Genomic DNA, 568,804 nt, shown 5'->3' with positions numbered 1-568,804 from the left:
TGTCTCTTTGTTCTGAATGCTCCTGTCTCAGTAAGAGCTGAAAAAGACATTTGCTCTGCGTGCTCTACCACCCCTTCTTTCACTCATCTTTCTGTACAGAGACATCTAATTATTGCTTTCTTGCATTCTTTATCCCAATTCCAAAGAGTTGTTGTTTCTAGAAATATCTTTCTGTATACCACCACTAAGAGTGGAAGTTTCTGGTTTCGTTGGTTGGTTTTTGGCTTCCTACTACTTGCATTTTCTTCTCATTCTCTAACCTGAAGACTTCAGCTTGTCCTATAGGTGAGCATTCCTCAGCTCCAACCCAGGGGAGTGAAATAGCTTTGAAAATACTTTCAGGAAATGACCTCATTTTCTCTTAGCCCAAACATTTCCCCACACTTCCAAGCAAAACCCAACAAGAAGGTTTGCAAAAGGATCCTAGCATCTCCTCTGACAAAGGCAGCTCTACAGAGCTTCCTTCTAAAATTTCATGCCAAAAGGCTATCTTGGGAAACTTCCAACAAAATTGGACGCAGTCTCGAAATATGTCCTAAAACATATCCTAATATGTTATGAAAGGAAATACACACAGATATGGGATGTAAGGAATAATGGACGCAGAGACAAAGCTACCTTCCTACAGCCAATGCAGATCTGTGCCAGGATGGAGCAGAAAATGGCAGCAGCTGGGAACTGGGGAGGGAAAGTTTACAACAGAGTCCTACTGAGCAGGCTTGGGCTCTAAAAGGCGCTGTCAAAAGGCTCTACCCATAGCCAATTTGGTGAAGTCTTTACTTGAACACTATGATACTGCCAAAGCTGGCTCTCTGCATAGCTCGGCTATCCTGAAGCTCCCCTTGCCCTGCAGCTGACTTCGAACTTAGCTGTCAGCTCGTAATTAGGGCTGTGACTGCTGGTTCCACCCTCTGCTGCAGCCTGCGCTCCCGCCTAGGCTGCCTATAGCACCAACACGCATAGAACAGGAGACCATGTCAGGGATTTAATTTACCCTCCCTTTGCTCCTGCAGGCCCCTTTACAAAGCTCCTTTGGTCTCCATTTTTTCCTTTTGAGAGACTGCTCCAGAATCTCACTCCTCTAGTGGCTGAAAATCTAATTTCCAGACTAAGTTTATTAATAGCAAATTTGTACCAATTTGTCCTTGTGCCAGCATTGATCTTTATTACAAAGACCTTTTCTTCCCCTCTAGTATTTACTTTGCAATGAAGTGTTTACAGAGAGACATCACATTCCTCTCTCGGTCTTTGTTTTGCTAGGCAAAACAAACTGATCTCTTTCAGTTTTCCCTCATCTGCTGAGCTTTCTGTCCCTTACTCATCCTCCGAGCCCTGTTCTGCACCTGCTCCTGTGCGAGTGGTTTTTTTTCCTGACAGAGTCGTACACAGTGTTCCTGGCACTCCTGCATCTTGGTTTGAAACCTCCCTGTTTGTACCAGGACCGTCTCCTTGAAGCTATCCTACGATCGGCCCTGACACTTCTCCACCGCACGGTTCCTGTCGCTGCTGTCAGCATTCCCTGCTGCCCCGGCAGCTCCCTAGCACTTGGCTCATTCCCTCCTCCTACCTGCCAGCACCATGCTGGCCCCAGCTTACTGCCAGCACTTGGTCCCCATTTCCCTGCCCCTCCAAAGGGCTCTGCCACGCGCTGCAGGTACCCGTCAGCTGCTCTGCTCCCCAGCTTTGAAAGCATCACGCTCTCACAGAAGATTCCCCTGGTCCCGTTCCTCCTTGGCCTCCTCCCCTTGTTGGTAGGCTTCTCTGGTCACCACTGTCTGGCTTTCAGCCCTGCACCTTCTGCGGGTCAGCCAGCAGTGACAGAAGGACACAGCCCCTCTCAAATCCCCCTCTGTCCTACTCAGAAGTACACAGCCCGTAACAGCCCCTACGAGCTCCAAAATGCAGCTGAATCACCCTTTCAAAATGGCCAGATACATCCACTGAGCCTCCCCCTGCTGCCACAAACAGGATCACCCTTTTTTATTTTGTACTTTTAAACATGGGCCAATTCTCCTCAGGCTTCCCTGCTAATGAATCACCAGCTCCCTGCTCATAGGCAAAATTCTTGCTGCCTTCATCACGCTGGGGGTTCCCTGTACCTTCTAGTGCCATGCACTGAGCTGTGATGTCTCCTGGACTGCAGCCTTTCTGCCTGGCCTTTCCAAAACTGCTTTCAGTATAAATCCGGACACATCAAAAATGGCACAGAGAATACAGATGGAGAACAGGCAAAGGCATTTTCATTCTTGCATAAAGAATCAATTCGGACATAGCTAAACCCAGAGCTTTGCTTAGGGAACAAAGAATTCCTCCGTTCTCCAACCCTCAATCTAGCTCTGAACTGGTGCAAGCGGGGACATCTGTTGCCTTGTGGAAATGCAATTCAGATGAGCACACCCATGGGAACTCGGCCAGTGCTATTTCAGTGGCGTGGTTCCAGATGGTGCCCCCATACCCTGCCTTCACTCACACGCTGCTCCCAGATCTTTGCAGCAGTAACAGCCGTTAGGCTGCACAGCAGAAACCAGCTCACAAAACCTGCCTGTTCTACACTAACTCAAGAACTTAGACTCCTCTTTCCATCTCTGCGTCCACAACAAAGCTGTCAGCATTTTTATTTCTGACTTCTGGACAGCTTAGCCTTCCCTGATACGTATGGGTTTCTTATCACTGGTACCACTAAGAAAAATACAAAGTCTTTAAACCGGTACAGTGGGGTGAACATGGCAGCTACATCTTGCCAAAAGCAGACTAGTTTTGGCAACATAGTGCTAACTGTCTCATGCTTCTCTGCTGGCATACTTTACATCTCAAAACTACTGCTGCCTGGCTTGTGTATGGGCTGCCATGAGAAATGACTGCGTTGCCACTGCAGTCCTTTGCCACGCCACAGCCCAGACCTGCTCTTCCACCCTGGATGCTATTCTCAAACCAAACATTTGCTTAAAACAAACAAGCAAGCTGCTGCTACAGCGTCAGGTTGTTTTAACTGTATGGCACAACAGCTGCATGGATTTGAAAGTTTTCACCTACGTGGCGAGACAGGCTCCAGTTTGGTTCCCTGGCCTGTCGCTTCCCACCATTACCTGCAGCGCTGACTGCTGAGACAGCCCCAGAAACATTTTCCTCCACCGGGGCAGCAAAGAGCCACCCACTGGGCACCAAATCATGATGCAAAGCATGGCAGGAAAGGAGACGTCGCGACGATCCCTCAGTTTTGCAGCCTCCCGGTCTTGTGCATGATGCTCCCCTGCTCAGGCCATCTTGTGGTTCTTTGGAAGACATTTGTGTTGCTTGTTTGGGCAGCTCCTTGGAAAAGAGAAAGAGGCATGACTCTGTTTGCCACTGCGGGAGGGAGCTGGGGATGGCCCAGCAGGCAGAGCGTGCTGTCCTCTCCCCGTGCGAGGGGCAGCGCAGAAGCAGCTGTTTGAACAGCACATGCCTGTATGGGAGCCAGGCAAGGGCAGCTCCTGCAAAGGAGGTTTTTAGGACTTCCACTGCAGCGACTTGGATTTAAGTCCTAGTAAGAAAGCTCCGCGTCTTCTGTACTCACAGTGCAAAGAGGCATAACCAACAGTCAGTGCCCTCGCTGGCACAGGGAGACAGATAGCTAAAAAACCCCACCAAACATATTGTCAGGAAGAGGATCTCTTAGCAATAGATTTGTTTGGTTTTGGAAAGAGCATTGATTTTGATAAAGAGTTCCTGCCAAGGCTACTTGGAACAGCTTTGTTTCTGGCAGTCCAGGAGCTTTATTTCAGAACTTCCAAATTGTATGTATTTTATCTTAAAGCTTTTTATCCCTCATACATCATTTACTGCCTTGCCCTAACATGACAGTAGTGGTGAAATATTACATCATTTTTTAGATGATTAAGATGAATCACATTGTGCTGCAGAACAAAACGTTACTTGCTTTCTTAGATGGAAGTCATTCCTGGGTGTTGTAATGGCACTGCCAAACTTTCATTATATTGCAAACAAAGGACTTCCTGTTCTACAGAATAAGATAAGATGTTTCAGTCCATATTAAGTAGCAGCTGATCTTATCGATTAAAAAAACCCACAACTGCCTACTGTGTTTTCTTATATAATATACGTACTGTGATCTACTACTAGTGTTTACTTAGCAAATCAGCAGTAAGCATAAGAACTTTAAAAGCATGTAATTCAAAATGAAAATTCAGAAATCCCAGAGCAAAACATTTCTAAAATCAAAATCTGGGACACAGTGTCCTCATAGGAAATTTTAAAAATAAACTATTTAATTCTGATTAAAGAGGGGGAAAAAAAAAAAAGAACAAACAAGCTTTACAGTGTCAGAACTTCCCAGGAAATGGCAGTTCTGAGTTAGGGTAATGCGTGCTAATTCTGAGAAGCCCGAGCAGGATTTTTTTTGGTAGGGACGAAGTCCAAGAGGATCAGGACGGAGGGAATTCTGCAGGGACCCACGGTACAAACAGCGAGGTTACGGGAGGTCAGGCGCAGCTGGGTGTGAGCGCTCCAGGGCTAAGCAGAGCTTTGGTGGAGGAGCACTGCGCTGCCCGATTAGACAAGCATGGAAAAAGGGCGCTGCCCTCTCTCTTCTGCCCACTGTCTCCAGAAAAGCAGCAGGTCAGCCCTTGAGGGAGAAGTGTCACGCTCCCGCGGGGAGCACGCTGGCACCCATAAATGGATGCTCAAGGCTTTACGCTGAGCGCCCACACGGATTTCTTCACCACGCAGATACCTCCTAGAGGGGTGCTCAGGAACAGGCGTGTCAGCAGCAGCAGGATGGTGCCTCCCAGGTGCTTCTTGCTTTTCCAAATTTGGCCTGAGCAGAAGAGGGTGCTAGCAAGCACCAGCCATGGCAAAGACGGCGGATTTCAAGCAGTTACTTTGCAGTCAGGATAACTGCGTCAGCCAGACATGTTCATCTTTTAATTTTCGTGCCCGTGACTCATGACTTTCCATGCTCATGACCTATCCTGGCCTCAATCCTGGCCCTACTTAGTAACAAAGTTACTTAATTACTAAATTAAGTAATTTATTTAATACTTAACTAATTTCATTATCCATTTTTTTAGCAGATACAAAGGCAACCTGGCCAAAGACAAGATTTTCACTCTCAAAGTATTTATGTCCCTTTTATTTCCCACATAGGCAATGATGCGTGGAAAATCTGAAATAAATGAATAAACACCTCCACAATCTTGGCTTTGTTGCTGGTCAATAAGGAATACAGGCGATCCTTGAAGTAAGACAAATGATATATTTGCTGGGCTTATGGAGCTTAACCGTGGAGTTTATTGCCCAATTCAGGATCCGCATCACGTACGCGTGTGCACGCGCGTTGCTGAGGCGGAAAAAGTTCGGACACTGAACAAAGGGCTACTGTCTGCTGACACACGAGACAAAACACTCACCGACCTGGAAGCTAAAGTACAAAAAACACTTGCAGCTTGAGTGCCCCCTGCCCATACACATTAAACGAAGAAGCCTTGTTTGAGCCAAGGATACCCTTAATTTGCTGTTCTTAGGCAAGCAAAACACATGGCAGCAGCATGACTCCCACCCTGGCAAACCCCCTCAGCAGCAAAATCACACGAAGGGAAACACAACTTCTAAACTGCCTTGTAGAAGATGATTTTTCTGTCACAAGCCTATTCCAAATTATCTAGCTGAAAGAAACTTGTCCATGGAAGCCAACAGTGTTGGCCGGGGGAGAGTTACACAACACCAGAAGATACTGGCAGGGGAAAAGAGCACTGAAAACTCGGAGAGATGGAGCAACCTGTGAGAAAAGCTTTTAAGCACTACGGCAATGCAAATGCACCATGACCTCAGAGGAACCAAGGCTCAGAGGACTTCAGGGAAGCAGCAAGCTCAAAGTCAGAAGGGATAGTGAGAAGGTCACCCCCAGATGAGTGGCAGAGCAACGTGGAAAGGGAGAAAAGATGTATCAGCTTAGCAGCCCGCGGTCCCTGGAAAGGCTTAAATCAACAAGGCGACGCTTGTTTCACGGAATACCAAGGCTGCATGTCACCAGGTGACCAAATTCAACCCAAGTGGAACACATGGGATGACTTCACTGAGGTCAGCTCTCACCGCCTACTCTGGATTTAGAGCTGGAACACCAAAGCACTACACAGACCTAAGCCATTAATCATAAGCCAAACACCAGGCCAGAAGTTTTGTAATATTTCAAACCTTTCTCAACAACCCAAGCAATTGTGCTCATGAGCTAGACAGTCTTGGACGAGTGTTTCAGACAAAGTGAGGGCTTTGCCATCAGAAGGCACCCTTCTGCCAGCTCTGCTGAGCACTACTTTGGTAGCGGCTCAGACTGCCAGGTTCAGGACCCAAATTGACAGCAGGCACAGTGTGCCCCACAGTGCCCGTGCTATTGCTTGTATTCAAAACACAGGAGACAAGCTAGCCATCGAGGAAAAAAGAGACAGAGCAGATAAGCAGCTACAATGCTGTACACCAACTAACCAAGTGGAAATCAAAATCTCCCACATAAGAACTGCTCAAGACATCCCACTAAAACGTTCTGTCTCCCATGCACTCATACCTAACATTGCAACTGGTGTTTACTGAAACTCAGGCTGGTGGCAGTTTCCTGAATCACACAGAGCAGAGCTCTGCTTCAATGGCACGAGGCTCCCCAGCGCTGTGCTCCATTCACTGTTGTTTGCCCATCCCCTGTGGTCCACCACAAAGCCACCCACCCTGCAGGGGGGCTCTGTTCACTCTGCAGCACATGCATTACGTAGAGATGCTCAGAGTCTGCCTCCTGGATGCAACTTGTACGTTACAGACACTCGGCCCCACGCTTCTGCTCATCATTTCATAGTGGTAAAGCAGGAATGTGGCAGCACAGGCCATCCCTCCTAAAAGTCCTGGCTTTGTTCTACCACACCCTTTCTCAAGAATCTTGTCTTCTCTAGAGAAGCCTCCTACAGTGGCTTGGTCACCACTCCCTCCTCCTCCTCGCCCATCACATCTAGCATTCACGCATGTCCAGCTCATGCAGTATTTAGCAATGTTTAGCAATGGCTCTGCCAGTGATACAAACCATGAAAATTGCCCTCATGCCAGATTTCAAGACTGAGGCTCTCCAAATCAAACATTTTTTTCCAGCCAGACTCTATCTTCACGCAGAGAGAGGGAATAGCAGTAACTGCTTCCTACTCTCGAGGCACTACCACCCTCCCAGCTGACAGCTTGGATGCCCGTACTGTTTACAAGAGGACCAGGACCAGTAGAGTGAGAAATGAGTACAGTTAGGTTCCTAGAACTACTATTAGAGCATTTGAGCTCTCTCTCTTCCATGGCTCCTCTTCCTTTGCTGTGTCTCAGTTTATTGCCACTGTGTTGGCTCTGGATACTTCGATGGCAAACTCGTCTTTATCATGCTGTAAATTGCAGCCTGGAGCTGAGAATCCCCTCAATGTCTCCTGATGCTCCCTGCCATGGGAAGGAATCTCAGAACATCCCAGCTATCACAAGGAAGTACGAAGCCCAAGACTACTCAGGGAAGCTGAAACCAAAGAAGATGCCTTAATGGGATGAGGTACTTTGTTCCCCAAGCAGCAGCTTGTTCACTGGGTGTAGTTTGAAGGCTTTCTGTCCTGCGGTAACCTCGCTCACGTACCAACTTTTATCATCGTAACACTGACTGGGCAGCTGCAACTGAAATGACTTCTTTTTGATGCCCCCTCTCTCCAAGATAGCATGAGCACTCAAGACACAGAAAAGAGACCATTTAGGTTTGCTGGTGAAGGGAGAAGGAAAAGAAAATCTTTAAATTGCAACTTCTAGCTCTAAAGTTACAGTTCTGACATCAGCCACGTAAGGAAGATGAACCATGGAGACCACAGCATGTGGCAGCACTTCTCTCCACCCGTCGGCAGTAACAACATATTCAGTGCTCATGCAAAAAGCTCTGCTGGCTCTTGCGAACAGGATGCAGGCCCAACTTTCTCAGCACCCTGCAGCGGGCCTGTTTGCCTGTGCATCACGCTCTCATTACACTCACAGATGAACTTGTTGCAGAAAAATCTAGCATTGGTACTTTGGCTTACTTCCTTGTCCTTTGGTTTTGCACTGGCATCACTGAAAATGAGCGAAACAAACTGAATTTATTGTGCTGTGCCATGGTGGTGTGCCCCGCCACCAAGCAGCAGATGAAACAGATGCAACTTTCATCAAAGTTGGCTCTTTCTTTGCCTGGGTATGATTGAGGAGGGTACCACAGGACAGGCTCAGTCCTTTCTACAGCAACTGACTACCCCACAGCCTCTATACAAGGCACCCTTACAATACACTGAGACAGTAAAACGATCTTATGCCAACTGCAACAGCAGGGAGCAGCGTTTGCAATAATACGCCCAAGGTCACACAGCAGGGATCCGAATCCTGTTTTGGCAAATTCTAGTGCAGGCCTGAAACACTGCCATGTTTCTGGCAAACAGAGGTAAACTTCCCAGGGTGAGCAACGTGGAACAACAACTTGTTTGTGTCTGACCGGGTAAGAGTGGATGCAGAAGAGAATGCAAATGAGACCTGCTTTGGGGCAGAGCTGGAATTACTTGGGCGTTGCTCATGGGCAGGAACTGATGCCACCAAGTTCCTCCTTCCTTGTCATCCCAACCCACTCTGTCCCCACGCTGAAATCCACAGGCAGGGGCATTTTCTTCTTCAGGTCTGAGGGAAAGAAATCTATGGCAGTTTACTCAGAGAGACACCCGTCCAAGAACATCTGATTTTGCAAGTGCTCCAGTGCATTTGCACACACCATATCACCCAAAGGCCTGTTCCCAGGTCCCAGCCCAGGAGGAAAACCATCACAGCATTTATTTCAGCATTGCCCTGCACGGTTCACACAGGTTAGCACAATCACACCTTTTATAGCATGATCCTTGGTCTGCTCCATTCCTCTACCTAGGGATTAACACGAACCTTACATACTGTCTCTGGAGGGGACCAATAACTTGCACTGAGGTGAGTAGGCAATAGAGCAAACTGCTCATACTTCTGTTTCGCCAGACGCATCATGGTAGTGACAGGTGAGACCAGACTGAGCAGGGGCAGAGACCACAGAATCACAGAATGACTCAGGTTGGAAGGGACCTTAAAGATCATCCAACCTCACCCCCCCTGCCATAGGCAGGGACGCCACCCACCAGATCAGGTTGGCCAAGGCCCCATCCAGCCTGGCCTTGAACACCTCCAGGGATGGGGCAGCCACAGCTCCTCTGGGCAGCCTGTGCCAGCACCTCACTGCTCCTGCTGAATTTCCTCCTAACGTCTAGGCTAAATCTATCCTATTTTAGTTTAAAACCATTCCCCCTTGTGCTATCATTATCTACCCTAGTAGAGTTCCATCTCCATCCTTTTTATAAGACCCCTTTAGGTACTGAAAGGCCGCAATGAGGTCTCCCTCAGTGAGGGAGCCTTCTCTTCTCCAGACACAACCCCCAAGCCCTTTCTGCAGGGCTGTTTGCAGTGAGTTCTTCTCCCAGCCTGTCCTCATGTGTGGGATTGCCCCGACCCAGGTGCAGCACCTTGCACCACTCAGGTCAGCATCCTGCAAGACACCGCCACCTGCTTACAGGCACACTTCCAGAAGTCCCCCAGCCTGCAGGGCGAGTACTGCCAGCAGTTACATTCTGAAGCCCGGGCTCGTCAGCCTAAGCCCAACTGGCACGGTCAAAGAAGCAACTGCAAGGTAGGAGCGAGCCAGTTACAGGGCTGATTCTGCAACTACTGCCCGCTGTTAGCACATCCTTGAGGTTACAGTAGCTAATGCTACCTGTCCCAAATCTCAGCAGCTGAATGCTGAGTGTGATTTGGCTGTGATCCCAGCGCTGCGGGGCGGTAGTGTGTAAATAGCCTACTGTGCTCACCAGGGACTGGATGGACCATGCTGAGACTTGCAAGCAGCTGCCAGGCAGAAAAAAGCAGAGAAGGACTGCGATATGACCCTCCACAGGCAGCAGGAACAGCTGAAGCTTCAGACACTTCACTAAAAGCATATCAAAACATCTGTGGAAGAGGCAATAGGCTGGAGAAACTTGATAAAGTCTTTCTGAGTATCTCATCATCATCTCAACTGTGAGAGAGAAGCCTTCTCTCACTGGGTGTTTGTCCCTCTGGATGTAACCCTGAGCAAGAAAAAGAACAACAACAAAAAAAGTGTTTTTTTAATAAACTTAAATACAGCTTTTGAAAACTTGCCCAGGCAAACAAAACGTTAATGCAAGTTTTGGCCTGGTCTTCACTGCTTGGGAAATAATTCCTCCCCCTCAATAACATAAGCTGTAGCAGCTCTATTGTTCCAGTCACCACAGGCACAAGCATCTCCTTCAGCATGTCCAAAGGAAGCTACCCTTCAGCACACCCTGTGCCCCTTTGTCTCTCAAGCAGAGAGGGAAGGGTGTGCAAGAGGTCCACAAAACCAACAATATATTGGTGCTTCCTCAGAAACACAAATTGTGAGGAAGCATGAGAACAGACTAACCCACGGAAGCTGCTCTGAGGAAAGAGCCAGCTGTTCTACGCCTCAGGACAAGAGAAGTAGTACCCAGCTTCAATGGCAGTAAGGAAGAACAAGTGCTAAGGACACCTGGCCAGCTGTAAGAACAATGAAGCAAGAGAACAACTTGTGTGCAAAATTCCCGATCGTCATTAGAAGCCTTTTAGATCAGGTTGGGCAAACCTGTTTGATGTAAGCCAAGCCTATCCTTTTGGACAAGGAGTTATGGTAGGTGAATGTCAAGCTCTCTCCCAACCCATTCTGGAACATGGCTCGGTGTCACAGATCTGGGTGCTTGCCAGTAATCCACACACACTCAGTCATCAGGGTCCCCAGAGACCGATTTGTTGTGCTGCCTTGGCTGAGTCACTCTGTGTCCACCAGTTCCTCACCTGGGAAGGTGGGAGCCCCATCCCTGCTACATCTTCTCTCGACTGGGAGCACTGCAGGGATAAACGTTTCTTAGGCTCTATGGTCCTCAGAAAGTCCCTTTCCTTCTGAGTGGAAGCCTGAAAACCTGTGCACTTCAGGGTACTTGGAAATTACACTGGAACAAAAACACGGATTGTCCCAAAACATGGATTAACATAGCCCTGAGGGGACCATGTCACAGCCACGAGGTCCCCCCCAACTTCCCCACAGCAGCCCCACGCTGAAGAATGGGGGGTTAAAGCCCCACTTTGCAGCTGCACCTATGGGGAAGCCCTCTGCTGACCCAGGTTCTCACTGGGGGACCACACATTGCCACGCTGCCAACAGACGCTGTGGGAAGCCGGTGGCAAGACCGCTCTCCATCCACCACGGACACAGCCTGGCTGGGACCACAGCACCATCTGCAGGGCTCTGCCAAACACCGAGCTGCTACCAACTCCTGAGGGAAGGCCAGTGGGATCCTTCCTAGGAGATACTTGGCAATGGTTATGCTCCAGAAATATGCACCTGAGCACACACAACCATGCTCTTCAAGGTCCTGCAGGAAAACAAAGCCCCTCTGTAAGCACCACCTCAGAAACAAATCACTTGTTTGATCCAGTTCCACAGACCCACTAAGGTCCCAGAAAATTGAATGCATTTGGATACTGGATTACGTAAAATGTCGACAGCAGCGTCAGCCTTGGGTGCCTTCAGGGAGCGACTGCAGCGCTGCAGAGCGCCCACGTGCACAGGGCACTGCTGGCAGCAGCAGGGCCCCGCGCTCACAGCCAGAGCTGACACAGACACGGTCAGTGCGAGGGCACTGGGAGCCCTGTGGTTTCTTAAAACTACCACATCAATGGCACTTTGCAGAGCTTCTGTACCAAAACGAGCCTGGGCCAACATGTGTAAAGCGCTGAAGAACACGCTGTACTACACCAGCACATTCCCTCGGATGTGAGTCTGACAAATAAATCCCGCCTCTTGGGAGGAAGAACAATTTTTCTCCGTTCTTGCCTTTATGAGAAGGTCTGCAGCACCATGTGATGTCCCGAGACGGGTAACCACTATGCAGCGCAAACCCACAGAAATGCAAGCATTTTTCTTATTGTTTTAGTTATAAATACAGGAATTTAACACTTGTCCTACTGGACTAGACCAAGAGTCCATCTCAGGGAAAGCGTCCTGCTCTGTGCTCTGGTGAGTGACTGCTTCTGAGGAAAGGCAAGGCTGCTTTCTGCAGCTCAGCCACCAGCCCTCAGAGGGGCACCTAACCCTGGCCCGCTGCAGGGAAGCAGCCTACGCCTTGACGAACGCACCATGATGCCATTTGATGCTCTCATAAGCCAGTACATCATCCAGCTTTTAAAGAGCCCTGTGCTTCTTTTCTCTGCTTTTCATAAAGAAACACTATCAATGTTAAGATTAAATCAGGGCACGCTGTTTTAAAAATCAAATTTAAAGACCTATGTCCAACAAACTGAGCTAAAAAATATGACTAATCCATTGTTGTTATTATTTATGAGAAAACACAATACCTGTTTGACTACAATTTGTACTCACTGCTGCCAGAAGTCAACCGTGCTGAAATTTTATTTCCAAACCTAAGATCAAGTGCACTTTAACTGAACCTTTTATTTTCTGCCCTTTCCTCCATCTCCTCTACTACAATTCACCAGGGCAGTGAGGGCTTATAACTTCAAGTAAGGAGTGTGTAGTGCTACAGGCAGACTCCTGGGGTGAACAGAGTGGTGGGATGGGGTGAAGGGTCAGTCTGTGAGCTGAACAGTCAAAACCCAGAGGGCAAGGAGAGGATCTAAGTAGAAACCCCAACACTGGTACATCAGAAGGATGTACCCGTGAAAAAGCAGGGCGAAGGCTCCAGCATTCTGAAATGAATGAAATTGTGGAGAGCAGCAAAGGTAGGAGGGAAAGGGACTTGCAAAGCCCTCTGGATCTGCTGCCACCTTCCAAGCAGATGCCGAGTTCGTTGATGCAGTACCTATCCTTTCTGGCTATGCACTCCCAGTTCAGCATGCACAGATGGCCTGATGGCACATCCCTGGCACACCCAGACTGCAAAAGTCACTGTCTGGGCACTTCTATTCCCTACCACATGCTCACCTCCACTGGCCCGGCAAGTGCTTCCATTCAGACTGATCCAGGTCTTTCGATTTGTTTTCTTTCCTTCTTTCTCTGGCTAGCTATGGTCAAGAAGGGAACTTGCAACACTAGAAACAATAGCAACAGGCAGCAGCTTGGATTTAATCTTTTCAGCATTTATAATGTCATGATCTTGACTGTTCATTTCAGAGACTTCTCTCAGTGTTGTTGCAGGCAGCCCTACTCTGAGTCATTCTTCCCAGACAAAGAAACAGACCTCAGTTATTCCCATGGCTGTCAAGAGACTGGGTCCTACTCCAAACTTAGCCTGTTGTCTTCTCACCTCACTTCTTTTTTTTGACTTCATCTCTGAAACTGGAGTAGTGATTCTGGCCTTCTCTGTAGTCTCACATTTAAAAACGTCACATGGAATTTAAGCTTTACTATCAGAAGCAATGTGCAGATCCCAGATGTTTATTCAGACCCACTAGCACATTTGAAAGCATCATTTCACAGCATTTCTTGTAAGACTAAGTTTAACGTGTACACAGCACTATCTTTAGTACAGTGGTTTGATTTTTTCTGGCAGCATCCACGGAGTGTCAGGTGCTGTTGATTCAGATGACTTTAGCCAACACCAGCAGAGCTCCTTCCTCTAGAGCCAGTGACCTATGTAGCCACGAATACAGAGTGAAAACATGTATGATAGGAAGAGATGCTTTGTCAGCTGTGGCCCACAACTGTCCAAATACAAGGCTTTTCCCTTCTACTCCAAACAAGCAGATTCCAAAGGAAGGGGCAAACTGATCCATAGATCAACCAATCTCATCATATTCTTTCAAAGTTTACCTCAAGGTTAAATACGGAAAAAAAAATCCTTCCAGGTTAAGTGGGTGATCTGACGTGTTGAGAAAGTGTATTTTTGATGTATTTCTTTGAAATTTGCAATGAAATAACTGGAGCTGTGAACTCTTCCATATTGGTCCTGAGATTAGTAAATCACTTTAGCAGAGTAAACTAGAGTCACATGTAGATCTCTGAAGAAGATGAAACACTTAAATACTCTGTTGAACCTCTGAAATGCAAGATGAAGTCTGTATTAGGAAATGAGGGGTCTGTCACTGCATGGAGAGATCAGTGCACTGGAAAACAAAGTGAAGATTCTTGTAGTTTTCAACAAGCCATTCAATTCAGCAGGGCTCATCAGCAAAAAGCACACTGCAAGGAATGTTATGTCCAGCACTATTGTCAACTGCTTTGTTTTTGGATGTGCAGGAACCTAGGCCTGTGGGGGAAAGAATGAGCAGAACTAAGTCTTGCTAGGGAGAATATGGTTACAATTCCATCATACTAAAGCAGCATTTTTCCAGTGGCGGTAATTTCACCAGAGCCAGTCACCTTATCAGAAACATTTACCTGTGTCAGGATTTCTGACTCGAACACTTCCCAGGTTATCTCAGGACATAAAGTTGAGATACTTGGAGCCCACCCTCTTTAAGATCTTTATGGACGACTTGGATGACGGAATTGGGTGCACCCTCAGTAAGCTTGCAGACAACACCAAGTTGGGGGAAGTGTCGATCTGCCAGAGGGTGGGAAGGCCCTGCAGAGGGACCTGGGCAGGATGGGTTGATGGGCAGAGGGCAATGGGATGAGGTTCAACACGGCCAAGTGCTGGGTCCTGCACTTTGGCCACAACAACCCCATGCAGGGCTACAGGCTGGGGGCAGAGTGGCTGGAAAGCTGTGCAGAGGAACAGGATCTGGGGGTGCTGGCTGATGCTCACCTGGACACGAGCCAGCAGTGTGCCCAGGTGGCCAAGAAGGCCAACGGCATCCTGGCTGTGTCAGGAGTAGTGCAGCCAGCACACCAGGGAGGTGATCGTCCCCCTGGGCTCTGCTCTGGTGAGGCCGCCCCTCGAGTGCTGGGTTCAGCTTTGGGCCCCTCACTCCCAGAAGGACATCGAGGCCCTGGAGCGTGGCCAGAGCAGGGCTGCGAAGCTGCTGCAGGGCCTGGGACACAAGTCCTATGGAAAAGAGGAGGCTCAGGGGAGACCTCATTGCTCTCTGCAGCTCCCTGAAAGGAAGGTGTGGGGAGCTGGGGGTCGGCCTCTTCTCACAGGTAACCAGTGACAGGATGAGGGGGAATGGCCTCAGGTTGTGCCAGGGGAGGTTCAGGTTGGAGATGAGGAGACACTTCTGCTCAGAAAGAGCAGTCAGACATTGGGACGGGTTGCCCAGGGAGGTGGTGGAGTCACTGTCCCTAGGGGTGTTGAAGGAGAGGTTGGACGTGGTGCTTGGGGACATGGTTTAGTGGGTGACACTGGTGGTAGGGCGATGGAAAAGACCTTCAGGATCATCTGGTCCAACCAACCTTAATGATTCTGTGATTTTATTAAAGGCTGGCTTCAGCTGCTGACTTTCTCTTGCTGTGTTCCACTCAATATATCAGGGTACAGGAATCCAATCTACTCAGGACACAGACCAACACTTGAATCAAAACTTTGAAGGTAAAACAAACTCACTTGCCACAGAAGTCCTTGTGAACAGCACGAAGGGTGAGTAGTAAGTCTGGGTGTGCCTGTAGCCAGTTCTCCACCATATCTGGGTGTCTGGGATCAACTTCCAGAAACACGCTTCTGAAAGGACATACATAGGAGTAGGAAGTGGGGAGATGCACATATTTAGGTTGCTAAGATGATAAAAATTAAGGTTTTTCCTGGAAGATTCCTATGAGTGCAGGAAATGAGAAGGTCAAAACACTGCAAGACAACAATCTTAAAACAGATTGAAGCGGTCCATATAAGGTGCAGCTTCCAACTGCCTCCTTCAGGGGAACAAAAGGTTGATCTTAAGGGAAACTTTCATGGTACTCCTCTATGTGAGCAGTTAAACCCTGGTACTAAGACCTAAGGATCCCTTTTGAACCTCATGTGGGAATGCCACCAGCTCTGTCTTTCTGAGGCCCACAAGGATTTAAAGTGGAGCAGGCTGCTGAGGAAGAGCCAGAACAAAAGTTTTATGATGCAAATGCATGAATACTCAATACTGGACTGGCACCTCGTTGTATAAATGGGGTGACATTAGGTCCCTGTAGTGAGAGTCAAACACAAGTCAGTATACACATTTTCCCCATAGTAAATATCTCCGTAGATCAGTTACAAAAACACCACGAGGATTCAGGCCATACAGCCCTGCACACAGGGACAGTAGAAAGGAGAGTGCAACAGGAACGAGGGAACTTGTCAGACAGCCTCAGGTAACGCACCAGGATGTGGCTTCACATTGGAGGGCTATTTCCATGTTTGCTGCAGCTGGGCTTTGTGACACTGCCATTTATGAGTCTCTGCTCCCACAACAAGGCAGAATCCCCCTTGCTTACAGGCCCGTGGAAATGGGTTCCAGCCTCTGACAGTGCAGCAGGATACAAGTTTCACAGGCAAAGGACAGAGGCCAAGCCCCAGCCAGACACTCTCCCGGGAATTCCTGAAACATCCCACACTGAACACTCCCTATTAATTCACCAAACTAATTACTAGCTGGGTGTGGTTCTCATTCCTGACCTTAAAAAACTTGGACCCCTCAAATAGGAGCTCCACCTTATAAAACAAGCAAAAAGGAAGTAGGAAAAAAATTCTAACAACCAACCCCACAGGAAACGGGGTTCCCGTCTGTTGCTGGGAAGCCCTGGGGAGCATCTCCTGCTCTTGTGGTCATACAAACCATAAGCAATGAATTATTCTCAGTACGCCTCTCGATACTCCTGTTGCTCTTCTCAAAACAGCAGATTTTCAATGTCCTCTCCTATGCTAACCAAAAGGTGAGGAATTTTCGACAGGATATGGGAATGTGCCGACACAAGACATTTGGGTATCAGCCTGTCCATGTTGAGGCACAAAATGGATCCCACGTAACAAATAGAAACAACCAGTCTTAAGAATTCACAGTGAAGAAATCTAACATTTAAGAAGTTATCCCTGGCTGATTACCGTCATTATCCCAGGATATTCAGCATTGCATCCCGGCACAACATACAAGTTTCCCCTAAAGAAAGGGTGGGAGGGAAATAGAGATCTACACCCATCCTCACAGAGCTCTGTATCGCTTCTCCCTCCATCAATTATTCTGCGTAAGTAAGCTTCCTTTTTTTGTGCTCCTTCTTACTCTGTTGCTCTCTTTCATGTTCCTTCTGTTAGTGCTTTAACCTTTAAAGATTCTCACTTCACTAATGACTACAAAACATCATCACTAGTCAAGGAAGGCCTGTATCCCTGTATTAACCAGGCTGATCTTAAGCTGATTTTGCTTATATACTTTAACTGCTATTACTAGATGGCATTTTCGCAACTATTTTCCCCTCTGTATCTTCCTGTATGAAACACAAAGGACAGTTATAGAAATGGACAGAAGACACGAAACTCAGAAAGAGAACAGTACTTACCCAGAATCCTTCAGAAGAGAAGGAGCCAGAGCCAGAATTGTTTTGATAACTCTCATCCCATCAGCTCCTCCATCCAGTGCACCAAGGTCCTCATAGCTAGGGATTGGGAACAAGACAACATTAGCACGTGGCACGAGCCATGCCACTGAGCCACTGCCTGACACCACAGAGAAAGGTGCAACTAACACCTGAACTCCAGCCTGGCTACAGCAAGTGAGAGCATTTTCATAGCTTTTAGGAGAAATACTGGGAATAAGAAGGCTGCCACCTCTAGGCTAAGAAACTCCAAATTGAACACAAGCAGAATACATTCCTTGAGCTTTTCCTGAACATTTTGAGTCAACAGCAGCCAGGGTTACACAGTTCCAACATGTGGTATGTTCTCTCTGTGCTAGCTGGACAGGGAAAGAGTAAGTTGCACAGTGATGGAGCACTTGCTTTACTTCAGCTGTGCCAATAGCCAGGTTGGACTGCCTTCTAACCTAGCAGAGCAAATTAGGATGCAGAGAACTTTGCCACTTTCAAGGACAGAATCTGCTCCTGTGGACGTTTTGCACAGGGGTGTGTATAGGACTCTGTCCTGATATGCATGACAATCAATCCGGAGGAAGACCAGCACACACAAAGCAGTTCCACATTCCAGAAGAGCCTTTTCATGTGTGTGGGTTTGTTTGCTTAAAAGATGACTTGTGACAAGAATGGGTCATGGTATTTCCACCTATTTTTTTAAATCACAAAAAGCTACCCAGAATAATTCTACTTTCTTTCATACACTCACACCACTTATGAAAAAATCTATCATGAAAAATGTTCTAAAAGAGTTTTGGATTGGAAACTTAGGAATTTCAACATGTGTGCTTCTTCCATTTTTATAAATATTTTAAATACTTTGATATCGGTTCAGACCTGTAAGCATTATCAAAGTAATGCTGTACTGTTGCATACTATATATAAACACACCTACAAGTAACAATGTATGCGTATACTACATTTCCCTACTTTCTGTGCAAGTGTGTGTGTGTAACATAAGGAGGCAGCCAGAAAACCTTGCAGCAAGGAATGGGAGAAGAAAAATCTATTTATCTGATTACCGGAGGATCTCGGCATCCAGGGAAGCCATGTCTTCATGGAAAACATATGGGGGGTTACTGACTATGAAGTCCATAGGGCCCCAAAGTAGAAGCTGTTTGGCAGAACCTAGGAAAGAAAAAGAATCACAACCATTTCTCAACCACAGCAACCCTTCCTCTAAGCTCAATACCAAAATCCTATCCAGAACACTATATTTCCAGATAGCTGCACATGTGTTTGGTTCTGCTTTGCTTCTCTGGTAGAATTTTATCCCATATCTTTTTGGGATAGCCTAGCCTGGTCACTCTCCCACCCTGAGCACAAGAATGACACAAAGCTAAGAACAGGCAAAGTATCTTTTTTTTTTTTTTTTTTCTCTCCTATCCACAGCCCTGCTTAGTGGAATATCTTACCGTACACAGGACCTGGATGCTCCGGAGAGACCTGTGCCCAATTAAATCTAAAGCAACAACTGGAACTTGATAGACCACGCAGACCTAAGTGAGAGCTTGGGCTAGCTGTCAGTATGTACATCCCTCCTCTTATCAAAGCTGCAGAAGAACCTCGAATAAGCAAAAGAGCTAAGCCCTCATCTGTATCAACCTTTTAAAGGGTGGCCTTTCTGCCAACAAGGTTCAGCTTATGCTCGTGCTGCTGTCTGGACTGATATGTACCAGCTCTGGACCAGATACCACAACCCTGGGAGTGTTGCTCTGTCCTTAGGCCGGGTTCCCAGCACGGAGCTTACCCCTGTAGGTGCCAGGCCAGCACAGCCACACAGCTTTAGGACTGCAGCTAGCTGGCTTACTGCTGGAGTACAGCCAGCACGAGCTCAGATTTGCAGGTAGAAGACTGCAGACATATTTCCAAGAGGTAATAGTATCAAAGCCAACGGCATCAGAAAGGTGCATTAATGAATTTGCAACGCTGGAGCTCCTGGCTCTGGAGCTCCTAGCCAAGCACAGCTGAGCATGTAACTACCTACCTAAACCTCATCAAATGGCAGTTTTAAGAAGTTTCAGCCAAGGCCAGGGTAAAAACAGCAGGTATCCTATGCTTCAGTTCACCTCATGTCAAATGGATAAAGGCTGGGGGCTTAATGTAAGCTAAATGTCTGGGCTCCCTCTAACATCAGTGGAAGGACAAGCACATACCTGTTCACCTAGAGCACCCATGTCAGCATGGAATGAATTACTCTCCGTATGTATGCCTCTCCCTACAAACAGCAGACAGCACCTGGACTACCAGCTCAGAATCAACCTTTAGACACGTAAAATCAGGAAAAATTCGTCTTCTGATTAAGTAATAGATTTCCCTCAGCTGATAATCTGGCCTAGAAATCTCTAAAGGGAAAAGCTTCACGGGCTCGCTTCCTACTGACCTTTTCCTCTATTACTTTAACACCCTTCTCACCTGTATCCCAGTGGGGTGGCCCTCTGATGTCTCTCATGCCCAATGCCCAACAGCAAAGTAAAAAGGGAGAAGGACAAAAAATAATATCAGCGAAAAGAATTACCGTATGAAACATTGTGGTGGAGGATGTGGATCCTGTCCTGGAGTTGCAGCCTGTAGAGAAAATTTCAGATGTGAAGTAGAAAGAAGATTAGAAAGCTCATCTGCGTGGATTCAGGAAGAGCATATTTAATAAACAGACCATTGAATAATCACACCTTTCATAATATGCGTGTATATACAACCCCACTGAAAAAAAAAACAACACACAATTAAAAGCATCAAATATATAAACTTGATATTGTAAGTGAAGTCAACAGGCTCATGTTTGTCACATTCTTTCTCCAGACACTTTATTTATTTATTATTATTATTATTATTATTATTATTATTTTTACAGTTGGGACCTTAACAGTGTTCTGTCATCTGAGTGTATTTTCTTAGGCATCTTTAAAGAGTCATGTTTCATCTCACATGAGTGTTAAGGTGACAAGATTTTACTGCATGCTGCACCAAGAAACCAGCACACGCAGTGCAGCAGAACCCCTGTGCCAGACGTAGGCCAGGAGAAGGGAGTCCTTTACAGACTCATAGAATCATTTAGGTTGGAAAAGTCCTCTAAGATCATCAAGTCCACCATTAACCTATCACTGCCATGCCTACCACTAAACCATGTCCTTAAGCACCACATCTACACGTCTTTGAAATACCTCCAGGGATGTTGACTCAACCGCTTCCCTAGACAGCTTGTTCCAATGCCTCACAACCCTTTCAGTGAAGAAGAAATTTCTCCTAATATCCAACCTAAACCTCCCCTGGCACAACTTGAGGCCATTTCCTATAGCCCTATCATTTGTTGCTTGGGAAAAGAGACGAACCCTCACCCCACTACAGCTGCCTTTGAGGTAGTTGTAGAGAGGGGAGCTGTCCCCTTTAGGGACACCCACAGACTGCTCAGTAGAATGTATTTAAAGCACACTAGGGTTTCTCAGATGACACTCTCTAACTCATGATCCTTCTCATCCCTGACACATCTGTGCACATTAATCGGGAGATGTTTTGCTCAGTGCCTTTCATCTGTAACCAGACCTCCTCAGGGCACTCACACCAGCAGAGTCCCCAAAGGTCCAAGAATACACAAACACGTCTCCCTTTACCTGTGACAAGTAAGCAGAGTGGTTTGTTATTTTTAAGAAACGTGTCTTTAAACACCTTGGTATTTCTTAGGGAGAAATCTTGGCCAAGACTCTGATCTCTCCTATTTACTGACTCAATCCCAAGTAAAACAGCCTGAGACAGCCAAGCTGCCATTGCATGATACTCCAGGCTGGTTCAACCTGGCAAAATCTATCCCTACCTCCCAGCTCACTCCAGATTACACTCCCTGCCAGGGGGAAGTAGGCAGAGACCCCCCTAAACCTTTGGGATCCTAGGAAAAGCTCCCTTGATGCTACTGGGGTAGTAAAGAGATGCCAGTTTAAAAGTAGATGTGGTAGTTGGTTACAGCCTAATATTACAGGAGAGGGCACAGAAGCAGAGAGCATGAGACAGCAAGGGAGGAACATAAGCCCTAATTCCTCAGCTGTATGATCCACCCATCACAATACCTCTTCTCACAAGCTTTGCCTCTGCCTTTTGAGAAGACATTTGAGCAACAACAGAGAAGGCATTTTGCAGAGCCAGAGAGACAAGGTTGGTCAAGAACTGCTGATGGAGAAAGACTCCAAGCCTCCTACAGGAGGTGCCGTTCCCTGACCACCAGCAGCACACTGTGGCAGACAGGATCTGCCCTGTTCCCCCACTGCAGCAGGTGTCCAGAGAAACCTCTGACAAAACTGGAGCTCTTCCCAGTATGCTCTTTCCTCCCAGGACAGACTCACCACAATGGCAGATTTTTCTTTCTGGCTCTTTAGTGTAATGCTCTAGGGGCTACTTGATGGGGTTCAGAGAGTGTGCTGCAGGAAAGCCCTTAGACTCAAATACTGTTTGCCTTTGCTGAGGGCCTATGGTACTGCCTCGTCACCATACACAGGCATCAAGAAAAGGAGGGATTCCTGCCTCTATCTGCAGTGTGTACAGATGGGTAATCTGGCACTGCTATTGATTTGGTGCAGCCAAGACTCACCTAGGCATCCTCCCCCCAGGGAACACAGCTGTGATAAGGGAGCTCTGAAAAGAAGGCAAGAACCAAGCTGGCTTCAGTCAAGCAGTAATTCAGCTTATCCTACTGGCTTCTCTCCCAAGAGCTACAGGGCACCACGGACAAGATCCCTTAATGAAAATATCCATGGAGAAATATGAGGCTCTTTGGCAATGCATTTACACTCCCCATAGCCATTCTTGAGCCAACCAGCAAGGATAATATGACAATTTTTCCCACATGCCAGAGTGCTACTCTACCAAGGAGGCAAAGATCTTACTTGCCTTTATTATGTTTCTGTAAAACTGCAAGAAAACTTGGTTTGATACTCACACATCAGGAGGAAATCTCTGCTGCCTGTTCCCTATAGCTGGAATAGGAGGCACAGGCTACTGATGAGGTAAAAGTGCAGGAAGGGTTTGTGTTTCTACCCATCACTTCAGACTCACATAAGATCTGGGACCGGCTTGCAAGAAGTGGAGAGATGCCACTCAGTGCTGCCAGAAACAGGAGCAGCCTGTCTCTGTAACCCCTGTGCTGGCAGCAGCTTTGGAAGAAAAGGGTATGTGGGCCCTGAGAACAGTAATGTCAGCTAACGAGCATCATTTTTACAACTCGCAGCTGTAAAAGACTCCAGAAGAGGTATCAACAGGAATCCCTCCCAAGACTGCTCTAACTCAGGGTCCAGAGGTTTCAAAGGACGTGAATACATACTAGAGCTCTGTACCCTTCACAGCGTCTACAAAGACTGGGCTCCTAGACTCAAAATCATACTGAGATTTACCTCTGGTGCTCACTATGCTCATGACAATCCAGAACAGCCTGGGTCAAGCAGAACCAGCTGAGGAAGCAGAGCTGCTAGGAAGGACAAGGTTTTCCTGAGAGCTGCTCTGCCTTCAGGCACAAGGACTCAGCAGCACTGTCCTCAGAAAACCCCAGGCTGCGAGGAGGACACTGAGGGATACCAAACCAACACGAAGTGAAGTGTGAAAGCTTATATCCAGAGGAGCAAGCACAGCAGTAATGATGTAGGTAGCCAGACAGAGTTAGATTCAGGCTATACCTGTCCTTAATCTGTTAAGTGACATATGCATTCTTACCACCTGCTGCCTAAGTTTACGAAGTCTATAGAAAAGAACAAGAGAAGTGACCATGAAACACTTCGAAAACCCTTGGAAGACAGCATTCAGGCTGCTGTCTATGCAAAGTGCATTCACAAGTGAAAGGAAAAAAAATCCTGGTAAATATAAACCTTTTTTTTTTTTTTTTCCAACTTCTTACACACTTTGGGAGCTCAAACAATTAAAAGAATTCCCCTCTTTCTAGTGGTGATAAATACATCCAAATATTGATGACTCCTGGTCTTCCTCAAGCAATGATTTACAAGAAATGGGTGATATGTGGGCTCGTACCTATGCACATTCTCCTTGGTGAGATCCACAGCAGCCTCCTCTTTATCCACAGCTATTACCCGGCTCTAGGACAGAAAAACAACAACAAACAAAAGCATTACAACATCAGGGTTCCTGAACAGACAAGCTCTGCCAGAAAAGACAAGCAAGATAAAACCTGCCAATTGACTCTTCCATCTCAGCTCCCAAAAGGAACAGCTCATGATGAATGCCTCTCAGGGCACTGATGGAATCACAATTCACTTCTAGTAAGCCAACTAACACGACAGAAGGCAATCTGCAACACTGCCAGCATTCCACCAAAACAGGCTTCTGACCAAACCAACTCAGCTCACAAGCATGGAGCCACACTGACTCACATCTCTTGATAGGTTCATAGCTCCTAAGCAGTGTGAGACTCAACGCTTCACCACGCCAAAGGCTGAGGTGGGCACAGGTTAAAAGAAGATCACATCCAATGCTTCTCCACTCTAATGCCAGCATTAACACAACCGCTTGGATAGAAGTTCTGGCATTTTCCATATGCACTTTTTGCCTACTTACACCACTGCAGTCCTTACAGTGCTTACACTGCATTCACCATATGCATTGACTGCTGGTACTTGACAGCGTGTCAAGTATTTAGGAATCCTCCGGTATAACAGCCTGTGATAGGATGGTTAGAGATATGTTTGACCTTCCATCCCGCCTTAGGAAAAGTGCAGGCAAAGGCCTGACTTGTTTTTGCTTTGCTTTGTTTTTTAAATATAGATGTGGCTAAGTATTTACACAGAGAAAACATGCTCAAAGAGATTACTTTGCATCTGGAGATGATGGCAGTATGTGGTGCAATCAACCAATCAACCATTCCTAGGGGGCTCATTTCACAGCCTGAGACCAGCACCCCCACACACGAAGCAGAGCCTTAAGGTAAAGGACACGCCTAAAACCATAAATGAAAAGCTGCTGGTGCTTTTCCTTGATACCCTACTGCCAAATTCTGCCTCAAGCACTGAAAGAGATCACACAGAATGTAAACTCAAGTCAGGTGTCAGTGTGGCTCCTGTTCACTCTCTTCAGTCAAGGCTCTTTATGTCTCTGGGCACAGCAGTTTGTGTTAGCCAGCAGGGAAAGGACTATTATCAGTTACAGGGACAGACTGGCACAGTTGTTTAACCTGACAGGAAAGGAAAAGGACATGAAGCACAGCCCGGGAAATCAGAGTAACTCTATTGGAAGTCATGAAGCCCAAGCATTAACCTTAGCAGGTCGATGGGAGGAGGAACGCAGGCACTGACCTCCATAACCATAACACACCACACCTCACACTCCTCTCTCTGAGAGGAAGAGCTGGCCACAGCACTTCTTGCTCACGAGAAGGGACTTGCTGAAATCTGTGTGTGATGAGAGCTTGCCTTCATTTCTCTTCTTTTTTTCCCCTCCATTTACAAACAGTATCTTGCTAACCTTGTCTCATGCCATAATGATCAGGGGCAAGAAGGGCTTTGGTCAGCCCCATCTCAGTTCCCTTCCCGCTCTTTCCATTCTGTCCAAAAGGTCGGGGGTTGTTATCAGGGAACACAAGGCTTTCAAAAAGTGGTTTGGCAGTTGTGGCAGTGTGACATCTGCTTGTCATATTGATCCTAACTACTGAGACTTCCGTGGGAATCCCTCTCCTATATTCTTTTGGTCTCTTTGGACTCAGAGATGAGGTCTATTGATTCACAGCAAGGTGATTTAAAAGATGACTGTCCCACACGTTTGACTAATGGAGTGTATGCTCATGCCTCAGTCAATCTTGTCCACAACCCAGGATATTAGTTTAAACCAACACCCACCACAGCTTCAAGATAAGGTGATTAATAGCGAGCTGTGACAGCTGAAGAACGAGCACATTTGCTTCTTTCATTCTGACTACACCTTTGCTAGTCCTTCAGACAGTTAAGGAGAGAAGTTCCTAGATACCCTCCCTCTACCCAGAATGAACTTACAGAGTCTGATTGTCAAAGACCTTAGCTGCTAAAGCAGCAGCTAAGACCCATCAAGTCAAATAAGTTTGCCTGGGAAGTCTCAATGAAGTCTAATGGAGTGGGACTGTCCTGTAATACGGACATTTCTTCTACCACGGGCACTGAAAAAAAGCTCACCTGAGGCAGTTTGCACAGGAGACTCAGAGCAATTGCTCCAGAGCCACAGCCAATCTCCAGGATAACAGGATGTGGGACAACAACTGAGAAGTAGAGGCCTGAATTCTTCTCCTTATGTTTCCGAGATTCTTCCTCCAGAACTAAGGAGATGAGATCCTACCAAAACAAAAGAAATCATATCAACATTTTTCTAAGCTGTTTTGATTCTCACCTTTGTGTTCTGAGGACTGAAGGAATTTAAATTTATTGGGTTTGTAGCCCAGTAAAATGCATTTCTGTTGCTTATTTTTAAAACATAAATGACAGCAATGGAGCTGACACACAAGAAGTCATTTCAGCTCCATCTCCCCCACAGGGCGCTATGACAAGTAACCAAATCCTCAGGATGCAGTTTCCCAGGGATCCTCTGAGGTCTTCTAGCACTGACAAAAACAATAACCAAACAGCTGGAGCACATTATCTTCTGTAACAGCATATTATTTACCCCCAAATTCTAGCCTTTAGCATTTGTATGCTACAAAACTTAAGAATTCCAAACTTTTAAATAATCTGGAGACAGCCATATGGCTCTGAACAACAACTAAACCCATAATCCAACCTGCAGATGAAAAGCAAAAGCAGTGAATTACTAAATGACCCAAATGTCACTGCGTGGCTTTCAGATTGTGGACTCCTACTGCGTTTTGCTGGTATAAAGTCACATGGGAAAGGCTTTCATCCATGCTTCTTGAGCCGTATGCATCTCTGCTACCACTGCTTCCTCCCTCCCATCAGTCTAGTTTTGAAATCCCTTGGCAATTTCATTTAAAAACCAACACAGCAGGAGAAGTCTTAAAGATACACAGTTCCAAGGTCTGTGAAAATGAGAGATTAGTCGCTACAGAACACACACACACCTCCCTCAGACTGCAGCATGAACTTCCCTTGCTGTTCACCAGAGAAAGCCCTTATTAGACACCTTGCTTCAGCAGCTGCTCACAACTCCCTGAGACCCCTGTTCTTTTCATGGCACAACTGTAGAGAAACAAGCCCTTACTGCCCAAGGTGCTCCCACAATGGCTAGGCTATTTTACTTGAGAGATCTGCTCTTGAATCTCTCCTGTAAATGTAGGAAGCTTAACAAAATTCGCAAAGAAGAATTGGCTTGATTTTACCAACAGGCACAAATGAAAGACATTACCAGGAAAATTACTGGTCTTACAATTTTCACAAGACATTTTGCATGTTCTTGGCATAAGCAGGAATATCTAAAAGCAATGCAACCTAGCAGGCAGGTCCAGTTCTCTGTAGTAAAGTAATGGCTTTTTCCAGGAGCCTAAACCAGGCATGCTTACACATAAGGGCACAACCCTTCCCTGGATATATCAACCAAACTGGGGTACAAAGTAACAGATGGTTTGTGCAAAGCCGTGGAGTTCCTATGAAGATATTGGTCGCTGTGGGTCTTCCTTCATTCTAGGCTGATTTGCATCTGCAGGAAGCAGGAAGAGAGGCTGCCAACAGGTGTGAAAATGAGCTGGGTTAGAGGAGCTTCTGTGGAAACATCCCCAGAGTCCCTGAGCATGGGCTGATTTGTCAGATAGCATTTTTGTTGCACACAAGACGTGGATTGCTCTTCAATACAATAAAACACTGTGACTCTTCACAGGAACAAAGCTTGTGCTATTTCTGTCCTGAATGAGGAAACAGCCATATTTCAGCGCTAGCCTGCCCTAAGAAAGCCAGGCAGCTTTCAGCTGCTTCCTTTTAGTAGAACCCTTTGCCTGTTGATTTCTCCAGCTGAAAGAGCCTGAAAGCACGTACAAAAAGGAAAGATTTGGTTTATTTGAATGTGTAGACGCTCCATATTTCTCCTGGTAACATTAACTCATGTTTAGATCAACTTTTCTGAGCCTTTGCTATTTTCAACTCAGCTGCCTTTGGCTCTGTTGCTGTTCCAGTAGCATGGCTCTGCCATCATGCCAACTTTGGGGAGACACCGACTCCTCAACTTTCTTTGGGCTCCTTTTCACAGCCGCAGCCTTCCGGGGCCTGCAGGAGCTTTTTAGCAACATGCTCCTTCAGCTGTTTGCGCCTGCTTTCTCTCAAATCTCCTGCAATCGTTGAGCTGGAACAAGCCAGAACCACGCAGGTCTTTGCCCACCAGCCACTCAAAACCAGCCTTTGTTCTTCTCCAGCCCACGCCTTCCGCCTCCCATAGCTCTCCATGCTCCTCAGCAACGAATGCGGCACTCATTGGGCTCCTGCCCAAATGCAAAGGAGAAGCAGCCCACAGGCTGGAGGAGACTATTCTCCACTGCGAGGTTCATTCTGGGGCCTCATGCTGTTCTCAGCCAGGTACGAGGGGCTGTGCTGCAGTGCCCTGCCCTGGGTACCGCCCCGTTAGTGGCACGGCACTCGCAAGGGAGTTTTGTTAACAAAAATCACCTCCTCCCTGCTGCTGCTCTGGGACTCCTTTCCTAGAGAACCATGGAGGAAAACATTCTCATCGGCTCCCAAACAAGACCGTGGGAAACCATTAGAGGACCACCAGCATTCAGATAACAACGTGGAAAAACAAACACCGCATCTACCCACTCGCGTGAAAGTGGCTTGTGCATTTCAAGTGGATGACTCAGTTTGAAAACACTTCTGCAACAAAGACAGAGAGACTGCAACCACAACAGGTGCTGCTGATTCCAAGACCACAGGAGAAGAACCACCCAAAAATTCTGCTTGGACATTAAATTGCTCTCTTAAATGCTGGCCATTTCTGGTCACGTATAAATATTTCCAGGAAATCTCTGTGCTAGCTCAGAACCATCCATCTCCAGGGCTGGTCACAGAGGGACACAAGTTACTGATTACAAACGTCCACATGCAATTTCCTTAAAGCAGAACTACTGTCAGCATTTATTAACTTCATTAACGTTTATCACCAGCAATTTCAAGCTTGGAGTTATTAGAGAAATTCTGCTTTATGCGCTCCACAGTGGAAGTATTTTGAGAGTGCTTGCCAAAGCTCTTGTTTAAGTACAACTGATTTCTGCTTTTGCCACAGGTATATTAAAAAAGAGACGTTGGTATTACTTCAGCCTTATATCCTGCTTCCTGACTCCCTTGCCACATTGCTTTGGTTACTTCATACACCTCTTCTGGAGGCAAATAATCAGCACGTTTATTGTAGTAGTTCAAAATTAAAAGATAGCATTAAAACTTATGTGATGACCTAGAGAAACTAATTCCTCCTCCAGATGTTAGCATCTCTCTACAATCAGAGAGATCTATAATTATGAAACTAAGTTCTTTTTGGAAGTAAATTTCGTTGACAAGCAAAACAGAATGTATACCCTAACGGGCACATTAGGAAAAAAGAAAATAAATTGGTATAAATTGGACGTTTAATTGAATTTGTAACTATGTGTGTATTAAAAACAAGAAGAAAACACAAAACAATGCACAGGAATAAAACATTTCATAAATCTGCATCAACTGGCTGTGATATTAGCTGTCCTTGCCTTCATTTACAGCTCTCCCATGAAAACCAAACTTCGCCGACACCTATAAAAGAACCACAACGCAGTGGGTCCTGTAAGCCCACTGCCATGGCCAGGACTTTTCCTTTCCAGAAGTCAGGAGTGACTGAGATACCCAAAGTCGTTTTGAAAGTGTTCTTCAGATAGTCTTGGTATTTTTCCATCTTTTCTGAAGCAATCCAGTGAAAAACTGTGCTTCCCCGGTTCTCTGAAGATGTCACCACTGGAAACTGGCAAATCACAGCACAAATTACAGCAGAGCACAGCAGAACCACTTTCAAACCTCATCTTGGGAGATGAAGTACTTCTGGCCACGCATTGCAGTGCTCATGCACAGAGCACAATACACCCTGTAAGACAGCCATTCCCTACCCCTGTAGAAGAATCTGACCAGCGCCACAGCTAGCAAATAGCAACAGGGGCAGAAGGTGCTAGAAAGAGATGCCAGTCCCAGGCACAAAGAAACTGGGACAACAGCAGATGTCCAAAGGCTGTGATCTTTGTTGTGTAGGACACCCTGCCTCATCTCAGACTGATGAGTTTCAGACAGCAAGCATCTGCTAACTCCATCATTGCTTAAAGCAATCTTAACCCTCAGTTTAGCTACCAGCCCTAAAGATTAACATGAAATTAAAGAAACTAATGGAAAATAAGAGAAAACATTTTGACAGCCTAGATAATTAACCTTTGGAATATGTTGGGTAAATTCTCCCCAACATGTCACTCTAAACTGAAATGGCAGGACTTTCAAAAGGGCTTACTTGCAGACACCATTTACAGGATTCCATACACCAGAGAAATGGCCTTCACTACAGAAAAATGCTGTTTTTGATAAAACAAAGACTTGACGATCATTGAGGCCTTATAGCGTCTAAAGACAGACAAATGAGTTGGTTGCTGAGGTGCCTCATCTCTGAAACATGCTGAGCACCTCAGTGCCTCTAACATTCATCCTCACAACTCCCGTTTTGCAGAGAACAGCGACCATCCCAAATTCCCAACGGAGGACTACGGCAGAGTAGAACTATAAAGTCTCATCTGCACCTCTGCCACTGCTTTAGATGATGGAAGTGGGTCCCCCAGGCTCCAGACAGGGGCAGACCTACAGTTGGCGTGTCCAGTGTGAGTGCAGCTCACCTCCTGCTTAAAAGCAGAAGTCAGAAAAATCAGAATCAGATTCCTACATCACCTAAACAATCAGTGCTTGGCTGCTCTCAAATTGCCTTTTTGTTCCGAATGTGGTATATACAGACTGTAAAAATAATTAAAACACCAACAAAGTGCCATTTTGAGGAACAAGTGAAATTATAAGTTAAGAAATGATTTCAGAAACATGACCTGATTTCATGTTTACCCACAGCACGCTAACCACTGGATAGGATGAACGTTCAGCTGTGGGCTTATTAAAATTCAGAGTGCTGCTTACAGTGTGTGTCATTATTGTCAGTAACAACACAGCCCACACTGAAAGTTTTGCTAACCAGTGCTACAGGTACTGGCACAACTACTTCTGCCCTGGAGCCTGGTGCATACGAACAAAGGTGTAAGCGTGATAAGTGTTAGAGAGGGGACATAGAAGATTTTGAAGATCTTCCCCAGTCTGTGCTCCTTCCTCAACTAGCTAGCTTTAAAAGGATTGAAGGGAGTGAATGGCAGCCAGACAGAACTAGAGAAATTAAAAACCTCTCTTTTTACTAGCAATAGCACAAAGGTAGAAGGGAAGGAGTGGACTGGATGTGGTTGGGACAGCCCCCACAAGCCTTGGAGTGTTGGCACCTGCTTGCAGGGGCAGACTGCATGTCTCACTCAATGGATGGCTGCATACAGATGCTCAAGTAGCAGAGAGGAAAAGCCAAAAGTCACAAGGAAAGATGAGCTCAGGAGCCACTGCTTTCCCTTGCAGCAAAGCTTAGCCAGAGCTAGAACTGCCCCACAGCTGTCCTCTCCCCCACAGCTTGCAGGGCTGCCACACACCTTTCCAGGGTACACCAGCAAGTCTCGGTGTGCTCCAGGGCCCTTTTGTCATCTGCTACAGGTAGACATCAGTTCAGGCTGAGCAACAGGCTAGGCTCAGGAATGGGGCCAGCTCACAGCTCTGTAGTGACTGGTGTGAATAAATCCCAACCTGCGTGCTGCAAATTTCCTCATACAGCAAAAGGAACTTCCCCTTCTCCCCCATTTTATAGGATTTTACATAAATATTCAGGAGGACATCAAAAGCACCAGCTACTTTCAAACCTGTGCATTCACAAGGACAGTAAGCTAAGTGCAAAGCCAAATATCTGGAAGGGTTTTTACATTGCACTGAGCTGGAGGTGATGCAGACATCAAACGATTTGTTTTTCAGGGACATAAATACTGTTGCTTAGCACTAACAGAGTGGGGACAAGGTGGCAGCTATTTAGGCCTTCTGTACCTTTCCCAGAAGAGTATTTAAAAATCTGTGAGGGGGAGGGGGAAAGGCAGGGCATCTTTGTGAGTGAGAGGGCATTTCTGTTCCTGAAGAGCAGAAGTGCAGCTTGCAAAGACCAGAAGGGACCGATTACCTGCAGTTCCACTCAGGGGACACAAATATTTGCTTCCCATCCTACTTGATTTCCAGCCCTCAGAGATTCTCAAGCTTTTGTCTCTCAGCCAAGCCACTCACAGCCTGCTCTCACCTTGCTATTCCAGGAAGCCTTGCTTCACTGCCAGGTTTGCCCTAAGTTCACACCGTCATTTATTTGTTGTCTCCCTTCCCCCCCTGCCCCCCATTTTTCTCTGAGGAGCGAAATAAATGCAAAACTTTGCAAACACCTCCAGCTTCCCGTGAGCCTCTGCCTCACCCCTCCACCCACAGCTCCCATTCCTGCCCACCCCCCCAGCACACACTCCTGTTCTGACAGGTTCTTGGTATTGCCTCCCCCTCCCTGCGGCCAGGTCTCTAGCTCGCTGTATTTCTTGGAACCGCAGCTGCACAGAGACAGCGTGAGGACAGCGCCTGCCAGCACCCAAACCACAAGCTCCACAGCTGCACAGCTCCAACCAGCAGACAGCACAGGGTCAGGCAGCTTTCAGCACCGAGACAGTCGGGAGGAAACAGCAGAGATTCTCGCTGCACAGCAGCGGCTACAGAGCTGCGTGGAGGTCCCGAGGCGAGGCAATCACGTGCCGCGGGCCAGCTTCAGCAAATGAGACGTCTGATGTTTCTGTGATTAGAAGTACAGGGCTAACAAAAGCAAGAGGATGGGAGGGAGGGGAAAAGGCAAGGATGGAGCTCACAAATTCACACTGTGTTCCCTACCAGCACCTTTTTTTTCCCCTGCACACTCCGGGGAAAGCAGGGAAGACGAGGTCCCAGGGGTGGGAGCCTGGCCGGGGTGAGAGGCGCTGACTTGCAAGGTTAGCAGAGGGGACAAGGAAAGCAAGAGACCCATGAAAACCTGGGTAACCTTCTCTCTGCTCTCGCACACTTCCTGGGAATGTTTTCCTTATTTGTGTGCTTTCCAGAAACTTCTGTTCTCAGAATTCAGGACTTTCCATAGAGCCTGATCTGATATTAACCAAACCACCCCTCCCCTCCTGTTTGTCCACTTGGCTGCCAACCAGCACATGACAAAACACCAGGAAGCCAAGCTGCAAACATACCTCCATGGCAATGGCCACAGAAGATCACTGCCACACACCCTCTGTCCAAACCCAGGCCACCAAGCCAGCCCAGGGATTCAGGGGCAGGCTTGAGGCTACAGCATGCCTGTCCTGGGCTCTGCTGCCTGGCACCACAGCAGTAAAAAGAAAATATGGCACAAAGCCTGTCCAACTCCCCTCGGGGTGTTGCAGAACTCCACTGAGACAGGCATGTGTATAGGAAGTGAAACACTGGAATGACTCGTGAAGAAGTCATCAGTCCTGAAAGAAAAGGTGGCTTTAGGTTGAAGCGATGGCAAACAGTTAAACGCACATCTAATGCTGAGGAAGGGGTTGGCTTCTGCCACGCAACAGAAAAAAAAAAAAAAAAAAAAAACAACAACAACAGAAAAAGCTCCTGATGGGCCAGGGCACATGCCAAGCGCTCTTCTGCCTGTTGGAGGAGAGGCTGTGACAGCACCCAGGAATGAATTCACCAAAAGGCACCAGCCTTTGCCACCCATTTGTGCTAGCACCCAACAGGAATTGCTGCAGCTGCCACGTCCAGACTCAGCAATGCCCCACAGGGGCAAGGCGAGGGCCAGGGGCACTGCCAAGCGCCGCTCCTCACGCCTCCACCACAAGCCTCTCTAACCAGGCACAGCCCTGCAGAACTGAGATGTTTTCTTTCCCTGCAGTTACTGGCAGTGACTGCCGACAGACACAGCATCTGGACAGATGCTCGGGTCCAGCTTGTTGTCCCTAGCTTTGAAATCCCATTTATGTGGGTGTCAGAAAGGCACGGCAGGGGCTAGGGGGCAGCCAAACGGATTTTTTTCCTTGTCCATGTGGGAAACCTCTCGAGTCCCAGCCATCCTGTTCCAGCCATTCCTGAGTTTGTTTTTCCAGTTCTAGTCCTAGATCTTGCTCTAACCACTGATGAGCTTCTCAGCTGAAACCCTCGGGAACCGAGGCCCTTTCTCAATCAGAACAGATAGACCAGAAAGCTGAAGACTTTGGGGAGCTCTGTCAGGGCGATCAAGGCCTTAACAGCACATATCTGTGAGAATGTGGTAGCAAAGCCTGTGTGAGTTCACCTGAGGAACAGGTTTGTGCACAAGTTAGAGGGGGAAAGATTAAAAAAAAAAGCTGTTGCTTTTCCCCAAGGATTTTAGCTTTGTATTTACATTTCTGAGTCTGCTGTGGAACTCACTAGCTTAGAGGCAATACTCTGCACTGTCACAGCCTTTTTGTCTTGCACAGGAACCCAGGAGAAACTACTGCCATAGTCCCTCTTGGCCAGTTAAGCCAGGAACAACTGTTTCTTTCCACACTTCCGTTTGAACGAGAAGAAATCTGCCATGACAAAACATCTTGTCCTGATTTTAAAGAAGCCAGCAAGAGAGGTACCAGCTATGCTGTCTTAGGAGATAATTATACCCTCCGTTAACAACATACACCTTTTCTTCTCTTAGCATTTATAGTGCTTCTTATACACTTGTCTGTGAAACTGATGAGACTTCTGCTACCAAATTTCTGCTCTCTTTGCCACGTAATTAACCCTTGAGCTTATTGTTGATGAGCTGCAGTCTTTCACAAGGCAGATTTTTTTCAGTTGCCAATCCACCTTCTGTTTCTTCTCCTGACCTAGTTTTCCACTTCTTTCTCAACCAGTCAGTAAGATAACTGGACGTATTATTTCATCAGCTATTCCTTTATTGCAGATTGCAGAGATTATTTAACCCTGTTGCTTGTACTTGGCAGTCCCCCAGTAACACACGCGAGGATCACATCAGCCTGCTGGGCAGCCCGCTGAAAACGGATGCTGATGGTGAGCCGTTCCCCAGCACCTCCCCACATCTTCCTCCAGGCTCTTCTGCCAGATGAAGCCCCTCTGCCACAAGGCACAGGCTGCATTATTTCTCTCTTTGTATATGAGCTGCTATGATGATAGCTCAAAGGGCAGTTCTGATTACTTTACAACAATAACAGGCTGCCTTTGTAATTCCCATCCCTCGGCCTCTGGGCCACAGTCCACTTTTTCAGAAGATATTGTGTTCCCTCAAACATACTGATAAAATATTACCTGTGGGCAAAATCTGCTCTCCAGGAGGCCACAAGAGAAATGCTACAACTTCAGCATGTTTGTTTACAGCTATGTTTTGATAGATGGCATTTAATTTTTGATCCATTAAATAATGCTCTATTGCATTTCTGTTTAATACACCTTCTAGGAGTCTAATGATATTTCAGGAAAGGACCCTAAATCATGTATGAGGACACTATCATCCTTTTCATTTCCCAAACTGTGAAGCCAGAGATACAGCGAGAAGTGGCTTTCCTTTGAAGAGAACACTGGTCAGAGGCAAAACCATGAAAACATCCCCCACCCCCCCCAAAACTCCCACCAGCCTCCTGACCCATGGCTGTACTCACAAGACCCTGTGACCTTTTGAACTTTCTGAAACAGAACCATCTGTGGCACTGAAATTAGGGAAATGAAAGGTGCTTCTGCATCAGAAGCTTCCTTTAGCACTGATTAAACCAGCTGACGTGCGCACTGCTTTGACGTGTAGACCTGGCGGAAGCCCCCCGCTGGGGGATCGGTGTATTTGCAGATAGATGTCAGGAAGCAAAAATCCTCCCCTCTCTGTATGCTTGACCTTCTTGAAAGGTTAATGATTATGCTTAGCTAGAAGTCAGGTTCAACTTCATGAAAGGTTTCTCTGAGCAAACCTTTGCTTCAAGTGCTTTCACAGAACACCCCAGCACAACGCCTGCTGCTCAGCTGACCGAGGCAGGTAAACAGCAGAGGTTTCAGTGTGCTGAGCATGCTGGCACAAAGGAAACTATCTTGAGAAGCAAGTTAAAAATTTAAAAATCACGGGTGGAACAAGGATTAAGGCATGACAAGACTAAAAATTGCACGTGTTATGTAGTTCAAAGCTCTTTACTGTTAAAAGAGCAGGCAGCGTCTAAAACAAAGAAAATACTTTTCCCATTTACAGTACCAAATTGGAAAGATTCACTGTCTAACGATGTCGTGGAGGCTACAGAGACAGACAGACTCAAAAGAGGATTAAACAAACTAATGGAGGACAGATCCATTAGTGATTATGAAGCAGAATGGCCCCAAATCCAGCTTTGGCTGAGAACAGCCCTTCACTGCTGCCTCTCAAAAGGAGGGGGGATCCTTTTCTGCCTGGTTATTTTTTTCCTTATAATTTTGTTCCTACCATCTGCTACAACCCCCAGTGAGACACGGTATATTCATTTAAACAGACCAGTATAATCTGACCCAGTAAGCCTTTTTTCATGTTTTTAATATGACCTTCCGTGATCTGACAGCAGGCTGAAGCCACAGTCTCTTTTGCATGATTACCAAGAAAAGCATTCAGCATGGAACAGACTCGGCATTTCTGTCCCCAGGATGTCAACCAGGCTGATCACACCTCTGCACCTTACAGCATGCTTTCCCCCTTCCCTTTGCAGGGCAACACACTGTTCTCACGGCAGTCACCACAACAAAACCAGGATGGAAAAATCTGCGTGGTCTGAGCTCATGCTGAGATCACAGCGGGTCAAGGAGGTGTCACCAGGGGACTCCCGGGTGGCCTGAGGGGTAGAAGGGGTGGCAGGGCAGTGACAAGCCTCGCAAGCACAACGGGAGCTCTCCTCCCAGCAAATAAACCACCACAACGTTCAAGAGCCTGACTCTACCCACACAGTAGCGGCCGGGGATAAAAGGAGACCATTTCTGTTTCACACAATGAATAAGCTTTCATTTGCTTTAAAAAAAAAAAACATCTGAGAGAGGAGGGGATCAGGAGGCACCAGAAATCGCCCTACAATAACGTACAGGACATAGAACCGACAGGAATGCTGTGAGCCTAAGCCTGGAGTGCCCTCTAGGGGTAATAAAGCAGATAAGCCGCATACCCCAAACAACTTCCTTGGGAGAAATCCTGGACCAAAATAAACCTTTCCTTAATGAAGTCATGGTGAGGACTGATTTATTTACTTGGATTAAAAAAAAAAAAAAAAAAAAAAAAAAAAAAAAAAAAGGACTTATCTATCCACAGCTCACTGAGTTCTCTTCTTTGTCCTATTTTTCTCTGATCCACAAGGCTGCTGTGACAGTAATTTGGCCTGAATTTTAGAAGGCGTCGCTTTGGAAAAAGGGCTTTCTTCTGCATTAACAGTGATTGAACAGCATTGAGACGTGGATCCCTTGACACTACAACAATAAGTGCATAACCAAGGTAACTTGCGAGACGGAGCACAACCAGAAACTTTGTCCTGAACACACACACAGAAAAAGCCTGGCTCCGGTGACTCTGGGTGCACCACAGAAGTTACCCCAAGAGTCCCCTGCAGTCATCACTGGTGGCCTTGGGAGACGGCACACGCTGGGCTCCACACACCCCTGCAAACCCCCAGCGCTGGCAGCAGCGAGCCCAAAGCTCTGCTCACAGAAGGCCGGGTAGCTGGAGGAAGGCGAGCCTGGGGACAGTGCTACAACTCTCCCCTCAAGGCTGCGCAGCTTTGTCATCCCGCTCTTCAACAGACCTGCTAGTTTTGCACTCTGGGCTCCCTGTCCCATCCCCACCCCAATTCCCACGGAACAGAGCCACATGTGCTGACAAAGATATCCCCGGGGGAGCAAGTGGCAGAGGGCTCAACTACCAGAGAGAGAGCTCAACAGACTGCAAAGGGGCAAATTCCACACAGGGCAAAATTAAAGCAGACAACCGAGCCTCTCTCTCTGCTTGTGTCTCTTTGTCCAGAGAAACAATGGTGGTGGTTTGTGCCGTACTGCATTTGCCTTCATAGCATTATCCATATGCCTAGGAGCTCATAGCAAGAGCCAGAACCCTTCTGTTTTAACCACAGAATAAAAAATGCATGATAAAGATGCCTCCTCATCCTTTTAGTCTTTGAATTAGCACACAGGAGCATTTGTAGAAGCTACAAAAATGTAACTAGAAGGTAAATGTTGCAGCTGCTTTTGTACCTGCACCGGAAAAGTCAACGTAGGGAGCTACAGTTACTCAGCCAAGGACAAGATGTGCCATGTGGCTTGTGTGTGCAGTCACAGATAAGCAACTTGAACCTGAGATATCAATGTTGGTAATGAGCTGTTTCCTAAAGAACACGCACTACTTACCGTTATTGTTTGATTAAGAGTTTCAGCATTAGAGGCCCTAAGAATGCTGCAAACAAATCTCAAATAGAAAGAAAGCAACAGATGAAACTTACTTTGTTATTTTGCAGAGGAGATATTTCTATTACAGTTTTAAAGTCCAGGGAAATCTGGAAAAATTACTCTTACTAAACAAAGCACAAGCAAACCCCAACCCAAAGAACCACACAAAGCTCTGAGTCAGAGATGACCAACGCAGCAGAGGGCAAGGATCTGGACACCAGCTCCATTTTGTGCAACCGGTTATGCACAGTACACGGTTCCTGGAAGCACCACGTCTAAAGCAGTGTCCCGCCAGGTGCTGCTGGATAGCTGGATCTTGGCCCCATGCTCCTCCTGTCCAAGAAAACTCCCCAACACCAGATCACAAGAACGCTCCCTGTGTGGTGATGACGACTCATCCCAAGCCCCAGGGTTTACTGTGCTGTGAATATTTTTTCCTAAATAAGATGAAGATCAGTGTAACAGCTTTGCGATCGCCAGCTGCAGACATTACTTAACGCCATTGAAGACATCACAAGTATGTCCCTAAAGCAAAACACACCCATGAAATATGGAGCAGAGCACAGAATTCTTCACCATACCTCCATGATGATTAAGTCCAGAAAAAAGCAGAAGTCTGATCCTTCTTCTACTCCTTTCCCTTGTACAATCATAAGCAGGCTTCATCAGCTGCATCCACATCTACTTTCAGATTAAACAACACAGTGGAAAAAACAAACAAGCAAACAACTCTGCAGCCCTCTCTCAAACCAACAGAACTTTCTACATCCCTCACCTCCAGCTCTGACAAATGCCAGTGATTGTGCCTTCCACGTAAGTCTGGGAAATTGAGATCATCTTTTTTTTGGCACCAGTGCACAACATCTCTCCACAGAGGAATTCACTGATGTTCACAGGAAATGCGACAAAAACTTCAGAAACTTGATGAACTGTGTCAGTAGAAAAGTGGCCCTAGGAAAAGGTTAGGTGGGATGTATTTTTCATCAGTGTAAGAAGGAATGCAGCCAAGGTTGGGCTGCTGAGAAGGCATGTGCCAAAGCATCCGGGGCACTAGCAGCATATAAAATGTTCCTAATGCTACCTAGAAGTCTGAATTTAACAGTTCTGTTGGAATAAGACTGTTCACCTGCATGGTGCTACATCAGGGAATCATCCTGCCTGTGAACTTGCACAGTGAGTTTCCCTAACCCTGTTAAAAGCACTAGGAGCTGCAGGCAGCCAGCGTGAGAGTGGTCATCTCTTGAATTCACACCTCCATTACTTCACGCCATCCTCTCAGAAAAGTTTGTGGCTTAGTTTAAGAGTGGCTGATTTTGGTTACCTCTGTATCACCTGGAAAGTTTAAAACATTCCAGTGGAACTTAAGACCCTGCCCCATTGCTTTACACATACAATAGACTGGAGGATCTCCAGAGACTGCTGCCAGCCTCAACCACCTGTGCTTTCATGAAAGGGTCCTCGAACACCAGAAGAAGGGCACAAGTAGCCAAAGCAAAAGCACTACAGCAATGTAGGAACCCAAATGCATTTGGCCATTTGCTCAAAAGCCTGCTGGAATCCTAATGCAGGGTACCTTATCTACTTCACAGGTCTCAAGACCAGGTGACTCTTTCCTGATGCGCTACATCATCTGAAAGGAAAACAGGAGCAGGAATTCGCTGGGAGTGCAGCAGAAGAGAAGCCACCAGATGCAGGACCTGCAGCCATTCTGGCCTGGGCTCACAGGCCTAGACTGCAGGGCTGCTTGTTCCAGCCCTTCCTAGCTCTCACCCCTTTCACCTCTGTTTTGCTCTAGATGAGCTCTTCTTTCACCTTTTTTTCCCTGGCTTTTTTTCCCCATTCCCTCTCTCTTGCTACATGGCTAATTTCTTCCCAACCAAGCAGCCCTCCTCTGCTCCCCGTGAAAAAGGCCAAGGTGTACTACATCTGCTAACCTCCCGCTTCCAGTGTCTTGCCTGCTGAGACGGTTTGCTGAGGCAGAACTACTCTGTTTGTCAAGTCAATGCACAGTGAAGCTTCATTCCTGAGCTATCATCATATGCTTCCGGCCTTTCATAATAAATGAGCTAAAAACGCGCCTTCATGGTAAGTATCATGACACATCAGATAAAGTTTGCCCACAAACACAAGGTTTGGGTTAAGCTGTTTACGCTGGATGTTCGCCCCGGGGTACATTAAGTGGTTTCAGACACAGCGTGTTGCAGAGCTGCATTTCAGTTTGTGCCAGCAGAGATGCTTCTACCAAAATCCCACATGTGGGCAACGTTAGCCATGTTCACAGGCGTTAGTAACCCTGGCTTCCATGGTACACAATAAGCCTTTGTTTGAAGCCTGGCCCTGTGTAGTGAGAATTAGAGCACAGCACCAGAGGAAGCCTTGTCAGCAGATGGTTTGACTTGCACAACATGCAAGTTCTCTTTGCTTTTAGTGCTCACATTGCAATCAGGAATGAATGGGGAGCTAGAGGCTGGAAACGCACTCTTGAATCAACCGGAGTAGAAATACTGTCAGTAAGAACAACACCAACCACCTTGGGCTCCGACCAGCAAGTGCTCCTCAGAGCCCTAGCTCCAAACATCATCAGCACAATGACCAAACCCCACCACAGAGAGCTCACACCTCCTCCGGGCACAAGGTGTCACTACCACGATTCGGGGCCCAGCAGCTTCTCAGTGAGATGCTGCTGGCACCCCACACCAAACCAAGACTCAGGTTAGCCTTCCACAGGCTGACGACAGGATTTCAGTGGTATAGATGACCGGATTTCAGTGGTTTTGGCTGGAACCCACTCACAGATTTCAGTAGCAACCTCTTCCTCAATGAGCATAACAGAGCACTGGTTTTCTTTGCCTTTTACTTTTATATCACTAGAGGTGTCTGTTGAAGGACCCTGCAGACTGCATCATCTCTTTAGTGAGCAGCTCCTTTCTTCAAACTTCCTCAATACTTCTTTCTGCTTCCCCAGAAAAAGCAGACTGGGGGCCTCACGTCTCCAAAGTCCACTCAGTCCTTGGCATCTCCTCTGACATTGTCAGTAGAGGACATTCTGTCTGAATGATCCCTTACTGTTTTTAATTTAAGAATACAATAGTTCAGTTGGAAGGGACCTACACGGATCATCAAGGCCACGTGTGTGAGCACTTCAGGGCTAACCCAAAGTGAAAGCACATTACCGAGGGCGTTAACCAAATGCCTCTTGAGCACTGACAGCCATGGGGCATCCAGCATCTCTCCAGGAAGCCTGTCCCAGTGTTTGGTCGCACTCATGATAAAGAATTTTTCCTAATGACCAGCCTGAGCCTCCCCTGCTGCAGCTTTGTGCTGTTCCCACGCGTCCTGACATGGGGAAGAGACCGGTGCCTGCCTCTGCATTTCCCCTCCTCAGGGAGCTGCAGAGAGCCATGAGGTCACCCCCGGCCTCCTTTTCCCCAAACCAGACAACCAGAGTGTCCCCAGCCTCTCCTCACAGCACATGCCCTCCAGCCCTTCTACCAGCTTTGCTGCCTCCTCTGGATGCTTTCATGCACCTTAACATCCCTTTTACATCGCAAAGCCCAGCACCGTTGGCAAGGTGAGGCCACACCAACCCTAAATACAGGGGAAGAATCACCTCCTTTGACCACCTGGTTGTTCTGTGTTTAACACACCCAACACAGCTTTCTTTTTACTGCACTGTCCCCTAGGCACAAGGCTACAAGTACATTGCACCAGTCACCAAACAGCAGTCAAACAATCAGGGAAATGACAATTAGACTGACACAGCCTTAAGCTTCTGGGACTCCTAATTGCACAGACTATGGAAATTACTCCATCTCCAAAAGTTAGCATGCACTGCAAAATTAAAACCAATTCTCAGAACAAAACCAAAAAAAAGGAGCAAACAACAAAAAAGAACCAAGAACTCTTGAGGAGTAGTAAACAAAGACTTTGTCACTAGGATGTTCATGGGCTGAAAGCTAGGCTAATATCCGGGAATATGTCACCATGTACTTCCTATGCTTTTCCCTAGCAGCAAGGACACCAGGTAAAACGAAGTTTTACCTTGATCATATACGGCTGTCCTTTGTGTTTTTACAATTGACGTTCACGCTTAACTCCAGCCCAGGTCAGAACTTACCGTGTGCCAGCCTAGGAAAGGAAACTACAGCTCAACATCCAGTGCTTGTCCAGAAACCACTGGGGAATCATCAGACAAGCAGCAGGTCCGTTTCCTACCAGCCTGCACCATCTTAATCTGCATGTGGACAAGGAGGCTCTCTGGAGCCCAATATACTGCACCACAGTATAAAAAGGACATGAAACTATTGGAAAGTGTCCAGAGGAGGGCTACGAAGATGGTGAAAGGCCTGGAGGGGAAGACGTACGAGGAACGGCTGAGGTCACTGGGCCTGTTCAGCCTGGAGAAGAGGAGGCTGAGGGGAGACCTCATCACAGTCTACAACTTCCTCGTAAGGGGGTGTCGAGAGGCAGGAGACCTTTCCTCCATTAACACTAGTGACAGGACCCGCGGGAACGGGGTTAAGCTGAGGCAGGGGAAATTTAGGCTGGACGTCAGGAGGGGGTTCTTCACAGAGAGGGTGGTTGCACACTGGAACAGGCTCCCCAGGGAAGTGGTCACTGCACCGAGCCTGGCTGAATTTAAGAAGAGATTGGACTGTGCACTTAGTCACATGGTCTGAACTTTTGGGTAGACCTGTGCGGTGTCAAGAGTTGGACTTGATGATCCTTAAGGGTCCCTTCCAACTCAGGATATTCTATGATTCTATGATTCTATCTTTTTCCAGTAGTACCGCTCTACTTCTGCAGGATCTCGCTAACAAACTTTGGACAACTTTGAGATTCTTGACCTCATATCGAAGTACTAAGCCACTGAGATATAGTAGGCAAGTTCTTGAACTTCTAGGAGTCATTCCCATACCAGAAATAAGGAAAGCAAGCCAAGTCCTTCCATCAATGGATGTAATCAAGGGATATTCTAGCTTGCAACATCTCTTGCTCTGAGCCAGATGGCAAAAGTTCTAGGTCACAAGCTTAGGATGCCCCTGTTTTAGAAGCGATCTGACCTCTTTATCACAATGTAACCCCACCAAGCACATCTGTAGCAACAATACGCCCAGATTCAAGTCCCCCCTATGTTCCCTACTTTCATACCTCTGTCTCAGGCCGAGGAATAAATACAGGGGGTCTCATCTTCAGAGTCAGGTCCTGGAAGTCCCACTCACCAAGCACATACTGCACTGGCATTCTGTGGCAGGCAAAAGCAAACAAAACTTTACAACTATGGTCTGTAACACAGAAAAGTTCTCAGGACTGTGCTTACCTCATCAGTAACCCCTCTGAGAGTGGCTATCTAGACAGCCCTGAGGCTCTCAACCGCATGTACAACATGTACACGCCCTCTAAGGGAGTTGTAGGAGCTCCATTTCCACAGATCAGTTTGCAGCAGACCTGGGGAACTACAGGCTAGTTGGCCTCACCTCGATGATGGGGAAGCTCATGGAGCAAATAATCCTGGAGATCGTTTCCAAACATGTTAAGGACAGCATGGGTTTACAAAGGGAAAGTCACTCCCGGCCAACTGGAGTCCTGTCTGTGTCCAGTGCTGGGCTCCCAGCAGAGGACAGACATGGATGCACTGGAGCAAGTCCAGCAAAGAGCCATTAAGATGATTAAGGGATTGGAGCACCTGACGTACGAGGAGAGACTGAGAAAGCCACGGTTAAATTCTGTAAGCACAGAAGGGCTTAATGAAAACATACCGGCATCAGAGTCAGTATTGCCAGTTTCCTGCTCCTCTGTAACATCTCTTAAACCCTCTGTGCTCCCACACAGGACAGATGACCCTAACCCTAACCCAGCACAGGTGACTTGCTACCTGACAGCAACAGCAAATGCCTATCACTTGAGTTACCATGAGAAACTGATGCAGCACTAGCTGTAACATGACCTGTCAGCTACTGGTGGTCTTCAGCCCTCCCTCTGCTACCATTCTTCTGGCTGCATTAAGTCTGAGGGAAACTCTCCAAAGGAACAGAGGCAAGAGGATTCCCCTACCTTTCTAGTCGCCTGTGACACAGCTGCTGGATCTGCTCCTGCTGCACTGCTGTAAGTGGAGTACGGAGTTTTTCGGAGTTCATGCTCTGAAACTGAAGACATCACTTTAAAACCAGCCCATTTGTACAGCTTAGGCATTGTCTGCATTGATGCAATGGCATCTTCCAGGCAGACCCAGCACACTGCCAAGCACACATGGCTGGGACTCTTGGAAACCCGGAACAACCAAGGAAAGCCTACCTGCATGTTTAAAAACAAACCTGTACAACTGTTTTGCTACTTTTTGGGGTTAGAAGTACAGGCAAAATTAAGATTCATTCCACCAAAGAAGTCAGAGCACAATGCTAGTGTATGTGCAATGGGTTACATTTCATTCCCTACAAAGAAAGTATTTAGGAGATCCCAACTACTTTATTAGCATTAATAAACCATACCCCGCACTGCCATCTGAAGGAGGAAAAAGTTGTTCCACCTCCTATTTGTGAGATAAAAAGAAGGGCAAGGGATTTGATCAAAACAATAAGGCAAGACCTTAACCCTTTTCCATTACTTAACTGTTTTTGCTCCCAGGACAAATGACACGATGTATTCGCTGGATTCTCGTGCCTCAGGGATCCCATTTGTCTCAAACACCTTCTGCCAGTAGCCGACCACATCAATGGCAGTCACCAGCCCAGGTCTTGCACTGCAGCTCTGCCTCAAAGATGACTGCTTGGGGCCAAGGACAGGACTTTGACTCAATCCCGCTGGCACACACTGAGGCAAAAGACCCAAGAACCTCCTGAGCAGTGGCTGGGTGAGGCACCTCATTCTTGCAAAGTCAGCTCCTGACTTCCACCTGGGTTCCTCCTTTCTGTTTGCTGATCTGATCACTGATGAGACTCACAGGACACCTGGTGTTGCACAAGCCCCCACGGCTACGCATCAGCTGGTCACAGTCAATGGATTCTCCTCAGGGCACAGTGAAAAGGGCCCTGGCTTGCAGATTTGCTTGCCTAGAAAGAGGACAGAGAAGTCTGGCCTGAATCCTCAGGGTAGCAAAAAGTCACGGGTTCCCTTCTGACAGAACGCAGACTGCTTGCCTGACTCCCACCAGCAGGTACAAAAGCAGCTACTCACACCCTAAGAGAAGCAAAGGATTACCCCCAAACAACCTCAGGTGGCAGCTGAACAGCTCTGCCACAGGAACCCCTTTCCTAGGACATCTGCCCATCCCCACAGGCCAGAGCTACAAGAAGCCAGTCTGTGCCCATGGCAAGGCAGCAGCAAGCGTGTCTACAGCAAGCCACAGGCATGCCCCTCAGCTGCATCCCCAGGACAGGTCACCCAGCGCCCTGCACAGAGGCCTCCAGTCTCTCCCAGCTCTTTTCTTCCTCTCCTGTTCAAAGCCCCCAAGCTTCTCACAGAAGACTCTGAGCTCACGGGTCGTGTTTTTTCCACGTTGTTTCCATCCGAGGGGGGTACAGAGCAAGGGAAGGAGAAAACCTCACAAGGTGCAATCAGAGGGATGAGAAACACTTGAGAGCCACAACGGCAAACCCAGCCAAAGGGCAGTCAGCCTCTTCAAGAAGCATGGCCAGAGAGGAAAAAAACACATAACCACGCAAAAAGATGACAACCACTGAGACATCAGGAGACCAAACTTTATAAAACACGAGCTAAACACCGCACTTGAAGCTGCCTTTTAACAGCAGCCGGCCCATCTCCCCGCTGTGACCCTGCAGGAGCGAGGCCCCTCGCCCCCTGCCTCACAGCCCCGCGGGTCCCCTCAGCTCCTGCTCCCGCCTCAGCGCGCCCACAGCGGCCCCCGGCCGAGCAAGGCGCGGGCTGGCTCAGCCCCCAACCGGGCCACCGCCGGCACCGAGCTCCCCGGGGAGCAGCCCGGGGCCTGCCCTGCCCGTGCTGCGGGGCAGAGCCGCGCTCCTGACGAGAACCGGGCGGCAGCGGGGGGTCCCCGGCCCCGTTCTTCGCAGGGCTCCGCCGCGCCCCCCCCGCCGTTACCTCAGCGGCCCCTCAGCGGCAGACCGGCCGCCTCAGCCGCCGCGCGCGTGATTGACACCGCGCCATCCAACCGCGAGCCGAGCCTTGAGGCCGCCGGCCAATCGCGTTGCGACTTGGAGCGGAGGGGCGGGGCTTAGCGGGCGCGGCCCCCCCCGCACTCCTGCGGGCAGCGCGGCCCCGGCCCGGCCCCAGCGGCGGCGGCGCCCCGCGGGCAGCGCTCAGTAAGTGGGGGGGGGGCGGGAGCGGCCGGGCCGTGAGGGGCGCTGAGGGCCGCGGCTCCGCGCCCGGTGCCCTCCTTCTCCGCAGCCCCCGGAGCCGAGGAGCGGCCGCTGGAGCTCCCGGGAGCCGTGGAGGAGGCGTGGGAGCCGTGGCCGGGCCCCGGAGAGCAGCCGTGGGAGCAGTGCCCAGCCCGCGGGACGAGGCTCCCGGCGCCAGGATGAGAACGGGGAGAGGAAGGTGGGGGGGGGGGGGGGGGGGTAGGCGCAGTGTGGGCAGGAGGGGCTGGGGGCTGAAACAGCCTCGAGCGGGTGTCCGAGCCCTGCTGGGAAGCCTTCAGCCGGCACCGTGCACGGGCAGGGTGCTGAGGGCACAAATCCTGCCCCCCAGCCCCCTCCGAGCAGATTTGCAGCTAGTTTTAACCCAACTTGTTTTCGGAGCACAGCAGCACCAGGTCTGGCCCCTCTGTAAGGGGGCCTTACCCCAAGGCTTGAAATCAGCTTCACCAGCCAAGTGGTTTTCCAGAAGTGATGCTGAGTTGAGGCGGAGGCCGGTCCGTTACGCTTCCAGAAGTCAGCAGCTCTTTGGGATCTGTGCTCTGAGCAGCCCTGAGGCCTGCTCCACTGCTTTCACTTCGGTTCCTTTTCCAATTTTTGTTTCTTTGCTTGCGGCTTTATAAAACATCAAGTATCGTTGTGGAGGGTTTCTCTGAATAGCAGAAATCGACGGTTCTCTCTGAGCAGCCCCTCTCTCCACCCCATACCTGCGCAACAGTTCCCTCCCTTCCCCTGCTGGGCCATGGCTGCTGTGGCACTCGGCTTTCAGATTTGTCATCTCTGGGCCCGGGTGTCCCCCACCCCTGAGCTCCACTGCAGTCAGTGCTGGAATCCAGGTGCTGTCCGGTTTGGTGGTCAGTGGAGGACGCTTTGCCATTCAGCCACAGGGAACCCGTGTCTCAGTGTGATGCAGGCCAGAGGTGCCGTCTACTTTCACGTTTCTCTAGAAACTCACAGGAGTTTGACATGTTCCACAACTCGAAATCTTCCGACAGCTCCTGCTTCACCAAGTTGGTCACTGGGAACTGTGAGACCGGGTCTGCATGTGTGGTGAGAGGTCTGCATGCTCGGGGAGATGCAGGACAAGTGCTGTGATGGCTAGGCGGGCTGCTGGCAGACCACAGGGAGGCCTGGAGCTGTTTGCCTGGTGTGATTTCTCTGCTTCAGTTGTTAGTGACAGATGTTAATCACGCTGTTTAACGCAGTTACAGACAGCAGCAAGGCATCACAGTAATGGGAACTGCGCAATAACCTTGCCCAGAATAGAACAGTAGAGCTGAACAATGGCTCATTTCTCTTTGCAAGCACATCTTTTTCTATTCAGAGCTCATTAACCCCTGTGTCCTGGTTGCATTCCAGTTCAGAGATGTAACGTCTGCTGAAGTACAGAGAAATTATCAAAGGACTGCTACTGTAGTTCTTGGGATCAGTATTGCTCTGCTCCAGAGGTAGCTGTGTTTTCACTGAAGCAATTGCTGAACTAGTGCTCTATGCAGTGATTTTTATAAACAAAGTTATGCAGATACTTCCCATAGGATCATCCCGTGGTGTTTTGCAACTCCTGATCATTTCCACAATAGAAGCATGAAAACAATTAAAGCCTTTCATGTTTTCAGCATGAATAGATCTGTCAGATTTCACAACTGCAATCCCAAATGGGACCTATTTTAGAATTAATACCAATAATTAGCAGTGCATGACTAAGCCTGAGTGGGTGCTTTCACAGGGGACTTGAGAAATACCATCTCTAGCAGCAGATGGGGGCACCAGTGCAACCCACTGCTTTAAGGAAGCTGCCTTCCAGGGTCCGTGGGCTGAGGGACAGTGGGTGGATGGACAGGGCAGGGATTTGCCAGTCAGCAGTGACTATTGCAACAGGGCAGCCCTGCTTCGGATTCAATAGAAAAACACCCCAAATTATGGATGCCTCAGAACTGATTGCTGTTTTACTGGATCCGTTCTCACTGGTAAACTTGAGGGGATCTCTGTAACTTCCTGTAAACTGAAAGCAAGAGACAGAAGAGAAGCAGGAAGATGCTGTTTTTCTGGTATGGATGGAGGCCACCTGGCTCAGCCAGGAGCAGACAAAGGCTCTGAGGCTGGTCCCACACAGATCTGCCAAGTGCCTGCAAGGAGCTGAGCTGAAGTAGTGAGGGGAGAGCATATCACTGACTTCAGCTGAATCAGGCAGGACTTTGAAGACTCTTTCAGGGGGAAAATGGTTTGTTTGTTGATTTTTTTTCCTTATTTTGAGTGGGCATCTCTGAGCTGCTCTCAAAACTTGTGCTAGTTAGTTGGGAGGCTTTGGGAAAGGTGTCTGTCTCTGTTTGCACTATGTGTCTGCTCTCTTCCTTTCCAAGGCAGAAACCAGTGTGGTTCCATGAAGAAAAGCCATCAGCGATGATGCTCCAGGATAGGTCTCGCTTGAGGGTCCTTGAAATGAGGAGCAGCTCTCCACTACTGTAGCTGGAACCTGTCTTTTGAGTGGCTGGAGACAACAGCTTGGTAAAAGAAGCTACCAGGAGCTGGCAGGATGAGTTACAGCTCACCCTCTGTACCTGACTTGTATCACAGCGCCACCACAACGGCCAGGCCAGACCCAGGAACAACTCTGGATGTGACTGTACCAGAAACAGCTACCGTAAGCCCTGAGACTACTAGTTTCAACAGCACCAAAATCCCAGATGTGGCCAGCAGTGGACCTGGCATAAGCACAATGCTGCTGTCCTTTGGGATCATTACTGTGATTGGGTTGGCTGTAGCTATGGTAAGAGAGACCCTGCTAAATATTTCTCTGTCTGTCGAGGGTGGGGGGTATCAAAGGGGCTCTAGGACTGATTTGGGTTGAGTAACATCTGTGTGTTATATTAAAGGCTCATCCAGAACTGGTGGGAACTGATAGTTCCCAAGATCCTTTTCTTTTTAAGGCCTTAATCAGTGCTCCAATACTTCTGCAGTTTCCCTGGGGTCTAGTCCGAGCCGGCTGCTCAGCAGGCCTAGAGGAATCCATATATAGCATCGGTATTTATTTTTAATAGCAAGAGGAAGTTCAATTAAAAGAACACAAAGCAGCAGCAGACTGACAAACAAGTCAGTCCGTTCTGACTTGTTAACTGCAACAGCTGCATTGATTTAAACCTTGTCAACACAAGGAAGTCCACCCAACTTAACTTGTAAAGCAGACTGTTGAACCACATTAATCTCCTCTGTGGACATGGCTTTATGAATTAAGGCAGCCTAAATTCGTTTTAACTTGTCTCATTCTAGACCGCATTTCTGAGGTTCTATTTGCTGGGTATGAGCAGAGTCCTCCAGGATTTGCTGCATGTAACTAATGTTGCCATCAGTGCTTTAGGTAGAAGCTTTCAGAAACTAGTTCTGGGCCTGACAGAGACAATGCACGTGCTGCAGTTTTTTTTCAATATATAACCAGATCGTTTACCTGCCAACAGAGAACGAAGGTAGCAGCAAGCTCCCATTCCTCGTATGAGGAAGAGCTTCACTAATACAACCAGCAGAGGAGCCTATGGAAAGGGACTACTGCAAAATTTCATTGCGGGCCCAAGGAGGAGTTTCTCCAAAAGCCCCTAAAGAGAACCTGGAAACATTATCCTGGAAACGGTGATAAGTTCCCGAGAGCAACAGCCAGCGTTCGTAGTTCTCAGAACAAGGCTCTGGAGGCCAAAAGCCTCGCTTTCCTCCCAGCCCAGCCACTCTTACTGGCTGACATGAGGCAAGTCACTGAGCATGCCCTCTTTGCTTCTTCCCTTTGTACTGGGGAGGGGGTAACGATGCTTCTGTGCTGTAGGACTCTGCAGATGAAAACCACAAATGGAAGGTTCTTCATTCACTCTTAAATTGCAACATATAGCCTGCAGCCACCAGAAACGTGCTAAGCTACACTTAATATACACCTAATACTCTTGACTACTACTAACACACCTAACAAAAGGCCACTCATGCACTCAGTGTCAGACTGGATGTGCTGCCAAGCTTACACTGATGTATATGAAATGTCAGTTTCAGCTGTCACTTCTCCCTTCCCTCTGTTTTGGTGCACAGTGACATCGGACTTGCTACACCTCCTTTCTATGTGCCCTGTACCAAAATTATCTCGCCATAGCTGATTTCCATCCCACTAGGACTGTTGTAATGATGGTTTTCTTTCTCCTTCAGGTTCTGTATATCAGGAAGAGGAAGAGGTGAGTAACTTCTCTTGGTACCTGAAGGGAATTCAGTGTTTCAAAATCCAGGTAGGGCTAGGAAGTAGAGCAGAAGATGGGGAGAGTATAAGGAACGGCTGTCTGAGAGCAAGCATATGGGCAGCCAGCTGCACGTGAATGAGGCAGGAGCAGGGACTCTGCACTCTGCCTTCTAACAGCAGAGCTTCCAAGGCTCCTTTGCAGCTTTGGGAAGGACAACATTGTTGAGCAGGAGGAGGTTGGGGATCCTGTAAGCTCTTCATGCTTCATCTGTGAAATGCACTAAAAAAGAGGAAAGGATCAGGAGTGTATAAAGAAGCTGGAAACTGATGTGAGAGACATGGGTCTCACATTTCAACTGTTCCCAGATCTCTGTGCTTTCCAATAGCCCAAGCCAATGACAGTGGCCTTACAAGTGCCTCTTTAGCTGCAGTCACAGCAATGCCAGCAGCATAGTGCAGAGATGCAGCTTTCTAGCCTGAGACTTAGTGTCTTAATTTCCTTGTTAAGCTCCCATCTGAAAGTGGAGAAGACAGCAGCATGCAGGGAGATGCACTTCTCGATTTTTCCATCTCTGACAGCAGAGGCACTGAAGATCTGTTAGCTGTGGTGATCCCTGTCTGATTCCTTATGGCAGGGCCACAGACATTCAAGAAGTGCTGCTGCCCACTATGAAATTTCCAAGCCGACCCATGCAGCCCAGATCTGGGTACTGCCACAAGAGAAGCTAAAGCTTGGCCTGTAAACAGCGCTGCTGGAGATAATGGCTGTGTTGGCAAACCTGTACAGAGGCAGGGAGGGAATGTGTCATCCTAACATTTGCCAAAATAGATATTTGTGGTGACACTGCCAGTAAGAGCTTGGGTTTTTCCTTTCCCCAACCCCCAAAACTCAACTACAGCCTAAGTGTTTTCACAGGAGCATGGCCACCCATCCATCCTCCATCGCTAACCTACCTGCTATTTAGGGAGACCCTTTGTGGTAATGCTTTATAGCTCTGTCACTTGAAGCAACAATACAAGAGTAAGAACAACCTGTCCACATGCATCAGCCTCCCACGAGTCTCTCTTTCCTATTTTCTATTATATTTCTGTTCATCATTTTCTATTTATTATTATATACTTCCAGTCAAGTATATGGTTTGACAAATATAGTTGAAGTACTGCTCTTAGGCCGCTGGAGCTAAAAGCAGGCTCGTGCTGGCAGGCATACTGTGACGTGGCAGGACTGGCTGTCATGGCAGAGGGGCAGGGGGAGGAGTTGCAAAATGCCCAGTCAGTATATTCCACCCTCTTGTTTTTCCCATGAAATGACGCTTGTTCTGAGCTTTATTAGGTCTGCAGATACTTAAAATCCCCGTTTGATTCCTGCCTGCATAATGCCTGCCAACATAGATTAGTGAAGGCAATTAATCCCTGGATCTGCACTCGGGGCATCTTCCAGTTGTAGTGCAGTAGGTTCTTATCCTCCTCCCCACAGGAGGACCATTGTGACCATTATCCAGAAAGCAGCAACAAGAGCTGAATCCGCATGCAGAATGAGAAACAGTATGCAGAAGGCTTTATCTGTGGAGCAGGGAAGGCAGCCTGAGCGTCTGTCCTTCTGTCTTTTGATTTTTATTTTTTTTACCAACCCTTTGCCTTCCCTCCTGTGGCAGGTTGGAGAAGCTACGGCACCAGCTCATGCCAATGTACAACTTTGATCCCACCGAAGAGCAGGATGAACTGGAGCAGGAGCTGCTTGAACATGGGCGAGATGCAGCATCTTCCCAGGCATCACAGAGCAAGGTAGGCAGCAGCAGCCAGCCAGTCTGTTATCACAGCCACTGGCACCTGCACTGCTTTTGTTACAGGGCTAAGAAGTTTTTGTAGGGTTGTACTGTAAGGAAACCATACGAGACTCTGTGAGGGCTTTCCCCATCTCAGCCAGCCCTGGAAACAGTCACCTTGAGCATTTTGGAGTGCTTAGGGTGTTTAGGAACATCCTTAGTGCTTAGGAAGAGTAAGGCAACTAGGACAAAGAGCCTGGGGAGGGTAAGTGCTGTCACTACTCAGCTATGAGAGAGAACAGGGCAATTTCAGCAATTAAGGGTGAGTTTATTACAGTTTGCCACCTAGGGCACCACAGGGGAATGGTAGGATCAATGCTGTTTTCTGGGAGAAGGGGCTTCACAAGGTGCTAAGGCTCCCTCATCCTGTCCCTAAACATAAAAACATTTCCACCCAATTTTAAGGCATCTGTTTTGCCTAAAGCTATGAGTGTGAAACAAGGTCTTGTGAAGGGAAAGCCTGTAGTTGTTAACACTGAACTGTGTTGCAAGCCCTAAGAAAGGCAAGCAGAAAGCTTGTGCGTTGCTGTGGCTTGGCACATCTGATCTTGTCAGCACCTCCAGGCCAACCTGGCTGGGCACAGAGCAGGCATGGCTCAAAAAGAGAAAAGGGAGGAGAGTTCTCTATTTGAATTTGGGGAAAAGAGAGGAAGGCTTTGCTTTGACCACTTCTGAGTGTTCAAAGGCATGGAGTGTAATGAGAAATGATAAAGTTGGCAGAGACCAGTGGCTTCCTACATCTGTGAGTTAGGAGAGAGCTCGATGCCAGTTGTTCTTGGTTAATGGTCCAGATGGGTCTTTGTCAAGAGGCTGTCACCTTCCCCATTGTACCAAGAGGAAGGAGAAATAGGGAAGAAGGGCTTCTCACCATTGCAGCCAGTTTCATAGTGTTCTTTGTTTCCTTTGTCACCACTATCGCACACAAAAAGCCTTTCTGTAATACAGAGCCTGCAAGGATGGTTGGAACAGGTACGTCTCTTAGCCCGTGATGCAACCTCCCCTTAGAGTAGACATCTCTCCTTTCTTGAATTCCTCTCTAGCTGTTCTATATTGCCATTGCTTTTCCAGCTCTAGGAACATGAATTCTCCCAAACATGTCTCGGTTTCCATACACTTTATACTTTCAGATAACCTGCAGAAAGGAAGAAAAGAAAGTAAATACAACTGCAATTATAAAATATTTACCTTGAAGGATGCTTCCCAGCCTGACAAAGAGCACACAGCAGATGTGTTGGAATATGGATGATAATCAGCATATTCTATACGCTGGTTTGGGAAAGTAGAGAAATAATGCTGTATAAAAGCAAAGGATCTTGTTCTCTGAGCAGCACATACATCAGAGCCCTCTACCAGTGCACACTGAGTACTTCCCTTCAGGTAATAAAGAGGGGAAATGACAAGGCCAGAGTTAAACTTAGCACAGTAAAAGTGCATCCTTTCTACATAGTGACTGACCAGCAGGATACCTTAGATCCCTCCAGAGCTTGCTAATGCACAGACACCTCTGCTTGGAAAGTACGCGAGTTTAAAGATTTTATGGAACATGAGAGGGAGTCTAAGCCAGCAGCGAAAGATCAGATTGTGGCATGTTTCCAGGCCTTCTTGAGCTTTCAAGTCTTTTTATGCTGCCTTGAGTATATAAAACAGTGAGTTACACATGGCAAATCTGTGGAGTCTTGGACAAGCTACACTCTGTAATCCAATGATGTGGGGATTTTAAATTGGCATGGTTGTGCTGACTTGCTCTGTGGCTTGTTGTATTTTTCTGTTGCAGCCTTGGTAGTATCATGTTAGTCTATCAGCCCCACCTTGAGTAGAATAGAATAGAACAGAACAGAATAGTTCACTTGGAAGAGACCTACAAAGATTGAGTCCAATTTCCTGAGCGCTTCAGATCTAACCAAAAATTAAAGCGTATTAGTGAGGGCATTATCCAATGCCTCTTGAGCACTGACAGCCACGGGGCATCCAGCATCTCTCCAGGAAGCCTGTCCCAGTGTTTGGCCACCCTCACGATAAAGAAATGTTCCCTAATAACCAGTCTGAGCCTCCCCTGCTGCAGCTTTGTGCCATTCCCACGCGTCCTGACATCCGTTACTGGGGGGGAAGAGACCAGCGCCTGCCCCCTGCATCTCCCCTCCCCAGGGAGCTGCAGAGAGATGTGAGGTCGCCCCTGGCCTCTTTTTCCCCAAACCAGACAAGCCAGGTGTCCTCACAGGACATGCCTTCCAGCCCTTCTACCAGCTTTGCTTCCCTTAGTAAGAGGCTGAATGTAGTTAAGATACTGTGCAGTCTGTGCCCAGGGTTCAGAAAAAGCAAGACTTGCTGGGTCTCATCTTTCACTGCTTCAATGCAGATTCTGCTGACGAATCAAGGAGCCCTCCAAAGACCCAGCCGTCTTGTGTTCACAGACGTTGCCAATGCCATCAATGCATGAACAATACCTGCCCCTGCTCTGGGATTGTGCCGAGACTGGGGAGGATGGAGCCAACAAACCACTGACTTCTCACGAGCGTGGCTGAGTCCCGGAGCCCAGCTGGTCACTCTGCTGGTGTGCGGCACAGATGGGCACAAGCACTGGGAACAGTCGTCACTTTGGGAAGAAAACCCTTTGTGATGGCAGTAGCATTTTTTGATGTGTCCATTACTACTGAAGGGTTCTGAGCTGCCATGCTCTGGGTTCTGGGCTGGTGCTGACACCATCTACCAGGCCGCATGCTTAGGATCAGTGCCCACTTCGTTGTAGTGTAACTTACCGGAGCACACGTGTGAGCGCTCTGGGTCAGGGAGAGAGGAGAGGTGCATGTTTCACACGGCTTCCCTGTTGGCTTTGTGCCACCAGATCGCCGGGAAAGTGGTGAATGAGCCTCCCTGTGCAGCTTTGGCAGATCCTGGAGGGCTGACCGGTGGCAAAGCCTCTTTGAGCTGGGAAAGCTGACTCTCCTAGCTGAGCGGTGATCTGGGGCACACAAGGGAAAACGCATACCAGGGGCTTATCCCATTGTGGCACGGGTGATGCTGATAAATGTGAGCCTGGGCTGATGTTGCAGCATGGGGAATTCACTAGCTCTAACAAGTGAAATGGTGAACATTTGGCTGGTAACTTCTTAAGTGAGGAGATGATCTGTGAATATCCCAAATCAGGGCTGCCATATGTAGAGAGGGGATTTCACACAGCTAGAGGCAGGGCTGTCACATCTAGCTACACGACTCCCTGCCACTGACCTGGGAACACCAGTACCTGAGCCAGAGATAGGAGTTGGGCACTGAAGAGAACTGGGGCTCTGCTACCACGTATCCCCTGGGCTTCAGCTCAGGGAAGTTTTTACAGTGCAGAGAGAAGATTAAGCCTTGATTTTTTTTCCTTTTGAATGAGGATTAACAGGTATTGGCTCCACATTACAACAGGTGTGCCTGGAGGTGGCTGAACATCTGGTTGCTTCCTTACCTGCTAGGACCTGCAGTCTTCTCCCTGCTGAAGAAAACAGAGTTTTGTGTTAGCCTTTGCTCGTGTTACCTGCTAGTGCAGAAGGTGGGTCTGGGCAGGTAAGCCAGCAGTTCCCATGTAACCCTGAAGCCCCCTGCTGCCTGCACATCCTTCAGGGCTGCAGGAGAGAAGAGTGTGAAGGGGTCTCTGGGCACCCTGGCATGCTGCAGTGCAGCATGAGGGCTGTCCTCCTCAGAGCCTCTGGTGGCCACCAGCCTAGAGTGCTGCTGGCCAGCACAGTGGCCAGGGGCTGGTGGCAGGGTCCAGGCTGGGCTCTCACACTGCAAACCAAGAGCATGGCAGAAAGGACAAGAGGAGGGTCCAGTACAACCACAGCACCAGGCAGGTGCCCCATCCTCCCTGCCCCATTCCTCAGCCATGAAACTGCAGGGAAAATCAAAAGAAGGGATGTGCGTCTGTCCACCCCGTTCAGACATCATGATCTGGGGGAAAGGGTGCTCCTTTTTGCTAACCTGCTGCCAGGGATCGACCCTCACTCCTGGTTGGGTGGTGGCTTTAGATCCCTGGAGGTGAACGCACAAATTAAACTGTCTCACTGCTGTGGTAGTGGTGCGCAAGCATCAGGCCCCGGCCGTACGATACTCGCCTACTGATTTTTCTGCAGCACGTGAATTTGTCAAATCCTATTCCATCCACAGCACCAGTTAAAAGGGAATGAGGGCCAGCCAAAATTTGAATGCAGATCTAAAGATGAGCTTTATGCAAGGAAATATTTCACTGAGTGGCAATTCAGGTATCATGTGCTTTGTTGCAAGTTTGGGCCTGCTAGCTAGCTTTTGTTCTCCCGGATCTTGTTTTTTTGCTTCCCACTGTGATTTTCTTTTGCTATTCACAGATGCAAACACTTTCCCGTGTACATGCCACTGACCCCTGCCGCAGTGAACAGTTTCTCACCAGCTCTGCCTTCACTACACAGCTTCCCTCATGGCATTTTTGCAGGACAGAGTTGTTTTATTTTTTCAGTGTCCCCCTTCCTTTTTAAAACCAGAGAGTTCTGAAAGTGTAGTAAGGCTAGGAGTGTCAGCACGTGTAGAAAATGGCCCATCCTTTATAACTGGTAGATACGGCAGGAGGCATTCCCAGCTTGCTGAGGTTTGCTCTCCAGGGAGACTGTTGGAAGGGGGTGTGGATACAAATACTTGGTGTTACCTGGTGTAGGTCCTTAGAATTTGGAGGCCACCATCTGTGGGTCTTCCCAGAGGTTATGCTTACATGACCAGCTAAAAAAAAGCAACCCCCAACCCACCCCTGCCTCAACTTACCGTCTCTTTATCTCCTCCGCGTGCTCCCTGAGGACAGCCAGCCACAGAGATGTCAGATTTTTCCCTTCAGCAGCTGGCACATCATTGCCCGTCATGCTCCTGTGCTTTGCAGCAGGATGAGGACGCAAGCAGTGGCAATGGTGCATGCCCTAAGCTGCTAGCATTCAACCCCAAGAACTCTTAGTACTTGAACTTTGTTGTTATCGTCATTCTACACTCTATAAAAGGCAACCATAAGCTGGCTGTTGCCTCAGACCACTCCATGTATTGCACAGGCAGCTGCCAAGCAGTGCATCTGCCAGCTCGGGTATAAAAACAGGCACCTTGTTCCACGTTAATGCTGAGATCTCTCATATAACAAACACACCTGCAGAGGAATTCTCTTCAACCATTCTTCCTGCAATGGTAGGCTTTGTCCTGTGATGACTGCCCTTAGATTAAAAAAGTACAGACAATAAGACTAAAAGAATGTTACGGGTGTTTGCTGGGCTTGTACTGGAGTATTCTTTTAGTTCAATAGCACCTTCACTCACAGTTCTTGGACGTATATGTACAACTTAGCAGAAGCATTATGATGTAATTTAATTCAAGTGTTTCTGTGTCTTAAGCATTTAAATATAATTAAAGTATTTACATGAAATGTTGTGTGATTTTCTTTTTTCCGTACTATTTACATTTTCCAGGGAAAACTGGAGTATACCCTTGGTACCTGTTGGTAACTTTGTACACAGTGAATTCCCCTAATCTTTCAAAGTCAGAAGTAAGCATCAAAAACTTCAAATGACAAGCTCTGGATTTCTTGGCTTACCTGCAGTTCTGTCCAGGACAGCTTCACCCACATTGGGGGAACATTGTGGGCAGCACCATGGTGATATTTTTGTGTGTTTCAGAAAACAAATTTGCTTTCTAACTCACCTTTTGGCCCACAGACCCATAACTTGGGACTGGTTAGGAAAGCTGTCAGATGAACTGAAGAGGCTATACAGAGGAACAGAATTAATTGTACAAAAAGCTGTGGCACATACAGACTTCACTGTGGAGACTTCTAGGTATAGACATGAAGCAGAATTAACCTGTATTGTAGTCAAGCCAATTCCAAGGTACTGTAAGATACACAAGAGGCTACAATTAGGTACCAACACTTGTTTGTTTTTTTTTTCCTGGCTTGTTACTCCTTGTTTTCACATAGGTCTGCAGGTGCTCCTGAGTGACCAAATTGTGTTTTAGAATGTCCAAAACTCTTTTTTTTTTTTTTTTTTTTTTTTTTTTTTTAACTCCAGTAAAGAAAGAGAAAAATGTTTGCCTAGAGAGCCTAGAGATGTGTGTGATCTCAGGTTGTTGCACATAGAGGAGGCAAAGCCAAAGCCTGAGGTGCTACACTTAATACCTTTATTAAAAACAAACACTGAGGCTAAGTTCAAATTGTCAAAACTGTTTATGCCTACACCAAAATGAGAACCATTTATGAGAATCTTCCAAACTTTGCTAGGAAACACACCGTGTCATCTTCACTGTTCTGATCCCACTGCAGTGACCTGTTTTTTGACTCAGACCCACTGACTAAGCTTAGAAACATTTGAAACGCATTTGTTTAGAGGTAGGATTTGGCTACACAGAAAAGGTATGAGGAATAAGAAGTGTTTCTCTCTCAAATAAGAAAAACTAGCATGAGAGCCAGCCTAGCTCTCTGAAGACAACTGGAATTTTGTCTGCTTTTAATAGACATTGACTTTCATTCCAAGTCTCTCCATAAAAGTGGAAGCTGAAGTTATGGACTGGTGGACTGGGATTTCAACTACATGCAGAGTGGCTCATAATAGCGTGGAATTCTGGTTGTTCCCAAGCAGTTACATTTTTTACAGAAATCTGTTTTCTGCTGTGGTTTCCCAATAGAATATTAAGAGGTAGCAAAGACTAGATTTTTTTTTTTCCCCCCTAAGAGGAGTACTTTGAGTGCATATCCCAGAAGAAATCCATTTGATTTAGGTCAGCAGTGTTACTATTTAACTGAGGCAGTTTCCATCCCTACTGCATGTTACCAGCTGAGAAAGGACTCACTAGTGTCATAAGAAAAGCTCAAGACTCTTACAGATGCCATGCCTAATCCATTTAGAAGAAGCTGAAATTCCAGTTTCACATGGTAACAGCTATTACTCTCAGGTAATAGGACTCAATTAAATCTACAGTACAGTCTTGAAGGAAAAAGTTAAATTTGCCAATCCACTCACAAATCAGGTATTGAAGTTGGTGAAATATCTTAGTGTGTCACTGGGGTGCCCTTTGAATGCAGACGTGAACTGCAGATGAAATTTTGTGTCGAAAAAAAAGATAAAGAGGAAATTTTGCATCTTGCCCTAACCTGAACTTGGAGGAACACCAGTTGGATCTTCTCATGTAACTATTGATAGTTATAGACTTGAATGCATGGTGTCCCACCTGGATTTATCCAGCATGCCTCATTCTACAGCATAAAGTCAGACCCTGTGATCCAATCCATTAAATCCTTGATTTTCCGATACATGGTAGAGGAGGCAAGAAGGGTTACCATGATGCAGTTTTTCTGCTGAGACCACCAAAGTCCATGTACAAGAAACTACTGTTAGGGCAAACCTGACAACACAGAATTAACATAATAAGAACCCTGGTCGCTACTAAATGGCAGACTGGACAAAATGATCTAGAGGAGGAAAAAACAGTTCTTCTATTTTCTTTCTCCAGTCAGTCCTTCCTCTTAATCCTGCAGATGTTTTCTTGTGTTAAATACATGCCTGCTAAGGAAACAGACCTCTGATGAAAGGATAATAAATGAGCTCAATATATACTGACATTTCACGGGTTTCTGCTATGCACTGCCATAAATTTAAAGCCAATTATGTTCTGGTTAAATATTTAACACTGTAAAGCTAGCCAATTTTACATCTTGTCAAAGATAATTGAAATACCCACTTTGTCCCTTTAATAGGCAGGCAGAGCATCCACCAGATGGAAAATAACCACAGGATTTCATTGTTTGCAAGTGGGTAATGGAAATACCCTCATTCCTCAGAATTCAGGAAGATCAGCTCCAATGCTGAAAGTAGAGTTGACATACAATGTGCTGCTCTCAGTCCCTGTCCCAGAGCTACAGGACACTGCTGTCTCCCAAAACTAAACTGTATCAGCAAGCTTTTATTTGCATAGCTGCAACACTAGAGGACCCCACAAACGCACATTATGGATGAAGGTACGACAGTGATTTAAGTTGAATCCTGCAGCTCTGAAGGAAGCAACCTGTGGTTACTTTGGTTCTTTAGAGGCACTCCTTGGAAGTGATGAAATCCAGTGGTTGTGACTAAGCTTGTAAAGATTGTTCACTCAGAGTTGCTATCAAATTCATGGGGAGTGCCAGCAGGCCAAAAGCTAGTTAATGGAAGATGGCCTGAGCTGATAGCACTAGGATAAAAATTTCAGAGTCAGTCCTCAAGATGCCATGGTGTGAGCTTTCCTCTAAAGCACCCAAATTCCTGACCACATTATGTAAGCTGGAAATGCCATGAAGGCTTTTTCTTTCCGATACAGGGAGGGAAGGACTCAAAGTATCTTTCAGATAGAGTCCCTGTGAGCAAATGAGCAAAATTTAACTCTTGGGACCACTCCATCATCTACCAGAGGTGGTATGGCATAAATTCAGAATTTAGCTATATAAATAGATTTCCTTTCCCGTATCTGTATTACTGAGTCAACACAGTCTTTCTGTTGAACTATTGCTATCTGTGGCAGCATGAGGCACCGTGTTACTGAAGATACAAAAGATAATATCCTTACCAAAAAATCTACTACAAACTGTGAAAGGCAACTCCCTGAGAAAGCATTTTTCTTTTTGTCCCTTAAGTCCCTGCTTGGATGGCTGGGGTAAGCCAGCAGACAGCAGGAGAGAAAGATTGGGCAAGATTATCACAAAAGAAGAATTCAAAATATGACAATAAGAATGCTATTTGCTTTCCAGTCCTCTGGCTTCAGCAAGACATGAGCAGGTGGTATACTACTGAGCTGTGGCAGGGATGTTACTCAGAGACTTCCTAAGACCAGTAGTTTTGCTGGGCCTGGAACCGTCTTTTCCAGTGATGCCTAAAGGGAGAAATCATGGGAGACAGAGTTAGAGCTCTGCGTCGAGGAGCCTTGCTGCCCAAATGCCCAGTTACAGAGTCAGTGCAAGGTTAAAAGAAGGCATAGGTCCATTCCCAGACACCCGAAGATCTTCACAGCAAGATTCTTGTTCTTGTACAGGCTTTCAGACTAAAGCCAACATGAACAGCTTCCCCTGACAGCATGCCTCAGAATGGGGCTATTGAGGGCCCAGAAGCTATAGTTTGTGTGAACTTTTCTGGCTTCTGCTAATGCAAACATACAGGGGAAAAGAAGAGCTGGATCCCCAGCTACAAAGGCCATGGGAAAAATATACAGGTAGCTTTCAAGAAGCTCTCCTCTCTTCTCTGCACCATGGCGGGCTTGCAAGTCTGGCACATTTCTCCTTCAGTTCTTGATGGTTCTTTATTCTCCCCAGACAGGGCTGACAGAAAAGCAAGGAATCAGTCACTGTCCGTTTCAGCAGTTCTCTTAATGTTGCAGACATGAAGTCCAGTGCAGACGCCTTTCCCACTCAGAGCTGTAGAGGATACAACCTGCAGCATGACCAAGCACATGCATCCCCCCTATGCCCTCCCACTAGCACAGAATCTCAAAAATCCTCACCTGAAAGGAAAAAGCAAACTAACCAACCCCACAATAATCAAAAGCTCTGGCTGTGCCCATAGCAGAAGATCATTATGTGACTGCAGACTCCTGCTAACAAATCTCAGAGCTGTAGCCTCCTACATGAGTAGCACAAAAGCCGTAATATATAAGTTAAACCCAGACCCATAGAACGGGTTCATCCACAAACTTCCCATCTGAAAGCTGCCACAGCTGCATCTCACTTCCAAACAAGCCACAGGACCTCTAGTTTCCAGAATAATTCGTTTCTCCTTTTCACCCAGCAGTTTCTAAGACAAGCTCACCACCCAGTCTCAAGCACGTGAGTGAGTAACAACGGCTATGAAGTTTTCCAGAGGACTGCCAGGTTTCATACCGTGCTTGCAATCCCTACTGATTTTTAGCTGCTTTTCTCCTTTACAGCAGCACACCAGGTAAAACTGCCCTCTCTGTCCTGGCAGTGCCTGGTGCAGAAGCAGGGCGGTTGATGCCACACTATCGTGTGCCTCACAGCTGTCTCCCGCCGGCCGCAGCATCCGCTGCTCCCGTCACGTCTGGCTCTACCTCATTGCGACACGAGGGAAACATTCCTCATGTCACCGCCCCGGGTCCCACTCAGAGCAAAAGGAAGAAGAAAGTGCCCACGTGGGCTGTGGTTTGGGCGACGCTCGTGAGCACTGCCGGAGGCAGCGGGGGGCTGGAGGTGAGCTCGTCACTCGCGGGCCTGCGGCTCTGCTGAGCTGAGTGCGCAGCGTGGTGGCAGGAAGTGATACGGGAGCAGGGGCCCGAGAGGAAACTGAATCGAGCAGCTGAGGTTAACTGCTCCGGCGTTTTATCATGTGGCATTTCCAGGGACTTTCTAAGAACCCGAGGTTGGGTTCGGCTGCCCGGTGTCAGTTAGGTCGCTTCGCACACCATGCTCCGCAGCGCTAACGGCAGCGGGACGAGGGAGCAGCTGTGCTGACCACACGGCAAAACAAGGCAACATCTGCCTCTCTGGGGCTGCTGGCCCCCTTCCACCTCCCGCTCAAGGGAATCTTTGTAATGAATTGCTTCCTACAACACTCACTGAAGGTCGGGCTCGACTGCACACGAGTTTGGCTGGCATCTACCTCAGGAACAGTCCTACGTGGCACAGAACTTGCACTTTCCTGCATCTGCAGTGCTACCGGAGCTGTGGGTGGTGCATCTGCATGCTCTCGTGAGTGATAACTGCTATTTGTTATCTCATCTCAGAGAAGCTTAGATAGCTTTGCAGCCCTATATAGAAACCTGCCAGTGTCGTCATTCACTGCTAGGGCGCGAGCCACTAACAAGGAGCGCTGCCATCGGGTGCAACCACGGAGGAGAGGGCAAGGCTATCCCGGAGGCAGGCTGGAATCAGCACTAGCATATCCCAAATGTTAGAGGCTCTTCACAGTTTTAAATAAGATCTACATGCAGAATGTGAATATACACTATCATAACACAGCCAGGCGGTTTCACTCATACTGTATGAGTTTCACTCAGACTGTAACAGCAACTATCACCTCCGATAAAAGACATCTTATAAAGATAAATATATAGACTCTTCTCCCACCCCTCTTTTCTGCCTCTGCTTCTACTCGAGTAGCCACCACCAAATTAGATGGAAGCAATGTGCTACTCCTCCTTGTGTTTCTGGAAGCCTTCCAAACACTCCTCTATTTGTAGGGTTTACCAGAAAGATTGCAGCCAGTGCTACAGCCTTGGGGGTACATGCATGGTTTGCTAGGAGCATGGTTCCACAGTTTAGCCCAGTGTAATTACAATTATCTAATTTCAAACCTTGTGTGGCAGGCGCTGAGTTCAAATTCAAGTCACTGCTTCCCTGAGGACTTCCTTCCTCAGACGTTCCTTCTCGGATCGCTAGCTGGGGCTATGAAGAGAAACACCAGAAACAAACAAAATCCCCCACATGGAATCAGTATCAGGAGACAAAATTGCAAATGCACAAAGTTGATTAAAAGCTTTTGGCTTGGCATCTATGTTATTTACATAAGACCGTGCAGTGCTGAAACTATGCTGACTTGCCACCACTTCTTGTGTCCAACTGCATTCAAGAGCATGTGCCAGTGCATGTAGTGTCTATGTGTATTCACAAGAGTCTCTGAATGGCTGTCAGAGTACATAATAAGCCCCCACATTTTCAGTCTTTTATGAGACATGAGTCCCACATCTTGAAAAACCTCCCCTTTATGCAGCTACAGAGATTTTTTTCATCCTTGAGCACACAGTTTCCTGTCCTGAAAAGCAAAACATTTTGTCCATTGAAAATTCAAATCCCAGGATCTGCTCCGTTTCTTCTGTTTCGTCTTTGCCCCCCAGAAACTCTTCAGATGTTAAACAAATTTTGAACTGAAGCATCACAATGCTTCATTAACCAAAGTGAGGATGAAATATTTTGAATCTCTATAACAAAAAAAGTCAGTGTGCAAAAAGTTTTAGCTTCGGTAAACTGGCAGTAACAAAGCAGAAAGTTTTTTCTTACAAATTGCTACATATCTCTTTTGTTTATAACAAGAAACACCTAAGTTACAGCTCTGGCACACAACTTAATTAATTTAACCACAAACCCTCTATCCTATCCCTAGAATGGCAGCTACTGCAATCTGTAACGGCAGAGAATGGCCGGAAGAGTCTTTCCTGACCTCATTTGTACCCTGTCAGAGATGACAGATAGCTGTAAATGATTTCTAGAATGCTATAGATGTTTACAGGCTGGACAAATCCCTGAGCACGCTGATCTAATTAGACCTGCTTTGAGCAGTGGTTTGCACTAAAGGACCTCTGGTGGTCCCTTCCAACCTGAATTACTCTGTGGTTCTAAAAAAGGAAAGGAGCATAGGCACACACAGAACCAAGGAGTCCTAGACACCTGACACAACTATTTGTATATCCTGAGAACCATCAGGATGCTCCAATCTGTTGGCTTGCTTCTGTGCATCAAAAAGGTCTCAAGGAAGAATAAACTGCCAACTGAACTTATAAGGAAATGTTTCACTTAGGCTATTATTATTGAAAAATAAGAATTTCCATGGAAAAAAAAATATTTTTTTAATGAATCTTCTTTCAACAAAAGAAGGGAAGCTTGGTGAGGAAACCTACTCCAGCTAGCTTTATTTCAGGTATTAGCTTCTGACAACACACACGTGGGTCTTTGTGCCCTGAAAGATGCTGGGCAGCACGTGCATCACGCTGCCTGGCTGCTCCTGCTGCCTCCTCCACTGTAAACCCTACAATAACAGCGCTTCGCAGCCAAGGCTTCCCTACCACAGTTCAGACTGCATCACGGTAACAGCAGAAGCTGTGACTGAATTTATTCCTCCCCCAGAACTTCCTTGCCTGCTTTCCCTTACCAGGCTGACAGCTGAAAGGCACTGAGCACTCCTGAAGGTTAAACTTGCCTGTTTCAGATTGTACGAGGAATACATAAATCAATACCAGAAACTCCATGAGAGTTGGAGTCCTTTGGCCTCTGCATTTGCATTCACCCACTGGAGTTCACAGCTACACATACAGGACACATCAGTTTGTACCTTTGTCCAAGACAAGGTGATAGCTGTAGGCTCCACCAGTTTAAGAAATAATTTATTTAAATTACTCTATCTTGCATCCCCTTGGAAATTTAGAGCCCTGTGTATTCACATGCCTTCTCCTGGTGACCAGGCACTTTCCACCAAGGCTCAATTCTGTATCACCTGAGGTCTTCCTCCTCTCCGAATTTCTGCCTCCCCTCAAGCACCTGACCAGGTCAAACCACATCTGCAGATGAATATCCCTCATACTAGTCTCAAAGTCAGCAATATCCAGACTGTTTCCAAGCTACTTACCAAACCCTGACTTCCACTGGTCCCCAGGGACAACTAACACCAGTCTTTGTCTGCTAGTCTGCATGCAACCACCTGGATGCCAGTCCCTGACCTTGCTTTTACATGGTGAGTACACTGCCTGAAGTTGCTCTGCTCTCCCCAGTCCCTCTTCTGAGATTCAGTTCTGCAGAGGGTTTGCAAGTTTCCCTCCATTTCCATCCAAGAAATGATTGTCTGTCAAGGTCATTATCATGTCAGAAAAGTCTTTTCATCTCTCTCACATGCTGGTACTCCCTCCCTAGTGAAGATTTCCTTCCAAGCCTCCTCTGTAGCCCTCACAGACCGCACTATCCCTCTGTTTCTGCTGATCCAGCTCTTTCCAAGTGTTCCTGCAGCACTGCAGCTGTATGGCAAACCTTTGTATTCCTGCAGCAAGTGTACAGCATAGGATTGGTCTAGAATTCTTTGTGTCAACAAATACACACTAAATAACAGTTTGTGGTTTGTCTGTTTTGTGTTTTTGTTTGTTAGTTTGTTTTGGTTGTTTGCTTGTTTTTAATCATCCCTAATGATATATAACATGCCATTAATTACTTGCAGGAGTGAATATCCTTATTGATTTAAAACTTTTTCCTTTTCTTTCAAGTCTGAAATATTCTATCTTCATCTTCTAACTACCGATTCTTACTAATCCTTTGTTTGCTGCATATAAGAGCCTCCTGCTGGCAGGATTCAAAGTTTTGTCATTCATCAATTTTTTATTTATTTATTTATTTTTGGCTAAACTCTAAGTTTCTTCTTTTGAGGCAAACTGACATGCTAAGCAATCACTCCAGTTCGTCGGGATTCTTGGGAAGACAATCTCTCTGCTTGAGAATGGATGGGAACTCTGGTCTGACCTCCCAGCCTGGGAAGGACTGTAGAAGACTAATATGTCTTAAGTATAGCAGCTCTCCTGGGCTCCCAGGATGTTTCAAGAACTGAATCTTGGGAATGAGGTACTGGGAGGGCAGTCAGAGCTTCCCTAATGTGTATGATTCCTGGGCCAGCTAGGCTGAATGTCATTGCCAACAGAGAGCCTGAGAACAAATGCAAGAGAAGCCTTCCTCCCAGCCTGGGCTCTGTGGATGGAGAATAAGAAAAGGACTGAACGCTGTACTCACCCACTTGCGGGGCCTCCCTCTTGGCCTTTTTCCAGCGGGAGGTTCTACCTATATTGAAAGCAATACAAAAAAAAGTATTTTCAATTCTCCTATCTGCTGCACACTGTGACTAAATACACTGAACCTGCCCAAAGTGACCTCTGCATAAAGGTTTTGTGAGCCGAACAGCAGAAGGTGACTAAAGCTGGGGATGGAAGACAGTTGAGGAGGAAACACCTGCCAGACTGTGCTGGTTGTGATTATGTTGCAATGGCAAAGGAGAAACTCCAGAAGGAAGCTGCTGAACAGGCAACGACAGCACAGGAAGGCCAGAAAGTGAATTAGGACTAAGACCATGATAACTGTGACAACTAAACAACAGTGGCAACTAAAACTGAACTGAATGAGGGGCAAATTTCATTGCCTATCCTTAATCTAAGAGAGCCCTCCCTGCTTGTCCCTCTAGTAATGCTTATAGAAGGGACAGCCAGCTTCTCTCTTCCCCCTCATAAAAGCATATAAGCCATTTACTCTCACCATTTGTCCAATTACAGTGCTCACTTTCTTGCTTCCTTTTGGCCTTCCTCGTGGTTTCTTCACCAGCAATTGTCCCCCAGCTTCCTCCTGAAAAAGAGAAAATTTAGCAGGATGATCCCCAGAATAACTTACTAGGTTGTCTCTGCTTTTCCAGATGCTGAAACAAACTAGAAGATAGGCAGCACTACCACAGCATGCCTTCCCTTCCCTTGCTCTTTACTGCCTGCTAGTATCACAGCACCCTCAGGCAGACTCTTTGGATGATGCACACTTACCCGTGGCTGCTTCTTTGGTCTTCCTCTCTTTCTCTTCAGGCCCTCAGTCAGTGGAGATGAACTAGGGTTCACTGGCCTCTCGTTGCTCATGTTGGTTCTTCCCAGTTTCCAGATGATAATTCAACACGTTATTTTCCCATGGGATGGAAAAGAAAATTTGTCTCCTCTTTCTTTCCCAATCTTGTTACAGATTCTCTTCCACCTGCAAGTCTAGAATGATGAGAAAGAATCAGGTATGACAGCTTGCTATTGTTTTTATCAGCTGGGAGAGCCTGGGACCCAGCAGACATCCAGAAGCATAATTATGTTTTATAAACCTTAATGGACCATTCTTTTTCACAGCCCATTCCTCAGCTTTCTGAGGTTCTTAGCTGAAGGAGCTGATTGCTCCAGGTGCGTAAGCATGTTGATATCTGCATCCACCTTTCTCTCGTTAGCCAGCTTTATCCAAGCTGACAAGATGATGTCTTCAGCTCCCTGAACTCCCCTCTTTAGAGGCTTCCCTTGTCTGAGGAGGAAGGGGGTGGGAGACAAAATGGTGGTAGTGAGTCATAAACACCACAGACAAGGGTAAAGCTTCAGTTAGAGCTCCTATATCATCAGATACCAAAGCTAATCCTAAGAACCAAATCCACAGCAAAGAGAGCCCTATACCAGAATACCTGAGAGTATGTATAGATGAACTCAGCCCTAGAGCTGTCCCTCTAGAGTTTGTTCCCCATCACCGATTGAACAGGCACCGTCTGGACCACAGGAGTGACAGCCTGACCCTGTTTCAGCACTCAGCCTCTGGTCCTGCACAAGACTCACTGTTTCCTATAGGGTGGAAGAAGTCACCCAGACACGGATTTTGCTTGGTCCTGAGCACTGGTTTGTCTAACACAAGTTCCGTATGAGCAGGATCACCGGTCCCCATGCCCTACTTAGTGCCTGCTGTGGTTGGAACAAGCCCTGATCTGACTTGTTTGCTCTAAGAAATAACCAAGATCATGAGCTGTTGAGGGTACATAGGAAACCAATGGCTTTCCTTGCTTCTGCTTGAGGTTGCAAGTTCCTCTGGTGTTGCTGCCAGAGAAGGTGGCAGTCTGACTGTAAGGCTTTACAGCCTCACATCCCAGAGCAGGAACAGGAGGGAAGAGATCTTGACCAAAAGCTCAGCTGGCACTTTACAGGATGTGGAGTCATTTGTCTTCCTTGCATTTGAAGTAAACCCCAGCCAGTGATTTGTGTACGGCTCCCATTTTGCTGATCTGCTTGGAAAATGCATGTACAACCTCCACCAGACCTTAGGCTTCCCTTTCTTCTTGCACAGAAGGAGGAAGGGCTCAAGAAGGTGTGAGGCACTGAGGGAACTGAGCCTGGCTAGACAGGGCTTGGCAGAGCTGGCTGAATTCTCTTTTGTCTGTAATTTTTACCACAAAACAAATATCTGAGAACAGTGTGGTTGGGAAAGCAACATCATTGTCTGCTTAGGAAAGCAGGGATATAAACATGAACAGCGCATTTCTACCTTCTGTGTGAAGCACGTGTCTTCTCCTCTCATCTAGAGGTTGCAAGCCTAATCCGACTTGCCTGTAGAAGCTCTTCTACTCCCACCTGAGGACCATTTTTGCAGCTGTTTCTTCCACCTGGTTCATTTCTCCTTCCTCACTTTAGCAACATCCTGAGGTGGTAAGGGCATCAAGGTAAGTATGGGCACAGCAACCCCATTTAGAAGAGTGGCTATTTCCAAATTAATGGTGGAGGGCAGGAGCTGCCTTCAGTTCCAGTTGACACACAAGCTAGTGAACCCCTGGAAGTCCGTTTGGGTATGCTGCTGGGACCCAGCTCGTAAAGGCTGCTGCACTCAGCTTTTCTATCAAAACCTCTTATCAGAGAGTGATGGAAAGACCTTAGCTCAGTTCTGAGTTCAGGCTGCATCTGGAGGGTAGACAGTTAGGAAAAAAAAACATTTCTTTGTACTTGCAAGCCATGCACAGTTGCCATCAAGTCTCTCAGACGAACATGAAACACTTCTGCAGTCTCTTTCAGAGAGGAGCTGTGCTTTTAGAAACCGCTGCTGGAGCTTTGTAGTTTGATCAGATGTTCATGTTACAAAGGTACAACAAACATTCTGCTCTCTGGTCCTACTGTTTTCTGCTTTGCCAGCTTGTGCCAGTCACACCTAGGCCTCAAATGGCCTCGTGCTGGTGCTGGCACCTGGGAGGGAGTCCCAGCAGTACAGTGACCCCAGACTGCCCGAGGAGCTGAGGACCCTCGGCACCTCCTCCCAAGGGCAGCTCAGAGGTGGGCATGGCTGAGGTGGAGCCCAGGGTGCTGTGTGGGTGGTTTGATGCCTCCTGAGCCCGTCTTCCCCTGCTGTCTGCAGAAAGGAAGCAGACGCTGCCATAAGAACAGACAAGCGTGGAAGTGCCGTCCTCACCAGTGCTCCGAGAGGGGATTAGGCTGCTCTGACACAGCTTCTACCTCCAGTCATTTGAAAGCAGGCTCAGTGCCTCTTTGAATTCAGGTTGTAATGCTAACGTGTGGAAAAGTTACGCAGGAAACAAACACGTCCTTGGGAAATATCAGATGTGCATTTTGGCCCCCATTTATCCAGGTATTGCCAAAGCACGAGGGGCAGGATGAATGATGGGGTATGGCAGGTATCGTCAAAGATAACACACGGAGTTGCATCTGGATGATTTAACGGCGCTGTGCTGATAGGACACTTAAGTGTTTTGGCTATTTATTTTTCTGTACTGTCTGCTTGGTCGCTTCACACTGCAGAATCTGGAAACATCACTGGCAGAGGCAGCAAAAAACCTGCCAGCCTTTGTGCTATGTTTTAACAAAACATATGCGGTCATGACAGACACCAAAGCCATTGCTCTTAGTGACACAGCCTCTCTCAAGAGTTTGCTCTAACTGAAGCCTGCATTAAATCAAAGTTTTACGTGACAATAATCAAGTGGGAGCAACCACTGTGTGCAGAATTATTTGTTCCCCAGGTGCAAAGAAAGTCAGTTCTTGCATGATGATCATTTTCTAAACCATGCTAGACTGATGAACTCTGCAATGCCTTTCCTATACTGGCAAGCCTTCCACAGACTGGACACAAACATATAGAGGCTGCTGGGAAATACCAGTGTCTTTGCATAGGTCTCCCTTCTGTCACCCACCAGGTACACACTTCTTGGAGCCTGGTGCAGAAGGAGAAAAACGCAAGCAAAACTATCCTAGTATCAGTCCTTTTAGCTTTTGTATGCTTTACGTGACTCAATGTAGAGGAACGTACAAAGGAAAAGCACACACTGCGGTTCTACTTCAAACTTTTCAGTGATAGCTTTACATATATATATAGATAGATAGATGTGTAAACACATCAATATTGACTCCCATTGACCAAACACCAAGCATGTTTCTAGGGTCACTGTGCTCACTACTAGAGTGCAGCCAGCAAGGCTGAAATCCATCCTATACACCATCCATGAGGGATGATGTATAAATAAAAAAAAAAAATCTAAAAAAAGCCATCCAAATGTCTGTGTGCCTTAGGTTTCCTTCATGTCAGCTGTGTATGCAGCTTTGAAAATGATGCAGATATATGAAAACATGATGTTGGCAGTATTCAGACCCATAAGCTGTGGAGCCCTCTCCTGAAACGAAGCACCTCATGGCCCAGAAGCATTCCCTGGCACCTGGCAGAGGACCAGGGATACTGATTGCCTAATGCTTTGCACCCAACTTACGTGCTAAGTTGTAGGAATCCAGTTTTTCTACCATACACACGTTCTCAGGAGAGAAAAACTCCTCCTGATGGCAATGCAGTTGTAGACTTACAGAGTACCGAGTAATGTTCCTGAGGGTCTTTTCCCTTTCTAATTACTACAGAGGGAGCTGGCCTGCTGACTTCGACAGGAAAATTAAATGGCAGATCCCCTTCCCCTTGATTCCTTGGGGATGATAAACCGTTGGCTATGTCCTTGGGAGAAATGCCATATGACACGGGGATGCTTGGGGGTTTTAGTGCGATGCCTCAAGCTGTGTGCATGATTCACAGCAAATGCTGCCAGCGAATGAGCGTCTAGCTGCAGTGCCCACATACAAAATACAAAGCTTAAAGCCTTTTTCAAAGCATAATGAGAGTGTGATTATGAGACCCTTCATTGTAGACTTAACACTGCTGCTGTCTCTAAAATAATAGGAAAAACCATCCACAAAGCACGGCTCCCACTTAGTGGCACAGCGCTATTGTTCTGCTGTCACATGTGACAAAGCGAAGCCAGTGTTACTTCACTGACAGCAGCGTGGCCACTCTTTGGTCCCTCTGGTGCAGGAGGGAGGGAAGAATTTGGCCTGAGCCCCGCATCAAGCAGAGGAGGATAACAGACTGTTAGCAAAGACATCTAAAGAAGGGGACTAAGAAGGCAGGGCGGAGAGAAACCTTTCATTCCAATAACCGTAGCAGTAACGATCTGTGCTCGCATTATGAGAAATTACTTTCACCTTCCGAGAAATCAAATGCTCACGTCTTTTCAGATCTCACAGCAGATCAAGAAATACCACAGCTTGTCATGTTTCTCCATGGACTTTTCTACCAGGCAGGCAGGACAGCCAAGTGCTGCAGCATCTCCCTGGGGAAAGGGCAGTGGCAATAACGCGCTGGCAAGCAAGTCTTATCTGGCAGATTTTTCTGTGGAAATGAGGAACTTCTGGGCTACTAAATCAAGCTTGTGGCAACAGCAGGTAACTGTCATAGTCGCATAAATCACATCTAAAACACAAATAACCTCTGTAGGTTATTTCCCTAACTGTTTTGGGTGTCTGGTCTAAGCCTTCTTTGGTCTTATGCTTTAAAGCCCCCTATTTTCCATTTTAATGGCCAATTTGTGTCATTTATTCTCGCATCAACAGTCCTTCAGCAGCAGTATTTCTCTCTCCTCCATTTTTAAGCCCACTCAACCAGATGTATTTTCACAGATGAACCAGATCTCCTCCATCTTGAGAGGCTGAACAAGTAAAATCTTCCAGTTTCTCTGCATGTGATTGTTTCTCCTGATAATTTTGGTTGTCATTTTCATCTTTTCCAACCTGAGCTCAACACTTCTGAATATGAAAAGATTCTTACTCAAAAACATTTCCACTGAGGACAGCATGACTAACTTAACCACTCACCTATCTGAGAAGCATGGGCAGGACAGTTCAGTGGAAGGGAAAAAAAAATCAGCTCCTGTGTAATGTTATTAGCATGAATTTCCAGACTGATTCGACCAGCAAGCCATTCCACCACCTCCTCCAGCATACCTTGACTGCTAAAATATCCAGCTCAGAAGACAGAAAGTATTTAAGCTTACAGAGGACAACAAATACAGGAACCATACAGGCTTCCATGCTTCACATCAGTGCTAGAGACCAGCTCAAGGCATGAACGGGAACTTCTGTACTTCTGTCTAAAGTTACATTTCCGACTTCATTACAGATTTCTCTTTGCAGCCCTAATGAAAGTGCCTTCATGTGTTTCAGTTCCGCACTCACAAAATGGTGCGTAGTTCCCTGCCTGCTAGATATGCTGGCAGTGAGGATGAAGGGAAAAACCTGAGTAACGCAGGAAGAGGCCCCCCGGTGCCTGTTCTTCTGGGACAGCCAGCAAGCAAGGCAGGTGCTTCCAGCTGGAATAAGAGCTTGTGGGCTTAAGACCTATGTACTATGAGACAGTATCAGAAGCTTTTTTTCATATTAGAGGCACACATAGCCACATGAGAAGAGGGTTGTTGATAACCAAGATTCAGGCAATGATGCAGACATGGACAGTCTCTGTTCCCCATTTCTCAGATCCGAAGTATCCATCCTCAGCACAGTGTCAGCACGTTGCAAGAGGGTATTCATAAAGAACCTATGCTTGCTGCAGTGCCTGCCTTCTCTGTCCAGATACTTGAGCCAGATACTACCCTGAGAGGCACCTTGACTGCCCTAATCCATACCACAACAAATCACAGAAATACCACCACGCTCTGTCGTAGCTAGCCTAAAAAGTCTCATTCCTTCCTCTGAAAAGTGGGGCCTGTGGAGTGAGTCAGGCCACATGTGACACCCTAGCTGCACTGTGGGCCCGTCCGCTCAGTAAGTGCAGGGCAAGCCTTGCCCTGAGGGCTGCCGCACGGCTTCGTAGTGGAGGGCCTGGCATCAGCCCTGCCTCAGGGCCATCAGCCTCAAAGCCGTGGCAAGAAGCCACGGGCATGGCAGGCAGAGCAAGGAGGCAGTTAAACCAGCCCAGAGAGGGCACAGAAAGCACAGCTGGGTACCGAGAGCAGACAAGAACAAGTGGCCTGGAGCCTGGTCCTGCCTCTGATCCTGAGCGAGTCTTCCCGTACTTCCAGCATGATTCCATAATCTTACAGACAGAAAATGTGAAGTATTAGCGCTTGCCCTCAGCCTGAGGTGGAAGGACTGAGGACCTTCCCATTTGTAGAACAACACCAAGAACCTCCAGCAGGAGAGAGCAGGGCACGGCACTATCGACTCGCTGATGTGCCGTTCAGGAGCACAAGGGAGAGGCTGTCACAACTGAAGAAATACAGCCCAGGATTAGCCACATCCTGCTGAGCACCAAAACAGACCTCCACCCTCTTTCCCCAGGAAGCTGAAGGCTCGTGGGACTGATTTGACCCCAAGCTGCAGTTCCCTGCCCTGGGACCCCGGCACAGAGCAGCACCTGAGCATGAGCTGGGGCTCTGCAGAGGTGCTGCACGCTGCTCTCACCCAGTCCCAAACCAGGCAGGTAGGGGATACAGGACCCAGCTTGCTGTCTCCATCGAAGGAAACATGTACCAAAATCAAGACCCCAAGTCTTGAGGCCAGGCCTAAAGCCTTAAATGCACCTCCAGCACTTCTCCCAAAGCTATCAAGCTACAGTGACACTTAATGCCTCAGTGCTGATTGTAGATCCCCTAACACTACACACGAGGAACACGTAAAGATGCTGCCTTAGAGAATTTGTCCAAAGCCCCAGATGTTCACTAAAGCATTCTCTTGTCTCTTAAAGTTTCTGTCCAGACCCTAGCACCAAAAAATAATAATAATAAAAAAAGCTCCCAAGACATGCAGGGTCAAAACAGTGGAGAAAAACAGCAGTATTTACAGGGAAGTAGGAAGGTAAGGAGAAAAGCGTGGTTCCTGAAATAAAAATCAAATCACAGTCATGTCTTATTTGAGATAGCATCAAGCCTCACTACTCTGCAGAATTACTATCATGTTCAGTTTGGCTACTGACAGCCAAAAAACACTGTCCACATGCACAAAACCAGGAAATAGCCCTCTGCGTTTCCTGGCAAGGAGAGGCGTTTCGGCAACCCAAAACAGGGATACACGAGGCAAGCAAGTGTCGTGCCTTAACCTACTTTCAAACAAGGTCTCAATTAGCAAGATTATTAATCCCCGTGGCTGAACAAACCCCAGTGTCTTGCAGAGGAGCTCTGCATACACGTTTGAAACACAGGCTTGCTGATGCGGTAGGAAAGGAACGCGATTACCTGGTGAGAAGTTGGGCAGCGCCACTTGACCCGGCCCCAGCAGACCTAGCAATGAAGACAGGAGAGCAAGACAGAGGTATCCAGCTGTGACACCCCTTCTGCACGGGAGAGAAGCAGCTAACCGAAGCCTCTGCACACATTCATTTCAGGAGCCGTACACCGAGCCGAACGCTATTTATTGCGCTCCCAGTTAGTGATATGGAAAGCAGCGTGAGCACTGCCAGCGCTCTCCTTCTGATGGCAGTCCTGAGCACTGACAGCAAGTGAAACCCAGCGCACTTCAGCCTGCCTGGAATCTCACACTGAACTGGCAAGAACAACAACAAAAAAAAAAGTCCCAAACCAGACCACTTACAACAGGCAGGCTGTACCACTGCCCCGCTTACTAAAAATAAAACCGGTTTCCGAATGATCTGAATAAAGGGGACAGATCATTTCACAGCTTTCCCTATTTACAGAGGCTAGCAAGAATCATGCTTGGCTCTGTTTTGTGAAAACTATTGCACGAACAAAACCCACAGAAACAGGTAGCCTCAGGAAGGCTTGTGATGACAAAGTGGTTATTAATGTGAGTGCAAAGTATGGGGCATTTGGGGCATTTACTATAAGCCACAAATAAAAATGGAAGCTGACTTCAGCTGAGATTAAGCACATTTAGAAAGGAGATGCTGCATGGCTCTGAGTACGGTATTCTATACTAATTACACGAACAACCATTAGAGCTGGCAGAAGTCCCCAAAACTATTTAGCAGAGGAGAACACAGACTTTTCATATGACTGACTCAATATTTTTCAGACGCACATATGGGGGTTTTCAGCATATTGTTATTAGCAAAAACAAAGAATTAAAATATCTCAGTCTCTACCTGTATAAAACCCATTACAGCATCTTAGAGACAAAAGTCTGAGATTCTTTGTGTCAAAGAGTAAATTGCTTATACTGATATACTGACAGTAAAATTAAACTGAAGTGTTTTTTTTTTGTTTGTTTGTTTGTTTGTTTTTCTTCTCAGAGCCACCCATATATTAAAAATAAAATAAAATGACTTGAGTTCCTAAGTAACTTCTGAAAACATAAGGCACCTATATCACTTAACTGTAGTCTGGAAAATATCAGTCTCAACCTTACGGACATGGGAATGCTCATGTCCTGGTTAACAACAGACACAGAGGCCATGGAAATGTGTCCAGTTCTTGGGGCTGCCCCATGCTTCCTACATGACCTCAGCAAAGTCACCTTCTTTTTGCACTCAACTTTCCACGCAATGCAGGGATAATACACAAACCAGGTAGCATTTTGTTTAATTAGACAACACTTTTGGGGAGAAGAGATGCAGTTACACAGGTCTTAGGAAAAGTGGCTCAAGACTTCAGTCATAGCTCCTAGTCACTCATAAAACCAAGTCAACACAGATGTTAAGAAAAGCCTTTGACCAGCCCCTTACAACAATGCAAAATCCAAAAATCAAACTAGTATACATATTCATGTACCTGAAAATTATTATTTATTTTATACACTTAAATCTACCCAAAATCTTACTGCATACACATTACTGTATTGTTATTGAAACATACATTTTATTTTTAAATTTTACTATTATTTATTTAATATACATATATCACTAGAGACAAAGTTGAATGCCTACTGCATGAACGTAGTGCAACCACAAGGACGAGGCCAGAACCCGAATTGTTATCTGCTGTATGAAACGAAGAAATCTTTATGTGGCAAGGAAATATAGAACTTGATCCTACAGCACTAAACCAGAGACAGTTGACCATCCACTTTTAACAGTGCTAAAGAATGTTATTAATATTGTAGCGATTAAATTTCTAGTTAGAAAGTGTCAGATGACTAAATTGGCACATGCAGTTCTACTTCGTCCTTATTGAGCATATATTGGATGATAGCATCTTTAATTTCATATCCACACTTCATAATTTCATTAGCACTTAAGGCCAAGAGAAACAATTAGATCATTCTGTATATAAATGACTGTCATTTCATCATTACCTTGGCCTGAGTCCAAAACTTTTGTATTTGACTGAAGCATCTCTCCCAGAAAATTATGTCTTCTTGATTTAAAGACAGCATGGGATGGAGAATGTGCCACTACTCTTGGACATGTGTTCCAGTGGTTAATCCCCTTTAAAAAGGATGCCTAATTTACAATTCGATTCCTGTGCTTTCAGATTGCAGGTGCTGGTTCTTATCATACTTTTCTCAGATAAGCACCCAGCCTACCTATTCTCTACCTCCCCTACTCAGCGATACTCCTACACTGTTATCAAGTCCACTCACTATTCTTCCTCCCCCCAAAAAATTAAATTGAGTGAGCTTCTCAAGTGTTACGTTGTAAAGCTTTCTTTTTCTCTCTCTTTTTTTTTTTCTTTTCCCTAAAATCATTTTTGTGTCCCTTACCTCAACTTCGAATATTAATACCTTTTGAGAAGGAGGACACCAAAGCAGAATGCCCTCCTTTGGTAGCTGTCTTGACCCCCATTAAACCAGAGGTAAAATTAATTCCCCTTTACCACTTTTGTGGTTTAACAGCCAACGATCATACAAGCCCTTTAAGCAACATAAAGCATGATTTTTCCTGCAGCACTCCCACCCACTTCACAGGCTGTCCCTTCCACCCAGTTAACACTGTTGTTTCTTTCTACCCTTGTTGGCCAGTTCTTTATTACACTGTGCAACCCTTTTTCAGAAGGCAGAATTATCTGTTTTGACCTGGACTTTTTAGTGGCAATCCTTATCCCACCATTTAACGGCTTTACAAGCAATTAACTGCTGTGTTCACCACTGCCATATGATATGATAGTAGTCGTATATTTTAGGGGCAGGGGAATTAAGATCAGTATTTTAGATATCAGTAGCTAAGTTAGAAGTTGCCAGCAAAACAGTTTTACCACGTGCTGATTCCACCCAGCTAGGTACGTGAGGATCCCATCAAAGCTTCCCCTGGGCACACTGGCAGATCAGGTCCCTGTTCCCTCTACCCCTGCGTTCAGATCCCAGGGTATCTTCCCCTGGGCAGCCTCAGTGCCAGGAGGTAAGCTCTGAAACACAAAACTGGCGCTCCCTATTTTCAGCATACATCAAACAAGCAGAGAGCTGTGCTAAAACAGAGACCTGGATCCTGGTCACCAGACGCAGCACAGAACTGCGGGGACATTGCCCACCCTGCTTCACCTGGAACTCCTTGTAGGAGCTGCTACAGAGCAGTGCAGCTTCTGGCCGAGGGCTGAGGCATGGTCACAACAGCACCTTCTGAGGAAATTACTCTTGCAGAGGCCCCATAAAGGAGGAACAAATGTGAACTGAACCAATCAGCAGAAAAACAGCAGCCACCAAACCTAGAGGACAAGAATCCTTCAAATTCCCTCTCCGCAGAGGTAAAATGAAACGAAACAAAATTAGCAAGGTTTCTACTCTTGAGTGACTTGCTGAGATATGCACGTCCTGAGATGGATTTGTGCATTTGCAGTGACACTTGCCCTACACGAGGGCTAGCTTGTGTCTGTGAGATAGCTCCCAGTTTCCTCTAGGAACCATCCAGATTTCACCACAATGCAGTGCAAGTCTCTGCCTGCCTTCCTATTCCTTATCTTCACTCTTCCAGAAACCAGGCTGGTCACCATGGTATAGTACGATATACATAGACTAACACCAGCTGTAGATTCATTTGTGTATAATCCTTTTCTGCTAGACAGGTGTATATAAAGAGTTTCATTCACTGCTATCCTGATCTTGTCAGAACCTCTCATGTGCACAAACCTGTATCTTATAAACATAATGAAAACTAGTTTCATAGTAATTGTTCTATATATGCTTATTATTCAGGTTGTATTAATGAATATTTTAAATGGAGATTAGGCTGAGCTGTGATTTCCACAAGATAATAAATAGATTTGCTATGCCCTATTTTATCATTGTAATGGAAGTGTGCCTCATAATGCTATATTTCATAATTCTTTTATATTATGTTCAACAGCAATTCCAACTCTCTGGATGATGCAGGGTTGCAAAATCTGACTTTGAGAAAATTGTGGACTTGCTGGAAAGCCTCCAAAAACCACAGGCCTAGAAATGAGAGGTGAGAATGAGAAGTGAAGAGAGAGCAGCTCTGCAGCAGGCAAGAAAGGTACAGGTGGAATTAGAAAGAGCTCCCACCTTGCTCTGTACAGCCACGTGGAGACATTGTGAAGGATGGCCTGGAGATGGCCTCAAAGGGCCTCTGTAAAAATCAACCTTCTACCAGTAGATCACAGAATCATAGAATTGCTGACTATGAATGAAGACCGGACCACAGTGAGAAAGTAAAGGCTCTATAATTCTAATTTTTGACTAAAGGGAACCAAGAGCATCACCAGAGGGCTCCACAGCAAGCTGTATCAGAGGACCACCCCCTGGCTAAGAGGTAGAGTAGAGGAGCAGACTGGCAGGCATAGCAAGCAGAGTCCCAAATACTGGGGGGCAGGCGTACATATGGAGAGAGATGCATGTTTGTGTGGGAGACAGCTCAGGCCCAAGATTCCCTTGGTGCCCAACCCAAAGAGCAACAGAGAATGTTTGAAAGAAACAAGGAAAGTATCTTCATGAATGGATACCTATGGCTACCCAAAGGTGCTTTGCAGGCAATGGGATTTTACTGGTTTTCCAGTTTAAAAGGTTGGATTCCTCTAAGAGAGATGGGGTGTAATTTGGACAAATGCATCTGCTCCATGACTGAATAAGGGCCAGCCAGAAGATTGCAACATTCATCTCAGGAGGACTCCTGGAGTGATTGTGTCCTTCTGCCAAGGTTTCCATAGAAAATTATCAGAAAGTTCTCTTGCATGTCCCAGCAAGAGAAGCAGATTTATGTCCCAGACTATGTCAAGCACATTCACACCAGAGGAGAACAGCAGTGTGCACCATGCTCCCTTCCCTGATTTTGCAGCGTGTATCCTGTGTGCTGCTCCAAGACATTTACTGGAGTCCTTCTAGGTCTTAAGTGACTGAAAGAAGCTAAAGCTCACATACACTACTGAACGCCACCCACTTTCTTATGATCAGGCTGAAGTGTTCATGAAGTCAGGATCCTTAGGAAAGCTGTCTGCAAAGAACCAAGGAGCATACTGATGGATTGGCTGCTGAGCCAGTGCCAGGCACACAGCACAGGGACAACCTGCAGGCTATGCCCCTGGCAAGGTCCTTGCTGTTGTTTTTTCCTATTCAATGTTACAACAAACAACTGAGCTTCAGAAGGAAGCATTCCCTTCCTCAGAACAGAACCAAAGCAAATTTGCTAGCCACGGGTGTAATATGTAAAGACCTAGAGCTAAAAGGCATCGAGAAGCAATCACTAAAGTGTGAGACCCACTGAGTAAAGCCAAATGACCAGATTAGGAGGATGCCAGGCCAGGGGACTAAGGCTTTAGTCTCAGCATTACAACTGCTGGGTGCAGAATGCATTCTGTACTTGAAGGATGATTGCGGTGAGGCCCCATTGTCATAATGGGTGCAAGACAGCACAGCCCTAACTCCCTGAACAGATGGAGAAAGCAACTTGTGTTGTCCATGGCTGAGACACAGCTTGCAGCAGATCGTTTAGAAAGAATTGCAGGGCACTGTGTATTTTCCATGTTTGTCCTGTTTTTACCCTTCATTTCACTCTCCCTCAAGGAAAGGCATGCTAACACATATGACAGAAGGACACATTTTGTCTTACCGATGTCAAAAAGCTATCGAGAGAGAGAAGGGGAGGAAAAAGACAGCAAAATGGAAGTGCCTGAAGGGTTGCTCCTGTTCCTTTACTAGGAACAACCCGTGTCCTGGGGAGAAATCGGGGATGCTGTTAACCTCGGAGATGCTCTTTACACCTTCCGAGAAGGGCAGGTGAAATTCTCTGTGTTACCACACAGTGGCACTCTCCCCATACATTTCCCAGAGGTAAACTGCATTTCCCCCCACCCCATTATCAACGTATCCGTGAGTGTAAATGCCACTGAGCAGACGGGTTTCAGAAAGCAGTGGTAACAGAAACACATGCGGCTCGGAATCAGCGGAGATGGTCAAACACCTGCATCGACAAAACAAATATTAGCTGATTACAAGCTGTTAGAAACCAAATACTAGGAAAATTGGATTTTAAAATTGCTGGTAAATCTGCTCGTAAGATTTGATTTTATTTTAAATATATTTTTTCTCTCCTCCCACCCTCTTCTCTACACACCCTTCCCTTGCATTTCAATTGTCTGGCTTCACCATTTCGAGATCTCAGGCACTTCATGCCACTTCTGTCTTCCGCAACTGTGGCAGCACCACAATAAATGCTGGCAAATCATTTATTCACCCTGCCTTCCCCCGAGGAAGAGCCCCAGAGACTCCCAAGCAAACACACACCCATCAAATCAATCACCACTACTAGTCACATGCGGATTTATTCAAGGTGAGAATGGTGAGTTGGATAGGACTGTGGCAGAAAACTGCACTGGGCAAGGCAGAGTGAGGGAGAAGCAGGGATGAGCTGGAGAAGTGCCCTTCACCCCAGCTTTCCTGATTGGCATTGTTTTTTCTTCTTAATTGGTCCAGGGACAAACACAGGCTTTGATCTTTATGACCTAACCACTGCACGCTCTGCACAGAGACAAGGTGTCAAGGCTGATATTTGTATTGATGCACACAAATGAGATGAATCCAACATGATGTGAAAAATCTTGTTCTGCCCTCCTGCTTGATCTCAGGATGGGGCCACGTGCTACGTGTTCTACCCGATCTACTCAACACTCTCCCCCAACTCTAAGTCATACATTGTTTTTTTGGGTGGCTGGAGATAGCAACTCAGGTGTATTTGTCCTCCAGTAAGGTTGACAACAGCTGAATACCTGTAGCCCAAGCAATGCCCTGAAGTTAGCCTTGAGCCCTGCCCTTTCCTGCTTCCACCCTCACTCCCCCATTTACCCAGCCCTTGTGCTCTGCTGACAGCAATGCCAAAGGTGAGTCTGTATGTGACAGTGAATTGCAGCAGTAAGGCATGCAGTACCTTCAAGGTGCAGAGGAAAGAGGGGTCTCCAGAAAGGGTCCTATCAATTTCCAGCTATTTCTGATCAGTCTCCACCTTTGCAGCTGCCAGTTCAGATGAGCTAGGCTAGCTGCCAGCTACCCAAGCAGAAGAATTCCAGATGCCTACAGAGATCAAAAAGATTATCATGTGTGTACGCTATAAACACCAGTGACAGCGATTCAGCTGGGTGAGGGAGCTCTCTCCAGAGCCAAACCTCTGTTTGGAGGCTGGGCTGGAATAGTGACTCCAACAATTATCACATAGGATTTTACCTCAGGTGACTTTGCCTACCCTTTTCAGGAAAGAAGCTTGGGTAGGAGAGCAACATTCCTTAGGAGAGGCAATTCCATTCCATATAAGAAGAATCACTCTAGAACATATGAGGGAAGCACATTCATGTTAGCTCAGGCTGTGGTTTTCTTTGGAAAATTTTCATTTTGATTGAGATGCAGTGGACAGTCAACCCCAACCCACACTCTTCCATCCTTAGTACAGTCTCTCAGTCATGTCTCTTCCAAACTGAAAACAACTTCTCATTCAGTCCTATACAGAAGCTATTCCAGGAACTCAAAGCCCATCACTTTATGTGCACAAGGACTGTTTTTCTCTGCATGCCTCACTTCAGTTATTCACATGAAATTTCATCTGTCATTTTATTGCCTGGTCATTCAGTCTCAAAGTCTTTCAAGTTTTTCCACTGTTGACCATTATCTTTGCAGTCTTGAATAACAAATTTTATCAGCAAAATTTGAAGCCCACTGTTCATTTCTGACCATGTTCTATGGTACAGATCCAAGCACAGATGCCTGAAACTCCCCTGGAAACATCCTTCTACTCAGGTAACTTTTCTCTCATTTTCTCCTACCCTCTGCTTCCAGCCTCTTTGCCAATTACTTATACATCTTGAAACTGTCTCTCCTAGGCAATGCCTGCTCAAGTTCTTGATTTGTTAAGGCTTCTGGCAAATTGTTCTTATAGAAATCCAGTATCATCTGGATTGACCTTATCTACATACTTTTCAAAGAACTCCAAGAGGTTTGCAGGTCAAACCTCTTGCCTCTACAGAAGGGATGTTGACTTTCCCCAAACGGATTTTATTTATCCTTTTGTTGACTATTTCTATTATACCTTTTACTAGTTTATATACTATATATGCCAAGCTTACAAGCCTTCAGTTTCCTGGATCCTCCCCAAACCATTTTTTGAAGATTGATGTTATATTTACCTACCCTCCATGCTTCAGGTGCCAAGAAATTTTAAGAGAAATGTTACACACTGCCTTTGGCAATTCAGCTATTTCATCCTTGAGTTCCTCAGACCTCAGGTGAAACCTTCCAGTCCTGGCAATTCATTAGCGCTCAAGACTGCTTAAATGTTCAATTCTGGATCCAAATCACAAGTCTGTTTTGCCAATATTTTATGTTCTATGACAGCGTAGAGGAACAAGAAGGAGCTCTCAACATCCTCACCAAACAGCCTGGGGAAAGAGCTCAAGGACAGGAGGCTTATGAGAGCTGGATACAGAGCCACATGCACATCCTCCCACACCAACCCCTCTCACAAACCTACATGGGAGGGTGGCCTCGTTACAAACATACCAATGATCACTGTGCTCAAGAAGTAACAGTGAAGCGAAATTACATTTCTCCAGTACCAATCCGTACCAAGAGCTCCTGTTCTGACCATCTTGCACTAGTAACTGCTATGTACTCATGATTCAGGAAATGGATATGTTTTCAAGTAGTTTCATTGTCCATCCATTTGCCAAACAGAGCATTTTACTAATTGGGTGGTTATCTTGGAACAGATGCATATCACTCAGGTTAACCCATTTAGCCTGATCAAGGACACCTGACCATCAGAGAGCAGAGCCCTGGTGGGGTCTTTGCTAACCACCAAACTGGGTTGCTTGGATGAATGAAAACAGGAGCATGTTCCAAAAAAAGAAAAAAAAAATAACAGAGGCTGTGTTTGTGAAGCATTCACATTATTAAGGGGTGAAAGAGGAGGAGGTACTTCACTGCAGAAACATGGATGGGAAGACCTTTTCCGCTTAGATACCAAGAAGGCCGGGACAGGAGATGCAATGACTGAGCTCTGCTGGCCTTCCTTACCCCTCCGTCACCCCCCGATATAGGTGCTATCAGCACAGCTAGCACCACAGTCAAATGGTACAAAATAGTCACCTTCATGCAGGTATTTTATTAACAGAAAATGAAAGAAGGTAAAACAGTCTCACCATGCTGCACTCTGCTCCTGACACTGGGATTCCCTGCTGCTACACCAGTGGCAAAATGGCTTGCACCCCCACTTTTCCTGATCACAGTGCTGTAGGTCCAAGCCTTGTCACACCCCAAGGGCTCCAGGAGGAGTTTCCTGAGTTGCAGAAAGCAGGGGAAGGGCACACACCCACTGCAGAACACCTGCAGAGAGATGCATAAACTCATGCATACCTCAGAACAGATGTTGCAATTTGCTTGTATCCGGTGTTACAGATTTGGGTGCCAAAAGAACAGAAAACACTGAGCTTAATGTTAAAGGCTTTTAAGATGTGATTAAAATATTTACAGCTTGAGCAAAACCCCAATAATACTTCTGGATTGCATGAGATTTTTTCACCTCTAATTTGTAGGCTAGAAAACTTCAGCAATACACCTGTGGCCTTGAAAACAAACAGATTGGAGGAGCAGCAATGTCAGCTAAGTCCATAGACCTGGACCTGGTTTACTCTGCCATCTGTCCGTGGTGTTCACACAGGCTGCTGGCGTTGCCCATCTGCATGCCTCCTCTCCTGTGTCTGGTGTTATGCCACCCCTGAGAGAAGGCAACCTCTCATTCTGCAGGTGGTCTCTGCATCCAGCTACTCTATTCCCACACCCCCATAGGCCTTCTTCACCTCCCATCCCTAGCCTCCTTGTATTTTAGGGATTCTCTGCAAACTTTCCTGTCCCTTTTTCACACCAGGGGCTCTGGAAATTCTTCATTCCCGCAGAGGACTCTGTTTGCCCCATTTCTCTCCTCTCTCAACACATGCACTTCACACTTCACACATATTCCCTTTACTACACTTAGTCTAAGTGCACTTCGTTCTCTGCAGTTTCTCACCTGGGCTTTGAAGTTACCCCCTTGACAAGGAATTAATATGTCCAGCTTTTTTCTTTTTTTTTTTTTTTTTTTTTTTTTTTTAAATCTTAAAGTGCCTGGATCACATCTGCATCCTATGCTGAGAAGGCTGAACCTCTTTTTCCTCTTCAACAAAATCAAAATCTGTAGTTTTCTGTCCAGAAACCAGTCCTGAGCATTACAGATAATCAGATGCATCCACTCCTGGCTTGTCACAGACAGATAATGCAGAGCCAGGTGCTTCCTTACTCTTTCACCTTGCTTCTTTAATGGCCAGATCAAAAATGCTAACAGTGTTACAGGAATTAAAATAAAGTATCTGGGCTCCCTGAGATGTTCGCATTAACTAAGTGCCAGGCTTCTGAGTGATTTCAGTGCTTGGGGTGATACCGAGGCTCACCTCAACTTTGAATTTTGATACTGGGGTATGGTTTCAATCAAGGTAGAATTCAGGTTCCACATATATCAAAAGCATTCGTTAAGAACAAAAGGGAAGGGGACTAAAAGGACAATCCTGCAGAAAAATCTGTCTATTTTGAAACATCATCTCAGCTAAAGCAGGGAATGGAGTCTTCAGGATGTTAACCAGGTCTGGACCCTGCTATCTCGTGAAGAAAGCAGAGGTCAAGCCATGAAGCACAAGGATGTCTGTAAACTCCAAGTGCCTATGAATGAGTGAAATTAAGCAATTCTGGCTTTGGAAAGTCCCGTGCTGGTATCAAGACAATAAAAGAAACCTGCTTAGGAGACTGCTTGAAAGCTGAAGAAAGCAGGCAAACATATCCCTCAAAGCAATCTGTTTTTCTGATAATTATCTCCTGTTCATGGAGTTTCCTCTGGGTTTATTAGGAAGCCGGTAGCATCTGGCTCTTTGGAACCAAGCTCATCTCTTACTCCTGCAGTACTGACTTGGCTAGTCCCCACACCTTCCAGAGCCTGATGCCTCACATTGTGCAGGCTGCCAGGAGATGGGATGGCTTGCTTAACGAAGTAATCTAGCAGGAGAGGCAATCAAAACAGGGAGGGGCAGAGCCGACCTGCCAGGCTGCAGGTGTGCATGTGGGAGCCCATCTAAAACTTCAAACTCTCCTAAAGGAAATCACGTGGAGATCAGGCATGGGATCCATTTGCAGGGGAACAATTGGCATTCCTTCTCTGGCTCTTCCACACCTCCAGCACCCTGCTGATGTGATCTCCTCCTCCTCCTCTGTCTCCCATTGCTGATTGAGGTCCCCTCCATCCCACCTTCTCCCTCTGTTCCCACCTGTGCCCACCACAGACCCAAGGCGCAGGCGCTCGCTGCGGCTCCTCATTACTGCTCAGAATTTTCCATTGCCCTCTGCAGCCCTCATGGTTATTATACTCTCATCGCCTGGGCAAGTGAACTCAATCTTCGCTTTTCTGATTTTCTATTGTCTGTTTATTAGATGGACCCTTTGTGAACTCAGCAGTTCACACTCTCCTGTGGTGCCAAGTGTAAAATTAATATTGACTAAAAAATCTGTGCATTTCTTTCTGGCCAGAAAGGAGACATTTCAAATTAATGGGAACGTTACAGCGTTTCACACCCACTGTCATCTTTCTGAAACCTCCAACTCGCGCGGCTCATTTCTAATTGCAGGCATTAACTCTTAATGGGCCTTGTCTGTTCTGGGCAGGAGGGTGCTGCCCTCAGCCAGCCAGGAGCCCACATTGGGGACTTGCTGTGCCCACTCGTGGGCAGCCAGGGAGGCAGCAGCGTGTCCAGCAGCTGCCTCGCCATCCTCCAGCTCCTGCAGGTGGCTCCTTTCTGCTAGGCAATAGCCGGGGCAGGGGAGAGGTGCTGGCTGAGAGCTCTGCTGGTGCCAGAAGCTGTGGTAGCAGTACTGCGATGGGGTAAATGGCCTATTTGGCTTGATCTGAGAACACAAACCTTTTTGCTAAATATCACCAAATATTCCCCAAAGAGACAGAATTAACTGCTGCTAGCTCAGGCATTACAGAGAGGAATCCACTACCAGCCAAGAGTACGCAGTGACTCTTGGTGAGGGGCCCAAGCCAAGAAGTCCATTGCTTGGGTGTCACTCCCCAGACCTCGCTCCACTTTCACAGAGAAGTGCCAGTGTTTTCCAAGGGGCATCACTGCCCCAGCACCACTGCAGAGCTGTCCCAGCACAGCAGGGAGCTGCTTCCCTGCCCAATGGTGAGCCTGATGCCTCCTCTGCGCTGTGAGCACCACATCCCCATCCCACTGAGCCCCAGCACATCCTAACCCACCTTCTCTCAAATCTTGACTGCCCTAAGGTTTTCGAGGTGCTGGCAATCGAGTTTGGGTTTGGTGTATTTCCACAGGCAGTTAACGGCTCAGTAATAGATTGGGGGTTTCTACTGATGGATCAAAATCCTCCAAGGAGCTCAAGAAACACAGTCCAGGGAGGAAAAGAGGATTAGTGGGATGCTGAACATGGAGCTGTGATCTCAGGCTAAAGAAATCTTGCTCTTGTATTCCTTGCACACCCTAACCCTTTACAGCCAAGAGCTCTTTGCCAGCCTCTTAAAACACAACATAAAGTAATTACGCTGGCATAACACCGTCAGCACTAGTACCTTTGTGCACTTGCACAGCAAGTGTAAGGGGGGAAAGCTTAGACTTTATTATCACTTCAGATAGCATTGGCAACATGAAACATTTGAGAAACACTGAGCTAACAAACACAACCATTTTTTTCCTGTTTTTTTTTTCCCCACTTTCATACATTGTCCCAGCTCAGACCATTCCTGCTACAGAAGACTCCAGTATCACTGCTTTTACTTTCAAAAGGAAGATAATACCGAATAAATGTTTGTTCTCCAATGAAACTGGACTGAACAAGTGACAGGGTTCAGGAGAAGGAGTCTCTCCTGCTCACATTAAACACATTGTAGACTTCAAACCATATTTTAAATGGAGGAGTGGTGCAGGATTACTGCAGCTACAAGGGAATTGAGGCACAGTGAAGTGCTCGTCACATCACAGGCCAGTGGGTGACCAGGTAAAGAGCTGCCACCTTCAGCCATAGCAGAGAAAACAAAGTTCCTTTTTTTTTTTTTTTTTTTTTAAATTATCATTATTATTTAAAAAGGGACATGTGGTCTCTAATGTTTCACCTGTGAATACTTAAAATAATTGGATCTGGACAGATTAAAGGCAAATGACAGTTGTTCAGATGAATGTAGTGTACTATATGGAGCTACAAAAACTGCCAGAAGTACTTGATTTTCAGATTATACCAGCCGTAAAAAAATATGGATCACAGACTGCTGTCAGGAGAGGACAGCGATAGCTTTCCAAATGTAGTGCCAGATTATGGCAACTCTAAACTGCACCTGATAAGCAGGGCAGTGTATAATGAACCCCTGTGCCCAGCACAGCTGAGCTGCAGATGTACAAGTCCATCTCAAACACAGCCAGAAAGGTTTGCTACTATGCATGTCTACAGAGGATCCTGCCCATCCCTTCCCAGGAAAGTGGAAAATGTCCAAATACCTGATTGGTTCAACCTTACTGTAGTTTCTGGTGTGAGGAAAAGACAGAAGTTACAGCTTTTGAAATCCTCGTCCTATGGCTCACGTGAGGATATATAATGGCAAAGATGCACACAGAGATAAAAACCTTCATACAGTATGAAGAATTGTAATTTGCTCAACCAAATATTGCAAGTGTCCTTTGAGAAAGGCAGCAGATTTTTCATCTTGAAAGATTTTAAAAACGGAAAAAACAAGTACTCCAAGCTCTCCATCACCTTAAGATAAATCAGCCTAAGGAGCAGATTACTTCTCTTTTGTGGTCCCCTATGACCTAACACATCGTAGGGGCAAAATGGTGGAAGCCCAGGTGAGGACAGGCTGGTAGCAGTTACCCAGAGCACAGTCCTGCTGGTCAGAACAAGTCATTTGTGCTGCACGCCTGACAAAGATCATTCTTTTGCACCTCATCTTTGTACTTCAAGATGCAAGGAAATTGAAGCTTTGAGAAAACAGGACCTCATGCTAGAAAACCAAATGTCAATCTTGACATGAAATGTGTGAGTAGTCCCCAGGAATATCAATTTAAGCACCGGAGTGGGTGATTGCAGGACCACACTGAAACATGCCTTTTGTATGGAAATACGGCTTTGATAAATAGCTTTTGCTTCTTCACATGAAGCCAAAAAAAGGTAGGGAGGCCCACAGCTGTGCTTGGTATGACCCTTGCTATTCAATAGTCAGCTGAGACCTGACACGGCTTCATTTGCTGATATTTGGCTCAGTCTTTTATGAAATGGCCACAGTGACAATTGTTTGTGCTGTTTGCCTAGTGAAGATGTAAAGGGTACGTTTTACTTAGCAGTTGTTTATGGCTGAGGAAGGTAAACTTCTCCAATAACCATTTAGTAATGATTAAGGCATGTAAGGTTTTAAAGCTCTAGATTACAATAACCTTTAAAAACAAATTGTTTTCCTTTGCATTGCTGCAGGGCAGAGTAAAGGCCGTTAAGGCACCTTAATTGCATTTCCACTCCTAGCATGTTTTTAAATTATGCTTTGACTACAATTCTGAGGTTTCTAATACTTCAGTTGTAAGCATGTACTCTGGGAAGAAAAAAAATAAATAAATAAATACCTAAAAACCCTGAAACAAAACAAACAAGAAAACAAAAGTGTTTCCTGAAATGAAATGTCAAACAACTGGGGTAAAGACAAAGGGGTTAACATCCACACAGCACAGCAAAGGACAGCTCCATATATTGGCTTGGTCCAGTCCAGAAAGTTTTGTGCTTGAGCCCCTCAGCTGTAGGATGCTCTGACATAATTATCTCCCCTTGGCAATCCTGCTTCCAGGCCTAAAGCAAATGGCTCTTTGCCAGCTCAGACACCTCCTCACTGCACAGCGCTGCTGCCACCACTGTGCACCCTCTCACACCTTTTCCCTAGGAGTAACCTACCTGCCAAATCTGACACCCAAATCTCACAGGTGCAGGTGATGCATGCAGGGACCCAAACGAGGCAAGTGATGGCAGAGGGCTCCTCTGATTTACCACAGAGCTCTTCACACAGCAAGCTTGGGGCAGATCTATTGAGCACAGCCCTGAGGGGCTCATTACAAGGCTTTGGTGTGTTAATTCAGGGGGTAGAAATTAATCTGGATTGCATTGGCTGGAGGTAGGTGACAGTATTTTTTGTTCCTTAGATGGCAGTGGTTGCTTCAAGCACAGGGTCACTGTATTAGCCAGCCTGTTTTTCACCACAGCTTTAATAAGATGTATGAGAGTGCAGCGCTCACTCCCAATTTGTGGGAAGTGGTTTGAAAGCTGTTCTCTACCTCCCGGGCTCACGTGTGATGTGGCTGGATTTACAACCTTGGTTAACTTACGTAGGCTTTCCAATTTGCATCTATTTCCTGAAAGATTCAAGCCTAAGGAAAGTGGATGCTAATGTAGAAGCCTGTATTTGGATTGGTGAAGCAGATAATCCAAGATTAATTTCATCTGACAAAAGAAATTTATTATTACAGTGTCAGACTCCGGTGTGCAGCTAGTAGCCCTCAGCAAGACTGGAGATGTGGCTCAGCACCTCTGTTCATGCACACAGGTGCTGTTTGAAAGTGCCTTGGGAGATTGAAGTGATTCTGACAGGGGCAGAAGTCTCTTTGAAAGAGAGGCCAAGAGCATCCTATCTTATCACCTGGCTTTTGGCTGACTAGAACACTGACACTGTGTGTGATACTGCAGCAACTATCAAATATAAGACTATGCTGGCCACTGATGGGTTTATTATAGCCACAGAGGAGGAATAATCCATCTCTAGCCTGAACTTGAGATCCTTCACAGAGGAGCACACAAGGATCTGACAGGGAGATCCAGTGCCCTGCATCTCGTGCCCTCCCTTACCACACTGGGAAGCAAGGGGCAGAGATAAACCTCGGCCACTCATGTAAGCTACATGCCATGCAGGGCAACACCAGATGGGTGCAGCAGTCCTTTAGAAGTCTGCAGAGCAGATCTAGTTCCTCAGACACACACAGAGGACGTTCAAAGTCAGCCACCTCAAATGATGCAGGTCCCTCGCCTGTAACAATGAGTGTCGGTGCCTGACACTCATCTCCATTACACCCGCAGCTTGAGAAGAGCCGCTACCCGACTCGAGCCATTATGGCAACATTAGCTGCTCTCCTGCATTCAGAAGTGATGGCCTGTAGGATCTCTATCTTATTGAACATGTTTTCTTTTACCCAAACACGGCATATCCATGTGCTTGTGCAAAGTCTAGAGCAATACTGCCTTGAGCCCTGCCCGTGTGAGGGTGCAGTCCTGTCCCCACAGCTCCTGTGTGTGAGAAACATCTCTGTTTATGCTATCACTGCTAGGCTAGAGATGGAGAGAAGTAGATAAACTACTTTCTGCACTTCCTATACTCTGTAATAAAAACTGTACCGGAATGATGTGTTACAAAGTACGACTGCAGAGTAAATGGTACAAAATGAAAAATAATAGACCGACTCCAGCCAAATGGAGTACACACACATTGCTTTGCACAAGAGGCTGGCTCTTCCACCAGCAGCAAGACTTACCATTGAGGGCTATTTGACACTCCTCCCTGTTTTAGCTCTTCAGTTGAGACTGTGATGCCTTCTGAGGTTCTCAAGGGGAATAATGCGTAGCATTCAGGCTACACACTCACTGCAGCATATTATATCTCATTTACAGTAAATCGCTGGCACTTCACTGATCTACAGAGCTGGCCCCGCTTGCAGAAGCAGAGCCCTGGCTGTATTTCCTTGTACCATTTAAGCCACATCCCAGTGCAACTGCCACAGCCCTTCAGTTCTCTGCAGCCACCCTACTCCTGGCTCCCCAAGGCTTCAGCTTCTCCCCAGATCCTAATTACGGCAGTGACAGTGAGCAAACGGGGTTTGCACCAACACCTTGTGGGCTGTGTGCACTGTCCTCTTCACTTCTGTCCCTTGCTCAGCCCTAGCACATAGACAAGCAGAGGCAAAAGCAAACAGCTGGTTGTTATAACAACATATTAGAAAACTTATTAATCATTTCTCCTACATATTAAGGGACTCCTTCATCCTTCATCTACCTGCCAGGACCAGGTTCAGTGCTGGTGACAGCTGGTGACATTGCCATGGGCAAGGCAGCAAGACAAGTGCTGTGTTTCTTGACTCTGTCCTGCACAGATGAGGTCACTGCGAGCTCTGCCGCTGACTTCAATGAAATCAGAGGCTTGGCACTAGGAAGGTCAAAGAGTTTTCTAAATTCTTCTGATGACCCTAATGCTGCTCCCAACTTCCAGTCCTAGAGTATTTTACCAGTGCTCATCGCTTTACTTAGTATTTTGTTGGACCAGCACTTTGAGAAGAGATGCAGCACATGGAGGAACTTCGCCAGCTCATCCCACCTCACTACAATTCGGCCAGGATGGCCTCCACAAGGCCTCCATGGCTCATGCAGCCCTGGAGAAGGGCTCCAGTTCCTGATGTAACACCCACTTGTTACCAGGCCCCTGGAAACTGGACTGCTATCTGACCCCACAGTTATCAGGTAATGTTGGTTTTTAGTTATTGCATGTTGGTGGCTGGTTACAGAACAACAAGTACAGGGGGAAGACTTCTGGCAGCACACTTCTATGAGGGAGCAGTTTTTCAAGTCACCTTCACCTACCAGAAAACATCTGAGCAGTTCCTTATTGTTAAGGCAAGCTCCATGTACCATTGTGGTTTCTCTGCTATATTCACAGCAGCAGCAAGCCCATTATCCAGAGGACAACCCAGCAGAAAACACCCATTGAAACAAGAAATCCAGTTATTTGATGAATGAACCCACTAGATCCAAACCATGGGATAGGTAAACTCTGTAATCCTGGTTACAGGGTGCAGACCATGGCTGCCTCCTGGCATCATGCTTGCAAGAGACCTTGAGCACATGCACCCCTCCTTTAGTACGGGAAATAGGGCAGGCCCAGGGGGAAACCCAACACAGACCAGTAGGTTCCCCCAGTCTAGGTGATTAATGGAGGAGCATTAATGATATTTGTCAGACCCTTAGGGTCCATTAACCTTCAGCACTCTGATTTTTGCAACCTCAAATATTTCATCCTTCAGAAGAATGAAAAGCCTTCATAATGCAACATTGTACAGAGGGAAAAGAGGAATGGGACCTTTCCGACCCCTGCTATGCAAACAGCTTACATACTGGAGCACAGGATTTATTCATATCCATCTCGGCATGAATAAACACCAGACCTAAAGCAATCTATCTTTCAGACTGTGGCAGAGTGAGCTGGCTCGATGACCTGTTGGGGTAGCAATTGCCCCTTGATGGTTACAGGAAAAAAAATATCCATCTGATCCATGCCCTGAAGATGATTTGAATTCCCGGTGCTTGCCTCAGAGACGACAGAGTGATTACAGGCTTACGCCATCTGTGTTGGGGTCCTAACTCCTCAGAAGTGCCCCCTGGTGCAGAAGAACCGTGTCATGAGACACGACACTGTCTTCCTGCTGTCGAACTGCATCAGTTTCCTTGGAAGCAACAACTCACGGTGACATATCACCACCACATAAAGATGCAACACTACCAATATTGTAATGATCCATAAATCTTAAAATAAATCTCGAGCCTTTGAATTGTGCTGCAAGCTATAAAGACCAACGGGGGGAAAAGTGTCTTTCACATTGTGGAGAAGGTGACAGCTCAGAAAATAAGTGCTGGGAGGCTAGGAAAGCACTGGGGAAAGGCTTTTTAAAATGACCCACAAAAGAAAAAAATCACCAGGGTCTGATAGAGATCCTCATCTTTCCTGCATTTAGCTTATGTGTCACATGAGCTCAACTCCCTGTCAAAACAAGTTCTGTTTTGCTGCTGTCAGCACAGTGGGCTTAACGTAGCTTAAGAAAAACATCTCACAGTATTCTTTATACTTCATATATCATCTCCAACAAGCCAGATAGCAGAAAACAAGCTGCTACTGTGCAGCTGATTATTGGTGATCATGTATGCGGGCAGACCAACACTGGAAGAATACTACTAAGTTCTGCTAAGATCTGTTTTTAGCTATGCAGAGAGGCAACGCACATCAACTCAGGAGGAGCAATTGTCTCAGGGAAATATCCAGACTGCCTGTTACCTCCAGAAACACAATTCCACATTTTCAGCACTAACAACTGCAGCAGAACAGACTAACAAGTCCCTTTTACATGGTACCTGTTTTTAAAGAGCAATGGAGTTGTTGACTATACAAGGCATTTTTACACATAAAGAGAATTAGAAAGAAGAGACAAAAGAGTTGAGATGTAAGATGCTAAGAAAGAGTACTACAATTATAAATGTTAAAGCAAAAAAAAATATGCCATTTGGTCCTTTTCTTCCTCAAATATTTTGGCTGCTAATCTAGCAGAGGTAGTAAGCCACTCCATTCCTCCTTGTTATCTTATTTTGGCCAACTGCATTCCTACGGATGCTATCTGTCTCTGCACACACACTAATTTAATACAGCTACTGGCTGCAGTCACAGAATGTTAAACAGTTACCTATCTTTGTTTAATTGCAGAAAATCAGGACATTCTCCTAACAGCATGGTAATAAGAACTTGGGGGATACATCCCTGAAATAACTCATGTCAATTTTCTAAAACATCAGCCATTTAATTTAGGAGAATCCCAGAAGATATGAAGATGATTTCCTCATTCCAAGGTAGTCCTGCCAGTGTTTCACCGTGAACCATGTATCTATTTTGTCTTGCATATCCACCGTGTGAAAATATCTCATCATTTTCCACTGATATTCAAGAGGGATCTTGTACTGCTCTCAGCAGCAAGCATTACAGTCCTCATCCTCTCTGCAGAGATTTGATGGTTCATTTCCTCTGCCCAGACTAACTTCCTATTGTCAATATTGCCCTGCAGTTCTGTATAAAAAAAAGCACATGCAAAATATTCTTATTTTACTCTGAGCAGGTAGTTCCTCATCTTGTAATTTCCTTACACAGCAAGCTAGTAGTGATAAAACAGGTTTAAACTACAGCTCAGTATTAAACAGCTTCCTCCTGAAAGCTTCCATGATAAATTCTTGGCCATTCCTGGAGATGTGCTCAAAGTGGTCTGTGCCAGCTCCTTGCTGAAGAGCCACCTCTGGTGCACCAAGGCAAAAGCCCACTTTCCAGATGTTACAGAGAACACAGAATAACTCTGCTCTTAGCCCCCCAAGAAAAGCATTGCTTTAAGACAGACCATGCCAGCATCCCAGCTTGCAGTGTGGCAATGTGAGACATGGCCAGGAATAAGGCAGGAATACGTAAGTTGACTTCACCACTGCTCACCATGAGCTTCTTTCTCCTCCTCAGAGCCTGGCCCCATCATACTCACAGCAGCCACCCCGAAAGCACCAGCCTACCTGCACAGGCAGCACAGCCACACTCAGTGGTCAGGGCGTCCTCATTAAACTCCTTGTCACCTCAGCAGGCAGCAGTGATACGAGCTACGTGTCCTTCACACACACTTGCTTCACCTCTTCTTTCATCCAGGCGCTCATCAGGCCGGAGTGGAGAAGCCGCTTCTTGTAGGCCTCAGCACCTGCACCCCCCCGCCTGCCGTGGGTTTTTCACCCCGGGACATCTCTCTGAGCAGAGTTGGCTCCGAGGCTGTTCCGTGCAGCATGCTAAACACTGTCAGCCCATACAATCCCACTGGGCAGCTGCTGTACACACTTATCTCTGTGCAGCCAGGCTCTGCCATCTCGTTGGCTTAAAAGAAATGTTAATTTTTTCCCCTGTAGAAGAAGGAGCTGGATTCAATCCCTATTCCTACCCTTTTTCCTCCCGTTCACTCTATCACAGCTTTTCTCCCCCTTCCTTTGTAGCTGTACGCCTCAGGCTACAGCAGTGTCCTGGCAGTCCTTGGGGCCAGGCCAGCTCTCCTGAAGCCACTGCACATTTCACCAGCTTCTGCTGGGGCAGGGCAGGGAGTCAGGGCCCCTGCTGCTGCTTCAGGCTCCTTTAACGAGCTGCCTCAACCTTAAACCTGTTTTATGTGGAGATTAGCCCTTTCTCACTGTGGGATGCTCTAGATTAGGAACACCAAGGGACCCTGAGCAGCCAGCAGGGACACAGCCACCGGTGGGGTATCTAGCGTCAGCAGCCCTGTGCTCAAAAGCAGCGTTAGCAAGGAGCACCCCATTTTTTACTGACCAGAAAAGTTGTCCCACTGAGCAACACAGAGCATATGAGGAATGGAGAAGACAAAGGCTGCAGGATCAAAAAGAATTCAGCATTTATTAGGCATAGAGACTGCTGCTGTTTGGATCACTCCTGTTTCCTCAGGGAGTATAAGGCAGCAAATGCATCCAAAGCAACTGCTTGCATTAGGCCATGGTGGGACCCGCACAGACCCTGTAGCTGTAAGAACAGCTTGTTTCCTTCTCCGTTACTTCTCTTTTCCCCAAATCATCAATGAAGTGTTCTTGCATTCTGCTCTTCCTTATTATACCTTTCTGTCAGAGAGGACCTGACTCAGCCAGACAGACTGTACTGCAAACCTGGACCTGCATTTCAACCCTCCTTTCACTTGTGGAGAGGGAAGGAAAGGGGATGTGACCTCCTGTCTCCTTGAACGCACAGGGCAGTAGCCACACATGCCTAAAGCCACCCATTTTGGATGCAGCAAGAGTCCTGGCATGACACACCTCTGGCTATGCCACGTCCCCAGTCACTTGCAATCAAGCCTTGACACTTTGTCAGGCTCAGCAGTTCACACAGTGATGGACCCATCCTGAAAAACAAATCTGGTACCAGACAGCAGCAGAGCAATGTTTATATGGTCTTGCTGTCACCATGCCATTGAGATTCAGAATACAGCATCAAACTAGAAACAACAACAACAAAAACTGCAATTAAGAGCTGGATGATGGGAAGCAGGAAGTTCTCACCTGCCACTAAGCCTTTCAGACCAAACTGAAATTACCCACTTGGATTAAATCTCTTCTTCCTAAAGACAAAGGCACAGCTCACACATTTCCAGTTCATTGATGAAAGATGGGTGACCTTGTCAGAAAGCTAGACTTAAGTACAAATCTCCTGATTTCTGTTCCTAACTCGGCCTCACATTGTCTCAGGCAAGTCACCTCATCTTCATTGCTCAGCTTTCCCCCCTGCCGAGGGGAAGGTTATGCTGCGGCAGGCTCTACTGAGCTTCATTCATGCAATCCAGAATCCATCACTGCTACCTGAGTAACATTTTTTACTTTTATTTTATTTATTGAACACTGGAAGTGTTCATGCACTGATAAAGCATTTACACACATGCAGACACACAGAGTAATCCTCTATCTAGGAAATTATCTGAGCATTTCATCCTACTGAAGGAGGCAGGAAAGAACACACATGCAGCATGAAAACAGTAGTCTCCTGAATATTTTCATCTGGATAAGAAGCAGGGTGTCACCTGTCCCAGGCTTTAGCTCCCCTCTACTTCTGTCAGGAGCTGCAACTCTGCACCCACCACTGACTGGGTCACACTACAGATCTTTTATCACTATCCCAGTCCTTTTCTCTTCACCTGGATGTCCCTGCACAGCTGTTCTGAGCACACATACAGGCTGTATCTAAATACATTTTGGTTAGTATCCAAAACCAATGACATGTCCAGTTCTTCTAAACACAGCCCTAGAATGAGTCTTAGCAAAGCCTGTGCGGCCAAAGAAGTCTCTCAAGAAGAGACTCGAGTTTTCTTGCTAACTGGTGGTAAGTGTGTACTGGTTCCTTTAACAACAGCTTTCATATAAAGGAAAAAAGTGACGTGAATAATGATAATAAGCCATCAGATGGAATAAACTGTCTTATACTGAGCATCACCACCTTTTCTGGGAAGCCAGGCTGAAATTTTGAATTTCAATTTAGTAAGGGGAAGGAAAGATTGCACACTTTGCAAGAAAAATTGTGTGCATGTATTCTAGAAGGAATAAAGGAATATTGTTTCTGCTAGGAGTGGGAAGAGAAGAAAAGTGGTATTTTAAGAAGCATTACTGCACAGAAAAGCAAGATTTATAATGGGGAATTCCTTGTGTCAAAGCCGTAAGAGTGCTTGTTCTCTTCCTCCTCTCAGTCACTATGAAATATTCACACAGGGAAGAGTGATTCTATCACCATTTTTATTTATTTTAATTGTTAAGGTCTGTTATATGCAAATAAATACAAGCATCCGCATTTTAAAAGCCTTTTTAGACTTCAGTTTTATGCGGCTGTGCTCAAACCACTTTAATTCAAGCAGGGGAGAAGCAGGGCATGGCCGTGTGGTTGCAAACAGTGCAGTTTCCTTGGCTAGCAAGCTAGCATATGTCCACTGGGCTGAGGTAGCACATTATACACACTCCTTTAGTTAAACTCTAATGCAGAACAGAACATTTTACCTTCACTCAGTATGAAGGTAGTTGCTTTTCATTCTGGTGGTTCAAACAACAGCGCTTCACTGCTCAGTGAGGATAACTGCCCATGGCCATCCACTGCCTGCAGCTGAGCTCTGGTATCTTGACCACTCGTTGTTATACAGCCTTGGAGTATAAAATAACCTACCCAGACTATGGACAACCACTGCCTATGATTTTTTTTTTTCCCCTCCCTGAATACAGTACTGCTTCGAACACCTACTCCTGAATTCATTTCATCCCATAAAACTGCCAGTCTTTACCAAACCATGGCCACAAGGGCTCTGTGTCCAGCTGCCAGGTGTAAAGAAGAGGCGCAGTAACATGCTCAGCAGCAGGCAGCGTTTCAGGCGCATCCAGCTGATGCTGTCGGGTGTCCGAGTGCTGCATTGGAGCCAAACTATGGCATCCTACAGTGCATTAGGACTTTGGCTTGCTTTAGGCTGTTGCAAACAAAGACCACTAACCGGAACAGTTTTGCTCACTTGAAAGCAAAGAAACCCTACATTTATCTCAGTGGTCAATGTGAGTGCTTAGGAGCAATGCCAAAGCAGTATTTCTCAGCCTGGCTGAAGGGCTCATAAATCAGCTGAGTACGTTCACATCAGGGTGAACACCCTGATACACCAAGCAGCCAGTCTGGGAATACTCAACGTGCTAGTTCTTACACCATTTTGTTTCTATTAGTTATTAGATATAGTCAAAATAGCTTCAAAAATGAGCTGCTTTGTGACCTAAGCATTTAAGGGTGTGCCCATGGCAGGCCACCCTAGCAAAGAGAGGAGTCACATCAAGCAGATGCCACTAAATGGAGCCAACTAACCAGTGCCTGGCCATTGCTGCACCAGGGTATTGGTAGCAATGGGTGACAGTATTGCAACTAGAACAGATCTAAAGAAGGCAAAGCTGAAAAGAGGAGTTACGCCTCCACCTGAGCTTCCTCCCTGAGCATAGCCACATTAGCACACTCTGTTGCTTGGCTGTGCTAGCGTTAAAGACAGCATTGCAGAACAAGGGGTGGAGGGATGGCTTTATGCTTCAGCAGAGCTACAGCCGTACAGGAGAGCCGACAAGCAGCAGACCCAGTTTTCTCTTGGAGCCCTATAAACCCTGAGTGGCTTCTGAGAAGGAGCATGTGGAGGGAAGGCCCTTCTCCAAAGCAGCTATAATTACTACCTCATGTTTTTATTTTCATGCTCCTTGCAGCTCATCTCTGGGGCTTGGCTGAGGCTTATCAGCTGCCCCACCCCAGCTAGCCCAGCTTGTTTCTGTTACCACACATTGCAAGGACTGCCCTGCAGCATCCTTGTTCTTGGGGCAGCAAAATGCTCTTGCAGCTGCACTGCCAAAAGATCTTTAACCAAACTGCCAAAAAGCTGCATGTGCTCTCCAGACTGCTCAGTTCTAGGGAAGAAAGGCAATCTGTTTTAACTCTAATCCCTCTCACCCTGAACTAGTGCTCTATTAAAGGAAATATAATTACACCCAACAGCTGAACCATAAGATCAACACAGCTGTGGTGGATTCTGCTTCCTCATCTCCCACCTTGGGTATTACAAGGTGCTTACCTGGGTACAGCCTTACCAGTGGCTCCAGACAACCAAATTACTACAGTTAGGATGGGATTTAGCCAGAAGGGATGGGATCACTCTCATTCCCACATCCTGCTAGTTTTACATGGCTGGGGTGAGCTGCCTGAATCCAGCTGTGCAGATAAGGATCTGTAGCCTCTTCACCACCCTGCTAACCTCATCCTTGAGTTACAGGAAAAATACAATTAGAGTTAAAAATGGACAGAATTATACTTAAGTACAGCAGCTGTCATTTTTTCCACAAAAACTGTTTTCAGAACAGGCTCTCACCTGGGAAGTTTAAGAGCTAACGCAAAACCACCAACCCATTACCTTGGCTCTAGCTCATGCTGTTGACCCTGTATGTTCCCTAGCATCACTTCACAACTTAAACGGGAAAAAAAAGATCAAGATTAAAAATATACCTTTGAACCTCTAAATCCCAGAGGCCCAGTTCTTCCTTCTACTCTTCCCAGAAAAAGCCGCTTGCTCAGGAACATCTCTGCAACAATGGTCACAGTCAGAAAGCAAAGGGCCCTGACCATGATATCAGTCTCACTTTATAACCCAGCGCTGTCCCCGCAGGAACCAATTGCTGCAGCAGGGAGCCTGGAGGCAGCAGATAAGCCTTAGCCAGGTGATAGAGATCAGCTGCCCGGTTATCAAGGGAGTACAAAAATCAAATAGATTTTGATTTGGTAGTTACAGCTTTTCATATATCCTGGGAAAAGAAAAGAGAAGGAACAGAGTAGGGGGAGGGAGGAGAGAGGAGTCTTTTCCAGGGTGTTATGGTGTCAGATCTTTTTAGCAATGGATTTCTAGGTTAAGCAGTTACTGAGACGTGCGGCTGCAGAGAACTGCAGTCAGAGCTGGCATTTGTAGGAGGGAACTGAAAGTGGTGGAAGAAAGGCAAAGCAGACCACATCTAAGGGCTGCAAATCCTGCCTGAAGTAAGCAAGATGCAGTACAGCAATTCCCAACAGGCACAGAAGCAGAGACCAGCAGCGCTGCACCCTCAGAGAACCACTTTGCTAACTTGCAGTGTTACAGCTCGTCGCTCTGGTCCAGGGTGACAAATTCACCTCATCCTTCTCTCAGATGCGACCCATGCTTTGGCCGGCAATGCCGTCTGTAACATCCACTGGCCACAACGCCATGTGTCCAGCTTCATAACTCTTTGGCAAGAGCAGATCATCGCCAGTGGATTAGATCAACAAACATCAGCTGTGTTGCCATTTCAAGTCCAAAGGCAGGCAGATGAAGATAACAGACTGCATTTCAGTGCCAGCAATAGAACAGGCAATGGGTTGCGATAGAGAGCCAGGCAGAGATCAGTAGAAACTATAGCAAAAAGAAGACAATCCTTTGATTACATGAAGTTTGACCCAGTAAGCCTGGAATTCAGATACAATTCTGCTATCAGCAGTGACAAGAGCTACATTTGTAAATCTCAGTATATTCATCTGAATATTAGCACCTCTGGCATAATTTTCTAGCTTTGGAAGCTGCAGCCATTTCAGTCACAAGGAATCATTCACACAGCATATAAAAATATTATTCTTTAGCACAAAATGGCTTGCAAGTAAGCTTACAGCAAAAAACTTACAGGGATCTGGCTCAGAGTTCACCCTGGCATCAGGAGATCAAGCGTGCCAACAAGGCCAGGCCACCGGACCCCTTCTCGTGGTCCCTTGGCAGGTGCCAGCAGACCACTCTCACCTCTGCTGCTCAGCCCATGGTGCTCTGTGCCCACACAGCACCCAGGGACAGTGCCCAGACCCAGGCAGCCTGCACCAAGCACTGTTGGGACCTGGACCTGACACCACACAGTTAGGCACAGAGAAGGAGACAGCGTGTCCACAGCTCTGCGAGAGGGACTCATGGAGTGACCCAAACCATTCTTCATCTTCAATGGGCTACACGCTGTATTAGTACTCCTGTCATCTACTTCCCAGCTCCATCTCCATCCCTGTTAATTACTGTCACAGCAGGAGAGTTCCTGGCATTTCAAAGAATGGCCCTTCTTACTAAGCAGGAAAATAGGAGGAGATGGCAGGCAGCACTACATGAAGAGAAACTGCCAGAGATGTTCTCTTTTCCTGCATGGCACTGTTGGTGATTCTCCCTTGGTTGAAGCAGAAGGGAAGCTGGAAAAGCTGCAGTAGCTGCCTGGGATTTCCCAGTAACCCAGACCCTCAGGAGAGGCTGACGGCAGCAGGGCAGAGGTGCTGGCTGTCCTAGGAGCTTTGTCTAGCACTTTCTGGCAGGGCCCAGGGCAGGGAAGCTAACTGCAAGAAGTTAGTACTGAGCCCTGGGCACCTTCCCCCAGGAGGGCAAACCATAAGGCAGAAGGGCTGGCTCTGGTAGGAGCTCCGAATTATTCCAGGCTCTTCAGCATCTAGTTGCTTCCGAGTGCACCTCTAGTCCAATTTTAGATATATCTGCTATTGAAGCAAACCTTGACTCTGGTATTGGCTGGTATCTTATATAAATCTGGCTTTTGAAATAACCAGCCCTCCCCGACTCAGCTGAGCAAGGCCATGACATCCTTATGCAGATAAATCTGCTCTTTTCAGTTCGGACCTGCTTCCTGGCAGCCTTTCCAGACTCAGATTTTAAGCACTTCCTATTGAGAAAACCAGGTTATTTAAATGGCAAAAGAAGTAAAAGCAGAGCTCTCTCTCCAGCTGATTGTCTTTGGAAACACAGGACTGGAGGCTGCTGTCCCAGAAGACTAAGCTGCCCTTATCTGAGGCACTCTGTTAAAAGACTTGGAATCGCTTATTAATTTAGTGAAAGCTCCTTAATTTTGATCCTTTGTATGCATTAATTGATTTGCTATCAATAACCTGCATTGATTAGGCCTCCAGACCTGGCAGCTGCTGAAGATGAAGAGACAGAGACTCTCTTTCAGAGCAGGAGTTCAAAGCCTGAAATGATTAAAAAAGACAGCACCGAAATGGCTGATAAAGAAAAGGGTGTCGTTCTTTTTCCACAGAAGTATGAAACCATGTGCAGTTAACACTTTCATACCTAAAAAAGTGCTCAGATCTAAAGTATATGTATAGCCTAGAGGTATCTATTAGATTTACTCCACTTGGCCACCTTAATTAAAATATTACTGATGCGCTGAAATACCTGTCAGAATGAGAGCTGAGGGAAGATCTTATCAGCTTCAGCCACAAAGAGCTCAGGGAAAGCTGCCCGATCCCGAGGTCGGCTAAGGTAGAGCTCCTGGCTCCCCGGATCCCTGCCGGCAGATGGCATTGCAAAGAGCCGCCGAGGGCAGATTTAATTTGAGGCAGATCCAAACCAAATGCAACAGTAAAATTTAACAGTCACCGGTTAAAATTTTGACGGTAGAGTTCTGAGGGCTGAGAATGGCTTGTTAGTCCAAGATGCCAGGAAAGCAATACAAAAGCAGCTACCTGTCACAGAGGGTGCTGTCACAGCCCTGAGCTGCTCCCCACACAGTGCCCACCTTGCACAGGCTATGAGAGGGACTGAAGGTGTGGATGTCCACATACGCTGTTCTCCAGCAAGGGAAACAAAGGTATAGGCTGGGGAGAGCTCTCAGGCCATCTAAAAAAGGATATTTGGGGACATACGCTATGCACAACAGGTATATGGGGAGCACCTCAGCCACCCTGCATACACCTAGAAAAATAATTAGCTGTGCACATTCAACCAGGGTCTTCGGTGGCTTTGTCTCCTTCAGATTCCAAATCTCCGGTAAGGGCTTGCTAAACAAGACTGGATATTTTCTCTAGTCCGAAATCTGAATAAATCCAGCTGCCCTTTGTCTACCAGAGACACTTCTTTGAGACACCAAACTATCATAACAAGAGCAAGGCCGTGCTGTGTTTTTTTAACCATCCAAGCTGTGCCAGTAACACTCACCACCCCTCAGCTGTGATTGTGAGGGTGCAGTCGTTAGCAGGACACCCTCCTAGGCCTGCAGGTTTTCTCTCTGAACCGATTTCACTAAAGAAAAACGTGTCATTGCTCTTAGGGTTTGGTCAGTGGCAGCGCAGGGCGCTGATCGGGTGTGGCACAAAGTAAGAGACAGCTCCTGCCCTGCAGAGCAAACGAGCAGCTGCTGGTCCAGAAGAACCGTGTTGGACCACTTCTGGAGAATCCCACACAAATGTAACATGAATTACAGCTCATGGTTGAAACGCCCTGCATGACAGCTTACCACATCAGCACTTCCAGTCCACGTAGCAGCGCTTCTGCAGAGGGGAACTGACACAGACACAAATTGTACGTGAGTGCCTGCATTCTCACTTTGACAACAGCATACAGCTACCAGTACTCCAAGTCTCTTTCTATGTGTCTTTGCCTCTCTCCTTTATGTGAATGTTTTTAATATCCCTCAGCCATTCTCACATCTTGTTCTATTCCCTCCTGTCTGTTCTTCCTTCCCTCCCTGCAGACATCACAGGTGGGTGCTAAATATCCCCACAGTTGCTCTTCACATGCTGCTGTCCCACCCTTCTGTAGGTCTCATGTTTGTTTACCTTATGCACATGTCCAGAAATCCCAGAAAAAAATACGAGTTTGTTAAGTACTAATCATACAAAATTTTCTGCAGAGCAAGGAATGCGCTGGCAGCCATGCTCCAGCTTCACATCCCAAGGAGAGGGGAGTTCCTGGGTCCTCAGGCTGGAAAGCAGCTCTGGAAATGGTGATTTTGCGTCTGCCCAACTTTGGTCACAGAGCACTGTGTGCTGGGAAGGAACCATCTTTCACATCACAGAACCAACCCACTGAAAGTAAAGATCCCATTTTTTCTAAAATTCCCTTTATTTTAGTACAGAAGCTGTGTCAGCCTTTGCGTCCTACACAAATTAAACGTGAATAATGGTTAGGACAGTTGAGCATTGCAACAGATTGCCTTGGGAAGTTGTGAAGTCTCCATCACTTGAATTTTTCTGAACGGGCTAAACAGTCATCTGTCAAAAATGGTTTGGGTATTAAAGATCCTGCCTTGGGGAGCAGAGGAAAATGAATAAACCTGACCTCTTAAATGACCTCTTAAACTCTATTTTCTACTTCTGCGATTTAAGGACCTCCTACGTGGGCTCTAGCAATAATGCTTGCCCTCTCGGCTGACCACAGCACACCTTCTCCTAAGCCCTTGAGTTTCATGTCCATGTCTTCCACAAGCTCCATTCCACACTAAGGGTGGCTTTCTTCATGCAGCAGTGCAAGTTTTCTTGTCACACGTTTCCTACGTTTACAACATGCTGGGGGGTGGAAAGCCCAGGGCTGTAAATACCTCAGCATCTCCATTTTTAAAGAGAAAACTTTATTCCTACTTCTAACACTTGCCTAGTAGATCAAAGTACCTGAAGGCTTTATCTGCTATCTCCCAGATACTAACACTCGGTGTACATATATCACGGTGATGTGCACAGTATGAGAACCGAGGGAGGTAAGTTTTTTCCACCCACAAAGAACAAAAATAGGCTTTATTCTGAATGACTTATTTTAGACTAAAACCAAGAAGGAACAAAAGCAAAGTCTCCAGGAAGTGGAGACTGCACCCGCTTCTTATTTTAACATGCTGCTTCAACTTTTTAGAAATTTAAAGCTGCAGTGTGCAGAAAGCAAAATCAGATCAGTGATGTTACATAGCTGCTATTTCCAAATATCAATCCAGGAACTTAGAAGCAATAAAGATTCAATAACCCTCCACAGGCTGCAGTTCTAGAATCCAAGGGGAAAAAATGTAACAATTAAGGACAGATACAGATATGTAATATACATTGCACAGATGTTTTATTTCCCTGCAATTATATATATGCCTTCCACAAAAAAAAAATAAAAAAAAAATCTTCATTAACTCAGCATTACAGTTGCTTTTCTGTATTCTGTATGAAGAAGAACCAGTACAAGTGAAGGGAAGTACTCATCAAGATAGCATCAGCACTCAGACTAATCACATACACATTCCTCCAAATTAATTTCTGACTCGTTCAGATACTGGCCTTCCACAAGTAATTATTACACAAATATTTCCTGCATTGTGTCTTCAGTCTCACAAAACGTATCCGAACTGAATGATTTTGTAGGAAATTGGAAGCACAGTTTTTGCGGCAGCACATGTACATCCTTTGTGGATCTACACATAATGGATCTATAGAGAAAGCACGTTAGCAAAACTGCTAGGAAAGATAAGTTCATCAACAGTTAATAAGCTAACATCTCTGCTAGGGACATAGCCCCAGATGCAGGCTGTTAGCTCCAGCCTCAGCACCTCAGGATCACTCGCTAACACCCACATGCAGAACACGGTGATAAAGCAGCAGGCTGTGCTCAGGAGGGATGCATCTGAGTGCGACTGTGGGGAGAGGGACTGGGCTGTGATGCTGTCGACACTGGCACCATATTATACATACATATATATAATTCAATGCTACTGACCTGCTGGTAGGCAGCAATAACTGTGTCAGTGGCAAGCAAACTGAGCCATAGCCCACTCCCATTTTCTGATGAGCCACAGAGAAAAGCATTCAATTTCATTTTTAATCCTTTTAGTTATTGATTGGTTCCCTCGGCCTCTATCCCAGAAGTTCTCTCAACTTCAGAAGCTCCTGGATTTTTTTTCCCGTCTTACAGGAAAAATAGGAGGGAAATAATTTATGTTGGTAACAATTGGTTTCAATTCCTTGTCATCTCACGTGGTGTTTGGAAAAATCACTCACTCCAAAACCAGCCCGACCCTTAGCAGTCTTCACCTTTAACAGCAATTTAGCTGCAACACTTCTGACTGCTCACAGACTCACAAGCAGAGCAGCAATGCACATTATCTTTGTTTTTCCCCTCTAGTGGGTGTTTAAGACAGCTCCACAGGTATTTAGGTACTTCAGCATACCTCAAGCCCCGAAATCAGGTAGTCAGTTTAATACCACACATCTCTGAGCCTGAACTTTAGAAAAAAAGATATTTTTTTTCCAGTTTTGCTAAAAAACCAACTCTTCCAGTTGTGATGAGCAACTGGCTTTGAGTTAAAAATACCAATGAACTGTAGCTGCCCTCAGCTTCAGCACTAAGGAACAGACTAACAAAGATTAAAACCTCAACACACAAATTAGCAGGGACCAGCAGTAGGTATGCAGCTGATGGATTCGTGCTGCATCACCTTTTGTTTGATTAGTGATTAGAAAGTAATAGCCTCCCTGCCCAAGAAACGAAATCCAGTGGAGTCCTACTAGAATTAAATGCACCACTTACATATATTCTTGTCTCCAGGCAGTGTAGTCCTAATAGTGTTTGTATATAGTTTGATACTATCGCCATGTACAGCTCATTAGGCACTAAATTCTTTGAAATGAGAAACCCCTTTATATCATCAGTACAAAATCTAATACAGATGCCCATCACTTAGCTGATGCAAAATGGTACTGTAATAAGAAGTAATAAATGAACTTGAGGGGGTTAATGGATTCACATATGGTGGTGGTGTGGTCCTTGCGACCATTCCCCCTCGGCTTCAGTTTCCTCTCATATCCTTCCAGTGACTGGAGGAATGCTAGCATGGGAGGGAAAATTCAGGTTTGTGAGCAGATCTGACATTTGGGGATGAAAGTACTATTAATCACTGCCTCTGAGACAAGATCAATAAAAACTTACAGAGATCACATTTTATAATGTGTACAAATTCCAGAAAACACTGACAGCCGCACCAGCATCATGATACTGAAACGAATGCAAGACTTTTTGCTCCCTTGAGTTTTTATTTTTTGTCTCTTCATCTCGCATAACGGAGCATACAATGGAGATGTTGCTGAGTGTCTCTTGTGGCTGTGTGCACTGATGCTTTTCACTGATTCCAGCAGGGTGCTGCTTTACACACCCGGCATTTGGGATACAGAAGGTTTGACAGGATAAGCAAAGGAGGAAAAAAAAAACAAGAAATGAAAATAAAACAGTGTTTTGCTGTGATCAGTGCTCAGACTTGAGGAAAGTGGGTAGACGAAGTGAGACGACTACAGATTGCACAGTACTATGCATTTCAATATTTGCCTTATTTCTTGACCGCTGTGCAATTAACTCGTGTTCCTGAGTGCTGCAGGTCTCACATGTGTGGAATGAAAAAGTGTCTCCTTTGCTTGCTGAAAAAGGCATGGTTTCCTGCGTAAAAAAAACTCCCTTTACAATGGAGTGGAGAGGATACTGCATATGACAGTGGCCTCCAGACTCTTACAGATCCTTAGCAAAAACAAAGCCCCATTAAAATAACACAGCTCATCTGCTGTCCCCCAAATCTGCTCCCTCCCTCAGAGCAAACAGCCTGCCAGTTGGAATAATACACTTCTGCATGGGCTTATTTTTAGGGTCCAGCTAAACTAGTGGCATCAGTCTAACAGGCTGTGCACCCATTGCATTGCATTAATTACAAGTTCAGTGGGGAGGAAGGGTGCATACAAAAATAATCTAAGAAAATTTCCTAAAATGGCACTGTCAAATCTCACCTATTTTATCAGCGACCTAGCCATAACTACGGCTTTCACTCAATGAAAGTGGAGCTAAAGCTCCACTGTCTGAATTACATAATTAAATGGGAATTTCATTTTAAAATAAATTTTCAATAATACTTACACAGGATAGCATGAAAAACAAAAATGAGACGTGCATGACCATTATGCTCAAACCCCTAATATACATCCATCTGCAGTTTCTATAAATGTGTATATTTATAAATATCAGAGATTTTTAAAGTCGGAGACCTAGCTTGAAGTGTTTTGATGCAAACACCTACTCCAGATTAATATTGCTATGAAACCCTCACTAAATTGTTTTCTGGTTTGAGGGCACATTGCTACCTGAAGTACAGCTTAACCTCTCTTGAGAAAATAGTCCTGAGTCAGGTGAAGGAAACCTGTTCACAGGTATATTAAATAATGAGTGTTTCCAGAGCATTTGGAGAGACAACAGTACTCCTAGGAAGCAAAGGCTCAAGATGGCCTTTGAATGAATGGCTTTGCTGTGCCTCTAAAATGCTAACTATGCACATGCTTATTATTTACACCCCAGCTGTCTGGCGTATCTAATATTTCAGGAGATACATTTTGCAGCTCTAACACAACTTGAGGAACACCCTATATTTCATTGTTACAAGGTACCATAATAGCTGAACAATATAGCTCTTTCTATACATCACATTCAAAGCTGGGAAACACTTTTTTGTTGTTTGCCACAAACATGCTTTTTCTTATCTATAAAAATAGCAATAATAATGATGCTTTACACACCTCTGGAACCTCACAGCCCTTTCAAGACACTTAACACCTCTGTTTCATAGCTGAAGTAGTGCTGGCATCTCCGCTGTAGAGAGAGGGAGCAGAAGATGAAACGCCTCATTTGTGGCAGAGCTAAGAATCCAGTTTAGAGCTTCTGTCTGCTGGGGTGCCCAACTCTGTGAAACATTTTTGTTTTCTTTTCATTATAGAGGTGCGGTTACCACTGATTAAGAAACTGGGTGATACAAGACGAATATGATGCAATTGTGAAGAACATAATTAATAAAGGGCTTTGTAAATGCTGCAAGTACTAGGGTTTTTGGGAGCTTTTTCACTTTAAACTGGGTAAGGGGAAGATACATTGCCATAATAACACTTGTAACCTTAATTAAACCCCTATAAACCCAGGAGACACACTGGGTTAAAGCACACACACCCTTTTCCCCCCTTGTCACTTTTGTCCTGCACATCACCACAAGGCAGGAACCTCTAGGCTGGGGAAATTCAGAGCTCCACTCTGCAACCTATTTTCGTTCTGTTCTATTTCTGATGCAAGCCCAAACCCTCATACAAAACAAAAAGCACCAGAGCATGTTGAGGAGAGTGTCAATGCAGCTGAAATCACTTACTGGCAGTGCAGAGGCCACACGGCATGCAGGAGCCAGTGGCTAGATGGCTACCCCAGGCCTCCAGCTCCCTTGCTCAGCCAAAATGCCCAGGGGCAGCATCAAAGGGGTGTACAGGGAAACACAGCATGCCCGTCCTTGGGAGGGCTCTGCAGAGGGAAGGCAGTCTTTCTAGGGAAGGCACTGCTCACCTGGGTGTGGTGTCCAAGCAGTGCATCACCAAGCTGCAGCACACCCTAAGTCTTACAGCTTGTTTGCAGCACAGGAGCTTCCCTGAGTGCTGCTCACCCAGTACACGAACAGCCTGAACCCACAGTCATTATAGGTGATGGGCTGCAGCAGCAGAATGACTCCATGATGAGACTGCTCTTTTTTAAGCATTAAATAGCACTGCAAGGAAATGTACTATAGATGGATGCTATTAACAGGTAAATCACACACGCTTCCTGTACATATTAAAAGACAGACCCTGGCCCTCTAAGCCAAAGGGGAATCACCTGTAGCTGGCATTAGCAGGAGGTCCTTTCCTGGCACGTGATGGCACTACCTCTCAGTTACACGTGCATCCAGTGCATTTCTGTACAGTCATTAGATCTAAGGTCAACAAGTTGCTTAAAGCAGTTAGCACTGAAACCAGTCAGGAAGACAAAAGTGAAAAACTACAGCTCATTCAGCAAGTTGGCCCAGACTCAGCCAGCATCTGGCGAGCCCAAAGGTTAATGCTCATCCCACAGGAGCGTTCTGGTCTGTGGGTTATGCTGCCTTAACCAATACCGTATGCTCCCTAAAAGGCAAATCACTACATTGAAGAGTTCCTATTTTGCCATCGTGTGCAGTGCATCTGAGAGGACTGGTGCTCACAGTAACAGCAACAGGACGCTGAGCTCTAAGCTGTAAATAGAGCGGCTGGCAGCAGCAGTGTTTTATCCCTTCCAGAAAAATGACCTCGGTGCATGAAGGGCTTTTGTTATTTCATGTTCCTAGGAAAGAAAACTGATAAGCAACCTGAAACCAGACATGCGGCTGGAATGGTTAGCAGGTAGTGCAGAAAGTGGGGAAGCAAGCAAGATAAATCCCCGTGCCTCTGGTAGGGACAGGGAAATGCAGCTGTAGATTCTCCTGCTGCCACACAGGGAGCATCGCCCTCACATGTTCCACAGCAAGCACGTGCCGTGATTTTCTAGTCATTGACGAGTTTCGTGACAACTGACATTAGAAACTGGAATGCCACCTGCAACCTTGGGAGAGCTGCCAGTGCTTTACCATTGGAGGATGTGGAGTCAGCACCTGGACTGACATGGCAGCCTGGTGCCTCCGCTCAGCCCCAGCAATCCCACGTCAGCCAGCGTGAGCACAGGAGCTGATGTAGGTCGTACAGAAGTTTGCCAGGACCACGGAGGAGTCAGGCCCTCTGTTTAGCTAGGGAGCATGTTGGGGCAAAAGAGCTGACCCCATTCAGGGGGTTGTCATTCATTGGATTCAGCATGGCTGGTACATTTCAGGCTCAAAGACAGAGAAACAGAGAGAGCGCTGTCTGCAGCATCCTTGGGTCTGCTCTTTACTGTTCCCCTCCAAACCTTTCTCCTCCTGCTCTACCGTGGTTACACTGCCACGTGTGCAGGGCTGCTCTGTGTGTTTGGGAAGGTCAGTTGCCCATTTTGCTGGTTTGTATTCAGTTGGGTGCCTCTGGCAAACGTGAGCCTCCGACAGCCCTTTTCTGTCTTTGTTAGATGGTTCAGGCCCTTACATGTCCTTCCTTTGCCTTAGCAGGTGAACCCTTTGCAGTCTAACATGTTTCTCCTTGTCATCACACAGCCCCCATGAGGGAAGCAGTGCTGTCATCCTCCCCTTACAACTGGAAGTTGGGGCACAGAGACCAAAGGCAAGTTTCTAAAGGTCCTTAGGTAGCCTATGGATGCAGAGTTGACTGATACACTTTTCAAAAACATAAAATGCATCACTGCAATTGAAATCATTGAATTGAAAAGCCCTAGAAGTCCATTTGTTTTTGACTGATTTCAATGGGAATTAGACACTGTTTCTGAAAATTGTCATCTTTAAGTACCTAAAAGCCTCACTCTCAGCACCTTGTCTACAACAGAGCAGGGAATGGAGCCTGAGTTTCCTGAGCATTAGGCTACCACCTGAGCCACAGACACCTTCTTAATCCTTGCCTTTTTCTAATAGGAAGCACCTTGCTCTCTAGCCAGTCTTCAAGGGAGGTAGATGGTGCCACCAGGTTCAAAAGGCACTGGACAAACTCACGAACAGATCTATAAATGGATAGAAACCCAGGCAGTGGTGTATCCTCCGACACCCCTGATCCAACATTTGTGCATGAGGGGTGACAACAGCAGGACGTGCTCACAGGTTCCCAGTGTCCTCTGGTTGCTGTGGGAGACAGGACACTGGGCCAAATGGACCACTGGTCTGCTCCAGAAAGGCATCCCTCATGCCCTGATGTTTTTTTTTTTTGTCTTAAGCGGTCTGTGCTACGTGGCAGTGTAAATGCACCGAGAGCCTCTGTTAAGCTCCAGCTTCTATCACTTTTTGCAGTCACTGCTTTTCCTGTTCCTCTCCCAGCTGGATGAGAACTTGCGGACCTTAAATGGTACAGTTGCTATTTTGTTGTGTAGGCTGCTTTCTGTCCTGATCCCATGCATTTTTTTAATTGGCATCTGAGCTGGTTATCTTCTTTTGAGCTATTTCATTGCCACAGACCCAAACCCAAGAATACGCTCTGCTTTCTCTTTCTTTTTCAACCTCTTTTGCATTCCTTTTTTTTTTTTTTTTCCTTCACAGCACTGCTATTGTGGCAGTGGCTGGCATGATTATTGCTACTTACTCTCAATCCCCTAATGGCAGTGTAATACCTCTTTAATTGGGTATTTCTCTCGCCCGACACTAATCTCCTAACAAATGCCGATGCTGTGCTAGATGCTGTGTGGGGATCTCTCACCGCTATCTCTTTAAGCAGGCAGTTGTGTGTGGAAGGGATGCACAGTCACTCGGCATGGATGGATTTGTCTGAGTCCCTGTCAGCTCCCTGTTTTTGTCACTGAAATCTTGCATTGCGGATCCGGATTTCTATTGCTTTAACTTTTGGAGGCACATTTATCTCAGTCCCTGTCAGACCAATGGGTTTTGTCACAGAAATCTATGTGACTTTGTTCCCTGTGGAGATCTAGCTAGTCAAGTTTGTGGAGGCTGATTTGGAAGTACTGAACCCGGGGCCTTGTTTGGCTATGTCAGGGTCGCAACAATAAAAACAGAAGAGAGCAGAGGCCTAACAATCATGAAGACTAATAGAAAATACAGCAGAAATAGAAAGTTCACGTGAGAGGCAGACAGCACATATTCCCAGAGAGCACATCCCTTCTAAAATATGTACACACATGGATTTTTGTGGGTTCAGGGCTCTCCATCTGCTAGCATGCAAACAGCTGTCTGTTCTGGTCCTGGGCTGCAGCCACGTAATGCCGACTGTGATTTTATGAGCGTAGGGCCAGGGCACATCAGCCTTTGCAAGACGGCTTCTGAGTATGGTTGCTCAAAAACCCCTGCAGCTGTGGAGGTGGCAAGTCCGTAGGAGGCACTCTTCCTTTAACACCTCAACAATATATTAGGAAGCACTGTGCTACCCGAGGTGATCCTTCTTAACGGATAAAAACACAAATTACTTTTTGCCTGTAGCCATTAGACTGCATGCTTACACTGTGGCGATGTCAACAACAGTCTTCCAGATAATGCTCAGCTTCAGGGAATTGCTATGTGCCCATCTCTGCTTCTTGGCTGATTTTAAAATTTCCAGGAACAGCTTCAGTAAATGGAAGTTTCCCGATGAAAATTACGTTTTTCAAACCTTTTTTTTTGGGGGGGGTGGAACGAGGAATAACATTCCTTCATTTGCTTATTATTACTTCACGGTTTTTCTGACAATGATTGACTGTCACAGTTGAATTTGACCATGATCAAGGTCTAAATGAACTTACAGAACAAAGTGGTGGTAGTAATAACAATAACAGGAAAGCAGGTAGCACACGTTAAAGGCAAAGCCTGGTGTTGACTGATAAAGACTCAGACTTGACTGGAACAGCCAACTCAACATGAAAGATCAGCACAGCAGGGATGTAGTCCCTCTTGGTAAAACTGGCCGACTTTTGTATTTGATGTTGAACATTTCAAAAAGAAAGGGTACCCCAGGAAAGAGGGGATTTGGGGAAGGTAGCCATTAGCATCTCAGCATTAACGAGAAACAGTGCAAATTGCTAGCCATGGGTCACGTCATTGTTCTCTTTGCAGTATTCCAGTCATGGGCTTTCTTTACAGCAGACAATCATTTCTATACCTGCCTTGCAATAATTTCTTCCTCTCTTTTTAATAAAAATCTCCTTTTGTTGTATGCTTTTCTATTTCAGTTTTACATCTGGAAATTTTTCATTCTCATTTTTCACCTTCTAATCTTTCTTCATCCATCCTTCTCTCCCTGCCTCATTTAAACATTCATGCTTCTGTTTTGGTTCTTCCTCTATGTGATTATCTATTCCCTTTTAACTGGTACCTCTCTTTAGTTTTTTTCTCTTTTCCATCCTTTCATCTCTCTCTCTCTCTCTTTTACTGCTTGTTCTCTCAATCTCTCAGCTTGCTGTTTAGGAAGTGGTAGTCCTTAGATATTGAAATGACATGTTGAGCTTCTGCTTGCGATTCTGCACTAGATGCTTCTGTTTGTGCATGTTCAGACAGACTATAAGCCTTGGTAAATACAGGAAACTAAGCTGGAAGCAAAGTTGAGTGAAAGGTTGCTTACTTGTGCTGTGATTTGTAGTTTAATAATGGCCTCCTGATTAACACAGACTGTAATTCCAGAAATGCCACTGAGATAGATACTCAATATACACCTAAATAGAGATACACAATTCCCTTAACATTTAAAGACAGAAAGAATGGTACAAACATTATCTTGTAAGTTGTTCACACCACTGACTGTGTACGTATCCCCTAAAACACAACTTTAGTCCTGCCTTGGTCTCTGAGGACTAACAAGGTGTTAAATGATCATTATTACATGCAGCTGTCACCATGCCTGCAGTTTCAGCAAACCAAAGGATTTATGTTGTAGTGTCCATGTTTTCAATCAGAACAATGCAAAAAAGTATGTCTTTAATAATACAGCTGAAACTGGCCCTCCATAAGTCATCTTGTCTGCTACAGTAACTGTTTTTCACAGAGGTCCTTGTATTTTATCTGGTTATAGCTAGTTAACAAAGAAGATTGACAAGGCTTGGCTAGACAAAGACAGATGAGATACCTGTAACTGTGGTATCGCTTTAGTCCATCTCCATTTTACATTCACTCCTTAACATGCAGCAAGGTCACTCTAATAAGGAGCTCTGAAATGCTTGTTGCTGTCGCTGCTTTCTGACTCACTTCCAGAAGCACACTAGGTGCCTTTAGTAAGATTACCTCTCTGTGGTCTCTCTGCAGGTAATGTGTCCGCAGGATGACTTCCCAAGCAGGCAGGAGAAAGCACCAAAGGACAGTAGCAGGTTAGTCATTAGTAGGATAGTCGGAGAACAAAGGCTGCCCTTTCTATGCTAAGCCTTCAGTGCAGCTATAAGCTAGGCTGGTTTCTTCAATCTGCCATTCTGTTCATTCTGGTTCAATGAATCAAGCTGTTACACACTGTTGCTGTTACACACCTTGATAGGGTTACAACTGTCTTTTAGGAAAGATCTAGGTCTAGGGACGACAAGGTATGGAGGTGCACTCACCAGGATGGATACTAACCTGGATTACTGCAGTGAGAGGGCTGCCACAGCGGGAGCCTGCGAGAGCACATCTCAGGTGCTGTTACAGGTCAGCACCTAGACGGAGCTGTTTGAAAACCGGTTTGATAAAGGGGCTGTAGCACAGTGTGGGAGCCCACTTTTGGAAAGAAAAGTAAAAAAATAAAAAAAAAATAAAAACCACGCACACACACAGACACACAAAAAGACTGAGTAACACCAGCAGAGTTGTGGGAGGAAAACTTGCACAATGCCTTCACTGCAGCCATGGCTGTTTTTCCTCACATTTGTGGGCTCTAATTCTACAAAAAACAAGAAAAGGGAGAGTGAAAGACAACACTGCATCATCTTGACAGTCCTTTCTAAGTGTATAAAAGATGAGCTGTAAGTTCCTCAGCACTTTGCTACCACTTAAGCAGGCAACAGCAAATTGCCATCTCTAGAGCCATGCACGACAGAGACAAATTGGTGAAAGCCAGCCTAATTCTGCCAAAAGCAGTGTCCAGCCATGTTTTCCAATAATTGGCTAATTAGTAGGAATACAGATTTCCAAGACAGCAAAAGACGATTAGGGAGCTCTGTAAAAGCCCCAAGGCTGGCTGTGACTGAAGTCTCAGAGGACTGCAATATGAAGTCTTGCATGTCTGCTCCTGATTTTAAGCTGACAGAGTGGTGGACTACAGCTCTGATGGATGTTTATTGCTGGAAACTGGCTGATGGTCTCAGTCCACCTCCTACTGGATAGCCACCTACACCACTAAAGAAACAGCTAATTTTTCCAAATCTGTGGGCATTCAGGCTACTACTTTAAATTGACATGGAGGGCTGAAGTGTCTTGCCCAGGCCTCTCTTGTTCAAGACTGAGGCAAACTGGCAATGTATAAAGAGGAAAAGTGGCTTTTGGTAGGTTGCTTACGTTGTGCCTGTCCAAATAAAAAAAAAAAAAAAAAAAGGACTCACAGTTCTCTCTCTGTCAGTCTGGCATATTTCCCAGGTACTAAAATTTTGTAAAAAAAAAAAAATAAAATTTGTAAAAGTTAGAACTCTGGAACAGTTTCTTTAAATAGACAGGTTAGCAAAAGGTCACTGGGGGAACAGACACAGCAGGTCATATCCTAGATAACAACTTCAGCAACAGAGGGAAGCCAGGTGGATTTACTGGCTGTACTAGCACAAGGTTAGCATTGAAGGGGTAGTTAACTTGGGACAGCATTGTTAACTCAGGACAACAATGTATGGCTGTGACTGCAAATTAAGCAGTTGTGTAGGACTGCAGCTTCCCCTTGAAATGGGTGATAGAAATGAAAGAGATCACCAAATGGTTGTGCTCAAAGTAAATGCAAATAAAAGTAAGTTCATGTGTGAGGAGAGCTGCAAGACAGGAAGTTTCCCTTCCAGTTTGGAATAAAACAAGGAATTGTAATAAGTCTCATGTGAACTACTTGCACGAATACCCAGAGTAGGCCTGGATACTTGTCCAGAACCTCTTAGATCTGGAAACCGGGACAGAAATCAGACTCTCTTGTCAGATCATCAATTCCCTGGGTACAGTAAAAATGGAAGATTACTTCTGAGGTTATAAACCATCACTCTTTGACTAGAGGCAGCTTCTTTCTAGACCAAACTTCCAATAGCCAGTCCCACTGTACCGTATCTTGTTCAGACTCCCCTCTAAGATAAAGCCTACAGCTGGGTAATTGTTAAAACTCAACATTTCATGGTAAAAGTGAGGAGCAGAATCATAAGGGCACCAGTAAGGTGCTTTGCTAACAGCCTGAAGAAAAGCTGCACAGTCAGCTCTAAGCATCAGGGAAATACAGGGCATGAAAGACAGTCTCTGACAGAACCTGGTCTCAGGTCAGGTGCTGCTGTTTACACCAAATCTGCTGCTTTGAACTGCACTCAAAAGGAAACCAGCAGCTAATACTATCTATGGAGAATTGTAGTACCTGACACTGTTGAGTGGTCTTTTAAGGCAGTCCCATACAGAGCCTCCATTACAACAGATAATAGGAGTAAGAGCTTCTTCAGAGAGAAAACGATTGAGTTCCTTGGCAAGTACTCAGAAAAGAGCATTTCAAGCTATGTGTGCAGGAAAAGATCAAAAAGAAATAATAGATTTTTATCCTTGTTAATAAAGATGGAAACAATGCTACATGTTCCAGTTACTTCTCAAAGAAACTAGCATTAGCTGTCTTGTCTCTGAGCTACAGCCCACTTACACCCCCAGAGCTCCTGCCGGGAGAACAGAGGTGGCTGCTCAGCAAACAACACGGTGCAGCAGCAGAGCTGATGTGGCTACATCACTTTAAGCCCATTTGAAAAAATTTCCCTAGGACTTTAGCCTCAGACACAGAATTAGGTGCAGCACAACCCATCTTCCCAGACAACATGACATCCTCATAAAACGAGGAGGCCTGTTCGGCACTGTGGTAAAATGTGAGAGATCACATCATAGCAAACGCTCTTCCAAAACTGGTGCTTTATGCAAAAAACAGCTAACTAAGGGCACTACGGCACAGCTCCATTCTGAAGCTAAGGTAACTCCCCTTCTGCCCCCAGTGTAAAGTCCTGCAAATCATCTAGGCTAATCCTCAGAGAAAGTGTCAATTATCCAACAGAATCATTACAGGACATGCAAAATCATGCAGTCCATTTAAGAGTGACTACCGTTGCTCTTTAGAATGGAAAACTCTTTTTAATTCAATTAATCAAACCGCCTTCGTGTCCAAGCAGAACTGTATCTCCCAGTGATATTTCTGCTTTGATAACCGCATGACCTTCAGGAAAACAGCTTAGCAAATTGCTGCTTCTAAAATGTATATATTGAGGATTTGGTGGGTCACCTGCAGACATGACTTTTGGGTGTTTTGAAACAATGACACAACTAGGCCAAAGGAAATTTCCTCCCCCTTCTCTCTGTGGTGTTAAGCATAGATTTTGAGTTGTTCGGGAGGTGACAGCACGGGAACAGCTCTTGTCTTTGGTAAAACATCCCTCCCACACTGTACAAGCACATTTATCACGGACAGATTCCTTTAAGGTTAAAACATAGTCAGTCAGGGCCAGCTGCTCTTTGAACCTCTTTTTAGTCTCCCTTAACATTTGTGAGATCACCTGTAAGTTATCAGAAAAGAAAAAAAAAAAAAAAAAGGAAAGCAGCAATGCTGGAAGCAGTTCAAGCTGAAAGTCAGACTAAGTGCATGCCACTGCAGGCACTGTCTCAGGTGGGAACTCTGATAAAATGACAGTGTAGAATGACAGCTTAAGAGGAACCTGTGGGCGGGCAGGCATTAAACCTGTCCCAGACACACAGACTCGTCACCTAAGTCACACAAGAAGAGGTTGGTGAAACAGCACAAAATTATCTAATTGTATTAGGAAGAAGAACAAGTTATCTAATTCGTGTGTTGTGCTGCCAGAAATCCAAATGAGAGCTCACAACATCGGAATTGTGGATATCTTAAGACACAGAGCAAAGTGGCAGATTAAATTCTTCTCATCTTTATTCAGGATCAGAAGTCACTGGATTTTTGTGTGTGCATATGTGGCTATGAGAATTTCAATCCAGATGAAGAAAAATATGAGGTTTGATGGTGCCTGTCTCCTAAAACCTTCCATACCATATTCACCAGGACAGGAACACCTGGTGCTGAAACAGTCTACCAGTCAGCCACAGAGCTAGGTGAAGCAAAATCAACACCGTGACTAAAGCAAAGTGAAGATGAGCTTGCCATGGGGCAGTTTTATAACTCTATTTTGTGTCTTACTTCACAGTCAAGAAATTGCTGATGATGTTTGAATTCTTCATTCCCTCCTGTACCTTACCAATGCTCATCAACAGAGAAAGAATACTGAGAATATATAGTGTCACTGCTTAACGAAATAGCTGGCAGTCTTTTCACAGGGCAGCTCTTGCCCTAAACTTAATTCCTTTTAGCATCTAAACAGCGTTAAGAAAGCCACTAATTGATTCTTGAGCTTTTTCAAACATCCACCTTCCTGTTGTTAACCTCTTTCTGCAAGAAAATAAATACAAAACTGTCAGGGCTCTGACTGAATGAGGAGTCAGGCATGGTAAGAGCATGATAAAACACTTGAAATAGCTCTGGGCCCTCATCTCACACAGTGCCCAGGGCAGCTGTTCCCATAACTGTTCCTGAGCATCCAGAGGGCTGGTTTTGCCTAAGCCACAATGGTGAAAGGCAGTCCTTGCCATCTGTGACTGGATGGAAAGGTTATCTCCTTTTAGCTTTCAGCCAAACCTGTTTCCCCTTGGCTGATTAGAATCAGGGAGACACCTGCCTCGGAAGAGGCTCACTTGGCATGCAGTGCAGCAGGGGATTTACAGGTGGGTTAATAGTTGTATGGCTGCTTTTAAATACCTTGCAAGAGATGTTCTGGAAAGGGCAGGCATTGCCATGGGACCGTCAATGCTCCCCAGCTCTCAGGCACCAAGGTCTGAATGCACTAGAACAGTGGGAAGGGCCTGGGAATGTTGTACTTTCGCACTGATTTGCTAAATGACACTCTGAGTAAAAGCTGTACTCTGCTGGTGAATTTGTTTATGCTGTTTGGTGTTCCTTGTTACCTCCCAGCTAACCTCCTCTGAAAACTTTCCAGTGTCCCGCTACTCTTTGTCCAGCACCAGAGCTTCTCTGAACCACCTGTACAGACATCTTTCTCTGTCAGACATCTTTTTCTGACTCTTTGCTTTTGCAGGCCTCAGTCTAATATATGCACTTTACATAGTGCACTTGACATGTACGCCAGTGTACAATTGGTGTCCTGAGCACACGGAAGTCCAACCTTTGTGAGGACAGGACTGCTCTGGACAACAGGAGTTGGGCTATGTGCAGATGCACAGAAGGATCACTGCTCTCCAGGGAGCCAGTATGAAAAGCAGCTGCCAAAGGAAAACCTCCCAACTTCCTGCCAGGGGGTGAAAAGGAATGACAACATGACAGACAGAGTGACAAACAAGGAGTGACAAGCGTGGAGTGACAAATGTGGAGTGCCTTGCCACAGGAACTGATCTGTTGGTAATGTTCAGAAAACCCCTATCCTCCGCAATGGGGAGGAAGGACAAACAGCCTCACCTAAGCCATTACCCACAAAGGATTCAATATCATTTCCACCAGTCCAATGCACAGCCACAGCCCGGGCTGGCAGGCCGGTAACTCTGGGGTAATGGTGTGCACACAGACATCGCCTGAGTTGCTTGGAGTAAACCTCATCTACAGCTGGGGCTCCTATTCAATGGTTCTCAGTGATAAACTAATTACCTTAATCACGAGGTGGTGCTCATTCTCCTCTAGAAAGACATAAAGGACGGTCCACTTACCAGCTGAAGGCTGACAGAGTTCTGTGGTCCCATCCTTGAAACTCCAGTAGAGGTGATCCATGTCTTCCATATCCATGTGACTGAAGATTTCTTATTCTCTGTCTCTGTGTTTTGTGTTGTAGGGTGGCCATCACTGCTGTACTTTAATGCCAACACTGAGGTCGTGCCACCTTCTGCAGTCAATGTGTGCCTGAGGAGACAGAATAAATAGATTTGCTTTAGATTTGCTGTCATGTTGTAACTAGGCACTGGAAATCAAATAAATAGATCATATAAGATGAGCAGTTAAAATGTCTACTGAAAACACAGATTCAGGCAAAATGGCTTAATCTGCAGCATTAATGGGTAGTAGATTGCTCCATCAATAGTATATGAGGAGCAGCATTCAAGAAGGCAAAACTCATGCAAGTTCCAAGGGACTGGTATCCTTTTAAAAGACTCAGTTCAGAAGAATACTGTTATAAATGAAGTCTCAACTCAATCTGAAATTAGTAATATTTATAAAAGGCAAGTAAACAGCTCTGTGTGCGTGGGGAGTCTACGCTCCACCAACATGTACACAAACATCAAACTTTCTAAATATACAGAACATTGCTTTTACATACTAAACCCGAGTATGCCTATACATACGTATGATCAGAAAAGGTAACAAACAATCCTCTAAGTTCCATGACTTAACAGTCTCTATTTTCCATTCCTTTTGAACAATATGTCTCACTTTAAGTTGTCAAGCAACGCGGCCTTCGGGCCTTATGTATCTCGTTCTTCCCGGGTCAAAGAAAAGCATAACCATCTCCTTTTCAAGGTCAATAGGGCCTGGGTCAAAAGGCACATCCAGGTCACCAGGGGGTGTAACAGCAAAGGCCTGTGATGGCTGTAGCAGCAGAGGGGCCCATGGCGTAGCAGCCCGATCAGTAAAGGAGCCCGCAGCTCCCTCACTGTCTGGCAAACCACACGTGTCTGACTGTGGGCCCACACAGCTCTTTAAGGCCTCAGAGACAATCCCACCACAACCTTGTCGTTTTTAGTTGCATAGTCCCACACCTTGACCTCAATTTGGTCCCATGTTTCAGGATCACAAACTGTCTGATTGTTAATAAAGAGAATAAGCTGTAAGGTTACCAGGACAGTCTTTGTTTCTAAGGACAGATTCCCCATAATGCGCAGCTGCTTACCAGAGAGAGGCAGTTGTGTGCACAGGTCCGCTTCTCTCAGCTTGAGCTTCTTTCCAGCTCCGGTGTGCCATTTCCAGTGACTTTCAGTACAAGCTTCTTTGAGCAGTTTGCTGAGTTTGGCCGAACTTATCCTCATGAGGCGATCAGTGTGCCTGTTCCTGTCCTGGTCTCTGTTCTGCTGGCCTGTTCCTTTTCATTCCTTCTTTCTGCTTCTTTATTGATGACATAACTTCATCACGTTGCCTTTTTTTTTTTATCTCTCTTTTTTTTTTTTTTTTTTTTAATCTTGAGGGCAGGCTCCCCTCTTATACCCTTCTCCCCACAGCAGTTCTTTTCAAAACAACTTTTCATTGGTCAAACAACTTTGCCTAGCAACAGCAAACACCCAGAAACTTCCATGCCTTAACGGCTGGAGAACAAGCAACCCAAGACTGCATGGTGTCTCCTGAATCACCCTTCTTTGTTCCCTCTAAACTCTTTTACTTTCCTGATGGCCTCACAGTTAAGAGTCTGATGTTATCATCAACCATGGGGCTTGCCGACCCCCATGGCCACACTCCCACATCTCCCCCTTCTTTATTAATATCAACCATCTTCTCAACACGAATTACCACTCCATATATAACAATACTCAAGAACTAAGGTTAAGAGTATGTTTAAATCCCATTGATTTCAGTGAGACTGAGGTACAAGCTTCCATGTGCTTTTGAATAAAGGTGCTTTACTGAACTAAAGATTGTTCTGTGCATAAAGCTCCAAGTCAGAAGCAAGAAAGGCTGGGAGGACAGGGCTGGCCAGCCCTGCACATGCTGTCACCATACTATCCCAGCCACTAGGAAGAGGGAGTCATGGCTCTGTTTCATCTGTGGCCTGAGAATCCTAAGATGTATCTGCTAAGCTAGCCTTTGTCTACTTGTCTGTGCCACACACTGTCCTTTTTTCTCCTCAGTACACAGAGGAAAGTGGAAATGCATCCTCAGAGCTTCCAGGTACCACAAACGCTCCCTGACTTGTTTCATGCATGGGCACAGCTCACAGACACATCAGCACACGGCCCCCCCGTGCTCCCGGCACAGCACATGCACAGTTTTAGCAGCAGTTCTGGGATCCAAATAGAACTGGGGCCACATTTCACATGCAGAGTGAAAAACCAGCTTCTTTCTCAAAGAGCTTGCTGACTTAATGAATGCTGAGAGAAAGAGAACAGAGGAATAAAGCAGAGAGCTCAAGGCCTTTAAGGACAGAAACGGAGTCTGAGAAAGGGAGATAGTAAAAAACGGACAGATAGTATTTCTTCTGTTGAATACACACACCTAAAACCCAGCAGAAACAATACAGATACGATTTTGTGTGTGCAGCCCTGCTCACCAGAAGGGCCCAAACCCATATTAATTGAGTATGTCTGCAATGCCATTAGCTAGATGCTGCACAGAAAATAATGAAATTGCTTCACAAAAGCAATGAAGACAACTGGCCAGCTCTTGCTATGGCTAATTCAGATTACCTCTGTGTTGTTTTTAATGCATTATTATTCAGTTTTAAATTATTTCTTTTATTTCTTATGTCTGATCAGATGAAGCTGACATAATACTCTCTTTTATACACACACTATAATCTGTTTCTATTCCCTGAACAACAATTTGTGTCGGTCTGCTAGCAGCAAGGGTCAGCATGGACAGTAGTTAGGAAAGCAGCAAAAATCGGTCTGACTGATGCTAGTGAATGGCTGCTCTTTCCATAAATGCTTTGCTGCCTAAAGCTTAAGTCACATGGGGTGTTTAAAGAGTGAAGAAAATGCCTATTAATTGGCAAAGCTTTGGAGCCTAGAGCTTGCATCCAGCTGTTACACTGAGGTGAACCAAAGCCCACGATTTTCCTTCTGTGACAAACAAGTTAGGTAAGCGTACACAAATATGGGGAAAGAGAAGGACATCTTTTCAGTGCTCAGTGCAAAAATTCTTAGTTATGCCTCCTTGGCAAGACCAGCTGTCTTTGTGTTTGATCTTTCCATATTGCTTTGTCAACTCAGTGCTGTCAAATCCAAATCAGCACAATTTATAGGAGCAGTTCTGCAAAGACATCCACCCCTTAAGTGGTCTTAAGTGGGTCTATTCCTGTCACAGTCCCTCTTTTAATCCCTTTGTGAAAAGAAGACCAAGTTTGCAGTCTAGAAGCAGAAGATAATGGACTTCATCTTGAATGCACCTAGAAGTTGTAGTAGTAGCCTTGGATGAGTCAGTGACCTCTCCGTGCTTGTTAGATGGGGAAGAGAAAACCTTACATGCCTGCATGGGAGACCATACAGGTTGGAGCCAGGTCTGCTTCTGATCAAGTGCTTTGAAATTTGGGAGTGAAAGGTTTCAGAACAAGACAAAGTCATGATCCTCCTTCATCCACACCTTTGTGCAACCAACCCATCCCATGGGGTGGTGCAATGACATGACCCATGGGAGCAGAAACTACTGGGCCAAAGGAGGACTCGCAGCACATCCCCGTCCTTAATTACAGAGGTGTGTGCCTCCTGGCTTCCATTTCTCCACTGAGTATGGTGTACTGGGTATAAGTGCTAGTTAGAGGCTTTCACAAGTGCCAGAAAGCTGCCTTGGTTTGATGCCATGGAATAGACACGTTCATTCTCTGAGTGCTGGGGCCCGCCAAGGACGGCAGCAAACATTTACGAGCACAGGTGTTACTGGCAGGTGTTTTGTTCCTGAGGAAGCTGCCTTCTGGCTGAGCTGCTGCCAGCCCATCTACCCGCCTCCCCCATTGCCACACAACCTCACCTCCCCCAGGGATTTGCAGGCAGGCCTATTTGCAAACAGCAAGCACAGGCAATGAACACATCAGGTAATTAAATGGCAGATCAATTCGACTTAACTTCTCCTGGGAAAGCAGCCCTTGGGAGACAGAAGAATAAGGCACAAGGAGACAAAGGCAGAGAAAAAAAAAAAGGGAGGTACAGGAGAGAAGATGAGCAGAGGAGCAAAGATGGATACACAGCAGGCAGAAAGCAGTGCGCACAATGTGGTTAGAGCCACAGCTGAGGGGGAGGACACACTCAGGGGAGGAAGGGCATGGCAAGCATAGGCAGCATGAGAAAGACAGCTCTGCAGGGAAAAGAGAGCGTATCTAAGGGATGGTAAGAGCAAGACGGAGGGGAAAAAAAAAAGACTAGAAAGAGTGGAATAATAAATACAGCAACTGTAGAGAATAGCTCCAAATGGCTACCTGGATCTCAACTATGACGGGTCCTGTATACATGTAAATGTTTTTATACCTGCATAAATATAAGCTTTATAAAGTTGGAACCATCGGCAAAAAATACATTTGTAATATCCTCTTCATTTTATTTAAACTAAGGTGGAGAACCACTGGTTGTTGGCAGAGGATCTCCCTCCCTGAAGTATGTCATGAAACCAGGAGCTTTCTGCTACCAATATGAAAAACAGACAGTGGAACTGACAAGCAGGAGGAAAGGAAATTAAACAGGCTGGTATCGCTCTGACCAGCTGAGTGGAACATTAGGAAAAAAAATCAACATGAACTCCTAATTAGTTTTCAGTTTCTATCTTTATTAATCTGAGATACTGGTAGTACTAGCCCACTTAGTAATGCTAGGCTCAGAACTTCAATTGTCATTGGTATGGTACCAAAAACCTGAGAGATTTTTCTTTCAAAATGTCAGATTATTCTTATTTTTCCATTTTTTAGAAGAGAATCTGGGATTTAGGGATTTATTTATTTATTTATTTATTTTTTCCCCACAACGGAGATACTAGAAATGTAATTCCATATTTAAAGGAAAGATGAACTTCACATTTGTCACCTGACTTTGGGAGAGGAAGCCTTATTAAGAACACTATAACCCAGAGAAAGTTTGAAAGGCAGCAGCACAAGGGGACCGTTCACTGTGTGACCTTCATCCCATCCAAGTCCCTTTCAAAGAAGTGATCATGCAGTATGCTTCCCTCAGTTGGGTATGGTGAAAACATCTCCCTCCCTGTTTCCAGCCCTGCAGCTGCCTGCTCTGCAGGACTCAGCCCCTACCCTAGGGGTGTGCTTCTCACATTCCTCTTACACCACTGCAGGAGCCAGCCATGGGAGGGACATCTAAATGTCAGGACTTGAAGTTGCTGTGCCAAAGGACAAATGAATATATCTCCTAGTGACTCTAGGGAAGCCATGTCTCCCCAGTTCTTTGGCTAAGGCTCTGTAGTATCATGCTATGCTCGTATAAATTCCTTTCTTGCATGGCTTCCATCCAAGCAAATCAAGGCTATTTACATACACCCACCGTATTTACAAGAGTGCTGTGAAGAAGCAAAAGACAAAACCATACCAAACCGTGCAATGAGTCAGTGGCAGAAATGCGAAGAAACCCAGACTCCTTGCTGCTTTCTTCTTATTAGGTAGACCACACCGCCTTTCTTCTGATCCCTTCAGCTGGTACTTGACAGACTTTGAAAAGTAAAGCTACAAAGAGCTAATCTTCCAGTTTCTGCTTAGGCAGAGGAGCCAAGAACATTAAAACCAGCACTAGGGATGACTAGGCAATAGGCAACCAGACTAGGAAGTCCTACACCTGACTGCTGCACACCTTAAGACCAGCATATTAGAAGTAAATTTTTTCTACCATCTTTGATTTCTTTCTTGCCATGAAAAGCATGGAGCTGCTGAGTCTCAGAATGTGTAGCACAAGTTTGTCCTACAAGGTGGAATCTGATCGTGATATTCATTTTGTTTTCTTCTTCTCTTTCCTCAGTCTTGTTCCCTCTTCCTTTTACAACCCACATTCAAAACTTGCATTGTCTCTTCAGTTGATGACAAATTCTTTTAGTCCAACACATTTCTGATAAATGTCATTCCTCAGCTGTACCAGGCCACAAGGCCCATTCTCTGCACTCTGAAGAGGAGGTAATGGGAGATCTGGGAGCTGAGGGGCACCAGTGACTGGCACTATCAGGGTCCACAGGTAGCTGCCATGGAGGGACAGAGGATGAGAATAGCAGCCAGCAGCCACTTCACCCTCTCTGCCCTCAGGCCATTGCTAAAACACTGAATGGAGTTAGATATCCTGCAGTACAGTGGGGAGGGTCATAATCACACAACTGGGAGGCTGAAGAAGGAAGCAGAAAAATTTAAACTAAGTTAACAAGAACCAGGAGAGTGGTAGAAGATGGAACATCTGGTCAGTTGGCTTGCTCTCCATGCTGCAAACACACACACAGAGGCAGATGTGCACACGTACGTACACTCCTCCTGCCTGCTGAATCTGGGCATCTGCACTTCTGTCGGTTTGTATGGCTAACTCTACATCCCTCCTCACTATGGGCTTTTTGGCTACCAGCTCCTGCAACAAATTAAGACCTTACATGGCCGACACAGACCTGAATAACTATCTGAAATCTTCTTCCCAAGGCTTGGCTCTGTAAATAACTCAGCCTTTCGGCCTCTGCTTGTCTGTCCTTCTAAATTTTCCACAGTACTTATACTCTCAATGTGAAAGGGCACGTTGGCAGAAGAAGCTGCAACCTCTCTTCCTTGTTTCTTTGTGAACAGAAGCCACAGATGGATTAAATGCCGCATGCTCCGTGGAGACCAGGATGAGCAGTGGTTGTGCTGTTGCAGCTCTGTGTCCCAGCCCCGTCCCTGGCACAGCCCTGAAGGGAGCAGCACCACCACATCAGCGGCTGTGGTGGCAGAGCAAATCCTCTCCTAGCATGGAGTGGGGAATCTGCACCATCATCCAAAGAAGCCTCAGCACACCAAATGCTCCCATGTCTTCTGCCCTGCTGCAGCACTGGTTTGATTTGTATTCCTAGTGCATAGCTGGAGACAAACAGTAGCACAGCACTGGAGAAACAAACAGCAACCTTCCGAAGCAAGGCAGAAATACAGGAACAGGAGATAACCAGAGAAGGGAGGTGAACTCCTCCTAACTCTCAGTGAATCCACTTCCATCCACGAACCCACAGGGCTACCTTGCACCTGCAGGGAGGATGGCTAACAGAGCCATGCCCAGCTATGCTTTAGTTGCCTTGTTCAAAGGCATCAACTCCTCCTGATATAAGTTCTCCTCTTGTTTCAAATCGTGCATTTCACTATGTCTACACTGCCATCAAGGGTGGCTACAGCACCTGAAAACATATCACAAAGGTTTTGCTTTCACTACTAACAATATCTTGCTACTATTTTTCCCACAATGTATGATCCAGCTGACTGCATTCCCTCCTTCTAACTTACTAAATTGCTGCTCCTTCTTTCACTTGCATTATGAAATGAATTATCAAATGGAACCCCAGCCTGGCTTTTTTAATCCAGAATCCTTGACATCATGGTCCTTCTTAGCACTGTGGAGCTGTATCCAGTTTTGAAGGGATTTAATGGATGCTCTCTCCCAGCAATCTACCACATTAAAAAACAGGAGCAGATAAATGTGATAAATATTAAACATGAAGAATATATTTACATGTAATAAAAGCTGGCTAAGCTTTGTAGAATTCAATTGTATTAGCTCACTTCTGTGAGCACTTACTACAAATTAAAGGTTGGTCAAGACCACACAACTCACATCAAGATGTACATATTCTCTAAAGTGCAGTTCACTGAGATACCAGATTTCTAATGGGGCTAGTATGGTTCTGAACATGAGCTGTCAGTGTGCCCAGGTGGCCCAGAAGGCCAGTGGTATCCTGGACAGAAAGAGTGTGGCTAGGACAAGGGAAGTGATTGTCCCCCTGTACTTGGCACCGGTGAGAATGCACCTCGAATACTGTGTTCAGTTTTGGGCCCCAAAAGTTTTTTCTCCACAGCTAGACAGGCTTGAAACTGACATTTTAAAAAATGAAAGCAGAGACTTTCATAATTGCCTGACCCAAGAGCTTGGGCTTTAACATCAAACTTTACAAGGCTTACAATAAAAATGTGGTGGCTGGTAGCATGGGGGATTCACATTGCTTTCTTTGTAGATGGGTGAGAGAAGAACATGCACATTCCAAATACATTCTGTCACCTGCGTTCTTCTTGATCTTTCTGAATTTATTGAACCTGTCAGCTGCAATGGAGGCCAATTCAACATGTGATCCCCCAGTGGTAGCATTCACAAAATAGGTTTGCAGTGTGTCACACCACCCCTATAATAAATGCCGTGGTTTATGAAGTATTCCTAAGGCAGCTGAAAAGGGGCAGTAAAAAACTGATGTAAAGGACACTGACCATGTTGCCTGGCTTTATGTCCTGGCTTTTTATTTCCCCCACTTTTTTTTTTTCTTCAGTATTTGTTTCTTTCTAAAATCTTTAACTTCCAAAAGTTCTACTATACTTTCACTACCCCTTCAATCTCTTTTCTGTACAGTGATTCTGATTTATTTTTGTTTCTCTGTCCCCTCTTCTGATTCCTTCCCTTTAGCTGTCTTTTAGCATTTTGTAATGTATAATTTCTCTTCTATGTCAGGTTGGCACCAACTGAGATGCGATCAAATCCTTTTATCCTGAGGGATGCAATGTTTCTGTAAAAAGACTTTGCGCCCTGCCAAAGCAGAGAGATTCTCTCTGCACTATAATTTCCAGATGTGCCACCTTCTTGAGCCCAACTCAGTTTCTGTATTATCACCTTTCATGTTTGTTGCCCTTGGTCTCAATGCCTATATGTGCCTGACCTTAGTTAAGGTGTCTTGCTGATCTACAGGTGCATGCTGTTACCTGCTGCTGCATGTGGGCCATCATGCTGGATCAGGGTTCTTCTGGTTGGCCACCTAGCCGAGATGTAGCATTTAAAACTCTGTCAATGTCTTGTGGATGGACCTGATTGCACAGGACCCAGGAAGAGTTCAAATTGCCATATACTTATTCCTGCCTACAAAGTAGTCCATTTCTCATTTTTCAAGAAAAATTATTCTTTTTCACTATTACTCTTGCTGAAGAGTCCTGTTGCCCATGGCCTTCCTTCATTCTCAACTTTCTGAACAGTTACAGAGTAGCAAGCCCTTGCACCAGCCTACCTTGGCCTAGTATGTTGCTGAATCTCGATCAGTGACAGTTTGCAGAGGAGACTTGGGCAGAAAAGACAACCCCATGCTCTGAAATAACGCAGCCGGCAGCTATACAGGCATTCAGCTCCCTGATGGCTGACACGATGGGAGACGAGGGTAGTGGAGTGACACTTTCATAGTACAGAAAACCACAATCATGGTGATTTGGAGGCACAAATTCCCTTATTGATAATGACAACTGCCCGCCATGAGTCTTCCCAACACTGTATAAGTGTCTCCAGCCCTCTCTTCCCCTGCTGCGTGGTGCTGCTGACTCTGACCACCTCCGGACAGGCTCCGCGTGCTTGCACCTCGTGGATGCAGCAAATGGAGCCTCAGAGCCTTGGTGCACCTCCCTGCCTGCCGCAGTCTGTGCCACGAGGCTCTGCTTCAGCAGGGGCGGGTGCTCTGGAACAGGCTTTATAGCTGATGCATTGTGTTTGCATAGGCCATTGTCATTCTCTGCGCGGCTCCTTGCAGCTGGCATCCTGAACTGGAGAAATATCTTCTTTAAGGAGAAGCATGAACGACGCAGCTAAAGATAAAAATAACAATAATTTTACTAGATGAAACTTCATGTTAAGCACTTAAAAAGCAATAAAAAGTCAATTTTCTCTCTTTCAATTATTTTGCTTATTCCATTTTCGAAAAAAAAAAAAAAAGTGGGAAAAAAAAAAAAAAGAAAAAAGGAGAAAAGTTTCCTAGTTATAAAGACGTCTGTTTTTCTCATCAGCACCCAATGTCCTCATCATTTCTCATCTCTGCTCATTGCCCCAACCCTACTCAGGTCCCACTCCCTGTGAACATGAAAATTGCCATTATTAGGCAGGGCTGGGGTTCCTGGCACATACAGGGGGAGGGAAGAGAGTACTGATAACTCGTGAGTGCTTGCTGCTTCTTTCAGCACACAAGCACCTTTTCAGAGAAAGCGAAAAAGATAAAGGCAGAAATTACTGCTCTTGCACAATATATGCCAAGTTCATAAGAGCAGCGTTTAACACTTAATCAAAATGGTTTGACAATGTAAAAATTAGGTTTTCGAATGTCATTACTGCCTTATAATAGGTTCAATTTATATCATTCCCATCCCTGTTTTTTTCATCTCTGCTAATTGTTTTCATTCATTTCTTTCATTTTTTACACTGTTGTCCTGTTGGTTTTAATTTTTAATTATCATAAGAATTTTTTTTACCTTACTAATTGGTCTAGGATTGAAAAGACTGGTTCTGTCATTCTTTTTCTCCTAGGGTAGCTACAAGGGATTTTTGAGCAGGTGCTTTTCCATTGGCAGGCAAGATCTCTTCTAGGCTAATTTGGGCAAAAAAAAGAGCCTGCTTTTAGGTCAGTACGAGCACCTTTTTTTTTTTTGTAGTGTGATTCATAGAAAAGCTCTCTTGTATTGACCTGTAAATTTCCTCATGCATTGGCATGAAGGATTCCTTTGGTATTGGCATGGAAATTGAACCTCTGTTCTACAGTTGATATGCAAACTCTTTTCAATTTGGAAGATGATGAAAGCTCTCTTCTGCTCTGGCTTGCAAGGTCTTTTCTGTATAGGCTCTCCTTTCTGTCACCCACCATATACAAAAACACACACCATTTCTTTTCCTTTTCCATGTATAAGAAGCTTCCAAGCCTTGGTTATCACAGAGCTGCAAGATGTCATTTGCATGGGGATGTATATTGGAATCTTGGGGTTTGTGTGTTTTATTTCTGCCAGCATGAATGGAACTGGTTGAAATATCCCCACTGACACTCTTGGGGGCAGAAAGCCTTTTTGGGAATGGCCATTTTTAAGGAAAATTGATGTTTTGTAAAATTTATTTGTACTTCTAATGTAAAATGCTGACACTTGCTTAGTTGTTCTTGGCAAAGTAATGTATTTTGGGTATTAGGGAGAAAAATATGAATGAAAATAAAAAATTTGTGGAAAACCACAAATTGTGGGGATACAATAATTCCCCAACCAGCTTCACTTCTAGACAGATGAAACACTTTCAGGAACATACTCCAGGGTGACTTCTTGATCCTGGAGGAACCCAAAGCCTGTAAACAGGGAAACTTCATAATCTCTCCCATTGCCAGCAAGAGTGGGCTGGGGCTTCACACCAGTAAAGCTGCATTACTTTGGCACTGCAGGGATGCTTGGAAATGTATTCGTACTCCCACTCCTACTCAGTTCAGTCATACTAACTGCAAGCTCCTGCCTTTACCTTCATGCTGGTGTTGGTGCACAGCTGGCTGCTCAGGAAGGCATCTCAGTTTGCTGATGATGCAGAAAACTCTTCACATAGATCATCTCAGTAAAGGAGAGAGTCCTGGTTTTCTTCACTCACTGCTGACATCCTAAAGGATCTTTGCACCAGCATCTCTTATATGGCGACCAAAGGCCTCATAGGTGAGCTGTCAGGCATAAGCTACACGGTCATCTTATTTGCATGGCCGTGAATGGCTTTTTTAATTCTTCCTTCCAGGGAGGCTTGTACTCCTGCTTTCTGCCTAGAGGTCTGCACTGTCTTGACTTCTTCTCACCCTCTCCACCCACTGCAGCTTGTTTTTTAACCCTCAGTGTATGGATACAATACACAAGTATTTCTTCCTCCCTGCTTAGCCTCAAGACCCCCTGTAAATAACTTGGAGCTGGTCTGAAATTAAATCTTCAATGGTAGTGCTCATCGGCAGAGTCCTACCTGACAAACTGCCGGTGTCCTGCCTGGCCCTGGGAAACCTCTCATTCTATTAACCTGTTTCTGGCTCTGGGCAGCTTTCTACTCCCTGGTGGACAGACATGTCTTCATCAAAGGTTCTCCAGTGCCTGAAATGAGGAATGATGCAACCTGTATCTGTGAGATGCCGGGAACCTATCCTGATGCCTGATAAGAAGAAGGCCTTTTACTCACCCCTCTATATTTAGCACCATTCCGAGGCAGTGTTTCTAAAATTACCAGCTGCAGTAACATGATTCATACCCCCATCATCGCCAGCAATGGATACAAAGAGCGTAAATGACATGTAGGAGAAAATCAGGAGCGGTATAGCCCAAATCGGGGCTGTAATGGTATATTCTTTAGTGTTTGTATTGACATCTATGCCAAGCTTACATGGGAAAGCAGTCATCTGATCCCAGCCTCTGTTCTCCCTCACAGCAGGAGGTGTGGATGTCCCAGGCTGCAGGATGCTCACCTGCAGGGAAAAGGCTTGAGAACACTTTCGAGACGTGCTTTTGGGAGAGTCTGGGTGCAATCAATAATGACAAAAGATGTCACAGCTTGTTTTCACAACGGCACTGTGCTGCTCAGGGTATGAATGCTGTCAGTAGAGCAGGCTCTCTGCTGTCTAGGAAGGGTCCCCACCTGCAGCAAGTCAATAGCACAGGAGAAGCATCTGCATTGACTTTAGGAACCCACTCCTGAGAAAGAAAGAGCAGGTCTTGTGGTGGCTGTCACAGTCCGCCCTGAACCAGCCTGGAAAGAGGCATTGCTGTGGAACGCATCCAAGAGCTGGAGCTGCTACAGGTAACTACCATAAACATCTAAATCTTTTGGGAGGTTCAGTCTGCATATCTGGACCATTATGGCATATTAGCTAAGATGCCCATTTGAAAAATTATCCTGTGAACAGCTACAATGTAGCAGAGGAGCTGTTTTGCTCAGATAAATAATAATTGAAACCTGCAGCCATATCCCTCTGTGTTGAGATCTTGTCAAATCTCATCTCCTAATTAGAAGCAGGCCTTGCTGGTCTGTGGAAGAGGGAACAGCAGAAGCGGCAAAGCCTCAGAAAATAGTTTTTATTATTCCTGGGGAGATCTCTTCCCCCAGCATTGGTACTGAACCAGTGCCTCAACAAAATTAAAGGGAGCTGTGCTTCTAGCAATGCTTCAAAATAAATTAAAATGCCGATATCCTTAATTACTGCTGCCACTGAAGACCCTTGTGCCATGATGGGGTATTTATCCTGTTTGCCTGATCAAATTTGTATTTGAGAATTACTTCCCACCACTACAAAATATCCCTCCTTCACCTCATTGGTACAACACATTGCTGTTCTGTCTTCATACTTGCACCTTTCCCCCACCCGTCCTTCCAAATAGGTGTCCCACAGCCGAGGAGTACTGTTTGTTGGCACACACATTGTCAAAGCATCCTTGGACTCTTTGGGGTGAAAGCACAAATGTTTACTAAAAGAAATGATGGTATTGTTATCATCCACCATCATGAAAAGATACTAAAGACTGGATGAGAGGGCAGCAATGAAGTCAGGTAGAGCAAACAGATCTCAAAGATATCTAAAACCTTACACATGTGCTAAAGACTATTTTTGCCAGCTGGACGCTCTTTGACAGTTTGTTTTGGTGATGAGAATAAGTCCATATTCATCCACTGTTGCAATGGCCACTGGCAGTACAGATAAGGAAGGAAATGCTCACTGTGGACATTAAAAAGACCTTGAAAAAAGTTCAGACCAAGACATATATCCACACAAATGCCACCTAAACCATTCACACAGAAAAGCATAATTCCAATGGGTGGCAGCAGAGCCAGGAAACATTTTACATTTCTCGAACATTTTGACAAAAATGAGATAATAGAGAAGTCATATGAAGATGATGGTCTTCATTTGCTTTAAGACATGAAGAATATGTATCTGATGGAAAAATGGATGAGTTTTTAATATGAGTAGTTGAATACAGCAACCCAGTAATGCATGCTCTCACTCTCAGTAACATTTACAATGTATGCATAATTCCCTTCATGATATTTCTTCTATTCAGTTGATTTTCACTATCTTCACAAAAATACCACATAATTTCTTTGGGGATTTGATTAATTTCTACTCCTCTCTCCCCATCTCCAGACTGGGTAGCAACTAGACAAGGCAATAGTAGCCACATCAGGACTGGAACAATGCAAGAGTTAACAACTCCTCCCCGGAGATGGGGACAGGGGGCATAATTTAAAAATCAAAGTGAAACACAGTTACGAGGCAATTTTATTCTCTATTAACCCAATCAATGGAAGGTTCCCATAAGCCATTAGCAGGGAGTTCAGATGCAGAAGATGTCGTGAGAGGTTAGATAAAGATGTTTCTGTGTTCATCAGTACTGACAGCTCAGGGAAAAAGAAGAAAGGAGGGAAGAAGGGAGAGAGGGAGTAAAAGGAAATTTGGGATTGGGACATGAGAAGAAAAGAGATTACCTATCAATACGTAAATTGTATAAAATTCCTGTACAGATGAGATGAGCTATACTAATGTAGTGCATTAAGTTACACATTATGGACAGGGAATAATGTTTGTTTGGGGTAATGACATATTTGTTGTCTGCTTCAGGAGGGAGAGGCCAAAATATTAAGCTCCAAAGATTGACGGGAAATCCACTAAACCTCCTGAGCTATCACTGACTATCATTATTTAATTATTCATTGTATTACAGTGGATCTTAGAGGCTCAAATGACATAATGTCTCTGTGTCTTAGGTGTTCCCTAGCTAGGAATGGGCAGCTTTCTTTCTAGAAGATTTACAGTACAAACAAGGAGTGCAAAGGAACACAGTCCTGGGGCAATAAATGCCTGGCCAAGGCCATAGAGCTGGTCTGTGACAGTGGGTTAATTTAAGGGAAGCAGAGGTAACTTTGCAGGGAGCATCTTATTTCCTGAGGATCCACTGGGCACGTCCCACAGAACATCTCCTTTGACCACCCTGTGCTGCACTTCTCCATCTCCCTTCAACTGTCCTGGTCAGGACCTCCTGAAGCCAATGCCCTGGACCTCGCTCTGCTCAGTGGTGACTTTGGAGGTGACCTTGGTATAGCAGATCCAGTTTTACGCAGTGCAGACAATGGTGGTGAAAGGATGGCTGTGCTTGTGCTTGTGACACAGAAAACAGTTGAGAGGCCTCCAGCAAACATCAGTCCACACAGCGCACAGCACAATGATCTGTACTGATGCTTGGCTTCCCTCTCAGACTCTAGAAGAAGGACAGAGCTGAAGCAGGAAAAAGACCTCTCCCAGGGACACTGGACAACCTTTGTCACCACCAGATGTGGGTCTAAGCAATATTATTTTGCAGTTTGTGTGTCTTAAGATTCATACACAATGGCAGCAGCAGTCAACAAAAAATAACTCATTTATAAAAGGAAATTCAATTGCATCATCCATCTTCAGTAAAAATTCAATATTTCTCAATAGAAGTTGTTCTGATTTAATGAATGGGGAAATCATCCCTTCCCTACTTCCTAGCAAACTTATTTGTTCAAATGGATCCTGAGCCACTAAAAAGCAGAGAAGCATTATCAGAAATGCTGGGAATTGCTGCTAATGCAGCTGGGAAGGCAGAGTCAGGGCAGCAGAGAGGAACTGGGAGGAGCCCTTTGTCCTTGCACAGGGTGTGGGGCCCTCTACTTGCAGTCTGAGCCTGCCTTTCAGTTCTGAACTGATGTTTGGTGATGTTTTGTGTTATCACCCAAGGGGAGACTCCATGCAGTTTGAACTGGGTCAGAGCTGGAGCTCAAGGTGTGTGAGGGCTCCGTGACTGGGTGAGGAGCGGGGGAAGCGTGGGGTGATGCTGGTGATGAACAGGATGGGGCCAGCCCTCGGAGAAGCCTCTACGTCCTCATCTTCCAGAGTTTCTGATGGCACCGGAGTAGCTTTTCCTAAGGAGACAAGACCTCTCTCCTGGTCACCTGCCTGTGTTTAGCTTTCCTGGAAACCTCCCTTTTCCCTCCTGCATCCTTTAACCTCATGCTGATGTAGTCTCCCTGTGCCATTTACTAACCACATGCAGGCAGCCGTTCCCCATTGCCTGCTCAGGACATTAATAAAATGCCTGCCCACCCATGCAACCAAGCACAAAGAGGGCTGCTAATGGCATCTTGCTTTTGAAGTGAAATCCCAAAGCTTTCATTTGGTTCATGTTCCTCCCTGATAAAACCCTCCTGTCTATGTCTCAATATGGGGCACCCTTATCTAGTCTCACTCGGGGGCAGCAGAAGCTCTGAGGCCGATCTGGGGAGGGCTCTGCTCCCCTCTGCTGAGGAGGAAAAGCCAGCGACCACAGCACATAAAAAGGAGATTTCTCAAAGGGGACATACGACCATCATTATTCTTGAGGCAATAAGGAATGCACATAATATATCAGAAAGCCAGGGAACCAGCCAACATACAGCTGTAGGGAACTGTTTGAATATCCCTAGGATCAGCCTGCAAGATGAATTCTGGGGACAGAGATCCACAGACAAATCCTGGGCAATGCAGTGCAGCTTGGGGACACGCCAGCATTATAGGAAATACTATGTTACTGTGTTCATTTAGAAGATAATGTGTTGACAGAGACAGGCAGACGGAGAGATAGATATACTTCAGGAGACAGGCACAACTCGGAAAATCATATCCAAACATTTTCACCTCAGATTCTGATGTGCTAAAGTCAGCTCTGCAACTATAAGGTATTTGTGCTTCTCAATGTTAGGCTTCTAAACCTATAGCATGCTGCTGTCTATAGAGAAAGGCAGCTGTTTCGTGAGGCAGAGGTGGGGCAGTCAGATACAGAGGACGTACGCACCGCTGCCTCCAGCCTGCAGAACTTGATTTTATGCTTTCTTTTGTAGCGTCCTTCTCCAGAGGCCATGAAATCTTTCTGGTTCTTCTTTGGCAAATGGAGAGGTGGAACAATGGCTTCAAGGCACGCAGCCAGGGCCCACTCTTTTGTAAGATGGGGCTCCTCAAAACGAGGCGCTGTGGGCAATCGGTCTCGAGTTTCCGAGGCAGGGTGCTGAGCTGTGGGGAGCACAGCAGGCACTGAGCGTCCTGGCCTGTGGCCACCAGCACTCATTGCCCATCCTGGCAGCTCCCAGGAGAGCCTCCCAGGCTTCCAAGGGACAGTGATGGGCTCATCTCTTCTCCTGCTCGGCTCTGGTGTCGGTCTTCCCCCGCTGAGGCCAGGGCACGTGTTTCCATTGAGTTCCCTGATTCAGCAAGATCAGGCCCTTGGTCTTAAATAACTAAAGACTGCAAACTGAATATTGTAGCCATGGCAACAGGCAGCTCAACTTTAAACTCTCTGATATATAAAAAGGCAATTTTCTTTATTTTTTTTTTCTCTCTGCATTTTTATATTTCCAGAACTTACAATGGTAATAATGGCCTCAGGCCCTAGGCTCCACCAGCCAGCCATTAACTTCATGGAAATGCCTTCTCCATCAGCCCCTATTGTCAACAGTCAGCACCATTCCACAGGAACCATAGGGTCTCACCACACTAACACTACTGGATGTCTCAGCTGTGCCCCAGCCCTTTGCAGTCCTGCTACAGGCTTATTTCCTGATCACGACGAGTGAACCGGGACCCCATTTAGAGAGGCTGCATGACTCTCTGGTGCTCATACCTTTCCCTTGGAGAATGGGGAAAAAAAATATCTCTCATCAGACTGATTGCCATTGTGTCCTGCACTCACCAGCCCAAGGGCAGCAGCACATGCCTCTGCCTCCCCCCTGCCTTCCAGGCTCATCCCAGCTGAGTCTTGTCCCATCCGTCTTTCCTTGAGTGAAGCAGAAATATTAGCATGTCTCAGCTTTATTTGGTTTCACGTTCCTGCACCAGAAGCATTGTCAATGCCATTGAGAAAACACGGGAAACAGGGGAAACAGTTCTTTGCTAACTGTTGCTAAAGCACAGCCAACAAAGGGAGCTTTTGCATTTTAGAAAATTCTTTTTTATTCTTTCTTCAGAGTTCCTTCTGAAACATTGCTTCAAGAGCTAAGTCTGGATTAATGAAATTAATGAACTGTTTAGCAGGTGTAAAACATTGCTTGCATATTCATTACAGGAACAGAAGACCTCGATCCTACACATAATTGGCCCTTACTCTGTATGTGGTGTGTGGCTTAACCCCTTTGTGCCTCAGTTTCTCCTTTTGCAAACAGGGAAAGTCATGCTTCATCCCTCTTAATGGTCATGAAATTCGTTTCTCTAGTAATGTGTGTGTAGTATGTGGAGGCGGCAGGATGAATGGTAATGGGCACAGGTATTATTATATATCACTCTCAGCAGATAGCGATTTCTAGAGTAGGTTAAATCCTGGCCCAAAAAGTACTTGACTGTGTCCCTTTAAGGTCACAAGCTATTATGATGTTGAAGACTAAAATCCTTTGTATATGATCATGAATAAATGAATTGAGTATCACTGCCCGGCCATGTGGGATATGGAAACGATACTGAATATCATCAGCCTGAACTATCAACATCCATCAGCTTTCCCCTTGCTCATCTCTCAGCTGTCGCAATATGAAACCCACTCTCCCCCGAGATTTCAAACGACTGGGGCTAAACAGCAAAAACATTCGGTGACTAAATTTGCCAGAGAAGGTCTCAGTCACGAATGACTAAAAACAAAATTATAGAGCAATCTCGGCTGACTGAGAGCAGAATGAAATGTGATTCATTTTCATCCACCCGGCAGGGACTGCAGGAAGAAAAAGGACTGGATTAACCCCTTCCCTGCTAACAATGCCTCTGTCCCTGGGTGATGAGCATGCGGTTTGCATTACTCAAACATTAGGTATTCTGCTTGTTTTGTAAGGCAGCTCATAGCTTTTATTACTCAGGTGGAGCAGACCAATAGGTGCCAAAAACATTTAGCATTTTTTACTGTAATATCATATACATTATATAGGAACTTTAACCACAGACCCCGCTATCTCCTACCAAGCAAGACACCATTCCCTGCCCCAAAGAACTTTTAGTCTAAAGGTGAAAGACAAAAGCTGGCCAATGACATCCAGTGATGGGATAAAACACTGGTCAGCAAGGCAGGCAAAAGTGTCAGCCCTGCATCACCCATGGTATCACCAGCAATTCTTGCAGGAGATGAAAGAGAATTGCAAGGTGGGGAATAGAGGATGATAATGATGGGGCTTTCTGGGAGCTTACAGGAAGGCTTGATGGATATGATGAGCAGCAGAGGAGAAAACAGGGAGATGGAAGTCTGAAAGTGTAACTAGAGAGAAAGGAGGCTGGTCTCCTGGGGATACTGGCGGGTGCTCTGGCAGAAGCTGTCATTGCCGTCTGCCTCTCTCAACCATGCCGTGCTCATGAGCTTGGGGATCTCTGGGGAAATGGCACTTCCAACAGCACCAGGATCCCTCCGCTGTGGCCGAGTCTAGTGGGAATCTCCCCACACAAGTTCTGTCTGTTACAGGGAGGGCACGGGCGAGACAATTCTGGGTTTTAGTTCCTGCCATGACAAACACCACCACTTCCTGGCCATGAGGCTAGCCATATGCATCAAGTGGCTCTGCGTTCTGGCTGACCACCAGAGGGAAAAAATAGATTGAAAGCATGTCTGTCATCCCTAGCATAGAACAGCATCTTAATGAAATTAAAGTAAGAAATACCTCCTTTTTAACAGTAAACTTCACAGAGGATCTTTTCTTCAGCGTTTTCTCTGACACTTTTACTAAAGGTAGAGTGGCTAAAGACTTACAAATTAATTTTAATTTGTAATTAATTAATTAATTAAATTAATTTTTAATTTAATTTTAATTAAAAAAAAATAAAAAAGGCAATCAAATAGTATTTTATTGATAAATCAATAAATCAAAAGCAAAGGTTATGAAGGGCATATAGTGATGTCTCCCGAAACAGAAGATAGGGGCCTGTCAATAAGTTGACCACCGGGAAGCAGCATCTTTGCTGAGGTCAGAAACTGAACTAGGGTGCCACAACTTGTGCTGCTGGGGTGTCTGGAACCTCTGTGTCAGCACCGAGCTGTAAATCTCCAGTGCCGTCACAGCAGCAGTCAGTCACGATGCAGCAAGTCAAGCTAATAGATGATGCACACAATACTCAGAGCAAATTGGTAACCCAGGAGAAGTGCTGGAGCAGGAGCAGTTTGCTCAGAGCTGCATAAATGCTAGATAGAAGGTGGACTTCCCTTGCCATGTTTTGAGGATGCTAGGTAGAAAGCTCCCTAAACAACTCCCACATGAAATCAAGAGGTCAACACAGCATGGCAAAGACCAAAGCAGCAACTTCACAAATCAACATTTTGTACAGGATAAAGGAATGGCCCAAGACAGCCTTGACTGATGCCAGGAAGCTTCAGATTTTTGAACCTTGTGGTACAACTTGCGTTTTCATGAACCTTAAAGTTTTCATGAACCTTAAAAAAAATGTTTTAAAACCATTGAATTTTACTACTTCCTTCATAAATTCACAGTTTGCCTATTTGACCATTCTTTTCAAACTGCATCAACAAAACCTGCAACTTTTTACAAATAGTGAGCAGTAGGAGGAAAAAGATGAAAACACCAGAATTGTATTTGTTTTTGTTGAGGTGTTACAAAGAACAGAAATCTCTGTTAATACTGGAAGCTTATGGGCTGCTTGTGCCAAACACAGCATCTCAGCAGGGCTGTGAGTCTCTGTAGAGTTATCATAGGTGCCCTGTTTGTGCTCTGTAAGATGGCTTGCTCCAAGCCAGCTCAGGGCTTGTGCCTTGGCATGCTGTAGCTCCAGGAATAAATACCCAAAGGTTCCCACGCTGCATTTTCAGCTTGAAACTGGTTCTCTTCTTGTAGGTCTTTTAAAGTAGTTTGTTGCATTGATTAGGTCTAAGTTGAATGAAAAAGATTTACTTTATGGTTTGCAAAACACCAACATTCCTGTAAATAAATAATAGTAATTGGCCAAATTCTTAGGCTGATAAAATGCCACCTGAACACAAAAATGCTTATCTTGTTCTCTCTTACACCCAAACAAAGCCATTAGCTTCAATGGAGCAGCACTTGTATAGTGGAAGGAAAAAAAGGGAATTTGGCCTAACGAGAGTATTTCAAGAGAAGTGACTGAGTAAAAGGGCTGTGAATTTTGCTGATTACTGGTTATTTTAGGAACCATATGCACAGGCATTTTCTGACTCATGGTGCTGTCAATGAAGGGCAGCTGTGCTACAGCGGACTGAGTCCAGGAGCCTCGTTTTGCCTCTGACTCACAGCGTGACCTTCCACAAACCACTCACCTCTGGAGTCAAGGCACTCTGTGTGCAATAGGGCTGATGGTATTGCCCCTCATTATCCAGTGCTTACAGATCCTCAGAAAAGACTGCTGCACTTGTGCCAAACCTGGAGCCCAAACTGCCCACTTACCCTCAACCAGTCTGAAGAGGAAAGCTGGGTTGGGCTGGGTCTGAAGGTGCGAGGTCAAATACGGTATCTTTATGTCTTATGAGACACAGTAATAAAAGATTAATAAACACTTCCCAGTGTTTGGCTTAAAATGGAAAGGTATTTGCAATTTCTAAATATATACAGCATTTGCTTTGCTTGCAATTTGCTTCGCTTGCTTAAAGCCAAAGGATGCAATTAGGATTTCATGCAGATGAAGTTCCCATTACATTTTGTAAAGTGAAATCCATTTCCTCGACCCAGAACCACACGCCACAACCTGTACACTGCATGAACAGAAGTTGTAATAGGAATTGTTTTCAAAATAACACCCAGAGTCACAAACTGCACCAGTTCCCCTCCCTAATCCGATGGGATAGATGCATGCTGAGCAGCATTACTTGACTAAGAGCTTGCCATCCAGAGGAAAGAAGCCGAGTAGTGCAGTGATCTTGTAGGGCCACACATCATGGCAGACAGGGGAAGAGGCCAAGAGGTTCAAAGTCCACCTTAGTACACCCCATTTCTGCTTTCCCCAAAGAAATATCTTGCTGTTCTTCCAGTCAGGCAGCAAATTGGCACATAATAGCATTTTAGCAGCAGATTAAGAGAATAAAGCTATTGATGAGACTGCACTGAATTTGTTGAGCAGTTATTTGCAGAAAATCAGGGGAGAGTTGAAAATGTCAAAACAGTTCATTTTTATATCTTTTTGTACAAAATGTTTCCCTATTGCTTTAAAATATTTTTTGCTTAAGAGATTGAGAGATTGACTTAAAGTAGAAAAGAAAGAGAAAAGAAAAACAGGAGGGATTGACAAGTAACCTGAAAACTAAAGAAAAATATTATTTGGCTCCCACAAATCCAAAATCTCAATTTCAGGGTTTTTCATTTGAGCCACAGAGTTGATAAATTCATCTTTTTCCTGGCTCTCCTGACATTTTAAGCCACGTGCTCTCCATCAGAGACTGGTGTTATTAGCTCCGCATCCTGTTGAGTGCTGTATCCCAAGTGACACCGCTGTGCCTGGACCATTCTCCATGTGCACAGCTCTGTCACCAGCCTTTTCTTGGGCCTGCTCTGCTCTAAGGACAGGAAAATTAATATTTTCCGATGTTACGTAAGCAACCAATTTTCATTTGCAGCTCACACGTTGAATGAACCTGTTGGGGCAGGTGCAAAGATAGAGGGCAGCTCCTGGTGTCCCACAATAATTGTGCAGTCAGGTAAATTAATCCTTTCTCACCTAATTCATCCTGGTTTCCTAGTGAACACGCTGAACTCGGTGCTAAATAGCACCATGAGCACACTTGTGCACAAAAGCCACTTGCAAATGAACATAAACTTGAAATGCAAATGCCAGAAAGATAATCAAGGACATAATCTCTCTTTGCAGTCAATCTGCAATCCCAGGGGATCCCAGGCAGTCAAATACAACACAACGTGTGAGTAAAGGCATGCAGCTCCTCTTGAAGCTGCAGGTACATGCTCCTGTGGGAGCAGAGCCCAGAAAGTTCAGGGAAATTGCCAGGACCCATGGCAATCCCTTCCATTTTGTGCTCTTTCAGGGGTCAGTGCGCTCATCCTTCGGCCCATCCCCTGCCCTCCCGCCGCAGCCCATTGCAGGCAGCAAGCGTGGTCCCAGCAGGAATTGGGAAGGGCTGATCCCCAGCAAGCCCAGACCAGGGGAAACCTGCAAGACCTGGGGGTGCTGTGGGACTCTGCCCATGTCACACGTGGTTCCACGCTTGGGACACAGGAGATTAAGAGGAAGGGATGCTTCTGAGTAATGGCCTGCCAGTGGGGAGAGAACGTGCGCACTCCATGTCAAGATGAGGCACTTGCTGGTCTGCACTGGTCACGGCCTCCTCCTCCCACTCCACATGGCACACAGATGTGGATTTAATTAAGAGTGGTGTGCAGCATACAGCTCCCCTGAGAGCTGGGCCAGGGCTCCTGGATGGCCACTGGGCAATTAAGGAGCAGAAGACCTTGGGATAAGATAGGGCTTGTCTTCTTTTCCTTTACCTGCAGCATTTCCATCTCAGATTGCTTAATTTAAAATGCTTCCAAGCCTGTGCTCTCTGAAGGCCTGGCCCCATTCAGCTCACGGACAATGGAAAACAATTTAGGTCACGAAGCTTCAGCAGGGTGATGCGGCTGATAAGAGGACTTCAAGGTTAAACAAACCGCTCTGTGGGTAGAGGCTTGGGAAAGGATCTGTGGAGAGCCAAGGGGTGAGGTGGAGAAGTGCAGGCAGTGGGGAAGGGGCTGGATGCAAACACCTCCCTGAACCCACCAGGATTTGTTCGAGGCCAATGTGAACAAATAGCACACTATTTTTGTGGTTGTTCTCTGTATATGGGAAAACAGAAAAAGACTGCTGGCTGGGCAGTATTAAAATATGTGAAAGGTAAATTAAATAATGTCGACAATAAAAAATATTTTTGCACTTTTATAGCATCTTCCAGTCAGAAAACTTTTTTTGTGCTTTAGTTCTGTCATCTCAGTGATCTCCCTGTAAATTATGGGAGATGCCAAGAAAAGAAAAAGAGTGAAATTTCAGTATGAGGGGATGTCTTCTCTGTAACATATTGCACAAGCTCTGTCACACAAAATGACATTCACCCTGCAGGCAGGCAAACAAACCCTTTCAATCACACAGTCCAAATAAAATGGAATTACATATTTTCCCTATTTGCATGCCACATCTACTAGAACTTTTTATCACCCAGCACTGTGTCACCTCCGCAGTGTCCGCAGCAAGGAGCGCTTATCGTCCTCACATAAGGAAATTCCCGAGGGAGTAAGCGTGCTGCTGTGGCCTGCTATAAAGAATCTGGGAACGGACCTTAGGGTTTGCTGCCCAGTTCCCACCTCTAAGCGTCAGAGATGTTCTTCCATTGTAAACACTACACTTATCTCTGCTTAACAGGCCCAGATCCTATAGGAAGGCAAAACCCAGTTTTAACCATGTTATCAACCAGGTACCTTCAGCCGGGCAGTAAAGATGAACAGGGCACTGCGTAGCCAGCTCTTTGACACTCCTGTTGTACAGGATTGGACAAGGCTGTATTTTCATATAGCCCGTAATCATCCAACTGCTATTTCTCATTTGATAATTACTTGCTGCTTGCTCCTAGGAAAGAGTAGAACTTATAGGGCACATACATCCTACAGGGAGCTGAGATGGAGCCTTGCAATTTAGGGCTCCCTCTCCAGCAGAGTTATCTTCAGGGATGAGGAGCCTGAGGTTAGATCACCATTCAGGTTTCCCTGGGTTCCTTGAGCCAGCTTCCCATTTCCTTTGGTTCTCTCATACCGTTATTTTTTTCTCACAGAGACTGTGATGTAAGAATTTAGCCCTTGAGACCTGTCAATTTGCTGGGTTACTTTGGCACTGTATTTCCTAGTAAAATGGTCAGTACGTTACGTGAGGAGACTATACAATAACTCTCGTAGGAAATGAGTCAGGATGGTCACTGGCACTGCCCTCACAAGAAGATGGGAGAACTGGGAGATCTCGGCCTATGCAGAGGAGGTCTTGCAAATTGCCATGATTGTGTATAAATAGAAAGAAATGCAGAGGCAACAGTCAGCCAAGGTCCTGCTGACTCAGTGCCACCTTGTGTTTTTACCAGGAAGCACACAAGCACGAGGAAGATCGCTAGCGATGGGCATAGAGGGCTTTAGAGTAAGAGCTCAGCCTAGTTTCATCCATGATATTCTGGACTGACTCAGAGCAGCCACTCAGCAAACCCAAGATGCCCTTGTCCCACAGGAACATTATGGCTCTCAGCCCTCCAAACCCTCCTGGAGAGGAGCTGGCATCACCAGGGCAGAATGAGACTCAGAGGGGTAGAAAGTTTTCTGCCCACCATCACAAACAGTCAGTGGAAAGCTCTGGAGCAGGACTTTCCTTTTTTTTTTTTTTTTTTTTTTTATTGGTGACCTACATAGTCCAACCTCTACTCCAGACTCCTTTGAGACACAAATATGTGGGAAGCATTAGTAAACATCATTATACAGACTTGCAGGATGCTACACAGAGGAGAGTGAACTTGCCCATGTTCCTTCCTTTGTTCCCTTTGTCTTGGTGGCTGGGTTTGCAGAGAAGCAGCCCAGGAGAGCCATAATGCTGTCACTCCTTGTGAACCCTAGTGTGAGTGATTAAAGCCCTTGTTGGTCTACTGTTGTTCCACTGGGGTAGGGACACACTAATTCAAATGAGAGAGATACGAGCAAAGATATCCATCTTTTCTCTTGTCTTCCCTGGGGAGGGGATAGCTTGGGCAGTCTCTGCAGGCTCCAAGAGCTGAACATATGCAGGATGGTGCTGGGGGCCACCCACATAATTCATGTCCCATGGGGCAAACTGCGCTGGGTGAGGCTGGCAGCCCTCCTTCTGCTCCTGAGGTCTTCCTGAGGAGAGAAGTCACAGAGAAAGAAAACGAAGCTGGGTGTCAGCTTCCATTTCAATTCCTCCAGCTCTTTTTAAAATCATGAATAGTTTCCCCTTTGGCATTGAAATTGCTCCCTTCGGTTAGCTTTGCTGCTTCTGAAAAGAAGGACCTGACGACTTTGCCCAGAACGGCTCCGCACAGGCAGGCACCTGCGACTCCCACCCATGCTCCTCAGACCTGGGCTGCAGCATCGTGCCCCAGACCCCCAGCAGCCCATGGCTGCTCCTCTGCTCCCAGGCTGCAGACCCCTGCCCCGCTTCTGCAAGCCTCCTGCCTTCACACCGAATGTAACCATCAGAAGTAAAAACCCAGCGTACTAATTGCCTGAGGACCTAGCACCACTATCAAAATGTAATAATTTGATTTTACAAATAAATAGAGATAGGGACAGCTGTAGAGATATAGATGCATAAGCATGTATTCTTGTTGCATTGGATAAGCAGTGCTCCAGCATCTTTTCAAGCCTAACCACAGCAGAGCATGACCACATTAACAGCAAACCTCACTTTGCCATTTAGTACACATCAAGTACACAGGACCAAATCTCTCCCCAGAGTAAGCTTGCTGAAGTCAAACAGGGCTTATTTCAGAGATGAATTTGGCACTCTCATTTTACTGAGCTTTACAGCAGGAACTCAGACACACTCTCAGGTGTGTTTTCATGCTGAGAACATGAGGCCATGAGCAGAGTGAAGCCAAACACCTGCCACCCTTTCATGACCATGTATTTTGGGTCAGCCTGTCTGTCTGATATGCCCTTACTATGCCCAATTCAAGAGAAAACAAAACATGAAGAATCGTCTGCAGGAAAGGATGAAGACACCTTCCTCACTGTAAGGCAAAGCATCTAAGCTTGCACCAGAAATTTGGGAAACACAAGATTAACAGCCTACATGCCAAAGACACCCCAGCTCACCATTTCCCATGAGCAGAGGCCCGGTTTCCACAAGTCAGAGCCCAGCTTGCTGAAACTCAGCACATGCTCCACACCCACCTAGGGCAGTCACCAGTGGGATGAACTCCTTTATCGCAGTGGTTCTTGCCACTGGTTTATGCTAAACTCCCAGAGAGAAACTTTCTCTCTACTGAAATTGGTGGAAGCTTTGTTACTGGTTTCAGCTATGCCAGGATTTCATGCATCCCGCATGATTTCTGCTCCTCATTATTACTTGCTGTCAAGGTGCATGGGGTGGGAAGGTTTTTACGGAATGGGAAGTTGCTGCAGATAAGCTGAGCCCATAGGAGCAGTCCTTTCTTTCTGCAAAAGGAGCGTGGGAACATCAATAAAGCTATTCTGTTCTGATCTTGTTCTTCTAATATTAACCTGAAGACAACAAGCTTGAAACAAGTGAAATGGAAGCGAACACTTAGGAGTTTCTTATTTACTTTTATATATATTTGTTGTGTTCTCTTATTGCAGATGATAAAATTGAGCCTTTCTACCATGAAACACTGATTTCACACAGAACTTTCGGTCCATGTGAAGAGAGAAGCTCATTATAATCACCTGAAAAAATTCTCTTCTGAGTTTTGATTGCTCTTGATAATTTCATTTAGTCAGTGTTAGTTCATTAATTTACCAAATACATATATTTCAAAATTGCATTTCATCAAGCTTTCTGTTTTGTCATGCTGCAAAACAAATTCCTAAGCGAAGTCGTTTGCCAAAGAGCTGGCGATGGGGTACAAGCCCATTTCATCCTGGGTCTGTGCATCCCTGTGACCTCAGTTCAACTTTATCACACATCAAGGAGGCAGAATGGTTCACGGGCAATGAAGCAGCAATCCCCACCTAGCTCTTCCTAGACAAGGACCAATTCCACAGAAAGCCCTGTCAGAACTCATACCAACTGGCAGTCAGGGAGGCTGGCCAGACCTTTAACACCTTCACACCGCTCAGTTCACCCCCACAGCAGATACCCCTAGCTCAGGAGCAAGTCACAGTGGGAGGAGGGATGGCGATAGGAGCTGTCTGCTGTTTCTGTCTGTGATGCACCAGCTCTGTCACTAAATAAAGAACCTCATTCCCCAGAACCCTTCAAGCCAGGACCTTTCACCCAAAGTCAATCCATTTTTAAAGTTGAAAGCCCAACTTTGAGATGGAAACGAGAGTTTAAAAGGCTATTTCATTCTTCCAAGCTGTGCTACAAATGGCCAACACCTAGGGGGGAACATTAAATCCCAGTCCCAGTGAAAAGACATATAAATCACATAGGGAAACATCTTGGCCTGGCGGCTACTAACCCATTGGAGATAAATCTAGGAAAAACTTTCCTGGAGTTTTGCAGATTTTATTTTAAGAGAGAAGAAAGAGGGGAAAGCCGCTTATGTGCAGTGTGTTTTTTTTCGAATTCTGCAGCAAACATCATAATCAGTATTTTGCTATCTATACAATACACCTTTCCCTACATCAATAAAACACAAATAAATTATCATATCCCTTACATTAAACTGTGAAGCTGTTTCAGAATTTTGACATTTCAATAGCAACCTCATATTGTCTGGGTTTGCATTCACACATCCTTAGGGTTTGAGCTTAGCGAAGTCAGAGAAGCTAGAGCACGCAGATAAGCTGTAGAGATGAGGGCACCCAGGACCACTCTGAGGAGAAAAAGCAGACAAGTCTGTGCCCAGGAGCTTAAATTCCCTTTCCAACCCAGGGCATAATCCAGGATTCAAGACTCTTGCCATCTCTTGTTGGTAACGGGCATTTGTAAAATCCAGATGCAAAATGTGTGCTCCTTTCCCACCTGTATGCTGACTTACAAGGAAGATAACTGCACTTCTGCTCTCTGGTACTCCTGCAGCCCAGGCAGTAGAGCTCTATACAGCACACATAAATGTTCCCTCGTTACTGATGAATCACCTGGGGATGAATCTGAACTCACATGATGGAATTACTGAAGTTTCAGTTTGCCTTTTTTTTTTTTTTTTTAAGCTATGAATTTATACACATGCACATGCAGAAACATGTATAAGAGAAGAAAGGCACTGAAAAAACTGCTGATACTGAAATGTCATGTATTTAGGAGATGGAAAATTGCAGGTGCAAATTTAACATGAAGACCTAGAAAATCCAGCTCCTTTGAACATATTTCTAGTGCTCTGGACCTTTCTTATCCTATCACATACTATTTGTCCATAGAGGCCTGATTCACATATTGCACAAGGCAGCCCTGTTCTTCAGAAGAACCAGAGGTTAGATTAAAAGAGGGTGTATATAGAATCTCCACACATTTATTGCAGAGATGGAAGGTGTACAGTAAATGAGGCAAGAACTGGCAGGAAAGAAGAGGAGGGTCTCAAGATTAATGTAGTCAGATGTCTAGAGGGATGGACTTTCTCCTGCCTGCTAATACAAATGTCCCAGTGCTAAGGAAAACACTTAAGCCAAGTACCATGAGAGGTCACTCACCAAGTTGCCCTGTTGTCTTGATTCCTGACTGGAGGCATGGACTGCTTACTCACAGACATCCTGAGGATACCTGCCCATCACTGAAGATAATGGGAGATGTCATTTAAATGTGGGAAATGCTTCATAATGCTAAGGCAGCATTAAATTATAGCTAAAAATTAGACATGAGTACCACAAACCCAGTAAAAGCTTCCCAAACAGAAACCCCAAGCAATTGTATGTCTTCACCAACCAGAGATGTCATGGGACTGAGTTAGTTACTGTTTGAACAGCAGCTAGCTGTTATAATGATGTGTGCCACAAAAAAACTCCGTGAGAAAATTAGTAATTTTCTCTCCAGAGTAGGGTTTGAATTGTGTCCAGCAAATAAAGCCTGCAGCCATATGCCGAACAATGAGAAGGAAATAAAATATTGACTAGCTGTTTATTCATAAAGCTCTGTCTGTTCTGTGCACTGTCCCGAGACAGAGCTGCTGGGTAAAAAGCAGTACAAGGAGACGAATTTAAAGATTTCACTGTTCACCCAAGAGAAGACTCAAGCTTGGGTTTCCTAACTTTGCATTTGACATTTCCTAAGTTTTGAAGCTTCCTTTGCAGTTTTTAAAAGATCCATAGAAGAGCATGTGGCTATGTGCAGGAGAGTTTCTGTGTTGCCCTGAATAGGATTATAGTCAGAGCTGGGTCCAGAATTCCTTTAGATTTCTGCTATATTGGAACCTACTAACAGAAACAACCAATTAAACAATCACACTTTGCTTCTGCAGCCAGGGAAAAATACCTGTTCCTTCTGGATTCCTAGTCGGATCTGCTGATGAGGCAGATAAAAGCCTTCAAAGGGCTATTTGCGCCCCTTTGCCTCCCTCTTTTCCCCAGCAGAGATTTGTGTGTATTCCTTAGGAATGCTGCCTGTGCCAGTGAGGTTTTAGCTAACCAGCTGTGTAATCTGAAGGACAAGAGGTCGGTGTCTCAGAAAGGAACACGGAGCAATCCTCAGCATCTCCGGGGAAAGCGATGGCAAGACTTGCACTCCATTTCTGATCTCTGGACTTTAAAGAGCTTTGCCAGCCTTTGTGCTTCCACTCCGCTGCCCCTTGGACATAGACAAAGGAGCACGGTTAAAGGAATTTACCTGCTGCCTCTATCGGGGAAGCAGGCAAACAAAAACTACAACCTCAAAACAGAAAGAGGAAGAGGCAATTGGTTGTCAGCTTCTAATTAATAAATTCTCAGTGGACTGTTTCTAGTTCACCTGAGCCTGATCAATATCCATTGGGGAATCTTCCAATGGGACCAAATTTTAATTTATCTCCCAATTTCCTCTCCAGAGCCCAGGCATCAGATCTAATTACCGTGCCTGTTTACTGGTTTTGCTTTTCTTCCTCGACTGAATGCAAGAAGGATAATATGCCTCTTGATAGGGAAACAAAGATATAACAATGCAAAGGACGAACCCAGTGCATGCACCCTGGATGCCATGTGCAGATAAACATTTCTGGCCTTCCTACATAAAGGTGAGGGTGCAGGGAGAGCCTGGGAGAGGAAATCAGTCCCTGGAGAGACTACATCAAGCTCAGGGAGACAAATGTGACCAGACACAAGGCTGCTGCAGGCAGCTGTATGGAAGGAGATACAGACAGAGAATCCAGTTCTTGGGACTGGTAGACTCAGAGACAAGAACATAACGAGAATGAGTCATGTTAAATATGATTATCTCATGAATCCACCAGTTGTTCCTCAATAGCTTTGTCTGGAGTTTTTAAAAGTGCCTAAGCCACTGAAATTCAAGGGTATTTGAGTACCTAATCCCCTTAGTTCCCTTTGAAAATTCTGGCTACAAATCTTCACTCCCCCACATCTGCATGTAACGTATAATAGGGACATTTTCACTCTGAATGCCAGCAGAAGGACTAACCCATTGAAACGTAATAAAGGAAATGAATAGCTGACCAGGTTCCATTACCCAGCAGTGATTATTAACGATGCGGCATGACACACTTGGTACTTTAGAAATGCAGATAGCTACTGGTTACCTGACTTGGATAAATCTGGGATGCACCATCTTAAAACCAAGGCAACCAATTATTTTGATACAGCTAAACCTTACCAGAAGACTGAAGCTGCCCGGACATCAGATTTACAGGAATGCTGCACCTCGCTCTTCTTATCTGGTGATTCCCAACCAAGAAATCAAAATAAATGGATTATAGACTAGGTGGCAAGAAAACAAAGGGAAACAAAGCATAGCACCCACGGTGCTACAGAGGGTCTGAGATGCTTTAGTTAGCCTTAGTAATGCTAAAGGCCTGCTATCTACAGCTCCATAGCCCTTCACTTAAGCCATCGAGGTCGTGGTTTCCTAGAGTATCAGTGGCAGTATTTTTCCATACCATTCCCATGCTGTTATTGTCGTACTCTTTCCCCTGCTGTTATATTGTTTCTCTTGTGGCCTTGCACCTGCTTTGAGTATCTGGGACCCACTGCAGCTTTTCCTGGCTGGCCTCTGGAGGGTTTTCCCCTTCCCTTTTCTCTCTCTGATTTTAATTTTACTCCTAACATAGATGTGTTAGAGGTGATGTAGACCATCAGCTATGGACCCTGCTGAAAACTGGAGCATGTAAGCCTTTCTCATCCTTTGTGCAATGAAAACCATGGCTGAAGTGTCTCCATCATCAAGGCTAGTTACTGTGTTAACCAAATCACCAGGAAAGCAAAGAGCAGCTACCAGCAACAGTAAAGCCACCAGTCAGCAGGGGAAAAACAGAGTGCAAATAAGAACAGGCATGAGCTCAACTCATATCCTACTTGAGATGCAATAGCCAGATGACCACTTAAACCAAGGACTGCTGCTTTCTATGTTAGAAACTAGTTGTATGAATAACATTAGTAAGTAGTTTGATTTTTTTAGTGCTAGTTTAAGCCCATGTATGGAGGCCATTGTACTAGTGAGAAATGAAACAATACAAACAAAGAATTGAACAAAAGTCTTGTGCCTTCTTTCATATAATTAATTTCACTTGGGAAAGAGTTGAAAGGTCTCTTGGGAAAAGCACTCTTTGGCCCGTGTCTACATAATCACAGGTATGCTGGCACAACGTCCTGGCATGTTTTCCTACAGCAGCTAAAGCCCATGGTACAAGAAGAAACACACTGCTGAACTTCTGGACCTGGCAGTAAAGGAATTCAAAGTCTCAGGAGAGTATGGAAAATAAGGATGCAGCTGGTGAGGATCAGACAGAGCTATAAACAGATTAAACAGCAGGCAGACAGCTCACCTGAAAAACAGCAGCCTAAAAGAGCCAGGGATATGAAAGACAAGAGGTTCATTTTCAGCTGGGAGAGGCAGAGATGTGTTGAGAGGAGTGATATTTGCTGGTACGGCTAAATGGCAGGTGCTGCAGAACAGAACATGTTTGACCACTGAATGACAAAATCCAGATGCAAATGTGGAAAGGGGGAGAGATGCTGAGGGAGACGGAGGTGGAGAGACAGAGAGGAGAAGAGGAAAAAAGAGGATTACTGAAAACAAAAGACTTCATTCAAACCCTGCTGAATTTGATACAACTGATGTTCATGCATTTATTTTTTGATGTCCATGCAAGCATGGAGCAGAGCAGCACTCCTGACATGGGCAAGTAGAGAACTGGCTTGGTGCCAGCACAAGCTGCTGGCCTGAAGAACCATGAAAAGGAGAGAGCAAGAAACTGCCACGCGATGCGATCGAGAACCCTGGCCCATCTTCTTCCTCTTGCACTGTTGATACAATCTGCACTTCAACTCTCTGTGGAAATACACCTTAAGTGCCTGAATGCCAGGCACTGTAAGACAGAGTCTTGGCTAAAGCTTAGGTAAAGCCTCCCTCCTTATCCACTTTGGTTTGCAGCATTTCCTATCCTGATCACACAACTTTTAATGCCCTGTGTCTATGTGGCTGAGCTAGAGACGATGTCAACCATGCAGACAGAGAAAACAAGGGGAGAGAGGCACGATTGTCTGGCTGCGACTGAAACACCGGGGAAGCTTTTTGTGGAACTCTGTGCATCATAAACAGCAGAAGCTATGTTTTTAATTACTACTACTGTTCAGCCTAGTGAAAAGCACTGTTTTACATTTATGCATAAAAATGGGGGTGAGAAAAAGAACCCAAGGAAGGGAGATCAGAACGTGGCAGAGAGGATTAGAGGCGATGTTCAACCCAACTAATTTGCACTTGTTGACAGTAGCAGCTGGGTTTGCTCAGCGTTTGTATCTACGTCACCTGAATCACTCATTTCAGTAAATACGATTTTAGATTTCTGCAGCACCTTTCAAGAATCTGAGAGAATTTTATAAACACCAATTAATTAAGACTCACAGCCCTCTCATGTGAGACAGGCAAGGACTGTTATTCCTAATTTACAAGCAGGATTTAAGGATTTTCCAAAGCACTGCTGAGGGATATAGTCAAGAGTTCTGCATCTATTTTAAGGAAAAAAAACACCACCCAACCAACTAGGGGTCCCTCAGGAGAAATAGTTTGGCAAATGCATGCAGCTCAGCCATGATACACAAAGCAGAATGTACAACAGAGGCTGCCCAACTCTTCTACCTGCTCCTTCAGTTTTGTGATGATCTCTCCGTTAATGTGAGGGCAGAGGAGAAAATAGAATTTTCCTTCCATGGCGAATTTCAAAATGATTCTTCATTTCAAACTGGAACAGAAAGTCAAAAATCTGGGATAGAGTATAAATGTTAAGATCCAGACATTTTGTATCAAAACAGAATGATCCATCATGTCATTCAGTTATGGCACTTTTAATTTTGAATCAACATTTTGAAACAACAACAAAAAAGTAATTTTGCATTGAAATGTCAACCCCAAACAAAATATTTTGTTATATTTCTCCCAGATGGAAAACCTTTTTATTTATTTATTTATTTTTGTCATAAGTGACATTTTCTCATTGCAAATTTCAGTTTAGGTGAAACTACATTTTCTGATGGGAAAACATTTCTGTGAAAAATGTTAATCAGCTCTGAAATGACTATGTTTTCTGTCAAGAGAAGGAAGACATAAAATGCTGACTTTAAAATTCAATGGAACTGAATTGTTCTCAACAAAAAAGGGAAGGGAGGCCTCTGAACCAGGCTGAAGTATCAACTGGGAAGAGCAGGTAAATTGTCCTGAACAGGAAGCTCTGAATGAAGCAGAATTATCTTCTGAATGAAGCCATGGATCCAAAGAATATTTTGTTTTTGTTTTTAATAATATAGAAATAACTTTTCTTGTGCCTAGAAACCACGGTGAGTTATATTGCTAGATAACCTAAGCACTCTTCACCTTCAATAAGTAGGTCTGCCCCATGTTTTGAAACACACAGATTTATACCTCATATGTACCAATTATCCACAACATAGATCTTACTCAATGGAATTTGAATTTATAATAATCAAGGTTTAGAGGTTATTTGTGTTACATACACTACTGTAGACAGTAATATGTGGTAGTAACTTTAATCATTCACTACCGTGAAACATCTTTTTAGGTAAATTTCAGCCACTGCTGGGCTGCTTATGTATTTGTTTGGTTCCACATCTTTAACATTCCTTTTTATCACCTGTGGTCTTCTCAACCCTGAATCTCGTTTTGCAGATTTGGACTCTGCTGATCACTCGGCCAGCAGCTCACCAGGAAACACAGATTAACATCGTTTCCATTATGCAATCTAGCAGCTCCCTGCTTCTGGAAACCTCTTCTTATGTTTATGCATTTTATGCTGACCCTGCCGTTTCATACACCTCAGTTTTTTTTGAATACACCAGAAAATTTTGTTACTTGTTTACCCCTTGCCTCATTTTTGCAGACAGGAAAATCAAAATGGGGTTGGTTAGTGAAGCACAGTTTTTCTTTGCATGGTGGAGTTGCTTCGTCTCTGTCAAGCTGCTCTCCCCGATGAAATTTATAATGCTGCTTTTATTTATTGCTTCAGACAATTTACTTCATTCTCAACTAAGGCAGAATGCAATAATACAGAGTTACATAAAAATAATTCTGGATGCTATTATGCAAGTCGCTGCCTCTGTGTCCTTTCCCTCTGTACGCTGAACACAAGAGCAGAGGACAGGAACTCACTGGCCATCAAGTGCAGTTCCCACTGCTGCCCACAGCCAGAGAAAAACGCCTTTTCATAAACTTCCTTTTAAAAAGGACCACCTTAAATACAGTTAGGTTGTTTGCCTCTGCTACATATGCAGTCATTCCATAACCCTTCTCTCATACTCTTTTAGTTTCCATCTTAAAAGTATCCATAGCAAGATTATGCCATTACTTCTGGTGTTTCCATAGCTTTTCCCTCCCAGATATTTACTACCATGTATTTAAAACAGTTTTTCTGTGTTCTTTACCATGATGATTATCACAGAAACATCTAGAGATTCAAATAATATCAAAGATCCTCCAGGCTAGGAATAATCCTTTTTTTTCTGAAAGGTTTACAGTCTAAGTAGGCAGGAGAATGAGTGGCATTGAAGCGAAGCAGAAGGTCAAATAAATCATATAACAGATCAATAGCAGTGCCAGAAACCCCTGGTTTTCTGTCAGATCCCCAGCATCCATTGCATTTACAGTACTTCTAAATCTAAACACATTCATATTTGCATTTTCTCAACTGACCCACCACAAACCACACAAACATGTATGGGTATACGTGTTGATCATATCCATCGTCTTGTCCACACACAAAACCCATGCTTTGGCTTGCACACACAGAAATTGCCCTACAGTTTCCAAGGACTACCTGGATTTGGTACAGAATTAAGGTTGACTCTGCGTCTCAGTGCTAAACATGTGCTGTTATCAGTATTACCAGGAGATGAGTGAGGCACCAGTGGTATCATTGATATGTAGCCATCTCAGTTACTGAAACATCTTCGCATCTCTCTTATTCATGGACAGATTTTCATTTGGTGAAAGAGTGTACTTTTGCTGTCATCAAATGAATTGCAAATTTATATATATATAAAAAAAAAAAGTGTGGTTATTTTGATGTCCTGAAAATTTCTGCACTTCCACACTTGCGTGTTCCGCCACTGAAGCCATGTAAATATAAAACCCACCAAGTGGAAAGGCATGCAGCCAGGTAGAGACAAGCAATTTCCGTCTGTCACACAACATCCAGACCAGGCGCAGGCTGTGAGATCCTGGCCAGCACCTTGGCCCCTTTCTGCCCTCAAGGACTGGGCCAGGGGTGCTTTCTGCACTACGCTTGGCTGCCACCCCTTCCATCTGCGCTGGAGGAGATTCCCTCTCCACCTCCTTAGAAAGCACCTCTTAGACCTAAATCATTTCAGCAAAACTGGCAAAACACATGCATGTAAGAGCTTGCTCTTTTAATACAGCAAAATATTTAAGTGCATGGGCATGTATCCACGGTGCATTACAACTTCAACGCACCCTCTTTTTGGAGTCTGCCTTGCTTAAGGACTAAGGAGTTAAGGAAATGCATGTCTCTTGAGCTTGTCCTTGATACCTTCTCTGGTGGTTCCTAATCTTTGTTTCCTCTCCTGTCCCTTTTAATTGTCAAAATAAGAAAAGCATTTTAGGCACAGGCCTATCCCCTGGCAAAATGGTTGGCTCAACATTCCTCTGCAGAGGCACAGATCCCACCTCCTAGCATAGATCTGCAGCTAACCCTGCAGAAGGACTTTCATTCTAAGCTTCTGTTTTGTCCGCAGAAAAAATTTAATGTAATTTTTGCTGAGTGCTCGTCTCTGAGATAAATAATTCTCAAAAGCTTAATAAATACATAGTTAATTATTTTATAACTTTATCTATGCCTTCTGAGTGATAACAAGATTCAATTGTTTTTGGTATGAAAAATAAAACATATAATTTAAAATTGTTGTTTCTTAAGTTTCTGAGCTTTGATTTAACAGCTGTGCAAAAATAGGAATACAGAGCTGAGCCACCACTGAGGCATCCTGAATTCATCTTTGACAGTGTTATAAATGACTGATCACACAGATCACACAGAATTTCTAGGTTGGAAGAGACCTCAAGGTCATCGAGTCCAACCTCCAACCTAACGCTAACAGTCCCCACTAAACCATATCCCTAAGCTCTACAGACTGTTTCAGGTTTAAAAAAAAATAAAATAAAATAAAATAAAATAAAATAAAATAAAATAAAATAAAATAAAATAAAATAAAATAAAATAAAATAAAATAAAATAAAATCTTTTAAATTAAGTCACCCTCTTGTGCTCACCAAGTTTAATCACTTTAATTTTTTGTCATAGTCTGGAATATGGCTAGGCCACACTTAGCAAGTCCTGATTAAGCAAATCCCTTCTGCACACATAGAGGCTGCACAAGGACTGCATTAGTCAATGTGGTTTCATAGTGACAAAATTTTTAGAGGAGTCTACCCTGGTGTAATGCCATTTCATATTCATTATCTACCAGTAAAAGGAAATCAAAAAGTCACTTCAGAAGTACAAGAAAATAAGCAACTGAAATAAGTGATTGTCTCTCATGGGAAAGAGTGTTCCAATGGTGTCTGTCCAAATAGTGCTGTGACAGCTTTTTTGCTCCTTTCTTACATCACACCTGTCCCAACCCCCAAACCAAACAGTACACAGGAAATGTCACTAAAATACACGCATAAGAAAATTATTAAGAATGCAGAGCTGAACATCTGGGGCTCTCAGATTAAGTTTGAATTCTTTGTGTTAGTTGTGACTCAAGGGTATAAATCAAGGTGGCCTTGCTATTTTTTTACAGAACACACAATTGTACCAGGTCATTTTTCTCTACAAATTTGGGTGTACACATAGAATCTGGTGCTATATCACCAAGTCCAGTCCACTGGAGTAATTGATTTGAAAAGTATGAAAAGTATTCGCCATCCTTACTCAGATCACATATTATCCCATTCTGCAAGAAACCCCGAGAGGAATTTGTAGGATTATTCAATGAGTAAGGTACTATTCATGGTGAGTAAAGGTGGCAGAATCAACTTGCTACTGATTATGAGCTGCTTTTCCTCACTTACGCTGCTGTAAATTTAAATTAACTCCACTCAATCAATGGCGAATAATTGATATAAAATCAAGTAAGAGGAGAATTAGTCTATAAGTATGTCTAGAATGAATAAACAGTGAAAATTTGCTGGCATGTATAACTCCCCCTTGAAGCTTTGCTGCAAGGTTACTTTTATAAATGATTGTTTCATTCTCAGAAGTGCTGTGCTGCTGCTTGAAAAGAAAATATATACTGAGCTTCTGCATGCTAACCCCCCATGGTTTGTCAAGTCTCGTAGTTTCTTGTGTGGTGTGAAAATCCCACAAGTCCCTCTGAGCCTGGGCCAGACCCTGGGCACATCCTAGCAAGCAAGGGCAAGTAATAGGTTTCTGGCAGCCCGTGGTGGGTCTGATCCTGGTGTGCCCCCCTAGGCTTGTGCCCCTGTCCTGGATTTCCAGTGGAGAGAACTGGATTGCCACAGGAGAGGAGGGATTTGCTCATCACTTCCCTTTTCCTCTCAGCCTCTTCAGAGGATGCTCTCTTAGGGCAAACAGAAGTGCACCGGCTGTGCCATGCATGTTCCCAAACAATGCTGAAGCCCTGTGAGTGTCCCATTGCTCCTTCCTTCAGCTGGGAGGCTTCTGCTCCTTCCTCTCTCCCCTTTGCTTTCTAAACTATTTGGAGCCGTAATTATCCTTAGCTATATTTGTATAGCAATTCCCACAGTGAGGTTTGGATCTGGTCAATGCCTCTAATTACTACCACAATGCTATTATTATTTAATCGGCAGAGACCTCATGATCCCTTCTGGGTGTCATATTTTTAACACCCATGACTGTATTGCCGGGATATTGTTTAAATTTAGCTCCACACATCATATTTAGAGAACAATAAAATCACCTTCCTCCTTCTATGATGCTGACCCCATCCCCTGTTCCTAAACTCCAGCCATGGCTCTTGCTGCCCCACTTTCCCTCCCCTCCCATCCCCAAGCAGTGGGTCGGGGAGGCTGCCATCACCTCTGGAACTTGCAGATTAAAAGGCAAAAAAATTGACAGTAAACTGCCAATGGCTCATTTACTGTTGACGGTGAGTCAATCAAAATCCTGCTTTCCCACTGCTTCCTGGCTTTCCCATCTGTGTGAATTCATGACCCGATTTCTGATGTGTTCCACACTGTTACTTTTTTCCCCTCAGAGTTTAATTGCTTCTGTTTCACATTTGGGTGCTGAAAAATTGACAGAAGCTGCACAATTCCCTCCAGCAACGGATCCTATTTATACTGCTGTAAACTACGTTTTGCAGTGATATGATTAGTAATAAAAGGGAGAAAATTAAACAGGAATTAGCATCTCTTTGTATAAAATCTGGTTATCAACCAGGTTTTACTCTAGGGGTCACAAAAAATGTTAACGTCGTTAAAGGCCCACCACACCGTAAGGAAGACATCGCATCCTCACGCACAGGGCACCCAGAGCACAGAACACCGTGTGCCAGAGGCAGCCTTTACCCAAATAAATGTCTGATGGGACTGAGCATCCTCAGCCACAGCACACAGGGAAGGAGGGAGAGCAGGAGGAGGAAGGCCTCTCCCCAGAAAAGCCATCCTGCCCGTTTCACATGAACTGCCCATTTTTCCCTTTTTTCCCTTTTTCCCCACAGCACAAGACCTAAGGTCATGGCATATGCGAGGAAGCTGTGGGAAGGACCAAGGAAGCTGAGAATCCTTAGGGCATGAAGAGAGCTGCCCCTGGACCACTGGAGCACTACGGAGCAAGCAGGGCTGGGCTCCGAATCTCAGACATGGCACTGGCTCAGAGCCTCCGGCCAGGTGCACTCCGATCACACTGGCTGAAATTTAGAGAGAAGATTGTGGCAGCAATGTTGTGCTGTGATTATCTAAGGATGTCAATAAGGCTAAGATCTTCTAAAAGACCAATCAGTGTAGCTGGGGAAAAAAATGAGAAAAGCTTTCGGGCACATAAACCCATCTTGAATGATATTTCAACTCTCTTTCCTTTTCACATGGTTTGAAATAGACCCATTTCTTCTTTGTCAGGAGCCCATGACATTTTTGTCAATATTTTTCTACTATTTTTTTGTCTTGAAACACATCTGAACTTTTCCTTGCTGAATACCACATGTTTAGCAAGGAAACAATGATATGGAGAGTTATCAAGTATTTTGTTTACTAAAACATATTCTCAGTGCAGAGAATACTTGATAATGACTTTTGATATTATTTTCGTAAATATTTTATTTTTTATAAAGTTAATTGAAATGACATGGAAATGTTCATAAGAAACAGAAAGCTCTGAAAATCTGGATGGCCCAGTGTTTGTAGAAGGCTCTTCTTTTCCTATATGCCATTTCGATTGGGAGACCTTTGCACAAGGTACTCTTGACCCACTCTACTGAGATAAAATCCCTGTGAAAGTGATTGTCAGAGCTTGACTCAGCCTTATCCATGGGCCAGCACTGGCTGATTGATACTTGTAATCCCTGTGAGGTTCCTGCAGTATGCTGGACTCTGCTGAGCTGCTTTGTGGGACTGAGGCAGAGCGAGCCCTCTGATAGATGCTCAGTCCTCCAGCCCTTCAAATGTCATTAGACTTTCCCCATATAAGTGGGGATTTCTATGAGCAAAGTAAATTCCTGTTTGCTTGTTTGTAGCCAGAAGTTCATATTGTTAGGTGACAGACCATTATGTGTAGCTGGATATTAGGCAACATATCCAGAGCTGCAAGCAAGACGTGCTGCTCAGTCAGAGTGGTAACAGATTTAGGCATGAGTGAGGATGGCCTTGTTACAGCCAAAGCAGACACAGGTTTTGTAAGGTGGAAATGGCAGGGCTCCAGGCCGTGGAGAAACAAGGTTTGGCTGGGCAGACAGTCCATGCAACTGACAGCTCCGGTCTGAGTATACCAAAGGGATGCGATCAACTTCTCTGGATTAACAAGCACAGGCTTAGACACCTTGGCAAACAAGCAGCAGAGTGGTCCTTCCCCTTTCCCTGGAGCTGCAACACATAAAATAATGAAGAACTGTTTTCCAGAAAACATTCCTTTTCTTGTTAGCAATGAATGTTCCTCATGAACAAACCGGGATGCATCTCCCTGTCCTTCTTCCTCCTACAGCTAAAGCGTATCCCTTAGCTGCTTCCTCTTCTGCCAAGTCTCCACGAGCAAGGAACTGTTCTGCAACTCCTCTCTTTTCAGCCCTGGAATGGCTGCTGTATCACGCTAGGTCTAGTAAGAAACATCACTGTCCAGAAACCCTTTGCTAATAAAACGCAATGCAAAGCTAAGACACTGCCTGGCTCTTTCCAGCAGGCAGCTGTTCCCAGAGAGAAGTAGATTTATTCTGCCACCCACGGCACACCCTGGCAGGAAGTTTGGATGGTGTTATCATTCTATCAGCCTTTTTTAGCTCTCTCTTCTTGCAGACAGTTTTTGCTGTGTCACAATGTTTGTGTATGACTGTGTGACTGTGCACACGCCTGCATGTGCCTGTAACAGGCAGAGACAAGGCTATGCATAGGAGCTGCTGCATGCCACGGTGGTGACATAAGAAAGCATTTTTGCTCAGCCTAGAGCAGTTTTACTCCTCCCTGTTTCAGCCACAAGGATCTTAATATACAGAGGTATAATAACAGTCTCTTCACTTCATTGCCCAGTAACATTACATATCTCTCCAACATCCTGAATACAATTTCACTCACAAATGTAAAGCTGGACATTCTCATTTGCCTTTGACAGATGGCATCCAAGCTATCTGTGAAGACATGGTTTTCCCTCCAGAAAAGAAGCAAAGTTACCCATGTTTGATCTAATTAGAGACAGATGACATGGAATTGGGAATGGGATGAAGAGTCTTCACTGTTTGGTAGAAAATCAACACTGACCAGCATGACTCTGTAATTCCTGTACCTGGTTTATGATTCAAAGAACTGACAGACAGATCTTTCCATTAAACTTACATTAAATATTCTGTGAAAGACAATGAAGTTGGGTTCTGTACAGGAACATGAGTCCGTTAGTACTTTAACTGGTCTTTGATTCCAAACAACTCTTTTGTTTTTAAATCACGAGTTCTGGTTTCATTCTCCTCAGGTGATGCCCTGACCAGGGAATGTCACTGCAGATAGACCACAAAGAGTAAATCCTAGGGGTGACTCCTCTAGGACAGTGAGACAATGTGGTGCAGCGAAGTTTGGAGAGCTCACAGTGACATTACCTGAGGAATGCCACCTCAAAGCACACAGGCAGGACTTCAGTCTTCACTGCTTTCAACCTGGTGCCAACTCTACTGAAAAAAGGGTATTTTGTCTATCAGATTTTGTGACAGGACTAGTGGAAATTGGATTGAAAACCAGCAATTCAGGCAGCTTATAGTTATAGCCCAGGAAATAAAAAAAACAGGGGTTTAGAGGATTTAGAAATGAAAGGTAAGAATGAAGATCTAGTGCTGTCTTTCAAGAGCTACAGAATTCCCCCAGCCCCTTTCTAAAGGCAAACCCCTGCAGCTAAGCCAAAGGCAATTAAATGGTCGCACATCCTATTGCACAGAACTTCCTGCCCTTCTACAAGGGCAACTATTACAATCTTCTCTAGAACAGTCACTCTAATCTTACAAGCTTCTCTAGAAACTTAGGTGTGTTGGTGCAACATTTTCTGTCACCACATTACCTTTCCTTCCTCATATATTCTGAAGCACACGGACAACACAATTTTGCAGTGGCACTGCACCTCCACCGACTTGTGAAGAAGCAATGTCTTTTCAAAAGACCAGTGTCAGATTGGCAGCCTTTGCCTTTTGGTAGGCTTATACAATAGTTTTAGAAACTTGAATCTTCTGAATTCAAGGCTGAGGTCCTGGAAACTACTCAGTCCACTGTCCAGAACCCCCCTTTGGGTTTTACTGCCCAGCCAGGGATGCTCATTCTTAATTCTAGAAGCAATGCAGTCTGAGACGAGGCTTTTCTGAAGAAAAACAAAATTTATCAGTATAATTCACAGGTGTGTCAAAGATTCTCTCTGTGAATTTGGGTAAGTAACTTCACCCAACTTCATCCATTCTGTGCTTATATTTCCCTATATTTAGAATGGAGGTGATACTTCACGAATCTGTTTTAAAGGTGTCATTTATGAATGTCTGGGATGTGCTCAATAAATCATGATTGAGTCACAGAAAACTAACTGAGCAGCACAAGTCTGCTAATTAATCTGATCAAGCTTGTACCAGTGCAAGATTTCCCCATACGATGTTTTGTTTTGTTTTTGTTTTCTGTTTCCTGTATTAAAAAAAAAAAAAAAAAAAAAAAAAGACAGCCTTTAAGCATCCAATAACCAAGCAGGCAGAGGAAGTTGACTGCTTGTTAGAGGGAAGGAGTAGAAACTGGGACTCCTGGGCTCTATTTTCACTTCTGCTACTTACTCACTATTTGACTATGGACAAAGCACGTACCCTCCCCACACTTCATTTCATTAAAAACAGATCAAGAGGGTATTGCAAGGTTATTATTTTTCTAATTACTCCAGAGTCCTTGCATGAAAGACCTTTCAGGAAAGAGATTTTTACAGAAAATAGTAATCCATCACTTAGTTGCCAAGAAATTACAAAACTCTACAGACTGAACCATGAACAATCTGTGTCACTGAAGCTTTTATGTGACAAACACCTGAGCAAATCAGCTGTGGGAGTAAATATAATCAATGGTTATTAGTTAATAAGTACTAATCTCCCACAAACACTTGTATACTAAAGCAGGAACCTTCAAAACACAAGCTCAACTGCAAAAGGAATTTTGCTAAACCAGTGTGTTTGTTCTTGCCTATTGCCCAGTAACTTTCTGTGGGGATCTGAGTATGTGCTAGAGAAGGTACCCCAGAACTTTCTGCCAAACAAAAACTCCTTTTGTTTATGTCAATTTATCCATCGCTGTTCAGAAGCAATAGCGGGTTTTGATCTGCTTAGATAACATCACTCGCAGTTAGTACTGCCCAGTTCGCTGGGTGCAGTTTTCCTCTTACACAGACTTTGGCAGAGAACACAGCTGAAGCTGTTCCTGTACCAGAATGTGACGTGCTGCAAGTCACTCTCTTGTATCTGTCCTGCAGAAGACATTTCAGCATGTTGTCATTCTGGGAACCATGTTGTAAACTGGACCATGTTAAAAATAAACCTCTTTAAAAAAACAAAAAAACAAAACAAAACAAAAAAAAACTGTATCTTTTGAGTGATATGTTTTGCACTATGGACCTTTCAAAAACTGTACTAGAAAAGCACAGGGGACTGTGGACTGCAGCACACAAGAGCTCATGAGAGCTCACAATGCATAGTCACAGGCATGCAGGAGAGAGAATAACCAGTTTTGTTCTCTTGGAGAAGTTATGTCCCCTGTCTTGTTCTCTGTAATGGCATAACAGGGACAAAGACTGCTCCCCATACCATGTAAGATGCTCTAATGTTTACAGAGGAAAAGATCTGCATGTTATTTATGACTGACTCTAACCCTTCCTCATCTGTGAGCCCCACAACAACGCTGAGCATCACTGGGAAGGGCTGTTTCCTCCTCACTGAAGTCTTCAACATGCCCGTTTGGAAATCAGGCTCTTTTTCAGAGGCTGTTCTCCAAATGGGCATTTCAAGCTTCTGCATGCTCACCACTCTGCTGAGCCAGCCCCTCTGTGGGGAAGGCCAAGCTCGTGCAAACACTTCAGCTCAAGCAGATGGATTAGCTGCTTTCTGCTCCAGGAGGCTACTTACTGACTGTGTATGTGTTTCCTCTCTTCTCCATGGTTTTTATGTGAGCAATTGTAGCTGCTCACACACAAAAAACGTGTGTTTATTTAAATGTTACCCGATTGTTTAGTAGTTAATATTCTGCATTCTTCAGGTTGTCTACTTGGAGGCATGTTAGCAAGTGGTGCTGTATTTTAAATGCAGGTCAGAACATCTCCCTGTTGGAAGAGAGAGAGAAGCATCCACATTGCCCTGTTACTGGGGAACCAGAACCCTGAGCGTGCAACAAGACAGGAGCTGTGCAAGTGAAGCCAGCTGGGAACATGGAGATTTCAGCTGTGAATGGCATTTACCTTGTCCAACAGGGAACGGTAGCAGGATTTGGCATAGAAAATCCTCAGCACGATGGGCACTATGCTTAGTGACAATTTCCCAGATGCATACGTCCCTTCCTTCCCCAGGCCCCGTCAAAAATGAGCCAGTCGTGCATAACGCCCCCTACCCTGTGCACAACACTGTCCACATGCCAACTGGGCTCTGTGAGTGGGCAGGATGCAATGGTAAAACTGTTAAATGGTGAAAAATTTAGGTCTGTGTGGTCCTGTAAAACAGCTATTGCACTCTACCTGATACTAGGATGCATTCGACTATGAAAGCTGTGCTGAGTCCTTTAGGGTGTAAGAAACTGCACAGAAAAATGCTACAACCATTAGCCAGCACACTTTCATTTATTTCTAAGAAGGTACAGTATCAAAGACATCTACTATCAAACCCATTAAGAGCAAAGGGGCAGTTAAGTGCCAGAGGGCTACGAAGGCCCTGGGTAGATGTGAAATCTGGGTTGAAATTTTCTGAGTGATTTGAGGAACAGCAATGCACAATAAAATCTCATTCTTGAGTGCCTTCTTCCCATCTTCTACCAACGCTGTGTGCTTCTGAGACATTCAATGTCTAGAGAGAGTATTTGCTCACCTTTGTTTGCTACTTGGAGAACTATTTGTACAAATAGGATTTTCCAAATTACTACTGGAGTGGCAGGTTCAAGAAGCACTGAAGCACCTGCCTTTCTTACAGAGCCTGCAGCCTCACTGAAGCTGACAGGAGTATTCACATGCTTCAAGTCAAACACATGCTTAAGTAGCTATTATGTGAAGTCCCACCACAACTGAAGATTGTGTAAGTGATGAAATCACCCCTGACCTCTGTGTCTCAGGCTGAAACACTCAGTTGCCGACAAATGTGGGTATTTTGGGAATTAACTCATCTAGCATCAAATGGATTTCATTATCTTTCCACAAAATGAGATGATGCTAGTGGGCAGCGATTCTAATGCCATTTACCAGCATTAGTTTATGCTCATGTGAAAATCTCCTTTCTTGTGGATTACAGTAAAGCAGAATTTGTCAGAATTGCGGAGAAGCTGGAGACCTGTGCTTTTGATTTCTGATCACAGCTCTACCTTCCTCCACTAAGAAAACAGAAAATGATTAGTCATGTAGTGCCTATTGATTTAGTAGTCTTCATTTTAAAAATTATGTTTTGCAGTATTGTTCTTTTTTTATTATTATTACTAAAGCAAATTGTAACACACTGAATTGGAAATTGTTTAACTCCTTCCTGCCTCTGCTTTTATAGCTCATTTTCTCTCTGATTGAACAAAAGCCATAAACTGAGAACTGTTTTCTCTAAACATAGGAAATAAAAGACAGGCTTCATGAGAATGTGTCATGTTCAGGTTACTTGTGCTTCCTTCTTTCTCACCACCCACTGTAACTCCTTCCCTTCCTTCCCAGCTCTTTCATCATAACCTTTCCATGAGAATACCTATTAACAGAAACATACAGTAGATAACTGCTGATAGTGAGGTGATTTGGCTAAACTGTCACATAAAAAAATGGTTTTTATGCCCGTGACAAGAAGTGAGATAACAGACTGGCTTTTATCCCCTGGATCAGAGAGGCACCAGATAATCTCACAGCCTTGCTCCCCCGATCTACAGAGACCCTCTCGCTTTTCAAGGAGTATTGGGATAAAGTGCAAAAGGAAGCCCCAGTCTGGTCTGCCTTACATCGATACATAATGATTACCAGTGAGTTAGGCTCTGGAAAAGCAGTGAACATCACTGAAACAGAGGAAAGAAAGTCTGCAAAGATCCTATTTCTCAAAAAAAAAAAAAAAAAGAGAGAGAGAGAAAAAGGGTGATACGAACAACATAAGGACTTCCTAGGTCATCAAACCCATTTCTTCAAAATGTAAATAATATGTCATAAAAATCTACTTAAAATCCTTTGGCTACCACCTCAGAAGCCACTGCATTTTCCTCCTGTTATGATCTCTGTAGTGTCCCTTTCCTGAAATATCAACACAATAATCAGGCAGCTAAGAAGACACGGATGGAAAAAAAATCAGGATAATAGGATAGCTAATCCAGGCTTTGTACTGGTACAGTAAGACTCAGAAAGGTAAAAAGAAAATAATCTTCATGCAATAAATATGTGCTTGGGGCACAAAGGACGGTGGCAGATATACAGATTTACTCATGGATTTGCAAGGCAAGAGGATGCAAGTGCCAATCTGCCTTGGACTGAAGTGGTGGCAGATGCTGCATAGAAGAAAGAAATGCTCTCCTGCTAGAACTCCGCATAAGAATTCTGAGTAATCACTGCAGAGCTGAAGTGAGTTGGTCTGGGTGGAAAAAGGACTTCCAGACTACTTTGTAAGAGTGCAAAAAATGGCTGTTTTGGTCAAAGATCTAGGACTGTGGGAATCCTAGGGGTGAACTCTTAAGAACAGAGAAATCTGGGAGAGGAAGAGTAGCTTTCGGGTTGTGTTTGTGTGCTGAGCTTCCAAGAAAACCAGACTCTGCCAGGGATGAGGGAGTAGAAGCCTACTGAATGTACATTGCGATCATTCAGTGCACCACGCAGTAGATGAAACAGTTCACCAATAGGTATTAAATTGCAGTCATTGTCCTGGATATTTGTTCAAATCTTTGCTAAGCTCTTTTCCTTTTCAGTCTTTGCCCAGTGACCTTCATTTAGCCTCTTTAACAGGCAAGGCTGGGACAGCCAGGCACATACCCCATAACTGGTAAAGATAAATAGATTCATAGAATTGTTAGGTCTGAATTGCATCCACAGCATGTGTGCTCTAAAGATACACACTTTAGCTCAGCCAGAAGTTAAGGGCTTGAAACAGGAATTTCTGGGTGAAATTCTCTGTCCAGTGCCATGCAACAAGCCAGACTTGGTGATCTAATAGACACTTCTGGCTTTAAAATCTATGAATCCATGAAAAAAAGCCATCTGTTCTATGCTTTGCTTTTTCTGCAAGCCCATTATCTCTCCAGGCTATCTACACTCAGCTTTCAGCAGCCTCAAGCTTAAAGAGTTTTAGTGATTATAATTCTACCACCATTTTGCACCTCCAAAGCTTCCGCAGGGAGGCCTCCAGAGACTGGAGTGAGACAAAGTCCCGTTGCAATTCCAGTTTACCAGTTAAATTGTAGGGTGGCTGATTGCAATGGTATCCGTCATCAGTGTAGAGCAGACAGAGCTGACTCCTGAGAACCAGCTGACATGGAAGCTTGTGTCACTAGTAGGTTGAAATGGCATAAGAAATCTGAGAGGTCTTAACAGCAGTCTCAGGCTTTAGCTGTTATTTTCCCATTTTTACTCATATATTATGCTTTTAATTAAATAGGAATCCAGTTTACCAGCACCTTAATAATAATCCTGTTACCCATGCCCTGTACTGGTAACTTGAGCCAGATTCTTACTTAAACTGGTGACATTTCATTGCCTGCAATGGTGCTACTTAAAATTTGCATGAGCCTATGGGGAGAATCACAGCCCTCTTCTCCTAGTCCCTATTTCACCCTCATGAAGGCTCATTTGTTATTATTTTTTAAGGTTCTAATTTAACCAAGCCATAGTTTCCGCTACCTCCGGAATCAATATTTTCTCTGTCTTTTGACATTTTTTTTTATTTTATTTTTACATGCGGTCTCCAAAAGGGTATAATTTACAGTTAATACCATGCAATCAAAGACAATGGCAGGATTCCTGTGAACAGAGCAATCCTGGCTTCCTAATCATGGCTCTCATGTTCTACAGAAGAATTACAATCCTGCTCAAGGAACAGTGAATACCTGTTCCCACAAACACATGCAGCTTAGTATTTTAAAGGTGAATAGAATGAGGAAACCTATGCTTCTCTTTGCTCAGAAGGACATGGCTACTTAAAGTCTAATCTCCCCTTGGGAAAGGCACCATGAGAAACGAAGATTCCCCAGCTGGGCGCAGCCTAGCCCGTACTGCGTTTTTTTGTGTCATCTGTGCTCAGTCAGGATACTAAATTCATGTCTCACAGTCTGCTGAGTAATCATTATGCCCAGCAGAGTGGTGATATCAAGAGTACTTCCTGCTGTATTTCCACACTCAGGAGATCGGTGCCACAAAACACCTCTGACTTAAAGAAAACAAAAGCAGAGAAATCAGGTTAGATGTACTTTGGTTTGAGGTGATTCTGCAGGAATCAAATAAAAGATAAGCACTGTGACCTTTTGTGGAAGTGAGAGGAACCCAGAGGAAACTGTCCTAAGACATAGATGAACAGCACACAGAGCTTCAAACTCATGTGCTGAGACATCCCTAAAACACTCTTAAACTCTTTCCATACTTCCAACAACTTTGTTGGAGGACAATTACCTACCCTATATGAAAATGACCAGAATGTGGCACGTGTCAAGCAAAAAGCAATATGCAAAGCAGCCAGAAATAAAGGAGTATATGGGAAAAGTAGAGGAAGCAATCTGATTCCTTACTTTCCACTAGGACAGAGACATTTAATCTGCTGCTGCAGCAACAGTTATTCAACCAGTTGTGGAATGAAGACTGGTGGGACTCTTAAAAGATGAGACCAAATGGAACATCAGGCACAGGGTGAGGGTGGTTTACACGTACTGTCCTCGTTTCAGCTGGGATAGAGTTAATTTTCTTCGTAGTGTCTGGTATGTGCCATGTCTTGGATTTAGGAGGAAATTAATACTGATAACACGCTGATGTTGCAGAGCAGCGCTTACCCAAGTCAAGGACTCTTCTAGTCTGTAGCAGAACTGGTGGGATGAGTTGTGAGAGCTGCTTAGTGTATTTTAGAGCAAAGCCAACAGCTCTGTACACTTCAGGCTGCTCTTAGGCAAAACTGCTGGACTTCACACTGAAGCAATGCTCACACGTTCCTTTCAGCCAGCTGTGCTGTGGTAGCAGCAGTCCTCAGAAAGGGAATTATAAATGACAAGCTGAAACAACTCAAATATCTTATTTTTCTGTGCTAATTTACTAAGTCAACTTGTCTCAAAATGGGGTTGTACCAAATTTGGGTGTAGTTTCTGTTTACACACTCTGGACTCTCTTGATGCAAATATTTTTTTCTCCATGAAACCAAAGTCTTTGGATCTTCATTTGCAATTCTCCAAAGCTAGTAGGGAAATGCCATGCCTTTTAATCAGTGTCCCACTAAGAAGATAAAGTCTATTCACTTTGTCTCCCTTTTTTAATCAAATAGAATACGATCTAAAATCAAGCATCTTCTTGGATTTTCCTTTTTATATTCTCACAGGAATTTACAGAGAAAACAGTTTTACAGATCAGAACACACTGTCCTCCTACAGCATCTTGTCAAATGATTATCAGGAAAAAAACGTCTCTGTCCCGCCTTGGAAGTGGCTGTCAAGCAACGAAGATGAGCAAGACGCTTTTACCAGTCTTACCGTTCCCAATCCAAACTCTATCTCAAGAAGTCCTCTCACCACAAATGTTTGAGAGCTGGGCAAATATGCCAAAAGAAAGGTCACTCTGCACACATCCTGTTTACTGTGTTCTTCCCTGACCATTTGCTACGGACTGTCAGAGAAGAACCACTATCAAGCACATGCAGAAGTCACGTGAGGTAATACAAGGGAGTTGTAAATAAACTGCAGAAAATCCAGAAAAGGTGCAGAACAATCGATGGAAAAATTCAGAGCTGCTGGCTTTGATGTGGCTCTCAGGGAATGGAAGAATGTATCTCTGAGAAGGGCAACCCAGGGAGAGAGGATAATGGTTAGTATATAGTGCATTCAAGAGGAACCAAGGGGAACAAAGGCATGGCCAACAGTGTATCCATGTGCTGCAGACAGGCAATTACTCCATAAATCACAGTTAAAGGAGGCCTCTACCAGCCGGCACTAACCACAGTCCCTTACTTTCTCTGAGGGTCGGCCGCTGTGATGGCAGGCACAGCCAGAGCACCGGCAGGGCAAAAACTGAAGAGCTAAGTGTTGGGACAGACAGACCAGCCTCAGCCTGCCCCGCCAGGACCACGGCCCCAAAAGAGTGGGGCCATCTCTCTGCCTGAAGGTGCCTTGAGGGGACAAGTTCTAAAACTGGGTGCAGGGACGCCTGACCTGAAGGGGGTGGCCACAAGGGCAGGATGAGAAGCACTGGCTAAGCCACTTATCCTGATGGCTTCACTGCTGGGAACAGTCATGCACTATTAGTGCTGAAAGATTTCCCAGCCCTAACGGCTAGGATTTTAAGAATCTATTTAACTTTGATAGTCTATAGCCCATCACTGGGAGTCTGCTTAAAGATGTGATTGCTCTTCTTTGTATTGGAATTGCTGACAGATCCTTAACTATTATGGTGCTTACCAGCAGTAACCATTTAAATAGAGAGAAAGAGGAGAGCATAAATGACTTGTGCTGTTTGAATTTGATTTACCCAGCAGCAGAAAAAAGTTCCGTGTACAGATCCTTGCTACACTATCCAGACCACGAGCCTGCCTGCTCTTTGTATACCAATAGACTATAAAGTTAGAAAACGCATTCTCTTGGAGGAAGGACGCTACACTGATGGGAATTACGGGGCTGGTTGTTTTTGAACTGCAATATGTGGCATTGTAATTCTGTGTCAGTGATTTAAATGCACTGATAGAGTTGGTGACAGCTTAAATGGCTCCAGCCCCCAGCCTTCCCTCACCCCTCCTCCCTGCCTGCAGTTCGTCTCTTACGGATGGAAGGCTGACAAGTTCTGTGCAGGAACAAAGGAGAGTGGGAGAATAGGTGGAGAGACCGGTAATTGTCTAGGGTGGGGTTTTTCTAGCCTGTTGTAAAATATGAGCAAATATGGAGGCATTCCACGTTCTTTTCTCATGCTGAAGTGCAACTAGCTGTGAATCCCATGAGAAGCTGATTGCATGGCCATGCACCCTATTGCCCCTGCCCTCCAAGGGGTGAGGGGGAACGAAGAGAAGGTGACTGAGCGGTCCCTAAAGGCTGCTTTCATCACCCTGTACCTGCTCTGTGGTGACGGGCTTCTGACAGCAGACAGTCATCTCTCTAAATCGATCATTTGCTTTCTTGTTCTTTATTCCCCTCCCACCTCCTGTTATTACGCAGCAGTGCCCAGCACACGGGCTGACAGAAGAGATCCTCGGATGCTGGCTTTCCTCTCCTGTATTTCTGAAGGTTAGCCAGGTGTGCTGCTCTTGTTCGGAGCCATCTGAGGGGACGTGACGGGCAATGAGGACCCTTAGGAAGGCTGACAGACAAAGTGGGCAGCTCCAAGTGCCGGTGACGAAAATGATCATTATTTCTCCAAGGTGTTTACAATGAAAACTGTCACAAACACCAAAGGGGTAAAAAGACAAGTCAAGGCTGGAAAAATACAGGCACTGTGCAGGACAGAACCCCACTGGGAAATAAGGCATCAAAGCAACTTGTTATCACTGCCACCCCTATTAATAACATCAGTGAGTTCAGGTACAACCTCAGCAACTCTGGAATGGTCTGAAAATACTGAGTGATGGATGGCACCGTACCACACTGCTGATTTACATTTGTTAGAAGCAAACATCCACAACTCACTGAGAGTAAATATGTGATGCTGTCATCCCTAACTGGTGGGAATAAAAAATGTATTACCCTGCTCTTTATCATGTGCCCTGACTCTATTTACACTTTCTTGCTCTCATGCATGCTGATATAGATATAATGGAAATGGAAAGGGTAGGGAAAGGATATCCATCAGAGAGAGGAAAAGTCAAGTGACTCAGGTTGATTTTGTACCTTGAGTCAGTGGTAGGTGTGTTTCCTTGGGGTATTTAGATGTCAGTGCTTCACGAGGTCACTGTGGTCCACTCCCAGACCAGTCACACACTCAACTTGTTTGTATCAGACACAGGTACTATAGGAAAATAAGGTATCTTCTATAAGACAGGTACAAGACACCCATGATTTCCAAAGCCCAGATTCATCACATCCAACTTCAGCTACTTAAATTTGGCATCTGAAATAGAAACCTCACCATACAGAGTTCCCTCCATGTAACAGGAGAAAGAAACACCTCCAGAGTATAAAGCAGATCCTCAACAGCCTCTTGCTTTCCATGGACCCTAGAAAGAACCCGGGGCAATTACATTTCCAGTTGGAACACCTTAGATAAGTACGTAATGTTAGGTAGGATGAATCTAGATCAGTATTCTCTAACTGTTCCCTGCAGGCTACCATCTTTCCATCACTTCTGACACCCAGATTCTCCCCCCTGGTTAGCCCACAGTACCAAAGTCCGCTGTTCATTTGCTATAAATACAAGCAAGCTCCTTCATGATCCTTAAGCTTGGGAGTAATTCTCCATACGCATCCAAAAAAGCACATTATCATTTTCTGTCATATTTCTTCTATTCAAAACCCAGGTTGTGAGGCAGGTTAGGTTGCTGGAATGGGGTGCCTGCTGGTGACTAACCCTGTACAGGGAAGAGTGGGCAGGCTGAGGACTTGTGCCCTTAGTGGAGGGGCAGCAACGACTGCCAGCGGAGGGAGGAAGGGCTCAGAGGCTGGGCTGAATGTCCACAGTGGCTGGGGACAGTTCTCGGCAGAGAATCACATGGGGCTGAAGGAAGGAGCTGACACAGCTGACGCCGGATGCTTCTTCAGCATGGATGGGCCAGAGGCACGAGCTGCTGCAGACTGAGGGCTTGGCACCTGGTGTGTGGAGCAGGGCTGGACTCCGGCCAGCCCCTTCCCAGCCGTAGCTCTGGGGCAAGAAGAGCTGCACGAGAGAAGCTCTGCCAAACCACCTTAATGAAAAGACTGAAATTAGTGACACTCCCAGCTGCTTGTTTAAAATGACAATGTTTTTATTAGTGCTAAAATAGAATGGGAAAGAGAAGGAGTGTTGTGTAAAGTGTGTGCTGGCCTTTGTGCCTGCTGCTGGGGGTGTGATCAACAACACCAGCTGGCAGCTCTTTGGTTAAGAAAAAAAATAATACAGTCCTGGAGAATGCAATGTGAACAAGAGCAAGCAGAGCACTCAGCGCAGGAAAAACAGCTGGCGAGGGACCCAGGCTGTCAAGGCACAAATTACAGTCAAAGCCAATAAGAATTTCCTCCTAATTCACAGGAAGTTCTCCACATCATTCCAGCTTCCCCACGCACTCCTTCCTGGCCTCCCACCATCCTGCTTTTGGTATTGCAAAAGTGACATATACCTTTGGCACTGAAAATCTTGGGAGACATGCTGCCCGTGCTACCCAGACACCCCCTTCCTGGGAGTACAATCCTGGGGTGAGGAGTGGTGAGTGGGCTCAGGCACGCATTGCAGGTCTGAAAGAGTGGTGGTTTGTGTGAGGCTTGTGACTATACTAGAGCTAATACCCTCATAAAACAGCTCGTAGAGCAGAAAACTGTAGATGGTCCTGTCCTGCAGACCTCCAGGCTCTCATCGAGCTCTGCCAATGTATTTCACACTCACAGCTCCACCCGCCGTGTCACAGAAATGTCCTGTGATCCAATGGAGCTCAGCTGATTTCATTCAGTCCTGCCCTGCAGCTTCCTGTTTTTCAGTCCTGCACCGCACAAATGATGCAAACCCAGTTCTTCCCTGCAACACCCTCAGGTGTTCTAGAAGTCAGTTTTATTTTGATCAAAGTCAGTCAGCTATGGCCAAGCTCTGCGGTGTGCTGTTTGCGGTACACCTGTACTAATGCATTCACTGCGTATTTATCACCAGATAGATGAGGATTTTTTTCCCTTTTATTTGAGACGCTAATTAAACTTACTTTACACAGATATTGAGTGCATTCAAAGCCTTCTGTCATTCTCTCCTAAAGACCATCTTTGTTTCTTGAAGCCAACGAGGTGAGACAGAAGCAGGCCATAGGAAAAGATCATTAGCTTTAGAATGAACCCCTCCTCTGACACTGACCTACTCTATGACTTTGAGCATCTTACGTTACCATGCGTGACAAATACCAATTAATTTGCTGCATACGCCACTAAGAAGTTGTTAGCATATCCTGTGATGAGAAATGGAATGCAAGAACTTTGAAAAAATGAGCTGGGAGGTCAGATGTGGGCTAGAGTGCCTACGTGCAGCCATTGGAGTACATTTACTGAGTGATAACTCAGACTTTGAAAGAAAAAAAGGTGAGTTTAAAAAATTAAATCAAGAAATAATTGTGCAGCCTTTAGCTCTAGATAATGGCAGCGTGAGAAGTGGGATAATTAAATGATTGATATGATTTCAGAAAGAAAACACGCTTTCTCTGGGCATGCACAAGGTTATCTGTGTCATTTAATTAACCTGCATGCAGGAGAGGAATTCTCTGCTGTTATCTCTTGATCCCAGTCCTGTGATGTCTGCTGGGGGTTATTTTTTTGTTTTTGTTTTTAGAGCTATTTTTTTTTCTTCCATAGGGATCAGCAAGAGCTGAAGAGATTGCTATAAAACAGAAGAAAAATATCTTTTGCAGATTCTTTAGAATGGTACTAACTGGGGAATGTTTTATACCAATTGTCTTGTGTGGTACACTGATGAGGCTGCTGCCTCAGTTCCTTTCCTGTTGTGGAGAAGCAACGTTTTTTTGCTACTTCAGCATTGCTGGTAAGGGGGAAGAGCAAGCTGTGCACGATTCTTCTAATCTCCATGATGTAAGCAAGCACAGGCTCTCCTACTGCCTCCTGCCTATTGACAGTGCTTCAGCCACCACTACACATGTACTTTTCCATGAATCTCCATGTTTTGCATTATCCATCCACCTCCACAGTTCTTCCTCACCTGTCATCTTCCTATATCCCTTCCTTTTCTCCAGCACCAACCCTGAAGAGGGATCTGTGCTTCTTTCTGGAAGCAAGCTGTGCTTTTTCCTGCAGGTCGCACCTCTCTTCTCCAGCTGCCCTTCTGTCAGGTTTTCATTTTATTTTTTCTTGACTCCCAGTATGCAGACAGAACTGTGCCTATTTACAGAGACAAATACAGGAGTCTCCAGGGAAAGAAGTGGGGAGCTGAGGAAAGGACTCTAACATGCAGGTCTGGGACACTGGCCAAAGCAGCAGTCTTCTAGTGAAGTACATCAAAATTCAGAATAGTCCCAGCCAAACCAGCTTGATGTCAGCCTCAGCAGAGATGCCAAGGAACACCTCAGCCATGAAGACTCAGCTCCCTTCAACCTCCCCTGTGCATCCCCTCAGCTGTAGGGTGGCACTGGACAATAGAAACCTGTCCCCACAGTATTTGCTCTGTACAAAATTCTCACCAGCCCAGTACTTAAATACAAGAAACACAGGAAGCTCAGGGAGAGCTGCAAGAGTGGAAGCTGCTTCTCCAGCCTTGCTTTCAAATTCGGTCTTTCTAAAATGCATCTCAAGCCGTGCATGCTACAAGCCTGCACTTCTTTTGAAGATGTCAAGTAGCAATATAAATCATGAGAGCGATGAGTCTATATATAGTAGACAGGCATGTATAGGGAGAAAGGGAGTAGAAGAAAGGGAGAAGATAGACAGATAGATGTGTGCTGTAGAAATGTTTCTTAGAAGCTTTTGACGGTGCTCTTCTATCCTTGTCAAGAAAAACAGGAATATGTCTGAAAGCTCATATATAAAAGACTCCATCTTCAGCTTTAAACTCATCTCTGTATCTTTCCATTAGGCTTCTACATAAAGACTCAAAGGCATAGTTTATTTTTATACCACCTAACATTGATGCACCAGCCATCTAAGCAAGCCACAGAAACCAAAGGTTGCTTCGGCAAAGCCTCATTCACACTGAAGGGAGCAGGAAATCTGTCTAAACAAAGTGATCTCTCCAATCTGGTCTTAATAACAAGGTAGTTCTGGACTGAGAAGGGGCAGGGAAGAGGGCTGTTAAGGTCACATTATGAATTTGTGTTCTTATTTTCAGATTTTGTGATGTCTAAGCTTGCTGATATTTATTTTGTGCCAGCAAAGCAACAATGATGCAATTCTACTGGACCTGGTCACTAATGCTGTGAGGAATGGCAGTACTAAAAGCAGTATTCAATGTTAAAAAAATTACATTTGATACTATATGGTGCACATTCATTCTGGGAACTCTTCCTTCATTCATCAAATGACAAATTTAAATCAGGTTAGTGGAATGGTTATCATCCTTACCTGACTGCAGTCATTTGACCCTTAACACATTAGGCAGAAAACTGCAGTGCTTCAGTAGCTGATTCACAAGCACATCAAGCATCTATGCCTTGGAGGCAGCAGTTTCAGAGAAGAAGGAAAGAAAGCCAGGGGAAGTAACCATTTAAAGTTGTCTGATCTTCATCTAGCATCACAATTCTGTCAGAGCCTTCAGGAAACTTCCTTGCTGAGAGCCCTCAGGCCTGGGACAACCTCCAAGAGGCCAGAAAGCAGATGCAGTATCTGGAAAGAACAGGCACTTGCAGAGTTGCTGAGCAGTTTTTAATGGAGAGTGGGGCAGCTCCAAGGCACCGTATATTGTATCTATTGAAAAGACCAGGCTTTTCTCTAGAAAAGCATAACCTTAAGGTATGGACAGGAAACTACACAACATTTTTTTGCAAGGGCACGTAGCAAGCCAGTAGCAGCGTCTGGGTTAAAATTCAAGCCTCCTCAGTCCAAGTTCCTTCTAATAGAGAACACACTGCTTGTAATCTAAGGGTAGTGCAAACATCCAGTTGATATGGTTTTTACAACAGCGATGACAAAGTGGAAAATATAATCTCTTCGATATGCTGCTTTGTGGCCAGGAGAGGATTCTGTTGTATTTTTTTTTTTTTTTTTATTTTTTAACCAGAAAGATTAGGCTGTCTCCTCTGGAATAATAAAATAAAATAAAAATAAAAAAAGAGGACAAATCATGTGAGCTCTGTCCACACACCAGACACAATATCTGACCTCCCTGTCCCCTTCCTGGGCCTATGAGAACAACAGGACTTGTATGGGACACACGATTTGAGGCAGGCACAGGGGTGCTGCCAGCAGTCAACACTGTACATCATGACAGGGACTCATCACAACTGTCAACCCTGAGTTAGTCCTGCTGGGTCAGGCTCCTGATGGAGAACAGAGCAAGCCTGAGGGGTGGTGATTTTGCTGTAGCAGTCCCAATCTAAATACGACAAAAAGTCCTAAATGACTATGGAAGAATGGTCCTTGTGGAGCCTTCCCCCATCCTGGCAATCCTGCCTAGAGACCAGTGGCTGCCCTTTCCCTTTCTCCTTTGAGAAGGACTGTCCAAAGCATGAAATGACAGACTAAGGTCAAGAACTTTGCAGAGCCAAACAAGACCATAGGATTATTTTCAAAACTCATTCAAGAATACAACTTCTGGACATTCTAGGGGTGACATCTACAGATAAAATCATTATCTGCCCTGGAGAACAGCAGTCAAGAAAAGGATTTTCAAGGAAGTGTATACAAGCTACACAGGCACATTTCACTGCAATGAGATCCTGGATTCCAGTCCACATGTTCCCAAGGGCTATTTATTCCTTTAAAAAGAACAGTTAGTCAAAACTAGGAGCCTGCAGAAAGGAAGAAAAATCAGAGATACAATCATCTCTCCTGCAGTTGCTTATATTTACAAGAATAAAGTCCTGAATGTTAAAGGATGGGAGGATTCAGAAAAACAATGCTGAGGAAAAATCTTCACCCAACTCTCAGCTGAGACGTGGGATTTTCAGCAGGGCTCCCTCGGACTGCACACCCCAAAATCAGCACGCCACCTCATTTTCTCTGAGACCTCACTGAAGAACCTCAAATGTGTTTGTCAGCACACAGACCTGCCACAGTGCAGGAGGGACAAAAAGAAGGTGTGCTGCAAGGGAAGGAGATGCAGGTTCAATGGCAGCAGCATTATGAGGAGGCCAAATGAGTGACACACACTGTGCAACCTGACATTTGTTCAGTGCAGTGTTTTAGGGAAACAACAGACATCGGTTTAGCCAAGGGGACGAGTCTGTCACAGACGAGGCTCCTCGAAGAGCCTGGATCAGGTGGAGGCACTCACTGCAGAGTGCCTCTGAGGAAAAAGGCCGGAGTCTGGCTGCTTCACGGCGTATTTCTGAGTCACTGCAATGCTGAAGAAATAAAGAAAAAAAAAAAAAGAAGAAGAAAAAAAAAAGGAAACAGCAAAATATTTTGCACTAATTTGGAGAGGGAGGGGTAGTAAACATTTCTCGGTTCTGTCCCTGCTTCTGCTCCCTGCTCGGCATGCCCACCACACACGTTCGAGTGCCATCGGCAAGCTGAGGGAGGCTGAAACCGCCCCCTCCAACCACCAGCACTTACTCACTCAAGCTTGCAGAGTCAGCAGTGCTAAGAAAGCAGCTAGAGAGGAGCATGTGACAATGAAATGAAAGTTAATTTGCTGCAGTGTGATATTTTACCAGAAGAAAATAACAGAGCAAGGCCCCAGCTTTGGGACTATTACCCAGAAGCCCTTGTGCTGACAGCCATGACAGAGCGCCGGCCTCCACGGCCTGCCTTACGGTGACACTTGCCATGCTAAGTGCTGATTAGAATTAAAATGGAAACGACATCCTGCGTGCATTGCTCTGCCATTAATCTTGACGCCCAACGTTTTATGCTGACAGTGGGCTTTTGCGGGGGGAGCCTGAAGAGACACGTTTTGGTTTTGTTTGTTTGTTCTTCAGCTATTATAGAAGCATATGTGGTTCTGAACAGGCGCATAACAGTGAATTACAAGCCTCTCTGTTTATCAGACAGGAGACAAGATCTTTGTACTGCCACTCATGGGACACTGAGAGCCCAGCTTCACAAAATACTTCCACGACTGTGCTTGCAGGAAATTTTTGCGGCAACTTGATGTAACATTACTGTGAGTTTAGTCAAATATTTGATGCAGGTGCCTGTAAATCAAGTGCCTGCCTTACGCTGTTACTGACTGAACCATAATTGTGTGCACACGTGATGCTCACAAAAACAGCATGGTTAATTAGAATGAGACCTAAGAGACAAGATTCTTCCTGACTTCAGTGGGGCGGCTGAAAGGAGAAGCTCATCTTCAGGAAAAGGTATGTGTTCAACAGCACATTGTTCCAAGCCTGTGGAAGGGCAGATTCACTGAATATCCTTGGGTCCCTGGAAAATGCTACAGCAATGACACAAGCCCTGTTAACTCCTTTTCACAGTGCCCACCCACTGATTTACAACTAAGCCCCAAAGTCCATCCAAGAGCAGATCCTCTCTTCGCTGGTCTACTTCTTTCCTGAAGGGAGGTTGTGTTCAAAGTCACCTTCCAGGGATAACACCATAAAAAAACATTTGGGGAGGAACAGATATTTTACAAGCTCAGAAATCCCTTAGTGAAGTGGTTATCTATCATCCACTACTAAACTGGAGTAGCTAAAACTCATCCAGGTTTAGATTAAGGCCTGTGTCTGATCTGCTTACACAGCAAAAGGCAACAAACCTAATGCACTGCTATTGCATGAAGAAGAAATCTAAGTGCTAGGTGCTATGCCCTTCTAGCCAAGCTGAGCTTTCAATCCCATGAGCAGAAGCCTGGTGGGATGGCTCCATCAGTCTCCACCAGTGCAGAGGTGCCAGCTCACACCCCAGCAGCTCTCCTGTGCTCCACTGGGATGTGGTGAGATGGTTATGGTAGCCCTGCTTGCTCTTGCCAGCAGATCAGATTCAGAAATATATTTAGACCCACGCTTTACTTTACCTATTCTCATTCATGCAGTATGATGATTTAGGTATCCAGGTAGAAGATCACACAGACGTTGTTTGCTACATCATGGCTGAATTTAAGAATGAAGTGTATCTATCCGGGAAAGTTCTATTAAAATTTCCAGGACCCACCTTAACTCTGCCCCATGGCCCTGGTTTCTCTTTCTACAGAAGTATTCCCACCCTGGCTCCAGGCATGATGGATAGCTTCCCGCTCCCTTATCTCATCCCTACAACACTAAGACATAACGTGGGGTTTGGAGGGGAGGGAAGAAGATGCCTGTAGTGTCTGTAAAGTTGAAGATAACGTTTAAGCTTTGTTACACCGACGAGACTGCATTAAGCTCCCACGACCTTGAGCAAGAGCTGCAGCTTGGGTTCCTCTCCTAAAGACTTTAATAAAGTGAAAAATTGTTTCAATACAAAATGTGATATTGGGACATTGTTCGTGCATATATTGAGCTTAAGTCAAATATTCTGTGTCCTCAAATCCGACTGATTAATAATTAGAAACAGAAATTCTGTCTTTACTCTAATGTGTTTAGGAAAACTGATGGATTTAATTTTTTTTATCAGCCAAGAGTAAGAAAATGTAATCTTTCTTAAAGTATCTAATACAACAATGCAGAATAATTAGTTTCTATGAAACAGGCATAATAGGACAGAATAATAAATCACTTTCTGTTTTGTATCTGTCTGTCTGATGGAGGAGAGATTTACTATACAGTATAGCGCATGATGCTGTAGGAAGTATCAGGCAATAGAAGAAATCTATAAGGGGATAAGGTATTTCCAGCTGTGCATTATAAAGCAGTGTTTCATCTTGTGACAAAGCTTCAGGGATATGTCCAAGGAATTATCACACAAAAACTAGCCCCCCCTTAGGATTACAATTTGCCAAAATATGTTGGCCCCTAAAGCTCTGAATCTGTATCTGCCATGGCAGCCCTCCTATTTATTTCAATAGACCCGTGCACTTATGGAGTTATACTTTACCCTTTTCTTCCATCTCTGTTGGTGTCTTAGAAACACTAATGAACCGAGTGGGCCTGTTCCATGCCTTTCTCACTTGGGCAGCGTAATCCACACTTTGTATCTGGATAAGCCAAGGTACAGGGAGATATATTGTCATGGCCAAGGCCATGTAACAGGTAGCTGCCTGAGCTTAGATCAGAATCGGGTTCACTGCCAACAGATTTAACCCAAATCCCTCTTAATTAAATTGCAAGGAATAACTCACAGATCTCAGGAGGAAGTGGGATACTCCAGCAGCTACAGCTCTGTTTTACTTGTTCTAAGTCCTAGTTTTACTTGCTTTTCTCTGGCTTCCTTTTGGGAAAGGAACCAGAATGAAAGCATGGAGGTTGGTATCTTGACTCTTCTCCTGGTGTACTCGTAAGGTGTCCAAAACAGACTTGGTGCTGGGCATTATCACCCTGTGCTCATCGCCTGCTGCTAGAAGAAAATCTCTGCTGATTCCATTTTGACTTGGCTCCAGGGACGTAATTTAGTCTGACTCGTTTTACAGCAAGGGATTTTATTCTGATTTACTTTGCCAAACCACACCAGAAGCTGTCTCTGTGGGTTTAGTCAATACTTGCACAAAGACCATCTTTTTTAAATCTTGTCTTCCACTCCCCTTCTTTGTAATTCTCTTGAGACCAAAAAGATGGTGGAAAAGACAAGAAATTGGAAAAGTACCTTTGATTAGGTCCTGTTTGGCAGGCAGTCCCACAGAGAAAGTGATCTGCAATACAGTCAGATGTAAGGAGCTGAGCTGTTGCATTCAAATGCCAATTTGACTCAGTTCATATGGAAAGTCCGCGAGTCTTGCTGACTCCAATTCTTGCTGACTGCTCTGGGGCACAGGTCATGGTACATTTATTTTTTGCTTTGTGATGGTAGATGGTCTCCATTTCTTACAGTTCTTACAGGCTGGCATCTGAGAACCCTTCCATTTCATGAGGTTTTAGTGCGCTCTATGTGATCAGTGGTGATGCTCAGGAAGCTCTAAAACCAAAGAAAAATGACAACATCAGTTATACCTTTGCTTTTATACCACAATACTTTTGCAGATTCTTTAAGAAACAATATGCAGGCAAGAATGACTTTACCTAGAACTGGTATGAAACTCACTCTGTGGTGAAACATGATATCTGTATAGCAGTACATACTAGCAAGACACAACAGTTCAGGACTAGAAAGAGAAAGAAATGAGCCACCTTACCCAAACTATAGTGTGATTTGAAGTAGACATACTTCACAGCATACCCATGTATACACTGCTATAAAAATAATTACAGAAGCATTATCTCTTCGCTATAAGACATCTCTCCAGTAATAGATGACCCTCTATTTTCTATTCAATACAGAATCACTCCAGCATGTGGAGTATAGGATTAGTATTCCTACATTATTACCCCCAATTACCCCATATTGCACTATTTCCCCCTCCGTTTTGGTATGCTCCAGACCAAACCTTTCCCATTTTCTAGGTCATCTGGGATTTACAGCCGAAAGGGATGCACTCACTACAAACAGCACTAGTGATCATCATCAACAGGTTGCCTCTACGAATAGCCAGCACAGTAATCTAATCATGAGACCTCTGTCAACAAACTATCACTTACTTCAGAATGCCACAAAGGGAAAGAATGGGAACGGTGCAACGATCATACCACCTAGGAACAAATACCTTTGCTAGGTTAGGATACAACACCCCCCTCTGTTGGATAAAACCGATGGATGAACTGTGTGTCAAAGGTGCTGTACACGCTGGACACTGTGCAACAGCAAGTTGGAGCTTTATTTGTGCTGCCCCTCTGCAACTCGTGGTATACAGCATCTTCACAGCTTTCCAGTGCCCAAGAGAGTAGGGATTTACTTGTAACCTGTTTTATGATATTAAAATCACAAAATGCAGTGGTTGGGATAGGTTTTTGAGAATGTCTCCTTCACTTTGAAAGACTCCCAGCTTAGTTTTCTTCCTCTGTCCCAATGGGGGACACTTCTGGCCCAGTCTTGGACCTGATTACTCTTTTAGCTGTTCCCAGCTCTTGGTAACGATGCTCAAGTTGTCACAATCAGTGTCACAGGAAAATTACCACATAACATGTATGACAAGTCACACCTACATTGCACAAAAGGCAAAATTATGCAGTAATGTGTCAAATGGATCGTATTCGTGTATCACCCAACACATACAGTTCATAAAAACTGACATCTCTTCAGCAGTCAAAGGAAATGATAAATTACAGAGCATGCAGGCTGAAGAATTGCCAGGCATGTAAGAGGAGCTAGCCTATTCTCACGACACAAAACCAGTGCCTGCCTTCCTCCACAAAATCTATACACCCGTGTAAAAGCCTTGATACTGGTGAAGATAACATTGAAACCAGATGCCAGAAATATTGACTTTCTGTGTTGTGCCAGGCTATAAACATCCCAGAGAATATATCCAAGCGGCCACATTTGCAGGTTGTCCCTCCCTCCCCCTTTGGATACCAACCCGCCCTGGTGTCTCTGAGCAATTCCCCAGTGAAGTGGAACCGCTCAGAGAGGCAGACAGGCGGGCTGGGGAGGACGATGACTGCTGAGGGTACAAGCCTGGGACTTTAGAGTGCCAGATCCAACTCTCTCCTCTACCACTGACATTTTGCATTCTTTGGGAGAAGTCATCTAGTCTCTCTCTGCCTCAGTTCTCCCTCTGTTAAGTGAAACAGCAAGACTGTCCTGACAAATGAAGTATTATAAGTACGTTAAACACTGCAAGTGCTCATATGTTCTATCCTACATGGATGTGATCTAGGTTAAGCACCTTAGACAGCCCAATAAAAGCTTTGCTAAGCATCTGATTAAAACAATAAATAGTCCTCAATGGATTTCAGCAGGCAGTGGTTAAAACCCTGCCAAAGAATGGGTGGTGTCACCATTGTCAGCACAGTGAATAACTGGTTGCTGCTAGGCTTCTCATTTGCATTTTGCCCTTCCCATAACATAGCTTAAAATGTAAGGACGGTCTCAGTCACTGACAGCTTTAAACACAGAACGAGGTAGTTACATCAAGAAAGCAAAATAACAAGCTGTAAGTGGCAAACTGAGGAAAGACGGTACTAGGCCGGGACAGTGGCGGCCTGAGTTCAGTTCTCATCTCATTCACAGATTTGCTGCATGATCTTAGGTGAGACATTTAGTTTCTGTATACACCAGCTACTCATCTGCAAATTGAGGATGAATAATCATTCCTTTGCCCTTGCTTTCTATTTAAAGTGTAAGCTCCCAGGGGCTGAGGATTCCACTTATTGTTGACAGCTCTACATCAGCCATGAAATGCTTCTCTGAATTGCAGAAAACTGCATTATAAATGCAGAACATCACAGATTTGTAAACAATCTAGCCTGGGTCCAGAACTGCCACGTGCACTGAGCACAGATCACAAGCTCTGCTGGGCCCAGTCACGGGCTCCGTAGTTGAGCCACAGCATTGCGTTAAGAAAGCAAGCTCACTTCAGCAGCAGATTGCCCCGGTATGTTTGTGTAGAGCTGTGCAGAGTGAAATGAGATCCCCTTGATACAGATGTACTTGAGAGCACGGTGGAGCAATGCTGACGCCAGCTCTGTGACAGTCAGCTTATATCTGGAAGCAAAGGTATTATTTCAAATGTATGGAGTGTTCTAGCCCTCTCCTGCTCCTCACAGTGGGGATGTGATTGCACACGTGTAGAGCCAGCCTTGATCCCAGTCAGGACATCCAGGAAGTCTCAAAGTAAATATAATGACAACAGAGAATGCTCCCCCCTGGGGTTAATCCTAGTTTGATGACAGTGTAGAGACAGACGCTGTCCAAGTACCATGTTCTCACTCTTCTCTCTCCAGGAGACTCCTGTCCAGATCCCTCTCCTCTCTAAGGAGGAGGTAGCAGCGCCCAAGTAAGGTGTGTTTGTTCGAGACCATGTGTAAGCACGGAGCTCTGCCTGCACAGTGGGTTCAGGAAGATTAGGCCCACCTACTTCCTTGTGATGGGCTGCATGAAAAGCAAGTAACTGAAGCTTGAAACACATCCTGTGTGATCAGAGGGTTGATCATCAGCATCAAGCCATTCCTATTCCTCTACTGTGGGATATGCAAGAACAAAGAAATGGCTCCTGTGGGTGGGCTTAATTTTTTAACATGTTACCATGTGGTTCTTGCTCCAAATTTTGGGTGTTTATCTTTGTAATGTCTATTGCAAACACTGTAATTTTCCAGCAGCCAGCTACATTGAAGGCAAAAGCACTAATAATGTGACATCATTATTTTTGTTCCATAGCAACATCCCCCCACACCCCTTACACAACAGGTTATAAGTCTGTAAAACTCTGCATTTTACAGTGCTATAAAACTCCTCCAGCTGTTATAAATATATCGTTTTAAGCACTTGCATTTAAAAAAAAAAAAATGAAACAAAAATACCACTGAAAAGTTCAATGCTTTTTCTTCTCTGCATTCAATTGCGTTAACTTTTTCCCTGCTGGTCTCCCAGACCCACCACTGGGCTGGCAGATTTCCACAGAAACCAGTGGAACATTCAGATGCATGCGGGTTGTTTGTTGGTACAAAAACATCTATTTTACCATGAGAGATGTCCAGTGGCAGTGAACTTTTACTAAAAGGATGCATCTGCTTTGTTTGCCAACATGGCAGGTGCACGCTATCTAGTTGGATCCGGGGCGATGAGCAGGGGATTTGTAGAGACTGAACCCATCTGGTGCTGCAAGCTGGGATGAGGCAGTCACTGGTATAGCTGCTCCCTGCCTGCAGGTATAAGGGCTGCTGCTGCCACTGTTGGCTATAATTGCACCTCAATGCCCTATTCAGCCTCTCATTGATGCACTTTATCCCGCTGGGAATCTTTCATTTAGTCAGTTGTTAGGGCACCTATAGGTGGGGCAGGGCAGGGGAAGAGGCAGCAGTGCTGCAGTTCCAGGGACTGGGAAGAGCTTGCCCTGAGACAGTGTCCTCACTTGGCAAGCTCCGTGTTTTCAGTGATGTTTGTATTAAGAGAGATCTGTGCTCTTCTATTTTGGGTGTGTCAGTTCAAGCAGTGCCTATAAAACAGTGAATTAGATCTGCACTATTTGAAACCAGTGAAAGTTTTGCCACCAATTTAAATTTGGTACAGACACTTCTTCCATGGATTCTCTTTTTTGAGCCAAAAAAAAAGAGAAATATCTCAGCCTCAGCTTATGCATTCAGTAGAAACAGATGCTAACTGTAGTCCTCAATCATCAGTGCCTCCCATAGTGAGGAAAATCTAGTCCCTGGAAGAATGCTGACTGTTGTTGCTTCTACTTGAGCTGAAACTCTCCAGAGCAAGGTTTGTCTCAGTCTGCACAGTGATGCACCTGGATCCCTGATCTCACCTTAGACCTAAGGTGCTGTTGGAACATAAATATAAACTATATTAAATAATTGCATGCGTCTTCTGCCACCTGTCACCTCAGACATTGCTCTAAGCTTGGACCCCCATTTTACTGTGCTGTGGATTTTACAGGCACTGATGAGGCTCTTGATTTTTTCCTTTTTATGCATGTTATTATTATTTATATTTTCTTTGCCTGTGCTTGAAGCCATCATGACAGTGTATTGGGTAATGACAGGATAATTATTTGTTTTATTGATTATAAATCATTCAGCATCTTGGAGTGATTTGTAACATTTAAAATACTTTTTCCTTTTCTCTCATTCCCCTGCTGTGGGGGCAGTTAAGCAGATTAAAAGCCCACTGGCTATGAGCAATCCGATTAACAATAACAGCAACAACAACAAAAAGTTTGTAAATGAATAAGTCCTTACACCATTTCTTTGATGATTCCCTATTCAGAGGTTCAAGCTACAAAGAAAGTAAAAAGTATGAAGCAGTGAGCCTCGTGAAAAAATGATAGTGTAGGAATAGTGAGGAAGAGGAAAGAAGAGATGCTGCTGAAGGGCTTTTTCTTTCAAGTTCAGATTTTGCCATTAAGATGTTGTGCTAACATACCAGGATGCCAACGTTACATCACTGAGTCAGAACAGGCAGCTGCAGCTCGCTGGTGCTCGAGTTGCCGCCTAAGGGCAGGTAATGCCCTACCGTGGGCAATGTTCTTCTGCAGATTCACCAGAGCAGCTGATGGAGGCAGAGCTCATCCTCAGAGCAGCCCACTGTGACATGGCTTCCTCGTCCCACAACGGAAAGAGGGCTAAGGTTATCCATCACAACTGCTCTTTCAGCTAGCCATTCACTTTCTGCATGCTGTACCGAGATACTTGTATTTGTGCATGCAGCTAATGTTCTAGATGTTTTATCTGCAGTTTACCCAATGGGTACTTACTCAACCACCAAATAACCCCTCCAACTTCCTACTTACACATTTTTACCCCACTCCTCCAGAAAAAGCATCAGGCACCATTATAAAGACAGTACGGTATTGACACCAAGAATTTTCATGCCTTTATACCTGAAATTACAGCAATTTTCTCTGTAGAACCAGGATTTTCAGCAGCAAGATATAAGTAGATGTCAGCATGTCATAAGCACCCTGCTATTCACATGCTGCTAAACTGTATGAGGTGTCCCCGTGGAAAGGAGAAGGGGATCACAGTACAATAGGCATATAATCATTGGAATAGGGGGTGCTTGCCTGATTCCTACCTGGAAATACCTGAAGAGACAGGGATTGTCTCGTTTACATTCTTGAAAAATCACAAGGATGTTCTGGGGCTGTTGAGGAAACCACTAAGAGATGAGGAAGGAACTGAAAAGGATCCTTATCCAGTGTAATCTTTATCTGTGTGTTATCAAGAGTTACTCTCTGGAATATCTATTTGTCCTTTCAGCAAAAGTTTAAGAGAGGATTGGAGAGGGAAGAGAGTTAAGTTGCCCTCTGGCCATTTTTTGCAGGTGAACCACAAGACGGAGAAAATAATGCAGAAAAGTGAGGCAGTGGAAAGCTCCTAGGAAGAGCCCTTCCTCCACCTGGTGTTGCCGTGTGAATGATGGGGTTGGGGCTGGGAGGCTCTTGAGCTGGTTCCTCTCTGCAGGTTTGTCTATAGCACAATCAGGAATGTGATTGCAGCACACAGTGGCACCCTTCAGCTAGTTCAAATTTCCACAGCATAGATAGCAAGAGCAGTGCTGACACGGAAGCACAGCATTTCCTACTTGTTAAAATAGGAGCCTTCAGTGAAAAGCCTGTGTTGTGCCCCCATTTTGACTGCTGTCTGGTTGAAGACTTCTTGGTTACACCTATGCATCACTGTCAAATGGCAAGGAAAAGGCTCTGCATGGGTCCTATATATTCACAGCACAGATAGGAAAAGAAAAAAAAAAAAAAGAAACAAACAAAGAAACAAACAAAACAAACAAACAAACAAACAAAAACTATTACTGTGCTCATTTGACCTACCAGGCTATGCCATCATGGCATGCCAAAAGGTACATCTTGGCTCATTGTGAGCATAGCTCATGTAACTCCCCATCCTCCACGCTCATGATGAACATCTCCTCACATGGGTTTACTTGACAGCTTTTTGTGAAGCCTTTCTTCCTCTCTAGAGCACATGATCAAGATCAGCCCTGATTTTTCATGGTTTTACATTCAAAATTAAGTTCTCTTTTTCAAGGTTCACCTTTTCTGCCGTGAGACACAGGCACGATGATCAAGAAATCCAAACTAAGAGTGCCTGTCAGAAGATTTTCTCTAAAATACAGAATTACTCTACAGCAATCAATAACGCACTACAGTAAACCGAAGCCTGGAGTGGAAATTCCCCTAGCTAAAATTCAGCTTACCATCAGCTCAGATGCCATCACCGGAGGACTGCACAACATACATCAGAGAAGAAACTATTTAGTTGTCATTACACCACTTGCATCAGTCTCTTGTTGCCTTTGAAAATTCCAACCTGTTAAACATTTCCTGCCCACCATCTGTTTCCCTCTCCTTGCCCAGGAATTAAGAAGAGAAAGGACAAAAAATGTTTTGCAAATTCTACAGAACAGACATTTGCAAAATCTGCCTGTTGCGTAGATGTAATGCTTCCCAGCACAGTGATCTGATGCCATCATATGGGAAGAATCACTGGAGGTAAGGGTCTCAAGCATACAAGGTGCTCCGATTTATTCACTTGGTTACTTAGACCAATATCAGAGTCAAAGTCATCTTCAGAATCAGCACAAATCAAGCCCTGTTGGTTTGAACTCAGTGGAAGGGAAATTTCAGTCCCTTGAATGGTTTCATAATGCATCAGGGCACATCAGAAGCGAAGGAAACAGTCTGGCAGAATTGCATTAATTTTCATGAACCCAGCAGCCCTAGAAAATCATGAAAACTGCAACATAATGAAAGCCTGGAAGGGAAAAACCTGCCCTCTTCTTCACTGCTGGAGAATCTGAATACGGATTCCATCAAAGGAGAGAGTCTGAGAAACCACAGCAGGAATAAAAATTAACCCTTTGGCTCATGAGACTGCAGGGTTGCAGAGTCACCATTCTCCTGGTTACTGGTCTGCCAAAAGAGATAAACTCCTGTGTGAGGGCTGGCCATCTCTATGCAATTAGACCTTAGCACTCTGCATGACACAGTGAACTGCTGCCAGATGGAATTAAGGAAGACATTTTCTTCTATCTTCACAGTATTCATCATCTGCCCTTATTTCTCAGGGTCTGTCTCACTGATTTTAGTGGGAACAGGATGCATGTGTTAGATGGATAATGTCCTAGACGGACAAGTGATGTTCCCACCAAAACAAAAAAAAATACATAGCTCCTTGCTCTTATGTGAAGTGACAAAAATCAACCCCACATGCAGACCCTTGCCAGCTTGTGTAAATGGGCTAAGTGTTTCAGATACTTCAATCTCAAGCATTTTATTCAGAAGTTGCATCCCTAAATGCAAGTAGTAGAAACCGACTACACAGCACTCTTACTGAATAGAAGAATAACTGAAATTCTGAAGACTATCTTAATACGTACCAGTTATATATCAACCATTTCATACTACTGTATTATGATGAAAAACGTTATGCCAGGGAATGTAAACATAGACACGTTCTGTGGGGCCTACAAAGGTACCTTGGTTTCTATCCTGTTTTTGCTGGTTGTGAAGCAGACAGCTATTAACTAACAGCAGTTGCTCTTCCGGGAGCTTTGCTGACATCATCTCCAATGCCAGGGAACAAACAAAGCTCTTTTTGCTGGGTAAAAGCACAACATGCATCGAGGTTGTTGTTGTTAAACAAAAATAACTAAGCTAATTTCAGCTTCATTTAAAAGCATGGGAAATAATCATTGCTCACTGAATGGGAAAAGACAAAATCGGTACAGAGAGAAATCATTTGCAGGGTCATGAGAGACTTCTACAAGCAATGAGTATTGAAACTATTTTTAATATTACCCAACAGTGCCCTTTAAATATCTCCTGCCCCACAGTACAAGGTTTTGGCAATCCTTCAATTTAAAGAATCTCTCTATATTAATATTACTTCCATTTTCTCCCCTTTGTCTCTTAGATGATAAACATTCACAGTTAAACAAGATCATTACTTATAAAGACTTGCTTGATCAAGTGACTTATTCTCCTCAAAATGTTTTAGCCTTGGAAACCCATTCAGAATGGCAAATCATCTCTGTGCTAGATGCTGTACTTTTACGCAGTAAGGGACATCCCTGATTTAATTGGTACTGTAAAAGTTTTGCAGATGTGTGAGGCAGAAAAATGAATAGATTTACTCCAGCTTATCTAGCGTGCCAACCAGGGAGAAGGGGATTTTAGCCACAGTCTTCTGAGCTACTGTCCAATGCCTTAACCACAAAATCATTGTTTTGAAGAGACTTTGATCATAACCACACTGGAACAAACCCAGAATTACTTTACTGTTCCCAGTACAGCATCCCTGGAGATGCCAGTGTAACCCTAAATACCATTCTGCTCAGAATGATCTATCTCCTAATGACCACAGCCAACCTCATCCATTTCCGTCCTGGTCGTGGCATTCCCCATACACTGACCTCCAAATCAGCTCAGGAGCAGAGTGCTGGGCCCGCTCGCTGCCCGCCTTGCACACAGAAGCACCTCTCAGGGACAAGGCGCTGGACCTGAGCTCCTGGTGTGGATGAGGCCTCCTTTGGGCTCCCACCAGTGCTGCAAGGCAAGGGTCAGACCCAGATGCTCAGGCAGGACGGAACAGAGCATGGCTGACCTAAACCCTCCAGCAAGACAGAACAGAGCGTGGCCTTGGCTGCCTGAGCAACAGGGACAGCCTAGGGCAGGGCAGGGCTGAGAGACTTTTCTACAAGGTCTAAGAGGGAACCCTCCCCATACCATCTAGGGGGATTATTCTCCCATTTCCAACAGCAGAGCAGATGACGCTAACCCTCACGAGGGGCAGCCTGCTCTCATTTGTCCCCTCAGGGAGAAGGCTGCCCCTTCTCCCTTCAGAAGCCTCGACCAGGACTCCCCGGCCTGTGTGAGGAGGACGCAGGGCTGCCCCTGCAGAGCCTACCTCCAGCCACGTTCACTCCCTCAGCCCTGACCCTTCTTACTCCTGCTCTGCCGTAACAGTAACCAAGCCTGGCGATTCCCCTACTACCTCTGCAGTCTCCCTCCCCTCTGCCCTTTTCCCAGGTGGTTGAAACTCGGTCACTGTCCCATGCAGTGCCTTACCTCATGCTCCTCACGGCCTCAGCATTTCCCCTCTTCCTTCTCTGGGATTCCGGTCTCTTGCTGCGAGGCCTGGACACCCACCCAGGTCCCCAGGCCCTTGCTGCATGGCCCGGAGCTGCTAGCCAAGCACTGAGGCAGGGGAAGAGCTGGGAGATGGCCAGAGTTGGGCCGAGGGCATGAAGTGGGGATCAGCAGCAGCTCTATGAGGGGTCAGGGTGCTGGTGGCCCCCTCCCGGCTTGCCCCTGGAGCACTAATGCAGGCAGCGCTGGTGCTGTTGTGGGTGCTGGCAGTGGGGTGCAACTTTTGGGAAGCCACCCATTGCCCCTTCATGAGCTGGGGTACAGGAGCAGCTCCTCTCCCAGCCCACACAGCTCCCCTGGCAAAGCTGTTGGTTCCTGAGGTCGGGGGGGGGGGAGAAACCCTGCACCAGCCAGGCCCACACAGCCTGCAGTGTGAGGGGATGGATAAATGTGAAATAAAGAGGTACAGGTGAGGCATGAGAGGTGCTGGGGAGAGAGCATGCGGGTGGGAAGCCAGAGAGCGAGGAGGAATCTGTCAGAGAGTGATAGGGTGCGCAGTGTGAGTGAGCACTAAATGCACAGAGTGGGTGTCAGGGAGGAATTGACCATGTGTTTATATAATCTTATGCAAATTGATGTATATTTATGCAAATGTGTGTTAAGTAGATTCTACTGATGCTCTGGTTTCAAATATTGGTAGGTATGCACTAATACATATAATACACACTTCAAACTCGCATGCACGCCACTGTGACACAGCTGGTGTATTATTACGCATATAGACAACGTGCTGTCTTTTAGGTAGGATAGAAAACTAACCTATCCTCAAATGCTGCAGGTTTTAACATGCCTGTTAGATGAATTTGATCCAATGTTCTGGCCAAACACCAATGCTTATAATTATACCTCTTCTACCTACCCCAGCTTTCCCACCAACTTTATCCAATAAAATGTTTTTGTTTTCTTCTGGTGTGTAGCATTAAACAATTGCCCCAGAGACTAATACTCAGTTTAGCTATTTCCCATGGCTGGAGTGTGTCAGAACTTGAGATGGAAAGGTGTCAGGGAGCATGTGTTTCGTATCAGTCTCTCCCTGACTCAAAGGAAATTAGGATGGTCAATTAGATGCTGGCAATTTTAACTTGCATGATGAATATCTCCTACTTCAGTGTTGTCTTGTCAAGATGCCCAAATTTGACTCTAATTTGCAAGGAATTTTATGTTTTGAGCCTAGCAATGTTTGTGAAATTGATTTTGTAGTTGATCTATATAATAATGCCTGCATATCTGAATATATGGAGAGTGACTCGGTAACTAAATAATCAATGGATGTTGTTGAGTTCTTGAATTAAGGCTGAGATAGAATTAGGACTATAAGGGAAAGCTCAGAAATTATCGTTCAGCGTAAGTGCTAAAGAATTTTCAGAACATGCACTGGAACTGATTCAAACCTCCCATCAGAGCTGAGACTGATAGTTGTCAATATTCAAACAATATCAGGAGCAGAATTTGGCAGAGGACTACAAAAGACCCAATCGAGTATTGTTAAAGGTGACAGCAGCAGAGTACAGCCACTTACGAACCAAAGAGAACCTCTGTGTTGTCTCATCAATTGAAGTTGAAATAAATTGTAAACAATACTGAGTTGAGGGATTTGATTTGATTCAGAGGTTCAGAGCAAACATCAAATAGCCTAGGAAGTTAAGTATATGCCATGTTTTATATTCATAAGAGTGTTTTTCTATGTGCATTAATTTAGTCACATAATGAGTGACTAAAATCTTCCTTTTCCCCAAAAGCACTTTTAAAAATTCCTACTAAATTTCCAGATATTCCTATGTGTACTCTAAAAGGAAATAAAAATGCAATTAAAAGGAATGCTAATTTCCTCAGGACTAGAACACACAGGAGGTTGGATTGTAGCTCCTTGTCTGCTCCCGATCTGCTTGCTGGTCCAGGTAAATCAACCCCCAATGATTGTTTCTTTTTCTGTAAAATGGGGAAAATGTCTCTAATCTTCATTAAGCTTTTTGAGACTTAGTGGTGAAAAGTGTTGTGGAAGTATTAGATATTATGAAAGGTGTTCAGGATTTTCATTTAAAATTAAAAACCGAAAGAATTTAGGTATTAGAAATTAAAACTGTACTGATAACTTCAGATCCAGTATCAAGCACTTTTTCATTTTTCAGAATGACTTACAAAGTATTCTGATTGTATGTCTGTAGTGCATGAATTGGAGTGACGTTTTCAAACAAAAAAAAAAAAGAAAAAAATAGCTAGTTAGTCTTTGTTTCTGTGAATTTCTCCACTGCTTTGGGGAGATATGCTTTGGGTTATTTTCCTTGGGGAACAGTCCTAAATTACTTTTTTTGTTCATTATAGATTTCTTCTGCATCTTTTCGTTGTGTAAGACGTCCTTCTAATTCAGAGACTTTCACAATCAGCATCTTATTTAGTATTTTAAAAAATCACTTTTTGCAGCTTCTGAATTTTTATTCTTTGAAACGTAGTTAAAGGAGCCAGAATCAACCCAATCCATCTGAACAGTTCCCTCCTGTGTAATGGCAATAGAGAAACTCTGAGAATAGTATGGATTACCACAGGTGAAAGAGGGCTGATTTTCCTGGCTTCACTGCAGAAGTGGAAATTTCTGATTAGATCTGTAATACTTTCTTGGCAACTGAGGCAGGAATTGAGTTACATTTTTAGCAGTGATTGTTGTTGGTACATAATTTTATTATAAACCTGGAAATATTTAATTTTTTTTTTTTTTCTTAAATCGCTATAGTCTGGAGTATTGTATCTTTTTGAGAAAGTGTATTTCTAAACCTGATGACAGCAAAATGGGAAGCTTGCAAATGTGTTCAGCATGCACCATTAGACCTGGGAAGTTGGGAAGCACTACAAAGAAGCTACGATGTGCGCACACACACCAGCAGCAATTTTACAATGGGTAGAGTTGCTGCCCCAGAAGATAAAATTAAACTCTGTACTGCTGCTATATGATGTACTTGTGTTCTCTGCCTTTGTGCAAAGGGGTCGGCAGGAACTGCAGCATTTCCTGGTGTCCTCGCGGTGCTGGGACACCCGGCCTCTCTGACTTCTCTCCGGGGATTCTTGTTCAAAGGCTGACAGGCAACTTGAATGATGCTGAGACCATTTTGCCTTTTCTTCACTAGAATAATTTTCACCGTAACTAAAATACTCTTGCAAAAGTCATAGTCTTTTCTGAGATTTGTCTCGGATTACTGCAATGACATGCAATATAATAAACGGATTTGTGTCTTATTGTGATTGGCCTCCACCTTGGCCAACACGTCAGGTTTTGAGCTTGGCTTTCCAGAAATAACACCACTGAACTGCTATTGTGTGAGCTTCAGGCTCTAGCAAGCCCATATTCTCTGGTTCAGCACAGAGAGGCCTTGTAACAAATGCTCGGTTGTAGGATGCACCATGACATTTTGTTTCCCTTTTCCCCCACAGGTTTGTTCCTTGCATTTTCCTGGGTGTTTACTCATGGAAAGGTGTTGCTCTGGGGTGTCATCTGTGACATTTGGGTTTGTTGAAACAGGAAAACCGCTCATTTCACAGGTTTGTCCTTTCAAGTGTTTAAGGACGTACATATATTAAATGTGAATCTGTCAATCAATGCAGGAGAAGAGAAAACCACTGAGATAATAATGCTGTGCAGGTCTGCACTTGGAGCCGAGAGCCAGGTTCTCTGTGATTCCAATTCTTTTGCCCATGCTATTGCATTACCTTGGGCAAATTGCTGCAGCCACACCTCTAGCCTTTCACACCGGAACACTCATGGTGGTCCCCAAAGAAAAGCAATCATCTCCTTAAATCTTTGGAGCTGTGTGCTTTCTGGAGACACATCCCTTGTGGGGTAGAATTAGAAAGCGATCAGCATGTCTGTGTAAATTTGCTGGTCTTGGCTATGCATCTAACTTGCATCCAAAGTCCATTGCTGAAAGAAATCCTTCACAGTACACAGGGGTGTGGGTTCTCTGCATGTTCCAGCTGCAATCAGCTCATTCTGACTTCTCTGGGTCACATTCCTCCTTGTCCTAGCACTGTGCACTCCTTTCTCTCCCCGTCTCATTTTGTCTGTTTGTAGAATCTGACATGTCCCTACTCTGCTGCTGAATGCATTGGAAAACATAGATAGAAAAGCTAATAAAGCTCTTTATTTTACTTACCTCCCATGTGGTTAGGAGAATTAATATCTGCACAGTGTCTTGGCAAGTGTAAAAGTGCTTAGTTTCAGTATATTTTATGTGCAAAAAAAAAAATAAGCAAAACAATAAAACATACAATCTCCTTAAAAGGAGCTGCGGGCAGGAGGAGAGAAACATCTTAAATCAAACCTTAAAACATGGAGCAAGTCATGTGAACGAACTAGAGCTAGTTGGTCTTCCCACCAAATCTGGCACTACTGGGAAAAGGTCCTATATTTGGAAGTAGCACGCGGCCCAAAAGGGGCCGTGTCTAGATGAGAATTCCCATGTGGAGACTGAGACACGAATTAAATTAGAACAGATATTAGAGCTCAGGGCCAGATTCATATCCTCACTGCAGCAAAGTAAACCAGAGAAACACCAGCAAATCACTGATGTAACACCAGCATGACTGGGAGGAGAAGCAATCCACAGGTAGCAAGAGCAGCCTGAATGCCCGCCTAGGGTTTCATCCTGTGCTTTGCCCTAATTGTGAGTAGGTTAATGGCATGCTAAAATACAAAACAAATTTATGAGACATTCTCATCTCCCCCTGCACTGTTGTACAGCTGATTCAGTACTCTTACTCCTTGGCTAGGAAGTAAACTTAGGCTTCACTAACCTAGAGCCCGGGCTCAGAGACTTGCTGACTTATTGAATTTCTAGTGCTGCTACTAGGGTAAATGCTAAAGTCCCGTCTGCTCTCTCTGTGTCCTGTCCAGATGGATATTTACGATCCCACAGCACATCTTGAAAGGAGGATAACCCTATATATCTAGCCAGCAGTTCTTCCTTCATTACAAAAGACTCAGAGAAGCTTGTGTTTGAAGTCAGAATGATTTCTATGTTTTCTTGCAAAAACAGTATATTAAATAGCTCCAGACTGTGGAAGTAATGAAACTAGAATGGTAAAGGAGCACTGTGCAAAGTGCAAGAGGGTATATTATATGCTGATCATGGAAGAAAATACAGAAAAACACCGTGATGAGATTACTGCATGCTAATGCTTGAACAGCATTTACTGAGTGTAGTATACCTCAAAGAGTGCATTGCCTATTGAGAAGACAAAATGGGATGATGCACAAAGCAGATGATCAGCCGCAAGATTTCCTGGATTCTTTTCTCAGTATTGCCAAGTTCTTTCATCTCTCTGTGTCTCCGTTTCATGACCTGTAAACAGCAATAGTAATAATTTGCTCATTTTCTATCTGGCTGTGAAACTTGACCTGCCACTGTTAACAAAATGTTTTGACATTCTGAAGTGGAAGAGAGATGGGTTCAGCTGCATCTTCACTCCGAGTTGCTGATTGCCAGAAAGTGGAAGGAGGTCTCAAGAAAAAGATCACCTGATACTTGGCTTGTTTCCTATATATTTCTCCTCTGGCATCCCCACGGAAGCAATTCTGTTCTAGACCTTTCATTCTACACTTGGCACAAAACCACCACTTTCTAGTGAAATCCTGTTGTCCAACTTCCTTCATCAACTTGTGCAGCTCTTTCCTCAGCAGACATTCACCTTGTCTTTTGAAGGAATGTTGCACATTTGCTTTGTTCTCTGCCTTCATCGCAGTAGCCTCTCTTGGAGCAAAATTCTCACTTGCCTTAAGCAGGAATCTGCTTGATGAGCTAAGTCAAGACTCCGGCACTAACTCATCCGAGAGGAACTTGCACACACTCCTCTCACAAGAGAGAGCTTGCCAGTGTTCACATAAGGATTTAGCACCTTGGGGCTTGGATCCCTTCATTTTTCAGTAAATTTCACAGCAGTTTCAAGCTTGCCTCCACTGGAGAAGATGCTGGTTGGTTAGAACTGTCAGAACAACTTTTGTCCCATACATAATCCACTGAGAGCCTTTGGGGTGATGACAGTAAAAACAACATTGTGATAAGATTTTCTTGGTTCCTTTGCTCTGCCGGGATGCAGATTGTAAAGTCTGTGGGTAGGTAGAAAGGTAAAAGAGCTGTAACAACCTTTCTTTTCATGGGACATCAGACATGCACCATAGCGTTTGATGCCCCAAATGGTTATCATCTATCCCAGTAAATTTGTTTCTGGGCTCAAGGCGAATGTAGATGTGCTGTTTTTTTTACGGACAACATGAAGAAGGTGGATGTGGGCACGGCATCTGCAGTTCCCTGGGCCTAACAGCTGAGATCTCACGTGTCTGCTGGCCCCTGACCCAGCAGATAGGCTGCAGCAGGACTGCTCCTGTTGGCACCAGCATCTCCCTGCTCATTGCCAAAGCTGGAGTTCTGCAAACAGATTTCATCCTGGCATATGTTATATTACCATACAGGCAACACTGTGCTAACTGATTAATAACAAGCAGCTTGATAGGATTTGGGGAGGCACTGGAGTAATTAGTAAGATAAGGCCAGGTTTCTTTGTGCTGCACTTTCACGGATGACAAAAGCTTTCCCCCTGAAGAGTTTCGCTGATAAATCTGTATATAATAACAATAATATTAATAATAAAAGCTTTTTTGCTAAAATGCAAGTTAAGTATTCCTTAAGGGAATAAGAGAAAAGGCAGTGTTCAAGCCCTGATACTGAGTGAAGGCCAGGACAATGGAGGAGGAGGAAGATGCGTCAAAGCTGCGCTGCTAGGAAAGAACCTGCTTCTCCATCTCTGCTGATAGCAAGCTTTGGGATTTAATCTCCTAACAGCTAGCGTGATTGCCTAGGGAGGCACATCAGCAGGGCTGCCCGTTCAGCACTTGCAGCCTGGACTGCCAATGTATCACCAGGGCATGACATGCTGATTTCCTTCAGCAGGACAATGAGGTGGACTGCTCTTCTTAACGGGGCCCATTTTTGTCCTTCCACAGAGTCAATCCCATTTACACTGATCCATGGATTGAGAACATACAGATTTATGGGACAAGTTTCATCTTCCCCATAGCTGTATGTTTAGCTGCTTACAGCAGTGGGATCATAAATACTGAATATTCCATATTCATTTTCTTAACAGGTATGGTTTCTGTTAGTTGTAGTGGGAAATTATGTGTTTGGGTTTGACTCAGATAGAATAAGTGACCACGTATCAAAATTAAAAATGAAAAAAAAAAAGAAAAGAAAAAGAGTAAAAGGCTACAAATGTTGCCAAAGTGACAGCTGTTCATTTACTAAAAATATCTTATAATATTGCTGGAACTTTTAAAATAATCTAATTTATATGGAATACTCCTCACTAATTGAAGCTGTCTCTTTTTTTATTAAATAGAAAGGTTACAAAAAGTATGTTGACGTTTTGAGAGTGATTTCTCTCAGGAGCACATTGACTGTTATGAATAGGATTTTACATGATGCCAAGCTCCTAAATGCCAACAGTAATATGAGGAAACCTGCAGATTCTTCTAATTGTAAATGCAACAGGCAAGGCTTTGGGCTGTTGCATCCACTTTCTGGAGATCATTGTTGTAAAGCTCAAAGTATTGTTTAGCCTTTGGTGTTCCCATTTGTTTCCACAGCTTTTTCTAAAAGCAGAAGTTTGAAAAATGAAAGTCTTTCAAGAATAATCACTCTCTAAACACTTAATGCTGCTGTGACAGCACTGTCTATCACTCAAGATTTAACTTTGGAAATCCACATAACAAAGAAAAAAACCTTTTCCAATTAGCCGAGACTGGAGGCAGATTAGTTCTTGAACGCAGCATTGAGAGATGCCAGGGTGTATATTAATGGACCATGGGAGCTGACTTCTGACCATAATTCTGACTGCATTGGGTGGTGCATAAAATGGAAACAGCAACTCTCCCACGTAGAGATGCAGGACTAGCTGGTTAATATGAGCTACCCTTGGGTGTATCTCATAGGTCTTAGTGATCTACAAAGCTGTCAAGTGCAAAATATGTCATCTTCATTCTTTTATATAGATGGGGAAGTTGAGGTGTGGAGAGGTTAATAGATTGCCTGAGGTCATACAGTTCTTTTGGCAGACTTAAGAATAGGACCCATGCCTTCTCTCTCTAGTTTTATTGACAAACAGATGTTCAAGCCCTGCTTGCAAAATCTGTTAACAAACTTTCCTTTTTTTGATCTTTGTGACCTGACTGATGCATACCTTCTTGGTCACTGTTGTTGCAACATTAGAAGTCTTTAAAATCTTTCATAGTGTAATTGTTTTCACTAGAGCAAAGAGACGGATTTCCCAAATCATTAAGGTTTTGATGTTTATATCCATGGTGGAGGAAGGCTTGTAGCAATTGCTGCATCAAAAGTAGCTTTTTTCAAATCTTTGGCACAGATTTCTATCACTTGAGCTACCAGGGTACTGTTATACTGCAGTATGTCACATGATCCTGACAGTAAAGGATGCAGAATAAAGAAATAATTAGATGCACACCGTCAGGAAATTTCACAACCCTGGCTGACAACAGATGAAGCAGGAAGAATGGGTCCAGCTTCAGACCTTTGTAGTACTTCCCTTGCTCTCAGTCAGTTCTCTCTCCTCTGCTGCTCTCCACTTTAACCCAGCTTTTCTCATTCCATCAACAAGTAGGATTCCATCAGTTCCAACTCATTGTCTGAATTTCTGTCTCCCTTCCTAAAGTAAAATTTATAGTTACCCTGTGCTGTCTTTCCTTCTGAGCTTTATTTTGATCCTGCATGCTGCATTTTCTGCCATCCACTTGACCCATAAACTGTCTTCCCTCTGTGTCCCAGCCAGTCCTGGGGCTCTTTCTCCCCCACCTCTTTGTATCTTTTTTGCTCCCACTTGAATTATGCTTCTTGCTATTACCTTCCCCCATACTGCTCCTTCTGATGCTTCCAATGCCTCTCTTTTACTACTCCCTACTTTCTTGCTCCAGGTCCCCTTTCTTCATCCCACTGTATTTTCCCTTCTTTCACAGAACTAAGAAAGACAGATTCCCATTCCCAAACAGTGTATGTGAGAAAGCTGAACAACCTTAACTGTAGGCCTTACAGTAATATATATTTTCATTTTATTTAGACATATGATATTCCTTCAGAAAAATGAGATCTAAGGATTATAGGAAGTTAAACGACCAAAATAATTTAATTTTATAATAAGAAAATAGAAGGTGGATTGAATAAGAGACAAATGCTGTAGAAAAGGAGACAAATGTTATAGCAATAAAAGTTATCAAAGGCAGTAACCAAAGCACAGCACAAGATGGGCATACTGAATGCCATCTTTGGATAGTCCTAGCCAAGAGCCGTACTCTGGGCCCCTTATTTGACAAGCAGACAGTACTTGGTTTCTTCCAGATACTGCTTCTAATCGTTCTTTCTATTTGTGACTTCTGTTCTGGGATTCTGGAAGTTATTTGCTTTTCCCTCAGTATTTTGTGTCAGAAAGTCAGAAAGAATGAGATGTGGTCTGACCAAAGGACCAGGTTCAGGGAGCTCTCTTCTAACCTAGCTCTGAAATGGACTCCCTGCATCCTGGGCTAGCCACCTAGCTTCAGTGTCTTCAGCTTCTTCAATCTTCTTAAGACAGAGATGGCAGTACTGATCAAACGACTGTGAAAGGTATTGCACCAGGCCTCAGCTCACGTTAAATAGGATGATACTATAGCTTTGGCTGCTCCTGCTGATTTTGATAGGAAAGGTAGTTAGTTATATTTTGCACCTCTGCTTGCTTCCAAGAAGCTATTGCACTGCTGAGCAAAGATGAGCCTGCAGTCCCTGTACCTACTGTGTTGCTTTTATTAGGATTACTACATTAGAGCCTTGGTGACCAGACAAAAAATAGGGCACAGCTGAAACGATTCCAGGGAAAGGAAGTGTCATGGAGAAGATGATAGCAAAGCAAAGTGCAGATTGTATCTTTCTTATGTCTCAAAGTAGTGTTGTAAATAGTGGACCAGATTCCTGAGCTCTCTGAAGCCTCTTGTTCTTAGGAATGCAGGAGCAAGGGCTGAATTAAAAGCTTGCTGTCAGTGGAAGAATACAAGCCACCAGGCCAGTGATACTTTTTTTTGTTTGTTTGTTTTGTTTTGTTTTGTTTTGTTTGTTGTTGTTGTTGTTTTGACTAAAGTCATGCCCGGTTTTATATTGATGAAAGACATGGGATTGACTCTCTTGGTATTTCACTGAATGGGTATAAATAATATAAACTTTGCAAGTGCTGCTTCTATAAAGTTGGAGAGACCCTGAAGAGCACAAGAACCAGTTTGGTCTGTGTGCTTTCCTTAATTTCCTGTGAAAAAAGCCAGTAGGGATACCAGATCAAAGAGAATTTTTGGATGAGAATTTCATATTGCAGACTGAACTACAATATACAGGGCACATAAAAGTGTCATACAAAGCCATCCAAACACAGTACAATTTTCATTAAATTGTTTGCAGCTGGGTCTGTCCAACATTTATCTATTTCTTTTTGCTTCAAGTTACTATTTGAGATTTAACTGCAGTGGACAGAGCACAGGGCAGGCATTGGGATATATTCACGTTGGTTCTCACTTGAGAAAGGACAGACTTGTCTCCAGAGCCAGGAATGAACACAGAAGTGACAAACTAAGGTTCCTATAACTCCAAGGGGAATAAAAAAGGAGCACATTTGCTAACAAAAGAAACTCTAATAAATACTAAAAGGATAAAGCATGGTCTAAGGCTAGGTCTAAGGCTGGGCAATGGGGATCCTATTAACCACTGAACATTTTGTAGCAGATATTATGCATGTCAAAACTGCTGATTATAAATACGGGTTTCTTTTACATGAGGAAAATGCTGAGAAAACTGCTGTTCAAAGTTAATATGTTCAAGTTATGGCTGAGTAAGTCCCACTTAGAGGTAGTGACTGTAGAGGTTTAGGCTTAGACTTAACTGCTCCTGTGCTGGGGCCAGGGTGCATGCTGGATGCTCTCTCGAGGTCTCTTCCAGTCTTACTTTCCAAGACCCTGTGATGTCAGTGACTTTACAGCGGGATACTTCTTGAGTTCCTATAGCAGCGAAGCTGGCATAATAATATTTTCATTTCCCAGGTGTAGCTCAATGAAGCTCAATGTAATATCATCAAGCCTCGCTATTCAAAAAAATGTTAATTCTCTGAATGTCACTAGGTTGGCTTAAAAATGGTAAGTTCACAGTTCTCTGTGTTTGCCTTCTGAGTTCCAAACCTGTCTAGTTGACACAGTTGCATGGGAACCATGAGGACTAGAAAATTCCTTCTTTCCCTAACAGAATCTCCAGATAGTGCTCAGGAATTGCCACCACTGCTTGTGCATAAAGCAAAGCTGTTGAGATCGCTCTGAGGTAGTAAAGAGGCGTAGGTTGTAGTACCCAACAACTCCTGAAGGACCTTGAGGGTTTGGGGCACATTAGACTTTGTGGGGATTAGGAGACAAGGAATTGGGCTGAACTATCTGCAGAAGTGGGCCAGCTCTTCTCTATGGGCTACACAACATTCGTAGGGCTCTGAAGAGGGACATCTTCCTGCCCCGGAGGCAACACCATCAGGAGCTTTGTACCTTATTCTCAGCCCGACGAGTCACATCCAGACAGAATTTGCATACTGGGGGTAGTGCTCTTGTCGGGATGTGTTTTCCTGCCCACCTTTAAGCAAATCTCTTTGTTCTTCTCCAGCCATGCTCCTTAGACAACTGCAGTAGAGTGGTCTGGTAGCCTGCTCTCGTCAGCCATTCAGAAGTGTAGAATTGTGAAAGCAGAGTTAATCAATGAACACACAGTAACTGTGCATGTACAGAAAGATGCCACCTCCATTTTGGAGGGAATCTTTGAGTGAAGTTCAGTGGTGCAAGAAAGATCCATCTGTGAGAGACAGGAACTGAGAAAAGTCTTCTTAAGTAGGATGGCGATGGTGACTAAATAAACAAGCCACAAGCATGAACAGTGGATGAGGTGGCACTGGCTTTTCATTATCACTCCTCGGAAGCACCAGTTGGGATCAGGCTCCCTGAACTCAGCTCTGCAGGCTGTCCTTGTCCTGATGAGTGTACAAGCTGAGAAATCAGATTCATGCTGGCTGTTTAAAAAATGTGGACCTAATGAAGTACCAGGTTCAAAGAATTTGCATTTCATGGAGTGAGGGGGTTTCCAACTCCCTTGCTGGACAACTTGCTGAATGCTGGCACCAAATTCTTCCTTTCTGCAGCGCCAGTAATGGGAGTAAGCCCAGTCTGCTTCTGCCATCTACAATATAATATTTGCATTTCTTGAGTGGCACCAGAATTTTTTTTCCTCATTATCAGCCCTTTTAACAACACTTCTGCTAGTTCTCCCTAATGGCTCCTAACTGTGCTAATAAGCATATTGTGTGCAATGTGGCATATCTGCCTTGGGATATTTTAGGGACATAGTAGACGAGGGGTAACAGACCAGCCAGTGTGAGTGTAATGTTTCGTGTTGCTAGCAATTTGTTCGTGTTAGAAGATATCTCTTGTTAACCCAGCTTAAAAAAGTTGTCAGCCATGTAAATTCACTCATTTAGTTTAGCTTCAATCTTTGACGAAATTATGAGGACTGACTCTAATCATGAGGGCCCTCATTTCAAACCAGGGTGGTGGTGTTCACTACATACAAACATTCCTGACTTACCTTCCTAGAGAGGAGAGCTAAGCCCTCCAGAGCCTATTATAAAACCCAGTTTGATGGAATGGGCTGAAATAGTAAGACTGATGAATAAAAGATCAAGAGAACTGTACATTAAAAACAATAATAATAATAATTATAACACAATTACTCTCTATGGTGAGTGAGACCAGTAAAAGGGCTGATAAAATGAATGTGTATGTTACTTAGACTGTTAGGCGTTAGGAAAAATGTTGATAAAAAGCTCCCCTCACAGGTTTGGACAACTCGTAGGTGGCTCAGGCTGCACGAGGAGGTCCTGTGTGCTGACTCCAGAACAGAGGAGATCATCCTTGGGGCCACCAGGTCCTTGTAGGGGTAGGTTGCTCCCAAGACCCTCAACATAGTTTCCCAGCTCCCCAGTGACTAAGAGCAAGGCTGCATGCAGTGTAACAGTGCTTTTTGTGACACATGAGAAATGCTGTTGATTTCAAAGAATCTGCTAGACAGTTCCTTCAAAAAGTACACAATATGCCCGGGGAATGGGCTAGGAAATGGTTGATGGGAGGCAACATGGGAAAATGTGCAATGAAACACTTGAAAATCCCCAGATCACACAGCTGGAGGTGTTTAGAGAAGACGCAGAGTGTACTAGCGCTCTCCGGAGCTTTGGGATCCTAGTTGGCAGTAAGTAGAGCGGAGCAAGGGAAGAGGAAAGCATGCTTCTACAAATGTTCAGCCAGTCGTGAAGCCTAATCTTAACCCTGTGTGCAACCTCTCGTGCTCGCTGTGGTTAAATAGTAGAGCAAATTTGGACACATACGCTGAAGGAGGCGGTTCCCCCTTGGCAGGAGGGCACGTGTGCCATCACCTACGTGCCACCTGAGCCCATGGCACCGGCCTCCGCTTTGCTGGTGGTTTGCACTGGCATACGCTACCCTGCAGCTGGGGGCAGGGGACAGGAATGTGCACACAGCTCAGCTGACAGGCAGGGATTTGTTCAGTCTCCATAGCCTTTAATTTGGAGTAAGAGTGTGCATGCACAGCATTGCACAGGAATGCCTGCCTCCTAAGCAGCTCCATGCTTACACAAGCCAGAAATCTCAGCAGGATTTAGGAACAGATCAGTCTCCCTGATCTATCAGCATCTCTGTAGAGTTGCCAGCTGAGAATGGGGCATAGTAGACCTCCAGTTCATTTCCAGCTGGCTAAAAAATCCTCTCAGATGGAAATGACTTTCATACCAAAATTAACCTGGGCTGGTTTCAGACCAATATCTTAAAGGCGTACAGATTTTCTACTACCCTTTGAATCATCCAGTCCCCCAACAGGGAACGTTAATGCCAGTGCAGCATCTGCTGTAGAATATTTATATTCAGGACTTCCTGTGTGAAGCTCTGGATGGATGTGATTACTGAATGTGCTGGAAAAAAAGGACAGTTTACTGCCTGGCTTTTATTTCCAGCTATTTTGTATTTCTATGCAAGGAGCTTATATGCCATGTTGTAAACGGCTGGTTTTCTTGTATGATGTCTCTTTTTTTTTCCCTCATTCTCCTAATGGGCTTCTCACTAAAACTGACGTTTCAGCAGCATTCCCATTATTAGTTATGATGCCTGTAAATGGAGGTCTCAGTAGTGGGTGAAATTTAAATTGGGTTTGAAGAACATTCAAATAATTCAGTGCTTTACTTTCATTTGGTGGTTCAGTTTGCACAGTGTATGATTTAGTTATTCATATTTTAGTTACTATGTTGATGTTGTTTAGCAAAGACCTTGTTTTGCCTGGGACCCGACTACAGCTCTCAGCCAGTCTGATGTTGTTTACTGTAGCTAGCATGAAACTAATGTTTTGTTCTCCGGGTTCCTGTTTGATGTTATAAGCCGAGTCACACTAGCTAGCGCAGGAATCATTTCCATTTTGCTTTCTACTGCTCACATGAAAAATAGCTAGCAGTGGAAAAGGACCTATTTCTGAGCATAAATGTTAGGCATGCTCTGCTCTGTTGGGAGTTTGTAGTAGTATAGTACCTTGGATAGGGCTCTACTTTTCATTCCAAAGAGCTATCCTAAACTGCAGCGATTGATTTAAAACAGGATCTAAGACACTAAGCAATCCGAATCTGTGCTGTGGAAGGAATCTGCGAAGTTTATACCTTTCCCTTGGACGTCTTCAATCATCCCATGAAAAATCCTGACTGGAAAGTTTTCATAACTGAGGCTTATTTGAGTCTTGGCAAATACCTCCCAGAAAAGAATAAGCTTAGCAGTAAATATTTGTCGGCATTGTCTGGAGGCACCAGAATTCTTAGGCTGTATTTCCAGATGTTGACAATAATTCTGCGCATTTATTTCATCAGCTGTAGAATGAAGACATATATTAGCGTTATCCCAGGCCAACCTGGGAACCGTTCCACTCCGATGCCGGTTTTGTCAAAGCGAGTCGGCTCCCAGCAGCCCCACAGCTGCGCCACAGGTGGTGCCAGGGCTTTGATCCGAGACCGTGCAAAGCCTAGCAAGGTGCCACAGCCGTGGTGGCGACTGGAAGCTGCAGTAGGCTCCCTTCCTCTGATGGGTCATGAGAGCAGGGTAGTTTCTCCTGGAGGGTGGGCGCCGTCACAACGCGACGTAGTGCCATCACGTCACTCGATGTTTTGATGATTTCTCATGCTGCGATGAAATCATCTTGAAATCATCAAGATGATTTCAAAATTCATCAGCACGTGAAATCATCTTGGCGTGGAGCAATGCCAGTTCAGCATCTCAGGAGAGTGTCCAGTGACTTCCATGAACATGATGATTTCCTCCTGCCACGTTTGCCTGTCACCTGGAAATGGATGTTAGGTTGTATATTCCCTGTGAGGTACATAAAGGAAGCAGAGAAATAAAATAATCCAGTCCAAATGATGTGGTCAGGCAGCTAGGCATTCAGTTCCGTGTTCTTACCTGAATGAAAGCTTGAAATAGAAAATTTAAATACTGTGGGCATGATTACTCTTTCATGTATGTGTGCATAAGTCAGAATGAATTCCAATTAATTCAGCAATATGTAAAGCATCTGTCTGAGACCAGAATCACACTCCCGAAACACGGGTAAAAGGTACATGTTTTAACCTCTACATTAACACAAAGGATATCCCAAACTATTAATAGGATGCATTTTATTTTTGCCCAATAGCCTAATTAAGAGCTAACTCATACCTGAGGAAAAAAAGAAGAAATCTGATTTACAGTATCTTATGTGATTAAATCACCAGGGAAGAGAAGGAAAGATTTGAGATGGGGGGAGGTGGGGAGGGAACGACTTTAAAACCGTACCATTTGTGAAGAATGGAATCTCTTTCTTCTTACAACCCTTTTGCCCCTGTGTTCAACAGCTTAAAGAGGATTCACTGACTTTTATTTATTTGCCTAAACTACTGATTTTTCATCTTGCAGGGTGGCTTCAAAATCCAATGTGAACTTTTTAAGGCACCTAATGATCCATTCTATTATCCCCCAGGACAACGCTAGTTCCAGCGATTTCATGGGGAACTGATTCGGAAAATACCCTTTTTCTCCCTCGCGGTCTCCTAGGCCCTTGAATCATGTTGCTATCTGGATACCTCTTTTCTTTGCAACAGTATGGTGGTAGCCGGAGTCAGCAAACAACCCTGGAGCGAGGGTTGATTGGGGAAAAGAGACGCACGCTGTATGTAGCCCAAACAATGCATCCATGGAGCAGCTCTATTTCTATGCCAAAGACAAGACCTTATTGTCAGGTAGTTCTAAAAGCAGCGCAGATGCACAGGATTCCTTGCCCTTCTATTTCAACGTATAATGCTATTTTATTTTTTTTAAAGCCCTTGTTATTGATTTTCATTTTGCAATGAACATAGTTACAAACTTAGATAGACTTGAGAAACTGTGAGCCAATAGCAACAGAAAGCATCATGGGGCTTGTAAAGAATGTGCTCAGAAATATCGTTGTTGAACTAATACAGAGGCAATTAGAACATAATAAAACATTGCAAACTTTGTTTGGCCATCAGCTTTGGTCAGAACCTTAGCATGCATGAATCTTTGTGAGTGAATCATGCCACGTAAAGGCAGTAATGGTTTTCATCTGGGCACCTCAGTACTGTAGAGGTGTCTAAACATTTTACTGACTGGAAAACTGTGGCACTCCATAATCAAGGGATTTGCCTAAGGAAAGAGATAATTTCTGATATAATTAGGGCTAGAAATAAGGTCTCCTGATACTCTTAGCTTAACCATTAGACCTATTATTTCTCATAGGCTAATGCAGAGAAAATAGCATGGTGGAATTGCTGCACCTTTTCTTCCTAAAAGAACACTGCCAGAGCCCAGTGCCCTTCTGCACCTATCTGGAGACTCCCTTCCAGTTCCTCCTCTGCAGGATCAAGGACAGAACAGAAATTGTGATCCCTCCTCTTTTTCAAATCCTTCTTTTCTCCCATTTATTGCATAAGAAGCAAAGGGAGTTCAGGCCAGTAGTACAGTGTGAAATACAAAAATGGTTCCGAAATCTCCACTCTGCTTTCCTGAACCCTAGGTTGGACAGGATATTGCTGCTCTGTTGCAGAAATGATTTGGTACATGGCACAGGAAGAGGGGCTGGATTCTACAGAAAAAAAAAAAAAAGATTGTCGTCTGAACAAAAAACCTTGCAGCCTTCACTAAAATCCAAATCGTCAAGGATTATACAAAGCAGTTGGCTATCTCTGCAGGGAAGTGATGGGAGCCATTTTAGCAAGGTGGGAGACATCAAGCAAGAAAATAATTAGTTATCTAGAGGAAAGTCATAAATATATTCTCATCCGAATGTTTATTTGTTGTTCAAAATTATTCACAGCCGTGACCTTTGCTTTCATCAGTAACTATTACCTAATTTTGCGGGTGTCCAGCAGGCGGGCAGGCTGTGCACACACTGTGCACGCACTGTGCTGCAGCACGGCTGAGCACGAGAGGGGGAAGCGTGGCTGGGCTGCGCCCGCTTCTCTGTACCCATCGCTTTTTGAGTGCTCTGCTTGCAGCAAGAGGGTGATGCTGCAAGGTGGAATGTGTCCAGTGTCCAGAGCAGTGACTGGGATGGTTACATATGGAGCACGCTCACTGCTGCGTGTGGATAACCTGGATTCAGCTTTATCTTCTTGTGTTGCTTTTAAGCCCCCCCGGTACCCTCAGACACGGTGGGGCCTGACCCGCTGCCATCCTCGCTGGTCTTTTGGCTGTGCTTGACACTTCAGCCCTGCCAAGCACTTGCTGCATTCAGCCCCTGGGCATGTATGAATCATGAACTACCTTGGCCATAATTCAGGGAACTGTGGCAGATGTCTGTCTTCTGGACAACTGCCACAGCCTCCCACAGCTCATAGAGGAATTAACCTTGGGAGATGCATGCCGTTGCACTAGAGATGCCTGCAGTGCATCTCCTCCAGCTGTAGCAATGTCGAGTGACTCCCTGGGAGGGCACACCTTCTGGGCAGAACCTCGGGGTCCTCCTTGCTTAGTCCACATTACAAGGGCTGCTTTGGGGATGATCCGACCAATTTTCAGTGCTCACCACGGAATATTAACATGTGGCATCATGACAATATGTTGTCGCTGCCTGGTGAGCTGCATGCGCTGTGATTCACCGTCCTTTAGCTTGGAAGCGGGGTGCACTTCGCACACATCCTTCTCTCTTTGATTTTCCAACACTTGCTGAAGCTGCCTGCCTTTGCTGTAACGCTAACCGGGATGAACAGGCCAGAGATATTTTTCTGTCATTTTGGAATAGCCTGATCGGTAGTACTGAGAAGATCAAAATGACACAAGAAGACAGAGACTCTTGCTTTAAAGGAGCATTTCAGATGTGGGAACAGCGAGAAGTGAAGATATAACACTGGGGAGGAGAGAGAAAAAAGGAGAGAATTTGGCTTGGTAAAGCCAGGGAGACTGAGGGAAAAGAGCCGGGGGATTTGAGGGAAGACAGCGCTGTCAACCCATCCTTGGATGAGGAGCTCAGTAGGGCAAGTAAGAAGGTGGAAGGAAAGGTGGTTAATGTAAGGGAGGATACAAAAGGATAGGATACAGTTTTAGGGAAAAGAGAGGAAGAAAAAAAATCTTTGAATAGCAAAGAATTCACAAAATGTATCTTATATCACAAAATCGGGAGGATTATACAGTTCTCACTTCTCCAGAATAAGTGTCTTGGTAGATTCAGATCCTTCAAATACCAGGGCTATAGGGGCCACCTGTACGTGGCCAGGAAAGAAGGCAGTGGTAAAATCAGATGCCAACGGTACTAGAATATGTAGGGTGAGGATGAAAGGAAGTCTGGTAGGTAGGGAACAGCTGTGCAGAAACCATCATCTGCAGAGAACCACAAAGACAACTATTTGGGAATGCAAAGACTCTGGTTTGTAAACCCAGAAAGAGAGGCATGTCCTGATTTAGGGCTACTGCAGTTCTGCCTTGATGCTTACCACTTCCACCTCGAGGGGAAAAAACAAGTGCCAGAATGATTTAAAGACAGAATATCAACCCACACTGCTGCAGGCCTGCTTTCCACATTTTCTTGCTTTTATAGTTTTAGCTCTTGTTCCAAGAGAAGGACTTCTGTGTGTGTGTGTGTGTGTGTGTTCCGTTCCACAACTGGCACGTGAAACCAATGACAGAAATTTTGCTGCAATTTTCAGAAGCTCCTGAAGCTTAATAGCCCTCTCACCCCACCCCACACTCCCCAGCAAAAATGCAGCACTTTGTAGGGAAAATTTGCTCGTGTAACTCGATTTTTTAATGCCACTTTTCTTTCTGACATTTGTATTATAGCCAAAGGCAGAAGGTGGAAGACAATCTAAAATAAGAGGCACACCCCTATGGAATTGGAATACCTTCCTTCAGCCCCCTGCTGTATTACAAACGTCTTGTTTGATGTTAGGAAAACCACTCTGTGAGCCCCATATCTCAGTTTCCTAACGGTAACGTGGGAATTACACTTCTTGTTTCGGAAGTGGTGGGAAGATAAATCTGTTAAAGACTGTGAGATGCTCAAATGCTGTGATGTGGAGATGAATGTTAGACAAATATGCAAACAGAAGGCCTCCGAGATCCCTTTCCATGGATTTTGCTCAGTCCCTTGACAAACAAGGATCCCATTTGTAACCCCAGGAGCTGACACACAAGGCCTGATTTTTGGGTGGGCTTTAAACCATTGTGGAAGTTTAAGATCAAGGCTGCAGCATGACAGCAACGGAATTTCACTTCAAAGGCAAAGAAGCACAAAACTGTGCCAAAGTCTTTATTTGAAAAACTCCCAGAGACGTTTCTAAGACAGATTTTCTGTAAAATCTGTTGCATTCACAACTACAGAATGTTATGATCTAGCACAAAAGTTTTTATAGCTACTCAAGTACAATAAAGGAATCCCAGGCTCAGGCCTATAAACCCTCTTACAGAACAGCACCAATTATGATATTTCCTACATATAACTCCTTCAAATCAGCAGCTATTTCTGTATCAATTGGGCATTGAAAAATTATGCAGGAATGTTGATAGTGCTGTTCCGGGTGTGGTAATGCCTATTGGATTCATGGACTGTTATTTTTTGCCCTATAATCAAAACCCAATTAAAATACAGTTTTGGGGAAGAATTGTGAGCCACATGGATGGATTTCAAATAATTCCCAGCCACGTGTTAAAGGGCTTATTTATTAATATTTTTAACACGCTTTATTCTGTCTCCCAGCTATGTAGCAGTGTGCTCTTTGCTGTTTTACAAACTGTAACTTACAATGACGGTCGTTATTATTCATAGATTCATAGAATTTATGATTGTAAAGGATGATTAGGTGATCTAATCCCACCCCCCGCTTAGCACAGGCCAGGCATCTCATCCAGTTACTCCTCTGTTGAACCCAGTAAGTTGTGTTTGATGAAACTGGATCTTCTGGAGAGACATCTTTTCTTGACACGAGGAATTCAAAAGGCAAATAATTCCTGGATAGTTCTTCCAATATTTAAACATCCTTATTGTTAGAAAACCTCAGTTCTGCACCTTGTTTCTAATTTGAATTTTCTGGCTTTAAACTCCAGCCATTGGTTCTTGTAATATGCCTTTTTCCACTAGATTAAGAAGCCCTTTAAAAACTGCTATGTTCTCATGATAAAGGTACTTATATGATCTAATCAAACCACCGTTAGGTCATCTTATGAATTTAATAATTAGAAAAATCTATTTATTTTGTAGAAGCACTTAGAGGCCCCAGTCACAGAGCAAGGCCCTGAGGAACTGACAGCATTTAGGGCTTGGTTTTTAGGAAACTCACTTAGGAAACTTCACTTATCTTCTCTGTTATGGATTTCTAGAGTGTCCTTGGGCACGTCACGCTGCTCCTCTGGTTCTCAGCTGCTCACCTATAAGATGCGAACACCAAGATTTCCTCTACAGCATATATATGTTAACAACTGCCAAGTGCTGGGGGAACAATGTTAGTCGCTGTGCTGCGCACAGTGGAAGCACTTAACAAGACGGCAATCCTTAATCATTGTCTAACTAACCGAAAAAAATACCATCTGCACGTTAGATATGGGTCGAGGTTGAGTGTCTCCTGTACTGAGCTCTAAAACAAGTGCTGATTACTGTTGTGAAGTAACCGTGTTTTAAATTAAAGCAACAGTGAGGCATGACTACATTAGGTAACGGAGTGCAATGCTGTGTGACTCGATCTAGTGCTGACCTCAGCTGTTTCTCCCTCACATTGTGCAGAAATGTTGTTTGGATCCCAAAGATAAATGATTCAGTGGCAGATGACTTGGGTTTGAACTGAAATGACTGACCGAATGCCCCCCTATTTTTTTCCATGCCACATCTGCACCTTGAGCACAGGTACGGATAAAAGCTGGAGGAAAACACTGTCTTCAGCTGTCCCAGCTGGAATAGCTTTCCTCTTATCCCTATACTGTTTCTTTTCCATCCGTGGTGGTATCCTCAGGACTCCTCTTTGCTTTTACTTGCAGATTCTTACTCGTTTCTGCTCAGAAACTCTACAACCCCTAGGATGCCGTTTCCTTTCATCAATGGGTATTTCCATGACTTGTGGTAAGGACAACAGGTACTTATGTTTTTATCAACACTAAGTGCCTTCTTTTCTTCTCTTGCATGGCACTATGCAAACCCATGCATTAGCTGAGTAGCTCAGGGTTAAGAACCCAGAATGGGAAGAATAAACCTCTAAAGTCAGGATGTGTATTAGCTATTATCTGTTGCTCACTCTTAATTACCCGTTCCTTTATTTGTCTCCCTTTAATGGGATGTCAACCACCATTTTCCAGCCTCTCACTCAGCAGCTGATTTGCCAGGAAGGTAGGTACAGGCACACGTTTAGCCATGGTGGGCAGAATTGTGCTGGCAGTTACACAAGTGTGGACCTGGGCTAACCCCATGAAAATGCTTCAGGTTTCAACTGATATAGTTGCCTGCTCGACTACCGTCAATGAACCAAGCTGGGTGCTTGTGCCAAAGTGCCTGAAGTTGAAGCCTGTGTGTCGGGACACTGAATCACCTTCACGGGAGGGTCCTGAGCAGAGCTGTGCTACCCCGAGGTGTGCTGTCATCTGCCCTGCAGGTGCCCACCAGAAGTATACAAGTGGCATCATTTCACTGTAAATTACTGAGGGGGGTGAAATGAATAGCTACCTGCTTGCCGCCTCATTCCTCTCACTCCCTCTGCACAAAGGGGATGTGCTTTGTGAGGACGGTGTGGATGACTCTCCCTTCTCACACAGGTCCTGCATGAAAGCGCAGCCAGGGGAGGTCCGGGGCCTCTCCACACTTGGTTTACTTGAAAGAGTAAGGAAAGAAACATGCCCATGCAGCGGTTACTGACTGCAAAGGCTCACATTTTTCCTGTGAAAGAATCAGTCAGGGTAGAGTTAAACTCACATCTCTCTAGCATTCACCTGCATTTGCAAATAAATCAGCCATAAGAACAACTTAGACAGCCTCCACCTACCTGGCTTCTCCACTGAAAGACGTGGGAGAATGCCAGTGGTGCTGCCTGTTTTTCTGCAACTTCTGTCAGCATTTCAGGTATCACACTGAATTTCGCAGGATCCTGTAGAGATTACAGTGCTTTCATTGCAACTTTAGGCTGATTCACATTTGCTCTGAGAGCCTACACTGGCTTAAAAGCAGCTCTGGAGGTGACGGCTTAGGGCAAATGAAGCCCACATGGCAGCTGCAGGCCCAGTTGGCAAGCCTTGGTGGTGCTTGGGGCTGCAGCTTGGACAGGGCTTCACAGAAGCTGCAGCATAGCAGCACAAGCTGCAGAAAATGTGAAGGATAACGTAGCAAGGCTGTTTTTCCTGTCATTCACTGTAGGGCAGAAGATAACTCCACTGATCTGCCCCCTCCATTCTAGGGCATCGTGGATTTTGAAGGTTTTTGGCATAAGGTATTTATAATATGTAGAGTTCTATGCAGGTCCTGGATGTTCCTCTCTTGAGTGCACAGCTTGGAAAATAAAATTACAGAATTTTTCCAGGTGGTAGTAAAAGGAGCCCCCGATAAATTCATACACATTTGTGCCCTGAGAAACGGGCAGTGGTTGTGAGGTGACAGGGTTAATGCAGCCGCATGCAGGTGTAAACCAACACCTCTTCCTGCTGTGTCCTGGCTAACTCCATCGTTGCCCCTTTACATTTAGGACTGTTTCCAACCAGCTTGCTACTACCCAGCCTGCCTGGTTATGGGCTGCAGAGATCACAGCAACAAGTACAACGTAATAAAAAGCAGTTGAAATAACAGCAAAAAACAACTGCAACAAACCTAAAACAAAATGTCCATCTCAGCAGTGCAGGACTGTTTTGTTGTTGTTGTTCTTGTTGTTTTGTTTTTAAGGGACATTTCAGGTGAGGCTTTCCTGTTAATAAACCCACACAGCAACATTTGAAAGTAAATACTTGTCATCTAGAGGTCTGTTCCTACTGTAAGACTGCAAGGTCAGATTGTGCTCTGAAGGATACTGATATCTGGATTAAAACAAAACAATTGTGGGGATTTTGGAGAGCCACATCCCAGAGAAATAAATCACCCATGCAGTTCGGCGTGTGCTGGATTACTGTGCCTGTGATCGAGAGTTGCTCTGTACACACGCCGTTTAAGCACAGCAGGCTGGAGCACCCAGCACCGGGGCTGCTGCGTGCATGCGATGCATTTGCAGTCATCGAGCAGCCAACTGCTGAACGCCAGGCACTTGGAAAAGCAGCTGATAGCCATGGCAATACAAGCTGTGTCCCTGAGCTTTTCCTGCAGGACAAAGGATCAGATTGCATTGTGCAGAAAATCCCATTTTATAAAGGATGGTCTGGCAATTGCTGTGCTCCCTCGGAGACCTTGGGTATCCTGTTAGAACAGGGACCTGAAATCTGGACGCTGTGGGCCCGTATCTTGAGTTAAATTTTATTTTTTGGACAGATAGTAGCTCACGTCATCTGGGAAAGAAAATACTGGTGTGACAGACAACAGAATTTATTTTTCAAAAGTTTGGAAATCCAAATTCTGCATGACAAAGAGCATTTACCCGCTGCTGATAACTGTAAGCAATGGACAAAACGTTTACCATATTGTTGCTCTGTTTCCCATGTATACACTAGAGATTACCCACTTACCACTGCTGAAACATACTTGGAGGTTGGAAATTGGACATTTTGGTAACTGTGATTTCAACTGTAATGACCCATACAGGTCATTACAGGTACCTTAAAGGAGGCTGTAGCGAGGTGGGGGTTGGCCTGTTCTCCCACGTGCCTGGTGACAGGACGAGGGGGAATGGGCTCAAGTTGTGCCAGGGGAGTTTTAGGTTAGATGTTAGGAAGAACTTCTTTATGGAAAGGGTTGTTAGACACTGGAACAGGCTGCCCAGGGAAGTGGTGGAGTCACCATCCCTGGAGGTCTTTAAAAGACGTTTAGATGTAGAGCTTAGGGAAATGGTTTAGTGGGGACTGTTAGCGTTAGGTCAGAGGTTGGACTCGATGATCTTGAGGTCTCTTCCAACCTAGAAATTCTGTGTGATTCTGTGTGTGATACTAACCATGTTTCAGCTACATGTGGCTGTCGCAGCAGAAATATAGGATGCAAAAATGCCATGTCCTGAAGGGCGTGCAAAGAATAGCCACAGCCTGCACACGGTGCAGGAGCTGGAGAGGGAACACCGAAGTATTTGCTAACATTTTATTGAGGCATTAAGCTCCTGTGCGCATCCACCTCTGTGTTGAACGCATCAGGTCAGTGCCTGATTCTTTTGGAAATTCACTTTTTTGGATTCAAGCATGGGTTTTATGCCGGCTTCCAACACAACTTGGGCAAACGACAGCAAATGTTTCTTGCCAAACATTTCTTTCGCCCCTCTGCCAGAAGCCAGACACCACCTACGGGGCCGGGGGGGGGGGGGGCTCAAAGGACCGAACAACCCCAGGCCGGGCCGGGACTCCCGGTACCGAAGCGGGCCCGGGGCTTGAAGGAGATCCCCGAGTGGGGATGTTGGGGATGTTTGGGGATGATGGAGGGGATTTTGGGGATGGGGGGGGGGGGGATAAGGCAGCGCAGGCGCTGTGGCAGCAGGGCCGGAGCGGGGCGGAGCGGCGGCGGGGCCGTGCGGTGCCGGGCCGGGCCGCCCGCCTATTTGAGGCAAAGTAGCGGGGCGCGGGCGCTCAGTGCCGGCCGTGAGGCAGCGGGCGAGCGGCCGCCGCTCGGTGCCCGCCTCCGTCCCTCCCTCCCCTCCTCCCCCCGGCCCTCCTCCTTCTCCTCATCCTCCTCCTCCTCCTCCTTCTTCCCCTCCCTCCCCTCCTTCCCCCCCCCCCCCCCTCCCCAGCACCGCCGCGCTCTCCGCACGGGTGCTGGCGGTGTCGGTGCTGCTGCTGCTGGTGGTGGTGGCGGCGGCGGGGGGAGCCGCCCCGCGGGGCCGCCTCTGCCCCTTCCCCTTTCCCCGCCGCGCTTTTTTCATGGCAACATGGCGATGGCGGCTCCGACCGGCAGCGCGGCGCTCTGCGGCCACCTGGCCCTGCTGCTGCTGCTGCTCCTCGCCGCCCCCGCCGCGCTCGGCTACAGCTTCCCGCAGCAGCACACGTAAGTGCCGCCCCCGGGACACCCCCACACACCCCCCCCACGGCCCCATATACACCCCCGTTCACCCCCACACACTCCCGGGGGAGCCCTTTTGGGGGGCACCGCCGCGGGGGTCGCCCGGCTGCGGGACCGGCTCGGCGCTTCCCGGCTCCCTTCGGCCCCCCCGGGGGGTGCGGAGCGGCCCCGAAGTTAGCGGGGAGCTCAAACTTCGCCGCTGGGCTGCCGGGGTGTGTGTATGGGGTCTGTATGGGGTCTGTATGGGGTCTGTATGGGGTGTGTGTGGGGCGGGGGGCAGCCCGCTGGGGTCCCGGGAGGGAGAGCCTTGGAGCGGCCGCACGGTGCCTGAGGTGCCCCGGTCGCCACCGCAGCCCCTGCCCCCGGCCGGCGGGGCTGGGCTATAAATAGCTTTTGGGGAGAAAAAGAGCTTTTTTGGAAGTCGGCGCCCGGGAGCCGGCTCGCATCCGGCGATGTCGGTGCCCGGTGTCGCCCAGGGGTGCTGCGGGAGGCGGCCGGCCCCGTTAGGAAATGCCGCTTGGTGACACCAAATTAAAAGGGGGGAAGGCAAAGCAGGCAGCCGAGCCTGGGCTGGCACCGTGTCCTCACAGCCTGCGTGTCTGGAGGGGGAGAGAGAGATCTCAATGACACGGAGTTAATCGCCGCGGTGTCGCCTGTAACTTTGCGCTGCCCCGGTGCACGGCCGCTGCTTTTTGCCCCAATCTTCTCCTCAGTTGTGATTTCCTTGGGGATAGGGATGTGATACGTGCGTATGTCACAAAAAAGTATTTTCCGGAGCCTTTTAGCTGAACGTCTCTCGTCGCAAAGTACGTTTCTACAGGCGTGTGTTGAGGCCTTCTGCTGCTAAGCCTTCTTCTCAGGAGAAGCGGCGTTGTTTATTCGGGAGGGCTGTAGCTCCCCGAGGTAGTGGCTGGCTCCGCGGCAGGCATGGTGGTTGGGGCTCCGTCCTTCAGAAATAGCTCCCCTTCCCTCGGCTTCCTCCTGAATTCTTTTGGGTCTCACATCCACATTTCTAAACAGCTTTGACCTTTGGGAGCTGGTGGGGTCCCTTTTCTTGCCGCCAGGTAAATGCAGAAATTCTTCAGAATAAGACCCTGAGAAATGTCTACCTACAGGGGGAGAGGAGGGAAGGGGACGTGCCAGTGCTCTGCCAAGTGCCACAGCCTCACAGCCTGATCCAGCGTTTCTCTCGTACCAATAATCCTGCCTTCTAAGAGAATTCCTATAGAAGTAGCAGGGATTATGGATGTGATGAAGCGCAGATGAAGTTGGTGGGATGCTTTTAATATTTCAGCAGCTTTCTCAGGGGTTGTAAGCTGTTGCTTTTTCCTCTTGAATTCTGCGTGCAGAATCATATTGCGGAATAAATCTCTTCTGGGTACCAGTTTACAAAGCAGAAACGTGTTTTTTATTTTTTTGTTGTTTTTTTTCTAACTGCAGAAAGTTTTTCAAGGAAGGCTCTTGTGCCAGGAGAGACATCCTTAGGAGACGTGTAATTTGTAAATAATGCATTGGCCTTCCCCTCACCCAGACTGATGATTATCTGTATTGTTCTAATAAACTGTGCCAGCTTTTTAGCCAAAGCAGTTTTATTTCAGATAATTTGGTGTGGCTTACTAGGAAGAGATGTTGTGCTCTCTGGTATCAGTGGTGCTGTCCACACGGGCCTGGTCCTGTACTAAGAGAGGTGAGATGAGTAAAAACCAAACTTGGTGGTGAAGCTGTACTGTTGGTAGCTTCTCCCAAACGGGAAGGAATGGTCCTAAAAAGGCCACAAATTTTGCATGTATCTTTGGTGGGAAGTGATGCTGACGGACTGCGTGCGGGGAAGAGGCACAGAAGGGACGTGAGACCTCAGCTTGACCTGGTATCTTCTTGCTTGCTTTATTCCCCTTGTGACCTGCTTTGTGAACCCAGAAAAAAAGAAGAGTCACGAATGGATATTTGATGATGATGCACAATCGCTGGGCAGTAGGTTAATGCCTGTAACATGTGGGCTGAAACGCCTTGTGCGCTGTGCCCTAGGGCCTCAGTGATTGTTTCTCGGGAAAGAAATATTTAATGGGAGAAAGAAGTGCAATGGTAGCTGGCACCAGCGCTCAGATAACACTCTTTAATTGACTGTTCCCCTCTGAGTAGTTCCCTTTCTGTGCACTTATTTTTAAAAGTGTTGGATAGAGCTTAAATCATTTTTGAAAGGTTTTTTGGTCAGAAGCTGAGTTGTGCTGGTGAAACGGGCTGCTAAAATCTTCCAGTTACGAGCCCGTTTTCTTCTCCTTTAGACAATGCACCCTTGCAACAACAGCAAATGACAGAGCGTTGATTAGAAACCTTGTTTGTCGTCGGAGTTTTTCTACGTGAATCACTTAAGTCATGTTTTACTGTAGGGCTCTCAGAAATGAGGCTGCTTTTTTTAAGCAGTGCCGGAGCCGGTTTGCTCTGACCTGCATCAGACTGAATGATTAGGGTATTTTGCTAGGGGGGGATCTGGGGGGTTAACAGACTTTTTTTTTTTTTTTTTTTTTTTTTTTTGCTTTGCCACATTTGTGTTAATTGTTGTCAGTGATTTCTGTGCATTGATTCTTGGTTTTGTCCTCGATAAATCTCTGCTGTTCCACATTATCTCTCCTCCTGGGTAGCATGGTTTTAATCATCTTATGCCGAGCTAAGGAAGGCTCGGCTCAGCCAGTTGTCCGAAGGGGAATTTCTCATTGAGATTTAAAAAGCAAAATCCCAGATTGGAACAAAACCACTTGGGCGGGCATGTTAGGTGATGTCCAGTGACTGGCGAGGCTCTTTTCAGGAATGGTCACGTAGGAGAATACACGTTTGTGTGGTCAATGGGATTAGTGGCTGTGGAAAGAAAAGCTGTTGGTTGCTGTTAATTTTTCTTGTAAATACTACACGGAGGGATTCCTGTGGCAGCACAGCGACAACCTCTGCTCGAGTTTAAGAGGTTTGGTGTTAGGAGACTGAAAGCCTGGTCAACTGGGGGAGTCCTGCACCTGTATTGCCATCTCTTCTTGTTAGCAAGTGGCAGAGAATGTGGTTGCTGCCTGGGGAGGGAATGACCCCTCCTCACTTTGCAGAAAGGCTTTTTGTCACTTGGACTTGAAAGAAAATCACCATCTGCTGGAGGGTGGTGAGCCGTTTGCCTCTCATCATGAGGAAGCAGGTGTGTGTGCAGAATGGCTGCATGCTCGCTGGCGATGCCAGGCTTTGGTGCCGCGTCTCTGGCTGCTCAGCACGAGGACAGCGGGGTGTCTGCGGGGCAAAGCCTTGGCCTGGGGACCAGCATCCAGTCCTGCCCCTCCAGCACGAGGTCTGGGCTGGTCAGATGCGGACAGCAGCTCTGGGCAGCGAGCTCGCAGTGGTACCAGTGCTCTGCCAGATGCGGAGCCACAGAGGCTGCTGCCGAGATGGGTAAGGCCTGATGGGTGCCCGTCACCACTGGAGGGTGAGCTTGAGGTTGCCTCTACCAAATTAATTGCTTCCTTCCAGCAGGCTTTGATTTGTGCTCGCCACTTCACCCCAAATGAGGTTAACGATGCTGGTAGTGATGGCACATCTGGGCTAGCAGGGCTTGAAATAAATAACTCCATCAGGACTGGATGTTTCAGGGTTTGCAGGATGCTGTGTAGGGGGAGCCCTGTCTCTTGTTCTGCTGCCCGCCTGCTGTGCAGCCAGAAAATCTCTTCCAATTATGGTTTTGATGCTGGGGAAGGGAACTTGTCTGGAAAGGAGCGGAGAGGAAGTGGGGAGATGGCCCTGCTTGTCTTCAGCTCCACTTGGCTGAGCAGAGAGACAGCTCGCAGGGAGGGCGGCCTGCCCGTGGGACTGACAGACAGACAGACAGCCTCGCTCCTTCTCTCAGGGCTGGGTGGCCTCCGTGGAGGCACAGCCACCCGCTGTGGGCCGTGCCTCGGTGGTGGAGGCCACTTTGGGGTGCACAGAGGCACTCAGAGCTGCCCGGAGAGAACAGGGTGGCAGCTGGGAGAGGGCCGTGTGCTGCTTTTGAAGTAATTTGCAATATTTTTTTTGGCATTATAAACATTTTCTCTCCCCTCCCGTAACCAATTCTGAATGCTCCCTACTCAGGGCTCGCACTGGGAACAGCTGTATATGAATTCCCTTTTGGACATAAGAAAGGAAACAGGGACAGCTTCCCTGAGAAGCGGGCAGCTATAGCACAACATGTCAGTGTGCACGCTGTCTCAATTATTAAGCGTATTGCTTGAGATAACTGGCTAACGAGGCCTAACAACTTACTTCAGACCTTCTCAAGGTTGTCCTGTGCCTTTTTCCTTCCTGCCCTTTCCTCAGCACGATAACTTCTCCGGGGCAGCAGGGCAGGAAGCCTGCTCCATCAGCACAGGTGAGCATCGCACAGAGCTGGGCACAAAGACCCTCTTCCTGGCCCTGTGACACCTCAGCCCTGCACCCTGCCTGCAGGGATCCTCTTCAAGATTGTGGCTTCAGGAGTCTGAGTTTCTCAACCCAGTGTACACACTGAAAAAGAGTTGGTACAAGCTCTTAGGAGAGCACGGGGGTTCCTACTGAAATCAATAAGGCTTCTGCACGTAGACCTGAGGGTAGAAACGGGCTGATGCGTAGTGCTTGGCAGGCACAGTTCAGAAGGTTTGTTGTAAAGAAGCTGTGCCTGTGTTGTGTGTGTGTGTGCAACAGCCCCTTGAAAGCTGAAGGTGGTTATGTAGAGGCTAAATGGAAACCTGAGTTTATCCTTGAACAACCCCCCTGGTGTTTTGCTTCAAAAGCCATCAGAAAGGCTCTTGAGGGCTTAAGTGCTGGGGCATCTGCGCACGGTAACATTGTACATGTGCACAAACCGTAGAATTTAGACTTTTTTTTTTTTCCACCAATGAAATATTCAAGTGGATGAAATAAAAGAAAAAGTCATAACCAAGCGAAATACTTGAGTGAAATATTCAGCAAGAATGGACAGTATCTGAATGTTTCGATATTTACTTTTCCAGGAGCCTCTCGAAAGCAAAATGTGTTTTGTTAGCAGAATTATTCTTTCCTGTCTGGGGTGCTGGTAGTACTTTGTTTCAGAACTGTTCCTGTAATCTAGCCTTCATCCTCAAGTTTATTATTGCTGCATTGCATGGTGAGTGGGGTTGTTCACAGTGTTGTTACTGGAGAGTTGCTTTGTATCAACAAGCTATTGGCATGGCTTTATTTGGGCTGAATCGTTTGATGTTTTGGAGAATGCATGTGGATTTCCTCATAACTTTCAGTAGACCCACAAATCTAAATTCAGGAAGTAAGCGCAGTTAGCGATCAGATCGGGATGAGCAGGGATATAAACCATTTAGAGGAATAGCTCTGACGATGATAAAGCCTTGGGCACAGTTGCCAAAGCAGAAGTTGAGTTTGCATCTCTCTAATGAGTCAAGTGCTTTTGTGCAGTTACATCAACAGCGCACATGGAGCTAAACCCGAGAAGGATGGGATGTGATGCACTTTGGCTCTGATTTGTGTCAAAGTCCCTGAACTTCTTGCAGCGAAGAGGAGATCTTTACAATGGAGGAGCCTCCTGCCCCCTGCCATGGTCCATCTCTGCTCATTAGGGGTGGGAGTGGAGCTGCTTCCCATGGACTAGGCTGGAGCTACTCGTGTGATGGGGGTGTCTGTTATGTGTTATGAATCTGCTGAAGCCACTGGGCAGACTTTGGATTTCCTTGGGTACTGCTGGTGCCAGAAGCTGGTGTGCTGCCCTCTCCTGTGCTGACACTTTGGGAATTCCCAAGGCATCATCGACTGTCCCCACAGTCGGTACGCGTATCGCTGAGATAGGCTGAGGGATGGATTACAAAAGGCACGTTCATTTACCTGACGAAGGTTGTCTATCTTGAATTATTTATGAGGCTTCACAGCGTGCTAGTAAATTTTGTAAAAGCGATGAAGTCCCTGTAATATGAGCCTCTTTGCAGCTTCCTGTGCTTTGCTGAGAAGGTGGAGGAAGGGATAGGGAACGGGCGGAGGGATGGAGCGAGGCTGCTGCTTTCACGCTGGGGTGTGCAGAGCAATGAAATGACGATTAGTTGGTCATACTTTGCATCAAAGCAAAAAGCTGTGTCGTGTCAGTGCTTTAGGGAAGGGCTGGGAGGAGGATGGGGAGTACAGGCACAAGGGCAGAGAAGGTGGAAAGCTCACAAGCAAGGTAGTCAGCTTCCCATCCGTGGGAATGTTAGTCACAGGGGTGGCTTCCTTTTAGCACATGCTCATTTCTATGGGGTTTTCTTATCTGAATCCTTCCAAATGAAGGACCAACCCAGAATTTCCTAGTTCTTCTGTGTGGCTGAAAGGCTTGCAAGCGTGCTGCCCCTGCAAGGTGAGAGCTGGGGGCTGTTGCAGCCACGTCTGCTGCTCAAGCCGCGCTGACAAAAGTTGCTGCTTCTGTGACCCAAACTCAGTTTGGGATGCTAGTGTGATGGGTTGCTTCTTGAGATCCCATGTTTGCTGGCCATCTGCAAGCAGAGGCTGTGCAGCAGAGGATGACTGGGAAGACCTGTGGCCCCAGGAGCATGAAGGCTGTGTTCTCCAAGCAGGGAAGGTGAGAGCAGTGAGGGTCCGGGTGCTGGCTGGCCTCGGTCCTGCTGTGACAATCAGCTCTTGGCCTTCCAAGCACAAAGTTAACCTTAAACTGTTCAATTGGTGGAAAGAATTGGAAGAGTATTGAATCTCCATTGAATGGACAAATGAGGACCATGATTTTCCTTCAAAATACCAGTCCCTTTCAGCTTGTAACAGGGCTGGGTCCTGCTACTTTCCTCTTGAAGCAAGCTGCCAGACTCTTGTTTCTTCTGCCGTGGGTGCTTGGTACTCTGCAGTGCAGAAGAATCCAGCATCTAGAGTTGAGTTTGACTCATAGAATATCCCGAGTTAGAAGGGACCCATAAGGGTCATCGAGTCCAAATCTTAGCACCACACAGATCTACCCAAAAGTTTAGACCATGTGATTAAGTGCACGGTCCAATTGCTTTTTAAGTTCAGGCAGGTTTGGTGCAGTGACTGCATCCCTGGGGAGCCTGTTCCAGTGTGCGACCACCCTCGCAGTGAAGAACCTCTTCCTGATGTCTCACCTAAACCTCCCCTGCCTCAGCTTGACACCATTCCCACAGGTCCTATCACCGGTGATTAAGGAGAATAGATCCTGGACCTTCCTCTCCACTCCCCGTCATGAGGAAGCTGTAGGCTGTGATGAGGTCCCCCCTCAGCCTCCTCTTCTCCAGGCCCAGTGCCCTCAGCTGCTCCTCATACATCTTCCCCTCTAGGCCCTTCACCATCTTGTAGCCCTCCTCTGCACACCCTCCAACAGTTTCACGTCCTTTTTGTGCTGTGGTGCCCAGAACTGCACACAGTGCTCGAGGTGAGGCCGCCCAGCGCAGAGCAGAGCGGGACAATCACCTCCCTCGACCGAGTGGCGATGCCGTGCTTGGTGCACCCCAGGGTACGGTTGGCCCTCCTGGCTGCCAGGGCACACTGCTGGCTCACATTCAGCTTGCTGTCAGCCACAACCCCCAGATCCCTCCCTGTGGGGCTGCTCTCCAGCGTCTCCTCACCCAGTCTGTATGAATGGCCAGGGTTGCCCTGTTCCAAGTGCAGGACCCAGCACTTGCTCTTGTAAAACTTCATGAGGTTGGTGATCACCCAGGTCTCTCTGCAAGGCCATTCCACCCTCAACAGAGTCCACAACTCCAAGTTTAGTGTCCTCAGCAAATTTGCTCAAAACACCTAGTCCTACATTCAAATAATCTATAAAGATATCGAAGAGGACTGGCCCTAAAATGGAGCCTTGAGGGACCCCACTAGTAGAGCCTTGAGGATCACATCTGCCAGCCAGATGTGGCCCCATTTACCACAACCCTTTGAGCCCTGCCTGTCAGCCAATTGCTCACCCATCGTATAATATTTTTGTTAACTTATATGCTGGACATTTTGTCCAGTAGGATCCTATGGGAAACTGTGTCAAAAGCTTTACTGAAGTCCAAAAATATCACATCAGCTGGTTTCTCTTGATGGACTAGACAGGTGATCTTGTCATAAAAGGAAATCAAATTTGTTAGGCAGGACCTCTACCCCTCATGAACCCATGTTGGCTGGGACCAGTGACCGCATTGTCCCCCAGGTGTGCTTCAATAACTTCAAGAATCATCTTCTCCGTAATTTTACCAGGCACTGATGTGAGACTGACAGGCCTGTAATTGCCAGGGTCGTCTTTCTTGTCCTTCTTGAAAATTGGTACAACATTTGCCAGCTTCCAGTCTACTGGGACCTCTCCAGATTCCCAAGACCATTGAAAAATAATTGAGAGAGGTCCTGCAATGACATCAGCCAGCTCTCTGAGCACTCTGGGATGGATCTCATCCAGACCCATGGACTTGTATGGATCCAGGTGGAGCAGCAAATCCAGCACATGTTCGGGGTCAGTTGGGAGTTTGTCGTTCCCACCATCATGGTCCTCCTGCTCAGGGCACCCAGGGTCCTGAAGTCCATCATCAGCGTTGAAGATGAAGGCATAGAAGGCATGAAATGTCTGTGCTTTCCTATGCCCTCGTCAGTGAGGTGACCTTCCCCATCAAGTAGTGGACCTATGGTTTCCTTGGTCCTCCTTTTTCTGTCCACATATCTTAATAAAAAGTTTTTGTTTTTTTTTTTTTCCTCATCTCCCACAGACCTGGTCAGCTTCAAGTCTAATTGGGCTTTGGCCACATGAGTTCTCTCCGTACAGACGTGAACAGTGTCCCTGTATTCCTTCCACGTTGCCTGACCCTGCTTCCAGCATTTTCTTTTTCCGCCCAAGCTCCGGTAGAAGATCCCTGATCAGCCAGGCCCGCCTTCTTTGTACATCTTCCAAATAAGAAACAAAAGCAAGGTGCATATTTGTAAATATTTTCTCAGAGCCTACCTTGTATATGCCATTTACAGTCTAAAAGATCTGTAAATCTCTCGCTGATTTTGTTTCTGTTGAATCAGAAGTATTCTTGTATTTGAATTCTGGTATCTATTAACTTTTATGTAATGGTATCTCCATTGAGACAAGCATTACCACTTGTCAGCAGCATGGTACAGCGAGGGTCGTGAATGCAGAGCCCTGTTTGCATTGCCAGCACATAGTGGGTTTCAGTCAAATTTTTGGCAGCTGTAACACGGACACTAAAAGAGACGGACTTAAGCCAAGCGAAGCAGCTAATATTCAACTTTATCAGTGTTGAACATTGAGTCAGATTCTGGGCTGTGAGTGGTTGAACATCTTTTTATTGCTCCATAACAAACTCAGTAGACCCAGGAGAAGCCGAAGTACCATTTGGTCATGTCTGAGGTAGTCTTATAAATTAGAGGTCTGTCCTGAGCATTCGCTGTAGTGTCTCGTTCTTGGGATTGGCAGGGGAAAAAAAAAAATAAAGAAAAAGCAATGTGTGGGCTCGTGTGCTTCTAGGACCATTGCAGGGGCCAGAGGAAACCTGCTGCCCATGTAAAGGTAAACCTGCAGCACTGTGTCACATGTAGTGAGGGAAAAAGAGTGGAAGAAGCAGCATTTAATTATTCAAGACCTGCAAGCTGAAAAGAGTTTCAGGATGCTGGGCTGCCAGCTGCCCAGGCATGTGTCACAGCTTTGTGGGCACTCTGCTTTCCCCTCCTGCTTGCTCTGGGGAGAAAGGTAGATTACATGAGTGTGTATGTGGGGGAGAAATAAATCAATATTTTCTGTTCATCCGGTTCTTGGTTCTTATTTATTCTGTTTTTGTTTGCTGGGAGATCTTGAGTGTTGATCAGTGACCAACCTGATGACATTATTTTGCCTCCTACAGAACGACAGCGCTTTCAGGAGCACAAACCAAAACAGCATCAGCCCCACATGGGCTCTCTGTGCACGGCCATGAATGTTTTCCTGCACCTCCTTGGCTGTGTGCTGTGGGACAGCTCATGATTGAGCCATTCTTCCTGACGCAGGATTTATTACTGAGATACTTGATGCTGAAGAATTTGCCATTGTCAGTCTTGCATGCAGTGCCCTGTTACAGCTACGGTAGGCTTAAAAGCTGAGAAACATCACATTTATTTCTGAGATACCAGGACAGATTCATCCCCTGATGTAACCGTGCCAAGTGCTGTGGGATTATGCTGGGGATAGCTTTCAGGTCTTTGTCTCTTAGTTCGTACATGTGGTGGTGGTAGTGGTTGCTTCTGCCTTGATTGTTATTGCGAGGTAGAGAAAAGAAATTTATCTAACGCCTCTGCTATCTGCTCATGCATTGGTCCCAGTTCCTAAATATCCCCATTTAGCACGTGCCCGCCTGCTTGACCTGGCAACAAAAATGATGCGTTGGCATTTCTGACACCAATAGTGCCTTTTTACCCGTCATCCTCAGGCTAAATTGAAGCCTTCTGTGTCACTTGTTCCTTGCTATGTTTATTTGTTTTGGTCTAGTCTTCAGAGAAAAATCGAACCGGCTCTGTGTCTCTGTCTTATTACTGCCTGCGTGGGCTGGGCCCCTCTGCATCATGTGTAGCTCCTGCCACGTCCTGAGGTGCTGCAGCTGAGCCCTGCACCCTCTGCGTCCCACCGCTTCCCCATGCACAGGCACAGAGAGGACGAGGTGGGTGGCATGGCTGGGCTGGAAGCTGCGTCTTGCTGCAGGGCCTTGTTCTGCCCCTGTGGCTGCTGAGCCAGGTTAAGCCCTCTTGCACGGAGCCTCTTTGACAGCCGTGCTTGTGCCTGGCTTCCCGGGAGGCCCCGAGGCACAGGCGAGGCTGCTTCTCCTGCCTGTTGTCTCTTTGCGCCGCTCCGAGTGGAGCCTTGCACTGAAAGCAGGGCCGGTTTGTGGATGTGATTATGTGTACTGGAAGCGGCCCTTTTTGTTCTATAAGAGCCACTTAATAAATGTCACTTATTTGGTGACTGTTGAGTGCGTGGCCGTCTCATCAGGAAGTGGCTGCCAGCCCCCGTCGTGTTCTGGAGTCACAGCTGTGTGATGGAGGAGGAGGCTTGCCACTCGCCGAAACAAGACGCTGCAGTGTTTTAGTGGTAGCTGGTGTAATACTTGACTTTCCTTCTTCGTTAAATCTACTTATTGCTGTGTTTGTGCCGTTTCAAAGTTATTATTGGATCCCACGACGTAGGACGAGGGTTCTTGTACGAGAAGTTTCTTCTGGAGAAAACCAGGCAGCTGCGGAAGGGGAAGGTTTGGCAGATGGTGTCTGTCCCTTTGCAGAGGCGTGCTGTGTGTTCCCGCGTGGCCGTGGGGAGCTGAACGAGCTGCAGGTGAGATGCTCCAGCTGAGGTGTTACCCGAGGCCGTGCTGTGTCGGGGCAGTGTGGCATCCCTGCCATCTCTCTGCCTTGTGTGCTCTGTGGTGGGTGGAAGGCTGCTGTGCACAGCCCGCTGCTCTGGGGGCTGCCTGGGAAAGGTGCTGGAAGAGCAGTTCTGTCCTGCACCCGAGCAGCCAATTGGCAGTACTGGGTGAATTTGCTGAAATTCGTCCATTTGTTGAAATGTTCTGAAGTTCGCGAGGTGCACTGAGCTCAACTCCAGATCCCATGAGCAAAGCAGCCAACATTCCAAGTATATAATGTATTTTTGTCTAATTTTCCACATGAAGCTAATCTTGCTTTCTCATTTGGCTTGACTATTTATTACAATGTCATTCCTTTCTCACATATTTTTTCCTGCTGTGGTATTCAGATTTCACAGAATTGCTGAATGGTTTGGGTTGTGAGGGACCTTAAAGCCCACCTAATCCCACCTGCTTGCTGTGTGCAGGGACACCTCCCACCTGACAGGCTGCTGAAAGCCCTGTCCAGCCTGGCCTTAAACACTTCCAGGGATGGGGAGATTTGAGTGTTAGCTTAATATTTATCTTCTAATAGTTTCTGAACAGCTGAGTACTTGCCTCACTGACAATGACACTGACCTGGCTTTGGCTGGATTGGAGGCTTTCTTCATAGAGGCTTGTATGGTGCAACGTTTGGGGTTTTCGATGACCATCAGTGGATTAACACCGGGGGTTAGCTGTTGCAGAGCAGCGCCTGCGCAGCCAAGGACGGCACTCAGTGCTGGTGTCTCTCTTCCCAAGGAGCTGTTGTGGGATGAGTCCTGCAAGGGGCTGCCCCCCTGCCTGCTGATGGGAAGCAGCAGTGAATTCCTTGTTTTGCTCTGCTCATGGACAACTTTTGCTCTGCCTATTAGGCTGTCCTTACCCCCAGCTTCTCACCCTTCTACCTTTGTGCTTCTCCCCCGAGCCTGCAGCAGGACAGGGAGCCAAGCTGCCTGCCAGTGAAGCCCCAGCGGGCCATGCCGTCGGTAACCTGCAGCACGGGTCGCTTCGGGGAGCCCAGACAGGCTTCATTCAGCCTTTGGTGCAGTGCTTGTGAGTGACAAAATTAGCTCAGAAACTGTTATTTGTTAAAGCTGCTGCCGTGTTAATCTTAGTGATGCCATGGCTTCTGCTGGCATGTGGGTTAGCAAGACGCTTCGGCTGCGAATGAGGGCAGGTTCTGCCTTTGGAGGAGTCTCAAAGACCTTCTCTTACACCTTTGCTTTGAAGATTTACACCAGACAAATCTGTCCCATTTTTTCCATTGCCAGGCCTATCTTCCAGGTGTTCTCTTATCCCCAGTTGCTCTTCTGGCCTACTTTCCATCCATGACACATTAAAAGGTGACCAGCTGTCAGTCTTGGCTAGCATCAGGAGCAAAGCTTGTGTGCCTCAGGCTTGTTCCCTGGGGAGACCAATAACTGTCCTGATGCCCTTGGGGTTGTCCCCCATCCACTCCCCACCACAGCATGAGCATCTCATCCTGTCTGTCCTGATAAAGGTCTTTACGTGCACTTTGCAATAGTGCTTCCATTTCCCTTTGCTCATTTTCCATTGCTCATTTTGCTGATGAAACCAAGGCTTCGAAGGCTCAAAGATGTCAGCGGTGGAGCAGTAAATGGAACCCAGATCACATAATTCCTTCTCTTCTGCTCCTCCAAATGAATCCACGCTCTTTTTTTTTTGGATATGTGTTTCTTCTGCAGTGTACTAACAAGACATCAAGCTCAAGTACAAGAACAGAAACATGGCCAGGGAGATTTGCACTCTAGGGAGCGAGCATCTGTCTGTTTCTTTGGGATAGTGGGAGAAGGGTTTCCTTCTGAAGGGCATTATTCTCTGGCAGATGCCTGGGAATCAAAGCTTGGATGGTGCTGTTCTCCGAGGTTAGTTGGAGGGTGAGAGGGCATGCTGCAGAGTGCTCCCCGTGCCGCAGTGCTGGGCTTCTGGGAACGAACTGGGCGCCCTGTGCTGCATAAGCCCTGTGTTGGCTGCCCGTCCCATCTGAGTTACGGTCAGGCACCTTTCCCAAGAAATGCTCTCTTTAAAATTGCATTTTTGTGCTGATGAGGCACTCATTTAGGATTGGATCTCTTGTGCTTGTTGCCTCCTTGAGGCAAATGCTCACTGGTGGAACTGGGTATTGGAGGAACTGGAAGGCAGCGGCTCCTGGCCACCCCTCGGATGGACATCCATCCCCTTGCTTGGTACCTGGGAGACCATCTGAACGTTTTCCCCCTCCGTGTGTGTGTCTCAGAAATTCTCGAGGCCATTAAGCTGGGTAATTTACATGCTTCTTGAGCCTGTGCCTAGGGAAATATATTTCACAGGTAATTTCAAATCTCTTGGCGTGTGGCAGAAGTCATTATTCTAAATAGAAAGGGGTTGGTGATGTCGTAAGCCCCATCGAGACGACCGCAGTAACAGCTGGGCTTTGTCTCCTGCAGAAAAGAGTGCAGGGCAGTGGGGCGGTGGGATGTCAGCTGGTTTGGGTGTTAATGTCGATACTCGCTTATGAAGCAGAAGAGAATTATCTCGTAGTCTTAGGTTTTGGTGTTCATGCGGGCCAGGAGGAGCTGGGCTCTGGACCGCTGATGGGCAGACGAGCTGCCAGCTCTGGTGCTCGAGGGCCATCGTCAGAGCACAAACATCACTTCTGGCTCTGCTGCTGGAAGCGTCTGGCTTTGGGACTACTGCTTCACCCCATAGCTCAGTTCTCCCCTTCCAAAAAAAGGAAGATATCTTTGTCAGATGCACCGGGAGGATTAGACAGTTTGGTGTTGGTCGGTCCCCTCACGGTGACATTTGGGCTCTTGCACCATCCATGCTTTAAGTGTGATACATGAGGGGAGGGCATGTGGGCAGTAACCGTGATCGCTGGAGCTCGGTCGTGGGTGCACTGCTTGTTCATTAGCTTGAGGCATCTGGTGAGGGAAGGGACACGGCAGTGCCTAGGCTCCAGCAGAATTTCCTGCACACCCTTCCCTTTTGAAGCGGAAGACAGCTTGTCGCAGATCAGAGACTTTTCTTGCTGGGGTGGGAACCCCTAAGGTGCTTGGCACAGCATCCTTGTGCCCAAAAGTGCTCCAGCACTGCATCCCTCATCCACAGAGCATTCCAGGACAGGAGTGCATCCCTTTTGGCACAAAAAGCCAGCTGCTGCTGGCGATGGGGAAAATGGCCATGGTGGGCCAATGTGCTGAGCGTGTACAGCAAGGCCTGGGGGTACTTTCTGAGTCTTCCAGTCTGCTTCCACAACTGCAATTCCAATAAGCTTGTGGCCTTTACAAAGGAGAGGCTGTATTTGCTTTTCCCCGTGGAGGGAGGAGCGTTCCTCCCAGCTAGGAGGTGACCTGTGAAAGCTGCCAGGTTCCCCCCTGCTGCTGCGGTGCTCACTGGGACCACATTGGGCTCCGTGCCTCCAGCATCCCCGCTGCACTGCACGTCTGGGTGCCACCTTACAAGCGGGGAGGTCCCGCAGACAGCTTTTAGATGTGTATCACCAAGTAGTGAGGTAATGGCATAAAACGCAGTAAATTATTATTTTTTTAAAACGCTTTCCACCCCCACCCCTTTTTTTCCTTTCCCCGCTGAAAGGAAGCAGCACAATGAGCAGCTTCTGGAAGTGAAGGCGACTGCATGCGAAATAACAGGGTTCTGGGTGTTTGGCTGGCGAGGGATGCAATGAGTGAGCATCGCTAAGTGCTTTATAATAACAATGATTACGGCGCTCTCTGAGGAGCCAGGAATCTCTCAGGTAGGGGAATGGTGTGGAGAGGGTTGTTTAAGGTGGGGGATTTAACTAGCTAGTCATCTACTGACAGCGACACCCAGGCAGACCCAGAGGACGTTTGGCTTTCCTCTTGTAGCAGAAGATCTTGGGGCAGAGGCTAACAGTATCTTCGCTTGATAAAGAGAGGTTGGAGACAAATTTGGCACAGGTCTGACAAGTCAGCGGTAGTTCAGACTCCCTAACGTGGCTTGTGTTTTACTGATCTGATTAATCGTCGCCTGCGTAATCCGCTTCTGAGCGGCTGAAATCTGATGGGAAGGGTGGGTGCTGACAGCAGTCCTCCAGTGTCCTGCGGCTAGTGAGAGTTACCCAGCTTGCTGTTTTCAGCCTGCTTATGTTTTGCTGCAGCTCTTCCTAGAAGCGTGACCCTCGCTGGCAGCATCTTTGGGTGGAGCACCTCGAGTGAGCAGGAGCTCTCTGGGAAGCTCTTAGTGGCTGTGGTCAGTCCTTTATTCCCTGATTGTCGCTGTGACATACCATTTCTCCCTCACCCTTTAAGCAGCACACTAGAGAATGGTATGACTACAATGTGTGCACTCAGAACTCCTTTCCAGCAATCAGGGCTTGGCACTTCTGTATCATGCTTAGCTTCGTAGCTTGACTGGACTCTTTAAACAAATGGCCAAAGCGAGAGCAATGATTTTATTTTCTCCACTCTTTTCTTATTTGCATTGCCAGGAGGTGGTTGTTGTAAAGCACCCTCAAGTCCTGAGGGGCCCGGGTCAGCTCGGATACTCATCCTGTGGCTGAGCAACACTAGGGGAGCACGGGGCGACTGGTAGCATCTCCTCACAAAGCTGTGTGCGTGTCCTTTAGGTGACAGTGCTCCGGTGGCACGGTACAGAAACATCGCCTGGACTTTTTTGTCCCTGATGTGCTCAGCTGACAGCTGTGCTATATCTCCAGGCTGTGCAAAAAGCTCTGCTATCCCCAGCTGAAAAGTGCGAATCCCGCTAGGTGCGGCTGTGCTGTCTTGTGGGGTGGCTCAGCCTCCCATCTGGTGAGGAGGATTTACTGGAATGAGCAAGAAGATGCAACGATCTACCCTACTTCTGTCTAGCTCCCGAGAGAGTCATGAATTATACACGGAATAAACAAATAACCTGATATGTCTGTCATTATATCATAAAGGACTTTAATAATTCATGCCGTTTGCAAAATCCTTACTAAGACCTACCCTCTGTAACCTTATCTTTGCGGTGGGGGATGGGAGCTCTTCAGCCTCTACTCAGATTGTGTCTGGAAAACAGGGAGGGAGTCGGTGAGGGGAAAGTTTTTGTGAAAAAAAACTTTATCTGTGTAATGGGTTGCAAAGAAATGTGGGAGAGTTACCGGCCGTGGGGGTCTCAGGGGGTTCTGAAAATGACAAGTGGCTGCACTGGGTGAAATTTATGCAGATTGCTTAATAAAGCTGATGCCTATTCACTTCTTTATTAATTCATTGTGTTTCAAGTCCAGATTTGTGACAGGCTTTGAGATCAGGAGCCCAGTCCTAATCCTGTGTGGTGAGAGTGCAGCCGTGGGGGAACCCATGGGCTTCTGCTGCTCCTGATGTGCATCAGCAAGCGTGACGGAAATCTGGTTTCAGATGTAAAATAGGAGCAAGAACACATAGCTTTCATAAAAGCAGGGATACTAAGACTTTAGGTTTGTTTTGGCTCCAAACATACCAAATGTCAAAGCACTGGGACTGCCCGCTGGAGTGTGTGTGGGACTGTCCTCGTGGCAGCAAGAGCAGCTGGTCTGGATCTCCAGATATGAAGGGGTAGCTTACTCCTGCTGTAAGGCCACCAACTGAGTATTTCTTATGCTGCTGGGAAGCAGCTGGAGTATCCTCCGGGCATGGCAGAGGACTTCTTGCTGAGGCTGTTCTCTGCCCTGACTGCAAACAGCAAACCAGCCCTGTCAGGGTGCTCGGTTCAGCCTCCTCCTAGAGAAGGAGGACTCGGTGGCCATGTGCTGAGACCAGATTCATCCCCTGAGACTGTGAAGACTGATTCCTGCACATCCTGTGCTCAGGGATCCTGATATGGAGGCGCTGCCGTGTGATGCTCTGACCGCCCCGGGATGGCCATGTCGTGGGGCGGGTGGGAGGAATGGGGTGGTCCGTGGCTGAAAGAGCTTCTTGGGAGGCAGTCTGCCTTCTGGCTGCAGGAGGTGTTTGCTGTCAGCACGTTGCTGTTCATTTTATTGCAGTGTCGGTGAGAGGCACGTGCTCAAAGGTTGGATCAAAGGGGTCCCGTGGCTGCATGGTGGCCCCGCACAGCGCATCCAGGGACTTCTTCCTCTTTCTCTTGGCAAACCATCTACAAACAGATTGATTTTCCTCAATCCTGCTCTTATGCTTTGAATTATTCACCGAATTATCCTTTGGCCTACGGCTTCTTTGCATATCAAGTACTCAAAATCAGCTTTTTGTAAAGTTTAAAATTCAAAATACTTTGATTGGACACGTAGCTCTCCAAGAATGGTTACTGTGGTTCTCTCTCCTGCTGGGAGGACATTTCAAGTGGGCTCCTGCAGGGATCTGCCTTGGACCTGGTTTTAGTCAATATTTTCCTTAATAACTTAAGCAATGGAATGGGCGATACACTTATAAAATTTGCAGGCGACACTGAGCTGGGAGGGGTTGGATGTATTTCGGAAGGCATTATCAGAACTCAAAATGATTTAGAAAAATTGAACGGAGAGCCTGATATCAGCAAAAATGAAATTCAGTGAAAACAAATGCAAAGTGCTGCACTTAAGGAGAAATCCAATGTGCAAATACAGGCTAAAAAATATCTGTCTGGATAGCGGTGTGGCAGAAAAGATCTGGAGAGTTATAGCAGAGCACAAACTGAGTCGACAAAGCGCTGCTGCAGCAGAAGGGCACGTTTATTCTGCAGCATAAAGCACTTCCCAGGACAGGACCGGGGAGGCGATGGGTCCCCATGCGGCACCGTGCTGGACTTCTGAGTGTCTGATCTCACTTTTTGGCCTGAGCCTTTGGAGATAGGCACAAACTGTAGGGATCCAGAGCTGGGCAACAAAAAGGATGAGGTGTATAAAGCAGTGCAAAGGAGGGAAGGTTGGGGGAAGAAAAAAGAGTTTGGAGGAGGAGAGAATTAAAGGGCAAAGGATGGTACAGAACAATGACTTGGCAGTTCTTAGGAGCTTGTCAGAAGAAAATTGTTTTCTGTCTGCTGTAGGTGGGATAAGTGGAAGAGGGAATTGAGATTTAGGGTGGAAAAAGTGAAGAATGGAACTGGAATAAGATACTCTGGGAATCCTGGGCTCACCTTCAGCAGAGGGTTTAAAGAACAGGCTAGCCAATGCTTCGTGTCCCAGTGCAGCTAATTGTGGCAGAAGAATTCCCAAGGGCCCTGCCATCCCATGCATGTCTGATTGAACACTGACCATGTGCTCCATTTCCAGAGGGAGTTTGGCCTTAGATATCTAATACTTCTGCTTCCCAATACAGAAATCCTACTTAAGGAATGGTTTTCCTATTGCCTGAAGTCTCATAGGTGGCAAGCTGGTGGTTGCTGTTGTTTTTTTTGTCACAGGTACCTGCATGAATATTCGTGCTCGAGAACTGTTGATGAAAAATCTTCTGTACGGTTGTTGGACTGCTTTCCCTTCCCTTTTTGCCCAGTTCTGTCTATCCTTCAGGCTAAGAGGACTCCCCAGTTACCCTTCTTATTATATTGGAATACTTTGGGGGGCATCAAACTGGGATCAGGATGGATCTGGTAGGAGGTTTGCCACTTTTTTAGAGACATACCTTGCTATAAGAACTGGAAAGACAACAGATACACTAACTTCTGTGCCTGCTTCTTTGTGCTTAGAGTTGAGGAAAACAAAGTAATTTGGTGGTAGAGCTGAAAGCAGAAAACATATTATTGTCTTTTCCCTTCGTGTTTCTTAAAGATCTGCCTTTGGATGTAGTTTTGATATCAAATTGTCCTTTTCTTCCCTCCTATAATAATATCAAAGATCCTTTCTTATTACAGGGTAGACCAGATGGCAGGGGTGAATAACATCTTGACAAATTTTAAGAAAATTTGCCTGCTGGACTTGTCTTTCCAACCTCTCCTTTATAGAAACACCTGTGCACATACTTTAAATTAAAAAGGAGTCAGAAAATAACAGTGTGCGTGGCTTGGTAACGTCTGGAAGCATGGTCAGTAATTTGTTTGGTTGTTTTGTAGGCAGTGGGTACTCTCTGGAAGTTGTATCTTAAAAAAAAAATACAAATAAAACAAAGCTTGGTTTTGCTCATCATGTAGATATTAGCTGCTGGGGGGCTTTACAGCCTCGGTGTGTAAGAAATGAAGGAAACTCACAGGACACGAAGTGCGCACGTCCACGCGTGCACCTGTGTGCTGCCACGTGTGCTGTTATAGGTAAGGATTAAGCATCGTGAAGGGCTAAGCCCATTATAAGAAGTTCCCGCACAGCAAAAATTAGACAACACAGTAATTAATAACTGTATTAGATAGCAATATTTGGGCACTGAACCAAAGCGCATGAATCAGAGTGAAACATTCTTGGCTGAACACGCTGCGTGAAGTGTGGATGCTTGTACAGAACACTGAGTGTAACTGGAGAAGCTCTGGGGCAGTATATCTACCAAGCAGGTAGTTATTTCCTCTGGTTCTTTTTATGTTTGGATGAATCTTTCTCTTCTTTGGGCCAGGAAGGCAGCAAGAGAAAAGGATGGTGTCTCCTATTATTTGACTTTTTTTTTTAATTTATTTTTTTAGCATTCTCTCTTGCCCACAGCCAAGCAAGCGCTCTCCTTAGGCTGCTCCAATAAAATAGAGAAAAAAAGAAAGAAAAAAAAAAAAGAAAAAAAATAAAACTATCTTCAAGCACATACCTTGTTTTCTTCCTCCCATTACCCTTTCCCTGCACCTTTGCAGGAGGCACCTGTGAGGGGCCAGGCGCTGCTCCAGGGGCCCTACCAGGGGCCACCCCAGCGGCAGCGGGATGCTGGGGGGATCGCAGAGCCCCGTGCTGGGGTCCCCACAGCCACTTGTCTCACCCGGGGCACCCCCAGCACAAGTAAGGGGCTGTGTGAGCAGCGGCGAGGTGCAGGTGCCGTGGGTGCAATGCTCTGCTTCCTGCCTGCTGGACGTGTCTCCTGTGCGGTGCTTGTCGCAGTGAGTATTTTTGAAGCTCTGCTGCCTTTTTTTTTTTTTTAAAGCCCATTTTATCTCATCTTTAGGAAAAATCAAATATGCAAATGATGAAATCAATTAGCATTTTTGTAGTTTTCTTTGGAGAGACAGAGATAAATGGTGTTGTGTTTCCAGAAATCATTTCTGTCCCTTGTTACATGTTGCAGAAGAGGTTGTAAAATATACAGGGGAAGGAAACAATTATTTTTTTTTAACACAAGAGATAATAGCGTATGTCCTGAATGTGCATGGTCATGCTTGTCCATATGGAGAGGCATTAGGTTGGAGGAGACCTCTGGAGAACCCGGTCGGAGGCAGAGCCACACAAGGTGATGGGTTCATGGATCAGCTGTGCGGTCCCCCGCTGTGGAGGGGATGGGTTGGGGGGGCTGCCCGGCCACCTTGCCCTCCATTCCTGCTCGGATTCCAGCTCCGAGAGCTTCTCCTCACTACTGAGGACCTGGAAGTCGCCCTCAGTTTAGAGGGAAGATGGAGCAAGAGGCTGGTGCAGGGGGCCTCGTGGCTGTCCGTGAGCAGCACTGCATCCAGGCCAGCGGCTTCCCAGCGCGTGCATCGGCTGTGTGCTCGGTGCTTTATTGTAAATGCCACTTCACAGGAGCAGTAGGGGACTTCAGGCTGCGTGTTTTGAGGAGTTATCGCTCCTCGAGCCCTGTAACGCCACCTGAGGCGTGCAGTAATGGCCCAGGAATGCAATGACTGTCATGTCTTATTGCTTACAGCTTCCATATGAGACACGCTTCGAAGCGAAATCTCCATGTTCATAATAGGCTATCAATTTCTTTACCCTCTTCATCCTTGCTACAGTCTTCTTCCATAAAATCTGAAGTGCGGCGGCTGTGGGGCAGAAACAGGAGGCAGAAGGTCAGCGACGACAGAAGAATAATGGGGTTTACGTGTTGATTTTCTTTGCAAAGGCGGTTTTCAACCCAATATATGGCAAGCGAGATGCAAACACCAACTCAGGATGTGGCCTGAAGAATTCCAGCCATGGACATTGCTTGGGCCATGGGGATGTGGCAACGGGTCAGACACGTGCAAAACCTTTGGCAAGTGGTGTGGGGAAAGGGGTGTGCTAGCTGGAAAAAAAAGCTCACTACCTGAAAAGCTGTCATATAGCCGTGCTTCTAGAAATCTGGCATCAACTCTGCAGAAATCCCATGTTTTTTCACAGTGTAGTGCACATTTATTTATGGTTAGTGGTTTCTAAAGGCTTACCAGGACTCCGAGAAACCACGGGTCAGTAAGGCTGAGAGCCAGGTAACGTGAGGCTGCGCAGTTAAAGCAAGTTCCGGGCTTTCTCATGAATGAAAAATCTGGTGGCTTTTCCCTAGAATAGTGCTACTTTTTTGGGGGCAGGGGGCGGAATAAGTTGTAACGTTATTTTTGAGCAAATCTGCTGACTAAGTTTAATTTTAAATCTCAGTCTGGTTGAGCACTCAGTGTCTCTCTTGCAGATGCCAGCAGAATAACGCCGATGCCTCTGTCTTCCTGCATCCCTAGCCCTCTCTGACGGCTTGGCTGGACACGAAACTTGTGGGGATGTGAGCAGTTGTTAGCGTTGATGGATACAGGTCGAGATGGGCTGCAGTTTTTGCGTGGCGTGGTGGTGTAGGTGTTCCTGGAGGGAGCTGGTACGGGCAAGTGTCACCGAGTGGCAGGATCGTACCCAGAGCTGGAAGCAAAGGGAAGGTGTTAGGTCCGTAAGTCCTCAGCAGGGCGTCTTCAACCCGTGGCTGAGTGTGAGTGTGAGCATATAATTGATTTTTTTAATTTATTTTGGTTCGCTGGATAAACTGGGGAAAAAAAAAAAGAGCTCATAAAATCACTTGTGGTGCTTCAAGGCATATTTGAAAATGAACGACTTATGTAGAAATAAATAAGTTTTGGGGAAAATACTTCAGTAGATTTATGAGTAACTTTGGCCAACCTGAATAAACCTTTGATAGCAAATAAAATGTTTGACTGGAGAGCGGGGAAAGAAATCCTCTGGTTTTGACCCTTTGTCTTTACACGGACAGTCCCTGGGCTTTGCTTTGTCTCCTTTGGGTGAGAGGTGTGCCTGCTGGCTCCTATACCCATCACCTGGCGTGCATTTCCTCTCCTCCCCAGTAAAGCTCCAAAGGAAAAAGACAACATCACCTCTGCAGAAATGTTAGAAATGAAGTAGGTTATACTGGTAAATGCTGAAGATTTGGAGCGTGCAGTTAAATTTTGGTTTCATCCATAGCCTCTGTTGTTACTAACTGGCCTGTGCAGCCGTCTGCTGGTCCCTCCTGCCTGCCTTTCCTCGCCTCACTCCCCAGCAGTGCTGCTTCAGCCCTGCTTCGAGTGTGGAGTTGGTGGTTGTCTCGAGGTTGTTTCTGCTCTGGTATTTTTGCCCAGCTTGCTCCACTTCGGGGCAACGCTGTATAATTGGGAGTCCTCTGTGTCCTCGCTTCTTAGTTGTTTCTTTGCCTCCTGACCTCCAGGAAAGCCTCTCCAGTGGCTTCGCAGGGCTGAGGAGTGCACGTACGCTGTCTGGGGAACTTCTCGTGGTGTGAAGAGTGAAAACATTCTGTGAACTGATGGAAAGAGCAAAAGCCCCAAGCTGCTCTGCTCCCTCCCAGCTTCTCCGTGCCCATGTAATCCCTTTGCCATGATGCTGGCCTTGCCTTCTGTCCCTTTTATTCCTTCACTGCTTTCTTTGTCCGTTGCTGTCTTTAGGGACGAATGTTGCTGTGGAGAAAGCACCGGCTGTGGTAACAAGTGGGGTAGAGGCAATCCAGCATCACTCTTCGGGGCCAGATGGGGAGATCTGACATTTGCGTGGCCAGGGGCTGGAGTCTGGAAATCTCATTAAAAGGAGGAGGGTTATCGAGTTCTGGGGCTTTAGGAGAGTGGTTTTGCTGTTGCTTTAACTTGATGGCATTGCTGTAAGCGAAAATCTGTGTGGCTGCCTACACGGGGGTGTCGTGCGTGCCGGAAGGATTGCTGTGCAGGGCTTGGGATGGAGGAACCGAGGAGGTCCCCACAGGGGGTCTGGCAGGCACTGCCAGGCTCAGCAGCCCCCAGATGCCGCAGCAGTGATCTGTTGCTGCTCTGGGACGGGCACCTCTCGTCCTGCATCCCTGCTGCAGCAGCAAGCTGCCCTCTGCAGCGGGCACCGCAGCACTTAGACCTCATTCAGCACTCCAGGCTTAAGTAATTAACTACTGCAACTGTTAATATACGAAGGGAAAAAAAATACACGTTTTTTTGTTGTACTGCTTCTTCCCTCTTCTCTCTGCGGTGCCTTCTGCATACGTTGTTTTGGAGTCCTGAAGCTTACAGCCTGCCCCAGCCTTAGCTCTCAGAAGCCGCCTGTTCTTGGTATTCTGCCTGCGCCCGGGGCTGCAGGAGCAGAGCTGTTAACGTAGCTGAGGGCACTGATTTCCTCCCTCTCCCTTTAATTACCTTGCTTATCTACTGAGTGTCAGGGCTCTGACTTTCTCTCTTTCTTTCTCTCCCTTTCCTCCTCTCGTTCTCTCTGTCTCTTGCAGTATGCAGTACTGGGCCAGAAGGCTGGAGCAGGAGATTGATGGAGTGATGAGGATATTTGGTGGAGTCCAGCAGCTCAGAGGGGTAAGCTGTCCGTCTTTTACCTGTGCTGCCTTCCTTGTAGCAATGAACGTCCTCATCTGCAGAAATCACCTGTGTGAACACTTGCAGCAAGTCACCTCTCCGCTCACTCCATGTGCAGGGGCATGGCTGGCTGCGCTTCTGGTTGCAAGTTGATTCGGTGCCTTCATCAAGCGCGTGGCTGTGCGTGTGTTTTGCATCTGTCTGTTCCTCCAAGGCTGCATGTCACTGCTACCCGAGCATGTACCTGTGTTTCTATATGGCACGCTAACTGCACCTTCCACCCAGCCATTCTTCCAGGGACTGAAGATAGTTTAATTTGTGTTTTAGTTCCAAACTTTGCTGACAAAGAAGCGTTCAAAGGACAATTTGGACTAGCTGTTGAAAGTTCTGTGTTTCTGAATATAGATTGCAGGTAAAGCTGTAGCTCCTGGCTTCTGTCCTCAGGCGCCACAGACCAGAATGGATGCTGTCCCCTGCCTCCTGCTCCCACCTCTGGCTTAGCACAGGGCCTGGCTGTAGCGTTGGCAGGAGCCAGATCTGTTGCACATCCTGGCACCGATGGCTCAGAGCTAAGCTGGGGCAGTGACAGAAGGATTTTGTCGTGCTCTGTAATCTTTAGGATCCCTCTGGGTTCCCCTTCCCAGCCCTGCTGTCAAGTTTAGCTATTTTGAAATGGAGTAAATTGAAATCAGGGTGACAACACTAACCAAATTAGTTGAAATTAGGGTGACAAAACATAGAGGGCTCTTGTATTTCTCATGGCAGTGGCATGTTCTTCTTAAAAGCCAGTGGTTTGTGGGCCTCTCCCTTTCTTACACCAGTGGCTGTACAGGTTTCAACAGAGCTGTTCATATTCTATACTGCTGGTTGTAATCCATTGTCTAAACACAGAAGTTGCACTGGTTTCTTTTAAATGCATTTTAAAATGAGTTTAATCGAAGGCTTGCAAAACTCTTCATAATTCATCCATTCATTTACATTCATATTTGAGCTTCAGAATGGTTTATCTGGGTTTCGCTTGCATTTGTTTCCCTGGAACTGATACAAACTTCATGTGCAGCGTGGAAAGCATGTACACCATTTTGGTTTTACCAAACCTTTTTGATTGCATTTGTGCATTTGCGCAGCGCAGTTTGCATGTTGGCAAGGTGTTACAATCAGAGCCAAGGATGCAAATTCTCCAGGCAGCACGTAGGCACAAGAGGCACCATACTCTTTTGCAGAGCACATTTAAAAAAAAAAAAAAAAGCTACTACACTTTGCACATGTCCTCTCTTACAATTTATTCTTATTAGCTTTGATTTTGCTCCTTTGCATGTTAAATAGGTATATCATGTAATTTTTTTAATGCTGTAATTAAAGAGAAATTACACCTCCAATTTGCCAGCACTTGACTCCTATTGGCCAGTCAGTCAATTACAGGTAAGAGAGCTTCCCACTTTTTCTGCTTAATTCTTCTGGTAGAACATAGTGCATCACGGCAGTGGATTAACACAAGATAACCTGACATCAGAAGGACTGAAGTTTTGGGGGTTTTGTGTTTTAATTTTTTTTGGAACCTTCCTCTGAATTGAGGAGCCGTGCACAGTTACTGTACCTGTTGAATGCATAAACCACCAGAAGCCAAGAAATGAGCTACTGCAAATTCTAACATGCAGCTGTTAAAGCACCAGTAAAGCCTAGTGGAGGCTTTCTCTGGGTCTCTATGGGGGAACTTGGGATGTGGAGTTCAGGTTTGATCCGTAAATGGAATATTGAGTGAATTACACTTCTCATAAAGACCACGTTGCTTGCTAGTGCTCATGTGAAATTACACAGAGTGCTTCATCCTGAAGAATGCAGAGCTGTGCTCACAGCAAGTCCTTCCTGCACACGTGTGCCTGGGTTGCGGTATGGGAAGTGCTTAATGCCATAGTGGCACTGTAACCCACTTGGGGGCATGAATTTAAAAAAAAAAATCCCTATTCTGCGTGGTGGAAATCTAGTGGGTGGCGATGAATTTGTAGGGTTGGAACTCAGTCTGGGTTTGGAAAGGGCACTGCCTGGGCATGACCTGGATGAACTTCACTGACATGGAGCCTTGCAAGCAGGATGAAGGGTACCAAGCTGCAAAGCTGCTTTCTGAGAAATAGCAGGAGCTGGAAGAACCATCTAGCTGGAAGCACCCACTGGGACACCTCAGGAAGGTTTATCATAAAGGAGGAATAGCCCTGTTTGGGGCAAGGAGGAGTGAGGCAAATGGGGCAGGTAGATCCTGGGAGCAGAGCCTGATTTTAGCCAAAGCTTGCTCATCTTGTTCAGTTTGCTGCATTAGTCCGGGACATTCCAGGTGTCTGCAGAGTCCCTTGGGGTATGCAGAGCATAGGGAGGGGTATTAGAGGTGGGGCAGAGCTCTGGTGTCGTAGAAGGCCAAACTGGTCCTTCTGAAGCCAGGAGCCTGTAGCGGGACACACTCGTGCAGCGTGGGAGCGCCGGGGATGGTGCTGAGCCAGGCACGGAGCTTCCCTGCTCAGCTAGGGCCCGGCTGGCACTGTGACAGGCTGGTGAACGGTAATGAAATACCCTCCTTAGGGTTTTGTCAGGTGCACTTATACTTTTCCTTGAGTTGCTGTGAGTGGAAGTGGACCTGCTCTTCGGTTATTGACTGAAATCGTATAACTGTTGTGGCATATGAGGCATGAAATTTATTGTTGGAAATATGGTGTCCGGGAACATAACGGTGCTGAATATTTTATCTTGCTGGAGTGCTGCCCACCCGAGAAGGGTTTTTTTATTTTAACTCTGAAGTAATTTCTTAGAGTTGGGGTACTATGTGTCGGCCGTCACTGCTTTGCTCCCCTCGTGCAGGTTGAAGAGGCAGTCATCTCGTGCTTCTGGGGACATTATCCAAGCTTATTCCTTTCAGATGTTTCTCTGCTGGAGGAGAGTGCTTTTCTGTGGCAATTAGAGGAGGGTGAGAAGCTGTGAGATGCAACAGGGTCATGCCAGGGGGCTTGCCTTTCAGGTGTGAGACACCTCCTTGCTTCTCTCCTTGAAGTCCAGACCTTGAAAACATGTACGTGTGGTGACATTTACACTTACATCTGAGTGCTGTCGGGAGGACTCTGACCTTGCTGAACTGATTCCCTGCACGGTGGAGCTGGTGCTTGTGGTACAGCATTGTGTTTGTTGGCTGGCCGGTTCCTCCAGGCGTGCCTCAAAGCAAATCCCAGCATGTGGAGAGATGAGGGCGTGCTGCCTTTCCTCCCCGTCCTCGCCGCCCTCGTGGATCACCAGAAATAGAGAGCAGAAATCTGTACAGATAATATCTGGCTGGCACAACGATACGTGGAACCATGAACTGCTATCTAAAGAGGATGGAATTCTTCAAATAATTTTATTCTACAGTAAAGAATATTACATTAAAAACCCAGTTCCCCAACCTCTATTCTTTTTCTTAGTGACCTTCTCCATGGCTGCGGTGGACTCTTCATTACTTTGTAGGACAAAAAATGTTTGGTTTTGGCATTTCCTGCTACAGTGCACCAAATTTCTGTTTCTTCAGTATTTTGGCACAAGTAAATGTTGTTCACTTTTGACCAAAGTCAACGAATTTGCTATTTTTCCAGTGCTTATGCTGCAAAATGCAGCATCCATAAGTAGGGTTATAAGGAGGACCTGGGGAACTACAGGCCTGTCAGCCTGACCTTGGTGCCAGGAAAGGTGATGGAGCAGGTGATGGAACAGGCATCCTGGCTGTGTCAGGAGTAGTGCAGCCAGCACACCAGGGAGGTGATCGTCCCCCTGGGCTCTGCTCTGGTGAGGCCGTTCCTCAAGTGCTGGGTTCAGCTTTGGGCCCCTCACTCCCAGAAGGACATCGAGGCCCTGGAGCGTGGCCAGAGCAGGGCTGCGAAGCTGCTGCAGGGCCTGGGACACAAGTCCTGTGGGGAGCGGCTGAGGGACCTGGGGGTGTTTGGGCTGGAGCAGAGGAGGCTCAGGGCAGACCTCATTGCTCTCTGCAGCTCCCTGAAAGGAAGGTGTGGGGAGCTGGGGGTCGGCCTCTTCTCACAGGTACCCAGTGATAGGACCAGAGGGAATGGCCTCAAGTTGTGCCAGGGGAGGTTCAGGTTGGCAATGAGGAGACATTTCTGCTCAGAAAGAGCAGTCAGGCACTGGGACAGGTTGCCCAGGGAGATGGTGGAGTCACCGTCCTTGGGGGTATTCAAGGAAAGGTTGGGCATGGTGCTTGGGGACATGGTTTAGTGGATGACGCTGGTGGTAGGGGGATGGTTGGACCAGATGAAGAGTGCTGAGGCAGGATGAACAACGTGCAGTGCAGATTTGGGGCTGGTGCTGGGCTTGGGTCTCTGCACTGCTGTTGCCATACCTCTGTGTTGTGTCCCTTTGCAAATCCACCCAGAGGCCTGATGCTGGAGCTCTGCCGCTTCCATCCTGTGCTGGTGCAGCATGCCCTGACTTACTGGTGTGTCCTACTGTGCTGGTGCTTGTGGTGGGACCAGCCAGAGCCACCACCTGGGGTTGTTGTGAGCCTCCTTTGCCGCAGAGTGGGCTGAGGCTGCCAGTCTCCTCTCGCTTGTTACCTAAATTGTTAGATCCTGTGTCTCCTGAAGTGAGCAGCTAGCTCGTCAGACCTCCTCCTCCTCCTCCTCAGCATCTTTTATCCGTGGCTGCCTGTTAATGGGCTAGTTTCTTTGAAAATTACTGAGGAAACCAAAGCCTTCACAATAGCTGGGGAAAAAACTGAGCTGTGTAAGTGCTGAGCTCCCATTCTGCACTTCTCTGTGCCTTTCCCGGTTCTGCAGGAAGGTGTTAGCAGGCGCAGGTGGGTAGCAGAGCTGGGCCTGTCTGTGGCTTGGATGAGCAGAGCTAATGGGCCACTTTGAAGTCCGAGCAGCTGTTCCTGTAACCACCTTCCCTTTTCCCTCGGGAGGGCAGAGGCAGTGCTCGGATCCGCCTCACCCACATACGGGTGGTTGCTGGGCTTAGCTTCGGATGGCACTGAGGAAACACCCGGTCCATAACAGTCCAGATGGCCCTCCCGGGCTCTGCTGCGAGTGCTGTGGCAGAAGTGGATGGACTTTGTCCTTGTAATCAACATCTCATTTTACTTGAGTGCATTTTCATTTCTCTGTCTTCTGTTCTCGCTTGTTACCTTATGCTGTTTTCTCAGCTTTGTCTTTGCCAGTTTGGCATCTCTGCCTGGCAGCAGTGCTGCAGTTCATTGATCTGGTCTCTTGTGGAAGGGGAGGACAAATCCTGCTGCCTGGGGCTGGGGGCACAGAGACCAGGATCTGTGCAGGTGTCCCCGCACCATTGTCTGCCTCACAGCAGCTGCCTGTCCCTTCTGCTCAGCACTCCTCTGATGTCTCACCTCTGGTTTTCGAAATGTGGCCGTCTTTGAGTTGAGGCAGCCACAGGTGAGGAGCTGTGATTGAGTCCTGCAAAAACAAGAACTTAGATTAAAAAAAAAAAAAAAAGGCACAACCTCACCACATACGAGCAGAGTTCTGGCTTGGATCTGAAGAGCTGAAGCAGCATCCACCTCGCACGCTGCTGCAGTCGCTTGCAATAGCTCCCCTCCTGTGATGGGGTCTCTGCAGTGCCGAGTGCTTCACGTGGCTGCGGGAGCTGGTACAGAGCTAGCATCGCCTTAATGCCAGCACTGGGAGGTAAGATGCTTCTGTCAAAGAGGCTGCTGAGGTTTTCTCTTCACCTTTTTGATCTTGGCTAACTATTGGCACAATAGTAACGTAGCCTAGGTCTTCCTAGGAGGTATGTAATGCCTGTTCTGCTCACTCTTGTTATCCCTGGGTATAGAAACAGTTACCCAGTTGTTCACTAGGCATGGAGAATTTGGGCAGCCTTTATGGTACCTTTAAACGAACCCTGTTAGAGAGTCGCTGCACTGCATGCACTGAGCAATGCGTCTGTTCTGTGCAGCTGCTGGGTAGGGCAGGCCCCAAGAGGAGGGCTCCTTGGACACGTGAGCCTCATGGCAGAGGTAGGAGTGGGATGCCAGCCTCCCGAGACTCAGCCCAGCACCACGATGTGCAGACTGACCTGCAGGACTGCAGCAGAGCACACCCGGCTGTTTCCTTTCGAGACATCCACCTCCTGCTGCAGGCTGGGGAGAAGCAGAGCCTGGTGCCTGCATTGTGTGCTCGGGGCAGAGAGGAGGGGGCCGAGGGCAGAGCCTGCATGTGTCTGCCTGGTGCTCGCTGTTCCTCTCCCCGTCTCCCCCCAGCCCACTTCTGCACGCTGTCGCTGTGCTCTCCCCGTGTTTGATAAGAGGAAGCGCGCGATGCCAGATAAACGCGTTCCCGTTCCAAACAGCTTGGGTTTATTTTAATCTGCCTGGGCCGTTCAGCAGCCTCAGCACTGCTCAGCACCGGCCGTGCAAGGAGGGGCATTTCAACGTGCTCGTCCTTACAGCAGCTTGGTTTGGGAAGGGAGATCCTCCCTCACCCTTCGTGCAGGCCGGTGCCTTGCACTGCCAGCCCCTCGCACCCATCGTCTTACTTGTCCCTCTTCCTCCCTGCGACAACCGCGTCGCATCCATACTGGAAGGGAAGATGTCAGGGAAACATATGCTGCAGCTTTTTGTACATTTGCATAATTTGAGTAACGTGCATGAATAATTTATAGCTGCACGTGGCCCTGCCCTGAGCCGCTGTGCCCGTGCCGTGCGTGGCCGGGCTGCTGCCGACGTGGGAGCCCTGCTTTGAGAGAGCAGGCGTACTTGGCAGAGGAAGATGAGGCTTATGGTTGTCGGGGAAGGGCAGGCTGGAAGTCTGAGGCTAAAAGGCCTTCGGACTAGTCTCACCTGTGCTATTTCATGAATCCTGACCCCAGCAGTCAGTAGCAGCAGCAAACCATTGCCCAGGCACCGTCCCGCTGTTCGCCAGCTCTTAGGTGCGTGAGTTCTCAGGCTGGAAAGCTGAGAGTGCCAGGGGGGTTTCCTAAAGGAGTGACCTGGGTGACCAAAAAGGCGTATTCATGCTGTAGCAAATTTTAGTTTAAACTACATTTGGTCCTTCCCAATTGTTTGAAACCCTTGGCTAGAAAGCAGAGTGCGAAGGGGAAGGAGGTGCAGGCACGCATGCGTACGAGCTTGTTAGTGTTACCCACTGGGAAACTGAGGCAGGTGGTTGAGCTGCCCACAGCCGTGTAACAAATGTGTGGTGTGACCTGGGCTGCTCTCCATCAGGTGTACAGCATGTGTCCTGAGGGGGATGTGTGTGGAGGGGTGACAGGCACAGAAACAGTGCTTAAAGCCCTCGCTTTGAACCCTTTCACTCTACAGAATTACTCTGGAAAGATAATATACCTGCAGTTAGTTGGTGAGTTAGCAAAAGCAGGGGATTGCTGCTGAGTTTTATGGAGTCATTTCTGATTTATACTGCTGTCAGCGACAAGTGAAATGAGCCCAGTATTCAACAGACTGATGTTCAGGTGTGCATGCTCCTGAGCACGCTTCTCTGCACGTTGTGTCCAAAAACGTCCCCGACGTACTTCTCCAGTCCGCGGCCACGTGGCTGCGATGCTCATGAATATTCAGCAAACTGCTGCAGTTGGTGGTGCTGCCATTATGCAGCTGTGTGAAGCCTTGGGGACGAGGAGACCTTGGTTAACATCTCCATAGATGTCTTGGCCTGGTTGTCCTGCCCCTGGCCAGAGGAGGCTGTGTGGTCCTCACACCTTTACCTGTTCAAAACCAAAGGGCAAAATCTAGACCAGCCCTACTGGAACGCAAAGTTAACAATTAGGTGGAGATCATCAAAGTTTGCCGCTTTACAAACAGACATAGATTATTCTTTAATGGAAAGGTAATTGCTTTATTGTTCTCTCCAGATGGTTCTTTTCCCTTTCATTCCCAGGGGAATTGATGTAGCCTGGGATTCAGTCTCCTGTGAGAAGAGCTGGTAACCAAAAATGCAACTCCATCACAGGTCAAGATAGAAAATAAAGAAAAAATATGTATGTGTTCCATCACAGTTTTGGGTTTTAGACATTTATAGGCTGCAAGTGGTCCTGTGCTTCTCTCCCTGGTAGGTTGGTGGGGCCAACACTTGGGATCAGCCCCTGCCGAATCCCATGCTCCCTGCAGCTGATCCGGCACTTCCAAATGCTGGGCTGCAGAGCAGCCTGTGTGGAAACGTGCAGCTGCGCTAAAAGCTTTAGGGAAGGAAACTGTTGTTAGATATTCAGGGTTATCGTATGGGGGAAGCAATACAATGTCATTTCTCTGTCATTCTGTACGAAGCAACGGAGGAGGGCTGGAAAGGTGGGGGAGAACACAGCAGAGGTGAGCTTTCAAAGGCACATTTGTGGTTTTTATGTTTTAGTGTGGCTTAAACCTGGTAAACGGCAGCTGCAGGCTTGCATGTTAAGTGAGCACGTTTACTGCTTCTCATTACAACAGATTACCTTTGACACCTGATGTGAATAACTCAAACGGCACCCTTATTGCAAACACCCCGCTGTGCTGGCCTATTGGCCCGCAGTGATTCTGCCGGTTTGGTTACTTATTTCCTTCTAATTATTTAGAGTCAAAACACTACTAGGAGCAGGGAGAGATAGAGGAGTCTGATATTAGACCAGCCTGTTCGCATTGGAAATCCTGGTGATCTGCTTACATGGGAGAGCTTGACTCAAAGGCTGAGGACGTCAGGAAGGTAAGCAGGTGAAGGAAGGAGATGAAGCAGGGAGGTGATGCTGAGGTTATGGGTTCTCGTTTTCCTTCTGTTGCTCCTTTGGGCTGAGCAGCTCCAGCTGACACAAGTGCAGCATCTCCTTGTTCTGATACATCTGGGGGGGTGTTTCTGTGTGGGGATTTTTATTTGTCTGGTGCTTTTGATTCAGTTACTCATGGGGCTTCTGGCTGTACTTTTTTTGTTTTTTTAATTGACCTTTCATACCTGTAAGCATCCGAGACAGATGTCTTTGTTCAGCGCCTAGCATAACCAACAGCATCATGTTCTGGGGGCACTGACCATAGGATACACATCAAATAAGAGTGCTGGGAAAAACCTGGTCTGAATGAAACGTGGGATTTCTCTGTGCAAAGAGGTGCTGTGAGTTAGAGGCATGGCTGTTTCTACCAGGGCAGTTCCCTAAATGCCCGAGTGAGTCCTTGGATGATGGGTGGCAGGATGAAGGTGCTTGTACGTGTCAGAGGAGCCACTCTAGGGACTGTGTAAGCTGTAGCATTAATTCTCATCCGTTGGATGCCCAAGCAAAGCCTCTGCTTGTCGCTGGGAGCAAGGGAGCAGGTTTTCCATTCCTTGCTGGGACTGTAAGGCTAGGTAAATAGAGAAGGAGGAGACAGCAGGGGGTTACATGGCTTGAGGAGCATACAATATTGTAATGATAAACGTTGGATTGCTCTTTAAAACAAATAGGCCATTGAACACACTGTGGCTGGTGAACAGAAGGGAAGAAAGGTGGATTTAGTCCTGGTTCTTCTATAGATCTGTTACACTAAAACTCGCTTTGCCGTTCTGCATGCTGTCATCTTAAATTCTGGAAGTTCTTTCATTCTATTTTTGTCATCAGGAATGACACTGGACCTGAGGTTAGGGCCCTGGGATCTTCTAAGGAGCCTCAGTTCCTGGTTCCCCTGGCACTGATTAGGCTGGGCCTTATGGTACTGCTTGTGGGGAGCACCAACAGCTGCTTGTTTCCTGCCCTAGCAGGGTGAACCTAGGGTGCTCCAGACAATGTGTTTAAAATTCAACCTGTCTTTTGTCCTGTGCCCCTTCTGCGGAGCATTAGCGTTTTGGAAAATCACGTTCCTTTCCATTCCTCCCTTTTGTAGTGGGGGAAGAGATGGGTGCTGTACATCTGGTGCTAACGGACAGGAGGTATATGCACGGAGAGCATTCACAGCATCAAAACAGCGTATGCCTGGTTCTGAGTATAAATGATAGCTCCAATATATTCTTATACTCTGCGTCTTGTTGTTCATTGAAAAAGAAATCATAGCATGATAATACCATGCTTACATCTAGTGCATTTCATGGCTGATTATTAAAATTACTTGCAAACAAGTTTGCTCTCGCTTCCCAATATAGGAAAGGAAAACATCACAGTCTGTATGCTGTGAGAAGGTAAATTGAGGCTTAGACGAGGGAAATCCCTACTCTGCGCACTGAGTCTGATGAAGGGCTGGGAAAGGAACTTGGGAATCCCAACTCAAAGACTTGTCTGCCTTAATAACCGTTCAATTTGTCACCTCTGGCTCATTACTACATCTATCAGCACTGAGCAACGGATCCTAGGAAATACGAGTGAGAAAGACAAACCCTCAGCTTTGAATTCTCCTTTCGGAGACTTATTTCTGGCATGTTTCACAAGCAGCAGCTTCTTTTTTATATTCCTGGGGTTTATAACGTGGTGTTTTCTCTGCCACCCTGCGCTCGGCTCCCTCCCGTCAGCAGGTGATGTGCCTTGGTTCTTGCCTCGCCTCTGCTGTTGGTGAGAGTTTGCAGGGCTGTGCTCCTGATGCAGCGCCTGAGCAGCGCTCGATTGCTAGTTTTCCCTCCTCCTTAGATGTGTGCTAGCTCTTGAACGACATTTTGAGGTGCCCGAAGCATTCTGTGGAAGAAAATTAATTGGTTTTGACAAACCACAGCAGTCCCTTGGGTGCCTGGGAGTGCAACATTCATTGAAACCAGGCAGGAAATCAAAACGCTCTGGTGTTCATTCACCTCTAGTGCAGCTGTATGGAGAGGGAAAAAGGAATCCTTAACCTTGTTCTGGATTTCCATTCTGACATTTGGATCGTCTGCTAACTTTTTTAATAAAACCTTCTTCTTTTGAAAGAGTTCAGTGGTCATGAAAGATGCCAGAATGACGGCCCAGGGACTAGATGATCTCTGCATACCCCACAGAGCAAATGCAGCATCAGGGCAAACTTCCTTGCTGTCGTGCTTCTGCCTTGACCTGCGGCACCCCAAAGGAGGGAAGGGAATTGCAGTTTTTCAGCACTTCCCAACTTGGCCTCTCTGCTTATACAACTCAGTGAGGACTCAGACTCCCGCTATTGCAGAACAGCATTAAGGAAGGATTTCTCATCGCAGCTGTAGCTGTAACAACTTCAATGCAAACCTCCAACTGCCAGCCCTCTGCTAGCAGAAACCATCTCCTGGCCCCACTCTTTCAGGAGTCTGGCCTGTCTCCCTAACATATGGGTTACAATCTGATTCATCCCTAAAACATATGCTGGTACCCGGAGCGAGCTGCGACCGTTCTTGTTGCAGGAGATGGCAGCCGTGCGAGGTGTGCTGCGGTGCCTGCACCCACAGCCACCTGGGTGCCCTTAAGCCAGACACAGGCGTGAGCTCCCTTGTCTGCTCTGCACAGGCTGGTGTTGGTGGATCACCCTGAAAAATAACCAGCAGGTCTTCAGGATGCTGAAGGCAAGCCTGGAAGATAAGAAGTGCTCGTTCAAACAGGTAGCTCCTGCCCGGTTGTGGTCCCCAAACACAGTTGGTTTCATTAGTATGTGGGCTGCCCCTATCAGACTTTAAGGTGTCCCTGAGTACAGGGGGAAGCTGTGTTAGGGGTGGTTTGTGCATGTTCTTGGCAGCAGTGTGCTGGGATGCCAGGATGAGGAGCCAGCCTTGCCCTCAGACACCCTGCAGGCTGGCTGAGGCCCCTGCTGGCGGTTGGGGTGCTGGAGATGGGGAGGTGATGAGGACAGAGAAGGAAGCGCTGGCTTCTCAAGTCTTGCTCCAAATTGGCTCCATCTTGGTGGCCTTGCACAGTAAGGCTGGCTCCTCTCTAGTTCATGCTGTTTTTCTCCATCCTTCTTGTCTCCTGTTTCAAAGAGACAAGGAGTCATTGCTCTCCTACCCCCCCAAAAAAAAAAGACACGAAAGACGGTCTTTTTTCAGGTGAAAACTTTTGGCCTTGGTGTTTTTTTCCCAGCTTGGGACCTAGCTGGCGGCTTGTCCTGGTGGTTTATGAGCAGGCTGTGAAGCACTGCATTATCTGTTGCCTTAAAAGTCCCCTATAGAGGGAGGCCACAGAAAGGGAGTCAGTGATCCTAAATGCAGCTGTGGCAGGTCTGGATGGGTGCTGTAGGAGGACCAGCACTTGTACAGGTGGGTCAGCATGTGGAAGGCTCGCAGGAGGAGTGGCTGTGGCATGCATGGCACGGCCGTGCTGCTCTTTGGACCTGCTGCAAGGGCTGCTTCTTTCCTTTTTTCCTTGTCCAATAATTCTGCGTTCTGGAATAACAATTATCTGCTTTGGATATCAGTGTCAGTAGGAAACTGGTTCCAGCTAAAACACTAGATTAACTGCTTCGAAGGTTGTATCCCAGATGCCAGTAGTGACTGATACTGTTGAGTGGTTTCTAGCTAGAAAAGCCTTTGAGCGCTGTCGTTTTTCATGGGAAAACTTCCCATATGCTTCTCCAAGAGGCTTTTCTGGGAAATTAAGTGATGTGCTGTATACAGTGATGGCATGAATCCAGGGAAGTTTGTCAGTACATCTGCTATGACATACTTAAAATGGAGGTGCTGGCAGTGGGCTTGACCTTGGCCTCAGTTCCTGCTGCAGGAGCAGGATTTGCCACCCAGCTATTGCTCAGAACCAGCGGGACTCCTGCGGTGCTCTGCATGAGCAGCAAAACGCTGAAGCTGGGATCTAGGAGGATGCCGTCCCCAGGAGAGTGGCTGGCAGTATGCTCAGCCTTGTGGAGCACGAGGGCTTTCAGCTCCTGGTGGGATGTGGTAGCAGAGGCAATGCTCTGGGCAAGCTTTGAGGGTCATGGGAATGGAGAGCTTTTGATGCAGCTGAATGGCACTTTCTTTTCCATCTCTTCTTTAACTGTCTAATAAAGGTCTCACAAGGATCATCTGACTGCGTAGGGAAAAACCCAGGTGTCCTGCCACTCACACCTGGGGCAGCAGGACAAACAAATCGGGAGGGATCTCAGAAATCTGTTGTTCTAGATGTAGCTGTGTTGGGTCTCCTGGCTCTTGGAAAAGGAAGGGTACAGCACAGATGGTGAGGTGGGGAGCTTTCACATCCCCTGCAGAGAACAAAGAACACCTCTGGTGGCTCTCCCCTGCGCACCTCCCTGGAGCTGAGCCTCTGCTGGAGGCTCCTCACTGCCCTGTGCCCGCAGTCCCGAGGCTCCTGCTGCTTCGCATTAGAGCCGTGTGTCAAGAAACCCCAGCTCCTGGGGTCAAGTGCTAAGTGTTTGCTTCTTTATCAGATATTTACTTAGGAGGATTTCATTATACTGAATCTACTGGCTTTGAATAAATTCACATGCAGTAAATTTATTCTTTTTCTTTTTGAAGGGACTGCTATGCTGGAGAAAATTTTAAAGACCATTTATACCAAAAGCAATTACTTTCCCGGTGATTTTGTATGTATTTTACTGCAGATACTGTATTTCTATTTGACTATGAGCTTTCTCCCAAGTGCCACTGCTGTGCAGGAAGTGGTGAAAGTTAGCTGCTTCAATCTCTGCGTGCTGGTGTTGGAACAAGCTCCACCTGCCTGCATTAAAGCTGCAAGTCAGCTGTACTGGAGTCCAGGTGCAGTTGCTTCCTGCAGTGTGGGTGGGTTGGTTCGTTGCTGGTGTGTCCATTTGCTGCTGAGTCCAGCGTGTCAGCTGCTGGGTGCTGGTCTTCTCCAGCAAGGTGGTGGAGGTGAGCTGATGTGACCCCTTGGGGCACCTCCAAACCTTCACCACTTGGTCCGCAAACACCTGGGAACTGTATTCTGTGATAGGAACAAGCTGAAGCGTAGGCAAAAGCAGATTACTGTATGATTAGGAGTAACATAAACACGTTAAAAAAATCCATCTGCAAAAAATCCATCCGCAAATCTTGAATATATGGTGGGACAAAGCTAAATTCTTCACTTCAGCAGCTGGCTTGCTCTGGCTATGTGCTGTAACGCCATATATTGGTGTCTCAGTTTGCTCACTCTATGTTCACAGGATCTCCCGCAGCCCCTTGACTGTGTCCAAAATAAAGCAGGAAGAAAAGCTGAGCAAAGAACGTAGGCAGTCTGGTCTGATAATCCATGCAGTCCTCTCTCAACTGGTGTATGTTTTATGTCCTGTGCCTCAAAGGAAAGAGAGCAGCCAGAGAAGTCGTTTGTCACTGCTGTGTTGGACAGTATAAAAATACTTGGTAGTTCCTGTGATTAAAAAGCAATGCTGTGGGGCTGGAGGTCTGATTTACCAAAATTACTGGTTGTGTAGATATTGATGGTGATAATAACTGTCCATCCTCCACTTAAATGCCGTCCTACCATTTCCAGAGAGCAAAGTGTGCATGAATCCTTTTGAAAATGGACAAGGGAAAATTGGGGCACATGCACAAAAGAGAAACAGGCTCATATTAAAATCCAGAAGGGTAGAATTTTTCTTCCCTGACATGAGTTTCTCATTAACAAGATTTGTTTCGTTAAGAAATGGCTTGTTGACTGATATAAAAAAAAAAAAAAGAAAAAAAAAAAAAAGAGGAAAAACAAAACAAAAACCTTAAAGAAGCCCTGTAAAATTGCAAATTCTATATTCCATGCTGGATTTATTTTTTTTATGAAACCAGTAATAGCTATAGTGCATGTCTGCATATTTCATCAGAAAGCAAACACTGTTTTTAAAGGGAAACGATTATACAGGAAAAAAAATGTAATTATAAATGTCTTCTGTTATAGTGTATAATAAGCGTGCTCAGGTCGAACTCTAAAATGAACAAAACATTTGTTAGCTGAGCAGCCCTGGCTAAACCTTGTGGCTAGCTTTAACCCCTACAATAAACTGAAGAAAGAATCATGTAGCAACTCTCCTATTATTGTTGCGGTGAGCTAGATCAGAAGTAATATTTATCTGAATGTTTCTATGCTTTGAGGATGCATAGACCACACATCTAATAATTAAGATCTCTTAAATTCACGCTACCTGGAGGAGTAGTGAAATGCATGAGCATGGTGGCTGGGGGATGGAATGTTATGTGGGTTTTGGTGTTTTGTGTTCTTTTTAACTTTCCCCTGTTTTTCCCCTCACTCTTTGATCAAGAGAGGCCATGTTTCTTGGTGTGGAACTAAAGTTTGCCTGGCCCCAGCTCTTGTTGAAATCACCAGGAGTTGTTCTGCAGAGGCCACGTGTGTACCAACCCCAACTTCTTCGGCACAGAAATGGAACACGTTAAGCCACATCTGGTGTGATCTGGAGTTGGGGTGAGCACGTTGAAAGGCTTTCTGGGCTGGTTGTTAGCCAAGTAAGCCGCTTCTGGCTGGGAGAATCACATACCACGTGGGTTTTGACCTTTTTTTTTTTTTCCTAGCTTGGCATTTTGTTCCAGGTTTCAAGACAAAGTGAAAACTAATTTCTGGATCGGGCAGGAGGTCTGCTAAATTTCAATTAGTCACGTAATTCAGCTAGAGCACAAACCTGAGCTGGGGTGCTGGCAAAGGAAGGATGGTCTTGGAAGAAGAGCTTTTGTGGCACAGGTAGCAGGCAGGCAGTCGGGACATCTGTGCTTGGAGCCTGTCCCTGCCACCAGCCTGGCAAGGCCCCTCGCCTCTGTGTGGCTTCCCCACCATAGAAATAGGTCGGTGGGCTTCCCTCCGGCCGTGAGCACTTCCAAATTCACAGCTGATGAAAGCCGGTAACACCTGCCTCAGAGAAATCTAGGGGCAAATTGCCCGCCGTTTGTCATTTTTAAGTAAAAACCAAAGGAAAAATAGGCACGCTGATTGTTTTGTAATCGTGTTTGGAAGCTGACACTCAATAGGTAGAAATGAGCCTGTACTGAAGGTAACGAAAAACTTTGGGCACATCATTTCAAGCGGGCACTACGGGGCTTTGCTCTGCTTTGCTAGGATTCATAGAAAAGTGAAATTTGGCAGATGTCTAGTTTCAGCTTTTGTCTGCTATTACAGCCCTCTTTATGGAGAACCAGCAAGCCTTGGAGAAATCACACAGGTGAACTCACTTAAATCTTATTTTCTTCCCCAAGCTTCTGAATGGGAGGGGTTAGGGCTCAGGCTGCTTCTAGTTGCTGGGGTCTGCCTCAGTTCTTGTTACTTCTCCCTTGGAAGAGGGAGCAGAAGCGAAATTGGTGCTGCAATATGAGGTGGCCCTGTTTCATAAGGACTTTAAGAGCAGCTGTTGAGGACAAACATTAGCCTAAGAAGGTCTCCAGGGGTTGGCTTTGACGGAGGTAATCTTTCTTGTAATGCTATTGCTAATGTGGATCTCTGTTAGCTATATGTAATAATTTCTTCCCCTGTATTTGTTCTGGGACATCTCTAGGGCTGCTTTTATGTGCTGTAGAATATTTACCATGTTTTTTTCCTCTCTGTTTTGTGATGGTCTTACAGGACATATCTATTGCAGACCTGTTCTCTTTTAAATACGTGGTGTTCCTCCCTTATCCCTCAGAGCAGCTTTTCGTACGCCTTCTCCCTCAGATGTCCTTCTCTGAACATTGCATCTCTGAGCTGAGGGTACTTCAAGTTGCAGTTACAGATCCTGCTCCAGGTATTTGCAGCATCAGGAGCAGGGGGGAGAGGAGTGGCACAGCCTCAGTAACCTCTGAATCTCCCTGGTAGCTGCTGTTTAGATATTCCTGTTGTCCAACAGATGCTTCCATGCCTAGGATTTATGTGAAGATGTTGGACTTGATCATCTTGAAGTTCTTTTCCAACCTAAGTGACTGGAAAAAGGAAAAGGCACGTTTGGGTCAAACAAGGTGCTCTGTGCCATGGTAGATGTTTCTGCCTCGCTCCCTTAGAAGCAGCTCACAGCCTCAAATCCTGCAGCCAGAGGGACGTGGTGGGTCAGTGGGGTTGCCCAGGCTGTCCTGGGGGACTTTGGAGGTGCTGGGTGCCAGCTAGAGCAGGGCCCTGCTGCCTTCCCGCAGACCTGGGGCCACGTCACCCATCTGTGGTCTCCAGGAGGAAGGGAAGAGATCCCGCTGACCAAACTCGATTACTTTGTCAATGAGGATAAATGAGGATCATAATCCAATTGTTATGGCAATTGAAATGCAGCAAACCCGAGGCACCTTTCCAAGGCTTCTATATTTATACCTCAGTTTTTAAAGCAAAAGGAGCAGAGCAGCTTCTCCTAGGCTTTCCCTGCATCCCCAGAAAGCACGCTGCAGGCTCAGACAAACCCGGGGTAGCTGCTGGGCACCAGCAGGACCATGCTGCCAACTGTGTCACCCCTGTGACCGCCTTGCTTTGTAAGCTTATTTTCAAGGGATCTTGTCCTGACACTGATCATTTCTGTAGGGGTAGATGGAGTCTTTCGTTTGAAATCTAAGCTCATAGTTTGTAGTGTGCCTCGTAACCTCTGCATGTTTGTAGCATTTAGGATTATGGGTGGAGGAATTTTCGGAAGGTCTACAAGCAAATCCGAACAAGCTTGTCTATTAATTATCGGGTCCTTTCAGGTATTTATCTCGGACAGTTCTTCCTACATTCCAGCTGATAATAACAAGAAGATAATGAAGACCAAATTTTCCATTGATGTAATTGCAATCTTGATACAGGCGGTATTGGAGGCAACCAGGTCATACTTTGCGTAAATTATTAATGATTGTTGTAGCCCGGTAATTAGATACGAAGTGAAGTCAGCTGCACAGCACCAACAAAGTGGGGTCTAATGTCGCACTAGACCTCTTTGCAGGCGATTTGCGTGCAGGGTGCTTGTTCTGCTGCCTCGGTGGCTGATGCAGACGAGGTGTGGGCCACGACCACTTGTACAGGGTAGACCAAATGTCTGCCATCCTCCGAGGTTACTCCCCTGCCTTGCTGCTGCTGTGACCCCGGCGGAGAGGTTTTGCAGGGAGCTCTGCAAACACAGGGGTGATGCTCCTGGAGGACCAATCTCTCCCTCATCTCCTACACAGCGACCTGTGTTCCTGAGCTCACTGCAAGTCACAAAATCAATTACAAATTAAAGGCCAGATTCATGAGTTTGCTTCAGCTGCTCTAGCGGTACGAAACAGCTGCAAATTCGGCTTTTATGTGTTAGTAGCTTTGCCTTTAAAAGCATTTTTAAATGGTTTGAGATTGATGCTTAACTTCAAAGTGCTAACAAATCTTGCATTGCAAATTCCTCCTTGGGCTACTTGATTACTTTTTAACAATTTTGAAAACAAAGGAAATTCCTTGGGGGAGAAAAACTGTGCTAAGGTGAATAATGTTTTGGAGCATGCATCAGTGGAATTTGAGCAGAAGCATTACAGTTCCAACTTGGAGCTCTAAACCCCGAGTTTGCCTGATTTTTGAATGCATGCTATGATGTATAGTTCTGTTAGGCTAAGGAGTTCTCAGAATAAAAACAGAAGTCTCAGTTCCGCTCTCCAACAAACCAGTACAATTTATCTACTTGTTAAATTCATTGAATCATGTGAGTTTGGTTTTTAAACTGTGGTTATTTCAGTCTTATTCTTCATAAATTTCATGATTACTCTTCATAACAGTCATTCTTCATATTCTTCATAAAAGTTCCTCTTCTGCCTTGTTCTTTTAATCGTATTAAGCAAAAACATAACGGTCATGATTAAGATACTTTGGGCTCTTAAAATATATTACTTAAATTCACGTTAATACACAATGCATTTTAAGAAGTCTCCAATCATATATCCACCACGGAATTGAATTTCTGGAGGGTTTCATTGTTCGTCTCAACTTGCAGGTACTGCTGGCATTTGTTTCCAGTTCAGTCTTAAAACATGAAACTTCCTGACTTCATCATGCATGTTTTTGCATGGTGCCTTTTACATATTTCAGGGTTACTAACATGCCTTCATAATGCTTTTATTTGGGACCAATGGCAACTCATTAGGACTTACGGGTTGTTCTTTTTTCCATGTTGAAATTGGTTAGTGCTCTTCCCATTTAGCTCTGCCTTAGGATAAACTTAATGCAACTGAAAGGGTCAGGAGAGTAACATGTCCCTGCCACCTCCAAGCTTTAGGTGCCTAAAGGCCTCTCCGTGTACCCCTGCACAGTTTGGGCTCTTACTGTACAGTACAGATATGCAATATATATATATATATTTAAAGTCACTTAATGCAGAGCTGTCTGTTGCCTGGCGTGGCTCCTTGGTCAGCCTGGTGCCCGGCTCAGAGAGGGACAGGGGAAGAGCCATTGTAGTCCTCCTTACTGGAACAAGTGAAAATCATAGAATATCTTGAGTTGGAAGGGACCCACAAGGATCATTCATTGCAACTCCTGGGTCCCCAAGGGACCCTCACTGCTTCCTCCAAATAAGCAATATGCTCTGTCAGAACAACAATAAAAAGTGCACGCGCACATTCACCACAACCTGTATAATCATCACAGCATTTGTGTAATTAATCAGGATTTGAGGGAAATGTTCACATCTATGCATGTGAGGCAAGGAGGAGCAGTCCTAGGTAATCCCAACCCCTCTGTCCCCTTGTTCCAGGTGCTGCGAATGTTCAGGGGCTGGGAAGAGGCCAGGGCTTGGCTCCTTGGCCCCGTCAGTCCAGCAGCCTGTGCTGGGGGGCAGGAGGTGAGTGCCTCCTGCTACTGGTTGCTCCTGCACCCCGAGAGGATTTTCCTACTTTTAGACCAGATCGTCAGGGTGTGGCCAGAAGAAGCCTTGCATCTTTGAGATGTATGAAGGCTGCCAGGCAGATCTTGAACACTTTCTATAACCTGCGTTTATCTGTATTTTGGCTTCTTTTTGAAGGCCAAGCTTCCTCTACCTCCTTGGATAGGACTCCTGCTATTCGCAGAATCCCTGCGTGGGTCTGGAGTTTGTCAAGTAATCTAATTCATTCAACATTTGGAATTACCGTGCTAAAAAAAAAAAAAGTAATTTATTTTCTAATTATTCCCTGTCTTGCACAACCGTGCATCGCTGAAGTGTTGCTGTTTAAAATATTTATCTCTCTCCGCTGCGTGATCTGCTTGAAGGCCATGGAGGGGCGATGAAATAAAAGCGCTCGTTCCCGGCACAGGCACATTACTTTGACTTGTCTTGGGCTGTTTTGACGTCTCCCTGTAAATACATTTATTTTTCATTAGGATGTTTCTGGGTTTGTGGCATCCAGGAAAGCCAGAGCCATTATGCTGCTCATCTGTTAGAGGCAAAATGAAGATAAACAAGTGTAATGAACTCCTGCCGAAGCCGTTTCGCTGTTGTCTTTTCCTTGCTGCAAGTGTGTGTGGATACAGCCTCCTTCGTGCAGGCTGGGTGGGTGCAAAGTGCTGCTGGCACCTCGTTTGCAGGATCCGGGCTCCTGGGGCTCGGCTGTAGCGCTGGGAGGGCGCAGGGCTGGTGCCCAGCTCCCTGCAGGGAGCCCTGCTTCTGGCCTTGTAACCTCGCTCCCACCCCTGGCTCCTCCGTGTCCATTTAGCTGCCTCTGCAGATTTTTCCAGCTGGCCTGGATTTCTCAGGCACTCTCCAATTCAGGCGGTGTCTCCGCCTCTTATCTTTAAGAGCAGTTTCCTCCATCCCTCTGGCTGTGCTGCAAGGACAAATGCGCTGGAGAGGGACACGGGGGCCGTGGCTGTGAGGTCTCAGCAGGCACCAGTGGGGCTGGGGGCACTGGGGGGGCTGCACAAGACTCTGCTCACTGCTGACCTTCTTTGTGCAGGCCCCATCCCGGCGGTGGGCTCAGGACATCCCCCTGGGGGCTGTGGCACCGCAGCAGGTCCTCAGTGGGGTTTGGGGTCAGTGGGGAGGGAGGTGAAAGCAGCCAGGGACTGGAGCACAGTTTGGAGCTCGGAGAAATCTTGGGAAGGATGGAAAGTAAGCAGCAGAGAGGCATGAAGGGAGAATAAAAATAAAAGCGAGTATTGAGGGTTGTGGGGTGGCAGATAGGCTCTTTCTTCTTCCCAGCCTTTCAATTATTTCTCGTTTATTTGCGCCCTTCCTCCTGCACCCAACCCCACCCTCCCAAGCTGCCTCGCTCATTGAGTCTGAGCGAGTTTATGCTAAATTTTAAAATAACTTTTTTTTTTCCTTCCTTCTCTGAACTGCTAATCTCCCAGGCTGAGGAATCCTGGGACAAAGAGGAGTCCGCAGAGTGGAACTCTGTAAAATTAGCTTTTGCAGTATTAGCACAGCCACAGCTTCGGGAGCTGCATCCCACCGCCCAGCTGGCAGCCTGCCTCCCTCCCTGGGGAGCCTGTAGGCGGGAGAGCCTTCCTCCTCCTCCTCCTCCTCATCCCCCCTCACAGCCACCCTGCTGGTGCGAGGGGAGCGCAGGGGAGAGGTTTGCACCCGCTTCGGGGAGGGTTTAATTTGTGGTGTCACTGGCCCTCCTGCCTCTATTAAAACACTTTCTCCTGCATGCAGTTGGGGCTCTGGTGCCTCCGTCCCCTGGTGGGGTGATCAGCTGGGATCGGGGTGTGGGGGATGTTTTAGGGTGAAGGCACTGAGCAGGGACCTGGCAGGTGCTGCGTGTCGCCTTCGTGTGTGTGCTCAGCCCTGTGCCTGGCCCTGGGCAGCTGATTTAGCCTCTTGGGACCTCCACCTGCAGGTTTTGGAGCAGGGTGAGTGTTGCAGGCTTGTGAACCACTGCGGTGGGGAGAGACCAGAAGCAGGGGGGCTGTGGGGCTGCTCGGGGCCCTCTGGGTACCTGTGAATGCACTTTTCTCTTCTGTTAGGAGCCTGACCACGAACCATGCCTTGTGCCCTAGACACCCTTGCAGTCCCTATAAAAACACAGCTCTGAAAGGGCTTTTAGGGCTCGACAAGGCAGCATTATGGTTGTTTGTTTTTTTTTTTTCTTTCCATGCAAGCAATGGATGATACCCTAAAATCCAGCTTAGGGCTTCTTTTCATCGCTTTGTGTGCCCCCCGGGCCTGATCTCGGTGCAAGAACTTCCCTTGAGCAACTTCCACCGGCGTTTGCTCCCTGCAAATCACCTGCTCAAATCCTCTCTGTTGCCTGCATTTCTTCATCCCTCAGTGCTTCTGCTGCTGTTTATTAGCTCTCGGTGTGGCACCTGGGGAATTTGTTCATTGGAAAAGCAAAATGAAGTTGTGTTACAGCCTAACACACGGAGCCAGGTACTCGCAGCCTGCTGGGCCTGGAGCAGAATCCAGCGCTGCCGCTGCAAGCCTCCCGTTTCCCCTCCCAGCCCGGCTCAGCTGATTGCCTTCTATTTTTCCTTGTGGTGGTGTTATTAATAATCATATAGCAATCTCCTCTGACAATCACAATCATTTCCTGGGAGAGAGCGAATCCAGGCCGAGCACATCCAGCTACCCGGCGGCCTGAGGCTGTGCTGCCAGCCTGATGAACGCCGCTGCTGCACTCGGTGATGCTGGAAGCCGCGCTGGGGGGGTTCAGCTCTGCCTTTCCCCAGGAAACTGGCTGCAGGGAGGAGCCGTTCCTGTCGAGGATAAAAGGGGACAGAGATTTTGGTGGGCAGCTGTGAGGAATCTCATGTGGCTGGGTGCCCCTGCCTGCAGAGGTCGGGTTGGTGCGGGGCTCTGCTGGTGTCCCCAGCACGGTGCTGCAAAGTCTGTGCTGCCAGCAAGGGGCTTTGCAGGAGATTTATCAGGAGAGGAGCAGACTGAGCCCTGCATGGCTGTGCTTCCCCTTCTCCAAGCTGCTTTGTCCCCCCATAAGCTGCGTCCCGGGGAGCTCTGCTGTTGGCGTGGGTGGCCAGTGAGGAAATGGGGGTGAAAGCTTGTCCCCAGAGCTCCCCAGTTTCTCAGTTTTTGCTCCCAGCTTGGCTCTGGGGGCTCGCAGGCACTGTGTGCTGCCAGGCTGCTCCGCTGGAGCAATTTCCCCTGTTGCCGTTCCTGACAGCAGCGCTTTTTCTCCGAGAAGCATCGGGCTGCTGAGTGTCTAGCAAGCACAATTGGCCTGGATGGATGGGACGAGCCCGCTCCTCCGTTCTCCAAATAGTCACTGCCAAAGGAGAGGTGGGCTGCTGGTCAGGACGGCGTAGGAGGTCATAAAATGGATGCTTTGGAGAGTCGTGCTCTTGAGCGGAGAAATGATAGAGGTGTAGTGTGGGGATTTGGGCTGAGGTAGGCAGCCTGGGTGGGCTTTGGCTCCTCTTCTCAGTGCAGGTACGGGGCTGGAGGGCTCAGATGCGCATCCCTGCACAGCTGCAGCTCCCCTCCGGTGCTCCGAGCTCCTCCACAGCCTCCTCCATCACCGAATCCAGTGAAAACACCAGGTTTTTTTGTCTGGTGGGGCTGGCATGGTGAGCTGTGCAGTGGGGTAGCGGGCACATGCACCACACCTGCGGGTCGCGGGGCTGCTCGAAGCGCAGTGCCCAGCACCCGTGGAGCTGCGTGCCGTGGCTCGGCTGCTGAAACGAGGTCAGGACACCCTGAGGAATTCAATTAACCACGCTTGACCAGGACAAACTAGGGCACTGGCTGCGTGAGCTTTTTGGCTAAGGTGAGTCCGCGGCCTGCTTGGTTGGCTCTAGGCTCAGCGCCTTCATTTATTTCACCTTGAATTTTTGTAGCTTTGTTCTGGATTGGGAGCAGAAAGCCCAGATCTGAGCTCTCCTCGTGCCCGAGAAGTCTCTGCTAGGCAAGGCAGCAAGCGGTGCACCAGGGCTGGGCTGGGCTGGGCTGGTGTTCCCGGGGCCACCTGGTTCCCCTCCTCTCCTTCACGTTCCCATTCCTCGCTAAAGCCAACTCTGACATGCGTTTGTCTCTTCTGTATTTCCTTGTGGATCTCGCTATGAAATATTGTGAAGTGGATCCTGTTTTATGTTACAAGCTGTTCGTAATGAGATTGGAGAGAGATACAGCGTTTGACTGCAGTGGCTGTTAATTTTAATATGCTGTGACTCTCAAGGTAGCTTTTTTCATCCGACATTGAACTTGCTCGCAGCTGCTGCTACAGCCTGCATGGGGGGACGGGACGCGGCACCTGAAACAAACGGGCTCAGCGAAGGACAGAGGGAAGGGCTTCGTCACCATTTCGTAAAACATGACTTGTGATTTTCTTAAATCACAGTGCCGGCTTGTTCAGAGGCTTGTGATTTAACAGCTCGGAGAAAAAAAGTTTGGCAGCAGTAACAGGCACAGGAGGGGGCCTTAAAAACGCACCCGGCTCTACGGGGCAGAACACGGGCACGTGGCAGCAACACCCGTCCTGCGGTGTGGGGCTGAGCAGCCAGGGTCCCCCATGGGGCGAGGGAAGGAGGGGAGCACGCCGGCAGCGTGAGGCCACAGATGTGCTCTGAAACATTCCCTGGTGGCTGAGTTAGGCAGAGGTTGGTGAAACGGAAAGATGAGGGGGGTTAGGATGGGGCACAGTGGTCAGGACCTGGGAGGGAGGGCTCAGGAGCTATCGTTCAGATGCTTGAGGCAGATTTTTGCTTATGTCCTAAACCAAAATACACTAAAAGCCCACTTGTGTCTGTAAAGCATCCGCTGCAGGGAAACCCTGAAGTGGTACGAAAATGTTCCCACTGGGGATCTGAGCGAGCTGTGTTCTTGTTCTCAGGAACCACTTCTGGATTGAAGCTCCCTGAGCTTTGGGAGCAACAAACAAGGTTTTTTAAGTTTTGCTGTTTTTCCTTTTTTTTTTTTACGGCTCTTGAGCTGAGTGACTGCTCTCAGAGTGCCTTTTAATTCAGAGAGCGAATGTCGCCATTTGTGTTCTGTTTGTCAGTTGTCTGTGAGCAGCAGACTGTAGATGCAACCGTATTTGATCATTTGTCAACTTTCCCTTTTGTGCTGAATATCTGATCGCGCTTGCTGAAACCTCGTGCCGCTTGTGCTGGCTCCACTCGCTGCGGCAACGCTTGCAGGTGATGAAAGAAGAGAGGCTGGGACGTGGCTACTGCACGGCTGCGACCGAGCGTTTGTCAACAATAAGGTACCAGCTCGGCTCGCTAATAGCAGACAGCGGGGAGGAGGTGGTTCCCGCTTCCATACGCAATTACTGGTTCCCTGGATCTGTGGGCAGACTCCAAGCACATCGAATCGTCCCTGCACGCGATCCCTTGGCACATAGCTCCTCTCCCCAAAAGCCTGAGGGCCACGGGGCCACGCTTTGACCTGGTTCCTGCTGTCAAGAGCTGCTTCCATTTACTCGGTGAAAAAATCTGCCTGGCTGGCCCCGAGGGGCCCGTGTCTGCGACCACGTCTTGCCCTGCGCAGGCGCTGGCACGCAGCTCCCCAGCCGCATCGGGCTGCGCGAGCAGTGCCAAGGTACTTGTTTGTAGGTTCGGGTTTTTTTCCACTTTTGTGCCTCATCAGAGGCTGCGTTGCACGCTCGCACATGGCATATCAGGTCTCTTGCAGCACACTTCATTTAAAAAGCTAATTTGTAATTGCAAAGCAATACACATGCTCCAACAGCCCCCTCCTCTCCAAAGCAAACAGAAACGCCACAGAGAAATAAAATAAAATGGGATGAGAATTATCCATGCTTGCTCTGCGCCGCTTTTTGTCGACTGGGGGGAAAGAAGGGGTGGCGTGAAGTTGCTAAAATAAATATAATAAAAGAGAAGAGGAGAACAGCCTTGGCCGTGTACTCAGCATTGCTGCCAGGGAGAGGGGGGTCAGCCCTGCCTGCCTCTGTGCTGCTCCCGGCGGGGTGCAGAGGGAAGGGGAGGGCCAGGCTCGGCGCGGCCCCCTCTTTTTGCAGCATCCCTGCAAAAAATAAAATAAGCAGGGTGGAATTAGGCCATGTAGCCTGTGGTAGAGGCTCTGCTTGTTGGTATTGTTAATGGCTCTGCTCAGAATATTGCTGACTTCCTGAACAAAAGCAAAAAAGCCACCCTTACAAATTAATCGTTGTTAATACTTTGCGCTCACTTAGCTGTGCACGCAGCCGTCCAGGGTGGAAAACGCTGATTCCCTCATCTGACCACTGCGGGAAGAAAAAGGTTGGGGGGGCACATGCGGCTCTGCAGCTCCTGTGCTGGGTTCTTGGGGTGCAGCTGTGCCCGGGGGCAAAATGCTCACTGGGGGGCTGAGCCCCCAGGCTCCTGGGGTAAGCGTTTCAGCAGCAAGTTCTCGGCCTTTCCATGCTGTGACTTCTTCCACTCCAAGCACTACCCGTGTAATCTCCTGCACATTGCAGAGCTACTTGAAACGGCTTCTTGCTTTAATGCTTGCCAGATTCCCCCCCAGCTGCCAGGAAGAGAGTAAGCAGCCGCTGCCTGTTCTACTTGAGAAATTCAACTGCCAAGTGGTTATTTACAGCGGGCAGAGGAATGAAAATGTTAAATGAAATCAATTGCTGGCAATGTGAAAAAAAGGAGGGGGGAAAAAAAAACAAAAAAACACAACCCTTACAAAGTCAGGATTATGCTGGCTCCACGATGCAGCCACCTTAAAGGGATTGTGGACAACAAACAGAAATGTGACAACGGCAGAAAGCCGTGCATGCATTAACCCAGCCTTGTGCTGACTTCAACTTTTGTTTCTGCTTAATCTCCCTATTCTTGTCCAGTTTGGTCCCTCTCCTAGGCAGCGGGTGAGGAGATGGAAGAGCTTTGTGGAGGAAGCTGGATTGTGTTAAAACAGTTGTTTCAATTCATTCCAACATCAGGCTCCCTGCCTGGATTTAACCTGTAGGTAAATTAAGAATTAAAAACTAAATGAGCCCTATCTCCCTGACGGATGTTGCATTTTGCCTGAAAAATGAGGGTTGCCATTGTTATTTCTGCGAGCTTTTGCAGGGGGGGAGGTGGAGGGAGGGCTACCTGGCAGGGCTGCTGGCCGCTTCACTCCTGGCTGGATCGCAAGTCAACTTTCTTTGGTGTCAATCCCTTCCTTTATGTGGAAGCCTCGGGCTCCCCTGCGAAATCTCTGCAGAAAGAAGCGAATCACAGCCTTGCATTGGGCAGTGTGGCAATTAATCAGCCGTTTAAAAGGAAGACCTGCTGTCTTATAAAGCAATTAAAAGGGAACTGGTTGCTTGTGTAACTAATTTAGTGGGGTTACTAGTAAGTTAAAGATCCATTATGGAGAGAGGAGCTGGAGTAAGTCTCTGGTACGGGGATTTAAAGAACGTGTTGGAGCCATGGGAGCACCAGATCTTCTTCTAAAACGGGAATCTTTAGTTTGCAGCCACATGCTGCAGTAAACGCTGTCCCCTCTGCTTGCCTTGCTAGAGCACTTGGCTGGAGAAAGTGGGTTTAACTCTTGATGATGAAATGCTTTTAAAATTCCTTTCTTCCTGAAATCTTTGCTGGATTTCTGGAGAAGTTGAGGAAAATGGTGCTGGCTGGTGCCCAGATGTGGGGGGGTCTGTGCCTGGCCACGCAGGGCGCTGAGGTGGAGCTCACCCTGCTGCAGGATTCAGCGCCTTTGAGCCCATGGTGTCTTCGAAGAAGAGTCTGTTGGAATGCCAAAATAACGAGATTGATGTTTAATTTTACCTAATCCACCGTGTGCAGCTAGATAGAGCAAAGGCAACCTAGAGGAATCAGGACTCTTCTTCAGTCTTAGTGATGGTTTTGCCTCTGTGCTATCGCGACGTTGCCGTGTGGCTGAGCAGCACCGACCGCTCGATACCAAGCGGGGTAGCTGTTGCTAATCCCTCTTTGCAATTCCAGTAAGCAGGAGTAATTTTAGAGTAGATCCACGGTAGGGAGGCTTGGTATTTCCAACATTTCATGTCTGAAAGGCGGGATGGGGTGGTGGGGAGGGCTGCGGCCTAGCCCCAGCCCTTCCAGCAGCAGGCCCCGCCGTGCAAACGCCTCCTCCCCACATCGTTTCTCCTGACAGCCCTCACTTCGGTCAGGACTCATCGGCCCCCCACACCTCATCCTTGCCAAACTCTGAGCGTGGGCTCACAGCCGTGGGGCTGCCGTGCCTGCCAAGCCGGCCCTTCAGCTGCACCCAGCAGCTCGGCGCCCGGCCCCTCCGCTCCGAAGGGAAACGGCAGCCTGCTGAGCCAGCCCGCAAATTGAGTTTGAAGTCTTTAAGTGGGAAAGAAAATTTTTGTGACAAGTGATTTCCCTGAGCAGGTGACAAACGGTAATGAAGCAGGGTGGTTTGGCTAGGAAGGTTTCTGACAGCAGCTGCGTTCCCTTCCTCTCCCGCAAGCAATATGGGTGGGAGAGGAGTCCTGGAAACCTGCCTGTGTGTGCAGGGTCTGCACGCTGGGCCTGGGTTTTAGCTTTCCCATCCTCTTTCCCCAAAATATCTCAGGTAACCCTGTCGATAGGGCGGGTGACTGTTTACCTGCTGTTTAAGTCGCTCTCTCCTCCCAGCAAAGCAGCAGGTTGTGAAAAGCTCGTGGGCAGATAGCACCCCGTGAAAACTGAGTGACATGGGGGAAAACTGAGTGACATGGGGGAAAACGGTGTGACACGGGGGCTCCGAGGTGCTGGGATGCACTGTCGGTAGCACATCTGTGTGACTTCTTCCACCGGGGTAGCTCGTGCAGCATGAGGGCAGGTTTGGGCAGAAGAGCAGCCAGAAGCTCCTTGGGAAAAGCTGAAGCTGCCCGGTGTGAGAGCTCCGGTGCTGACAGCAGGAAGCTGGAGCAGGGCAAGCCGCTGTCGGCGTTAATGTGCAGGCAGCCGAGGATGACAGCGCTCAGAGGAGCGGTGCAGAGGGCGAGGAGAAGCTGCCGTGCCTGAGCAGCACAAGGTGTCCTGGCAAGGACAGCGCCTGGCCACCTAATGCCTCGTCTGTGCTGTGCACATACCCAGGCAGCAGGATTTTCTTGCCTTGGCGGGCTAGCGATTAAAAATCAAACCAAGATAAAGGACAGAAGATAGCGGCCCTTACGCAGGCACGCTGCTAACCGAGAGGTTTCTGTGGGCACTGCTCCGGGCCGGGGGTGCCCGCTGGAGGTGAGGCAGGGAGCTCTGCAGGCCAGCTGCTGCCAGCTCTTCGGGTTTTTTGTTCCCCGACTGCTGGTTATGCAGCACGTGGGTGTTTTTTTTTTCCTTCAGTATGATGGCAGCTGCTGTTGGAGCAGCACTGTGGGCCTGTTTTGTTTCGGGGTTGTGTGCTCTGATGGGGTGGTGCCATTTCTGCCCGGGAGGCCCCAGGGGAGCAGCCACGGTCTGGTCCCTGGGCTGCTGCTGGGGTCGAACTGCCCCTGACCAGCGCCTGCCCCTCGGGGCTCCCCGTGTTACCTGCTAATGGGATTTCTGCCGCGAAAGGGTAGTGATGAATCACCCAGGCTAGACGCTGCTCTCTAAGGCCACCAGCTGCTGACCTTCAGGACAGCCAGATTTATACCGCCGAGCAGGTCTTGAATTCCTGATGCATGGGGCCGTGCTGAGCTGGGATCGCTCAGCCCCAGTTTGCTCTCAGTCCTGTGCTAGGCTGACTGATCTGGCTGCCTCTGCCTCCACCGCTGCTTACACAGGCTGGGATCTGCAGCAGCACGCGAGGAGAGGAGGTGGTGGATGGTGCCCAGGCCCTGGCTGGGGCTCCTGGACCTTGGAGCTACGTTGCAGGTGGTCCCTGCAGCTCTGTCTCTCTCTTCTTGGCTGGGCATCCTGCCCCTGCCTTGTCACAGTGCCTCAAGCCATTTGTGGGACCTGTCCCCACCAGCCCTGCTGTGCTGCAGGCACCCCCAGCTCCTGGCTCTGCATGGAGCAGCCCCGTTCTCACTGCTGCCCGGCGCCAGACGTGGTCCTGAGGGTGTAACAGCATGCAAATCCAATAAATCCGTGCTTGGATCCTCAGCCAGGCTGCTTCGCTCTTCTTGTGCCTCTTCACATCCCCTCCTTGTACCTGCCCAGAGTTGCTGGGCTGCTGGCGTTTGGGGTGTGCTGTGAAAAACACGTCGTGTTCTGCTTGGGAGTCGTCTCCCAGGCAGAGAAGAGGATGAGGATGCAAAGCCTTGGTGCGGGCACGAGGAGCTGAGCAGGAGTCGTTTCTTGGATGCTCTAGGTGCGTGTGGACCGGGGGAGGGATCAACCTGAGCAAGTGATGCCAGCTGGAGACACCAGAAGCTTTTTAAAAAGAGCTGGAAAGCAACACAAAACCCAACACACTCGCATATTCCAAGCAATGCACGTAAGCAAGGCTCACTTTTACATTTTTCAGAGCAGATTAGCGATTTTCTAATTAGGGAAAGAGCCGAATATTGAGCACTGAAATGGATAAGCGACTTAAAAAGAACACAGAAAATTGCAAAGTGAAATCACTTAAATCAGCCTTGTCTCCTCCCCCCTTCATGCTTGGTATGCTGTTTATCTTGGCAAATAGGGGGAAAATAAATTCCCTGGAGGCGGCACGTGCACATTGCTACCGGAATGCATCAGGTATATCTGTGGGGGGAAGTAAAAGCCCCAAACTGCAGGTTTGGTGTCAGCCTTCTGGACCTGCAGGGGCCGTGTGAGCAGGGCTGGAGCCTGGGCAGCGAGATGTGCTGGAGAGGTGCAGAAATAAAGGACCCCTGGGGATCTCTCCTTACGCCCTCGTTATTCCAAAAGCAAAGGTAAAGGTTAAGAAAATGCTAGGGAGGGTGAGCGGGCAGGGCAGGGGTGTTGCTGAGCCCCAGGCAGCGCTCGCACGCTGCAGCCACGGCTGGACAGTGAATAAATGTTAGTGGGCACTCTCTCCCAAAGCACTTATCACTGCTCTCATCCAAGTGGAAAGAGGAAAGCAAATAGATTCTTGGATTGTCTTAAAGGCGCAGGGAATAGGATAGGATCAGTCTATTGGATTTGTTGAATAAACTACAAAACCCAGATATAATTCTCTGCAGACTCAGGGTAATGGACTATATTGTATTTTGCATTTCAAGCACCAGAGCACTCGAACTGAGCTGTCAAAACTGGTGGGCTTGTTTGAATTAACTATGCCTCGAACTGGGCACAGTATTTTTATGACTTACTTATGCTCCAGCAGGAGCTGCGCGTGGCTGCAGCATGCGTGGTGCTCGCTGCTGCCCAGGGAGGAGGTCTCTGCCCCGCAGTGCTTGCAGCAGGCTTTGCATACCCTGGAGACAAAAATCGGCTCTGAGATTTGTCTGCAAAGCTGCCTGTGCATCCGGGACTGTGTCAGCAGTGTCCCAGAGAAGGGAAAGTAGCTTGCTGGGTGGAAGCTCCTGGTGTAAATCCATCCAGAATTGCTCCCACGTTTGGGATTTGGGGTTTGCCGACGGCTGTGCAGGAGCTGAGGGCACCCCCTCTGCCCTTTGGCTCTCAAGCCTGGTGTGGCTGAGATGCTCAGTGGCAAAAGGTGTTGAAGTGGGAGAAAAACAACAAAACCCAGGAGCCATCTGCCCTGCAGCAGGCACAGGCTGTAGCTTTAAGCCATCTCAAAGCGGCATCGTCATAGCCCAGGAATTGTATTCGGGTCGGAGAGCCTTCACTGCTCCGCGACAGGTGCCTTGTGTGCGTGCGGAGCACAGAGCTCTGATAATGTGAACAATTTCTGCTGGCCACTGGTAAATTAAAAGAGCCTCGGAGAGGTGTACATTCACCCTAGTATTTGTTCCCATTTCCTTCCCCAAAGATAGCTTGAGAATTGGAGATTTCAGCTGCGTGGTTTGCTCTCGGGTATTGAGCTGTAATGAACACAGTTGTTACTGGGCAACTACTTTCACAGCAGATTTTGTGGACAAGAGAGGACGTTTTAGGGGCACTTGTTCTCCTTTGGCTTCGGGGAAGCAGACGTACAGTCCCTGGAGCGTGGTGCTGCTCCCTGGCCATCGCTGCTGCTGCTCTGGGGACAGGTGAAGCTGTTTGGCAAGTGCCACCTCTGCTTTTATCCCTCAAGCAACAGGCTGGAGGGGCTCGGGGAGCGTTCTGGAGGGGCAGCCCGTGCCTCAGCTGTCCTCCTGGGTGTCCCTGCGCTGGCAGATGTTGCTTTTCTCCTGTAGCAGAGATACTGGCTGGGAAAAACCAGGAGAAAGGCGGCACGGAGGGGGTCCGGCAAGGTCTCGCCGCATTTGTCAAGCAGCAGCCAACTTGCCCCGCTCGATGCCCAGGCGGGAAATAAACTTCCTAAATGAGTATATTTACTGCAAATGAATTTGTACCAAATCTTGTATGTGCAGCGAAATCCTCTTAGATGAGCATCTGATAAAGGATTAAAACTATTAAGTGATTAAAAAATCCCCTCCGCCAAATGGCGAAATATGCAGATTACGCGCTGCTTTGTTGGTTTGTTTTTCCCCTCGGCTTTGCTATTCCCACCCTCCTCGCCTCTTCTGGGTACGGGGAAGCTCCTCTGCCCTGCAGGAGGAGTAGGGGGGTCCCCAGACCCCAGACTGCCTCCTGGGTTTCTATTTAGTACGGGGGTTTTTCTTCAGGGGAAAGACTGGGCACCGCTGGGAGGCTCCTGGGAATTTGTAGGTGAAGTCAGTAGCACGGGGAGCAAGAGCTCAGCCCCACGGGATGCTTTTGGCCTAACTCTTTGCTCCATTTCACCAGCCGAAGTTAATTTCAGGAGCTGCAGGAGCGTGGAAGAGAGCTGCAGCGTCAGAGGGCAGGGTGAGACCGGCCCCGGGTGTCGGAGAGCTGCTGTGCCCGCACCACGCGGGATGCTCCCAGCTGGAAAAATCCTGCTGGCACCAGGCTGTCAGCATCCAGCAGCCGGGGCTGCTGTGGCTTTGCATCCTCACAGGGCCTCGTCCTGCCAGGAGGAGGGCTGGGGATGGGGGGCAGCCCCCAGCCTGACAAACCCAAGGCCCTGGTTTGGGCTGCGGAGGAGAACCGGCCGCACCCACCGCGCTCTGCTGCAGGTGCCGGGGGGTCAGGCCAGGGGGGCGGCTGCTTCGTTAGCGTAACCCTGATTAGGCAGTTTGGGGCCACGTCCGAGTGCAAGTCATTAGGAGCTGTCAGCAGCCGAGCGTTCAAGTGGAAGGATGGGAGAGGAGGAAGGGAGAGCCACGGGGGCTGTCGCAGCGGTGGTGTCGGCGCAGTATTTATGAGGGGAATAAGCCTCTGGTGTTTTATGGCCCGTAAGATGCTGTTTTCTCCGGGTCTGTTTGATTAGATAGGATTATCTCAAGGGCTCGAATGGCACATCATTGATTTCTGCTCGCTTTGATGGGGATGTTCAGCAGCCCCCATCTGTACCCGTGCTAGGGAGGTGCTCGGAGGGGCCGGCCGCGGCTGGGGGCAGCCTGCTGCGGGACTCGCCTGCTCTCCTGCCCTGTGCCCTCGGTTTTGATTGCTTTGGGGCCGTCACTCACTGTCTCCCAAAATGAGGAGCTGTGGGATGATTCTGTCCATGTGATGTTTCAGGGAGAGCTAGACACAGGGAGGGAAAAAAAAAAAAAAAGAAAAAAAAAAAAGAGAGGGGAGAGGAATTGAGCAGCTTTGGGTGGAGGCTGGTAGGAATTTGTAGTGCCAGGCCTACAAGAAACCAAAACTGGCCTCATTTTCTAGTTGCTGTAACACTGTGGGAAGGAGTCATGGTCAAAGACATGAGGTAGGGGCCAGGCTTAGGGTTATTGGGATGTGGTGGGTTTTCTACCTGTCTGTGCCCTATTCCTTATTTAGGATTCATCGCTCATGTGGAAACCTTGTAAAAATCCCATCCCAGAGTGGGTACCAAAGCCTCGGAAACCTCACCTGGGGGTACAGGAGTGCTTTGGGAGGGCAGCGTGGAATGAAACGATCAGATCCCTTTTTTGCCCACACAGGTTGGAGGCAGAGGGGTGCAGAGCGCATTTCTCCGACAGGCTCGCAGTCTTCTGGCCGTGCGCAGAGAGGTCTCTGTGCTGCGGAGGCAAAGAGCAGGGCAAGAGGAAAAAAAAAAAGACAGGCTTTGCTTTATCCCGGCCCATTAGGCTTGGGAGAAAGCAGCAGCGCTGGGGCCGATTGCCCGGAGGACTGCAGGACATCTCGTGGTGCTTAGCGCACGGGGACGAAGCCAAGGATGGCGCAGAGATGTGGGGAATGAAGGGACCGGGGTGGGTTTGGGCACTGGTCCTGCTGGGGGGATCCTGGCTGGCATTTTGGCTCCCGTTACCCTCAAGGCTGGTGGGACTTGTGAGCAGAGGAGCACCCCGACCTTGTGGCCGCCAGCGTCAACAGCGGGGCTGTCCGCAGGAGAGGCTGGCGTGCGCTGCCGGCGCTGGCATCGCCCCCGGGCGTCTCCGGTAAAGTTCAGTGACTCTGTTCCACTTGGCATCACAGCGCCGATGAGCTCGACAAGCCGAGGGGACACTGAAAGCCCTGTCCTTGTTCACTGCTCTCCTGGAAGCAGGGCCGAGGGAGGGCTGGTGGAGAGGAGCCGAGCAGGGCCCTGCGGCAGCGGCACTGGGGCAGGCAGCGAGTCGCTGTGACGGAGGAGAGGGTGGCAGGGCTGAGTCCTGGAGAGCTGAGCTGCTCAGACCCCGGGGTTCAGTCCTTCTCATGGAAACTGCATTCCCTTCAACCTTCTGCTGCTTCTTTTGGAAACCTTTAAACCCTTTTCCCCCCCAGTTCTTCTGAAACACATCTTTTTTTCATTATTATTTTTTTTTCAATTCAGGGCAAGTGCTGGTGCTCGGCTCCTGCTGGGGAAAAAAAATGCTGGAGCCTGGCACCTGCCGCTCCCTGCTCGCCCTGCCCTGATCAGCGACTCGCACCCAGCACGTGGGCACGGGAGGAGCTCGCATCCAGCACACGAGAAGCTGCAGCTCGGTTCTGCTGCTGGTGTTCAGAAGGTGGTGCTTGGATCGGGCAGAGCGAAAAGAGTGGACAGATTGGGAGCGAGGCAGAGCCCTGCCAATCTCATTTCAAGAAGGCCCTTGAGGAGCCATTGGCAGTGTTCAGCCTGTCCTACCCCTTCGGCGTTGGCTGAGGAGCGTCCAGGGCTTGCCACTGCAGGCGTAAAACCTCATCTTAGGCTCAGCGAGCCCTTCCAAGTGCCTCTCCCCTGAGGCCTGGAGGTGGTACAATCAACTGCCAGGCTGTTCAGAGCTTGTGGTGTAAGCCCAGAGCTCAGGTGGGCACCTTGGACCCTGCATCAAGTTACTGGAAAAAAAAAAAACAAACACAAAAAGCACAGTCCCTGGGGAGTGAAATAATAACCTGCAAATTCCCTTTACGCCCATCCGCTGGGACTCTTTGCTAGCGTTAGTACTAAAAGCGGTCCTGCAGCAACAGTGGGCTCCCTCCTCCTCCTCACTCTCACTGCAGTAATGAACACACTCCCCTTCCCAGCCGTATCTCTCCATCCTGAAAAGTTTTAATCAAACAAACCTGGCAGACGCACTCCCGAAAGGAGGCTGCTCTGTGTCAGCCAAAATCTGTGCCTGTTCCATTTTCTTCCGACTTAATTTTCCAGAGATTAAGATCCTGCTCATCTCCGCTCTCAGAACTTGGCTGCCTGCGTTTTGTTTGTTGGTTTTACTCCGGTGGGTTTTCCTTCCTGTCAGCGGTTTGCTTTCGAAGAGCCTGAAACCCCAACCTGGGGACGCAGCCGGCCGTGGAACCGGCGGGGAGCTGTGCCTCCTGCACCCGGCATCACGGTGCCCACACGCGCCCTGCGCTCCTGCAGCGTGGCTCGGCGTTGTCTCCCAAGCGGCTTTGGCGTTGTCGGCACGTCTTGCCGTGCAGTCGGTCTTCTCTGCTTGCTGCTGCCTTGGCTTCACCCTTTTATGCCAAAGCTGTGGTCGATCGTAGGGATTTGGAAGGTGGGTGAATCGCTGGTCGCAGGCTCGCAGCGTGGCCGAGGCTGGCAGGGACCCCTGGAGGCCACCTGGTGCCTCCCCTGGTGCTCCAGCAGGGCCACCCAGCGCCAAGAGCCTGGCTCCATCCTCCCCGTTCCCTCCCCTGAAGTGATTTGAGACACAGATGAGCTCCCCCTGAGCCTCTTCTCCAGGCTCAATCCCATCTCTCCCAGCCTCTCCTCCCAGGAGGGACATTTGGTGCCTTCAGCATCTTTGTGGCCCTTCCTTGGGCTCTCTCCGGTCTGTCCGTGGCTCTCTTGCCCTTTGCCACATCTCGGGTGTGCTGCTGGGTTAGGGACAGCCTGGTGGCCGGCAGGACCTTTGCTGCAAAGAGAGTGCCTCTCCCAGCTCAGCACCTCTGCATTGCTTGCAGCCCTTCCCATCGGCTTGGCAAACAGCTTGCCTGTAGCTTCGACAAAGCTCAGGGCTGGTGGTCCTCTGCCTGGAGTTCTCCTGGTTTGCCTTAGGTACGTTTGGTGCCAGGAAGAGCATGAGGTTTGGGGAAAATGCATCTTCCGTGAGGAAGACTCCTGTGTTTATGCCAATTGAGGGAATTGTCCCTAAATCTGACCCCCCGCTGGCCTCTGGGGACTGGTGTGTGCGAGGAGTCAGAAATACCCAAATATTGCTGGTGCTCTTTGCTGTGCAGCCTGTGCAGATGTCTGGGGTCAGTGGTGACAAATTATGTAGATCCCTCCCCCTTCCCACTATCCTTTCTCATTTCCATTATCTGCCTTTTGTAGAGGCTGTAATTTATTGCATTTTGCAACCTTGTAATTTATGGCTTTTTTATAATTCTTTCCAGGCTTTCAGAAGTAACAGCTCCACGTACCCCAGTGCATTTCATTGTCACACTTGAGGCTTTCCCACCTCCCCCTGCACTTCCACTCTTTTCTTGTAACTTGCCTGTTTACTTGCTAAATTATTATTGTGCACTCAATAAAAATTGCATTTAAAAAGTGATAACTGAAATGACATTTAACATGGAAAGCACTTAAGCATAATTACACTATATGCATTACATCATTTTGTGACAGTTAATAAAAAAAAATATCTGAGCAGGGTTTTTTGTTGTTGGGGGCTGTAGTGAGTGAGTGCTGGCATTTCAGCACTTCTAGAAAAGTGGTTTCTGTTTTCACTGGAGGGCTTTTGTCCTGTTTTTTGGGGGGTTTTGTCTTCCTTCTCGCCTCCCCCCTCGCTGGTACCGCAGTCCTGTACCTGGAGCGGCGGCGCAAGCTGCGGGAGCTGCCCCTGTCGCGGTGAGGGATCGGGGCTGGCACGGCGTGCCCCGTGTGGTGTGATTTATGGCCAGCTGGCAATTTTTATGGGGTTGTTTATTTGGATCAGTGGCTTGAGCAGCCTTATTGCAGCTTGCCCGGGCACCAGGAGCCGTGGCGATGGGGAGGGGGAAGGACGTGGCCGGCCCTTTGGTGGCAGCGGTCCCACCGCGTCTCGGTCCACGGGCACGGGCGAAGCTCCTGCTGCGGGTTGTGCCCTGCGGTCATTTCTTCCTTAGGAAGCTGCTGGGGGCTGGAGCCGTGAGCGAGGCAGTTAATGTCCTTGCTTCGCAGTGTCCAATGACTCCTACAGAAACGGAGGAAGCGTGCCAACCCCTGGTGACCCCGCGGCTCATCTCCTCGCCGCTCTCACGACTTGGTTATTAGATTACCTGCAAATCACAGCTCCTTGACCATCTGCTGTGTGAGACTCCGCAGCTCGGCCCCAGCAGCTGTCCAGCCTGGCCCTGCACGCTGTGCTGAATTCCTGAGCAGCTCCGCCCTGCCTCCCAGCCCGGGTTTCTTCTCCCTGCCTTCTCCTCTTCTTTTCCTACCTACGTGCTGCAGAACTTGGCCTGTGAAATGTTTCAGGAGCAAGCACATCCCCTGCCCTTCTTCCTTGGGAAGCAAGAGGGGCCTGTGGGCCAGCACGGTCACCTCCAGAGCCTTTGGTTTCTCTGCTCCATGAGCTGAAGAGATGAGAAGGGAGCCCCTGAGCAGGAGGGCACGGGAGGGTCCGAGGAAATGTTAGGAACCCAGCGAAGCGATGGTAGGAGCCGCAGAGCCTGACGTTTCCAGGCTGCACATGAGGGATTTTTGGAGCAAGTCGAGATCCGGAGCACGTGTGCTCTGCAGCTCGGAGAAATGAGCTTCAGGAAGCAAAGTCTGTGGCAGGCTTGGACACGAGTCCCTGAACTGGAAGGGCAGTGGGCTTGTAGGGAGGTGAGGACAAAGTGGAGGAGTTCCTCTATTTAGGGAAGGGGAGAAAGAAAAAGGAAACGGCGAGCACATTGTGCCTAGGAGAACCCTGCATTGCTCTTCTGTGTTGGTCTGACTTGCCCTTCATGTTAGCAAACTGCTAATCACTTTAAAGGTTTACAGGTCATTTTATTTAAAACGTTCACGGAAGCATCCTGAGGTTGTAATAAAGGAGTTCTGTGAATTTGGGCATTTTTCCCCCTTTTTCTTCCAGTGCACACATAACTAGAAGCCATGCAGAGGCAGCAATAATGAATATAGCTGGGAAAGGAATCTCCTGGAGAGATTGCTCTATGCGTTTTCAAGGAGGAAAAGGCATTTCTGGTTGCTTGCATTTTTTTATTATTATTTTTCCAAGTTGAGCATAAAAGAAAAATGGAAGAAATATATCGATAAAATCCTCATCTGCTCGACAATCAGCCTCATCTGGGAACTGCTTGGTGTTATCTTGGCTTAATTCATTAGCAAGAATAAAAAATTATATTAAAAAAAAGGGCATTAAAATGGACATCTCTTCTGAGAGCACTTAATTCTTTGCAACAAGAGTCAATTATGTCCTATCGAGCCAGCCTCATGCAAAACCACTTACTTGTGAAATTCCTCAGCCTGATGGTGGGTTTTTTTTGAGATCCGGGGTTGTGCCGGCACCCTTTTTTTGGAGCTGGTGGTGTGTGTGCTGTCCGTCTGTCTGTCTGCCCATCAGCACGTCGCTCGGGTGTGCTGCACGGGGCGCTGCGATGTTGCCGAGTTCCTCATTTCAGCAGAAATTAAAGTTGGGTGAAGAGACTTACAAGTGGTGGAGAAGGGAGTGGCGTTAGGCGGAGAGGTGAATTGTGAGGCACGTGTCCCATTGCAACGTTTGTGGTGAAAATCTGGCGATCCTTTAAGATGTCTATTGATCACCTGAACACACAGGGGTATTTGTGGTCTATATCAGTGTCTGGTTTTATGACACGAAAGCAGTCAGCGCTGTTGTTTTGGGGTAGGGTTCCCAACCTGCTTTTCCCTACATGCTTGGCTAAACTCTGCTACAGGGCAGCCCTCGGGCTGGCTGGCAGCAGCGACGTTTTGGGGTGCGCAGGGGTGAGCACGGTGCTGGTGCTGTGCTGTGGGGCCCCGTTTGGGATCCTCTGGCTTGGGAGAAGCTGCTGTGGGGTGAGCAGGAGGCTGGGTCCCACGGCCTGGGGAAACAGCAGTGGCTGTTGTAGAGCTCGCTGCTTCGCTTTGGGAGGAGAGTTACAGGGTGGCATGGGAAGGCACCTGCTGCATCGCTATCAGCCGTCTCCCTGTTGCAGTTCAAATTGCCTCGTCTGGAGGAACTCGCCACCAGGTTGCCTTTACAGCGGTTGGAGCTGCTCGTGTTGCTGCTGCCGTTTAAGGAACGCTAATTAACATCCTGGGCAAGGGAGCGGAGAGTGGGAGAGGGAAATGCTTACGGTCTGTAAATGCCACTTTGCTCTTCTGGCACCGTCCCTCCATGGAGGGGATTTCTTTCTCCTGCTTCTTGTTCTCCCCCTTCCCTCCCACCGTCCCAGAGTGAAGCTGATAGCTGGGCATGCACGTTACCCAGGGCACAAACACAGCTCTCCTCCTGTGCCTGCCTGCGTGGCGATGGGTGAGTGTGCAGGGTGTGAGGGAGCGCACGCACACAGCAGGTACGTGGTGCTCTGAGGGCAAGGGAAGCCGTGGCTGGCGGGCGTGAGCCTTTACCAGAGGAGGAGGCACGTGGCGGGCTTGTCTGTGCTACAAGTTTCCCATTCCCCTGATGATAAGCCACAAGCAAATGGGGATGAAATCAGAAATTGGCAGCATGCTGTCAGGAGGGATTAATTTCTGTCCCTGATTAACTTTCTGTTGGAACAGCAGGAGACTAATACTTCCCTGTGCATGCTGCCCAATGCGGTTCCAAGACGTTTTCCTACACAGGGTGGATCTGAATCCATCCCAATTTGCTCTCCCCTGGTTGTGTTATCTTAGATCCAAGTGGCAGGGCCATCGCTCTGGGTGTGTGATGAGAGGCCACGTGCACGCTCCCTGATGCTGATGGGAAGAACTGAGGAGATCTGCCGGTATTTTGTGGCTCTGGCTGGAGACGTCCAAGAGCTGCTCCTGCTCGTAGCTTTATTGCGCCTTTCTGTCCCTGGAGGCTCCCGATGGAATAACAATACTCTGTGTTCGTGTGCTGCCTTTCCTCTAAGGCTTCCGCAACACTCGGCAAAAATTAATGATAGATATTTCCAAAGAGGGAGGTCGGGATTGTTGTCACTGAGAAGTCCCGACACGAGAAGATGAATTTGCCCGAGATCCTACAGACAAGGTGGGACCGTGCGCGTGGTGCAGGGCAGGCAGACCGGGTCCCCTCTCCCTTCCCTAAGTGTCAGGCACGGGCCTGGCAGGACTTTCTTGCCCACAGCCTGAGCCCCCGTGTGCCATAAACCTGGGGTCTGTGAAAGGTGGGTCCGTGGGCTGTATTTTCCCGTCAATTTGAAGGGCTCCTCAGCAGGCTGGCGGGGCTGGGAAGTCACAGCTGCACCCACACGGCTCTGCGGGGCCGTGTGCTGGCAGAGCCTGGAGCAGGGGGCTGCAGCAGCAGGCTGGGGCTAACGGCTGCCCCTGCCTGACCTCTGCAGGTTTTCACTGCTATAATCACATATTTTGGGTGTGACGAAGAGGAAGACGCCCAGCTTTGGTGGGTGCCCAGGTAACGTTTTGGTGGGCTGCTCTGAACAGCGCCCTGGCGAAGAATCGACCAACTGCATGTCCTACTTGTTGCCTTCGCTGGTGTTTTAACCCAAGGCACCTGAATGGAAAACGCTGCCTTGTGGGGAAAGAACAAAAGCAACCGAGGTTGTTAGCCTACAAGAGTAGGAAGTGAAGTGGGACATAAATCCTTGTGTACGTAATGGGGCACAGCAGCATGAGGCAGAAGTGCCTGTTCTTCATTAATTCTGGATCTTTCCACCAAGAACATTGTTTTAAATTGCAGCAAGGGACTTTCAAATTAGGCATCATAAGACGTTTTCGAGTAAGATCGTGGGACATCGGAGAGCATTTTGTCTTACAGAGCGGTGAAATCTCCATCCCTGGGCGACCTAAAGAACAGCTCAGAGAAACACGGTAGGAGTAACAGCGATAGTTAGGTTTGAAATGACACATCCATACTGCCTTCAGCTGGGGTGCGTGAGGAGCTTGGGACTACACGGGTTGATGTGATCCCTTCCAGCCCTCTTTTCCGCGATGCTGCGGAGGTTTCTAGGTCTTTTCATCAAGTTTCTCCATTCAGATGTTGGCTCTCTGGAGGTTGACTTCAGAGGAGAGATCCTGTGGGATCTATGTGGGTGCATGTCCATCCTGCCCTACACCTCTCCAATGGCTCTGCTGAAAACTGAAGCAGGTGGTCACCTTGTTAAGTAAATCTCTAGGTATTTGGGGTATTTTTGTTAAAGTCTCCGTTTCTCACCCCACCCCGCTAGCTCAGGGAGCACCAACAGGAGAAGGGATAAACTTGGCAATGCGTGGAAGAAAACTGTCTACAAATCTACTCTCCATTTCCCATGGGGATACGGCAAAACTTAACAAGCCTCTGCCCCAACAGCAGGACTTCATATTAGACATTGGTCACACCTTTCCAACAGGCTGGCTGGGAAAATGCTGGAGGAGATCAGCTGGGTCGCTGGGCTCTGCCTCGCAGTGGGTAGGAGCAGGGCTTTGGGCTGGGTCGGCCCCGAGTGAGCCGGAGGGGTGGATTAGGCACGGGTCTCTTCCAGCCCTGCTCCCAAGTGTCTGTGGATTTACAGAAATGCTTCTAGTGCTGGAGATTAGGGAGAAAAGCTTGTAAACATGAATCCCTGAAGATCAGAGAGAGCCCCAAAACATACATCAAAAGGTAAATAAAGAGAATTGCAAAGTTGCTATTTTTAAAAGTGCTGCTTTTTTTTTTTTTTTTTTTTTTTAATACATCATTACACTGCAGAAAGCTGTAGGGGTGACTGTTGCTGTTTGCTGATGTGTGCTGGCCTAGATTGCAATCGCCGTACCTCTAATACGAGGTTGGGTTTAATGCCATGTCAGTGGAGTCATCCGGAGTTTCCATCACCGAGAGCTGCGGCCGCCTGTGGTAGCCAGCCCTGGGAAGAGCAGGCGATGCGAGGTGAACGTCGCTTTCATTTGTGTTCAGGCAGAAGAACAGCCTGCAAAATACGGCCGAGAGCCTTCGTGCTGAGGGCTCAGCCTTTCTCCACAGCCCTCCCTATGAGAGGCGGCACATTCTCTGGCGCAGAAGGTGGAGCTGTTTTGGGAAGGAGGCCTGGGTTTTGATTTCAGGTCCCGTCTCCGAGGATCTGAGGCTCTTCGGGGCTGGGGTCGCCCGGTGCCAAGCGAGGAAGCTGCACGTATTTGGGGTGCTCCCATGGAAGGAGGAGATGCACGGCTGCAGGAGGGGCAGCTGGGGAAGGTGCCCTCCGGCCTCTCCTGTCGCAGCGCCGTCCCTTCCTCATCCCTCTTGCTGCCAGGGAACTCTGTCAGGCCTGGTCCCTTTTCAGGTCGGGGTTGGCTTTTGCAATTTCAGTGTCCTAAATAACCTTGGAAATGAAGAAGGAACAAAAAGGAAAACAGAAGTTTTAAAAGGCCCAGCAACGGGGGAGAAAGGCAGAGGTGCAGCCGCACGCAGAGCCTGGGGGCCAGCTGAGAAGCAGAGGAGGTTCTCGCTCAGCCTTTCCCTAACCTTCCTCATCTCTGGTTCATCTCATCCTCGTGCCCTGCAGAGCCATCGTTCCCAGCACAGCCCCTGCCCCACCACGCCTCCTGCCCCATTCCCCCGTCTCCTCCTGGCCCTCCTTTGGTGTCCCCTTCCTCCTGAGCTCTTTGTCCTGCTGGGTGCAGCGTGCTGCTCCAGCAGGGCGCGTGCTGCCTGCCCAAAGGAGCTCTTTGACTTTTTTTGTAGTTAAACTGATGACCCATTCCGAAATTGATTTTAATCCTTGCTTATAGGTAAACCGGCAGGAAATTGAGTTGAGTTGAACCGATATAAATCAAGCGTGCATTTGTGGAAGAGCTTCACGTGGAAGGATTTGCACTGCTTTATCAATGTACCTTTTGATCTGATATATCCCTTGCTTTGGTACAACATAATTTTATTCTGGTGGTGACAATTGGGTAAATGGGGTATGATCCATAGTGCAGTACCAGTCCTGATAGGAACAGCATAAAGATGAAATACAGCAGAGCAGCTCATCTTCATCCACGAGAGCATCCCTCCTGGGGTATTCCAGGTACAATTTTAGTGATGCTGATCTAAAGATTTACAGCTGTTCTGTATGGACGTGGTTTAATGAAACTGGTTAAACTCTTCTGCATATATCCTGAAGGAAAGCTGTTCAGATGTATTTTAAAAATACTTTATTTTCCTTTCTAAAGCTTGTTTTTCTGTGCTGGATCACCAAGAGAACAGCTAGAGTCAAAGATCAGGTTATTTTTTGTTTTGGCTTGTTCGTCATGTTTTGGTGTACTGCACGTGCGTGTATTTTTAGAGATCGTGTGATCTCTGAACGCATCTGGGTCTGGCTGGGGGATCCTGTAGCTGCTCTCTCCCTCTTACTGTTAGCACAGCAGGCTGCGGTGGGCTCGAGCCCTGGCCTGGCAGCCAGACCCACGCCATCCGAGCACCCTGGGGGTGCAAGAAACGCCTGGGCAGAGCGGGCATCCTGGCGGAGCCCTGGCGTTTTCAGCCACGTGATGAGTTATTTTCAAGGCGCTTCATCTGAAAGGAGAAGACCGGATTTGGAGCTGGGTGTTACTGACTAACCCGGCAGCAGATTCAGTCTTTGCAGATGCCCAGGCAGCTCTATCAGGCCGAGTGCTCCCTGTCCAGGGCTGCTGAAGGCTGAAAGCAGCTTCCCAGGCCAGGAGAGGTTTTATATAATCCAGGCTAACCGCGCATAGCCCTTTATCCCTGTCTAGCTGCTAAATTGTGCGTAGCAGTCTCAGGCCCATTTCGGGGCTGGCAGGTCTGGAGTCTCATCCCCAGAGGCTGGTGATCCCGGAGGCAGGGAGCAGCAGCCCAGCAGAGGATGGGAGCTGTGGGTGCCGGTGCCATGTGAGGCAGGACGGGAGCACAGGAGCTGGTGCCACCTTTGTCCCTGCGTGGGTGGCTGCCCTCCCGTCTGTCCCTGGGTTCCTCTGTGCTGCTGCTGCCTGTTAGCAGGCTCTGTAGTGAGGGATGGAGACAGTTCTGTGGTTTGTTTGCTCCAGTTGTAGCCGGCCATCCCCGAGGAGCAGCCTGACTGCACGTTTCCCTGCCCCGTTTCTGCAGGAGAGCAGTGGAGAGCTGCTCGGAGGGCGCGCTCTTTGCATCAGGTGTGTGCAAGGAAGGAAGGAGCGCAGCAGGGAAGTGGCGTTGCGCGAGGAGAGGGAGATGGGGTGAGTAAATGTCAAGCTGTTTGCTTCCTGCTCTCCCTCTCGAGCACAGCCGCAGGCTGGGAGCAGCCAAAGGACAAGCAGAGGAGGTGGCAAGGGGCAGCGCGGCCTCTGCAGGATCCGGCTGCCCGAGGGGAGCCCCAGGGCTCGGGGAAATGCTGGTAGAGCCGTGTCCTCAGGGAGAGGCTGGGGTGAGCTCCCAGAGCTCTTTGTTGTTGGGGTCAGCTCCGTGCAGCCAAGCACGAGCCAGTTTGCTGCAGGGCTCCCGCTGCTGCTGCTCAGTAATACCTCGAACGGCGAGGAAACGGCAGGACCCCATGAGAAGCAGGGTGAAACTTGGCAAGGGCCGGGCTGCCGCTCGTCTGGTGGGGACCGCCAGATCCCAAAGGCCCAGGAGAGGCACTGGGTGAGTGGCCGAGCACGCAGGGCCTCCCGGGGAGGGTGTCCTGCTGCAGTCTTTGCTGCAGCAACCAATTCCCTTTGCAGAGACCGTATCTGGGTCACTACATGAAGCTGATCAGCGCAGGTCTGGCTGCAGGAGTTTGAAATATCCCTCTGAGCAGGAGGATATCGCTGTCCCCTGCTGCCCCGTAACGATGTCCAGGGGAAAAAACCTTTTGTTTTTCTGGCGTTTGGCCTTTGTAGGGTGTGCCATGGCACAGCCCCACCTCTGGTGCAGGCAGGGTGCAGGGGACGGGGCTGTCGTGCCCTGAGGGGATGCTCTTTGGTCTGTGGCCTCCCTCCCCTGAAGGACCCGTCCTTTTAGGTGTGTTGTGCCAGGGGTTTCACGGCGCTGGGTGCCCGCCCAGGGAGTTGGGAAGTGGCAAATGCTTGCTGTAAGCCCTGACAGCTCGCTGGATGTATAGGCTCAGAGGGAATTAATAGCAGAGATGAGCATCATTTGTTGTGCCTCGGGAGCAAGGCAAACAAGTGAATTTAGAGAATGAATGCTCTGAGGCGGTATCAGATCTGCTTCTTCGATTATACTGTTGCTGCTGCGAATGTGTATTGATAATTGGTTGTGTTACCAGCTCTGCCTTTTAGTAAGGCTGCTTAGCACTTCGCTGCTGTAGATCTTCTCAGCTGCTTACAATTGCACTACACTTGGAAACATTTTGGATGAAAATGGGCTGTCTCGAGGCGTTTGATTTTCCTGCCCCCCTCACCTGCCACCATTCCTTTCCTTTTTTTTCTTTTTTTTTTTTAATTCCAGCTCGGTAGTTTCTGTTGTTTTGCCCACGTTAATATCTCCCCGGCTCCTGCCAGCTCCCAGCTCAGTCTGCTTCCCCTTCTGGACCCCTTCCCGTGGCCATGCCTGGCCCCTGGCTCCCACATCCAGCCGCAGCGCTCCCCACGCTCCCATCCGAGGTCTGCAGCCGTGACCCCGCTCTCAGTCCCCATCCCCTCTCCCCTGGACGCTTCAGGGGCAGGGCCACCAGCCCTTCTCCCCCCGAGCACCGGTACGGTGACCCCGAGGTCACTGCTGGTACAGATTTCCAACCCATGTCCCAGAGCAGCGGGTCAGAGGAGAATTTCAATGAGGACGGCTGTCTGGTGTGGACGAAACTGAGTGCAAAAACAACAAAGCAAAGACTCCTTCGTAGCTGAGGAATCGTTCTTTGGCCGGTAAATTCTCCCTCACGTTCAGCTTGAGGAAAAACCCGGTATGGGAAATGTCACCTTAGATAGGTAAAGCAACCCAACGCGAGTTGTTCCGCTGGAGCATTTCCATCCTACCCTAATTGCCCGGAGCGCTGCCGCTCATCCCCCTGCGCTCCCGTGCACGTATGGTCACCGTTAATTCATGCTGGATTGCTCTAATTAGCGCCGATGAACTGCCTGGCCAGGACGACTGCAGAGCTCCGCAGCTGCAGGGAGCGTGGAGGAACATCTCCTGGTTTCTTTTTCTGTTTCTCCTCCCTTGCGGACAGGCACCGTTTCTGCCCGTAACCAATAGGAGCCAATTTTCTGTTTCATAATAGGAAGGCACTAATGTCAGGCCGCCCTCCTTACCCGAAGCGTTCTCCTTGAAGATTGCTCCTCTTTGCTTTCCTAATTGCCGCTGCTCAGCTGGAGGTAGCGCGCGCCTTCCAAACACATTATTTTGTTGTGCTGTTACTTACCAAAGGGGGAAAAAAAAAAAAAAAAAAAAACAAGAATATGAGAGAATATTGCTTTGCGCGGAGCTTTCCCCGCTTTTACCCTTTGTGTGCTGACGTGAGATGCTTTTCTCCGGAGCAGGATCTGCCTGCAGCTTTGGCTGGGGTGGGACACCTAAAACCCATCCCTGCTGGAGCCTGCGGGTGCCTCTGCACCGTGGCCTCGTGCTGCAGCATCGCCTGCAGTGCAAGGCAGGAGGTGCCGAATTGATGCAGAGCACGGGTGGGTTGGGGACCAGAGTGGTTTGAGTGGAGCCCTTGCAGTGAGAGCCTTGATTTGCTGCGTCTCTGCTCGCTGCTCTCGCAGGTCAGTCACCACGGGGGAATTTCGGGCAGTGCAGTTTTCTCCAGCAGCTTCAGGAGCAGTTCTGAGCCTTCTGCGTGCGGTCCCGCTGGTGGAGGAGCGCTGGGTTACCAGTCCCAGCAGCCCGGGGATGTGGCTTGAATCCCACAGGGTTTGGTTGGGTTTTGGGTAAAACTGGGTGCCTGGAGCAGAGCTAGGATGGAGGGACGGCCTGTCTGGGTACAGGGCTGATGAGGGGGAAGTCCTGTTAGGAACTTCGTAGTGGTGTAGAAGAAAGGAGGAGCTCGGGCAGAGCAGGGACTGCAGCAAGACTTGCAGGAAGCAGTTGAAGCCTGCAGATTAACCCTGCGGGTCTGGAGGGACCGAGCAAAGCCAAAAGAGCATCCTTGCTCTTTGTTCAGAGCATTCTCCTGTGGCTTCAACCTCTGAAACCACTTTGTTTAACCACAAAAGGCAAGGGGAGGCTGGGGGGGGGGCAGACCCCTCCTCAGCTGCTTTTCAGCGGGCAGGGCTGCTTCCTGCTCAGCTCGTTACCTTCTGGAAAAGAAAAAAAGGGTGGGATAAGTAACTCCACAGCGTATCGGAACGGTGTCTTCTGTGGCGTTTCCATCCTGCCCTGAGCTGCGTGCTGTGCCCCATCTCACCACCTCGGTTCAAAGAAAATTGCCGTGTCCCCAGGGCAGGTGGGACACAAGGGTTCAGCTCCCAAGCAGCACGCAGGCTCGGGCTGGGGCTAGGCGTGCGTGGCGTGGAGGTTGCAGTGAAGTCTGGAGTCAGCTGTGTCCTTGGGGAGGCCCAGGTCTCCTCGGAGGGCTTTCTGCTGCTGGATACCTTCATGTCTGCAAGTCCCGATATTTGCAAGTAGCCCGGGAATATTCGGAGAGAAGCAGGAGGTCTGTGGTGCGCGCCGCATGATTTTCTTCATGCATCTTATTTAAGAAAAGATAAATCACGAGGACTTCTTCCTAATCTCAGATGATTGCAAGAAGCTCTTCTCTTCCTCCCTGTATTGGTGGCACCTGATTGTGCAGACGGAGAGTTAACGAATCAGAAAGTGCTCCGAGGAGGTGACCGAGAGGTTGGCGACTCAGAAGCCTTGTGCTGGGACTGCTCCCTTCTCGCTGGGGCAGTGCTGATGCCCACCACGCTCCTTTTGGGGCTGCCTCTGTCCTCCAGCTGAGTGCTGTGGCTTGGGAGGGCAGGCCCCTGGGTCCCAGCTGTGGGTTTTGAGTGCAAACACTCAAATCTGGGTCACTGCACCTGCCCAAGACGTGTCTGTGCCTCTCCCTGCCTTCCCCACTACAGCCTGGCTAAGTTCTGGGCTAGCTGACAAAATCCTGACTGACTGAGGGTGCCACATCGTTATGGCTTGCTTGGAGCTGAGGTTTTACCCCACGTCCCCTGCTCCCCTTGCTGCAGGTCCTGGCACCCGCTGCTGCCTGTGTCGGGGCTGCCAGGCTCGGTATCGGATTTGGGAGCTGCCGGTGGCTGTAGGGGCGTGTGGAGATGTGGAAGAGCACAGGAGGAAGCGTGGTGGCTCTGTGGGACTGCTGGTTTGGCCCAGCAGAGCTGGGCAGCGAGGTGGGCAGCTCGGCTTTTATGTGAGGGGATGCTTGTGGCCAGCACGTGTGAAGGAGAGGAGCTATGAAGCAGGTGCCTTGAGTTTTGTTGGTTGCAAAGCCTTCCACCGCCTGATTTCCACAGCTTGCATTGTTGCCTGATCCACGTGGCTGAAGTTCTTTTGAGGCAGAGGTCTGGCTTTTCTGTGGCAAGGCTGCTGTACATCCCCGTAACACTGACTGTCTGCCTTTCGTTTTCCTTCATAGATCTACAACGAGAACAGAAACCTGTTTGAAGTCAAGGAGAATGTGCCCAGGAAGTTAGTGGAGAAGGTTGCAGGAGACATCGAGAGCCTACTGGCCAAGAAAGTCCGTGCTTTAAAGGTAAGCCGATGGGCCTGTGTGGTAATGCTCCGAGTGATACACTCAGTTTTAAGAAAGGTGTTTGATGCTGTTGTGGCGTTATGATCTCGGCTTCACAGTAATTCCTACAGTTGTGTGGCCTTTTCTGGGAACTGCATCCTGCAATTGCTCTTATTCATATGGATATTTTCTGGAATATGTCTCAGCTGTTGTGCAAGGAAGTGTGGGTCTACTGTAGGTATCTTCTGGATTTTTATTTTCTGGATTTTTCATCTTTTCCCACTGGCATGTTAACACCTGAAGGTGCTGCCACAAGAATACGAGTGACAGCAAAAGCCTGGCAGCAAATTCTACCCAGTCATTTAACTGGGTATGTGGTAAGTGGGAGCAAAGGTGCTTCCAGTGTGCCTACAATAGCTTATGAAAGCGTTTCAGACAAGTAGGGTGTTTTTTTTTCCTGTTTAGGAGAGCATGAACTGAAATGTTTGTGCTGGTGCCTGGCACTTGAATCCTGTGATTGACTGCGTGTGTGAGTTGCCCTTCTGGGTGCCGACGTACAATTCCAATCTACTGTCCTGGTTTGTAATACTCCTTTTAAAATGAGTTCACTTTATCTGTAGTGGAGCCAGGTAATCTGCTCGTGGTGCCGGCGCTGCAAAACCCGGCAGTGGCTGTAACGAGGCAGCAGCAGGGCTCTGCTCCACCGCCGGGCAGGGACGAGCCATTGCCTTCCTGGAGAAACGCAGGCACTCTCACCGCTGCCATGGGGTTGGGATTTTCACACCCAGGAGCTGTAGCAGCCTCTCAAATACCTGCCTGCAGCGAGCAGGATGGAGCCGTGCAGGGCACCTCTGGCAGCACAGCCCACTGGTGTGGGGCGAGGGCCATGGGGAGGGCTCGGAGCAGGTATCCTGGCTGGTGCCTGCACATGGGGTATGGCCACAGAGACTCCTGGTCACCCCTCGGCCTGACGGGCAGGAGTGGGAGCACAGGACAAAGCCCCGTGGTGAGGGGACGAGTGGTGCGGCCGCCGAGCTGAAATAGGACGGTGGGGGGCCACTGTTTAGGGCAAGAGGTGCCAAGTCCTGGGGGTGTCAGAGTCAAGGACCGTCAGAGGGTGACAGAAGGTGGCTGCAAACGTGGTGTGCCCCAGGGCTCCGACGCTAGGGCCAGGGCAGCAAGGCAGAGCTGTGCCCCACGACTGTGCTGAGTGGTTTCCACAGTGGCATCTGAATTCCAGCTGACTGTGTTTTTTCTTACCCTTTGCTATGACTCACAGATTTAGAGAGTTTGTGCATCTTCTGGCGCTAGGACCTGTGCCTGTGGTACAAATAATCTTGTTTGTCTCCCAGTGGGACTTCCTTTTCCTTTGGGTTTTTGGCCAAGAGAGGCTGGTGCCTTGCTAAGGGCTCACCTGCTGCTGCACCTAACCGCAAGGAGCAGTTCTGGCAGCACTCACTGGGCAATCCACACGTGGTGCTGCTGGAATCCACTGACCTGAATTAGTTCTTTCCAGAGGGCTCCTTCAGAGCGCAGCTGCTGGATGGGGGCAGTTTCTTACATCCAGCTCCCCTGTGCATACTGGGTGTCTCGGGTTGGTGGTGCTGACATCTGGAAATGGAGACGGGTGAGAATTTGGACCTTCTGAACATCCTCCACGTAGTGCTAAGCTTCTCCAAAGGAGAGGGGCTCCCACAGCTTATTCCCCTCTCCAGCCTTTGTTTTCTTCTGCCTGAACTCTCCCCTTCGTTGATTCATCTCTCACAGAGTCGTTTCCTCCCCTTCTCTCATGACTCACAAAACTGATGATGACTTCTTGAAACATATTTTTCAGCATCTGAATCAGGTGGGACTCCGTGTATCAGGGAGGGCAGGTGAGGAGGGAGAAACGGAGCCTCTCCTTGAAGTACAAATTGCCACATCACTCGTGTGCTTGCTCTGCTGAAAAGTTGCCTCCCTGCTTCCTTTCCTGCAGAAGAGGGCAGGGATGTTTCCTGCGCTTTGATGAGGCTCTGCAGGACAGTGCTAGCCTTTGGGCACACAGAAGGGATGCTCAGTGCAGGAGTGGCGCTCTGATTTATGTGGTGATTCAGCCCAGCCATCAAAGAGCTCACTTCCCTGTTTCTTAGTGAAAATACGAATGCGTCGCTATGAAAGTTCAGCTGCGTGCAGAGCATTCATTAATGACACTTGGTTTCTTACCCGGCGTGTTGCGTCTCTAGGGCCAGAAGTCAAGCACAAGGCACTAACAGGTGGCCATGGTGCTGCACCGTGGGTCTGGCCCTGCAGGACCTCTGACTTCCCACCTATGTTTCAGAGGAGTTGCTGGGGCCAGGAGTGTGTGGCAGCGAGGGTGATTGCTTCCAGAAAATCCTCTGCAAGGAGCTGGTTGTTTGGTTGCCGCCCTTCCCTTTTTGTTCCAGACCATCAGACCTGATGTCGGCCTCATCCTAGGACAGAAAAATTCCTAGGAAGATGTTTTTGCAATTCCCACCCATTCCAGAACAGCATCTACAGCTGGTTCCCAGGGGGCTCCTGCCTTGTGTCCCATGCAGCAGCCTCTGCTTGGCAGGGATTTGCATCAGCTCTAGCTTTCCTTTTCCCCAGTGTCCTCCAGTGTCCTTTCTCCACAATGACCTCATTGCTCTGAGCCTGCCCTCACAGTCTGCTTTAGGGTCTCTTTTGCATTTTGAGGAAGTTCAGGGGTGAGGGATAAGGAAAGAGCAGAGCAGGTGGGTACCTGCCTGGATACAAGCTCAGCGGGCTCCTCCTGCCCGTGCTGGTGAGCTTGCACTCGTTAGGGCCAAGAAAAGCATCTTCTTCTACCCTGTGGAAAGGAGCGGGGTGGCAGATTGCCAGCTGACTGCTGGGGAGTTCATGCCTGTGTGTCATCCCTGTTGTGTTTTCCTTGTGCTGGGAATCACAGCTGGCTGGCTCACGGCTCGACATCATCTGAGGCTGGAATTCAACAGGCTGTTTGTTCACCAAACGCGCTCTTTTGCCACTCTTCTCCAGTTTAATTTTTCTCTCTCTTCTTTGGTGTCTCAGTGTATTGGAGCCATCCTGGCTTTTCTATGTGTCCTGAAAGACGTGTATCTACAGGCTAGGACTTCTCTGAACTCGTTTAGGAGTCCCACCGCCTTCGTTTTTGTCTTCCAGGAGTCCTGCTTTCAGCAATGCTGTGGGCTCGGGTGACGCTCGGAGCATGGGAGAGGCAGAAGTGCCTCCTGCCCCGTTGGAGTGTGCTGCTGGCAGGGCACGACTGAGCCAGGGCAAAGCTGTCACCTGGGGGAACGCATGGGCTGGGTGCCACCTCTGTGTCCCCAAACCTGCTGGGCATTCTTCAAGCCCTTTGGTTGCCTGCTCTCAGCGCACCCTTTCTCGTTTTCCCCAGTTCCCCAGCTTCCCATGCCCCTGTACCCAGCCACTTGTCTCCCTCGCGTGCCCAGAACGAGTGCCTCTCTCCTTCCCTGCACTTCCCACATCCCTCCTTCCCTCTGAGGGCGTGCTGCTGCCCTTCTCGCTTCATGCTCTGCTGTGGCCTGGGCTTGGGTGGCTCCTGGGTGCCACACCGTGTCCCCGCAGGCCCCAGCTCCATCGCCTGCCCGTGACCACCGAGGAGATCTCCGCAGCCCGGACCCCCTTCCTCGCCTGTCCTGGAAACTCACACAGCTGGGATCAAAGCGAGAGGCTGGCAGCGGGGCTGCGGAGGTGATGAAAGATTTTGGGAAGTGTCAGTGCAGGTGGCTGAGGAGTTGCTTGGCGTTACTTCTGCCGCACAAGCTGAACGCCTCAGGTAATTCTGTTGCTACAAAAGCATCTCTGCAGTAAAAGGTCGGTGGTGGGGAGCAACCCCAGCAGAAGGTCGTTGCTCATGGCACGCCGTCTCGGAGTGCTCCCCCTCTCCTCCAGGTCTGGGGACACCCCGGATCTGTAGAAATAGGTGAAATGCATGAGCTGTGCCGCAGAGTCTGTCCCTTCCCAGAGCTCCGCAGACTGGGGGAGAAGGGAGTTGTGATTTGATGGAGGAGGCGGATGAAAGATGGAAATTTTAGATCCTAGGCTATGTTTTAGGCTTGTTTCTACTTTTTATACAGTTCTTGTGAAGGCTGCTTGGGATGATGACTGCTTCATCCTGCACATATTTAAACACAGACAATTTGCTTGCCTCCTGAGAACGGCACATCCCACAGTTTACCGAGTGGGTTATGCCCTGAAGCGAGCTATTTATACGCTGCGACCTGCCTGAAGACTGCTGTCTGTGCTGGCGTTCCCTCCAGAAGGAGACCTCCCTCTCCATGGAGCACGGCACAAACCCCTGGGTGCTCTGGCACCGGGCACCGCAGGGCTCTGGGGCGGATATGGAGCTGCAGCAGGGCCCGGGGTGGCCTTTTGGCTTTTTGGCAGCACGGTCCTGGCAGTGAGGCTGGCGGTGCCGGCGTTCCTCCCAGCAGGTCTTCATCCCTCAGCGGTGCACGTGGCAGAGCCGGGGCCGCCCTGCAGGGCCTGAGGATGCAACTGCTCTTGGGAAGGATTCAGGGACTCGCTGTAGGATCCAGGTACCTGTGCTAAGCGTCGAGCAAACAGGCAGCAAGGTGGCATTTCACACCCCAGAATTGATGGTGTCTGCGCGTGTACATGGCACACGGGTGTGTGTGCAGCAGGGCTGGTGCACCCAGCGTGGCTCCGGGCTGCTGGGAGAGCTGGCAGCACTTAGCAGTGGTTAGGGGAAAAGTTTGCGGCTCTTGTTTGTTCTGTTGTTGTGGAACTGAGCTGCCTATTTTTGTTGCTATGTATTTAGCTCCCGTGTGGGCTGAGCTCGTGGGGAACAGGAGGGCTTTGGTAGGAGGGTTCACCGCTCCTGCTCCTTCAGCCGAGGTGTGGGAGCTCGCAGTGTTTTTCGCTGAAGACTTGGAGATTTTCCTGCAAGAAGAGTAGGAAAACCCGCACTTGGCATTTTCTTTTGCAGAAAAATGAATCACAGAGTCACTAAGGTTGGAAAAGACCTCCGAAATCACCTGGTCCAGCCGTCCACTTATCACCCACCAAACCACATCCCTAAGCGCTGCATCCAACCTTTCCTTAAACACCCCCAGGGACAAAGGAATACAAAGGAAAAAATCTGGGGGTTTTCTGGTTTTCTGCAAGCATGTAGGAATGGCTGGACAGGTTTCCTGGGGCTGGGGAGTCTGAGCTTTAGGAGGCGGTGGCGTTCCCCCCTTCCTTTGCCTGGGCCCCTGAGGAGGGGTGGCTGGAAGAGCCGGGACTCGGTGCGCAGCGAGGGTGTTGGTCTGGAGATGAGTAAGGCTGGAGTTTGCCGAGTGCGAATCTCTCAGTTTTGTCTCCGATTTCCACCTACCGCCCTCACGTTTTGGGTTTTCCCCCTTCCTGGCGTTTTCTCCTCGCCTATTCCTTCCGACGTGAGGGTGTAGGCAGCTCTTGGCCGTGCTTCAGGATCCTCTGGCGGCAGGCAAGGGGGAGCCGGGCGCGGGGCTGCAAAGCGCTTCCCGAGGCGGCTTCTCGGGGCGAGAGCCGGTCCGTGGGGCCGTGTGGTTGTGTTTCAGTCCCAGCTGAGTGCTCAGCACACCACTGCTTGGCTGGGATGGGTTCCAGGCTCCATTTACAGCTGGCACGAGCATACATCAAAAGTGCAGAGGGGATTTAATTGGACAGGTTTATCCCTTTAACAATTCCGATCGCCCCGAGATTTCCCTCGCAGGTACGTGGAGAGCACAGCCTTTATCAGCTCTTCTGCTTCCTGATAGGGACAATAAAAGGTTTCACTTGTCTAAAGAGCTGCAAAAATTGGCACGCAATGAAGCATCTCTCAGCCCTCTTCCGAGCAGCTCTGTCAGAGGAGGCTCTGCCCTTGTGGTGCGGGCAGCACCCTGGTTTCTCTTCGCCCATCCTCCTGGAGGCTGCCTGTGTTTCTGGGGGGTTTGGGGGCTCCACCACGCACACGTGGCCCACGTGCACGCTGCTCCGGCTGCACAGCAATGGGCACGAGCCTCTGGCTTCGTCCTACGTCCCTTTGGCACCCGTGGAGGAGGGCCCACGACCGGCATCCACCTTGGTTCGGCTGAAGCAGCGACCGGTACAGATGTGGTCTCTTCACCTTGGGGATTAACAGCGACAAATCCGTCGCTCTTCCCACTTTGCTGATTGCCACTTGGTGGCTTTTGTTCCGATTCTATTTTTAATTCCCTCCTAATCAAATCCTGGCCGACTGTCCCCGTTTATTTATTTATTTGCTCGTGCACATGTGTGTGTGTGTGTGTGTGTGTGTGTGTGTGTGTGTGTGTGTGTGTGTCTTCTGCCGCACGATTGTTCTTGGGCTGGACCTGCTCCAGTAATCCAATTTGAATCCAATCTCCCAGGTCTGGAATTCTAATTTACAGATTGCAGAGGGGAGCCGAACAATGCCCGCGCACCAGGACGGTGGTTTATTGTCTAATCTAATCAGGGACAATCAGCTGTTTGTAACGAGTCTATCAAAACTGTATTGGGCCGGTTTGCTGAGCGATGTAACCGGCTTTCTTAATAGCGCTAACACGATTTAGGGCTTCCTGCACTTTCATGCAGATTATGTTGAGCGTTTCCCTTTCTTCCCCCCCGAGTGCCTGGCAGCAGCCCAGCCCCACGTGCCGTACGGCTCCGTGAGCGCTCTGCATCTGCGGGGCTCTGCGGGGCACCGGGGCTGCTGCGATCCCACTGGGACAATCCCGAACCCGCCAGGGTCTCAGCAGCACAAACACACCCCGAGCTGCGGGCAGGGGGCTGAAAAGCAGCACTTCTCTTCTGCTGAAGCCTTCAGTGAGTCTCCCCACTGGGTCTGAGCCTTCAGGGTCCTCAGGCTGCCAGCAAGGAGTGAACGGAGCAACTTCTGTCCTCCCCTGCCTGTGGCAGATTGAGGCTGTTGCTCACCTTCATTCTGGGCATTCACTTTCCAAATTTCGCACAGCTGCAGCTCGCACCTCCTTGGGCAGGGCTTTGCAGCGCCCTCCCGGTGCTGGAGCAGTCGGGGAGCCAAAACCAGGGCTGTAAATGGGCTCGAGTCTCTTAGCGCAGCTCTCCGACCCGGAGCAGAGCCCTCGCTGCGTGCAGAGGGCAGGGAGCTGCACGTGGGGCTGCACATGGCTCCTGCAGCCAGGAGGAGGAGGAGGAGGAAGGCCATCAGCTCCCTGCAATGGGACGGGACCTTCCTGCCTGCCTTTCATTGCTGTGTGTGCCTTGCCTCACCTCGCCTGGCTCATGCCCCTCTCCAAAGCAGTGCGGCACCACCCGAGTGAAGATATCGAGGTCCTGGAGCCCTGCGAGGCCGGGTGATGATGAGTTGTGCTGAAAGAACATTTTCCTTTCCTTCCCAAAGCACCATGTTGTGTCTTTGACAGCTTTGACAGCTCGCGTGTTGTTTTCCAGTTTCTCCTGGTTTCTGAAGCACTCTCCGCAGAGGTGAAGGTAGCCAAAGCCATTGACGTTGGCAGGGAAATTCAGAGTGTTTTCAGTCCTTGGGAAGAAATGACTGCAATGGTGGCAAACTAAAGGAAGCCATGCCACTGAGAAGGGGATTTATTTGAATTTCCTTGGTTGGTTTCAGCAGGAGAAAATCCATTTCCATGACTGGAGTGGCTTCTGTGTCCTATCCTGTGGCCTCATGACTAGGTTGTGCGTGGTCGGGGAGGGCAGGGGGGTCTTTGTTCCCCTGGGATTACTGCCAGTGTTACGGGGAGCATGCAGCCCCACATTTGTGGATCTGGTCCCCATGCTGGGAAGCTCGCCCCTGCTCCTGTGCTGCTCTTGTCCTTGGAGAGCTCGCTGAAGCCAAGGTCTTGGCCAGAAAAGGCTCCCACCCATTTGTGCTCTGGTTTCTTCTCATGCCTTCTCCCCTGAATGCTCAAAATGCGTCATCTGGGATAGAAGGCTCTTGTATTGAGTGGGAATAATTGACCTGGGAAGAAAAACTGAATCATTTTGAATTCAATTCCAGCTGAATGAGGATTTTTTAAGGGTTTCATCCCTAGTTGAACCAAAAAATCAATTATTTGTATGGCTCTGTTTACGGACAAGTAGGGAAGTTAAAGGCTCTGATGACTGAGGGGGCGGAGGCTTGGTCCTGCAGGTTAATGGGCTTGCGTGAGGCTTTCTTCTCTCAAAAGCTCTCTTCAAATCCCACCTTCTTTTCCTAAAGAAAGCGGATTTGGCAAAGCCCCTTTCTGCAGCCCACAAAACACAGACCAGCACTGGCGTGGCTCATCTCGGCGGGTGTCCTATGGCTCACACAGGCTGGGGACGCTTGCCCAGCACCTGGCTTTCCCTCTCTGCAGCCATGCGAGCCTGAAACACGTCGGTGTCCAGCCCTGCCCCACAGCAAGGAGCTGCCCTAAGATTCCCGGAGCAGCCGATGTCCATCAGGTGTCTGAGTGCTGCTGTGGCAATGCGTAAATCAGCTGTGACATCCGGCAAATCTTAATGAAAAAAAAAAAAAAAAGGCAGCAAGAACCTAAACTGCACGTACAGCTGTGATAAAGAGCCAGAGATAACGCTAAAGAGATGCTATCAGCTTAATGCAGGTTTGGTGCCAGCGTCTGTGGCCTGCTCTTTGCAGAGCAGCCGTCGGTGGCCGCTGGGATTGCAGCAGCAGGCAGAGAGCTCCACGCGTCCCGGCCCCCCGGCACAGCGGGGAGAGAAAGTGGTCGGTGGTAGCAACAACTTCACTGAAGTTGTGCTGCGAGCAGTGCTTCGTGCTGCGCACCAGTAGATGGCACAGCTTTTATATCAGCTAATTATAGAGGGAGAAAACGCGGGTCTGAACGCTTTCTGTGGCCAGTCGTCGCCGTGCCTGCCTCTCCTCTCACCCAAGCGAAGCCGTCTCTGCTGATGGAGGAGGTTGGGTGAGACTGCAGAAGCTACTGAGCTTTGCAACACCTGGGGGGGCAGTGGGAAACCATCATGGGGAAGAGAAAGTAGATGGCTGTGCAGTTAGAGGAGCATGGAGGCAGGTAAGCAAGCCTGCAGGTGCTGGTAGTTTGGCTTCCCAAGCTCACTGCGGCAAGTGGTGAGTTCCCGTAGGACATTTGATTGCTCCAGCTTCATGCACGGGGAAACTGAGGCCTGGAGATACCACGCTTTGTCCTTGATTCCGCTGGGAGCAGGAGCTGTGCTTCCTAATTAACTTCTGGGACGTCAGCTGCAAGGTGTCCTTCATGCTGAGCTGCTACAATAAAATCTCCCTGGAGCTCAAAGCTCTTTCTCCGTGCTCTGTTTGGGTTTGGCACCATTGTTTCCTGGCCTGTGCAGGCTTTGAATGTGAAACTTTTTAACAGAAAACATGAAATACGTTTGGTCCCCTCCTCTCTTCCACGAGATTTTTCCTAGCCACGAGGTTGCGGTGCAATCTTTCCCCTATGATTCAATCCAATTTAAAAGAAAAGTTGGCCAGTTTGGGACCTGCTTTAACTTTCTTTGCAAGCCCTCTGCGTCCCACGGAGACCATGGCTCTAGTGAGAAGATCTGGTTCTGTGTCACCTTGATGCTTCCTCACACATTTTGGTTAACAGTGCCCTGTGTGTTTGCTTTTGCCAGCTCCCCCAGCGTGTCCTGGGAGACACCCAGACCCCAGGCTGGAAGCAGTCTTTGCCCCTAATTTGTGCCCGCTGAGGATCTTCTCACTGCTGAAGCAGTTTCTTGCAAGGGGATGGAGTGGATATGTCTCAAACCTCGAGGGCCCGGAGTGCATGTTGAATATAAAACAGTGTATGTATGCGCCGCTGTAAATAGAGTTGTCACTCTAAAAGAAATGGGGTTTCCAGTGCTTGTCAGATCACTTTAAAACCATTTTTTATTACTAGATTACGTTCTAAGATAAAGTTTATTGTAGCAAAAAAAGAGGGAAGGTTTAGGATTTGACTGCAGATTTGGAAACACACTTAAAAATTATGAAGTGTCTTCGAGCCTTAGCTGAGGACAGCCTCCCTGCTTCAGCGTTTGCCTCCCTGGTGGCTCCTGCCCAGCTGAGATAGAGGAGGATGTCGGTGCTCAGCCTCCCCCAGCCAGTCACTGCTTAAACCAAGCGGTGTGATGCCGTGTGGACACTGGCAGAGAAGGTCCAGCTCCCAGATTTGCATCCTCTCAGGGACAGAAACCCTTCCAGGGTGTCCCAGCCCTCCGGGAGCTCTGCCCAGCACCCCGCTGCCCACGTGCTGCTCTAACACCACCCAAGGGAGGTCTCGTCAGCCCCAAGGATCGATCCTAGCCATGTGTTGCCTTTCTTCTCCACGAGCATTGCTCCTAAAACATTTTTGCTTTCGTTGTATCCTTCATGCCCTTACTTGTGCTGCGTCTGAAAGCAGAGGCACCACCGGGTTGGTGTCAGCTCCCAGCAGCTATCAGTAACATCGCCCTGTCTGAGACGCTTCCATCTTCTCCTCCTCGTTTTCTCTGGTGGTATTTGCCTACCTTTGATAGGCAGCAGTGGAAGGGCGAGCAGGATGTTGTTCTCAGCTGTTTGTTTGATGCAGGGCTGTCCTGCAGCGTACCAGGGAAAACAGCAGCCTCCTCCTCCCACCAGACCGACTTCAGAGTGGCGTTGTTTTGCATCCATCTGCTCCATCTACTGTCCTCGTTTAGACACCCACCAAGTGCATCGCAGGCCAGAGGCTGTAAGAAGCAGCAAACATGATCCCAACGCTGCAGTCCCCAGCAGTGTGCAGAGTGAGTACGGCACAGAGGGGCAAAGAGCCCGGCAGGGGTGTCCGGATGCAGCAGAGCCGCTGCCTCCTCGCCGCTTTGTGGGTTTCAGCAGGACCTGGCTTTCTTGAACATTGCACAAGGACTTCAAAGAGAAGAAAGTCGGCTGGATTTAACCCCTAGATTTGCAGGGAACCGTGCTTGCCATAACGTCTGGCTCCAAAGAGCTGAGTTCATTTGTGTAGGGATTACTGGGGATGGTCCCCACTGCCGCGCTGTTTGAGGGGGTTCTCCCTCACCCTCCGTCTCCCACTCAAACCCAGAACCTCTGCAAGGTCCCAATTTGAGGAGCTGCTTTGCTCCTTCTGTGCCGAGCATCCCTAAAACCTGCGCTGTAATAGCATCCCTGCTAATTATATCACTGCAGATTTATTTCATGGTAATATTATTGCTGGCCTCAGGCATCACCGCTATCATCGGGAAACATCGAACGATTGCAGCTCCTTAGCTGCCTCCATTAAAGCCGGGAGAAGCGTCTGGGCCTGTTTATAAGTTTTGCCTTTTGATGAGAGCCGAGGATTGATGAGCTGGTGGATGTGAGGTTCGCAGACTGTGCCCTGGAGGGAAGCTTGCCGAGTCACAGCAGCCATAAGGTGCAGATGGCAGGAGCGCTGCCTGAATGCTTATGCAGCTTGGGAAGCGGGGAGCGAGTCGGGAGCATCACCTTTATCTCCGCAGGGCAGCCCTCGCCCCCTCCCGGGCTCCGAGCAGCAGCCAGCACAAAGCAGCAGTGCTGCTTCCCAGCAACAAGTGGGGGAAAAGGGCGTTTGCCCTGTTTTTTTTTAGCTGGAAATCAAATCCTGGGGCTGGCGTGCTGGATCCCAAGGCATCGTGCTAAGAGCGTGGCTGGAGGTGGGTGCCAGATCTCCAGGGTGGCTCTGTCCCTGTGTGCCGGGCTCGGTGCTGCATCCACCTCCAGGCCGGGACACAGCTGGTTCCAGAGACCCGATAGGCACCCTCCGGGGGATTTCTGCTGCATTTAGTACAATATTTCAGAACACGTCCAGATACCACACGGGTTTGTTGACCTGCTGGGCCAGCAGGGCACTGAGCATCCCGGTGGCCCTCAGCCGGCCACCCAGGGAAGAAGATTTCAGATCCGAGACGTAGCTGATGTGGAGAAGGCGAGGTGGCAACTTATCAAGGTCCCTTTCAGAATCCATAAAAGCAGATCAGTTGTTATCGATTTTACTGTGTCTGGCTGTAACGTCCTTTTTGGTTACGGTGAGCAGTGCTCCAGCACGGGAGCGAGCGGGCCAAAAGCTTGACTGAAATGGGGTCAATAAATTATGTGCAGACAAAAGGCACTTACACGCAGACTGCATCAAGTCTCCTGGTAATTTCAGCAAAACAGTCAGAGCAGAAATACGCTGATAATTATTTAAATTAGACTCCAAGCACTGAGATTTTTTTCTTCAAGTAACAGCACTTCAGCACTTGTCCAGATGAGTGCTAATTTACCCAAATGGAAAGGTTTATTAAACATGCCAGCCAGCGCTTTAGTAATATTTAGGACAGCAATTTCGCCTTATTATATCTCTTAACAAAGAGGACACGGGCTCCCTGATCCAGCACCAGAGCAGTCGGGGGATGCTGGGCAGGATCCCTGCCAGCCCTGCCTGGAGGCGAGTGGACGTGCATCTTTTCGGCCCCTTTGCTGCCTGCAAGCCCGGGACCTGCCTCAGCTGAGCAGAAAACATCAGCAGGCTGAGGGGCGCTCAGAATCCGCACATCTGCTCGGTGCGGGAGGCACTGCCACGTTTTGGAAACGCAGTTATTGGCACGTGGTGTCGCGGCGTGCAGACAGGCAGGTACGGCCGAGTCCGGGCTGGACGCTGCTCCGTGCCTTTGTCCTCGTTTCACCACGCTCTTGAGATGAAGCACCCTTGGCACGTAGGCTTTGCTGTTTCCCAGAAGACTCAACATTTTTAATTTGTACATTGGGGAGGCTGTTTCGCCATGCCCAGTGGTTCTGCTAAAATATCCGGTAGAAGTGGTCCGCTGCTGTTTGGCTGCGGGTGCAGGTGTTTGGCGCTGTGGTTCCTTCTAGGACTTAGATGGAGAATTAGGACTGCTCGCATGGATTAAGGGAGAGGTGGAGATGGTATTGAAGTGTCTTGTCCTGAGATTCTCCTGACAAAGAGGATGGCTGTGTTGTGTGATTTTTTTCTTGGAGATCCATCCAGAGGGAAATATCTTGGAGGCTTTGAAATTCTTCTGGCTCCTCCAGAACAAAACCCACCCCCTCCTTTATGTGTGCCTGCTCACCAAGGCCATGAGAATGGGAATAGTGTCAAAGGTCTGCGCTGTGTTGTCCATACTTTTAAGATCTTGTTGAGGCAGAGAGGCAGGACCAGAATTTTCAGAAGGACTTTGCTGCCACAAGTTTGAATAGGAGTTAAAGCAGCAGGATATGCACAGAAGCTCAGTAGCTTTCTGCTGTTCGCTGTATCATTAATAATGATATTTTTTGTGATCTGATTGCTGGCGGTATACTTTTGCCCAGTGCATTGTAGCTGCATTTTCCTTTACTGAAAGTTTTTCCTCCTTGCTCCTTCCATAAATGTCTCCTCTCTCTCTCCTTCTTTTCTTCCCTCCCCTCCCAAGATTGCTGTGTTGAGCTGTTACACCGTAAATCTTGGGAGTGTCTGGAGCTGAGTTTGAGGATGATTTGGCAAGGGGGAACCTATTGGAGTTCTGGGTTGTAAATTTTTCCAGAACTGAGCTGCAGGATTTAGCCAGCAGTAATGGGAAGATTTTGGCTCTGTTCCCGGCACTCCTTCCGTCTTCAGTCCTGTCGGGTGAGTAAGAGGTGTCAGAGCAACGAGGGGAAAGGCTGGGGCTGCTCCCATGTGCACGTGTGGACACTGAATCCCCCAGAGGGGAGACAGAGAAGGGGATCTTCTCCAGCCCTGATGCAGAGGCTCAGCGATCTCCCTGGAGAACTGGAGCCCCCCCAGGCAGGTCGAATATTCTCAGAGCTGCCATCCCTGCTCCCCAGCACGGGTGGGAAGGAGGCCAGGTTTGCGTTGTGGACAATACCAGCCCTTCAGCACGTGCCATCCTGCAGGGCAGTGTGTTGAGGAACGGCCTCACCCAGCTGTGGGTGCTGCCTCCAGGAGCCGTCCCTGCCGGTGCAGCTTCGTGAAGTGTAAGAGGAGACAGCGAGGGATTCAGTGCTACTGTCCTAGCAGCACCCTGATTGGAAGCGCTTAACCTCCTCTTCATTAATCAGCTTGAATTTTATCTAAAATTCATCCTCGATGAAGGCCAATTAGGACGAGTGCTGCTGCTTCGGTCTCGGGCTGGGAATGACGGTGGTGCACGCGGGTTTGGCAGCTCTGTGCCGCGCAGCTCGGATCAGCATCACCGTGCTCCTGGTGCTCAGGTTTTGGTGCAGAGCCTGGAGGAGCTGGCCCTGTCCCACGTGCGCAGCTGCCCCCGGAGGGAGTCACCTTCCTGCCACGATTCCCTGCGACATGGACTCCTGGTACTTGGAAGCTCACCGTTTTTTCCGCTGAGGTTAAGGCTTTGGTGCTGGTTACACAGACCCCGATGAGTGCTCAGCCTCGTGGCCCATGCTGCCTTGCCCACAGAGAGCTTTTGCAGCTCCTGCCGCAAGGTTACTCAGAAAAAATCAGGCAAATAGCCAGGCACCCTATTAGAAGCTGGCCTAACCACGTTTTCTTCCCCCCAGGTATGGGATGAGTGTCCCACCGGGGTGTCGCAGGATGGTTTGGGTTGGGAGGGACCTCAGAGCCCACCCGGTCCCAACCCCTGCCCCCAGCCCCATCCAGCCTGGCCTTGGGCACTGCCAGGGACGGGGCAGCCACAGCTCCTCGGGGCAGCTCTGTCCTAACCATCTGGACAGCGTCTGAAGTGCGTGGTTAATCGTTCGTGGCAGGATTTCAGCCGTCCCCTTTCCTCGGGAAGAGGTAACGACCGCGAGGGACTTGCGTCTGAACTCCTGCCTCTGTCTGGGAGCCGCGGGTCCTCTTCCAGATGAGGCTCCCTCCTGATGGCTGCGGCGATGAGGCAGGGAGCGCGGGGCTGATTGGCGGAGGCACTGCAGAAGGCTGCTGCCTAATTTCCCTAATCCGTAGCGCTCAGCCGAAATGCAGAAGTGCCGGCGCTCATCATGCCGCAGCTGCAATTTGCATGGGGAGGGAGAGGAGGGAGCCAGGAGAGGAGCGGGCTCCTTCTTGCTGCCTGGATCAGTGGCCTCCCCTCCTACCAGGGGTGTAAAAGAAATGGTAACGTCACATTCTGCTCTGTTTTCTCCCGGTTTTCTTCCTTCTCTCCCTGGTGGGTAGCATTAACCTCCAGGGACATCGGTGACTTCCTAGCGAGTAAGGCCGTCATTCGCAGGCTCCCAGGAAAATTAATTTCAGTGGCAGTAGCCACTCCTCAAGGACCCTTTCTCTCTTAGGACACAGTTTTTTAAAGCAAGTGTCCCGATTCCCAATGTTCCTCCTCCTCTGTGCACCTGGAAGGTTTTTGTAGCCTGGGTCTGACTCCCTCGAGCAAAGCCCCTGGCTGTGCTTCTTGTGGAAGTGCCTGAGAAACCTGCTCCCTGCGGGCTGTTCAGCGGCAGATTAACAACTTCTCCTGCGTCTCGTGAAAGAGAGGAGTGTGGTGAAAACCAGAACAAACCAAGTTTTGCTGCGCCTCTGGAAACACAGCTCATGAGCTGGGAGTCAGTCCCTGAAGTCCTTTCCCCATTGAGCCTCCAGCTTCGTGCTGTGCCTGGTGCCTGGCACGGGAGCGACTCGGTGCCACGGAGCAGCTCCTAGGCCAAGCTTCCCCACAGCCTGCACCTGGTCTAGCTGCTCAGCCAGGGCTTGTTGCTTGTGGGTTGCCTCCTTCGAAGGAGGAGCTGCCAGTGCAGCCTCCAGTGCAGCCTTGCAGCTCTCCAAGGGTGAAGGTTCTGCCCCTGGGCCCCTCTCCCAGTCTTGACCAATGTTACCATGATTTTTTTTCTTCTGCTGTCCATCAGAATTGGCCCTGTTGTGCCCGTTGGCTCTCACCCTGCTGCTTTGCACCTTCAGAAGGAGTTCGGTTTCAGCACGCTGTAGCACTGTGCTGAACTGCCTGCACCCTGCCGTATCTCCCTTCCAGCTGCTGCAGGAGTGGGTGAAGCTGTGAGTACCGGAACCTGTCTGACCGTCTGGCCAGAGCCTTTCTCCTGGGTCATCTCGTGCTTGGTGCCTCTTCCTTTGTTCTTTGCCAAAATAAGCCAAAATAAGGAGCGCAGGGTAACTAAACAGGAGCACGGGGACTGCCGAACCGGGGGCAGTAACGTGTAGAACAGCGTGTAAGGGAAGTGTCACCCCGACACGTTTCTTGTTGTGGTTCTGGATGGGGCGAGGGGCAATGAATGATTCGTCCCCGCCTCGCAGCGGAGGGGCAGCGGGTCGCCTGCAGCCCTATCTTCTGATCGGCGGCGGCTCCGTCTGCTGAGGTGTTGCTAACCGCCTGTAACACACACCGCTCATTTCTCTGGCACACTCGTAACCTCTGCTGATTATTTATAAAGGGTTAATTAATAGGATTCTGCTCTCAACAGTGACCCAGCGAGCTTTGTTTCTGGTCCTTCAGTGAAAGTAACGGCACTCGTACGGAAAACATCGGTAATTTATTCTTGAGAACGTGGTTTTGAGGTGCTGTATCAGAGCTCCACGAAGATCTGAGTGTGGCATCTACCTCTTTCCTCTGATCACTGATTTTGTAATTTTATAAAAGAAAGCAATCAAGTTTGTCTCATTTTATCGGTGCTCATTGTTCAATTCCATTATCCTTTTAGGCTTTTCTCTTAATGTCTGTTCCACTGTTTTAGGAAGGCTTGAAATTAGACTAATTCCCCAGATCACTCTTCTCCCAGTTTTAAAATTGAGATGAAACAGATTAAGATTATTGAGTCCAGAAAATCAAAAAGACAATAAGGCAGAAGTGTTAATGTGCTCAAGGAGACCATCCGCGTGGTCCTGTTAGCCCCTGCTTCCCAAGCAAAAGCACGGGGTATGGGGTGTAATTAAAAGGCAAGCAGGTCTACTACAAGTTAATGTGTTGGGTTTTTTTAATATGTCTTGTAACTGGTGCGGGACTTGTTGCTCGGAGATGCTGTCAGAGCAAGAAATGTAGCAAGATGCAAAAAAGAGAGGAAGCTTGCTAAGGACGCGAGCGGTAGCTCTGATTGTGTGGCTGTAATAATCCGTGCTCGTGTAATGCTGCCGGGGTAATCGCTGGGTTTACGTGAATGATGGAGGTTTTCAAGATCAATTTGAGCGTCTGTAAATTGAGCCGAGGAGAAGATAAATGGCCGGGGCTGCTCTCTTTCTTGCTTTAGGAAGATTTAAGCCAATAATTAGTGAGGGCAGGAAAATGATTTCCCCTCCTGCCGGTGGATGTTGTGAGACGCGTGTTTGCCAGCTTCCAGGCTGAGGAGAGGAGAGCTGGGTCTGCCTTTAGGCCATTCGCAGAATGCCACTTCCACTGCAGCAGTCCCTTCATTTTTCCAGAAAGAAAACTTTCTGGTCGAGCCTTACCAGTGCAGCACAGGCTGAGATGACCTGAGCACCAGGGCTGCCCCTCCTGAGCGGGCGCCTCCTGCCCTGCCCTGAGCCTCTCGGTGTCTGCAGAGCACGATTTGTAGGGAGGAGGAGCAGCTACTCCGCTTTTTTTCAACTCTGTCGGCTGTTTGAATATGAAATATAGGGTTTTGAATTAGTAATGGGAGGATGAATCAGCCCCTGCTCCAGTGGGAATTTTGGGCACGAGAGGTGTGTGCGCATCTTCGCTATCGCTTCCCTCCCTGCACTTCATTATCGCTTTCTGAGCCTTCTCCATTTAAAAAGAAACATTTTTTTTTAAGTAGACAGTAGGGGTTTTTTTCATGCACTTTACCCCTTCTGTCAATTAAAAGAACCTGACCCCTCTATTTCCATTTTCTGGAATAAAAGTAGTAAGTTATGTCAATTTGGTAGTCAGTGTGTGGAAATCAGAGTGTCTGTGAATGCATATTCTCTTTGATTGCCTGCATTTAAGCCTGATTATGTTCAAACCACCCAAACATCACAAAGTGCTATGGGAAGTATAATGATCTGTCATCAGAGGAAGACAGAGGGATGGAGAAACAACTCCTTCGTTTTTGGTGGAACCCAAAGAGTTTTACACGTGGGCTTTGCAGGCTGCCAGCCATCGGGGGAGCTGAGCGCTGTGGTGCTGCTTCACAAAGCTTGGAGGTCTCCGAAAGGTCTTGAAGGCCTTGGAGCCTCACCTCTGGGACCTGGGGGCCTGACGATCTGCCAACGTTGTAAGCGTTTGTGGGATTAATGCTCTGGGAAGCAGGGCTGGCCCGGCCAGCTGGGAATGTGCCGTGGGGGCCGGAGCTCCTCCGCTTCGCCCCTTGCCCTGCCCTGGCTGCCTGTGCCTCTGCCCCCTGCACAAGCCGGGGGGAGACGAGCTCACAGACACACAAAAGTCATGGGGCAATGTCTCTGGCCTCCTCCTCCTGCTCTTGTCTTGGCTCGGTGGCCTCTTTTTTGCAGTATCTAAAATAAAATCCCCCCCGCAAAACCACAGGTCCCATCACAATCACTTTGCGGTGTAGACAGCCCATCAGGGTAACATGCCTTGGGACCAGGAGCTACCTGGGGCTCTTCCAGCCTCCCTGTCCCACTTTTCTTCACCCTCTTTCCCAAACCGCACCAGTGACGTGCCAGTTGTGGATTTCCTTTGCTTCCAGCACTGCTGCAGGGCAATAGCAAACCCTTGCCCTCTCCACAGGGGCTAGGGGCTTCTTGCTCAGCTCCTGGCTTTTCATGGGCATGTGGTGGCGAGCAAGGGGACAGCTGCACCCTGTCTCCCTCTGTGCTCTACCAGAGGCTGGGCCACTTTGCATTTGAGCTCTTACATCTCCAGGGTGCTCCGTGTCCTGCAGGTGGGGGGCACATGGCTGCTTCCCACCCCAACACATCTGCTGGGCGGCTCGGGGAACGCTGGCACCCCTCTGCCTGCCTTGAGTTTTTTTTCTTCCTGCAATAGGGCTGGAGGGCTTCTGAGCCAGGAGCTCTCCCACACGCGTGCAGATGTATTTGTGCTGCACAGCCACTGTGAGGACCTCGGGGTGCTGCCCCGGGCCCCCGGCTGCCGCAGCAGAGAGGTTCCCGGGCAGCTGCGCCCGGGGCTCTGCTCGTCCTGGCTGCTGCCGTTTTAGGGCTGTGCTCTCAATCTCTTAAGCAAATTACAAAGGAAAATGGTTGGTGCTGGGTTTGTGGGTTTGTGTTTTTTTTTTTCTCCTTGTGTGCTGCTAGTTTTGTGCCGGATTTTCTTCCTTTTATGCTCTTGTTTTTCAGCATGTCTGCCTTTTTCCTCTCTCTTTATATTGAGATTTGTTCTTTCTTTTCTGGAAATTAAAATGCCACATCCCTGCCAATCCGAGACTGAAGCTAAACTGAGACTAGATTTGTTTCTAATTGAGATATGAAAAATATCCTGCAATAATGCCTTCAGCGATTACGCGGGGGAATATTTTGATTACACTTGTTACGGAGAGCCCACATCCTGCCACTGCAGGATAAGAGGACAAACGAGAGCAGCCTTTCCACCACGAGGTGTCTGTCCCCAGGAGCAGGTGGCTCGGGCTGGGGGCTGTTGGATGTGCAGAGGCATTGCTGCGTGCTGTGCCCTGCTTTGCTGCGAGCCTTGGGGCAGAGCTGGCAGCGCCATGTGCCAGCCAAGTCCCGTCCCGTTCACCTGTCAATGCCTTGTGTTACTGAGCCTAAATGCCCTGCCTGCACCAAATGGATTTGCTGGAAAATTGGTGGGAGTCTGCAAATTAAGGAGAAAAAAATATATCTTATATCTAATCTTGGGGCAGAAATGTTCTGGTGGCATCCCCAAATGGTCCCAAATGAGCGAGCCCAACGCCGCTGGCAGCTCTGCACCTCCGGGGTCCCTGGTGTCAGCCCCACCGGAGCCCCCTGACCCGTGTGGGGTCCAGAAGGACCCGTCCAGGGTCAGGATCCACACCCGGAGCTGCTCCTCGTCCTGCTCTGCACAGCACGGGGGGAGTGCTTGTCAAGCGTTTGCTCAGCTGGGCAGCCCCAAGTGGGTGAACCCGTGCTTTTGTCTCCTTTTTGTTGCCTTTTTTTTTTTCTTTGGCTAAAAGGTCAAATTTACATTGAACAAATCTGCGTTCCACGCTGTAAAAACAAACGGAGCTGCTTGAGGGCTTGCGAGGGGCTTTGCCTGCTAACCAGGGCACTCCTGGGAGCACTCGCTCGTGCCTGGGGACAGGCGCTTTGCCCTCGAGTGCTGCTGTGTGCCAAGGGGCAGCGCGGGGCGCGCTCAGCAGCCTGCTCTCTGGACACGGCATGCCCTTACGCCACCTCCATCCATGTGCCTGTGGCCAGCCAAGGGGCTTGAAGAGTCTCTCTCTGTCTTTTAAAGCAAGGAGCCCTTCACTGGTCAGTCAAGGGGATGGTGTCTGCTCCAACAGCCACCTTTCATCCGCAGGGAAGCGAACAGGGCTGCTCATAGTGAAAGGCCAGGCTGTGTCCTGGGTGAGGAAGAAAGGGAAAATATTTTGGGGAAGGGCAAGGAAACCTCTCCAGGCTCCCTAAAGGGCTTAGAACAGGAGATAAGTGCAAGTGTGGTAGAGGGAGAGGCATATTTTGCTGCAGGAGATGAGTTGTGGTTATCTTCCGTTCCTTCACCACTGTCCTTTATAAACGCGTGTCATTGTGTCTTCTCTTCGCATAATTATCACTTCTTTTTCCCCCTGTTTTATCCTAATTTGTCCAAGTGCGATGCGATTTCCAGGTAAATGGGGAAGAACAAATCATTCTTCACCCAAAGCCGTGGCAAAACCTCCGAGGCAGAGCAGTGGGGCCGCGTTAGCAGCGTGCCCTCGTGGCTGCTGCAGGGAGGAGGCAGGGGGCCGGCAGTGCCCTCATGCAGTGAGCAGGGCAGCTCAGCTGGCAGCGAGACCTGAAACCCAGAGCCCCCGGGGAGGTGGCCACTGGTGAGTTTCCGAGGCTTTTTAAGAGCTTTGTGACTCCCCCAGCTGCCGCTCGGTGATTTATGGGATTTGTGATGTGCTGTTCCGCGGGTACCACCCTTGCTGCGGTTCAGCGAGTTCCTCGGTAGCGTGGCTGATTGTACGGCGGCGCCTTCGAGCTCTTCTGAACCCGAGGGTGCTGCAAACAATCCTCTCATGCCGGTTGCTGAGAGAGGGAGCCGTTCAGGAGCTGCCAGCTGCCGTTTTGCAGTGCTGGTAGGGGTTTGGGAAGGGGCAGCCCCATGCAAGCACGGCGCTCAGGGCCCGTTGTGTTGTGCCCACCCTGCTGCTTGTGTGCCAGCATTGCCATGGTGCTGCTGGAGGTAAAACCATGGCCACGGGGACAGCCCCATGGAGTGGGGAGTGGGGACGGCCCCATTAAATGGGGAGTGGGGACAGCCCCATTAAACGGGGACTGCCTGGCCCTCAGCTGCTGTGCGGGGCGGTCACGGGAGCCACAGCGTGGGTCTTGGCTCTGCTGCTGCCTCCTGGGTGAGTTTGGATGGGTTTCTAAATATGTAAAGGGGCCCCGGAGGATAAAGCTCTCCCGTGTCCTCTGCTGTGAGGATAAATTCATAAGTGACTGTGAAAATTTCCAGCCGTGCTGCGAAGGGCCTTGGAAATACCTGGAAAGGACAATAAATTTCCAAGCTGCGAGCACCGCTTAACCTAAGCTGGTTTCCATGGTCTCTGCACTGCAGTGCTGGGGGTTTGGAGTCGCTCTTCCATTTGTCCTTCAAAGAGCACAGTGAGGAAAACAGCTCCTTTCACCACTCCAGCGTTCACTCTGCTGCCGACGGTTTGTTCTTCTCCTTTCTGACCGCGTTTCTGTGCTCCCTGTGTCCGACCCCTGGTGCCCCGCCATCCACCAGCAATCCCAGCCCTGGGAACTGGTGGGAGACCAAGGAGTAGAAATAAGCCTGGGGTGTGCATTGCACCCCCAAAATGCCCCCAGCTGTCTCTGTGACAGGCTCGTACAACTCGCTGCTGGCAAAGCTGCCCCGGCTCGCTTTGGAGAGCGTCGCCTCGCACCTGCAGACAGACCCGGCCCGGAAAGCAGGGCGTGCTGTGATGGCAGCTTCACCCGTTGGAAACGCTTCCAGTTTGACTCGATGTGTCAGGCAGCTCCTGGGATCGTAACGTGAAAGGGTATTGTAGGAGAAGCTGTACTCCCAGTGACATTTTTAATCTCTCATCTCTCCCAGCTAACGCGTTTCGCTGATCAGTTTGCCAGGCGGAGCGGCCTCTCTGGCAGCGCCGGGTCTGAGTCCCTCTCTCGTCTGCCTTTCATTCTACACGCGCTGCCACGTGGCTTAACAACTGTGTTTTTCATGAATAATTTGTTCTCCCCACACCAGGCAGCCCGTGTCACTCTGCAGCTGGCGGCTCTGTGGAGGGGACAGCCGCGTGCACCCAGCAGCCGGCACCGTGGCCCCGGTGCGTACCCATGCTCCAAACGGGCTCCTTCCTTTCTCCATCCAAGCAGTGTCCTTTGCACACTCCTGCTGCCTCCAGCTCCTGAGGCTGGTGCAAGTTCCCTGTTACAAGGCTCTGCCAGCAGCTATCCGAAAGCTGGGCCTGAGCTGTGGAGGTGAGACCCGCCTCGGGTGGGCTTTTTGCTGTGGGTGTCCAGCGGGGGCTCCTCGGGGAGATGATTTCCCAATAGGAGCAGTGCGAATTGCTGTGGTGCCACCAGCTGCTGTCTGCGTGGCTTTCCCGGGGCTCAGCTGCATCTCGAGGCAGCCGGAGGAGCCGCTTCAGTCCTCATACTTCAGCGGAGCAGAGAACAGCTTCCTCGGACTGCGGTATTGACCCTGGCAAGTTCTTGTTAGCGCTCTGCTATTGACAGAATCATGCAGAATTTGGATGTGCGATTTGCTCCTGGAGGACCTCAAAGCAGCACCCGGGTCGTGGCAGAAATCAGCTCCTATTTCTGGCCTGGCATGACCCAGCTCCTGACCCTCGGGGTGCAGAGACGTGGTGCTTGCCAAGCCCTTCCTCGGGAGACCAGCGCAGGGTTGGTTGTCTCAGTGAATTTCCTGACTTTTTTCCTATTTTGGTCTAAAGTTTTATCACAGCTGACCTTTCCCACCAGTCCTGCTTCCAGAAATACTGGAGTAAGTCTGATAAAGCTACCCCCTTAAAATAAAGACATAAATACATAAAAAGGGAAGTGGGGAGGGAAGTAGATAATTTGGCACCTGACCCAAAGCCTGTGAAAGTCAAGGCGAAGATTTCCAGCAGATCCTCTGGGCAGTGAATCGGGCCCTAGCTCATTCCCCTGGCTCACAGTGCTGGTCAGACCCAACGTGGTGGGTTATTTACAGCTGGGGAAACTGAGGCATGGGGTGTCTGAGCCAGGATTGGGATCCGGCCACGTGGGAGCCCAGCGCCCAGGCTCTGCACGCCCTGGGCAGGAGAGGAGCGGAGCGAGAGGTGCAGCAGCCCCGCTGCTGGCTGGGGAGGGCCACGGTTCTTCAGGGCCGAGGTTCCCCAGTGCCACACGGGAGCTTTTTGCTGGTTGTGAGCCGGTGACTGGGACCTGGAAGCCCTGCCCCCCTCTTTTTGATGTCCCTGAATGCTTTGGGAGAGCCGCCGGTTCGGAAGCTCCAAGGCAGGCTCTCGCTGTCGGATGCTCCTTGGACGGCAGCCCATGGGCTGTCACTGCTGCTGGCTCGTGGTGCTCGGTGCATGTTTTCAAATACCAAATGGAGTTGTTTGCAAATGCCTAGTAAGTCCCAAAATAGCCCCAGTTTGCTGAATTTTGTGAATAGGACTCAGCCCACTCCAGCTACAATAGCAGCCTGCCTCCGTGCCTCGCTCCAGCTCTGCGGAGGTACAGCAGCGAGCGGGGTGGCAAGCGAGGCTGGCCGAGCAAACGTTATTATTCCAGCCTGCTGCACAAACAATGGATGCTATTTGTTTTGCTGCCTTCCCCAGCATCCGATTTGTGTCGGCTCCGGTTCTCTCACTCCATTCCTCGTCTCTCTTTTTGTGGCTTTCCACTCTTTAGGAATTCAGTGTCCCGATGAGGAGCCCTGTTCGGGTGCCGGGTGCTGGAGCACGGTCTCCGGGATGCGCCTTGCCTCCGGTCTCGCCTTTCCCCTGCGTTTGGGTGGGTGGCAGGGGTGTGTGGGGTTGTCTGGCTGCAAGCAGCCTTCCTGCTAACCAGCATTGGTGTGTCCTCAGTCGCCTCGGATCAGGAGCCTGCCTTCCCCCCTCGCCCCGAGCTCCTTCCCTGGCTGTGATGTCTGCACGCGGGGACGTTCAGCAGCTGCGGTTTCTTCTTGCTGCCCACAAAGGCAGCGGTGATGGGCAGTGACAGGCAGGTCACAGCCTTGGGAAGCCGGCGAGGAGCGCGCCCTGTGCCCTGCTCTGCCTCCCGGCCCCTCGTTCCCCTCGCCCTTTGCCATGGAGCCGCAGCCGTGGAGCTGCCCTGCAGGCTGCCGGAGGTGGCAGCCGCTTCCCTCTCCCCAGGGGTCTGGTTCACGTGAGACAGCATTTTACATCTCTTTAAGGTCCTGTATTTATTCGTTATGTTTTATTCCTCTTCCTGCTTCCCGTGAGCCCGTGTGAGCAGCTGGGGACAGGCGGGTGCCCACAGCTCCAGCCCCATCCCTGTCCCACCACCCGACCCCGGCATCCTGCCCTTTCCCTTGGCCGGCGACCACCACGGGGACAGCAGGCCCGTGTTCCTCCTTGCTGCAGGAGGAGAAGCATTGCTCGAGGCAGGGGAAGGAGCAGAGCAGCTCACGTGCTGTTGATGACATCCAATTTAGCGGAGCAGAGGCAGCAGAGCCCCTGCGAGCTCTCGTTCCGGAGCTCAGGTGGAGGCAGGACGCGCCGCAAAGCCACGGGGCTTGTGCCACGCTCCCCTCTACGGCTCGTGGCTCCTCAAACCAGGAGCGGGGTTGGGGAGGGCAGAATTCGTTAGCATCTTTAAAATGTAAAAATAAATGATGGGAAAAAAAAAGAAGTAGAAATGCTGTCTCTTTGGATTTGCTGCAGTCGGATGGACTGCTGGTCCGCGACAAGCAGCCGCTGCCCGGCGGAGACCTCTCGGCAGCTCGCTGCGGTAATTGCAGGGCACGGCTCTCAGCATCCACATCCAGGCTTGGCATCTGTATCTAATCTGAAAATAAGTCACTATGTATCTCATCGAAGGAGCTGCGGCCGCTTTTATTTGCTTATTCTGAACGATGCTGCGCTCTGCCGAGAAACAATTTGTTTCAGAGAAGCGCCCTGCGTCTGCTCGCTGCCCCGTGTGGCCCCGTGCCCCTTCACTCCTTCTGCACACCGCGGGGCCAGGCCGGCATGCCACAGGGATGGGGCACGAGGAGGTGGCCCTGTGGGTGGCACGGTGGCCCCAGGTACTTGTCTGGCTGTATGGCATCCTCGTGACCTTGAACAAAACGCCCACAGGTGGTCTGGTGCCTCCGTTCCCTGGCCGTGAAGGAGAGCTGGAGCAGCAAGTTGGGAGGTCTCTGGGTTGCAGGGAGTGCCTCCGGGTCGGTGGGCTGTCAAGAGATGCCCGTAATTTGGCCTGGATGAGTCAAGCGGGTTGGTTTTTTGTCCTGCTGGAACTGCCTGAGGCTGCTGAGTGGCCTGCTGTGCTCAGCTCAGTTTGGTCTCTGCGGCCGTGGCAGCCCCAAGACGACCCCAAACAAAACCCGGTGGCTTTCCGCGTACGGCCCTGCCCCACGTCGCTGGCTTGGGAGCTGCAGGAATCGTGCATTAAAGCTTCACACCGTGGCTGTCAGCACCACAGACGTGCTCTCCCGAGGCAGCAGCTGAGCCTCACGCCGTGGGGTGGGCGAGGGGCTGCCCGGGTGGGCAGGGAGACGCTGCCCCGCCACCGTGGGACGGGAGGAGAGCGCTGGTTGCGTGTGGGGCTGCTGACATACGGCAATTAGGGAATTGATTTCCAGCCCGCTGGTTCCCCTGACAGGTTGCTGAACCCCAGCCAGCACTTCGCTGGAAGAGCCGTCGTGGAAGAGGAAATAATGGGAATCTCGTGCTTTTTATAGCGCTAGCAGCGCGCCTGGCTGGCTGCGGCGAGCCTGCCGGCCTCGGCACGCGGGGAGCTGCCAGCGGGGAGCGGGGAGCGGGGAGCCAGCCGGGCTGATGGCAAGGAAAGGGAACGAGCTGCCTGCCCCAAACCCACCTGTTTGGGGTGATTTCTGAGAGCTCTTGGTGATTGTGAAGCCCGGCTTGTTTGAAGCTTCAGCATAAGATGGATCCAGGTGCCTGAGTCGCTTGGCCAAAGGTCCCTAGAAAAACCCTAGCCTTGCACCTGAGTGAAGAGCAGGGCAACAGAAAATACACATTTTTTTCTTTAAATCTCTCCCGGATGGCTGTGAAGCAATGAACTGGGAGAGTTAAGTCATTTCTTGATTTTTTGTAAAATTACTGCCTTCTCTAAAACTTCTGCTCCCGCCCTGATGGGCTGGATGCGGGCAGCCCCGGGGAGGGCCGGGGTCAGCTGGGGGAGGCGGGCAGCAAACGGCCGCGTGGCGGTTTCATTTTTTAACGAGAATTTAATTTTTATACGAAAATCTAATTTGCTTCAAGAGCAAAGGGTGGGCAGCGAAATGGGAAGGAAGCAGGGCTCGGGCTGCTGACAGGAAGTGTTCTGGTGATTTTTACGTACGGGGCACGGCACCGGCTGCGGATTACGGCCTCAGGGGACACAAGCAGAGCAGTGGGAAGGGCTGAGACCACTCGATGAGACCCATCATCCTTTCCTGATCCTCTGTTTGGGCAAGTTTTGTGCTGTCTGGAGCCTGGAAATCGGCTATAGCAGGATGCAGCTGGTCCAGGTCCTCTCAGCCTCCTGGGCCAACTTGCTGCCAGGAATCCTCCCTGGGGACGCTGATGCTCCCCAGAGTTTTGGGGAGAACCCAACCTGAGGTCCTGGTGCTTCCTCTGGCACCAAGGTGCCGTTGGTGCGAGGGAAAGGGACGAAGTGTCTCCTGCTTCTTGCCACAGCTTCAACGTGCAGCTCAAGGTCACCAGGCTGTTGCTTTCCACAGATTGCATTTTCCTTTCCCTTTTTTTTTTTATTTTTTATTTTTTCCTGTATTTGTTGCTATTGTCAGTACGGGGTAACAGACCAGCCAGATTCCTAAACTGCAGGTAACCCAACCTGGGAGGGAGAATTTCCATCGGGCATTGACAGGCATGGCCAGAAGCTGTCAAGGCCAAAGCTCTGCAGCTGGGGCTGCGTGAGCAGGCGGTGAGAGGCAGCCCTGCAGCCGTGCTCGCCGGGGTCTCCGGAGAGCTGCACCCGTGCTGCACGTGGTCAGGGGCACGCCAGCCCCTGCAGACCCCGTGGGACCTGGCAACGAACCTCGGTGTCCTCCCAAAAGGAAGAAATGTGCGACCCTGGTTTATAAACGTGAGATATAAGCTGGCTCCGTGACTCAAGTATAAGGTGGTGCGACGACGTGTCCGAGCCAGCAGCATGCTTTCACAAGGGGATGGAGCAGCAGCAGTGTTTTGGGAGGGTGCTGCTGCCAGATCAATCTCCCATTGCAGGGGAAGCCCAGCAGCCCCGAATGGCCCTGGTGCAGCACAGCAGCAGGGTACCATCAGCTCCTGGCTGCCCACGGTGAGGCAACCGCTCGAGAAGCTCCTCTGCACTTCTCTCTGCAGCTAGGTGAAACAAATTAATAGTGACACTAATACTAAATGACAACTGAGCCCTGCTGCAGCATCCGGCATAAACCCAGTGCCCTTGCTGTGCTGAAGCTGCTGGTGCTGAGGCTGGGAGCAGCCCTGTAAGAGGCGAGCTGTCGTTACTTCTGCAGCAGTGCTGTGGCTGCTGCGTTTCTCCGGAGCCTCTTATTCCTCCTCGTCTCCAAGCGCATCATCGTCGAAGGGCCGCTTGTCCCCTCCCCGCAGCACAAGGCACCGGGTGACAGAGCTGAGCTGGAGCAGCTTCAGGAGGCAGCACGCAGCTTCAGGGAGGAGCGGGAGGTGTGTCCTGTCCCCAGCATCAAGCCTGGAGTGCCTTCGCTCCGTGGCACTTCGTCTTGGTTTTATACAACAGCTTCTCCCTCCCCTCCGCTTGCGTTACTGAACCAGCATCTTCCTGCCTGGCGCTGTGCTTTTGTGGCTGTGGCATGCACTCCCCTACTCATTTGGGAGTCCTGGGTGCTTTGGTAGGGGCAGTCAGGGCGAGGAATGGCAGTGTTTCTTCATTGCCTTATTTTCATTCTGTGATAGCAAGGATGTGCTGGAGGGCCATGCCAGCAGGGCGCTCAGAGCGCGGCCGTGCAGCCCTCACCTCCGTGCTGCACGTGGCCGTGCCTCGTGGGCTGCGTGCTCGCAGTGGCTGAGCTCCTTTCCAAAGCATTTGGCTGCTCGAGAGCAGCTGATCCCGAGGCTGGAATCGTTCTTGCTGGGAGAACAAGCCCCGGGCCCTTTCTAGAGAAGGTATTTAATGGCAAGCAGCTTGTGCCCAAAGCATGACCTGTGCCTGGTGACGCAGGGAGAGCGCTGCTCTTCTGCCAGTCCCTGTCTGAACACCCCCAGAGCGGCAGAACGCGCTCCTAGGACCTTGCAGAGGAGGTTCCCAAAGGATTTTGCTAAGTGCCATTCCTCCAAATAATTTTCCAAATGCCGTTTGTACTCTGCCTATGGTTTTATTGCCAGCATTAAGAGCACAAAGAAGTTCTTTCTGTGGTTCTTTCTGGAGCTGACTACAAGCAGCTGTTCTGGTTTGAAACTCAATTTCCCTCTTTTATGCTGAAGTCAGCCATATTTCGTAACAAGAACTGCTCTCCCAACAGAAACGGAGTCGGGGGGACCGCGCTGCTCCGCGCCAAGCCTCCCTGCTCCCCGTTTCTCCCTCTGCAACCCCAACCGGCCGTGCTGAGACAAGCGGGGCAAGAAGGATGAGCAGTGCTGATGCGGATGGCGTGCTAGGAGCTGTGCTGAGTCTCGCCAGCTTTCCAGCCAGGCACAAACCCAGGCGAGTCCCTGGCACTGTGCTCGCTGACCTGAGCTGCACCCAGCCCCATGCGGAAGGTGGAAGGCGCCGCAGCTGGCGGCTCTGCCCCCGGCCCGGGCTGCGGCGTGCTGCGAGCCTCATCCCTGATTAGTGTTGTACTCTCTTATTTTTGTTAAAAGTAACAAAAATTGAAGCCCAGTCCCTGTTCCGCGATGTGAGTAGCATTTAAAGTTGATGATGATTGCGGTTCTTTTAGCCTCTTTTGTTGCACAGGGTGGTTTAGTATGTTTACCCACAGTATTTTTGGCATGTGGGTTTCACAATTTGTTTAGCAATGTCAATACCATCTGGAACATCATCTATTTAAAGTACATTAGAGAGATGAGGAACAACCTATCATATTTTTCCATAGGGTGCATCAAGATTGGAAACGAGAGTCGTTCCGAAAGGTTTAATGTGAGAGAGGCGTTGGCGGCACCGCGCGCTCGCCTCTTCCCGCGAGCTGTTGCGGCTCTGGTGCCGTTCCTCCAGCTCTGATCCTGGCTGCGCCGTGCTGCTGTGCTCCTTCTGCCTCGGAAGGCAGGCGGGGATATCGTAAAGGCACGCCAAAGGGACGGTACCAACGTCCTTGGAGTTATGGCCCTGAGTCGAGCAGGTTTCCTCGCAGAGGGCACGTGGAGAGGACATCAGAAAGGGGCTGAGCTAAAGGATGTGGTGGGGTCTGTGCCTCCACGGCTCAGGGGCTGAGTGAGCGTGTTTGGCCCCGGTTACTGCCCCAGGAGGGTGCCCTGAGCCAGGCTCTCTAACTTCAAATGATGGAGGTGATGATTTGGCAGCCGTGCTGTGTGAGAGCTGAGCAGGTCCTGGCTGCAGGGTCCCTGTGGCGTGCCCGCTCCCAGCTCGGCGAGGCCGTGTCCCTCCGTGTCCCCAGCACCTTGCTGCCGCTTGCAGTTCACAAACTAAATTGCTAAAGGGCGCTCTCCTGCTCGGTGTCGAATGAGAGTAATTGAATTTCCCCTTCCCTTCGGTATTTAACATTACTTTCAGGTCCTGTTGGCATTAATGAGAGAGACTGGCCGTGGTTTGCATAAGGATATTTATAGGCCCCTATGCAGATGAGAAGCGTCGCCTCCCCACATCATGTGCCTGGCTAAGGCAAATAAATTTCACATCGTTCCTTTGAACTGGGTCACCAGAAACTTCAAAAATATTCCTCAGATCGTTTTGATACAGGTTACTTAACAAGGGAGATAAACTAGTGCTTCAACACAATTGTAGGAAGAAATGGATTTGCAGAGCCCGGGGCTGTTTCAGCGCGGCAGAGTCTGTTCTGATGCACGCTCTTCAAAGCCTTGCACATTTTGCCAGCCTTAGCATTTTTAATCATTTTGCTGCCTGGCATTAGCCTGGTAATAGTATCAAAGCGCTCGAGCAGATGGGTGACTGTTTCGCCACGGCCACTAGCACAGAGCCGAGCTCGTCAGCCCCTCTCCCTTCAGCAGCTGCTAAGGGCAAACCCTCGGCGCTGGCCCGAGGAAATCTCGCAGCTCCTCCAGCCGCAGGAAGGTCGGCTTCATGCTGCGAGGAGGAGCCCATGCTAACTCCTGCCTGCACCCCTCTGGCATCACCGCGTGCAGACAAGCACCCACCCTTCGGTGGCCGACCAGAATTCGGATCCAGGTCGTCGTTAAAATAATTGCGTGCAATTAAACGGAGCGGTGACACGCAGACCTCGCGGCGTCTGTCCTCCTATGTCTGTCTGTCCTCCAGCCTCACCCACCCCTCCATCGCCTCCTCCCGAGGGACGAGGAGGTGCTCCCAGCCAAGACCCAGGGCCCCGAGGGGAATGGCTTTGTTTTCAGACTGCAGCCCCCAGACTTATTAAATCTCCCAGCTGTTGTCAGACTGGGGATACGTGTGCAGTGATTTGCCACGCTGACACACTCTCCTGGGGCTGAAAAAGTCATCCAGATCCTGCTGGTACAGCCTCCCCAGACACCGTTGTTGGTAGGTTGCTGTGCCGTAGCATTTTTGTGTTGTTTTTTGTTTTTTGTTTTTTGTTTTTTAATGGCTTACTGATGTGTTCAGATGAAATGATCCCAATCCCAAATTTCAGCCTTTCTACACAGCTTAAAAAGGGAAAAATGACGAAATTTCAGTGTCTAGCTGTGAAGTTGTGATGAGGTACCCAGTGCAGAGCTCCCTCAGACACAGATTCTGCAGACACAAACCCTCCCGTAGGCAGGAACCTGAGGGAGGGAGGGCGGCTTTTCCCCTGCCACACAAGGGGAGCAAGGTCCCGGAGACCTGGCTGGGTCACCCAGCTGAGAACCACGTCCTGGGCTCCCAGGTCCCACCTCTTCAACCCGCAGAGCTGCTGCTGGTGGTGGTGATGCTGGTGGCTAGTGAAGAGCTGGCGAAGGCAGGGTGTCCACGAGGCAGCTCCGCTCCCTGGATTAGCTTTGGGCGCAGCGGTGTTATCAGTGTTTGGGGCCTTTTGCCTGGGCTGGGACAATAAATCATAGCTACGTTTAGATTAATCATTTCTCTGCATCTCCGTGTGAAGATAGCACAGATTTCCCCGTCGGGCTTCCTGTAAGTCTCCCCGACTGTGTGCAGAGAACATTTTCCTATCAAGGAAACTAAATAGTTCATCTGTGCTCCCGGCTGTCCTAACGTGTTTGAGAAATCTTTAAAAAGCCCAAGAGAAATAATTCTGGATTGTTGAAAGCAATTTGTCTTGGAGAAGACGAACGTGCCTGCATTTAGCTGTGCCTCTGTAGTTGGGGTCCCTGAGCTGCTCCCAGCTCCGGACTGCTCACTCCCTCAGCCCAAGCCCATGGTGCTGTGCTGGGATGGAGCTGCCTGCAGCCCGTCCTTCCTCCATCTCCTGCTTTCCGGGGCCAGCTCCCAGCCAGCCACCTCCTCCCGGGGCTGGGCACGCAGCAGCGAGCCGTGGCCATCCCGGCTCAGTCGGTGCTGGCCCCGTGGGGAGCACAAGAAGGAGCAGCAGGCGCTCTTAACCCCCAAAAGCTGTGCCGGAGCCCGGTGGGAACCCGCTGCGATGGGGCTGTGCAGCACGGGAGGACCTCAGGCTGGTGGTGGAGGGAGGTGGGAGCTCCTGTGCGGTGCTGAGAGGAGCTGCTGCGTTTGTCAGGGTGAGCTTGAGGGGGCTGAGACCTTCCCGCGGGGAAGGGCCCTCTTTAAGGCACGTCTGGAACACGCTCGGAGAGTTAATAATAAGAAAAAAAAAATACAGAATAAAAAGGCCTGGCTTCTTCTCCCCGGCAGACTTTAATGAAGGCTCCTACGGAGTGTGGCTTAATCGCTGTGAAATTATCGCTTCATCTGGGCGATCGATCTCCGCGCCTATCGGACCCCTCCGAGCAGCGCCACTGCCGTGGCAGCTCCGCCGCGCGGCCAGGCTCCCCCAGCCCCCCCCCCAGCGCTTCAGATAACATTGAGGGAATTTTTGGACAGCCACGAGATGGTAATCCCGACAGATGGATTCGCCTTAGCCTAACAAAGGCCGGGGCGCCGATAAATGAAGGCAGTGCCAGCGCTGGGGCTTGCTGCGCTGGTGGCGGAGCCGCCGAGCCTCTCGTCCTGCTGCAGCGAGGCGCCGAGCTGCCTTTCTGCCAGCTCTCCCTTCCCTGCTGTTCAGCAAAGCAACGGGAAGGCAGCCTCCCAACCTCAGGGGAGGCGGGGTGGGCTGGAAGTAGGACAGAGATCCTGAATTGCTTTGCTGTAGTCACCATCGTGTTATTTTTTAATTCTTCTGGGCTGCGTGCAGCTATATATCTCCCGTTCGGAGTAATCCTATTTGTGTTGCAATCACAATAGAATTACTGCGGTAAGCATCAAAGCCTGTGTAGGTCATAAGCGTTTTGTTCCATAATCTCCACGTGATGATGATGATGATGATGACCTTTTGCTGTCTGCGTTTCCGTGTACCTGCGTCTCGTTCTTATTAAATACCCTCGCATTGAAATCTCTTGCTAATCTAATCTCCCCATGTGGCTGCTATGTAATTATCTCATTTCGTAAAATATTGCATCTGTCATTCTCCCTCCCCACGTTTGCAGCAGAGGGAGAGAGGGGAGCAGAGAAGCTGCGGGAGGAGGGAGCAGGAAGCGCCCCGGGGTGCCGATCGGTGCGGTGCCGCCGTGCCACCTCCCTGGTCCCTGTCACCACGGGTGGGCAGCCAGGAGGAGGTGGCCTCAAGCAGGAAACGTGCGCTGGGGTTTTGTGGTGCGTTTTTTTTTTTTTTTTGAAGGTTTGTGGTTTGGTTGGTTGGGTTTTCCCCACCACAATTGCTGCTCTGATCCCGTTTCCCCACGCAGATCCCGGCACGGATGGAAAGCGGGGCTGGTCCGCGCCGACCGTGCTCCACGTGCGGGGCTTGGTGCCAGCACCAACGCTGAGCCCCGAGGGAGTTGTGCCTCTGGGAAACAGCTCTCAGGCCTCCCCAGAGCAGGAGCCGAGAGGCTCCCTGGCTGCTTGCAGGACGGATGGAGGTGGTGCTGACCCAGCTCTGGAGGTGGGCGATCTGTGCAGTGTGGGGTAGGGCCCCCCAGTGCCCCCCAAGCAACGGGCGTCTGAAAATGAGAAAATGAGCATGCAGCCATCTGTAGGAACGTGGAGCTTTGGGGAATAAAGAACCACGGGGCTCCCTTTTTGTAAACCGTCCCCAGGGAAGGACCAGAGCGCATCTGCTCTGGCAGGTCCTTTCCAGAAATAGCAGGTTTAATTAATCATCCTGTTTTCTTTCTTTAAACTATTTAAATTCTTTTTCCCCTCCAGGGATAATGCATTGCTGCCTTTTAAATAAGTGCCGCAGTTTCAAACTCCTGCCATACTTCTGTCTGGGAGCACATCTGTCTTCTGTCTTGGAGCACATCTGCCCGTGCCTTCCAACCCATCGCTCCCGCGTGCTGGCACAGTGTGAAAATCTGTATTTAGGAGCGGGATCACATGGACACTTCCAGGCTGCGGAGGGTGTCAGATGCAGAGCCCTTTATCTTCTAAACCCCCTTATCTTTTAATTCGGAGACATTTTTGTCTGACAGTTCATAAATTAGAAATGTTTCTTAGGTGACTTTTTGCTCCCGGTTCATATGTATTCCGTGTAAAGCTTTGCCAGGCATTTGAATTCTGGGGAGAATTATGCAAAACCAGCAGCTCTGGCTTTACGTTCTCATGGGATGCGCTCGGCATGCTGCAAACCGTGACGCTAAAATTAGTGACTGTGCACTTTAAAAACACTGAGCTGTTCAGAGAGGGCCGTGAAATTTCCCTGCATCCCTGCGAACACGTCGGGTGCGTTGACTTAGCACTCTGAACCTGGGTGAAGTTCACGTACTGCTGACCTGGCGCTGTGAAGGGCACGGTGGGGTGAGCAGCGGGGCTCCTCCGGCACGGGGCACAAGGTGCTGCACCCCCTGGGGACGTGCCGTGGGGCACCCCGCAGGTCACCGCGTCCTCCCTGCCCGTGTCTTCTGCCTCCTTCCCACGGTGCAGCACGGCCGTGCCCGTGGTCAGAAATGTTTTTCTTTGTTTTCACTTTCCACCTTCCCTCCGGTTCACCTCCAGACCCTGCCTGCTTGTTCCTGCCCCGTTTCACCTGCCCAAATTCTGCGACTCCCTCCCGGGGCCCTTCCCACGCTTCTCCCACATCTCCAAGCCGTCTCCCTCAGAGTGCTGCTCCCTGGGGCTGCTGCCTGTTTTCTCCTCTCCCTCTGCAAATTGTCATCTCTCCTTCCTTAACTTTAACAACCAACCTCTCCGAGGCTGCTGCCACTTGCCATCACCTTTTGTCCCGCTCCCTCTGCTCTCCCCGAAGCGCACTTCTCCATGCAGCATGCCGGGAGTGGGATCCATCTCCTGCCGGCAGCTCTTTGCACCGCCTCCGTGCGATTTCAGTGGCCATCTAGCTGCATATATATTGATAAGGCGCAAGGAGTGCAGAGGACAATTGAATTGCCATGAGTGGAGCATGCATCAGTGTTCCTGACAATCCAGTAATTAGCTGGCATAGAAGAGTGAGCAGCGAAATGAGCCCAGCAGCTTGTTCGCGAGCGTTAGGGGATGACTCCTACGGCGTACCTGCTTTCTGGCCTGACATCTGGGGCTGCAATGAGACCTGATGGCTGCTTTCACTTAAAGTCACCGTAACCTTGGAGATCACTAATGAGGAGCAAACGGACGGACAGCAAGCCCTGGTGCAGGCACTGCCAGTCTGCAGAGCGGCGACGCGGCAGCATCAGTACCCCGTGGTGGTGCCCCCATGTCAATGTCCCTCTTTCCTGGCCCCCTCGCCCTCGGGACTGGGGTTGTTTCGCAGGCAGCACCCCAAAGCCTCGTTGTTGGAGGCTGTGGGTCCCCCTCCCTTCTTTTCTCTCCCAAATTTTCCACGTCACCACTAGCGTGCCAGGAAGGCTGCCTGGAGGTCTCTGCCTTGGACACTGTTGTCCTGTCTGGGTGGCGAGAGCACCGCTACGGTACCTCCCCGCAGGCTTTTAGGGAATTAACCTGCTGCTGGAGAATAAGGGGGGAGATGGGTGACGGGGTAAATGAGGGATTGAAAGGGATGGAGTAAGTTTTCGTGGTGCGGGGAAGCTGCAGTTGAATTCCCTGGAGGATCGGCGCTGGTTGGTGCCTGGGAAAGGAGGCTGAGAACACAGCGGCGGTGCCTGACCAAAAAAGCAAACTGGAAGTAACAAATTTTTAGGAAAGAAAGAGAACAAAACCCAGAACACCGTTACAGGCCATTGCACAAGTTTACCAAGTGTCTGCATCAGAAGTGCTGCGTGCAGCTCCGACTCCCTGCTGCGGAGAGGAGCAGGGACAGAGGAGGTGACAAGGGCGACGAGGTCTGCAGGAGGGGGCGGCCCAGGGGAGCACGGCACGGGGATGGGCACTGGGAGGTCACTGGGAAATGACTCCTCTTGTTTCTGCTGATCAGATGCTGGGGCATCAAATTAAATTAACAGATGGCAGGCGTGGCACAAACGAGCAGTGGCTCCTCTGTGGCATGAGGGAGGAGAATGGTGGAACTTGCTGCCAGATGAGTTTAGAAAGGCTCCAAAAGTAATTAGGCAAATTTATAAGAGGAAAATACCATCAGGACTGCTGCTGGCACTGCCGTTGATGAACTCGGTCTCTGAGTCGTGGGATGTTGGAGGGCAGGAAGGTGCAGGAGCATCGCCACGTGCCAGCGTGGGCATCCCCAGCGTCTGCTGTCAGGGAGGTGGTGCTGGGCTGGGTGAGCCTTTGGTCAAAACTGGTTCATCTCTTCTTCGGGTGGCTTCACCCTGCTCTGCCGGGGACATTTGGGCACACTGCATGGCATGAAGCAGAGCAGAGGGTTGCCTTTCCCCAGGGCAGCACCAGCATCTCTGTTAGGCACTGGCTGAGTTTCAGGGCACGAAGAACAGCAGGTTGCGTTGCTCTGCTCTCCTGCCTTCACAAAGGTGTGTCAGACTGCTGCGTTCACGAGAAGGACCTGTGTAGTTGCTAAAAGAGGTGGGAAAAGAAAAAAATCACGTTAGCATCTTCCTTTTGTGGCTGGGGGTGTGACCTGCCCCTGAAATCCCATTGGGCAGCCAGGTTCTCACCACGGCCGGCGTGCTGCTGTCGTGTTAGGGCGAGTGTGGGCATCGAAGCTGGGCAGGGAGGGGAAAAGGAAAGCAAAGAAACAAGGAGCCCAACTTAAAATCTCTGAGTGTGCAGTGTTTTGTGACTAATACTAGCGTAATTGCTGTCATGCTTTTAACATAATGCTTTTATCTGACAGATAGACTCCTTCTTCTGGTCATTAATCTCCAGGGTTTCTAAGTCAGCCAGAACTGCCGAGGCGCAGCGTTGGTGCCAAAGCGCGCTCAGAGGTGTGCGGAGCAGCCGGGGCAGCAGGGCTCCTGAGCCAGCCCGGGCCTTGGGCTGCGTTACCCACGGGTGTACCTGCAGCATCAGTCTGCACCCTCCAAAATCCCGGTGCCGGACAGGGCTGTGCATATTCTTCCTTTTTTTCTTTTCCTCTTGATGCCGCCTTGCCCTGCTGGCCAATGAACCCTCCATAGCAGCGTGCTGTCTGACACGCCGACCCTGCCAGCTCCCTCGCCGTGCCAAAGCTGCCTCCGGTAAGCACGTGGGGAGCGGCTTCTCCCTGCTCCTTCCCCGGTTCCCAGAGATTTGTAGGCACAAAGGCCGGGAGGGATGCTTAGAGCTGCCGAGTCTGACTGCCAGCTTCTCCCAGGAATTCCTGCCCCAAGCCCGTGCCTTCTCTTGGAGCTGGGGAGCACCACGTAGGTGGCCCTGGTGGCGATGTCTCCACGCCTCCTGCAGCGTGGGGTACGTGGGTTTGTGCCTGGGTTATTTTCAGCCTGCTGAAGTGAGACAAGGAGGGTGAGACGAGGAGGGTGATGTGCTGAACCTGCTCCCCGTGCTGCTGTTGGTCTGCTTGCAGAAGCGCCCTCTGGGCAGCTCGTGCCAGGTCTGTGCTGTTGGAGGCTCCTGGCCACGAAGCAACAGCTCCGGCACTGGCTGAGCCGCAGCCGGCAGCGTGTGCTGGAGGAGAGGCAAGGCATCGGGCTCCCTTTCCATGAAATCGTCTCGCTGTCTCATTTATTTGCTGCAAAGGTCTTAAAATGTCACCCGGCTCCCCGAGCCATCTCTCCGTGCACAGGATGAGCTTCCCTGCTGTCTCCTGGCCGCTCAGGAGGAGCAGCCCTTGCAGAGCCGCAGGCTTTGCCCCAGCGCCTGTTTGCCGTGACAGGAGGTGACGCCGCTGCCAGCCGCGCCGGGTTCTGCAGCACGAGGATGCTCTCGAGGCTGCTGCAAACCTGAGCAAGGCTTTGGCTGCGAGGTCTTTTATACCTGCTGAGCCTGAAACGCTCTGCAAGGTGCCTTGGTAACGAGGCACATCCCACCCGCTGTGACCAGGGGTGGCAGAAGGGGACGGGACGGGCACTGGGGCTGCTGCTGCCAGGAGCTGCCAGGGATTGCGTGAGGAGAACGGGGAGGGCCGCTCCGCAGCATGTCCCCAACCTGTTTCCTTCCTATACCCCATTCTGCTGCCCATGCTGCTTTCTGACGCCGGCCTTCCTGGGGCTGGCAGCGAAGCAGAGAGGGCATTGAGCAGCTCCCCCTGCTCTGCTCATCCTCCTGGGGCACGCTGTGCTGCCGGCACCCACAGCCCTGCTGCTCCGCTGCCGAAACGCCTCCGACCATGCAGTCAGAACAGTTTTGACGTTTTGGGGCAGTGATATTTTGCCCAGCATTTTGCGTGGCTGGCAAAACTCGCTGACAAAGTGCCTAAAGGTGGCCGGCTCTCCGTCAGCTTCTCCTGGGTCTTTGTTTCTGTTTCACGCTCCCTGTAGGCAAACCTTAGATCAGTTTGGAGAATCGGCTGTGCGCGTTAAGCCAGGTCTGAGCTACGGCGTCACTCGGGTCTTGTTGCTGTGCCCTGGGGGTGCTGCAGAGCAGGAAGGTGAGATACCTCCTCAGCCCCTGCAGGGATTATTGCCAGCATCACCGCTCTCTTTTTGGGATTTGGCAACTGCTTGTTTCCTGCACCACAAACGCAGCACTGGATTTGCCGAGAGCCTCAGGGGCTGCAGTGGCAGCAGGGATTTGGGCACTGTGCTCCCCCGCGTGCTGCCGGGTCCAAGCGGGGAGGGAACCCCAGGCATCAGTTTTGAAGAGAAGCTTTTCCAAATCTTGCCAGATTTGGCAGAGAGAGACCGCCTCTTTGCTTCCTCTCCTTCCATTTGGTGGTGTACTCAGCCACAATCACGCTTATGTCTCACGCTGCTCCGGGGCATCCGTCCCCAAGAGCAAAGCGGCCACTGCGAGCCCCCCGCTGCCTGATGTCCCGCGGGGCTGCCAGGCTGCCGCTCCGACCCTCCCCTTCACCCCTGCCCCTTGGATCTGCAGGTGGATTTGCCCTGCGTAGGGAGAAGAGGGCTCAGGAGTGCTGCCCTCCAGCACTCCGAACAGGAACACTGCTGAGCTCCACACGTAGCGCTTTGGTGATTCCCTCCGTCATACACACGAGCAGACCGCCTCCAGGTCGCTGTCAGAAGGAAGACCTGGCTTTAGAGGAGCTAGGACCTCATTGCCCACCACCACTGCTCCTACATCGTGGGCAGAAACATCCCACAGGAGGCACGCTCAGGCGGAGTGTCCCCAAGCCCCTCCGCCACGTCCCCACACGGACCCCACGAGACCAGCGGCGCTCCCCAGCACGCGGTGAGGAGCTTCGTGCCTGCTCCAAGGCGGGGGCTGGACTGAATATTGTACTTCTTTTCCAGTCTATGGTGCCATATGGGAGCACACCATCAGTCAATTACGCGTTCTTTCCATATCTAAATAAAATGATTTGTTAATTTGAGTGAGCGATCGCTGCGTGGCCGGGATGCTGCTCCTGCAATGGCGAACAGCTTGCGCGCTCGCAGAGATGGATAGCGAGCCGCTGCCACTGGATACTTTCCGGGGTTGTTTTCAATTTAGCTGTGAATTGAGTGAGAAGAAAAATGTTTCTCTTGGCGATTTGATAGGCGCAGCTCTTCTGACAGATGTTGGTGTTTATTATCCCACTGGGACAACGTTTTGTAGTCCGGAATTGCTAATTATTTCCGAGGCTCGGTGCTGCGCGAGGAGCAGGACGTGGCTGCGGGCAGCCCGCGGGGTTTGGGGAGGCTTCTCCCCGTGGCAGCACCCATCCCTGCCCCGCTCCCCTGGGTGCCCGCTGGCACGGCTGCGTCGGGTGCAACTAAACCCGTATTTGGGGTTCCAGAACCCAAAATACCGATGGAGCTGGCACGTTTCTCTGTGATTTCTGAAGAGCTGTGCCAGTGTTTTCCGCGGAGCGGCCCCTGGATCTCGGCCCGGAGTGCTTGATTTTAACTTCTGTCAGGGCTGCGGGGAGGGGAGAGCTGGGAATAAAGGCTAAGAGGAGAAGTGATGGAAATCTCAGCTGGCTGCAGGAGAGATGGAGAAGCAGATTGTAGTGTAGAAGTCTTTGATTGACCACAGTACCATTTTGTGGCTTTTTCTCCCTCTCTCTGGATAAAGCTGCACCGTGACATCCATGCCATTAAATAGGCCATGTTCAAAAGAGAAAATTGCTGCTATTTTCCCCCTTTACTTTACTGCCATAAAAAATTGATCCCACATCGCATCCTTATTTCAAAGACTGCTAAAAAAAAAAAAAAAAAAAAGAAGAAATTCTCATTTTGGTTTCTGACAGCTGCATAAAGCGTTTTTTAAATAAAAGGGACACGAAACATGGAAAAGAATCTCGACCCTCCCCTTCCCCTGAAGTTTTGGCTCTAGAAAGATGCCCTTATTTTGGGAAGTGGGTGGAGAACGCCAGGGTACCTGCAGCCGTGGTGTGAGACGGGATTTGGTGTCTCCCTTTTCCTGAGGTTGGGGATAGAAATTAAAACTTGGGTGGGAGCTGCACAGCAGCTAAAGCGGTGAAAGCCCTTGCTTGCCCAGGCTCAGGCGTGGTGGATGCCTTCAGGAGCAGAGTGCTTTTGGGGAGGCGATGGCAAAGAGCCCGTGCCCAGGTGGGAGACAGCAGGGTGGGGAGCTGGGGCTGGGAGGCTGGGGAGGGGCTGTGTACCACCAGGGCAGCGTGGAGTCAGGCCGGGGAGCGCGTGGGAAGGACGGAGCAGTGCGGGATGAGGGAACCTGGCACTGGGGGAACGGGCTGCGGAGAGCAGGGAAAGGGAGGTCAGTTCAGCTCTCGCTGGAGGATTTAATTATCTTAATAAGAATCATCCTATTTAAAGAAGATGCTCTTCTGTAAAGAGGATTAAGCAGAGGGAGCGCTGACAAACCGCTGAGTGGGGCTGCCAGGTCTCCAGCGCGCAGCAAGCTGCTGCTCTCCCCCTCCCCACCTGCCTTCCCAAAAAATGACCCCTCTCCCGCGCCCACCGGGCACGGCCGGGCCACAGGCCCCATCTCAGGTGGTTGTCCATAAAAATCCACACTGCGTGGAGGAGATCCCTGGGGAGAAGGTGGGTGCTGAAAGGAGGCCGGCGCCTCGCTCGCTGCTCACGCGGAGGGCTGGCTGCGGTGCAAGCATCCCTGGTGATCCCGGGGACGAGGCCCTGCGAGGGATGGGGAAGGGTGGGGAGAGCACAGCGAGCTGTTCGAGCCGGGCAGTTTGTGAACATGAGCACCAAAGCAGGAGCAGAGATGCTGCGTGCCCATCAGCGGGGCTGTCAGAGGCGCCGCTAGGTCCAGCCCCATCCTCTCCCCGCTCGAGCTGCCATCCGCTTGCCGTGCGTGCCCAGCAGGCCTCCGGGTCACGAGGCTTTTTCCTCCAACAGGACCTTAGGGAGATGACAAACGGCCAGACGAGCTCTCCAAAAATAGCTCGCCCATTAAAAAAAACTCAGCTTCCGCTGCAATGTTAGCAGGATTAGCTGTGTGCAGAAGTGCAGGCTGAAGGCTTCGGTAGGCTTTGCCCTGGTAATATGTCTCTATTTTCTCCGACTTGATTTCTCCAGCCAGCCTGGCTCTGAATGCAATAAATTTTGCTCTTCTTTACACCTCAGCTGATGAGTTATTCTTTGGAACCCTGTGTCCTTGGCTATCCAGAGACCCTTTAAAGCTAAATTTTGTGCGTGCCGCCTCTGAAGCCAATGAAGTCCTTACAGGAAGGACTCGCATGCACGCCGCTATTAAGATTGAAGGATGTTCTGGGGCTGTCCTCCGTTCTCCAAACTGATCTCTCTTTTTTGTTTTTTTATTTTTAATTAACGGCCTGGCCACACAAGGGGGTGTGCTAGTCACATCTATTGGGGTGCCACGTGCAGCGTGCGTGTAGGGCATCTGGCTGTCACCAAGGAGCAGCCCCATGACCTTGAGGACTGGGCAGCCGTGAAGAGACTCGGTGGAAGGACAAGAGCAGGGTGAGCACACGAGCTTCCTCTGCACGCTGCGGACTGGCCAGCAAGAGGTGAGGCAGTCTGAGCTGGAACCGCTGGCCGTAGGATGGCGGCGAGCTGCTGACACGATGCGGCTCGCAGGGGCTGCAGGCTCCCTGGGTGGAAATGCCATCACGTGGGGCTCCGGTGAGCTGCAGCTTGCAGCGGAGATTTATTTATTATTTATTATTTATTAGCATGGTGCCCTGGAAACTGCAACAGCTTGGGAGCAGCTGCCTGTCCTCCTCAGCCATCCTGGCAATGGGGCAGCAGCTGCAGGGACGGGGAGACGGGGCCACCAGGAGGGAGGTGCACGGTGCCGGCTGTGCCTGCTTCACCTGGGATGTCATGCAAGGAGGGAGAGAGGGATGTTGGGTCTCAAGCACAGCATCAGCCCCAGAGTAAGCAAGAAATTCCAAGGCATCGCTGTAAACCTGAAGGCTTGTGACCAGGAGAAGCCGGAAAGCAGCCCTCGCAGCCACGGCAGAGGCAACCAGGCTGTCTGCAGGACGCTTCGTTAGCAGTTTCTGAAGGGGTGCTGGTGCTCGGTGATGCTGGAGCACGTCCCAGGCCACCGTGCCTCCGTCCGTGAGCGCAGCAGCAGCCGCTGTGGCTGCGAGGGCAGAGCCCGTGCCGCTCGCAGGTGCCGCTGCAGTTGCAGTGCAGCGCCTGTTTGTTTTTGTTGTTGCTTTATTTTTTTAACCGCAATATAAACCCAATGTGTCTTTAAGGCCATGCATGTGTAGGGGGATTTGCTGATGGCTCATCTTTCTAGCAGGCTTTTTCAGCTGAATGTCGGTTTATTGCTTTTGCAAATTGTCTTGTGCCTACACAGAACCGGCTGCCTCAGCAGAGGGCCTTGCCAACAACGTGCTCTATAAAAGGGTTATTAGGATAACAACAAAGAAAACAGAAACCTTTGCAGAATCATAACAGTGTAGTGTATCCCCCCCCTCCCCTCTTCCCGTTTATTACCCTCAAGTGCTTCTGAGTTGGACTTCAAACCGTTGCACTGCTGGGTATGAGCAGCAAGGTTAAAGTACCCTAGACAGGAGCTAACTCTTCTGCAATTATCTGATCACTGGCATAGCACCAATCTGTAGCTCATCGTAAACATCATAAGGAAAATATGCACAATTTGCAAATTAAAAAGCAATTGCATCTTCTCTGCCCAAGTCAGAAGCCTTCTGGTCTTGGGGTCTCACCAGTGCAGATGACCAGAGCATCATTCAGGTCTCTGGCATCAGTTCTGCAGCACTAAAGCCTGGTGCTGGATGTTTTTGTTTTATCTGATGTTTTTTTTTTTTTTACCAGGCTGGGGGAATGTTTTATCAGACGTTTCTGTTTTCCAAAAGAGCACAGATTTCACCAGTAAAAGGAAAAAGAGCAGAATAAGGCAAGAAAAAGCAACGGGTGTCCTCTGTGATAATTCTGAAATGATGCTCTGTGGTATGGAGAAGGAAACATGAAGGGAAACGTTCAGGTTGACACACTGCAGACTTGGCTTGCTTGTTGTTTTTCTAACTTTCTGGGTCAACTTCTGTAACAAAAACCCCTTATTGGTGCTGTTCTTCTTATCTCTGCTTGTGCCTTGCAGCACTCTCTGCAGTTCTCATTTGAAACCAGCTGGGACACACAGAGACTAAATGATGTGCTGAAGGTCATGGGAAGCCACAGCTTTGAACCCCCAAATTGGCAACCGGCCAGCTGGGCTCAGTGGCTTTTTTCTGTTGCCCATTTTCCTCAGGGTTCAAGCAACTTCATTGCTAATTCTGGGCTACACGTATGCCAAGGTAAAGCTTTTGGAGGTGAGTCTTGGAAGCTCATGATCGAGAAGGGTTTGCACATGCTTGAATACAGCTTGCAGGGCTGGCCCTGGAAGTACCCAGCTCTGAGCACCCCGCAGTTTGGTGGGCAACCACAAATCTTTCATGTGAAACCAGGTGTTTTGGTGGAAAAATGATGCAAGTTGCATCCTCAGTTATCGCTTTTCTCCTGGCCATAGGGCAACCTGAGCTGCCTGAAGCAGAAGGCTTCCCATCTCAGCAAAGACAGGACACCACATTCTGCTTGCTCCTGCCTCTACCTTCCTCAGCCCCCTTATTTGGACTCTGCTTGGCTCCATTTCTCCCTCTCCCCATTCACAGAACTCTTTCTTTTCCCTCCTTGCTTTTTCCACTCTGCCACGGCCGGGAGAAGCGATGCCTGGTTCCGAGCAGGACATGAAGCACGAGACATGGGAGGCAGAACCCAGCTGGCCTGGGTGCATGTGGCAGCAGCTCCGGGTGCAGCTCTTGAGACATCTCCTTCCCCCTCCGGAGCACATTTCCCCAGCACAGCTCAAACAGCAGCCTCCTAAACCAGGAGGCAGCACCCACTGTGTCCCCGTCCTCCTATCACCCCACAAAGGCCACCTCCTGTCAGCTCAGATATCCCGTTCCCATAGCAATGCTTCCCCTCCACTGCTTGCGCCCAGCATGCACGGAGGAAACGCGTGACGAGCTCCGACGATGTCCTTGATGCTGCCTGGCGGTGACAGGCAGGGCAGGGACAGTGACACTCCGACATCTTGTACAGGATCGGCCCCCGGGGCAGCTCTGGCAGTGGAGGCCCCCACCAGAGCGATTCTTGGTGAGGTGGCAACCTAACACAGCTGCACGGAGAGGGGTCGGTGGGAAGAAGCTGAGCCCGGTGTCCCCGGGGCTGAGCTTTCCTGTGCTGGCCCAGGAGGTGCAGGAGCATCGGTGGTTGCAGCAGGCAGCGATAAGCAGCTCAGCTCCACTTAAGCCGGCAATCGATAGGGGATTAATTTGTGTCGAGAGAAATGTGGGCTACAAAGGGAGGGCTCGGTGGGATGGCGATGGACGGGACACGGGGATGACTGGCAAATGCTTCATGCGCGTCACCCTTCAGCGCTCGGCCACCAGAGGCCATCAAAATCACAAAAAATCATCAAAATCAGTGATAGCAGAGCACTTGTGTTGGATGCTGCTGTGGTGGCTCGTGCTCTTCATGCTTGATGAACTTGGCTTCATCGGGCTTGGCCATGGTGTGCCTGGAGAGCAGGGCTCCTGCGGCCAAGCATGTGGTGGGGCTTGGGCTCGTGTCCTGCTCCTCCAGAGCAGAGTTTGGAGAAAGAGCAGTCATCCATCCTTTCCCTGAAACTGCGTTTTAGGCCCTGTAAAACTGAGAAGTGGCACTGAAGGAGGCCATCACCCCAAGAGGCACGGGGCACTTGTTCCCTGCCACAGGCCAGAGGAGAGGTGCCTGCAGCCCGCGCCTCGAGCAGAAGGACGTTGGAAGGAGCAGGCCTCAGGCTGCAGGTTGCGTGTCCAGCACACGTCCAAACTCCTTCCGACCTGATACCACAAACGTCTCCACAGCGTTGATTCCCCCATGGAGAGGACTCGAGACTCGAGCATGGCCTGATCTTGTCTGCCCAGGAGCTTGGGAGGGGCAGAGCTGTAAGGTGCCAGGACCACACTGGACCTTCTGGCCTGTACAAAAACCTCCTGGTGGAGGATACCACAGAGGCTCAGAATAACCGAGGTGTGCCCGTGGCCTCCCATCGCTGCCTGTGTCTCCGGTGCCATGGCTCTGAGCTCTGCGGCCTTGGGCCTAGTGGCACGGTGGCAGCCATGGGAGGCTGCCCTGGGCTGATCAGCAGGGAGCAGCCTTGCCTGCCACCCAGGATGTCACCTCCCGAGGGGCTGTGTGCCACCAACACGTCCCAGCCCTGCCGAGAGCTGGGAGGCAGGGTCTGGGGACAGGGCATTGCCTCCGGACCAGCTGCTGGGGTAGGTGAGCCACTGAGAGGCCCAGCAAAGGCTATTTTTTTCAGCTGTTGTATTCCAAACTGTAGTGAAGTCGGAAGGAAATAGTACTGTGATGGTTTTTTCTTTCCTACGTGTTTTGTGCTGATACTGCACATGTAGAGCAGGGGGTGAAACAAGCCAGGTGCTGCTCCCAGCTCCTGTTTCACCTTGTTTTACTTTCTGAGGAGGTGATAGGGAATAAAAATGTTATTCACTTTTCTCTGAAAACTACTGACATTTTTCACCCATCTCTAATGACAGAAGTAACCTTTCAGTGTAAGCTTGTTGGAGGAAAACAGTTATATTGGATGCTTTGGTATTAAAATTCTGCTCCCTCTGTTTCCTCTTCATGCATTTTGTGTCTCTCCTTCCTGCTGTTATTTCCACACGTCCTCTCTTTGGCCAGCCCATCCAGGTGGTGTCAGGAGCCTGAGGAACATTTCAAAAAGGCAGAGAGAGAAAGAGAAAGCGAACAAGAGCAGTGGTGAGGTTCGGTTTATCTTAGATACACGAAAGACACGAGCTCATTCTGCTTGCCTGGGTTTGACGCTACATCAAGCAACAGCTCAAATTCGTGGTAGGAAATTGTAGACCTACCACAGAGATACTGCACACATTTAAGCTCCCGTCCTCCTGTTGCTTTGTATATACATTGTCTGCCTGATTTTAGGATGCAAGTAGAGGCGTCTACAACAAATAATATAAAAATCAATAGCACGGGAGCTTGCAAGAGCTCGTCTGATGGGTCTGCCTTTCTGCAGGTCGGGACTCCAGGAGAAGGCATCCCGGTGCTCTGCTCCTGCAGCTTCCTGCGTGGCGTGGTCCTGGAGGGTGACACGTTACCCTGGGATAAATGATCACACCCTCGTGTTCCAGTTTATAAGGTAGCAATCAGATCAGGTCAGGTTTATGATCCACCTAGCTTATTACTATCTCCATTAGTAGCTGGTAGCAGATGTTTGGAGAGAGAAGGATTATTACTCTCGCAATGCGTACTTAGCTGGCAGATTATTGAAATTTCTTTCTAATCCTAAGCAGTTACTTGGGAGGTATAAATCCTTGAGTGATAGCACTTGCATTCCTCTGTACTTTGATCTCAGCTCGCATAACCAATGATGCTCTCCGATTAATCTGATTTTTGTTCCTTAAAAAAAGTCTCGTGTCCTCGACATCTCGAGGCGTTGAGTTCCACGGGGAGCTATGTTTCTTGTCATCAGATTTGAGCATTTCAATCACTGAGCTCAGAGGTATCTTCTCTGTTACGTGGGGGTTTACACCTCTCTTTAAAACCACTTTTTCCTTTAAGAGAATCAAATCCCCTGAATCTTTTCTGACTGTTGCTACCCGAGTTCCCCCATGCTCCGAGCAGCTGCTGTTGTTCTTCTTTGCCCCGCGTCTGCCTCTTCTCCCTGCTCGGCACGAGCAGAGCCACACACTGTCACAGATGAGGGACCCACTGATTTATAGGCCTACAGGCTAATGTGACACTTTTATTTACCGCCTCTTCCTGAGCACAAACTAGTGTCTTTGGACCATCACTTCCAGTGAGATGTTTGTGCTCTGGAGTGCCTCGATCTCTTCCTTGAAAGGTTGCAGTTAATTCTGAGCTCCATCACCACGCGTGATGGGTCCTAATTGTTGTTCCCAAAAAGCACTGCCTTGGATGTGCTTGCCCTGGGTTTCATCCTGCTGCAGGGAAGAGCATGGTTCGAGGTTCGTTTGTGCTTCAGGGCACGAGGAGACCCCAGCAGTTATGGTTATGAGTGGTGCTTTATAACCATAAGAATCTGGGTCCGAGGAGCTGAACAAACGCGGTTTTAGAAGTCCTTGGAAGAAAGGCGTTGCCACAGGTTTCCTCGTGGAAAATTTTCACTCTTCCCCACAGTCTTGGTCTTTTTTTTTTTCCTTTCCTCCCATTTGGACAACAGCAAATTAGGGTATGATGGGGAAGGTTGAAATAGATCAAAGTGGTTCTAAAGACTGCAAACTCAGCATGGCCCAACACTGCTGAGGTGTGTTAAGAGGAGAAAAACACCAACTGATGGTGTCTTGTCCAGGCGAGGTGGCGTAACCCTCGCTCTTCCTCGCTGCTGGCTCTGGGCCCAGTTCCTGGCAGCGTGCTTCCAGACGGACACAGAGAAATGACAGACGGACAGAGGGACAGAGAGAGCAACCAGAGGATTAGAAAGCAAGGGCCTGCTTGCAGATATTAGAATTAAAGGTTTGTTTTGTCGGGAGAAGGCTGAGGTAAAACACGGTAACAGCCTCCAAATACATAAAAGGTTCCTGTTGCAGGGAAGGAGAAAGTAATGAACCGTTCTCCATGCACGCTGGAGATGGGATGGGAAGTAATAGGCTTAAATTGCAGTGGGAGAGATTTGCCTTAGATATTAAGAAAAACTTGCCAACTGTAAGAGTAGTTAAGCACCGGGATAGATTGCCTGGGGAGGCCGTGGGAACTCCATCACCGGCAGTTTCTTGAAAATAGGTTGGAAAAATACTCACCTGGGAGGGTTTGGTCCCGCTCGGGCACGTTGTGGCCCAGTGGATGGACCCCAGAGGGCCCTTCCTGCCCTGTGTTGGAGGTTCCTGCAGGCAGCCCGTGGCCACAGTCAGTCCTGCCATGTAGCACTGTCTTGTAGCTTCCACGGGCTGTGTCTCCTGCATGGCACTAAGCCTTTTGGTGTTTTCCTTTATGTTCATTCCATCCTCCACTTGCTAGCGGCAAGCCAGCAGGGCAGTTTTCTGTCTGTACCCGTGTCTGAGGGTCTCAGCTTTCACCTGGGTAAATGCGTGCTCCTTTCTGCCAAGATTTTCAGCCACGTGAAGGTGGGACACGCACACATCCTTGTGTGTGCTGGCAGATCGGCACCTCCACGCTTCTCTTGCTGTGAAACCTTTGCGAGCTGGTGATATCTTGACCTGGAGGTTTCTTCTGGCTCCAGCTTTCCAGATGCTTGCACACTGAGCGAGAAACACACGAGTGGCCCCGCAGTCAGTCCAGCAGCAGCAGGCAGTGGGCAGGACGCAATCCTTGCAGCAGGAGGTGGGGTCCCTGCGCTTTCTTTTCGCTTAGCTGCTTGCCCAGCACAGCCTTCAGCAGGGCTCGGGCAGAGCCACATCTGCAGCACTTATTTATATATTTTTCCTCCCCTCGCTTCTCAGAGAAATCAATTCCATTCCCCCAAACAAAGGCAAAGGCCTTGAGGAGATATTGATCTGTGGCAGAGCCGGAGAGGGGAGTATTTGTGACACAGAGATGCTCTTTTGTAAGTAAAAGATAATTACCAGATCATGGGGACACTCGCTGAATGGGATGACATTAAATAGGCATCAGGGTGAAGGGCACTGGGGCTCTGAATGAAGGATTAAAATAGCGCTCTCCTCCCCGCCGGCAGCAGCCCCTCCTCTCCGCTTTCCCCTGCCCTTGCTCTTTGTCCCACTCCTCACCCCTCACTCTCCTGAAGTCCCCCAAATCTCCCCCATCCCAGCTCTCTGCCCTCTCTCCCGGCTGCCTGTGCCCTGTCTGCCCGCTGCCACCCCCATCCCAGGCACAGGGATGCCCCAGCGCACCCACCTTACCCCTTCGCCCATCTCTGGCTGGAGCTGACGGGTCACTGTTCCCAAAATCAGGGTGACCCAAGTGGCTCTGTCCCAGGGAGCTGGGGAAGGAGCTGCCACGTCCACCCAGCTCAGAGGGAGGAGGCATTAACATTTAGAGATGAGTATCAAGCAAGGAAAAGGGTTTATCCAGGTACGGCGAGGGCATGGACACGTTTTGCAGTGGGTTTTGAAGGGCTCTGGCTCATCCCAGTGCTCTCAGCGTCCTGAGAGCCTTCGCTCTCCTTGTGTGAGGCTTCAGATGATGCCAAGGGACTGCACTGGGGGATGAGGCAGAGGGAGGGCGGCAGAGCCACGGCACGCTGAGGGCACAGCCAGATTCACAGTGCAACGTGGTGACAACTGGGAGAGCCACAGGCAATCGAGTCTCCTAAATTATCACAATGCAGTGCCGCAAAACAACCCAAAATGTCACAGCACAAACCATCCCTTTGTGTTTACACTGCCAGCAGGCTTTTACTTCCTTGGTAAGACACCACAAACGGACTGCGGTGCATCGGGAACCCCAGGTGGGATGAAGCGTCCTGGGACGGGCCGCTCGGGACCGGAGGGGGCAGGGAGGCTCCATGGGGACATCGGGAGGTGACCGTCCCACCGCCGGGTCCCAGCCAAGCCCCTGCCTGCAGCCGCCTTCAGGCTGGCTCTGCAGCTTCAGCTGCTGCGGTGCTTTTGGCTGTGCCCCTCCCGGGCAGCAGTTCCCCATTTGGCACTTCCTCGGCTCCCTGCAAGGCTCAGGAGGCAGTGCCGAAGCGTGAGCGAGGTGTCCGAGCAGCGAGCCGTGATTTCTGTGCATCCATCCGCCAGCAGCTCCCTCGCCCAGCCCTGGCCTTGCCGTGTATTAAGTGCCTGCCATCAGCAGGCAGGAGCTGGCTTCGCAGCCCGACCGGCACCGTGCAAAAACAACGGAGCGGGGAAACCTTGTGCCTTTAAAAGAAAAAAAGGGGGAAAAAAAAAGCCCATTACCATTATTGAATAAAATACCAACAATTTAGAAAAAAAAAAAAAAAACTCTTTTAAATATTGTTGCTGCATTTCCAGCTGTTAAAATCTTCTGTATTTAGTTATCATAATAACAAAATGCCGAGGCTGATTTGAGCAGCGGGGAGGCAGCACCATTATTCAGAAGGGTTTTAAATGATCGGGTTTTCTTCGGCGCAGTGGTGCTCTCCTGCCTATTAGAAGTCCCTTTGTTGCCTCAGCACCTCCGGCCGGGGCGGCGGGGGTGGCACGGCGCGTTGGTGGAGGGCCCTGGCGAGCTCTTAGCAACTCGGCAGCCCCCGGCTTGGCGGAGCGGCGAAGGAAGGTGCTGTGCCGCCGCGGGGCTCCTTGCCGCGGGGAGAGGAGGAAGCGGTGCCGCTGGCAGGGGTGCCAGCGTGCAAACGCCTCGAAGGAGACCTGCAAAAGTTCCTGCTCGTGGGTGTTGAGGGAATACAGCTGTCGCTGGGAACGTTGCAGCGAGTGCTTAAAATAGCAGGAGCTGGCCGGCTCCATTTTGCTGGTGCGGCGCAGCAGCGGTTAGGAAAGGCTGGGCTCTGCTGCTGGCACGCGCTGCTTGCGACATCTCCTTCATTTCCTTCCTATAGAAAAATGCTATTTTTGTCCCATCTCCCCAAGGCGCTGAGGCTTGGCAGAGGCGTTAGGAAGTGCGGGAGGATGCTCAGCAGCATCTTCAGCGGGCGTGCGGAGGCGGGCGGCCGCTGAGGGTGGGACCACGCGGGCTTTGCGCAGGAGGGGCTGGCGGGCACACAGGGAGCATGTGGGCACCCGTCGGGACACACACTACAGGTGGGGACCGTGGGGAGGAGGCCACGGAGCTCAGGACAGCGTGGCTCCATCGGAAAGAAGAAACCTGCCACGGCCACCGCTGCTCGGTGACGCCCTTGCTGAGGATGTGCCAGCGTCTTGGCGCTGGGAGATGGCTGCTCTGTGCCCCCAAGCCCACGGTGCCACCAGGCAGGGCTGGAGCCCCAGCAAGCCTCAGGAAGGAGTGAGGCCGAGGGAGGACACGGCCTGAGCCTCCTAACAGCCTCCTGGCAGCTGCCCGGGCACCCGCAGGCCATGTAAACACGCGTCCCCGTATTGTCCCCAGCCTCCGCGCCGCTGCGGCGTGTTCCCCAAAAGGTTACCTCCAGCGAGCGGCGCCTTGTGGGTAATGAGATGCAAATTGATAGAGAGACAATAAGGCTGTCTTGTGAGCCGTTCCGACGGGGGCCAGTGTTTAAAAGTCAGCCTGATTGCCTCTCTGGCAATTTGCATAGCATTAACCGGAGAGATTTTCTTTTTAAACTTGAACTTTTTTTTTTTTCCAGAGGTCACCTCAAACTAATTACATCTCCGAGGCTGCTTTACAAAAGAGGGCTCTGCGGATGTGATTACAGGGTTTGGAGTGTAAGGAGGAGACTTTCCTGGCATGGGGAGGGGGGAAGGCCCCGTCCACGTGAACTCGGGCAGCTTTTCGTGCCTGCTCGGAGGCCAGTTAACAACAGAGCCCCGCTCACTGCTGTCGGGTCCGTGTGGGTGCCGGAGAGCAGCACATGGGAGGTGAGAGCAGCAGGGCTGGAGCACGAGCACCCAGAAGGGCTCCATCCCCTCCCTCGTCCCTTCCAGCGAAGGCACAGCCTCCTGCCTGGCTTCTTCTTGGCAAGTTTGGGGACAGGACTGTGCCCTCCTGGGACATGCGGTGAGCGAGGGCTGGCAGAGCCAAGTCCGGGCGTGTTTGCGCCTTTTCCTTCACCGCAGTGGAGCCCAAGCAGGGTTTTTGAGGTGTTTTCTGCTCAGCCCAGATAAACATGGGCCGGGAAGTCGCCAGCACCGCGCTGGGCCAGGGGAAGGCCTGGGCCTGGTGTCGCAGCAAAGTGGCTTCCCGGCCTGCCAGCCGGCAGCTTCAGCACAACCGATGCGAACGTGTGGCCAGCCACAGCTTTTACGGAGCCGCTCTCATTATCGGGCCTGTCCTCAAGACATGAAGCGCGCGTTTGGTGCTCAGTGATCCCGGGCAGGCGTCGGGCGGCCCCTCCAGCTGGCGTCTGTCTGACGGGGCCGCGGCGCTCAGCCCTGCGGCGCGCAGCCCCCGTAAGGCAGCTTGGGTGCGGCGGCGGGTTTGAAGAGCCAGCTGGACAATTTTATGACCATTAATATCATTTGTAGTTATGCCGGCCATGACTATGATACAAATAATTAAATCTCATGCTTCACGGCGTCAGCTGATCGCTTGCTGCAGTCGGGAGCGAATCTCCGACGTGGAGCCTGCGCGCCTGGTTAACTCCAGGCGTGGGGCTCGCTCTGCACTCCCCTCCCTCGGGGCTCCTTCCTCACTGCCCTTTCTCCTGGCTGCAGTCGGGAGTGAGCCCCAGGGATCCTGCTCTCGTCCTTCACAAAAGCACAGCAAGAGAGGTCGCCACAGAGGCCCCTCAGCAGGGTCTGGTGCAGCCGGAGGCAGGCCCACGTGAGTCTGCCTCGTGCTCTCCATCAGTGCCTGCCCAGCGTGTCCCCAACAGCCCGGCCAGCTGATGCCGGGGCCCTGACACCTCTCCAGCTTCCCCCAGTCCTCCCAGCTGCTGTTTTTGGAGATGCTGGAGAAGCAGCTTGCTCCGTGATGGCAGCCCCGCTCAGGTGGCATCGTGTGCCCCCGCCCCAGGTCCTCCGGCCTCTCGTTCGTTTGCCTCCCACCTCCTGGCCATCCCATACCCTGGGTCCTTGGGGTCTGTCCTGTAGGCAGCCTCAAAGCATTTGTCATTTCCCACCAAGCCAGCATGTGGCCACCGCTTCCTCCTGCAGCAATCTTCAGCCTCCTCCTCCTCCTCCTCGGCTCCTGAAGAAGCTCCCCCTTCCAGCTCCCCACAGGCAGATCACCTCCTTCTCCCTGCCATCCTTCCCTCCTGAGTTTCAGCATGTTGGCCGAGATGCCAGGCCGTGGAGCTGAGCTCTCTGCATTCCTGTCAGCAGTTCCAGTTCTCTTGGTGTTTTCTCCATCAGCCCCTTCCCGGGGACAATAAGCTGGTTCCCGAGCCTTGGGGACAGAGGGCAGGTGCGTGGTGGCACCTGGGCAGCTCCAGCCCTGCTGCTGCGATGGCTTTGTGCCTTGGTGAGCAAATTGGGGTGGGGAAACGGAGCAGAGAATATTTTTATATTTTTCCTTCTTTTTTTTTTCTTTCTCTTTCCTCTTTTTTTTTTTTTCTCTCTTTCCTAAAGATTGAGTATAATCAGAGCTAATCAGAAAATTATGAGCTGTCTGATTGCTGATTAGATTCCTAATGTTAATATAGTCAAGAAGCCTCTCTTAGTGTTGTATTTTAAGAGAAGTGTAAAAATAACGTCTTAGGAGAGAGTCGGAGCCGCTGGAGCAGCAGGGAACCCAGCGCTGGCTCCAGCGTTTCACCGCTGGGAAGAAATCTGGGCTGGCAGGGAGGGAAGGGACAGGCAGGATCCGTCACCAGGCACACTGGAAGGGGCACAGGAGTGGGCAGTGCTCGGTGCTGCTCAGCACCATCATTGCTGCCCATTCTGGTTTCACAGGTGTGCCAAGCTGTGAAGTCTGGCCACCCATTTCTGAGCTTTCCACTGCTCAGTGTCCCCGTGCTGCTCCCTGACGTGGCTGGCAGGACTGGGCAGGCTGAGCCTGTGCAGGGAGCTCACCCACGCTCCTTTCTGCGCCGCACAGGATGCTCAGTGCCAGCCGAAGACCCGGCCTGTAGGTTTGCAAGCATCCCCCAGCAGTCCCCATGAATGGCTGAGCCATTGCAAAAATCTTTAGGGCATCGCAGGAGCAGAATTAGGTGGGGATGCTGCGTCGTGGATAGAAGCCTTTAGTCTGGAGAAGACCCGTAGGACCATCAGGTCCAGCTGCCACCTAACACAACCACGTCCACCACGTAACCACGTCCCTTAGCACCACACCCACACACCCCTTAAATCTTGCAGGGACGGTGCCTCTGTCCTGACCCGGTCCCAGTGCCTCAGCAGCTCTTCCATGCCCAAATTCATCCCGGTACCCCATCTAAACCTCCCCGCTGCAACTCGGGGCCGCTTCCTCGCATCCTATTAGTTACCACCTGAGATAACAGACCCGAAAAAACGCAGCGTGCTGGTGTCAGGCACAAAGGAGCCGGGTCTCTGCTGCTCCTCACCTCTCCTTTCTGCCTTTCCACCTTCCCTCTGCAGCCCCCAGCAGCACGCACGGCGCTCACTCCCCGGCTGAATGGCAGGCATTGTGCTGCGGCACAGCGATGCCCCCGTTAATCAGCTCCTCTCCATTCAGCGCCTGCTCTGCCTCGATTCATCCCGACAGCGGTGCCGTAGGACGGACCGTGCGCTGTAATTGTCCCCCATTGTCACCGCTTAATAACTTAGTATGATGTTATCGCAGGAATTGTTATGTGGGGTTTTTTTTTGCTAACTTTGATGAATTATGTTTTGTTCTTAACGCATAATAATGTATTTTAAAAAATCAGGGAATGGTGAAAGGAGGAAGAAGTTAGCCAGAAGTCTGCTCTAATTGCCGAGCAGGTTCAGCAATACCAACATCTGCAGCCTGCAGCTGGGCTGCTTTGGCTTCCAGGAACGGGCCTCTGCCTCCATGGGTCGGACAGGCAGAACCCCACCAGGTATGAGCAGCTCCCAAGTGTTTGCCAGCACCTCTGGGCTTACAGTTCCCAAATCTTCATCTGGCAGGGGAAGAAAAAAAAACGAATTTACGGCAATAAGCAGAGGGAGCCGGCTGGCTGCACACAGAGCTGCCCGGCTGGGAGGCAGGGGAGGGCCTGGGATCAGCGAGGTGGAAGGCACGCACCCAAATGAGTTTTTCCCTGTAACACATGTCCTGACCTTTTTTAAAAAATGAAATCCATTTTTATTAATTTTTTCTTTTTATCACATTCGGCCGTGCAACATTAAAGATACGGCTGCGGAAAAGGTCAGGAAACGTGTAGCTGTTGAAATCTTGTTCCGGCTGATGGCTTTTCCCTTAGGGGAGCTCTCCTGCTCTTTTCTCCTCCCCCAGCCTGGTCTTTAAAGCACGAAGTGTCAGGGTGCCTGCATTTTTAGGCTTAGCAGTGAGGCAGAAATGCATGCCTGAAGCTGGACCGAGGGGACGGCCCCGCAGGTCCTGAAGTGTTTCTGTGTTGAGGCTCATTGGGGAAATGCCAGAGGAGCATCGGGGCTCGGGGGAAGCCAGAAAATGGAGAGGCCTGGGGTGAAGCCAAGAGGTCGCAGCTCCCTGCTTGGTGTTGGCTGGGTATTGGCATCAGGCCCGGCCCCATTCTCAGTGGGGTTTGCTCCCGCTTGGCTCCTGCTTGTCCTGGCCCCCCGAAGGAGCTGGTTGTGCGCTGCACTCACTGCGCTGGAAAAAGGCAGAGTTAACCCAAAGCTGCTCAGTTTTAGGCTGCGGGTGAGAGGATTTGTGAGTGGAGGGCAAGACCAGCGATGTCCCTGTGAAGGCCGTGGGCAGCCCGTGCCGAGCAGGCAGCCGTGCACGTGCGGGGTGCCCCGGCTTTCCGCAGCCCGCACGTTTTCGCCGTCTCGCTTTGTTTGCAAACCGCTTAATTAGCCGCCCGGCACAGGCAGAAAACGCTCGCAATTATTTTGAAAATGCCTCAAAATATTCCTCAGCGCGGCTAAAGCAGATGTAGGGTGTCAGCAGGCTGATCGGAGCTCCGGGCGGTTTGTTGACTGGTATCTCACACGCGCCAGCCCAAATACCTCCCGGTACTCATGGCACAACCTGGTTCTGGCAACCGGGGGCCACAGAAGGGGAGCCACCAGCATCATTTCAGAGAGAGCTCGGCTAATCCACAGCAGCACAGGCCAGCGTAGCCATGCTGTGTTCCTAAAAGCGATCCCGAGGCTGGCATCCAGCTCCAGGATGTGGGATTTGGGGTCAGAAGGGCTGGGTTTGGTGCCGGTTCCCTTGCTGGGCCCTGTGCCGTTTTGGTGCCTCCTGTTCCCAAACAGCCGTTCCCCCGAGCTCTAAGTAAAATCGATTTTTAAGTGAAACTATCTTTTATAATTGCCGGTGAAATGCCTTGTGGTTCTGGTAATGGATTTTGAACTGTGACAAGTCCCACTCGATGATCGGAACTGCAGCTCCGCGGATTATTTGAATGTGATTTAGGGAGCGTCGCTGGGCTGAACGGGCTGGAGCTGGAGCAAGGAGGGGCTGGGGCTGGCGCTGGGGTGACACGGCAACTGGCACCAGGGACCTCGGGCCATACGAGGGACACCCGCAGCCCCTCTCCCCTCTGCAGAGCTGCACAGGGCTCACGATGCTCGTGCTCAGCCCTCAGGAGCATGGAGCAAATGGGCGCAGGGCTCCCCGTTACTGGGCACTCTACAGAAAAGAGGGCGAGCTTCCAAGGGAACTTGGTTTCCTTCTCTCCATCAGGTACTCCCTGAGGCAACGAGGATGCCCAATTTGCCTGAGTCCTGTTTATTTTGGGACACCGGTGAGGTGACACGAGGATCCCCCTGGCAGCTTGCTGCAGCAGCTCCATCACTTTCTAGCCCCAGAGCTGGGGCTTCCTAGCTCCTTTCTAGCGTCTAGAGCAATCCGGGTGATGGGGCAGAGGCAGGGCTGCTCCCTGTCCTTGGTTTTGGAAAGCAAACATCTGCACTGGTGGAGGATGGAAGCAGCGGGAGGGCAATAACGCAGAGGTGCTTTTGAGGGGAGACAGAGCCAAAGAAGAGAGGCTGCGCCAGGCTCCGGCTGCACGGGATGCCGGTGTGGCAGCACTGCCCTTCTGCCCTTGAAGCTTTTCCATTTGCAGGAAGTTCAGCTCTGTTCGGGAGTCCTGGAAGATGCTTTTGGGGTAGGAAAAGCTGGGCAGTGCTGCTCTCCCCTTCCTCCTTCCCAGCGCTGGGGTCCCCACTCCACACCCTCAGCACGGCACAAGCACGGAGATGACTGTGCCTTCATGTCCCTCCTCAGGTGTCCGTGCCCAGCTCCTCGCTCCAGCTGCTGCAGTGCTCCGGTGAGGCCGGTGCTGGTGTTTGGTGCCGCTAGAGGAAGGGGAGCAGGGGAGCAGGAGCCATGTGAGGTACTGAGGCGATCAGCACAGCGGTGTCTTCAGGGCTCCTGGTGCCACGGATTACCTGTGTCAGGTCTGCAGCAACTCCAAGGCTGGCAGTGCCCCGGGTTTGGGCTTGTGGCCCTTGCAGCAGCACAAGGAGGATTGCTGGTGGCCTGGGTGGGCTCTGAGGAGGGCTCACCGCTGCACCAGGCCCCAGCAGCGAGCACCAGCTGGGCTGGGAGTCAGATTTGGAAGTCCTTGAGGTATTGGCCACCTGCTCTTTGCTGAGCACCGTGCCTTTCTTCGCCCTCCGCCAGGCAGGAGAGCATTGGCAGCCAGCCCCATCCCCAGCCTCCCGCAGGGGTGGGCAGGATCTGGGCACGAGGGGAGGAGAGAAGGGCTCCAGCCACCCCGTTCCCTGCCAGCACGGCCCGTGCTGCGCGGCGGAAAGAGTTATCGACAAACAAGTTAGGGCCGTGAAAGAGAAATGCTGCCGCGCTTTGTGGAGCCGCCTCCCTGATCAATACCCGGCCGTGGCTAAGCCGGCTGCCGACTGGATTGCAGATGATGGCTGCTGGGGTAATAAGAGCCCTGGGATCAACTGTCTCGGAGATTATTACAGGATGAGATGCTTCGCTGCCTCGCGGTGTTTACTGAAGATTTATATTCCCTGGGTGTGTATCGGGGGGTTGTCTTCCTGTGCTGCTTGGCGATTTCGGATGGTGCACGCACCGTGCCGCTGCGGGGCACGCGGGGTTGTGGTGGCAGTCGCAGTTTGGGGTGCCCCAGGCGTGGAGGAGAGGCTTGTGCCGTGCTCCTTCCTCCGTCCTGGGGGAGAACGGGCTGCCAGGACGGCTCCCGGGGCGCGTTCCTGCCTGGGCTGGGTGTTGCTTGGCTTCCTCTTGTTTGCTTTGAGCCTTCCCTTGTTAACCTTTTCCTGTGTTTTGTTGCTTTTGGAGGAGGGCTGGGATGGCGCGACGCGCTGCGAACCTCCGCAGCCCCGCGGCGAGGGGCTGTTTGCGTCTTCAGCACGGATCTCTCCTGCCAGCTGTTTGCTCAGGTGCTGCAGGTTAATGCACTTCGTGCCGCTCCGGAGGCGCTGAGATGAGGGTGATAACTGAGAGCGGAAGGGAAAACGAAGGCTTAGCAGCAGCAGCTCCCCACCGCAGCAAAACCAGCCGCTCGGTGGCTCTGGGGAGAAGTCAGAGCTGGGAAAAGCACCCCAGGCTCCCTTGTGCACGGCGGGGAGGTAAAGAGGGTGCGAAGCTGCATTTCCCAGCCTCTGCTCACCTTTCAGCTGGTGCTGAGCTGGAACAGCAGGAAATGCAGCTTGGAGCGTGTTTCAATTCCTTCCCATGGGCAGCGGATCGCAGCGTGGGTAGATTAATCTGTCTAAGCCTCCAGTTGATGTGTTTTTGTAGGGCACAGCAAAATGAGCAAAAATCCTCAGCTCCCCTGTCCTACCCCAGCTCCGCAGCTCCCCGGGAGCCTTAGCACGGGTGTGGGTGCTTTATTTCCTTGGGGACGCGTGGGGCACCGGGGTGGCACTCCTGCTGTTCCGCTGCTTGGCCACCCATTGCAGAGGGTTTGCCGTAATCCTGCTCTATAAATCCAGCCTTGGCCTTGGGGCTCTCCGTGTAGCTCTCCAGTCTCTGCTCGGCTGCCTCCCGAGTTAAATCCACTGAGCTGAGCGAGTCGGGAACATCCTGGGCATACTTATGTGCCACGACTGGGCTGGGAAGAGAGATGTAGCGGGGAGCATCGGGCCCTTCTCCTGTGGAAAGCCACGGGGCAAGCAGCAGCCCCCACTGAGCATGAAGGCGACCAGGGCGCGATGGAGACCCTGCGGCACCTTCCCCCCTCAGGCCCCCCAACAAACAGTCACTGTCGGGATCTTGAGAAAGCAATCCCTTGCAAATCTCCCGCTGGCCTTTTCTGCCCAGCAGAGCTGTTTCGGTTCAGTATTTGCAGCCCCTAAATCTCCTCTCCGTAGCCCTCGGTGGCTCCTCGGAGATGAACCGCGCTCCTCGGAGTGCGCCGGCCGGGGCAGTGCAGCCTGCTGGCAGTGTGGCCCTGTCCTCTGGCCACGCTGGCAGGTGGTTCACTGTGGTGTTTTTGGTATTTTTGGTAATTCCTCTAATTGTTCCTGCTGCTTGAACCGCACAAATAACAGCCACATTTGTCCATGGAGGACATGGGACGAGCACTGACAGGGAGCAGCGATGCCGCTGGGGTGGCGGAGCCCCGCTGCTGTTTCAGGAGCCAGTTTCCATTCACCCGCTGGCCGTGTCTGCAGGCAGGGCTGTGCTCGGGCTGGGAGCCCGCAGGAGAGCCCAGGGCACACGGCACTTGCTGCAGCAGCACTTTGTGCCTGCGAGAGAGCAGCTTTTGGTGGCCTGAGCACCCCGGGCATCTGGCAGTCCCTGCACGCAGCGTGGCTGGAGATGGACCGATTGATCCGCAGCACTTGACAAATAATGGTTTAATCGTTAGTAAGGATTAGAAATAATCCTTCAGCTGTATCGATCACGATCACGTTATTCATGATGAACTGTTCCCCAAGCCTGCTGTCGTGGCCAGCCCCACCGGGCACCCCTCACATCTTGGAGAGCTGGAGGGGGACAGCAGCGGGCAGCAGAGTGGCAGTGCCAGCCTCTCCCTTCCCTCCTCAAGCTCTCAGTCTCCAGCACCATGTTCCTCTCCCCCTGGAGCCAAAGGAGCCCGTGCAGGGCTGGCACAGCACCCTGCTATGGCCATGCCACCCTTACAGCCAGCTCCCCTGTCCATATAATGTGCCGGTTATCCAAAAAAGAACATCTGGATTATTTTATTTTATTTTTTTGTAAACAAAGTTTTGTCCAGATCGACTTGACAAATTAACATTTTCCAGTGGAAAAATATATTCCGCTGAAGTGCCTGTAGCGGGTGCAGCAGTCACTTAGTGCACCATTTGCAACACTGCAGGCACTTCGCACGAGGCAATGAATAGTTAAAGATGTCCATAAATCTTCCCCGGGCCCGCAATAAACAAACATGCTCTTATCAAGTATAGAAAAATGCATATTTCATCACTGCTGCCTTAAATGCGACTGGGAATAAATGCTCGCCTTTAATCAGCCATCTCAGTGTATAAACAGAGCACAAAAGCTGCTGGGGAGGGGATGCGGGATTTGGGCCACAGCTTTTGCTAGCTTGGAGCTGCAGGGCGTCCTGCACACCACGCGCCAGCCCCCCGGGGGCAAAACTGCCCCAAAAGGGAGCGATTCCTTGGCTTTTCTGCCTGGCCACCATGTCCCCGATCCTCTCCTCGCAGCGCCCCGAGCTGGAGGTGTTTAACTTCAGCACCCAGCTCATAGCTGCTCTCCCCCCGTGACCGCCAGTTGAAAGCAGGCACTTTGGAAACCAAGATGAAAAAAAAGAAGAGATGAAATGAGGAGGTTCTGACCAGCCCGGGCCGAGATTGCGCTGTGATGGAACACGCGTTCCCGTGCACCCGATAAGAACAAGCCGTGTTCTCCACGTGCCAAGATTCACATCTCTGCCCGCTCGTCCCCTGAGCTTTGCTGCGCTCCTGGTGCCTGGCGGAGGTGCTGAGCGATGAGTTGGCAACGCCGGGGTCTTCTCCCCTCCATTGCGCTTGGGTCTGGCTCGGCTGCTTCTGTAACTGAGCGCCGGGGCTGTGCCAGGAGCTCTTTGTGTCAGAGCTGCTGCCCCGCTCTTGTGGGATCCTGGCGCTCAGGGGGTGTCAGTAATTTGGGGACCCGCCGATGACAGCGGTGCCCGGGGAGCAAGGGATTAGCGCTGCAGCAGCGCCGGCGGCAGGGCGCATCTGGGCTGGCTGCGTGTCACCACGATCTGTGAGCTCTCTCGGGAGCCTTCCTGGGATGATGTGACGGCCTCGTTAGCCTCATGGCTAATTAATGCTGTACTGATCAGCCGAATTGAGGTGGTGCAGCCCTGAGTGAGTTCAGGTGGCAGTGGTCCTGCTGGGGATGCCGGCTTGCTCCAAAGAGGGGAGCAGCGCAGCCCCTTGTGCCAGGCAGCCCTTCCCCAGGCACTGCTGCCCGCGCCGGCTCCTCCTGCCCCAGCCACGTCCCCTGCTGCCACCGGTGTGCCCCAGCTCGGCACGGGCACTGCCCGACTCGTGTCCCGTTCTCCACGCTCACTTTTCCTCTCTCTCTTGCTTTGCAGAGGCTGGCCAACGCCGCGGAGAAGTTCCAGAAAGCCCACCACTGGCAGGACAACATCCGGGTAAGGCTCCTTCTCGCTCACCCTGGCCCTCCTGGCCGCTGAGCTCCCCGAAGTGCTGGGGACGCTCACGGTGACACTCACGGTGACACTCTCCATGTCCCCTTCCTGCTCCCTGTCCCTTGGCCCTTCCCTTCTTGCTCCCCCTGATTTTTAAAGCGGGTGCTGCCCGTGCCACCTGGACGGCCCTGCCCAGCCCCAGCCCTAATGAAAGCCAACAAAGCCGTTCTGGTGGGAGCAGGCAGAAGGTGAAGGTTGAGCAAAGTCAAGCATTTTGGCGTCGGGTTCCAGGGAGGGGTTTTCAGGGTGGGAGCAGCCGGCCTGGCGCTGGCAGAGGGCAGGGGCTCACGTGCCAGCCCCGCCTGCGGCACCCGACAGCAATGCCAGGCAGGGCTGCTGCTGGGGGAAGGAGCAATCTCGGCTGGGAGAGGGAAGATGTTGTTTTAATGATTGCATTTGACTTTGTAATTATGGCAGTGATAACGCTCAGCGGGAATCTGAAGTATTCTGCCTGGAAATGCTCTCAGATTCTAGCAGTAATACAAAAGGAAGGAAAGATTGTTTTCCTTTCGGCGCAAACGGAGCCTACAATAAAAAAAATCCGAGCCGCCCACCCCTTCCTCTGGGTTGGGCCGGATCCTGCCCTGCTGTGGGACCCTTCTGCATTAGCCAAGGGGCCAGCCCTGCTGCCGGGTCCTTTTGGGGTGCTTTGGGGTGAGTGCTGCCCCTGGGAAGGACACGGCTGTCACCACCGGGCTCCCAGAACACACTCCTCTGTGTGACGAGCCCCACGCTTGGTCACCAGTGGTGTTTCTCAGAGGAGGAACCTCTTCTCCCTTCATTGCGCCGGTCCCTGTGTGTGGCTGGGGCTTTGCGCCTGCCCCTGCTGCTAGTCCATCACCAGCAAAGGGGGTTTGGCCAAACGAGAGTGGTTAGATGTCTCCACGGGACTTGCAGAGCCGAAAGTGGAAAGAGAAGTTGTGGGGGAGAAGAGAATAGGACCTGAAGCCAACTCCTGCTCTAGTAGACTCTCCTGCCGTTGGTGAAGGCAGCCACGTCAGTGTCTCTTGCCTCAGTTACAAAAGGTGAGGTGTCCTCGCTGGCTGTCCCATCCAGCAGACAACTGTCATTGGTACCCACGGTCACCAAGGCCTTTCTGCGTCAAAGCACTGCCGAATTCCTGTCACTTCTTGCCTGAAGATGAGTGGAGGAGACATTGAGACGTGGAGACACATTGGTGAGACATGGAGACGTGCTCACCAACTGGGTGAGCGCAGCAGCTGGGGTCGGATGCCCCTCCAAGCTCAGCAGGACCATGAGCCCTGGAAGAAAACCTCCCCTGGGTCTGTCCCTCAGCAGTTAAGCAGGTTTTAGCCCAAATTTCCTCCCATCTTCCACAGAAACGGCTGGCTTGGAGTCGAGATGCTTCAGGTCCGGGCGAGGTGGATGCTCAGTTTCCAGCCTGGCTGCTGGAAAACCCACATTTGGCGCCGCTCCTTCTGTCAGGTTGTTTGTCCCCAGAGCCACCTGTGCTCAGGGCAAGCAGAGCCGAAGCAAGGACACCGGGGTGCTTCTGCTCATCCCCGCGGGAGCCGTGGGTGGCTGCTGTGCCACAGGTCCCCCTCTGCAGCCCCAAATCGCTCCCTCTCCTCCCAGGGTGGTCTTGGTGATGGAAAACCACGCCAGGAGCAGCCGCAGCGCTGGGGAGCTCTTGGCTCATTTTGCCATTCGCGGCACAAACCTTTCAGAAATCCACTTTCGCAGGAAAAAAAAAAAAAATATTTTTAACAGCACCGCTTGCCACCACTTAATCAAGGTAATTAGGAGCGAGTCACCCAGAAACAATGTGCGGCGATGCGTCACCGCGGAGCTCGCCGCAGCTTTATCAGGACGGCCCAGAGCAGGCTGGGGCGCTCGATGGACTGGCAGCTGGAGGGCTTTGCGAGCCACCAGGTCGAGCGTGCCACCTCCCGGCCCTCCGCATCCCTCCTGCCCTGCTGCATGCCAGGGCTGTGCCGGGCCCTGCCGCGGGGACACCCACGGGTGACGAGGACCACGCCGGGCAGCGGGCTGGCTGGGGCCGCAGCTCTCCCTTCCCCTCGCAGCGTGTCATTTTATAACCCCAAGCTGGAGTTTATGACAGATTGCACCGAGCGCGGTTATTTTTGTGTTTCCATCTGAATGCGTGACGGCAGATGCTGAGTGTTTGCAATGCATTAGTGCTAATGGCAGGACCATTAAACATTAGAGTCGCTCGCTGCAGATGGGTTGCTATGGAAGTTCAGGGGAAAATGAAACAAGAGCAGGAGCGCAAACGGCTGCCAGGCTGCTTCCAGCAGTCGCTCAGAACCGATCTCTGCACGCAAAGTTTCTTTTCCTCGCTGGTGCTGGGCTTTTTGGTTTTCCCCCCTGCGTGCCCCTCCCAGACCTCAGCAGCAGGCGCAGGAGCAGCGATGCCGACCCCCCCCTGCCCTGGCCGTGCTGCCCCTCGGCCCCCTGCTCAGCCACCTCCTCTCCGAACCACTCTGCTTTCCCTCAGGGCTTTCCCTCGGGGCTTAGGTGCTTGTCCAGCCCTTCAGACCCATCCCAGCACTGGCAGCCCGGTCTCGGCTCTGTGCATGCACACAGCAGCAGGCAGGGCTCAGCACCATCCCTGCTGGAGGTGCCCCCCCGAAACGAGTCACAGCTTGGGACTGATTTTCCCTGCTCCCTCAGCTGCCTCTTCCTCTTATTTTACCATGCAAGGCTGGTGCTTGCCCATGCCTTGGGGTCCCCAGCCTGGGCGCAGGGCAGTGACCGCCAGCCAGTGGTGGCAGCCGAGCCCATGGGCACGGGGACCGTGGCCAGATCTGGAGGATGGAGTCAAAGGCGCAGCCTGCAAAATGCTTCTCAGGGCAGCGTGGTGGCACCGTGTCGGTTTGCTGGGCGGCCGGAGCTATTTGTCCCTTTAAGGGACACTTAGACCCTGCAGAAAGCCAAGCCCACGTTTATGTGCACTTGGCAGGATTATATAAATTGCCTTTAAAAGTTGACTTCTTTATAAGCCATTTTCTGCTTCATAAAATGTTTATTACTGTTGTTTTTCTCCCAGTTCTTCTTCCTCGCTGCATTTTTTCACTGCTACACCAGAAAGCTCTCCTCTTCCTCCTGCTGCCCCTCTGCCTCCCCTCTCTCCCTGTGTTTCAGGTGCAACGTGCTTCTCGTTGGGCTCCATCCCAGTGGCAGGGAAATCATCTCAGGATTTAACTCCCCTCGCAGGGCTCGGCACATTTCAGCACCATGTTCACTGTGCAGTTTTGTCCCTGCTTCTCCGAGCGTGCGATTTATGGGACAGCTTCCCCGTAACAAGCCCACATGCCACCCCTTTATGACGGGCGTATTTCCCAAGCAGATTCCCACCGAGCACGCTCGCCGAGCCGCACTGTGCTGACGTGATGGCGTAATTTACACCCAGTGCTTGCCATGCTGCGGGTGAGGACGTGGGGGATTGTGCCGCATGCACCTTGCCTGGAGACACTGGGGCTGCTCCAGCGACCTCGATCGGGGCGCTTGAAGGGGTCGTTGCCCTGCAGACCCTTTCTCATGTACAAGCACTCGCAACCCGCTGAGCTGCAGGTAGAGCAGGCTGCAAGAAGGGGCTGTCAGAAACGTCACTCCGGGAAATGCCATTTTTATTTCTCCAGCAGGGTTTTTCTTCTCCGGGCTTTTGCTGCCCAAAATGGTCCTGCTCGGAGCCGCCGAGCAGCTCAGCCACAGAGAGGCACGCCAGGCAGTGGGCAACCAAGCAGCAGGCTTTAGGCACGGGGTGAAGCACGGCGCTTTCTGCTCAGGGTAGGTTTGGGGTCGCCGTGCCATGCCGTGCCACAGAGGCGGCAGAGGGAGCCCAGGCCTCCCTGCAGCCCCGCGGTGCTCCCTCCATCAATAATTCCCACGTGCAAACAAGGAAGCAAATAACAAAGCCCAGATAATTTCAAGCTCCATTAGAAACGAAACTCAGGGGAAAACGGGATCACTGTTTGCCAAATGGGGAAGGACAGGATGAACAGCAGAGATTTCTCTCCCAGGTTCTCGGTGGGGACTGCAGAAGAGCCTGGCACGGTGGTGGGGGAGCGCGGCTGGGTGCCCCGCTCCGTGCCTGCACCGCGAGCAGCGGCTGTGCCGAGATGCTGCTGGCTGTTTCTCTCTCTCCCCCGGTTTGCTGTTTTCCAGGGCTGCACCCGGCTTGGCGTTCAAAGCCTCCTTAGAAGGGCAAATGCAAGTTCCTTATCCCCGTTTCATTTTTCTCCTCCTTTAATTACAGATCCTACTTATCGGCTGAGAACAGAAAGATCGTCGCCGTAACCTTGCACTTGCCCTTGTAGAAGGTTTACCTAAAAAGTTAGAAAATAAAATCAAATACTCTAATTTGCAGTCGTCTTGCCATTTCAAACCCAGTTTTCATTACAGCACAGAAAGTGCATTGAAGCTGTGTTTATAACCCCCTTTTAGATAACAAATCACATTTTCTTTTGGCTGGCGAGTGTGTAGAATTGATATTTTTTTTTTCAGTTTAATGGGTTTGTGTGTTCAGGAATGATCTCCATCAACTGAGAGTCTTTATTGTGTTTGATATAATGTCAGCTTTCATTACGCTCTGAGAATTACTGTGTTAAAGCACCAACCTTGCTGTAGAGCCATTCTGGCCGAAAGTAGAACAAGAAAATCATTCACAAAAAAACGCGGGGCCGCGCTGTTCGCTCTCCAAAGAAGTGGACGTGCCTCGAGGGGCTCCTCTCACCCCGTTGGCGTGGGATGGACTGTGCCGTGGGCACGCCAGCTGCCAGCTCTCCTCTGCACCACGCCGTGCCATGCCGTGCCGTGCTGTGCCGTGCCATGCTGTGCCCCATGGGGCAGGGTGTCCCGGTGCCCAGGAGGGGAGAGGCAGGCGCAGGAGGACAGGAGGTGCCGCGTGGTGCCGGATGGTCGGCGAGGCGTGATCAGATCAAGCGTCTTCTTGGGGAGATGAGAGGAGTGTTGACGGGTCACTTAAATATTTCCCAGCTCTGTCAGAGAGGCAGAGGGAGGAAATTGCTTTTTTTTAAAAAAAAAAAGATGCCAAGAGAGATTATGATGCCTGCTTCCACCTGTCCTTGGGAATGGGCTGCGCTGCTGAATGCACTAAGGGGGCTGGCATGGAGGGGCCTGTGAGGGGAGATGTTCTGGTGCATCCAACAGCCCGTGGTGGCTGTGCCTTGGCAAGATCACAGAATCACAGAATTTCTAGGTTGGAAGAGACCTCAAGATCATCGAGTCCAACCTCTGACCTAACAGTAACAGTCCCCACTAACCCATATCCCTAAGATGCATCACAGCGTGGAAAATGAACGGCGGCTGTGAGTAATGCCCCGTCCCTACCCTGCCCCACACACCGCCGAGAGCTGCGCCAAGCGCCGGGGGCTGGCTTGCGTAGGAAAGGTGCATCTATAAGCAAATCCTGTTGTTATTTCTGTGTGCTTAATGGGTCAGGGACACAGAGAACTCTGTAAATATTTACTGCCCATTATAAATGCCGATGGCAGTGGAAGGAGCTGTGTGTGAGCGGAGTGGCTGGCGCTTTGCGGGCTCACCAGCTCCCTTTGCTCTCCCCAGGCGCTGGTGGCACCGGCCCCGGGCCAGGAGGGCCGGGCTGTGCCCAGGTTTGAGCAGCCACCAAGCGCCAACACCTGGCCCGTGAGGCTCCAGCATGTCCTGGGTCACAGCACGACCCATCCCCGTCCCCCGTCTCCGTCTTCCCCACCACCCTCCGAGTTGCTCCTAGCGGCCTTGGAGGCAAACCACTGCAGGATTTGGTTCTTCCTGAGCTAATTAAATCTGGAAAGAGATTTCACGGCCACAGGGGTCACCCACCCGTGCTGCCTGGCAGAATGAAACCCGTGGCTGGGGGGCTGAGAGGGACCAAAGTCAATGCAGCGCAGCGGGAGCTACCTGCACAGTCTCGCTTAGGAGCCGCAGTGCCCCCAGGGCTTAGGATTAGCAGAATGACCCTTACGGGACACCAGCAAGAAATCCAGAGGGGGACAGCAGATCCACGGGAGAAGGATTAGATCAGCTCGGGTGAGAAAAGCTGGAGAAAGAGCTCTGGAGCCCAGCATGAGCGCGGGTGTCAAAGGCTTCAACTGTGCTCTCAGCTGCTGCAGAAGTGACGGTGGAGGCTGTAGTTTGCCCTAGTGAGCGTGGGGCACCCGGAGTACCCACTTTGACCAGGCACCGCTGCCCTGGGGAGCGGGCTGAGCCCATGGCACGGGCTGCAAAGCGCCCAAAGCGCCTCGTCCCTGTTAGGGCAGTGCCAGCCGTCCCACAAACACGAGTCCTGCAGCTGCAGCCTCCATCCCAGGCTTCTGTGGGATGGAGGCTGCAGCTCCATCCCGCAGAAGAGACGTGCACCACTTGCCACCTCGCCGGGCTGATAACAGCGCGGCTTCAACCCCGCCGGGCTGCGGCGCTGCCATCAGAGCGCTGACCTTTCCAGTGTTATTTTTAGTTGCTGGAACTGTGAAAAAAAAAAAAAAAAAAAAAAAGTCCTATTTCAGTTCCTGTGGAGGCTGGGGAGGAGATGGTGCCCTCTCCCCACGGGCTCTCCACTGTGCTGGCGCCGGAGCCTTTCCAGCCCTGGTCCTTGTCCTTGTGTTTTGGAGCTCAAACCTCCTCTCGGAGCGCGTGGCGCGGCTCGCAGTGCTGGAACAGCATCCTCTCGAGCAGCTGGAGAGGAATCGGCTTGTAGCTCTCAAGCAGCTCACAGGCTGCTTTAATTAATTAGCTTCTCGTGTAGGGGCTGAGCTGGAGGAGCGGGAGCACTGGGGCTGTTCGGGAGGACCCAGGGGAGACACAAAGGGCCTGGGATCCCCAGCAAGGCACTGGCCCGGGGCAGCCCCGCAGCCCCATCCAGGAGGGGACCCCAAAATGTGAGGGCTTGGTGCCGGCACCCTGCTTCCTGGATGGCTTCACCAGCTTGTGCAGATTGCTCCGTGATTGCGCTTAGCTCCCAAGGTAATTTCCAGGTACCTGAAGACTAAAATTACCCCGTGCTTCTCCCGTAGCGATGCTCGCAGTGCCGTCACGCAGCTGCTGCAGGGGGGTGACGGTGGAGCACACGGGCAGTTAACCCAGTGCCTGCCTCCCCTTCACCAGTTCAAACCAGCAAAGTGCTCCTGCACAGGCTCATTGGCAAGAGGCGAGGGCTCTGCCTGGGGGCTCTCACCCCGAAATCCCTCAATATCTTCCCCCACTTGTTTTCTTTATTGGTATTTATTCTGGAGGACTCCGGAAATACCAGTGCTATTTACACAGGCCGTGTGCTTGATTTAATGTGGACCAGAGGAGGAGGAAGAGAGGATTAGGTGAAGAAGAAGAACGTGGTTTTAAAGGCAAATATGAAGGAGAGGAAATTGTGGGGCTCCCTGCTTCCCCTCGGGAGACGCCAGCATCCCTGGGATGGCTGCGAGGGGCATGGGATGGGGTTGCGGTGACGTTGGCTGTCCTGCACAGACCTCATCCGAGGCATGGAGCGGGGACAGGAGGGCACCCGACTGCTCCTGGCGTCATCAATGCCGTGGTTTAGGACTCCCCAGCCATGGGGGAGGTCCCTGATCCCCATGGACCAGTGACACCGGGGCCGGTTCTTCCCCTCACCACCACGGTAGCGGGGCCGCCGCGTGCCAGCGGGGAAGGCAGCTTTTTGGAGGAGCCGACGGGAGATAAAATGAATAACAAAGCACCTTCTGGATGGCTGTTGTTAGTCACACTCACTTCTGATTAAAGATCATTAGACATGAAATTAGCTCGTTTGTGTTACGGGTCTCCCAGGGGTTCCTTTAATTACGGCGTGCAGATGGCCGCAGACCTGGGGGGACGCGGCGCAGGCAAGGGGCAGGGGCGTGCGCGGGGCCGCGGCGGTGCGAGGAGGGTGCCGGGAGGCCATCCGCAGAGAAATTAATTTTTTTCCCTCTTCTTGTTGTTGTAAACCCCTCAGCATTTCACAACAAATCACAGATAATTAATAAGTACATTCCCTTAATGACTAGGCTTTTTAATAGCAGAAATTGGAAGATGCTGCTTCGTGGTGGGTTTTTTTCTTTCACTTTCCCCTCTCGGCTCTTCCTTATTGCGGCAGTCGGAGCCGGAGGGGCTGCAGAGGAGGATGCTGAAGCCAGCGTTGGCAGTCCCCATCCTGCTGGGGCGTCACCAGGAGCAGTGAGCCAGGGTGCTGAGCGTGCTGGGGACAGCCACGCTGTCCCCTGTCCCCACCTCTGGTGGCACGGCTGCCCCAGGCTTCCCTCCAGCAGCCACTAGGGGCTTTGCCCCGGCCTCACTCCCCTCCGGGGTGGCTCAGCGATCTGTCCCTATCTCCTTAAGCTGGGTTTCCATCCTCCGTGGCTGCTCTGAGCGTGGCTGGCTTGCCTCTTTGATAATAGCAGCGCGGAGCATCGCAGGGGAGAGAGGTGGTTGTGCACAGCGGCTGCTGCGGGCTGCTGGAGCAGCAGACAGACATGTCACCCCCCCCATCGCCGCCTGCCTTCACGCTCACATCCCTGCACGCAGAAGAGAGCCCCCAAGTGCCCTTTAATTACCCCTTTTGATGGGAGATGAAATTCTGTTTTGACAGTATTACGGCTCCCTGAATTGCCTGCCTCTTTATGAATGTTATCAGCTGCCTCACGTCCTAGCAGGCAGGCAAGAGGAGTCTGAGCAGACCTTTCTGCCTAAATAGCTTCTAAATACCCCAAATTAACGACGTGCATTTGCGTGGAAGCAGGGATGCTGCTCGCCAGTTTCAGGCACGCGGGAAGGAAGGGACGGCCACCCCGCTGCGCTCCTCTGCCCGGCTCTGCCACAGCATCCTGAGTGTGGGGACGCTCAGCCGTGTGCCACACCGGTGGCACCGTCCCGAGGCTGTTCGGCCACGCAGGAGGCAGCCAGGTCCTCGGAGGGCAGGCACAGGACATGGAGGGTCCCAGCACCGTCCCCATGACAGCCTGGGGCAGGCGGTGCGGTGTCCCCAGCGGTGCGGCGGCTGGTGGAGGCGCAGAGGGATGGGTGAGAGGGAGCGGGGGCGGTGATGGGGACCCCCGGGGGTCCTCCCGCGATGGGCACTAACCCAGCTCCCCCCTCTCTCTGCAGGAGGAAGACATCGAGTACTACGACTCCAAGGCAGACACGGAATACGTGAGTACCGTGAGTACCGTGAGTACCCCTGCTGCGCCGCGGGCACGGGCTCCTCCCTGCGACCCTCTCTGGGGCTGTCCCACACCGCTGGCGGGGCTGCCCCGGGGGTCCCAAGCTCCGCGGTGGGCACAGCGTGGCCGTCCTCATCCATCTGTCCCCCAGCGCTGGGCCCGGGAGCAGCCGGCTGGGCAGGTCCCTCTGCTGCTGCCAAAGTTTCTAAAATTAAAGCCGGCATCTGAAATTCAAATGAAGAGCAAATCTTTAATTAGAGACCGAAGCTAATTCTCTGCCCCCCTCCCGGCACAGCCGTCCTGTGATTTCTGGCAATCAGGGCTCGAAATCCGCACCCGACAGCTCCGTGCTGCCCGTGCTCCCGAGGGGGCTGGCGTTCGCCCGCGTCACCCACGCTGGTGGCACGCTGGGGACATGATCAGCAGGGCCAGATCCTGCCTGCTGCTGTACGGGCCCTGCCAGGAGCAATGTCTGACCTGGGCTTGGGCAAGCCCAGGGCGGGTCTTGCATCCTCACTCCATCCCACCGCGACTGTCCCCTGCATTAAAGCAGATTTTGGGTCAAAAGTGGAGAAAAGGAGATGGATGCTGAAATAAAAAAGGAGGGAGATGATACCAGAAGGTCTGAATTGAACTAAATAGCGGCCTTTCCATCTTTTCTTTATTTTGCCTCAATTCTTATATTTAAATTGAGTAGGATCTGGCTGAAATGAAGTTAGTTCTGATAGACAAAGCCTATTCAATGTAACTGGGACTTATTCACCAGCCTTATGCCACGTTTTAACAAGGGGGAGGAAGAAATGAGCTTCCTATTCATTTTGCTCGCACTATCTTCCTAAACAGATTTTGGATTTCATAGTGGTTTTTAACAACTGGGATAGCAGAAAAATTTTCCTGGGGGACCACAGGGCTCTCCACATGTTTACAGAAGCAAAGTTTTCACCGTTTCCTGCTAGCAAGGGATGCAAAATTCATCCACGGAGAAGCATTGAAATCAGCAGCCGCTCTCGGCTGGGTATCACAGGCAGAGCAGCGCAGAAATGAAGCGATTTTCAGTTTTTATTATTCTGCGTGTGGCAGGGGATGATGCCGAAATCAGGCCAGCGTCCTCAGGGATGTGCCGTTCTCTGCTGGAAGGGTTTCCCGGGCTGTAAAGCCGGGTTTTGCTGCTGCAGTTCAGAGTTGTCCCCGTGGCACAGCAGCACCCATCAGGGCCTGGCGTCTGCCCTTTGGGGGGGACGTCCCCATCCATGTCCCCTGCAGGACTGATCCCCCTGCGGTGCTTCTGGCAGCAAACCTGGGCTTCGTGCTGGGTGGCTTTGCTGACCCTGCGGCACCCAGAGGTGGCAGGGCTGGAGGGGGCCTTTGCTGTGGCCACGCCGGGGGCTCGGAGTCATTTCTGGGCTGGGAAATGCGGATTTGTGCCAGCGGAACATGCCCGTGGCAGGGAGCAGAACTCAGCGCTTAGAGCAATTAGAAGTCGGAGCTTTTCATTTTGTCGCCCCCTGAACAGAATATTTTCGCTTCTCCAAGACCTCTGGGGATCTGCTCTGCGTGGTGCCCGGGGGCTGCAGGGCTCAGCCATGGGCCTGCTGCCCCGGCACCCTGAGCACCCCCTGCCCACCTTCCCCCCTCGCCAGCCCCGGCACCGCTCATCGGCTGCACAGAGGGGAGGGAGGAGGGGGAACGAGCCCTGAAATGTCAGCAGCAGATGAAGGGTGTTGGAAAATTTAATCTTCCAACTTCCTCGACTCATGTGACATTTGGATTTCCTCCCGATAAGCTATCAGCCTGAGAAGTTTCTTTCTTTTGCCTTTTTTCTTCTTTTTTTTTCTCCCTCCCCCCCCCCTTCTTCTCTCCTCTGGCTGGTAATTTAAAAATAAATGGTCTAGAAAGATCTCTAAACAGTACCTTTGGCAAAGATTAAAAAAAAAAAAGAGAGAGAAAGGGGATCGGGGAGCCGGCTAGCAGGAGAGGCTGATTGTTATTTATAACCTGTGCTGCTGTAAAAGCAGGAACGTGGCTGGAGAACGCGCTGCCTGCCTCCCTGGCATTAAATTGCTGGATTTCAGGAAAAGCTGAGGAATTTAAGGTGGAGAAGGGCCCTTCTGCAAGTGCCTGGGGTCCCTCAGCCAGTGCCTTGGGCCTTGCTGTGGGAGCCGAGGGCAGCCCCGCGGCCCCCACCTCGCTCCCTCCCCACCCCGTCTCACCTCCCAGAATCCGGCCTTTCTGGCAAAAGTAAGAAAAAAAAAACACCCTCTGATTTTCTAGTGCTGAGGATGAAATGCTCCCGGGCCCCAGGAGCAGCAGGGCGTGCTGTCACCACCTCTCCTCCCCGCCACCTTGCGTGACCTTGGCGCTGCTCGGGGCCGGCTGCGGGGCCTGCAGCCACCCGCGGCCGCGTGCTCGGCGTCCTCATCAGCCCGAGCAGCTGCAGCGCCTGGAAATTCACATTTTGCTGGTTTTTGATGCGGATCGGTGGGAAATTTCCACAGATGATGAGATATTTTGAGGTGATCTGCCCTTGCTAAGGGCTGCGGGTAGGATGGGGGTGCCGGGGTGTAGCCGGCATGGCGAGGAGGGACGAGGCGGCGGGGCCGAACCCACAGGCCGCATCAGCCGGGCGTTTGTCATCGTTGCTGACATTTAAGCAGCCCTCATTAGCGGCGGTGGCTCGTTCCCATGGAGATGGACGGGGGCGTTCGCATCCGCTGGAGCTGCCTCGCCGAGGCACGGCGGGGCTGTGCCAGGTCATGCGGCCCGAACCCCAAACCGCAGCGGGGGCGCCGCTCCTCTGTGCCCCCCGTCCATCGGGAGCAGATGGAAAGGGAATCGCCAGTGGTGAAATTTGGGGTAAAACCTGCCCAAAGTGCTGGCTCCTGGGTGTTCCTCACTGATCTGAGGAAAACGGGGGAGAAAAACTACAGAACCACAGAATCGTCTAGGGTGGAAGAGACCTCCAATATTCCCTAGACCTAACACTAACCAGTCCTCCACTAACCCATATCACTGAGCTCTACATCTAAACGTCTTTTAAAGACCTCCAGAGATGGGGACTCCACCACTTCCCTGGGCAGCCCATCCCAATGCCTAACAACCCTTTCGGTAAAGAAGTTTTTCCTAATATCCAACCTAAACCACCCCTGAAACAGACTAGAAACAAGAAACAGGCCGTGGCTTTCCAGCCAGCTCCTAAAGCCCTGGAGGTGGTGAAACTTCCCAGCGCGATGGCTCCTGGCTGAAGCAATAAATGGGTGTGATACCGAGGCATCGCCAAAGAAAAGGCTTCTAGCAGGGTGTATCAAATCAGGTATTCAGATCTGTAGCATCTGTGTATGTTCTGTTGGACGTATCGTCATATTTCAAAGATAAAATAGATGTTTCGGAGTCCTTGTGAAAGGAAATGATGAGAAACGCTGCAAAATCCAGCTAGGGACCCGCCAAGGTGCTCTCAGTTAAAGCGATGTAAACCCAGGAGAGCTTGAATCATTTTCTCCTTTGCTCTAATCCACCAATTTAATGTGGGATTTCTTCCCCTGGCCCCATCCATGTGGTTTCCTTCAGCCCAGTCCAGCACCGAGGTGCTGCTGCCCCTGCCTGGGCTGGCGATGGCTTCGGGCAGCTTCATCTGGGCAGCGATGACCCCGTCCCAGGAGCCAAATTCCTCCTGGCCTCGACAGGGCTATCTCAGCTGGGGTCAGGAGATTTATGGATAAAGGGTAAACGTAGCTCGGATACCATCAGCTCGCCGTGGGTCTGCTTGCTGTAGGGGTGTCAGTGATGCATGAAGTGTCCTGTGTACAGATAGCTGCGTATTTGTCTCCGAGATCTATACATACGCCTCTTTACAGCTCCATGAATGAGAGCAGCCAGACAGCACCGAACCTCGGAGAATACAAATTAGCCCCTCGCATGTGGGTGATACCAGGGAATAATGATAAACACGGGACCGGGAATTATATCCGGGGGTTCTGGCTCCGGTGACACTGTGAATAAACTCAGCAGTGCGGGGGGAAGAGCGGGGAATTGATGTTCCTGCTGGCGGGGGTCGCCAGGGCTCAGGAGGAGATTTTTGGGTGGCAAAGCAGAGGTTTGGGTACTGCAGGTTCCCCGGGGCAATGGCTTTGTCGAGCGTTTGCCGCCTCCCTCCAAAGCCCGTCCTCAACCCAAAATGAGGCCCGGCAGGGACACGCCGGGCTCGCAGCACAGAGAGCTGAGCCCCACGTTTGTGGCCGGATCCGCTCGCTGGGTATCTCGCGGCACGGCCACGGCCTTTTTTCAGCCAAGGACACCGGGCGAGCTCCTCTGGGGCTTCGCGGTGGGTCAGGCAGACAGGTTCGTTCCTTTTCTCAGGATTTACGTGAAATGGAGAGTGTAATCTGGATTTCAATCTCGGCGACGTCGCTCCGGGGAGGCAGAGCCGTCCCCTGCCTGCTGCTGGGCTCCCGCAGCCGTAATTGAGTTCAGCATCTTTCCGGGCAGCCGGCGGCCCCGCGGTCGCATTGGCTCTGCGGCGTGCTGACACTGCCGATGCGTCTGCTGGAATTAAAAACCAAACCTTGCATAGCAATCCTGTTATTCTCCCGAGCTGTGGCGAATGGTTTTGCCACCCTCCCAATGTCAGGGGAATGTCACCGCCTGGCCGTCTGTCCCGAGCCGTCACGGGGGAGGTGGCCTCTCCGCGCGTCCTCCTGTGACTCCGGCTCTTTTTGGGAAGGTGCTGGTGGGAGAGCTGATGGCTCTGGGGAGCACGAGGGGCAGCATCATCATCCTCATCCTCATCCTCATCCTCCTCAAGCCCTGAGCCTCTGGTTGCCAGCAGCTGTCCCAACCCCTGTGCCCATGGCAGGGGCGCAGCAGCTCGGCAGGCTCAGGGCCGTCACCTTCACCTGGCTTTCCTCGCCCCCAGCACAACAGCAGATCTCTTCTCCCTCCCTGCACAGCCATCACCATGTCCTGCAGGCACCGGCCAAGGTCCACCCTATGTCCCCAAGGGCACTGTGACTCGGGCAGGGGACGTCCCCCTGCTGCCACCCAGGGCCCCTCCGCTCAGTGCCGGGGGAGAGGAGCGGCCGTGATGGAGGGAGCGCGCTCCAGCGCCGGCAGTGGGGAATTTGCCATCTCTCCACCATAATTAAATATTGTTTGCATTGCTTATTGACAGAGCATTAAGCTGCACTCCGTTTTAATTTGTTCTTTGATAGTTGCCTTTTGCTGCTAATTGATTTTCAAGGCTTTTTATTATTTTTTTTTTGCCCGGGTGGTTTTTTTTTTTTTCTGGTTTCAGACCTGCCGTGCTACCAAGCCCGGTGCCAAGCCTCAGCCGAGCTCAGCCTCCCCAGCCAGCGCTGCCGGTCTGCGTGGGGTGGGCTGGCGCTGGCTTCGGGTGGGAACACCCCACACACGTCCCCGGTGTCCCCACGCGCTCTGCTTTTTCCCCAGGACGATCCTGATGGAGAAGAGATCGAGCGGGAGAAGTCCAACTCCCTGAAGCTGGAGTTCACCGACGACGCCAACTTCAAGACCAAGGTTAACTACTCCTACGCCGCCGTGCAGATCCCCACGGACATCTACAAAGGCTGTGAGTGCCCTTGACCCGCTCGGCTCTGTGCTGCGAGGCCGGGCACAGCCTCCACGTGGCCGGCTCTCGGTGCCACAGCCCTGGGGACCGTGTCCCCGGGGTCCCTGCCAGGCCCAGTGGCTCTCAGCCGCCGTCCCCCAGTGTTAGGGACCCGCTGGGTCCCTGCACCGCAGCGGCTCCGTGCTCGGTGCGGACCAAAGGGGTGCATCAGACCAGGGTGGCAGGGGGATGGATGGAGGGATGGATGGATGAGGGGGCTGTGCAGGATGACACGGACACGCCACACCACCTTGCGGTCCTGGACCAAGCTGGCGTGTCCCCACAGGGTGGTGACAGTCCCCGAGCTTGCAGAGCTCTCCAGCCTCTCCCTGCCGCGGTGGCACACGGTGACAGTCGGTCTGCATTTCCCTCTAGTGGCTGCTCTGCACAGAGCTGGGCACCGCTCCCAGCCGGACACCAGCTCCCCGCAGCCCCTGGCCTCATCCTGCGCCCAGGCACAGCCCCTGCTGGCCCCCGCACCCCCTCGCCTCCCCTGGCCCCTCTCGGTGCCACTTGGTGAGGTGACAGGGGCCGAGCTCCTGTTTCTGCCCCGCACGCTCAGAGCCGCATCGGTGGAACGGTTTCACCCCGAGAATGGGAAATTGCAATTAGTTTAATTAGCGAGCCGGGCAGCTAATGAAGCAAATCCTGAGAGCAGGGGGAGATGAAATAGCCAGTACCCCGAGCCCCCTGCTCACCAACTGCTGCGGTGCTGATGCCCGGCCAGAGCCACGCCAACCCCTGCCTGGCTGGGACACGATTTAGGGAGCAGCACGGGGCCACGGGTCTGTGGGGATGGTGGGTGGGCTGGGGACACCGGGGACACGTCCCCACGGGGCCCGCTGGAGAGGCGCTATCGCTGCCTGGCACGCTGCTGAAAACCCTGCGGAGACGCCCTCCGCCGTCACCCCTGGCTACACACACAAATTACATCCTATATGTGTTTTATTTACTGTGCCACTTTTAATTAAAGCCGCAATCTCTCTCCGGCGGGGCGGGGCTGGGCTCACCCTGCTGGGGACGGGGACGAGGTGGGGACGGGGACAGGAGGGCGCAGAGCAGCCGCACCATGGAGCATCTCCAGCCGCCCGAGCCCTGTGTGTGCACAGATGCTTCGTAGGGGCTGTGTTTGTGCACAGGGATGATATTGGGGGTTGTGTGTGCACAGGGAGGGCACATATAGATATATATGCGTATATTATGAGGGTGTATATACATCTATACGTGTATATAGGAATGTGTCAGCCTTTCTGTGAAGTCCCTGGGCTGTGGCCGTGTCCCAGCGTGGCCCCAGGCTCGGAAATGGTTTGGGGGCTCGTGGCAGGAGGCATGTCTGGCTGGAGTGGTCAGCGGGATATGGGGACACTGTGGGGCTCCCCAAGAGCTGGGGGTGCCAGGAGGGTCCTCGTGCCCACGGGGACGTCCTGCTGTCCCCACGTGCTGCCCGGCAGCCTCCCCGCGCTCCACCGGCCCCGTTTAATTAACCACGGGCGGTGGCTGCTGGCAGCTTATCTTCTGCTTTAATAGCTGAATAATTTAAAGCCTCTGTTTGCCGGCATCTTAATTGCTTCTGCGTCAGGTGCGGGGGCCAGCAGGAATGCAGAGCAGGGCCCGTGCGTGGCCCGCTGGTGGCTGTCCCTGGCACCGGGGCTGGCACGGCCCCAGGAGGCATTTGCTGGGAGGGGGGTGACACCGCGGCCGTGGCCGTCCCCTCCCGGAGCTGAGCCCCTCAGGGGGCAGCAGGGGGGACGCGGTGAGGGCTGCCAGGCCCCTCTGGGCTCCTCCTGGGGTAGGGGCAGAAGGGACACGGCGCTGTCCCTGTCCCCCAGCCGCCCGCTCTGTGCCTTGCAGCCACCGTCATCCTCAACGAGCTGAACTGGACGCAGGCGCTGGAGGACGTCTTCATCGAGAACCGCAAGGAGGACCCCTCCCTGCTCTGGCAGGTTTTCGGCAGCGCCACCGGCGTCACCCGCTACTACCCCGGTGCGTTGCGGGGGCGTCCCTCTGTCCCCAGGGTCCCCCCCCAATCGGGGACGGTGTCCCTGGGGAGGTGGCAGCGCCTCGCTCACCGCCCACCTTTCGCCCACAGCCACCCCGTGGAGAGCCCCCAACAAGATCGACCTCTACGACGTGCGCAGACGGCCCTGGTAAGGGGACAAGGACCTGGGGGGGGAAGTCAGGAAGGACCCCCCCACCCCCCGTTCCCCCTCCCTGCCGCCCCCCTGCACGCCAGACTCCGGCTCCGGGAGCAGCCAGCTCTGTCCAATTTTCATTTCACACATCGTTGGCATTGGAAAATGGATACAATAACACAGGCAGGGGCATCCAAGCTGCAGCTTTCATCTCCCGCTCCCCTCCCCTCTCCCGGCGCCGGGAAGGCAGAGGGAGATGGAGAGATAAATCCTCAGATCCAGATTGAAGCAGGTAGAGCTGCCCCCTGCGGCCCCACGCCTGTGCCTGGCCCACAAGCGGCATCCCCGCAGCGACCCCGTTCAAACGGGGCTGCGAACAGCTCGTGAAGAGCCGAGGCAGGAGGACGGGGTGATAAACGCTGAGATGGAGCCAGCCGGAGCCGAGTGAGAGCTGCGAGCTCCGGTTCGGCTGCGCACCGAGCAGGGCGTGACAGAGCCACGCGCCGTCAGCCCAGGCCAACGTGTCCCCAGTGGACCCACGGGGCCATCGAGTCCAATTCCTGGGCTCCTAAAGGGCCACCCAAAAAAATCACTGCTCTGCCCACCTGCGGCTGGGGGCTCAGCGATGCCGGGGGTCCCCAAAAAGCACCCGTGCCCCTCGGTGCCCTCGCCGCAGGCAGGGCACGGAGCTGGAGCATCCCACAGCCCCGTTGTGCCGAGCCCAGGTCGCTGCCCAGTGCTGGGTTTTGGGGACGGGGGGGTGCCCGCAGCCCTGGCACCCTGCTCCGCACAGGGTGTGGCACTGCCAGGCCCTCTCCTTGTCAGAAAATGAAGTGTCCCATTACTCAGGTTAATTACCTGTGATTTCTCTGCATTAATACTAACTGCTCTCTGCTGTTAGTCAGGGCTCTGCTGCACCACGCAGCCCACACCGCCCCCAGAGCCCTCTGTGGGGCACAGCGGATCCCCAGGCCCTGCTCCCCAGGTCCCCATGTCCCCAGTCCTGCCTCCAGCCCCCGTGGGGTCAGGCAGAGCCGTCGCAGCGCCCAGGACCGCCAGCGCCGCTCGCTTCCCTTCCCCTCCCTTGATAAATGGCCCTATTAAATAAAGCCTTTTCCTGCGGAGCCCTGGGTATTAATCTGAGCGGGGCACCCGGAGATAAATGCGCTGCCACAACCCATTACGAGCAGCATCTTAGTTTGCGGGGAGCCCAGCGGGGGGAGCGGGTGGGCGCCGAGCCCCCGGCCCGGTTGCAGCCACCTGGCAGCGACCCCACAGCCAGCGGGGAGGGCCTGGGGCTCGGGGGCAGCAGGAGGGGGGACGAGCAGCAGATCCCATCCCCATCCCGTGGGCTGGGGGCATGGCAGGGAGCAGCCCGGCCGCCTCTGAGGGGCAAGGAAGGTTTCCCTCGTTGTTTTTGGGGGGGATGATTTACGCGTTATCATTATTTTTCCTCCTGGTAGCTAAAAATAACCTCATCAGCCTGGCCTTTGAAGCTCCCGGGAGGGGGGTAAATAGCATCTTAATAGGGCTGCGTGTGTCAGCATAATCAGCGCGCAGCAAAGGGCCCGCGATGATGGAGGAGTTCGGCATTTAGAGCGCGGCAGCGAGCGGCGGCGTGGCTGCACTGCTCCTCGTCCTCGCCCCGGCGGGGTCGCGGCACGGCTGCGGGACCCCCCCGCCCCAAATACTGACCCCTCTGCGCCCCGCAGGTACATCCAGGGAGCCTCCTCCCCGAAGGACATGGTCATCATCGTGGACGTGTGAGTACGGCGGGTGGGCGGCGGGGCTGCGGGGACCCCCCTGTCCCCCTCGGCCCCGCGCTGCCGAGCCCCCAGCTCCCCTCTCTGCGGCCAGGAGCGGCAGCGTGAGCGGCCTCACCCTCAAGCTGATGAAGACCTCGGTGTACGAGATGCTGGACACCCTCTCGGATGATGACTACGTCAACGTGGCCTCGGTGAGCGCTGCGCCCCGCGGGGTCCCCGGATGCCCCGTACGCCCAGCCAGGGGAGGGCAATTCCTTCACCAGCACCCCCAGAGCCCCCTCGCCAGCTCCGGAGCTGCCACGAGATGAACCCAGGGGCTCATCTTTGCGTGGCAGTGGGCAAAAAGCACCACGATTGCAGGGCTCCTGGTGGAGCTGCCCCGGTGGTGTTGGGCAGCCGAGATGTGGCATCGGCTGCTCGCAGCTTTGGGAGGGCCGGGCCGGTGCTGCTTGGCAGATAAGACAAGCAGAAAAGTCCTTTCTGGCCTGAAAATCCAGGCAGGGTGAATTGCAGGGGCTTTTGATGGGAGAGGAGGGCTGCGCTGAACAGTCCCAGCCGCAATTATCCCTCAAAGATCTGGCAAGTGCTGTTTCTTTTGATGGCTTTTACATGAAATCCTCCCAAACCTGCTGCTGGACGCTTTTCAGCTCAAGGCCAGCTCAAGGAGAGCCACAGCCCAGCAGCAGCCGCAGCCCTGGCGCGCTGGAGGTCGGATCCTGAACCCAGCCAGGGCAGCCCCAGGCTCCAGGGCTGGGGGAGACGTGCCGGGCTGAGCCCTGCCCCTCACCCCGCATGCCCCCGAGGGGTCTCAGGAGGTTTTGGGGAGCGCTGGGCACGTGGTGGCCATCATCCCGTGGACGCTGCACCCCTGAGTGCAGCCTGGCCACAAGCAAAGCCAGGGGGCATGGTGGCATCGGTGGCTGATGGCTTTGGCTTCTGTGACTGCACCAGGTTGAGGTCACCCTGGTGTCCCCACTCTGTCCCTGTGCCACCAGGACACCACGTGTAGGGTGCTCCAGCCCCTGGGTGCTTTGTGCCCACCGGGGCTGCCTTTGGGTCCCCATCCCCTCTCTGAAACTCGCCACCCTCTCTTCTCCCTCCCAGTTCAACGAGAAGGCGAAGCCGGTGTCGTGCTTCAAGCACCTGGTGCAGGCCAACATCCGTAACAAGAAGGTCTTCAAGGAGGACGTGCAGGGGATGGTGGCCAAGGGCACGACCGACTACAAGGCCGGCTTCGAGTACGCCTTCGACCAGCTGCAGAACGTGAGCTGGGGCCCGGTGGGGAGGGCAGCGGGGCTGCGGGCTGGCAGGGGAGGGCAGGCTGCGCCCGTGGGCCTGCCCCACGCGCCGCCCCTCTGCCTCGCAGTCCAACATCACGCGGGCCAACTGCAACAAGATGATCATGATGTTCACGGACGGCGGCGAGGACCGGGTGCAGGACGTCTTCGAGAAGTACAACTGGCCCAACAAAACGGTGAGCGCCCACGGCTGCGTGCGGCACGCAGCCGGGCACACGCGCGTGCGCACGGAGCCCGGCCCGGCTCTGGCTGGGAGGTGGCATCGTGCAGCAGGACCAGCTGGGATCCTGCAGCTTTATTGCCAGCTTCCGCCTCATTTGCCAGGAGCTATTTCCCCAGCCCGCCCGCTCCTGCTCCGAGCCACTGCCCCCGTAATGGGGCGGCTGCCGCGCCACTGCCAGCACCGACCTTGGTGCGCGGGGAGGGATGGGGCCGGCGGGTCCCCTGAGCACCCGCCCCGGTGGGGACGCACCCCGGGGTGTGGGGACGGGGCTGTGCGCTGCCGGGTGAGCCCAGGGACCCCCATAGGGTCCCCAGTGCTGCCCCCGTGTCCTCAGGGGAGCTCACGGCCGCGCTGTGCCGCAGGTGCGTGTCTTCACCTTCTCCGTCGGGCAGCACAACTACGACGTGACCCCGCTGCAGTGGATGGCGTGTGCCAACAAAGGTGAGCAGGGGGCTGGTGCCGGGTGTCCCCAGGGCGTGTGGGGCCGCCCAGCAGGGTGCAGGCACCTCGCACAGCAGGATGGACGGCAGGACAGATGGACTGCGGGGTGGCGGGCTCCCTACCTGCATTTCTCTTTCTTTTCCAAGGTTACTACTTTGAAATCCCCTCCATCGGCGCCATCCGCATCAACACGCAGGTGAGGCAGGGTGCTGGCACGTGGCAGCAGGCAGAGCCGCCCTCCCCAGGCACCCCAAAGTGCTGCACAGCCCCAAAATGCTGGCGAAGAGCATGATGCCACTGGAATAAGTCATCCTCTGCAGCACCCCCTGCCCCTTTCCCTTACCAGGCACCACTGTGTGGGGTTCCCGGCAGGGTCCCCACTCTCCCCTCGGGGACAGATGTGACCCCAGGGCTGCTCGGGGCTGGAGGCCCCTTCCCTGCCCCTGCTGCTTTCCCAGCACGGAGCAGAGCAAGCAGCACCTTGCTGGCACATCAGCACCCCCGCTTGGGGATTCCTGCTGCAGCAATTCCCCTCGGATATTGCCAGCAGCAGCCACCGCTCCCGGGGCAGCTCCTGGTGCTGGCAGCACCCATGGGTGGCGGGCAGGGGGCACCCGGTGCTGAGCTGTGATTTGGGAGCGGGGCATCACCAAGCGCCGGGTGCAGGGCTCCAGTGTCACGCCGCCCCCTCTGTCCCCACAGGAGTACCTGGACGTGCTGGGCAGACCCATGGTCCTGGCCGGGAACCGAGCCAAGCAGGTCCAGTGGACCAACGTCTACCAGGACGCCCTGGTGAGGACCCCGGCCCCACGCAGCCCCCGCAGGGCCACGACGCCCGGGTGCCCGCGAGGGGCTGGCTGACACCCTGCTGTGCTCACACAGGGGCTGGGGCTGGTGGTGACGGGCACGCTGCCAGTGTTCAACCTGACCGAGGACAGCAGCGACAGGAAGGTAGGAGCCACCCTGCACCCTAGATGGGGCGCTGGCACCCCTGGGTGCTGCCTGCTGGGTTCCGGGCAGAGCCTGAGCCCTGATGCCGTTGCCCCTCGCCTCCTTCCAGAACCAGCTCATCCTGGGCGTGATGGGGATCGACGTGGCGCTGAACGACATCAAGAAGCTGACGCCGCGTTACAACGTGCGTGGGGGGGTGTTCCCCATCCATCCCTGCCCCACGGTTCCCCACGGCCCCGTCGTGTCGTTGGCAGCTCTGGCAGAGCTGCAGCAGGAGTCCTTGGGGCAGTGACCGTGGTGGCAGGAGGGTGGCACTTGGGGACACAGAGCAGAACCATTCACAGTCAGTGGGAACTGCCCAGAGGACAAAATCCAGAGGCGGGGAGAGAGGAAAAAGCTCTGGGTTTCCCTGCCCCTGTGTTCCCATCACAGTGCTGTGCAAAAGGGGAGTTGGTGCTGAGTTTGGGAGGTTGGAGAGAAAAAAAAACGAGTCTGCAGAGCTGATGGGTGGCATGGGCATGGCTCGCAGCTGCGCTCACCTGTCCTGTCCTCCCGCAGCTGGGGGCGAACGGCTACGTCTTCGCCATCGACCTGAACGGCTACGTGCTGCTGCACCCCAACCTGCAGCCCCAGGTGAGCAAGGGAGCGCTCCCCCCCACTGCTGGGTCCTCACCTCTGCCCCCCAGGGGGGGAAACTTAGGCAGGGAGTAGCAGAGCAGCTACTGGAGGGGATTCATCACTGGGCACCGGGCGGGGAGCGAGGCAGCAGCAGCGAGCAGGGTGGATCTGTCTCGCGGGCAGCAGCATCCCTCTTAGCTCATCAGTGGTGTTAATGGGCTGCCCAGCAGCAGGAACGGGGGAATTTCTGTCCCCGTTCTGCTTCAGGGGATGCTGTGCCCCCGGGGTCTCTCCCACCGTGGCACAGGGAGGAGTGGAGCAGCCCCGCGCAGGCTGTGAGGAGTTTGTCTGGGCTCAGCGGTGGCTGTGGGAGCCCTGAGTCCTTCCCGTGCCTCCCTCTCTGCCTGCAGATCATCAATTTCCGCGAGCCAGTGACGCTGGACTTCCTGGACGCCGAGCTGGAGGACGAGAACAAGGAGGAGGTGGGCAGAGCCTGGGGCAGGTGGCGGGGCACGGCACCCGCTGCCCCGGCACCGATCCCCGCCGGGTCACAGTCCCCTGGGTGGTGCTGGGGGGCCCACACACCCCGGCCGGGCTGCCCTCAGTCACCTCCCCCGTGTCCCCCAGATCCGGAGAAGCATGATTGATGGAAACGACGGGCAGAGGTTCATCAAGACCCTGATCAAGTCCCTGGACGAGGTAATTAGCAGGGGAGGGGGGCACAGCCGGAGCCACGGTCCCGGCACCGCGGAGCCCTGACTCGCTGCCTCTGCTCCGCAGCAATACATCGACGAGGTGTTCAGGACCTACACGTGGGCCCCCATCAAAAGCACCAACTACAGGTGAGCAGCTTCGGCGGGACCCGTGCTGGCAGGGGGACGTGGCCTCGTGCCCGAAGCTCCGGAGGTCCCCGAGGCCACCACGAGCGTGTCCCAGGGACTGGGGGCTGCAGGTCATTGCGCAGGAGGTTGCTTTGGAGGTGGGGAGCAGAGCTCCCTCCGCATTTACAGAACCCCCAGAACCATCTAGGTTGGGAGAGACCTTCAGGATCACCACGTCATCCCCAGCACCCGGTGCACCAGACGCTCCCGGTGCACGGATTCACCCGGAGCTGGTGCCCACGTAACAGTTTTCTTCTTTCTCCCCAAACCGGGCAGCTTCTGGCTCTTCCTTCGAGGGCTGCGGCTCTTCCTGGCTTCCTCCCTTGTGTGGGGACAGCTGGTCCCTCCTCCACGTGCATCTCCCTTGGTACCTGGCAGGCACTTGGTACCCTTGGTACCCATCTCAGCCTTGGCTGGGCAGGCTCCTCACCTCCCTGTGCTCAGGGGGTGGACATGGGTGCCCCAGGACATCCCCGGGTGCTTCAGGATGGCACCGGGAGCTCCAGGATGTCTGTGGGAGCTCCAGGAATGGTCTTGGGGAGCTCCAGGTGCCCCCTGGTGGTCCTGGGTGCTCCAGGATGTCGCTGGGTGCTCCAGGATGTCCCCAGGTGCTCTGGGATTTTCCTGGGTGCCCCATGGTGGTCCTGGGTGCTCCAGAACATCCCAGGGTGCTCCATGATGTCCCTGAGTGCCCCAGGATAGCCCTGGGTGCCCCGGGATGTCCGTGGACAGCCCAGGACATCCTCGGGCACTCCAGGACACCCGTGGGTGCTGCAGGGGTGTCCCTGGGTGCCGCGTGGTGTCAGTGGGTGCCCACATGGGACGGCGCCGGGTGGGTGCTGAGCCTCACGCCGCCCATCTGCTTTCCCCTCCGCAGCCTGGGGCTGGTCCTGCCGCCCTACAGCACCTACTACATCCAGGCCAACCTCAGCGACCAGATCCTGCAAGTGAAGTGTAAGTAGCCCCTGCCCTCCCTGTGCCCCCCCGCACACCCTCTGCCCCGGCCCCCCCAGAAACGGCTGTCGGGGGGGGACAGAACGAAGCGAAGCCCGATGAGAAAAGGGATGAGAATAGCTGTGAGAGGAAAGCAAAATAATGATGAAAAATAAATAAAGAAGTAAAACTAAATAAATAAATAAAAGAGGCGTGAGGAGGTGAGCGCACACACGCTGAGGCAGGGGCCAGCTGCGCCTGGGGGTGCCAGGGCTGCACCCCGGCACGATGCGCCCCCAGCACCCGAGGGGCAGGCGCCCGCTGGGGTCAGGGAGCGCTGCAGCAGCCAGAGAACTTGCAAGCCTGTGAAAGTCTGCATGGGTCTTTTCTTTTTTTTTTTTTAATTATTATTATTATTATTATTATTATTTATTTCTTTATTTCCTTCGTTTTATTACGATTCTTCTTTTGCTTTCGACCATTCTTCTCGTTTCGATGAGTTCGGTTTGGGTTGCTTTCGATTTTTTGCCTTTCCTTTCGAATTAATCCGTGTACTTGTGTGTTAGCCTGGCCCCCTCTCTCTCTCTCTCTCCCCCCCCCCCAACCCCACCCCGGACCCCAAACCCCTCTCCCCCCGTCGCGGGGCTGGCGTGGAGCCCCCAGCGACGCCCCCCGGCCCCTCCGGCCGCCGTGCGCCCCGCGGGGACCGTGCCGGGCCCGTCCCGGGAGGGGGGTCCCCATACCCCAAACCCCGTTCCCCCCCCTGCCTCCCCCAGCCTGGACTTTCTGCATGCCCCGCTGACGCAGCGAGAGCGTTGCTGTATCAAGACTGTTGCAAGTGTTTGCTACTGACTCTCATTTTCCTTTGGAGTACTGAATATATATCTATATATTTCTCTGGTGATATCTTGGCATCTTTTTTATTATTTCACTGTGGCCTTTTGGTTTCTTTACTGGTTGGTTTTATTATTATTTTTTTTTATTTCTTTCCTTTTCTTTTTCATGTCGTTTTTTTGCAAGAGGTTTCCTTTTGGTATGATTATGATACACAATATTTTTATTCAAACGGCGATTGAATAAAATATTGTTTGTGCCCCCCTTCCCCCTTTCCACCCAACCCCCTTTTTTTTTGTTTGTTGTTTTTTTGTTTGTTGTTTTTCTTGCTTTCTCTCTATGGTGGATTCACACAGTACCAAACATCAAAATGAAGGGCAAGTATTTTCAGTCTCAGACCACTCACCTTCACCACCCCGTCCCTGCCCCGTGTCCGGCCCCCCCAGCCCTGCCTCCACGGCTCCCCCACCTCTCCCCCCCCTGCTTGCCCATCTCCCTGCCCGTTTGCCGAACCTGCAAACCACCACCGACCCCCTGCCTCCTCCTTCCTCCTCCTCCTCCTCCTCCTCCTCGTCCCCCACTCCTCCAGCCCCCCCTTTATTTGGAAGCAACATGTCTTGTTATGTCCATGAGAGCTTTCCCACGGTTACCCCCACTCCCTTCCCGTGCATCGCTCCGAAATCCGACCTGACACCGCTCAAGAGCCGGTCTCATCCGAAACCCTTTCTGATTGATGAGGTTTTTCGTAGCCAGCCCTGGATCCTGCTCTTCCTCCTCCGCCGATCCCTCTTCTTGCCGCCCTCTCCTTGCTCTCACCCCTCCAGCTCTCTTCTCCCCCCCCCGACCCCGGCTCCTTCGCTTCCCCCCCTCCAAGACAACTCAACCTGAACGGGATAGGGCTGTGCAGAGCGGGGCTGGGGGGTGCGGGGTGGGGGGACAGGGCCCAGGGACCCCGGCGGTGCCCTCAACGTCGCTCCCGCCACCACCTTCACCCTCTGGGTCGGGCTTTTTGGGGCAGCCCGCGATGTCCCCGTGTCCCCTGCTCCATGGGGAGGGCATCAGCCCCGTCCCGGCACCAGCTCTCACCCCGGGACTTGGAGCCCCTCGGCGTGGAGGGGGGGCTCAGGGCGGTCACCCCGTGGTTGTCACCAATGCCACCCACAGTGGGACGTGGCCCACGTCCCCCTGCCGTGTGGGGTGCATCCCCTGGCCCGGGTCAGCCCGGGACCCGCGTGGCTCCGGGGGGAGGACGGGGAGGGGACAGCAGGGACAGGAGATCGGGGGCGGCAGCAGGCGGAGGCGCGAGCGTCCCCCTCAGCCCTGTCCCATCAGCCTTGAGTTGCCTCCTCCCGGCGCCCCTGCGATGGCGATGCGGATGGGCTCAGTACGAGTGTTTTGTACTCCTCTCCTCCTCCTCCTCCTCTTCCTCTCATCGGCTTGTACCCAGCCCCTGCCTACAGCCCTCGGAGAGCAACAGTCCAACCTCCGGCCGGGCCGGGCCGCGCAACGCACTGAGGGGGGCGGCGGTGCCCGCCGGGGTGGGGGGGCGACACCGTGGGGACCCCGGGGTGTCCCGTGGCACCTCCCCACGCACGTCCCCGGGGGGTCCCGCCGCCCCGGGGACGGGAGGGGGGTGCCCGCGGCGGGACCCCGCGGTGCGTTGCGCGTCCCCTCGCCCCGGGACGAGCCGCTGGTTGGACTGTCCTCGTCAAGGTGCCCGGTTTGGCCATGCCGATGCCTGAAATCTCCTTTTCTCTCTGACGACCAAGTGTTTCGGTGGTTCTCCTGCGCCCACGAGCACAGCATGCGGTTCCCTCCCGTTGTCGATGACCCTAATAAGAGAGAGACGCCACCAGCCGCGCATATATACGCACGTGGACGCGTGCCTATATATGTGTGCGAGCGCCTGCACGCGTGTCCCCGCGTGCCGCCCCGCCGAGCCGAGCGCGCTCGCGCCGCCAACCAGCCAATTCGGTCCAAATCCTCCCAACGTGGGGGGCGGCCGGCCGGCACGACGGCCTCTCCTTTCTCTCTTGTCACCGACGCAGCCGGTCTCTTTCCCTGCCCTCTCTCTCTTGTCTGTCTCTCTCCCTCCTAACGCCCCCCGGCGCCCCCGTTGGCAGCCCCCGCCGGATAACGTCGCCTTTCTGTTGCAGATTTTGAATACCTGCTGCCAAACAGCTTTGAGTCGGAGGGACATGTGTTCATTGCTCCCAGGTAGCTCTGTGTGTGCGCTTGCCGAGGTGTGCATCCCCTCCCCGGCCCCGCTGACCCCCCCCCATTCTCCCACCTCCCCTCGCCTCGTCGTGCCTGTCCCCCGCTGCTGTCTGTGTCGTGTGCCCACGTGCCGTGCGGTGACGGGGGCTGCGGTCCCCCACGGGGGCGGCGTTGCTCGCCCCTGCCCAGCCGGTCGCGCGGTGCGCTCTGTATGGACGCGGTATATATGGACGCGGCGTAGCCCCGCCTGCGCGCGTGCATATATAGGTATAGTTTCTGAAAATCCCAGACAGACAGACAGACAGACGCGCCTGGGTTGGGAGGGACCTCGGAGATCACCCAGTTCCAACCCCCAGCCATAGGCAGGGACGCCACCCACTAGATCGGGTTGCTCAGGGTCTCGTCCAGCCTGGCCTTGACACCTCCCGGGATGGGGCATCCACAGCTTCTCTGGGCAGCCTGGGCCAGTGGCTCACCACCCTCTGAGGGAAGAATTCCTTCCTAACATCCAATCTAAATCTCCCCTCCTTTAGTTTAAGACTATTCCCCCTTGTCCTGTCATCTTTTTTTTCAGTCCCCTTCAAGTACTGAAGGGTTGCAATGAGGTCTCAATGAAGTCTTCTCTTCTCCAGACTGAACATCCCTGGCTCTCTCAGCCTTTCTTCACAGGAGAGCTGATGCAGCCTCTGATCAGCTTTGTGGCCCTCCTCTGGACCCGCTCTAACAGCCCCACATCCTTCTCGTGCTGGGGGCCCCAGGCCTGGACACAGCACTGCAGGTGGGGCCTCAGGAGGGCAGAGCAGAGGGGGACAATCACCTCCCTCCCCTGCTGGCCGCTCCTTGTGACACAGCCCGGGATGCAGTTGCCCTTCTGGGCTGCAAGCACCCACTGCTGGCTCATGTCCAGCTTCTCATCCACCAGAACCCCCAAGTCCTTCTCTGCAGGGCTGCTCTCGATGGGTTCTTCTCCCAGTCTGTCCTGTCTGGGATTGACCCGTCCCAGATGCAGCTCTCTCTGCTTGGCCTTGTTGAACCTCACTAGGTTCATGCAGGCCCACTTCTCAAGCTTATCCACTGAATGATCCACCCAGAAAATCCATCTCTCTCCAATTTGGAGACCAGGATGTCATGTGGGGCCACACCAGAGGCCTAGCAGAAGTCCAGGCAGATGACATTGGTTGGTGTTAGCTTGCCGACTGATGCAGTCACTCCATCACAGAAGGCCACCAGAGTGGTCAGCCACGATTTGCCCTTGGTGAAGCCGTGCTGGCTGCCTCGGGTCACCTCTTTGTCTTGCACGTGCCTCGACATAGTTTCCAGGAGGATCTGTTCCATGATCTTGCCAGGCACGGAGGTGAGGCTCACCGGTCTGTAGTTCTCTGGGTTTTCCTTCCTACCCTTTTTAAAAATGGGAGTGATGTTTCCCCCTCTTCCATTCACCAGGGACTTCACCCAACTGCCAGGATGTTTCACATATGATGGAGAGAGGCTTGGCGGCTACATCAGCCGGTTCCCTCAGCACCCTGGGATGGATGTCATCAGGCCCCATAGACTTGTAGGTGTTTAGTTTCATCGGGTGGCCTCAAACCTGCTGAGTCCCTTCGTGTTGTCCCTCACCAAGCTCAGTCCCATCCGTGCCTTGGCTTTCCTGATCCCATCCCTGCACATCCATACTGCATCCCTGTGCCCTTCCCAGGCCGCACGTCCCTGCTCCCACAGCCTGTGCATTTCCTTCTGGTGCCTCATTCTGACCAGCAGGTCCTTGCTCAGCCATCCCAGTTATCTGCCCTCCCTGCCTGCTTTTACACAGGGGGATGGAGAGTTCTTGTGCGCTAAGGAAAACCTCCTTAAAGAGTCTCCAGCTCTGCTCAGCTCCTTTGTCCCTACGGACAGTGTTCAGGGGATCTCAGCTCCTAGGTCTTTAAATAGCTTGAAGTTTGCTCTTGGAAAGTCCAGGGCCTCACTTTGCTCTTTGCCAGGCCCTATATTCCTCAAAATCACCAACCCAACCAGGGCATGGTCACTGCAGCCCAGACTGCCTCCAGTCTCGACTTATTTAGCGAGCTCTTCCACGCTGGTGAGCACCAGGCCCAGCAACGCTTCTCCTCTGGGCGGTTTGGCTGGTGCCTGGAGCAGTTATCCTCACCGCAGTCTGTGAACCTCCTGGGGTGCTCCCAGCCCTGCAGCTTTCCCCGCAGACACCCAGGAGGTCAAAGTCCCCCGTGGGGATGAGGGCGTGCGAGCGCGGTTCTTCTTGCAGTTGGAGCACGAAGGCCTCGTCCACAGGCTCCATGGATCAGGCGGCCTGGAGAAGGCCCCAGCCACCAGCTGGCCTTTATTGGGGCGGTCCTTGACGCACCCACAAGCTCTCCACCTGCCCGTGGCTGTTTCTCAGAGGCTCCTCTTCACAAACAATCCCTTCCCTAATGTAGAGAGCAGCACCCCCTCCCTTCCCTGCCCATCCCTTCTGAGGAGCTTGCAGCCCTCTCTCCCGGTGTTGCAGTTACGTGGTCGGTCCCACCACGTTTCCGTGACAGCAATCAGCTCGGATTTGTCTAATTGCACCGTGGTTTGCACTTCTTGCCTGCTTTCTGTGCTGCGTGCGTTGGTGTCAAGGCACTTCAGCGGGGCAGTTGGTCACACCACGTCTCCAAAACTATTCCTGATCACGCCGGGACAGGTCATGCGTATTTCCCAGCTGTTAATTAGAGGGACAATGTTCTCAGGCGTGCTTCCTTCACTCAGGGGCGCATCCCCTTCCCCACCACGGCTAGTTTAAAGCCCTGCAGATAAGCCCAGCCAGCTGGCTGCCCACAACACTCCTGCCCCACCTGGACAGCTGTGCCCCATCCAGCACCGGCGTACCCCAAACCTTGGGCACGGCACCAGCCTCACATTTATGGGGCCTGCTGGTGGGTACTTTATGGCTGCGGTTCGCGGGGACATCAGCGGGGCGATCCTACAGCACACGGCTGCTTGCAGCACTCACGGGTGCCCCATGTCCTCAGCAATCATTGCTCAGTTTACTGATTCGTTACAAAAATCACTCAAAATGCGCAGCTGAAGAGCTGTCACAGGTGGCTTTGGGGTTGTCTCAGGTGCAATGTGCCGGGGCGGTGAGGTCTGAGAAATGCAGGAGCCAAAGCAGAACCTTAAGGAGAAACATAAAACTGCTGTTTTTATGAACCCAGCCCATCGATGCAGTCAGGATGGTGCCGGAGGTGGGGCAGGAAGGAGTGCCTCTGCCCCGCGCTGCCCCCCGGGGCTGTTTAGTTAGGGGTCAGGGTGCAGCAGGGGTGGGCACGGCTTTTGCAGCTCGATCTGCAGAGCTTTGGGTGCAAAAAAAAAAAAAAAAAAAAAAAAAAAGAAAGGTGGGGGTCTGGAACTCAGGGTGAGCGCTCCACATCCTGGGAGCAGCTCCATGAGCCCCCTCCCCGCCGGCACGAACCAGGGGGTGCCCTACAGCGTGGTCATTTTCAGAAACCGTATATCCCGTGTTCTCCCCATGGGTATGCAAGTCCCTGTGTCCGTGCGCGTCCGCGTGGCCGTGCAGGTGGCTGCTCCCCCCTGAGCGGGGACGTGGCGACCCAGGGAGGGGGTCCCAAGGCAGCCCCCTCCCCAAAATCGCCCCGGACATGCCAGCAGCTGGCCCTGGGGTGCAAAGGGCCGGGTGGGCACGGTGTCGCTGCCCTCCCTGTCCCCAGGGTCCCCAAGGTGAGCCCAAGGTAAGTCCTGCTGCCGGTGGGTACAAGCGGGGACACGGGGCGCGGTGGCAGAAGTGGTGGCACTCTCCCAGTACGGGGAGAGCAGGGACAGGGGTGCATCAGTTTGTGGCAAACTGGGCAAACTGGGATGCCTTCAGACATCATCCAGCACCTGTGAGGGCAGCCCTGGGGCTCGCGCACCTCCAGGGAGGTGACAGCGCCTTGGTGGCACCGCAGTGCCCACAGAGGTGACAGAGCCAGGGGCACGGCGGGTGGCAGAGCAGCCCGCAGCCCGGCGTGGCTCTCCACGGGGCGAGGAGGTGACACGGGGCCCGTGGGCACCTGGCCGGAGCCCGGCAGGAGAGGGGACACGAGCACGACCAGCGCGGGGGGAAAACTGACCTTACCTTTTCCATCCTTGCGAACCACAAACGTTGTCACCCAAACCCCAGAGAGTATTGCAAAGACCTCGACTTGTCGGATAACAACACCGAGTTCCTGGAGAACTTTATTGCCCTCATGGAAAAGGTGACCCCAGACTCCAAGCAGTGTGAGTAGCCAGGGCCGGCTCGCAGCGGGGCGCGGGGCGTGGGGTGGCAGCGCTGGGGCGCGGGTGGCCCTGCGGGCACCGGCCCTCACCTCCTGCTCCTCCTCTCCCAAGGTGACAATTTCCTCCTGCACAACCTGATCCTCGACACGGGCATCACGCAGCAGCTGGTGGAGCGCGTCTGGAAGGACCAGGACCTCAACACGTAGGCAGGGGCCAGGGGACCCTTCCCCGCAGCCGCCCCTGGGGACGCAAGGGCAGAGGGGCTCAGGGACATCGTGGGGTGGGACAGGGGACAGGGACGGAGCCAGGGGGGTGAGCAAAACCCCGCCAACGCCCGGCATCCCCGTCCCCTCTCCCTGCAGGTACAGTCTCCTGGCTGTCTTCGCAGCCACCGATGGGGGCATCACCCGTGTCTTCCCCAACAAGTGAGTGTCCTGGCGGGGTTTGCGTGCCCGGCCCCTTGTGGTGACACATCCGATGGCAGAGCCAGGGACAAGTGACATCCACGACCATGTCTGCTCCCTTCCAGGGCTGCAGATGACTGGGAGGAGGAACCGGAGCCCTTCAATGCCAGCTTCTACCGCAGGAGCCTGGATAACAAGGGCTACATCTTCAAACCGCCCTACCGGGACGGTGAGTGCCAGCGGGGCGCCGCGAGGTGTCCCAGGCTGGCCCTGCGTGTCCCTTCATGCCACCCCTGCCCTCTGCAGCCGGATACCGGGGGCTGGATCTGGAGAACAACACCATCGGGATCCTGGTGAGCACCGCCGTGGAGCTCAGCATCGGGGGCAAGACGCTGAAGCCGGCAGGTGAGCAGGGGCCGGGTCCCGGTGCCGCTGGGCTGGGGACAGCCCTGTCCCCACCCCGAGCCGGGGCTGACCCCGTCCCCCCCGCTGCCTGCGGCTCCCCTTTGCTCTTCCCCAGTGGTGGGGGTGAAGCTGGACCTGGAGGCCTGGGCGGAGAAGTTCAAGGTGCTGGCAAGCAACCGGACGGACCGCGACCAGCTGGGCGCCCGGCGGGTATGCTGGGGACAGGGATGGGGACAGGGACAGGGACAGGGACTGGGCTCTGCTCAGCAGGGTGGTGGCTGGGGAGCACTGCCGGGCTGTGCTGCCCGTGTTCCCTCTGGCTCACTGGGGACATCCCGCGGGGGACGGGTGGCCCTGGCAGGGGAGCACGGCGCCCCTAATCCCATTTCGGTTGACAGTGCGACCCCTCGAGCAGCTGCGAGATGGACTGCGAGGCCAACAACAAGGTGGGTGGTGGGCAGGGCTGGGGGCGCAGCGGGGGTCCGGTGGGGGGCCTGCTGGCCCCTGTCCCCCTTCCTTCCCTCAGGGTGACCCCGTTTTCCTTCCCCAGGACCTCATCTGCGTCCTCATTGATGACGGAGGCTTCCTGGTGCTCTCCAACCAGGAGGATCACTGGTACCAGGTGAGCGCTGCAGCCCCCCAAAACGCTCCTCTCCTGGTGTGCACGAGGGAGCTGAGGACTCCAGCCTCGTGCCACACGTGGTGTTACACACCCCCCGAGTCCCCACCGTGGGAGCCCCAAAGGCATGGTCCCACTGTGCAGGCTCGGTGCAGACGGGTACAGATTTGGTTTGCGGTGTCCCCATCCAGGTGGGCAAGTTCTTCAGCGAGGTGGACGCCAACCTGATGTCCGCCCTCTACAACAACTCCTTCTACGCCCGCAAGGAGTCCTACGACTTCCAGTCTGTCTGCGCCCCCGAGGCCCAGAGCAACACGGGGGCTGCGCCCCGCGGCGTCTTCGTGGTGAGTGCCCCCAGGGACCCCCGGGGCGCCCCGGCACCACGCCGGGACCCGCTGCCTCACTCCTGCCCCTCTCCTTGCTCGCAGCCCACCGTGGCCGACCTGCTGAACCTCGCCTGGTGGACCTCAGCCGCCGCCTGGTGAGTGCTGTCCATGCTGCGTCCCCTCCCTGGGATGCCCCTGGGGGACACCGGCGCGTCCCCAGGGCTGGCACAGCTCACGTGGCCGTGCACTGCGTCCCCAGGTCCCTCTTCCAGCAGTTCCTCTACGGCCTCACCTACAGCAGCTGGTTCCAGACGGGTGAGTGCAGGGACGGGGACGCGGGGGCGGGCGGGTGACATCCCCCTGGCCGGGGACACGCGGCCCCGGACCCTCCGGGCCCCCCGTGTCCCCTGTGCCACCATCCCACGGCACTGTGCGGGCGCAGAGGACGTGACGGCGGACAGCATGGAGGCCCGGGAGACGAGCTGCATCATGAAGCAGACGCAGTACTACTTCAGCACCGTCAACGCCACCTACAACGCCATCATCGACTGCGGGAACTGCTCCAGGTGGGTCTGTCCCCAAGGCTGGGGGGCTGCGTGGCCCCGTGGGCTTTGTCTGGGGACAGGACAGTGACCAACCTCGTGCCCCCCAGGCTGTTCCACGCGCAGAGGCTGGCCAACACCAACCTGCTCTTCGTGGTGGCCGACAAACCCCTCTGCAGCCAGTGCGAGTCCGTCAAGCTGCTGCAGGCGGAGGTCAGGGGTATCCTTTTTGGGGCCAGGGGAGGGAGCACAGGGGGCTGTGGGGTCGGGGGGGGGCTGCCCCGTGGTTGGGGTCGTCCCCGCCACCGCCACCCTGGTCCCCGTCGTTTCCTTGACCCGCGAAGCTCCCCCGAGAGACCCGAACCAGTGTGAGCTGGTGGACAGGCCCCGCTACCGGAAAGGTCCCCACATCTGCTTCGACTACAATGCAACCGTACGTGGGGGGCGCGGGGAGGGAGGGATCGGGGCGGGGGGCTGCCCACGGGGAGGGGAGCAGAGCTCTGGGGGATCCCTGGGGGGGGCAGAGCCATGGGGTGACCTCCTGGGGGAAAAATGGAGCTGTGGGGGGATCCCCGGGGGGGAGATCGGAGCCCTGGGGGGACCCTGGGGGAGCGGAGCCGTGGGGGTCGTGGTGGGCAGCACCGTGGGGGTCTAGGGGGTGGGGGCAGGGGACGAGGCACAGCGGGGTCACATCGGGTGCCCCTGGGGCTCGGTGGCAGCTCCGGGGGTGCCCCACGGCCGCTCTCCCTTTGCCCCCCCAGGAAGATACCTCAGACTGCGGCCGAGGGGCTTCCTTCGCCCCCTCCCTCGGGGTCCTGCTCTCCCTGCAGCTGCTGCTCCTCTACTCCAGCGCCAGCCGGCACCCGCTGCCCCCGGCCGCCTGCCTTTAACCCGCGCCCGCCACCCTCCTGTTCTCTCAGCCTCCATCTCCATCCCCTCCCGAGGCCCCGGCGGGACGGGAGCCACCTCCCTGGGGGCCCCCCCCCAGCCCCAGGGACGCACCCCCCTGCGCTCCCCACGGCCGCATCCAAAGAAGAGCCGGGGTGCGGGCAGGGGCCCCCCCAAAAAAAAAACAGGAGGGCGTCCGGCCGCCCCGGCCGCTCGGACTCAGAAAGCCCCCGCCTTGTGCCCCCCCCCCCCACCACATCATCCTTCTCCCCCCCCCCCCGGTCCCTCGCCTATTTTTTTAGCCTGAAGATTTTAAACCAGATCTTTCTACGTTGAGTTTCAGCCTGGAGAACGGCGACGGCGTTTGTGGCCAGCGACGAGGACACGTGGGGAAAAACAACAAAAAAAAAAAAAACGAGAAAAAAAAAAAAAAAAGAGGGGGGAAAAAATATAACCTGAAAATAGGGAAGGTGATGGAGACGGTCGGTATGATTTATCGGGGGGGTACCCGGCCCCCCGGGCGTGCGGGAGGACAGCGGCGGGTGGCAGCGTCCCTGCGGGGAGCCAGGCGTCGCCTTTGCCGGGACGGGGCCGAGCCCACGGTCCCCGCTCTCAGCTCATCTGCTCTCATTCATCCTTGGGCACAGAAATTGGGGTGAAAAAGGAGGAAAAAAAAAAAAAAAAAACACAAAAAAAAAAGTACTTTTTTTTTTTTTTCTTTTCCGTTCTGCAGATCACTGTGAAACCCTTCCCGTCCGCCCGCCCCAGCCCTGCTCGGCCCCTCCGTCCCGCCCTGCCAAAGAAACCGCGTGCCGGCCAGCGGGACCGGGCCCCAGAGGGACGCGCTGTGTGTCCCCAAACGGGACGGGACGTGTGTCCCCAAAGGGGATGCGCCGTTTGTCCCCAGATGGGACAAGCTGTGTGTCCCCAAATGGGGTGTGCTATGCATCCCCAAAAGGACACGCTGTGTGTCCCCAGTGGGACAAGCTGTGTGACCCCAAAAGGGACACGCTGTGTGTCCCCAAAGGGACACGCCACCTGTCCCCGAGCCGCCCGTGTCCCCAGCGGGGCCGTGCCGGGTGCCACCAGGTCCCCGCTGGGTGCCCCCAGCTCCAGCCCCATGGTCGTGGGGATTTTTTTTGGGGTGGGAGGGATGGGAGGGATGGAGGGGACAGGAGCAAACCCACGGACCACCGGGGACGGCGGGGAGGGGGCCGTGGAGGCGCTAATTAGCGCTGGGGTTAATTACTGGTCATTCCGCTTGTAGCTTTCTCAGTGTGTGTTTGGTTACTGTCTCTGGGACCCGTGTTTGAACAGATGGCTCTGTGTTACCGGGAGTGTGTGTACTGCTGTAGTCTAGTTAGGTGCTGCGCGAGCCCCCCGCCACTATACAGACCCTATAAATATGCACATGTAGCCTCCTTTGCGGTAAAATCCAGGAGCGGGGGGGACGGCACGGCCCCCGCCCCGCCAACCGGGGCCGTGGCCTGCCCCTTCCCCACCCCGAAAGCTTCTCTCTGCTCATCCAAAAGGCTTTGGGTTGTTTTTTTTTTGTTTGTTTTTGTTTTTTTTTTTTTTTAATTAGTTTCCTTTAATTTATTTTAATTTTTTTTTCTTTCTTTTTTTTTTTTTGTACAGAAGAGTCGGAAAACTCCCCCCCCCCAAAAAAAAAAAAAAAAACCAACAAACAGACGATTTGTAAGATATCGTGCGTGTGACTCCTTGTAAAATATTTTCAAATGGTTTATTACAGAGACTCAGTTATTAAATAATGTTCATATTTTCACTTCACAGGCGGTGGCTGCGTCATTTCCCTTGGGGGGGGGGGACAGGGACCCCGTTGTGTCCCCTCGCTGTGCCGGGGCCTGGGGGACACAGCAGGGACTGGGGGGGACGCGGACAGGGCGCGGGTGGGTTCATGAGGCCGTGGACAGGGCCCCCGGGCACCCCCCAGCCCCGTGTCCCCTCGTCCCCGTGTCCCGTGGGGCCGTGTCCCCTGTGTGTCCCCTCTCCCCGTCCCATGCCCACGTCCCCCGTGACTCCCCCATGTCCCCCGTGTCCGTGTCCCCCTGGGTCAACCACCCCATGCCCACCTGTGCCCCCAAACCACATCCCCCAAACCCCGTACCGTGTTCCCGTGTCCCCCGTGTCCCTTCCTGTGTCCCCATGTCCCCCATGTCCACGTCCCCTGTGTCTGCATCCCCCATATCTATGTCCCCTGTGCCCCCATGTTCGTATCATACTCGTCCCGTATCCCGTGTCCCCTGTACCTGTGTCCCCCATACCACATCCCCCATGTCCACATCCCCCATGTCCATGTCCCCCATATGTCCATGTCCCCATGCTCGTGTCCCTGTGTCTGTCCCCTGTACCTGTGTCCCCTATGCCCACATCCCCCATACCTACACGCCCTGTGCCCCCATGTCCACCCCATACTCATCCCATGTCCCCATGCCCATGTCCCCCATACATCCATGTCCCCAACATCCATGTCCCATGTCCGCGTCCCCCATACCTACATCCCATGTCCCCCATACCCACATCACACTTGTCCCATGTCCCCTGTGCCCCGTGTCCCCCATATGCCCATGTCCCCATATCCACGTCCCCATGTCCCCATATATGTGCCTGTCCCCCCGTGTCCCATTTCCCTATGTCCATGTCCCCATGTCCCCATTCCCCCTCCCCCCACCCTCCCAGTGGGCGTGGCTCCCCTCCTCGCCCCGCCCCCTCCCTCATCACGCCCCGCCCCTCCCTCCCCAAACCCCGCCCCCTCCTCCAAACCCCGCCCCTCCCCACACCCCTCCCCTTCCCCACCTCCCCCCCCTCCCTCCCCCCCCCCCCCACCCCGCGCATGCGCACTTCCTCTGTTTGTCCGCGCCCGGCCTGGCCCAGCGGCGGGGCCTGACGGGGGCCGAGCGGCGCCGGGGCCGGGCCGGGGCGGGCAGGGCAGGGCCTGGGACCGGGACCGGGCCCGGTGCTTTACCGGGGGGGTCCGGCCCCGCCATGCGGCGCTTCGTGCCGGTCTCCCGGCAGCAGCTGGCCCGGGCGCTGGGCGGCAGCAGCGTGGTGGTGAAGGCGCTGAGCGGCGCCGTGGTGCTGCTGTACGCGCTGTCCTTCGGCCTGGACACGGCCTCGGGGCTGGCGGTGACCCCGGGGCTGCTGCTGCCGCCCGGCTGCCGCCTCTGGACGCTGCTGACCCACGGGCTGGTGGAGCGGCGGGCGGCCGGCGTGGCGCTCAGCCTGGGCACGGTGGCGGCGGCCGGGCGGCTGCTGGAGCCGCTGTGGGGGGCGCTGGAGCTGCTGCTGTTCTACGCCGCCGTCAACGCGGCCGTGGGGCTGCTGGGGGCCTGCGCCTACTGCCTGGCCTACGCCGCCACCTTCCGCCTGGCCTACCTGTTCGAGGTGCGCATCCACGGCGCGCCCGGCTTCCTGGCGGGGGTGCTGGTGGCGCTGAAGCAGACGATGGGCGACAGCACGGTGCTGCGGGTGCCGCAGGTGAGGGTGAAGGCGGCGCCCACGCTGCTGCTGCTGCTGCTGGCCGGGCTGCGGCTGGCCGCCCTGGTGGAGAGCGCCGCGCTGGTGTCCTACGGCTTCGGGCTGCTGTCCAGCTGGGTCTACCTGCGCTTCTACCAGCGGCACAGCCGGGGCCGCGGGGATATGTCCGACCACTTCGCCTTCGCCACCTTCTTCCCCGAGATCCTGCAGCCCGCCGTGGGGCTGGCGGCCAACCTGGTGTACGGGCTGCTGGTCAAGGTGAGGCTCTGCCGGAAGACGGTGAAGCGCTACGACGTGGGCGCCCCCTCCTCCATCACCATCAGCCTGCCGGGAACGGACCCCCAGGACGCCGAGAGGAGAAGGTAACACCGGCCTTGCGCTGCTGTGGGCCCCGGGGGGGATTTGGGGTCAGGGCGCTGAGGGGAGCCTCCTCCATGGGGCCGCCTGCTGGCACACACCCGCTGCAAGCTGCCCGCCCGCTTCCCAAGCCAAAATCACAGCACTGGGGCCAAGTGGGGGGTCCTGGGGAAGGGGTGTGTCGGGCAGTGGGGCGCGGTTCCTGCTGCTGTGTCCTCCCCGCCACCGTGGCGCAGCAGGAGGCGAGCTGAGTCAGCGCCACGACCCGGCCCTCCCGCACGTGCGGCGGCAGCTCGGTCACGGGGTGAGGCACCAGCTCGCTGCTCGCCTCGCTCCCCTCCGCTTCTGGAGCAGCCCCCGAGCACAGCACGTGGCGAGGGAGCTCTGCACGTTGCACCTCGGTGCCTCTGTTTGGCTTCCCCGCCTTTGCCACGGCCCCAGCTCGGGCAGCCCGTGGGTGCTGGTCGCTGCTCCCCCCACCACGGGGCTGTGCGCGGGGTGAGAGGAGAGGGGAAGAGCGGGTACCACGCTCCCTGTCCGTCCCTCACCCCGCTGTCCACCCGCTTTTTTACCCCACAGGCAGCTGGCCCTGAAGGCGCTGAACGAGCGGCTGAAGCGCGTGGAGGACCAGACGGCGTGGCCCAGCATGGAGGACGAGGAGGAGGAGGTGGTGGTGAAGAGCGAGGGCCCGCTGCCCACCGAATCCACCGCGGCGGGGAAGGCGGCCGGCCACGAGAGCAGCCTGATCAGCTTTGAGGATGCCCCGTCCCAGCCGTGAGCTGCGGCCCTGCCGGCCCCGTCCTCCCTGCCCAGCTCCGCGGGAGAGCCGCCAACGCCTGCACGGGGACGCTGCCTGTGGGGACGCTCCCGGCCCGGGGACAGGGGCTGTCTCAGCCCAGCACTGAGGGCCTGAGCGCCGTGGGGCTCTGCCTCTCGCTGCCCCCCCGGCGTGGATGTGGATGCCCGCGCCGGGAGCTTTGTTCCGGAGGGAGACCTCGGGCCGGTCCGCACAGGCTGACCCCTGCTCCGAGGCCACGAAGGGACCTCCTGGCACCCGGGGAGCCAAGTCAGCGAGTGGCACCGCGCTTCCTCGCTTCTCTGCACTCGAAACTTCGTTTTCTCCTTTCTCGATTTCGTTTGGTTCCTGATCTCGGGAACGGGAAGGCTCGGGGGGCTTTGCGGAGTCCTCTGCCCGTTCCCACCCTCCCTCCCTCCACCCCGGCAGGAGGCCGACGGAGCTCCCGCGTGGGGTCAGCGCCCAGATTAGGGATCAGCCCCGGCCCCGTGGCGTTCATTCCGTGGTGTTGGCTCTCCTCTGTTTCCTCTCCTGCTGCAGCATTGCCCCAGCAGGGGCTGGTGCCCTCAGCTGCCGCTCCACTAATCCGTTTGCCAGATTATCCTAGAAGCTGGAATTAATTTTTACAGCGGGGCACACAAGCTGCTTCCTCTGGCACCGGGTTTCTCTCCTTCAAGTAGAAACGGGCTCCCCCTTCTGTCCTGCTCCCTCCGCGTGGCCGGGCTGTCCTTGGCGAGGGAGGGAGAGGCTGCTCCCCAGAGCTCCTCGCCCCGGGCTCTGGGCCGCAGCCCGCGGCGGCGCGAGTTTATTTTTCTAAAGGACCACGCGGGAAGGTTTTGTCACCCAGGGAAAACACAGACGTTTCGGTATCAATAAACAGTTCTTTGAAAGAGCACTCGTTGGCCTCTCCACGCCGCAGCCGGGGCACCGAGCCGTGCCTCGAGGAGGAGTTTTCTCCCCAGACGGGGGCTGCTCGGTGCCAGGGATGTGCAGGGGCCCTGCCGACCACCCACCTGTGGCTGGTGCCGTTTTGGGTGCTCGGGGGCTTCAGTTTGGCCCTTTCTCTGGGGCAGTAAGGAGGCCGTGCCACGCTGTAGCTGCCTGAAATCTTTATTGAATAAAAGCTCTGGATACAGAAGAGTTTCCCAGCTCGGGCGCTGCTCCCAGCTCTCCGGCCCTGCCAGGAGCACGTTGGGGAGCAGCCCCGGGGCCGTCCCAGTGCGGCCCACGGAGCCCTGCGACGCTGGGGCCAGGAAGGCTGCGGGCTGTGGCGGGAGGAGAGGTGCTGCGGTGGCTTCCAGCCTCCCCGAGGGTCGCTCTGCTCCAGGAACCGTCCCCAGGCCCTGCCACCAGCTCCCACCCGGGGCTGTGCTGAGGACAGGAGCCCGTGCAGCTGCCTGCTGAGGTCCCTCCTGTGCTTGCGCTGTTCCATGCACCCATGGGAGGACGAGCCGGCCCCCGGCAGGCTGCAAAACACCCCCCGGCCCCCGCCAGGCCGAAACCTCGCCGCAGGTAACCCCGCGGCACGGGAATTTGTGCATGGACAGGGAGGGAGGGGGAAGGAGCAGGGATCCCCGACCCTCCCCTGCCCAGGGCCGGGGACCGGCGGCATCCCCAGCTCTGGGGCACGTCCCAGCCGCTGCACGGGACTCACGGGAGAGGCTCAGTGCTGGCTCCGCTTGCGGTACAGGTAGGCGTTGCTCACCTGGTTCATCACCACCAGGCTGCTGAGGAGCGGGCAGAGCACGGCCAGGTACCAGGCGGCGCCGCTGACGGCGGCGGTGAACCAGAGCGAGCACATGCCCAGCACCAGGCTGGCGCAGCCCAGCAGGTAGCCCACCAGCCCCGCCGTGGCGTGGTACAACCTCAGTTTCCCCGGCGGCCAGCCCCTCGCCAGCTTCGGGTAGAGCAGCAGCAGCCCGCCGAGGCTCTGCCCGCTGGCGTACAGCACCGCCAGCAGCCCGGCGCGGCCGTGCCAGGTGTGGAAGTGCCCCTTGCCCTGCAGCTCCTTGTGGTACGCCACCAGCGCCAGCCCCAGCAGCGCGCACAGCAGCGCCAGCACCTGCAGGGCCCAGTGCGCCCGCACCTTGGCCTTGCGGGACAGCGAGCGCAGCGGGGAGGCCTCGGGCGAGAAGACCAAGAGCGCCTGGGTCAGCAGCAGCGAGAACTGAGGAGGGGAGCGGCGGGGGGGGGGGGGGCGCTCAGCGGGGCCCTGAGGCGCCCCCCGGGCCCGGCCCCGCCGCCCCCCACTCACCGCCAGCGCCATCAGCAGCGGGTGCCAGGAGAAGAGGCCTGCGGGGAGCGGAGACGTGGGGCGGGGTGAGGCGGGGGCACGGCGCGGGGCCTCCCCGCTCCTCCCCACACCCCCCCGGCACTCACTGGAGCCCGGCCGGGCCAGCGCGGCCACCCCCGCGGGCAGCCCCAGGGACGCGGCGTGAGCGGCGGCGGCGGCGGCGGCGCGCAGGGAGCGGAGGAGCCGCGGCTCCCCCTCGGCCGGCAGCGACATGGCGGAGCCGGGAGGGCGGCAGCGTCGCGGGAGGGGGTGAGCGGAGAGCGGCTATTGGGCGGAGCGGGTGTCAGTCAGCGCGCCCGCCGCGGTGATTGGGTGGAAAGGGTGGTGCCCGCCCTTGAGGCCCGCCCTTCGTGACGCCGAGGGGAGGGAGCGGGGCGGGGCGGGCCGGCGGCGGGGCGGCCATGGGTGGGAGGATTGAGTGCGTGTTCTTCAGCGAGTTCCACCCCACGCTGGGGCCCAAGATCACCTACCAGGTGCGGCGGTACCGGGGGGTGGAGGATGGAGGGAGGGGAGCGGCACCGGGGTGGGGGGGCGGAACGGCAGCGAGGCGGAACGGTTCTACGGGGGAGCGGCACCCGGGGGGACCCGCGGCGAGGGGACACCGCTACCGCAAGGGGGCCCGGCGGCGGGGAAATGTGTCCGGCGGGGAAATGTGTCCGGCGGGGAAACAGGCACCGCGTGGGTCTGGTTCCGGGGTGTGTCCGTTCCGCTGTCGCCAGGGCGCTGTCACAGAATCCCAGAATCACAGAATCACAGAATTTCTAGGCTGGGAGAGACCTCAAGATCATCGAGTCCAACCTCTGACCTAACGCTAACAGTCCCCACTAAACCATATCCCTAAGCTCTACATCTAAACGTCTTTTGAAGACCTCCAGGGACGGTGACTCCACCACTTCCCTGTGTCTCCGCAGGTGCCCGAGGATTTCATCTCCCGGGAGCTGTTCGACACGGTGCAGGTGTTCGTCATCACCAAGCCCGAGCTGCAGAACAAGCTGATCACCGTGTGAGTGCCCGCGGCCCCGGGGGGCGAGGCAGCACACCCTGCTCCCCATGGGGCTCCAGGCTCAGGCTCTGCTGCCTCCCCCTAGGACGGCCATGGAGAAGAAGCTGATCGGCTGCCCCGTCTGCATCGAGCACAAGAAGTACAGCCGCAACGCGCTGCTCTTCAACCTCGGCTTCGTCTGCGACGCCCGAGCCAAGGCCTGCGCCCTGGAGCCCATCGTCAAGAAGCTGGCCGGCTACCTCACCACCCTGGAGGTCAGCCCCAGGGCTCCCCCCTCCTCAGCCTGCCCCGCGGTGCCCCCGGGGCAGGTTTGTGGCTGAGGAGGGTGCTGTGGGGCTGGCACCCACACACAGAGAGACCTCGGGGTGCTGGTGGTGGCAGACGGCCAAAAGATGGGGTTGTCCCACTATGTTCAGTGCTGGTGCAGCCTCACCTTGCATAGTGCATTGTTCTGGGCTTCCCAATCTAAAAGGTGCTTGAAAGCATCCAGAAGAGGCAATAAGAGTGGTGTAGGGCACATCCTGTGAGGAGAGGCTGGGGACACTCCGGTTGTCTGGTTTGGGGAAAAGGAGGCCAGGGCAACCTCATGAATTTCTGCAGCTCCCTGAGGAGGGGAAATGCAGAGGTAGACGCTGGTCTCTTCCTCCAATAACGGATGTCAGGATGCATGGGAACAGCACAAAGCTGCAGCAGGGGAGGCTCAGGCTGGTCATTAGGAAACATTTCTTTATCGTAAGGGTGGCCAAACACTGGGACAGGCTTCCTGGAGAGGTGCTGGATGCCCCATGGCTGTCAGTGCTCAAGGGACATTGGATAACACCCTCAGTAACGTGCTTTCACTTTGGGTTAGCCCTGAAGTGCTCACACACGTGGCCTTGATGTAGCTCCCTTCCAATTGAATTATGGTGTTGTGTTCTGTTCTGAATTTTAAGAGTTACAAATGTCCCCAAACTTCTCTGTGAGCATTCAGCAGGCCTCTCCTCTTGCAGGTCTTGAATCAAGCAGGGGGCTCCCCAGCCTCCTGCTTCCTTCTTGCTCTGCAGCTTTATTTTGTATTTTTTCCTGGGAAGATTCTTGCTTTGGTGGTGGTACGGGGTCTTCACTGCACATCCCAGCAGCAGCCTGGCTCAATTTGTTGCTCTGCTAGAAGGAAGGCTCACTCAGGCTGACAGAAGGCGGCATCTGGGCCGTGCAGCTCCTTAGTCAGTGACCCCTCTGGAAGGAGCTGACTCGACCTCCTTCCTGCCTTCTTTAGCTGGAAAGTGGCTTCATCTCCAACGAGGAGAGCAAACAGAAGCTGGTGCCCATCATGACCATCCTGCTGGAGGAGCTGAACGCCAAAGGAAAGTGCACCCTGCCCATAGGTAGGTGCTGCAGCGCAGCCCAGCCAGGCAGCGAGGGCAGAGCGGGGCTGAGAGGCAGCAGCCGGCCCTGCGCTGCTTCTGGCACTTTGTGCTCACGGCTGGGGCCTGCCTGAGCCAGCTTGGCTCAGAGGGATGAGGTTTCTGGCCACAGCCACCTTCCTCCACGTAGCTTTGAGGTGTTCTGGGACTGCTGGCTGCAAGCTGCAGGGCTTCCTGCGAGAACTCAGGCTCCTTCCCTTCCAGATGAGTCGAACACCATCCACCTGAAGGTGATCGAGCAGCGGCCGGACCCCCCCATCGTGCAGGAGTACGACGTGCCCGTCTTCACCCAGGACAAGGACGACTTCTTCAACTCCCAGTGGGACCTCACCACGCAGCAGGTCCGTGTGGGGAGGGTGCTTAGGGCATGAGCTGCCCCAGAGCTCCGTGGTGCCCAGCACAGCTCAGCGCTCCCCACTTTCTGTGCTCGGTGCTGCTGGTGACCTGGTCGCTGAGCACGCCAGGGGAGCCTCGTGGGCAGTGGGGTGATGCTATGGGTGCCTCCTTCATGATTTTGGTACCTGTTACCTCCTGTTCCCCTTCTCAGATCCTGCCCTACATTGACGGGTTTCGGCACGTCCAGAAGATTTCTGCTGAAGCCGACGTGGAGCTGAACCTGGTGCGCATCGCTGTGCAGAACCTGCTGTGAGTGTGTGGGGCGGTGAGGCCAGCCCTGACTCGGGGTGGAGGGAACTGGCTGGGATTTGTGTCCCTCTCACCTCTCCCCTTGCCCTGCAGGTACTACGGGGTCGTCACGCTCGTCTCCATACTCCAGGTGAGCTGGCAGCCATGGGTGGGGTGGCCCCATGGGGGACACTCATCGTCCTCCTGAGCCACAGCAAAACCAAGCTGCTCCCTTGCTCCCCAGTACTCCAACGTCTACTGCACCACGCCGAAGGTTCAGGACCTGGTGGACGACAAGTGCCTCCAGGAGGAGTGCCTGTCCTACGTCACCAAGCCAGGTACGCTGCTCCCGCATGGCATCCTGGTGCCCGGGGACCCATCCGTGGCAGCTGACGGCATCTTGTCCCCCCAGGGCACAAGCGAGCCAGCCTCCGGGACGTTTTCCAGCTGTACTGTGGCCTCAGCCCCGGCACGACGGTGCGAGACCTCATCTCCCGCTACACCCTGCAGCTGCAGCGGGTGGATGAGAGGTCGGAGCCCCATCGGGGGCGTGATGCGGGAGGGCTGGGGGAACGGGCAGGGGATGGAGGAGACGTCTAGGGACTGAGCATCGCGTCCCTCTCTCCCCTGGTCCCCCCAGGAGGCTCATCCAGTTTGGTTTGATGAAGGGGCTCATCCGGCGGCTGCAGAAATACCCCGTCAAGGTGGCTCGGGATGAGCGCAGCCACCCTGCGCGGCTCTACACGGGCTGCCACAGCTACGACGAGATCTGCTGCAAGACGGGTGAGGAGCTGTGGGGCAGGGGGTGCTGCGTGCCCAGGGGTGCTTTTGGGGTTTCCCCCCCTCACCTTTCGGAGCCATTAAACCCCAGAGGAGTGGCACACGGGGTCCAGGTGGGGATGGAGGAGCTCAGAGGGGATGGGATATGAGGTGTGAGGAGGGAACACACGACACTGATGCCAGGCACCCCATTTTTCCCCCCAGGCATGAGCTACAAGGAGCTGGATGAGCGCCTGGAGAACGACCCCAACATCATCGTGTGCTGGAAGTGATGGAGCTGGGCCGGCCGGGGCGTGCGCCGTGTGTGTCCCCAAGTCGTCCCCCCTTGTCCCAGTGCCCCCTGTGTCCCCCAGTGCCCCCAGTTGTGTCCCCACACGGTGCTGGGCGCCCCCAGGGCACGGCGAAGGCCCCAGCCGCCATCATGGCCGCCGTTGCCATAGCAACAACGACGACGCCATGGCCGCCGTGGGGCTGCTGCTGCCTGCCGAGGTCGAGGCGCTGGTGCAGGCCCTGCGGGGCACCGAGCTGCGGGATGCCGGCGGGCAGGGGTGCGGGGGGGTCCCTAGGGGTGAGGGGGGGTGTGAATTTGGGGGGTCCCCAGTTTGGGGGGCGTTGGGGGTCTCCTGAGGGGATGGGGCCCAGCGGGGCTGAGGGGTGTAAGCGTGGGGTGTCCCTCTGCGGGTCTGGGGTGTGGGGTCCCCAGGAGCTCTGGGAGGGGGGTGAGCAGGGGTCCCAGGGGCTGTAAATGTGGGGTGTGCCCCCCCTCCTAATATTTTTAGGGTCTGGGAGAGGTGTAGGGAGGGGCACCAGGGCTGGGGCTGCCCCAATCTGGGGTGGGGTGGTGGGAACGTGGGGCTGTAAATTTGGGGTGTCCCCTGAGGACTGGGGATTGTGGAGGTGTGAGGAAGGGCCCCAGCTGCGGGGTGACCCCGCTGCCCCGCAGGTGGCTTCGGCAGCACGAGAGCGTGGAGAAGCTCAACATGCACGCCATCCTCAGCGCCGCCACCGGCCAGGAGCAGCTCCTCACCGAGCTGCTCATCAGCCACGCCAAGGTGAGCCCCGGGTGGCCAGGGGACACCCGGCTCTGCCCAGCCCTGTCCCTGCTCCCCCAGCTCTTGGCCCATCCCTGCTCTGTCAGGAAAGGCGGCGGCGAGCACCCCAAAATGTCCTCTGTTTTGCTGCAGGGGCCGGGTGGTCCCTGGTGGAGGAGTGCAGGTTCTCGGGGCTTGCCCCACGCGGGTGCTGTGTGCTCCTGGTACTCCTCCCAGAGTTTCTTTGTGTATGAGAAAATCACAAACTGCATGGTCAGGAGGGATGGTGTGAGGCAGGGCGGCGGGTGGGGGCAGCAGTGATCCCTGTGCCAGGCCCTCAGCCTCCAGCTGGGATCGGCTTTCGGACAGCGGCCAGTCTGGGGATAAACCGTCGATGGTGAAGAATCTGCTGGCAAAGATCTTTAGTGTTTTGCCAATGTTGCTTTAAAAAAAAAAAAAAAATAATAATAATAATAATTAAAAGCCAAGCTGTGGTATTCCTGCCTGTTGGTCTCCGGTTCCTCTCTAGGTGCTGGTTTGTGCTGACCCCACTGGCTGCGGTTCCTTGCCCCATATCTGCGTGGCTCAGCCACAAAATAAGTAGCCTGGGCTGCATGGGGTCGTGTGGGGCCCTGGCACTGCCCAGACCTCGGGGATATTTTCCCTTTTGTAACCCCAGCAGCACTCTCTGGTCTCTGAGTCCAGAGGCTCGGTGAAGAGCTGTTGATTTGTGATGCCTCCCCAAAGACTGTACAACTGAATGTGGGTGATAAAACGTGGCAGTTGTGTTGGGAAATAGCAGTTCTGCCTGGTCCCCTGGCTTCCTGGGCTTTCCCACTCATGTAGTATCTGCTGCAAAAAGAAGGCTCAAAAACTGGTGGTGTAAGAAAGCAAATTGGTGCTGCGATGCGTGCCCCAGGACTGAAACGGCCACGGGGCGCTGGGCACCAGCCTGGCCCCTCTGCCTCGCACCCGTCTGAAAGGCTCTGCTCCTGTCCAGATTCCCGTTCTCATCGGGGAGCTGATCTCAGCAGAGGTCTGGAAGCACAAGGTCTTCCCCGTGCTGTGCCGGCTGGAGGACTTCCACCCGAGAAGCACCTTTCCCATCTACGTGGTGGTGAGTGGGAACTGGGCAGACACTGCTGTATTTAAAAATGAATCCTGTGCTGGGGGTCTCAGAGCTGTGATTTTACCTCTCAGCAGGCTGAGATGTTGCTCCTGACAGCAGGTTCTGTACCTGCTGGTTAACAGACCCCACAGGACTTTGTTTTGTCTGGTAAAGAAAAGTACAGCCCCTGGGATTTTGGCAGTCCCTGTTATGTCCTTGCCTTTTCTGTGACCGGGAGCAGATCGGTGCCTGGAAAATCGTCAGAAGTGCCCCCCACACACACCCTGCTTCCTGGAGGGGTGCTGAGGAGCCCTCTCAGGGAATGGCTATACCCTTTTCCCCATCCTGGCTCCTGAGCAGCTGTTCCCCGGGGGTATTTGCCCCTCTTTGAGCACTGTTTTTTCTCTGGTGGTTCTAACCACAGCTTATGTGCTTCCTCGTTAAAAAAATAGACAAAGTAGCTTTTTCTTGATGAGAGCTGAGATCCCTCGGGCCACTCTTGGCAAGACAGTGATCTCAGTAAGTTGGCTTCCCTGTGGAGGGACGCAGCCCTTGATCTAAGGCAAATCTGCCCCAAAACTCTGAACTTTTAGCCAATTTTCATTCCAGAGTGACACCTTGCTGGGGAAGGGGTGTCATCCCCTAGCAGCTGTTTGCCTGCAGTATTGCCTCAAGGCAATTATCTCGTGGTTCCTGGTCTCAGGACAGCACTGTCCACGCTGGCTTTTGGCCACAGCTGTAGAAGCAGCTTCTCACCCCACACCCCATCCCATTGCCCGTGCCACCCACTTGGTGTTTTTTCCCCCCACAGCTGCATCACGAAGCCTCCATCATCAACCTCTTGGAGACGGTGTTTTTTTACAAGGTGAGCGTTCAGCTTGCTGTAGCATAAGGGTGGGAAGTCACAGCTGTGGGGGCTGGCTCCCTGTGAACCTCTTGTCGTTGTGAAGGAGATCTGCGAGTCGGCAGAGGACAGCGTTCTGGATTTGATCGATTACTGCCACCGAAAGCTGACCCTGCTTGCAGCTCGAAGCACCAACGGACAGGCAGCGACCCAGAAAGAGCTTCATCCCAAGGACCTGGCCAGCCTGTCGTCCATGCAGGTGAGGAGAAAGGCCTGTCGCTTGCTGGGGACACAAGTGACGGAGGCAGCAGGCAGCCTGAAGAAGCCCAGAGAGGTTTTCTTACAGAGAAAGCCTCGGCTGCAGCACTGGCACCTCCTGCCCTTTCCGAGGCACTCTGGTGTTACAGATCATCTGTGCCCAGCTCGGACAGGCTGCGTGCTCCTCCCTCCACCCCACAGCTGCGCTTCCTCCCTGCCTCGTGACAGTGCAAGCTTCAGGCTGCCTGCAGGACAGGTTTTTGAGCTGGGGGGCAGCTGGAGAGTTGATAATTAGGCAAAGTAATCAGTGCAGGGTTTGGCCGTTTGCTGCTGCTCTCGAAAGCTGTGTGGTGACGTCTCCATGGAGCTCCTGAAACCTCCTGACCTCAGGCTGCCACTGGAGCCAGCCAGGGTTAACCGTGAGAGAAATCCCATCCGTAACTCCACGTGTGACACAGCTAGGGATTGCCCTGATGCATTTCCCTCTAACTTCCTCTGCTCTCCGAGGAACGCCTCCTCTCCTCGCTGGTCCAGGCCAGCAGCGAGTCCAGGGCTGTTCCCGGTCGGGTGTTTCAGGGTGGCTGCTCACAGATTTCTGCTGTGAGAGCTCTTTTTGCTTCCCAGCACCTATTTTTTTTTTCCTTGAGCCGTGCAGATCACGAGGAGCATCTGGAGAGCTGGAGTTGAAGCGATAGCCTGCGAACTTGGCAGCACCTCCCCTCTGCTCCATCCTTTGGCCTGCTGCCCGAGCACGTGCTCCTCTCGCAGAAAGGGGAAGGAAGCTGAGGGCTCCTGAGCACAATGGGGATGTTTTCCAGGAAACGCTCTCCCAGCTTGAGCTGGGGGGGGGGCGAGGGCTCTCTGTGCTTTGACACAGCTCGAGGAAGAACAATCCCCTCTGGCTACTTGGGCTCTGAAAAGCGCTCGCCTCCCAAGAAGCCTGGCTTCCTCCGATTTATCCCAGCCTCTCCGCATACAATAACCCCGTGCTACAAAGCAGCTCCTGCCCCCTCCTGCATCGCGGGGCCCCTTGGCTGTTACGGCTGCATGCCGTGGTGACCCTGGGGCACTGCTCCGCTGGCACCCAGCAGCACCGATGGTCCCTGCGCCGCGGCAGCAGCGCTGAGGTCCAGCCACCAGCGGGAGCTGTGGGGAAGCGGGGCTCCCGTGGGCAGCCCCACGAGCTCTGCCACTCTGCCGGGGGAGCTTGGAGAGGGAGGCAGTGACCTGTGGGAGGGGGAGAGCCCGAAATTTCCAGCTTTCCTGGAAGCTTTAGGGGAACGCGAGCGGCGTCCGCTGGGAGCTGCTGAAGTCAGAGCTCTGCACGCAGAGCCGAGAGCTGGCGAGCAGCTGGGAGGGGAGTGGAGAAGGAATTGGCACCTCGCAGCCCCGACGTCGTGGTGGTCTCAAAAGGGGCTGACTCAGAGGGTGTGCGGGCTGCTAGCCGGGGCGCGTGGAGGATGGAGGTGGTGCCCACGCTGACTGGAAGCTGGGTTGCGTAGCTGTGGGCTGGGTTAGCCACAGGGATGTACTCTGCTGGCCCTAAGTGAGCTGGAGGGGAGAGGCAGCCCCAGAAAAGGGTCAGATCGGGACTGCGGCTGTGCCTGGGCCAAGATTCTCCTCCTCGTCCTCGTGATGATGCAGCTCCCCTCTCCTGCAGCCTCGTGTGTCTCTGCCAGGCCACGAGGTGATGCCAGGGAGGGAGAGAGCAGCAGTCTGGGACTGTCCTCTTGCAGGGGGTGGCACTCCTGGCACCGCCGGTACCCCCTGTGGCCTGTAACGGGCAGGGAGATGAGGGATGAGCTGCAAGCGCTCCTGTCCCTGCTCTGGCAAAGAAGCAGCGCTGCTGCAGTCCAGATGAGAACCAGAGTTTGTTCCATGGGGTTTTGGTTTCCTCCCCAGCCCGTGGTTGCTGATGTGCAGCCAACAAGCTGCCTCCTCGTAGCTCCGGGGAAACGGGGCCTGAAATCCTGAGTCTGTGCTTGCCCCTCCGCAGGAGCTGCAGAAGCAGGCGGAGGCGATGGAGTTTGAGATTTCCCTGAAAGCCCTCTCCGTGCTGCGGTACATCACCGACCAGGTGGACAGGTGGGTGCCCAGGGACGTGCCCTGAGCAGCCCTTTTTGATGTTCCTGCGGGTTGGAGGCCTGGGCGCCCTTCAGCCGCTGGCTGTGTCGGTGGTGGCAGCGGCGCTGCGCCCCAGGAGGCGAATACAGCAGCACTCCGCCCTGCTCTGTGGTACTTGTGGGAACAGGAGCTGCTCTGACCATCATTGTTTTTCTGCTGCCTCTCCCAGTTGCCTCGGGGAGCGTTTGTGTCTGTTCTGGCCGTGGTCTGAGCGCTCTGTTTCACCCCTTCTATCTCCAGCTTGCCCCTGAGCGCGCTGACACGGATGCTGAACACCCACAACCTGCCCTGCCTCCTCGTCCAGCTGGTGGAGCACTGCCCCTGGAGCTGCCACGAAGCAGGTACAGCGTGTTCTGCAGCTCTGCAGCCAGGCACGGCCCCCGCTGCCCCACAGCTTCCTCGCAGCGCCCCTCTGAGCGGACACAGCCTGTGGGAAGTGGCGCTCCCCGCTGCAGCCCTGCGAGGGGAAGGAGCCTCAGCAGGGGTTCACAGCGCGGGCAGGAGAGGAAGAGATTGTGGGAAGCACGTGGCTCCGTGCCTGCTGAGAGGAGCCCAGCTGGATGCGGGGCTTTCCTTCTTCCCCCGGACAGGAAACGCATCCCTTCCCTCCGCCTGCAAGCTTGGGGTGTCAGAGGAGCTTTGATCCAGGGCCCCGAGGGAGGGATGGGAAAGAACCAGAGCACAAAGGCATTTCCAGGCTGTGCAGATGCAGGGTTACATCCTCCTCCATCCCCCAGAGCAGCACAGCTGCTTGTTGTGTCACGTCTGTTATGGTCGTGCTGCTTCTGGCTTTCACTGGCAGAAGAACCTCAGGCAGAGCAGGCACTGGCCCTGCTGATACCCCAAAATGTGCCTCTGCAGCCACTCTGGTGGGTCCCCACCATCTGCTAGTGTTCTTCAGTACCTGGCCGAGTACAGAAGGTGGTATCGCAGGGATCTTGTAGTTCCTGCCACAGCCCTGTTGCTTCAAGACGCGTTCTTTGTGCTTTCCGTGCTCTCTGATACATTGGTGTTGTACCAGGAAGGCTGCTGTGCTGAGCAAAGGGCTGGGGAAGCTGAGGGAGGCAGAAACTGGGGGGCTCGCCTGAGCCAGAGCAAGGAGGTGAGCGCAGGGCAGCACCCCACCTCCGAGCTGTCTCTCCCTGGAGCCCCACGTTCGTCTCTCCCTCAGGCAAGCTCAAGAAGTTTGAGAACGGTGCGTGGCACGAGGTGCCCCCTGAGGATCAGGTGAAGATGACCAAGCTCGACGGGCAGGTGTGGCTTGCCCTCCTCAACCTTCTGCTCAGCCCCGAATGCCAGCGCAAATACCGCTTCGACAGCTTCAACAAGAGCCAGCTCCTCAAGGTAGGCTCTGTAGGGGACAGCGGTGTGAGAGCAGCGGGGTCTGACACTGCCAGCAGCACAAGGGCTGCGTTTGCCTGGGCACCGCTTGGGACCCCCGTGAGTTGCTCTGACAGTGCCCCTGCCGGTGCCCAGCACACACCCGGAGCCCTCTCACTCCTCAGCCCCATAACCCAGCTCTGGCTCCCCTGTCCTGACCTCTCTCCCTTCGCTCTTCTCACCCCCTGCATGGTCGCAGCTCCGGGCGTTCCTGACAGACGTCCTGCTGGACCAGCTGCCCAACCTGGTGGAGATGCAGAGGTTTCTGAGCCACCTCGCGGTGACAGAGCCGGCTCCGCCGAAAAAGGATCTCGTGCTGGAGCAGGTATGGGGTGGCTCTTCCAGCTCTGCTCTTCTCTCCAGCTGCTCCGCTTTGATCCTTGTCGCTCCCTTCCCCTTTTTTTTCCTCCTGCCAAACTCGGCTCTGGAGAGGTGGCAGAGTGTCAAGCACCCGTGTCACTGTGACACCATTACTGCCGGCTCAGTTGGCTCCCACTTCATCTGCTTCTCCTGCCCTTCCTCTGCTACAGCTGTGGCCAAGCAGTCACTCCTCATGGCATAAAAGCTGGGCTATAAACAGCTGTCGAGACTGCACTGAGTCGTCAGGGTGGTGGCTCCGCAGGGCAGAGACAACCCCGGCTCATTTTAACTGATAACTGTTTGACATTTATCGTTGTTTTCCTGCTGGGTTCTGGACTTCCCTAGGAAGAGCCCCTTCCACAGCCCTGGCCAAGGGCTGCTTGGCACGCTGCCTGCAGAAAAACGCCAAGGCAGTGCTCTGAGGAGAGGGGCTGGAGGCAGACCGATTCCCTGCTGCTGCCTGGGGCTTGGCAGATGGGCCCTGAGCGTCTTCAGGCATCGTGGGGTCCATGCATCTTCCAGTCTGGGCAGCAGCAACTCCTGGAGAAAAGTGTTTCTGATGCCTCCTCGTGAGCTGAGGGGGAGGAACTCTGTGTAAAGAGAAGGGCAGGTCTCTAAAGCATCTCCGTGCACCCCAGTTTACCTGCCACCGTGTCAGTGGGGCACAGGCAGGCATCTGTCCCGCTGGGGACCTCGTCCAGCCCTTGTCTGGGCTGCTGCTCTTCACCACAGCTCCGCTTTTGGGCTTGCGTTGCTCCTGCCTCCGCCAAGGGCAGGCAGGGGGAGCCAGCTGGAAGCGCACACACGGGCTCCACACTCTGCCCAGCAAGCAGTGAACTCACTCCCTGTCACCGAGCCAAGCTGAGAAAAGTCTTTTCCATTCGGTTTCTCCCCGAGCAGCCTCCTCCCCTCCCAGGCCTGGCTATTTTTTACTTGGCTGGAGCTGCCAGCACCGTTTGAAGCATCCTCCTCCTCTCCGCGCAGCGCTGGGCCGACGCTTTCCCTTTTGCAAAAAGCAGCCCTTCCCCTGGTGTTCGCCTTCGGGGAAGTGACGAGTGGAAAAATCTGCTCAGGCAAACGGCTCCGGAGTGCTGGGTTCACTGCCTGGTGCAGTGCTGAGAGCTCGGGGCTCTGTCTGGGAGCTGGGGCCTCGCAGCTGAGCTCCTGCTCCTGAAGGTTGTGCCCGTTTCACCTAACGCTCCTCACCTCTGTCAGGGAAGGGGATCTGGCCCCTCAGGGTAACCAAAAAGCACGCGCTGTGCCTGCACCACTGCGTGCTGCCCCTGCTCACCCTGCTCCTTGTCCCCGGGGCCAGCTGCCCTCCTGTCCCTTCCCGTCCCTTGTGCTGCCACCTTCCAGCTCTGCCTCTCCCGCCAGGTGCCCGTCATCTGGGACCACCTCCTCAGGAAAAACGCGGGCAAGTGGGAAGCCATCGCCAAGCACCAGGTGAAGCACGCCTTCAGCCCCACCGAGGAGGAGCTGAAGCTCCAGGCACGCAGGTGAGGCCCTGCCCCGTGCCCGGTGTGACCAGTTGTCCCAGTCAGCAGGGACTGGCACTGCCACAGCTCCCTGCTCGCCCCCTGTCCCCTTTGTCCCCTTTGCAGGTGGGCGCAGACGTACAGCCTGGACCTGCTGGAGGCTCTCGCCCCCGACAAGCCCCGATGCCGGGTGTGTGGGGTGGAGGCGGCCAAGCGGTGCTCCCGCTGCCGCAACGAGTGGTACTGCACGCGGTAAGGCAGCCCCCAGCCCCCCGTCACCCCACCCTACAGAGGGGACGTGGCCCCGAGGTGCTGGTGGAGGGGATGCTGGCGAGCACCATGCTCCTGCTGTGGGGTTGGGGTGTCCCTGCAGCACTGGGGGGTGGTGGTGGCACCGCTCAGCTCCCGGCAGAGTGGGCGCAGCCCTGAGCCGTGGCTCCCCCTCGCAGGGCGTGCCAGGTCCAGCACTGGCCGAAGCACCGCATGGCCTGCAGCCTGCTGGCACAGGCAGCAGGGACAGCGGGTGCCCCGTGAGCAGGGCAGAGCCTGGCCTGCAGGAGGAGAAGCCCCTCGGGACCACCAGGGTGGGCTCACAGCAGCACCTCCCCGCCTGCTGCTCGCCGAGCCCCCTGCAGCCTCAGCCTCCCTCTCCCCACCACCCCCTCTTCTTCTGCACCCTGTCAGGGCTCAGCTCCCCCTCTTTTCTCCTCTCAGAATGCAATAAACCACTTCCTCCCCTCCCTTGCACCCGGGGGCAGGTTTTTGTGTGTTGTTTTTTTTTTACTCCGTGATGCAACATGAGAAATCCTGGAAAACCTGAAAAAGAGCTGATACCCTTGTGGTTACCAAAAAAAGTCGAGCCCACCCCACACCCCAGCCAGGGTGTGAGCCCGTCCCTGCGGTGAGCGGGGCGCAGAGGCCCCCAGGCCACCTCGTGCCGTTAGAGCAGCAGGGGCGGGAGGCAGAGGATGTGGTTAGCACGAGGACCTGAGCGAGCAGGCGAGGTTCTGAGGTGCTCAGCGCCTGCCATCTCCCAGGCTCCCAGGAAGATGCTCTCTCTCTCTCTCCTGGGACGTCAGCACCAAGGGCTTGGTCCCAGAGCACTGGGGGGGATCCCAGTGCTGTCACTGGTGTCACTGGGGCTTGCAGCAGCCCGGCTGGGAGCTGGGCTTTGCTCCCCAGCGGCCCGATTGGCGGAGGTGGTGGTGCCACAGTGCCACGGGCTGCGTTTTCTCACCTGGAGCAGTGCCCCCTGGCAGCCCCCGGGCACGGCTCGGGGGTGCCGCTGCCGCCGGGACCCGGGGGTGGCCCCGGGCCGATCGGGGCGGCCCCGTCGGGGAAACTGAGGCACGGAGCGGGGCAGCTCCGGTCCCGGGACCGCACGGAGCGGGGCCGCCCCGGGCCCCCCGCCCCGTCCCCGCCTCCAGCCCGCCCCGCAGCCCGCAGCCAGCGGAGCCGCCGCCGGTTCAGCCGCCGCTCGCCGGGGCCGGGGGGGGCGTGGAGCGGCCCCGGCCGTGCCTCAGTTTCCCCCGCGGTGCCGCGCGGCTCCCGGGGCCATGGAGCTGATCGAGCTGCGGGAGCTGCAGCCCGAGCCGCGGCCGGGCCGGGGCCGCTTGGAGCGAGCCAACGCGCTGCGCATCAGCCCGGCCCGGCGGAACGGCCCCGCCGCGCGGCCCGAGCCCCGGCTGGCGGCGGCACCGGGCACCGGGCACCGCTTCGAGCCGCGGCGCCGCGGGCTCCACACCTGGTGCGACCTCTGCGGGGATTTCATCTGGGGGGGCGGCAGGAAGAGCCTCCAGTGCCGCCGTGAGTAGCGCTCCCCAGCCCTGCCGCCCGCCGCCGGGCACGGCGTCCCGGGACCGAGCATCCCCCGGTACCGGGCATCCCCCGAGCAGCGGGCAGATCGGGACCGAGCATCCCGGGACCAAGCGTCCCGGGACCGAGCATTTCCCCAGGCAGTGGGCGTCCCCATACCGAGCGTCCCGGTACTGAGCATCCCCCCAGGCAGTGGGTGTCCCGGGACCGAGCATCCCGGCACCGTGTCCCCCTGGGCAGTGGGCATCCCGGTACTGAGCACCCCCCAGGGCAGTGAGTGTCCTGGTACCGAGCATCCCGGTACCGAGCATCCCCATACTGAGCATCCCGGTACTGAGCACCCCCCGTGCAGCGGGTGTCCCGGCACCAAGCACCCCCAAACCGAGGGTCCTGGTCCCAAACATCCCCCCCAGGCAGCCCGGGGAGGGGACAGGGGCACCCCGGTATCAGCAGGCAGCGCAGCACAGCACCGGGTCCCACGCGGGTGCTGGCTTTGGGTGCCCCAGCACAGCGTGGGCGGGCAGCACCCCCAAATCCCCCCCAAATCCCCGGGGTGGAGCTGGGGGTCTGGCGGTGCCGGTGTCCCCACTGTGCCCCCTGTCCCTGTCCCCAGACTGCAGCTTCACCTGCCACTACCGGTGCCGGGCCCTGGTGCGGCTGGACTGCAGCGGGCCCCTGGGCACCGGGGACGAGGACGACGGCACCGAGCAGGAGCTGGAGAAGGACACGAATGTGGTAGGGGACGTGGGGCGCACGGGGGGGGGGAGGACACAACCCAGGATGGGCTGTGCCGTGCCAAGCCGTGCCATGCCAAGGTGTGCTATGCTGTGCTGTGCCGTGCTGTACCGAGCCGTGCCATGCCAAGGTGTGATATACTGCACTGTGCCGTGCCATGCTAAGGTGTGCGGTGCCGTGCCATGCCGTGCCAAGGTGTGCTATGTTGTGCTGTGCCATTCTGTGCTGTGCCATGCCAAGGTGTGATACACTGTGCTGTGCCGTGCCATGCCAAGGTGTGCGGTGCCGTGCCATGCCGTGCCAAGGCGTGCTGTGCTGTACAATGCCGTGCCATGCCGTGCCGTGCCGTGCTATGCCATGCCGTGCCGTGCCGTGCCGTGCCCCCCCGCAGCCCCGGACCCCCTCGGGCACCCAGCCCGGGTGAAATCACCGCCGGAAACGGGGCCGCGCCGCGCCGCCCCCGACCCGCGTCAGCTCAACGGCCGCGGCGGGGCGGAGCCGTGCTGAGCCGAGCCGGGACAGCAGCGGGGCCGCGCCGAGCCGAGCCGAGCCGGGCAGCGGGGAGCGGGCAGCACCGAGCCCAGGCTGGGGTCGCGACAGGGACCGCGCCGAACCGAGCCGCGCCGGGAGCGGGCCACGGTGCCGCGCCGAGCGGGGACCGAGCCGAGCCGAGCCGCGCCGGGAGCGGGCCGAGCGGCGGCACCGAGCCGCGCCGAGCCGCAGCCGAAGCGCTCGGGGCGCAGCGGGGCCGTGCGGAGCCGAGCCGGAGCGGCCGGGCTGGCGAGGGGCAGGGAGAGCCCCTGTGCCCGGGCAGGGGCCGCAGCCGTGGCCGGGACCGGAGCCGGGACCGGGACCGGGGCAGGGCCGGGGGCGGCGGCCGGGGGCTGCGGGGCGGCGGCGGCGGCGGCGCTGGCGCTGCGCTGGGGAGGCGCGGGGGGCACGGGGGGCAGCGCGGCCAGCAGCGGCTACTGCAGCCAGGAGGACTCCGACTCCGAGCCCGAGCTCTTCTACACCGCCCGCACCTCCCTCGGCCGCCGCCCGCGCCGCCGCCAGGTCGGTCCCGGGCCGCTTCTGACGTCACGGGGGGTGACGTCACGAGGGGTGACGTCATGGGGGGGGGACACGGTGTTGGGGGGGGTCGGTCCTGGGGCAGCTGGCTGCGTGGCGGGGCAGCGCGGGGGCGCGTATGGCTTGGGGCGGGGTGCCCGTGGGGTGCCCATCGGGGGGGTTTTGGGGTGTCCGTGGGGTGCCTATTGGGGGTCTTTGGGGTGTCCCTGGGGTGCCCACGCTGGCTGTGGGGTGCCCGTGGGGTGCGCGGGGCTTGCAGCACGTCGAGCAGGGCGGCGAGCTGTCCCCATGCCCAAGCAGGGTCCCTCCAGCAGCACTCCCGGCTGCGCTTCAGCCCCGCGGCACCACGGAGATACTCATTAGCCAAATACTCATTAGCGGCTCCAGGCGGGCTGCCCCAAACCCCCGGGGTGTCCCCATCGGGTACCCAGCCCTGTCCCGGTGCCAGGCTGGCGGCTGCCTCGGGGACACCGCCGTGATCTGGGACGCCGGGAGGGGACATGAGGCCGGTGGCTGAGTGCCAGGGCTGATGCAACCCCGCACGCCCCGTCCACTGTTCACGGGGTAGGGCCACGTCTGTGCGTGCGGTGTCCCCCCGGGGTGGCTGCTCAGCCCCGCTGCCCTCCCGCAGGATGAGCCCAGCAGCTGGGACACGGCCGAGCTGGACCCGGCGCAGGTGGAGCAGCGCATCAAGGAGTACAACAGCCAGATCAACAGCAACCTCTTCATGAGCCTGGTACGGGGACATCGGGGGGGACGTCGGGGACCGCGGCGCCCTGCCCTGGGTCCCCTACTCACCACCCCTACGTCTCCCCCGTGGCAGAACAAGGACGGCTCCTTCACCGGCTTCATCAAGGTGCAGCTGAAGCTGGCGCGCCCCGTCTCCGTGCCAGCTGCCAAGCGGGGGCCTGGGGGGCGGCCGGGGCAGCGCGGGCCAGGGGTGAAGCGCCGCACGTCCTTCTACCTGCCCCGCGGCACCGTCAAGCACCTGCACGTCCTCTCGCACACCCGTGCCAGCGAGGTCATCAGCGCCCTGCTCAGGAAGTTCACCGTGGTGGACGACCCCCGCAAGTTCGCCCTCTTCGAGAGGTCCGAGAAGGATGACCAAGGTAGCACCTGGGGGGGCCTGGTGGTGTCCCCGCAGCGGCACCGGCCTCGTGGTGGTGGCCCTGTGGTGGCAGCACTCCCCGGGCAGCAGTGGCCCTGTAGGGTGGTGGCCCCCCTGACAGTGGTGTCCCCATTTGCATCAGTGTCCCCACAGTGGCAGTGTCCCCCGTGGTGGTGGGTGGTGTGTCCCTCTAGTGGTGGCGGTGTCCCCTTGGTGGTGATTGTGTCCCCATGATTGTGATTGTGTCCCCTTGGTGGTGGTGGTGGCAGTGTCCCCGTGGTGGTGGTGGTGTCCCCTTGGTGGTGATTGTGTCCCTGTGATGATTGTGTCCCCATGATGGTGGTGATTGTGTCCCTTTTGTGCTGACTGTGTCCCCTTGGTGATTGTGTCCCCATGATGGCGGTGACTGTGTTCCCATGATGGTGGTGGTGTCCTCATGATGGTGACTGTGTCCCTTTGGTGGTGACTGAGTCCCCTTGGTGACTGTGTCCCCATGATGGCGGTGGTGGTGTCACCATAGTAGTGATTGTGTCCCCATGATGTTGGTGCCATCCCTATGGCAGTAGTGTCCCCATAATGCTGATCACATCCCCGTGGTGTCCCCATCCCCACGCTGGCGGCGGCGTCCCCACGGTGCCAGCAGCACCCTGGCGGTGCTGACCCGCAGCCACCCGCCCACAGTGTTCCTCCGCAAGCTCTCGGACGAGGAGCAGCCGCTTCGGCTGCGCCTGCTGGCCGGCCCCAGCGAGAAGGCGCTGAGCTTCGTGCTGAAGGAGAACGACAGCGGGGAGGTCAACGTGAGTACAGGGACAACGTGGGGCCGGGCACTGCGGGGCACGGTGCCGTTGCCGTGCCCGGTGCCAGGTGCGCTGTGCCCCGCAGTGGGACGCCTTCACCCTGCCCGAGCTGCACAACTTCCTGCGCATCCTGCAGCGCGAGGAGGACGAGCAGGTGCGGCGCGTCCGGCACCGCTACGCCCGCTGCCGCCGCGAGATGCAGGACGCCCTGGCCACGCGGGCACCGCGGTGACCACCGCCACCACCACCGCCACCACCACCAGCACCACCAGGACGGACGCCTGCCGGCGGGGGGACGTCGCTGGGACGGGACGGGACGGGACGGGACGGGATGGGGCGGGGGGGGACAGGAATAAAGCGGCTGCACCCCCGCGGCTCGGGCCTCTCTGTGCGACTTGTGGCGGCGCCGGGATTCGAACCCGCGGCCTCGGGCATGGCGGCGGGACGGGGAGGGGTGGGGTGGGGTGGGGTGGGGTGGAGCGGGCGCCGCTGTCACGTGGTCTCCCTGTATCACGTGGTCTCCCTGTGTCACGTGCAGGGGGCGCCGCCGCGCGCCGGAAGTGTCGCAAGGCAGCAGCGGCGGCGGAGGCAGGAGGCGGCCGGGAGCTCGTCGGTGCCGCCGCCCGGCCCCCGCCCCCCGCCCCGCCTCGGGGCCCCGCCGCCGCCGCCGCTATGGGCGCCAGCGGCTCCAAGTCGCGGGGGCTGTGGCCTTTCGCCTCCTCGGCGGCGGGTGGCGGCGGCGGCGGCGCCGAGGGCCCCGGCGGGCAGCAGGCCCTGGCCAGGCCGCGGGGCGCGCGCGCCGCCACCCCCTTCGTGTTCACGCGCCGCGGGTGAGAGAGGGGACGGGGGGGGGGGGGGGGGCGTTGCCATGGCAACGGGGTGAGCGCGCGGGGCGGTTGCTATGGGGGTGGTTGCTATGGGGCCGTTGCTAGGGGGGCGTTGCTAGGGGGCCGTTGCCGTGGCAACGCGGCCGCCGCCCGGAGCCGGCCCGCGGCGCATCCCCGGGCCCACCGGCAGCGGCTGGAGCCGGGACCGGGACCGGAGGGGCTGGGACCGGGCCTCACGGGACCGCACGGGATGGGAGGGGCCGCCCCTGCCACCGCCTCCCCGCCTGGCCCCACGGATGGCCCGGAGCAGCCGCCCCTCTGACGACCTCCTGCGCCTTCCCGCAGCTCCATGTACTACGACGAGGACGGGGACCTTGCCCACGAGTTCTATGAGGAGACAATCGTTACCAAGAACGGGAGGAAGCGTGCCAAGCTGAAGAGGATCCACAAGAACCTGATACCTCAGGTAGCGTGCGCAGAGGGGTGGGGGAAGGCAGGTGGTGAAACGTCCTGCTTGCGCCCGTGGTCCTGGCCCTGCAGCAGCTCTTGCACACCTCGGGGTTAGGGGGAAACCTCAGGGCACTGTACTGCAGGGAGGGCGTTGGCTTTCTGCTTGTCCCACAGCTCCTACTCCCGAGCTGCGGCTGCTGGGTGTCCCAGCTGCCCCACATCACCTTGTCAGGCAGTGGCAGAAGAGGGAGAGATGGTGACAGCCTCCAGGCTCCCTTTCCAGGGAGGAGGAGAGCCCCAGTCCTTTAGAGCCACCAGGCCGGGAGGTGGCTCACCGAGGCGTGTGTGGCAGGGTGCAGCACCAGGCCGTGGCAGCCCAGCACCAAACACCTTCCCTGAGGCGCAGGTGTTCGCACAGCTGTCACATCGCTGCAGAGAGTTTGGGAGCAGCAGCCAAAGCCAGTCATGTGCTGACACGAGCGTGCCCATCCCCCTTCCAGCTCGGTGGTGACAACAGTGCTGCCAGCGATGTTTTTCCCTCTCCGGAGGTGCTCAGGATTTAGTGCTCCCTCAGTATAAGTGAACGTGGTGAAGTCAGGCAGGAGGTAGGATGCTAATTGGGGTGCGGGAGAAAGATAACGCGTAGGGAAGCTTCTCAGGGGTGTAAATGGTGAGAAGGGAGGAGGAAGCCCGGCTGCAGAGCACCCCGCAGGAGTCTCTCAGAGGTACGCAGAAAGGCAGGACGCAGGCGTGAGCCCAGGGGGAGCTGTTGGTGTGCTCCAGGGGTGGGCAGCCCCCAGCAGGACAGGCTCTGCTGCTCTCACAGCGATGGGGCGTGGACGGGGAGCTGCGTCCCAGCCCTTGGTGCAGGTTAAAACCCACCCAGTGGGAGAGCTTGGCCCAGCTGGAGAGGGCACAGAGCGGCTTTTCACAGGGCCAAGTTTTTCTGTGGGCCTTTATCCTGCTCCTGCCAAGCAGCCATGTGCTTCTTGCCCCGTCGGGCACGGCGCCCCGCTTACGCTGCCGCCCGGCGAGAGGGTCCTGGCGGTGCTGTGACAGGAGGACGCTTGCCCCGGGGCATGGGAAAGGCGCCTGTAGCTGGCATGGACGGAGCCTGCATTCAGCAGCATCCCCTCTGGACAGAAAGCTGCTTTTCTTGCGTGCCAGCTGCCCTCGCTGCATTCTCTCAGAGAGCTCTTTTCAGTCTTTTAAATCCCGTGGATGCGAGGTGCCGGGGGAGCAGCCCAGGCAGCCGCTCTCTGCCAGTCACGCCTCAGCTGCTGCACGGGCAGTGCCTGGCAGAGCGGCTCCCTCCTCCCGCGCCCGGCTGCGCTCCAGACCCAGCGTGGGCGGCAGCGGCCGCGCCTCGTTGGCTCTCCAGGGATGGGGGCAAAGGGCAGAGTGCTTCTGCATTGCACGCCGTTGCTTGCGGGTACCCGGTGCCACGGCAGCTTCGGGGTCTGGTTCCCGGAGGGCACGGTGCCCTCCGTGGTGCCGACACCACGCGGGGCGACTTGTGGAGCTTCGTCTGCCTCCAGAGCGTTCATTCTGTCCCCCTGCCCACCGCCCTGCCTCTCCTTTCAGGGTATAGTGAAACTGGAGCACCCTCGCATTCATGTGGACTTCCCCGTGATCATCTGCGAGGTGTGACCGCCGGGTGCTGCTGCCCACGGGCGGGACTGCCCCGAGTGTCACCGCGCGAGGCTGCCCCGAGTTCCCGGCGAAGCGGAGGGATGAAGGAGGACGCTCGGACACTCAGACGTGGATTGTGGCTCTCCCCTCGCCCGGGGGCAAGGCGGGACGGAGCGGGCTCGGCCGGGCTGTGCTTGGCTGCTGCTCCTCGCAGGAGATGGGTGACCTCGTGCAACGACTGCTTACAAACACCCCTGCTTGAGTCAGAAGACTTGAAATCTCTTTTGTAGCCTCTAGCCGACGTTCGGATGGGCGACTGGAACTGCACGCGAGCTGCTGCGTTTGAGCTGGCAAAGGGAGAGCGAGCCTGCGCTGCTCAGCAGACAAAGCCCCCTGCTTCTCAGGTATGCCCCGGGAGAGCCAGGGCAAGGTGACCGCTGCCCGGCGGTGAGGTGGCCGGCGCCGCGGTGCTGTGTGAAGCTGGCTCTGATGGACGGGGACCAGGAGCCGGGCCGGCAGCACGCCCGGTGGGTGCTGCGCTCCTCTCGGGGCGGAGATCGGGTGCCGTTCCCTCGGACCTCTGCCCCTTCTCCTCTCGCGTTCCCCGCTCGTGCTGCCCGGCCGTGGGGCCCTCCGGGTTCCTCCCCGCCCGCGCCGCGGGAGCGAGTTGGTTCCTGCAGAGCACGGCCCCTCGCTGCCGCGGGGCCGGGCATCGCCTCAGCTTCGCCCTCCCTCCCGATGGGATCGGCCTCGGCAGAGCCCGGCAGGAAGGAAATCATCGCTTCCCTCCCCGTCCCTCGCAAACAATCGCTCGCTAGGCCTGCCCCGGCTTGGAAATCTCCCTGGCCATGTGAACCACGGTTCCCCCCGCGCCCCAGCTGGCGGCAGGAGGAGAAACGCCATGCACTTTAACGGGAGGCTTTCTGCTCCGCTCCGGAAGGTCCTGCTCTCTTCTCCTCACCCTTCCTGCTCGAGGCCGGGGGCGCCTCAGCCACACCCAAAAATCTCCCCCCCACCCTGCCAGCGGGCCCCGGGGCTCCGGGCCGGCTGCTGCGGGACCGGCGACGGCCCCGAGGAGCCTTGTGTCAGCCTGCCCTGCAGCCCGCTCCCGCAGCAGCCCGCCCGGCTTCCCTGCTCTTTCATCCCAGAACTTATTTACTTTCTAAGCACTTCAGACGTTCGCTACCTCGATTATTATTTTTTTTTGATTTAAGCTGCTGGCGCTTGGCCGCCGGCCCTATCGGCGTCTGCGTTGGATGTATCCAATCCCGTATCCAATCCCGTATCCATCCCTGTGCCCAGCCGGAGCGGCCCCGGGCGCGGGGCCACATTCCTGGCTCCGGGGAGATAACCGCGGCGTGGCTGTTGCCGTCTTCCTGTCACCACCTCTTCCCTCCGCGTCCCCCACCCGCTGTTCCAGTGACAGGGCGGGCACGGAGGGCGAGGTGGATGTGCCGGGCAGGGCTCCAGCGGGGAGCTGGTCTACACTGTGATGCTGGGCGCCTCTCTCCCCATCTTTTGTTCTCCCGCTTGCTTGAAAGAGTCTGTCTTCAAACAGTCCCCCTCTGAAGAGTTTCTTATTCACGCCACCTGCTCCGAGTCGGGCTCAGACCGCAATCTCCTGGAAAACCGCCTCTCTGGGGCCGCTTTGTTCTCGCTGAGAGGCTGCCCTGCCCCTCCTCCCTTCCCCCAGGGCAGCGAGCCGCGCTTCCCCCAGAAACTCGCCTTCTCCCACCCTCTTCTCCCCGCCGAGGAGAGGCGGCGAAGCCGTGCGGGCAGGCGCCGATCTGCCTCGCCCTGCTTCTCCTCCCCAGCCTGGAGGGTCCTCGGGAGCGGCTGAAGGCACCCGGAAAAATGTGAAGATCGCTGTAAATAGTATCTGTGTCCACTGTGTCGTTGGAGCAAGCGAAAAAAAAAAAAAGGAAGGTTTCCTTGCCGTGTTTTATTTTTTTTTTTACCACCTCTGTGCAACTTTGTGCTTCCCCGTGTGGATGTGTAGCCGAAGCGTACTCACCGACACTAGGGTTCTTGCTCCTCTAGCGTGTGGATAGGAAGCGGGGGGGTTGAGAAACGTACACTATTTATGGCCCTTCCTCTGCCTCCGAGTGCATCTGTCTACTTTTTGTTAAATTTCAATAAAATTGTTTGTAGATCCCGCAAGGTTGGGAGCGGCTCAATGGGGAGGGCCGCGGCCGGGAGCCCGCGCGAGGAGGGAGGCTGCGGGGACCCGAGGAATCTCAGCTTCTCCTCTCCGAAACCACAGCCGCCTCTCGCTGCCTGGTGCCAAAACGGTGGCGAAACCCAGCAGCTCCCGGCGTCCTCCGGCACCGGGTGGGGGCTCGTGAACGTGGTGCTGGATGAGTCCGAGCCGCTAAGCTCTCTGCTCGCTCACGGATTTTTTCCCAAGTGGGCAGGAGCACGTGGAAAATGCTGCTCGGGTGAGCACCAGCAGGGAGGGCTCCTGCTGCCGGGGCCGTTAGCGGTGACCCCTTCGATGCCCCAGCTTGGGATTTGGGACCTGCTGCTTAACGAGCTGCTGGGGCCGGCTCCTCTTCCCAAACCGAGTGGAAATCCTGCCCAGGCTGTGTGCGGCCGCGCTGCGCTGACTCAAGCCGAGCCCCACGGGGACAGGATCTGCGCGTCCGCTCCTTAATCACCCGCCTGACAAATCGGGGCCTCGTCAGTTGTGCTCAGCTAACGAGTTTCTCATCGCCGGCGTGACCCCACGCCGGGATGCCGCCCGCTGTCCCGGCCCTGCCGGACGGAGCGAGCATGATCTCAGCGCAGCCCTGCATCCTGCTCGACCCCGCAGCCCCGCGAGCCTTTTCCTGCCACCGCATGTGCCTCGCATCATTTCCTCCACGCCGGCCGGCTGGAAATCGAGCCGCTGACGAAAGGTTTCATGACAGCAACCTACACAGCTCATGGGGATGCTGCCACAGCTCCCGGAGCACCGGCTCTGCCCGCTGTCCCGTGGGGACCGACCCCAGCGGGGACAGCTCGCGGTGTCCTGGTGGCGGGCGTCACGGCCGGGCGCGGCAGAACAATGCGGCCGCCCTGGCTCGGTCCCGGGCAGCTCCGCGTCCCGCTGCGACACGCGGCCGGGCCCCGCTCCTGCGCCCCCACAGCCCGCCCGGCCCTGACCCCACAGCCACTGCGGGTGCCACCCGGCCCCCAGCGCACGGGGATGGAAAATTTGAGGCGTTTTCTTGTGCCTGTTTACGGCCCCAGCAGGCAGCACGCAGGGGAAGGGCAGTGCCCGCCGGTGGGTGGATTTCTTGGCTCTTGGCACGGTTTTTTTGGCAGGGTGGTGGCAGCTCTGCTGGCGGCACTGTGGGCGCTGTGGGATCCCAGGCTGGATGCGGATGGAGCCCCAAAGCCACCCGCGGGGGATCGCCCGGGCTGGACCCCACTGAGGGGACGGGGACGGACTCGGGGCGGTGACATGATGGCGCTCCCGTCCCTGGGGAGCGCTTCCGGAGATTCAGCCCCGCTTCCTTCCCTGCGCCGGCCGGGCTCGCCCTGGGCTTCCCACCCTTGTCCGGGCTGGGTGGCTCCTGGCCCCGCAGTCCCCGTCCTGGCGGCACCGGCAGCGGGTGGGTGGGGGCCACCGCTGCTGCTGGGGGACGTTCCTGTCCTCGTGGCGACTTCACGGGGACAGGGGGTGAGCAGGGGCAGGGATGGGGACACCGCGGGGAGCTGCCATCCCCGTGTCCCCAGCAGCCGGGGCTCCTGCAGGGCACCAAGGCTGGTCGGGCCCTGTCCCTGCTGCCTGCCGAGGGGACACCAGGGCAGGGAGGGTCCCGGCACAGCCCGTGTGTCCCCGCTGTGTCACTCCGGGAGCAGATGGCAGTGGGGCCGTGGTGGCCCAGCCTCTCCCCAGCTGTCTTGGGGCTGACTTCATCCCTGCTGGCGGGGACACTCGGGCGCTGCCTTCCCTCCTCTGCCACCCTGCTGCCCAGGCACGGGCAGGACGTGGGGACAGCCACCGCCACCGTGTCCCCGCGTCTGCTGCTCCCTGTCCCTGTCCCCAGGGATGGGGCAGGGGGCGAGCAGCAGGGCCAGCAGCACCGAGTGTCCTGCTCAGGACAGCCTGGCTCCTGGTGGGGACACATGCCACTGCCATGGGGACACCGCTATGGGGGGACACCGCTATGGGGGCACACCATGGCCCCGGGGACACCACTGCCTTGGGGACACCACCCTGGGGACACCACCTCCCTGGGGACACCATGGCCCTGGGGACACCACCCTGGGGACACCATGGCCCTGAGGACACCGCTATGGGGGCACACCACCACCTTGGGGACACCACTGTGTTGGGACACTGCTGTGGGGGGACACCATGGCCATGGGGACACCACCGCCTTGGGGACACCACCCTGGGGACACCACCCTGGGGCCACCAGCACCCTGGGGACACCATGGCCCTGGGGACACCACTGTGGGGACACCACTGTCCTGGGGACACCACTATGGGGCCACCACCTCCCTGGTGCCACCACCCCCATGGTGCCATCACCCCCTCCCGGTGCCACCTCCCCGGGCCCCCCCCGCCCCCTGGCGCCCCCTGCCGGCGGCCCCGCCCCTGGCCCAGGCCCCGCCCCCCGCCGCGCGAGGCCGGCCGGGCTGTACCAAGCGCGCTACGCGGGGGGGGAACCGCTCCGTTACCAGGGCTCTGCCCCCCCGGTATCCGCATCCCGGCCGCCTCGCTCCGCTCCGCCGGCACCTCGCGGGCAGCGGCGCCCCTGCAGCGGGGGCTGAGCTGCGGGCGGGGCCGTGCCGGGCCGTGCCGGGCGGTGCGGCGGGGGGCGGCACCCCCGCGGCGGCGGGCGTGGTGTGCGCCGGGCGCCTTAAAGCGGGCGGCGGGGGGGCGGCGCCGGGGGTGCGCGGCGGGAGCGGGGTCGGAGCGGGCACCGGGGCCGGGCAGCGGCTGCGGGGAGCGGCAGCGCGGGCGGGCGGGGAGGGGGCGCGGGGCGGCAGCGGGCTCCGGCGCCGGGCCCGCACCGGGAGCGGGAGGGGGCGGCCCCGCCGCACGTGGCTGCCCCGCGCCGGCCGCGCCCCGGTGGCTTTGTCCCGGACAAAGGCGGCGGCGGCGGAGGGAGGGGAGCGGAGCGGGGCCGGGCTCGCCCCCCGCCCGGTGCCCGCACGATGCTCGGGGGCTGCGCGGCGGCGCTGGCGCTGCCCTGGCTGGCGCTGCTGGCCCTGGCCCGGCAGCCCCCCGAGAAGCCGTCGGCGGCCCCGCTGCTGACCCGGCGGCCGTTCCTGGTGGCCTGGAACGTGCCCACGCAGGACTGCAAGCCCCGCTTCCAGGTGGCCCTGGACTTCAGCATCTTCGACCTGCAGGCGTCGCCCAACGAGGGCTTCGTGGACCAGAACCTCACCATCTTCTACAAGGAGCGCCTGGGGCTCTACCCCTACTACACCAGCCAGCGCGTGGCCGTCAACGGCGGCGTGCCCCAGCGCAGCAGCCTGGCCGAGCACCTCGCCCGGCTCCAGGAGGGTATCGGCAAGTACATCCGCTCGCCCGCCAAGGAGGGGCTGGCCGTCATCGACTGGGAGGAGTGGCGGCCCATCTGGGTGCGCAACTGGAAGCCCAAGGACGTCTACCAGGAGGTCTCGCGGCAGCTGGTGGTGCAGCGGCAGCCCCACCGCTCCCTGGAGGAGGTGAACAAGCAGGCGGTCTTCGAGTTCGAGTCGGCGGCGCGGCAGTTCATGGTGAGCACGCTGCGCTCGGCCAAGAGCTTCCGCCCCAAGCAGCTCTGGGGCTTCTACCTCTTCCCCGACTGCTACAACCACGACTACAGCAAGAACAAGGAGAGCTACACGGGGCAGTGCCCGGACGTGGAGAAGACGCGCAACGACCAGCTGGCGTGGCTGTGGAGGGAGAGCATGGCGCTCTACCCCTCCATCTACCTCGACCCCCTCCTGGCCTCCACCCCCAACAGCCGCAAGTTCGTGCGGGCGCGGGTGATGGAGGCCATGCGCATCTCGCAGCAGCACCACGATGGCTACAGCCTGCCCGTCTTCGTCTACACCCGGCCCACCTACATCCGCAAGATGGACGTGCTCAGCCAGGTAGGGCTGGCAGTGGGGCCGTGCTGTTGGGCTGTCCTCATCCCAGCCATGGGTGGCCTCAACCCATGATGGAAAGAGGTTCTGGGCTGGCCGGAGTGCTGGCCGCTGTCCCCACATCCACTCCCTTGGGAGGTGTCACTGGACACATGGGTCCTTGTAGCTGGGACCCTGAGCTGTGAGAGCCCTCGGCTCCTGCGCTGGTCGGTCCAGCCCCAGGGAGGAGGGTCTGGGTGCAGGCTCCTCTCTGAGGAGCCGGGACAGTCCCCTCGCCCCGTGGCATGGGTATTTTTGGGACACCCTGTGCTTCATGGGCCCGTGGGCACTAACCAGGCTCTTGTCACTGCAGCCGGACCTGATCTCCACCATTGGCGAGAGTGCAGCGCTGGGTGCAGCCGGGGTCATCTTCTGGGGTGACGCAGACTACACCAAAAACCGGGTAGGTTTGGGGTCTGCCTGGGTGAGGGGTGGGAGGGCACTGACAGCTTGATGACAGGGCGTCCTCTCCACCTGGGATGCACCCTGGGGCACCCCAGCACGCCCCTGCTGACCCCTTCTCTTTTCCCCAGGAGTCGTGCCAGACCATCAAGGACTACCTGGAGGGGGACCTGGGCCGCTACATCGTCAACGTCACGACGGCAGCGCAGCTCTGCAGCACGGTGCTGTGCCAGGGCCAGGGCCGCTGCCTGCGCCAGGACAGCTCCGCCGACGTCTTCCTGCACCTCAACCCCAGCAGCTTCCAGCTGCGGCGCCGGGACGCGGAGCACCCCCAGCACCCCCTCCTCTGGGCCGAGGGCCGCCTGTCCCCCGCTGACACCCGCTTCCTACGGACCAATTTCCACTGCCACTGCTACCAGGGCTGGCAGGGCAGCAGCTGCCAGCAGCCGGCAGGACCCCGCGGGGGAGCCCCTGGCCCCCCGACGCCCATGGGACTGGGGGTGCTGCTGCTGCTGCTAATCCTGGGCTGGCGCTAGCCTCGCTGGACTGCGATGGGGCCCCCCAGCACCCCCTTTCTGCAGCGGTGTAGCGGACCTGAGGGACACTGGCCCTAAATCGCCTGCTTGGCAGCTTATTGGGGTGGGAGGGGTGGGGGTTACCCCTCTCCTGCCCTGGGTGCTGGGGGCTGGTGCCCACCGGGGGGTGGCTGGGGACGGAGGGAGGGCACGGGGGGGCCTCTCCTGTTGTAAGGGGAGGGACGGGGGCGGCGTGGCCGCACCGCGATTAAAGCCGAAGCGGCGCCGAGCGACAGCGGCTCCTTGGGGCTGGGGCTGGGGGGGTGCTGGGGAGGGGGGGGCACACACGTGGAGCACCAAGGGCGCGCCCCCGGGCGAGGCCACGCCCACCGTGGCGTTAGCCACGCCTACATCCACCAGAGGCCACGCCCACACCCGGATTTGGCACCACCCCGCGAGCGTGGCCGGTGCCGGGGGGGTGGCGCGGAGGGCACCGGGCGGTCCCGGCGCGGCGCCGTCCCCAGCCCGACCTTGTCCCGTGTCCCCCCCCCCCCCCCCGTGTCACTGATTAACCAGGGCCCGCCACCGTGCCAGCCTCCGGTTTCCACCACCGGGACCTGCAGGGGCCCCGTGTCCCTCCGGGCTGCCCATAAAAGCTCGGCGTGCCCCCGGCGCGCCGTCCCCGGGCACCATGTGGCGGTGGTGGCACTGCTGGACCCTGCTGCTCCTGCCCACCCCGACCTCTGCTGCTACCACCACCGGTCCCGGTCCCGGTCCCGTCCTCGCCGGCCGTCCCTTCGTCACGGTGTGGAACGTGCCGAGCGAGCCCTGTGCCCGCTGGCACAACGTCACGCTGCCCCTCGGCGTCTTCGACGTGCTGGCCAACGCGCAGCAGGCCTTTGTGGGGCAGGACGTCACCCTCTTCTACAGCCAGCGCCTGGGGCTCTACCCGCACTACTCCCCGCAGGGTGAACCGGTGGATGGGGGGCTGCCGCAGAACGCCAGCCTGGCCGCACACCTCCGCCAGGCTGCCCGTGATGTGCAGAGCGCCCTGCCCGATGCCTCCTATGATGGGCTGGCCGTCATCGACTGGGAGAGCTGGCGCCCGCTCTGGGTCCGCGACTGGGGCTCCATGGACGTCTACCGCCAGAGGTCGGAGGAGCTGGTGAGGCAGCAGCACCCAGAGTGGCCCTCCAGGCTAGTGGAGAAGATGGCCCAGCAGCAGTACGAGGAGGCCGCCCGCAACTTCATGGAGCAGACGCTGCAGCTGGGCGAGCGCCTGCGGCCCGGCGGCTACTGGGGCTTCTACGGCTTCCCTGACTGCTACAACAATGATTTCGGCAACCCGCAGTACAACGGCAGCTGCCCGGCGGTGGAGCGCCAGCGCAACCAGGAGCTGGGGTGGCTCTGGAACAGCAGCCAGGCGCTCTACCCCAGCATCTACCTGCCCCCGCAGCTCAAGGGCACTGGCAAGGTGCTCAGCTACGTCCGCTACCGCGTGGCCGAGGCCTTCGCCGTCCAGGACGGCGTCCTCGCCGCCGCCATCCCCGTCCTGCCCTACGCCCAGATCGCCTTCGACAACACCGTCGACTTCCTCTCTGAGGTGGGGCTGGTGGGGACGGGGTGCGGGGCACTGGGGTGCTCTGGGGCTTTGCGGCGCTGTGCTGGGAGACGGTGGCTGATGGCTCAGTGCCAGGTGGCTTTTGGTGCGGTGGCGGTGTGCCCAGGTGACCTCTCCTCTCCCCTCGGGCGCAGGAGGACCTGGTGAACACCATCGGCGAGAGCGCGGCTCAGGGCGCTGCGGGCATCGTGCTCTGGGGGAGCTCCAACTACAGCACCTCCAAGGTGAGTTGGGGAGGGGAGGCGGGACGGGGACCTCAGGACCCTCATTCCCACCGCGATGGGGCTGTGATATCACCTCCCCGTGCAGGAGATGTGCCTGAAGCTGAAGGACTACCTGGACGGTGCCCTGGGCCACTACATTGTCAACGTGACCACCAGCGCCCAGCTGTGCAGCCAGAGCCTCTGCTCCAGCCACGGCCGCTGCGTGCGCAGGGGGGACCAGGAGAGCTTCTTGCACCTCGACCCACTTCGCTTCGCCATCGACCTGTCGGCTGCCAAGCCCCAGCCCGTGGTGCGCAGCCTGGCTGCTGGCGTGGACACGTCCCAGCTGGCCGAAGGCTTCAGCTGCCAGTGCTACAGCGGCTGGCAGGGAGAGCGCTGCGACACCCAGCGTGCCTCCCCGTGAGCCCTGCCCGCGTCCCGTCCCCGCCCCCGTGCTGGGGACACACAAGGTGGGGAGGGCGGCACCGCCTCGCACCCAGCTGGGAAGGAGAGGAAGCAAAGCCCAGGCTGAAAATAAAACTGCTCTGCAAAGCTCAGTGTCGCTGCGTCCTTCCGCTGTGGATCCGGCTGCTGGTGGTGGCAGGGTTGGTAAGGGGACAGCCAGGGCCACCCGTGACACTGCAGGATGCTGCAAAGGGTCTGGCAGTGGGGTGTGGGGTCTGGCAGCACCCTCTGATACCCCACAGCAGGCTCGGCACCCTGCGCCCGTCCCCTCTGCTTTGCTCCAGCCCATACAGAGCCCTGCAGGTGCAGGAGAGCCCTGGGTGCCACTTCTCTGCCACTCTCCCCGGGCACCTCCCCATGTGGGGAATTGTCCCTGCAGGAGAGGACACGACGCACAAGGGCACACCGGGCGTTATGACTGCAGAGTTGAGGAGTCAATAAACCTGTAGCTGAACGTTAGGAAGAGAATTAATTTGAGCCTCCGGTTTTGAAGAGGCATAGAAGTACAGAGCAACGCAGGGTGACAATGGTTTCTTAAATGCAGACATAAAGAAGGAAGGAGAACTGCTAGGCAGGGACTTGATATTTAGGGACTTGATATTTTACTCCTGGGACCAGGTCAGGCATCAGCTCATGACTGCACCTTGGTGATGCACTACAGAAGTGACATCTACAACTCGGGGAGTCCTTTTCCTATTACCTCCTGCTCTAAAGCAGCTGCGGGTCTCTGATGCCCCTTCTTTGTCCTTACAAGCCACTCTCACAGGGTTGCATTTTTATATTTTTCAGTTTATGAGTTCAAAACCCACTGAAATACTTTGGAAGATTTTTAGTTTAGAAATTGTTCTTTACAAGTCTTTCAAGTACAGTGATAAAAGCTCGGCTGTGGATAGCAGGCATCATTTTGGCAATGGAACACTGCCGACACAGAAACATTTCCAGACATCCCTTTACAAGATGCTCTCTCCAGAGCATGAGTGTCTTTTACAAAGCAGTTGGCAACATCAGCCTCCCACCTGAAATAATTTGGGGCTGGCTGCCCATACTTTCATCCTTGTGTGTACCCCAATAACAACCTGATTGATTCCTGCAGAGACATCATAAGTATCCATCCTGCTCACATCTCCTTATTAGTTTGACTAGGAATCGGACAAGGTAATGATGGTGATGCGATTGGACCCTTTGGTTCCCCAGCCACAGGCTTCAGAAGCATGTACCACCTGATTGCCAAGCTCTTTCCCTTGAAAAACTTAGTCATAATTGGATTTTGGCCCAGAAAGAATTGTCTAATCTAATTCTCACAGCAAGAACTTGACAAACGCTGTGTGTAAATATTGGAAACAATATTATCTTAGTATTTTCTGTATGCAGAACGTGATTCAACTCGAATGCTCCGAATGCGTCCCTCCCGAGCTACTGAGAATCTGGTATTTGTATCAAAGTTCACCTTTCTATTCACAGAAGGAAAACAACTGTGATGTCCAAGTCCTTGTTATGCCTGGAAGGTGTCACGGCTCCGTACTTGGAGCTTCTTGTCATTCCATGTGCTTTAGGTGTTTGGCTTCTGGATACCTGGTGCGGTGTTAGGGGCTGCTTTGGGGAGTCTCGTGGGCATGGAAGTTTAGGCTAACTCAGCCCATTACCTGAACAAAGCACTGAAAAGGGCACCAGGAGTGAGACGCTGCCTCTCGAGCTGCAGAAATGTCTGAACACTGCCAGGAGCTGCATGAACACCACGAGAACCCTGCCTCCAGGTGCTGGCTCGTGGCTCGCCTGGAGCAAAAGCCAGGCTGGCAAGGTGGACGAGCTCTTTTTCTTGGTGTTGCAATAATGTAAGCCTGGGCTCCAGCAAGTCTTGTCACCTTCAAGTAGTAGTTTTCAGTGTGTTGAAAAGGATTTGTGTTAGTCATCCTTACAGTAGCTGTGCCTCCAACCTTGGAGGCCAGCTTATGGGGTAGCCAGAGACACCCGACACTGGGTGTCCCATCACCAGCTCCTGGCTCCAAGTAGGACAGGGACACGGTAGGGACACCGTGCACAGACAGCGGTTTTCAGGGTGGGTGAGCAAATCTGCAGTGCTCAGATCAGCACTGCTCCAAGAAACATGGACAGTTGTTTAAATCCATCCTTACAGAGCCTGTTTTTTCATTTCAAAAAGTATTTTGTTGAGTATTTTTGGTCTAGGTAAATTAAGCCATGTTCTGTCTCCAGAAGAGAATCTATCTTCAGTGCTTAGGATGGTTTAACTATCCCAAACAGTGAAAACTGAGTTGCCGATTGCTCTGAAATGAGGAAGAATGTTGTAGGACCTAGAACAAAGATGCTAATGGTCAGAAGCCCTTAAATACTTTGATATGACTAGGACATGAAGTAGTTTAGCTGAAAGGCAAAGTACAGATTGAATAAAGCATGGAGATCACGTAAAAGAGAGAGAAGAAAGCCCTCCCCTCCCAAATAAAGGCTTTTCAGACGCAAGTTGGAAATAAGAGGGCTGTTAATTAGGTAATAAGAATTCTCCTCTACCTCATACCCTGACTAAAAACATCAAAATCAGCACAGAGGAACTCCCCATGCTGCCAAACATCACCGTACTCAGACACTGCTTGCAGCTCTGGCTGTGTGTTACCAGCCCATGCTTACGGTTAGCAGCAGGTGACCAGGGAGCACGGTGGCACCTCGTGAGCAGTGCTGGTCCCCCACCAGCCACCTCGGGAGTCATGGGATGTCACTGAGGGGGCTGGAGCCAGGCTCCCTCTGCCCATGCTCCTGGCCGCTGAGTGCATGGAGCTGGCGTGAGCCCAGAGCTCTTTTGGATGGCATAAAATCCATGCTGAAAGCAGCCTCAGGAGCTGTATGGCTCAACATCAAGCACGTGGGTCTTTGAGGTGCCCGCTATTCTCACATACGTGCAGCAGAGGCTTGTGGCACCGTGTGCTGGTGGCTGTCCCTAGCTCTGGTTGCTTCTGGTGCTGCGGTCCTGGGGGAGATGCTGATGGTGCTGGCTTGGCAGCGCTGGAGGTGTCAGAACAGTGGCGTGCTTTCGGTGGCGATGTCGGGAGAGGCTGAAGGTTTTCTGTCCTGCTTCAGTTTCAGCTTGCTTTGTTTTGGCCAAAGCTAGCCCCAGACTGTCCAACAGGACAGAGGATTGCAGCCTATTTGGATTTGGTGTTTGAAAACCTCCCGCTTCTGTTCTTTTGCTTCGTTCTGGTGTTTCTAGGAAAGATCCAGACCTCTGGTCTTTCTGGGGCGCAGACTCCACAGCCGGCCTGTGCGGGACAGACCTCGCTCCAGGGGCACCAGCGCTCCTTCCTCTGGCTCAGCGGACTGCAAGTTCAGAAGTTACTTGGAAAAAAATAATAATAATACATTGCCAACCCTGAGGCATGGCTTGCTGGCTCTCAGCAACTGTTTAGACATCCAGCCCAAACAGCAGAGCCTGCTTCAGGTTATGTAAACAAAAATGCCTCCGCGCTGGGAAGCTCGCTTACCAGGAGGCACAACACTTGCGCTATTTGCAGCATCTCTGCTGCTCTGACTTGGCAGTAACTCCTCTCCTGGTTATTTTCCACCCTGGGGTTTTAAAAACAGGCTCATCAGTGTCCTGTGCTAGTGCTGGCAAGCCAACAGGAGGGTTATCAACAGCCCAAGGAGCGTCAGACTTGTGAACCGACTGGCTTGTGCTTTATAGAACACCCTGCGGACGAGTTTTCCTCCCATGACACGTTAAATGCACAGGCACACAGCGCTCCAAGACGCTGCTCTGATGCTCCAGTGCTACACTGTGGGCAAACTTAAACACTGAACATTATAGCAAATCTGACGGCAAAGCAGTTTGCACAAACTGCCAAGCATTTGGCTCTAAGTTTTCTTGGGAGGAGAAGCCTGATTTGACAGATTGCTAGCCGTAATTCCCAATTAAGATGAAACAGCCACAATCCTCTGTCCTGTTGGGCAGTTTGAGGCTTGCTTTGGCCAAAACAAAGCAAGCTGAAATTGAAGCAGGGGAGAAAACCTTCAGGCTGTATCTGACCCTTGGTGCAAAGCGCATGTGCTTTGCTATCTTACTTGCTTTAATATGCATCACCAGATACCTGCACGACGCAGATCCCAGCCAAGATAGCAGGGAGCTGAATAGCTCCAGGCCCAGCTTTTCTCACCCCAACAACAAACCTGCAAAGCACAGCACAGATAGCAGTACCCAGCACAGCAGGTGCAGCTCTGGTGGCAGACGGACGGCAGCCAGAACCCTTTCTATGTGGCTGCTGCAGGGCTCCAGTGGGTGCGTGACCACGAATGCCCGATACATGCGGGGTGCAAGGCATCTGCACCGCACTCAGTACTGCATTTGCTTCCTCATCACTGAGGCAGCTGGGACAAGGAGTGGGCTGCGTTAAAACTTATTTTTCTTTCACCAAACAGTGGAGGTGGTGACCTTTGCAAATGGTCACCTGAAACCAGCCCACTCCCCCGGGCTGTGCGAACGGCTCCTGGGGCACAGCTGCCTCTTGGCAGCACTCGCTGGCCTGGAGCAGAGCAACCTCGCTGAAGGAAGGGACTCTGCTCTCCCCGCACCTCTGCCACCCTAACAAAATGAGCTAGGTGGAACAGATTTTCAGCCAGAAAAACATGCTGGGTTTAATCGTATTGAAAAATACTCGTATTGCTTTTTATTTTTTGTGCTAAGACTTGCTCGGTTTGCCTTGATTGCTGACAGAAATGGCGCCCAGATTGAATGAACTCATTTGAAAATGACACCCCATGGGTGTACGAAGTCAGGTGAGCCCAGGGAGAACCAGCACCAACATCTGCCAGCAGCTACCCTTCAGGATGTTGGGCAGATGTTCAACCTTTTCCTCTTTTGCCATGGCCAGAAGGCAGGATCTCCTCCTAAGGGTGCCTCAGTCTGGGTTCTTGCTAGATAAATCCATATAAAGGTTTAAAATAACAAGGAAGTTAATCAGTGGGTAATCCCTAATGGAAACAGAGAATACATCAGACTATTAATTTCTCCCATGGTCTGAATGTGCCATTTATTCCCTCTTCCTCACAGCCACTATTGGAAAGAAGTGCAACACCGAAGCAAGCAACATGCCGAAAACATGTTTAATACCGTAATATTTATGTAATCTTCCCAAGTGCTACCTGTTGTGCAGAGGGGCCACGATTAAAGACACGGCTATTTCTTAGTCAAAGGTTATGGAAAATCTCAGCTGTCCCTGATAGAGACGCAGCACTCGGCTGCAGCTGCACGTACAGTAAGTGAGCAGCACAAAAATAGCCAGGCAAACACGCCAGCAATGCACGTAACGAGGCGGCCCCTGCCACGGAGCCCGAGAAAGGCCAGGCGAGCGCCTGGGGTCTGGGCGAGGGGAGAATTCCCACTTGATAAGATTCAGCTTCCCATACTTCTGCAGTCTCCAGCCTTGGGGTACCCTGACGTGTTCCTGCGCCTCAGGACAAGGGCCCACGTCATTTTTGCAAGATCTTACTGTCTGGACAGATGAAGGAGTTAAGAGAAAGGAAAAAGGAGGTACAATGTGGTTACATGAATAATTGCAGTGTGCTAACCTTTCGTTGCTGGCTCGACGATGGATATTTCTGCCTTTTACACTTCTAAAAGTTTGCAGTTTGTCTGGGTGAAGACTACAAAATGTCTTTGTAAGGAAAAAAAATAATAGTTGCATTGCCTGGCTCAGCCAGCTACAATACAGTCCTGCATTTGCCCGATTCCCAAGAGCTTTAACAAAAACAAAGGACCAACAGCTTAAACCTTCCATTGAAACCAAGGAACTTGACTACAAGCCAGCTAAAATAGTTATAAAACCTCCCTGGGTTTAACCATCATTAAATTACTGTCATCCAGAGAGAAAGGCTACTGGCTCACACTACAGCAGAAGAAAGTTAACTCATGAAAACGTCAGAGAAGGGCACAGGACCAAGTAAGCCCAAAGGATGACCCTGCTTGCTCGGTTTAATCCAAGAACAAGCTCAGACAAAAATCCCAGGTGTGAGTCGTGTGAGTGCTTATCTTGATTTTTTTGTTCCTTGGATCTCTTCCTCACCATGCCAGCCCAAACAACTCCACCTCCCTCGGGCCCTCCTAGCTCAGGCAGAAAGCCGTCCCCCTGCATGGCGCGCTGACTGCGCGGGTGCTGAGCGAAACCCCAGCTTTCCAACAGCTCCCTCAGCTAAACCCCGTCCCGGTCGATCCGTATTTTGCTTTTAAGAGCGCATGAGCACAGCTCACATCCAGCCTCGCTGGCTGCACACACCGCCCGGACAAGAGAGGGCAAGCCCGGAGCGGGCGCTGGGAGGAGAGTGGCGGCACTGAGCGCTCACGTTGCCCTTCCCAGCCCGTGGAGCTGGAGGAGAGAATTGGCCAGACAGAGGACAAAAAAACACCGAAAGAAAACGCAGGAGCCCTTTGATCAGTGCCGGGCTGTGCTGCAGCCCAGGCTGGATTACAGGCTTTCCTTGCTGTTGGTACTTGGGAGCGTTTCTTCTGCCAGAGAAGCAGTTGAAGTTCCTGGTGTGGTTACTGAGCTGCTTCCCGCTGGCTGGGGGGAGAGGGGGGAACTTTGAACCCTTTTATCTACGTTAAGCAATGAGGATTCCTTGCAGACGTGTGGTTTTGCTGTTTTTTCCTTCATTTTTTAAGGCCAAGGACAGAAGGATGAATATGCAGGATGGCTGCTGCAGTGGCCTGGCTCTCTGCTCCTCATGTGGCTTCATACCACCTACCAAAATAACATATATATATATATATATATTTACACTTTTTTTAACATTTTTTTTTTTTAAATGGCAATGCTGGGAAAAGACTTTGCTAAACCCAGAAACCACAACTATAAGATGTTTTGGGGAGAGACCAGACAAGACGGGGCTTTGCCCCTGTCCCTCGGGGGGGGGGGGGAGGGGGTGCAATTTGAGGATGTTTCTCATGGAGCAACTCCCAGACAGCTTCAGCCAGCAGCCCCAAGCTGGAAGGAGTCACACACCAAGCCCCAAATCGTGTTCTGCACTATTTCGTCCGTGCCAGTGAAGCAAATGAAGTATCAGTAGTCCAGACAGAATCACAGGGGAGTTAGGGAGGACAACATGTTGCCTAGGAGGTGGGCATGAAAGGAAGCTCTGCTTGGCCCCCACAGAGCCCACCACTCGCATGGAGGCAGCCCTAGAAGCTGTTCGGTGCTCCAGGGGATGCACAAGGAGCTGGATCTTACGTTGAGGGTTCCCCCAAAGAACAGAAGGTTGCCCCTTTGATTCCAGGGCAACTGCTTTCTCCCCACTCCCCCACGGTCCCTTACAATCTGGTTTCCAGAGGGGTTTCTGAGCAGGTCGATGCTTTCTTTAGGTAGAGCCCAGGACCAGGGGAGCAGCAGGAGCTGGGTGAGTCACTCACACACGCGACGGGGAAGTGACACCGCCACCAGCACCGTGCTGACCTCGGGCACTGAGCTTCCTCATTGCAGGGGGCATCATCATCTGGAGATAAGCACATAAACACTCGGTGTTTATGAAAAAACCAACCTTTCTTTCACATGACTTCATCTCTGTGAGTGATTAACGTTCAAGAAGCTGCATTTTGGTAACTGAAGCTTTACACCTCTGGTGATTCCCAGGCAGAGCCAGGACTGTTTGCAGAGCTTTTGGTACCTGTGTTGGCCTGGAACCAGCCCAGGCAGCACTCTTGGAGGGAACCAGGCAGGAGGACGAAGGAGTTACTAAAACCCATCCTACCGCGGTAATAAATTACACATCACGTGGAGTTTAAGCAAAAATACCTACAAACTCCCTTCCCTGCGTCAACCCTTTCGATCTTAAGGTGAAACCCTCCTGCCCCCCCCGCCGGGCTGCTGCCCCTCGGGCTCCTCGCCGGGCGCTACGGGGGGCTCGGAGCCCCCCGACCCCGGTTCCCTTGGGGGCTCTGCGCCCTCCCCGCTCCCGCACCTGCCCCTTTCCTCCGCGGCGGGGGCGGGCGGCGGCGGGGAGGGGGGGGGGGGGGCGCTGCCCGGGGCCGCTCCCGTTCGGCCCCGGCCCGGTCCCGCCCCCGCTCCGCGCCCAGCCGCGGGCAGCTCCGCAGGAGCGGAGGCAGCGGCGCCGATGTGGGGCCGCCACCGCCCGCAGGGCCGGCACCGCAGAGGTAAGAGCGGGGGGCGTTGGGGGGTGTTGGGGACCCACGAGGGTTTTTTTATTATTATTTTTTTTGGGAGGGGGGAGAGGAGATCGCTACGACCCCGGGTCAGCGGGGGGAGGTGGGATCCATCCCCTTCTGGGGTCCCCACTGGTTATTTGTGGGGGGATCCGGGCTGCCCCGCTCCTCGCCCGGGCTCTGCCGCAGCCTGGGGCAGGAGGGGGAGCCGGGGCAGCAGCCGGCTGGGGCTTAAAGCCCCGCTCGTTCCCAGTGAAACCTCCCCAGGTGTCCGCCAGCAACGGGGCGGCAGCAGCTGGAGCCAAACGGGAGCGATCCCGAGTGGGGTCACTCGGGGGGAGCCGGGGGGGGGGAGCGAGCGCGGGGCTCTCCGCGAGGCTGCCAGTAAGTTTGCTTCATGTGGCCTTACTCAGCTGCGAGGCACTCCCATAATTATGGCTGCAATTAAAAGCAACAGCATCCATTTGCATCAGGTCCCGGTCATTTGGAGCCGTCATCTAATGAGGGTGTTCGTGGAGGGATCGCTATGCAGGATGAGGGCACCGCGCGGGGAGCGTTTTGGGGAGGGTTTGAGTTTGAGAACTTTGGCGAGGTCACTTGGAGGGAGGGTCTGCTTGGACGGAGTGAAATAGGACATTTTGTTAGGAAAAAGCACCAAGTTTTACAAACATAGCCCAGCGGCAGGGTGTTGTTGGATTAAACGAAGTGCTTTTAGCAGTTTTATGGTGTTTTTTTTAGTCATCCATCTAATTAAAAAAGAAAAAAAAATCAGCTTGGTTACACCAGTGTGTTTCTCAACTGGATTGCATCAATGTTCCTTCTGCTCTTCTGAATCACAGATTTGGTCAGTGCAGCCTGTGCCTGGTGTCTCACTGCCAGCAGAGCACCGCGGCTGCCTCCCAGAGTGCTTGCTGAGGCTGTGGGGTTTCTGTAGGGCTCGAGCTGTGTGCAGCACCCTGTCCCAGACATTTTTCTCTACATTGGACTTTAAGCACTGGAAAGTGTGGTCAGAAGGGTTTCTGTTGTTTTTTTTCCTGATGGGAAAGACTTGGTGGGGTACTCTCACCTTCTTGCTCTGTGTGTTATTTTTGATTATGGCTTTGTGTACAGAATATAGGGTAGGCTTGTCATCCACATGCCCTGCGTGGGTCAGGTCCATGGAAAAGCTCACAAGGCAAATGTAGCAGAAATGACAAAAACTCTCAACGTGCAGTGGAGGAAGCAGCAGCCACAGATATGGGAAGTGCTGTGTTCCTTGTGTCTGCTCTGGTTTTTCCCAGAAGCCTTTTTTTTGTCCCATTTTGGGTCAAATAATTGTCGGCTAACCTTCTGTCACAAGCAGTGCTTGATTTGTGTTCTCTGAGAGCGTAAGAGGTCCAGCGATTAAATCCTACAAGGGGGTAAAAGGGAATAAAGAAGTCTGTAGTCGCTCATCCGTCTTGTCGGGCTCTCTAGCAGCTGAAATTAAGTAAGCTAAGTGGATTCCTGGTTTTACTCAATTTTTATTAGGCGCTCAAAGTGGGGACATGGAAAGGAGCCACATGCGTTGGTATTTGCAGAGGCCGGGGGGTTATTTCGGTGTGATTTGGTTGCGCGGAGAGGAAGTTTCTGGTGTAGTGCTGGCCTGGCTCACCCCAAGAGACCGCATTGGCTCGGGCTGGCTAATAACCAGGCTTGTTCTTGGGTGCCTGCCAAACCCTGGCCCTAAATATTGTAATCACACGCTAATTATGAATACTGATCCCCAGACGTATTTAATGTGCTGCCAGGTGAAGTGCTAACCTTGGAGTTGCTGAGTGTGGCAGCGCGGTTTGGGTAAATTCGCTCCGACCTGGTGGGTCCGTGAGTTCGTGTCGCCGCGACGAGAAGCGATGTTTCTGGTTTTGCATGGAGTATGTCGTGTTGCCCGCGTGGTTTGAAGTGCCCTTGAGGTTCTGCTATGTCCAAAAACCTCACTCTCATTTGAGAGGCTGGTGAAGGGGGGGCTCTTTGGGGCGCTGGCATCTGTAATATTTGAGGAGCTGAATCTGTGTGCTGTGATGAGCCTGAAATCTTTCAGTGAGCAACTTCTGTGGTAGGGCCTGAATGCACACGAGTCTCCTAATTGCACTGACTTTTCTCCACGTGATGGATCAGAGAGCTGTTTTGTAATGTTTTATTAATAAAATCGGATGTATTTGTCATGAGTGTCCTTGTGGATAAAATGTGCCTGTTGCAGCTTTCAATCTGTGCGTGTGGGTATAATTTCAGCACGACTGGTCACTTAGATATCTGAAATGACTGCATGGCATTAGTTTTCAGATGATTCAGGACGTTACTATCTTGTTTACAGGCCATGAAACCCTTAGCTCCCCTTGTCACTAGATAGTGGACCACCAAACTTCTTCCCAACCTTACTCTTTTTTCTGATGTGCGTTTTCTCTTCTCTCTGTGTAGCATCAAGCCTCTTTCTTCTCCATGGGCTCGGGGCTGGCTGTGTGTGTGTTGTGCCCCAGCACGGCGATCGCTGGGCTGCCAGGGCTTGGGGGCTCTCAGCTTGCTGCGGGGTTGGCGTGAAGCCGCGTGGTGACAGCGGAACGTCACTTGGACGCGCTGTTCCTGCCCCGCTCAGATGGGCTGTGGTGGGGCACCTTTTGAAACAGGTTCACACTCGGGTGGTTGCTCCATCTGCAGTAAGTTTTGTGATTTCAGGGGTTTGTGACCTCTTGCAATTAAAAAAAAATTTAGGTGGCTTGTAAGAGGCAGGCTGGTAGGGATGAAGGAGGAGTGGAACAAGCAGCAAGGCAGCCTTCGTGGTAGAGGAAAGCAGCTCTCCTGTTAGTCGAAGTCATTCCTCATTTTTTATAGGAGATTGATCTAGCTGTGTTTTTTCTTTTTCTTCTCTCCCTCTCTTTCATTTCATTTTATTTTTTCTCTGAGAAATGCCCCACTTGGGGGTTAGGGTATGGAAACTTAAAATTCAAACAGTTCTGGAAGAGGTATCTCCCATGGATATAGGTCTTGTGGCTGTAACTGTTTGTTCTTCCTCAGGTTTGGGTCAGGTCTGAGGACCTGGGCTCATCTAGTGCCAGTCTTGTGTCTGATGGGGAAGGCTGAAGTGCAGGCAGGGTAGCTCTTCTCTCTTGGTAGCCAGTTTTCACTAAAATGTAGGAGATTTTAATGTTTTTGAGACCTCTGTCCTGTGTCCAAAAAGGTTCAAATCGGTTAATGACCCAGCCGTGTGATTCCTGAAGGGACAGGGCTTGAGCAAGCGAGCCTGAACAGCTGATGTTTCATGAGAGGTGGAGGGTACATGCGTTTGCATTTGATCTGTTTTGGTTTTGCTCCACCATCATATCCCATTTACATAGCCGAATACTAACATGAAGTGAATTAGATCAAGCCCATCCCCACTCACATACTGGAGGGAGGCTGTTTATGCTGGGAGATGAAAGTCTTCTAACAACATTAATATTCAGGATTGTGTTTGGGCACCCAAGCCTCCTGGTTTCCTTTTCCTCTAGCAACCCCCTCTGCTTTACCTCGCAGGGAACTTCCCCCCCCTCGCCCAGTTCCTCGAGTGTTATTTTGTCTCTTTCTGGAACTACTTTTCAGGCTGTGGCTAATGCTATTCAACAAAATAATGTGGGTGCTCCTAACCTGAAGCATCTGTCACTTGCTTGTCAGGTTGCTACCACTGCTGCTGCACGTGCTGTTTGCTTTCAACTTATATTAAAATTTAATTATTTTGATGTGTATTTACATACTGTGGTGCCAGTCTCTCCCCTATGATGTACATGCTGGAGTATGGCCTTCTTCACTCTGCAGTCATTCATTATGATTTATTTTCTCTACAGAGGCTGGTGCTGAAACAAAGCTCTTTTTAGAAATATAAAGAGAATTGGGGGATTTTGTTTTTAAACACAAAGAAAAATGGTTTCTTTGCTAATATTTTGACGGCAACTGTTGTTTGGCAAATGTTTCCCCTTTGCAGCAGTTTTTATTTGTAATATTTCTGTTGTTTAGCCTGCCTGCACTTCACAAATTAGGTTATTTTGGCTGTTGTAATTTTATTATCCCTATTAAGCTTCCTCATCTACGTATTGATCCTGTTAGTCTCAGGAAGCTGATAAGCCATCTAGCTGTACTTGCAAAACACACAGAAAATGAGAAATCTGCCCTGGAGGCTATGAAGACACAGATTTGCTTGTGATTGGGATCATGGTATGTCTGTCTGGTGTTTTGTCACCTCCAGTGCTAGGTTTTAGGCTATATGACAGCATTGCAGCTTGCTAAATTGAGGTGAATTTAGCTTTTATTATAAACTGCTGAGAAGCTTTGCTCTAACTCTCTTGTATTTTCATTTGGATGAATACGCTCCCTTTCCGCAGAGCTCAAGAACATTTCCAGAGGCAGCTGGCGTCATGTATGCTGTGAGGTTTTTTTTTGCTCCTTGTGTCAGTGTCAGTTTTCCATGCTGCCTTTCCAGGGGGTTTTATTCCTCATTTTCAAAAACAAGCCTTCCAATCTCTGCTGCCTACAGCATGCACATGAAACCGGGAGTAACTGTAGGGGTGGGCGCAGGACTTCAGCTATTGCTTCCACCACCATGGGCTTTTCCATTAGTGACCCGCTTACCCAAACGGCAATATATGCTGAATGTTATACTCTGTTGGAACTGTACTCACCTCTTTGTTTGTTTGTTCTAGCTCTTGGACAAGTCCTGTCCTTCCAACAACGTGAGATTGTACAACCTCCAGCTCAATGTCTGCTCTGAGTCCACTTTAGATGCTTTCATACTGGTCTCTGCCAATTCACACCTTATTGATGGAACCAGAATGTTCAAAGAGCCATGTTTTTTTTTCCTTGTTCTCCCTGACCTCCCTGCATAGTCACTGCTTCTTCTAACATCTCGTTGCTTTTGCTTTTATGATACTCTTTCCACCCCCCAGCCCATGCTTCCTCCTCCTCCTCCCACAACATGACCTTGCTTTGCTCTTGTCTCCCCGTGCCCTATTTCAGGCGTTCACATGGCTTCAACTTCTATTATGTGCTGATGACTCACAGATGCACTCTATACCTCTGACGGTTTGCTTCATCCAGACCTGCATCTGTCTTTCTGCTGGTGTTTTTCTCTTTGATTTCTCCATCAGTAGTAACTCGATATTTCAAACCCAAATCTCCTTCCCATGCTTCAAGAGTTCCATTGCTTTCTTCTCTTTTAAAACGCTGCCATCTGATGGGTAGCTTCATCCTGAAGCCTTTTTGGTTGTTTTTATTCCTTTGGTGTACTTCATGTGCTTAAATCCAATACAAATTCTGCATGTTCTTTATTGTCAATGTATTTCTCCTTTTCCAGCTCACCATATAACTTTTCTTTCCCAATGCATGTAGTTAGTCTTTTCATCTGTTTTTATTTTAAATGCCTGTCCTGAGAAATTCTACTGCTGAAGTCAGTCAATAGCGTTTGGTTTTAAAGATAGCATTAAGTTTCTCTCTTAGAAGTCATCTACCCTTGCCCTGCTGTGTTTTACATTTAGCAGCACAGCTTTAGCTGTTGTAAACAAGTGGCGTTCATTGTGTCCTAGCTGAATGAAAGATATGTATACAAAGGATATGTATACATAATAAATGCTAAAATACCTAATACGAAACTAGCAGTAAGTGAGCATAATTCATAAGCCTTTCAGCCTAGAGAAGGGTTCTCTCTTTTATTTAAAGTTGCTGATCCTTCCCTCGTGCTTCTTTTAACTATACTCTTACTCATAACTGCAAACCCAAATGCTAGGAATTGGGAAGATTTTTCTTAAATGTTTGTGTGTCTGCAAAGGAATAGAGAGGTTCAAGGTAACAGGTACATTTTCAGACCACTTTGTAGACATTGTTCTCATGTAGCCTCAAGAGGCACAAAGACAAACATGCTAGTGAATGCAAGCATGTGTTTGTGTTTTCTTGTTCAAATATTTCAAGCTTCTCTAGCTTTGGCTGTCCTGGGTTGCATCACAGATTCCAGGTAACTGATACAGCTGGGGGAAGTGGCCTTGCTGCTGTATCACCCTACCAAGGAAGAGGAAAATGTTTCAGGGTACACCCACCAGCCGTCCAGAGATTGTGCAATGCTGTACGTGCTGTTGCTGTAGTAACAACATGGGAAACTACCAGTACAATGTGTAGGAACGACTTTCCATGGCAGGTTTACCTCTTGGAAACTCTATATTTCCAGCTGCCCTCTAGACCTGTGAATGCAAATGGGCAATTTGTGCAAACGCCACCAGTTTTAATGTCCTTTTTCTGCTCTTCTTAGGAGCAGCCACCCCCTCATGTAAATAGTTTGAAGTTGCTGGTGTACACTAAGCTACAAAGGGTTTCTTAAAACTGGGTTGCACTCAGCATGAATAATGGATGCCTTCTTTCCTTTATCTTGCATCATAACAGGAAGATTTAAAACATTGCTTTAATGTTGTGATGATGGAAATAGTTTTAAGACATCTGGGAGCATCACTTGAAGGTCTAGCCTAATTTTTCAGGGAACTCATTTCAGCATGCTCTGAGTTGAAGGTGGGAGGTGGCTGCTTGGATGGGAGGTGTAATGGATTAGTGATCTAGCCTTCCTTGCAGGAAAACCATGATGGCCAATCAACATGGTTTTCTCCAGGTATGAATGTAATGGAATGTAAAAAATATCTAAATTAACATGTTTATACATTCAGAAATAATAAAACTACTCTGAAAGGCCATGCTTTCAAGAGTGGTTCCCGTGAAGATAACGAGGATCAGAGTGTCGGTGTAGCAAGGTGTATTTTGCTGTTGTTGCTGACGTCAGTAACGTGCATGTGAATATCCCTGGACTCTCATGCGGTTCCTGTGTTGGTGACATGACCTTCTGCTGATAACACATCTACCCCAAGTTATCTTGATTGCCTGATAGGTTTTATATGCATACAGCACAATGCATGCGTTCAGTAGAAAGCTATTCAAGGCTTTATTGATACAATTCGTGCAATAAAAACCCTTATATAGCAAGTGCTTGCTTCTTGATCGCTAGGTTGTTATGCTTTTGAAAGCACATAACCATGCTGGAATCAAGCCACACATAAACAGTGCTGTAAGGGATACATCATTGTTTTGCATGCACAATGAATATCTATTATGATGTTTCAGCAGATGATAAAGGAAATATAATGAATGCAAATTAGTGTGGGAATTAGTCCTCTCTCCAGCCAAGAAGTGTGGCTGAGGCTCCTGAGTGCCTAAGCCCTGTAAGATCTTCCCCTGTGTCAGATCTGTTAGAATAGGTATGAACTTGTTTTCTCACTGATGTACTTTATACCAATGTCTTCTGTTTAGGTGATTTTTTGTTTTTCTTTTGTATGCTAAGGAATATTATTTTATTTCAGTTTAAGGAATCTAGTGTGTGTATTTATACAGCTTTGTCAGTATGGGATTTTAGGATGTTGTTTAAATCTAATCCCCAATTAGCACTGAAGAGATGTCTTGCTCCTAGTAGTAGCTCACTCTCATGTAGAGTGTGATGACTTTTTTTTTTTTCCCTGAATCTCATTAATAGCTTGAACTGTAGCCAGGAAGTCCAATAATAAAATAAACATTCATAAAAATAACATCAATAGGTGTGTGTTGTTGAAGCCAGATTCTTTTAAGTCCTGAATCCTTAAGTCTATGTTTGTCTTTGAGGTAGCAGGTCCACTTCAAAAGAACTAATTTTTTTTTCCCTTTAGGCAGTGATATGAAATAGGACATGGAGTGAATGGTACCAGTAATGCACTTTTTTCTTCTCAAAAGAAATGGAGTAAGTGCTAGGCCTGTGTATCAAAATATCTGGTCCTCTTGATTACAGTTGATTTGGAATCAGGTGCTAAATGGAAAGACAAGTGGAGATGGTATGGGGAACCTGCTGAACCCGTAATGTGGGATGCTTGACATTTTTTCAGGACTTAGTGGGCTATTTCTCATTTTTGTTGGTTTGACTCCTGTGATATTAGGCTGAATAGGAAAACAAAATGGATGGTACTTTTGGTTGTGGAGAAAACCATTGGCAATCTTGAGGAGATGGGAAATCTTCATTTAAGATGGTGACGTATCGGAAAGTTCTGAGAAACTGACCTTAGAAGGCATGAATCAATGTATGTCATTTTGCTATGATGATATTACAGCTCTCTTCCCCATTTGCTCACTGTGCTTGCTAAGCTCTCTATGGAGGGAACTCATCCTGTTCTCTGTGGGAGGCTGTGTGAGAAGTTCCTTAACTCATGAGGAATCATGAGTTAAACGATGCATGGTTCCGAAGGCAGGATGATGGTTCTGAAGGCATCATCTTTGTCATCATCCAGGAACTCACAAACAGCCCAGGAGGAAGAGAGCTGCCTTTTTGGCTCCTTTCACAGCAAGGTCGGGTTAGTTCTTGCCTTACAGAGGTGACAACATACCTACGCAGCTTGTTAAAGGCATCTCTTCCACTGAAAGAAAAACCTGCTGGGCCTGATCCGTACTTCAGGAATATAGGAATTGCCCAGGGGAGGGAACAGTGTGTTCCCAGCTGAGGCACTGATGTAATAAGCTGTCATCGAGAAGGCCAAGCGTCCCATCTGCTCTATGGCAGTTTTGGTCATTATAGCTGAAACTCAGTGCAGGTGCAAGCTTGGATGCTGTCATTACCCTCAAGCAGCAGCTTTTCACCATGTATCAGCACCACAGCTAGTGCTTGGTCAAAATGAAAGCAGCACTGTTGCTTATAAGGTGTGTGGGGAGAAATCTCTCCCGTTCCACCCAAAATCTAGTTCTGAAATGCTGGAGTGTTGTTGCTTGTGAACCAAAAGTGTGAAGCATAGCTGTGTGTTTGGTCACCATCTCTTTTAATTGGCTCGCAGTGTTGCAACTGCCTTGTATATTAGATAGCTGTTGCTGGCTGTCCTCAGGTAGTTTAGCTGAATTAGTTTATGTGATCCTCTAATCCTCCTTCCAGCTGCACAGATCTGACCAATGAAGGACCACTGCAAGCCTGCTAAAGGTAGATGTGACATCATTTTTTTATTATTAAAATAGAAAATCAGTTATAACTTGGGTAGGAATTATCCTGTGGGCTTCATACAAACACTGTGACTCAAGCACAGCAGGCTGCCAGTTAGCTGGGTATGGCCACCCGGCCTGCGTGGAAGCAGGGAGTGTTGGTGGGACGCTGGACAAGTGAGAGATGTGTGTGCCTGAAGACTGTGCTGGTGCGTGCCTGTGTTTCTGAAATAATGTTCATGCAAATTTTGTAAATTCTGTATTCTTCTGTGCCTCCTTAGATTGTTTTTAAAATAAGCTTGTGTTGTGTGGCTGAAGTCTTTTAGACTTGTAAGCTGTAGACGTGTACAGCCCTATCTGTACAACTTTTTAAAGGGGGAATAAGGGCTCTTAGCTCTTCTCTTTCCTCTCACCATTGCGATATGTAGACAATGAAGATGCTTATTTAAAGGTGGGATCATTCATGCTAATTCCTACCTGCTACTTTCAGCTGGCAGAGCAGCCTGCTACTTGCAATAGGGAACGCTTGGATTTAGGCTTCTGCTAGCTTTTTACTGCCAGTTGTGTGCGTAGAGGTTGGATGCTGTTGGTTTCCTCAAAGTGCTGAGTAAATAACTGATACTGCAGGGAAAAAAACATACCTGATGACATTGTGGGAAGAGAATTGCTTTAGAGAAATGGAAGTGTTAGGTTAATCAAGAAATAACATTTGTTAGTGTTTAATATATACCAAAAAAAAAAAAAAAAGGATTTTTTTTTTTCTGTGTTTGGTTAAGGGGAAAAAAAATAAGGATTAGCAGATGAGACTTTTCTTCCTCATAACCCTTCTGCAGCCTTTAACTCTTCGTCGGGAGCTCAGCCCCCGGAGCTGGCACCCTTTAACACCATCCCGGCCCCCGGGAAGGGCGCAGCCGGGCGGTGTCGGGGTGCCGCCTGCCGGCCGCCCACGGAGCTCGGCCCCGGGCTGGGGCGAGAGAAGGGCTTCCCCGGGGAGAGGAGAGGCCGGGCCCACAGCTGACCTTTGTGGTGTCAAAAGGTCTGGGAGTTTTAGGGTTGTGTCCTCCTTGCAGGCATGCCGGTGATCCCGGTGGATCCCTACGTGCTGTCGGCTTGCGGTGTCTTGGAGAGCACGGCCAGCATCCCAGGGCTTGTTTAAACAAGGGCGATAAGAGGGGAACGAAAACGGAAAGCCTGTGTTTTACCATCTCTTTTATCTCGGAGGCGTTCCCATGTGTATTTCAGGAACTTCCCCGAAGAAGGCAGATCTCATTCTGCTGCGAGTGGGAACAGGATATTGTCACGGCGCTCCCAGCTCTGCTCAGACTCAGCTGAAACATTGCACATGCCTCATCTCCAGGGCTTGGCTCAGCGTGCTGACTTCTTTGTAAATACCCTCTTTCTGTACAGCGTGCCTTGTGACCTCTGGCTGGCAGCGTGTTCTTTAAGCATTTTACAAATATATTTTCCAGTAGCAGAATCTTCTGCTCTGCAGAAAGGTTTGTGAACTGGTTTTTCATGACCTGTATCTGTTGAGCTTGGCGTAGCGAGGGCGTGGACACCTGGAGGACTGGAAAGTCTTCTTTTCTCACTCCAAGCAGTGAGCTGGTGCTGCCAGAGAAATGGTGGAAAGACAGAAGCCATAGATGTTGGGTGGTTTATGGATGTCTTATAGGCTGTGAGGCTACAAAGTGACATCTTGAGCAGGGAAAAGAGACCCATGAAAGTAAGCTGCAGATATAGTGGAACTCTATTATATTGTTAAAATATGACCTCACTTATTTACAGATAGAAGGTAGGGTTTCTGTATGATCAGGCAGGAGCCTTGTTGCAGTCTCCTCTTTTCTCTTTCCTTGTCTCAGAGAAATAATTACCCCTGCTGTATGCATGAAGCCATAACACATTCCTGTCTTGTCAGCCAGTTGTTTGAAAACAATAAGTAAAGCTTGGTTAGTTGGCTCAAGCGTGCTCTATTTCTATGCAGCAGTTCCTTTCCAATGCTGCCTTTCTCTGTGGCATTTTCTCTCTTCAGAGAGGTGTTTTTGCAGGTAAGATTTCAGCTCAATGTGGCCCTGAGAGCAGAAGCTTTGCGTAAAACCCTTCTAAAGAGTAGAGGCTTATTTGTGGTTTCCCTGTAGCAAAGCCAAGTCTCCAACAGTTCACCTGCGGAAACCAACTTTGTTTCTCCAGCCTTTCTATTAGGACAGGGGTTGATGACGAGGTGATTGTGTAGAAGCTGATCTCCATCACTTATCTGGAGTCTACTTGAGCAATGTTTGTTTTGTCTTTGTCTAGGAATTCAATGTAGTGCCCTTGAAAATCATGTTCTGAAAGAAGACCTCAGGAGTGGCACAATATTTCTGTATTCACTTTGTCTTCTCAGTAAAGCAGCCCATGACCATAACCATGAGGTTGTAACAGCTGGACAAATCCTTATTTAAGTTTTGCACAGGTGCCACAGCCTTAAATCTGCCAGAGCAAGTTTGTGTGTGGTATGCCTAATGTTTGGGGCATGATTTAGAAATCTAGAAATTTGGTAACTCACCCTGCATGCCTTTGAGGAATGCTGTTCTTGTATTAACAGCATCAGGTCAGTGCTTTCAGGTGTGAGGTAGGTCTGAGTGGAGTTCGGTTCTTGTGTGCTGAGTGGATTTGCAGAAAGGAGAAACAAACTTCATTTGTAGAGGCCGGAGGGAGATGGCACCTTGCTGTTTTCTACTTAATGAATGCACGACAGGCCTGAGAAGTGCCTTTCCAAAGCTGGCATGAATCTCCTTTTTCTCTTAATACTTTGTTAAATTAATTGTGGACTTGCTGTATTTACTGGAGGAACTGGTAAGAAAGCTGGAGCATCCCTGTGGCATTGCCCTGATCAGAAGGTTGAGGCAGACACATCGGGGCTGATGCTGGACTTGATCCTTCAGCTGGCTGCAACGCGACGTCAACACACAGGCGATGGAGCAATGGATTTGACCTGGAACACAGATTAAGCTGCTCCTGCTCACGGGGCTTTTGGTATCTTTTGGAAGTAAATACATGCTTAACAGAAAAAAAGACGGAAGCCTTCAAATGTTCATAAAGTCCTTCCTCTCTCTGCTCCCTGTTTTCTGACCCTTATAACGTAAATCCTGTAACCCCTCTGCCCCCCTGCGTCAGCTATTGAGTCAAAACAAAATCAAGAAAGAACTGCTAACATAAAAACATAGTGCAGGCCCCAAGGGTTGAAAACTGTAATCAGCCTTGAAGAGAAGGAAATGAACTTTGTGAAGAGGGAAGGGCAGGTCAAGCACATGTGGGTTTGGAAGAACAGCATCAATTTTCCTGCAAGCATCTTACCCAGCGTCTCTGGGGACAGATTTTTTTTGTTGTTTAAAAAGCTACCTTTTGGCTTGCGGTTGAGTAGAAAAACTGAAAATGATCCTCAGATGCTCGGACTGACTAGTATTTAAATATGTGTATTCACACAGACATACTGAGTCATGTTTATACATGTGTATGTGCTAATGTCAAAGTGTCTGAGTACCCGATAGGTAACAAAAATGCATGTTGTGTTTGACCACTGTAAGCTAAGTGCCCTGAGAATCTGTGTGTAAAATACGAAGATGGAGGTGTGTGTAAGAGTGAAATATTCACCTCTGTAATGACTTTGCTTAGTCCGGGTGAGGCTAATCCAGCAAGTCCACCAATGAACATAGGTGTGGGGTTTCTCAGAACTGTAAAGCTGGTAATGTTGATGTGAGACAGGGCAGCTGCATGCTGCATTTAATCCACACCACTACTGCAGAACTGTACTCTTCCACTGCATGTTGTGAGTTTATTTTTGTGGCTAAACAAGACGTTAGGAACTTGCTGTTTCCTTACGATTTTCTGCACCAGTATTAATTTAGCCTTCCTTGTGACATAGAGTGTAACTGAACAAATGCATTAGTCAGTGCCTGATTTTCTAAACCAGGGTTTAGCTGACTGGCCGTGGGTTTCTGTGAAGCCCTAACACTCCTTTTGGAATTGCTGTGATACCATGGAAGTGGTGTTCTGGGGGTTGACTGTGCTGGCTGCCGAGAGCACACTCAGAGGACTGTCCCCTGTGGGAGGAACCCCACGGAACCCCACATCCACATCCTTCTGTCCCGGCTGCCCTGTGAGGGCCGCCTGGTCCCAACCGAGCCCGCTGGCAGACAGGTGGCGCCGCCGCCATGACGGGGCCTCGCTGCCCGCCCTCACGGCGGGGGCTCGAAGCTGTGAGGGGCGGGCCGGGCCGTGCCGGGCCGTGCCGGGGGGGCGGCGCCGCCGGGAGCCGGGAGGCGACCGAGGATGGCGGCGGCGGCGGCGTCGCCGTCGCGGGAGCTCACGCAGAACCCGCTGCAGAAGACGTGGGAGCCCTACGACAACGGGCTGCCGGCGGGGCACAGCGCCCAGCGCGGCGGTGAGCGGGGCGGGCACCGAGCCCCCGAGCCGGGGTGGTGGTGGTGGTGGTGGTGGGTGGGGGGCTGCTGGAAGGGGCATCGCGTGAGGCGTTTCTTGTGATCGCTGCGGTTCCGCGTTCGGTAGATGCTTCCAGAAGAAGGGCCTAAACATATTACTGTGCTGTTTCTTAAAGCCGGTGCTTTATCGGCCATCTGGCGCGGGAGTTAATGGCTCCTCGTATTGCGGGGCTCGGAGGGGTTGGGCTGTGGCGTTTGTTAGCAAGCTGCCTGGCAGCGTGTGGTGTGTTTTCATACTTCTTTAACTCTTATTTAGGTCTCGCAGAGGTTTCGTTCCCCCCTTCCAGGTTGCGGCGGCCCTGCAGACAAAAGGGGCTTTGTGGCGAGCTGTGCGCGGTTGTCACGCAGGACGCGCTGTGGGCTCCGCCGCCGTGGCAGGCGGCCACGGGCTTCTCCTTCGTTGCGTTGCTTTTCAGCCTGTGCTTAAAAAAGGACAAAAAATAAATAGCCTAAACCGTCTGGATTTCTGCTGGGTAAGCAGGCTGGTGTTTCGGTGTGAAACGTTGCTCCAGCATCTGCAGAATCGCAGGCACTAACAGGAGAATGCCGCAGTAAGGAAAGGTTCGGGAAGTGTGTGTGGTTGCTGTTGTAAGCAGGCAAAGGAGAACACCTCATTTTGGCTGTAACACGGCAGCTCTTCTCCAAACAAAACAGCATTTATTACGGCTTTGATGCAAACACTGTGCTTTACCAATACGTGAATAAAAATAAAAGAACCAAGTCCGAAATCGTGCATTGGTCACGTGCAGCCTGGTGACATATGGAGTCTTCCTGATGGAATTATGTAGTTTCTCTCGACTAAGAAATCAGATTTTTAAAATTTATTTCCCAAGTCTTTTTATTTTTGTAGACTTTCAGTAATCTTTGGATGCCCATGATCCATGATAACTGAGAAGCCTTTTAGCTAGAAAGCCGGGTTTGGAGATAGTTGTTGTTGTTTTTTTTTTTTAACCCTGCTTGTATTTGCTCTCGCAGTGTACCTCCAGTACGTCTCCAGCCATTTGTGCTAGCCACTAAGTTCAGGCAGCCTAGAGAGGGGCAGGACTTGCTCTTCTGTGATAAAAGCCATCTCCCTTGCATCAGCCTGCTGAGAACACGCTGTAGTTTTTCCTTTGTCCATGTCCTTTATCCCCCATGTCTACATAGGACGTGTCGCCTCGTGCTCCGATGAGCATCATGACCCACAGGCCCTGTGGCCGAGCTGTGGGACTCAGCAGTGCCCTGCTGGGGCGATGCCTTGGCAGTGCTGGGTTGACCAGTTCCAGCCCTCTGCTGTTGCCTGTACCTGGGTTAGGATTATTGCTCAGAAACGGTGAGCTCAAGTCTAGAGTAGTTTGCTGGTCCTCAGCTTCCTGGTGGGTGCAGTGAAGCTGGTTGCTCTGACATCTCCGTTTCTTGGCTAAGCAAGATGAACTCCTCAAGTGTCCTTCTGGTTGAGTTTTTAGATCATCGTACTGCTGATGACATTGACCTGCACCACCTGTTAGTCTTCATTGTTCTAGAAGGTGGCTGAGCAGAATTGTGCATACTTCCAGGGGAGGACACAGCAGATCTGTGTTCAAAGGGGCTTACCTACTCTTAAGTGTTTTTTCTGCGTTTTTCTAAAAGTTTAACAGCTGAAATTATCTGAGGAAGAAGAAACCTGGTTAGGTGTGTCTGGGTTGTAGCAGTTGCAGGTCTTTGAAGCGCTGGTTCTTTGAGTCTGTGCATCAGACAGTCAGATCATCAGTCATTGAGGAAGATCAAGGAGTTCTGACTGCACGTACCCTACCCAGCAGACTGCGCTTTTACAACTGCTAAGATGAGGAAAATAGAGATAATTATTCTAAAGGACCTACCAAAGTAAGACGTGGGCACTAGAGAGATGTTCATTTCTACTGATAGCTTCCACTCATCTTGTGGTCTGTTGTTAAAAGTTTTGTCTCTAAATGGGTTGCGCCGGAGCTACTCTTGGCATTGGCTGTTGGACTTCTACAAGCTCAATGAATGGGCTTCAAGCACAGGAATTAAACATAAATAGCAAAGTATGCTACAGCGAAAGCTGTTCTGAGAGACCAGCAGAGGATGTTTACAGAGTGGCAGATAAACGTTGAGCTTCCTATGGTTAAAGATTATTCCCCCCCCAGCTGCGGTTAACAGCTCTGTTTTCCCAGAGCTGGAATTTGGTCCTTCTAAAGAGTTTTATTTGCTGTTCCTACAGCAGCGTGGATGTACATCAGGTCCAAAAAGAAACGAGGAGTATCAAATTAAGGTCATCTTTGCTCTAGAGAACTCTGCCCTGTGAGCTGACACTGCTTTTACGTATCGGTAGTCCCAGCCCTAGGAACTGAAGATGGAGAAAGTGAATGAGGTCAGGATGTACAACAGGGCGATCACTGGTGGCGTCAAAGCTGTAGGAAGCAAATGTTAGCCCAGAGCAAGTGGGTGGCAGAGCTGCTGCGAGCAGATGGTGGCACAAGGCTGGCCGCCAGAGGACAAGTATGAATCCCTCGTGCCAAAGTGCTGTTCGAAACCAGTGGCTTGGAAAAAAGAGAGGGGAGAAATAGAAGAGGATGGACTTCTTCAGGTATAGGAGAGGGAGGAAGAGCACCAAATGGGGAACTTTTCACTGCAACATGCAAAGAAGGATGACAAACTGTTGGTATTGATCAACAGGAAAAGAAGAATAATTAGTTAAATTGGATAAATGATATGGGAAAACACGTGAGCCTGGTGTGGTTTGGAAGAGTGGTTGTGTTGGCATATAGTTAAAGGTATTTGTGTGTGAGCCTTTAAATCATACAGGAGCAGGCCTGGCATTGAAGGCCATTGCAACAGCAGGAATCCTTCAGTAAACTTCACATGGCTAACTAGAGCAGCCTAATACAAGAAAACTACCTCACTGTAAATATTAACAAATATGGGGAAAAAAAAGTCTCATTTTAGGTGAAAAGGGATAGTTGATAATATGGTAGGTAGTGGATGAACTTGAAAATAATCAACTCTGTTTTCACGTGATGATGCAAACTTGGAGGGCTATTGAAATTCTGCGCAGCTGATCTAGGACATACAGTGTCCCAGCTCAGATTCAAAACCTTCTTCAGTATCTTGCATTATTTCACAATAAGAGTCTTAAGAGGCAAGAAATTAGAATGTAGTTTATTTTTTCCTTGACTGTTCAGTGTATAACATTAGAAGGATAGGCGGTTGTAATTTTACACTGAGATGCAGCCTGCTGTGTTGTTCAGTGTATATTTTTATTTTTTTTAGCTGAGGTGATGACTTTGCTTAAATTTTCTTATTTGATTTTAATGTGCTTTGTCACTTGGCCATTTCCCTTCACTGATTGCTGTTGTGCGTTCTTCACAAGGTTCTTTACTGAGAGGCTGGTCGCGTGCTGGAACAGGCTCCCCAGGGACGTAGTCACGGCACCGAGCTTGTCACGGTTTAAGGAGCACTTGCACTGTGCCCTTAGTCATATGGTCTAAATTTTTGGGTAGACCTGTGTGGAGCCAGGAGTTGGACTAGATAATGATCCTTGTGGGTCCCTTCCAACTCGGGGTATTCCATGACTCTGTGATTCTGTGTGTGTGCTTGTTGTGTCCCCTCAGTCAAAAAATACATTTCCTTTGGATGCTGCTGTTTGTAAGCTTGCAACCTTATGTGCATGTATTGCAAACATATATTTTCAAGAAAAAAAAAAATGAATAAAGCAGTAGAGCATCTTCCTTATGTGACAGCATACAGCCCTCGAAGTTTTGTTTTGCTGTTCTGTGTATGTTCCTCTAGCAAAATTAATTAACGTTGATGGCACATCCCAGGTCGGCGCTGGCAGAAACCCTCAGGGTTTGTCTTCCTGAAGCGGTGTTAAAAAATGAATTGGGTTTCTTTAGAGTAGATTGTGCCTTGTTTCTGCAGCTTGCAATGATACGCTCCTTTTGCTTTTGTGCTGCAAGCTTTTTTTTGGTGAAGTGAATGATGGAGGGGTGCCATGTAAAGGGAAGTTGAGCATTGTGCCATTGGGAAAGATATTAAACCATAGAGGCTTCTTTATTTGGGGAGTTAGTTGTATGCTACTTGTGTGGTTGTGTTTTTTTTTGTTTTTATCAATTCACATCCTTGTGTCAAATTTGCTTATGTTCCTTTAAAGGAAAGGGTGAGTTTTGAGACATTGACATTTTAAATGTCATTTGAATAAATGTTCTTTCCCGCTTGCAGTAAGAAGCGTTTGCAACGTTATTGAGAAAGTTGCAATCAGATAACATGGAGGATACTTGAAATAACTTTGAGTGTTGGGTAGATCTTTAGAACTTACCGTTTTGCTTTAGACTTGACTATTTTACCGAGCTAATGAGCAAAATTCAACCTTTTGAGCTATACAAGATGATAAGGAAGGAAAGAAAAACCAGTGTTTGTTGTGCTGAGTCTTTGTTGTGCTGTGTTTATAATGCTACAGTGAGGCAGAGAAGGAATAAAAACACTGCTGGAAGGGGACAGTCGGGCAGCCTGGCACCTCGTCAGAACAGGAATGCCACTTGTTAGATTGGGACCAGCCAGTAAGTCCCTTGGGTTCTGCCCTGGGGTCACACACTGAGCAGCTGTGCAGAGAGATCAGAGCAGCAGATGGGACTTGTGTGCTAATCTGTCCGCACAGGCCTCGGATACAGGCAATTTTGTTGGGTTTTGTACATTCTGTGAGGAAATCTGTGTGAAAATGTACATGAAGTGCCAGGCTTGGGCAATAAGTGGGAGAAAGCATCATGAGATGGGTATATTTGTGTGGCCTGCTACAAGAAAAGGAAAAGAGTTGAGGTAGGCTGGGTATAATGTCAGCTGGTAAATTCTGCTCGGCCCAGTTGGGAAGCCAGTGTGGCTTACACAGGTTCGTTGGAGAGCAAGTGGACCTGAGGCACTGTGTGCAGACTTTCTGTGCAGGTCCTGATTTTTTGTCATTGTCCCAACAGTTATTTCACTGCAGTATTACTCTGGATGATTGTTTAAAACTCAAGCTGGGTATCTCAGATGAAGGACCTTTCACATTGGCTTCAAAGGTTGATGACTTCCCTTAAAACTTCTAGGGGCTCTGGTTTTCTCTCACCTTATTTATTTATTTATTTATTTATTTATTTATTTATTTATTTATTTATTTATTTATTTTGTGCCTGCAAAACCAGAAGCAAAGCTGTTAAGCTCAGTAAGCACTGTCCTCTTTGCACCTCCTAGACTTTGTTTCCCCAGAGCCTGCCTTCCTCCTGGAGTCAGAGTTCCCAGGCACGAATGCGGGACAAAGAGGAAGACGGACAAGAAAATGTAATCCTTCTTCATAGACTTGGGCACAGCAAAGTTAACTTTGAGGGCTTTTATCAGTGTTCTTCTGGAGACCTGCATGTGTGTGGATGGATCTGCTTTGGTTTGCATTCAGTCCCTTGTCACAGTCATTGCATGGAGAGTAGCCTCTCTTTCACGGGTTTGAGGTTAAGTACACCTTTTGCCTGCTCTCCTGTGAGAAGTGGTGTCGTGTCCTTTTCTTCCCATGTGTGTTTTAAGAAAGTGCATCTGTCTTAGCTAATTTGTTCGTTCTCTTCTGACGGACTTGCTGTGCAGGATTTATATGTGTAACTTAGTGGGATGGGACTTTGGGTGAGTCCAGGCTTTGGGAATCTCAGGCAATCGCAGTGCAGCAGAGCTCAGTTACACATTACGGTGAGACACTGAGGTTTAGTCTCTTGGAGGGAATGGGCTCCTCAATGGAGAGACTGAGGAAACTGGTGCACATCTGATTGTGGTATGCAAGTTAATGCCCTTTGAAATACAGAATGTGGACGATCTGTGAGCCACTTTAATATCTTCTTTCTTTTTAGGCAGTTCCTTGTAGCGGTGATAGATTCATGCAAGGTATCCATAGTTTTGTACCATTAAAACATGCAAAACCCTTGTCATTTGAAAGGAATGCCTCAAGGTGTTCAGATTATAGACACAAATTCCTCCAACTTTGTACAATGATTTTTTTTTTAAATTAAAAACTCTCTCTTTGATTTAAGAGTGATTATGTATATCTGTACATCCAATTATTGTGCTTCATAGCCTAGCATACTCATGCTTTATGTATTCTACTAACCAACCAAGAGCAGTTAAATTGTGCTGTTTCAAGAGAGGTTTTCTGTTAACAATATTTGAAGGAGAAATCATAAATACTGAGCACCTTGTCACACCATAATGTACTAAGCTGCATATGTCATCCTTGCTTTTCTCCAAACCAAGAAAAGGTTGAACAGTGTTGAGGTGGTGTCCTAGGGATTTGAAAGTTATCTTAGAAATTGTGTACACCTTGCAGTTTCCTTTCAATGCAAGCACTGAACTGAGGTGCATAGGGGCGTATGAAGTCCCTAAGAAGGTCACATCTGTCCTATTTGCTGTTGTTTTTGTATGTCTTAAACCATAGCTGAAAAAACAGTTGTTTCTTGTCTTCTACCCACATACAACTTGTGTGTCCGGCATTGTACTGCCACTGGTTTTCCTTTCTGAAATTCCACACAGCCTACGAATCCCAGTTAGGTCCACTGTCCTGCTTAAGAAACCCCTGAAACAGGGCGACACTGTGCATGAGCTGCTTGAACAGTCACTTCCTCTGAGAGCACACGGATTGTAATTTGCTGCTGCAGTATAAGCTTTTGCTTTGTGGGAATGTTACTGCTAAATAACTGTCTTCTTGGTTTTCTGTTTCAGTATGCATGACCAACTGCCCTACTCTGATTGTCATGGTGGGTCTGCCAGCAAGAGGAAAAACCTACATCTCGAAGAAGCTGACACGATATTTAAATTGGATTGGAGTGCCTACAAAAGGTGATGGACTGACTTTTGTTTGCATCAGAAGAGCAGGGGTGAGGCTAGGAGTTTTATAACCCTAATTCCCAGTAATTTTGTTGCCCAGTTTGACTACTTAGAATCTGTCTGCTTTGATTTATTTATTTATTTATTTTTAATTTTTTATTTTATTTTTATAATTTAAAGTAATACACATTCTGTGCTCTGTTTAGATGTTTATTGATCAAGTTCTAGTGGCTGTTCGTTTAACTCCATATTCTGACAGACGCCTAAATCAACAGTGTCCTTTTCCCTTAACACTTTGGTTCTTCATTTGCTCCCCCCCTTCTCTGTATGGGGCTGAAAAGGAAGCTTGTTTACAAGCTGATGAGCAGTCAGCACTTCTGGGTTAAAGTTCTGGCTTCTCCATCTTCTTTTCTCTGTGAACTTTGTGCAATGTGTAATTCTCAGTTAAACAATGTGTTGTTACGCAGTATTTGTGGAATAGGTTACAGCTGTGTCTTTGAACATAAAGAGTGCAAGGAACTGAACCAGTCTCATTCTCTTAAGGACTTTATGTGTGTTTTGAGTGGGAAGCAGTGGCTTAGGCTGGTTACACCGTGGCTATGTGCTCGTGTTGAGCATTCTACTATGTGAACTTTGAAAAGCAGAAATGTAGTACCAGGCAACAAATAAAATATTGTCCACATCTGACTCAGTGGCTGGTTGAACATATCCTGAATAAAGTAAAATAGGTAGCAGTGGACTGTTTCAGTTATAGGAAGCAGCACATCAGAAAATATCTGTGCCTGTGCTGCTTAACAAATTGTTACGACACCGATGCCTTTCTTTACAAAAATACAGAACATGAAGTTAGTACATGGGCTTCCATCCTAGGTTGCTGGTTATGGTTTGCCTTTGTTAGAAAGTGTGACGGGGTTTTCTTAGAAAACCACAGTCTGATAATTGTGGTCATCAGTGATGCAATGTTACTGAAGCCGAGATCAATTTAAAATAGCTCACTGATGGACCGGATCGCACACGGCATCATGCTTCCTGTTTGGGACTGAATCGAAGAGTGATATGTGATAGCTATCGCGTTTTACTAACATCTGTTATCCTCTGGTTCTTAATGCATTAAAATTAGTGTGTACTTAATACAGTTTTTATCCTCAGACAGATGGTTAAAATTATTAGTTCATGTAAACCAGAGAAAAGACAAATGCCGTCTTTTCATGTAACATGCATTAAGCAAGCTGCAGAGTTCAAGAACAAACCCTGCAGGTAAATAGCCCAGGGTTGATGTTATTTAAATTTTTTAAGCCATCAGTTCTGTTTTGTCTTTTGTTCCTTCCAAAATCCTTTGTCATTAAGAATTTTAAATGCTTAAAAACACAAAGGACTTCTGTCTGGGCTTTTTGAAGGAAATGAGGTCAATTAGATGCCTGAATAGAATTGTATTTCAGTGTGGATTTTAGATACTGAACCTTTGGAAGCTTTTTGAATAGTTTTAGCTGTGTGGTAGTTGTGATAGCAGTTAGCATTGTAAAACTCCACAGAGGTAGGTGCTAATAATGACGAAAGATTATGTCACCAGATAGCACTTTTTCCTTTGTTGTGCATGACACTGCTCTTGCAGTAGCTATTATTTGATATAAAAATATTCATTTTTGTTTATTTAAAGGGCCATGGTTTGGCAACATGGGCCATCTGAACTTCTTGCATTTTCTTCTTTCTTTCTTTTTTTTTTTTTTTTTTTTTTTTATTCTTACAAGGAATCACCTTTTCCTGTAGCCAGTATGGCCAGTGCTCATTAAGCCTGTCACAGAATAACCTGGTTTTGGTTTATACTATAATCCACCTCATACATCAACATTGTAGAATTCAAACAAAACTCAAATTTGAGGGGACAAATAATGATTATTCTTTATCCTCTCCTTGCCTTCATCCAAACAGCAGTCTATATGCTTCTGTCAGGAAAATTTAAGATTGAGCTTTTTAATCCTGTGTCTTTTTTTTTTTTTTTTAAATTAATTTCATTTCAGTAATGATGTCTGTTATTTCTTTCCCTAGAAATGAAGTTGGGCAAGTAGTGATACCTTGGCAGCTTCTCAGAGTACTTGTCTGATCTAACATTAAACAAAAATGCTTTGCAGTTCAGCAGAGAAAACCTATAGGTCAGAAAACAAGTTAAACATTAATTGCATTTCAGAGACCTACTTTAAGAGCTGTTGAGTGAAGTTAATTAGGGTACAATGTCATTGCCTGCTGTGCTGCAAAACAGAGCTGCCTTGCCCTAATCCCCTCTCTGATACAGGGTGACACGTAGACACACGTAGACCTTTGCCCAGATAAGGAATAGCTTTTCTTTGACCACCGCTAACAGATGATAGTAAGATTGTGTTCAGTACTTATAGTGACATTTCCCCCAATTTAAGCATTTAAAATATTTTTGGTTGTTGTTTTGTTTTAGTAAAAGGAACAGGGGTTGTGAAATGGTATATACTGATCCTTAAGGAGTAGAACTATTTTAAGGAGCAAGGTCCTTAAGAAATCGTTTCCACAACTTGAGTGTCTTTTATCAAAAGCAAGGTGGGCTAGTCCTGTATAGAGCCCTTCCTTGCTTAAATAAGAGCCGAAAGCTTTGGGAAGTGCTGTCGGAATATTGCACATATGTGCAGAAGGGAAAAGCTAGATTATTTGTAGACTACTGAAATAGACTTCCAGCCACCCTCACAAAACAGGAAAAGAGATTTTTATTGTTGTTCAGGCGAACTGGCAGAGAGAGGCATAGCCATATGGTCAAGTGACTCCACTGAAGCTGCCTACAGCTCAAATATGCTTTTGCCATTTCTATGGTCTTCATATTTAAAAGGAGAAAAAAAAAAAGCACACTGAATTATTTTATCTTCTCAGGTAGTTTGGTTTCAAAGCTGTCATAACATTTATCCTTTTTATATGAATACTGTTAGTTCCCACTAACACTGTTTTCTTCTTGGCAGAATTTAATGTCGGTCAGTATCGTCGAGATTTGGTGAAGAAATATAAATCTTTTGAATTCTTCCTGCCTGACAATGAAGAAGGCTTGAAAATCAGGAAGTAAGTTTTGAATGTGTTTGGCTATACAATGCGAATTGTATCATAATGGTACTCTGTAATTTGCTCTTGAATACGGCTTTGAGTTTCATTTTTGTATGCTTCAGAAGACCCTTAAGAGACTGCAATATGAAATGACAAGGAAAAGAAATCTAGAAGGGATGGAAAAGTGATTTGTTTAGACTCCTTAAAACCTAGGATATTTTTTTCCTAACTGCTTCAGTTGAAGCATCAAAATGTGGAGAAGGTAAATACTCAAACTTGATTCCTTTTGGCCTTTTGGTAAGCTGTTGTTGATATGGATATTCCAGGAAATTTTCTCACAAAACAAAGGAGAATTTTTTTATTTTATTTTTTATTTTTTATTTTTTTTACCTTTTTGTCAGGTACCAGTTACTAGGCGTGACCATTTCACTACCTAATTCCTATAATGCCGTTTCAGAATGGTTGTGTGGATCATAAAGAAAAAGAAAAATCACAGAGCTCCTTTTCTTTCAGGATTGCGTACTGGGATTTTTCACCTGCAGTACTTTGAATGTATTTGTCATTATCCACTCAAATGAGCAGGAGTGACGCACTAGCACTCTCTCCCTGAGATTGTCTTTTTGCCCTCCACACAGGTACTCCATGCACTTAGCCCATTGCAGTGCCTGAGCAGCTGCAATACTTTGCTAATATTGTACAAAGGAAGGAGAGCTTGGGGTAAGCATTTGTGCCCACAAGCACTTGAGGCTCCCCTCTTTCCTGGAAAGAATCTGCTCTTCAGTATAGAGAAAGTACCTTTGGAAGAAAGGATAGATGAAGAAAAGATCAGAGCTAGGGGGAGCTGCCTTTCTTATGGAAGATTCAATAGGATGATCTTTTGATTTTCTTCATTGTACATTTTTGTATGCTCAGGAGAAGAGTTAGTACACCATGAAGTGATAAGGAAAAGAGTTTCTAGAGGAATGTAAATGTCATTTGTTTAGGCTGGTTAAAATACAGTGTATTTTGTTTTTAGTTGTTTCAGGTCAAGCATCAAAAATACCTGGACTTTCCTGCTGTCTGGACTTTGTTTTGTGGCTCCCCTTCTGCTTGTCCTCTTTCTCTTCTCCCTTCCTTTCCACTTCAGCAGCAATTAAGGACTGCTATAACCTGCATAAAAGCTTCTGAACCTTTGTAGATGAGTGGTGCATTAGCCTTGCTAGCATCTGCCTTTTGCTTTTTGCTTAGTGGTAGAAAGAAACCTTTATGTGCCTCCATGTCACCTATTAGACTAAATGGTGGGGAATAGCCCATGAAATGGGCTGTGTGAGCTAATCTGCCTAGTTAGCAATGAGTTTATATTTATTTAGTGAAGATTTGACTGATGAATCTCAGTTCCTGACATCTGTTAGCCACACTAATGTGGAAATACTGTCAGGATTGAAACGTTTTCTTTTTAAAATAAAGTTCTGCATTCAGAACATACATAAAGAGAGAGTGGTGCATTTCAGTCTGGAAGTTAGAACAGAGTAGTAATGCACAGAAAGGCTGTTGAAATGGGCAGATTCTTCTGTTGGCCCTTCAAACAGATTGTCGTTCTTTGAAATAAATGGGGCTTTGCTCTATTAATGAGCAAATCATACACAATATTAATTTTGCCCACAGTATTACTTATGTGTTACAAATCATAATGGACTTTGGAGATAACACCAATGCTGGGCAAATAGGAAAGTTGATAATGAGTTTATCCCTGTCCAGATTTAACACAAGTATGAAGTGTTGGGGTTGGATTTTCTTGGTGTTTGTTTCTTCAGCAGTCTCCAGTACAAATTACATTGGGTTGGTGATTACAATGGGGTATTATTTTCATGTCTCTCTCTCTCTAATACTTGACACTAACTTTGTTTTGCTCTCTGTTTCAGCAGATTTTTTGCCATAAGCAATTTTTACGCAATAGTTAACAAGAGAAGCAAATTACTGAAAAATGCTTGTAAGGTCTATTGTGGCCTCAAGTTGAAATGAATGTTGAAACAAGATGAAAGGCTGAAGTTAATTTTTTTTTCTTTTCTCTTTGAGAATCAAACTAGGAAGCAACTATCTGTGAATAGCTGTTGGCTATTCTGTGTTGATGTCTAGCTGTATTGGTTGCCCAGAGGAGCATGGGACTGCTCTTTTAGGCAGATAGCCATCACCATATTTCCTTACTAGGGCTTTGTTCACCTTTGTCGGTTTTCTCCTGTTTCACAGAGGGACTGATTGGCAATATGTGTTTTTGAGGGAGTTGATGTAATATTTCCAGGGCACTTTGATCTCAAGGCATGAGTGATAAGATGACTTCTACTAGCATTTGAATTGTCTTTTTTTTTCATTCTTAAGACAGTGTGCCTTAGCAGCGCTGAATGACGTCCGACAGTACCTCAGTGAAGAAAACGGGCACGTGGCTGTAAGTTTCTTGATGAAGACAAATTCTTGAGATCTTTCTCTACAAAACAGTGTCTCTCGGCTGGGTAATATGCAATCTGAGTTATTCCAGTATTTCTTCAGTATATCAGATTTTCTTCTTCTCTTGTAAATTAGATCAGCCTTGTTGCTGCAGTGAAAGAAGCACTGAAGTTTAGGGTGAGGATTATACTGGGCAATCACCTTTGATTTGAGGTGTTAACTGGGGATAGGATGACACTAATAAAATTGTCTACCTTCTCTACTCTATGTAATGTTCTGTTAAACACATCTGTACATCTGTTTTTTTGTGTTTGTTGTTTGTTTGTTTGTTTGTTTGTTTGTTTTCTTGCACTTGTGTTTTTATTTGATAGTTTAGTGTTTCGAGTGAATGGTAATGACTTATTGAACAAAAAGCATCCTCAGTATTGCTAGGCAGTTTTGTTATTGACACTGAAGAAATCTCTGAAGAGAGCAAAAAAGACTCAGTTTAAATTATGGTATATCTGAGTATTTAACAGGATGCAAAATATAAGAATTTCAACAAACTACACTGTTGTGTATGTTGTACGTTCACCTGAAATATATAACATTGCTTTTTTAAAGACTGTACTGACACAACTCTGGTGTTTTTATGAACTAACAGGGAAAACCATTAGCTACAATTACAAGTTCTGTTGTGCGTATGAGGTAAACTTTATACTGTGGTAAAATGCTGGTATGTTCAGTGCTAAACATACTTTCTCAGAAAAGCCTCTGCATTTTTCCTTATAATTCACAGACAGGATTTGCTAGTCTTGCAGGTCTTCTGCATAGTTTTACACTTGTATTTTCAGTATCATTGATTTCACCATCTTTTTTATGTATTCTTTGGCTTGTTTTCAAGCCATTAAGCTGTTGAACTGAGGCACAGCATTAATCTCTGACAAGGGACTGTGAAAATTCAAAGATTTCTTTCTGTGTATCACCAAGAGAAGCTGCTATAGAAATGTAATGTAGCCTCCATCTGTGATCATCTGTGGTCAGACTGAGATACGTAAGAAGAGCATGGCCTTGAGTCAGATAAAATAAATTTATTTTCATAATTATGTCTTTTTTTTTCTGGGAATAGCAGTGTCTTGACTTAATAAAAGGTAGCAGAATGAAGGGAAGGGAATTATTTTTGTTGCATTCCTTCACATTGAGGGATTTTGAACTCTTGTTTTTGTTGTCACTGACCGTTTTTCACAGGCTATGATGCTTTTCTAATTCTTCCCTTGCTCTTTCTCTGTAATTATTTTTAGGTCTTTGATGCTACAAATACAACTCGAGAACGTAGAGAAACTATTTACAAATTTGGAGAAGAAAATGGGTATAAGGTGAGTCAAAAAGCAGAAATGTTCTTAGTTAATGTCTGGACAAGCATGGCGGTGGTAGTTTTGCCCCATCGCCCTGTCTGTAGTCTGAGTTTAGACGTGCACTAGCATTAGGCACGTCACTGCTAGATGTACAGTCAGTGTGGTGTTTTGTGTCCTCAAGCATTGCTTGTGATGAAAAGTTGCCCCATGTTCATTTTTCTTGTCTTTTAATGTGTACTCTTCGGAGCTAATCTCTTTTATGCTAGGGCTTCACTTGCATTGTTCTGGAGGTGTAATTATTAGCACACTGTTAGCAAGAGCTATTAAAGCTGTGGTTCTTAGTGTTGGCCAGGTTTTTCCTGCAGAAACATGTAGGGAAATCTGCGTTAATTCCATGCAAACCAAAGACTTCCTGTGTCTTTCTGCCTTCCGTCCAGGATTGTTCTGCATTTAGCTGTTTACAGCAAATGGAAGATTATTAGTAACCTTGCATCTCCATAAACCTTTGAGACAGCCAAGCAGAAACCTCTTGAGTGAGACTACTCCATTAATTGAAAGGTTCCCACTTTATTATTTCAGAAGTGTCAGTTACCGTTTGTATGGCTGAACTTACATCCTCTCCATTTATTTCTCCGTCTTCAATCCTAAATTATTCTCACTCCAAAATGCTTCCACTTACAAGCATTGATGGGGCAAAGGGTGTAAAGCATGACGCTTCAGGGAACTGTAAGCCATCCATTTCTGCTGAGAGGGCCTGGAGAAGCAGACCTTCTGAGTCAATGGAGGAAAGTCCAAAGCAAGCGCTATTAGAAAAGAGCATAGAAGTGGTCAGCCTGCTGCTTGTCCATGTTGGTCTCCATCCAATTCATCTTCTTTTCTTCCTTCTTTCTGTACATGTGACTTCCTGTTCGGGCTGAAGACTTTTTTTGTGGAGTCAGTTTGTGTAGATCCAGAGGTCATTGCTGCAAACATTGTGGTGAGTACAGGAAAGTTTGCTTTAACTGCTCTAAGTCAAAAGGTTTAAAGTACCTCAGTATGTATACAAGTACAATCGTAAGAACTTCCAGTAGCAAAAACTGTTAGCTCCCCTTAGTGCGATACTTTTCATTTATTTTCCTATCTGTATTTATCCCAGAAGTTAAATTCCGTGAATAACAAATCTTCTTGCTCTACATATGTTCTAATTAACAAAATAAATAAGTTTTTGTGTTGTGTTCTGCCCCTGCCCTCATTTACTTAAACTTCTATTAAAAAGGGAAATAAACTTATGTACTACTCTCCTGTTTTTGTTTTAAACAGCAAGTGAAGCTGGGTAGTCCAGACTACGTTGATTGTAGTAACGATGAAGCAACTGAAGATTTCATGAAAAGGATAGAATGCTACAAGAACTCATATGAGACGTTAGATGAAACTCTTGACAAGTAAGAGATTCAGTATTACTGTGATCACAACTGGGTTATAATAAGACATTTCATTAGAGGTTGGAGGACCCCATATTAGGGATGGGGGCTTTCTAGTCATGGTTTTCGTGTCCTGACATCTTTTTCCACTGGTAAATGAGAGACAGTTGACTCTGGAGGTGTAGCCTGAAAGCTTGTTTGCTTGAGGGAAAATTGGCTTACGAGTTTATTCTGGGACAATGTTCTTCCTGATTTTCCCACTTGGAGAATGCTGTGATTTTTCTGGGATAAAACCACCATTTCTAAATGATTCCAGATGAGATGTACTGGTCAGTTGTTGCTTTTTAAAAAAAAAAAAAAATTATTTTTAATGTGTAGCAGGGGCCTGGGTGATTTGTAAGCATAACTTAATTTGTTGACACGGCTTGGATGAATTTGGAACACATTGTTCTTAAATGTGATTCCTAAATGTATTCATTTACCCTTGTAAATAATGCTGTACATGCAGGGTTGTGAGAAAGTTTCATATCTAGATTATCTGCCCTCCTGCCAAAGCATTCAATTGTTTTTCATTAACTTTCAACGTTATAAAGTAAGTTAGGGTCAAATCATGTGAGGATGAACCCTGTTTCTGTTGGTACAGTCCAGGATTTCATTTTGAGCTGCAGTCATACAAGGGGCTCCTGGTTTGTTTAAGGACCAGTGCTATAGGAAGGCTGAGCTACATTTTAATGTAATTGACTGTGAGCAATGTGAAGCTGGTTCATTTAGACCAGTTCATGCATGAAATGTCTGTGATGGACCTAACTGTTATGCCTGTGTGAAACAGTAATGATTAACTCCAAAGAATACAGTCAAAGATGAGATGATGATGCTTGTTTCTCACACCTCCATTTGGTTTTATTACAAATATTCTTGTGTTATTATAGTGTAATGTCTCATGCATCTCCAGAAAACAGTGGTGGTTATTTTCAGCTTATTTGACTTTTGTCCTCCTTTAAATTAGATGCTACTCTGAAATTGTAGCTTAGATGAGGAAGGATAAGGAAAGAAAATTGAAATTATAACCTCTCTGATGCTGAGAGAAAGTAGTGGGGTAAATTGCAGTACTGTTAATAAATGGTTGTTAGAGTGGTTGAGAAAATGTCCTGCTTCAGGCTAGCGCCTAGTCCTTCTGATGCTTCAGGTTTTCTGGAAGGGTTCCCAGAGACCATGACTTTGTGAACTTGGGTGCAATCAGGCAAATAGTTGCTGTGGGAAAAAGCGTTTGTAACCTGGAGAAAAATATTGAGTATCATAAAACAGCTGGAAATCTTTTTGAAGCTGCTGCTGTTGAGTGCCTACACTGAATTTGCCTGTCAGTAGAGGGATGATTTCCCAAGAACAGGATCTAGATTTGAGACACAGACTGCAAGTGAGGGGAACAAAAAAGGAATTTTGTGAGGAGCTCACACGTGGAAGAGGAATAGAATTAATCTTGTACTTCCAGGGTACTGCGATGTTCCTGTCACCATTTGAGGATTATCCCTTAGGACTACTACATATTCCATGGGTAATGGAGGGTTTGTTTATTGCTTTGGCTTGTTTTCTCTGTGTTTTATAGTGAGAGAGGGCGTGGGAAGATTGTGATATTTGCTAATAGGAACTATATGGAATCTTCATTTTTCATTGTTGTTTGCTTATGAAAGGGATCTTTCTTATATTAAAATTATGGATGTTGGAAGGAGTTACCTTGTGAACAGAGTGATGGATCACATCCAGAGCAGGATTGTCTACTACCTCATGAATATCCATGTGACTCCTCGGTCAATCTACCTCTGTCGACATGGAGAAAGTGAACTCAATCTGAAAGGGAGAATAGGAGGAGATCCTGGACTGTCTGTCAGGGGTAAAGAAGTAAGTACCTCCAGAAAAAGCATGCCTCTGGGTTTAGATTGTATCTCTGCATGTGTGTACAGCCTGTGCTGTGTAATTACAACTTTCTGCCTCTACACCCTTTTCCTCTTAACAGGTTAAAGATTTTATTAGCTGTGTACATGGATGGACACGCTTTTTGCTGTGATTTGGTATCAGCTCTTTTGTTTGTCATTGATTTAAATTCCTTTTTATCCTAGATCACAAAGAAGTTGTCAAGGAGGCTATGACTTGAATTATATTTTTGTAAATTCCTAACTTGTTTGATAATAGGGAAAATTCACAATTTAAAGGTGAAGGGAAAATTCCTGGAGATAAAGATAAGAATGGCAGAACACTTGTGTCTTCCTTGTACTCCTTTCCTTCCCTCCCCTGTTCCTCTTGGCTTAACAGAACATGTATTTTTTTTTTTTTATTTATTTATTTTTTAGGAAAAACTTGACAGATCGTGTAGAAAAGTTATAATGAGCTTACAGAGGCTAGAGCCTGCAGATTCCAAACTGAACGTAGTGTCCTGTTTCTGAGCCCTCATCCAGTGTCTCATGGTTTTTATTTCAGTTTGCCAAGAGCTTGGCACAGTTTATTAATGAGCAAAATATCAAGGATCTGAAAGTTTGGACCAGTCAGATGAAAAGGACAATTCAGACTGCTGAAGCTTTGGGAGTGCCTTATGAACAGTGGAAGGTTTTGAATGAGATAGATGCAGTAAGTCCATCTTTTGTAAACGTCTAAAATGTTTCTTTCTGTGCTAGGGGTGAAGGAAATGTGTCACTTTATAATAGCATGCCTTTTATGGGATAGAAATTCATTTAAGCAGTGTTTCCAAGACGCTAGAAAAACTAATTCCTGTTTAAATATTTTATAAACATGTAATAATTAATTTAATTTTGGTTTGCCTTTCCTGGTAAAACATTCCCTAGTAGAATAAACAGTGCTAAGAAATTTTTGGTAGGGGGGGGGATTGGAAAGAAAGACAAAACAAACAAACAAAACCAAACTGGTGGTTGGCACTTTCCAACTGCATCTGTAAGATACAAAGGAGCTGTAACAGATAAAATGGAACCTTGCTCACATAGTGACCTTGCTTGCCAATATATGTAGCTTTACTCATAGAGTGATTTAGAAATTCATTGTAACGGTGTCTGGGTCCAACCAGGTGTTGCATTTGTCATGCATAAAGATGTTCTCTCTAAGTGTCAGATTAAATAAAAACAATTGTCAAATGACATTTACATATGATCTTACTATCAGAGTGATATCTGCTTTCTGCATTGTTGGAAATGTGCATATTTTAATTATTTGTATTACCTGTAGGGCGTGTGTGAAGAAATGACATATGAAGAAATACAGGAAAATTACCCACTTGAGTTTGCACTGAGAGACCAAGACAAATACAGATACAGATACCCTAAAGGAGAGGTATGCTATTTTTTCTTCTAAGGTGACTGAATTCCTTGTCTTCTTGAGTGCAGGCATGCTGGCTTTAGGAAAGAGCAATGTTTTAAAGTTAATTAAAAGGTTGTCTCTGTCTCCAGGGGAAGGCACATAGGGATTTGTAAGGACGGAGCTTGAAACCATTTAGTCTGATTCAGGGCTTGAAAAAAAAAAGATTAAAAAGAACAGTTGAGGTATTTGGTCTTGTGAGCATCGTTTTGATGCTGGTCCTGCAGTGATACTGCAGGAAAACTAATTGCAAAGTTTCAGCATATTGCACATGCAAACTATCAAGATTACCTTTAGATTACCTTTTTCTATTCATTGTTGTTATAGATGATAGTTACTCTACAAGCAGTTAAGGCTGAAAAGCTACAGAAATCCATAGCCATATTGGTCATATTGGTCTTTCACTTTAATAAACTCCTTGCCTCTGGGAAAGTAACTTGCTGGCAGCTTTTCTAAAGCAAAGCCATTCCAGTGGAGCAATTACCAGATGCCACATGGCCTGGGTGTGGGTGCTAAAGGCTTAGGATTCAGGGCAGCAGGGCAGGAGAGTAATTGGAGCAGCTGTTCTGTCATTCGTGTTGCACCCTTGGTAATGTGGAACCAGAGCTGTGAGATCTTTCTCTAGCAGTCAAGAGTAATCAGGGTGATGAGGGCAGCATGTGAGCATGTGCTTGCAGGTGTGACCCCTGTTTTACTAATGAGGCAGTCATTCAGCTGCAAAGTTCTCCTAATCCATTGGAAGAAGAAGTGTTTCTTTTTTCTTGAACTGAAGTCTCCTCTGGGATGGTGGCATCTTGAAGCACTGTGTTGCCTCAAGTGGTCTGGTTGATCTCAGTGGTTGTCAGGAGCAGCTTCCATGCAGCAGGTACCAGTGGCTCCCACGACGAGGGCTGGATCAGCAGGCCCCATGCCTGTCTGGGACGAGGGGAAGGCCTTCTGCTGCCATCATTTCCTGCTCTGCTGGGCCCCAGCGACGTGTTGTGCTCCCTGCGTGTAATGCGTGACGCATCCTGGAAATATTGTTTGCTGTGCATGTGAAGATTAACTTGAGTGCACACGTATAGAAACGTTGGTGTTGACCTGCAGCAGCAGATTTGCTGTGCGTGTGCTATTTGGGACGTGGTTTGAGAGTGATCCTGCCTCCTGCTTTGTGACTTGAAGAGACGGTGGCTGCCATTGCCATACCAGTTTGTCTAGCCCATGGTTTGTTTTCAAAGGGCAGCCTGAACAAGTTAGGCTTTGTGAACTGTTTGTGTGATGGCTGTAGGCTGGGCTTCCCAGATTTGTGCTTGGAAGAGAGATGCTTTTGAAGATGAGGTATGGAAAATATTGTGCAAGACTTAACCTGTACATTTGCAGATGTTCTGAATTAAATTCTAGGGATTTTTTTGGAAATTCATGAACATAGTGACTAATTTAATAAAGCCCTTCCATGAAGGGGATATATTTTTTTTAGTTATATGTGCACTCTTTGATATATGAAAGATCTAAATGGTGGTTTTTAATTTCAGGAAAATTACTAATGCAATAGTTGCCAGCATCCTAATATAACATTTAAAAAATGGCTAATGTAAAATTAAGTTCCAATGTATATACATATACCTGTTAAGTGTTCCCTTTTTAATATGCTATGGTTTTTTTCTTCCCTTGCTTCTCCATCCCCAGTCCTACGAAGATCTTGTTCAGAGACTAGAGCCAGTAATTATGGAACTTGAAAGGCAGGAAAATGTGCTTGTCATATGTCACCAAGCTGTCATGCGCTGTTTGCTTGCATATTTTCTTGACAAGCCTGCAGGTAAGTCTTCCTAGAAAAGTTACAAATGGTCTATTTTCCTCTATTAAGTTAGTTTGAAAATTAATGAGTAAGGTTCCAAAACGTGAATTCCACCATGCCATGACGATAAAGGGAATTGTTTGTGCTAGGCAGGTATACAACTATAATTTTTGATATTTGATCTGCTCATGTAGCTTGGTAGGTGGTTTTATTGAGCTGCTTCTCACCTGAAATGCTGTGACGTTTGTTTTTCTACTCTGTCTTAATAGCATTTCTGTTGTATGCCAGGGAATAAAATAGATACACTGTCAGATAAAAAGAAACTTTTAAGTGATTGGCCTGTAACAGAATGATAGAGGTAATGTTTTTGTAATCTGTGTTTTTTATATATAATTTGGTGTTTCCTTTTTCAGAGCAACTGCCTTACCTGAAGTGCCCGCTACATACTGTCTTAAAGCTAACCCCAGTGGCTTATGGTAAGCAGAATTTCCAAAAAGACTAAATATAATGTTACTAATGTCTGTTCCATTGGTAAAATTTGTGAAGTATTTCAATTAAAACATCTATTTTGCAGTGAAAGAGAATCAAACAGGCCTGATTTTGCACATCTGCCTGTGCAGCTTTGTTAGAATCAACTAATCTTTTATTTTCTTTGTGTTATGCCAAAAATACATATTTTTATTAGCGAGGGTCTGGAAGTACCAGTGGTTGAAGCTGCTAGTGGAAAATTGTCTTGGATATTCAGCTCATAGGCTGTTTCACTAACGTGTCTGGCAAAGTTGTGTCACTTAGCTCTGGTACAGTAAGATCTCAGTTTCTATTGATGTGTTTGAGGGTATTGTGTTTTAGAAAACAAGCAAATCTAAATTAATGTAGGTTTAACATATTATGAACTGTTCCCCTCACCCTTTAAATAGTTTTGTTCTGTCTTCCTGAAGTATTTGTTTGTAGACCTTCAGGAGCTTTTCTCGTTTGTTGCTGCTGGCATGTGCTTGTCAGCAGCTATTATTAGGGCTTAGCCTGGGGGCCTTAGCTGAGATTTGTTGCTAGCTTGTAGAGTACAGGGTATGGGTTGCAACATGTACTTCTTACTGGTTGTAGGCTGCTTGCTAATTAAGTTTTGCTTTAAGTTTAGCATGTGCCTGCTGTTAATTTTCTTTAAGTGATGGCTTAATTGTATTTTCTGGTACTTAATCACACTTAAGACAAAGTACCCATGAAATACATTACCAAAAAAAAACCAACCAACCAAAAACTAGTTGAGTTATTCATGGAAAATGCAAACTTGTCTTTGATTATCTGCTCTGAAAGAGGCAGTCTATAACCATACTTAGTTTTGGGTTTAGTTTCAAATAAAGTTGAGACAGTAACTAGTGGTTACACTGGGAAATGTCAGAAGAGATATTTGTCATTTAATTGCAGTTAGCTCCTACAGTAAGTAGTAACACTATGCTCTGGTGACATCTGGTGTTCCTAGCCTTGCATGACAAGCTGAAGTTCTGAAAATCAAGATGTAGGACAGTTAATACTTTTCTAAAATACAGTCAATTTTTGGAAGCTGGAATATCTCGACTCAGTAGTCATGGACTGCTTCCACAGAGAGGTAGTCCTTTGGTCTTTTTTGTGTGTATATAGGTTTTTGTTTGTTTGTTTGTTTTTCATATGTGTGTTTGTTTTTTGTTTTAGTGGGAACTTGTGTGACTTTGCTCATAAACTTTAAGAGGGCTTGGATGTTTTCAGTGCTTACTTGCACTTGAAATGAGGAAGGAAAAGAAGTAGTATGAAATACTCTCCTTGACCTTTTGACTTCAGTGAAAGAAGTGCTGTGTTTCTTTTTTAAAGTGTTTGAAACGTGTCTGATTAGGATGTTTCAGTTGACCCACTTCCTGGAATTTGACCATCTCAAAATACAGGGACTGTGTGAAATATTTCTGCACTAATACTTCTACAAAATCATTTCAAGTTGATGCCTCACTTGTGCCCAGCAGAGCAGGATGCATGATCAAACGTGGTGCGTTTTGCACCTTCCAGCTAATCCTGTTCTGGGGAAGCATCTCCCTTAGGGGTTTGCTCTTCCTGGTGTTTGAAGCTGTAGTGTCTGATCTTTAGAAGGGGAACTCTGTTAGGGCCTGACAGCTGGATGAGGATCAGTTAGACCCTTACAGCTCAGCCCAGGGAGTGCAATGTATTTATGGGGGGGCTGAGGAGCAGACGGTCTGTTTGGGAACACGTGGGGGAGAGGAACTGCACCTTGCTGTACTTAGAAACTTGCACGTCAGTAGTTAAAAGTGAGTTAGGAATACACACGTCAGGACTTAACTGTGGAGTAACTCATGTGCCTCTGGTTTATGTTTAAACTTTACCATAGGGAATTTTTTTTTTTGAGGCCTCTGTGTAACCAGGCCTTAGCAATGGCCAGCATGGGAGATCAGAGCTTTCTTTTGCTCAGTTGCAGGAATCCATGAACAGAAGGATGACTAGGGTACTCTCCCAGTGTAACAAGCATGCTCCCCCCCATTTATTTTTTTTTTGTTGGATATTTCAGATTGTTTGCCTTCCTGTGGTGTTTGTTCAGTGTTTGTGACAAATGGGGCTCCTCAGGATCTGCTTCCCCAAGGAAAGGCAAATATTTGCCATATTACTTTGTATTAGTCTATTGAAGTGCAGTGGCTTTCTAAGGAAAGGCTGAAGTCACCTTTTTCTGGCATGCAACAATCTTTTGCAGTATGTTATGAATTCAGAGTTTTCTGTTCACTTATTTCCTAAAGACTTAATTTGTCATTTGTGGTAGATGATTTATGTATGATATGTCAGGGGAACTTAACTATTAATGCTGTGTTAGGTAGCTTTATAAAAACCATGTTCATGTGAGATCTGACTGTGTTTGGCAATTTGATGTTGCTTAAAATGGTGTGGTCACAGTGTATTGAGTAATTATTCTCTAAGTGGGTCAGCTTGTACTAGCTAATAGCTGTGTCTTCTGAGCACTTAATTTTTCTTACTCTCTGAAGTTTTCAATTTTGGGGTGAAGAGGAGAAGATCCTCTCCAGAAGGCAACTTTAAATTCCAATATAGCTGCAGATTAAGACTCTTGTTTTGCACACATGAGGAACAGGAGTTGCTAGCAACACAAGGTGTACCTTGTAATCATTTTCATGTTCTAAAAAATGGAAGCATTTTGTTTTCTGTACTACAGTGAAATTCTAGTAAGTCTAGGATGTTAAAAACCAATGCAAAATTACAGAGAAGAATTTTCTGATTGGATGCTTTAGTTTCTGTATGTTTAAAAGTGGGAATTTGTGTTTCAAAGAAAATAATGATAAAGCGAAGGTCAGAATTGGGGATGGATTGTAAGACTGAGAACTGTATTTATCCTGGCAAAATAGATTAATTTCAATAGACTTATTTGTTCACAGTTTGGGAAATTCTGGTATGAATCAATGTTGAACCTTTACAAACTGAAAATTAGATTAATTAGATTGCATCTTAACTGTGACTTCAGTTTTTAAAATGGTCAAATTCTAAAAATGCTTTCTGTCAACAGGATGTAAAGTAGAATCTATATTCCTGAATGTTGAAGCTGTAAACACACACAGAGATAAACCTGAGGTAAGAATATTTTTTAATCAGACAACTTGACATAATGTGCTGAGCTCTTTTCCGTTGTCCGTGTGGTTAGAAATGATTTGGTAACTCTGCAGAGCAAATTTAATTTTACCTATTTACATTTTACAAGCTTTACTTCTTGTGTGCTGCTGTGGGGGTGGGGATCCTTTTTACTGAGCATATTTACCTATGAGCTCTAACAGAAGCAGTGGTTTATCTTTAAAAAAATAAAATTTTTATAGAGATGAATGAGAATTTGAAGACACGATATCAATCTAAAAACTTTAGTTCTTCCAGGCTTTGTCATTCAGCGTAAGTAGAGTACAGTCAAAAAAAAAAAAAAAAAATCTGTTATGAATTACTTTGAATATGCTGTTGTTACTTATTTTGGAGAGTCGGTAATGAAGTCATTAGGTTTTTTCATCACTGTGATTATTACTGTACACTTAGTAAAGCAGTACTGGTGGTGCTGCCAATGCTGGAGCAGAACGCTAGGTCTCAGGATACAGCAAAACTGGGGAAGAGGAAATTTAGTGTGTTCGTAAACTGGAAGTGGAGGTAGAATGGCAGGCTGTGCTAGCTTTGTATTCTCTCTGTGCCATGTGCTTGGGCTGATTGTGCTGCTTGTGCAAAGCTCTTAAAATAGAAAAGTTCTATTGGAAGGGGCCTTCAAAGATCATCTGGTCCAACTCTTCCGTTGCTGCATTATGAAAGTTATGTGAAGTGTGACATGATTAAAAATTTCCTGTTCCCTTGCATGTCCTCATGCTAATGCCACTAGGTATGGCAGTGGGTCCTTGCTGAGGCTATGAGCCATGCCTACTAGTGAATTAAAAGTCAGTCTGATAAAGTGAGAAAAAAGGGCTTTTCAGAACATTCAGTCATTCAGAACAATGGTGAAAAAGAATATAAAGATAAATGTGTTCTTTATGTGTGTTTACAGTACGGCACAAGACACAAAATACCTTACTTACATGAGGGTACACGTTTGTGGTAGTTGTGCACAAATGCTGGAGGAGTCTGCAGAGAACTTTTGTTTCAATGACCCAGGCATTTTGAGTATCAGAATACTGACTTTTGGTCGTTCATAGCAAAGACATTTTCCATCCAGTAGTCATGTTACTTTTTTCCTCTGTCTTTCTCTTTCCCTCTTTATCTTTGTGCTTTACCACTTTCGCATCTTCATTTGGTTTGTTATGTTCATGAAATCTGCTCTGATTTCACAGTGCCTAAAAGTGTCGTGAAAATAATAATAATAAAAAAAGATGCCTTAGAGCAAGTGTTAACATCATCTATGTTAAATAAGGCAGATCAAGTGAACATCTATAGTTTGTCTGACAAAATACCGGTGCTGAATTTACAACGTGCTAAAGTTTCTTGGGAATTGCTGTTGAAAATACCACTTCTCTAACTGAAGGCATTGATTTTGGGGGAAAGCTTTTAACATGTTTAGCAAACTGTGGTATACTGGCATGGGAGTGTAGTTGTATTTCAGGTGCACGTAGGGGATCATACGGACAGTTGCACTGCAGTGCACACAAAGGCACAAAGCTGTTTGTTTAGAACAGAAATAGGTTGACATAATGAATTAAAAAAAAAAAAAACAACAGTGATGTTTTTAATAAAAATCCCCTGAACACCCTTCTCCCTGTCCCCAGAAAGATACCTGAAGCAGTGGAGTTTCGGTGGTGATATGTTGTTCATTTAGGATAGCTGGATGGAGGGGCGGGTTGATTCTGTCTGCATTTAAACACTGCTCAGAGGGCTCTGAGAGTTTCAAAAGCTTTCATTTACATAAGCTACTCAAATGGTAATTGTTTCTGTTAAATTAAATTTTCAAATACTCTATTGAAGTCAAAGCATTTAATTAAGTTTAGCATCGCAGATAACGACATTGTTAAACAATGAAACTATTCGATTAAGAATTGCTTACTGTACTGTTCTGTGCCCCCACAAGTAATTTGTAGTCCGTGTTTCAGGACAACATGCTCCTTATCTGCTTCAGCTGAAAAGACGTATTTTCACACTGCAGGCAAAGTACTGGAGTACTTGTTTACAGTATGTGTAAACCTCGTTCTGTGAGGATGATTTGTCTCAAGTGGATTGAAGCTGTGCGTTTGTCAGCATTGTAGCAGCTTAAGTTCCTGACCTTTTCAAATGAAGGAGTCCAGTCTTTTTACTGAATATAAATCAGGGGAACTACTCGAGCTATTGCTTGGGTCCTCTCTTCGGGTCAGGCAGCAAGTGCTGGGGTAAAACATCTACTTTGTGCTTCTGTCTTAGGTGGTAAGTGACAGAAAGGGATATTGCTCAGAGCAACAAATCCAAATCCTATTTTTCCTTTTTTTTTTTTGGGGGGGTGAAGTGAGGGAGGATTATTGAAAGCTGAGTTTGCTTACCACAGCGTCAAGCGTGTCAGCATGAAGCCTGAAGAATGTGTTAGCGGAACTGGCAGTGGTTTAGTCTAAAGCAGGCCAAATCCTAGATCAAAGTCTCAGAAAGATCTTCAGCCCAGTTTCTCATAATCTGCATTCTTGGTAGGACGGAGAATAGCAACTAAACAGCCTTCTGGATTTACGTGAGGTGGTAACATGGCAGGCCTGATTCCTGAGACTTGTTCTGTGTGGCCAGAGTCAAAGCTGTGCTGCCTAGTGCGATTATTTTATTTTTTTTTTGGGGGGGGAGGGAGGTTTTGTTTAAAATAATTTGATGCACTGAACATCTTACTTTTTTTTCTCTCTCTCCCTACAACCTCTGCAAAATAAGGTGAGATCTAGTCAGTGCAATCAGTCTTGAGCCACGAAGGTGTCTGGGAAGAGGCAGGTATAACACATTGCTTATCACACAGTCAAAGTTAAAGCTTGGGAAGGAAGCACGTGGCATAGTTTAGCAAAGCACTGAAAGTTTGCTTATTTGGATAGAAGTGTACATGCTGGAGTATGTGTTTAAGTGGATTCCTGCCTGGGCCCATAAAAGACTTCCTCCTAAATGGGAATGACTTGAGCTTTTGGTGGCATCAGCATGGGATCAGTGATTACTGTACGTACGTTTTCCTGCTGTCTAGTTCTAGGACACCAGCCAGCTGTCAGTCTGCTGCATTCTGGGGCGGGGGCATTAAAAATTAAAATAAAAATCTCTGCTTTTCTGTAAATGCAGCTGTGTACTTGTGAAGGTGCAAGTGATTGGTGTTTTTGTTGGTCTTACTGCTGCGTGATAAATATTCTCCTCTGTATTTTTATTATTATACAGAATGTAGACATTTCCAGACCTCCTGAGGAAGCTCTTGTAACAGTCCCTGCTCATCAGTGAATCCCGTGTCCTGATCAACTATCGAACTTGGGGTGCCGTTTTCATCCTACTACTTCAAAATAAATTGAAAAGCAAATCATTCCAATCACTTTGAAATAAAACAAACAAAAAGCCCACAAAACCCATAAACCCAACAACTCAAAACCCAAAGTAAATCTTTGTACAGTGCATGGCTTGAAAAAATTATCAAATCACAATAAAACTGCATCGCCCTGGTTAATTTATTGCGGATGGGTTGTCAAACATTAATCGGCTGACACTGGAAAGCTGTTTTTGTAAACTGCTGTAATGCAAAGATCCTGCAGCATGAATTTTTAAAGCTACTGTAACAGCCAGCAATCATTTGATGTTAGCTGAAGTGTGTTTGTGAAAACTGTGAAGCACGACATCATGCATGAGATACGAAAAAGCTGAAGTTTGTTTTCTAGGCACCATTATTATCTACTTCAGTGCCCTCGGGAGTGATTGGACTGCTCCGTAGCGTAAAATAACAATCCATAGTTACTGTACAGCCTTAATCCTGCTGATCTGTAGCACTAGTTTCTAGATGTGCTAATCAATGATGCGCTGTTTGGAAGAAGGTAGCAAGTTTTCTCTTTAGGCTGCAACAGTTATTGAAGGTACAGGAATGTGTAAAAGTGTTTTTAATATACGAATGACTTCCCGTAACAGCTGTTCTGCATTAACTGGGCTTCAGAGCTTGCCTGCTGGCAGAAATGATTTTAAATTTCCTTTCAGTGAGGAACTAAGACAGAAAAAATCGGTGGTTTTTATTCTGCTGAAATGCAAGGAGTGGATGAGTGCCTCGGTGCAACCAGTGCTGGACCTGATAGCGCTGAATTTTACCCAGGGTGCAGTAAGAAGCGTTGACTGCTTCACAAAGCAGAAGCAACGTTAGGCAGATTATTTGATCGCTAGGTTGTGACTTGCCTTGAAAGGCATGGAAACAGGAGGTTTTTCCACCCTCCAGCAGGCGCATGATCTCAAAGCAGCAGGGTATGCATCCTAAACAGAATTACAACAAAACTTCTCCCAGGCTGGAGGGACCGCAGCTTGTTTGCGATGTGGTGTCATGCCTTGGCTCCCTTCTCTGCGATGTTACGGTGGGCAAAGTGAGATGGTCTGAAGCATTGTGCAATCGAAGCGGCTTTGTTTATGTAGCATTGAGGCTGGGGAAAGGCGGTAAATCACCGAGTCCTTGAGCTGTTTTCTGAGGGGGGTCTTTGTGTCTTGAGCATGAGCAAGAGTGGCATGTTGTGGAACGCTTTTATCTGCTGGGGAGGTTTCTCATACGGTATGTTTTTCCAGGACTGGGGTTTTGGAAAAAAAGTGTTACGCATTTGCACTTCTGAAGTTACACTGCAATTTTCTGAGGTTTATAGCATTCAGGAATGTCTAATATAACTAAAGAGCCCCTGGACGGAGGGCCTCCTGCTGTACCAGTTGATATTTAGTTAAAGCAGCATGGGCTTGGCCTGGGGGAATGGGAATTCTCTCTGTTGTGATTATGATGTGGGAGTTCTTGTCGCTTTTCTGTGTTTAACTGATGCAGCCCCTTGGATATGCCGTGGAGGAGGAGACCTGAGCCTGCTGTACCTGCTAGCACAGTTAATTAGGGAGCCCGGTTGCTTCTTTCTGCCTGACTGTTGAGGTGATGTCCCTGAGAGGTCACAGGGACACGTTCCACAGGTGCTGGCAAACCACTCAGAGCTGGCTTGGATTGCTTTCACCTCTGTGGTCTGTGACTAAGGACATACTGTGCAATTTTAAGCTAAACACGTTCAATTTTTGGTTAAAACAAAATGCACACAAAACAAAACAAAAAAACTCTTGCAGATGTGTATAATGGAGTAACATGGGATTTAAAAGCAGTTTTGCCCTCTGAGGGGTCTCCTATTACGGCAGCATTGCTTAGTAGTCCTCCCTAGATTATTTTCTTAGTATAAGAAAGGCCTAATGCTGAATGGGAAGGGACAGTGAGTTCTCTGTACAGCTCACCGGGAGGAACCTGGCTGATAAGAGCACTTCTTTGCATTGTCCGCTTTATGCTTGTTCTTCAGCTGGGGACGGTCCTTATTAACTTCATCTGTTTTGGTTTTCCTTCTGACTCCCGTGCGGCTCAGAACCCTCTTCCCTGGAGGAGCCCTTTATTGCAAAATCTTCTGGCTTTGTTGTGAGGATTGCATGTAGCAAATCAGAATGGAACTGAAATGGCAGGCCGTCCTGTCTGGAAATCTGTAGCACTTTGTTTCTGGGGGATGCTTTGTTCTGTAGGGGGGAAAAAAAAGCACAAAACAAGGGAGGGTATGATGAGGAGAGGAGAAGCAGTGGTGTCGGAGTGTGTTTGAGTTGATCTGTTTGTGTTGAGCCTTTCCAGAGAGGACCCGATGAGGTGCACCTTCTGGTGTCTCACCCAGCCAATTTGAGCTTTTTATCTTCTTTATGGATATTTTTGTGGTCTAAGAAACCTTGGCCTTTCTGAACCTTAAAAAAAAATGTGCCTGATGGTGCAGTCTGACTTGATGTCATGTTCCAAGGCTGCGGAGACCCCATACACCTTGGTAGAAGTAGCATTCAAAGCCAGGTGCCTGTCATTTGGATTCCCCCTGCTGCATTTCCTGCGCTCTCCAGTATGTAGCAGCAGCGGTGCTGTTCCAGGACTGTAATTTTATTCAAGTAGGTTTGGGTAAGGTGCTGCTGGATGGCTGTGGGGACACCTTTTGGTCCTAAAAGTAAGACTAAAACCTCTGTCTCCTCTGTAAGCAGCAGCATGGTTCTCACTGCACAGTTGTCTCTCTCAGTCCACGTGGGAGCACAGTCCCAGCTGCCGTAATTAAACCTAACGTGATTGCTGTGGGTAGGAATCCACCTCCCATTCGAGGGGATGGTGATCCCTTTCGAAGTCTTGCTTCGTCTGGTTTTGAGCTAGGTGCCTTCTTTGTCTAAGAAGCCCCAGGGTTTATTTATTAGGCTTTGTCCTACACAAGTTTTGTTTCTTCCACGTGGCAGTTCTCTGTGCTTTGCTTCCACAGCCTTTCCCTTTCACCTGCACTCTGACTGGATGATGTCTTGTTCCAGCTTTAACTGCGTATCTGTGTTCCCTCTTGTGGCTGTCCCAGCCGCTAGGATGCTGCTTTTGTCTGACACACCTTATTTAACTCAATGAGAGGAATCTTTTGCCTTGACCACGTTGTTTCCTCTTAGTTTTGCGTCGTAGCTGTCTAGTTCTTGTTGCTTGTGGCCTTAATTTCCAGTACCTCTGGATTCCTGCATGTTGCTCCATTTCATGCTCCATTTAATTTTCTTTGAATCAACAGCAGATGCTCAGCTTAAAAGATGTTAGCCAATGTTCTCAGATTGCCTGTGGAGACATCTCCACGGTCTCAAGGAATTTCTGGGTATGTTGCATCAGTTGCTAAGAAAATATGAACAAATAAAAGAAATGCCAACACAGTGGTGGTTTTTTTTTTCCATTGTGGTCATGCAGAGTGTGACTTGTTCTGCCAGCTCCTCTTGTTCCTAGATGCCAATGCTGTCTCTGTATCCTTTGCTCTAGAAGGAATGCTGCCTGTGGAAGCATCTTTCTGAAACAGGAGCATTGTTCGCTTTCCTCAGAGAGCAGTTGGAGAGTGGGGCAGGCAGCACTTGTGTGTGCCCAGGCAGTTTTACGCGGTGTGCTTATGGTGGAAAATGGGCTGATTTACCAAGGGCAGAGAGGAAAGGGCTGACGTTAATACAGGAGAATCAGTGAGGGCAGAAATGACGTTAGCACACTTTAGCCCCGAATCAAATCAGGTACTACTCGTTTATCTCGTTCAGTTATGGAATGGCTGAAAATCCTAGAACCTGGGGTTGGAGAGGGGAGTGGTTTGCTTTTCGTGGGGTAGTTTTGAGGGATGGAGTTGTGTGCCTGCAGGCTGGGAGCAGTACCGAGTCCCCCTCTCTGCATGAGGCTCTTCTCCTCGAGCTGGACTAGAGAGACTTGTTTTGAAAGTCAACTCTAATCAACATGGTTATAAAACCACTGGAACATTACCTGATGTCAGGGAAACATGCCAATCTGCCCACATGTCCCAAAGTGCATTTAAACTTTATGTTACCAGCTCTTTAGGGAGTTACTCAGGGTTCCCAGTGAGATAGCTCCTTACAGACAGGACCAGAACAGCTTTCTGGCTGTCGATGTTGAGTCGTTTCTTTAAGCATGCTTGACACAAAGGAGAGGTGGCTTTCCCTCCCTCCAAATTTTGTCAGTTTTTGTCTGGTTTATGACTTTTGCTGTGTGGTTTAGTTTTCCTCTTACATTGTATGCATGTCTGAAAGGCTAGAAGTGATTAGAAAAAAATGATTAAAAACTGTGGTTATAACTTATTTTTTAAATATAACAGTGTAATCTCCATATAGTGTGGAGAGACCTGGTGTGATATGTGTCTTAGAGATGCTATTTGAGAGAGCCTGTGTTGTGTCTCAAAGAAGCAAGTGGAGGCTGGGACTAGGTCAGAGCCTGGCTTCTGATTTCTGGTCTGGGCTGGGACCTTTCCTTTTGTCTTACAAGACACGTTGAGGAAATAAGCATCAAAACTTGCTTAATTTTTGTTTTGTGTAATAGTCGTGTGTTGAGCCAAGCTGTGGCTGATCACGAGACTCAGGCTTTAAAGTCCTTTTTGTCTTTAAATTTGCAGAATGTAGGAGTGGACCGATCGAGAGAAGAAGCTCTGAGGACAGTACCTAACCATCTATAGCTGCAGTTCCTGGTGGCAGCAGCCCTTCCTCCACCACGACAGCGTTAAGTAGCAGCTCGGGTCCCTGAGAGCGGAGACGGCGTGCTGAACGCTGAGCAAGTTGGAACAAATGCTCCTCCCCTTCACTTTAAGACATTTCGAATGTGATTCAGCTTCTTTGGAGGAAACCTGTAGTTCTGGTTAACTCCCAGTGCCGAAAGGTATTGGTAAAAAAAAGATTTATAGAAGCAGAGTAATGTTGGTTTTAGGTTTTCATATGTAAATTTGCGCAGTTTGAGTAGCTTTTATTGTTCATCTGTGGAATACTGCAAGATGGCTAATTGCCCGTGTCAATTTTACTGTCAGATTTTAACTAGATTTTACTTTCTTTAATGTTTTTGTAAGAGTTCCTCTTATTTTTACTGTGAATGGTTGCCTAGCATTACATGAAGATTTTTTTTTTTGATGGCGTATTTAACAGGTGAAATTCTGCATTTTGAGCATTGGAGGATTCACGTTGCAAAACTACTTTAAATCGGAAAGCTCATCAGTCATGTCTTACAGTGATCTTTGGTTTGCCAACCTCAAGTTAAATTTGCATGGGATGGGGAGACTTGCCCCTTTCTGCGGTGCTAGCAAGATTTCAATGTATTTCCAGGAGCCAGATGTATTTAGATCACAGTGGAGGACACTATTAAGTAATGGCTGTGGGATGAAAGTGTGAGTACAGGAGAGCAGCCTCAGGTAGTGAAACTAGAAAGAGAAATGCCCCTTCTGCTGTGGCCACAGCCGGGGATGAGCAGTTTTCTGAGACTGGGAGGTAGGGAAGAAGGATTCAGACTGCCAAGGCTTGAGAAGCTGCTTTTCTTACTAGTGCTATGACTTTTTGGCAGTTTTTGGAATGAATTTCAACATGTATGATTCTCCTTATAGCCACATCTAACATGTATATCAGGAAACAGTACAGAAAGGTAAGGTAGCATTTAACCTTTCTTACAGCTCATGCAAGAAAAACTGCAGGTAAATTCTGAAATTGTTTTTTAACAAAGCGCACCTACCCTTTTTTTAATTGTTTTTAAGCAACCTTCCACTATTTAAATTCTTTGCTGCTCTTTTATATTTCTCTGTGAAACTCCAGTGCTAAAAATGGAATTTTGTATGTCTGTTGAGGCTACGACCCTCTAACTGTACTAAATCAATGTATTTTGTATGTGTTACCAGACAACTGAAGTGAGCTGCCAACACTGTTGCTGGCTCTTAGTTCTTGAAGTGAGAACTATTTTTTTTGTAGATAGACCGTGCTTTTTTTTTTTTTTTTTTTTTGATTTAAGGACTTTTCTTCAACTGATTGAACTTTTACCATGTACATTGCTGATTTTTTTTAAGAAACTTTTATGTTTGTTTGCTCAATTCCTGTGTGAAATAATGGGCCCTCGTAGTTTTGCAGGCAAGGGCTACGTTGTCTTCTGTTTGTGCAGGGTTTATAAGATAATGTGCTGCTGTTGTGATTTGTTTTAATAAGCTAATTTCAGCAATATGTTCAGCTCTGGAAGTAAGCCATATCACATCGCTGGGTTCCATTTCAGAAGAGGAATGGGTAGGGCGTGAAATGACCAGAAACACTTGCTTCAAGTGCTGCTGTCTAGAGCTTTGTGTGTGTGATCCCTTAGTTCAGTAACGCGCATTTCAGATCTTTGTTAATTCAGCTGTGTTCATAGCTCTTATCTGAGGAGAGAGACCACACAGCGCTACTCAGAGTAGTTAATTTATTGATGCGTAGTAAACAAGGCCACCTTTGTGGCAAAAGTGTAGGAATAACATCCCCCCCTCTGATACCGTGCGTGCTTCGCGTGGGAAGCGGGGCAGTGCTCCAGGCAGCCCTCGCTCCTCCGAAGCTCTGCCATCCAGCCATGACCAGGAGTTGTCTGACAACTTTAAATTGAAAGAGTCAGGGTTTATTCTGAGTTACAGGCAACAGATCCGGGATGCTACATCAGAAAAGCAGGGTTTTACTATCAGGGTGTGGTACTTGAACCCGGTTGAAGAAATGTGGAAGGAAAGGTTTCCCCTAGTGAGAGGGGAGCCAACAGGCTGCCCGTCTGCACTGGCAAGCACAGCTGGAGGTGTCTCCCCTTTCTCCTTTTCTTTTTTTTACCTCTAAACTTTCAGAGGTGCTGTAAAATTCCCTGAGGCTAAATGTTTTATGTATAGTAGGTATTTTTATAGCCTGCTTTTGAATATACTGTGATGAATGTTTTACTAAGTGGGTGTTCAGTAAAAAGAGTTGTATACAAGTGTAAATAAACTGTTATGCTGATACTTGAAGAGAAAAAAATATGAAGTTGTCTGTTCTACTTTAGGAAGGTACTTAAACCATTGACTGCATCCGACCCTTTCTAGCTGGTAAGAGCAAATGTAGACAATGAATGTAAATTTGAAGCAGTTCTCCCCAATGCCTAACTACCTTTCTGGGGAGGCACTGTTATGAATGGCAGATCATCGTCCCTGTCTAAAAGCTGCGTCTGTCCTCCCTTCCTGTTCCTGACCATGCAATATTGACCGATCTGTCATCGATAGGGGAGGTAAAAATCCTTGTCCTGGCCTTGCATATTTATACCCACGTGTATTTTACTACCTTTTGACTGTTAGTACACTTGCTGGCTCAGATGCAGTCTTTAGAATGGGGTTAAACTATCTTTTCTTACAGCATTGGCCTTCGTTGTAATCTTTCAGACAAATGTAATCATTTGACGTTTGATCCAAGTAATAAAGATCAAATGCTACACCTTGCACTGCTGTGTTTCTTTCTGTGTCTGTTACAGCAGCTGAAGTGCCAGGTGAGGGTTCCTCCAGGTCAGCTGGTTTCCACAGCGTTCTGATGTGCAGGAATTGTAGCTTGTTTAAAACAGCTTATACATATACATAAGAATTAAGCAAATGGTAGAATAACTAACTTTACTTAAATTTCAGTTACTTTATCTGAGTAACAAACTCAGTAACTGAGGGAAAAGTTGGAAGAATGCATTAAATAAAAGCACATCAAGATTTGTCCATGCAGTGGAGCAGAAAGGTAAGAAGACTATTAGCTTCTCCTTGTGACTGGTATTTTAAGATCTGACTCATGCTTAAAGTTACACTGTTCTGACATAGTCTTCTAGATGCTGCTGGTATTTTTCAGAAGGTTGAAAATCAACAGCAAAACGCTGCCTCCTGGTATGTATTTGCATGTATAGGTTAGATGGCCTGTAATTTGCAGGGGCACTTGTCATTCTGAAAGATAAGGACAAAATTAACAGTTTGTAGTTTAGCATTACATCCTCAAATTGTTGCATTGAAGCATTGTTGTCACTATGCTTCTGTGTGGTATTCACATTGTATTTTCTCTGCTATGGTGTTTTTTAATATGTTAGTGTTTTCTTTAACTGTACATTGTATGGTTGTGTGGGAGGCTTCCTTGTTTGTTTTAACGAATTCAGGCTGATTTCTGGACCAAAACAAAACAAAAACAACAAACAACTTTAATTTTCAGTATGTTATTAATTTCTCTGTGTAGTGTGAGGACTCTCCCGGACTGAGATGCATGAACTAATCTCTCTGTCTACTGCCCACCAGGTGGCCCTCGGGCACAGCCGTTCAGCAGAGGCAGTCCAGAGGCAGTGCAGCTGTACAGCCTGCAGTGCTTTCATTTCTGGTGGCTCCAACCTGAGCAGGCTCCTGTAGCAGGTCAGTGCCCCCATTCAGATGGTGTAATCAAGGTGCTGCTGCTGGCAAAGCATACAGCAGCTACTACTTGGAGGAAAAACACCTCAACCGAGGTCCCACTGTAGAACTGGACTTTTAACAGTGGAAGTCATATTTCCTGGTGGTATGCTGCTGCTGGATACTTAGACCAAACTGTCTAATGCTTCTCCTTCCTCAGAGTAAGTATTTACAATGACCACCAAAGCCTGGCACACAGAGGAAAGGAGAGGAGCTCTAGAATACTTCCCAGCTACACTGCAGCTGGAGACCTGCAGAGGTCAAAGTTGACTGGAATTACTCACTCTGTCATCAATTTTTTTAAAAGCCCTTTTGGTGGATGGAAAAAAAGTTTGTTTCTAATTTTTCCCAGACTTGTAAAGCTAAAGGCTTGAGGTTTTTATTAACTGCAATAGTCAAGGATATTATCCATAGGAGTGGCACTAGCTGCTTTGGGTAAGAGACTCCAGCATAAGAGTGGCACTTCCCTGTTGCCACTAACAATTAAGCATCTCAAGCTTCTAGACTGTTCTATGAATCTTTGCTTTTCCTTAATTCTTCATTTCCACTAATTCTCCTAAAATACTTGTACTGTCTTTGTAATTGAAGAGGGCTTGCAAATTATTATTTTTTACTGTAGATTAAATGAACTGGAGTTTAACTGAATACTTCTAGGGGAAAAAAAAAAAATCATAGCCAGGAATGAAAGTTTAACATAACTTTCTTTTAATTGAAGACAAATAAAAGAACCAAGGGCTCAAAACACTTTTAAAAAGACATATTACGTTCCCCTATGTCTTCCTCCGAGCAAAATATACAGCATATATATATATATAATATAACTACATTCAAGTAACCAAACAATTTACATTTTCCCAAATAGAGAAAATAATGCACATGATTCACATACCTTAAACCCAACCATGCATAAAAGAACACTGCCAATAAATCAGCAGCTAGACATAATTAATCACACTATTGTGTTATTATTCTGAAGTATTGACAACATCGTTGGAACGGTAACACTTAGCACTTGGAGTTTTCTGTTCTTAATGTTTAACCCTGCTTTAAAGTCCGACTGTTCAGAGATCATTTTTCTAAGATCTGTTCAAATTTAGGGTTGATAAAAGAAAATCCATCAAATGCAGACTGATCCATAGACTCGATCAGGTTTTTGTCGCTGTAAGATAATCTTGGCTTTTCATTTAGAAATTCTCTGTCGAAGTTGTTGTAGTCACTTGCTGACTTCTGTGTTAAACAGAGAGGGAAGATAGTTTGAGACAATAGTTGCAAACTTTTTTTTTTTCCAGAAAAGATTGCTAAATATGAAAGCTTAACAAATTATTTTTCAAACCATGTTGAAAAAAATCCCCTTGCCTATTTTAAATAATACTATAACATTACAACTGGGAAATTACTACTTGTTGGTTGAAAACAAACAGCACTGGGTTGCTTTGGAAAAGAGCCACCTGGATATGTGATAACATTGCAATGAATTAGCCAAATATTCTATCTTGACAAAAATCAATGCATTTACGTTTAAACCCAACATTCCTTGCCATTAACAACATTTTTTAATTTCTGAAGCATTTTAAGGTCTGCTATTGCAGCTATTGTTCAGCTATTGCAGCTGCTTTGTGTCTAGATAAAACTAATATTTGAGCATATTTCCTAAGAATTCATATTATTTAAGACCATGTTCTACATTCTGAACCTTCAAAGCTTATGGTTTGCAGGATTCTTAAACTTCCAGAGCCCATCTGTATGGAGAAATGCAACATGAAGCCTCCTGTTCTCAATTGGAACACCTCTCCTGCATCAAGTATGTAAGCATTCTTTAAAATGTAGTTTTCTTCCAGATTGTTTTATCCATTCTGGTACTGGAGTGAAAGAAAACTGATTTGAATTTTTAATGGCTTGCGATGAAACAGTGGAAGCCTGGGGTGACACAGATCAAGCAATGCATAGTTTGTTCTTTACACACTTTTTCAGGTGACACTAGGGATGTGCATTCAAAGTAGCTGTAAGTTCACCAATATGGAGAAAGCATCTTTTTCTGAGCTCGTCTAGTTAAAGTTAACTATCAGTAAGCACTAACAGTGCTATCAACAGTGCTAACATCAGTGCATACAAAACCTTGCATTCCTCCATTGAATTGAAAAGGATGGATAGCAGCACTATTCATTATTTTCCTGAAGACAACAGTAGTGAAGAGGTTCCTTAAAGCTGTACAGGAAGATGGTCTTAATAGGAAGATTTTAGGGTAGAAAAGATTTCAGGTTTCAGAATAAACTACTGTAAGGATGTTTGGAGGATTCACCCATCACCCCTAAGTTGGTGACCGACAGAAATGTGCAGCACTCTTACAGGAACACAGAATAATCCACGTACCACTTTTGGCTTGAAAGGAGGGTCTACCTCCCTCTTCTCTAACGCTGCCCAGTTGATGGTTTTGAAAAAAGGATGGTCTCGGATATTCCCAGTGATCCCGAGTCGTCTTGTTGGATCTCTTTCAAATAGCTGCAAGACAAGATAGCCAACAAGGCCTTACATCTGCTCAAAAGGTAGGTGGCGGTGGAGGAAATAACCGGTATACTGCTGAACAAACAGAAGTTGCTAACTAACATTACTAACAGACATTAGTATTAAGCTTACCTGGCTTTCCATTTGTAAAAGTAATCTGCTAACATGGATAAACAGCTCCTTTTACAAGCCTAGATTTGTCCCTCCCTGGAGGAAATACTGGACCTTGACCCACTCATCAATCTTCAGCCTTACCTTTTCTAGTATATCTTTTGATTCCTTGGTAATCCAGCGTGGGTAGTGAGGTGTGTCCACTCGGATTGACTCGAACAACTCATCTTCATCGTCCCCATGGAAAGGGGATTGTCCAATAAGCATCTCATACAGCAGGACCCCAAATGACCACCAGTCCACAGAGAACGTGTACCTCAAGCCTTGCAGAATCTTGTTCCACAGAAGAGTGGCAGGGGAAGAAATATGGGTAATTAGTAAAAGACAGAAGTACATACAAAAAAAACAGATCAGTGAATTTAAGAGGGAATCTTTAATAACTAGCATATCTATAGGGGAAAAATGCAGCAGTCTGAGAGGATTGTTGACACTGAAGTACAGCTGTAGTTTTCTGCTCAGCTGCTGTTTGTGGAAATGTGGACAGCTCAGTGGACAGATCTTTGCTCTCATTCTGAAATTTCCTCCATTGACTTTAAATACCATGTAGTTGGAAAACATCTGCTCTAGTTTCATTACAAGATGATAAAGTAGGGGAAGGGAGGAATGTGTGGCAATGAAAGCAGATTATTAACCAACAGACTTTGACATTTATAGCTTTAAAAGCTAACTACCTTATTTGACTACTACGCAAATCAGATAAAAAGCCAACTCTGAACACAATGAATTTAACTCTCTAAGATTCTCTGTTGAATTCTGGCTGCTTTATCATCTGCAGTGCACATGCTCATTTTGCAGGAGTCCTGCATGTATGTTAGCTGTAAAAGCAGAAGAGAAAACTAGTTTTTCAACAACTGAAATTTTTAACATTTCAAAACCTATTAAAACACTGTAGATACTTGTAAATATTCTATCTTAAGAACCCTCTACAGAAGAAGGCATCTAATTTTTTTCTATGCTTGTTGTTATTATTATTATGTTTTGGAACTATTATTCTTTAAAGGGAAGAAAGATCACAAAGGCCACTCTAACATCACTCTATTAAGTGGAGCCCTGCAGTATGTTGCAGTGATGTACTGACCTCAGGAGCAATGTAGTCTGGGGTCCCACAGAATGTGCTTGCCTTGTTCTCACCAACTACATTTTCTTTGCACATTCCAAAATCAGCTATTTTGATATGGCCTTCTTTATCGAGCATCACGTTGTCCAGTTTTAGGTCTCTGCAAAAGGTATATTAAAAAGAGACATCTTTTAAGGTCAAGTATGTCATTTTTGTATTCAGATGCATGCAGTTTCTTCACAGATTAAAAATGCCCTCCCTATATTGTAGAAAGAGGCTTTTCAAGAAAATCATCTATCAACATCATACCTGCAAAATTGTACTTTGGTACTTGGAAGATGGTAAGGAGAAAAGAAGAATTATCTCTTGTAAGCATAAGAAAGTGGCTGAGGTGTATATATAGCATGCCCATATAATCTTTGTCATCTGCTTTTACATCCAAAGTCACACCCAGTGCTTCTGTTGCCTCTGGACAGAGGTGTGAGTGAACGCCTCACCAGCTAACATAGCAGCACTACACCGGACTGTGTAGCTCAAAAGAAGGATTGTTGGATTCTTGGGGCATGACTATTCAAAGCTTGCCCAATTTTAATTTTAATTTTACCTGTGACTTGCTCCTAGTTACAGCACAAGAGGGTTCATGTGCTGTGGCCACAGTCTGTGAAGTACCTATTCATGCCTTTTTACAGAATAACCATCTTCAACCAAATAAGAGCTTTTTAACAGCAGTTTCCAAAAGCTACATTCCCTCCCTTTGACTGCAAAGTGTTTTTTGTCCATCTGGCTGCAAAAGCGCATACCGAGGAGGGCAGGCTGAAGGGAAACTGAACAGCCCTTCTGCTTACCAAGAAAGCCTTGAATAGGGCAGATTTTACATAAGAACAGGGCACTCTTTTCTCTTTGTTAACTTGAGCTGCCAAAAGGGTGAGCTGCAGCTTGAACCAAGAGCCCCTGCTCTAACGCAATGTGCTACAAACCCTGGGTTTGGACATCAGCTGCTGTTCACCTTGAGTAAAAATATATTTCTGAGACAGGAAAAGCTCATCGTAATGTAGGCCACTGCACTTACCTATGTGCAACTTCTAAAATCTTTTGTATGGGTGTGAAGGTGTTGCATTGCAAGACCTACCCAAAACCACTACCTTCGGGGTCAGTAACTATACCGGTAAACTTCCTGTGCAAGAGGGAAAAAAGTACCTTTGGTTTTGCTGATGTCCTGTTGATAAACGGTACCAGTTTGTCTGAAAATATTTCATACTGTGAAATTTCACTCTAGAAGCACTAATTTAACACAGGGGAATTTAACAGCAAGCCTAAAATATATATAGAAAAGTTGGGATGGAAAGGCTTCCTGTGGATAACAGCACGTCCTGTTTGGTCCTTTCCCATGTATAAACCTGCACGAGGCAGTGGGAATAGAGCTGGATGCATTAAGCACCTTCCCAGGCTATGGTTGTCTTCTCTGTGAGACAGAAAGGCTTCGAAGAATCAATCACCTTTCTTCATCAACAAGTTTTCTGGTAACATTGATCCTCCTTACAAACACTTTTTTTAGTGAAATACAAGTCTAACTTCAGAAAACTGCTTCACAGGGTGGTGCTCCACCAGACTTTCCCTGTTTCTATAAATAGAGGTGGACAATAGCGGACATCGTGGGGCACCTTTACCTAGGGCCATGCAGCATTTGCTCTCAAGCACGCACCTTCATACCTGTTTGTTAGAGGTAAAAACTACCTGAGCAAGTAGTTACCAAACAGGGTTTTAGAGCTGGGGTGGGGTGAAAAGGCTGGAGAATAGAAATTAAGACGAAAAAACACATCTTAAAAACAAAAAATTCTGACCTCCTGTAACATGGATATTTACATTAAGAAACAGTTGGTCAGGATCTGCTCCTTGCTGTTTAAGAATCTGGTGAGGCAGAAGCATCAATTCTCTGCTTTCACATGGAAAGTAAAAGCAGAAGACTTCCACCTCAGTGGTTTTCCAAGACCGGTAGGAATTGAGACCCTCAAGGACACTCACCATTGCCACCAAACTCGAAAGACTCGTGATGTGAAGGGAGTGTTTAAAAATAACAGACAAAACTGCTTTTGTGTAATGTAAATAACATTCCATCATTCTGGTTGCCAAGGAAAAGACACAAAGATACAGATTCATCTCAGGCATGTTAATGCCCTTGGAATAACATCAGAACTCTGACAGACAGCTTTTACTCGTTACATCAATCAGTAACTCAAGCATGCATGAAGTGCTAAGACAATTCATAGGTCCCATGCTAGTGCTAGCTGCTACTCACCTATAAATAATGCCTTTGCTGTGAAGAAACTGTAGCCCACACACAATTTCAGCTCCATAAAACCTGAAAAGATCAAAACATCTTTTACTGGCTTGCTCAGTTAAAACATCAGACAAAGCAGCTGGCCAAAAGAGCTGCCATAAACTTCATGCAGTGAAAATCACTGTACAGTTCTTTAAACAGTAGGAAAGAGAAATCCCATATCTAATATTACACCTGTATTTATGCGGATGGATGCTATAATCTGCAAGTTAATTTTCACCAGGCATCTGTGGTATCTAACGCCAAACAGTAAAGGGGCCACCAGCTTGCTTTAATGCTTCATTCCCCTTCCATTGGGGAACACTGTCCCTTTTCTTCTCTTTCAGTTTTAGGAGAAAGATGTATATGCCTTTGGAAAGATAGCTGCTGGGAGGTCAGTACTCATGGGGTGGCTTTAGGAGGGATGGCACATTAGTGGCTAAATTTGAAATGGACCTCAACTACCTACGCTCATATAGCCACCCAATTGCAGAAAGAAAGCATTGCTGTTTCTCCTCAAAAAGGTGGTGTTAATCCACAGGATGTGAGGAAAAACTCTTAAGGAATGCTTTCTCCTGCTCCTAGAATGTAAACTTTGTAATTGTTAAAAAAAAAAAAAAAAAAAAAAAAGTGATTTCCACTTCTGTATTGCAGAATGAATGTTGACCCAAAACTTGAGAAATATGTACAGAAAATTCCAGGAGAAGCTGCTGGAAGTTTGCTGAAACACAAGTAAGTTGGGGGACTTTGTCCAGGTTTCTGCTGGGGAGAGTCAGAACAGAGCTAGCCCTGACCTACGAGGCTGGCTACTGCAGGCTGCTTTTTATGCTGGTCCTCTTGATCCGATCCAATCTGATCTGTATTTCCTAGCTAGCACAGTGATGCAAGCTGTTTTCCAGTCGGTTACACTGGTGCTTTTGGGCAGATCCATTACTCCACCCTGCCTTACATTTAAGGTCTTTCATGAACCCATTCAAATTGTTCTAAAACTAAAAGTTACAGTTAAAAGATGCAAAACCATCATATAATTCTAAGTCTTCAGCTTCAGTTACCTTCAAGCCATAGCTAACGGACAAAATGGCACTTGTTAAATGAAGTGCTTTCCCATTTTAATTAGTATCTTGTGGAATGTGCAGCTTATCTTCCTGTACTATTATGTCAACTTATCAGTAATAGTGATATATTATTTACTAGGTTCCCCCTCCTCCCCAGTGCTGTTTTCCTAGGAAATTAATTTTTCCATGACAGTACAGCATTAGTGTGCTTTAAGACCGTGTGTTTTCATTGCTGGCTCATGTTGAGGTTTACCTAGCATCTCCACATACAGGTGTATCCTTTCAAGCAAAACATCACACTGCCATGCAAATGAAGGAAACCTAACTCAATACGTCATTAAGTGAGCTACACTGTATCAAACTAATGCCTATAAAACACATTTTTTTCAACCATCAGACACTGAAACACAAGTGAAAGACTAACAGCTAAGTGGTGCAGAACTAGAAGTAGTAATACCACAAAGATTATAACAATTCACGGGGATAGGGACTGAAGTGCTGTAGACTTACGTTGCTCTGTAGAGATCAAAACGCCCTTTGTCTTGTATGTGGAACATCAGGTCTCCCCCATTCAGGAACTCCATAACGAAGAACAGATGATCCTGTTTGCAAATAATCAGAGAATGGAAACATTATTGATGCTATCACAACCGCACCTCGAGTAGCAATCTGGCAGTGGGGACCCAGCAGCCACTTCCCTCCTGTCCTATTTCTGTTTCATGCACCCCTAAGAATGCATGAGGCTGCTGCAGGGTTGAGTAGCATGGTCTTGCAAGGCTAAGGAGCTCACCTCGTATTCTGTGGGCTTCTAGATTTAATATAAATATACGTTCAAATATATTTCCTGACTTCTACCTGTGACAGTCACCTTTGTTCCCTTCACTGAGGATAAAGCTAGGATCAAGGTTTTAAATTAAACTGTCTCTTACTCCAGATCATGTAGACGTTACTCTGATCTCTTCAGCATATCTGGGTATCGCACTTCTATTTACTTTCCACCAGGCTTGTGAACTATTACACAGAACACAAGAAGGGGGGGATTTAACTCTTGTATCACTAAAGTTATTTTCACTTGACTGTTGGTAATAGCATCCATTAGAAGGCAACATCTGTTGTGCTGCCCTCGCCTTCTTTTTTTTTCCTCCCCTTACCTTTGTCTGGAACGTGCAGTAAAGGTGCGTGAGAAATGGATTTTCCCATGCAAGCGCTAAAACCCGCTTTTCCACCATGGTACATTCCACATCATCATCAATTAGTACCACATCTTTTTTCAGAGCTTTGATAGCAAAGAATTCGTTCTTCCCTTTCAGCTCAGCAAGCAGAACCTACACAAAAAAAAAAAAAAAAAAAAGAGATGAGATTACAGCATGTGTAGCAAAGCCTGTTACTGATGGTATCAGTAAGGAGAAGCCAAAGGTGTTTATAGCAGTTTGTTTTTTTAGTAATTGTGGCAGCTATGCAAATGGTGAGATTGGCAAGGTGAAGCTGCTGGGCATAGGTGTGAGGAGACAGGGTACAAGGACCTTGTAACACACACACACACAGCAGCTTCCAGGGCAGTTTTTCTGTCAATGACTTGTGAGAGTATGAACAGAGGACGTGTAAAGTCTGTTCCTTCATTACAGCTGGAGTTTCACAGACAACAGAGTCTGTGGAGGTCACATCACCCTTGGACAAGCACAGAGTAAGCACGGAGCACAAGGAGCAGAGGCAGATGGGAGTGGAAGGTCACGCTGCTGTCCCACATTTCCCCTGCCATTGCACTGGAGCATTACGAGGCTGTTTCGGTAGACAGCATGTGAACATAACTGCCCTTTTGGATAAAGGGCTATTTCTCTGACTGGGTTGTACCCCTTGTGCATTATGAAACACTTCTGAGTTCAGACAAGCTGCAGGTAAAGAACTTCTAATGTCTTTGACAGAGATGGCTGTATTTTACTCTCTTAAAATATTATCTACTCAAGTGGCTGTAAGACGTTTCTGGTTAACAAAAATAGCCCATAATATTGTAGAGATCAAGCAAGGCAGTCACCTTAAGCTCTGTAAATTTGTTACATACCTTTCCAAAACTTCCTTTCCCTAATACTTTATGGAAGACAAAGCTGTCTATGTTGAATTTTCTCCTGCTTGCAATTCGTGATGCTGTCTTGGCTGTGCTTCCCTCCCAGAGTTTATCGTACTGGCTGTTATCTCCTATTGAAACAGGGAGTTTAAAGTTCAGTATATGCAGAAAAACTGCATGACTCAGATTCTCTATTAGGAATTAAGTACTGACATACTATTTCAGTTCATCTGCTGCTGGGATACTGGCAAATCTAAGCATACAGGTCAAATTATGTAGTTTACAATAAAGTTTAAGTTACTGAAGCATATTTCTTAACGTTGCATTTGGATCTGTGATTGTTTCTGATGCTGGCTTTAAGTAACACATAAGCAGGAATTACAAAAATAAAGGGTCCTAAATTTCCCCTATTGCTAAAATTCAGAGCATAGGTTAGAGAACAGAATACTTCACAAGGATGGCTTGTATTTTCTTCTGTTAATAGAAAAAGAGTCCCTCTAAACAGAGAGGCCATGAAAAGATCTGATTTATGCTTGATTCTGGCTAAGAAGCATGAACATACAGGTTAGGTTTGATTATATCGTAAAATTAACATTTTTTAATTTTTTTTTCCACCCCTGCTGCACAGATCTCCTGTGCCACCAAGACACTCTGATGACAATCATGAGATGATACTGGGTCCTGCACTTTGGCCACAACAACCCCATGCAGGGCTACAGGCTGGGGGCAGAGTGGCTGGAAAGCTGTGCAGAGGAAAAGGCTCTGGGGGTGCTGGTCAATGCTTGCCTGAACACGAGCCAGCAGTGTGCCCAGGTGGCCAAGAAGGCCAACGGCATCCTGGTTGTGTCAGGAGTAGTGCAGCCAGCACAGCAGGGAGGTGATCGTCCCCCTGGGCTCTGCTCTGGTGAGGCCGCACCTCGAGTGCTGGGTTCAGCTTTGTGAGACTTTTACAATGCTAGAACTCTTTTAGCAATGTAAAACCAAAACCAAACCAAACAAAAACAACAACAAAAAAGTAAACCCTTATTCTGAAGCTGAAGCTTATTCTTTATTCCAGGCTCTTGAAGTACCTCAGCTGTTTAACAAACTAGTCTTTTGGCTTAAATCCTAAAACTTGTAGTATTATACAAAGGCTTCTAACGTTCTGTGAACAAATTGAGTTAGTTAACAATATTCATGACATTTCAGTTACAGAAGGGAGAGAGGTGTGTTGTAGTCTGATTAGTGAGCCATCCTCCGCTCCCACCATGGGGGGCCATGCCACGAAGAATAAAGCGAGCATTTTGCATAAAAGTGTGTATGCTCACGGACTTAAAAAATACTGGGGTTTGTCAAAAACTATATAAGCATTTTGTGTGGCCAGGTAAAAAGAATTACGTGCATATTTTTTAAACAACGCTTGTTCAAAAAATATTATCTAACATAAGGCAAGAATGAATAAATAAATGTGACAGTTTGTACAGTCTAGTAGACAAATGGCTAAACAAAAACGTTTTTTTCTCACCTGTTGTATCTCCTCCTTTAGGTTTCTTATCAAAATCTTGGTAAATACCAACACTTTCTACAGATCCAGAATCAGACCTTCGTGTGGATTTCTGAGGAGGAAGGGAACATTTGAAATTATATTTGCACTATTACTTTAGAAATATTTACAACAATAGCTGTTAAATGCAACATGATGGCAGATGGCAGTATGATCATTTCTTTTACATAATTAACTCCTAGTACATAATTCTTCTCAAAACGTAGTTCGGACTATTTAGCCACACTTTTTACAGCTTCAGCCAATTGCTTTACTTCCTTCACTGCAAGAAAATATTAAAATTCCTGAACAGTCTATGTAATTGTCTGTTAAAAAACTATGAAAGTTATAACAGTTTGAATCCACAGTGAGAATAATTGCTTGCTTTGAATTCACTGTGGAAAAGCATCCCCTTGTACTAGTGTTAAGGTTTTGAAACACAAGATGGGAACCACTGTCACTCTGAACATGCTGAAGGCAGCATGTGACGTCCTTCTTGAGCACATGCAAACAAATTTTATGTATGGAAGATCCCCAAGATCAAGTTTTACTAATGAGCAGATCGAGTTTTTTCTGTGTCGTGAAAAAGCCGGTGTAACAGCTCTCGCTGTTTTCAAAGTAAATATCCTGTGAAAGCTCAGGAATGCTCATCTCAAAGGAAATACTGTTGGCTTTTGCGATATAGTCTCCTGTTTTAATTTCAGAGCTTGTGTCTGAATCTTTATTTACAAGTCAGAAGTTGACAGTAATCCGTACACAAGAGACGGCTATGCTGCAGCAGGAGACCAACAATGTAAACTGTGGGGCCCATGTTAATTCCAGAGGATTCTTCTGTGTGTATATATATTGGATTAATAAAAATTGAAGCTCTCTGCTCTATTTCTCTTTACTTATTTAATTTAGCATTCAAAGGGAATTCTAAAGTTGAAGCATGGGTAAACATGCTTCATGGGCAAACAGACTTCAGCTTTATGCTACTGCTGTTTGAATGCAATCAAACACAAGGGGAGAAAATAACCTTGGCACTGTCAAAGAACCAAGCTGTATTTCAGGAAAACACAAACCTTCTGTTTAAAAATTCTTTGTCAGGTGGGATGTTCTTCCCTCAGCTTCTCCTCTAGGCTATTGCCATCTTTGTTAGTCTCTTTATAGGTCAAATTAAGAAGAGAAAGCTGTTTCCATTGCCTCAGGCCCAAATTTCCATTCCTCATAAAAGTGACATGGGAAAGTGAAGTAAAAATAAAAAGCTCTGGAACCAAATTGCATGACAAACAGCAATAAAGCATACCTGGCTAACTTGATTTAAAGCTTCAGCTAGCAACTTCTGGTTTATTCCACACAAATTTGCCACCTTCTTTTGACATTTATGATGCACATTCATCCCACATTCTAAAAGAAATGTACAGTTACACAAGCATCAGGAAAATACCGGCCAACATTACAACAAAATGGCTGTTTTGCTGTGCAGTTCATAAACATTATAGCAAGCCCAGATTAGATGCTGATTTATGGTTCTTAATGAAGCTGTAATTTTAGTCTTTAAGCCAATGAAGGCTACAAAAATCTGTTCAAAAGGAAGAAGTTGCAATTGTTTTTTTTTCCTTCTCAAACTCTTTTCAAAAGATCATCTTAACCAAAATCTTAAGAAAAGATCATCTTGCGTTTTTGTGGTAGAATTATAAAAATGGTATTTACAGTGAACACTTTAAAGACACTTCTAGGTGCTACCTTGAGTCAGACTCACCAAATTTCAGCTATTTCCAGAAGTAATTTCAATTATATGCAAGATGATACTTCTACCAGGTTTTCCGACTGCATGAGAAGCTCAACTTGGCTGGGTTGTTACACAAGCCAAGTACCTAGTTTTCTCTTTACTAAAAGAGTGTTTAAACAACTCATGCATGAGATAAATCTCACTCTGTCTAACACACATACAAATGCACCATGTGCAGCAATAGCTAATCTCTAGTGGGGGTCAGAAAGAGACCACACTGGAAAAGCAGGAAGAGGTCCCATCTGCCTTCCCTCTGCCTCCATACCTTCACATTTGAGTCCTTGTTTGACCAGTCCCCACAGCAGGCTGCCGCAGTGGTCGCAGAAGGTTGGGCTCATGTAGTTGTAAACTTTGAAGCGGTGAGGCATGTCGATGTTGAAACGTTCCTTCTGAAACTGTGGGCAGGGAGAGGGGTGAGCCACTTCACCCAAAACAGGACCGGCTTCTTACAGAAAATAGCTTGGATATTACAAAGCTACAACAATTTAATCCTCCATACCCCAGCCTTAACATACTGCATGTAAGGGTGGGTACACATCCCTCCCTAAATGGACAGTAACTGAACAAAACCGTGCTTTTAGCAGCATCTCTTTACATCTCACCACATTAGCAGTGAACATGAAGCTACATGCATGAACTGCTTGGAGTTTAAAGATATTTGAGACAACTGCGTGAGATGTTAGGGTCCTGACAAGAATGAAATCGATGTTGTACACTGATGAAGGCTGCAAAATGCACACAGAACATCAGGAAAAGACGTCATTTCACCCTCACGATGCGCCTCTAGGTGTAGCAACACACCACACACAAAACATATCCAAGAGAAAACTTCATCATTCTGGGATTTTGCAGCCTGCCACAATCCTTTTTGCTCTATAAATAAATCCTTCACCTAGCAGGGAAAGAGACAATCAAGCAATACTACCCTTCTTCTTGCAGGGCTTTTAAGTACTTTTTTTGCTTAAAAGTTTCCTCCACTACACATTTGATATAATCATATAGAGAAGACAGTAGCTTAGTTGTACAGCCAAGTAGCTCCCAAAATGGACTTGGCTGTTTCTACAGGTTTTGATAGTTCAAGAGTATTTAGTTTCACTCTAAATATACTGTTCCAGCTCTTACCATTGTGTCCCTGCTGTTGGCTGCAGTACCAGTACACCTCCCGATGATTTTATCAATACATTTCTTATGAATAGCAGCATTGCATTCTTCAAGACATGCATAAGAAAAAAAAAAAGGATTTTTTCAGATAATAAGTACATAGGATGAAGTGTTTGCATTTCTTAGCACGTGAGAAACACACTCCTTTCCACCATACCATACACATCAAAATAATTTCTATCAAGATGATGATTTTTTAAAGCTGTTTCTCCCCCCATTCTCTTTTATCATAACCTCTATTTCTACACTAAATCTGCTTCCACTTGACAGTGCTGTCAGCATTTGATAATAAGAGGACAATATTATGCTTTTGATCCTCTTTGATACCTCCCCTGCTGTTTGGAGTACTGCACAGAGATATATGCTAAGTTAAAAAGTGCTTTTGAATTTTACTGTAAAACCCATCAATAATTGTAATTCATTTTAGAAAAGGTTTCACAAAAGCTGCTGTCATATATGACTGCAACTTTTCAAACGCACCACACACATAAGAAGAATAGCTAAGTCTAAATTTTGACACTGAAATTTCAGGTAGGAATCACAACTTACAGCCTTATGTTACCATGCAAAATTTGTTTCACATCTACTAACAGACATGGTGATCACGCATTGTGCCACGCACATTAACAGATTTTTCCAATAGTGAATACTAGATCTATAAAATAATGTAGAAGGTCATACAAGAAAAAGGCAAAAATCAACTTACGTCTACATTTGTATCCCTGCTTGTTGAGCCCCCTGAAAAACAAATGATACAGGAAGTCATATCAGCTTGCTAGAATTAAAGTTTTTATTTTATTTTACCATGTCAACAAATATATTCTTTGCCTACGTAAATATTTGTTCCAGTTAAGAAACTGATCTAATTTCTGGTATTCAGAATCCTCTGCCTTAGGAAGGCAAGGCTTATAAGAAAAGGTAGAATGTTTTGAAAGACCATCACATTAGGAGGAAAACCCCGAAAAGACAAAGTTTCAATTACATGGGAAGTCCTGATCTGACTTACTATAAAAACAGCCTTCCTATGAAAGGGACCCAGCTTCTTGCTCTTGATGGGCCTCTTCTCTGCTGTCAGCCACCTCATATCTCAAAGTCAGCATTATTTTGTCAGTTCCACCCATCTCACTCTTTTGTGAAAAAGCTGCTGTTGGTTACAGACCAAATTTCACTTGTGATGCTGATGGAATTTTTGCCAGTTTTTTCAGATCTATTTTTTAATGTGAAAGAGATGACTATAGCTCTGAAGCATAACAATACTCATAGTAAATAAATTATTTCCATCTCTTTCATACCACAGATGAATTTATACGTCATGTTTTGTTTCAATACACCTGAAGCAAATTTTACAATTACTAATCCTTTGAGCGTGGGGGAAGCTTAACACTTCCTTCTTACCATACAAAGTCTTTGCAGACAGAGCAAAATGTGGGTTGTCCAAAGAAGGTAGCAATAAATTCATGATTTTTGATGTAGTGGATTTTCGCTTGCTTGATAGCTCCTCTCCTGTTCATAGTTACTGTTCCTTCTTCTTCCCTCATCGACTGTTTGCAATCTAAGGGGGAGGAACGAAGACAAGGCATACTTTTAACTCTTGAACTTATGACAAAGACTAACACGTGCTTCCCCAAAACCTTCAGTTTGTTTTTCTGTTTCCAGCTCATGTCTCTATTCCATGCATCCTTGCAGACTGTCAGTCTCCTGCTCATTCAGAGGAAGCCTTCAGACAACAAGTTGAGAGGAGGAATCAGGAAAAGTTGTACAGCCTTGCTAGAGAAATGACAACTACAGATGTTTCTTGAAAATTTATAAGCTTTGCTACTTTATTTATCTTGTGCATAAATCATAATGTTTTATTGGAAGCAGGAGGTCTTCTCCATCAGTAAAAATCTCTTCATGCTCTGCATGCCCTCCTGAACCTGACCTTAAGTCATCACTGGGCCACATGACTTCCATTTTGACAGAATTATGAATTTCTTCTGGCCTCCAAGATCATTACACAGTGAGGCTAAGTGAAATTTTCAATTAGATATTCCCATTATGCTAACTCATGACAAGTCTTGATGTTGTTTGTCAACACATCCCAGTCTCATTCCTCTCCCTGCCAGCCACCATAGGATTATAAATATATAGTCCTATAAATACTCCAGTAGCAGCAGTATATGCTAGAGATATACAGTAGCATATAGTGCTATACTACATGCAGTGTAATATTACCCAAGGGAAAAAAAATACAACAACACATGAACTTTTAAGGATCTGCGTCCAACTGGCTCATACAGGCCCTTCACTATGGGTTCTAGTTATTTCCACTGATTTCCAAGGAAGCTTCTAAGTTTATCTTCCAAAAATGAGTCTCTCATCACAATCTTTCAGCTGCAACTCAAGACTCTAGTTTTACTTACACATTTTGAAAACAACAGGAGGAGTTTGTAATGGAAATAATCACTTAAAGGTGCATCAAACAAGACTGGATTACTGGTAATTTAACTGTAGGGCACGTTTCTTTCAGATAGAGAAGAGCTGATGAGGGTTAATCCCAATCCGGCGGGGGGAAAAAAAAGTAAAAGCTTGAGTCTACAATGGGAGCAAACGGACTGGTAACCACATCAGCTCTGGTCAGCAGCTTCAGGTCATAACCTGGAACAACATGGACATGGTTCCAGGCTGGAGGTGCTGCAGAGCTTGCAAGGTGAAAGCTTCCACGGCAACGGAGTAAGAAGAGAGCCTTAGAAGTATTTTTCCCACTGCCAACACAATTGGTTTAGATTTGCTCCATGGAATTGCTGCCTGGCATCAATATCAGTCAGCACGTTGCTTTCATATTGATAGAAAGAGATTCCTTTGCCAAGTCACATTAGCCACAATGCCTGCATTTACTGCAAAGTTACCCAGGAGCCCTGTTTTTCTTGTTGCTAGCTGAGCTTGTTCTTCATCATTTTATCAGCTGGCTGCCACTGTTGCTATTCCAACAGACCACCGAACCTGGAGCACAATCTATCATTCGATACCATTTTGAGTCTCCTGAGCTAATTCATCAGCCTGCAGCAGCATTTGACATCTTAGAAAAGAGAGGGCAAAGTCAGTTCAGGGATTAAGGAAAGACCGAGCATTTTACTGCAAAGGAAGATCAATAGAAGTTTTTACCACCAGGTATTAATGTTCTTTTCTGAGAAACTGACCATCTGGTTCAAAGAAAACCCCACCCTGTCTTGCCCTGAAAAGTTCACAAGGTGCATGATAACACCCTGACACTACATACACCACTTCCCCTCCAGGAACAGGATTCATTTCTGCTGTTCAAACAGGCTACTGAGTTCACCCAGCAAAAACTCCCATCAACTGCTGCGCTTCAGTTTGTTGATGTCTGCCAACAGCACTATCTTTTTGTTAAACCCTGCTGAGCAAATACACAGGCCTCACCCACTCTCCCTCAAATGCTTCAGGAAAACCACATGCTGAAATGGGTGCGAAATGAAAATGATGTCGAGAGCTGGCAGAACTTCATATTGTCTACTCCATGGAAAGGATGTCTTCAGGAGGGGGATTCCATCAGCAACAGCAACAAACCAGAGGAAGGTGTGTTGCTTTTTCACATATATTCTAAGATAACCCTGTGATGGAGCAGATTAGGGACAAAAATCTTCCCAACTTCTGAAATCAAAGTGTTAAATGAGAAACAAACAGGATTCACCAGGTCAACAGGATAAAGCTTCACCTCACATTGATAATACAGCAATTTGGCATTGCTGATATTGCGTGCAAAGTTCCTAGACAACACTTTCGATCAGGGTATGAGAAACCATATGGGAAACATGGTGTTTCTATCCCATCTTGAAAACTGATATTGAACTTAGTAGAAATCTATTAGACTGACATCCATTTCTAAAGGATAATTATTAAACTGGGCTGCATCACTTACTTTCTTTGTACAAAGAAAAAAATCGGGGAAAATAAATGTTTTCCTTAAGCATACTTTGTGAAAAATCCTTGAGCACAGCAAAACTTCAAAATCTGCATGTGAGAACACACAGTCTTCACAAGCAGCTGCGTTATTAAATACCTTTGCCAAAACCAACCAATATATCAAAGCATAGCTGAAAACATTTTTGTATGCTTCTGAAGAAACTGAGAGGTTTGGACAGCAGCTGCAGGTCATGTGCATCTGAACCCAAGATGGCTCTGAAACGATAGCATAGTTCATTTCTATCTGCTATGAGTATGTTTAGCAAGTTACCATTTAATGTGCATTGCTCCAGAAATTTTTCAGAAGTTCAGCCAAGAACAGACTCAGCTAGGGAACAGAGGCTTTATTTTAGAGATATAGAGAGAATTGACAATTGCAAGGAAGTGAATTTTCCAGCAGCAGGGTGTAGATGGTGAGAGAGAGGAAGAAACGCAGAGGCACAGCCTTTGCTCCTCTCCAACCAGGACTCACACGGACGAAACGCTTGTGCTGGGCCGGCACACAGTCAGAAACCATCTCAGACAGAACAGCTGAATCAGCAACTAAAATCCTGGTGACCTCTGCAGAAGCTGCAGCCTGGACCCAAAATTAATCATTTTGAACCCAGCACACACCATTAAACATCATCTATTTCCTCTGTTGAGAGCTATGGTTAATATTTATCACCGACACGCTGTTCACATATTTCAAGGATCCTCCTCAAAACTTGCAGCTGATCTGACAAAACGACCCGACACTCCTTTGGGCCGCATATTCATTAAGAAACCATTAAGCACGCCTGTGAACTAATGCTGCAGTTCTCCAGAAGTGCTGTAACCATAGCCCTGTACACACAACTTCACTGCAGCGCCAGCCCTTCAGGCTATTTTGCGGTCCTTTCAGCCAGTAACGTAACATGCGAAGCGTCGTCTGGGAAGCATTTACTGAGCTACCTAAAACAACAGCGCTAGGACTCAGCCGAACTGTAATAAACCTCGAGGCGAGATGTCGTCTCAGTTCAACCTCTGAAGTTCAAGGACAAAAGAAAACAACCTCCAGAATAAGCCTACTAGAGCTTTAAAAAGAAGGAATAGAAAAATATTTACCATCTTCAGAGTTCATTTTTCATTTTAACTTGCTCGTTTCATGGTTTTGTTTATAAGTTGAACAGAGAAAAGATAACAGTGCTACTGTCAGAAACTGAGAACTGGGACTTTGCTTCAAACAGGGCCGGGCAAAACATTTCCTGAGCTAAATGGCTGATCGAGTTGAAAGAGATTTGCCTGAAACTTTACCATAAACTATAAACCGTTCCGACATTTCTGTTCAATGTCTTTTTCTGCAGGTCTACCGCCTTGCACTTGGCTTAGTTTGAAAGTTAAGCGTGCCCTTCAGGTCAAGAAAAATATTAATCTCACAGAGCAATCATTAAAAAGAAAAGCTTATTTCTCACAAGGGAAACCTTCCTGGTACGAACTACCTCAGAAGAGAACTGCTCTTTAACCTGCTCCAGGAAAGGACTGCTTTATAAATCTGTACAGAAAAACATTTACAGAAGTACAAGTTTCCCAAAAGTCTACGTTTCTGTGACACAAATTTGCTTCACTAAATCATTTTGGGTTGTGCAATATTCACAACCCAACCTTATACACAAGGCATTAGTATTGCTGTGTATTTCTCTCTTTTTAAGCCATCTCCTCCATTCTCAATACCTGGGGATTTTATGCTGCTGACACAAAGCAGCAACACCAACAGTCTGATGCTGCACAAGCCATTGCTCTCAAAGCTGGCACAAAACTTCACGTTACCTCTCCCAGCCCAGGAACTAACACTCTAAGTTTTCACATGGTCTCAAAACCACTGCTACGAATCCTTTGTTGCCCTCGTTACAAAGGCACATACAAAACAAGTAAGAGTTGGGGCATTTCTGCTGTGCTAAGAAGTGTGCTGGGCTCTCCTCGGCGTGCAGACCAGGACACCCACGGACACGCGCCGGGCCTGCACTGCTTTGACCGGCGCTTAGCAAAGCACTGAGGTGCACGTCACCGCACCAAACTACTGTGTCGTGGGCATGAATGAAGCCAGCGGTCTTTCAAAAAAGAGCTAAAATAAAACAGCATTTGAATAAGGTACGCCTTTCAATCCAGGAGAAGAAAATCCTGGGTCCAGGGTGCACTCTGTAGTGCTCACACCATCTGCAGAGTTGCTGCACTAGTGCAGTTTGAGCACAGTCTGTGCCCAGCTGTACAGTTTTTTTTTTCTTTTTCTTTAATTTGAAGTGTTTTAGTTAACAGTTCTGATACCTGAGAATATATCTGTGATATATATACACAGACACCTGAGACATATCTCATTTCTTGTGGTAAAACAGGGAATAAACTGGAAAACACCTCTTTTCTTTTTTTTTTTTTACTTTTTAAATTACAAAGTTACAGAAAAAACATCCTTAAAAAAAAAAAACAAAAAACAAAAAACACAAACAACCTGCATCTAAGTCAAATTTCTTATAAACACAGATACTATATCGTTTCCTCAGCTCTACACCTTCCCAACCAAATACACACCAACTTTGCGTTTATCAGATTAGTTTATCTTTGAATGTTTGATTTCCTTGAAAAGAAAAAAATAAGCCAGAAGACGTTTTTATTACATTTGTGCAATCACACTTCTCGATGCAGATTAAGCAGATGCAAGGTGCCACTGAATAACCATCACATCTACCACGTTTTAGAAATAGTGTTTTCTCAGTTAAATGATCAAATCATACCAACTTCTCCACTTCTATCTATGAGAGATCACTTCTGGCTTTTTAGCCCTCATGATGTCTTATTGATAACATGACAACTCTTCCCTAACATGCCTCACCCACACAGAAACCTGCTTTATATCTGAATCTAGACCCATACGGTATGCAGACCGTGCTCTCAGAGAATCTGTGCATCCGTTACTTACACCATTATTTTTCAGATATCTCAGAAAAATTCTCAGATCTCACACTTGCCCATCACTCATCACAACAGACACAAAGAAAAACACATTCAAAATATTTGCAGCTCTCTGGTTCGTATTCCTCTCCCAGAAGTCAGACACTTCAGGTATGAAAGCTTCCCATGCAAATCTGATCCACCTGATAGCATTTGAAGGAAAGAATTCACTAACCCTTTCTCCAGGAAGCTGAAGCCAGGAAAACAGTAATTCTGAATTCAAAAGCAAGACAAAAAAAGCGTATTTCCAAAACCTCTGAGGCTGCTAACACAGAGAGAGACAGTCGGTAGTACAGTAAGCCACCTCGGCGATCCTGGGTTTTCTTACTCGGTAAGGTCATTAACTACATTTAAATAAACAATGATCAAGCAAAGCATTAAACGCACTGCGACTTCCACCTATTAAAGCTAAAGCTGCCTTACAGAATTAGAAGCTATTTTCAATGCTACAGCAAGAGAACGAGGGGCAAAAAGAAAACAGTATTCTGAAATGAAAGTGGGGGGTCAACATCCTGTTCTCATATTTCACACATCAGAAGACAAGCTTTGATTTCCAGCACTTATTTTCAGACCACAGGACAGGAGACAAAATAAATTCTTCAACAGCTCTAAGTCAGGGAGCTCAGCAGTCCCTGTTTTACAGAGTCTAGAAAGAAAAATGCATCAAAAACTGGGAAAACTTTTCATATGTGCCTCTAAAGTAGCCGACCAGGCTCCAGTAGGCAAGGGGAACATACAAATGAAATGGCTCAGTGTAGCCCACCATGGAGCAGACCTCAGTAGCAGCTAATTCCAAGAAAATTATTCTCTAACAGTAAATCTGGTAATGGAGCAGTAACATGCTTACTTCTCAACACTGCTGCCTACTATCGAAGCAAAGAAAAGCAGTTTTCTCTAAAGGTGGCAGAATGTGTTCTGCTTAGAAGGAAGGGTTGGAAATCAAAAGCTTTCATCTGCAAAGCAAGCCAAAGAAAGAGTTAGTCACTTCTGTGAAGTGCTTGGAGTTTTTCAAACGAAAGCTACCACCTGTAACTCAAAGGCTCTGCTGGTAGCAATACCTTCACCAGGGAACGACTGAAATACCACTTTCAGAACAAGCCTTTTTTAGCATTTTAGACACTCTACCATCCAGTTCTGCGTGGAAAGGCATGTCAGAGAGAAAACCAAATGGTATGTACATAGGAAGGAATGTGAACAATCTCTGAGCTTTCAACTATTAACTAAGGGTTTTAGCAATGTGAAGAATGGAAGTTAACACAAACATCCTTGTAATGCACTAACAAACTTCTCTGCTCTAGTACTGGTAACAGCTACTCTAACTACAGAAAACATTTAAAGCAGTGCAAGGATGAACCAAAATCACTGCAATGTTTTCCAATTTAGCAAGGATATAGTGACACAAGGGAAGTCTGTGATTTTGAGGATTGTTAGTGTGTTACAGTGTACTGATGTTTGATGTGAGCATTCCAAGTGTCAGACTGAGTGACTTTCCTTCACAAAATGTAGTTGTATAGCTGTATCTTGACAAGCAGTCTCCACTGCCTCAGTGGTTGGGTTATGAAAAAGTTAGTGGTCAGTAACTGCCTGTAAAATGGAAGGTAAATAGGAAGTTCTTGCAAAGTAGAAGATCGAACAGGAACATTAGCACATGAATTTCAACTTGCCAATTAAAGTATGATTGGATGATTTAAAGATCTGTTCAGTATTTACACTTCATCCACTGCCATCTGCGATCCCTAATAATAAAGGCAATGACAAGCATTTTAAAGAGCATTGTATCTATTTTAAATTTATTCTGACAAATAACTAAGTACAATTATTTTAGTACTTATAGCACAAATTAGCTGTTCTTCCTAGCATCTGATGGCAAATTACAGAAGGTTTTCACTTATTCTGCCTCTACTGTTTTTTATATCTGTATGGAGAAAAAGGAAATAAGCTTCAGACTTATTAAATGAGCAACTGAAAAAAAGAATGAAGTTGTTTTTGTGCACTTTTGGTTGAGAAACATTTTGAGCTTCCTGGACAAGTCGATTTCTGTATGTCTTACTAAACTGAGAAATCCTCATAGTATCAGTGCACGCATAATGCCGTGCATGGGAAATCCATGATGAAGTCCAAGATGAAAGTTTTCTAACATCGTGGTTCATAACAGCTTGAATACAAGCCAGAATACTACTGGTGCATACATAAACAGAGAGCTTCTAAGCTTTAGGAGACTTACTTTTACTTATGGGCTCTTCAAAGTAATGAGGATATAGATAGGCTTTCTTTTTTTTTTTTTTTTTTTTTTGCCATTGCAAAGCTAAAATGTCAGCTCTGAAATGTCACTTACTGCATATCACATTCTATCTTTAGCAGCTTTTCCAGCTTTGCACATATGGTACAAAAAACCTCCACGATTTGCTGTTCTGTGAGAGTAGAACTATGTTCTACTGTATAGATATGGGAAAAAAAATAAAAACAAAACAAAAAAAACACCACCACCAAAGCCCACAAACAATGCTTTTAAACATGCTGCTTACTCTTTCTACTTACGATTTACAAATACAGTATAAAACCATGTAAGACTGATCAGCTAAAACATCAGACCAATTTAATTCCCAAGAAATAATGGTTTTGTCATTTCTAGCATAGGAAAGTTTTAACCACTGGTTAAGCAAGTTGTGAGGTTTACATCATTTCCTTTAGGAAAATTACACAAATCTCTGGTAAAATATTTGTTTTTGTTAGCGTACCTAAAGCTTTCCCTCTCATAATTAACCATCTCCTCTTACCTCATAGTTTCTTTTCCAAACAGCATGTGTAACTTTCTATCACGTACAACTTGTTCGCTTTTTAAACTGATATGGCAAAACATTGACTAGATTTGCATTTTAACATTTAACCATTCACTCATTGCTACAATTGGTTTCCACAATTAATAAATAGTACAACTGAATCTCAGACCTATTTCCCCGATCCACAAAAGTTTACCACATAAATCAGAACAAGAAAATTAACTTATTTATGCCTATTTAGGGTCTTATTATACTTATCTATTACATCAAAACATGAGGACGGACATACTAACGACCCTAAAATGGCTGAATGCAACAGGAATACAGAGTATGAAGGCATTTAGAGATTAAAAAATGCAGCCCCTGACTCCACAAAACAAAAACACTACAAAACAAATTAACAGAATTAGAAAATTGTACCCAGCACCACAGAAGTTTTTTTTGTAAGCGACATTCCATGTTTTAGAAAAGCAACTGAAAACAAATTTGACATTACCTGCATCTTCTAAAAAATACTGCACAGCCATCAGCACCTTTCCCTGAGGTTGTAGATCAAGCTGTGGAAAGAAAGATATCAACAGTGAAGCATGTGGCTGACAAACTCTCAGGAATTTATACAGCTCTTTTTAGGGAATCAAAGTGTAATATTCAGTAACTATTGGATTACAGTCCTCTTCTGTATCTCACTGCTGCAGCTGAACCAGGTGCTTTTATTCTATTGTTTTTGCTAGTATGCTGCATTGCTTTGATGTCTACCCAAAAGTTCATTGCTGTCCAAGTTCACATTGTTTTTGCATGTTCCTTTCCCTTTTCTGCAAATAAGTTTGTCAGCATCTATTTTTACTTTTTATAAATTCAATTTGCACAGGAACTTAGTTTTTAAAGTCTATACAATGCCGTGTATGTTTATTGACAGCACAAACCATAGAAATATCAAATACATTGCCTATCATCAGAAAAATAGCGGCAGTATCAAAATTTATTTTGTTTTCCTACCAGACTATTACACATGGTTTCTTTGGAATGTCCTACAGACCAGCATCATTACAAAGCTCCCTACAGCAAAAAGAAATGCCTTTTAAGCCAGTTCCTGGGCTCAGAGAGCAACCACTAATGCTTAACCTGCTGCCTTCCTACAATGTAGGAAGCTATTAAGCATGAAAGAGTAGTCTGATTCAGTCTTCACTTTAGCAAAGAGCAAAGTACCACTGAGTTAATAACAAATTGGTGAATGCAACTTGGAAAAAAAAATAAAAAAATTAAAATAGATGTATCTCCATAAATCTCACTGCCCTAGTGGGCAGATAAGATACAATTAAAACAGACTGGGTATTAAAAAATGCCAATTGCAGCAGCATTAACCCAAGTAAAATTTTCAGTAAAAATAAATTTGTAAAATAGGAATTCTAAACTGAAATGCCTTGGAAGCAGCTTCACTTTTCTTCACCTTTGTATGAATCACAATGACCAGATCCAATTTAAACATTTGCTAATTGCTGTAATGACTGTTAAGCTTTTTGAAATAGGCTCTCAGTGTGACTTACATCAGTATTTCAAATACCAAAGCCATTGATTTTATTGTCAGTTTCTTGAACTTTGATTGTACATTGCTAAATTAATTGTCTTACAAACTCCTGCCACACATGCTAAAGAGATTGAACACTCATGGGCATAAGGTCTCTGTTCAGTTTGAAAGAAGCATAACCAGGTCAGCAGGGTTAAGAAATTAAGCTTTTCCCTTACCCAGAACTCTGCTTTGCCGTTGCCTTTCTTGCACCGCTCCGCCAGGACTGACACACCTACAGTCACTTCAGATAATGGCTCTTCTGCTGCTTTCATGAGAACAATCTGAATCACACGTCCTTCATAAATGTGGGCATCAAAAGTTGATTTCCATTCTGGATACATAGTGGGTTTCTTCTGAACCAAAGTTTTTCCTCTCTCTGAAAGCCACACACAAAATAAGAGAAAATGGTAAAAAATCAAAAGGCAAAGTTCACCCTGACAGACAGCGCGTGCAAAGGCAGTGAAGGTGTTAACGTGCAGCCCGAGAGACCAGGAGGAACAAATCCCATTATGGAATTCAGAAGCGGGTTTAGTTATTTGCATCTTGACAGGGAATATTTGCATGTCTGCTTTTTGGCATCAATCTCCATCACATGCCATCTGATCATACTGAATACCTACCACTAGAAGGTAAATTAAGACAGATCTTACGTTGACTTAAGTTTAAATTGATACTAGTGGCTGAGAGATGAAAAGCTTCACATTTCATTAATCCACATCCAAGTTATCCCAACACTTCACTTCTATTCATAAGCAAGTCACTTGATTGACGTTGTACTCTCTCTGCCATGTTTGCCACTATTTAAAAGTTAGTACAAGGCTTTATCAGTCTTCTCTAGCACATGCAGACCCTGCATACTTAAAGGATAAGACTGAAAGAACCTCAAAACAAATCTTTTTTTTCCACTTAAGCTAGTTTCCCGTACGAACATCTCTACAGACTCTTTCCTTCAAGTCTTATAATGCCACACTATTTTTATTAGATAGAAATTGTATATTAGAAAAATCATTATCTATCTCTCTTACTACCAGTTAATGTAATTTCTTCCTGTCTTTACCTTAGTGTACCAATCAGCTGTTTTCTGTCCCTATCTATAACAAGCTTCAACCTATTTCTTGACCCGAGTCTCTCAGTAGTCCCATCAACACACCCAAAACGATACAGCCTCCCAAGCACACGCATCCATTTTTCACTCTGACTCTGGTACATGGTGCCACCTCCTCAATGTTGCTCTGATTTGCTCCCGAGCCTATTACTCCCCATTTGTACGCAGGTAACCGAATATCATTTTGTACATTCTGTACAATTTCTGCTGCTTATCAAGATTATTTGCTGCAATGAAAGTGCTTTCTAAATTCCTCTCCAGCTCTGAATGATCCATTTTTTTCTTGATAAGTGTGTAACCTGTTCTTATGATATCAAGGCAGTAACACAGCAGATTAAATAGTTTGACCCTTCTTCAACAAGCTGCAGTGTGATATGCCTCCTAAAATGCAATCAAATTTCCATTCACTTCAATGAGGGAAGAATTAGATGCATCTTATTAAAAAAGGAAAAAAAAAAAGAAAAAGAAAAAGAAAAACCACCACAACTTCCTGGAAACTCAAGGCAAAGTCTGCATTCATTCAGTAATCACTTGCTCAATACCCTTTGCTCGATTGTGCTGAGCTATCCAAATGAGAGGAACAAGTAGCACCCTTTTACTTCTTTATTAGGGAATGCCTGCCAACAACAGCATTACAAATTACAACTTTCACAAGCACACCCAACTCTGCTTGCCAAAAGGCATTCTAAAATGCTCAGAAACAGCCACCTGAGGACCTCCACCATTTCACAGAAAACTTGACCATTCCTCCTCTACTCAGTCAAAAGTTTTTATCTTGAAATTGGGGAACTTCACAGACAGAAAAACAAAAATTCTTAGTGATCCAAGTACAAGGCTCTGGAAGTAGGTTTGGTATTCATAGCTATGGAATAATTTGTAAATATTATGGTGAAAATATATAGAGAAAATTCAAAGAGAACATCATTTAGAGATTATTAGAATAGCCAATAAAGGCAAGGGGAAATTAAGGGTGGGCTGACTGCACAACAAGGGTTTTACATGAGCCTATTTTTTGGATTGCTAAAGCTATACCCTCTCATCATAAAAGCACACTTCAGCCATCATCTTTGGGAACATGAAAAATTGCAGCTATTTGCAGAACCTTTGACAGTAATTCACAGTTTGCAGAAGCAGCAGCAGTTTACAGACATGTCGCTAATACTTTTTGTTGGATTTTTAGAGGGGAGAACTATTTCAGTCCATTCACAGAAGTCTCCCTATTCTCATATCCCAATTAAGATCTGTTTTGAGCAGTTACTATCCATGTTCTTACCTCACATAGAACTAAAAGAAGTTGCCTGAATTACTGGCAACAATTTCCAGCCTGACCACGCTGCTTTTGTAATTAAAATCATACTAATCAAGACTTGTCATGAATCACAACATCTGACTGAAAATGAACACTTCAGTCTCAGAAAAGAACAGCCTTTAAAAACACTTTTCCTACCCCTCCTGAATCCAGGCATCCTTTATTTCTCTGTTAACACTAGTGGCTTCAAAATACTTTACATGTTTGCAAATTGGCTTCATGCCTAATCATTAGGCAAATTATTTTCTTCTCACACGATAAGCTTTTCCTCAATCATGCTTCAGCATGCAAATCCAACTGAAGTTATTCCAGATCTTGTCAAACTGATAATGGGTGCATCCATTTCTTTTCCTGAGCGTCTCTCTTCCCCAGTCAGTCAACACTCAGGCTCATTGCACCCTTCTCCCCCACTTTTCAGTGCTTCAATGATACACGCAAGCAGAGAAGAGAAATGGTGGGATGATTACACTTGTCAGGAGACATAAGCTGCAAAATTTTAAAGGGGATTTATTTAGACCACTTCCACCTCTCCACATATGCCAACAGGAACAACACTTTGTGCACCATTTCTTTAGAGGGTCTCTCAACACACAAAGAAACAGCTGCTTTGGAGCCCTTATCTAAACAAAAAGGAGATAGCTCAATCATGTTGTGAGGAAGAAGAAAATTCACCCCTTTTGTGCATTCTTTGGCATTTTGTGAAGCCCAAAAGACATAAGGCAGGATTTAAAAGGCCCTGTCTGATTCTGTACAGCAATTCGTAGGCTTTTCTCTTATCCTGTTTGGCTACAGTGACATATTTTAGGTAAATGTCTGAAACTATTACAAAGCTTTTGACCAGATCCTGTGAAGAAGTGGTCTTTGAAAACTTAGGGCCTGATGAATACAGAGATGCTAACAAGACCTTGGGTGCAAGTCATTCCAAGCAAGTAATTCTTCCAAAACACCTCAGTTACTATTGCAACAAATTATGTTTCTCATTAATAAACCCATCCTCTAATACAAACAGTGTACTGCTCTGTGCTTGAGGAGGGTATTCTTCAATCTGTTGCAGCTCAGATCCCTCTTCATGGCACTCCACTACATCACTATCTCCCTTGCAGAGCACTTGTGCGTGCAGTCTGCTTCTTGCAGAACTGGAGAGAACAACGCTCTATTTAACATTCACAAACCTACATCATACAAAACTCATGACGCACCTTAACTTGTGCAAAAGTGACATTTCAACAGTTTCAGCTGCTTCACCATGTGTTTTGTGAATAGTTATGTGTTGGTGGTGAAGCGGGAGACAAGAAAGCTTGGACTTCATCCTACCAAGTGCTGAGCACTCTTGCTGCAGGACAAGAAATTTCTAATTAAGAAGCTTCGTTTTATGGTGGGGGTAGAAACAACAGTCATTGTTATTTCTTGCATTCTGAAAGAATGCCCGTGTTGAAGTGCTTAGTGTGACAGGAACAGTAGCACTTGTTACTACTCACAGCCTAAGAGGGATTGCAGTATTTCTCAACAGTTTATTCATACTCAGAAAAGCATCACCGTTTGTAACCTCACCTGTAGTCAATGCCTCCTTCATCTTGATAGCACAGAAAGGCTGTAGTTCCCCTTGATTCTGCACAGGTCCCAGCTCGAATGAGTTGAAAGATATCCTTAAGAAGGGGGCCATTGTTCACAGCAATGCTGATGCACACCTGTGTAGAAAGAATAAAAGACTTGGTGTGAGACACAGGAGAAAGCAATACACAGTTCTCAGCCATCATAACCAACACGAACCATCCACTGATGTCTGCAAGTCTTAAATTTGCTTTTGAGATCATAAGCCTAAAACTGGCATGTATTGAAACAAAAAACATCACGTTTAATCAAAGACTGAACTTAAAGACCCACTTTTAACTGTATCCTGTTAAAAATAAGTAGTATTTATACCTTTGACTTAGACCTTCCTCAGTTTTTAATTGGCTGAGACCCTAATCAGTAACAGACACAATTAGATGGACACTCTTATCAAAGAAGTAGTTCACAAACTAAGAGACATCTTAGAACTCAAGTGGACAAACTGCAAACTGTTTTTTTTCTTTTGGGTGTATAAGGTTTTATTTTTCAGTTCCTACACAACCTTAAAACGCTTCAGAATACCTAGATGCTCCAATTGCCAATCAACTCACAAAAGAAATGTCCTTGTTAATTTTACTTATAAAGATTATCCAAGAAACTATTGAACTGTACACATAACTTCTGGGCACTGCAGCAAAAAGCAATACTAGCTGTACAGTAAGGGAAAAATGTTCTTAAGCACGATCAAGTAATTGCACTGCATGTAATTACTTGATCAACATTAACAGGCTGAGTAATTGGTTCGTACATCATGAGTTCAAACTGCTTTTTTTCCACTTACTTAATGTGGAAAGTGATGTACCTTCCAGAGAATACCACCAAACCAAAACACACGTAACAACAACACACAACTCCATGCCTTGCTTTGCTTTAGGTGCTGTACTACTCCTAGGATGCATCACAGGGCTACTGATGCAAACTGTGAGACACCAAACTTCAAGAACAGTCTTTTTTTGAAGGTGGGAACACATGCCAGACAAAAGGAGTAGAAAAAACTACAGCAGTACCGTGTCACTTGGTTTAACCCAAGACGCAAGAATCCTACAATTTCTAAGCCAGCAACTGGTGTTTCACTTGTCTTTCCTCGTACTCAAGAGCTCCTGAACTCAGAGCAGATTTCAGTTCACGGCTTGCAGCATGTTCAGCTATGCAGCTAGGCCCTGTAGCTCAGATGTCAATACTTGTTCTGTGAAGCAAAAATAAGGTGTTCAGAAGGTAAGAGAAAACAGTCATTTGCTAGCAAGGAGACACAATCAGTGAATGAATTTGCTAGCAAGGAAACACAATCAGAGAACAAACAGGTTGGATTAGGAGAAAAGAGTTAACAAGTTAATAGGAAGAGATTACAGGAAAAAGAAAAAAAAAAAACACAAAACAAAACAGGGCGGAGCTAGCCTTTTATCTGTAGATTGTTAACCAGCACTAGGAAGAGCACTTCAAGCAATACTGCATATGCTTGCATTTTTTATTTTTTAAATTTATATATAAAACAACCCGAGAAGCAATTAACATCCTTCTCATATCTTTTAAGGCCCAGAACAGTCATTTAGTTAAGACTGTGAAATCAGTTTTTGGAGCAAAACAGAATATAGCTCCTACCACCATTATCTGCATATCATGCAGTCTCCCTTTGTGGAAACCATTCTCAAAAAAATCTTACTACTTTCTAACATTTATTGAGTTGTTTCTTATTAACTGACTGGTTCCCCATCTTCTCTTCTGTAGAGTAGGACAAAGTTAGAAAGCAGGTTTAGGATTACTTGGCATTGCTGCTTTCCCCACTGAGCAACTAAAAGCCACAACTATAATTCATATTCCCACAGCCTGATATCCATGCTTTGAGTAAAACAACAACACTTCCACACTAATCCACTGGTTAAGATAGCTTGGAACACCAGTTGATGAGATTGGGGATTGGGATGACCCCACAAAGAGAGAAAGTAGCTTTTGTAAAAATTAACAAATATTATCAGATACCTCCCTTTGACAAATGCAACAATGCTCATCAAGAGCTTTAATGAGGAACGTATTTTAACTGCTTGAGAGACCTCATGCTCGCTACACTCAGAGATACCCTCAAGTGACTAGCTATGTGGCTCACCAGTACTGGATAACAAAAAGTTACTACTCAATGTAGATGTAAAAGAAACCAGATTTAATAATCTTTTACCTCTGGGGAAACAGCTTTAAGACCCAGTTAGGCCATAGGTAGAAACAAGCTGGGTAGGTCAGTGCGCAGCTCCCACGGGAAATTTTATTTGATAGAATCACAGACTGCAGGATAATTCAGGTTGGAAGGAAAAGCCCAGCTAGAAACCACAATTTCCAGTAAGTCTGGAAATCTAACTAACAAAAAATTGGAAGGCATCAACAAAGCTAAACTAACAATTGCACTGATTTCACTCAAATTGAATCAAACTAACATCAGTTCTGAAACAGAACACAAGGCTTGTCACTTGACATTTACTTCAACAGCCAATACACAGATACAATAGAAAGGGGTAGAAAAAAAACACATGGACTTTATATAATCACATAATCTTCCTCATTTCTGGTGGCCTAATACAAAATCTACTTAGAAGGCCACATTTTCCACTCTGCTTCTCAAAAGCTGCATTTTTAGTTTTGACTATGGTTATTTGTTTTAGCTTCACGGTACTTGGCTTCAGTGCAATCTCAAATTCTCACTCAGAAATGCAGTACTAAACACAATCAATTAAAGGAGTTAAGACAAAACACCAAACCCCAGGAATTTCTGATGATGTTCAAGATGAGCTCAATTCAAAGTTGCATTGAAGAAAAGTAGAAATTACCTTCCCATTTAACAGAAAAACCTCAACAACTTAGTTTCACGTAACAAACTACCTGTTCCTGCCAAGTTTCTCTGTCCTTATACATTCTGCTTTTTTCAGAAAAGTGGAGATGTACAGTGGTCTCGTGTAAAATCTCATTATATGTGGTAGACTGTACTGTGATGCAGGGAGGTTAAGTGAGAAAGGAGGGCTTGGATTCACTCCTCAGTTACGTTTTCCAATCCCTGTCTATGCTAAGATACTGCAGTTGACATGTACTGGCTGTACTGCTATGAAAAAAACAAAAACATACCTCACTAAAACTGTTTTTGGCAGCAAAGCTCCAGACACAGAGATTCACTTTAATTCAACAAAGTTTCTCAAAATCCCTGCAGAATGTGCTCATCCAAACTTTTGTCACATTTGAAAAGCAAAAACATCCAGAGCAATACGTGCATTTTGTTCACTGCATCTTAGACACAAGCACCTCTCAGGTCTCCTTGACTATTTCTGAAGCGACAGAAAAAGTGTTGACTCTAGTTTTAAGAGCTGTATCTGTCAAGAACTGAACTGCTATAAAACACCAGTTAGGACATGGAGATTTTACAGTCTATTCATATGACCTGTATTGCTGCTAGAAGTATTAAAGCCAAACTGCTTTCCCTACAGGGTGTGATATTATTTAAACAAAATAGTGGAAAAACTGAGATGCAAACTCCAAAAGTACTGCAACTCCAAATTACAGGTTGCGTATATCCAACAGTTGAAAAGTTATCTAAAAAAAAAAAAAAAGGGGGGGGGGGGGAAATGCTTTAGTAGCATTGTTTTGCATGCAGTACACTGAGATGACCACCCTGACCTGACTCAGTGTGCTCTCTGATGCTGTCCAGCACAATATTCCTTTCCTCAAGGATCCCCAACACACCCTGCTGCAAGCTAAAGTTGTGTTCAACACCATCTGGAGTAGATTATGTAAAGTCCACAGTAACTTCCATGAAGCCTTTGGAAGCTTTTGACTGTTCTTAATATCAAAAGAAAATCAATCATGTTACCATTGACTATAGTAAGCGTGGAGAGATACTGAAAAAATGGAACACCTTCCTCTCAATGCCAACATCTGCTGGGTGAACAAACGTTTGGTTTTCCCACAGAATTGATTGTAATGCTTAGTTTTAAGGAAATCTTCTGGATATATTCAATCTCAAAAAACTCCAAGGAGAATTTTCACAACATCTGCTAGCACAAACTTCATATTGCAGTAACAATCTTCTCCACAGAGATACAAGTGACAAAGTTAAATTCTGCAGTTTCTCTCCTTCCAACAGTGCACAATGACAACTGGGGACTCAGGCTGCAGCTGAAGGCGTTACTTGTCAGAGTTCCTTTGTTGCTACAACTCTTCCTTGTTGTAAATAGTGAGGACAAGTCACCTCTAACACAATCCAGAAACAAAGAGGCAGTTGTGACTTCTGCATGGAGCAGGAAGTAACATCAAAGCAGTGGAGAAGGAAACACTGACAGAGGCCAAGAACAGAACATTGAAGGGACTGAAAACTGAAAGGCCCAAAGAGAGAGCAGGTTGCTCCATCACCAACACAGGTCTATACATCCAAGAGAAAAGCAAAGGATAAAACACCTCTCTGATTCAAGACTGATTTCCTTGTAGTAGTCTGAAAAGCAACCAAGTTCTGACTTTTTGCAAATGGATGTAAAGCAGCAGAGTCATGTCTTTTCCCTGCTGTCTCACAGAAATGCTCTGGATGGCAAAAAAAACGACTGCTTTCTGCTCAGTTCCTCGCTGTGACCATTTCTGAGGACACAGAAATGTTTTGGAGAACACCAACACCAGCAGCCAGCATCAGTGACTGATGGGTGGTCATCCCTGAAAATATGCACCAATACCTTTTTTCCTTTTTAAGATGCAAAAATATGAATTATTTCCAATTAGCAAGTTTTTTTTTTTTTTTCTTTTTTTCTACCACAAGAGTTTCTTATCCTCCATTCTGGCAATGGACAAAAGGTTCCAGAAAGACAGCAACGAACTATTGCCCAATTTTCCTTGCCCCCACAGCACTTTCAAAAACATGGCGAAAAACCTGCCTCCTTTTTGTGTACTTCCTACAAAGGTGCTTGTGCTACTGTCAGAATGATAACACAGGGAAGGCTGCAAGTAGAAATGCTGGACGTGTGATTAGCATCCTTCATCTGTGCATAGCAATAACGTGCATGTTTATGTTTTTATCATTCCCTCTTATGCTGCTTTTTGCTTATATTAAAGAATAACTCATAGGAAGCAGGTTGGCTCCAGTGCTCAGTTGGCTACAGTACCTATCCCTTCACAGGTATTCATTGAGCTGATCAAAATCCCATCTGCAAGAGAGGAGAAACAGTAATAGTGCTGTAGGATGTATCACTGGACCAAAGTAACAAAGATGGTAATCACTGCTTAAGTTGCAGACTTGCAACTATTCTACAGAGAATTTTAGGAGGTTCTGTTGAAAGCCCTGGCTTCTACCTGGTGTTCAGTGGGAAGAAGTCAGTCTAAAAAGGAAGCTAGTTTAAAAAAGGTTTATTATATTTGCTGTTAGCAGCCTTGTCAAGAAGATACACTGCAGCACTCTATCAGCGGGACTTCCCTAAGGACTGCAGACTGTTGCACTGCTGCCATTCAGCTAAAGGCGGAGAAAGGTACTCACAGCAAACGCTGCATCACTACACATCATGAAACTGAGTGCTCACAGATGTCAAGGGCTGCAAAAAACATTATCTGCAGGTACTGCTTTCAAAATTTAAAATCCACAGAGGGTTTGAAGAGCAGTCTTCAACACACAGGGCTGACCTCACATGCTGCATGTGCATCCCTGCAGGAAAAGAAGCAACCAAAGCTATGGCCCCTGCACCAGCATCACCCTCACTGTTATTTGGATTTAGCCACTTGCTATTCAGGTTTAGCCACTCAGGTTACAACTATCTCTTATGGAAAGTTTTATTTACTTCAGTTATTAATTTGACAGCTTCATTTGTCTATGGAATCCAAGAGTAGTAATTACATGCACGAAGCTTCACAGCAACTATTTTGATGAACTATCATATGGAGAAGATTTTACAAACAAAATAAAAATAGACCTTAAGATTCGAACCAGTGGACTATACTGATGAAAGCAAAATTAATTGATAAGGAAAAGCAATACACCTAATGGGTTAGGAAATATTTAACAAAATGCAGTTACCTTTGGGAAGTCAAGCATGAAAAGAATATCTTTAAAGTGGCCCAACCACCTACAACTTCTGCAGCAATATTTCCAAAACAATGTATCTTCATAAAACACTTTGAAATAATTACACCAGAGGACTATGAAAAGTGAAAACAGATTAATGAGAAATTTAACACAATTCAATTTACTTGCTGTTAAATTTACTGATGAATATATATATATATTCTGGTTCATAATTTCAAAATGATAATCCTGTACACTGAATTCTAGTGAAAGTTATATAAATGTTGGAGTCTGTTTGGTTTTTCAAGTAGTGCATGCAGATTGGTTCACAATATCCTATACATGTAGCTTGAAAAAAATGTAGCTACAACTTCCTTCTTCCCTCCTCACCCCATTATTTTCTTTCAAGTACTTCTGCTTTTGCTGGTTAGGACAGGACTAGAAGCATGACATAGTAAAATGTTTCATTATTTGTGTAGCAACAGCATGGGGAAAATCCATCTAGATAAGTCACGTAGCAAGAGATGCTTCCTGGGGTCTCTCCTGCTTGGCCAGAAGCACAGATAATTCAGAGTTTCCGTGCCTCTTTGGCACGTCCAACAGTCCCCAAACTGCCTGAATTTATGGCTACTTTATAAGTGGTTGGTACTTCCCCCAAAAAATCTACTTCCACTAATCCCCAAAGGCCCCCCCCCAAAAATTACTGGTGCTTTCCCTATCTTTATTATGACAAGCTTTTCACAATATGAGCATTAGAAACCTTTTACTGAACATGCCAACCCTAAATCTTGGAAGTGCAAACTCCTGAAAAGCTTGAGGGGAGTGCAGTTAGTAAGCAAGGAAGATCTAGTGCAGACCTGATTTTATTTTATTTTTTTTGGAACACAAGCAGCCCAATTTATTTGAGCATATGAGAACATAAGATTAGCCCAATAACAACAGTTGACTGTTTGAAAGTGTTGTGTTTTTTTTTTTTCAAGTGTGTTGAGTAAGACAAATCTGGGTTCTACATCAGAAGATCAGCCAGTTGAGGTAATTTTGGAGTCTGAAACAGACAGCAGGACAGGCTGTTACACAGCATATGCTGCAAGATAAAAAAAGCGTTTTTACACTGAATGCCCTTTTTTGGAAAGGGAACATTCAGAGCACCGAAGTTGGCTTTTTTGATATTCCACAACTACTACTTGGGGGTGAGGAAGTACTGTCAGCTGCTTTTTCTTTAATAGTAGAAATAGTAAGTTTAATACTTTTTTTTTTTTTTTTTTTTTTTTTTTACCCCCAAGTTCTCCTTCCTCATTGAAGGCACAGGACTATGCAGTAAACGTGCTGTAGGCATGCTATTTTTCACCATTACCAAAATCAGTTCTGAAACAAGATTGCCAAAGAATCCTCTTCACTAACACAAAGCACAAATACCAGACCTTAGAAAGATGCAAGAGCAGAAACACTGCCTGAAGCCCAAAGGCTTTGTTCATTACTTCTGATGGCGCAAGCTGACACCAGTTGATAAGCGGTGACTGCAACAATGTGGCTGGCTAGTCAGATGTTTCTGAAGCTCTACAATTCATTAATATCAAATCCCATTCTGAAATAGGAGCATGTCCTAAGTATTAGGTAGGAGGCAAATGCTGCCTCTATACACGCATAACTTAGTAGACTAATCAGGAAGCTTTTTTGGACAAGGGAAGTAAGTTGAAGTTTGGGTGCTTTTTGGCAATTAAGTAAAACAATTCCCTTCATTTGACAGCAAAACCTTATTAAGGTGAAAGGGATGAGGCTACCCCTCTCCTTCCCTTCATTAGTAGGCTCTGGAGCCCCAGCTCCCTGCCAGGTCTGGCTCTGTCAGCAAGCAGACTCCTGGATGCCTCCTGCATGTCCCCGACCAGCCCTCGGCTCCCACTTCCTCAACTCTGCTCAAGGACCTTGCCTGCATTTAGTCAGCACAAGTAAATTGCAAAACTGTACCTCAAGTTTATCACGTGAATACGAGTTCTCCAAAGGCAGCGTGCAATTCTGCAAGAAGGCTCGGACTTTTCCTCAGACTTTTCCGAGACAGCCAGCAAGCGCTGGGAAAGCTGAGCTACTCCTGCAGCCTGCAGATGTAGCAAACTGGAGGAAGGTAGCTGAAGAGAATCCAGCATTTTGTACAGGATCTATTTAGCTATCACCACAACCATAAAGCAATCACCTCTAACGCATTCAGCTTTTGATACCGGAGCTTTTTGTCTTCTCGGGCATAACCATCACGCAGACAGCTATCAGCTCACGGTCTGCATGCACAAGGTTAAGTTTCCTCAAGCAGGCTCACTCCGGTGATTTCTGAAGAGCTCATTTTCTTCCTGTCCCACTTCTGAGAAAAGCCTTGGAATTATGTGTTCACAGAGAAAAAATACCACTAACAAGTAATGAAGGCATTATGGCTGAAAATATTACATTTCAGGTCCTTTAAGACCGTTCTTGCCAGCAGGTTATGCAAAGTACTAAATATGCAGCGAGCATCAATTAGTTGGTCTGGTCCATCAGAAACCTCTAAGGGAGGAGCTGCACACCATCCTCACTCCCACTCAGTGTTTTCATCTAGGATTCAGTGTAACATTCTAGGTTTTCTTTCTGGTATATAGCTATGCACACAAAACTTATTTTCTTCACGCTTATAAATTGCCAGGAATTTAAGCTGTATTTCCCAGACCATATAATACAAAGTGCCAACAACATTTTCAAATCAAATGGAAAACATGACAACACTTCAGCTAAGCTTTTACAACCCAAAATATATCTCCCATCTCTTCCCTTGACACAAACTGCAAAATATCATAAAGAGAGTATGCTGATTCCTGCTTAAGAAAAAAAGGAAATTGGAATTTTGTCGTATTTCAAATGTACCAGATTATTACCTCTATATGAAAAATAAAGAAGTGAAAAATGGAAAAAGAGAAATTGTGTATTCAACAGAAACAAAACAAACAAAAGAAAACCACACACAAAAAAAGTCTTCTGAACATTTTAACTAGAGAACAGTTTTACTTTGGGCTTTTGAAAAACACCAGCAGACTGTGCAGAGTAAGTGCCTCTTGCAGAGTACAAGCCTTCAAGCCAGAAATCTGCATTACCGCCAGCACTATGACCTAACCCTCCAAGTATCTGGAAAGCTACAATATTCATTAGCCAAGAGAACTGTATCATCATTCATACACACTGGAAATCTGCTGCTCAGATAACCTTGTCGGATGAAATCCATATTCAGTTCACGGATGCATGGTTTTTAACCAGGGCTTTTAAAGTAAAAGGACACAAGACTTAGGAGACAAGATTTTTGCTCATTAGCTGTGTATTGAGTTGCAGGAACAGTTCCAATCCTCCCTCCTGAGTGCATTTGGCATTGCTGGGGTTGGTTGTTGTTTGTTTTTGTTTTTTTGAGAAGCCATGTTCTCCCTGAGGGCCACAAACATTTAGTCTGCTTCAATCAGACATCAGCCAGCAAGACAGGATGAATCTGCTTTGCTGAGTACCATGTTTCTCCTCCTGACTGCTTCCTGGTTCTTAAAGACTCTTTGCCATAGGCAGGAATCATCCTTTTATCCTTTTTTTTTTTTTTTTTTTTTTTGTATTACTTAAGATATGAAGGCCAAAAAATATGTCAGAAATATAAATAACCAGTAAACATCCACTTATCCAAGACTTTTTGGTTTAATAGCTGAAAATAAACAATGAAGCCATAGAAGGATATCTGCATTGCTACTTCTAAAAGAATCTCTCATCTTTGTAACAAAGAGATGAAATAAGCACAACCAAGTGACACTGGGGTATGTACGGGTTGATGCTAAATAATGAATGATTGATAAGGAGAAACTGGAAAGGAGTAAGTGTAACTGAAATTTATTTTTAATTAGAAGTCTTCGCTCCTCCTGTAACTTCAAATCTCCAGCTAGGATTTCCAAAAGCAGGAAAATGGAATCACAAATGCTTTTCAACTTCTCTCTGGGTCATTTTCTAGAGGAAATTAACATTTAAAGCTCTACAGTGGAATGGGCACCCACAGCTAAAATATATGCACAAAAATATGGAGAAGGCTTATTAACAGCATGGTCAATGAATGCATAAGGGGTTGTTAAGGTTACTTGGGTTATTTAAAAGTAGAACCGAGTTTACAGTGCAAGTTATAGTGTAAACTCAGGGTGAGACGATGTACTATTTAATACCAATTTTATTCCTTCCTTTTTAACCCACAAGATAAGAAGTTAAGAGCAAACTTTTATTTTTGACCTTTGCCTGAATTCTGTGGTTTAAACAGGTAAACTCCACACACCACAACAGTTCAGATGCTGTTTTTATTAAAACACTTTGTTATGCGTCTATCAGCCATATTAATTTATCTCTGACTAAACAAATAAAAACACATCATTCTAGTGCCCTTATTGAGGAAGAAAACGCTTAAATACTGAGATGTCTGGGACACGACACAGTAAACAAAGAAGAAAAACGGAACAAAAATCCCTGGAGCTTTAGATGAACCACAATCTTTTTTGAAAAGACAACCACTGCATACTCAGCTATTTTGAGTCTTGAGAGAGCCGAATTTCTCCTATGGGATGAGTGCTCTTAAAAACACCCCCTGGCCACCTTCCAGAAATGCTACTTCTACTCCTGGAAAGATCCAAACTTCTGGAGAAAAGCACAAACCAAATTATTAGATGCATAATGGTCTGTCATGACTTTGTCCAGCTTCCACTCCAGTGCTCATCCTACTAATCTTTTAGAGTTGTCTAAAAATGAGATGTTTGGTTTCCATAAGCAAAACACTTTATACATACATACATACAGATAGATAAACCCACACACAGAAATATAAAACATATACTCAAGAGCTTCCCTCAACGCTGCAAGTCAGCATCTGCTCTATTACGTTATTGGGTCACTGCACTGTTGAGCACCCTGAAAACAAAACAAAACAAACAAAAAAACCCCTTTGCAATCTGAATAAAACCTACTTGCAGAAAGAAAAGACATAGGCTACTGACACGTAAGGGTAGCATTAGATTACCCCAAGAAGTACCTGACACAAACTGTGCTATGATTCTGCTCCCAATTCCCAGTTAGTCCACAGAAGCAATGGAGTATGTAATGATTTTCCTACAGACGAGCTTTCCTGGCTTATTACAGCCTATCATTTCCTCCATCACTAAACGGGTAAGTGAGTTAAAGTCTTGGTTACTTTCCCTGCACCTTTCAAGTACGTCTGACTTTTTGCTGCACGCATTCTCCTGCCATAGAAGTGCTCCTTTGTGCTAATTCTGATCACAATCTTTAACAGTTCTTGCTAAATCACTGCTAGCACCAGATACCACCTTGTGTGTAGTGTTGTGGTTGGGGAACATACCACTGAGGATATGCCATTTCTGTTAGATCGCGAAGCTAAGAAGGATGGTGTATGGCTGCTACTGACACAGACATACTCGAGAAGAAAACCAAGCAGCTACAAACCGCAGTGCCACTAAGGCAGTAGTATACACCACGCACACAATGCTTGGCCCAGTCTTCACGGTGAGATTGCATTTTAAAAAGGGACAGACAGCATAGTGGGAAGAAAGGAAGAAGGGGAGCGAAGCACACAGACCAACATGCTCTTAGCGGTTCCAAATGCAATGTTCCCACTTGCAATTAGACAAGATCCCTTTCTTAACTCTCAGCATGGAAAGGCTCTCAGCATGTCCCCAGGCAGCAAAGTGGGAAATTTGCTTTCCACATGGTGTAATTTGTTTGAGTGGATCTACCCTGAACGGTCTGCCCAGTCCTGCCTCCAAATCTTTCCTCTGTGTATTAGCTCTACCCATACCGTCTCGATTCTTTCCTCCTCGAATGCCAGGCAGCTCCTTCATGCTATTTACTCCGCAGCTTACTTAATCACAACTTACTTAATCACCCCAACGCTTTGTATATCTGAAATACCTTTCACTTCCATGCGGCGGTGGCCACATCTTCAGTCTCAGCTGCCAACTCGGCTCACAGGAGCGAGCAGGGGGTGCTGGCACGTAGCTCTCCCGCTGCTTACCGCGAGCATCATCGCCAGCACAGCTCAGCCCCAAAGGCTCCTTTCTGCCTGACAGTGCTCAGCACTCCGCTGGCCACAGGGTGCTGGCGCTTCCCCACAGCTCTGTATGTTTGCTCGCACTACAGGACGCTAAGTACATAAATGCTGCTCTAATATTGCTTTTCCGTGTTAGTAATTACTGCTGAAGCCACAGACTTGCTATGCAACCAGGACCAAGAGGCAAGCCACACAACTGAGAAGAGGCAAGTGGATGTAACCCACTTCTGACGAAAAGTTAGTCCATGTCATGGATAATTTGAGAGTCCTCTGTTTGGAGTAAACAAAACCAAAATCAACTTTGGCCCAATGAACAAACTCTGTGGGAAAGAGATCTGGAAATGTAGCTCTCTGCTGCTAATACACAACCCCACTCTGCCTCTGTGGGAATATTCAAAAAATAAATATTTACTCTGAACTGCAACACAGCTATGCTGAAAACTGTATTAGCTTGTATTGTGAAAATTTTTTAAAGTAGTTTTAGTTTCATAAATATAATTTTTATGTTCATGTAACAAATTTCCTCATGCAAGATGCTGTTCTCTAATTAGAGCATTAGTGGTTAGGGTCCTCTTAACTGCTCTAAAATTGAAACTAAAAATAAAAATAATAAACCTAAAAATAAAGCCACAAAATTTATCTGTCAGAAAATGCCAAAACTGGGGGGTGGGGTGGGAGGAGCACTTAAAATTAATCTGAGGAAATGTGAAAGGGAAAAGGAACCTCACAATTGTCTTGTAGCTGTCAGTGCCCTGTGCTCATTTGTGGTGTGTAATGATAAACACTGGTTATTGGTTAGGATATACAAATATATACCATCTGAACAGAACTCAGATATCCCAAAGAACAAGGATCATTTACATAATTATATCCCCATGCAAAAATTTTGTTCTGCTGAAGTTTGAGGACTTTTTTTTCCCCAGTTTTAAGAAGTTCTGAGAATATTTGCATAAAGTGATCATGGTATTTAATATATATTCAATAAGTACAATCAAGTTTGATATAATCTTGACTACCAAACATATACAGATACGTGTAATAGTATATGATATAGTATATCATATACTATTATATGATAATAGTATATTGTATATACATATACAGATATGTATAACGTATACATATAATAATATGTATAACAGACAAAAGCCATTATTGAATTTCCATACCTATGCATAAGTGAAACTGAGAATAGTGTTTCAGCTGCTACTGATGGACATACAGCACAATGCACATTCCTGTACTTGCTGGGCAGTTTTATATAAATATTTCCCTTTTGGTTGTATTACATTATATATGTATAAATTTGCTTGTGTAACATGGATGTATAAAAAATTACATGTAGTAACAACTTATACATCTCAAGAAAATGATACAGACCATTCAAGCTGCTTTCATTTCCCTTTCCATTTTACAGGAGAGGAACTGTAAGAACAAATTGCTGACTTCAGACATTACCCATAAGGACTATGCAGATGTCTCTGGAATACCAAAGCCTGCATCTGTGCTGCTCTGCCCTTCTTTATAGGGCAAAAAGTTACTTAGAAAATAAAGCAAGTACTTCTCAAGAAAGAAATAGAAAAAATGATGAAGATAGATTCTTTTTTTTTTTTTTTTTTGTCATTGCAAATAAGCTGAACACATTTTTTGAGCAATTGCATTAATTTACAATGGAAGATAGAATCACAGAATGGTTTGGGTTGGGAGGGACCCTTAACTATCATCCAGTTGCAACCCCCCTGCCATGGGCAGGAACCAGCCCAGTTGCTCAAGATAAATAGACAGAAGACACCCAGCTAGCATGAGCAAATTAGGTGAAACTGATAGCTCCTTTTAAAAATATGGTGCTAACCATACTCTTATCAGCCTGTGCTAATACACTGTGTTAATCACACTGCAAACTGGATTTGTATATTGACTTTTCTCTAAATACATAACATTAACTAAAAGGCTCAGTGCAGCATCAATTAACATTGGCAGACCTGTACAAATGGGGACACATTAGGAGGTACAAGAGTTTAAATCCATAGTTATTCCAGGCTTGATTTAAATTTCTGAAGGTTGCTACCTCTGAAAGACTCAGACACAAACACGTAACAAATGGCACAAGTATTCAGTGCTGATGTGCAATGCTGCATAGCTCTGGCACTGCCCAAGAAGCAGAGAGTTCACCCAACTTAAAAGCTGGCCCGAGAGGTTCTGGAGTTTCTGCTCTCTAAACAGAACACAGTGAGATAATCCAAGTAATTTGCAGTAGAGTAGCAAGGTTACAAGACAGTTAAATGTTCTCTAGTATCAACTACTGAAGTCACAACAGCTGCACAAAGAAATGGTTATTTCAGATCCTTGTGCAGGCTTAGAGGAGCACGGTGATATATTTATGATCTTGGCGTGAGAGAGTCAAAATAACTTGGTTCAGACTTGTAATCCACTTAGTGCTGACCTTCATGCCCCCTTTCCAGTTTTCTAACATTTACCTACTAGAAAGTTAAGCTACCCAAAGGGATTGAGAAAGGCTTGTCTAGAAGCAAGATGACATCATATCCAAGGATTATAATCTGAAGTCATAGAAGTCTGAAGTTTTACAACTTCCTTCAAAAATAATCAGTAAGAAAAATCAATGTTGCACTGTAAGGAAGGCGCCAGGATGGCCAGTCACAGGTTCCAAGCAGCAACTCTACTTTTGAGGCAGAGTTACTGAACCTATGTTAAGAATTTAAATCAACAATCTTTCAGTAATTTTGGGAAGATGCATTATGTAAGTAGGTTAATTAATTTGTTCTTATGATCAGACATGAGAAGAGGATTCTTCCTTGATATGAGTCATTCTTGCAGAAACTCCCGGCTTCCTCACTTACTCATAAGCCAAGGGCCAGCAGTGCTGACTAAGTAAACATATAGCTCAGAATTGCAGGGACAGGTAATCTCCCATTACAAGTACTCATTAAAAGTTCCAGACACGAAAGTCCTTTTTTTTTTTTCTTTTTTTTTTTTTTTTTCTTTCAGATCTGAAACAAAATCAGCAAACTTGGAGCTAAGAGTAAGGTGAAAACAACTGCTTTGAATTGCCAAGTAGCATTTCCAGACACCTGTAGACTGCCTACTCATCTCTGCGACACATATCTATACAATTAAGCAAGAATAATCAACAGGCATGTTTATCAAAAGCTGTTCTTTTCTAGGGCCATGGAACAAGTTTGTTCCACACGGCCTGAAAACCAAAAGTGATTCTATGGTCATGGTAAGAGCAAAAAATATTCCTACCAAGTTAAGAGCTACTTAATATGTCGATAACCTATCAGATTTAAAACTTTGTAGCAGCCATCAAAATATAGTAAGAATTACCATAATACTGTTTTTAAGACGGTATCATGCTAAATGCAAATGCTTGGCCCTCTTCAATTTCTTTCACAGATTTTAAATGCAAATCTATGAAGATCACTTTTTAAAAACATTAGTGGAAACCACTGCCACTCCAAACATTTCCCAAGAAAGATTCCGATGTCCTCTGAAGCCCAGAACAATTTAATGGGCTTGGTGGGTGGCTGGGCATTGGAACCAAACAAAAGGATGATTTGGGGAAAAACTGAAAGGTGCATGAACATGCTAGCTTTGGATGCTACAAATGTATGTCAAGCTTGATGTAGATGTTAATAGCACCTTAACTGACAAGTCCTCAGTTTATACCATGCAGTGTTAAGCATAACCTGCTTATATAAAACTGCCACCCCTGAAAAAACTAAGTTTCCTCTACCAGTACCTGCACACTAAATAACATTAAGTATACATAGCTAAATATAATGACTGATGGAGTATGGAAATCCCAAGGGAAGTAGGAAAAAAAAAAAAAAAAAAGCACATACATTATACTAAAAAGATAAATTTATTTTACAATATTCTGTTCCTGATATAAAAACCAGCATTAGCAACGTGCATTTTTGCAAGAGTTTCTTACACTATCCACTTAGCCACCTGGCTAGAAGGTGTCTGTAGAGAGTCTTTATCCAGAACAGATTGATGGCAAGACCAGGCTTAAAAACATACTCATTCTTTTCTCCTTTTTCTTGCACACAAGCAAAGAATTATTTTGATCAAAGTTTCACAACACCTCATCTAAATTCCTTACATCGAGGAACACTACAGCCAAGGGTCTTCATTTTTTATTCTGGTACAAACACCAAGCTTGCCTTCGTTTCTGTCAAGTTTCACCATTCGTAGGACTCCCTGCAAACAACAGTGTCTGAAACCTCATATCCAAAAATAAACAAGAACATGGAGAGATTAGATTATATAGCAGTAATCAGTGACTTCTGCTACTACGGAGGGAGGGTTTAGTATCCATAAAAGGAGCCAAGGTCCCAAGAACTGTACTGTGAGTTTAACCTTGAATGCACCAGGACCTTGAGCAACCCTTCAACTCCTCTGTTCCTTAGTTAGCCCTAATAAACACATACTTGCCACAGTGCTTAATTACGAAGGCTGGAGATGCAAACTAGAATATTTTGCATGGAAGAAATTTGTTGACACCAACTTTCACATCAACTTGCAACAAAGCAAAATTACTTGGGCTGAACTAACCCCACAAACCCCAGCTACATGGAAGGGCCTGTATTTTAAAATTGAGACTGTCAATCACAGCCACATCTGCAGAACTGTCGCAGGCCATGTAACTGGTGGAGGAATTGCAGAGAGAGTGGTAGCACTGGAAGCTCTGCATCAACCAGCTGTCAAAACACAGTGCAGCTCTATGGGAACACACCAAACATTCCCAGACACTGCCTGTAAGTTTACAAACACTCCACAGTAACATCTAAGCATCTACCAGGAAAGAGATGCTCAGACACTACACTGAGGGCCAACAGCATAAGTAATGCAAAATACGACTAAGATCAGCTAACAGAGATAAAGAACATACTCAAAAACATAGCTCTGTAAGAACTCAAGATTGTTTCCTTGGTGCTATCTGGTAGCTGAAATAAACGTTGTGGACCACACGGTGTGCAGACAGAAGTCAGCAACAACCAACCCACGAAGAAAGTGGAGAGATGTAGATGCTTAGCAAATGACTCAAACGTGTTTGGAAGCCAAAAGGGTAAAACAGCTTAGAAAACTGCATGACAACTGTGTCTAGAAGGGGGGCAGGAGAAGAAAAAAAAAAGCAACAGGTGGGAGGAAAAGATGCAGAGGAACTTAACAATTATCACTTTTGTTGCTAGCTTTCTCCCGTATTTCCAAACAACAGGTCTTAATCATCCAGGGGACAGACTTTGAAGGCCTGAATTTGGGGACATGGACAACGCATCTAAGATCCATCACCAACAAACGAGCAGACTGCACACAGTGAGTTCTGGATTACACTAACCAGAGATTTTAGCCTGCTTGCATTTTTCAACTGACAAGCCCTTATGCATATCTTAGAAGAATTGTTTTCCTCTCATCACACCTCAGTTAGCAACTATCACTTCAGGATTTAAATACTACATTTTGCAAAGCTTAGAGACATAAATATTCCTGCTCAAGGAAGCCAGGGGAGTAGACAGGAACATGCAGTTTGTTAAGAAACCATACTAAAGAACAAAGCACCATGACTGATACGATGTTTAAAATTTTTACCTGATAACTCCTAGTTCCACAACATAGGCCATTAAGCAGTGTGGAAAAAAAAAAAACAAAAAACATTGTGCTACAATTTGGCAATCATGCACTCCACGATTTAAGGGAATAAATAACTCATGTGTTAAGTGTTTCGACCTTAAGATATTGCCAACATCATTTCTCATGCTCCTCAGTGGTGGCGACATCCCTGTCAGGATGCATTCCAGGGACCATGATTAGCTGCTTCACTTGAGCTCCTAAAGAAGTGCACGTCTTCTTAGGAGGAGGTGGATGCCAAGACACATGCCAGAAATGGATGTGCTGGATGAAACAGCCCTGAAAAGGATCCCAGCTCTGCAGCAGTTTAAGCAAAGCTGAATTGTATCGCCTTTAAGCTCACAGACAGGAGAGAAGGGATGTTCCTGCTGAACTAAGGGGAAGGATGGAAAGGAGTGGTCCTGAGCTGCAGACAGGGAGAGCCCCGAAGAACTGGAGCTGTTATGCCCCTGGTATGCCCCTTCTGGCACCAGACAGGCTCACTTTATTGTGCTGTGACACATTCATAGAAGGTACCAAACCGTAACACCCTAGCACGCTGCTGCCCCAGGCAGCTACCATCGTCACCAAGCCCAATTAGGCAGGCTGCCTGCAGCCTTCAAGCCCTACATAAATCCCAGCATCTACAGGAGCAGCAGATACTTTGCCTTTGTTTTCTTCTTCATCTTTATTCAAAGGAATGAGTGGAGAAGTTTATCTTTTGCCTTCATTGCTCATCTCCCTGGCTGCATAAGTCTATTCATGGGAGTCTTCCCTGTGCAGCCTTGCTGTCCAAGCTCTGCTAAGCTCCAAAACCTGCAACTGTGGCTTCTAGAAGCATTTCTAAGCAGGGGAAAATAACATAAGTTTTAGAAAAGATTAATAGAAACAATGAAATATCTATACCTATATAAATCTCAAATCACTTTTGCTAAGGCCTGAATATTTCTATAAGGACTTGACACCTCTGGAGCTTGAAGTTAATGAAAGTCACTTCAGTTGATCCTGCTTTTTTGCTGGACACATTTTACTTGCAGCCCATAAGGACTAGATTTTTAAAATAACTGCTTAAGTTCAAAGGTTCACAGCACTCCCGTCTAGAAATGTGCCATTTGCTAAGGCAAGTTTAGATTTTTAGAGCCTGTAGTGTTGATGTCTTACAATGCTGGATGAAAACATTTTTGTGTGAAAAAATATTTAAAATAGAACCAAGTAATATTGAGGCTTTTTTGGAGGATATGAGGAACATCACAGTGCTACAATCATTCTTTACGTTTGTAGTCTGTTGCTGATGCAAAAAATCTGCAAGGACAAGCTAACGTCGGCAGCAGCTCCTACTGCTGATCTTTTCCCTCCATAAATGCTCCATTTCAAGGTATGTTTGTTTTTTGGTTTTTGTTTTTGGTAAGGGTGACAGGGGGCTTTTGTTAGGAAAAAATTATATAACAGCAAACCATACATTACGGGATTTTTTAATCTCCCACTTGGTGCTGATTATTGTTTGAGCTATGGTATTTCATTAGATGGATCACTGGCTCATTTCCAAATGATAGTTCCTCTTTTGCCAGGAAGCTGAAGAAAGATTGTGCCTTCTGAGAAAATACCGGGCAACTTTTCTGGAAGCTGACTGACGCTTCACTGTGTCTATTCCACATGTATTATTTGAATATAACATAAATATTTCAGTGTGGCACCAGATAAAAATCTGAATACAAAGTTTAACCTCTACAAGCACATAGTTCTATCAGAACACTCCTCTTCCTTTGAAAATACATTTTTGAATGATGAGACAGTAAAAATATACTGTAATGCAGAAGTAGTTAACAGGTAGTTCCCATGTTCTGTGCTCTTATATATACAACTATGAATTAAGTTATGACCTCTGTCACCAAAATGATTCATTCAAAACAGCAATAATAGCCTCTGACATGCATTACAGGCATGACTGCTAGCAAACCCCATTGAAGTTGCTTAACTTCTCTGATTGCTAGACTTGTTTTCAGTTACTTAGAACCATGTCTAAAACTAATCACCACATGAAAGTTCCACAGACTGGTTTTCTGCCTCAAAGGGACAGGGTGTTTTTAGAGTTTCACCCAAAACAACTCAGCTCTTTCTTAGGACAGGGCTAGACATCAGACGTCACCTGGGATGTCCTTTGAAGACACAGGTATAATTAAAAACAAAAGAGGAGATTAGCATCTGAAATAAATGAGAAATTTAGTTTTCCTGTAGCAGTTTTCCTCCTTTAAAACGAGGATGATTCCATGTCTCGACGACATGCCAACTGACTTGAGTTTTTGCAAAGAATGTAAAAAACAAACAAACAAGAAAATTACTATCTTCAGAGCACAGTTTAAGCAAATACAAATAAAAAAATAATCCCAGAAAATTAAAGGATGAGAACAAAACCCACCCAGCTACCTGCACTAAGGCAGGAGGTACCATACAACCTGCACCATGAACATATCCAGAAGGTGGTCCAGATGCAGTTCACATATTAACCTTCATTTGGGCATTTGCCAACATTTCATAAACTCATTTTTCTAGCAAGTGATGGGAGTCGTAACCAATATACATACACTGGCTGGAGTTGGCCTCATTTTGACCCAGTGGGTCCTGCCAACAAACCATGAAATAAAAGGACCTGTTCTACCAAAGGGCAGGAGGACAGAATTTTTTTCACATTGTATTCCTTGTTCCCAGTGACCTTGTTAGGCAATTATCTTCCTTTATATGCGGAAATCTGGAAGCTTGCCACTTCAAATAGCTGCATAATAGATGAAATAGTTTGTCTGCCAAGAGCACTCACCCATCATACCTGTCTTTCACACTTGGCAAGGATTTCCTTCTTTCTTCTAAAACTCTTGGATATAGGCTGCATTTAACTGTGCTCAAGCAAGACAGAAACAGTCACATCATCAGCTTTGGATTTTTCCTTGAATACATGAGGTAACAGATGAGTAATGTGCTAACCCAACAAGCCACCAGATTTGTCTCTCTCAGCACAACAATCTTTACTTCCTGCCTGTTCCTAGTACAGCCTAACTGCAAAAATTTAACTTAGCCTATGTGATTCAAATAATAAAGAACAAAATTAAAATTCCGCAGACTCAGTGTTTACCTCTTTTTTTTTTCTTTAGTAGTATCTTCTCAGACATATGAGTTTTCTTTTAGATAGCCTACAACTTTTGAGACACAGACTTTGGTAAATCTAAGTCACGCTGACAGAGCCCATTCAGGAAGCAGACGCAGCGCGTGCACCTGCCAGGAAATAATAGCTGACAACTGAGCAAAACCGAGAAGAATCCATCTAAATGAGCCTTGTAGCTTGAAAACTTTTCCTGCTTTTCCAGATAAACTGGGCACAGCCAAAGGAGACGAGCTTTCCACACTGTAAATGGAGCAACAATCAATATGAACTGCTTGTTCCTCATTCTCTCGAGCACTCGCACTTTAGTCAGGAGCAATTATTTGAAATAGTGCATGTGGCTCTTGACAAAGCCACAAGCAAGTGCTATAGCTTTATTGCACCAAGTTTCCTGAACTTGGACAACTACAATAGAAACGATGGAAAACAAGTGGGAGGGCAGACAAAAGAGGAGCCCTTATGTTTTATAAGGGATGTCACCAGGAATCCTTCTCTTGGTCACAAAGAGCAGGCCCAGAGGAAGAGTTCAAAATGATGAAACCTTCACCTTCATAGAGAAGAGTTAGGAGTTTGCCATAGATACAACTTTGCAAAATGAAGTAAAGCGAGCACTCCTTTAACAGCGATCTTTCTGTTCTGTAGGAAGTTATATTAGCCCCTGAGAACAGTCTGGAGCTTGAATGCTTCCACAAGCACCGGGGAAGAAAAAAAAAATACTAAAAAAAACTACAGTTCAAAGCCTGTCATTAAGTTTCAGCCAAACTCTGGAGCCATAACAAATGCTTTGTAATCTGAAAAAGATTAGAAGGCTGCCATGTTAGGGTGTTCCTGTGAGTGAGAGATAAACGAGAACATGTTAAAGGTCCAAAGTATACCAGCTGAATAAAACCTAATTTGTTATATAGTCCACGATGACACCCTGCCCGATGAGCTTTATTGGAAAAAGCACATTGAGTCCAGCCAACATTTCCCCGAACAGGAAAACCCCTGCCCTGCATATCAACAGCAAGAGAAGCCAAAGAGCGTAACAAAGATCCTTTCAAGCACAGGAAAATCTAACTAAGAAGGACAAAACAGCCACTGTGAAAGAACCAAAACTTCCATACCCCAAAATGTTTTGAAAGGTGGGGTTTTATAGAAACACATTACTTTATTTGTATACCCTTACACCTGACACTAATGTCATACCAGTTCTTTTAAAATATTTCACTAAACAAAACTATCAGGAGCTGCCACAAATTCAAGGCAGGGAACTGCACACACTTGCAGACTTGTTTGATCACAATGCAGTTGCTCCATATTTCACACCAAGTATCCAGAGCTCTGTTGATTATCCAAAGCATTTTCCTTTTTTTTTTTTTTTTCTGAAAAGGAAAAAGCCTCAATCTATAAGCTACTTCTGCGTATCAGCTCACTGTGCTGTTGCCTGCGTTGATAGCTGATGAAAATATACCCACTGAAAAAGTTATTGCATAACTTCAGCAATTAAAAGAAAAAAAAATAATTTTCTTCTTTGAAGAGATTCATACAAGCAAACTAATTACTGTGACAGATCCTGGAAACATCAGATTGCAAACTGCAGGGGACCTTACAGTAACACACAACAGATTCAATTCAGAAGAAAGGAGAAAAAAAGAAGTGGGAAAGCACCCAAACATCCTCATCCCTGCAGGCTGCCTTGAGAGACTTTGTTCTGGGCAAAATGCACCTTTTTGATCACATCACATTTTTCCTCCAGAGTTTTATCAACCACTGCTTAATAAATTAGATACTAAGGTCATACACATTTTCTGAGACCATTAAATAGTGTTTTCTCCAAAATTTGGACACCTGTAAAACCAGCAGTTCCCTATAGCAAATTAAGGGTAAAGATAACAATGACTGATCTCAAATATTCATTAAATTGCAGTATACCGCATCCTGCTAGCATGTCTGCTGGAATTGGTTATTTGTTTTAATAATGAACTCTTGGTGGAAAAGTAAAGTTTCCTAGGAACTCACATGAATTGCCATGAGTCTGTGGAAGGAAAAAAATGTCAGAGAAAATCAAAGTAACCCAGAAAAGCTTTGGACTGTTTGCTAGTTACATACTATTTAATCACAGAAATTACGCTACTATGTGTCACAGAAACCACAGGGCAAAGAAAAGAGCAAGGTGAATGACAGAAAAACAAAGCTTTTTGGAGTTTCTTGATTTACAGGTTTCACTGCAAACCTTCTCTGTAAAAAATGTCATTTAGAGACAAAAATACTGAACAGCAGCTGGAGCTTCGGCAAAGCACAGGACAAAAAAAATGGATCCTAGGAATACAAAATGAAAAATGAAAGGACAGTTTGAAAGAATTCTGTGAAATATGACCTATTAAAATTGATGTCACCAGAAGGTCATGTGAAAATCAGTTTGGAAAAAGTACAAAATTTGACGTCTCTAATTTCTCTCATGCTTAAAGCAGTATCAAAATTGTGTTTTGAACTCATCAACTTCAATAACAATGTAATTCTGTTTGTTTCTTCTTCTTTCTCAACACTGTCCCCCAACAGGTGCAACGCTGCTGGTTCAAACACTTGCAACAGGAGAAAATGCTTGCCTTCCCTGACGCTCAAATCAAACAGGCTGTTTGGCTAAAGCCTGGAAACCTCCATCGCTGAACCACAAGCTTACAGCATGAAGTAAGGCATAAATAAACCTTTATGTTCAATGCCAGTGAGAGCACTGTTATGCCAGCTAAATTATGACCATACTGGGATCTTAGTTTTCACATCTGGTGCAACATAAAAACTGGTTTAACTGCTTTCAATCTGTTTTTCCTCAAATATTGTTCAAAGACTGGTGAACCCAAGTAATTCAAGTCACTATCTAACTCCTTCCTGATATGCTGGGCTGTACGGCACTCGAGTATGCGTAGGCAAACTGCAGTCCAACAGCATTAGATAAACTTGGTCGTTTTTGCGATAGAAAAAGCCTCCAGGCAGAGCAAAGTGCAGAGGTTTCTGGCTTTTGCATGGGCCATGAAATAAAACAGCATTTTGCTTTCCCTGATGGGCCACTTCTAGCACTGTTGGCACCAGATGTAACTAAAAGGATGCAGTTCATCTCTTACTGGTGCAGCCACAAGCCCCGTACGCTGCTGCAACATCTCCCAAGCACCATGGCAGCCTCATCACTGCTGCCCCTTTGGTCCCCTCTGCTGACCTGTAAAGAACACAGCATTTGGATTTGCATACTTGGAACACACACAACCAAACGTCTTAAAAACTGTTTCAAAGTCAAAGCTCATGCATTTTTTTTAATTTTTATTTATATTTTATTATTTTTATTTTTTATGACGTAGGAGTACCTGAAAACACAGAGCCTGCCCACAGTGCATGTGTTGTGCTCCAGAAGGTCAGGTCAGAACTTTGACATCTTTAATACATCAGTGAAAGATGTGTTGAAAGATTAAATGAACCAAAAAAGCTTCTCCAGCTTTTTTTCCAAGATGGCAAAGCCCTCTTTCTCGGTTGCACCTCTCATTCCCTCCCCATCTTATTAACCCACCTGTATTGGCATACAGGATGTGAATTTTTGCTGTAAAGTCTAACTTAAAGGAAAAAAAAATCTTAGAAACTTTATAATACACCATAAAGCCCTAAAGAATGTACAAGAAAACCCACAATGTCTCGAGACTATTTGCTTTTCCCCCAGGATGCTGGCAGAAACATTGACTTCATCTTTGTTCCAGCCTTGATGCAATATTGTATGTCAGCAATTACCCGGAGATTTCTCCAGTTTCCAACAGAGAGGGGCTCAGAACCGGGGATTGCTCTGCAGCACACACAGCCGAGCTCAGCACTGCCAGTCCTGCAACACTGGATGAGAGGAATTAAGCCAGGCAGATGGCTCAGCACTTGCCCTGTGAGAGATGGGGCTGGCCACAGATGACATCCTACGGTGAGGTCTTCCAAAGATGTTCCTGCATTCAGGCTACTGCAATAGGTAAGACAAGCGACTGATGGAAGAAAAAACAATGCATCACCCACATTTTTCTGAGCAAGCAACCAGCAAGCAACTTACTCCAACAGCACAGCATGTTAGGGGGTCATGAAGAAGCAGAACAGGCTTTTTCTCTGCTATCCAGCACAGAAGTAGTTTTTCTGTAATACATCTTGAGAATCCCACATCCAGCCCCAGTCACTGCCCCCAGTTGTTTCGTGCACTGAGCACATGCATTAGATGAAGCTGTGCTATCATATTTGTTAACAGGCTTTAAACAACTTCAAACGTATAGAGACCGATGTACTGCAAAGTATATGCTTTTGCTTTTTGTAGCTTTGCAAAATTTCCTAACAAATTACTCTGGGAGATTCAATGGTTAAGCAATCCTTAAGTGACATTAAGCAGACTTTCCAAAGTAAGTGTCTGATCAGGAGACCCTAAGTACACGCTTTGTCGTTTACTTACTGCAGTCTAGAACTCCAAACAAGGGCTGAAGGACCAGAGAAGTAATACCCAAGCACAGAGACACAAACAGGCATGTTCTGAAGTTTCCTGTAACTTTTACTTATTAGGTAATAGGGTTCCCTTGGTAACTAATGTAAAACTAAATGGAGCAGCATGAGCACACGTTCTTCCATTTCAGTCTGTCTGGGACACCTTGCCTATGGCAAACATTCTCAATTACATGAGCCTGACAGCCTTTTTTATGTTTTTGAGATATAACTCTAGATATGGCTGTCTTTCCTTTGAAGTATTTGAATGCTTGTACTACTGCCTCATGACAGTGTCTGAAAAGCGTTAAGCATGCAGCCCAGCTTGGGGAGCTGTTAATTTAAAACAGAGCTCTACAACCCTCACGGTTTGCTTTAAGCAAACAAACAAAATATCTCTCTGTTGAGACTCCCTCAAAAAATTTTCTAGTATGAGGATCAACTTTCACACTGGAAAGCAGCACCAGAAGTAGGAAGGAAATCAAATTTACAAGGAAAAAAAGATCTAAACCATAATACAACCAGATCTCTCTCTCTCTCTTAACCTGGACTAGAAATTTCTTTACCGAAAGGGTTGTTAGGCATTGGAACAGGCTGCCCAGGGAAGTGGTGGAGTCACTATCCCTGGAAGTCTTTAAAAGACGTTTAGATGTAGAGCTTAGGGATATGGTTTAGTGGGGACTGTTAGCGTTAGGTCAGAGGTTGGACTCGATGATCTTGAGGTCTCTTCCAACCTAGAAATTCTGTGATTCTGTGAAATAATGGACATATCTTTCCCTAGTCCCTAAAATAAGATTTGTTTGTCAATTGGACATAGGTGTCAAGACAGTAACAACAACAACAAAAAAAGCAATAAACAAATCACCCTCTAAACTTCAAGTATGCCATCGCTGCATGTGCACACATGCATGCATCAAAACCTTTCAGAAGAATTTAGTGTACACCATCTTTTTTTCAGCAAATGGCAATCCAGTAATTGACAGCTAAATAAATTGAAGGGATTGAAAATAAGTGATTTTTGTTTCTAGTGACTGACGTACATTACAGTCACCACAGACATTTTCACAGTCTTCTAAAAAAAAAAAAAAAAAAAAAAAAGGGGGGGGGAAAAAACAATTTTCTATTTGACTGTGTCCCTTTGACAAAACTGAATACATGCTATGTCATGGCTTTCAGAGTATTTTCAGCATAAAAAAAAGATTTCCATTTTAAGCCATTATAACCAAAGAGTACTGCTGATAAGTAAAATCAGTTTTGCTATCAACCAGATGAAACTCAACTCATTGCTGCTCTGGCAATTAATTTCTCATTTATTTCACGTGACCGGAAGGGGTAAGAATCTGAAATCATTTTACAGGTTTCATCTCTCAGTCAGGCTGAACTTTGCTCTAACAGCAGCAGCAGAAGAATTTGTATCCACTTAAGTGGATAATCACCCTAAGTGTTTATAATGACTCTGTTTGCAGAAGCTTTTGTATTTAACTGCATCAGTGTAAAAACTGACTTTAAGTGGAGTGTCACATAAGCTTAGACAAGGCTTAGCTGTGATAAACTGACTCCATTTGGATTTGGCAAAGCTGTTGAAATGAATTGATAACAATGTTATCCAATTTAACTAGATTTATTTTGGCCTAGGTACATTAAATAACTATATAAGGCCACATTTCTTCAGGGAGAAGATGGGGATTGATTGTTATAATAAAAGGCATCTTCTGCTTTTGATGCAGCATTAAGTATTTACCCAAAATGTAAAGCACTGGGAAGTAGTGGAAAAGCCCCATCACTGCTTTAATGGCTTGGGAAAAAAAAAAAAAAAGAAATTTAGTTCTTCTTAAAATCCGTCAAATTATTCCTCATCACCCAACAACAATTCTCAACCTGATGGTTTCAGCACTGATATACATATTCTTACATTTTAAAAAGCAGATTTGACCTAATCTCTACCACTTTTAGAAATGCAGTAATTTTCAGATGAGAGTATTTATTAATATTTCCATAAATATATACTTCATTTATATTTCATTTATAATTTTATACTCACTAAATGCACTACTCTGTACTTCAGTTACGCAGCACTTGGAATCTAGTATGTTATTTCAATAGCTTGAAACTTGGCTGTAAATAAGATATATGCCAACTGTACAAGAAACGTGAAAATACTTTTCTGTCACAATTTTGCCCCTCAAGGAAATAGAGTTCAGTGGTTTTATATATAATCAATTTGTAAGAATCGGTACTGTAGACTTCTTGTCAAGATTCGCTTTTGAAGAAAAAAGGCCATTCCTGGCTGCTGGCTGGGAGTATTTTGAAAATCCACACAGGAACCTTTGACAAAAAACCCACAAAGCTCCTTTCTTCACAAACCATTTCAAATGTACCAAGCACTCCAGTGACAAAGGCAATGTAATGCAGGCCATGAAATGCCTCAGAGCATCTGGTCAGAAGAAAAACCATATAAAGTCAGCACTGCTGAGGCTGTTATATTGTCGTCAGCTCTTGAAACACTAAAAACACTTACTGTAATGTGATTTAGATTTCTCTTCTGGCTTGAGTTCAGAGAAAAATGGCAATCAGTGCTACTACATATTGCATTCCACATCAAACTACAGATCTCAGAAGCTGAACACTGCTGCAAAAAGTTAGCAGCTCTCTGTTTCAAAGTTTTGAAATTAGGTTTAAATAAGGCAAAGCTCTAATGACGGAAAGATTGGGCTCACTGTTATTAAGCAGTAAGAGAAGAAGGAAACAAGGAACAGAACAACACACACACAGGAGACTGAAACTAAAAGCGGATTTTGGTTACAAGAGCTCCTTTGATTTGTCCTTCTCCCCAGCTAGGAGGTGCAATAACAAAGGAAAGAACAGACATAAGGAGAGAGCAGTCGGCCATAAAGAGCTGGCCTGCTTTGGCTTTGCTTCCCATTCCTTAAATACATATCTATATAAACTTCCAAGCAAATAAACATTTCTCTTTGCCTCAACTGCCACCCACTGGAAAAGGAAAGTAACATTAATCCCAAATTGCAATACCCCAAAATAGGTCAGAAAACCAGTCTGACAGATACCAGTATGGACTACATTAAACTCCTGGGGTTGCCTTTAAAGTCCTAGCAGCACTGCTAGAAATTAGAGAACTTGCAAATTAAACTGAAACAGAAAACAACAGCAAGACTTCCTCTCCCTGCCCCAGCAGGCAGGCACTTGGGCTGTATTACAAAGGTTTTGGGAAGGAGATGGAGTTTTAAAGGCTGATGTGAGGGGGCCGGCAGCACCTCTGGGACACATGAGGCCGAGGAGGGCAGGGTGGTACCAGGCAGGCCTGCAGCACTGGGGGCTCCTGCTGCAGCCAGCTCTGTCTGCCCCAATTTCCCCTTCAATGGATGGCTTCAGCAGGTGCACGGGGTTCTGTGCTGAGGCAAGTTGGTGGTGCAGATCCAGTAACCTGACCTTTCAACTTGTAGAGTAACCTGGAAAAGCTTGTTGAAAAGAACAGGATGGTCTCTAAGCTGCCACAGAGCGCTACCATCCAGCCTAAATGAGACTCGTCCTAACTTTTGGTGTATGTGCTTATTTTAGCTAAAGTACTTAACGAGGCTAGCAATAGCGTAATGAGATATTTGCATGCGAAAGCATGCGTGTCAGATGCGATGACAGCACCATAACTGCATGTGAAACAGACCTTAAAGTGAGACAAACCATCCTGCAGCCATGCCTTCTGGTGAACCTGCGCCGAGGCTGTGATGGCACCACCACAGCAGTCAGCAGTCATAGCCGAGACTGCTCAGCCAGCCAACCCGACTGATGCAGACGTGCCCTGACTTCCCGAAGAAGAAAGCAACCTCTGTTCAAATGAGACCCAATAAATAGGGACAATCAGATTCCCAGAGAACCTTCCATACTTTTCTCAAGTGCAATGAAGCAAGTCTTGCTAACCGAACAGCTACTCTGCAATTACAGATGTGCTGAGAGCTACAAATTGATTGCAGATTCCCTTACTGCAAGGGCCTAAGGGAACTGGAGGAATGAAAAACAAAAATGACTAAGGGCCTAATGCAAGCCCCATAGGGATTAACAGGAAGATGTATAAATCCTTTGGTCCAAATCATACCTTTCTTCAAAAAGGCCTGTAGAAAAAAAAAAAACCTAACAATATTACCCCATGAAATTTCTCTTCTGCTGTTGGGGAGAAGATGGGGTTAGCCTGTAGCTAACTTCCTATAAAACAGCAGACCTCCAGGAACCACTGCGAACACTGGTGTCTGTGCTGGGTTTGGTCTCAGCACGTTCACTGGTTGTACATGGCAGGAGGTGCTTCTTTTGCAGGGGAAGGCTGTCACGTTGCTTCGAGCTGCATCTCCCTGCTCCCTAGCTCTCCAACAGGCTTTTTCCAGGCAGGACACAAGTGCTGCCTACTGATCCCTTGGTGTTTATCTGTCCTCCCATTATCCTTGTGCTAGCTTTGAAGTAACTAGGCAATCGGGGATGCTGGAGTCTCCTTTTTGGCTGAGAGAACAGAAGAAGACACATCCAAGTGCCAGCGGCTCACTGTATACAGATCAAGGCACAACTGAATTAACATTAACTCTAAAAGTACCTGGAAGAGTTTAGGTCCATGTTAAGAAGCTCCTGCCCCTGGGACACTGCTGCCTACATTAGCCACGATATGCTTGTCAAACAGAAATTGTAGATTATCGAGGAACATAAGCAAGTGTAATATGAGAGAGTTCTCAGAGCTTCCTGACAGACAAATCTGCTGCAGATATTTGGCAATCAGCATCCACGGGCACTGCAGCATTCCCGACTCATTAGTAAGACCACTTGAGTTCACGGAAGGCCAAAGTCATTGGCCAACGATACACGAGAAAACAGCTGTTGAGCAATTCACAGCTCAGCAAAAATGCTGCATTAATGGACCAGCACACTGGATGTGAGAACCTATTATCAGACTGCTCCTTCTGCTCACTGAGTGGTGCTATTCAAAAAGAGAAAAAAAAAAAAAGGATGGGGGGAGGAAAGATGTTTATCAGTATTGAAAGCATCTATAATAAATTTACTCCTTCACATGCAGAGCTACTTGCACGATGGAGGGTTTCAGATCCTACTGCAAGATTATTTATTTATTTAATCTATAAATGGAACAGTTAATTATCAACACCAAAAATCCTGGCAGCACCTTCTTGATACAAGACAACCATCTGTGCTCTCTTACAGGCATGTACGTTAAACAAAATTTTAAAAATAAGCAAGAATAAACCTTACTTTCACAAGAGTTTTCCAGGAATGTACTCTGACAAACAACTGTTCTTTAGCAAGAGAAATACTGAGTTCTGCACTTCAACAGGCACTAACAAAATCAGCAAGGTACAAAATACTCCTCACTCCAGTTACTTAGATGTGCCAGCAAAATGCAAAGTCATCCAGAGGCATTACAAAAGAAACAAAAAAGATTGAGATAAAATCTACAGTGTCACGTGACAAACATGACAATCGTTCAGTTATTGCACTGTGCCTGTTCATCTTAGTTTTTCTTCATAAAAGAAGTTTAAAAAAGCATGCAACGGGTTCTACTATCAACTGCTTGGACCACGTTTTCTAAATTCTTACCAAATTTTTGTACAGAGGGCTTTTTCAGAAGAATTTTCTTTTAAGAAAGAATCATAGGATTCCTCCCTTATTCAAAAAAAAAAAAAAAAAAAAAAAAAAATCAAATACAGCTTCCTGTTAGAAAAGCACAGCTCACACAAGCTACTGAAGGATGCATTAGCAATAACTTAACTACACTGCCTTTGTACTCATTGGGGAATTTCCCGGAAAAAGGCAGTCTATCGGAGCCAAGCTGAACACTGAGCTTGTCCACGAAACGTTTCAGATCACTTTTTCAAGCATCTGCCTACATCTTCAAGCATCTCAATCTTCAAAAACAAAACAAACAAAAACAACAACCTAAAGCCACCACCTTATTATCTGAAAGACAAGCCTGATATCACAACCAAGAATACTTCTTCTCTTGCCTAACCCTGACTATTAAAACACCAGATGCACTGAAGTAAATTAGTATAAAGAAGTACTGACCAAACACAGATTTCACGAATTCCTTAGGCAGAAAAACTACAGCAAAGCTTAAACTGCGCTTCCAAGAGAAACCAGAGAATCTGATAAGGAATTACTAAAATCCTTGTTTGTGTATTCAGATCTAATAAACAGGCATTGTTGGGGAAAAAAAAAAAAAAAAAAAGGAAAAAAAAGAAAAGGAGAAGATTTTCAAATGCTCAGAAGATAACTTGACACTTGAGTGCTAAAAAACATGCAATTTTCTCTCTTGGTCACCTCATCATTACAAAGCTGTCATAGAGCAAAAAGCAAGGCTAATCCAACACAGGTCTAGGCTTTCAGCTCCAAATCAGTAGCACATAATACTTGATGGCGCAGGGGTGGGGAACAAAGCTGGGGCTGAGGTTTAGATTTACTGTGTATGTTTCAAGATACCCCATACTTATAGCAGGTGGGTGGGATTAAACCAAGCCCATTAACACTTATATCATTTATGAGGCTGAAGAAGACTGAACACAACAGAAATCAGAGCCACTTATGCACAAATATACAAACCAATCTAGAGGTTTGCAGCCATTTGGGAGATGCGAAACAGGATTCTATTTCAGACAGTTCAGGCAATTCCTCTGAGCCCAGTGAAGCTGGAAGGACTTCAGCCCACACTGTACTTCTCAGAAAAGAGTGACACGCATCCTAAGTGGTTTGGGAAGAGTTGTTTTAGTAGGGTCTCTTTTCCACAGATACACACAATGCCTGGTGCAATGCTGACCTGTCACCTGTGCTCCCAGAGGCTATCCCAACTCCTCTCTCACTATCAAAGGGTAAAAGTGACGCTGCTTGGTTACTTTTCAACCACCCAAGACCAGATATTGCTCACAGCTCTAAGAAAACACATTAGGAATAGCAGGACAGGAATATATGTTGCATATCTGTTCTGTTCTCACAAGTGGTAGCACCTTGGAATTCAAAATAGTCCTTTTCTGGGGCATACAGAGAGGTGCTGCTTTTTATTTTTTAGATAAATCTAATGTACGGCTCATCAAAAGGCAGGAGATGGTAAGCACACATCCTCCTCCCTTAGAAGTCTGGCAAGCATCATGCAAGGCTTAAACACCTAATGTGCATCAGCTTTATGAAGTTATCTGAAACAGTCACTCCAAGAATTTATAGATCACGAGTATTATCAGATGAATACCAACTGCACTTGAGTATCATTAAATAAACTTTTCCTGATAGAGCATTACACTCAATGGCAAAGAAATTACCAGCAAAAACATTAACTGCAGTAAGAGGATACCATAAGGTGTATTCTGCAGTTTTACGCACTTTTTTAGCTGCAAAAATATCTTTAAAGATTTTATGGCCTGCCTCTTTGCTTCAGAGCTGTGGATATACATCTGCCCTGCTTCACTTCTACCTTCAAGACAGAAACAGTCAAATCCATTATCAGTCAGTAAACAGCAGCAGCTAATTTAATAGGTTCAAAGCATAACTTACTGCATGGAAGGCAGGGCACCTTTCTGTCACTGAAAGGTAGACATAGCGCTTTAAACGAAGCATTATCATAATACGTTATCATAAAAAAAAAAAAGGAAAACAATCAGTAACATGCAGCTACACACATTGTATTTCCATTCTCCTTGTCAGGGATACTTCCAGTAGCACAGTCTGGTCTAGATGGACCAGAAATACATTTTGCACCACTCTTGTGAAGGACAGATTTGTGATGTCCCTGTGCCAGATCTCTCATTTCTTAACCCTTACTGGTGACTGGTAACAGCAGCAGAACACCAGCACAGTTTCTAGTCATGAAGGCAGTGCGTATAATCTAGATGGCCCTGTAGAGCTAGAGACAGCACACTGCTTCCTACAGAGCACTTCTGCAAGATTGCTCAAAGAATACCATAAAAAGTTAATAGAGTAACTCAATTCTGTCTGGAGTGGTAATGCCTCTGTAATAAAGCACAAAAACTCTTACAGTTAAAAATAACTGCTTTTTAAATGAGAACATAACACAAGCCATTTCAGCATTACTTTACCAAGGCTGTAAAGAGCTCTCCCAGGCTCATCTCTGTTAATTGTATCTTTGCAAAGCACAGCCAAGCGGATGTAGAGTGCTTAATTTTCCTGTGCTGCCCAGAGACCTGTGAATGGGCACAGGACAGATAGTTTTCCCCCTCCCCTGTTCCTGCTCACCCCTCTGGCTCCGTGTAGAGCTCTACAAAGTAAAATTCCGTACTCAGATCGTTCAGGTAAAGGAAGATTCAGAGAAAGCTGAGAGGTTTTCTCACAGAGTATGGAAAACATTTAAAACAACTGCTGGAACACAAATGAATTTGGTGTTTATTAGATGCCTCTTGGCCAGAACCTGACAACCAGAATGGACATGCTGCATTTGACACAAGGACAACTCCAGAATAAAAATCCCATTACTTTTCTCAGAAGTGGATGATTAACGGAGGGATTTGGTTCCTGATGAAGTCAGCTAACCCCCAGACTCCACTGGTAAGTCACTTGTCATCTTTCACATCCAGCTCTGACTCATCTGCAATAAACATTTCAAACTCTGCCCTATCCCTTTCTTCCTCCATTCTTTTTATGGTAGGTTAAATATGTACTTCATGTATCTAATGAAGGGGATGGCAGACTATAGATACTTCATGCATTTTGATTGCAGCATGCACAGACACATCTGAGTTAGCTTCAAGGAACTTAAATACCTATGTCAATGAACCCCATACAGGCACATACCTCAGCGCTGGCTAACACCTGGAAAGCATTTACATGGCACAGTCCACACTGCAGCTCGTGCCCCTGCAGCTTCACTGCAGATGCTACTGATTTTCGGTGGACTCAAGGTCAGCGCTGCACTCCCAGCTCTGGTGCAGCTGCAGATCGAGGGGTGCTGCAGGGGCTCCTCTTTCCAGGAGCAGCAGCCAGAGCTGAGTACCAGCTACAGACGGGCAACACAGCCATGGGGCAGAGGAGCAAGCACAGAGAGGGTGGCGTGGAAGGCCTTCAGATGGAAACCAGGATGGATGGTTAACTTTAGCGATTAGGTCCTAAAGTACTCAGTTTGAGATTACCTTTAATGACTGCAGCTTTTAGACAAAATAGACTCGGAGGCCTGAAAGCTTGTATGCTTTCCTGAGGAAAGCTGTTATTTCAATAAAAGATGTCATCTTTCCAGGTTCTCTTGATGTTCCCTTAATCTATAAAGCATCACGCCAAGTTTTCCTTGAAAGATTCTTCTAAAAGTTTCTCTTTAACAAAAGTAGCTACAAAACTTAAGTTTCCCACAGTTCAGAAATAGATTTAAAAGAATTCCTTCTTTACACAATACCTTTTCAACTAGCTATGCGGTCAATTTTTTTGATTTATTATATAATGCTATTTCGCTATTTCATTCAATAAGAAAATTGTAACTCCTCTCTCATTAGAATTATCTATACAGGAGGGTCACAACTTATGAAATACAAGATGGAAAAGAGTTTGAGAACAGTTCAGAACAATATGAGCATCTTCCTGATCAAATATCTCACACAGATTCAAGGAACAGAATTACCTTACGCTGTACTCAGCAACTGCACATACATCACAGCTACATAAGTGAGAAGAGTTTCCTACGCTTCTGTACCAGCCACTGAGTGGCAGCAATTCCTACATACTTAAATCCATATTCCTAGATGTAAGATGAAAATTTCAAAGTACTGATAACTTGTACTGTTTAGAATTCCATATAAGCATACACATAATGCCGAGTGAAATACCTGCTTATGTTTTTTACTTTTTAAATTGTTGGTTTCAAATATTATGCATATTACTCTGATAATCATACGCCTTTAGAGGTCTGCTATAGTCACTTTTACAAAGAGATAACTGAAAAGATCAGAAAAAAAATCATAAAACTATAAAGATCAAAACCAAAAATGACAATATTTAAACATTTCTTAAACTAAAGCATATAGCTGTATTTTTAAAACAGATTTTTATCTCGAAACCCAGGATAAAAAGAAAAAACAACAACAAACCCACAACGTAAATTTATGCGTCGCAGTCTCTTGTTTGCTTTTTTCTGCAGAACTCCCTCGGCAGCATCCTGGGGTAACTGAAAATCTATCTGAAGATTAAATACCCACTTCAATTTCTAATTAAATTTCTAATTTTCAGGAACTAAAATAAGTAGGAAATGCTGCATATACCTTTTTTAAGTGATGCTTATGAATTATTGCTTAATGAGTTAAGAAGCACTTTGCAGTCTTTTGGTCAGAAACCCATACTGGTTATATTTCTTCCTATTTGATCAATACAATGCTGCATGGCGTTACCTTACGGACGGAAAACTGGGTCAGGTTATTTCCTGGCTTGTTATACAGTTAATGAGACTAATGACCATATGAGGCCAATGCGCAAAGAAGATCTGACAAAAGCTGGGCACAGGCGAGCACACAGAATTTTGACACGGGCTACTCGGTGAGATGTTTAAGGGCTGTAACTAGGACTTTAAAGCAATATTTAACTCTGGGAAGAGCACTGGCACAGCTCTCCCCACATTTGCCTTCTCTGTGGGTCCAGCTCTGTCCCCCGAGGCCTCGAGCTGCCGAGGGGACGGCTCCTGGGCACAGCACCCCCGGCCACCCCGCGCTACCTGGGCAGATAACGCGGAGGTGAAGCGGTCACAGCAGCCCCCGAGCAAACAGGTGTCAGACGAAACCTGCCGGTGTCACAACCCCGTTGGTTTAGCGGCTGATCCCCTCACGCAAACGGGGAATTCCCTAGTGATGAACCGAAAGGGGGTTTTTAAGAGATGCACGCCTGGCACACCCGCCCAAGGAGCGTTCCTGCTCCCTCACTGTCACAAATCAGCTGGAAACTGCCCGCTTCCAGCACCGTGCCTCTCGGCTGCACAGAAACTGAGCATCCACGGGGCCGGACGAGGGAGGGGAAGAAGGAAAAAAAAAAAAGAAAAAAAGAAAAAAAAAGAAAAAACAACCCCAAAGTTGCTGTTATCACAGCCGGCGCTCGTGCCAAGAGCAAACTCCGTGCCTGTGCCGGGGACACAGCCGCGGGGAGCTCGGGACCTCCTCCCCGGGTCCGCCCTGCCCCGCTCCGGCCGGTGCCCGGCGAGGCGGCAGCGGGGGCGGCCCCGTCCCGGGCTGCCGGTCCCGGAGCACCGCGGGGGTGCGGGCGGCCGAGGGGAGCGGCGCGGCCCCGAGCCCAACATGGAGGCGCCGCTCCGGAGGCAGCAGCAGCACCCACCCGCGGCCGGACACGGCTCCGTCCCGCCCGCCCCACTACAGCCGCCCCAGCACGGCAGCACCGAGCCGGGCCGAGCCAAGCCGAGCCGGGCCAAGCGTCTTTCTCCCCACCGTGCGCCCCACGGAAGCCGGAGCCCGCGTCGCTTCCTCATTCACCCCGGGCCGGGCGGGGCAGGAGCCGCCGAGCAGCGGGAGCGCCCCCCGTACACACACACACACCCCCCCGAGGGGGCAAGTACCGGCACTCACCCGCCTGCCCGGAGCCGAGTACCGGGAGCCGTCCCGGGGAGCGAGCTGAGCGAGAGACAGAGACGGGCGGGCAGCGACCGCCGGCTCCCCGCCGCCACGGCCCGGGCTCGGCGCTCCCCGCCCCGCGCTCCGCCCACGGGCCGCGCACTCACCTGCGGCCGCCCGCCCCACCCCGGAGGTGCTGAGAAAGGCGACCGTGGTGCTGCCTGGCCCTGTCTCCGTCCCCAGTCCCGTCCTCGGTCCCGGTCCCCTCCGTCCCGTCGCACTGGGGACGCCCCAGCCCTCGCGGTGTCCCTCAGCACAGCGCCCCTTGGCCAAAGGCACTGGTGTCGTGCTCGTGCTGCGGGCGCAGGGTCGGGGCTGAGGCGAGGAGGTGATTTTATTTTGTTTATTTTGGGCCCAGACGTGGAGCTACGGCTGGGGCTGAGGAGCTGGAGCTCGGCCGCAGAGCGCTTGCTGTGTGCCTCTGCCCTGTGGGGAGCGGCGTTCAAGCTTCCCCACTGCCTCGCCGCACCACTTCCTCTTCCAGGCTCTTATTTAAAATAAATTTTGGTGGTTTCATAAGCCGGGGATGTTGTTTTAATGATAGGGCTGAAGCTGGGTAGGCTCTAGGTCTGTGAGCGCTGGTGTTGCCTCAGCGCTTTTACCACAGGGTGCTGGAGGCCGCAGGCCACTGGTGTCCCAGCCCAGCTGTCCTCAGACTCACACTCTGAGGGATGGAGCTCCTGAGTGTTGAAGTGAGGTGGTTTGGGGTTGGGTTACAGCACAGGAACATGACAAACATAAATAGGAGAGAAAATGCTGCCTTCCTCCTGAAGGAACCAAAGCAGACCTTTGTCATCATTTTCTAGCTCATAGGGGTAAACGTATTACTAATTCGGGTGTAATTACTCTTGCGTTTTCATCTTAAATGAGCTCATTCTGATCTAGCTGAAAACAGTGATGAAACTCCCAACATTTTCTGAGCCACTGTTGTTTCTCCAGGCAGGTGCCAGGCTGTGTATGGCAGCTGAGGGTGCCAGAGCTGGCCGTTAGGAGGCTGTGTGTGGAGCCGTCTCCAAAACCCACGGTCCACAGGTTCGGTGTCCAGCTTCTTTCCAGAAGAGCACTTCATGCTCAAGAGGTATTCTAGAAGTTCATCGGTTGTTTTGTGTCGTTTCAAATCTGAAAGGTTACGATGTGTATGTAACTCAGACTTCTGATTTTTTTTAATTTTTTTTTTTTTGGGGGGGGGGGCAATATACGGGGAGCTTAAATTAAACTCTAGTTTTAACACAAAAATACCACCAGCTGAGAGTTTGAGTGGGTACAGTGAAAATCATAGTTTGGTGAAGGCAGCAGAGCAGAGAAGTCTTTGGTTGCTTTTTATTTCTGCTGCAAATTAAACTATGTGGTACTTTGTACGTGTTCTTAGGCCTATTTTAGTGTTTTTTTGTTTTTGTTTTTAGCCAACAAATAATAAATAATATTTTCTTGTTTTGGCACAGAATGTTGTTGAATTAACCATAATGCTGTAATAAATTCCATGAGGACCCTTACTTAAAATTACTTGTGTTGCTGCTGAAATCTGAGGAACTTTATATGCATGAGCAACTCATGAATGTTATGTTTGTAAAACTAAAACTACTTTGAATGAGAGGGGAAAAGCAGACACTAACTTTTGCCAAGTGGTTTTCCCCATTTCAATACTTCCAGTGAAGTTTGGCAAAATAAAAAATGTGTTCTGTTTAACGTCGTGTTCATTGGGAGTGTAAGTGGTCAGAGAGAGTTCAGTTTAGTTTGTGACTTTACGGTATAATGATGCAGCAAGCCATTTGTTAACTACAGTTGCATTTCAATTATTTAGAGTATCACTTTGGCTGAAGTGTTTCTGAAACAGATAGTCATTCCTGTTTCAGACTGTGAGTAAAGTGCAAGGCTTAAAGAGATTTGTATCTTATGTCTTTGATTAGTCAGTCAGAAGGTTAAATGTTAATTAGGACTGAATAAAGATGTAAAATTTGGCCTTTAGAAAACAAAATGGAGGATCTTCTCAACTAGTAGGGGAATGTGACTTTTTAGAACTTTGAGGTATTTCCTGGTACTGAGAAACTCCTGCTGACTGATTATTTTGTGTAATTTTGCTTTTAAAACTCAGCACTGCAAATACATGGTAGCACTCTTAGAGCTGGAAATTCTTTCATCAGAGTAGATCCTGATACAACTCAGAAGGCTTTATTAACATATTTCATACTCAGGATAACTGAAAAGGGGACAAAACCCAGTACTGTTGAACAGTATTTACTGGTGTTCTATGTCAGCTTCTAGGTAAATGGTAAGGTATGCCGGATTTCATTGAAATTTCAGGGCACGTAACAGGTAAATCGTTTTTTAAAAAAAAAAAAAAAAAAAAAAAAAAAAAAAAAAAAAGGACAGGGGATATGGGTGTTACTCTGTTCTGTTGTCCTGAAATGTGCATTGAGATACTGTTTTAAATCATCCTGAGTCTTTTTATCTCTTTACATTTCATCTCTCGTGTAGCTGAATAGATAGCACAATAACTCACAAACCCATGGTAAGGCACTGTTTCTGTACAGAAAAATGTGTGGAGGAGATGTGCTATCAAATTAACTAGCAGGGGCTCCTGCAGCTGAGTTCTTTTGAATTCTCCCATTTGGAAAACCTGCTTTGCCTGAAGCCACTTAATTTTTGGCATGTAACGTGGTGATATGACTCTGAGCAATTTCATGAACATATATTAAAAAGGAAAATGGGAAATCAAGCTTTCTGCAGCAAAAGGTAAATAAAATTCATAATGGAGAGTAAGAACTAGTCCCTTGAAGATTTCAGAGATATTTGGGTAAAAAAACATTTTTAAAAAGCGTGTAATTACATTTTGTGAGCTGAATCACTAGTATCTACAGCATCTATTACCTCAAGCAAATAAATCAGGTTTTAATTCTATTGGTAGCTATATGATTTAGGCAAAGATGATTATTTATGCAGAAGTATTGCTTCAGATTCTACGATGTGATGAACAGAAAAGAATCATGGCAGTTACTGTAAGCTTCTTTTTCACACAGCTCCACATTGTGACAGAGGTTCATTCTCTTTTCCAAGCTTAACCACCAAACGCCTGCTTTCATTTCCCCTTTTCTGGTAGTGATGGGGGTGAGAAAAGAGGAGTCTGGTGATGATCTAAAAGTGATGGGGGTTTCCACTCATTACCCACTGCACGGGTCTGTGGTCTACTGAGTAGATTCTTGAAATGTTTTGATCATTATGCATAGTCATTTATTCAGCTTTTTTTTTTTTCCCCTTCAAGGTTAAGGTCAACTGATTTATGTATAATGCTCTTCCTCCAGTTTTTTCTACCTCTCTCCTTCAAGAACACAAATTCTTTGTGGATTAGCCGTGACAAAAACAGCTACTGAATTTCATCATGTGGAGGTCTTGCTGCCATATATGTTTGGGCTGATGTTCAGTTGAAATAGGAATTACCCTTCCTTTACTCTCAAGTCTTGAAACTTTAGAGATTCTTTCCATAATGATCTCAATTAACTTCTACAGCTTAATTTTGCAGATTATTTTAGTTCTTATGCTGACAAAAGAAGAATTTCTTTATTAGTCAGTGTGCTGCTCCTTGTGATCTGCAGCTGATTTGGTCTTTCTTGCTTAAGGGTTTGCTCCTGTGCAGAGCTGTAGTTGGTCAGGTGAGACACTGTGGTGGGGTGCTACAAACAGGAGGAGCTAGAATCTTTGTAAGTAAATTTACTATGTTTTAGAACTTGCAGTTGCATAACCTTCTGTGCTTAGTAGAGCTTAAATAACGTGACTTTTTGTTTTTCCTGAAGGATGAGATATATGTTAGTTGACTTGTGCCCCAGAATGTGGGGCATTCTGGTGCCAGATACAAGCCTGTGAATTTCTAAATATTTGTATAAGTAACTTATTGCGGGGCGGTTTGGTTATCAGATGTGAATCTTAAGAATTTGAGATTAAAACTGTGATAAACTTTGTCTCAACCACTCTGCAGTTTTCCTTATTTGAAGGCACTTTTAAAATATGGTTCACTTATAAATGAGGCAAGAAAATAGTTTTCTGATGGTTTTGCTGAGATTCATGCCTAGAGAGCGTTACTGATTCTTACAATGTTTGTTTTTAAAGGCCCACATGTTTGAGAAAGTAATTACATGAAAGTCTTGGGCACTCTTTTCCTCTTTTAAAAATAAAATCTATTCCATATGCTTGTGTAGAAGATTTGCAGATGTGATCTGGATTACCCTAAAAATGGAAAAATTTGGGCTACAAATAAAAGAAACCTCAGAATCTCTTAAGATTGTATCAATATCCAACCCCACTGCCTTTTCCTGATGGTAGGGAGCTGATAACTTGAACATGTGAGGCTGTAGTAGTAACTTAATTTAATCAATTTTTTCAGAAGAATTTGTTTAAAATGACTTTAGTATTTATTGCAGACACTCCCTTACATTGAGTTTCAACACACTCGCTGGCAGTGTTGATTTTGAGCAATGCAAGTGGTTCTGCTTCCCCTTCTCATAGCTTTACTTTGCAAAGTGAATAGGATGGTAGAACGAGGAAGTGTATGTACTGATGCAATTTGCTTGCTGACCACAGTCTATTCCTACTTAATTTTATATTTCAGTGAATATTAAAGCAAGAACTGTTGTGTGTCATAAATAATGCAAACGTGGTTTTCTGACCTCTTGTTTATAAGCTCTCTTGAACAATTCCATTTGATTTTTGATGTTTGTGTAAGCTTCAGGAAATTAAAATCCTGTTTGTGCAGTAGAGACACCATAGATAGAAATAATTCTATCAGGGCAGGGGAGGAGTACTGGTCAGGTTTTTTCTTCTTCCACATCCCATTGAACCCCATTCATGATGGGGATAGGGAATTGCAATTATTCCCCATGAATGAGGAATTCCCTTAAAGTGTGGGTCATAGGCTTGCATTGATTAAGTCCCTGCCCTTTGTACATACCGCCTGTCGCTACTACAAATTGGATGGTTTAGTGAGGTCCTAGGATCAGTCGTGGTGGGGTTGGCCACAGCTCTGCCGGAACATTGAGAAGATGGTTGAACTTGGGGAAAAAAAAAAAAAAACAAAACAAAAAAACGCATGAAGTTTAACAAGAGCAAGTGCTGGGTCCTGCACTTGGAACAGGGCAACCCTGGCCATTCATACAGACTGGGTGATGAGACGCTGGAGAGCAGCCCCACAGGGAGGGATCTGGGGGTTGTGGCTGACAGCAAGCTGAATGTGAGCCAGCAGTGTGCCCTGGCAGCCAGGAGGGCCAACCGTACCCTGGGGTGCACCAAGCACGGCATCGCCACTCGGTCAAGGGAGGTGATTGTCCCGCTCTGCTGTGCGCTGGGCGGCCTCACCTCGAGCACTGTGTGCAGTTCTGGGCACCACAGCACAAAAAGGACGTGAAACTGTTGGAGGGTGTGCAGAGGAGGGCTACAAGATGGAGAAGGGCCTAGAGGGGAAGACGTATGAGGAGCGGCTGAGGGCACCGGGCCTGCTCAGCCTGGAGAAGAGGAGGTTGAGGGGAGACCTCATGGCGGCCTACAGCTCCCTCATGAGGGGCAGGTGTCGATCTATTCTCCTTAATCACCAGTGATAGGACCTGTGGGAATGGTGTCAAGCTGAGGCTGAACATCAGGAAGAGGTTCTTCACTGAGAGGGTTGTCGCACACTGGAACAGGCTCCCCAGGGACGTAGTCACTGCACCAAGCCTGGCTGAATTTAAGAAACGTTTGGACTGTGCTCTTAGTCACATGGTCTGAATTTTTGTGTATATCTGTGTGGAGCCAGGAGTTGGACTTGATGATCCTTATGGGTCCCTTCCAAGGGGGGATATTCTATGATTCTTTTTGGTCTGCAGCTGAAGTTAAATCACCAGTCATGAGAACCAACTGGAGACCATCAAGTCAATTAATTTAGAAATCACATGATTTCAGCTGGTACTAACTACCTGATGTCTTTGCTACTCACTTGAGAGGAATTAACATGCAACCAACCAAGAAATACAGTTCTGCTGAATATGTTTTTTTTTTCTGTAAGGATGATGTTTCAAGGGTGTCAGGTATCAAGGGCTCCAACATTCAGGAAATTCTGGCCGATGGTAGTAACTGATTAAGTGGTGAGATGTTAGGATAATACTTGTAAGTTTTGTTTTGATGGGAACCCTATTTTAATTAGAGATATTTCTATGGATCAGAGTTGCATCGTGTTCATTGTGAATTTGGAAGGATTAGAAAAGGAGGAAAGTTCTGCTGGTCAGACTGTAGATCTGGCACTTTCAGTGGCAGCAAGGTAAGGTTGTAAGGGGAGAGCATGTGAGCCTGTCTGCTCTTTGCTTGCATCATGCTTCCCCCCATCTCAACAGTTGCTGGAAGTGGGCAGCAGGGAGGGAGCGAGCTGCTCTGTGCTGTTCCTTCTTCAGTGAATGAGCAGGGCTGGCAAGGCACAGGAATAAATGCTGCAGCACCTGAACAACCCCACCCCCAGGGCTTGCTATTTTTAGATTGTTAGACAGAAGTTATAAATTAAAGTTTCTTCTATTGCTATGAATGATTATTTATTCACGAATGCGAGACACAAGGGAGTTAGGGTTTTTTTGCTCTTTTTGTCCACTTAGAATGCGTTAGCTAGAGTATCAGACTGTGCAAACAATAACATGGATCAGCAAGGCTTTTGTTTGCAAAAAGAAAAATATGACCTATTGCAACCTGGCATGAGAATATGGGAGTACCTGAATTCTAATTTCATCAGCTGGTTGTGTAATTATAAATCTTAGTTATACCACTGGTTTTTGGCACCTAGTGCTTCTAGCACTTAATTTTCAAATGCTAATTCTTTTCTGCTTGGGTATTTTTCCTTGTTAATGAACAACATCATGCATCATAAATTTGTTTTCATGTTCTTTCAGGCTGTCCTTCCTTATCCTTCTACTTGCCTGTATTCAGACATGTCTGTTTAGGAAACTATTGTGTTGTGATAATTGTTTAATTGGGTTTATATTTATTGGTACAAGTGCTGCTATCAAAAGCTGAGCATAGTATCAGCAAAACAAGATAGTATGCAGGTAGATCCTAGTAAATACTTAAAATGAAAGCAAGTATCAGTAATGAAACTACAGGTTGTGTGTTTGCACAGGAGGAGGGTGGAATGGAAGACGGGAGTCACCTGCATGTGACAGGTCACAGTTTTGTTGAACCACGCAGGGAAGACTCAGCAGAGTGGGCAGCTTTGTAATGTCATGGCATAGACGTTGAGTCATGCGAATTCAGGGAGAGATGTCAACAGGCTGCTCTTACCCACACTACCTGGTGGTGAGGAGTGTTGGTGGAAGCAGCAGTTCTGCACTGAGTTTGCCAAATAACGAGTGGACCAAACTCCTATTACTTGTGCTTTCTTACCGCTACTGGTAGCGGGGTGAAGGGTAGTGTTTGACATTATTATTCTATCAAGTTTTAAGTACCAAAGACACAAAATATTTAATCTTTAGAAAGTGGCTAAAAAAATGATTAATTCCCTGAGGACTTTACTGTGCTTAAAAATAAATTGAGGCTGATAGCAGCAGAGTTAAAGGTGAAAAGCCTATCTGCAGCAGAGCTACTTTGCAGATGCGTTTAGAGATAGGTTATATTGTCACAAACACCAGGATCAGTGCTCCAGACATTTCCTGAATAAATTCTGTTGCATATCTGATCTCCGTGCAACTGGGCCATTGTTGTAATTTAATAGTGTTATGTCTCTTGTCTAAATTCATTTGTGAGGTTACAATTCTTCTCTTCAAAAAAGGCTGTAGAGTTGCTACTTCTTGATGCAACTGTGTCTACTAAATTCTAAGGTGTGGCCTTGTTTTTCTGCATTTAGAAAGTGTTTATGGGATCACACACATGCTTCTGGCTGTTGTTGACCTGACCCTTATACAAGTTTAAAAGTAACACCACTGAAAGTATGCGTACTTAAATGTTTCACAGTCAGTTGCTCTGGGATCCCTTTTGCTTTTGTAAACTATTTTTTTCTTAATTATCTACAACATCCCTGAATGTGTTTAGATTTTTTTCAGTAGACTTTGTGTCCTAAGCCACCCCAGATTTTTTTCCAGTCTGATATGAAATATGGTTCAGCATCAGTCATTCTGATGATAAAGATCTGTGTTTTTTCATGAGACAAAGGTAAATGGAAGACCCACTCAGTATTCAAATATTAACTAGTTTTCATCATGCTGTCACTACAGGAAAGTTTGTTATTTGATTTGTTTGTAGATAACTACAGAACTTTTAGAAGAACAGACCTGCCATACTTCCAGCTATTTTTACTCTCCTGTTGGCTGCAGAAGATTCAAGGCAAGAAGATTCAAGAAGTTTGAAGGCAAGACTTATTTTAATATTTCTTTACTTTTGAATGTAGAAAAGGCTGTATTTTACCTGCAGATTTAGAACTGTCTGGGAGCTTTTATTAGCCAGTTATACGGAACATGCCAGTGATACAAATCATTTGGAGGAGAAGGTGGTAATGCTTCTCTTATGTTTGTCCAAGCTTTGTTTTCAGGTAAGTCCAGAGTGGGAGGGAGGAAGTCATTCCTGGTCTGGTTAAATGTATATCTTCCTGCTCATGCTTTTCAGGAGGGGGGTAAAAATGTTCTGGTGTTTTGAACCTATACAAGGGCCTGAGAACCATTGTTTATTCCCCGTGTTAATGATTTTGCCTTCCTCCTTAGCAGTAGAATAAATTCAGGTTGACTGAATGCCTTATATTATTTAAATGTAGATTAATGCATTGTATAGTAGAAAAGTATCACTGTGAAAAAGAACAAAGCGGTGTTTCTGAAACAAGCCCATATATTTACATCTGTCCTTTGGGGAAGGGCAGATCAAAATCCAGATGTACTGCTTTAGTCTTCATACATCTGTTGTGTGTGTGTGTGGGGGGGAAAGACCACCAAATTACAAAAAGATGATGCTGTTTAGTAATTTCCTTTTTGGATTGTGTGGGATCACATTTTGTAAGTGGACATGTTTTGGATAGCCTGTAACATTCCTATGTTAAGGTTTATCAGGTTGTTCATAAAGCAGGATTATTTAAATACTTCTCTTGTTAACTTATCATGCTACAGCAAGTTTATAGCAGGACTAGAAGCAAATGTTCTAAAAATTGCTTGTAGGTAGATGAGGTGAAGTTCCTGCTTCAGATGACATTCTGAGAATAATCAACTAAACGTTGACATTTGGGAGTTGTGAACATGACATGCCATCAAAACCATTCAATTTGCCTTTTTACTGAGGGGGGGAATATAACTTCAGTGTAAGTAGAAGGAAATGGCAAATGCTTTCTTGAATTGTCACAGCAGAATTCTTCTTGCTAAAACCTATATTCTTTTTACAAAGTTTTGTTAACTAGAGAAGTAGAAGGTTTAGCATGAATACAGGTATTTTGTCTTTTTTTTTTTTTTTTGTCTGTATGTGTGTGTGATGTGAACTTGTCTTGAATTTTTTTAGTTAGCTAAATTACAGGCTTTCATTTTGTTTTCTAGAATACTAGGAGGGAGATGCTCATCTTAGTCATCATGTAACCATACAAAAACAGAAGTTTAATCTGTTTGTGAGACTTAGAGCATGCAAACGTGTAGCTAAAAAGCAATTGCTTTATACTAGAGGTAGAAAGCACTCCTAGACTGCACTGCACTTATACTTGTAAGAACTACAGAGTTGTTAAGGCTGTTCTAGTTGCCTTGAGGAATTATGACAGCATTCCATAGGAGCTCTGAAAGTCCTTTGTGTTTTTGTTTTTTCTTTTGATAAAATGCCACACACACGTATGTGGAGTTCTGTTTTCTGTCATTTTAGGAATAGATAGGATTGACTGAATTTTTGGTGTTTAAATGACTTTCATGTTGGAAAGTGGGCTGTAGGGATATATTTGATATCAGTTTCATTTTTCTAAAGTAGTTATTCCATGGACTTAGAAAGCAATTTTCCTCTACCAGCAGTTCAGAGCACCTGGCATAGGTTCCTATTCTGAATTGCTCTATAGAAGAATGTGTTTTCTCTGCATTAACTAGAGGGAATTAAAGCAAATAAAATAGCTTTTTATCTCTCCCTTGGGGGTGTGGGAGGGGAAATAGACATCTCCCCCAGATGTTTGGTAGCAAACATGTATAAAATCAGTTTCATTTGACTTTTCTGGGGAGTAGCCAGAAAGTCTGAGCCAAGCTGTTTCTATGTGTGGAAGTACTTTGTACACGGCTTCCACAAGTGGAGGTGAGATGATTTTTATCTTGCGTAGGTGCTGACTGCTGTTGTGGATACTTGACATCTTCCTTAAGTGTGACTTAACTCATGGGATACTTTTGTGAAGTAAAGGGAAAAAATTCTAAAGATCTGCCTACTACCTGCGTGCTTCTTAACACAAACTTTACAGCTCACTGCTGCTGTAATGAGGAGTCATACCCCTCATCTTTTTGTTCCTGTCTTCTTGTTCTCACTAGGTACCTTGTGCCAGCCTTGATGCTTGGTAGAGTACTCCATTCTTAGATTTAACTCATTAAAATGTCAGTAAGCTGTCCTGGCAAAACCCCTGCATTTTGGAGTGTGCTAAACACAGCATGGCCAGATGGTCAAAAGATGTGATTGTCCCACTAAGTTTAGCGCTGGTGTGGCCTCACCTTTCATATTGCATTGTTCTGGGTTCCAGGGATGTAAAGGTGCATGAAAGCATCCAGAAGAGACAATAAAAGTGGTGTAGAAGGGCTGGAGGGCATGTCCTGCAAGGAGAAGCTGAGGACACTTGGCTTGTCTGCTTTGGGGAAAAGGAGGCTGGGGGCAAACTCATGGCTCTCTGCAGCTCCCAGAGGAGGGGAAATGCAGAGGCAGGCGCCGGTCTCTTTCCCATGTCAGGGAATGGGAAATGCATGGGAATGGCACAAAGCTGTAGCAGGGGAGGCTCTTGTTAGGAGAGCCTTCTTGGTTGTTAGGAAACAGTTATTTAGGGTGAGGGTGGTTGAACACTGGGACAGGCTTCCTGGAGAGGTGCTGGATGCCCCGTGGCTGTCAGTGCTCAAGAGGTGTTTGGATAATGCCCTCAGTAATGTGCTTTCACTTTGGGTTAGCCCTGAAGTGTTCACACACGTGGCCTTGATGATCCATGTAGGTCCCTTCCTACAGAACTGTTCTAAACACGGTCAATTTTCTGTCTCTATTGAATTACATAGACTCAATGAAGGATTTCTATGCTTAAGAGATGCAGGATAAATGGAGAACAGAATGACAGTAGCAAAATTTCTGCCTTTTGGCAGCTGGAGCTGTTGTGATGATTCTGAAATGCATGAAACAGCCTAATGTAAAATGATTGAATAAATTAGATTGCAGTTACATGTGGAGTTTAAGTGGTTCAATTTGCATTTGCTCCATGTCTTTTTTGACCATGTGCAATTAAGCATGAAATATATAAGTATGATGTATGTAAGTATATTATAAAGGGGAGACATGCATGTCACATACTGCAACTGCTTGTTTTTGAAGTTAAGCCTGTCTGTAAGTGTGCCCCTGGTCTTCAAGTTGATTGGGGCTGGCTGCTATGTTTCACTTGTCTACCTTCTAAAACTGAGCTTACTCCAAATAGTGTTTTCAAGATCCGACTTGCTTTTTTCATGAACTGAGTTCCGGTTCTGGTTATATGATACTCTGGAGATGGGAAGAAGAAAGGTGTTCGAAGTGCCGCTCCCATTCAGGTACATTTAAGTCTTGTTTTTAAAAGTGCTACTTTAAAAAATGCTTACAGCCACCTTGTTTGTTATGTTTGTGCCATTTCAGTAAATTGTGGAAGTATAATAGCATAGCAGAAAGCTTTAACATCACTGTAACCTGAACTCAAACCTATTTTGTTTCCAGGCAGTATGGAGCCTGGACGTGGGTACTTGAGCACTGTGGCCTGCACCCACGTACTGTCAGCTGGCTGCAAGTCTGAGCTGGAATCTGGGATCTACTTGCTCACAGGTCTAAATGTTCCAGCTTAGATCTGTCTATTCTTTAACTCATTGTTTTCTTCTTGGGGACTTTTCCTGCTGGTTTTGTCATCTGTGGCATATCCTTCTGTTGGATATTCCTTCTGTTATGTGTATGTTTCTTTGTTTCTCTCTTCCTTTTCTTTTTGATTTGCTCCTCTTAATTCCTCCTTCTACGGGTATTTCTTAACATGCAATGTACCTATAGTTTTAGTCCTGCTTCTGGTGATCAAATGGTTACAAGATGGAACCTTGTAGATGGCTGAAACAGATGTCCCTGTTGGAGATGGAACACTTAACTCTTCAATTCCTGCTGGGTGTAGTGACTCCAGAGCTGATGGCTGTTGCCAGAATGGTGACAGGAAACTTGTGTGGCTCCTTTTCAGATTGCATTACTTTGTATCTCAGCCTGAAACCTCTCAGGCGAAATTAAGTCTGTTGAGAATAGTTAGCGATCTTCTTAATTGCTTTGTTAATCCGTGAGCCACCATTAGTTGAGATCTGTGCTTGTGCCAAAACCAAAGTGCTGTTTTGAACTAGTTGGAGTAATCCTTTCCGTGTGCTGTCTAACAAGGTCTGGGTGAATTTATTTTTAATCCGTAATAGCAAAAAGAAAGTCTCTGTTTTTCTTTTGGTATGGAGGCAAGAAAGATGAAAAGTCAAGATATTCAGAGAAGAAATTATGTGTGCTCCAGGGTGTATTCTTTGAATACGAATGTATTATTTATGCAAGTCGTTCTTCAGATGGTTTAATACTGGGATGCTTAGGTTATGTTTCATCATAAAGTTGTGATTTTAATTCTTAATCTTTATTTAATCAAGGCAGGTATACAAGTAATTAGGAACTTGCAAAAGATCCTAATAGAAGCACGAGTGCAGTCATCACGAACTGAAAATGCAAGAATGACTCATTCTTCTGAAGTGAATTCCTCATAGATGCTTATCTACAGAAAAAGTACACTTCAGATGTATTTAGATGTACAGAAGTACATCTTAGAAAAAGTACAATTTCAGAGTTGAAATGCTATAGTGAAAAACTAGTTAAATACTTGGAGCGAACTAATGTGTAGGCACAACAGAAACATGATGATATAGTAGGTGGTAGCATTCATTTATGATAAGTTATAATGGAATTTCCCTGGAACTATGTAATCCACCTACTTGAATGCACAATAATTCAAAAGATTAACAGTATGCGGCAAATACCAAGACATAAAAATTAGCAGGCTGTTGAAAAACATAAGGCAAGTATATGACTAAGCCACTGTCTGTAACTGTCATAGAATTAGAGGATGGTTTGGGATGGAAGAGACTTCAAAGCCCACCCAGCCCCATCCAGTCTGGCCTTGGGCACTGCCAGGGATGGGGCAGCCACAGCTCCTCTGGGCAGCCTGGGCCAGGGCCTCACCATCCTTACAGTAAGGAATTTCCTCCAAACATCTAATCCAAATCTCTCTGCTCTTTTTTAGTTTAAAGCTGTTCCCCCTTGTCCTATTACTTTCTGCCTGTGTAAAAAGACTGGCTTGTAGCTCTTAGTAGTTTTGATGTATGCTGATATTTTTATATATATATATAACTTCTTTTGTTCACTTCTTGCCTATTAGCTGTTCATTTAAATATTTTTATTTGTCCATAATGCTGAGCTTGTGTATTTTTTCATTTAAAGCAGCGAGTCTGCACATGACAGTGTAAATGCTGCTTTTGGAGACTTGTCCAGTACAACAAGTGTGATTAATGGTGATATGTTTGAGGGGTATTTTCACAATCCTATTTTTTATTTATTTTTTGCCTGTTTTAAAATGATAGCTAGCCAGAAATTTGGTATGCTTTGAGTGCTTGGGATGTTGAGAAGGCTGAGAATAGTGGCTGGTTTGGGCAACTTTGAACTAACTTTCTATTATTACTGGAATTTTAGCACAGTATTCAACTTGGATATTGAGAATATCTGGTATGCTTTTTACCTTTGTTTACCAGATGCAAACTAAATAGCAAAAAATGTAAAATGTGATTTCATGTTTCTAAAGCCTTTTCATTTTGAGGGGCTTGTTACTTATCTCTTCAGGACCCTACATCAAACTGTGTGAAATTGGTTTCAATGACTGTGTCAATGACACACAGTTTAATTGTCTGAGCTATTAACAACAAACTTAATATTTCAGCATGTAGTTTGTCAACAGATAGAAGTTTATGCACTCTGAAACTTGTACTTCTGAAATTTATAAGGTTTTCTTCTTGTGAGGGAGGTAATGCATTGGCTGCAATGACATGAAGTGGCATAGAAGAACTAGTTTGTTTCATTATCCTAAGCAATAACAAAACTGAAAGGCAAAGTGATAGCAGTACCTGCTAGTATGACTTAATTCACTTAAGTAAAACAAAGGAATTAAGTGTTTAAATCTGCGGATAAAGTGAGAACTTTTTGACAGCTTGATTTTTTTTCCAAAACAAACAAAAACAAACTTTTTTTGTTTTGTTTTCCTATATGAAAGGTTTGTTTAAGGATTTCTAAAGGAGCTCATATAACTGGCCCAGAAGTCATCCATTTTTAATACTACTGGGAGGGGGTGAAATCTGATTTATTTTTTTTCCTTCCCTTCCTCCTTAACAGAAGTGACATACTAATGACTATGAGAAGGTCAACTGGAATATTGTCCCATTCAGGACAATTTGACTAATTGTTCTCTTTAGCTATTAACTGTCATTGCAGATTGAGGAACGCTTTCTTAGGCATTAGGAATAATTATCTTTTGAACTTAATCCATGTTTTAATACCAATAATGTTCTGGTTTTGGTGAAATGCATCGTGTGTTTTAGTTACAGGAATTGAAAAAACCTCAGTAAATTGAGTAGCTATTTGTTGCTGGGAAATGTACTGTTTTCTTCTTTTTATTTCATTAAAAGAAAGCTACAAAAATACTTCATTGAAGATACTGCAGAAACATCAAAGCAAACCCTAAGGAACTAAAGAAACTCTTGGCTAAAACTATTTGCTTGACAGCATGGAATTATAATTTCATGTCTTAAATTGTACCATGATTGACAAAGAGTCATTGCAGATCACTTTGCTTTTCTCTTTGTGACATAAGTACAAAGCTGTTGTTCAGAGCCTAAAAATATTACATGGCTACAGCTGTTGGCTCAAACTTTCAGTAGCAGGTACATTTTCTGAGAAGCTCAATAAATCAGTGGCACTGGAACGTGTGATGTAGATGCAACAGCTAATTAGATTTGTATTAGTGCCTGCAATATATTTTCTCTGAACAGAAACTCATATAGACTGATATCTACTTGGCAGAGATGCTTCAATTCATTACTGTCAAGAAATTCTTGTGCCAGAGCATAGTGGCACCCCAGTCTTTTTGTGATGATTCCTATTGAAAATCTGTTTCACTTCCAGGTAAATACGGATGTGCACTCGTGATGGGTATTACTTTTGTATGTGGTATATTAAGCTGTACATAATTTCCCAAGTTTCAAGTTTCACTCTGCAATCTGCTGGAAGTTTTGGCATGAGACAGAAAAGCACATAAGCTACTTACCTGAGGTCCAGTGCAGCTCTGGTCTGAACACAAACCTGTCTTATTTTCCAACACTCGTTAACGTGTAGCTGGTTTAATAGGTAATTTAATGTCATGTTTCAGGCATAGGCTGGTGGAAACAAGTCTCTCATCTGTCATGTGGAATCGATTGAAAAGTCTGGGCTCACCTTTTCTTGACTCTCTATCTGAACATGCTGTTACCACAGTAATGAGGAAGCGGTCCAGTTAAGTATAGGTGGGGGCTGATTCTATCTGAGCATATAGTATTGAGCACGTACATGGGTGTAGGGTGGTGAGAATGTGTAGCATCAGTCTGAGAGTGGTGGTGCAGCCGTGCTGCTGGCAGGAATAACTGGCACAGGTACCCTGTGGCTGGTTGCGGCCAACTCATGTGGAGGGCTAGGGCTAGGTGTGGATGTACAAAAGAATATTTGTAGCAGATCATTTGATGGAATATTGTCTCAGCCTAAGAGTGATGTATCTAGATCTGTGTATTTCTAACCAATCTGATTTGAGGGACTAGAAAGGTTAACAAGTCGTGAGTTTGGGTTTATTAAGACTCTGCTAATTACCTTGACCCAGGTATCTGTTTAATTAGTGTTCTTGTGCTGGTTTCTTATGTTTTCATATTATGTTTCCACCCTGTATTCTAGAAACTTTTGTTTCTTCAGAATATACTTTAGAGAAACGTGCTGGGTTTGGGGATTCTGATTCCTATTATATTTAACACTGCAAATGAGGGAGGGCTGGTTGCACCAGAACTGTGCCTGGTTTGGGAGAGTTTGTCTTCTGTGAGCCCATGAAGTTGGAGTGTGTTTCAGAGGGTAAAGTATCTGCAGACTAGGAGGGTTATCATGTGATCACTTGCTTTCTCTAAGATGAAAATAATACCATTTACCTATTGTTTTAAGTTCATTGCTGTCTCCTTACTGTTATATATTAATAGATTAAGTTCAGCTGCAGTGCAAGTAGAATCAAGATAAAGCAACCACACCCGAGTCTGCAAAAGCTGGGTTTTCCTTAAGTTACAAGCTGCTGCTGTTCTGAAGGGTTCATCCACAGAGCACGTGCTTGCAGAACATGGTATCTAGTTTCTTGTCAACTTGTGTTTCAGAATAGCTAGCTACGTATCAAGGACCTTTGTTTGTGGAGCATGAAGTAATCTGACACTTCAATTTTTTTTTTTTATTGTAAGGATTGTTATATGTTATTTAGTTATAACTACCGTATTTCTTTTTAGTGAAATGTGTTAAGTGTTGTATGGACTGGAAGAAAGGAATGGGAGCTCAGCTCTCTGTGCTCTTGTGGTTTTGTTCTTTCCTTCTTACTCATGTATTATCTGTCATTTATAACCCTGGTAACTTAAAACTCTGCTCTGGACCATTGATTGTTCCAAAAGAAGATTTGATGAAATTCAGCCAGTGTTTAAGTGGGGTCCTGATATACTGGGGTTTCCAGGCTTTGAATCTAGGGATTACAAGATAAAAGAGAGGGGTCTGAAAAGGACACCTTTGAGGAAAAGCCCTTACTGTTATGTTGATGCCTCCCTGCAGTTCTGCACAACCTCATAGAGCGCTCAGGTGAAACATCTGAAGTCCTTGATCGGGCTTACCTTTGAGGGTCACTCTTCCTTAAGCAGGGAACAAAAACATTCCTCACTGAGGAAAAAAGATGAAGAACAATTAATATAGAGAACAGTGAGCTCTGTCTGCTGAAAACTTCATTTCAAAGCATTTAAGTCTAGAGTAACTTCTGTAACTTCTGCTGAACTACTATGTTATGTTATCTCAGACATATATAAAGTACAGGTAAGGAACTTCAAATACAAAATCATTCATGCAAATAGGCCCCAGGGGACATGAAAGAATGCAGGTCCTGGTGAAAGCAAGCAAAGTCTTTAAGTTAGTGACCTTTTTGTACTGTTTATTTGCGCTGTGAGTGAAACATCTAAAATGAGCCTTCCTGAAGAAAACTGTCTAAGGCAGTGGTGTGCAGGCATGCATTAAAAATATATTCAGGACTTTTATCCACAAGGAAGTTTGACATCAAATGGAAATATAGTGCAGAGTTCACTTCCATAGATCCTGAAGCTTGTTTTCTCTGTCAAGATCTGATTGCCTAGGGTGTCAAGTTTCATCACTTAGCTTGTAACTCTTACTCATTGCAAACATCGGCTGCAAAATCAGGATGATTTTCCTCATGAATTAGAAGCTGCTCATCTTAGTCTCACAGAATGGAAAAGGCTCACATTTCTGTTTTTCCTGTAAGGAAAACTGTTTTGTATTGTTGTTCCAAATATACTTGCAGAGGGAAATAAACCAAGCTTGTCTTTGACAGCAGGAATGTAATAAGTGGGACATAAGTACAGCTCCTAAGGGACATCAAGGTAATTCAACATCTTGAAATAAGTTGGGCTTGAGTTAGATTTCTTGATGAATTGGGATAGTGAATATCATTTAGATGTGAACTTTTTCATCTATATTATTGTGCTTCCTTTCCATTTCCCATGTTCTTTCTATGTGACTCATTCTGGTTGTTGAATACGGTTTTGGGGAGTGAGATGGAATATTTTACTTTAATGAGTCCACAGTAATTGTTTAAACACTACTTTTTTCTTTCAGTAGTGTACAGCAGAGGTGAAAGAAGTTCATTTTTCCTTGTGCTTGTAGCCTGATTCTCTTGTTCTTGTGTTCCATGCCTTCCACTTGTGACTGCCTGCTGGTCTGTAAGACGCTTTCCTAAATAGTTAAGTGAAGTCCAAGCTTCATAAATAGGGAGCAAGGTGATTTTTCAACAAGAAATGCTACTGTTTCCCTAATCCTATTATGTGCTTTGCAAAGTACGCTTGTCATGTGGACCCTTTTATTTTCAGTTTGTGCTTTACAATAAGCAGAAGAAATAAGTTTGAAAGACCAGAACAAAAACAAAACAAAACAGGATGTTGCATTCTAACCTGATGAACCTGTGTAGAAGTGTGGAAAGAACACTTTTCAGCATGCGATTCTTCCCTGTGGCATTTGCCATCACACTTACTGCCAAATGACTGCCAAATTTCAGCTTGAAACTGTCACAGCATCATGACTGATAATATTGCTGTTGAAGTTATTAGAAATCAAGGAAAAAAATGTAAAAAAAAAAAAAAAAAAAAAAAGAATTTATTTTCTAAATATTTAGAGTGTGTTTGGGTCATAGTTTTATGCTTTTGTCTTGCTGTGGTGACTAGAAGCTTCAGTGATAGCTGACATTCTTATGCAACCATTTGAATTTATTATTAATTACTATTGTTTACTGTGGTTGTACCTGAAGGAGTCCTCTCCAGCAACCATGTCTAAATTCAGAAAATTAATGATTTTAAAAGACATGACCTCTGTAAGGGGGAAGGAAATAAGTAGAAAGTATGGCTGAGTGATTTAGATAATGACACAGTGGTCAGTTTAGTAGTATAGCTTCTTAAATTCAAGATGTGAATATATTGAAGGAGATGCTCATGTAAATAAAAAGGGAGGGATGCCCCTTGGTAAAGGGACAGGTGAGTGACCATGGGTGAGGTAGGCAAGTGAGGAGTAAGGTTTATTCAAGAGGTTGAAAAGGGTGTAAGAAGAGATTTGGGATAGAGAAATTTGTAGAGTAAGGCAGAGAAAGTGCAGCCCAACCCAGAATGATCTGAGTCTGTCTTCAGGATCCTTCCTGAACTGATTTTGCTGGCTAGAGATTTGAAATGTTTTCTTCCAGGTGAAAAAAGAGTTTCCTTCAGGAGAAAAAAAAAATGCAAACCTGCAATACTTTACAATAACGTCACAGATGTAGACGCCACTAATGCAGACTGTTTGGTCTCTTTCACAGAAAGACTTTTTAAAAGATATAGGCAATGCCTTTTGTTTCTTTACCCGTGATCTGTCTCTTTACTTCAGACTCTTTAGAAGTGAACAGGCCAGCTCCAGGGTTCTTCAGGAATGAACTGAGTGGAATGATGATTTTCTCATACTGCCATTTTAAGAACAAAGATTCAGAATAATGAAAGCTTCCTCTCCCCTGAGTATTTCCTAGACAAAAATTATTTAATGCTACTTGACCGATGACAGCAAGTCACTAAAAATTTCACTTTTTCTCACTCCAACATTTTTCAAAGAACTCTAAGATACTCTTTTTTTATAGTATTTTTAAGATACTTTTTTATAGTATGCAGTGGCTGCCAGAAACATTTGATTAGGCCATTGATTTTAAAAACAGGGTCCATCTAGTTATAAACTCCTCTTGAAGAAGTCTACAAAGGAAACATTTTTTCCTCAAACTTTAGGGTTAGTGGGAATAATTTTTATGACCTGTAATCAGATTAAAATTAAGAACTATATTTGCTTTATCCTTTCTGTCCAAATCACCATGAAAGCTTTATATTGTCTTTTGTTGCTGTGTGTTGAAACACTTTTTTCAAAAGGGTTTCACAGAATCACAGAATCGTAGGGGTTGGAAAGGACCTCAAGAGATCGTTGGGTCCAACCCTCTTGACAAAGCAGGTTCCCTAGAACAAGTTGCCCAGGTAGGCATCCAGACTTGTCTTGAATATCTCCAGAGAAGGAGATTCCACAACCTCCCTGGGCAGCCTCTTCCAGTGCTCCATCACCCTCACTGTGAAGAAGTTCTTTTGCATATTGGTGTGGAACTTCCCATGATCCATTTTGTGGCCATTGACCCTTGTCCTGTCCCCACAAACCACTTAAGAGTATGTATTTATAAAATAAGTTTATAAGTTTAATATGTTTGATTAGGAATACTTAATTTTAATAACACTAACTTGGTAAAAATGGAAATTATTATTTTTTAATTAGTG

General features: G+C 48.4%; 12 protein-coding genes across 21 annotated transcripts; 9 read left to right on the top strand and 3 right to left on the bottom strand.

Moving 5' to 3' along the window:
* Positions 1–13,586: 13,586 nt before the first annotated feature.
* HEMK1 (HemK methyltransferase 1, mitochondrial release factors N(5)-glutamine) lies at positions 13,587–45,007 on the bottom strand. Its single transcript, XM_084292644.1, has 10 exons — positions 44,617–45,007; positions 44,062–44,153; positions 43,159–43,252; positions 25,681–25,836; positions 23,555–23,619; positions 20,067–20,116; positions 18,571–18,676; positions 17,480–17,575; positions 15,564–15,677; positions 13,587–14,324 (listed from the first exon to the last, which is right to left on the bottom strand). The coding sequence occupies exons 1-10, from the start codon at positions 44,869–44,871 to the stop codon at positions 14,288–14,290; spliced, it is 1,065 nt and encodes a 354-aa protein (XP_084148770.1). The 5' UTR covers positions 44,872–45,007; the 3' UTR covers positions 13,587–14,287.
* Positions 45,008–46,240: 1,233 nt separating this feature from the next.
* Positions 46,241–55,093, top strand: LOC311212883 (uncharacterized protein C3orf18 homolog). Its single transcript, XM_084292553.1, has 5 exons — positions 46,241–46,283; positions 48,695–49,101; positions 50,511–50,536; positions 52,194–52,323; positions 54,776–55,093. Exons 2-5 carry the CDS (start codon positions 48,868–48,870, stop codon positions 54,884–54,886), a joined length of 501 nt encoding a protein of 166 aa, XP_084148679.1. The 5' UTR covers positions 46,241–46,283; positions 48,695–48,867; the 3' UTR covers positions 54,887–55,093.
* Positions 55,094–219,676: 164,583 nt separating this feature from the next.
* Positions 219,677–388,417, top strand: CACNA2D2 (calcium voltage-gated channel auxiliary subunit alpha2delta 2). Of its 2 annotated transcripts, none has more exons than XM_084292996.1 (38): positions 219,677–219,852; positions 243,707–243,788; positions 292,290–292,406; positions 353,714–353,773; positions 362,927–362,971; positions 368,425–368,563; positions 370,454–370,585; positions 370,692–370,749; positions 372,447–372,497; positions 372,592–372,691; positions 373,605–373,763; positions 373,867–373,974; positions 374,384–374,462; positions 374,609–374,658; positions 375,165–375,254; positions 375,345–375,413; positions 375,523–375,597; positions 375,972–376,046; positions 376,442–376,513; positions 376,659–376,730; positions 376,812–376,873; positions 377,790–377,866; positions 380,836–380,896; positions 385,053–385,150; positions 385,262–385,352; positions 385,513–385,575; positions 385,680–385,783; positions 385,861–385,959; positions 386,075–386,169; positions 386,358–386,405; positions 386,510–386,581; positions 386,770–386,922; positions 387,007–387,059; positions 387,164–387,219; positions 387,347–387,470; positions 387,557–387,666; positions 387,791–387,879; positions 388,208–388,417. In XM_084292996.1, exons 1-38 carry the CDS (start codon positions 219,737–219,739, stop codon positions 388,334–388,336), a joined length of 3,333 nt encoding a protein of 1,110 aa, XP_084149122.1. In that variant the 5' UTR covers positions 219,677–219,736; the 3' UTR covers positions 388,337–388,417. The 2 variants fall into 2 exon arrangements, with proteins under 2 accessions (XP_084149122.1, XP_084149121.1); XM_084292995.1 differs by having other exon boundaries at positions 362,927–362,980.
* Positions 388,418–391,209: 2,792 nt separating this feature from the next.
* On the top strand, positions 391,210–393,878 carry TMEM115 (transmembrane protein 115). The gene is made up of 2 exons (XM_084293043.1): positions 391,210–392,194; positions 392,769–393,878. The coding sequence occupies exons 1-2, from the start codon at positions 391,341–391,343 to the stop codon at positions 392,965–392,967; spliced, it is 1,053 nt and encodes a 350-aa protein (XP_084149169.1). The 5' UTR covers positions 391,210–391,340; the 3' UTR covers positions 392,968–393,878.
* A 130-nt stretch (positions 393,879–394,008) lies between these two features.
* Positions 394,009–395,509, bottom strand: CYB561D2 (cytochrome b561 family member D2). Of its 2 annotated transcripts, XM_084293045.1 has the most exons (3): positions 395,365–395,509; positions 395,240–395,277; positions 394,009–395,152 (listed from the first exon to the last, which is right to left on the bottom strand). In XM_084293045.1, the coding sequence occupies exons 1-3, from the start codon at positions 395,489–395,491 to the stop codon at positions 394,649–394,651; spliced, it is 669 nt and encodes a 222-aa protein (XP_084149171.1). In that variant the 5' UTR covers positions 395,492–395,509; the 3' UTR covers positions 394,009–394,648. The 2 variants fall into 2 exon arrangements, with proteins under 2 accessions (XP_084149171.1, XP_084149170.1); XM_084293044.1 differs by having other exon boundaries at positions 394,009–395,277.
* A 158-nt stretch (positions 395,510–395,667) lies between these two features.
* Positions 395,668–399,500, top strand: NPRL2 (NPR2 like, GATOR1 complex subunit). Its single transcript, XM_084292792.1, has 11 exons — positions 395,668–395,751; positions 396,190–396,281; positions 396,367–396,535; positions 397,537–397,645; positions 397,889–398,025; positions 398,232–398,329; positions 398,423–398,459; positions 398,553–398,646; positions 398,721–398,838; positions 398,949–399,091; positions 399,293–399,500. Exons 1-11 carry the CDS (start codon positions 395,680–395,682, stop codon positions 399,358–399,360), a joined length of 1,137 nt encoding a protein of 378 aa, XP_084148918.1. The 5' UTR covers positions 395,668–395,679; the 3' UTR covers positions 399,361–399,500.
* A 437-nt stretch (positions 399,501–399,937) lies between these two features.
* ZMYND10 (zinc finger MYND-type containing 10) lies at positions 399,938–408,205 on the top strand (the record flags this gene model as incomplete). The annotated part of the gene is made up of 11 exons (XM_084292894.1): positions 399,938–400,140; positions 401,120–401,236; positions 402,039–402,092; positions 402,178–402,330; positions 404,326–404,414; positions 404,694–404,794; positions 405,625–405,797; positions 406,033–406,158; positions 407,571–407,692; positions 407,798–407,923; positions 408,121–408,205. Exons 1-11 carry the CDS (start codon positions 400,069–400,071, stop codon positions 408,203–408,205), a joined length of 1,218 nt encoding a protein of 405 aa, XP_084149020.1. The 5' UTR covers positions 399,938–400,068.
* A 1,007-nt stretch (positions 408,206–409,212) lies between these two features.
* Positions 409,213–413,504, top strand: RASSF1 (Ras association domain family member 1). Its single transcript, XM_084292544.1, has 6 exons — positions 409,213–409,477; positions 410,100–410,221; positions 411,921–412,025; positions 412,113–412,398; positions 413,079–413,194; positions 413,280–413,504. The coding sequence occupies exons 1-6, from the start codon at positions 409,228–409,230 to the stop codon at positions 413,424–413,426; spliced, it is 1,026 nt and encodes a 341-aa protein (XP_084148670.1). The 5' UTR covers positions 409,213–409,227; the 3' UTR covers positions 413,427–413,504.
* Positions 413,505–413,756: 252 nt separating this feature from the next.
* Positions 413,757–418,263, top strand: TUSC2 (tumor suppressor 2, mitochondrial calcium regulator). Its single transcript, XM_084292542.1, has 3 exons — positions 413,757–414,024; positions 414,367–414,487; positions 416,056–418,263. The coding sequence occupies exons 1-3, from the start codon at positions 413,867–413,869 to the stop codon at positions 416,119–416,121; spliced, it is 345 nt and encodes a 114-aa protein (XP_084148668.1). The 5' UTR covers positions 413,757–413,866; the 3' UTR covers positions 416,122–418,263.
* A 2,845-nt stretch (positions 418,264–421,108) lies between these two features.
* Positions 421,109–425,498, top strand: LOC311213071 (uncharacterized protein). The gene is made up of 6 exons (XM_084292893.1): positions 421,109–422,181; positions 422,528–422,617; positions 422,748–423,145; positions 423,708–424,734; positions 424,887–424,976; positions 425,062–425,498. The coding sequence occupies exons 1-6, from the start codon at positions 421,255–421,257 to the stop codon at positions 425,377–425,379; spliced, it is 2,850 nt and encodes a 949-aa protein (XP_084149019.1). The 5' UTR covers positions 421,109–421,254; the 3' UTR covers positions 425,380–425,498.
* Positions 425,499–433,401: 7,903 nt separating this feature from the next.
* On the top strand, positions 433,402–481,626 carry LOC311212999 (6-phosphofructo-2-kinase/fructose-2,6-bisphosphatase 4-like). Of its 8 annotated transcripts, XR_014618731.1 has the most exons (16): positions 452,295–452,342; positions 452,894–452,927; positions 453,759–453,875; positions 456,839–456,935; positions 459,273–459,339; positions 460,619–460,693; positions 461,592–461,648; positions 461,972–462,093; positions 463,761–463,968; positions 464,545–464,691; positions 465,301–465,405; positions 467,095–467,224; positions 467,617–467,679; positions 470,748–470,812; positions 474,059–477,516; positions 478,798–481,626. XR_014618731.1 is itself a non-coding variant. In XM_084292746.1 (15 exons), the coding sequence occupies exons 1-14, from the start codon at positions 446,884–446,886 to the stop codon at positions 474,116–474,118; spliced, it is 1,425 nt and encodes a 474-aa protein (XP_084148872.1). In that variant the 5' UTR covers positions 446,869–446,883; the 3' UTR covers positions 474,119–474,150; positions 478,798–481,626. The 8 variants fall into 8 exon arrangements, 2 of the variants coding, with proteins under 2 accessions (XP_084148872.1, XP_084148873.1); XR_014618727.1 differs by lacking the exons at positions 452,295–452,342; positions 452,894–452,927 and adding an exon at positions 433,402–433,563; XR_014618728.1 differs by lacking the exons at positions 452,295–452,342; positions 452,894–452,927 and adding an exon at positions 442,424–442,576.
* Positions 481,627–483,277: 1,651 nt separating this feature from the next.
* On the bottom strand, positions 483,278–548,527 carry PRKCD (protein kinase C delta). The gene is made up of 18 exons (XM_084292865.1): positions 548,418–548,527; positions 511,456–511,592; positions 507,667–507,866; positions 506,420–506,480; positions 497,612–497,768; positions 496,923–496,954; positions 496,178–496,263; positions 495,321–495,450; positions 494,570–494,670; positions 493,264–493,354; positions 491,757–491,890; positions 490,849–491,022; positions 490,208–490,299; positions 488,622–488,684; positions 486,347–486,485; positions 485,353–485,541; positions 484,966–485,094; positions 483,278–483,822 (listed from the first exon to the last, which is right to left on the bottom strand). The coding sequence occupies exons 2-18, from the start codon at positions 511,565–511,567 to the stop codon at positions 483,664–483,666; spliced, it is 2,049 nt and encodes a 682-aa protein (XP_084148991.1). The 5' UTR covers positions 511,568–511,592; positions 548,418–548,527; the 3' UTR covers positions 483,278–483,663.
* Positions 548,528–568,804: the final 20,277 nt, after the last annotated feature.

Source organism: Netta rufina (assembly GCF_964035555.1).
Source record: "Netta rufina genome assembly, chromosome: 10".
In the NCBI taxonomy this organism is placed as follows: domain Eukaryota; kingdom Metazoa; phylum Chordata; class Aves; order Anseriformes; family Anatidae; genus Netta; species Netta rufina.
Note: the sequence above shows the minus strand (reverse complement) of the source record. Positions and strands in the feature narration are given on the sequence as shown.

What these genes read in the sequence shown, in the direction of transcription:
- HEMK1 (XM_084292644.1), bottom strand. Translation starts at nt 44,871, where the DNA reads ATGAGGTGCCTCACCCAGCCACTGCTCAGGAGGTTCTTGGGTCTTTTG. An exon ending in TGTCACAGGCGACTAGAAAG is followed by an intron (nt 43,253 to 44,061) that starts GTAGGGGAATCC and finishes TGCCTGCCACAG; the next exon opens with AATGCCAGTGCAGTATGTGC. An exon ending in CCACCACAATGTTTCATACG is followed by an intron (nt 18,677 to 20,066) that starts GTAATTCTTTTC and finishes TTTCTTTCCTAG; the next exon opens with GTTCTGCCAAACAGCTTCTA.
- LOC311212883 (XM_084292553.1), top strand. Translation starts at nt 48,868, where the DNA reads ATGAGTTACAGCTCACCCTCTGTACCTGACTTGTATCACAGCGCCACC. An exon ending in TTGGGTTGGCTGTAGCTATG is followed by an intron (nt 49,102 to 50,510) that starts GTAAGAGAGACC and finishes TTTCTCCTTCAG; the next exon opens with GTTCTGTATATCAGGAAGAG. An exon ending in TATATCAGGAAGAGGAAGAG is followed by an intron (nt 50,537 to 52,193) that starts GTGAGTAACTTC and finishes CTCCTGTGGCAG; the next exon opens with GTTGGAGAAGCTACGGCACC.
- CACNA2D2 (XM_084292995.1), top strand. Translation starts at nt 219,737, where the DNA reads ATGGCGATGGCGGCTCCGACCGGCAGCGCGGCGCTCTGCGGCCACCTG. An exon ending in ACCCGTGTCTTCCCCAACAA is followed by an intron (nt 385,576 to 385,679) that starts GTGAGTGTCCTG and finishes GCTCCCTTCCAG; the next exon opens with GGCTGCAGATGACTGGGAGG. An exon ending in CAGCAGCTGGTTCCAGACGG is followed by an intron (nt 387,220 to 387,346) that starts GTGAGTGCAGGG and finishes GTGCGGGCGCAG; the next exon opens with AGGACGTGACGGCGGACAGC.
- TMEM115 (XM_084293043.1), top strand. Translation starts at nt 391,341, where the DNA reads ATGCGGCGCTTCGTGCCGGTCTCCCGGCAGCAGCTGGCCCGGGCGCTG. An exon ending in CAGGACGCCGAGAGGAGAAG is followed by an intron (nt 392,195 to 392,768) that starts GTAACACCGGCC and finishes TTTACCCCACAG; the next exon opens with GCAGCTGGCCCTGAAGGCGC.
- CYB561D2 (XM_084293044.1), bottom strand. Translation starts at nt 395,491, where the DNA reads ATGTCGCTGCCGGCCGAGGGGGAGCCGCGGCTCCTCCGCTCCCTGCGC. An exon ending in GCTGGCCCGGCCGGGCTCCA is followed by an intron (nt 395,278 to 395,364) that starts GTGAGTGCCGGG and finishes CGCTCCCCGCAG; the next exon opens with GCCTCTTCTCCTGGCACCCG.
- NPRL2 (XM_084292792.1), top strand. Translation starts at nt 395,680, where the DNA reads ATGGGTGGGAGGATTGAGTGCGTGTTCTTCAGCGAGTTCCACCCCACG. An exon ending in AAAGTGCACCCTGCCCATAG is followed by an intron (nt 397,646 to 397,888) that starts GTAGGTGCTGCA and finishes CTTCCCTTCCAG; the next exon opens with ATGAGTCGAACACCATCCAC. An exon ending in CGCTCGTCTCCATACTCCAG is followed by an intron (nt 398,460 to 398,552) that starts GTGAGCTGGCAG and finishes CTTGCTCCCCAG; the next exon opens with TACTCCAACGTCTACTGCAC.
- RASSF1 (XM_084292544.1), top strand. Translation starts at nt 409,228, where the DNA reads ATGGAGCTGATCGAGCTGCGGGAGCTGCAGCCCGAGCCGCGGCCGGGC. An exon ending in TGGAGAAGGACACGAATGTG is followed by an intron (nt 410,222 to 411,920) that starts GTAGGGGACGTG and finishes GCCCTCCCGCAG; the next exon opens with GATGAGCCCAGCAGCTGGGA. An exon ending in GCAACCTCTTCATGAGCCTG is followed by an intron (nt 412,026 to 412,112) that starts GTACGGGGACAT and finishes CCCCCGTGGCAG; the next exon opens with AACAAGGACGGCTCCTTCAC.
- TUSC2 (XM_084292542.1), top strand. Translation starts at nt 413,867, where the DNA reads ATGGGCGCCAGCGGCTCCAAGTCGCGGGGGCTGTGGCCTTTCGCCTCC. An exon ending in TTCGTGTTCACGCGCCGCGG is followed by an intron (nt 414,025 to 414,366) that starts GTGAGAGAGGGG and finishes GCCTTCCCGCAG; the next exon opens with CTCCATGTACTACGACGAGG. An exon ending in ACAAGAACCTGATACCTCAG is followed by an intron (nt 414,488 to 416,055) that starts GTAGCGTGCGCA and finishes CTCTCCTTTCAG; the next exon opens with GGTATAGTGAAACTGGAGCA.
- LOC311213071 (XM_084292893.1), top strand. Translation starts at nt 421,255, where the DNA reads ATGCTCGGGGGCTGCGCGGCGGCGCTGGCGCTGCCCTGGCTGGCGCTG. An exon ending in CTGCTGCTAATCCTGGGCTG is followed by an intron (nt 423,146 to 423,707) that starts GCGCTAGCCTCG and finishes CTGATTAACCAG; the next exon opens with GGCCCGCCACCGTGCCAGCC. An exon ending in CCGTCGACTTCCTCTCTGAG is followed by an intron (nt 424,735 to 424,886) that starts GTGGGGCTGGTG and finishes CCTCGGGCGCAG; the next exon opens with GAGGACCTGGTGAACACCAT.
- LOC311212999 (XM_084292747.1), top strand. Translation starts at nt 446,884, where the DNA reads ATGGCGGCGGCGGCGGCGTCGCCGTCGCGGGAGCTCACGCAGAACCCG. An exon ending in GCTAACCCCAGTGGCTTATG is followed by an intron (nt 467,680 to 470,747) that starts GTAAGCAGAATT and finishes TTCTGTCAACAG; the next exon opens with GATGTAAAGTAGAATCTATA. An exon ending in CACACAGAGATAAACCTGAG is followed by an intron (nt 470,813 to 478,797) that starts GTAAGAATATTT and finishes TTAAATTTGCAG; the next exon opens with AATGTAGGAGTGGACCGATC.
- PRKCD (XM_084292865.1), bottom strand. Translation starts at nt 511,567, where the DNA reads ATGGCCCCCTTCTTAAGGATATCTTTCAACTCATTCGAGCTGGGACCT. An exon ending in GTATTTTTTAGAAGATGCAG is followed by an intron (nt 497,769 to 506,419) that starts GTAATGTCAAAT and finishes CCTCCCCCTTAG; the next exon opens with ATTGCAAACAGTCGATGAGG. An exon ending in TTTGATCTCTACAGAGCAAC is followed by an intron (nt 488,685 to 490,207) that starts GTAAGTCTACAG and finishes TGATCTTTTCAG; the next exon opens with GTTTTATGGAGCTGAAATTG.